Source organism: Bombus fervidus, chromosome 10, assembly GCF_041682495.2.
Source record: "Bombus fervidus isolate BK054 chromosome 10, iyBomFerv1, whole genome shotgun sequence".
Classification (NCBI taxonomy): domain Eukaryota; kingdom Metazoa; phylum Arthropoda; class Insecta; order Hymenoptera; family Apidae; genus Bombus; species Bombus fervidus.
Window position 1 is genome coordinate 12,193,364 of NC_091526.1, and position 576,716 is coordinate 12,770,079.

General features: G+C 40.4%; 6 protein-coding genes across 18 annotated transcripts; 3 read left to right on the forward strand and 3 right to left on the reverse strand.

The window, feature by feature from the left end:
• Window positions 1-9,004: 9,004 nt before the first annotated feature.
• Window positions 9,005-14,826, reverse strand: LOC139991345 (arrestin domain-containing protein 17). 2 transcript variants are annotated; one of them, XM_072011325.1, is made up of 9 exons: window positions 14,585-14,826; window positions 14,180-14,483; window positions 13,976-14,091; window positions 12,539-12,658; window positions 12,250-12,464; window positions 11,896-12,069; window positions 11,161-11,334; window positions 10,287-10,533; window positions 9,005-9,692 (listed from the first exon to the last, which is right to left on the reverse strand). In XM_072011325.1, the coding sequence occupies exons 2-9, from the start codon at window positions 14,233-14,235 to the stop codon at window positions 9,541-9,543; spliced, it is 1,254 nt and encodes a 417-aa protein (XP_071867426.1). In that variant the 5' UTR covers window positions 14,236-14,483; window positions 14,585-14,826; the 3' UTR covers window positions 9,005-9,540. The 2 variants fall into 2 exon arrangements, with proteins under 2 accessions (XP_071867426.1, XP_071867427.1); XM_072011326.1 differs by lacking the exon at window positions 11,896-12,069 and having other exon boundaries at window positions 14,180-14,824.
• An 11,257-nt stretch (window positions 14,827-26,083) lies between these two features.
• Window positions 26,084-29,249, reverse strand: LOC139991495 (uncharacterized). The gene is made up of 3 exons (XM_072011619.1): window positions 29,103-29,249; window positions 28,419-28,591; window positions 26,084-27,229 (listed from the first exon to the last, which is right to left on the reverse strand). Exons 1-3 carry the CDS (start codon window positions 29,129-29,131, stop codon window positions 26,364-26,366), a joined length of 1,068 nt encoding a protein of 355 aa, XP_071867720.1. The 5' UTR covers window positions 29,132-29,249; the 3' UTR covers window positions 26,084-26,363.
• A 5,114-nt stretch (window positions 29,250-34,363) lies between these two features.
• Pgant9 (polypeptide N-acetylgalactosaminyltransferase 9) lies at window positions 34,364-328,801 on the forward strand. 5 transcript variants are annotated; one of them, XM_072011610.1, is made up of 16 exons: window positions 34,368-34,846; window positions 84,650-84,713; window positions 112,114-112,186; window positions 164,552-164,752; window positions 194,365-194,430; window positions 212,799-212,896; window positions 241,925-242,646; window positions 245,197-245,395; window positions 302,398-302,567; window positions 305,601-305,914; window positions 306,674-306,872; window positions 307,864-308,033; window positions 310,522-310,650; window positions 319,832-319,942; window positions 327,280-327,408; window positions 327,895-328,801. In XM_072011610.1, exons 7-16 carry the CDS (start codon window positions 242,400-242,402, stop codon window positions 328,033-328,035), a joined length of 1,809 nt encoding a protein of 602 aa, XP_071867711.1. In that variant the 5' UTR covers window positions 34,368-34,846; window positions 84,650-84,713; window positions 112,114-112,186; window positions 164,552-164,752; window positions 194,365-194,430; window positions 212,799-212,896; window positions 241,925-242,399; the 3' UTR covers window positions 328,036-328,801. The 5 variants fall into 5 exon arrangements, with proteins under 5 accessions (XP_071867713.1, XP_071867711.1, XP_071867708.1 ...); XM_072011612.1 differs by lacking the exons at window positions 194,365-194,430; window positions 319,832-319,942 and adding an exon at window positions 320,489-320,593 and having other exon boundaries at window positions 34,364-34,846; XM_072011607.1 differs by lacking the exon at window positions 194,365-194,430.
• Window positions 328,802-333,560: 4,759 nt separating this feature from the next.
• On the forward strand, window positions 333,561-349,198 carry LOC139991490 (uncharacterized). 4 transcript variants are annotated; one of them, XR_011800857.1, is made up of 11 exons: window positions 333,771-334,803; window positions 337,209-337,411; window positions 337,594-337,729; window positions 338,167-338,205; window positions 340,063-340,174; window positions 340,257-340,414; window positions 340,545-340,676; window positions 340,914-341,096; window positions 342,917-343,079; window positions 343,185-345,596; window positions 345,638-349,198. XR_011800857.1 is itself a non-coding variant. In XM_072011606.1 (10 exons), the coding sequence occupies exons 2-10, from the start codon at window positions 337,224-337,226 to the stop codon at window positions 344,507-344,509; spliced, it is 2,436 nt and encodes an 811-aa protein (XP_071867707.1). In that variant the 5' UTR covers window positions 333,771-334,803; window positions 337,209-337,223; the 3' UTR covers window positions 344,510-349,198. The 4 variants fall into 4 exon arrangements, 1 of the variants encoding a protein (XP_071867707.1); XR_011800858.1 differs by lacking the exon at window positions 338,167-338,205 and having other exon boundaries at window positions 333,769-334,803; XM_072011606.1 differs by having other exon boundaries at window positions 343,185-349,198.
• A 4,422-nt stretch (window positions 349,199-353,620) lies between these two features.
• LOC139991494 (alpha-amylase) lies at window positions 353,621-356,944 on the forward strand. The gene is made up of 5 exons (XM_072011618.1): window positions 353,621-353,828; window positions 354,443-354,873; window positions 355,256-355,622; window positions 356,168-356,656; window positions 356,746-356,944. Exons 1-5 carry the CDS (start codon window positions 353,649-353,651, stop codon window positions 356,755-356,757), a joined length of 1,479 nt encoding a protein of 492 aa, XP_071867719.1. The 5' UTR covers window positions 353,621-353,648; the 3' UTR covers window positions 356,758-356,944.
• Window positions 356,945-358,153: 1,209 nt separating this feature from the next.
• On the reverse strand, window positions 358,154-545,229 carry LOC139991493 (uncharacterized). 5 transcript variants are annotated; one of them, XM_072011614.1, is made up of 9 exons: window positions 545,096-545,229; window positions 538,341-538,596; window positions 535,968-536,021; window positions 443,779-444,014; window positions 439,783-440,009; window positions 436,717-437,018; window positions 435,237-435,514; window positions 391,941-391,988; window positions 358,154-362,432 (listed from the first exon to the last, which is right to left on the reverse strand). In XM_072011614.1, exons 2-9 carry the CDS (start codon window positions 538,387-538,389, stop codon window positions 362,145-362,147), a joined length of 1,482 nt encoding a protein of 493 aa, XP_071867715.1. In that variant the 5' UTR covers window positions 538,390-538,596; window positions 545,096-545,229; the 3' UTR covers window positions 358,154-362,144. The 5 variants fall into 5 exon arrangements, with proteins under 5 accessions (XP_071867715.1, XP_071867714.1, XP_071867716.1 ...); XM_072011613.1 differs by lacking the exon at window positions 545,096-545,229 and adding an exon at window positions 544,919-545,088; XM_072011615.1 differs by lacking the exons at window positions 391,941-391,988; window positions 545,096-545,229 and adding an exon at window positions 544,919-545,088.
• Window positions 545,230-576,716: the final 31,487 nt, after the last annotated feature.

Sequence of the window (576,716 nt, forward strand, 5' to 3'; positions counted from 1 at the left end):
TGAAAGGTCCGAATCGACACGGGTGACTGGTTTTATTACGTAGATTTCTTAACGAGCATAGTGACCGCGGGTATTTGTTATACTCGTGAGTAATAACATTTTCTTTTCTGTGTTTTATTTATTAGTTTAGGATAGGTCTTCTTGCACATCGCGTTTTTGAATATTAGCGACGATGCATTAATCATTGACACAAGTGTGGTATTAATATTAATAATTAGTTTATGTATGTACAAGTAAAAATGACAATTTGCATTCATTATACATATATATTTGCTTGTCAGAATGCATGTATTCAATGCAAAGATAAAATATCCATATAAGCATACGTATGTAATGGATAAATAAAGTATGAATATTGAAATAAATAACATCAGACTGATTTAAGTATTTTGTAGTGAAGAAGTCTGACACCATCAGACTTCGTTATTTTGAATAATTGCAATTGCGATTGAAATTATTATTACTATTAATATTTACGATACTTACTACATATTTAATTTAATTTTACCTCCTGTTTTACCACAATATGGAATAACTTTATTATTTAAGTTCCATGTACGGTATAATTTCAGTAAAATTAGAAATGTACAATATAAAGATATTAAAGCCCAGATTTATCCGTCCAAGGATGTATTAAATTTTGTGCAAGAAGACACTTCGCGACAGGCAGATTTCAGAATCAAAACATATTTTGATTCTTTTTTTGTTTTGATAAAGGAATCGCCTGAGGTTATTTTTATTAATATTCCATTAAGACTACGTTTATTATTATACATCGAATTTATTACTATTTTTATTTATTGAATCTTAATCAGGTTTGATTTTTATAAATATATTCTTTATTCTTTTTCCCTTCACTCAAATGTAGCTTTTTAATAATTTATTAAATTAGTAAATTAAAATATGCATAAATAGAGTCATTCAAATTTGAAACGAAATGAGATTACAAAATAAAAGAATATTAGCTCGCAAGATACAGAATTTAATAGATATGCTAATCATATTTTTAGCATAGGATTTTCAGATTTAACCCCTTCCATGCTCATTGCCAGGATCTTACTCACGTGCCCAGGTGCTACTTGGGTAGGAGAAAGGCAATGGGCATGACGACTAGTTTATAAGTTTAATCATTTTTCAGCGACTGACGTTGAGTTAGTGTATCGTGCGCGACGTATTTTCCACATTGCGTGTGTGTGGTTAGGCTGTGGAATTGCGTCGTTTTTCCTATTCATTATAACTTTAAACCAGATACATACTTATAAATTTCAATTTACAATAACAATGCTATTAAATATGTATAGAAGATCATAAATAGTATAATATTATTAATATTAACTATTATATTACCTATAATAATATCGAAATACGTATCGTATATTCTAGTAATATTATTTATTTAGATGATATACTTTATATAGCATGTTGATGAATTTTTAATTAAATCTACGATTCTGATGTACTTAATTAAAATCAAAATATACATACCTTTATCATACTTTACGCAATGGTCGCTAGCCATCGTCAGTCGATTTCAGGAAAATGGTACGTAAATTAGAGTGTGAACGTTGTATGTTAAACTCGGGTGTCGGAGGCGTCCCGGGACGTCTCTCTAGTGTAGGCTCTTGCGCCCGGGTTATGCGTGAGAACCGTGGAGTGAGTGTGTTGGTGTGTCTGCTTTGCCATTTTTTAAATTTTAAATATAGGTTTCCGGGTAGGATAGGTAGCATATTTTCTGGTATGAGTGTTAACTATAAGTAGGTAGGGCCGGGCAGGTTGGCACAGTCTTTCGTCGGGTAGGCGCGTTTTCGCGTGTCCAACCTGTTTCAGGAAATTTGATTTGAAAAATTGACGGCGAAGCTGGCATCACGAATGGAGCATACCATTTGTCTTGAGCCTTGCCTATCGATTTTTTGAATATCGCGGTCGTGGTCGCGAGTAGGGGGTAGGATCCGAAACGAACGTTTATCGCTCGAGCACGCACATGCGAACGGACAGCGATCGCTACGATCGTTGGTCGTCCATGCGCACTTGAATCAGTTTCCGCGATTTATATTTTTATTGCAGCTTTTTATTTTTTGTTTTCCGATTAGAAAGTCTCGAGCTAGATTTAAGTTTCAGCGGGTATTGCGCCCGAAGAAAGAAGAGGCTACGAGCCGAAGAGGCCCGGCAAATTGCCTTAGAAGAGGGCAACTACTAATGGCTTTCCATTTTCTGGATCATCCAGAGAATGGAAAGTCATTCTTGTTATTACTTTGTCATTATGCTCGCTTTTGTCATTTGTAGTTGTAGTATCATTTTTTTTTTTTGTTTCTGCCGATATATATGTCGGCCCTCCATCACATTGGGCAAATTGCGGTTTTTTTATTAGTGTTGCGAGAAATCAATACGGTTTGAATTAGAGTTGCGAGAAAATGATATTCGCGTTTATATTAGTGTTGCGAATTACAACATCGCGACCGTCCTTAGCAATTTTGATCATCGATTATCAGAATTTTTCAGAGAGTTAATACATATTAGAGTCTTTCTTGTTTTCTTTAAAGCTTTTCTCATCGGTTGATATTTACATACCGGTTTCATTAATTTCATAGTATTACGGTTTGTAGTAGTACGATATTTATTATTTTTGTTTTAAGAATCAGTGTTTCGGCCTACCATCGCGATTGTTTTAATTAGTTTTCTGGTTAGAGTTGCGTTGATGAATGATCGCGTCTTTTAAAGTAGTGTTGCGTTTATATTCAATGCCTAATCTTCTTCCACTGGATTGTGGAAGCACGTTCCTGCTCCTGGACCATCGAATGCAGTTTCACCAGTAGCCTCCAATACGGCTACACTGGACCGTTATTAGTGTTGCGAATACATAAATCTGAGTGCATAAATTAATAGTTGTTAGTGTTGCGCAAGTAATTCACACGTGAATTTTTTCTTGTTTTTGTTTTTTTATCAATAGCAAATTAATATCGCAAAAATGATAAAGCACTCATCGCGATTTCATTTGAGAATTTTCTATTTTATACCTATAGTAAATTAGAGTTGCGAAATAAAATGGATATTCCACTCACGGTTGCTCGGTTACATCGAGTGGATACTTTGATGGCCCTTCTGGCTTTTACAGTCGTTTCTTTTTCAGCGCCCTTTATTACTGGACTGTTTGTGATTGAAAATACCGCTAAGACATATTTTTTGTTAATAGCGAATATTATTTACTCGCATTATATCATTTATTCATATAATCGCTGTTTTATAATAGACAGACAAAAGCATGTATGTATGTATGTACTTAGCTGGTATTTACTGTCATCAGTTTCAAAAAATCAGATCGTCCAACAGTTGGACACGAAGGGACAAAGAAAGGAAAGTGTGCGATGCCACACCACCGAGGCATCCATCACAATTTTCGGCGGAACATGGAGAAGTTATAAATCCTCTTCATCCGTGATGCGTGAGCTTCGAGTATGCAAAAGTTGACTTCATCGCCGATGTCGCTCAAGTTGATGTACTCTGGATATGATAAAGCTGACTCCTAATTCAGCCGGTAGGTAGCAAGGTAGAGATCGACAGCGGGGAAGGGTTGCAAAGGGAGAGGGGAGAGAGAGAGAGAGAGTGAGAGAGAGGAGTAAATGGTCAGAACGGGGAGAGAGGGAAATAAGCCCCGTTAAGCCTATGAATGCTCGTCGAGCGCCGATAACAGAATTACTGCTGAGGGCTGTTTACACCGGGGCTAGTGCAGCCGCGTCGAGCGCAGCTAATTGTTTTAACCGCCCGTACTTAACTATGCGGCTCAATAAGTCCCGGATTTATGTAGCCACCTACGAGGGCCATGGCACAATGACTGTTTTAACGAAGCGACCAACGATAATACTCGACAATCCCGCGAATAAAGATTGCAAAATGTCCAAGATGTCCGAAGGTACGATAAATGAACATAGCGTGTGACAAATAATTCGACGATTCTCCGATTTAACGATTCAACGACTCGATGATTTAATAACTCGCATTTGCGAAGCGAGTGTGCTTCGCATCGTTAGAGATATAATACGAATTCACCGAATCGTGCAACGTCACTGAATCTTCGCGTTTTGAAGTCTGAGTAAGTGAATTCGTGACGTTGATAAGTATAACAGATGGAAAGAACGTTTACTAGGCGAGGAATAAATTTACAAAGATAGTTGGTAACTTGAAATATCAAAATATCTTTTAAGTTGTCCAGCAAGCGGAAGTCTTACCAGTATTTAGCGTTCATTAGAGGGGCTTTAAAAGTAAAGATACCTTGAAGAGTAGAGCAAAGAGGCATCGATCTCACGGTTTTCTCAAAGCGGTGCTACGTCTGTAAGGGGATCGTGTAATTGAATAAGCGCGAACCAACGATAGAAACGTCTTCCTTTTTCAGGGTGGAAAGTGCGAGGGTAATAAGGTCAAAAGTGATTTACCTTGGTAATTCGTGCCGGTAAGATCTGTACAGACGTTTTAATCACGCGCCCGTAAACTCCGACTGGTTCCTTTCGTTGTGTAACGTTTTCATGCGTCTTTAGAGAATTATGCACAAAAAGACGCTTTCAGGGGGCAAGGGAAGGATGGACAGGATTTAAATTCGCCGCTGAACAGACGGTTTTCCCGGGGGTAAATGAGAACGTGGGTCGCGGTATTTAGTCTTCGCGGAAACGTTTGTGATTCTCTGAGGGTCGACCATTGAAATTCAAAGGAAACCCATTGGGTGAGGATGTACAAGTTTTCGCATCGCTCTTGGCTAGTATCACGCGACGAACCATCTTTCTTCTTATCTTTTTTCGGTCTTTCGACTTTCAACTCTAGCCGTATCCAAGCCATATAATCGGAAAAAATCTGGCGATCGTGAATTAATTCTAATTAATACTGGATATCTCCGGATCGTACGTAAATACAGCAGTTGCGTTGGATTTAAATCGGGTGATCGTGATAAATAAATTCCATCGATGTTGCTTATCACGTAAAATACAGAATAGTGTAAGTTAAAGCGGCGCAGTTTAAAATTAAGTAATTTGACTTGAATTGTTGCGGATAAACTATGTACTATAGATACTGTTCGAGAATTCGTTCGTTCGAGAATGTTTATTCAGTTGAAAGTTTATTGGAAAATTATGCAGTAAGTTTAGTCAGGTGTAGGATCAATTGCAGACACTTGATACGCTTATGACGTTCGATTTCTGGAATCTTCGAAGGAATTAGGACATGTTTGTCGTTGAATACACGCGTGCAAAGTCATTAATTGTTGCTACGAGCATTTTATCAGTTTCATTTGTAAAGGTAGATACAGTAGAATCTCGATTAGCCGAGTTGATCCGTATCGGGCCTTCCTCGGATAATCGAAAACCCGGATAATATGGAAATCGCATAATCGCATAATAAAATCATAGAAAACATTTTGATAATGTAACGTTGTACACGTATTTAGGTTTAATTAATTATTTAACCCGGTGAAAGTTTGATGAAATACTTTCACAGTATCTCACCGTCTACACTTTGCTCTTCGCGTTAAAATTTCATAAGTTTCATAAACATGCAAAGAATCGAAGTGAATGCGAGATAATAATGTGAAATTCGACGTGGGATAGATCGTCGCCACGATTATCCACGTGCAGTTTATTATAAGTTAACTAATGAAACGAAGGAAAAGTAAAGCATCGATTCGCTAGTGCGATGTATAGATATAGCCGTATCAAGGAGAATGTCATCGTCGTGAGTGTTTTCATTGGTAACTATCCGCCGTGTGTGTCTACGTAACAAACTCTGATTGGAGCAAATCCACGTAAACTCGTCTCCTGCCAGGGGCGCTGCGGGAAATTCAGAGGAAACTTTATCGTTCGGTTGGCAAGTGCCAACATTGCACGCTACCTTGAAAGCCTTCATTGTATTGCAAACCCGATTTTCAGAGTCTACAGGCTCGAAGAAAAAAGTAAGCAGCCGGGTAGGAGCGAGTGCATTGCCTGCTTACCTCATGAAGGATTACCCTTCAATTTTTCCAAAGAGCACAGCCCTCGCGTTTTCGGTTCAATCGCCTCGTTACTTTTTGAAGGTTACTCATACATTATTTTATTCTCATTGTAAATCTTCCATAAAATCGAAACCGAAACTTCTAAATAATTCTTTTATATTTTCGCATGGAAATTGAATTACTCTTCTATATATTTATAGCGTTTTACGAGAATTTCATGCGAACAAAACTGGAAGCTTCGCTGTATATTCGATGAATAAACCTTTGATCGACGAAGAATTACTTGACCTGGCAATGCTTTTATCTTTCATTTAGCTCTCGTCGTATTTTTTTCGTTGATTTTCAGCAAACGCGGAACTACAGAGTCTGGTCTACCTATAATTTGGTTTCAGCGGTGAGACAAAGTCGAATTTTCTGAAAGAATTTTTCTAGTTAGACACGAGAAATTTCAAATGCTAGGTGAGCGGCAGTCCTTTGCGGAAGCTCGTTCTTGCGACAGCCGATGGTTGTAACACCGGGTTCTACAAAAGTAGTACGAACTTTTAATTAGGTGCACACTCTGACGCTCTGACTTGAACATAAGGGTATATCGAGGCGACCTGACCTCGCTAAAGATCGATTAGCCGCCGTACAACGAGCTTTCGTTTCTTCGTTTGCCTGAATAGGGTTGGAAGTGTAATGGCTGATTAGAAATTAATTTTCGAGACTGCCTTATAATACTCCTTCTCATTGCAAAATTAATTATAACCAACGGACGTGCCGTTAAATATAATAACTCCATCATAATACGAGTTTCACGTATATTAGTTATTTAATAATCGTTCGGAAATTATGATGAAAAATTTCCTGATGATATCTATAGATAGAGAAAAGATGTATTTTCAACTAGTTATCGTAAAATACACATATTATTACGCATATAATTGCACGAATAGAGCAAGCGTAGAGATTTTTAAGCTAAAACACGCGGTTTCGTGAATTATTTCACGAGGACAGGTAACGGTAACGTGATTGCGAGTTAACCTCGGAAAAATGAAAAGGAAAGACCGAGCTGGTTTACAAGGAACTTCAATTTTCGTGAATTTCACGTCGCTTGGTCGATGTTACAAGCCAGGAACGTTTAATCACTACGAAATTAGGATAACCTCGTGCTGCAGTGTCGTGATTAAGCCGAACCTCCAGACTTGGCCACCTATGATGTGGTCTTTCAAAGTAGATATACACACCGTGGTGGAGGAGGATGCAACACAAACGAAGGAGAACAGAGGAAGACGAGGAGCATTTGCTAGACAGCGCGTCCGTAATCAAAGACCCACCATTGCCATATCGAAAGCTCACAAAGTTGGAGCTTCCCTGCCAATTTCGTCATCATCTGTTGCCAACCGCAAAATCAAGAAGCTGATAGGGTTATACACCCTGTCGAATGCCTAAAGTACAACAATTTCACGACATCCAGTTGCATGTAATGTATCTCGATAATATATGGAGTTCAACGTAGTTCGATGCAATTAGCGACAGATTTCTTTAGAAACTGTTTTCCACGGAACGAACGTTTCGTCAATTTTATATTAATAATTAACCGTTGCTTAAAACGAACGTTTGTTGCCATCTTGAAACTCTAATCAAATCGTTTATCGTTTGAAATCTCGAAGTGTTTTCCATTTTTAGAAAGAACAAACGTTTTCATGCGAGTGAAATATTTGGTCATGTCCGATACAATTTCACGCGTCTCTCTTGTTGATTTTTTCACAAATTTCTTCAGTGGAGTAAAAATTTTCACTATTTTTTAATAACAATATAAATTCTAAAGCGTCACTCTTGTAAGTATTCCAAGTGTTTAAATAAAACTTAAATTGTTAATCGCTTTGCGATCATCGCCTTGTCTCCCATAGTATCTTCTCGTCCAAATATTTTCTATTCTGTCGCGTAAACGATAAAGTATCGATTAAATTACAAACTAATAAATTTTCCACGATTTTGCGAAAGAAGGAAGCTCGAATAGAAAATATAGAGCAAAGAGAGGCGTAACAAAGAGCATTCGTAACCTTCGGTATTTGTCAAATTCGGTGGCAAGTTATACTCGCAACATCGAACGCGGCATTTTTATTTATTCCGTTGAATACGAGCTACGATCAGAGTAAATCCCACGGCACAACGAATAGATACGATTTTTCATTTGCGTTTTTTTTTTTCTCTACTCGTCGGATCTTGTACACCGTTTATTCGCCACCTGTACCAACCGCTACTCTCTGTAATTGCATTTCCACGACGATCGATGCACGTTATTGTTGAATCACGCATTAACAACGTCATTAATTCAAGCGTGCGACGTGAACGAGACCGTTCGCTCGTACATACGTTGAGAAGATTACGAAACGGTAAGCTGGTACCGTTTAATGATTCGTATGAATGCCGCGCGATGCGTCAAATACATTTTTCGATTTTCAGCAATTTCTCACGCATTCGTCTCGGTTTATTTAAAGCACACGTATATCATTTTAATGAAAGGTAAAAGTATTTATTCGATGAGAGAAAAGAACGAGAAAACTCGCAGATTTTTCAATCGTGTTAAAGCTGATAGAAGTTTTTAAAGATGATTTTCAATGTATATAAGAATATCAGCAAATTTGCGTTTTATTACCGATTAGTCTTTCCGCATTTGCTAATATTGAAATTGATTCTACCGAGTATTTCGTTATTATGAATATTCATATTACCATTTATGGTTGATTTATATTTAAAGCACTCGATTAAATTTTCACTATTTAAAATACGTTTATTAATATCGTTGCACAATTAATGCGTAATTTTCATTTCATATATAGGATTCTTTTCGCTTATGCCACTTTTCAGAAACACCACCTCCTCAACGCTTCTATCGATCCATTTAATTTAGAACGATCGTGGAACAAACATGATACAATTTTGAATTATCAAAAAATACATTATATGAAATTAATTCATATTATGCACTTGATGTTTTTCTATCGGGAGAGGGAAAGAACACGGGACGGGCAATTAATTTTTCAACGAAACTCATCGAGAACGTTTTCATTGAACATTAAAGCAATACGTGTTTAGTTGTCTCGTAAACTTCGTTTCGACGATATCCGATGTTGCACGGTTTGACAATTATTATAGAATTACTTTGCCCGCAAGTTATCTCGTATGATTAAGGGATTTAATTAGCTGCACAGGTTGGTCCCAACGGATTTGCATATCTCACTCGATGTTTCTAATGATGCTTTTTTTTTTACTATTTTTCCTTTCTTTTCTTTCGTATATAGGAAATAAAAAATCAAAGGCAAGAATCGAAGGCAATCGGTCGATCGATAAAGCGCGAAATTGGACGTAAAATTCACGCGTACACTTTTGTGCACGCCTCGGTTAAAATGTATACAATTTCTGGAAAGAACAATTATTTTTTACTTTCAACGATGCATCACAATTTTCTTCTTCTTCTTCAGCGATCCGTTGCGGACATCGCTAACGAACGGCGAATCCTTGAACGAATAATTAAGCAAGCTTCTCCCTCTTCCTCTCTTTTTCTAGTTACGAAGTCAAGCACTTATCTAACGGTCCTTCTGCGATGATTCGAACGTGTACACGCGATACATAGGCGAGTATGGCTTGACCTCTCCGTCGCTGTCACCATCGTCTCCCGTGGGATCGTCCCTGTCCGGTTTCGAGGATCGATATATTTGACTTTTCTCGTACAGCGGCACTGTTGGAAGAAACATACAGTTTAGTTTTGCTAGTCCCGCTAGAACTACTTGGTAAATAAATGGATAGAGAAACTTGGCAATGAGTTGGTTTTAGTGGATAATGGATGAGGTTGCGATGCAAGTAAGTGTTTGTCGAATAGAATTCTCTATTGTAATTCTCGATTGCAAATATTCTTTTTAGATCGTAACGAAGATGGAAGAGATTTCTTCTCGGTTCGTTTTATTCTTTTCCAATTCTACTTTTAAGGAATTATCGAGAATTCTTTCTTCAAAAATTGACGAAATTGAGATTAGGACTGTTCATTTTCATTACGATCGAGATTTCAAAATGTCGCGTTTCATTTGCATCGATCCGAAACAGTCACCGATTATTTAAAATACAAAGATCAGTGGCTCGACGTGCGACAACAGGTTTGGCCGGAATTTCAGTGAAACTTTTAATTGCGAAAGACAAGGTGACTACCATGGCTTCCAACTGGTCAGAGATATTTACACTCTTGAGCAGGAGAATAATGTAAACCAACTGGTAGTTTCCGCAAATACCGGTAATTAACATGTAGCAGCTGTATATTGTGTAACGGGGCAGTACGTACAAGACAAACTTGGTTTCGCAGTTTCCTCTCTCTCGATGTTTTTCAACGGCGGCGTGTCGTTGGCGTATTCTTCCGTGGCCATAGTACACGGGGGATGAAATGAAAAAGCTTCCGTCACGTCGGCTGTTTTTTGTGGGATTTCGTAATTTTGAAGTGGCACAGTGCCGACTACTATATTTGTTCGCAGTTTCAAGTTCTTCTGAAACATTCTGTAGTACCACTCGCTCACGTCTACGCAGGCCTCGACCTTTCGGATAAAGAGCGTAAAGAAAAAGTAGTATGTACTTGGTTTGCACGTACCATTGGCAAACACGTATTGAAGCTACGTTTTTAACGATCTGATTAATTTTAATGAGACTTCTTTTATTGTGTCCAGTGACCGAAGAGAATCTTGTATTTGTGAAAGTTAACGACGAATTGAAAACCTTGCTGCGTCGGATTTTTATATTTTAAGAGAAACTTTGGTAAAAAATTGAAAAGAGAAATAAACCGCGTTATGAGGACGATTCTGTTATACTTTCCTCATATTCGAACGACTTTTTCACGGTAAAAAATTTGAACAACTTGAAAGAAGAATAGCAGGATTAACAATGAAACATAGAAGATAGTAAAATTTAGGGTATTATAAGACTTTTACTATTATCGAATCAAATCGTGATCGACTATTTATTTGGATACTAGAAACAACGATTACGTAATGACACGACGAATTGGTTTGCGAAATGTAGGAACGAACGCTACGTATAGTTTCTCTGGTGGTACAAAATACCAAGATAAATTTGTATGGAAATTAGGTTCTTTCAGTAGTTGTAATCTTAGCTCATTTTGATTTTACGGTCGAATGCAGACAGTACTAAATTTGAGACAGTCTCACTTTAAGCGTGTATAGAACGTCGATGATGTTGCAGTGGATCATCCCGGTGGGTGGTACTGCAGGAACGTCAAACGTGACATCGTACGTATCGGAGTCTTTATTAACGGGCTGTTCTACTTCTACTACGATTTCTTTGTGCTTACGCGACTTTTCCGTCGAACGATAAGACACCACCTAAGAAAATATGCATCATTTAAAACAATCGATGGGAGAATAAAAATGTAATAAAAGAAACACATCTCGAGCATGACCCACATACTTTTACCGCAATACGCTGCGTCAAAAAGTGCTGCCTTCAAATAAAATTCGACGAGAACACTTTTTCTCAGTGCAATTGGCACTAAGTCTAAAATAAAGCTATTAACTACGATATTTACTACAAAAATAAGGAAATAACTTGCAGCATGCCATAAAAAGAAGAGATACATTTAAGAGGATATTCTACTGTTCTTGTAAGACGTACTCTTACACAGTTTCTTTGGTATTCTTTTTCTCTGGCAGTTTCTCCTTATAAAAAACTCATAGGATCTTATTTTTACTCATGTCTTGGTAACATTTACAAATTTGTTTAGAAAAAAAAAAAAAAGAAAATTGAAATCGATGTTGACAATTTTGAAGACAGTGCTTTGCATACATACTTTTAAAGCTGTATTCTTCGAAGGAATATAAAGAAATGTTCGAGAACTACGGTAGAATATCCCCCAACTACGTTACAGTTATACAGAAAGAGTATACTTTTTTAAAAACGACTCTGATTTTCGTAACGACGACGGTGGTGGGATTCGCCACGACAATCTTAATCGGTATAGTCTGGCCAGGGACGTAACCACGAACTGGAACAGTCATGGACATGCTGATCGGTTCCGTTTGGCCAATATACATCTTGGATTGTTTGATACTTATTGGCAACTGAAACGATCGTTCATATCGTTGAAAGTTTTAAACGGCGTCGATCTTAGGCCGAACGTTCTCTGGCATCAACGAAGCGTAAGAGCGAGTCGTTAATTCGAAAGCGCACTGTCTGGTCGCGCCTGAGAAACGAAATCACATCGCAAAAGCAATATCGCTGGCTGTTAGATTTCTACTCACGGCAGCGAGAGGATCGCGATTAAGGTCAAGAATGGGTGCCACCGTGAATGGAATAATATTGGTGGAAAACCGATAAATGGTCGTTACGTCCAACAATGCCCTAATCGAGTACCGTACTCGTCCGTATCGGCCCTCGAAGCTGCACGGCAAGTTCTCTGGTAGCGTTAGGCTGAACGGGTAGACGCCTCCAGTTATCATAGTCTTTTCTTTGCCATCTACTCGTGACGAGAATCTGTTAATCCAACATCCTGGTACTCGTGTTCCAATCACTACCATCTCGTGTACTTACCGCCGGCAAGATACGTCTCCACGTGAAGATAATTCTCGAACGCCGAGAACTTACGTCGAATTCCAGCCGATCGATCGGTAAAATACACCTGAGCTTCTCCCTTGCATTTAAGTCTAATTCCTGTGTGCGGGAAGGATCAATTTACAACGATACTATGGCAAAAAGTTCATCATTAAATGTACTGTACTATTTTGGTTGGCGCATATGAAACGTTGTCTCTTTAATCTTCTAAATATTGCAGCCGATAAGAAACGAAATGAAAATGTTTTGAAGCGCTTAACGTTTAATATACGTGTCTTGTAATAAATTTCTTCTCCTTTCTCTACTTCTTCTTCTTCATTATGAAGTAATTGACGACAGGACAAAATGGATTAAATTCAAATTTCGGAGAAACGATATTTCATATGCAAATTACCTAAAATCCTTGTTGAAAGATAGTAATGGAAGCTACTAATTATAATACATGTATTCTAATATAATGAGAAGGCAAATACTTTCCAATACAAATATATACGCTTCTATGGTTACTAGATACGCTTCTTTATTTGCTACGTACTCCTAGATTCAAGTAAGAAATTATTTAAATACTCGTTAGACGTAATGAAGTACCAGGTAGAATTAGGAAAAATTGAAAAGGCAGAGAACGTGCAAGAAACATGTTCGTATTTTACTAGGAACAGTGTATTAGACACGGCTTAACGATCTCTTCAGCACAAGAAAAGTCAGTCGTGAACGTACGAGAAACTCTTCCTGCGTTCTATCTATCCACTCTACGAGCGTTCCTGCAATACCAGAATCACGTGGTAACATCGTCTGGGTGACGTATACAGAGCGGTAGTAAAGTCTTTTAGGTCACCCGTTATGCAACGCGATCGATGACACATTTGGCACACGTTCGACTCGAACAGAGAAGAAATTTTTGTGATTGCGAAGCGACAACAAAGGTAAATATCGCGAAAATAAATATGAAGTTAGTCGTGGCTCGTTACAACGAGCCAATCGAATATCTTGCTGCGAGGTGCGTTCCCTCTATCTATCGCACAGCAGGGTCGGCTTTCGATATATCGGAGGCAGTAGAAAAGATAACGTGGCAGACACGACCAACCAGCGAAACTCAAAACTATAGTTGTCCCGTTCTCTGGCGAAGTTATCTGACGGTCGGTTCCGTTCAGATTAATTTCGATGCCTCATTGCAAACGATATCAGCGACGATCTGCTCTCTCTCTCTCTCTTTCTGTTTGTTCGCGAATATCTGATAAATTTCAAAGTACACACTGCCATTTTCGACGAGAACAACTTTCTTTGGAGAAAGCGTGGTTCGAAATATTTGCTTCGGTCGAAATAGTTTGCGCTTCGCAACAGTTAAACTCATAGAGATTCAGTTTTCTTCGGAATTAGATTAGATGTCGTTTTTAGATCGGCTTGGCGGTAGCTTACCTAAAGCACTTGTTGGTTCATCCAGATCTAAGCGTACGTTCCCTGAAATCTGATTTCCGCTGTAACAGACCTTCTGAGGGTGGTCGAGAGTGACCTCGATACGTTGGAAGCCAATACTAACCGCAGTGAAACGTATATAAAAAAAACAAACAGTAATTTGTAAAACGATTCATTTCACCATACTTAATTATCTTCGTGTTCTACCTTTTGGAGAGTGTGGCAGCGATCGACCGATCGGTTTCAGCTTCTATCTCATCCATCTTGTATCACGTGTATACGCAGCTCTTTAGATTATTTTCAACTCATCGGCGATTCAAATTTTCTCTAAATCAATATAAACAGAGTTACAGATTTTCTCTTGCACTTTACACAAATGAATACGTCTCAGAAAATCACTTTTAATAAGATATTCACTGCACACGATCACGCTTTGAAAACAACGTTCATCCCCTTCGCGCAGACGTACGTATACTCCATCGATATTATCTTTCCACTAGATTCCTGTCGACTAAACGTTTCAACCAGATGAATATCGTAGACGGTAGACGATCACGCCACGACGTGGAAAAAAACAGAGTTGCGAGCGTGCGAAAGGCTAGTTCGGGTTACGAGTTAAGGGCGCACAGTGAGATGTTTGTTGACAAGATTCCAAAATTGCGGCGAATCGCCGGCGACGCATGCGTCAGTCGGTTCGCCAATATCGTGGCGACATTCTGTCACGTACCGGAGAACAACCTTTGCTCTTTCACTTCCTCCGATTCGGGTAATCGGAGGATTCTCATTGAGCTGTGAAAGCAATTCCTCGCAGGTAGAATGCACGCCGCAGTGGCGTAACTCTGAATTAAGGACAGACAGCGGTAATAAGGGCACCCGTATCGACCATTCGAGGATCACCTGGCCAGCAAGTGACTACTTGCAGCGTTTAAATTCTGCCGCATCGCTGCCACTTTTCTGTCGTCGCCCGTGATACACCACTCTCGTTCCTCTCGCAGCGAAGATATCACGCGAAAAAGATCGGACAAGACAGCTAATTCTTTTGCGCTCCGGGTCGGTCTTTTGACGAATTTCTGGAACGTGTGCTTAATGGACTGTGCCCTTTTTCGTTTGCGATACTCTCTTCGTGTTGTATCCGGTTGAAGCGGTCACACGAAAAGATTCCACGAAATGGGTCATATATTTTTCCTCTGTTTTCCCTTTGTCGCAAGTATCAACCGTGCGAGGAACGCTTTTTCTTTTTTCGTTAAGTCGAGGTCGAAAAGTGAATAAATGTTAGGAAATTTTACACGGAAGTTGAGATTTTACATATACATTTTGAGAATATTAAAATCGATATCAAGATAAATTCAAAGACCTTATTAAGAATTGTCTCGTTGAAAAAGTCAGGAGGTATACTACGTGATCTGAATTTATGATGCAACGATGCGTGATCTTTTCGCTATTTTCTAGGTGAAAAATTTACATATACTTCTTCTCCCTGGTCTCGAATTTCTTAGTTTCCTCTTCCGTTTTATTCTTGGTTCGGGTTTCAGTAAAATTCAGAAAATAATTTCGTGCGGTTCTCTCCACTTTCTTCCTTTCTACGATAGTAATTACTCTATTAGAAATTCACGAAAGTGGTTTCACGTAGGAACTACAGAATTGCGGAATAGTTTTCCATACTAAGGACATATGGAATTTCTCTGCATTGCACACCTGCATGCCGAATGCAGCGAATTTGGACCGTAACGTATTCAAAATTCAGGAAACCGGCCAAAAGATCTTCATTAGCGTTCTCCCGCCTCTACCTTCATTTACAATCTTCCAAGAACAGGTTCGATGACACATTAAACGAATTTTTAACATTCGGTTTGAGCGATCTAAATTTGAATTAACCGAATTTCTCAACCAACTTTGATACTAGTCGACATTAATACTGAACTATATTAACTCAATATCATAAATTTAATATTGGTACTGTATCTCTTCAGTGTCTGAAACTTCTATATTGTCTGTTGTTGGAACGTTTGCAAGCAAATTAACGCCCATCTTCCCAATTCAGTTCGCCTCCGATTCCAAATTGACACAGTGGTCGAAAAGATAAGTAAACTTCTTCCAGTAAAATTCTTTCGGTGAAAATAAAAAAATGAAATTTCTGTATATTTGACAAATTATTATAACGTTTCAAATTGATATGATAAGTCTACAATTCTTTGCTTCTTACAAAGTAAAAACAAAAAAGCGAGGCAACAGTTACCAATACGATCAGGTCTACTAGCTTTGACCGGTTATTAATATCGATTTCACACAATTGTACCATACTACGCCCATGATACCTATCTTCGCAATACAATTTCCGTAATAAGCGTCCATGGTCATTCGTTGCGCTAAATGAACGAGGTTCGACGAAACACACACGCGACGGATGCCACAGCATTCACTTTCGTCGGGAAAGTAACGGGAGCAACGTTTACATAATTGATCGTGTATTTTAAACAGGAAATTAAGCGGCGAGTTCGAGACGTTGTGACGCTGTGACACGCACGAGTTCACCGTATGCACTGCATAATTATCGGTTTGTACTTGCAGCAATTGGTAAACCACCGGTGTTCACGTGGTTCTTCGAAATTTTCTTTTTTGTAGAAACGAATCACGTCACCTGCTGCCTGTTAGGCGAAACGAATCGTGCTTCGCGCAACAACGATTCTATCTCTTCCGACTCGATTTTTATCTCTCTTTCTTATAGAAATTGATGCCAGTGATTCATTGATTGAGTATACGTAACATTTCGATTTACTGTCACGCGTGTGGCTAGTCGGTTAAGCCGACTACCCGGCTACATTTTGTCGGCAAAAACAGCCGATCGATCGACTTTAAATTTTTAGTATTACCGATAACTTTATAAGGTATAGAAATAAAAATACAATGTTTTTCCTTTACTGCTATTAGTATAATTTTACTATTTTTTAATACGCAGTATTCTTACTTATAGATAGATATTCACAAGTAACGTAATTATTACATAAAAAATCAAAAATATTAATTGTTATTTACTGAAATAAATGAAACAAGTACTTTGCTCGTTATTTCTTAATTTTATCATAAGAAACAACTCTCTGAAACGAAGAAACAAGACGCGATAAGATGAATATAACAGACAATGTTAAGAAATCTTCTCTTTCTTTTCTTTTGTAGCGATATCTGAAAATAATCGGCAGAAACGACTAATCGACCGACTGATCTGCTTCTTGGGAGTCGATTAATCGGTTAGTCGGATAGTGGGCTATCCGGCCAAACCTTAGTCGGTATATCTCTAGTTCAAACGAAACTTTTTACTATCACTGTCTTTAGAAACAACTTCCTGAAGCAAACTAGCCGTGGGGCAAATAGCGTTTAACTTAAAAAGAAGTAAACGTATAAAAACATGGTAAACCACTTCTTGAAGTATGTCGGAACAAACGATAGTACAGCGAACAAATGATACAACGAACAATTTAGAGCGAAGATATCGTAGATCAGCGAAGACAAGTTCTTTTGAAAGACGTTTCATCGTTTCCAACAACGAGTTACGTACTCCCGATACGTTTGTTTATCGCTGTACATATCGTACCAGTGTCGAGAGGGTTAATTTAGGTTGATCGCGACACGGAGCTGGGTGGGCAGAGGCGTACAAGGTGAAAAGGAAAGGCACGAAAAAAGAAACAGCTCCAGAGTAAATTCGCTTCGTTACGCACGAATAGTCGAGTAGCTCCATCGTGTTCTTTCTTGCACGCGGTATCTGCAGTTGTATCTATGGAGCACGGTAACCAGATATTGCGGAGAATTAATTACATACGGTCTCCCGACTGGTAAACTCTCGGTAATATAGACGACTTTAATTAGGGATCTTGTTCTCGATGGTTCTTTTCAAAGACGGTAAATCACGTGGCTTCTCGTCTTACACGTAATAAGAAAATTTCACAATAACGCTCGGTTATCGATTCTCGGCTATCGTTTCTCGGCTATCGTCTGAATAGATCGTACAGGGTTAGCCAGGCCCCTTAGGCGTATCTGTACACACAGCAATAATTCTTCCACTTTCTGCTCCGCTCGGTCTATCGCCGCGTTAAAGAAACTGCGGGCTAACGAATGCACTGCGCCGATCAGAACCTCGGATTCTATATCGAATTTCAACCAGTATACGTATATATTCTACGTTGATTTAATGCGAGCGCGAATTTCAGTTATTCGCTGTACCGGATGGCTAGTTGTACTATCACTCTGAAGGATACGGATGCAAAAGATATCTTCTCGAAGAAAATAGAATTTTGCGGAGATACGATACAGGATATTTCTGTAATTGGCGATACAATCGAAAAGGGTCGACTCCATATGAACAGACATAGAACGAAGTCTTTTCATACAAAGATCGAATGATTCGTTTTCGATGAAATCGTTCGATGATCTGTAGCTGTTAGTACGATTTATCAAGTACGTATTATCTTAGGACTATCTTTTATTTATTCTAATATTCGCTAAAAGGTATCGTAGCTTTTTTCTCTGACGGCAAAACTCTCTTTGATGTTAGAGTTCGTTATATATTCGCTTTGTATTCGACGAATCCTCTCAAATATCCTTTATCAGCTACTGTAGCGAAAGCTGATGTTAATCCTAGCTAATAATGCGTAGCTTCGTCGCAATAGATATTTTAGTCTAAAGGTAGAGCTCCTATCGCGTATTATTAATACTAACACGACGGTCAAAGCACCGACAGTAGAAATTTCTCGTATGATACTTCTTAATCGGATTAAAATGGAAAATTATTTATTCCCTTTGAATTGAATGTGAAACATTTCAATAAACAAGCAAGCCTGTCCACAAAAGGTCGAAATAATTGTGTGTAAAATTTAATTTTAGCTTTTAATTTTTAAAAATGCATGCTAGCTACTATTAACGTTGATCCAGAGGAATTGGATTTTGTCTGTACTAGCTTTTATTTTTGCTTATCTATACTACTGTAGTAATAACGTTGTAGAGTAATAAAATAATGAACGTTGAAAATATATTGCTCAAATGCGCAATTTAAGAATAAAAAATATTATATACAAGGAGCTCAGTGGAGAAATATATGTTTTCCAAGAACGAAACATACAAGGTACGATAATATCCCTATTTATCTGGAGGATATTCTTCTGAATTTCCCAGCTTTTATAGATACATACGTATAGCAAGAAATCTCAAGTATCAATTTTCCTCTTCTCGTACGATATAGGCCACTTATAATTAAGCCACATCTATACTATCTTCGGTTAGTTGATTGAACATCGATTCTATTAACAACCCTCTCCTCAAATATTTTATTTTATAAAGTTCTAACAACCGTTATATCACATTCCATTACTCACAGTCACCGGTCAATTTCGTCAGCAATGAGTAAGCAGTTTATTGGGTCGTAAGTATATACGCGTCCCGAGTTTCTTACCTTACGATCAAACTGTAGCCTGGATCGCTTTATGGCTATCCACGTCCGCCGATATATCATTTTTCCTTGGTGACAACAGGATGCGAATTCGTATCTAGAGCCATCGTCGAATATGTATTTCAATTTTCTTAGCGTGTGGTGAGCGCACTTGTATCGTTCGATTCCTGGTTTTTTATCGGGACAGAATGCTTCTCGGATATGAGTGGGTGGGTGTAGCCGGGGCGGTGGCTGAGATTTATGACTTTCACCTAGGACGAGGTCCTTCGGGATAGGGGTACGGCAAAACAAGAAACACGAGCGAGGGTAATAATAGTTTCTTGCAGTTCCATGGCGCTGAACACGGAGAAAGGGTAATCCCGATGTCACCATAAATTCCAATGATAATAATTACCACACCTCTTTACCCACCTCTTTCTCCGACGACCCTTCCGAGTGCGCTTCCGACGCTACCACATTGCATAATTTTTGCCCGCGTGCAACAATGTGCTTCGAAACAGAGCGCAGCCATTTCATTGGAATCGTTGAACGAAAGAAAGTTTCTGCTGAATTCACGGACTAATTGTAAGTGAGAGGGAAGGAACAAAGAGTTGGAATATCGGGACACGAAATAATACCAGTCAGAAATACCAGTCAGTAAAATGCGACGAGTTGATACAAAATCCGTTTTCTAAAGAATTTTTTTTATTCGTAACAGCGTGAAAGCACAAAGGTAGTGATATAAAATGACCCAGTTCGATCTAAAAATGGACAACTTAAATACGATGGGATTAAACGGGATCGAGAGGGATTATTACTATTTATGTTTTATTTTAAAAAACGTTCCGCGTATGACGAACAATCGAACGGAATTTTATTTAAAAATTGGCAAACGAAGAGGCGCCCAGTTATTTTTTTCGCATACGAGTAAATTCGAACGATTGTAACGAAAGTTCTGTACAAATAACGGCGATATTTACTCGCACATCTGTAGAAAACAAACGGAGAACTGCGCGTTTTACGTTCATCGACGAAAAGCCAATTTAAATCGATGCAAACTAATTCGAAAGAAAACTTTTGTCCTCCTCGTCGTCGTCGATCGATCGATGCTCTCGAAACGAAAACGAGGAAAAAGAAGAGAGCGTCGAGTACCGGTGAGGATTCGTCGAGTTGTCGCGATTATTTTCGACTCGGGTTCGCCGACCAACCGGTAGGAATCGCCGCAAATCAATCTGTCCTAGTGGAAACGTAAATTACGTTTCGAAGGGACGAAACGTTCTAATTCGGTCAGGCCTCTCTGATCTGCACCGAGGTTCGTGGTACCGCTGGTAAATGGAGTTAGTTTCCGGAATACCTGGATGCTTCACGCACTAACGAGTTCCTGATGTTCCACGTGCCGCAATCTCGGACCGCAGCTTCGTTAGACGGTAAGAGATAAAGCGTTACAGCAGCCGACTGCAACGATCGTCTGGAAATTGTAGCTAAGTGCCACTTCAGAGTCCGTCAGAAATTACGTCGTCTTGATAATTCGCGATCAGACGTATCGACCATGTGTGTCAAATTCTTTAGGCAAACGAGGGAATCTACGTTCGGAAAGTTATACTACTTTACGCCTCTATAGAATCGCTTGAAACTAAATAGAAACAGCAAATTACGAAAATATAAAATTTTGGTCTTTGTAAATACCCGGAAAATAATTCGGAAGATTTTTTGAATTAATTTGTTATGTATCAACTGACAATCAAAGTCGATTAAAGAGCCACGTAATTTGCAAGAGAAATGTGGGTAGTCGGTTCAAGAAAGATTAACTAGACACAGGCGAAGAACAAAGATTAGTGTGCGTAGTAGAACAATGTTGCGTGGTAATGTATTTCAATACAGCGCGGTCTGCGATGTAACATGTAATTTTTACCGAATGAATATACAGTGAACGTCGGTTGAAAGTTGCGTCGCATTTCACGCACCAGCACAAAACACACCAATCTACTGAATTTTTCTGTATTCGTAATAATACGTAATATATCGTAGACAACGAAACGTTCGTTCAGCCAGGTTAATTAATTAATTGATAAATTTGACCAATGATAAATTGTTATTTATTTAACACGTGGAAAAAGTATTGAAAAAATCGACAGAAGTAACAGAGAAACATTCCACAGATTCTTTAGCCAAGATTGTTCGATGAACTCGATGAATAGAGCACGGTACGTATCATTGTTCGGTGAAGAACGCCTCGTACGTTTCTGAATGTGCTATTACCTCAGTACATGGAGATTATGGGCTATTGTCTTGGTCTAATAGCTCCATGTTGGCATAATTAATAATACATCACCCACGCCAGAGCGTGCTGGGTGGTGGCTGTCAGTAATATTCCACGGTGCATCGGTTGCCTCGGTATCCGGTAAACTGCATTACCTGATTAAACTAAAGATCGGAGTACGAGTCCCGTAACAATTACGTTAGAGATGAATACGTCGTTCAACCGCGTTGCGCCGGTGGTGCACGAATTTTCCTACAATACAGCACTATGCGCGCTTATTCCCCTAAAATAGAATTAGAGCAGCGATATTTATCAATTGCATAGTATTAAGAAGAGAGAAATCAAATTTTCTTTATTTTTCTGCAATCTACTTGGAATCTTCTTGGAATCTACTTGGAAATGTTCGTTCAATAACAATTTTAATCGATTGACAATGTGTTTTAACCTTTTCAATTTGATGCTACGTATACCCGACGTTGTACCAATATCTTCTATAAATAACTATCAGTGGAAAGTTAATTTTTTCTGACACCGATTAATTTTGATCGATGCATCGTATTTTTATTACTTCTATCACGAGACTCGCAACCAAGCGTTCGCGTGCTGAGATAGAGAGCGATGAAACATTTACAAGCTATTCGTACAATCCAGCTGGTTGGAATCCTCGCGAGTGGAGCTCGCCAGTCGGCAAATAAATTTCGTGCCGAGTAGCAAAACGAAACACAAAGTTGCCGAATACACACTAGCTTCACCGGGGGATAGTTCTGTCAGTGAAAGCATGTCGTATTTGGGGGATCTACGAGTATACGTGTCTCTGTGTCCACAACGAACCATCAGAAACTCGGTCAAGAAGCATCGAGGAAAACACTCGGTTACGCTCGCGTTGTGAAACGAGCGTGAGTAGGAGAGAAGTGGGTACTTTAGACTCGTTTAGGTTCCTCGACGTTGCTCCCTTGCTCGTAATATCCCTTTGGATATCCACATCAAGTCGCAACGGCCGCGCTTTCGTACAAGTACTATCTCGTTTTTCGACCGTGATCGTCCGCTTCATTAAAATTAGAGTATTCTCTTCGATGAAACAATTTTTTGGAATTTCCGCGCCGGCCCAGACTCATCTTTTGCCGAACAAAAGACTCTCACCTGTGCTTTTATCGTGCAATGATAAAGCTTTCTCCGGATAAATGTACATGGATGAATAGAGACAGACAGACCTGTAGCGATCTTTGTACTCGAAGAATAGACCAAGTAATAAACGTAGCGCTGAAAGCCGCTTCAAAAACTGACACCGACGATATATTATTCCAACAACATGGATTTAAAAAGTGGATAGGATGCAAATTAATTATTACGTTATTAAATCACAGGCAGATTTTAATCATTTGCTAATATACTCTGTAACCAATAAGGAAGCGTTATTACATTCGGGTTATCGAGGACATTATTTTCCAAACAGAGTATAGATAGAGTATCGTTCAGGTTGCAATTGGACCGAGCAATTATCTCGTTCCATTCGTGTACCAGCAACAGCAGGGGTGTATGTGAGGTCGGGGTGTTAACGAACCGGACAATGAGTAGTCACGGTTCGTTAGATACTCAACAACCAAATAATTAGCAAGTTCATTCGGATTCCCATGTGTCTAGATTTCGTACATTGCGTCGTATCTTTGTCAAATTTCATTTTACATAGCAAACTCGTTCAGGGTCAGACTGGAACTTAAATTTTTACCGGGAGATCACCGCCATTAAATTACATTCTACGTAGAGCGGTCCCAAACTCTCCGATGGTCAATTCGCCCCTGATCTCATCTCGTTTCTTTGTCTTGTCGAGATTTTCATATAACAATTTTACGTAATATAGTAGCTACATCCATCTTTCTTCAACTATGGCGATGAAAAAAGTGAGAAAACAAATAAATAAGAGCATCAACGATCACGTGATCGGATAAATTGCACATTTGCGTGAAACTCTGAGATATAGGAAATTATTTACACTTGCTCCAGATAGATTCGAATTTTTCGATGTTAATCTTTTCGCCTCTCGTTATTTTAAATCATTAACGAGATTCGGGCTCCCTAGGGGATTTTCGGACGAACAATTGGATATGTGGTGGTAGCGAATTTTCGATCTATCGTATCTATCGCTACTATTAATTAAAATCTCTTGTATTGTCGTTGAAATTAAAGTTGGTTAATCCGATTTCCCATGAAATTCCTCTAGAAAGTCTAATGAAAATCTGACTGACATTCACGAAACGCTTGTCCTGCTCTGGGTACCAGCATCCGAGAACATTGGAAAATGTTGTTTATGAAACTATCTCCAGTCCTGTGGACATGTATTTCCAAAACTTCGGAAAATTCGAAAGCACGTCATGTCGCCAATGCTCCGACAACGGATTACTTCCTCGTTCATTTTGCCATTATAACGTTTTAATCAAGCGAAGGAATTTTAATTTTATCGAGAGTTCTATTTTAGAATTACATTTATTTAATTTCGTTTCAGAATTATTTGAAATTTTATTACTGTGCAGACAATATCTCAAATATAATCGTAACAGGTTTCTTCTAATCTTGTAAAAATGTATGTGAAATAAAATTCGTAAGAATGACAAGAGATAGACTGATGTTTATATTAGAGTAGCGGTCCTTAATGTTTTGTTTACCACGGACACCCTTTAATAATTTTTTTTCGTTTCAAAGAAACTAATTCAAACTTTAACACTAAACCACGCCCTACGTCTGTTCGGTTCACGTACCTAAATTTACATAAGATTATGTTTTTTCTAGTAATAATATTATCGATATTAATGATCAATAATAGGAGAGTAATGAACAAACATAGATAAACAATGTTTATTCTGAATTTGCACATCGCGTGCATAACGTTCGAGATTACGTATGCAATCTTAGAAACACGACGAAACCTTCGATTAAATGTCATGTGTATATCAATTAGAAATATATTTTGTATACAAGTTACATTCGCTTCGGTATCGTTCTAACGTAAACAAACAACGGGTAGGGTCGAGCTACGAAAGAGTGTAAATACGTAGCACGTGCCATGTTTTGAGTAGCGAGCCGAACGCAGTATTTAAATCTGGAAAACCTCAAATATTTATACAGGGTATTCATGCTCTTTACTAGTCAGTGGTTTTGTCGTAAACGATAAGTATGAGGAAAAATCGAGAGAGAAAAAAAAAAAAATAAATTCGCTCAAAGCGAATTACATAGTCGCGATAAAGATATTTTAACTTTAATTTCGTGGAATTTATGAGACGTAAAACGAAGAAAACATAAATACAAGAGTACAGCGTTGCATCTTTCCATATTTTTCACATCATAGAGTATTCTTTCCATTTTGCATTGCAGGATGCGCATGAATTTTTACACTTGCGAAAAAAATATTATCGTGAATATGTACTTCACTTTGAGGCATTCGTCTTTTTCCTTTCTCATTCTCACCCCATACTCGTCGTTTACGAGAAAGATGCTGCTTAGTAATAGCGTGTGAACACACTTTAAAACGCTCGCTAATTGCTCAGTAAGAACCTTCAAATTTAGAGAGAAGAGATTTAATATAAATAAATAAATAAATAAATAAATATATATATATATGTACTCCTATTAAATATTTCGTATTCGAATAGTTAAGCAATAACTTGTGTGCGAGGAACCTCGCGTCTCTCTGTGGTTTCGCGTGAGTTATGCAGGAGGAACGATTTGGAGAATGTAGATTTGACATGCATCGTACCATTCGAAGATATATGGAGAACATGACACGAACGTATGTTTTACGTGTGAGATTTTTGAGAGTGCAGAATGATTCAAGATAGAGAGGATAAGTGTAGGAGTTGTGAAAAGATGTGAGAGTTAAGAGAAACAGTTCCTGAGAGGATCGAAAATCGATTCGAGTGAGAGTTATAGTATCGTTGGAGTTTTGTTTGTTTCTAAAGAAAAAAGTTATATTTTCGATTTGAAAAATGAAAAACGATAATTAATTTTCGCATTTTCTGTAAAATAATCTTCTGTTTTACGTTTATTCGCGTGTTTCATATTTCTTATAAAATCTTTCTGAAATATTTTGATACTCGACATCGTCACCCTCCGTGTTTAATTTTTTCCATCGAATGCACGTCCTTAGGCAGGAAATTTTAGGTCACTGCGTGTACTGAATTCCTAAATTACACCGCAGAAATGAAACGCACCATGCAAATGAATCTGAATTACGAGCTCGACGATGAAACATTTTTCCGGGAGAGCGTTCAAAGGGCAGTTTCGAAGCTTCGTTTGCTCGCTAGGTATAAAGAGTTTAAAATGGGCGGTATTAAACAAAATGCTGACGCGTTGAGTAAGTGACGTACTCTCCTGGAGGCAAAATGTTCGAAGACGAGGGAGAACCAGGTGTGGGTTTATGCAAGACAAGCATTCCGCTGCATAATTTCAGTCTTAGAGTGCACTTTATTAAAATAACAACCACAAAATTGCGACAGTCGGAATAGGATCGATTCGAAAGACACGCGTTTATCGGAAAAACAAGCGTGTTATTCCTAATCGCAAATATAAAAACCTATAGAAATTTTTATTATTTCTTTCTTTTTTCGTTGTAAGTTATTATCGCTTATTAAATGTAACTATATCACACTTACTTGAGCACTAGCTCTATCGAATCATCTTTGGTATCAAAAAATAAATAATTCTTACTCCGAGGATTTTTGTATTCACAGATTTCCAAATATTTTAAATTTATCAAAATCGATGGCTTCCAAAAAGTTTCGATGCGTTTGAGTTGTCATAGGCACCGTTATTGCACTGTCCAATTTTATATTTAATTTTTGCTCCATACTGAACGCAAACTTTGATATATTCTCTTTATTCGTGTTGTCCGTGACGTGTTTACATTTCTTCGTCCGCCTTTGCCGCTTAATTTTACCTGAAACAATCTCCTTCGCTAAATTCGTTTGATTGCGGTCGGTATTATCTTTTTGATCCCACAAAGGAGTATCGAATTCGTGCACGCTCGATCTGAACCGGTGCAAAATAAGCTTCTTCGTCGGCAACTCGAGCGAAAACGAGGAAACAGACGAACCGGAAACTTTCGTTCGAACATTGTCCACACCGTTCGCGCACTCCGTTTTTTCGATATTTTGCTGCGACGAAATGGCGATCTTTACAGTTTGCTTCTTGTCCTGCTCCTTTGGTTTCTCGTTTGCTTCCTCGTTTACTTTGCCTGGCTGTTTCGAAGAGGAGGACAATTGCTTCAAAAGAGATTTCAATCGATGATCGGTGAGAAAACTTATCAGAGGTATGTTCTCTATGTCGAACTCGCTGCAGCTCACTGAATACTCCAAGCTGACTTTCGTTTGCATCCGATCCTTCACGCAAATTCTTCTCGATCTCAATTGCCTGTCGCACGATTTGTCAACATGCTTCTTATGCTTCGGTACAGAATCTTTTCGATAATAGATCGGTAGCAGTTCGTTGATAATTTTGTACTTGGTTCTCGAGATGATCGCGTAGGGCCTCTTCGAAGGATGAAATTCCTCGCAATGAACATAATAATCACCTTTGGTGAAGAAATTCTTACCTGCGAGAAGAAGAACGATTTTCTTTAGTTTTGGAAACGATCGTGTTTCGGACGGCTAGAGTTGATAAGTTGATACGATATACGAGCAGAGTTCGATCATCTCGGCTCTCTTACGCAATAATATACCGATTAATAATATCAATGATGATTAATGACTCGACGAATCGATTATTTATGAAGCTATGGCTGGTTTATTACCTAACTTGTTGCTGTTACAATTTCCAAGAGAATTTACTAATAGCGGTAGCTTTTAACTCGTGATTTGTCAAATTTCGCTAATGACTTTCATCCAGTTAACAATTCCGTGGATAGAAACGTATGTTAAAACGTTCCCTGACAATGAGTGCGAAGGATCGAAGCATAGAGGCGAAAGAGATACGAAAACAGATTTTACATGTCACAAAGTAAAGTTTTTAAATCTAAAAATGAATCTAAAGAGTTTCATTTTGGGAGATAACTTGTTGGAGCACGTTGTGTGAGGTCGCAGCGAATTGGTCTACCGCAGTGAAATCATATGTAGAAATTGATACCAGAACACATTGATATTCTTATTGGCGAGTGCCCTAGAAGCAGAAGTTAAAGGATAGCGGTTTTATCGGACGAACAACCAAGAATGCGTCATAACGCTAACTCCGACGCGGAGGATCGTTCGGTTTATTTAGGGCGTTGCGTATAATCGAGTCGATCTCCGACATATTAGACGGAGTTCATGTATTTATTAACCGATCTGTTCTGCCGATCTTCTGGCGCGCTTATCGTGTATCTTCTCCTTGATACTTTTGATAGTTTGTCTAATAACAATGTATGCAAACCAAAGTATTAAATAAATAAAACGCTCTTATAGAAGATTACAGTGACATCACCGATGTTGATATCCGACGATACATATAGTAGAACTTTTTTTTTAACGATTAGCAGATAATAAATAAACCGAAGAAACGCTTAATTATCTTTTAAGAAGTTAGCGGCTGTTTTCTATTCATACGTATTAAGCAGTTAACTGCGGAATTTAGTTTTAGAAATCTCTCATGAACTTAGGTCATGTAAATAAATACAAAAGACGATGAGTATAGACGCGAAACGCACTGAAACAGAGGTTTTGTTTAACACGTACACTCGGCGAACAAAGTTGTTGTTTGAGATTAGTTTTTGTTAGATTAGGAAAATTTTTTGGAGAGTGTATAGTTACCGCAACAAACGTTTAACTTTTCCCTTGAATGGATCCTTTCTTTGTGACGTTGCATGTTATAGTATCGACTACTCTCGTATTTGCAACAGTTGCAAGTATATATCGTCCGCTGTTTTTCCTTTTTTCGTGTTTTTCGTTCTCTTAGTGCAGGAGCTTTGTCCCCGTTCTGGTAACTACAATCGTATATTAGTTATCACGTGTAATATTTCCAGATAGAAAGTGCGAGAACTTCACGGCAATATAATTTCGTGATACGGAAATTATGTAAAGTGGGGAAGATCAATGATCGGAATAATAACCGAATTTGTGAATTCAGGTAAAATCAAGGACACGTAGAATTATCTTTACTTTCAAATAGACTGCCGTAAATTATGCGAACACGTGTGCCAATATCTCTTACAAATTGTGGAAACTTTCCTTTCCATTAAAATTCATCGACTCCGTTATCTTAGATCACATGACGGAAAATATATGTACAATCGAAATACGTAACCGATTGTTCACCGATCGTAACATTCGCAGTAACAAACACCAAATGTAGCAAAAGGTATTCTGCGAGCAGATTTCTATTAATCGACTCGATAACGCGAACTCTATTCGAATAAGCAGACGGTAGTTTCGATCAAATTGGCGAAATGATCATGAATTAACATAAAATAAAAAGAAGATGATAACAATTCTTACACGTTGTCGATCGTTTCGTATATTTTCATTGTAAAAACTTGAAAAAGACGCAGAGAAATCACGGATGTGTGTTATACTACTGCCACTTGAAATCCGAACGATGCTCTTCGCGAACGTGCCAATGACGAACTGAAGCGGTGCTAAGAAAGTTCAAAGGGAAGGATCGTTTGACAGTATCGATGCCGAACTCACGGTCAAAAGGCGGTATCTCTCTCCTCTCTTCCCCTCTGTTCCTCGTGGTTTGTTTCGTCTTGGACCAATCTAAAATTATCGACAGTTTTTTGTTACCAAGCTAACTGAAATAGTAGCAAAAACTGTCTGGATCGTTGTTGATCTTTTTACGATAATCCTTGTCAATCTTTGCGATGACTTTTTTAATCCACGAGAAATTCTTCAAATACATATCTTTTACGATTTACACGGAAAATATTAATAATTTATGTTAATCGGTGGAACTTTTGAAATCATTTTGGTCGCAAGACCACTTTAATTCGTTGGAACAGATAGAAACGCGAGATACGCGAACGATAGAAATTTGCTTACGGAAGAAACGCAGCAGGAAATTTCTATTTGCATTTCGATAACACTGAATTTTCGATGTATCGGTAATGTACATTGCCGAAACACTTTCAGTGTCGTTCGGTCAGGAGACGCTATGCATTTTAAGTGGTAGCTATCGGTTAAGAAGCTGCACAGAACGAATTTCGATAGGACAGCGCGACGCTCGAATAATAATCAACGTTAATTGTAGACGTGCGTAATGGTCTCCAGTTTCTATAACGTGCTTACGAATAGTTTGTCTGTTTTTTAGGAATCGCAAATGAATTCAATTTACTTTTACTATCCTTTAAGGCATAGTTTTCGTGAACAGTTTAAAATTTAGAAACTATTCCGTGTACACACGAGTTTAAGTTCAGATGTTTGAAGAATATTCTACTTCTCTGATATTATCTTAAGATAAAATTGCTAATCTCATTCGTAAAAAATTGTTCAAATAAAAGTTGCTACCGTAATTTAATTTTCTGCTCTGCTTTTAGCCAAAATTCAAAATATGGAAATTTTATGACTAGCTTTTTAATATTTTGCATACGAACATTTTTATGATACGACCGACCTGTAACTCCAGTAAACACGCTTTTAACGAAACATTCTAAAATTAAAAAGATTGTCGATGTTTGAAAAATTTAGTAATATTTCCATTTCCATTTTTTATCTGTAGGGATAATACAAAAAACAATTTTTATATCAACAACGTCGATATAGCAACTGCAGTGAAACGTAGAAAGTTGAAACATTCCAGTTTTGGAAAGACGGATAAAGAGAATTTAACGCATCGTTTAACGCAGGTTGAAAAATCGATATGTGCACAAGTAGATGAGTAAACGTTCTTGAAAGTGTGAACAAACTCGTGGTACGTGAAATCAGTTCGGACAACGATGCAAATTTTCGCGATTAGAGCGCAACGAGACAGCGACCCATAAAGTAACAAGTCGAACAAGGCAGAGATCCAGGGTTAGGAGTAAGCAGTACCTGGACAACTATATCACAGGTTGTACATCGCAGGTTGTAGCTAAGCCACTCGTAAAAAGTAAACCGCTCGATCTTGAGAGAAATAGTTCTGACCAAGAGAATCCTGCAACCGGCCACTGAACCCACGACCTCGGGAGTCAAATACTTCACGAAGATGCAATACAAGTCGCGAAGATGTATCCTCCTCGTAAAAACTAGACCCCGTAGCAGCCTTTCTAGGTACAACGTAGACTTGCGTAGCCGTACGGAATCGCAGATCTCTTGCCAAGTTTAAACGACGATCGTGAATGTTATACATTATGTTAAGACATAATTTTTACATTATTTTCAAATTATCGAAGATTCGTTTCAATATCGTTCGATCGATTAAAAACTGATTTAAATTGGCAGGATTTATTTCCTCAGTGTCGTTTTATTTCTGTTTATTTACGTTTGGAAATAGTCTACGCCACTTTTCTCGATTATATCGGGTTGAGTTTGAAATTGCGTTATTTTTTAAAGATAAATTTGCGAAGAAAGCATTTATCCATGTCAATCGTTTCTTTTTGTTAATTTTTATTCTTGCAATAATCGTGCGAGATAGATTGGAAAATGAGGACAGTAAGCCACCAGTGATTAAGATACAAGCAATTCGAAGAATCTTCTTCTGGTTTTGCAATAGCGGCAACTTTTTCCCCGAGCCGTCGATGTAACGTAATTATTCCGTAGACCTTTCCTAACGTTTATCAAGTGGCCAGCGAGAAACGTCTGATTTCCCAGGTGTGCTTAGAGTACCTGGCAGCATGCAGCTATGTATCTATAGCTTGCAGAATTTACCTGGTTCGGAAGACGGTCGATATCACTGTTGCGTAGTTATTTATTCCTCGTTTTACGCTTCTTTGCCAGTATAATTCCATTGGATTTTTACCGACCTGTTAAAATCCAGAACGTGATAGTTTATTCATACTTTTTATATAGCTTATGCACCTTCTCCGTTTTATTAGAATAAAAAAGGAAGTGATTCTATTTTTCTTTTCTATCATTATAGCGAGTGGAGTATAGCTTGGTAGTAGTTTAGTAGTTTCAGGACAAATTTCCTCTTCGTACAAATAATAAATAAAAGATCGTAGATGATAAATTATGTAAAAATTGGAAAAGTGCTCAGAAAGTACAAAGATGTTAGAAGAGATATGCAGTTTTTGATAGAAGAATATTAAACGATGAAGTTGTTGTCTGTAATAGAACGTAATGGTACCTTCTCGGCCATATTTTAGAATTAAAATCACCTCATATCTCCTAGGAATATACCTAACCATGCCTGCAGCACTTCGAGAGTTGTTTCGGACCCTTGGGGTTGCCCTACAAAATCTTTTACTGCTTTTCGAAAGATCCTGCATATGGAATCGTTACATAACTTATTAATTGCATCATGCGGCCTTCAAAGATTTAGTCCGTAGAATTATACAACTCACGAATCGGTTGAAAATTTTATCGTAGACCCTTCAGAGAGTCGCAGACATTCCTTCCCACCGACGAAGAGAAATCGGACGAATCTTATCTCAAATACTGAGTTCAATATTTCTCTTTTAAGAAATTGAACCTTTTTATGGCTCGTTCACTTCTTTTCACAAGTAGAAAATCACAAATGTGTGATTGCTTAACAAACAATGGAATTCATCGTTGCCGTTACGATAACCGAGTTAATATTCACACCATCGTCATTTTTCTTCAGGTAAACCCGAAAATTGCGGTAATGCGTCTCAGTCGCGATTGAGCAAAGAATTCTGAAAAAAAAAAAAAAGAAAAAGAGAAAAAGAATGGGAATACTTTCCAAGATTATTTCATCGAGGCCCGTGGAATTGGACGAAGGAATATTCATTCGCGTACGCAGGTCGTTCCTGTTCGTTTTCCTTAGGTTATAAGGGCCCCAGTGCAAGAGTTGACGGAAGTGGGAAAGGTACCTACCACGGGAAGGGTAGGAAAGAATTATTATGCGAAAAGTTCGTGCTCCTCGTTTCTTCCCTGATGGACGATTAAAACTTCCAGCGTCGAATTTACAAATTCCTTCGGGGGCTTCGCGCTGGCGGAGGCATTAGTTCACCTCGCCTGGCAAACTTAACCGAGCCCTACCATTACCGACCTCGAATTAGAATTTAAATCTGCGGAACGGCTCGCTCGTAATGGCTCGATTTCTTTCGTCACGGTTACGCGGCTGGCTAACCGCCCCGGGACACTCGACAGCCCATCTTCTTCTTATTCTTCGTTTCCCTTTTCACCTTTTTCCATCGTTGCGCGGTACCAACGTGCAACTATCGGGAAATCGCAAGATTAACCGTTTCGCACCCGTGTGCTAGGCGAGACTATATTTCGCGACGTAACATCGTCAGGTATGTGCAACGCATCTCGCGTGTTTTTACATTAACCCCTTTACTATCAAATCTTTTACTATATGCGGTATCTCAAATATGCAGCAATCACGTGAAATCAAATTTTATTCCAAATAACGTCGTACGATCGATCTAGCGAAATATTTCGTACGGATGTGAAGTGGTTGAATACGGTTTTCATTCGATGAGAATCGCGTTAATCTCGTTCTGTGGAGTAGGGAGCGTTAATAAAATTTCGAAAGCTCTTCCGGGGGCGAACGCCACGTATGAACGTGTACATATTTAAGCGGCTTACAGTTGAACCGGTTTTCGCGACGGTAATTGGTTTATCGGGAAGATTAATAGCAGCCATGGCAGCGCGGAAGAGCTTCTGGTCGAAGAAACAAGGTCAGGCATTACGTAATCCTGCTCATTTCGCATGCACGCTGGAGGGGAGCAAACTGTCAGCGAGATTTTGATGATTAAATCTGATCTACTAGACTCGGGATTGGAGACACACGCAGAGGGATTGAAATATTGGCAAATTTTCCGCTTTTAGATATCATGTGGCATTGGAGTGTGACATTGATTTTATAAGTTTATGAATTGCAGATTAAAATGTTTCTGCCTTTGCAAATACATACTTAATTGATACTAAAAAAATAGATTTCACGGAAAATTTTTTACAATACATACACGGTCGCTACGAAGAATATTTGCACAGACTCTCATTTTTTAATATAGCCTCGCTTTATCAGGTTCTATATGTTTCGTTTTCATGGTATCAAATTTTTGTAATTGTACGAAAGTGACAAATGTTTGTAAATAGAATTTTATATCGACAAATTCAGTCACGATAAATATTTACCGACTTTGAGATAAAGTGTCTTTTGTCATAAGCTAACCATTTGGGATACCTTTTTTTTTTTTAGTAAAAAGGTAGCTAATTACTGCTCTGTAGCCACCATATTTATCAAAACACATAACAAATCTACTTCAAGCTTTATTCCATCCCTTTCAAACCTCATCGATTCTCACTGAAAACTTTCGAAAGCTGTAACGCTGCGCAAACGAACAACCTCTCTAACCACACTGTTTCTTCAAACACATCTTGAATATCATCGTTTCTGCTTCTAGACCGTCCATACCTTTTCCAATTTTTATCATCTTCCAAACATAACAACCTGTATCGAAACCAGATGGTAAGCAATAAAGTGCAAAGTTTAACTCGCGTACGAATTCATTCGGCGCGCCAATAATCGGCGGGCGTTTGCGCGCTGCATTGCTCGGCGACGCTCGCGAGGGTTCGTAAGTGGTCGGTGGCGTCGCGACGCCGAGTGGGGATACGCCGGTCGAAGTAGAGAGATAGCGTAGTTGTGGCCCGATGGAAGAGCCGCGCGGAGGGACGAGAGAGGGTGCGGAGTCCGCGTGTCGTTGACAGCAGCGGCGGCTAGGAGGCCTCGGTGAGGCCAGTGAAGCGTCGCTCGACAGTCGAAGCCGGTCTCTCGGCGTGCGAGTATCGAGAGTATCGTGAGGTTCCGTCGTACGTTCGTTCTTGCCTCGCGACGCGAACTTGTCACCTGTCAAGCCACGCTCGCCGCACAAAGTAACATAACATATCGGAATTTCAAGTCAGTCGAGAGTCTCGACATCGCGTTTCTTCCCTCGAATTTTGCCGCGTGTGTCGCGCTGACGAACCATCGAGTTCTCGAGATCCCCCCCGTTGTGCGTTGATTCGTGTCGTGCCCGTTCGGCAACTGCGTTTCCGCTCGCGTGTGTCCAGTGTGCAGAAGTGTGTGGATGCGACGGCGGAAGCGTAGCCGTCGAGATTGCCGCGAGGACGTTCCCCCCTGGCCGGTTAACTCCTAGGTAAGTCGATTATTTTCGTTATTGTCGCGTGTTGCGACGTTTCTCGTTACCAGCTCGCGTGTTGAAAACGTGTTTCGCTTTAAATTCCCGCCTTGAAAAGTGTCATGAACTCTTCGCCTACGTGCATTGTACATGCGTGCGTATATGCGACGTACTATTTATACGCGTACGTGTGTAAATACATGACGATGTGTAATCGTAACGGAGCTTGTTTATTCATTCGCGAGTAGTAGACGTACAAAAGTTCGATCAAGTATTTGTTTGCGTAGCGGGAACGCTGTCGAAAAAAAGGACGCGGTTGAAAAAAGAAAATAGAAACACGCTGGTGGCGTATCGGAGAAACGCGCAACACGGTATCCTTCAACCAAGGTTATGGTTTAATCGACTGAATTGAAGTTTCCTCCGAAACCGGACGAGCAACGCGGTTCTCGGTTTCGTTCGATTAAAATCCGCCCGCTTCAGCAGTCCGCGAACGAACTACCCTGTTGTTCGTAGTACCGAATAACCCAGTTACCACTCGGATAAGAAGGCACACGCTACGCATGACCTACATTTACATAAGCGAACGTGCACTTAGGGTTTGACGCGCGCCTGTCCGCATTATGCATCGGCATTCTTTTGAATTCACCGTTGAAATACCGGTGGGAAGTAGTTTGGCGAAAAATCGATTTATAGTGGCTTTCGCTTTGATCCCTGACCCGGCAAGAGCGCGTGGCGTCATTGACGTTGTTCGTGATTATTAGGTGGATAACGGCTGTGGAAATTCCAATTGGTCGCGAAACGCGAACGAAAACATTGCCCTGGCTATCTGGAAATAAAGGATGGTGGGGTACCGTCCGAACAGCCGGTGATTACACGGCCTCTCGTTTCCGGTAACGAGCATTCGGAGTCGTGGCCACTCCTCGCTCTCCGCTATTGATATCCGCGTAGAGAGATTCGTTTAGCATTTTAAATACATTCGATCGATCCTTCCCGTTTCGCAAAATTTCCACGAGCTCTCGCGTTCCAAACGTTTCGAGATTTCTGACTTGCTAATACTCGATTCGGATAAGGGCGGGAGGGGGGGGGGGGTTAAAAACGACTACGTTTCTCCCGAGGTAATCGCGATTTCGTAGCCGCTTTATGACGCGTCCACCATCGGCTGTCTATCGACTCCTCCTCGTCTATCGATATAACGCTATTCCAGCGCGTCCGCCCGTGTTATTTGCACAACGATTTGAATTCATTTCGCGTCAAGTCGCAAACGTGATCGGAAAACGTACGAGACGCGTGTGCTCCCTTCGTGTCTGCGAATTGTCGAACCTGTGCTTGCGCGGCTGTTTCTTTCTCTTCCGAGATGTTTCCCGTTGCTCGGTTTTATAGCTCGTAACTATGATATCAAATGATTTTTGGTATTTACGACGGTATTCTGCGGTTACCTTTAACCTTCGAATTACCGACGATCATTCTACCGATTCTGTCTTTCGCCGATAATTGTTGTATTTCTTTATTTTTCTATGCACGGAAATAAACATATGCATCAAGCTACACGATCAACGATAACGTATAGCGATCAGCATAATAATTATCGTACAAAGGCTGTGAAGCGGTTGTTGGTAAATAAGCATTGTCGACGACCTTGGTGGCGGTGAAAACGTTTAAAGGTAATCCAGAACGACGTTTCATTTGCAATCGACAAAAAAATCCTGCTGTTGATTTGGAGCTAATGAGTGTGCTTTTAATCATTTTTTCATAAATGGTAATCGCAAAAATCACTCACCAAATATCATTTCAAGCTGGGATCAGCTATAAGAAATTTGGGAATTTTATTGCGATAGAAATCAAATTACAATACAAAAATCAGCGCAAAGTATTTGAATCTACGAGGTATCGATATTTTAAATACGTATTACGTTACATTAAAATATCTCGATTATTTCACGTTTAACATTTCTTTAATTAACGTGCAGCCTTTTCATAATACGGATATTACGTTAATTCTATATACCAAATTATGCACATAAGCTTCATTATAATTTACTATCATCGTATTACGATCAACCGTGCACGAAGCGTTTCTGGCTGAAAAAGCAAAAACAGAGAGAAAGAGTCGGGGCCATCGGGGGCATCGTGGATAAAGAAATGCTCGAATAATGGAATGTTCGGATAACAGAATGCTCCTACCGGCAAGTATAGCCCGAATAATATGAGTTGCCGTAATGAAGGTTCCCCCGTATAAAACTTTAGGTACGTTCGATTCAATGATTAAACGCTAATCCACTAAAAGATAGTAACTCGTGCCAGAAGGCACAAGCGTGGTATTACGTTTCCTAGTACTTGGCTGCTCCATTTCAACGGAAAATTATGAACGAACCGTTCATACTACGCAACGTACCGATCGTAGTTGCGATTACGTGCACGTGAAATTCGTATCGGTGCGTATACGTGTACACGACGTCCATGCACGAATACATATTGTTATCGATATTATAGTTTGTTTGATTCATGTATCCTACAATTAGAGAACATCGCCTGTTAATCGGTCATACTTCTCGTGTCACAGCAGGCAACTAGATTGTAATTATATGTGTGACATAGTAATTACATGTGTTCTACACTTTCTTTCTTTTTTACATTTATTCCGCGTGTTTTATAGCGCGAGTCTTCGTATAATGTACGTACTTCATACATAAAATTGCAGGTTCTAGTTGAAGAAAGAAATGATGGAAGGATATTAATTATATTTAAATTTTCTTTCATCAGTACGATGTTAAAAAACAATTTCGGGCTGTAAACTGACCGAAAAGAATTGCAAATTGGCCTTAATATGGCAGAGTAAACGTTTGATAAATCGCAGGATTTATAAATTCACACGCGACTTCCATTAAACGAAGATTTCGACTTTAAAGTATGGATACGCGCGTCCGATCTAAACTTGTACCGTATGACGAATAATTAATTTTGCATAGAGAAATGCAAAGCTACTTTGTAACCTTGTAGTTTGTTTATCGTCTGGTACCTATTAATCGTTATCATGGCGCATAGACTAGCGCAACTGTGGTGACTTATCCGCTAAAAAACACGTAATTGGACGATATGAGACATAACGTGGCGATAAGATTGATTCGTTAATGCGTTCTATATTTTATTAAAGTCGTAACGAGGCGAGAGCCGCAGATTGCTTCCACTCCATTTAGACGATTATTAATTCATAGTTTGTGATTGATGGTCCTCGTTGTTTACCATGAGATACACAAGAAATAACAGGCGTAACTTGGATAATTACTACGCACACCGTATAGTTGTGTTGCGCACACCGTGTAGTTGTGTAGTTGTGTGTAGATACAGTGTACATACGAAATTCGCGCAACGTTTCATTTTCAATTTCAAGCGTATCAGACAAAAATTATTGTCGGGAGTGTTAATTCTTCGTTGTGATTAAATTATTTTGTTCTCTTATCTCCGGTCGATGTAGTTATCGTCTCGTCTTTTTTGATACCGATAAAAGCAAAGTAATAATTATTTCCCGCTAGCATTCGTCATTTTTAATTGCAAAATCTGAAATCGACACATGCATTCGCAAACGCGGGTCGACGTTTTTCAGGCTTGTGATTTTAGCAACAAGTGTTTCGCGAATGTAAAATCTGTGGTCTTTGATCAGTAAATCATCCACAATCATGCATTGTGTGTTCAGTTTCGAAAGCTGATACGAAATGGATCGCCGTATATATTTTCGGGCTGAAACAGATCGGTTACAGAAAGTGTATTCGGATTAATATGTTGGAGTCGTAGATAAATGTTCGAAACGCAGCGGTTTGCACGCGGATAATATAAAACTATATTTTTTGCAGTAACAGCATTCGTGTCAGATACAAGCGATAGAGAGAAATAAAAATCGATAATATCATGGGTTATGCTGATCGTTTGCTTAAAAATTAGTTATCCTACATATACATACACATTGATTAGCGGTTATCGATCTTAAATTTTCTAAATTACTACGGAAGTGAAAATATCTAGGGTTTGGTGAATTCCTCTTTTACCAGTGACAGGTTAATTCGTATGTTCCGCATTCCTCGTTGTATTAAACCGTGAAAGACTTATAACGTTAGTCATGGAATATTAGTTTATTCTCAGGGTGTTATCGAACCAAAAAATGAAACGTCAAGATTTTCTAGAGCGATCACGAACTCTAAGCACGTGCACGGAGATCTCCTTTCCAACACTTTGCTCTTGCAACGTGTTCATGACCTACGAACGTCGAAGCACACACGGAATACCTGTATACCGCAATATCAGAGGGGCAAGAAAGAACAGATACTCGTTGACCGCAGTCGTTTGGAATGCTGCCGGCGTTCCCGGCGCATTAATGGCGAGCAGACGTAACGTGCGTTATTGCGGCACTTATTTCTTATCCGGCTGAGTGTATTTAGACGGCAATAAATCTGCCTACCGGGTTTATCGGTTGGTTCCAGCCAGTCACTGTGTCGTGCAATATCGAAAATCAAGCTTCCCGTCGGCATACAAAATCTTCCCTTTTTAACTGAAACTTTTCCAGAGTGGCCGATAGGACGGGCACTGTGCGAAATCATACGTCCGTTTCACCATGTTTTGCATGGTAGAGACGAGAATTTTAAATTCAAATCGCAAAGAGTCCTGCATGCGAATCTCTCGAACGTGATTTTTTGTTGTTTCAATATTGTAAAGGATGCTTTTTTTATTTACAAATCGAGAGATAAAGCAGCGAAAATTGCTCGATAGCGGTATGATCAAGTGCATTGTAAATAGGTTGAAATTTTATCCGAAAATCTCGAATATCTTGTAGAAGCATTTGAAAAAAATATAATTTTAAATAGATTTAAATCTATACGAGACAGGTTATGATTCTTTGTATAGGTATATACGTATTGTACTTTGTAATATAAAATATATGAAATATCCAATGTAGATTGTGTACATGCTTTTTATGAATTTGTATAAATATCTCTTTGGCGGATGAACGTGTTACGAGTAAGTTATGAGTAATACCAAATCCGATCCGGTGTATTAAAAGTTTTTATGTCGGGATATATTAAACGCATAGCGTAAACACATCGATCTCTTCCTTATTCGTTCGAACTAGTCCGTATTTTTACTTTAATTCGTCCTTTTGAGACAGCGGGTCGTGTTTTTATCAATACGCGGATTGTTTTAATTGACGGCGCGTACGTATATTTTCGATAAATATACAATTTAAATTCGGCGATGATTTTATCGAACAGCGCCGAGTGATATGATCCGCACCAACGATAGCGATTCCTCCTGGCTCGGCGAAATATTTTTTCACCGCGTTGCATGTTGCGTGCCGTACGCGGAGAACAAACATTCGTTATGCGTTTCGCAAAATAAAAAAATATATCGACGATGGACATATTTGGTTCGCGATAAAAAATAACACGATCGAATAATTTCCGCCCACCGCAGCATGCGCTTTCTTCCTTTGGTGCACTGAAATGGTTCGTGCGACCGTTTAATTAATTCAAGTGGACTTGGCTGGTGCTCGCGGGGTTAAAAGAATCGCGAATATTCGCGTTGAAAGCTGGCGCATTTAACGCGATGATAGATGCGCTCAACCACGGTTATCGAATTATGTATGTATTTTTAAACCGTATTGCTCGTTGATGGATTGCCTGATAGCTTAATTCGTGATGCGATTTCTATTTAACGCCGCTGAACTTTGATTATTTCGCGCGATCTTTATTCCATTTGAATATACGATTATTATCGGCTCGTTCGTTTATTCGTATTATCAGATCAGTGTAGTTAAATGCCGTTAAATTTAAAGATGGGAAGTTCAAAAGTACGGTGAAGGATTCACCCTTCGAATTTGTAGATTAATGTCTACTTAACGACGCGTAGGGATCCATTTGCTTCCGAACCGGAGATACGTTTTAACCAGACGAAAGTTAAACCTACTTTTCTCATCATCTCTGTGATATTTTCAAGGAGTTACGTCGCTCGGTAAATTTGTACGAAAGAGTCACACAAACATCGAGTAATTTTGCTCTCAACCCTTGGAAAGTACCTGCAGTAACTCCAGCAACTTGTCCTGTTTACACGCAGTACAGTTAATATTTGTAGATTTTGTATGAATTCCATATGTGTCAAGACTATATTAAACTGCAATATGAGATTTTGTACATGGCTCTATAAATCATCCACGGACAAATTTAGGTCAATAACGGACAGTAATATTCTCAACTTTTCGATCGAGCCATTCGTTTGTACAATATGCCTTCCGAAAAAATATTCCTCGACCTTGGCTACGAAAAATTCCCTGATCTCGTAATTACAGGTAATGATACACGATAAAATAATTTCGCGGAGAGGTTAGCGGTAAACGAGGTATCAGGAAAAGTTCAATTAACGTTTGAGCAGGGATGTGCGAATTTGGTCGGTTTGTTTGGACGGATAAAAAGTGAACGCGATGCGGATGTCGATGGGTGGATGTAATCAAGAAGAGGAGGGCAGGTTCGAGCTGACGACGGGCTCCATTCAACTTCAGAAATGAAGCGCAATGCATCTTTAATTAAATCTCTTTGCAACGTTCGCGTTCGGTGCCTGAAATTTATTCCGTGCATTTCAATCTCCCCGTTAGCCTTCTCTCCCCTCCATTCCCTCTTTTCTCCTTGTTCTTCTTTCTTCGTCGTTCTAGACGACCGATCTCTCCTTTTGTACGTCCACGGCGTACGTCGTTTCCGTCTTTGGATTTTTTCCAGCTCGTGCCGAAAATTCTAAGCGACGCGTCCGGGTACCACGAACACCGGCCGAGATTTCAAAGCGGATTCCCTCGTACGAGGTGTAACAACCTCGTTTCCCCCTATTCTCGCTCGCGATATAGCTTAACCGTGGTACGTGTCCACCTGCTCGTAGCAGTTTGTTCTGATAGCGCGGCTGAGGATTCTCGTCGTGGCAATCTTGCTTCTATCTTGGACCTCATTTTGTTCCGGTTTACCTTGACGACCGGTTCAATCCGTGTATATATGTTATTCGTTTGCATAATTCCGTATTATTGACCGAGGAAATCAAGATCAGGTGATCTTTAGACGCAGTTAGATGTATCGATCAATTTCGCTTCAACACGGTTTAATATTTTTCCTCATTTCTCTCTTTTCTTTTCTTTTTTTTTTTTCTTCTTTTTTTTCGAAGTTATTTATTATTGCAAATGGTTAGTCAGGAAATAGTTAATAACGAGTAGTTCCGATTCGGACCAATGAATTTATTTGTGTAATCCTAAATGCATTATTACTTTAGACGCAGTTAAATTATCCATAAATCTTTTTTCTGTTAGTAGTTTTTAGTATCTTCGACTTCCTCCCCTTTCAGAGTTTGTTTCTGTACAGGAGTCGAAGAGGTAGCAAATAGAAGCGAGTAATTTCGATTCGGTCGAGTGGATTAATTTATGTAATCTATAGAGAAGCTCCACCGCCCGATATTATTTCATAGTCTTGTTGGGAAATGTTCATGGCTTTAAGCACGCCGAGGTCTAACTTAACTGGGCTGCAACTTTATGGTTCCCCGATTATCCCAGCTCCTATTATTCGAGACCTCCATTATCTGATGTATCAAAAACAGATGACTCGGAGTAATAGTATACCATAAAATTTTACCACGTTCTTCTATAACGTATAATACAGTCCAATACATTGTAAAATATAACCGTTTTTAAAATCTATCAAATTCTATCTTATTCAAGTATTTTTTTTTCATAAAAGAAAGGTAGTTTTAACCTGTATGTGAATTTCACGTACCTGTATATTCTCATTGATTTTCATTTGCTTCGATGTATTTAAGCGTCATCGACTCTATGACAAGTCAGACTTTCTCGAACGACTTGATAATTCTTCATTTGCAATTATTATATAATAAATACCGTACTTCTACGATATAACATAACATTTACAGTCGACGTTTAAAATTCTACATCTTTACAAAAATATACAATCCATATTTGCCTGTTGTAAATTCAAGCTATCTACGATCTATCTATAGCCATTGTTTACGGAAAAAAGACGATAACAAGAGAGATTCGAAATTCCACAGCCGTAGAAAAATAGTAAAAAAGCAGACCTCGCTGTTGTATAACTCCCAATTCCAAAATTCTGGGGAAAATTCCAATTCGAACAGTAGCGGAACTAATCGTACCGCGATAAAGCAATTTGTTCGCGTTGTTGAATAACACGGCACCATTTCAAACGGAAAACGTACTCTCGAAAACTATCGGCTATTTTTACGCAACGATATTTACAGGAATATCATGATTTTCCTGCGAAATGATTCTCGTGTGCGGTATGTAAAATATGGGCATCGTCCAGCTTGGGAAAGAGCATCGGTGATACCGACATAAAGTGCGTCGGGATGCGGAACATTTAAATTTTAAATGACCGGCCGGTATACCGTTGTACGCGTGTACGCACGCGTGTTATGCACGTTGGGGCCGCTTCGGGTCGGATAGCTGTAATTCGCTGTTTCCCCACACCTCCTGATCGAACAGTCCTTTTTATCGCGCGATCGAATCCCAAAATGGCTGTATATTTTTTCGTATATCGGATATCTGGCGCTGTTTCATCCGGATATACGCTCTAGTCGAAAAACGTTCGGACATTTGGCTATTTTTCCACAAAGTGTGGTTTAATTATAGTGTTATTAAAGGGATAGAGAAAACAGAGTTCGAACACGTTTGGCCAAGAATTGGTAAGGTATCACGGTGTATCGTAGAATATTACGGCAGTAAAACGAATTTTACTACTTTTACTTCAGTGTACGTATACATTATACTAGAAAACTCTGAGTCGGTAGCTTCGACGATAAAAAGTCTAACGTCGTAATCAAACAAGCGAAACTTGTAACTTTCTTTCAAGAAGCAAGCAGCCTCGTTTACGTTCCACCACAGAGCGTCTTCCGTTAACAAGTAAAACAAAACGAACCTGTATTCTACCCTCTCATCTTTTCTCAAGAAAAGAACCACTCCAAACCAATAATTAAACTCCGAAGAAATAATCGAACTTAACGTGGAACGCACCCTCCACTCGATCTACCCACGGCAATCTGATTAGAAAGATATCTATAACAAGCAAAGCTGAGCGTCCCAGGCATTGTATTTAAATTGGTTTAATAGGGCGCGTCGATCAAACGACAGATCCTAATTACGGATATATCACGATCGCTATCCGGATGTTTGCGCGCGCGTCGAACGAAACGTAGACGGTAGCAGCGGATAGCGTTGGAAAAATTTCAATCTCGAGTATCTCGATTTATCGTGAATGCTGGTGTAACCACCACGCGTATCGCAGCGTAAAGCCAACAACTCCAGTTTCTAGCAGCCCTTTCCATTAATTAACCTAAATGCGAGACAACAGCTACACAGCTTACACAGCTACCGGCGCGACACGGCGTCTCTCTTTGTCCGCGGTTTCTGGCCGCGACGCTCGCGATCGATCTACAGGATAAACGTCGCTTTCCACGGAGAAATGTCGCGCCGATCGATTTGTTCTTCGGTGTAAATGCGGCTTAACGGAGGTTGCTTACGGTTCTGAGCGAACCCCATCCTGTTGCATAGCGACTTGCAGGCAAACATGTGGTTAGACCGGTTGACTCAGGCAGGTCGGTTCGCTTCTCTTCATCGGTCTCTTCTCTCGCACGCTTGGTCGTCTCTTTCTCCGTTTCCAACTGCTGTCTTCTTCTCCTCGTTGGTTTTTTCTGTCTTTCACTTGGGCATCTTTTCTTTTCTCTTTTCTTTTGATTTCTTCCTCCTCTTTTCTATTCGACCTTCTCTCTTTCTGCTTACAACTGGTCTTTTCTTCTCTTACTTTCATTCCTTTCCTTCTCTTATTTCTTCCTCACCTCTTTTCTTATTTTATTCTCTTTTCTTTTCTCTTTCCTCTTCTTCTACATTTTTCTCTTCTCTTCTTTTTCTTTTTTCTCCTTTTCATCCCCCAAACCAGATCCTCTCTTGCCGGTTCGAATCTATCGAGCCCGTGAGCATCTCGACATAACGCTTGCGGTATATAAGCGTTCGCTACGAGGATGCTCAAGATGCTCCGAGCGCATACATCGCTGCTCCGGCTATAACCCGTGTATCGAGAGACCACAGAACGTCTCTCGGGGATTCTGACTTCGATCGGGATTTCCGTTGCGGCTCCCGAGAAAACCGACGCGACAGGGTGCTCCAGGGAGAAACGTCGCGTCGCGGGTGATCCACACGTCCGCACAGCTTTCTCGGCTTATGGAAATGCGTGCTTGTCGAATACGATCGAGACGAAATCGAGAAGTCAGAGACCAGCAGGTTCGACCACCCACGTTCTTCGTCGTTGCGTCGCTTGGGATTATTTCTGTGATCGTCAGCCTCCGGCCATAGGTTTAATAATTGAGACGGGAATCGCTCGAAACGCGAGCGAAGGTTTCCGAGAGCTTTGCCAAGTTACCGCGTCTTCGTATACGTCTCCTCCTTTCTCGCATCGATTTTACTATTATTCGAATGTTGTAGGATTGTCTGGTGTTTGCTCAAGTGTCGTTCTTGCGGATAAAAGGTAGCTGAATTATTTTAAAGCGCATACTGAGTATATTTAGTTCCAAATATACTATGCATATTCGAATTAAAAAACCTACTGGTTTTTAGATATAGAAAGAACGTTAAATAAGATCAATGTTGGAAAATCAACAGAATCGTGCTTGTCATAGTTTTCTGCTGTAATATTCATATAATAAAAATAATGCGTAATCGCGAAATAAAACGTTCGAAACGTTTGAAATGACGCAACGAAAGGAAGCGTAGTACTCATTTGCATTAGGCTCGCAATGGATGTTATTGCGTACTTCCGCGTTATTGCATCCGACACAGTAATAATCTTGTATCCCGGGCATAGATATACCGCGATACGCAGCGGGTAAAAATTGCATTAGGGGAGAACTGGATCCATAGAAAAGGGAAAGGAATAATTATCGGTGAGAAATTTGCTGTAAAACGTCGCGTGAAGCCACGGATAATTTCACATCGCGTTGAAATTCATTCCGTGGCTTGGTGTGTAAAACGGGTGCGTGGAAAGAAGTAAATACCGACTGTGGTCACATATAAACGCAATCTCCGGCACGAAAGAAATAAAGCCACCGGGATAAAAGTAAAACCAGTCACGTAATCTCGCCGCAGCTTGCTTACAGAGTGTGTAGTATTCCTATTAACATATTCCGTGTTGACGGCGATGATTTTCATGAAATAAGCAAGATGCTTGTTTCTCTTATCGAAACTTTACTGTCACAGAAATTGTCAGGCTTACTAGATAATAATAATCATTAAGATTAGTCCAATGGTTAGAGACTCCCGTAATAGGCATAATTTTCTTATCGTGAAATGTTTTTCGAATTTACTTTTCGTGCAAATTGCGAGAGGTGTTGTTTCTCAACAGAACAAGAGAACATAAAATTTAATATAATTTAATCTACCCAATTTCTCTAATCGTACGATCGTTCGATCTAACTCTTTGGAAACTTTGAAATTGCCGTCTCTTTATCTTCCCTTCAAATTTAACGTCCATCTTGTTACCATTATCTCCAAAAATCTCTAATAAAATTAGCGATTCCCTCTCGAGTAGCAATAATATCGACTTTGACGGTAATCGCAGCGCAATCTACGCTTGTGGCGAAATTGACCCAGAAAACGACTTGAAAAATTCAGAAACGAACGTGTTCGCGGACTGACAGATTGTCGGGCGGATTGTGGAACGATAAAATGATCAGTAGCACGTCGGTCACTGCATTGTTACCGTTCGATGTACGATTTCGCGTTGGTTAATGTAAACGTTAGCTCAGATAGCGAGGAATAAATTGTCTGGCTCGCGTCGTTTCCCCTTTCAATGTGTGCATGTGCGACCGGCGTTGTAACGAGCGTGTTTGCAAGTGCGTATGTCATGATTACACGCGTTGGAACTCCGTTTGTAATTGTAACCGGCCGTTTCGTCGAGTTGTACCGAACGGCAGAGCCGCGGCGCATTCGGTGCGAGATGACTGTGTATGAATTTGGTTGCGAGACTCGCGAATAAAGACCGGCCCGCGGAATTTATCATCGAGATTTTCGGTGTCGATAATATAATAGTCTCGTCGCATGCACGCGTGCCTCGTTAAACAATATCGCGCTGCCTCGACGAAACTCACGCGCGATACATGACGAGGCTCACGTTTTTTAGATTTTTTTAACGACGCGCTTTTTTACTGCTGAGACGAAATCGATATCGTGTTTCAGGATAATTTTCGTTAAAGCGTCGTGCTCAAGCTCTTGACACGCCCAGGTTCTACTAAATCGAAGGAATGTCCGACTTTTTGCTGCTATTACCTAGACATCCGACGAAATATAATTTAATCGTAAAATGCAAAATAAGAAGATTTTCAATGATTTCATTCGATGTTTATGATCGTTCAGAGCTACGTATTCTAAAACAGAATGAAGAAATAACGTAGACGTTTAATAGTAAAATCAATTATTTCTTTCGTACTTAAAATTAGAATGAAATTTTCTCTAAGGAATAAGGTAAACCGTGATAAATAAAACTACATGTCAGATTGTTACAAGTAGTAGTAATAACGAAAGCACGCGGAGTACCACTATGACGAGCATATTGCTCAACTTTTTATGTGGCATGATTCAAACCTATTTCATGTGTCGGCGTCACGCTTCCCTAAGTGGGTTATCGACCGTATCGTCTATAAAGATACTGTTTTCAACGTGCTTTAACTTGGCTGCATGCGAATCTTTGTTTAAGCGTACCGAGTCGTTTCAACTGTTATCGAACCTATACAAGACTTCCATGGTATTCGTCGAAACTCGTAAATCAACGCAAAGAGTATCTCTGTTAAAGTATATATTTCTTAATCCTCTTAACGGGATGTTATTATAAACTCAATTTACAGAAAATGAAATAGTTCAACGTAGGTAACCAGTTCGTTCGTTATAAATTGCGTATTTACGGACAAACAAGAGGTAAACCACTTTGGTGTTACCAATGCTGTTAATATTTGCATAGACACACGAATTTCGAACAATCGTAATTCCGGCTATTAACAAGCGTCGAGCGACTCACTGAAAAGGTTTCATCGAGATTATGGGGCTGGTTTCCAACTTTTCTATACGTTAAATAGCGTTCGTTTTGCAAGCTACGGTGGAAATTTGTTACGGTGCAAATCACGCGTGAGTCGAAACCATATATCTAAGACTATCGCGCGTATCTAACCTGAAGCTAAAAGACATTGAAACCTTAAAGTTATCGTTTGAAAGGAGGATAACGTAATCGTTCTAAACGTAACGGGTCTATTAAAAAATGTAATTTGTCAAAAACAAGTAGATCTTTCCATTTTTATTTCCTTGCCTCAAGTCACATTCTATGGTCTAATCGTCGGTAGTTCTGGTAGAGGTTAAATCGATTTTTTGCCGACGTAAAAACCAAGTTGTAATCGCGGCGTTAGCAAAGATGGCAAATTTCACGCAAAGAGTCGTATTCCACGAACTCGAGTAAGTATGTCGTACGTCAGGTTCCGTGTAGTTCGACCTGGTGTGTTTGTACGATCTTCGCAACAGCATCTGTCCAACTACAAGTATCCATATAAGTTTACTTGAACCAAACGGAATAGAGGTACTCTGGTTCACGAGGATTTAACGGTTGCAATGGTAATGCTAGAGAGATCCAAACAAGGCAGAGAAACCTTTGACGAGGTACTTATTAGAGCCGTCTTGGGGATTTCGAGCCACTGCTCTTCCAGCCTTTGGTGTTTCCTTCTTGGTGTGTTTAATTGATTTCGAAGCAGGTTCTACGCGCATTACGCAGTGTACAGAGCGATCCGTTAGATCGGAAGGTTCACCGCGACAGATTAGACAGATATTGATAAAAATCTATTGGGTTTCTTAGCAGAAACATGGGAAATAATTTTATTACTTTTAATTAAACGAATCTTTGTTGTTTTTCATTTGAAAGTTCACATTTATGAAACATTCCTTCTACTTTATACCTTATCCCAATTAAGAAACAATTTATAGTAGCTTAATAAAACTTCCGCATCGTTAATTTTTTATCATTTCACGATACTGAATTAATCTCTTAATATATCCTTTTTTCTTTCTGTAATTCTCACTACTGTATCTTCTGGTCGAACGATCGACACATAGAAAATCCAGAGATCAATTCTTTCGATACAAATGTACACGCACAGAAGTTACTGATTAATTAACGGACAGTCAGAATCTCGAAATAGAATCAAAGGAACTCGTTAAGCGATCGTATCCGTTTGGTCACGTATAAATTCACGAAAATTCATGACGAATCGTATCAACGATTTGTTCATAACCAGACTTAACTCGTTCGCGATCGAAGAGCAATTAAATATTTTTCCGCGGTTTCCTCTGACTAGAAAAAGAATGATTTGGCCGAAAGGTCGGTGACCTGCGTTACGTAGAACTTCGCTATACCTCTTCACCCACCGCTCTCTCGCTCTCTAATGATCATTGTCCACTTCCCGTTACCAATATCCTTATTATCGGTCAACCGCTTCTCTGTTCGCGACGCGTGTTCTGTATGCGGTCATATCGAATCCCATTATAATTACCGATGTGTTTGCCCGCAACCGACTTTAATTGCGAGGCAGGGGACTCGAATAACGTCGTTTATCTCCTCGATTGCGATCGCATGAATCTTCTGCTTTTAACGTCGCAGCTATTAATACCGCGTTTATCTTCATAGAATCATCGTTCATGGACGTTTTGCGCTTTGATTGAAAGGAATTAAAATCGCGAACCATCGTAGGAGTCGAGAAGTTTCTTTCGGTTCTCAGGCTCACATTTCAAATCGGAATACTTCTTTTTTCAGAAGCTCGCCGAGAAATTTGAAATTTTAACCTAGATTTGTCAAAATTTTAGCATTCAAGTCTAGAATCGGCACTGTTGGAAACAACTTTCACGAATGTTAAATATCCAACCTCGTTTCATACGAAAATTACATTTGCGACGAAATCGTGTTTCTCCTTTTATTTCTTTCCTTTCTTTACCGCGAACGAGTTTATATCAATCCAGTCCACATGTAATTATTCAAATGGTGTCGACGAAATGTTTACGCCGAAAGATCGGAAAAACGTTAATAGACGTAAGAAGCGTATACCGCGGATGCTGTATCGAGAAAATGGACCTGGAAAAACAGATAGAGATAGTAAATAAATAACGTGCCTCCCTTTCCTTTTCCATGAGCGGAGCAAATATCTGTTAAGAAAGTGATACCGCGTTAAATGTTCTTCGTTTGACCTGTTTCTCTTATGTCTGTGATCTCTGAATAATTGCTCGACCTATTACGATTCAATGGAACAATCGACGAAAGGGATTACGTTAAGGAAGAGAGAAGCTACACGACCGATTAAGGCTCGATGCGGACGAAAGGCAGATCGTTGCAAAGCGGCACCAGATTGGGAAAACAAAGAAATACATATGCGCGTATTCTTCTTTACCGAGACAGAAGAACTTTGTTTCTCTGTTTTTCGAACGGCCAGCGCAACGGTGTCGTACGGTAAAATGTCGCTCGTCTGCATTCAGACTAAAGGTGGGATTTCTTATGCGCGTCGAATGCAATGCGCGTGTTCGCGTTAAAAGATCTCGCTGCGATTATACGTCTGTCTTCGTCTAACTGGAAAAACAAAGAAAGACGTACGATCGTAGCGATATCGCAACGTCAGAAGTCACCTTGTCCGCATTGGGCCTTAGGCCCGAATCACACGACGCCACCGCGAAAACAAACAAGCATATTTCTTCGTTGTAACATTTGTAACAGTACAAATGCTCACTGTGATGTCGCATCGTGTGATTCGCGTTTAAAACTGCTTTTAACGCGGACTCGCGCGTTAGACGCACATAGGAAATTCCACCTTAAATCAGCCGGTGATCGGATGAAACGTCGACTTTCTTAAGAAGCGATTGGCTCAAGATTAGGAGCTACCGTAGGTGTATTCAGGCGGACGAGCGGAGCGGAGCGAAGCGAAGCGAAGAGATGGCTGGCGCAGAAAGGGGGTGGTTTGGTGAAAATTAGCTCGTTGCTGTGCGTTGCAACATACTTTGTACGGTGAACTTAGTAGTTAGCTTTAATGACCGAGCCTCGATTTTCTGCAGCCGTATTCCTAATTGACGTGTAATTAATTTGAAGTTGGAGGCGCGTACGCTAAGCGAAACCGACGCTTATTCTCTTCTTAACGGGCGAACTTTTTCGATTCTCCTCGTAATTTAATGGAAGTAGACCGAGTTCTTCCTTAATTCAGAGAAGTAATATTTTCCCCTTATCTTTCCTTTTTTTCCTCCCTCTCGTTCTTTTCTTTTTCGTTCTGTCTTTTTTTTTTCTACGTCGGTACAACTCGTACTCTTCGTTTCCGGAACTTCTGGAGACTGGCACTGAAAATAATTGGATGTGTGCTTTGAATACTCGACTATGTATTTCCTTGTGAACATCGCTAGAAATTGCAGAAAGTAAGTAAGTACTTCTTGTTCTTTGTATTACGTGTCATTTTTATTAATGCTAAACGCGAGTTGGTATTGGTTTGGATTAAAAATTTTCTTTCTCCTTAAAAATCCAGATTTTTATATTTATATTTTGGAGCATACCTAACGTCGTGAAAATTGCTTTAATCAAAAATATTCGGCTTTTGCTTGATGATAATAAAATCGTTAAAAATACTTCCAATAGAGATATTTAGGAAAATTTATATAATTACGATAAAAAAATGCACGGTGTATATCGTAACGTGTCTGCAATATGTCTTTAAAGACTTATCGTCAAAAAATTCCTTTATCTCGCGCACCATTGAACACAAATTAACGTTCACGGTGGAATTGCGTGAAATCAACGAAACGTAGATCGTTCTCGCAAGGGGCATAATCGAACGGCAGAGGTTTGTTCCGTGCAGACGTGGTTGTTGTTGGTGCCGGTTGTTGTTAACACGCGAAATCCAATTTTCTCTCTCCGGACAGCCGGAGTCTCGGCGTTCTTTAACTTTTCGTTTTACCCTCGCTATCGTTCTTCTTGAAGGGTGCTTCCTCGGTCGAATTCAATTCCGGTCCGTTAAACTTTTGTCATTGCGAAAAGGCGTGCGTTAACTGTTTCGAAAGCGATCAGTTTCGCGATCGATTCCAACACCTTGAGTTGTCGCTATTTTTACGAGAGCTATCTCGTTTATAGTTCGTCTCTTTCGAAAAAATCCAACATCTAATCACCTTATTCTTTTGCTCTTTCGATTCGATGATACGTCAGTTGAATTATTAGTTTCCATTCGTCAATTGTGAGAAAGAATTTTATTCAGTCATTTTTGTTGCTCTCGGTAGCCAAATCGAAAGTTTTAACACGATAAGAAGTCAATTATCAAAGTTAAAAGGCTCGAGAATAATACTACGATAAAACTGATAACAATATCAGCGACATATCAACGCACGTTCGTAATTTAGATAACGCGAGTCGTTTTTCAGCACATCTATTTGTCGAAGCTGCCAAATTTACACATTTTCGAAAATTTCCATGATAAGTCAATTTGCATTGGTTTAATACGCGCGGCGATATGTTTATTCTAACTTGACGCACGATTGTTTTCCACTCGAACAACATTTGACGTTGAGTTACACCAGTTCGTAACAGATAGGAAGAGTTTAATAGGTGTGTTCGAAATTGTTCAAACAGACGTCCCGATAACCGAATCACCGTCGTAATATTTCACACTCGACAAGAGCAAATAGATCGCACTTCTCGTCTCCACTGGATACTTCGATCCTTTCTTGACACGATTGTCTTCCTTTTTCGACTTTTTCCCTACAATTAGATTTCTCCTTGCACACGCGAGAAAACATCGGAAATTCCTGTTCGCGATGTTTCGCGAAGCATCGGTCGATAGTATCGAGCGAGACGGAACGACATTCGAGATACGCACTGAAGGTTGCGGGTTGCAGGTCACGTTTATGATTGACGTTATAATCAACGTTTTCCCTTTCTTCCTTCGTCTCACGTCGCTCCATTATTGTCTGGCCTCCCACTTTGTTTACGAGTTCGTCGTGTTGTTTTATCTAGTGAGAAGAATCGTAGATTCTTTGAATGCGCGGCTCGTTCCACGGAGAAGCAGAGTTTCTATTTAACCGAGACTCGAGCCATGTATGGTACCAACATGTTTCAGCTTTCGCGTCGATACGATGCAATCCGGTGCCATACGATTATGGTAATTAATCAGGTTAATAGATGCTCTTAATTCGAACGTATGTCGCCAGTTGGTACAAGTGGCTGCTATTAAGGCGATAAGCGAAATACGAAATCCGGGACAGGAAGCTGCTAGACCGATTACCATAAGGTCGGCGGTTTGATCGTTCGAACATTGAAAGTAACGAATCCGATCTAGCTCTGAAGCGCGTTTATGGCAAAATAGACGGTCGATACGCGGAATGTTTAGTCAGTGGAAAGTACTGTAGCTTTTATCTCTAAGACATCGCGGATCATTCGAATTGTATACGTAATGATTATATCTGTGACAAATTTTTCGTTCCCCGAAGTTCTGAATCGCTTATCTCAGAAAGAACGTTCCTCTGATAAGATTAAGAACGTTTAATTAATCACGATATAAAAGATATGCGAAAAAGTGGCTACTTGTAACATGTCTATAAAGTTTGTTATTAGGGCGAAATAAATTCCATCATCATTTTCGATATGAATTTTTATGTCGATCAAATTTCTTAAAAATCGCACCGAACTTTCCGAGCGATCCGATAGTAATTAAATTAAGGTGAGAAATCGTGTGAACGCGCACGCACGATTTAAATATCACGGGAACTTGATCGCATCGATTGAATCTCGATGATTGCATTGTTCGAAGATGATGAGAGCTTATCGAGATCATCGTGCCATTGAGAGTCATCCAAGGCCACGAGCGGTCATCGAGGTTGTGTCATCTAAAGTTTATCGTAATAGACTTGGAGAAAAGATCGTTAGACTGCGAATGTTAGATTGCTGTTTTTTCAAATGACCAGATTAATCGCTGCATCCGTCAAAATGACTCGACATAACATAAGTAAAGCTTTAATTGCCACGTTTTTAATACGTCTTCCTCGTATTAAATCGTTTTTAATACGGCGTGTGATTTATTGCGTTGATAGTTTGAGCGAACAAAATCGTAATAATCATGGAGATCGAGTCGAAGATATCATGGCCTCTCGTATTCGGAGCAAATTTCAGGTAGATTTACATTCGATGTTGGTACTCGCGTAACGGGATATTTGTGACTGTACAAATGTTAATAGGGTAGGGATAATTAACGTTAGAAAGTTCTTGGCGGTGTTCCGCGGACATATGTGCAACGGGCGATGATTTATATCAGGGAAAGTTGCAACGAACATTTCCAGAAACATAATCTTCCTCGAGCACCACGCTGCGATTCCACTGGAACGTAGGTTTCTGCGGTAAAACGACGCTCCGTCTGTATAATGAGGCACGATTGTGATATAAAGGCGCTGACATTTATTGTCGTCGCGGTCGAGCAAGTATGCGTGCGTTTCGAACAGCACTTGTAAGAAACACGGCGGAGATCGATTAACCTGGTTCGCGCAACCCGGTTTTACATTAGAATTTCGATCGTGTTCCACTGCCTTTCGTTGGAAGTTGCGATAACGTTCGCGTCTCTTCGTCTCGATCGTCGAGTAACGAGCTCATTTTGTCAGAAATGGAAGAAGTTTCTTGTCACTTCTTGAAAGTACATAGTTCGTATCGTTGCGCTTCCATGTGTCAACGCTTTCCACGTACTTTGACCATAGTCACGATACAATAGTATTGTACTTCAAATTTCAATAGGAAGAGTACATCGTAATATTGAGAAACTATAATATTATTATTAATTAGAATCATATTTATATTAGAGAAAAAAAGAATTTTATTTTTATCGAAAAAGCCACAAGAGGACTTTGTTTAAGCAAATGCGTTTGGAGATTTACACTGGTGCCAACCATTGTCGTTTCTTACTAAAAAAAAAATTGTGGACGTTACTGAAACACCGTTAAATACCTATGTACAAAAAGGCAATGAAAGAACATATAAAATTCGTTATAAAAAGATATAAGAAAATGATACGCAATTTACTTATATACGCTTATCGCACGATGATCCTTTAAGCGGTGTCACGATCGGTAGCAGCTAAGTAGACGAACAATTTTTAATTATGAAACTGGCACGAAACGAAATAGCTGTCTGCAGAGTTCCAGACACGGAAGGGTCGAAGGTTGGTTGGTCCATTCGTGAAATTACAGACGTGTACCTTAAGGTACGATTTCTACGTGCGAAAGCTGCGGACCCAATTAAAACCGCTTCTCTGCCGAGTCGCAGCTGTTACAACGGGAAAACTTTCAGAGTTCGGATAGAGAGAGGAAACGAGGGACGTAGATGGAATGTGAATTCACTCCTCTCTCTGCTCTCCTGACACTTCTTCCGCTTCTCTTCCTCTTTCCTCTTACGCTGCCGGAAGTATAAATTTTGTATCGTTGTCGTTTTGTATGTACATCGCTTGGTCGCGCGCTCCATTCTGTGCTAGGAGATAATGTAACGTTATTATCGGCAGTTCCGTTTGCTTTTTTTTTCTCTTGGAGATAATGACCGCGATACGTGACTACCGGATTGCTGGGTTCTGGTCGAGAACGTGAGCGTTCGTCATCGAAGAATCGTTGACGAAAGACAATTCTAATGATTACGAAGATCGTCCGTGATACCTGGTGTAGCATTAACTTTGCGTTTTTGCATGATAACGCTCTAATACTCGGGCTGATTTTAATCTTTATTAGGTCTTTTTATTACTTTATTTTTACATTCGTATTGTAACCGAAGATTACAGGAAAAAGTCGTGACAAACACAATTTTCTTGATTCCACGATTTTAACTTGTATCGAGTTTCGTTTTGAATACCCACCCACGCAAATTTTATTCTCTTTTCAAGTTTAACGATATTTTCTATAGGTGGCTTCTCCCGATGCTAAACTTTTCTTGCTACAATTCCCAACAAGTTCTCAGGATCGGGTCCTGGTCGGGTCTCGATGCCGAGTATAACGCATGGTAACAATACCGTTCGAAAATGTTGAAACCATTTTTTCGTAGTGGCGGCTGTACGAATAGGAGCACTGTATTGTTGAAAAATTGTCTTTTCGTATTCCATTTCGATTATAAAATGCAATTATCAAGTGGAAAAGTATTCGTCACGTAACATGTCCTGATATCCCACAGTGTTCAATTTATCCTTTATAAAAACAATTTTATTAAACATATCCAGGCACGATCAATGGTTTCTTGGGGATATCAAAGAAATAATGGCGAAATAATGTGTTTACGTCTATAATTATTCGTAGCACCGTATCTACTAAAAAAAGGAGCAACAATTGCAAAGGAAGAAATTTTATGAATTTCAAAGTTCTAACGTGCGAAGATTTTACTCGATATTAGGAACGTTAATATTGATCAGTCACACGTAACTATCGAGTTTCACTCGATCGAAACGTAGAGATGAACGTGTTGGTCGATCGTCGCGCGTTCCCTTTGTAGCCAGTGCATTGTACGGAGCCATTGTTACGTGACGAACGTCATATTGCGCGTTAATATTACCCGTTCTCGTTCCCTCTTGCTCGCTATATTTCCTGTCTAATGTGACGATGATCGATGGTCATTTTGTTCTGACAAGTTCGATCGAGTTTTGACTCGTGAGCGTAATCACGAGCGAAGTTAATTGAGCCATGTCGAGGAGCCTCGTTTAACGTAGTGTGCAACTTTAAGCGGTCGTTATCGCTTTCTGCTGTTCCCATCCGGTGATCTCCATCCTCCTCCCCCTTTTCTCTAGAATATTTGATAATTCCATTTCGGGATATTAAGGGAGTATACAACCACGTCGGATTCAAAAGATCGAAATATTCTTGCACCTTCTCAAATATTCAATTTTCGATGTGCGTACAATACCGTGGTAAAATGGTGTGTTGGAAGTTATAACATCGAATACTATTATCGTAACACCGAATATGATTCTCTGTGGCTTAGAGTTTTACCAAGAATCTCGTTTTCCCTTCATTTTTCAGGTCACTAAGGTTTTTGATATTCCTTCTGCTTAAACGTTAGAAAGCTATTCGAAATATTCCGTAACATTTATTATTAGTAATGATCGCGCAGGAAACTAATTATTAACTTCGATCGCAACAGCATTCGACGTAGTTCCGCGTGTTTATTTTTCATTTATTTAAAAATCGTAACAACGGTGTTCATCGGTTCATTATCGAAAACGGAGGCACAGACGCTCACTAAAGTATAGCTACACACCAGCTACCTATATTCAACATGTTCATTTCCATGCGCCCCATGTAGTTAGCAGTTTGCTAATGACTTTGCGATTCTCGCGAACATTCTTCAAACGTACCGGTTGGAAATTAACGTTCTGAATTATTAGTTCATCACCCGGGATGAAGAAGTAGGTTTCGCGTTTGAACGTTTATTAATAACGGAAAGTATTTTCTGAGATGACAGCCAGCTTTCTGCGTTATTCATGCAATTTGTCCGTTTATTATCGAAGTTACGACGTTTGTTACACTTTGATCTTTTTATTTTAAATTCCGTCTTGGTATCAAGCGTAGAGAAAGGTGCTGTAGTTTTAGTTTAATACTATATCTCGTTACTTTAAGCGTCGACGAGAATAAAACTAAAAGTACGGAAAAAATGTCTTTTCTTTTCACACGACGATGAATTCGAACGACGATAAATTGAAACGACGATAACGTTTTATTCGGCGTACTTTTGATCCCAGCATCGCTCGTGATTCTTTGCTCGACTATACCTGGTACAAAGGTGTCAACCACTACCGCGATATGGCATTAGAATGAACTTCTGACATTTAATAATATAAGAAAGGATGAAAGGTTAATTCAAAAGTCACATCGAACAGCGAAACTGTTGTGTCGTCTTGATATATAGAATCTTGCAGAGAATTTTCTTACCGTTAGAGTTCATCCTTTTCCGTGCGTTGTTGACGCAAGGACACGCGAGGTATTGGGAAAGCTGGTTGCAATTATACGCGTGTTGTTCTCCTCGAGAAACTTTCACTCTTCGAAAATTTACAAAATTACGCGAATGATTATGGCGTAGATTATTATCCGAATTAATAGGAAGATTTAATCATTCGGGTAAGAGAAACTTTAATAACACGAGTAAACGAGAAACGTAAAAGTATACTTGTGGTAATTGGATCGTACAAACTTTTTTCATTGTAAACTTTTTCTCTACAATGTTTTACGAATCGTCGATAAAGAATATGTAGTATTTACTGGAAGATGTACTAAACAGTACGATTAATACAAAGGTTTAACGAACGTGGCTGTTGCAACTTCCAGTATCGGTGCCTCGGTGTCTAATTATCGATACATCAGTGAACTCGAGTTTCTTAATCGTCTTGTATCTCTACGGACAGCTCGAAATATCTACCTATCTTATACCCACAATCTTATATCGTGTTTCGATTTACCGTTATCACATTTATCTCCCAACATCTTGTTTGACCGAATTTTCTCGTTTGAATTTTTTTTTTAAAGCTTTCACCGAGATATACGAGCCTTATGGAGCGAAGTTTTTAATAGAATCGTTTCGCAGCCACCTCGACGATTGAAATCAATGTAACGAAATTTCAAATCAAGGAACGATCGCTGTGACACGTAGCAAAGATAGCTCCTTCGAAATGAGAGTCTTATTTTGATCGATAGCCGATGTACGATCTGCCAGCGCCTTTAATTATAGCCTAATCGTTTCCTGGTGCCAGTTAAAAATATCGTTCTACTAAACTCTGCCGGAATCTTCCTATCAATTATTTTTTCCGAGCCGTGCACACGAAGTTGCTTCATTCATATGCATCGGAGGAGAGATAAAGAGCGTGTAAGTTCACGCGACATCGAATGAACGGCCGAGAAAGGTCTGCTGGTCGATGGCCTACGAAGGCCGCCTACTTACCTTTTGATTCTTTACCAGGCAAACCGATTACGTGCTCGGCGAAACCGTGCATTTTCTCGTATAATTTGCTCCATGGACGTGCAGATTCTCGGCTGACAGGCCACTCGAAGCGATTCGACGGAGGGAAGAAGCGGGTTGCCAGTAAGCAGGAGGAGAGGTCGTGTCGATTAAAGGCTGCGGAACGAAGGGACGCCACCGACTCCGACCTATAATGAAGTCACGCACGCCTTTAGAACGCGGATTTTCTCTACCTTTACGCGATCCTTAAGCGCAACCGGCGCAACGTGCAAGTGTTATAGTCGATACTTTGTTTCATGGCAAATGTGATTTTCGAGTGGAAATCGTGGAAATCGAAGTATCGTTTCGGCAAACGACTCGAACGTGAATTACAACGCGTAGAAATTTCATTCGATGGTTATTGCCTATAGGTAATCAGGTATAACGGGTTCCTTCCAGAGAAAGACAAATTTCGGTCGTGAAGAATTTAACTTGCAAAGATTACTATCCATAGTAATTCGCGTCGAACTACGTCGTTCTACTTATGGCTTTTTTTTTACAGTCTCGATATCGTTCAGCAACGACAACGACGTTCATTTATCATTTTATTTATTTAGTCGATCAACACGCGCCTTCTAAAATATTCTTTCATCGGGTTTTACTTTACTTCTATTACTCGTACTTTGTAGTGTATTTACAGTGAATATATATTTGTCGTACATGTTGTCATTTTTCTATTCTTTTTCTTCGTATATCTACGGAGCGATCCTACTATCGACCAACGTACGATTGGCCATACAAAGATACATTGATAATAAAGAACGAAAGTTCGTTGCGAGTAAGGCTAACGGATTAGTATGAAACAAATTCTTCGAACACGATTTGCTTCGCTAGTGTACGCCAGTTAATCAAGGAACTGCTTGGTGGAAATTCTCGAAATTCTAAACGAGTAGACGTTGAACGTAAACTGGTCGAGAATTCAGGATGAACACGAAGCAACGAAAGGAACGTGTAGGTAGAATGACTAGAAACTCCTTTGGGTTGGATATATACGATCTGGTCGATCCCCGAGTTACGACCATCTTGATTCCTTTGGTGACGAGTTTTTCGGAATTGGCTGAAGATCTTTTATTCGCTTCGAGAAGAAGACGCTCCATGTCAAGTATAAAGTTTATTTTTAACGGATGGAGCTTCAACAATTGATTTATAGCCACTTCTTTCATCGAATACCACCACGAATCATGTCGTTGAATATAAATGAAAAATGGATTTCAAGAAGAGTTTGAAATTCCGCTCGAACGAGTCAGATATAATGGAAAGTTCAGATCAACCGAAGAGAATATCTAATAGGATCAGCTTAAGACACCGAAGTTTGATGGAATTTACTGTTTATTTATCGATATTGATACGGATCTTGGTCTGATATATTAAATTGATTAAATTGATTGAATTGGCGTGTTAGATTAAATTGATATTACGTTGTGCTTCATCCTTATTACTCATCACAATCGGCAGACAATTAAAGATGAATCGCTCCAATTTGAAAACGTTAACCCTATTCCGTCTTGTTTAAATCTTCAAAGAATCAGGATATTTCAAGTTTGTAATTTCGTTCAACATCGGGGATCGATAATCGAGAACGTGCACGTAGTTCTACGAATTATCGTTCTTCGTATCTAAAAAGAATTTTCTCTTCCAGATAAATTAACCATTTCGAACATCATTTCCCTTCTTTCTTATTCAATTCTCATCCATTACCTCGTGGCAGAAGCACGGAAAGTTTGGTTGTTAGAACGAGAGCGTAACCGATCCGCAAGGATCGCCGTGCGACCGGCAGAAACTTAATTTCAAGGTTATTAGTCTGATAGAGCGTGTAAGTGCGGCCCTGTCGAGGGTCAGCTCTTGCTCTTCTTATTCTCGTGAATGAACCACGCTTTGTGTTCGAAGGGAGATTTAAGGTCTTCCTCGGAATTCTATCGGTATACGTTGCGAGTGTGTAGGTAGGACGATGTTTGGCCGATCCTCTAGATCCGTTCGTGGACTCTCGAATGGCTGTCTGAGAACGGCGTCGTTCCCAGATACCTAACGTCTAACTAAGACCAATAAGATGCATTTAAACGAAGAGGGACGAAACATTAGACGGTTAATAACGGTTATTAGCTTCGATATTATTCTCGGATTGCATTTTATTCCCTGTGCTAATTGTACGGCGAAAGGTTAGTCGAAAGAGCGTTACCCCTTCGTGGTAATTTCTAGTTGGCTTCGTGGCCTTTGTCATGTCGTCACGCAGCAGGGTGCTTATTAAATGTTCGCGCTTTTTAGGACTCGTTTGTCGCGAATGGCTGATATTACGTAAAGGAAAGAAAAAGTGTGTTTTTGAAACGATACTGCGTTTCTTCTTTATTTTCTGTTCTTCAACGTGTCTATTACAATATTATTAAAATTACTGTTTCGCGCGTATACTCCTATTAAAACGAATTTTGCTGACTATGTTCTCTTCTCCGATACTTCTCTTCGGTATGATATCTGGTAAAGCAACAATCGCATCGCAAGGTATGGAACTTTTTTGCTAAGAGAAGGAAACAATTTTTGTTTGAAAACCAAAGCACGCGTTCTCTTTTCGCTTGTCTACAATCCGTTGCTTCCCGCTTGTCTACAATCCGTTACTTTCCGCTCGTCTACAATCCGTTGCTTTCCGCTTTTACAAATCCGGCTTTTTAAATACATCGATTCACCGTTCAATTCACGTTCTCCCCGCAAGGCGAAAAAAGCATAGTACGTCCCGCAGCGAAAGGTACCCTTTTAAAAGACGGCGCTCCCGTTCGGTTAGTCATAAAGGGATTAAAAAGGAATTTATCGAACGTTAGTTTAAACATTTAGGAATATCGCTTGAAGTTCATGTCACTTTTAAAACGGAAGTAATTACATGACATATCGTGTGTACTACACGTAGAAAAAGTGAAAATCGTCGTTGTTTCCGCTTCGAGGTTACATCGCGTAAAAAAAGGTAGAAAGAAGAGAGAAAAGATTGAAAACGGTGGCCGAGTTGCGAAGCGATAAAGTTGTGCGCTGTCGACGATCGTTAAATTCGAAGTGCATCCCCTAAATCCAAAGCCATCGCGGAACCGACCAGAATAATTACAAGTTTTCGAGGTAATTGCCAGGCAAATGAAGCTAGGCAGAGAATAAATGGAAAGCCTGAAGAATTTTTCTTCTGTAGCTAATTTCTGCGGAAATACAAGTGAAATATTTCTCTTCGTTTTTATCAGTCATTGTTTCAATTTTTAATTAATCGTAAAAACGTATCTCTGCGTCGAGTTGCTTTATAATTGGAAAACAAACGTGTAGTTTCTACTAGAATTGTTTTTTCCATCGAAATATCGAGATATACGTATATGGGTGGTACTGTCGATCAAAAAAATGTAAACGAAGCATCAATTACAAGCAATATTTCGCTAAGGGTAATTTAAATTTCGCGCCTGCACGTACATCTATACATACACCGAAACGAAACATAGTCGCTGAAAGCATTACTTGACGGTTTAATAAACTTTCGTGTGAGTAGAACAGGTACGAAATCAAAGTTCGCATTATAAATTTAATGTTGCTGAAAGCTTTTTAATAAGCAGGCTAAATTTTGTTAAAATGCAGTTTCTGAAAAAGTTGGCTGCAAAAGTTATGGAAATTGGCTTTTAGCGATATAAAAGCCATTCGTTTATTCGATATTCTGTCCGCTCGTTGTTTCGACGTAAAAGTGCAATTTATTTCTTATCATAATACATCCTTTGCTGTATCTTCTTATCGTATTTCGACGTTCGGAAATAGGCGCATGTGTGTATTTCTTCAACATAAAAACGAACTTTATGCACGCATTAAACTCAATCGTACGATAAAAATTCTACGGCGTATCATATCACGTCAGATATCCGATAATCGTCCTCTGGTCAAGAATTCAACAAGTTCTGGCACGTTCGGTCGGATAGAAGCTCGAAACGACGTGGTACGAGCCACGATCTCGAAAAATTAATCCTGATCGTTGCGGAGGAGAAATGGGATGGGAGTTTATGCTATCGACGATGAGAGCGGGGATAATAAATCGAGGGGGATTTCGATGGTTTAACGATCACGCGACTTCCATCGGGTGAAGCCCTAGACGACGAAGAATTTATGCCGCTGGCTGGTGCGGGTCACGTCGTTGAATTTCGAATCCGACTTTACGACTCCGCCGAAATGGGAACGATCGTTGGAAGAATCGCTGGCGTGGAAACACCATCGAGCCGAGCTATCAAAGATTTAGTTAGTCGGATCTGCCTTTTTCCCCCCTGTCCCTTTCCTCTCCTTTCTTTGCCACTCATCCGCTTTTTTTCACGGAACCCTCTCAAAGGGTTGATTCGATAGACTCGATGTCCATTACTTCGTACCAATTTATGCGATGCTTCTCGGAGAAATTTATAGGCGAGGATTCTTTGACAAAGGATCTCTATTTAGGAACAGAGACCAAAGGGTTTGCCGAATGAAAATCAGCCGCCGAATTTTGCGAATGCAACGACTCGTACGGACGATGGTTTCGATCTTCCTTTCGAGTTTAGAGACATCGAGAATACGGATCAAACATCATGGCGATTTGAACAAACTTGGCCAAAATTCGTGTAAAGTTTCGCGGTATAGAAATAGATCTTTTGGGAAAGTTATTTGTCAGCATTTGATACAAGCTAATGAAAAGTAGAATATCTTGGCTGTAGCCCTTTTGTTAAACGTGTTTTGTCATACGAAATATATATTTATAGAGTTTCGTGATTTATTCTTTGGAAAATCCTGCAATTCAGTATGAGATCATCGATTACTCGGAAGAAATCTCATTAGTATTATAATTTCCTCTCTCTCTCTCTCTCTCTCTTACCTCTCTTAAATGTGTTTTAATCGTATCTATAAAAACATTAATCACGCCGACGAGAGAAAGATAAACGAACATCTCTTAAATATCTTCCAGAGAATTTATCTTTTCAATATTTGTAAATTAATTTTTATTAAAAGAACGTACTTTAAGATGGATTTTCTATCATCATCAAACGTAGCCAGATTTAACAAGATGAAAGAAATTGCCTGGAAAGTCAAATGAAATTCTCAGTCCAACTATAAATCCATTAACTTAAATCGATCCTTTCTATTACCGATGTCACCGATCGACAAGGCAGAACGTGACGATGTGATTCAAATACCCGCCCGGCTTTTCAGATACTTTCTTGAAAACGCGTTGGCCGATCGCCAACACGAAGAAGGAATCCATGATCGAATCGTTTAAAGCTATCAAGACCCCGCCTCTCCTCATGCCCTCGATTAATGAGTTTGCGAACAATCGCTATAGAAATCGTTCCACTGTTCGTAAACACTTTCATGTGAAATATTCGGGTCGAATGTACCGATATCGAGGACAAATAATTCATAGTCTTGAAAAAATAATTCTGTTTCCCGGTCGCATTCGCATTGATGCGTGGAAGAGAAACATCGATGGGAATTTCTAGCGCTACTTCGTTCGATCGACGATCGTCTTTTAATTCTACACGACGCAATTGCTCAACAGTGAGGACTTATGTTGTAATTTTACCGATTCAGTTGCTTTAAATTAAATATTCGTAATTTGTCATGTAAGGAAGACAGTTTTGTATTCTCCATGGAGTGATTCCACGCGTTAAAAGTCATATTGTCCTGTCACACTGATAAAAACTAGCAGGTACATTACGAATAAATTGCTCAATTTCTATACAAAGCTTCCTAACCTTCTGAATTTTCTCTTGCAAGATTACCAATGGGATTACCGTTCTCATAGATACAAGAAATTTCCGATGGTCTGCTTCCTGTGTTCACCCTTATAAACCTGGCATATTCGTTTAGTCCGGTCTACTCGTTGCACCCTTCTAACGCGTACGCACGCACGATACACGTAGGCGCGTCTTCGCGATGATTCGCTCTCAAGGTCGGGGTACGTTCTTCGTTTGTTTTATTGAAAAATAAAAGGAGAGGAAGGGACAGAGAGAGAGAGAGAGAGAGAGAGAGAGAGAGGAGGGTAGAAAAGTACGAACGGTCTGAGTACAGAGGTAGATAGAAAGAGGTGTGCGGCTTAGAGGCAAAGCGCGGAGAATGCGAGATTGAGACACCGGAAACGGAAACCATTAATGGCGTTCACGGCAAGTACCGTGAAGTGGATGAAACTAGATAGACGAGGAAAGAGGGGAAGAAAGGGTGCAATATATATATATATACACGTATACAAAGAGAAAATGAGCGAGTCGCAGGACTCAAAACGAGAGAAAAAGAGAGTGTAGCGGCAAAGGAGGGTGACCGTAGGAGAAAATCGTGCAGCAGCCAGGGGTGAGGAGTGGAACAGTTACACAATGCCATTGTGAATTCGTAACCACGCTTTCTGCCCTTCCTTTCTGCAATCCTTCTGCCAGAGTCTTCTATGCGTCTTCTCTTTTGGCCAGCTTCTGACGGAGAAAACCCCTTGACGCGTGTCGCGTTCGCACGTACTTACCGTTTTTTAATCCTCAGTGCAAAGGGTACACCCTCTTCCCTTTCTACGCCGTACACTTCTATAGCATTCCTCTTGCTCCGGAGCATCGAAATTTTCGAACAGCCACTTGTCTCGCGAAAGAAGCTACGAGTAACTACAGGGTGGAGTTTGGAGTTGCTACAATATTTGGAATAGCACGGAGAATTGAATGTCGAAGGAGAGTTTTCATTTTTGTAAGATTTTACACGGACGCATTCTGGATCGTATCGGAGATTTTTTGACGATTCGTGAATATAATTTATTAAGCTCCAGTAAGTTTTATTTTGCACGTGTTGAACGTTTTATACGGTATCATTTATTCCAGAATCGTCAACTCTGTTCTATACTACCACTATTTACCATTTAAGATAATACCATACCATAAATAAAGAAATTGTCTGCAAGAATACGTAAAATTGAAATCTGAACGAGACATGAAAAACAAACGGTTAAAGAAAAGAGATCCGAAGGTTCCGAGCAAACATTGCATTAACAGCGGTAATAATAAAACCGAAATGTAGATTGCGTACGACTTGAACGCAGAAAGATTAATTTATGGCACAGCCGAGACGCCATAAAGGAAAAGGCGTATTAATCGAGATTTTAGTGTAGGTTCCTCGAACGTCTATTAAAAGGAAGGAAAAAATCTTTAGAAAGGAATTGTAATACACGCGAATCCTAACATATTCACTTGTTGCATGCCAATAGCGTTTAATGACACCTAAGTCATCGTTTCCAGAGCATTAAGTACAACGTAGCCGTAAATAGAGCGGCTCGTAAAATGCCATTCGCGCCATTAATTCGCATACACTTACAAATTACCCTGGTGAACCGGCGCTTCCAGTAAATCACGCGAGCTTGATAAAGAATGCGCATAACTCGTGGCAGGTTCTCTCGTAGCTCCGATAAAGTTACACTAATCTTTTACATTTGAACCGTATACGTATGAAAGTCCGATTATAATCGTTTATTTCTAAAATAAGCGGAGGAATTTTTTTAATATTCAGAGAGGCGCGTAGCGTTGTCCAGAAACTTTGTTTTTTCAAATTATTTAGATTACGCTTAGTATTAGGTCACGTTAGCGATAACGACGAACTATTTATAGTTATAATTATGGTTATAATTTACAATAGTAGCTCTAGTTTATCTTCATCAGCGACGCGACCTTTATTTATAATTATAAATAGTTCCAGCTTGAGATATCAAAACAGAGTTGCAGGGAGAAAGATGATCTCTGTATCCAGGTCGGTTAATCGTATCAAGTAAGTGAACTATCTGGTGTTATGCAAATTTCAAGTTCACATAACCAGCGCAGCATTCGCTTCTACAGTACATTGGTCGATTTAATCGGACTGTGTTAATGTTTCAGAGCAAATCCTACGTCGAACAAGCATTGCGTTGGTCAAATGCGTTCAGCATCGCGAAATCGCTTAATACCTCTTCCTCCATTCCCATGCTTTATCTATTTCGATCTCTTTGGCGCATTAAGGATTGCATTTCTCCGACGTTCCAAAGCATGAGAATTCTAATGACGTCTGGATGGAATCGCGTCATTAAATTTCCCTTTATCGTTGGCTTTAATGGATTTGCAAGTATTAAAATTTGAAAAGTGGCGATTGCTATCCGTTTGCAACGTTTCAATTTTCGTAATCGTTACATTTTCCATATTTTACCTTCGTAAGCATGGAATACGTTTCGAACAGTTTCGTTCTGTAAGGATAGAAATACCGCGAGATGGAGCATATTGAAATTGTTGTAAAAATTAAATAACGCAATAAAGTTAGGGAAACACATTACAGAAATTACGTACGCGCATCTCCCTGTTTTTTGACGTTTCTCTCATATCGAATACTCGTTTCGTTTTCCCAAATTCTTCATCGACAAACGCAGACCTTTAATTCTTCTAACTGATATCTAGTCGTCAGTACGTTTCGTTTCTTCGTACTTTGCAAAATTACTTTTTCATTATCATAGCTGAATTTATTTCTTAAACGTCATATTTCGTATCTTCTCTCGTATGTATGGCGATTAAGTATAAAGATCTGAAATCAAAATCTCAACGGAGACAAAGGATATAGAGGACAGGATTGACTCGTTTCACGGCAGTTGGTTTCTGTAAATTGGCAGCGACAACGTGGAAGCTACGAGTCGCGTTTTAATTAACTGCGCCAGCTTCTCGCGCTGGAAAAATGCTCGAGAACGTGCCCAGATTAATTATCAAGCTTGATGAAATCCAATTTTTTATACCCTGTAAAACGCGAAACCACCGTATAGACCAAAGTTTTAATACACTGAAGGCAAATATAATTTAATCGGCGAGTTCTTAGTCGATTCATTAGAGAAACTCGACTATCCGAACGTATATCCTGCGGTTATCAACTATCCTCTGGCGAGTACCTGCCACGGACGGCGTGTCCACCCTGTGGTTAGTCGGTGGTTGCAACTGGGGTCACTTTCTCCAAAATTATTCCTAGTAACTCTGACTATCGTGAACATTTCTGAGTTTCTTCTTGTTATCGACAACTAGGTGTTTATCACGAACCCTGAACCAGTGATGGAAAGTAATTTATTACTCTTGCATCTATTACGGAGGCGTTTGCTGTTTATTAACGCAGTTCGATATGATAAAAGAAGATAAAACAGGAAAAAGATTTACAAAGAATAAAAAAGAAACGGAGATACGCCGAGAAATGTGTAAGGTGTATTCTAGCAATGGCAGTAAGCAGTAACGCAGGAAACCAACGATAGGTGCGCGGCAATAGCAAAATAGCGCAACCGCATAAAAAAGAAGCAAGGAAAAAGAGAAGACGCAGTGTATAGATATGAAAAGGAAGGATTCTTGGAAATAAAAAGATAGTACGAGTATATAAAAACGAATTCTAGTAAGGAGTAGCAGCTGAAGAGAACAATAAGGAAGCCGATAGAAAGAAGGAAGAAATAGTAATCAGCCCACGAGAAAAGCATAAAGGTAAATGTACAAGTACACGCATTCCAAGATATCTTTGAATAAAAACGAGCTTAGAATCTGCAGGATATTTTGCAATTCCAAGGTGACATATGTTAGAAGTTTAAATCGTAGTACAGAATATTTCGTTATCGGAATTGCCGATATGAAAATCCGGCGTGAGATATGCGGACCACGCACTGTACCATATATAACGGACGCAATAAGAAGGCCGCGAATAAGCGTTGAAATTAACTTTGCTCGTTCTGCGATATCTGTATTCGAGGCGACTGTCGAGGCGTAATAGAGAAAGTCAAGGGACGAAATAAAATGGAACGATTCCGAGACGGAAATAAAGTCTCCCATACCGCACATATCTACCGTACTTTTCTCCCTTTTCTTCCGGCAGTTTCACCCTCGTTCCACGTCCCTTCCGGTAGTCACTCGCTCACCAGTCGATCAGGCTCGTTATATTTTCTCGAAGACGATACGCGTTATCCGCTCGAGTTTACCCGCTCGCTACGCTTATTCCGATGATAAAGCGTTCCTGGACGCGGGATCTGATATCCTGCTGGATATTGAGCCGGTCTCGTCGAAACGAGGAGGACGCGTGTGCAGAAAAATCTCATGGCAATATCGCTACCGAAGACGAATCGCGTTGTCACGATTCCCGGCTCCGCGTAGCTGTTCCAGAGACGATGAGATTATTTTCGGCGGTTCCTCTTGCGGCGAACGACCTATTTCCGGAAGACTTCGCTGGTAAGTTACGCGTACGTACGCTTGCGTGTTCGGCGTATAGCGTTAATCGCGTTAGACGCGATTTAGACGATGTCGCGAATCGTTTGACGGATTTCTATCGCTTTAGATCGTAACGAAGAATGTTCGAGAGAAGAATGTTTGATGTATAAGATGTACTATAGCTTTACGTCGATAACGATACTTCATATTATATTTTGCAAAACATACTTTCACTTAATTCTTTCTAAACCGAATGTTTCACTGATCGTATATCTTTTTTATAGAAGACGGTTTTAATTCCCGGGCTATTAAAACTCGTATTCTCCTTCATTTTGAGGGCCGATGAATATGCCAGTGACACGAGAGATATAAAATATTTGAAATTTTATACTCTTGCAAACTTGAATCTTCTCAAGAACAGCAGGGGACAATAAATTATGCAGCGAAGTTTAAAATTTCATTTCATAAGTTTGACCTCCAAATTTTATTTGTTTTATCAGCGTAGAAGATGAGCGCTTAGGGGCAATAAAAAATTCACGTTTTATCTTATCTCGAAGGTATTCGTATCAAATTAAAAATGGCCATACGGCGTGTACCACTAATATCTGCCAATGTAAACTGCCAGCGCCTCTTTAAATTGTTCATCTCAAATCCTCGTTAAAACTCTCAAACCAAGTTTCCAAAGTTCGCTCTATGAATGAAATCTAATTACAGCCCAGTGAAATAGATCACTTATTACATCGTTGATGAAGTATCTCCGCAGCGTTTCAAATCCGAAGTCACCTCGAATTTTCGTTCGTTCATTTCACGTCGCATCTCGGCTTCTGAAAGAGCGTAACCGGTTCGGTTGGCCTTCCTTTTCATCGAACTTCGTATTTCCCTGCGGGCAAGTAAACGCGTGCTCTCGAGACTCTTATGAATATTTATTACAACGATTCCCATGATTCTTGAACGATGAATTTAAGAGGTCACGGCAGGGTTGCTTTCAATCGACGGATATTAATTCCGGTTCGCGATTATTTCATCGGTATTTCTCTACGGCGAAGAAAAAGTGACGAGTTTCGAGTAGCACTCGAACGAATTCGCATCGTTCTATAGACACAGCCACCGTAAGCTTTAATACTTACCGTATTTCAAGTCGAATCGTGGAAAAGTAACGGGCAAACGTTTAATGAGACCGTCGCATTCTGGCCAAGGTTATCTTCGTGAAAAATTGCGTCTTTTCGTATTCGATCGGCGTAATTTGCGCAATTTGCGTAATTCAAGCAACACGAGCTACGAGAACCTGCAAAGTTGTATTTCCAGCTTCTTCGATTTTTAATTTCATGCTTTTTGGTAGATAGTGATTTGTTCATCGACCGACGATGATTTTTAACGGATAGGTATCATTGTTGGCCTTCGTTTACAAATATTTATTGCAAATTTTAGTAATGCTTTTTTCTTCGAAGAAGTCTATTAGCTATTTCGTGCTCGTTCTTAGAACACGTAATAACTTTAAAGAACTTAGTATGTATTCACGTATTCCACAATTTCCTGACAAACGTTCATTCAAATACCAACACAATATGGATCAATGATAGGTACTCGTATAGAATATTGATTTATTTTCTTGAATTAATTAATCTAAATAATACACGATTCCTACTGAACACCAACAATAGCCGTCCCGCATATCCGTGCATTAATTTTACCGCATCCAACCTTTTCTTCGTCTTCGTTCCTTGTTTATCGGTATTAATCCAGTCGGTATTCATAAATGCATAAAATCCAACAAATATTTACCCAATAATGCTTGGATTCAATTTTTGTACTTCGATCCTTCGTAACATTCGGCAACATCCGATGCACCACGTAAACAATTCACCCGATTAAAAAGAGCGAAAGGGATGGAAAGAGAATGTTTGCGCGTGTTTTCAACAAACAACAACGCGAAAAATCACGAAATAACAATCGTTCGGTTCCATGATTTGTTCTCCATCCTCTTAAACCGAGACACCATCCTCGTACATTCATAATGCTAGCGTAAATTAAACGAAACGTAAAACATATTCGAGTTGGATACGTTATCAGTACTCGTAGGGAATAACCACGATAGGGTAGATCGGATGGAACGAAATGGAAGTTGGACATTTCTTCTGAAGTTTGCGGAGTTGTTCCGATCTTATAGAAAATTTAGCTACTTGACATAGTTTGCCAGGGAAGCGGGAAATCGGTCAAATTTTGGAATTTGCAAGAGTTCTCTTTTAAATGTTACATCATGTGTTTTACTTTCGCTACCTTATATATTATTGCGCTTGTATCTTCGCATATTTACACTCGTCAGAAATGCATAAGCATACGCATAATCCAATATCAATGTCGAAAATATCAGTTCTTTAGAACTTTCCAATGTACTTGATCCAATTCTCGAAGGTTCCAATGGCGACAGTGATTCTTCAAGCTCTCGCTAGTTTATCAAATACTTTCCAGACGCATCTTTTCATTTCGTTGCAACGTTCCCGTATTTATGAACGGAGGTGTACTCATACAGTCGGCTGGTTCTCTGGTTACCGCGTTCGCAGTCCGCTCTTTACGCGTTGCACCGTATGAATGTGCGCGCGGTCGTTTGCTCGCGAGTCTCACGGTGCGAATGACAGAAGAGGGATGAACGGCCATATACGTTCGATGCATTTCGGTCGTTGGATCCGTAGGTCGGCGAAGGAACGCCGAGGAATCGGTATACCGTGTGGCCTCCATTCAAGTTGCCGCTGCTTCTTCGCGGTGTGCAACTTTCCACCGTCCTTCCTCTCGTTCGCCGAGCAACCGGGGCTCATCCTGCGTCCTCTTTTCTTCCTTTCAACCCCTTTTCATTCCTTTTCTTCCGGCACATCGCTGCAATTTATGGACTGCTTCAGGAAGGCGGCGAGATAGAGAGGACAGGGAGGGCCGACCCGATAAATCGCTGGTCGTAAAACGCGGAGATCGCGCCAAGGCTAAGGGGGATAAGGGTGGAGGTTCAATCCTTTGCCTGACGAGGGTTGCAGGCTGGGAATCGTACACTATTTTCGATGCCGGCATTCCTTCGGATCCGACGATGGAAGGGTTCCCTTTCTTGTCACCTCGGGAATCTTTCTCTTCGGATAAAATAGGGCTGAAGTTTTTTCGATGGTTGGCCGTGATTTTTCGCGTTGGAAATTTTCATAAGACGGAGATGGAATTTAAGATTCGAGGAAATCTGAATTTGGAAGTTGGCGAGTTCGATTGCTTTAAGGATCGAGCGGCAAAGAAGTTCGGCTGGGATCGAAGAGCGAGGAGCTGTTCGAGGAGAACCGAGTTCTGAGTTCCGATTAAGCGAAAGATGGAGATTTCAAAATCCCTTTTCTCCTTTCTTACTTGTTTATATTCTTCCTTTTACATTCAGTTGCTGTTTGTTCCTAGAGAGTTTTATCGCTGTTCTTCGATCGTTTGTGCGTTTATAGCCTTACAGCGTCCAAAGTGCTCGAATCTCTTTTTAAGGGACGAATTTTACTGCAATTCCCTTGTAATTCGAGAAATAATTGTCTAATAAACGCGAAATGTGGCAGTTCAGGCGCCGCTTAATCTTAAAAACGCAAATCGTACTTCTTCAAAGATAGAAAAAGATGTTCAGTGTGACAGGATACTCTGAATCATCCTGTACATCGTAGTTGTCAGAATGGAAGAAGTTTGATTCTTAACGATCTTCCAGGAAGAATGATCCTCCATCTTCGTTCGAGCCTATTTTAAGAAATAATAATTCAATAGCCACATATTTCGTATCGTATACATTGTCGACGCACAATACGCGCGAATGTATTATGACACGGAAATCTGTTTCCTTCTTGATCATTGCGAGATTTATTTATTCCACGGAGGGAACCTGTCTCTTGTTCGTGTTAGAAGGAGATAAGAAAGCAGAAAGCTCGATAATAGGATGCCAGTGAATCACGATTTTTTGAAATATATCTATCGAAGAATCGCGTTTGCCTTCGGTGTCTAATAAAGTCACGTACGTACATTCCAAAGATCCTATCTATTCTTTGCATTTTTACGTCGAAACGTGTGTTCTTTGAATTCCTCTATCTATCATTTCTCAATAAGAATTCATTTACGTAGTGTGATTGGAATATAAAGCGAGGGAAAAAAAGAACGAAACAAGAGATAGTATCAAGGAAGCAGAAATATTGGTAAGATCATTCAGTTTCTTCATTCGATATTTAATAATACTATCTTATAGGAATTAAAAGCTGGAGAATTCCAGAAAGAAAGTATTGGAATAAAAATACGCGACGAGTGGCGATTATATGGCAAGTAAGTTTAATAGCAGACGTATCAAGACATTGTGACATCTTAACATAATCTTTTCCATGTAAATGTAACGCGATATAAAATGTCGGGAAAACAAACGATGAAAATAAATCTGATACCAACCCCTTTGCTCGAACCTCAAAATTAAAATTCATTCGTCAGGCAGCCAAGAAATAGGAATCAATTTTCTCAGAAATCAGAGCGAAGGAAATCGGTGTCTGCTCGTTTCTGTAAACGATAAAAGCTGGAGCGACCCTTCTGAATTTTCTTCTACCCTTCTGACTTTGCATTTCTTTCGATGATAAGGGTAGCTGGACGCTAGAAACGAAAATGCTCATCGAAGAAAATCGGATGAAAAGGGTAGAGAGATCAGGGTGCCTCGGATGGGGACGATTCTATTTCTTTTCTCGGCCAGTGAACGTCTGACCTGGCTCGCGTTGAAAACGATGCGCATCCAAGGTCATCCCCCAAGGCGATCGGGAAACATGCAGCTTCTCAACGTCCACGATCCTTTCACGCGCTGGAGGTGGAAGGTTACGTTTGACTCAGCGGATATTTCGAGTCATTTACTTAGCCGATAGCGTCGGTCGACATAATTTATCTACCTTCGCTTGAACATCTTCTTTTTATCGCGGTTAATTGCGATCCCGTATAAAGATAAACGTTGCACGCTTGGCTGCGATTAGTCGCTGCCACTTTGCTCTTTCCCATGTTACAACGTTCGTCAGGGACCACTAATAGACGAAAACTATGTGGCACGATTCGCTTGGTAGCCTACCGAGAGCATCTTTTAGCGATAAGATGAGCAGAACGATACTCTTTTTGGCGTTCTCTTATGCAACCGTGTCATGGTAATCGTCTGCCTCGTCTCAGGAGCGTTGAATACGCTGAAGGAATCCTCTTTGAAAGGGAAACGACTCTTCGAGTGATTTATGCGAACACCTTCAGCTTTTTTTTTTAAAGATTGATGTAACAGATCAACGTTACCGATGTCGAACCTTATAGAATTGTATTGCAAAGCTTCGATGTAACAAGTGGGGCTGTTGGTCTAGAAAAGTTGTAAAATGTTCCTCTTTAACTCTCGCTATCGATCTATGATCGAAAAATTCTTTGTTTTTGCTCTACTTTGTCTATGGTTACCTTTTGCAGGAAAACATACTTAAAACGTGTCAGGATTGTAGAGACACTGCTCTCTGAAAACTGTTAAACGAATCGTAGGTGATAGACCTTTGTCGCGCAAACGTTTATAGAATTTCATTTATTTGTTACGCAAGTGTTACTTGCACCATGTGACTTGTAAAAGCGCGCAGAGGCACCAGACGTTCTTCTCGAACCTGATCCTGTCTCGCATTAGACTCGAATCGACTGGATGTCTCGCAGGAAAATTGATCCTTCGTCGTTCAAAATATATTTGGCGTTAACCCGTCAGCAGGAATATTGCTGGAACGGTGAGAAATTTGTCATGGTGCAGAGAGTATGCAAGGACAGGGAACTTTATGCGCTGCAACGCGTGCATAAATTCAAGTTTGCAGCGGGCCCTATTCGTATTAGATGCTTGCTAGACGGCAATCTACGTGATGTTATAGTCTATCTATATGTTACTTATCCTTCGCTGCTTTCTTTTCGATAATATCGATTCTACCGGCTGCTCACTTTTCTCGATAAGCTTCTCGTTATCCTTTCCCTTCTGCTTAGACAAGATTCGAATTTTGGATAAATCTACTCCATTTCATGTAACTGAATATCATTTAAGCTTGTAAACATGCAACCACGAATTACATGCTTTCCGTGGTAACTAATGGCTTCGTTGTTAATAGTATCGTCCGTCGATAATTTCTTTGCCGAACATAGGTCGTATAATTGTTAAAAAAGTTACACCTAATTAGACTATTTTCTTATAGCCGTATTTCGTTTGAACGTAAGTTTGTTTTACATGGTTTTTCCTTTACTTTGGAATTTTGTTCGTAAAAGATACATAGCATGTAAATTTTCGTATTTTCATAACTTGCAAATTAAAAATTTCAAACTCTATTCGATTCCCAACGTTTCTTTGGCACTATTATGACGTTATAACTCGGACAATTTAGTTTCGTCGTAGCATTAATAAAGTTGTTCCATGGTTAAATTGTTTCGAGGATACGCAGCTTCTATACGTTTATTTGCTTTTTCAGACTTATATATATGTATTCAAATTTATGTATATAATATTCTTTATTCGCGAAACGTACAAATACCTTTTGCAGTTTAGTTTCCTTTATACGCGATTCATCAAGTGGAACAGTTTCGTTGCAAACAGTAGTTGCGTGTTTTTCCATCTTTTGATGTTTTCCACCTTTGTTTGCCAGGAAATTGAAGCAGTCTGAAAATATTCAACCGTTATGCAGCCAGAAAAATTTCCCAGATTGGGTTGTTTCGCAAATTGCGTGTCTTTGGAGTGTGCAGTCGTATGTTTCCGGACACTTTCGCACAGATTGTATCGTTCTCCTGTTTTTATCGTGCAACATTTTAACAGCAACATTTAGTTTGTCTTTCTGCTAATTTCATAGGGATTCGTTTGCGATTCTACGGAGATACATTTTAGATCCTTTAATTTCTCAGTGTTCTTTCTGCGATTTTACGACTGAGACTTACGACTCAAGTACTTATACGCTTCTTTTCATTAGAAAATTATGTATAAAAGGACGTAAGTTGTTAATGAATTTTTTATACGTAAGCTAAGGTATTAAAGACGTTATAAAACAGTTTGAACAGGTACGCGTCCACGTGTTTGTCTAAAAAGTTTCTAAATCTACGTGAAATTCGGAATTTTACTTTCGAAGTAAGTTACTTTGAGAAATATCTTAAGGATCTAATTTGCATATTTGGCCGAGTCGCGTTTGAAAGTTACCAGCGTTTTCGATACGAATTCTTCGATTGAAAGCGATCGCTGCTAACAGAGGTGTTCGCCTCGAAACGAATGGATTGTTTTCTAGAGTGAACATCGCTGGATAGCCTCATCGAAAAATCGTTTCGATGTAATCGGTTCGTCCTCTCCTCCCTCATCGATATCTTCCTTGTATGTTGACGGTTTATCGAGTAATTTTATCGTTTATCCGCAGTTGCTCGACTAAAGGATCGGTATTTGCGAGCGTATTTATTCATAGCCAACGGTGATGCTGCTAGTTGTACGAAATGCACATATCGGATTTGCAGCTGCGTTAATTGATCGTGTCGTTCACAAAAAAAAATTCGTTTACCAATGCTTTGTAATCGGAAGCGATTCGTTTCGGTTGATCTCCGAGAGCAGTTTCATTTTTGTTGAAAGTTTAATTAAATTTTTAGTGTTTTTCTGTCGTTAATTCCTCTGCGTTTCATCGCCGCTTCTGTTTGAAATTTCGAGTTTTGACGTAAAAAATAAATTACCTGATTTGTTCATTACAGAAATGTATAGTTTATTAAATTCCCGTAACGCTACTATTGATTTTTCGTTGATTTATCGTTACATCGATACGAAGAAAAGAGTCGAAGTATACGATCGATTATAATAAATAAAATTTACTGATTCTACGGAAGAGATACGCGCGGCAGCAGTGGAATAGATTCACGTAGAAGAGATTTGTGACACACAATTTCACCTGAAACAAGTTTAACGTGCTCTGTCCTGGGCGTTTCGATTATTTGGTCGTTCGATTGGCATGTGTTCATTAATTAGGATCTGTCGTTGGTAATGATGGTTTGCGGTGTACCTTGTGATCGTAGGGCGAAACCTATATCAAATTTAGGGCGGATGTATCTAATGCAGTTTGCAACTGAGAATCAGGATTGATTGTACTCACCAATTTACATCGGTTAAGTCGCTTCCGTCTAAATTAATTAGTCAGGAGCACTATACAGATTCCAGCCTTTCATGTTTTTCTTTTAATATTTATATGTTGAAAGTTTCACAATGGCTTTTCTATGTTAAGTAATGTACATTCTAAACTAACGATCGATCGAATCGCACGGTTTAATCCAACGGGAATTATTCAATGTATTTATCGTTTCTCGCACCATTTAATCACGCTTGAATAATCCATACTAGCGACATTCTATTAACAATATCGTAGAAAATTGATTAACTTTTCAAAATCAATAATTCCTCTATCAATACTGGAATTGATATAAATATCTCACTTATCTTGCTGATAATTTTCACCTATTAATTTTGCGTACGCGATAATTTTATCGACGCTGTTGAAGCCGAACGCACACTTTTCTCACTTATTATATTTTCTCGTCGGAGAAATTTATGGCGAAACGCAGCTTGGTCGACGATACAACGATCGATGTTTCGATACGCAAATTGATTCGACGGAAATTATTCAACATGGTCAACGTTTGGATACTCTTAGTATGTACGTTGTCCGACAAACATAGACCAGGCTCGTTCGTATCGTTGTTGATACGCTAATGTCGTTGCTAAATTTTTGGAGACTAATGGAATTTGGATTACCATTTTTCTATTTTATTTGTCATATAGTTTTTCGATAAGATCGGAGTTTGGTTTTAACCAAAGCATATTTAACGAACAAATATTTCTCTAGGATTTCATCATTTCAAGTACACCGAAATATAAAAATCATCCGCTACTGGATTTCTACCGTATTCCACGCTATATTCGTATTATAGCTTTCTTTATTCTCAAAATTTCGCAATTAGCGTAAAACACTGCGTAAAAAGTATTATTTCAATGAAACTACTGAAGCGCTTAGATCGAATTCTTGACCATCGTTCAGACCGTGCGATAATGAATATTGATGGGCCAATTTGCTGGCTAACCGACGTTTAATCTAGATCCAGGTGTGCAGGTGCGAGCTCACGATCCTATTGTTCGGTTATTCAGGCTGGCAGATTCTCTAGAGCTTGCGACAGGTGTCAGCGGCCCCAGAGTGCGTGACCCCTGTTAGGCTCTAGCTTAGATAGTCAGGTTAGACCTCAGTTAAGACTGGGTCGAATCTGGTGTAGATCCAACGCGTTAGAGAGGATACTATCGCGTTCATCCCCGTTGCATCCCATCGCTTGTCGGTTCATTGATCCTTGTCCGTCTGCGTATCAATTCGCTTATAAACTATAAAATAATTGCAAACAATTATACGTTTTTACAAAGTGCTGTAAGACGATTGAATCGCATTCCGAAAGTCAAATGCGTGCGATCGTCGTTGGTAGAGTTCGTTAAAAAATCGTTTGACTGCATTTAATTAGTTTAAAATGAAATTAAAACGAATTAAGTACTCGTGCAAAAACAAAGACGAAATTGGGACAATATCGATATTCTTGGAACCATGATATTTCCAGTCGGTGCACGTTGCTGAGACCTTTGCTTTGCAGAGGATCGTATATCTTCTTAAAACAGTTCACCTTGCTCATCCATCGGTATTCGGCGGTGAATCGGACGAACCTTGCGCCTGACAGTGTATTTAACAAGAATTCTCGTTCGAGCGTCCTATTTCACGGCGTCCGAGTCTTGCAGCGAGCTTAGTCAGTTCTTGATGTATGAGAGTCCGCAGGTAGGGGGTTGGGTTACCCTATTGTTCGAACGGTTAGTCCAACTGACAGAGACTCGAGGAGCCACGACAGGTGTCAGTAGCCTATGCACACGCGACTGCAGATACAAGGACCACGCGGTGGTTGTTTTGACGCGGCTATCTGTCAAACAATCGTGGTTCGCCGTACTTCTGTCACATGGTTCACGGAGGGAATCCTCTGGTCCCGCGGTGGATGATTAACCACGCTTAACCACGTCCTATGCCACCCTTTACAATTAATCATTGTTACGACTAGTACCATTTGTTTTCGACTCGGACGATCCGCCATTCTAATACCCGTGAATAGCTGTGATAGTTGTCGAATACTAGGTATACGCTCTGTTTCGTAACGATCGCTTTGACCGAGTGTTGAATGTTGTTTAAGGCAGTTATGTAACAACCAAATTGAAATCGATATTTAGATTAGCTTCGAGCAAGTAAGTACGTTTCTGGATAATTTAATTTTCCGAATTTTAGAAAAATAATTGGAGCACGCAGACGGTCTAGGGATGCTCGATCATTTGCAACCCCTTTCGAGGCTGTGATCTTTGGATTATAGAAATCCTACTTTTCAGGAAATGGAGTTCCAATCATACGACGATCTATAGAGCTGAGTGATGACGCAAATGAAAAATCAGAATTATTGAGATACGAAGTTTAAGTACAATATTGCGTTTAACCTTCGGTTTTATCGATAAAGTAATTTAATCTATCTTCATAGCAGTGATTTCTATCATTCTCTAATAACAATTCTATGCAACAAACAGAAGTGAAAATTAGTCAAGTGATGATTATAATTACTGATAATTCGATCGTTGATAAAATTTATACAGATTTATGCTCGGAGAACTTTGTTAATAATCTGAAATTTTTCTGCCAAAAATTTCGCGCATATCGATATTTCCATATATTATCTAGTTTCATATTTCTCCGTTTTTAATTAGGTTTTTCTATAACGACTGCCCTTACGTGTACATTTTAAATTGAATCGTACGACTTTCAACGCTAACGAGAGTTCAATTTTAACTGGCATTCAACTAACAGCATTACGCGACGCACACTTGTACGTATATATTTTCAACCAGAGATTCTGCATCGGCATTTGGTCGATTTTTCTTTTTCCATCCACCGATTCCCCGATGAGTTTCGAAAAGTTATTGCCCTCGATAAATCGATTTTCCTAGCGGCTCAAATTTTTTCGATTTTACGACGAGTCTTTGGCGTATATCAACGCTTCGTCGATCTTTGTCTCGATTGGCGGTAAAAGTTTTACGAGAAACATGACTCTCGCGTATTTGCTTGGTTGCATCTTACTTTCAACGTTACATCAAACTTTCCTCGCCTGTGGAAAAACCTATTTCAGCGTCTTTTTTAACGACGAAGCGAAAGCATGAACGAAAATGTGTTTCGGCAACTTTTCTGAAACGAAGCACAAAGCAGAAAATCATCTGTTACGCGAACTTTCCTCCCACTTTTCTCGTTTCTTCGAACAATTTCAAGTTGCTCGCGATTTATAACTTCGTTTCTCACCTACGCCTCTTTCTTTTCACTTTCCAAGTTGTTGCTATGACATAATTACGAAATAGATTTTGCTTAAGCGTCCGATACAAGCATAGAGACTTCCATTCGCGCTGAACAATTTGCCGAGGGCAGACATTCGAGAGAAAATATCGCACAATGCGTTTTCAGCAAAAGGATCCATATTCTGTATCATTCAGGCAATCCATCATATTTGTTGCAAATACACTGTGTTCCATTCCGCTGTATTGCCGATTTTCCAGAGACCGCTGTTCAGTTGTGGACTCCGCGTGAATCGGGCGCAAATCGACGTTTGAAAAAGCTTTAGGGGAAGTCATTTCACAGTCACGATCCCACGATTTTCGAAACGTTCTAGTTGAACCTAGTTTATTGCTTGTCGAAAGCACAATGGAGTTTCGGTTTTAATAAAATGCAGTTTCGATGCAAAATTAACTTTTGTCTTACTGCCATTTTTACTTTTTTAACTTATACAGTGTCATAATTATTAACACCATATACCGAATATCCGATAATCTACAACTTTTCACAACTACGATAGATCGATTTGATAAAATTACGTTAGATTTGATTTCCCTATGACCGAGTGATAAAATAAAAGGTGAAAGTAGGAGGTTTCAGATGCCTTACTCCGGATCAAAAACTCCCCTATTCCTCTAAATTCTAGTTTCTTTCTCAAACAACTGAAATTCTAGATATCTCGATGGTTCTCGAAGGACGTCCTTAACTCTAAAAGCCATCCTCTGGTCGTCGAAGTTACGGTGCTATCCTCGTTAAAGGGACACCGTGTCGTCCTTTAGCATCGTCGGCACGAAAGAACCGGCTGAAACTGTTCTTATCGAGACAACCTATCTAATTATCGCGTCAGGAAGCGAGTTAGAGTAGAGCATGGTCGAGCGTCGGTGACTGGAGTTCCCGCGGGGATCAATACCGTCCTGTACGCGTTATTAAATCGTGGACATTACGAGCTAACGTTACAAGCGTGACAAGTCGAGGCATCGCTCGGATTTCCGTGGTGCACACGTGCACGCGGAGAAATACGACCGCTCGAAATTGCACTCGATACGTATCGCTTTTCGTAAGTACGCGCGTTCTCGAAGCGGCGGAGTTGGGTAGCAGAGTTGGCGAGCAATCCCGTTTTCTTTACGTTGGACGAGCCTTCCGCTCTTCGTTCGCCGACCCTTGAACCGAATTTACGTCACGTGCGCTGGCCGGCCGGTTGTAGAACGTAGATGGAACTTGGCGACGGTGGAATGTGGTGACCCGTAGAGAACACGGTCTCGTGTTCCCCGAACTGAAGTTCCTGGCGTGTGAAACGTAATGGGTTTGGTTTCGGTCAGTTTTGCGTAGAACTGCAGTTCTAACGACGCTGAGGAGCTACGGGTCTGTTTGCGTGGTCTTGGAAGATCTTGGATCTTGAAATTTGTCGAAAGTCCGGGCAGAAAGTTCCATACCATTGTACCGTGGCGGTGTTTCGTCGATCTAGCAGAACAAAATTATTTAGTCAAAGAAATGCTAATTATAAAAGTTATCATTAACGTCTGATTAAACCATGAGACGAGAATTCAGAAATTTCAACTGTCGAGACTTTCTCCTATATCAATTTACTTTTTCACGAAGGGAAACTTAAACGAAGTTAATAAAGTTTCTTTAGATGCGTTCCATCTCGTGACTAAATTAAACTGAGAATGTCTCAAAAGGGCGTCCATAGCAGAGTGTTTTATTCAAGGTTTCCTTCAACTTGAACATTTTTAATTCGACTCGATTATGAAAATCGTAACAGTTATGAAAACTCTACATGCATAAAGACGATGAAAGATACGATCCAACGTCAGCGATTCAAAATTCGCACATTTCCTAGAACAAGGGAAAAGATCTTACTGTACAAAAAGATTTTCATGACTAAGAAAACAATGACGATCAACTCGTATAACTTTCATATCCTTTCGAAACATTAATATTTCTTTTTCGCGTATTCGTCGTATCTTAAGATCATCTGTCACGAATTCCAGAAATTACCAAGCGCACTACACATGAAATCGTCTTATTTTCATCCTCCCTTTCTCCTTCGACACTCGTCTTATCGATTCTAGTTCAAGCGTTCTCCCACGCCAGTCGTATTTCTTCGAATAACAGATAGCATTTTGTACACGCTTTCCCCTGTGACTCTGGCCGTATTCTTTACTATCGAGCAACCGTAAAAGAACTATGTTTCGTTTTGCCTTCCATTGGATAACATTCCCCGGCGGAACGGAGGGTTGCATTGCAGCTGCAACGAGAGACAAGCTAGGGCCGAGAAAGGGAAAAAGGAGAAGAAAGAGGAAAAAGGTATCCGCGAGGACGCGGATCGATTCCACGGAAGTGGGCGGAAGTCGCTTGTGAAAGTGGAATCCGCGACACTCAAGGCCGTTCCTCGTGGTTACGAAGCTCGAAAGCCAAGGCAGACAGGTTCTGATCGGTCGCTCCTCTTCGAACACTGGATCCTCTAGCCTTAAGATTGCTCGTTTCGTTTGTGAAAATCCTATACACGGATTCCACGATCCTTCGTCCCTGTATTTCTTTTCCTCTTCGGATCAAAACCACTACCATCGCACGAGGATCTTGAGAGTGTAGCGCGATGTCGATGTAAAGTATTCCCGGGGAAAAAGTGTTATTGCTGTCGGTGGCCTACATACGGAGATGGTCCCTTTCGCGTCCAACTTCAATTTCCACAGAGGTAGCAGCCGACTTCGAGTGACGAGATCGAGTTGGCTGCCTGTCTTTTAGGGTCAGGCTTTCATTTCCTATAGAATTTGGACTTTGCTTCTGATCTCTTTCATTTTTCTTTCCTTTTTTTTCTTCTTTTTTTAGATTTTATCTTAAAACGGCGAGAGGGACGACATCGAATAGACAGGGTAAACAGGCGGAGATTTTGTAAATTCAGATTTGCGCGATTTTAGGATCGAGGGTGTATGATCTTGTACCGAGAGGATGGAGACTTTACTTTTTATCTTTATTCCTTCGGCGTTCCACCTTGGGTACTGATAAAAGGATAATTGGAGGATTTTTTCTTAAATTAAACTTCGACGGTTGTTAAATAGACTCGGCTCTTAATTTTGGTTTTATTTTTGTTCGATTACAAATAAAATGGCACTCGAACGTCGATTTACCGAACATTGGAGGAAGTAAGGATTCTGTGGTTGAAGTATACCGTTCGTCATAGACTTTCAAAATTCGAATATGGGTAGAATACAGTTTGCAATGACTTGTTATTCCCAACGATGAACCGAGTTCGTGATTTTTAAACACAGAAAAAAGGATAATAAATATCGAATAAACTAATATCGTTTAAAAAGTAATGCGGAGGACGCGAAATATTTTATTAAATTCATCGCCTAGCTGTCGCGACTAATTTTCGTTGTACACATAAATATTAAATTCTCGAGTGTCGCGTGGATATTGGTACACTACGTTATCACGATAGTAAAATTTCCGGCGCAATACCAGCGGATTAGTCCTCGTAAAACTTTAGTCGGGCGACGTTGCACGCGAGCGAAACTTCATTTTTCTAGGAGTTAAGCCTCGGGTACATGTTTGTTCGTACGGCTCGAGTGTGGGATACGTGTTCGCGCATCGTGCAAAAGTGAAAAGTTCTACGCGGAAACTTTGGCGGAATGTTTATTTTATTGGGAACTTCATGACGACTTTAAAACGTTTCAACAGTTATGAGGTGGAATCACGAAGTTCGAAAGTTGAAATTGAAATAAAGTATAATACGAGGACGGTTTTGTAGCTGCGAGCCTAAGTTCTCTTTCGGTAATAGGTACTTAAGCGAATGGAACGGCTGGTTTGTTATTCACATAGGAAATTATTAGTTCGGAGCTAGATGGCTGGGCATGTCTATTAAACGCGATACGATCTCGGCACGTCTGCGAAAGGATTCGTAAAATTGAATTGGCCAAATCGGATTGAAGCTTATCGCGATATAACGCGATTAAACTGCGGGAATACGCTCGTGGGGTTGGGACGAAGCCGTCCTATTCGAATTCGTCATTCGTTGATCGCAGACGGCGAGACGGTGATTGGACAAAATTGCCTGTAAATGTTGACAATGATTACTTATCGTGGTTTATACCGAATAGATTTGTAGTAGCGAGTGAATGCTTTGATTTTAACTAACAAGTGTTTTCTTTTCAGGTATGCAGATTCACGCTGTTACCCGTGGAAGACGCAAAGACTGGCATTTAACTTCCTAATTTCCGTAAGTGAAACAAACTTCGATATAAAAGTAACTACGCTGCTCGAACGTAAATTTCAAGTTTTATTTCCTCTCGAGCATCTTCGCTTAATTAAAACGCACTTAACTAAATATTCAGCCAAAGTACTTAAGGAGATTTAAAAAAATCCCGGAAGAGACGTATCGATAGCAGCGGGCAAAGCCAGGGAACTTTAGGAAAGAGGTCAAACCGAAGGGACGATAGAGGAACGTTGCAAACGATGGCGAATTAAGTACGTTGGATTAAGCGATGCCGCAATCGTGCGTGTTAACGACATCTTACTATGTATCGGAGGCAGCTTGATCGGACCGAGTGAAAAATGGCGCCATTTACGAACACGATCCGGCTCAGCCCGCTAGGGATAAGTCTCGAACCGATACGTAAACTCGCTGAAACTCCGCTCCGAGGGTCGTTCGTTCGGCTGCCGGACCACAAATTGAGCGGTTTGTTTCGTCCGGGCGAACAGCCGCTCCGTGAAAAACCGGAAGAGCTCGTGAGTCTGGGGAACGAGTTCCTGATGCTCGCGATTTGTCAAGCCGGAGGAGAAATTTCCTTAGACAGTCCGTAAGCCCTCCACGAGAATTTCCTGATTACAGTTGCAACTTTTGAGCCAGGAAGTGGCGCGAGATCCTATCACGAAGTTTCTTGTATCGGATACATGTCGTGGAAAACAAGTTGCGCGAGTCTTAATTCGGTTCTGCTCGATTTACAAATTTATCGCTGCACCTTTTCGCAGATTATGATCGATAGGCTCCGTGTAAGTTGGCGGATCGAGGATCTTTTTTCTCGATTGACAGGGTTATTATATCGGTTAAGGCGTTTGATCGCTCAATACGACAAAGTTTCGTATTTGAGAACTGGAGAGGAAACGTCGCTTCTTGGGTCGCTGCTCGGTTCTATTCGATTCGCAATATGCTTATAACATCGGTACTCGAACGGATTGCTGTAAGGTGAAAGATTGCGTGTTATCCTTCCAAGATATGATTCCAATCCCGAATACGACGTTAAAATTTATTTCCCTTCGTTCATACTTCTATGCTAGTAAAGAATAGTTTACGACAAACGAAAATCTAAAAATTTGTTTAATGAGTCCAGCGGGAAAATATACCCAAGATACAAGTTACCGAGAAATCGGCGAACATACATAAAAAATATATATATTCATCAAATTTAGACGCTTTTTTCCTTTTTCAAAGGCGGTATAAAAATTATTGGATTCTTTTTCTTTCTTTCTCTTTTTACCCAAAATAAAATTTCCAATATAAGGATACATCGGTTCAATCGGGCGTACTCGGTATCTTAGTACTTGTCAGTCGCTTTTCACGACCGATTAGAGTCCGATCCTAAAAGGCATCGATCGCTACGGTTCGAAACAGGCGTCCACCGTGTTAATGTCTTTGGACGACGTCTGAAAAGACGAGGACCAATTGCAGCACCGATCACAGGAGGATCGTCGCTGTGGAACGAGTGGGTAGATGCGAGGATTAAGTCGAGAGGGCAGCTCGTAAATCAGAAGCTCAGCCAGCTATGTCTGCGGCGCCGGAGATAATAACCATTTTGCGCTTCCATAGGCTCCGTTCCGCCCCCATCGTTATAAGCGATCTTACGACAAGGGAGAGAGGACCCATTCAATTAACTTCGTAAAACGTAAATCGAGACGCTGCTTCTACCTGACCTCGCTCCTTTATCCTCGATCGTTTTCCTATCATTGCTCTTTCTCCCTGGAGCCTTACCTTAAACTTTCTCGTTCCAGTTTTTTTCGTTCAACTCGGGGACACGCTTATTGTCCCATTTGCATATTCCAGAGAGCAGCACAGTTGTCGCGTATATTTTGAAAGTAACATAGTGTGCGTACATTTCTTCGGGTTATTTTTTTTTTACAGGAGAATAGCCCGTTCGATATTGTATGTAACGGAAACGCTGGAAATTGTGTCGTTTCGTTTACACAGGGTGGTTCATGGCGTCAGGCTGCTACGGAGTAATTGAGAAGTGGCGAGAGATAAGTGGTTTTTTCCTTGAGGGTCTTTTCGAGGCCGCGTTTTCGTCGGATAAACGATACACGTTGTAAGTTGGGTTTAGCCGGAATAAGAATAAAGGAACGATTCCACGGAGTATAGTAAATTTCGAATAATCCGGCAGAGGGGGGGGGGGAGAAAGCGGGAGTTGTTTAAAGAAACACGAAAATGTTTCGAAAAGAAAATCGCACGAATATCGGTAAAATGACAAACTTTTTAAATTTTAAATACATTTTTATTTTTACGTAGAGCGATAAAAGACAATTTCTTCCGTCAGGAACGATGTTCTTAAGGCAATTGGATTTGTAGCAGACGTCATCGGACATGAATATTTCGTGCGAATGGACATGGAAACAAGTTAGACGTATTATGGTTGAATTTGTCAGAAATCAGAGTTTAGAAATTATCCGGCGAACGCTGGTCTGCATTTCTGCCTTCCGGGCCTTTCGTACGAACTGCTAGGTTCTGCTGATTGCAGTCTCAATAGCGATATACGTGTCGTAAATTCGTGACACGATGCATGAGTAATTCGCGGACACTGGATTCGTTCTCCCTTGGGCCTAATTCCTTCGTTGATCTGTACCACCGCCTACGTTGCACCTACAAGCTAGCCGTATGATATATTCAGAGCCCTAAGAGACTACATCGCGCAACATCTAGTGTATCGTTAATCATTTCGTTGCCTGTTTTTCGCTCTAGTCCATAAGTCGATAAAGAAAGCTCGCCACGAAAGAATTTTATTTAATCTTCAAATAATCTTTTATTTCACACGATATCGATCGACCGTACCTAAACTAGGTCATTCGTGTCTAAATCTAATTTTTGTATAGTTGTAGACATTAAAAAAGTCGTGAAAAATTCTTAGATACAAGTCGTCTTTTTTTATTGAATAGAGTAAGCAAAATTTGTATTCTTTTCTTGGCAAGATCTACATAAGTATTTTTGGCAAATTTAATTTTACCATCTTAATTAAATCATCTATGTATTTTATATTTATAGATACGTATCGTAGATGGATAGTTTTGTATATTAAAAATTATATTCGCGTTTTCTCAACGTAGATATCGAACAAGAAGGGTGGTTTTTAGGACGATATCGATTCTAATAGAGGCGAGGTAGAGATTTATCGATCGCGATGTAGCGACTGCTCCGTCCCATATCCCATCTTCGACGAGGTATTCGCAGGTAGAACCAAAAAGGAATCCCATAGCCGAGCAACGGATCATGGTTTGAATAGCAAACGGGGGCCGGGTTCCGCGAACTCTGGCTAAGGTCACGTGTTTGGCACGAGTTTGTCGAACTCTCGCGTTTCAGCGTGCTGGACACGATGAATTTCATTCGTCGATTATGCCGCTGTTGCCATCCATTTGCTTCACCCTCTTTTTTTTTTATATTTCTTCACCCTCTTTTCGCTCGTGCGTCGTACACCTGCTAGCTAATAGTATCGTGACCAAGGACGATAATGAATGCGTAATTACACAAGCGTAATAGCCTTTTAATGTTTCAATTACGACTGTTCGGGACGAAAGAATGTTCTAAGCAACGGTTCGAAAGAACGTTTAAAGCCAAGCTGTCGTTTAACTTGTAATAAATGCACGTTTCCTTTGGCTTTCGTGGCTGAAACTACAGGGGTCTTCGTCTTTTTTTTTTATGGGGATTTTTAATACACGCGTCGCGTCTCCATGAGAATTTACATCGAACGTGGAATTCGAGGGCGAGGTCCGTTCTCGGTGAATATTCTTTCCGGGGGCACGCGAGAAATCGCGTATACCTACATAATGTCATCACGTACGGCGAAAATAGCGTGAAAGACCGACTGTTCGTGTTTCATGGCTTGTGAAACACGTGACCGTATTTTCGCGTATATTCGTACGGTGGTCCGCGTGCTCTGGCATGTTCGAAAGTAGATTAAATTGTTTAGGGAAATTTGGCGATAAGCGCGGAAGCCGTGAAATTAGAGAATGTTTCTACAGAAGTTTCGAATAATATTTAGTTTTATGGAAGCTGGTTGGTAACGATATTGGATACTGATATGTATTTTCAATAAATTCGTTGTGATATCGCATTTTCTTCTGGGTTCTAGACACCGTGTTGGTTTAAATATTTCAATCTGATACGATTACTCCACTTATCGAAAGTAACAAATGTAAATGTACGAATATTTTCACGACGTACCATTGCATATCAAATTTCTCTGCATCGTAAGCTCTAGAATACAATGGCAAATATAAAAATGGCGAGATACACAGCTAATTTCAGCGACACGTTAGAGCTGGTTTCTCGTGAGTACACGATGTACCCGGACTGGTACGATGGTGATTCCTCCGGTTTGGGGTGGCAGACACGAGATCACCAGAGGATCCACAGCGGCATATCAAGCAGCCCCAGACACGGTCGAAGATTAATGCTCGCCCGCTCCGATGGTCGTTACGGATCTAAGACGATTACATCGTGCTTAAGTTCAGGTCGACTGTACCATCTTAATCGTTGGGTCACGTCGGATCGTACGCCATTCTAATTAGTTAATCCACCTTTGGCTGTGCGCTGGCGGCAGAAGCACGCGTAACCCTGTAACAGATGTTAACACGAAACATGTACCAATTAAAGGCGGGTTAGCTTTCTGGCCTTGTTTTCGCTTGACGAATCCCACGTCCACGCGCAGATGTACGCGTTTTGATATCAGCTATTCTCTTGTTTCCTGTGGTAGGTTACGTGCATCGCCGCTAATTAGGGGATGCGATCGGTTCACCTTATTACGGGGCGCATTATCGTGTAAGGGACGCTGCGATCTGTAATACTATTAGCATTAATTGGAATGGAGTAATTAACCTTTGGTGGGACGGGATGGCGTTCGGATAAGCAGATAGCGCGGCTAATATGCGGTTTATGGATGTGCGCATGAATCGTCAATGGTGGAAACGTTATGCTTCTTTTGTCTCTTTTGTGTCTTTCGCTGTTGCGAGTGCCGCGATTCTCGGGAATTGACTTTGATTTCGTTCAATTTCGATTAGACGTAGAAAGTTCTAAAAGCGTTTGAGAAGTTTTCTATCGTATCTCGATTATCGACATTGCGTTATTAAGTCCGAAGTTCAGTGATTTTCCAACCGTGAAGCACGCAGCTGCCTCATCTTCGTCTGGTGTCTTCTCTCGCGTGTTACAAGCGGAAGCCAGAGTTTCGTGTCCGATGACAGGGATGCGCGCCGTGACTATCAAGCAGGTTACATATTACTTCGTCGAGCAAAGGCATGGCTGGAATACGTGCTGAACCGAACTTGTTCGCGATACACATCTCTGGCTAATCGAAAGTATCCAATCTCGTGATAGAACTGCTTCAGACAACTGCTACGTTCTCAAGAAGTTTACCATTTGGCGTAACACATATTCGCTTTTCATCAGAATCGTAGATAGTTTAAGATAAAAGTGCCTGCGCTGTGTCGATTTTTATTTAATTATACGTCGATGGTAGATTATTCTACTATGAATCTCGTTGGAAAATTTTATAGTCAGTGAACAATTGCGTGAGTGATTCATACTCGAGTTACAACCTCCTAGAGTTTTACTCTCCAAGTTTGCCGGAGATTATTAAAAATTTGTATCTAACTTGTACTTTTAACTTTATTCTTGAAACTCCCTTGTCATTTTTCTTCTACGTACATACTACATTTTCCTCGTATTTTTAAATTAACCAGATATCAAATTATCCAAGAATAGTTGCATTTCAAAAGAGTTTCGCATCTCGCTGCTCTCAGCGAAAAGAAGTAAATTCTTCTCCCGTTGGCTTGAAATGGAAACACGAAGCGAGTTGTCCACACTTATTCATCATCATCCTCCTTCATTCTCAAAACGTATTCTTTCGACGTCGTCGCAAAATTTATTCTCTCGTTTCGTTTTATATTTCGTCCGGCCTCTGCCTTTTGTTCTAATTTCAATTTATTACTTGACTGCGTCGCCGTTATCTTTTTTCTCGTTCAATTTTTTTTTATTTATCACGGTTATTTTTCGAGTTTCGCCGCAGCAAAAGCCGTAACAGATGTAGGTACAAATTGAACTTGGGCAAGATTCATTTACTCTTCGTTACGAAGTGGTGGAGACGCAATGCGCTTCAACTTTGCCAAGCTAATTTACTGTCTCGCCGCGTCTTGCTTCTGTTCCGGTTATGTTGCTTAATACCATTGTTAATTTCGCCCGTTGACGTCCCCGTGGCCTGTTTTTGCCACTGAACGCCGCGTCGTTCCAGTCGTTTTGCGCTACGTAAACTCCTCTTTAATGGTATTTTTTGCGATACCTGTCGACGATGAACATCGTTGTCCGGGAATTTTGAAAGCTCAAGCAGCTCGCTGCATTTTGTTCGCCTCTCTTGAATAGAAAAACGCTGAATTGTGCTTTTGTTGAACCACGGAATTATGGCTCGATGAATGGGAGTAGGAAGATTCGCAGGAAGAATTTGTTGGCCTTTTTACGTCCAATTATCGCCCGAGAGGTTCATTTATCGTTCCGAAACAAAATCGCAATCGAATATATAGAGTCCGTTGATCTTCGGTCTAAGTTTATTTATTATTCGAGCAAAGAACTCGGAAGATTAGACGCAGGTGCTTTGGTTCGTTTTAGTTGGAACTGTATCAGAAATTATTTTTAGACAACCTCTATACAGGTGATTTTAGATCAACCGCCTGAAAGATTTGTCGTCAAAGACTAAAAATATGAAGGATAAATCAAGAACAATTTTATTTACGCGCGAACTATGTGAAAAGTAGTCGTCGATGATATTATATTAGCTCGAAGAAATTCTTATAATTTATGAGTTTAGTTAGAATTTCTATAAGACTTTCGATGGTACAGGAAATACCGTAAACATAAATTATATAACGCTTTATACAGCACAGTGATCATCTTCCCAGTAGTTTCTCATCGAAAACGTTCATTTCCATCTTTCCTCCAACTACGTTATAAAATATTGATCGTCATTTCCAATCGCTTAAACACAGACAAAACGCCTAACGTATCGTGTAGAGAAACCGAAGGATGATGGAATAAAACCGTGTTTCAGCTTTTTAAGAGACTATGAACGAGTTTCGTCCTCATCCAACCGGTCTTTGCTTCTTCCGTTACTTTCTTCTGCACCATGGCGTTGTTTTATCCTTCCTCTTTTATTTTTTCATCGTCATAGGCTGCGCTGTGCATCGTACACATACCTGGTTCAACTATGCGAACGTCTCGTAAAAGTTTGAAATTTTTCCTCAGGATCGTTGTTCCAGTAGCTTGTTTTTCGCGATCGCGACGAACTCCTAATTAATTTTCTGTCGTCGTTTCTTTCTCCAACGATAAATCAGCCAACGAAGTTTCAATTTGACGGTCAACCGCGCCAGCCGGCGTGAAACTTCTCGTAACAGGAATATAATTCCGCTAATCAGTGACATTGTTTTTTACATCGTTCGATTTTACGTCAACAGGCAATTGGCCACTGTCGACTTCCGACCAATTTTTCTATGAAATCGCTTCCTTAGTTTATGATATTATCAGTTGCTATTAAATTTATATTAATCGACGCCGATTGTAAAGTGTATCGTAAACTGTAACGATATCCGAAAGTATAGAAATTATTGACGTTTGCAATTTATCAAAGTGTAGCGAATATTAATGGAAACTTATATTTAAATTATATTTCTGGGCAGAGATGATTAAAAGTTTGAAATGGTTTTTTCAAAAATATCGCGTAAAACGAAATTAACGACGTTTGCAGAAATTCCAAGCGTGTAATGTTAAATTTTGCAAGTTACGAGGTCGAACAACAAAACGCGAGAACCACGGGTTTCCCGTTACCTTTCGTCGTTCTATTTCGTGCGAGAGGTGCGAATTTCGGGAAAGTAAACTATATAGTTGGTGGATTTTCAGCGGGCCGCAACAAAGGACGTCGAGTTACGCGTTCAAGAGGTAATGAATCGATAATGCCGGAACGAATAATGGCGCGGGAGCGGTTCTCGTTAGGTAGATAGAGCCGTTATACGGCCAATCAAATTGATAAGGTTGCAATTGAAGCGTCGATTAGGCTATCTTCATCCCGCCGTTCATTCTTCTCTTTAATCGACATCGAGATACATCGTTTTACTCGTAGGTAACTATTTATGACGTTCGTTACGAAAATTACTTAATCTTGCATTGGTTATTACGCATAATCCAACTATAATTTGGCTCAGATGCTCAGAAAATTAAGGATTAATGAATTTTACGAAGTTTAGTCTATGAATTTATAGTGGGTAATATGTATAGTGAAATAGTTGTTACAATTAACGCAAATGAGACTGTGTCTATACAAGAAAATTGCTCTACCCAATTGCTTTTACAATTTTCAGGGAAGAACGTACGAGGTTTCTTGCGTGTTTCATCGAATTTAATCACGGTGAATGAAATTTACAACACGGTGACTAGCAAAAGCGAACAGTCATTGTTATCGATGGCTTTGTAATGTCGACGCATTAATAGCATGGATGCACGATGCTTGAGTGCTAGCGACCGGAAGGGCAATCAAATTGCTAGAGCGTAGAGAGTGAAGTAGAGGGTTAAATGAAATTAATCCTGCATCAGGGCAACTATATGTATGCGCCGGTTGCACAAAGGCAATGTTGAATAACGATGCTTGTCAAATTTATCACTGGATGATTCTTTGAATCAAGAGGAAGCTCTATATTTTTTACTTTGGAAGCGATTATACGATGATATTAAAAATACTCAAATGATATTTCTATTTTTCTTCGAATCATCTTGCTTCTTTGAAAAAGATGTTATTTCGATACTGAGATGTCGGAGAAGATGAGATATGTTTCTGAAATTTTTTCACAGATTATTTGAAAAGAATTTACGGTATTCCAGCAGCGTTGGATACGTCTAAGCGTATTCACACGTATATCGATCAACCTTTTCTTCTTGAGTAACAGATTGCAGAGAATAAATGGTAACAAAATTGTCAGCCAAGTTACATTCGTTGTTGCTCGTCGAAAGCCTTTCAACGATGCATTAGTTCGAACGTTGTAATTCAAAATTTGATCGTTCGCGATAATATTTTATAATTGACGTATTAACGTGGCGCGGCATGTTGAAGGATCTCCATTGAATCACGAGAGTGTGATTAAAATTCAGTTGTCGAATGAAATTGTAATCCTTTGACAAGGATGAAATAACGTAATCGTATATCAAAGTTGGTTTTCACGAATGGAACGTAATAATAATTCTGCGTTTAAGCGACTCTGTCCTACAGTTCCACATCACAATCACACGAAGCAAGGTACACGCGTGTATAGTACATAATTGTACATTAAAATACCTTACCTACCTCGTCAAATTTCGCTCATTGTGTCAAGAATATTTAGCTTTGTTAGCCCAAAATTTCCTCAAGTAAAACATGTTCCTTTGTCTTACTACTTTCTCGTATTACGTAACAAATATCTGACTTAATCATCTTTCGATATTTTCTACGTATAAACGATTTGAAAAGTTAAGACAGATATCTCATGTAGAATCATTCTTTGCTCGGTTGCATTACGACCAATCCTGTGTATTACCACTTGTTACTGAATCATAATCGCTCTTGATCGATCGTCCAATTATACATTCATAATGGCGTTAATACCACCATCGCTCTTATTTTATTGAACAAGTAATAACCGTGTCGCGATACAACCGATACATATTCCACGAAAATATCATAATCCTATAAACGGTAATAAGACACGCGACGAAGAGATACGTCCAGTGAAATTACGCAAGGGATTGTGTTTTCCATGATGAAGTGGTTCGTGTTATTACGTCGATTGTTCGTCCTGTTACGGTTAACAGCCATGTTGACCATGTAACGCCATGACCACGTTAGCCCCGATGCTCTCACCCCTTTTTGCCAGGTCGAAATGGACAGCCATTTCAACGATGATTTCTATGATACCGCACCGGCACATTATTTGCGTTACAATGCACCTTGTCGCGCGACACCGTGAAAGTCTGGAGCTGTAATGTTTAATGGCGCGTTCCGACAACAACGATATGTCATTTTAGTCCGTGGCAAATATTGGCACAGCCACGATCTCCCCTTGTGCACTCTCGGCCAGCTTAAAATAGAGTCGGAGACGATGTCTTCTGAAGTTTGTTTAGACACCTCGATTGCCTCAGCTTGGCCAGCAGGAGGCACGGCGGCTCTTTTCTGTCCTCTCTCTCTCTCTCTCTCTCTCTCTCTCTCTCTCTGAACTGTTTCACGAAAATTTTTCAAGCGTCGTTGCTGTCTATAAAAATTCGACTCGCATGGATCACAGTATCGATGATAAAATTTGTCAAAGATGGGTGACAGATCGCTCTCGTTTCGAATTGTGTTGGCCAGGTAAAGCTTTTTCGCGATCCACACCTTGGCACGGGTATTTTTTACCTCTGGAAATTTTGATATTCGGTTTGTCAGAGTACATTTCGACTTTTTCGCTTTTCAATTTTTATTGTTGAATTTGCCACTTTCTCTTTATGTCTCGTTTTTTCTTCCGTCTATTTCAAAGTGATGTAACCTGCGCTGGTGATTGCGTTTCAGATTGATAGGTAGTATTTTACGCGGGACGCGAGATATTGCGGGCGAAATGATAGATTTTTAAACTCTCATACCGAGCTATCTGGATCTGGAGCAACGAGAGAAAATAGCTAATTTTCCTATTCAACGGTATAAACAGGAAGTCGTGGATCCCGGCACAAATAGCCAACTCAACGCGAGCTTGTACGAACAAAGTACATTTGGACCAAAGTCTTGCCGTTCCACGTATCGGAAGATCGTTTTAATTACAAGAACGTTCCCCGTGCAAAACGGCGAATGGTGTGTTTAAATAGGTAACAGAGCCGCTTCAAAAGCGAGGAAGTTTGTTTAGAGAAAGCATTAAAGCGTTCGGAAGGTCTCGGGACGTAAAATAAATGAGTTCCATCGACCCCTTTTCTTTCGTTCGCTCTAATTCCCGCTATTCCCTTCTTCGATGGTTCGCTCGTTTTCCAGGCCGAGCGAAAAGCTCGACGAAACGATGAAGTTTCCGTTCCAGGGATTCCTTTCCTCCTTTTCTTTTTTTTTTTATTCTTCCTCGCCACCTCATGATTCGCGACAGCGCGAATATGCTTGGAAATATGATGATTTTTACGGGGCAAATGGTAGGTGAAATATCCGGACATTGCGAGAAACTCGGCTCTCTTATGATTATTTCGACATCGTACTGCATTCGCTTAAAGGGTTTTGACGGTGTGGGCGGTTTCGTCCTTTATGTTTCCCTCTTTCCACGTTATTTCAAGCTACGTTTGCTACTCTTTATCGTTGCAAATTTCGTTCACCGAATTTATAAATTTTATGATAATTTCTTGATTGCTATCTTTGAAATTCTCTCAGTTTAAGCAGGGAAAGATTACGATAGCGATCATTCGCACTATGTTACTTCCGTCCTTTTATCGAGGAAATTTGTACGAATAAAAAAACAGGAAGCATTTAATAATGTTTAAGGAAGCACGAAGATTATCAGTAAATGACTAGATTTTTCACTTTTCGAGTCACGCTTTGAAACTGATTGCAGTTGCTAAAGCAACAATTAGAAATCATAATGGATGCGCATGTTCTTTAATACGGTAGGAAGTGTTTTAAATAGGAAAGATAAAATTTCGAATAAAAGAAAAAGGTGGATTTTATTAACTTGCTTAATTGATTCACCTTTCTCTAAATAAAATCTGTATATCATAATTTTACACAATTTTTCTGAATATTTCACGAGTAGGACAGTTACTATCGAATTGTACCCCTAATCGTAGCCCTGTAGATAATACAGGCAATTCGTTGGTCGCAATAACGATAAACTTTTTAAAAAACGACCACGAGTGAGAACGATCGTTGCCTGGAGAAAAAGAGATTCCGCTGGTTATTAATGTCTGAGTAGGAACTTCCTATACCGCCAGTCGTTATCGTCATTCGGAGGTCGATTTCCAGCCTTTCTTTTTCCAGCGTTTCGTGCGTCATTATGCTGGCTGCATCGAATGACGCCAGACTTTCGGATAATACCATCTATCCTTGAACAAATTTTCCGCAGATATTCATCGAACTTGGTCGAATTTCTACGAATCATGCAACGAACAAATTCTAAATAATTTGTCAATAAATTTACAAGCTGCGTGAAGAAATAATTCGTCCAGAAAATCACTAAAAAATGATTTCTCGAATCTCGAAGCTACAAAGCAAATCGCACGAGTCTTAATCAAGAATATATAAAATCCAAGGCATTTCAAACGCGTTTAAATGGCGACGTTTAATTTACATAAAGCGTATTTGCACGAGTGAAATCGAAAGAGCCGTGTACGGAGAAACTTCGCGTTATTTACACGTTTCGAACTCGAGTACGAGAGCCGTGGTCAACATGACGAATTCTCCGCGTCTGAGATTACTTTAATAACCGCGTTCCTGCGGAATTCATGTCGCCCGATTCGCATTGTTTTCGTCCACGCTGATTATTCGCGCGTAACAACACTGTCTTCGACGCGATGGTCGAATCTATTCCTCCCTTTATTTTTGTTGAAGCCGAAGGTACGCGAAACTCGCGGCGAAAACACGGAAACTTGGTTCGTCCGCGAAAACATCGGCAGGGGGGGAGGGGGGAGGGAAAGTGTATCGCGTATAACGCGGCAGCTAAACTAACAAGCTAATCTACTCATCTTGCTGAAAGACTCGACGTGCCTTTCAGCTTAATTGTTGCCGGGACCAGGGAAACCTGGCGTGCTAATACTATTAGCTACTTACAGTCCTAGCAATTACGAGGCAGCCGCTTTCGGACGATAAGGATACGGTATAGTTGAACGGACAGGGGTCCATTGTGCATGCTTGTTAGGAAAAATTGGGCAGTTTTTTCTTGATGGGAATTTTTCGTTGTTTGTGGGACGAGGGAAATTTCGTCCGAAATTGGTTAATTTTAATAGGCTCGGAGCATCTCTTCCGCATACGGAAACCAATTTTAATATTGGTAACGTTTTAACATTGGTGCAGAAATTAATTAAAATTGATCTATATTTGTTTTATATTTTTAACAATTTATAAAGACTTCAATAAAAATTCACATTGAATTTTGTGTTAATTGCATATGTTTCTCGCCGTACAGCAGTTTTGAAATAGCAATATTACGATAATTGTAGCTTCGATCATGAGAAAGCTATAGTATCGGGTCATTCCGCGGTGAATCGATCATCTCTTGACGTCAATACCAGGAATTTTTTTTTTAGAATGAAATATCTAATGCACGTGAAATTAGGGGCTTGCTACGTCACGATTTTATTGGCTTCGAATTGATTTAGGAAGTACGGGGCTTTGAATTTTATTGTTTCTGCTCACTTCCTTGGAAACAGGCTGCAAGCTTATGAATTTTTATCTTCGGAACTACTTCTGTCGTAGTATAAAGCTCGCTATTGCACTGATTGATAATAGCCTTCGTTAAAGCGTATACATTTTGCCTGATATACTCCAGGCACATGATCGTAAGCGTATAAGCAGCGTATAAGCGGAAAAATGAAAAATAGATTGGATTTTTTTTAAAGATATCCGATAACGATAAGGAACAAATTGTTACTACGGATAAAAGCAAAAGGAAACTCCATTCATTAATTAAAATGGACAGAACCGTTCTGCTTATCCAGGGGATACATATTCATAATCGATGATATCAGTGCGTGTTACGAATGCAAATTAAAAAAGTGCGTGTTTATACGGTAACAAATTTAAGGTAACACGTAGAGGAAAGTGTAAGAAATAGGATAAAAAAGTTGTAAGACCGGCCAGCGATATGCAGTCGACTCGAATATTAATTAACCACTTTCAAAGGAATATTTATTATGCAACTTAAATTTTCTAATATGCATTTTTCGTCGTATATTATGGAAAAGAGTTTCTTTAAAAACATTTAGAAGCAATTTCGAGGTATAGTGGAACAACAGGCTACGTATAAATTGAAAAATTAATTAAAGTTTACGATGGGAAGTGTTTTATAAGTTTAAAGTTATAATTGAAAGGAATTTTCGAAAAAATAAATTATTTTCTGATAATAGAGAATGTCAAGCATGTAAACTAGTAATTAAGTGCAGCTTACTGCTTGTTAATATTTTTAAGCCAAAAGTATTTACAGGAACGGTAAGTTTCCAAGCTGTAAGAAATATTAATAAGTTGTTTTCAACGTGAACACTGTTACGGAATTAATCTTTGTGCTCTTTCGCAGGAAGTAACAATAAGTCAGATAACCTGGTATTTTCAAATAGCGATATAGATGTAATCTTTGTTTCCCTTGATGAAGTTTAAAAAGCACATTATAGGTGATATCGCAACACAAACTACATAGTACTCGTGCTTTCAAACTCGTGCTTTTAAACTCGTGCTCTCCCTCCGCTATGTTATTATCTTCTTTGAAAAGATCTACAAACTTGTTGTTGCTTCGTACATCGTAAACTCTCGTTACAATCGACATGCAACGCTTGAAAATTAATTTTCCAACAATTTTCATTGTCCGTCGTGATAGAAACGGAAACAGTTACTTAGCTGTTTCCTTAAATTATATAATTTTGGCTCGACAATTTCGCGATCATTCGTGACGTTCTTGTCAAAATTTTTAGTTTATTCGCAAAATTGTATCAAAATTATTATACTCGAGATTTCTTCCAGCAACGACATATCTCCCAATCGGTTGCTATATTCACAGCGAGAATGAAAATAGTCACTACCTATCCTACTACTCTAAGATCTCTTCTCGATCACCTAACGCATAATTACGGTTATAACACTATGTACCGACGTTTCATGCCACAATCGCTAGAATAAGAATCCTCTAACCATCTCGCTGCTCTATTTACGTCTTCGAATCCAGGGATCTTAGCTGGGTCGTTTAATGCATCGTTGACGACTTCGTCGTTGACTATAATGGGGTCACGTTTCGCCGAAGACGATTCACGAGTTTACTTCCGCAGCTACAGTCCGTGGACTGGAACGTGTCCAGTTTTAAGTTACTCTTCGGAGGTGGTTTAATCGTTCCAAGTTTCATTATGGGACCGGAACCGGATACCGCACGGTCGAAATATTCTCGTTGGAACTCTCGTCGTGTCGCTTGGTAGACGGCTGCTTAATCCGCGAAGGGCGTCTGATCGCCGCGCGTAATATTAGCGGTATTCTTGAAGCAGAAACAAACGTCCGGCATACGAATTAATTATCTCGAATCCTTCTTAATTAGTTTACCTCCCTGGGGGGAACTTCAAACTTCGCCAACTATACGGCTTATACTTGAAGTTTGCGTTTGCCTCGCGGTTGCCCTTACTGTTGGAACAATTGATGCAAATGTACGGTATTCGTGCTACGTTCCGCGGATCGTTCAGCTTTACTCGATTATCGTAGGATTCGGCGACCCATAACGATTCAAAGGTATCACCGCATTTGTTAAAAGCAACATTCCTTACCAAGAGTAATTTTCGTGGATTATTTTGTGGATTATTTTTTAGGGCAGCGCTTTCAGTTTACTTGGTCGAGCGGTCGTTTCGTTATTCGAGTTATTCGTAGCATTCCTCTGCGCGGGGGATAAAACGCTTGGATTGTAATTTGCATTTTCGTACAGTCGGTTATTCCATTGTAATTATATACCATATAGTCGTCGTTGAACCGCGAACATTTATACAAACTTATATCTTTACGAATGTAATTAATAAAATAAAACTTAGGCAGAGAATCGTTTTGTCTATTAAATATTACATAGCGCCGTATTTTGGATATTTTATATATCTCTGCATATTATGTGCACTTTCGTCTCGTGAAATTTTCCATGGATGCAACAAAATTCGTATCGTAGCAACCGCATATTCGTCATTTAGATTTATTACCTGTCATCCACGATATTTCCATAAAATTTGACTTAAATGACCAATGAGGATTTTTAATCAAATCACCACCAGCAAACAAAGATTTCAAGTAAATTCAACGGTATGGGATCCTTTGTTACCCTTTTGATGGGTTAATCGTTCGATACAGTTTAAGTTGAACAGGCATCGACACCGATCGTTATTAATTTATGCGGGCAGGGTGAGTTTCTAATCTGTCTCCGAGCCGGTGGCGTGTTTACTGCCTAGATTTAATCTGCATTGGGTTTAATTAAAATCAAGCAGCTCGACGGTAGTGCGGCCTCGTTGACAATTGCATGCAGATTGGATTAAGCTTTGGAATTAGAAGGGGAGTTGGATTCACGCTCAGCGCGAATCTGCTGCCCGTTTGTCCACATTAATATTCGAATTTCTAGTAACAGAACGATCCCCGCGATGAGTGGGAGGAAGAGAGCGAAACGCACAATGCTTGATACACCGATAACGAGGGAATTATCCGTGACGAGATCAAATGTTGTTAACGTTACAGCATAGCCTGTTAACTGTAAAATCGTTGATCCTACCGCGTTTAGAATGGAACAACAGCATCGAAGTTTCCTTATCCGATGATATATCGTTCTTCGACTTTCGGAAACAATATCTAAAAAATCGTCACGATATTACAGCTTTTATAAACAATTGTAACTTCCTATTAAGATTTAGAAATTATATTTTTATTAATATAATCTGTAAAACTGGTCGTAAGAAACTTGAAAGATCCTACGCGTGTCTCAGAAATAATTAAAGTATATATACGTATCTTATTTTACGTAAATTTATTAGAACCGAAATCTTCTCGCTTCTATTAAAATTTCAAACCTGTCTTTTCTAGGAACGTTAAGTAAACGACGAATAGGGAACGTAAAAATTCATTAGAATTTGTTCTTCCTCTTCCCTTTTGCGATTTTCTTCTGCTCGACTGGTTGGCAGCTGATATCCGGCGAATAGCAGATGGCCCGGCATTACCACTTTGTTGGCGAACATCGATTCTTCTTCGTGCTTACAAGAGCCGACCAGCTTTCTCCTCTCCTCCTTCCTATCGTACCACAACTTTTCGCATCCCCCGCATATTTCCCGCGTTTCTTTGCTGAGCACACGGAAAAGCAGCGTCGTCTTCTTGTCGGATAATCCATCCTGATTTTCTATATTGCCTCAGACCCGCAAACTTTGCCCTTTCATTACTGTCATCCGCAGTGTCGTATCCCTTCGCATATCAGAAACTAGAAAAATTATATTCGAATAATTTCCTCTATTGACGTTCATCCGTGTTTTTTCATTCGTTGTTTAAGATATTTCTTGGTCGTTTCTTATTTATTTTACATTCCAGTCGTATTCTAGGTTATCTGCCATTTATTTCTTTCATTTCCTATCATATCGTACGTAACCTTTCTCGGTGGACTGGCGAACCTTCTGGTCTGGCGAAACTTCCGAAACACTTTTCTTTCATTTTACTCTCTTATATAATATTATCATTTTATCCGCAGCTAACATGACGTTATTCAACGAACTTTCTACGGTAGTTACGAGTAACAAGATATTTTATTTATACCGCTTTACATTCATTTTCCAACGCAAAATCGCTGAGCTCCTCATAATCTCGATAAACACTAACAAAGGATCTCACGGCCGCGTTGTCGGATTAACGTTACGATCTTCACCTTCTTCCGGCGAAACCCTCGTCACGAACGTATGAATATTTCTTCCCCGTACGTAGGGATGCATAAAGTTTTCCCCGATAATCCGACTTACCATCTGCCGCTTAACACAGTTCGTACAATTATCGGAGACGCGAGGATCGTTTGGGGCTGGGTTCGTGTTGAGGGAGCTGCTAGAAAATCGCCTTACTAAAACTAGAAGTTATGTACGTTCGTCGAACGGATTCTGGATGATTCCCTCGGAAATTTCGGCTCGTTTATTATTCCGGAGAACAGTTCCGCTGGATTCGATGGTTCAACAGTTATTATCCGTCTCCGTTTACCTGATTTTCGCAGATTTTCCCGGCAACCGTATCCATTCTACTGACTCGACCAAAGCACACACCGATTCTACTAACTTTCTCTCGTTGACCTCCTCGCCGTGGTCGACGTTTGGCTTCCGCTTCGACCCAATTTCCGTATGCATCGGGATGGATAGAGTTCCACAATCGCAAGAACATCGCCAGCTCATGGTTAAGCTACTTGTTAATTCTGTTGCGGTCGAATTTTCATTTTCCGATCTTACTATTGTTCGAACGCGCAAAAGGACAATATGGTAAAAGGAAAGTACGTTAGATTTGCGTGGATTAGTTGCACGGTTTTATTGCACTTTATATAACGTTTCTGAATTGCAACATCCTGTATACCGTAGTTCGGCAAATTTATATTCAGCTCTTTGAATGTTTAATCCGCATTGGAACATCGTATAGATTATCCGCGATGCTTGAAACAATTAGTTTATTCATTGGAGGTCCAAAATAGGATAACGTGTTACGATATATTTAATAAATAGATCGAAAGATCCATAGTTTAAAAATAAATGCATTCTTAATTTTTTGTATGTTCCGCGCTTGGTATTAAATTTTTAAACTTCTGGTAACTTTAGTGAGCTCTATATATGGACTATGCGCGCATGTTGATTAGACAAATTTCATCAATTAGCGCTTTATCTTTAATTGAGCCGTAGTTGTGAAATATTCCCTATCAATGTTGTTAATATTTCGGTTGAATCAGAACGCATTCGGTCGAATTTTAACGCCGGTGAAATTTCCAGGGATATAGTAATCGTTGGGTAATGATGGCTAGGTATCTTCGTTTGAATGTATGAATATTAAACGCACTGTGGATTACAGATACTGAGGGGAGATTTGTCGAATCACGGTATAAGTAGCTCGGTTTTGTGCTTTACGTATGAGTGGATACAGACAAAGCGCTGGTTTCTGGTGGAATATCGGAACGCGCTACGTGTCTTCTGATTGAAATATATCTTTCGGTAGATACGTGTAAGAAAATCGCGAATTTAGTCGAACCGGAATGATGTTCGACGGAACCATCGGCGAATAAAGTACCCGATTCGTATCAATATATTATCTGTACATACGTACTTCATCAAATATACCGTAAATATATAATAGTTACGGCGTCGATCACAGAGAATTTGGTAGAAAGATCAAACGTCATTAGCCACGTAAACCAAGTACTATTGTTAAATGTTTTTGTTTAACGAATGTGGTAACAAAGTGGAGATGTTTCGTTCCACAGAAGAATATTAAATATCCGTAGCTAGAAGCATAATTAAGATATAAAAATAAAAGGAGTGCTTTAATAGTGATTACCGAATCATACAGTGTTAAAGCATCTCGAAGCATGCTTGCGCGCTCATGCATTCCAGTAATTTATACATTCATCAAGATTCATCATCGAGGCTCGAGGAATGTAATTAAAAATGCACGCGGTACGCTCAATTTACTTTTATACCGATTCATTATCATCTGTTCTAGTCTTTAGGAAAGTAGGATTGAAAAATCCTGGTCAAGTTTATTACCTTTCTGCAAGCAAACGTTCAGGTTAAGTTAACCTTCGGCTATTACATCGATGTTCAATTTTTTCAACGACATTAGAGAAAATTTTCCAGAACTTTAGATAATAACGTAAAGATCGTTATAGCCCAAAAAGTATTTTTCCTCGTTATATTTATACTGGTTAATTGAAACCGTCACTCGCTGTCATATCACCGAGACGCATCAGAATTCACAAAATTCTAAGAAACGTTAACCCAGAGATATCGATTAAAACAATTTCAGCGAAATTTCCCATTTCACCATTAAGTTCTACCCTCCGCATACATAGAATATCGTTATTATTAGAAGCTACCCTTGGAGCTAACTTAGCGAAACCCCCTTTCTGACACCGTGACAGCGGTGAAGTGACACACGATGAAAGTGGAAATCGAGCAGCCGCCCGATGGAAATCTGATGGACAGGTTTAATTACGATCGATGGTGTTGCACGCGTGTGTGTAGACGTGGCTAGCAAGTTTGTACACGAAACTGCCGCGGCGTCGAACGAATTAGCATAACGATCCTTCCGGCGTCATGCATTTTTCATATGTTCGTCCAGCGGTAACGAGTGCACGAGTCCCTTTTTTTCCTCGGTCCTCTTCTTCCTCCGTGCTTCTTTTGTTCTCGTTCACTTTTTGCTGTTTGTAAAACGTAGGCTCGCGCATGCTGCACACACACGGTTAAAATAATTTACGAAAATAAAAGCACCGGTTGCGTTCGCGCTTTCTCGCGCATCGAACCCAGTCCCCTACGTTCCTCCCGCACTTGTTATCCTCGCGAACATTTGCATGCCTTTGTCTCGTGATATTTAGCGCCACGCGGCTTTTAATATCGATCCAAGGAATTGTACCGCGTGGTAAGTACCAGAGAAACCCGACTGCAGGTTAGTCTTCGATGTCTCTGAAATCTTTGTCTTCTTTTATTTCATAAGTTCGATTATTTCGAAATATTACGAGTAATGGGAATATGACGAAATAACGGACAGTATAGCTAGACAGAAAAATTTAAGAAAGAGAGGTAACAATTCACAATGGCGCGAGATGTAGTATAAATTTAGAAACTTTATAAAATTATTAACTCCCAAAGGTATACCGTAGCTATTGCCTAATTTGGAAGAATATGCACGTTACATGATATAAGTATAATGCAACCAAATATCATTACTACGCGGTATATCTCACTTAACCAATATTAGCAAATGTTATTACTGTTATTTGTCTCACTTAGCTACCTCTCTTTCCACGAACATTTGTCGCAGTGAAAAAACAAGTCCCAGAACTTGAAACAAACCACGCTGCAAACCCCCGTCCCCCCTTCTCTCGAAAAAGTGTAACGTTTTTGCTATATTTCTTTGTCAGGGCTTGTTGTCAGGGGAGGCAAGACAAACTCACGGTAATTACGGTGCTTCAACGACATTGCGAATGCATTGTAACGCGACACTCGCCTCTCACATGACATTAATTATATGGCGAGCCGTGTCACGTTTAACGTACGATTATTGCATTCCGCGTAGAAACGCTGGCAAGAATTAAGACGTAGCTCCCGAAACGATCGATAGTTTCTACAATTTCGAGCCAAGCCTCGACCAGTCTTCCAAGATTTCTGGACTTGCTTTCCTCTTCTACCTCTCCCCGGCTCGATGTATTTTAGCGTAGCCGCCCGTAAAGGGATTAACGACCCTTTAATTATTCGACGCTAATTGCCAAGACCACTTCTTATTACCGATACGTGTGCATTATGCGAATTGCGCGTATTATGTTCGCCTGGCTGATCCTCCAATTTGCCTCTTCACGCGATTTTCTTATCTCTAACTTGCCACTACCGATCGGACACCTATGTAATTTAACCAGTAACGAATCGTTTCGCCTGTACCTGGTCGTCCTAATTGAGACATTAATCCATGGAAATTCTTTCCCTCTAACCTAATAACCGGCTCATCTTTGAATTAGAAATTTTTATAGCGCGATGAAAAATTAATAAAAGAAAAAGAAAAGAGAAAGAAAAATGGTATACAGCCTGGTATTTGCAACAGATTGATGTAGGTTCCGAGCTCACTCGACGACTGTAAAAGGCAAAAAATCGCGCTAATTAATTGTGCTCGTTATCGATGCTCGTTTATGACGCTATTTCGTTGTAACCGTGGCAAAGTTGACTTTGCGACACTGACGAATGGAATTCCGGGATTCTGTCGACGCCCGACAGTGATTAAATTTATTTGATGTGCCGGTAGATTACCACTTAATTGATTTCGTAGCGGCGCAGGCGGCTTGTCAGGCTTCGAGAAAATTAAGGATTCCGATGTGCACATTTATTAGGATCGCGTGCACATTTACGGTTTGAAATTAATTACAATCGATAAAGGAAGCAGTAACTCCCACTTTTTAATTAATTACTTTTAATTGACTACTTTCGTAAGATTATTATGGGAGGAAAATCACTTGGAAGTGATTAATACGTGATCTTTTTGTTCACCTTTTAGAAAACTGCGGTTTTATATTGCCTTTGCACACAATATCATCCATCCAGGTATCATCTTAATTGCGAGAAATTACAATTTTGTTGACTACCTCAACTATTTGTTATTTTGCAATCACGCAATATGTAACCAGTAGGATACTGGCTACAATCTATCGCGATATTAATTTCACCAATTAACTATAGACGAAGAGAATAGGATAACATTACGATCTAATTGAACTGAAACTGAGTCGGATCGGAGTTCAATCATTCGGAAAATTAAGGCCAAAAATCAACGAAGACAAGGCAAACCTTCATTTTATTTTACACTGCACGATATAGCGTCGATTTGTCCAAAACTTCAATAGTTCAACTTTTAAGTATTATTTTTCCAAAAATATCAATTAAAGTGATAGAAAACGCAGGTATATCTTCCCTCCGCCAAAATACCATTTTATTTTATATCGCGCTATCGTTTTACTATCGTCCAAAATCTTTCAAAAGTTTCACGTGCTCATCCAGCTTTCGCGTTCCATTTTCGTAAAAAGAAAACAAGGGAACGTATCACGCCTGACACGCGTTCTCTCCTAAAACGATTCAACCGCGCTATAGCTTCCTATATCGTATAATTTTAAACCGATTGTCCCGCAGTTTCATGCACCGATTTGCATTTTCCCGCGTCTGCACTTGCCACACAAACAATGTACGAGTGCGTGAGCATGCGAGCTCACGTGCGTGCATACTTGCTCGCGCGAGAACGTCGCGACTCGAAGCGAACAAGGAGTGACGGAATTGTTCGCACTTTATTTCCCGTTCCATTATCCATAGATCGAGGAAATCTCATGCATCATAAAAGAACGGCCTGCTCGATAAATTCGCCCAACCAAGTCCATCTAGTTGAAAGGCCGAGACTCGCGAATAAAATCTTTTCATAGTCGCTTGGTTAGCCTCGGCTTATCGATTCATCGAATTGTTCGCGAACGGGAATTCCTACCAACGTTGTATATTTTTGGTTCGTTTTTTAATTCAACGAAGCGTTATGAGATGGTTACATGATGGAATGGTATTGAGAGGTTGATGTTATATCGGACGGTAGTCGGAATTTAACGCGAAACATTTTCTTTTCGATTGTAAAATTCAATCTATCAGAAGCCAGGACTGTGCTCTCAGCCTTATTTAATATATTAAATTGTTTCGTTTCCACTTTGAATTTATTTCCTATAAATTCATTCGATACAAATTTATAATATATATATGTAAGTACATAAATTTAAATTTATCGTTTGTACCTTTACGTAGCACCTCTTCTGCATAAATCAGATTCTATTCTACTATGAACTGTATAAAATATGTTTGCTCTAAAAGCTTCGTCTCCTAAGTGTACGTTCTCGTAATCGATAAATATTTGTTTTGTTAGTCGGCGCTTTTTTTATATTTAATTGGAATGATATTTTCAGCTTGATTTTCAATCTCCTTGAAATTATTACAGATATTTTTAATAAAATTGCTACCATATAGCGATATCATCGTAAATATTAAACATGTGGATGACTGCAACGATTTGCTAGCAGCATTTATTCTATTTAAAAGCATTCTCCAAATATATTACTGCAGCAAATTTGAATTCATCCAGCTTATGAAATAACGTAGCCATTTCTACTCGAACAATTGGCTTTTCAATTTCGCTTATGGATACTCTGTTTACTGCTGTTTCAACGTCAACGTAATTCTTTTTTAAGACACTTACCGTAAAAGATCGAGCAGATCGTTTTGTATTTTGCGATAAGTAACATTATTGGTATTTATTCCTTCAATTAAAGTTCGAAATCAAAGACAGTGGATTTGTTTATTTCATGCAGCGTTTTCCAATACCTTTCTCCGGGTCTCTTTCTTCAGCGGGCCTTAGGCACGTGCTTACTTTGTGCCTAGTGGCAAACGCGGCTCTGATTATGAACGCGGTGTAGTACAAAGCGTAGGATGATAACTTTGCGCAAAACTTATTTTCTTATTTTCGCTTGTAGCGTATTAAAGTCGGAACGCTATGTATATTAAACGTAAGAGCGTCGTTCGAGTTTGCTATGGTCTTCCATCTGCGTTCTCGTTTCCACGCGGGCTACAATGTCACGCACGCGTATAATGGCTGTTTTAATAATCGTCTATACACGGAGTGTTCCGCGCGCACACGCCCTAGTCAGCTTATTTACATATAGCCTGTAGAAACGCAAGAAAGTTTCGCGGGCGAATTACGAAGGGTGTGCGTGCGGGTAGGTGAATTTCAGGCAAAACGCGGAGGAAAAGTGGCACGGTTACACGCGACCTGGCGAACGAAGTACGATGTTGTAAGGGAAATTTCCCGGTGAAACGTAATAGAGGGTGTCTGTAGACGGGTCCGTGAGATTCGCGGCCGCGCACAAAAGCTCACGTAACCGAACTATCCGCCAAGTAACCTAATGGAAGACGTGAGCGAGCTGTGAAAAATTTCCCAAAGAACCGTCTCCGCTCGAGATGGAAATGTTGACTTCATTTTGAAGACGACGGTTTAGAGACGATTTGGGTAATCGTAAGTCGAGGGGTCTTCTCTCCTGTTTCTTCTCTAGACGCGTTTTTCGGATAATGCCTTAGAAAGATGGTTCCGGTTATTCCTCGGAATAAGGGCGAAGAATACGTTCACGTAGTTTTATGTGTCGCGATGAAAATTACGTATGTCGTACACGGTATTTGTCATTTGGATGCTTTTTCTGAAAACGTTGATCTACGATCGCAAATGAACGGGCGAGTTCTCACGAGAATGATCGAGAATCTTGGAATCGACGAGAGACCGTCTATATTTCACCAGTTCGGTTCGATTAAACGCGATTTCGTGGAAAACGCGCGGATGCTTCGTTGACTCGATATTAATCGTAACGTAACGTTAATTGCAATTGCGACAGATCCATTTACCCGTAGTCATTACCACGCGATTGTGCACGTTTTGAAATTCGTTATTGGACGCCGGTGTGGCTCGTTCCAATTATCGTCGACTAGAAGAAGTTGCTTGATTGGCAACAATGGAACGTGGAAGGAACGTCGTTTTAACGGCGACGTCAGGGTTACGGTTTCTCGTTTCCTATCGTGTGCATAAGAACGATAAAAAGGTGCAACACGCGCGATTATCCTCGCCGAGTAAGGTCATGGTAGCTAATTAATTTTTATCGGATCGTTCTACGTTAGCGAACCACTTCCTACTCGCTGGATTTTGATAAGTTTCAAATGTTGTCGTAATTGAATCGCACCGAGATTTCATTTGTCAGAATTGTTCAGCTTGCGTGGAACGTTAGTTCGGGATATTCGATCGAGTTTCAGAAATCCATTTAGTGAAATACACGACAAAAATATTCCTAGAAGATGGCTAATATAGATAAATTAAATTTCGAAACTCTGATTTAAAAATTCTGAAGTTTGGACGTTTGACGAGCGAGCTGCGTAAAGAATATATCAAGTTAACTGTCGCAAAATGTTGTTTATTTTTTAATTTCGAGCAAAGGACGACGTATCGAAATTTTCTAGGAAATTATTTTTTTTATTTATCGTTACAGTGAAATCGTGCAACCGTTTGTACGGACAGGCAATGAAAACTCCATATTGTCACGGAAATGTTTTGCGTTAATGCGAAAGAATAGTCGATTATTTGCGTTTGTTAAAATTTGTCTACCATGGGAAGCAAGATTTATCGCGTAGAATTACAAACTGTACAGTTCAGAGGCGATCAACGGTGACACACTCTTGGAAACATATTTCATCCGATGAAATTTGTCAGTTCGGTTTGCAACATAGATATTTGTCATCTTCGAATCAAATAGGTATTATTTATATTTGTTTGGTATAAAAGAATCTACGAATAAATCGCTAAATATCGTTCAGTGTATTGTAAACGATTTATTGGAGCAGATATTTATGATTTTCATTGTATAATAATTTGTAGAAATTTGAACTTATACGATAGGATCTATTTATTGAGTTAACGAAATCGGAATATGATACAAAAAAAGATACGCAAATCTGAATTGAAAGTAACATTAAGGATTTCAGCGAGCAATTGTATAAAGTTCCTTTTATTGTTATGTATGACGCGTAAAATGTAAATGAATTTAATTTTCTTCTTACTTTAAGTTAAAACTTACGCGTCGTGAAAAACAAAGAGACACTCTTATCGCTCTGGAATTCGAAGGAATGATTCTGCGTGACTTCCAATATAATATTCTTCAAATGTGACTTTGCCGCGTTGTAAAATTTTATTCTGTACCAAGAAAAAAGAAACACAATTGCTCAAAACTGGGTCACTTTATGAACCTCTGGTATCTTCTACCGTAATATATGATCGATGATTTCTACTCGAGTCTTTTAGAATCTAGATATCGTCGACAGCTGTCGATAATCGTCGACTCTCCTTATTTCGAAGCCCGTCTTTATGATTCTTGATCTTTTTTTTTATCCGTTTTATCCAGAACTATATTTTCTCTCGTTTCTCCATCTCGAAAAATATTCTCTGGCATGGAATTCCAATTAAAATCGAATTCTCCATCTGACATAACCAGTCACGTTCGGTAGTGTACGTAATTGATGCGATGGGATTTACGCGAAGATTTCCGAGACAGATATTTTCATTTCACGTTTGGAATTTGGCAATCTTCTAAATTTCAGAATTAAGAAATTTGAACTTTAATTTTAATTTTGAAATTTCTCCTCTTTTTTATGAAGTAAGAAGTGAAACGTATTCGAAGGTTTGAAAATTTGAAACGAATATCGAATGTTTGAATATTTGAAAAGATGGAGGTTTAGAAATCTATGGGCCACTAGATCAAATCGAAGCACGAGGAACAAGTTTCGCAACTCTCTTTACGTGATTGACGGCGTTCGTTTGAACTTTGAAAGATTAAATAAGAAACCATAGCTTCTCGTTGCTTTCCTAACATCTCTCACAAGCGTATACGCGTGTATACCAACGCGAAACAGACCTAACCGAAGAGGAGCTCTTCCGAAAGGGTTCGTACTTCTCACGCTATTTCCGGAGGGAGGTGGTCGATATAATACATTTCTTTGCCAGTTACGAAGGGAAGGCGGCTGAAAGCGCTGCAGACGAATGAAACTTCTTGTCGAGAGGGAAAGGCAAAGAATCCTTCGGGATGAAAGAGGAAAGGAACGATCGTCTCTAGAGATGCTCGAAGGTCAGGGGTGGTTTTTCGTCGACGCCGCAACCGAGTTAGAAGTTCGATTTCTCTTTCAATTCTCTCTTTCCTTCTGTCGGTCGTCCTAACCGCCCCGACGGTATCTTTGAATTTTTAATACAGCCACCGGTACGAACAGGGAGAAACTTAGTTCGTGGTAGACGGAAAGACGCAATAATTTCGATAAAATCACGAACGAAACCGGGTATTCACCGTGGCTAATCGGTTCTCTCGTTTTTTTTATGTTTCAGAATTCGAGCGGTCAGGAAACCTCGTTGGAAAGAAAATTACGCTAGAGGGAAGTTCCGCTTCGGTTGTGAAAGGGTAAGTGTTTGTGGTACACCGAGGGAAGTTGATTGTACCGGCTTCCGAGTAGAAGATTCTTTTCTCATTCTTTTATTCCTCCTGAAATTCTCAAATTTCAGCGAAGAATTCCTATTCACAGAGTTCGATACGGTTGTCTATCCAACCACTCGAGATCGGTCGACGACTTTTCCATCTTTTAAATTTACCACGTCAGTTTCATTTATTCGATCGTCGAGGCGTAGATTTCCAATTGCAATTAACAATGCAAATTTTTCTCAGAATCACGATAAGTAGCTCTACATATTTCTTCACAATCTCCCGAACTTGTAGTTCTTCGAAACCCTTTCCCGAACATCACAGTCTACAAACATAGTCCCGAAGAAGTTCGTCCTTCTTTGAAGATGGGGTTGCCTCACAAATGGACCATTTCATCAAAGCTCTCGAGGATGATTTACAGTTCGTTAAGCGCTCTTGTATGGCAGGGTCAAGAGACTAGCGCGGAGCATTATATTTCTGCTTAGTCGCCGCGTTCCCACTTCGATAACACTGTACTACTGTTCTTCGAGAATCGCCTCTCCCACCTCCAGTGCTTTATCATTCGTTCGTTGCTGTGGATTTATTTCACGATACCTCCGTGTATCTTCGTGGCTTCATTATCAAGCCTCCTCCCTGTTCCCTGGCTCCTCCTCTTGGCTGCTTTCTAGCCTCTGCTCGCTACGTTCGCCGTTCCTTTTGTACAAAGATCCCGTGGCTCGATTTATGAAAACGAGCGATACGAGGGTAAGCTCCGTGGTTATTTACCTCCGGAGAATTATAATGGCTGACTCGTTGCAACCGCGAATATAAGTGGCCGCCTCTAAATAATGCTTCCCTGGGAAAAAAAGGGAAGGTATCGCCGGGTATCTCTGCGACGCGTTGTAAATAAACGAGCCGCTTGTAAGCCCAAAATCAAGCAGTTTGCGGGGCGAAAAAAGTGGAAAATGGTTCCTACTGGGTAGACTTTGGTGGTAATCGAGGGTAGTTTCTCGGTCTGTATACAGGGGATGCTCCCAGGGAAAGGATACTGCTTAGAGAATGCTGTTTGGGGAATGATCGCGTGGGATTAACGGGGATGGATAGGGATACTTCTTTCAGAGATTCTGATTAAGTTCCTCCTTTCTTTTGTATTCTTCTTCCAGTTAGGGTTGAAGGGTCGAGATAAAACTCTGCGGCGAGTAGAAACGATCGCTTGATATTGCGTCGAGTTATATCCACATTTTGCTTCGTGCCTGTCAAGATGTTTGAAATTGTTTGAAGGCGCCACGAATATCTTTTGTTAAATAATCTCGCGGAATAGCGTTGAAAACGTACGTTACACGATCAAACGTAAATCGTTTTCTTCGATGAATCAACGAGAATATTAAATTTTCTTACGGTTTCTTTTGTTCTTCTTGGAACAAAATTCGCGAGCATCGCATGGTAGACAAGTGGCTGACATCTATGGCCGTATTCGATTCTCGGAACTTGGCGAACTTGGAAAATTGAAGCTCCTATAAAGACGTACTTTGGCGTAGTTTCGACCAATCTACTCGTCTCATAGTTTCCTTCCAATCAAGATACACGTCACGAATCGGACCGTTAAAACAATTACACGTCCAAGTTTGTGATCTCCGGAAGTTTCTGGCAGGGGTGAGTCAAACGGCGGTTGTTACGGCGAACAAAGGAGCAACGATATGAAATTCCCCGGCCTCAGTTTGCGGATTTCCCTTTGTCCATAGCCGACAACCAACAAGCCCGCGATCTTCGCAGAATCTTGACCAAGTTGCGCCATATTTCGGGTATGTACAGCACGAATAAGCCTGAGTGTTGCGCGACAGCGTTGTTCCGCGTGGCAAATGCGGTTTCTAATTGCTCGAATCAGACCAAATTAACGTAGAGGTATCGCGTCGATGGATCGCGAACAACGATTTGAGAGTAACTGGAGCACAACGATTCGAGCGTCCCGGACCATAATTTTTTTGTTCGTTTGAGAAGATTGGCAAAATATTTTTGGTTGGAATATTTGGTAGGATACTAAAGATGAGTTTGAAAATTAAATTAGAAATATTTCAAGTGGATGTTTCTTTAAATTTACGGAAAATACGACGTACTGTGATTAAACACTGGAGAAGGAATTTTTAAATTTGAGGTCGAATAATCGGATGTTTTGCAGCAGTCGGTAAGCTTAGAGTATAAAAATAAGTAGAGAAACATGTTATTAAACAAATTGTCAAAGCACGATCCGCGAGATTAACTTTCTAATAAACGTTAATTAGAAGTCGTTAGAGACGATAAAATCGGAAGAAACATCATCGAAAGGGGAACGATGCAAACAACAAGCTGGTTATTATAAGCATTGTTAATACATTATGTAAATGGGAATTATAATACCGCATTATCATAGTAATTCGGTCCAATCTGCATAAAAATCGCTGTTAAATCCAAAATTCAGAATGTCTCGTTTATCAAACGCGAGAGTTGGAAATCACGTTGCTCTCCTTCTCTTTTCTGCCGTGTGGCGGCAATCGAGAAACCTGTAAATAGTATTCGTTCGCGTAATCCCTTTATGGAAAAATAACGCGTCGAGTGCAAGGGGAAAAAAGCACGACACAGATACCTCATCCAGCCGGCATGAATATTAATGATCTCTCGAAAGCCTGTTCCCTTCACGCAAGATGGATTTCGTCTATCATAAACCAACTTATAATTCTTTACACCTCGCATAACTCTTACAAAAGTAAAACAAATCGTTTCCATCGTACTTTATTAAAGCGAAAGAGGAAATCAGAGTCGCAAGTTTGTCCATTGTAAAATAATCGCAAGAGGGTCTATATCTCTCTATGTATCTCGTATAATTTTCACAGAATAACCATCTCTTATTACATTGTTTAAAACCAAAAAAAAAAAAAAAAGAGAAAAAGGAGAGAGAAGAGAAAATTAGAAGGTGACGAGATTGTTCATATTTGAATATTTTCCATAAATTAATAATAACTGTAAATAAGATAAAGCAAGTCGTTTCGCGTGTCTCCGACTAAAAAGCAAAATAAAAAGGGAACATAATCCATCGTGTAACATTCATACAGTGTCTTATCCGTCATAAATCATTCTACGGTGTTTTACATCTTATAAAAATAAAATGGGTCATTTCCACTCTCCCTTATCGCAGAAGGATAAAAACGAAAGCTGTCATCATAAGTTTATTCCGGCGTAGGAAATTCCTATGCCTTCTCACTTCGATAAATCATCCATAGAACGATGATACTTTCGGATTTACTTCGTTTTCTATATTTCATCGAAAAAAAAAAAAAAAAAAATAAAAAATAAAAAAAAGAAAAATAAAAAAAGAACGATTGCAGTGTGTAGCAATAAGAACGATTTTATTGTAATAAAAAAGAGAACGCGAGGGTGGAAGTAGTTGTAAGCTGGAGTTAAAAAGCGTCGGAAAAATCGACCGGTCATTTAATAACGTTTTTACCATCGGTTAAGAAGTTTGGCTCTGGTTCTACGTGCGAAAAAGTTTCGTTTCACGGGCATAAATCTGCATGATGACGAGGATTTTTGTAGCGGGCTCGCGTGGCAAGAAAAAAGGACCAGGAATGGGTTGGGAAAGAGTGATAGAGCGCTCGCGTCGTCGAGTTCATTAGACTTCTCCTCGTATCGTCTGCCAGCGGTACGTGCGCGCTTAAAAGGTCTGTAAAACCCAGACCAGACATGATCGATCGCGAACCATTATTTGTCGTTATAGAAGACACGCCGGCCTGCTCGCTAAGAAATTGACGATTTGTATTCCCCGGTCGTGGCCGATTAAACATCGTTAATTTTTCCTGATTACCCGCTCTTCTCGTTGAACGTGCCTTTGTTAACCTATCATATGGTTTACGTTTTTTAAATATAGTGTTGAGTATATTAGGTAAGTTGTACAGTCTGGTTCAAAACTTCCGCAATATCCATCGCCTTTCATGGAACTGTACGTTTAAGCCGCGGACAAATTTTCAATTGCGATGAATTTTACTAATCTGCGTTTCCTATACAAATAGATATATTTAACTAATTTTTTAGTAATGTCACTCTGTTTGTAGTATACACTATCTGTTCAATTCATGGAAGGAATGCAACTTTAAAATCTTGTTACACACTAAATTGTTTAGAATATTTTTGTCGGTATAATACAAGAGAACTCTACGCTTCGTTGCGTGTTTCTATAGTTTATTGTATCTTAAGATTCATAGTTTGTTATGGAATTAAGTAAATAATACGAGACGGAAAATTTACGATCTTTGGTTAATTCCTGGAGCAATTCGTCGTCAGATATTCGGACAATCATGTTCGACGATTCTTGCAATATCTTCCGGTCTCGTCTCTGAAATATTATCAGCATTAAGAAAGAGAACAGAAGCGCCCCTGATAGCCGTAAGTGTGATGCGACATGACTGACGAGTTCCATGTCCTTTATCACTCGCTGGTTCTTAGCTTTCCTTCGCTGTGTAGTCGTTAGATTGCACGTGACATCTTATTCATTGGGCTCACGTGGGAATAGGTGCTTCTTTTAACGAAGATAGTTCCCTTCTCGGCTCTTACGAATCGCTTCCGGTTTGCGATAATCTGCAAATAGAATAAAGGATATCTATCACAGTTGTACATTTCGTGGACTCAAAACTCTAAGAGTCTAGAGATTTTAAGATTTATAAATTTGTTATTTCGATTATAATGATTTAAATATGAGATTGATGTGACGGCATATAATTTTTGCCATGAACGTTAGCTACCTTTTAACATATAGATATACTCTAATACTAGATTGAAAAATATAGCTCGTAATATAATTATAATCGCAAAAAATTTCACAGAGGTAGCAAGAAATGACTTAAAGAGGAAGCAGAAGCAACGTGCTTTCGCTTTTATGGGAAAAGGTAGTTCCATTCTCTGCCTCTCTCGATCTTTATCTCACCATAGCATTATCGTATGGAATTACCCGTTAATGAACTTGTACCGTATGCACAGAACTCGGCTATCTTTTCCTATTCATAATTTTCAAAAACCTTTTACAGGCCAAACTAAGGATCGTTAATTTCTCTTAATTAATCATGTTAGTTATTTACATTTTATGCGTCTTTATGCGTTCTGAGGATTAACGAAGCATACAACTACACAACGGACCTTATATACCCATATTACTTTGGATACTCCTTTTTTATAATAAGTTTATAAAATAAATTTTCCACGAACTCCTTCGCCGTTTGCTTGTCACAGCTAACCGAAACCTCCATTTTTACTTATTTCGCTGAAACATTCTTCCCTTTTTAACTTAATGAGATAAATTTCCGCTACTTACTCTCAAATTTCCTAAAATTCCAGATTAAATGAGACGCGATGTTTCTATTCTTTTGCCATTTCCCCACGAAGCCCAGAAACCTCGAACACGATAATATATCCGTTGACCGATTGAAAAGGCGTATCAATTAGTTTCCAATAAGCAGCCAGTTGGCGCAGCGTATTCGTCGACTGGCTGGTTAATTAATAGGAACCGATAAATTAATTGGCGCTAATTATTAACCTTGGATATTTTCGCGCAATTGCGCGACATTAAATCACCCGCGTCACGTCTCGTTGCGAAATGAAAGCTGTTGGCTCGGCCAGCGTTACACGTCACCGCCGCTACATTGTACTTTATTCATAACGACGATCGGTGTTTCCCTGCTACGATAGACGCGTCGAATGGAAAGTAAAGTTCTTGGTAAGTGGATTTATCGAACTGAATGGTCGAAGGGCAATTTATCGTGGCAGTTAATTAAACCACCGACACTAATGGGCTCGGGGGTGGAGCGTCTAATTCGGAGGGCCGTGTACGCATAAGGCACGAAGAAAGCCCAAGTAATGTCGAGGGACGCAATTAAGGTATTGGGGACGCTGTGTCGAGCTAGTCTCTGATATTCGTGTCAGTTGAAAACGGAGTAGCTGTGCACGGTGTAGTTCGTCAATTTAAAATTACACGATAGAGATAGAGTGGTTTTTGGCAAGTAGACCATCCAAATGATTAAGATTTTAGAGGTTTGAAAGACGAAGATATTTAAATTCAAGGGTTAACAATCGAAGCTTTAAAATCTTGACGACATAAGGGAAGATATATGTAAAATTAGATATTCACAAGAGTAATTCGTCTGTTGAGCGGTTTTGGGAAACGCTTGCGGTGATTCTCTTTAACCTACGAGCAAGTAGGGTATTTAAAGAATTGATACGTCGTTTAAATTGAAGAGTCGAAGAGGATTTATTGGATGGCGTTTTAAAGAATTATGGATCCTTAAAAATTCGGAAGTTGGAAGATCGAAAAACTGAATAATTAAAAGATCCAAAATTAAGATTTATTCTCTAGACACTTCGTTCGACGAATCGATCCCGACGATTTAATAATACAAAGCTGAATAATACGTAGAAATTTTTGACTGATAGAAATAGCGATAAAGTTAAGTTCCTCTTCCATATATTGAAATTAAATAGTTGCAGACGCGAACCTAACTGACAATCGAAGTTCTTCTTTGCGAATAGAATTTCTCACGTTCTTTTCACACCTGTCACGCAGAGAAAACCCCATAGCTCTATGCAGCAGCGCGTGAACCGTAGATAACCGTAGGTGCCCAGGAACAGTTTTGCAATGAACTCGTCGCGGTTTGTCCGCGTCGCTCACATTATTTGCTACGTAAAACGCGGGGACGTGAAAGGAAACGCGGATTGCAGATTGAAAGTTCGTGCTTGGCTGTCAGATCGAAGCATTAATCTTCTCACTTCGGTTTGCCCGGTGCCCATTCATTCGCGTGTCGGTGATTCCGAAAAAAATTGCATCTAAATAATGCACCTCCCACTCCGCGCGATATTCATACGTTTTCCACATTTTCTTCTTCCGTTTCTATCTCTCTTCTCCTCTACCGTAGCAATACGAAGCTTGTGGCTGACACGTAGATTAAAAAGCTAGAACCGAATTGTTAGTTATTCGAGGCGAGACGAAATGAAAGAAAAAAGAATGGATATTCGTGATAATTGGAAATATTCGTGGGCGAAGCCCCTGATATTTTGTCGGATTAGCGTTCAATTTGGTTTTTTTCTCTGGCCAGGAATATAGTCGGCAGGAAAAATTGAAGGCTAGGAAATGTAACGATTTATAATTAATTTGTAAAAATAATTTCCACTTACAATTGGTCGAACGTATTTTGTTCTACAGTTTTATTGACACAATTCGCTAAAATTTAAGACAAATTTCTTAGCAGAATGCATGTAAAGTCGAGCGTTAAAGAATTTTAAAAACCTACGTTTAATGTTTTATCACGATTCGTTCATCGAAAAAACGAATTGTTCGTCGTGAAATTTTAGAGAGGCACTCGGAGATCTACCTCGTAGAGAGTTTTGAAGTTTGAGTCGTCTCTCGAGCGAGAGGACTCGTAGCGAAATTAAGCTTGTAGGTCGATCGATCGCCCGGAAGAGGAACGACATTCTGCCGGATGCTCTTGGCCCATTTCGCGCGCATTTGTTCCACGAGGTCCCGGCTTGGCTCTCCCCGAATTGCGTTCTAAATAATGCATCATTCGTCGGAACGTTTGGCCAGCATGAAATATGACGGACATAAAAGTGATGTAAGAGCCAGGGCTCGTTCGATCGCTGCTTCCAGGACAGCATCGGACTAAAGAGCCTCGCCAAGAAGGAAAGAAGAAAAATGAAATTCGGATGCCCTGTTCCCCATCTGGCAAATTTACTCGGCGGGAGCGACTGATGCGAATAGATGACTATGATCGTTGCATTTGTCGCAAGCTGCCTAACAACACTGTATTTCTTCTTTCGATCGAAAGAAAGTGGATTCTTCCGTCTTATCGGAACGCGCTGAATAAATATAATTGCAGAGTAATTTCTTTATCTTTTCCATATACGTTCAAGCTAGTGATTGCACGATGTTGTGAATTTTTAATTTCCTATGACGTTTCAAAGATTTCGTTGAAAGAGTCGTGTTCTATTTTATGCAAATTTTATCGAAATATTTTCTTATCTAAAAATGTAGGATGTTTAGAAATGCCTTCATGCAGAGAAATTTTGTAGAGGTAGTGACGTTTCATGAAAAATGCAGGAACAAACGCATCGGTAAGAAAAATACATTTTACAATGCTGCATTTTTCGCCCGGTCTAAAGGGAAAAACGATCGTTATCGTAAACACGTGTGCAGTTGGAACTTAAGAACGGTGAACTCAATTTTCGAAGACGATTCTCCTTTCGAAGGGCTTGTCAGGGCCTTTGATAATAGTCAGGCTGATAGTCGTGTCTAAACGCGGAAATTGCGAGATGCTTCTCTTTTTAAACACGCTATGCTATTTTCATTTGATTTTAAAACACGGCAGAATAGGTTACTTTCGCGATAGAGTAAAGAATTGACACCATTGTACCTTTATATTATAACTCGAACGTCGATGAAGGTAAGCATCATCAATCTTTCGCTTTTATACTCAGTTCCTTCGAGTCTTTCAAATGAATAAAAATCACAAGCAATCAATTTATCCTACCTTTGGCGACGTTTGCACTGCTCTTCTTCCATAAAGAGAGAAAGCAATCAATCAATCTGATCGCTATCAAATGATCAATTAAACTACCTGGCTCGTCCATGAATTCTTTCTCTATCAGTCGTAAGGATAATCATTCATCTTCACTGACTGGATTTAACATTCGAACACCGTGCTATTAAACTGATTATTACACTCTATATTTATAGGAATAGCTGTGACAATAAATTTCACGAATTGATTTTCTTCTATGTATCTACGTATGTTTTTCTTTTCCCGGGGAACAAACAAGTAATCGCGAAAATTCGCTTTGTCAAATCGAGTAAAATTAAGTAGCATCTTGTACGCGTGTGATTTATCAAGCTGCGATTATCGATCAAATATTGTCACGAAGAAATCAGAAGAGAGAAAAGATCGAATCGAAGTCTGATCTTAGCCCCCTTAATACCTCCATAAGATTCCTTGGGGCTTCATCTCCGGTGCAGTCTCGTCTTTTGTTCCCTAAACGAACGCTTATTCTCAGCCATCTGTCTTCTATTGTTCTTGCAGCCTCCTCAATTATGACAGTGATTTAAGAGGCTCTGTTACTTGGTCGTAAAGTTAGTGCAGGTAAAACCATCTATTCCGATGTGTACAGGGGTTGAAGGGGAGAATGGGGGATGGAGGAGTCATAAATCTTGGAAGATGACGCCTGGCTTCCTTTACTTTGCTCGTTGACATCCACCGTGGCCCCTCGTCGATACTTTCGATATTTTCATGATACACGTATCGACACGCGATATCGATAGACCAACGTCCCGTGACGAATCCGATATCCGTGTCCACGGTGTTCCCGACGACTAGTCGCGATCATTTATTTAAACAATTTTGACGGTTCGCGATACTGATTTTCAGAAACGTTCCAGAATTTGGTTTCCAGGATTTTCGACACTCCGATTACTTTCCGCTATTTCCGCTTATTTTCTGCTGAAAAATGTTACCGTTGTTCGTCTATTAAATTGCGTCACGAAATTCTTCGCGATTTAGGTATTTCAGAGGAAAAGTAAAGGAGTCAACGCTTCTCTCGACGATTCTGCTTGGCGCCACCATCGTTTTTACGTTTTTATCATCCACGGAATTCACACCCTCTGTAATTTTTCCGCTAAATACGTTAACTATCGTCGTCGTATTGTTTTAAGAATCTCGAGAATCCAAGCGAAGAGGAAGACCCGTCCTGGTAATTGTGTAAAGTTCAGCGGGGCGTAGGAAAGAAAGTCGGAATCTCAAACGATGATTAAATAAACACCGCGTTGTAAAGTGCTGTGAAACAAAAGGCGGCAAGACGAGGCTTCTCTCTCTCTCTCGTTCTTTTCTTTTTTCTTTGTTATTTGGAAAAAAGAGCAGATTTTTTCGGGTCGAATCTACAAAGGGTTCTTGACTGCTCTTTAATGATTTATTAATTACCCAAAGGGAAGACTCGAGGAGATTGGTGGTCCGGACATGAGAGGCGAAATTAATTATGAAATTCGTCTGCTCGAACGGGAATTTCTCATTTGCCGCGGAGAAAATGTACAACGATCCACGTAGTTTTCGAGTGGTGATAGTGTTTTCTGCGTTTTTTTAAATAAAGCACGTTGAAAATAACGCCAGATTGACGCGTCGAGAAAAGAAAGAAAAATTCTGTCAAAATTTTTCTCTATTTTGGAAACATAAGATCTAGTTGTAATCTTTTCGTTGGCTGTTCTTTGCGCAATTAAAGGCAATGAAGTTTTATGAGAAACGTCTTTTATAAGAATTTGTAATTACGCCGTAGCTAATTTTACATTGTTGAAAATATTCGCAGTAACGTAGCTCATAAAGGAAGGTTTTCATCCCTGAATAATCAAACACATACCATACATCACCTTTCTGCGCACCTTTCGGCTTTGATATTTGATAAACCAAATTCAAGGTAGATTTACAATTGCCAAATTTTATTACCTATTGCGACGGATAATTAAAAGTGTTGCCCAACCGTCTGTGACTCGTCCTACAGAACAAAGGAATCATTGAAATTTATTTATTAGCAGAGATCGATAAATGATGTCACTGCTTGATGTTATGAAATAATCGCTTTGCCTGTGGTTAATCAATTATTAATGCGAAGGTAATGCCGGTTGCGGAATGTGACGTTGTTTCTTTGAAATCCTGTTAGACGTCTCGTTAGCGCCGATAATGGCAATTCTCCTGTATATTTATTGTTCGGGATGCGGTATTGTGAAACAAAGTTCATATCGTCGAACGAACAGCCTGTTAATAGATAGTCGTTAGTCATTGACGCGTTGTTTGGTTAATAGTTCCTCTCTGGTAATTGTTTTTCGAAATATTATTAATTTATTCGCACGTTTTTCTGCGAGCTAAACGTTTCTGTAATTTAGCTCCATTGACGATCCATTACGAGATTCGATACGTTTTTCACGTAGTCCGTGATTCGCGTAGTATTCGTGCAATGTCACAGTTCTTCGCTAAAAACTTTACGATCGAGATTACGTTCGACAAACTAATACAACGACAGAGATCATGCTCCGGAAGCCTCTTTTGTCGCTTCAGTTTCTCTTTTATCGATTTTTATTTCTCGGTATTTCACGTTACCAGCAGAGGTTTCGATCTACGTAAGTCTATCAATCTTAACTCCTATTCGTTCGACGTAGAAATATTCCGACTTGTCAGTTATCGATTTCGCTCTTAATTCTCGGTACATCGCTATAACTTTCAGCCCTTTCAACAATTAATAACAGTTCACACTGTGATAATAGGAATTTCGTAAAGTTTCTCCACCTTCCATTTTCGCTCGTGAATCAGACGTACGAAACTTTTCTACAATCGCACGCGAACTCCCTTGAAAATTGGCAAACAGAGAGAGAGAGTTCCAGCCCGGATGTCCAGTCGATTCGTGTCTCGAATCGTTCGACGCGAGTTCCAACGGAACGACTCTGGGAAACTTTTCCACCAACACCGGTTACTTGCAGACCGAACGATAGGAAGCGCGCTACTTTTCCATCGAAGATTACGTTTAATCAGAATTAAGGATGTACTTGTGGAGCATCGATGATCTTCGTCTCGTTCGGCCGATTCGAGAGAGTTTAATCTGCAGGAAGACTTCTTCAACGACTTGCTTCTGCAGAGAAGCTTAAATCGTAAACGACCGATTGCAACTTGCGCGATTTTTCTTCGGTTAATATCCATCGATATTTCACCTAATTCTTCCTCCCTAAGATATCTCACAGATAAATGTTACGCCTTTTAAGCAAATAATACGAAACATCGAATGGAGCCACAGAAATGCGAATCTTCGATCTTAATAGCAATTTTTATGGGAATTAAAGTGATTCTGCGAAGAGAGATAGGAATTTAAGAAGCGTAGTGCTTTCGTATAGATTCAGATAGTCGGTAAAAAATATTTAAATTACAGTAACAATTCCTGTTTCATTTTTTCCCCTTTTATCAGTTGAAACATATCATATATATACTTAAAATTTGTATCGCTTTGCAACATCTTACAGCAAAGTATCACGTCGATTAGTTCGCTTCTCACGCGTCGTACGCATCCCGTTGTTGCTACGATACGAAAAGCGAATAGATAAATTTCCGTATTTATTAATTTGAAGGGAACGGATAAATCCTATTTCGATACTTGTGGCGCGTATCCCGATGACTTACGATTCCTAGCGGATGTTGTAACCAATGAATTCTAGCCGACGAATTCCCTATAGGTGGACCTGGTGTATTTATGACATCCGCAGCCCGAAAACTGCATGGAAGGAAGCAATTTGTTCGGACGCCAATACAATACCACAGTCCACGGTAATGAAACAGGGAATCGTTTTGTACGTGCAGCATGCAAACGCGCATAGCTATCCACCATTCGACTCGTTGCAATTTTTCTGTATCGCTGGTTCGCTGGTTTTCGCGTTTTCCAACTTACGCTCCGGGCTTTGATGTATCTTATTTCTATTTTTCGTCTGTTCCATGGTCAATTCATTTTTCAATTAAACGAAACTTGCGGTTCGATACTTGTTTCTCTTTGTCTTGGGCCGCGCTTTACGATTTATTATCGTTAGTATCAAGCAGTAGTCTTTAATCCCGCTTTTTAATAGATTAATTAAGATATCTTGACTGTCTGTTTTATAGAGCCGAATGATCCTTTAAATGGTCTTGGAACTTCCGAAGACGCTGCTATAACAAATAGCTGTGTCAGTTTTATAAGCGCAATTAGAAGATAGTAGCAACGATGAAAATACGACTCAATGAACTTTCAAGCAAAAGTCAACCAAAAAAGTTGATGTCGAAAGTTAAATTCCATCATCGGATGAGATCACAAGCGCGTGTTGTGAAATTTATAGATGTGCGCCGGTGTACACCTGTTCATCAACGTCACCTAATTATGTACATCATAAAGAAGTCAAAGTACTTACTTATATCCTCTATGATTAATTCTAATGTAAGAAGAATTACGTCCTCGAACAAATAAAACCCTGCAAGAATATTAAAATTAATTACATTCAATTACTATAGAACAGTTCCCAAACGATCAAAGAACAAAGTTTCAGTTCTCGAGGCAAGTCGCTTGTAAAAACTTGAACAATTGCAGTTCCATTTGTTTACTCGGAGATCTACATCACCAGGCGAGTCTCTATTATATCTTTCTTGCTCTTTCGAAAGAAACGTCTCTTCGCTTCTTTCTTCTTCATCAAAGTTTGTCGTAGGAAGGAAGTTACTTGGAGACCGGTTCGTTCTAAGATAAATTACCTGCAGGCTCTTCCTTCAACAGGTGGAGCCCGCTAAGGTTTACGGTTTAATTCCAAGAAAGTGTAGGGAATGCACAGGAAGATTCCTTCCTTTCTATTATTGGAAAGATTGACGGCCGAACCGATCGTCGACAAGGTCTTCGGCTTTCGACCAAAGGTCATTCGAGAGTGTTGCATTTCTCCCGCGAGAACAGGTTTGCATATTTTGTTCAAGCTACGCCGATACTTTTCGTATTATTTTCATAACGAGTTTCGTCCGTCTCTCTCTAGCTTAGCCGTTTTTCGGGAACTGCGTGAAAAAAGGGAATTATTCCTTTCACATTTATTCTCTTTTTTTGAAATTTCTTTTTTCAATTCAGTAAAGATATATTTTAGTAAACAGATAAGTGGATAAGTTTGATGGTAGAATAGTGGATAAAATGACAATGAGTCTTATTCGAGTAAAAATTTACAAGAAAATAGTGTATAGTACGGAGAAGAAGTATTGAATTTAAGTATTTTGTTAGAATGAGAAAAGGAAGGTCAGGGTTATTTCTTAATTTACAAACTTGCATAAAAACAGAGTACAATTGATCGTATTCTTCAACGTGAAATGGCATTCACAGGAAGCATTCGTCTTGCATTAATAATTCATAAAACACATTACACATTCAAATGATTCTGTGTCCCAGAAAAAACTTCGCAGCGAAACTTACGTTTTTGCCGAAAACATTTCTTTCTTCTACTTCGAACTTTTCAATTCGCTGGCAACTTACCGAATTAGTAATTTTTTACGTTTCTCCTTCTGTCACGTTACTTGTCCAAGAAATACCATAAAAAATCCCGGCTTCTCAATTTCTCCTAAATTTTAATGATTTTATTAGAAATATTCCGTTAATTAATTCATAAATTACTCAAATTCTTCGATTCTTCAAAATTACCCGTCCGTAAAATCCGCGTATTCCTCGGTCCTCGGCCCCTCGGCCTCGTTTCTCCCTCAGTCGCCAAAACAAATTCGTTTTTCCAGCTAAATTCGATTCCCCTCTCCGAACCTTAATCCCTTCTCTGGAAACGACAAATCGTCGAACAAGTCGAAATTCTTCCTCGCGATTGCTCGTAATGGATTCCGAGCAGCTGTTCGCGTCCCGTTTATCACGATAAACATATCCGCCGCGTAAAGGCCATTGCGGGCGTCTCCTTCTTCGACGAAACTTCTTCTCCTTCTCTTCGCCCTCTCCTACTACGATTCCCCGTGGAACACAGGTGTAGTGGTCGGCGTTCTTCGGCCTCCATACGCTTTCAGTTAACGCCTGGTCGTCGCCAGGTATGCCGGTTGCTTCGTGGATCGTGTTGGTCTGTGAAAGCGTATACCTGGTTCCGTGACTTGTCCCGGCGAACGAAAATCGAATATCGTGCACCGGTTTTCGGTGAAACCGCGTATTCTGTGAGTGATTCGGACCCCCGCACTAGGAAATATCGCGTAGAAGGAAACAGTTATTCTGAAGCTGCGCGTGGGTGCCTCGCTCCAAAGGATTTGAATCATCGTCGTCGTGTCCATCGTTCACTGACTTTGTAAGTAATTTTTCTGTTCCTTCGACTGGGTTAAGGTGGGGATTAAATTTTAGAGTTTACGTGGCTTTGTAAAATACGCAAGTTTCGCCGATTAATCATCTCGATGTACGAAAATTCCGCACGTAGACCGGAATTTTGATCGCTTTAGGATAAGACCTGTTGATTTCGTGACATTTCTGACGAGTTTTATAGATTTATTAAACTTGTTGTGGTATATTCTCGGTGATAGTATATCTATGAAGCAAAGATTTATTGCAACTCGGCCGAATATCGAAGTAGATAGGCGTGTTCATTCGTGTCTCGATTAAATCGACGTTTAACACGAATCGCGACACTCTTCTTGTATCGATCCGGTTTCGATCCTTTCTCCTTGGTTTTTCATTTGTGTCGATTATTTTAACTGATAATAGACAGAAAACGAATAATAATAATCGTTCCTTGGGAAAGTTTGCGTTTAGCGTTTCAAATAATGACGATCTATCTTCTACGCGAAACTTTCGTTGACTTTAACGGGCCAGCCAACTCAACGACACGATTTGAATCAATTTTTCCGCTGGTTTATGACGCTTCCTGTATATACACTACAACCTCGAGCGATTCTCGAATCGCGAACGTATAAAGATATGGCGAGTTTAATCGACGGCAATGATAAATGGTTTTTCATTGACGTTCGATTTTTACCGTGTCGAATGGAAAACCAACAAACGATATTGTCGTGCTCGATATCTCAATAAAATAAAATAACGACAGACAATTAAAGGAACCAAATACAATAGCATAGCAATTGTCTAGCACCCTTCCTATTTCTTTATTTCTAACTTTCACACCTAACGATCTATTCTCGCGTTTATCATGTTTTCTCATGCGTGATTAAATGTATGTTCTCGTAGCGAACATCGTTTTATCTTTTGCCTAATTAAATTCACCTGCTAATTAATGCAAACTTATTCTTCGTACGTATATAAAGCAAGCTGATTATTTGCCAATGATATTTCTCGCTGTGTAAGATACGGTTAAACATTTTTCGACATAGAAACATTTGGCTTAACGGACGAGAATCCGGTTTGTCCCAATAAAGTCGTTCGACTGCGACTTTCTGCGAGCTTTGTCGATTATTAAAAGAAAAAGGAAAAGAATATGAGTGAATTGGTGAGTTTGCTATACATATTTCTTAGTGTTATCGCGACAGCCGTCACTTTCCTCGCGGTTTAAACAGGTTTTAACAGAAAACGACGCATTAAAATTCATATTAGCTTGGATGCCTTAGCACGGTTCCACGTACAAGTTAGAGATTTCGAGAAGAGCTCGAAGTGAATGTTTTGGTTCGAGTGGTAAACGCTTGTCAAGGCAAAAAGTTGTTTTGCCAAGAGAATGAACTCGGTCGTAGAACGATTCGTTATTCGCGGACTAGAACGTAGTTTGGAGTTCGAAATCATACAGAATTGTGTTGCCGAGCGATAAACAGACTCCCGATAAAATATTCAGACGATATGTTTAAGCTGCAAATTCATTAATAACACGTAACAAATATATCTTTGTGACTTATAGAACTTAAAGATAAATCAAACATTTTTCCATTAATTAGTTTCAAGTATCACCACATGAAATGTTCTTTATCTCCTGAAAAATTACCTGCCGTTGTTATCATTTTTCTTTCCAATCGACACGTAATTATCAGCAAGCGCAACGAGTTCTATATTTAGATGATTTATCGAGCTCTGGTATTATATTTCAAGTTAGTTAATTACTTGTCTAATGACTCAACTTCGAAACAGGTAATTTCTAAGTTAAGCGAACGTTATTCTTTTCTAGCCTATATTTCCTTATATCCATAAATCACATCGAATTTACCTTAAATTCGTTTAAGTCAGTTTAGAAGTTTCTTAAGAATCATTTCTGTTTATTATTATGTCGATATATCGGACAAGTGCCGAGAGGCGATCTCTCTCGTATCACGATGAACCGAGTCAAACAAAATTCTTCCCATATCGAACGCCGATACAAAATTCTCCTCGTTCCATTCATTCAGATCATGTACAGATATTAAAGAATCAGCTGGCGATCGTAAGCGGTCGGAGAATTGTAATTCGAAGGTTCCTCCGCTGGCATTCGACTTCCTCCGTTGGCATCCGACTTCCTCTGTGCGCACATGGTGTTTGGTGATGTAAAAGTACGCGATAAATTCGCTGAAAGCGCGTGGAGAAGTATCGAATGGGTATTTCAGTTGGAACGCCACGCTCTCTGTACCTGAAACGGGAGCTTGCTCGTCGTTCTATGTTTCTCCGTTTTCAATCGTCGTTCTGTTGACGTAACGACGCCCGCGCGAGCCCATAAACGGCCTATCCGGTTCGATTATTCGATAGACGAGCCGATGAGGCGCGTTTAATCCGTGGGACACTCGTATTGCTTCGTTTGATCAGTCACTTTCCGCGACTCGATACGACGTACGTTGCGCCACACCTTTCATTTATATAGTTACGTTTCTTTCTAATGGGACAGGGATTTTAAAAGGAATTAATTAACCGTATCACATTTGCTTCGACGTACGGCGATGTTTCCTTCTGTCTGAAAAGCGTTCGAGAAGCTTCTGGTTATTAGATCCTGTGATTCTTACAATTAGTCAATTGGTTGCGTTAGCAATAAGTTCCCTTATGGATTAGAATGTACGATTTAGAAGATGCCAGTGAATGTCGTTGGTCTCGATCGAGCGATTAATTGCTTCGCAAATACGTCGATGAACCAATCATCTTACGAATTAAGCTTGTGGTTGTTTTGATTTGCCGATGCAGAGGAGAGAAGCAGACGAGACGAGTGGCTGTTTGTCTTGTTGGATTTATTAATCGCTTTAAGTACATCGATGATTATTATGACTGAGAGAGGTCATATGAATTATAACGTTTGCAGTTGCCTCGATTTCGTAATGAGAAGAGATAGCAGGTGAATATTTCTTAACATCTTTTCAAGTATTCATAGCTTCGTAATCTGATAAGCGTAATAATATGGCGAATACATCTTAGTCGATGTCAATTAAAATAGATTTCTAGATTAAATTTAATCTAGTGCCACGTTTCATTCCATTGTAAAATGTTTACACAAATAAGGATGCAAATCGATGAAAAGGCTAAAATAAGTATGAATGTAAGATATAAGATATGCCGATGTATGCTTAAATAAACTCGAGATAACATTGAACTTGTTAATTCTAGACACGTGAGATAATTTCTCACAAAAGAAGGCTAGAACACTCTATATTCAAACGAGTTACAAATTTCAGTACTGTTGCTTTCTCGGATCGGTATAAAATAACATAAAGTTTGGAGCTGTAGAAATATTGTTAATGATCAGTACATACATTGTTCTTTTCTATCGTTGAAAGGAATGAACTCTCACGTAATGGAATGATAAAAGAGGAGTATGTTTCTTTATGTTCTTCGCGGGTTCTGTGTTCCTTTCTATAGAAAACATGCGCCCTGTTTGCAGAGAATAGAACAAGAGAATATGCAATTGTCATTGTACAGTTACTATCGTAAGCGCTTGAAACATTGCAAAATAATTTTCTCATTTTCTTTATTTTTTATAATACTTTTAAGGCTAAAACGTTTGAATGTTTTGATTTCAATTTATTGCGCAATAACGATACGATATTTTATAATGACGTGTAAAATATATTGTACTTTCTCTATCGATCTGTGAGTCATGCTATTAATGCATTCCATCACGTGAGTCGATCTTTAGAACCGCTTTAAATTCACCGTCGTACTGATTTAAGATCATTTATATCGACCCACATAATTCGCAATTATATTCGATTGAAACTTAATTATGTGATACAACGTGAAACTTCCACTTCGCATTTACTTTCAACGAAGAAGATAACGTAAAGAAATATTCTTCTAATTATTATTACTATTTATTCTCCATATACAAACCGTATGGGACATAAATCTTGTTTGTAACATATAAACCATTACGACCAGTATCTAACGTAAATTGATTTAACCTGACTTAATCGTATACAAGCAGCATAGAAAAATATCTCTTATTTATTTATAGTGAAATTTAAAACTACGTTCCTTTAGCAGTACCATTCCTGAGGTACACAGAAATTTTCTCATTTCTTCTGCGTTCTTTTCTCTCTGATGCATTATGTATATTTCAATTTCATTCCCAAATATTCTCACAGTTTAATTATTTCAAACAATCGTTTCAACTAGAAAGAAAGAAAATTCATATTCTTCATTGCATAATGAACTCTCGCATCTCCACTATTCATCCCAAGCTTCATTTGCAATCAACCCCATAACAACCTCGCATTCTTCGATCCCGAGTCTCTATAATTAATTTCTGCCACAATAGCACGACTTGCCAAGTACAAGCAAAAAGCAAACAATTCAAGCCCATTCCGCGTCTGACTCGTCACCCTCGAGAACCGAAAGATCATTTCCCTTGCTTAGCTGGGAAAAGACCATTAATCCGGGACGACTGCGTCCCAAAACACAGCTCACGAAATGCCGAGAATTATTCATCGTCGTTTCCTCCGCTTCGAATTCGCGCGTGCCTGGAATGTCGCGGAAAAACCGGACTGGAATGTCTGGTCGTCGATTCGTCGAGATTCGCACGGCGACGAAACTCGCGTTTCGACGCGAGGAATGCTTCTAGCGGCGTGTTGATTGCGCTGCATTCGCGAATGCGCGTCGTCGCAGCGATAAATAAGCCGCTTATGCCGTAATCTAATCCCAGCCGGAGCCGAGGGCTTTCCAGGCGTATCCGTCGAGCGTGTACGCGTGTTCGCGCAGAGAAGATTGCCGGCGATAAGGCTACGGGAACCCAGTTGAAACGTGGAAACGCTCCAGTCGGATCCTAACGATCGTGCTATTTTCTGGCTAGATAAGGGTTTGGTTTTGGGAAATGGAGTTTTGGCAGAGAACGTTATATACATTTTCGTCGTGTGTGTACACGTTGCGGGATTTTGGCATCTTCTAATATACGGTGACTCTTATTAATATTTGGATACCAAGGTACTCTAAGTATTATTCCTTTATACGTGTATCGTTTTATATATTTATTTTGATTAAGTGCATCGAATAGATAACATTTATCTTTCTACTATCAAGAATACTATCGTTTGATCAAAACAATATCTTTTTTTTTATAAAACATTAGTACCTTTAGCGTTTTATCAAAACACGTATTCTAGGTAGTAGAAAGATAAATTTTATCTATTCGATGCACTTAGCGTTTCCAATACAGATAGATAAGGAGCGAATAATGGAGAAATATAAAATGTCAAATAATCGGATAACGCGCAATGTTACGTTGAATTTGTATATTAATTTCATATATTCTAATGCATAAGTAATTTGCGAAAAGGAGAAACACGATGTTGGCGTGTTGACACGTCATTTAGAAAGAGGATATCCTGTAGACTCGATTGGAAATAACAGATTTCTTTTCCTCGCTTTGGTGCTCTGACTTTGATTTCTTTTTCCCTCCTGTCGGTTGCTTCAGAACGCCGCAATACTTACGTTTTTTGTTGCGTTGCGGTGAGTCTGTTACTTCGTAATCCGATTATAGTCTGACAAATTATTAAAAACGATACCGTTACAACCATCGTATAAATAGAAATGTTTTATCTTTCACGAAAATTGTTAACGTTTTTGTAGCACGTGCGAATACCGATTACATTAACTTTTTTACGCTCGATGTTTAGAAAAACGAAACATGCGTTACTAACTAATGGAAAAGCAATTTTTCTCGCAGTTTAGAAAACGCATTCGACCCTGCAAAAGTTAAAGGGATATTAATTTAATGGATTGATCTATCTGCATATATATGCACAAGGAATAAGTTATCCAAGGAAGTACACGCGTCGAATATGTTTCTCGAATTATTTGTCAGGGTAAATTAAGCAAACCTGGTCGTTGACCGGAAAATCTTCGATTTCTCCGGCTAAAATCGAGGTACTCTTGCTGGTTTTATAGATAGATTGCTTTCCGCGACTATCTGTTCTCTGCATTGCCGCGCACTGATTGGAATCCGTCCAATTAAAGCAATACTCGCGGATATACGGTTCCAATACGCGTAGGAAATATTATTTGAAATATTCCTGCTCTGCGTCGTCGATTCCAACAACTTATATCTCTTCGATTTCGTTCGAAACTAATATTCCGATAGAGCGTATCATCTCGCGAGGAGCTCGATAAAAATACGTCTAAAAGCGAGTTCCAAGTTCTTTCTCGCTTAAGCGAGGCTTATATCTCCGTTTTACGTATATTATCCCATTGTTTTCTCGTCGAGGAATATTTATGAACGTAGTATCCTTTTTTACAACACAGTGAAATCGTACTGCAAAAAATATAAAATTTTATATTTTCGTCTTTTTATATAACGACTTTTTATTAACGAGCGATGGAGATAATGGCCTGTCTACAATTTTTCGACGAAGAATTCTGCTCGAAAAGCTTTCGCCGGTCGCTGTACTTTTAAAATTTTCAATCCTGATCGTTTAATCCTCCGTTGCCTTCCGCCCAAAGAATTTAAAAAATACCAACGTACGTCGTAAAAACGTATCCACGAAGCGGTTAAAGGCTCGACCGATCTAGCCTCCATTGGAAAAGAGTTTCCGGAAGAAAATATTCGCACGTGCTCGAGGTATTTCGAGTGTATCGTGATCGTTCGCGACGATATCGCCGTTCGTTTCGCTGTACCCTTTGCGGTCGTCCAAATTTGCATTTTTCATTGATGAAACGTGGCTACAAGAAAGAAACGACAGTTACATGTACAGCTGGTAAGGAGAGAACGTTTCATCTCGAGTTTATTACGCGATATGGAACCAGGTTTGCGTTTAACGAAGAAACTTTTACATCGCGACGGTGGCTTTACGATATTCGGATATCGATAGGTATCGAACATCAAGACGTTGTCGCTACGAAATCGAACTTGCTTAAGAGAGTTTGCTATTTGGCAAATTCTTCGTATTGTTCGCGACTTTGTGGAAAAACAGAAGTCGTCGACATTGGAGATAATTTTGATATATTCTAAATGTAATATATACATAGCGATGGTTAAATGGCACGTAACGAATGATAGAAAATTTATTTGCCTATGGTGTTGCGAGTCTTCAAGCTGTTGCTAACGTAGAAGTCATTAGAATGCTAGGGCGGTGTGCGATACGATGGGTTGATTAAGTATTGTAGCATGAAGTATGATATACGATGTCGTAATTTTGTGTACTTGTAAAGCGATAAGACATTCGAGAGGTGAGATCTGTGCGTTTGAAAGGTTCTGAAGCGATAGAATCGTGCCTTGGTAAAGAGGACTTGTCGTCATTTTACGATGAAGCTGCTATTTGCGATAGAAATAAAAATAGACAAATTGTTGGAGCCGATCGAAAAAATTACAAACTCTTTTCGTACACAGGTATATAGGTATTTCGATATATTTTGCATGGTTCGAGCGGAAACTAAAATTTGAGAAAAACGGAAATAAAGATTTTGTTTGCAGTGACAAACAAAATGTTCAAGTTCGATTTGCAGTCGTGTAAATTGGCCAAACTAATCGTATAAACGTGCATCGGACGATTGCCTGGTTCAGCCTCGCCAAACGGTATCTCGTGTCCAAGCAGAAATAGATAATTGATGTTGACGCAGTGCGGCTTGTCTTATCACTCGGTGTTCCGTTTATCGTATCGATTTGCGAGTAAAACTACAGCAGAAATGATTCACAAACACCGAAAGGTACACGTTCACGCGTGAGAAGAGTGTTTTCTCGTGTACAATTACTTTTTCGATTGAGAATTGGTATAAACACAGAACTATTGATTTACTTTTATAAGTATTTAATGTCACTGACAACGCAATAGGATTTTATTACGTAAAAAATATAGATACAATCAAGGTTATCGTTAATTGTGGCCTGAAACAAAAAGCTCTATTGTCGTTTTATTATATCACGCTGTTCTTGTAAATAGAAAGAATGTTACTTGAATTATAAATATATATATATATTGGGAAAATCGTTTTATGTTAAAAAAAAAAGAAAAAATAGTAAAAACTATTGAACTATTAAACTAATGTCACCATGTAGTCATTTGACAATGACTATTTTCCAATTATATGTATATCAACGATAGTCTATTTTAAACGGTGGTATATAATCTCCGGAATTCCTACTATTGGTAGCAATCAAGATACTACTATCCTAACGTAATATTACAGTAGTTCTATCACGTGCTATTTGCTTGTGTTACGAACAGATCTTATCGTTGTTTCTTAACACTTTCTATCGCGATTAATTCTAACCAAAATCGTTATCTTGTCTTCTTTGTTAAATTTTTGTTCCTTCACACGTTTATCTTGAGAGATGTCGATCTCTCAATACCAAGTCGAATTACGATGTTAACCGCGATAACGATAGGTAAAATCATTATCAGAGAATCGTGACAATGTCCTCTTGGAGCCACGTATCAGTAGATTCGCTGTGTTTCAAATTTATGCTAATACCACTTATAATTATCGATTTAATATTCATATAATAGCGTCGTTACATCGATTGTTATTTGCATTTTGCTCGCTACGTGCATAACGTGTTTAACTATTTAACTTAACGCGTCAGTTTCACGGTAGATTCGATTTTATAGAGTATAAATATATTTTCTAACGCGTAACGTTATCAGTTCGAAGACTTTTGCGTTAATTCGCGGACAAGAGTATAGGAGAATTTTCGTTGTATCGTCCAGTTCGTACATTTACCAAGTTCACAGCAAATCTTGTTAATCTCTTCTGTATCAGCTAAAATTTCCAAATACAGGCTTATTCGCCGTAGATATATTCAATTGTTCAGCACCGAAAATAACATTCTTATCATCCCTAGAGAAAAAGAAATCATGACCCTGTTTCTTCAACACTTGACACTATTCCTCGTACATTCCAACGAAATACTATCGCAAATACTCTACCGCAAGCATCGCCATTCTTCTTCGTCTTTTATTTCGCGGTTACGAACGAAACACCGAGCAATTCTCTCGATAATGCAAGATAACGGTGTACGTCTGTCGAACAGGTGGTTCAATAGATGGTAACGGCAAACTATAATACGATCAAACCACACGATTCGATGTAGGAAATACACATGCATCGCGAAGAATCGAGCGAGGCCGTACACCGTACCGTGCCTTGATTTTATTTATTCCTCGTTTCTGATCGGTCTATCAAACGGCACTAATTGCATTTCCAGGCTGCGCGTTCGAAATGGGTAGCCGAACGCGTCTCGCGGAGACGACACGGCCGTGCGGATCAATTTGCTCGCGTAGAAACAGGGATTATGGTCTTAATTCCCCTTCGAATTGCCTCTGACTCGGAGACTGACTCTCGAACGTCGTGCACCTTCGAGCTCGAGCGTGACGCGATCGATAGAAACGCGATGCACATTTTAATGGACCCCGTACCCTGTCGCGATTAAGACCGGTCGAGTGTTGACGAGCTCGGTTAGAGAACGTTTGTGTCTTTAAATGGTGATTCGCTTGTGCGTACGTTGACTCATTTTTGTGAGAAAATTAGAAATATTCGGAAAACTAGAAGTAGGCGAATGTCGAATGAGACATGATCTTGGACTGGGCAATTTTATTAGAAATCCGTTTGATCGGATTAGAAGTTTACGTAGTAAAATTACACGCCATTGGAAAAGTTTATTATCGTCGATTATTCGAGGATTGTTAATGTTAATAAGTCACATTAGTAATGTTACTAAATCGGTGTCAGAGTGCTTTTGTATAGCAATGTCGTTGCAAGCGCAAACAACGTGTTTCGCGTGGGGAAACTCCCCGAATTTCTCCGCAAACTCAATAAAACCAAGTGGTTCGTAACAAGTACTCTCATCGAATACAATAGTATCTACCATAACAAGTGAAATTTTAGAGAGTTCAAGTATCCCCTGCATATATTTGTAAAACAGAAGTACTCTAAAAAGCACGAGTCTCACTCGAAACGTGAAATGTTCCACGCAACGAGAGCTTTCGCTCAAGTTTCTGCTCGTATAATGACAAAAATTACCACTGTTACCAAGAGTCTCGCAACTGATATTTCATCGATCGTCGTTCGATATTTCGTTAACCTACCGAAATTTCCATTCTTTGTTTCTAAAAGTTCTGTGGAAAAATACATTAATTGGGAATGTAATTTATCGAATGTTACAGTGCCCACTGAGAATATTCTAAAAAATAAATCTCTTAATTTCTAACACAAACACACTTTACAAATACTAATTCCGTATGAAAACTGATATCGTCCAAAGTTGTTCATTCGAAAAATTTCAACCGTGATACCGTGACTTAAACTATAGCCGGCTTCTCGAATAAATAAATGGATACGACAGATCCAAATGGAATAATCGGCTATATTCTTAATAAATTTAGCGAGAAAACCCCTGGAAAAATATTCGAATCTCGATGCATTCGTCCGCGTCTTTGATGATGAAGCATCGAGCGCCGCATCGTTGACTCGATCCGCTCAGATATTCCTCTTTGTACGAACGTCGGGCTGGCCGGGGCCGTAGTTTTCTGCTCCGTTTCGTTCCGTGGAAGGACGATCGCCGCAGTTTTTCGCATTGCACGGTGTCCTTTGAAACGATCCATCCGTCTACCGCTGCCGTTGCGGAGTCTCGTCTCTCTCCTGCGGGCCGGTTCCAGTTTCTGGCTGATATCCAAAAAGCCCTAGCCCTTTTGCTAACTTTCGCCCATCGCGAGGCTCTGTCCTTCTGTTTTTCCCCGGCTGTGGCTCGTTCGTGACATCGAGTGACCGGATTTATATCCACGGAGAAAATGCCTGGTCTCTCTCGTCGTTTTAACTCGAGCTAGTTGCGCGTTTTAGTTGTTTGTTCCAACAGTGGTTCCCCAGACAGAGGTTCGACTCTCGCTTCGGACTTCTCTCCCTCGTGGTAGTTGGCGGTTTACTGCGGCGATTCTTTCCTTCCACACGAGTGGCGGATTTATGCGCCGCCAAAGCGGAGGCAGCCAGGGAAACGTCCGCGTTAGGAGAATCGCCTTCTCGATAATTCCCGCTGATTTGTCGTTCGCCTTCCGCACGTGTGTTTATCGTGGCTTGTATCGTCTGACGTGTTCAGGGCATAATTCATCGGAATTTTTCACAGCGGATGTGGGATGCTGGATATCGAAACGAATAACGAGGAAATAGGGGTTTCTTGGCTACTTTAAACAAGGCTGTCGTCGGTAGACGTCGAAACGACAATTTTATAAAACATCGCTGTCATATCGACGAACGATATTAAAATTTTAATCGAGCTTGAGACGCGGCGAATCGTTTATCGGCTACTCAACTTGATATTGTATTTAGCTTTGTCATTTCCTTGCATTCGCAGGGATTTATGGAAATCTGCTCTTCTTAAACGGTTAATGAGAATATTCTATCGAGAATTTCATTATTGGAGTTGATTAGTTGGATTCCGGAGAAATATTTATCTTATCCTTGGTCCTGTTCCTCTTCTGAAAATGAAGCGCGTAATTTCTATAGATACTATTTAAATATAATATCCAATAATGATGATAATAATCGCCATGCTCCAGACACTGAAATGGAGTTTTCGTAGCAAACGTAATTCATGTTTACCGTGGTTGAATTACCGGCGTCGTGAACGTGATTGGATATTATAAAGTTTAAACACGTTATAATTAATTGTAGCGTTCGTACGTGTAATGCAAACGAAGTTCCCGTTTATTAGTATGCAAGAGATTTTCACTTGTGCTTCCATGTAACGCGTCAGGGCAATAACTAGCGAAATAATGAAATAAATGTCTACTTTAGTCGGTGGAATAAATTTACAATTATCTACCGAAAGATAAAAGTTCGAATTTTTAATCAGAATTATAATAAACATTGTCACGATTCCGAATAAATCGATATTTTTTAAACTAGATACTTTTAGGAATATTTGTTAAGAAAATGAAGCGAATAGAAAATCAACGTTTCCGAAGGTCCACGAGAAATTATCTCTATAGCAATTGTTAGTTGCCCGGATTAATTTGTTTTTCGCATAAATATTAAAATATTTTAGATCGAGCGAAGGTCGACTTGTTATCGTAACTAGCTTTTTTTAAAACTCTTCTTTTAACCTTAGAATAGCAAAGAATTACGTCCTGTTTTGCGCATCGTAAACCCGACTTGGTCTTAATTATTCCTAATTATTCGCCAAACTATCTCTTTTACATTTGCGAATTAAACACCAAGCACTGGCGCACTTTTAATTACTCTGCTCGAATGCATCTTCCATCTAAATCTCCATCTCCGCGATTCGAAACGAACTCCTCCCGAATCGACGGATTTATTGATCGTTTCAGACGATAGATACAGTCGGGATTATTTAAATCGAGCAACGTTACTAAACGATTACCACTGCGGTTTCGCTAATTGCACATCTCGATGAAACGCTTTCGCAGCAGCGGAAAGATCGCGGTTCCAAAGTCCCTTGGTGAAATTTTGCAGCTAATAAACACCGCGATCCGTCGACGCAACCTCGATAATTGGCAGATATTCTCGATTCCGCGAAAGAGGCGAGCGTTCTCTAACGTTTTCGATGCAGCGTGCGTACGTTGGTTTGCGAAACCGTGAAACGAGATGGCCATTATTTAGACAGTGAATTAGTAGATCGTCGTTCGCACGCTCGAAAAGAGAGCACATTGCGAAATCGCGTGAAAGATGTCTCTTAAATCGAGTAGTCGATCGACGATCGCTGAATCGTAAATTAACATTGATTTATGGTCTTGAAAATTAATACAATTGTTAATCTTCCTTATCAGTGGATCACGTCATAGCGATGTAACAGGACGCGGAGTATCACCTGAAATTCGTAACGTGAACGAAATTCTTTAAGTTGCCTCGTAGCGTGAACTTTCGTTTCGTATGTTCTGACAAGCATTTCCATTATAATTCCATTTTTAATCGACCGAGAATTGCATATAATGGAGTATTCAATTAAGATTTTCAGTTTGTACGTTCTAGTTGCCTGATTCTTAGTCTTGATCGGTGCGTTTGATAACGAAGGAATATCGAAACACGTAGTTCTGCTATTAATTCTATGCGCTTGCACAGTAGCGTTTACGTAACGGGCAACAACAATTTTCTTAACGTTCTAGAAAGCTTAAGAATATAGTAAACTGTCAGTTAGAATGCTCATTGGGGTTAGAATATTCTGTATCTTATCGTATTCAAATAGTCGAGCGAACGTGTACGCGAGAATGACTGGCAATTGTCGGGAAAACGAATACGCGTATCTCCTTGAAAGCATCTACCGAAAATGTTAACGCGGGTAAGTAGCGGTATTTGTCGATCTCGGTCTTTTCTCTTTCCCTTTACGCGATATACGAATTGCATGAACTGGAAACTTGGCCGATAGTTGACGAAGACTGATGAATTCGATTCATGGCGTTCGAAATTGACTTCAGGGAACTCGAAGTCGACTAAGTCTCTTGATTCACCGTGTGTTGCCAAATTGCACTTAACTTTACCGCCATTGAGTGTTCTGAATCGCGAAAATAGGGAAATGGAGGTGCATTCGTGTCGTTGAAAAGATAAATGCCTTTTATTTTTTAATGCTGACTTTATCGAGCTTATCAGCGGTCTTTTTCGTTGCATTCGTATATTCGCTATTGTAAATTTTCGCGTATTTTATAGATATATCGATTACGTGGTTTTTTATTCGGTAATATTTCATTTTTTCTCGGATACGAGAACGAAGTAACGATATTTCAACGAACAACGATTTTTCTCTTATTTTTAACACATCCTTTATATAAAATATTCGAAATAATACGTTTCTCCTAATAGGACTTTTATCGTATTTAGAAAAAATTCAATTATTAGGGGAAAAGTAAAAATGTTAAATCCTCGTGCTCGTTTACTTAAAACACTCGAAAGAAAATGTACATTTTTCCTTAATGGAATGTTCGTCTTGTCATCGGAAGAGATCGATTCTTCTGAAAGGAAATCAATTATAAAGAGAGCGAAAATTCCATTAACTAGTGGAGCATCGTGAAGAAACATACAAAGAAATCTTTTCCTCCGAAGAAATCACGCTCCCACGATCGCGGGGATAATAACTCCGACCATAGTATTTCCATCAAAAAGAAATTCGCCCGAAAAGAATCGAACAGAGACGGAGAAATAACATTGTAATTTAAGAAATCTCGTTTGAAGATCGACGATAGGATCTCGGATCGATCTGGGGCACAGGGGCAAGAGGAAGGACGAAAACTCGTCGAGTAAATAGAAACTGATGAATCTCGGCTCGGTTAGAGTAACATTCGTTGGGATACGGGGGCAGGGGGCTCGAATTAGTTTCCGGCCTCTTCAGCTGTTTTTAACGAAAGCAATTTCCTCGAAAACAGCGACAAGCTTCGACGAAGTTGTTGGGCGAGGTCTGGCTACGCGGGCTGTTGGTTGGATCGTGGAAAACGTCCTTTTTATAAAACCTGTCGCTTTCATAATATGCTAATGCCGCTCGCAGAAAAATTCGATACCATGAAAGTACGCGAGAAATTTTATGTGACGGGCCACCAGTGCGGTTTCGCTTTTCGAAGATCAAAAGACCGCGTTGCATAGTTGCCGCAGCGGCTACTTTTTGTTTTTTCTACGTAAAAATCATCTGGCAGATGTGCTTGAAAAAATGGAGAATACGTTAAATCTCTCACGATATTCGTTTTGTTCTTAGTTAATTTCGTTCCCTCATTGACTCTGTACTTGTTATTAACAATCAGTGTTATTTGCTCGATTCACGTTTTCGTGATGGAAACTCTAGATCGATGGTACGAACGATATTTGCTATCTCCTAAAGGTTACTCAGCTAGAAGAATAACCGTTGTAATAAATACCTGAAGTAGTCGCTATTGTTGTACCCGCTAGCTCTCAGAATCTACTTGGTTGATCTAAACGATTATGTCTCGCCAGTTCGTGGATGTGATTTTCCGTGGCAACTTTACGTCGCCTGAATTCTCTTGGCTGGATAAGCGCGTACGATAATCGCATGCGAATTCAACGAATTATTCTTGGATTATGAATCGTCGTATCACGGTGTACTTTAGATAAATATAACTTTGGACCGATGCTAACAATTTTTCAAGTTTTCGATGTTATAATAATACGTTGATAGCATCTTACACGTAGCGTTTTACGTTCTACTGCATTTACATAAGAAAAATACGAAATGAATTTTGTCAGAGATTAAGGTACGGCCATTAAAGACGATGCAGAAATTTAGAAAATTTAAGAGACTCTTAAATCGTAGAAATTCCTCGTAGATACAGCATTTCAAAGAATTCATCTATACTTATATTTTCTACGACTGTATATTTCGATGAAATCGAAAGCGTAGTCCCTTTGTCGAATTCTTTAGGTTTCACCTTTTACTTTGATCTCTAATTATACGTAGACGCCCTTCGTTCTAGCAGTTTGTTTCAAAGTGTTTACCAGAGGTTTCGTTTCAATTTTTGTCTCCGCTTTTTCGTTTGAGAGGCGTTTGCGTTGCAACGTGAATTTCCCGCGACGAGAAAGATCTTTACCGGTCCATTAACGAGTCATTCTTTTCTGTTTCAATGAATGAAAAAAAGGAAGAAGAAAAGAAAGAAACAGGGGAGAGAGGAAAAACGAAACGACCGAGACCGAAGAGGAACAAACCTCGGCGATCATTGTTTCGTTCGTTTATTCATGAAGTCCATCGAGCGAACCGGCGTCACCGTAAGAAAGCGAAGTTTGTAATTAAATCGAGAGTCGTTCCGTGATATCGTTTTCATCTCTCCAATTAATTTTACGTTCCACTTGACGAACACTCGTCCTTTCGAGGCCTTTAATTACCGTGCGAGCTCGATAATTACAATTTTTCGTGTTAAGGTCGTTGAAACGAGTCGCTCGACGATATCCGGTTTGGCCAAAATTTTTCTAATTAACAAGATTCGAATCCTTCGACGATCTTGTCAAGATTCTTCCGATCCAATGTTGCAATTACAACTGGAGAAGAAGATGCTTCAACTACCCCGAACTTTAAAATGACGAGGGAGGAAGCCTTCGTTCGACCGTAGGTATTCTTCTTAAGTTTATCGAGTCGACTAATGAAAGAAGTTTATGTAATCGAAATATTTGTAATTAAGAGAGTCGCTACGCTGTATCGATATTCTTCCAAGACTCTGTGATCAATAAACTACGGATATTGGGGGAAATTCGTATTTTAATATAATCGAACGAAGCCTAACCAAGGATTTGTTTCAGTTACCAAGAGAAAAATATAACGAATACTTTGAATATTTTCTATATTTTTGTATGTTACGCGTGCTATGTATATTTTTACATTCTCAAATCTTCAATAAACGCACGAACGTACGCGGTCTAGCGATCAAATTCTGCAATGTTCGATCTTGATCCTTTTCCATCTGTCGCTCGATTATTTTAAAACTATATTACTCAAATTGCAACTATAGATGTTAATTAACGGCAACTGCATAAATTTTAATAACTCATAGTTTAGTACGCCGCTGTGATTCTCTATTTGATTATTCGAATACTTTTTCAAGCATCCACTGACAAAACCTAACTGTACAAAGTGACTGTCACATTTCAAAGGGGAAGCTCCTGGCCGAATGCTTATTCGAAGTTCTACAATGTTACTCTTGACACAGACATAAAAGTAATTGCGCAACCAGAAGCGGTCTTGGTGCCCTCGGCATTCCGGCAGACTTTCTTCGTAGATGTTTCGTCGTAAAATATCGCGAGACACGATAGGTCGAATCTTGAACTATGTGTGCCACGTGGTGAAGAGGATACCAGAGGTCTGCACGAGAGACCTCCGTCACCATTGGGAAAGTGTGCCATCGAAAGGTCAACGTTTACACGTTTCTATACAGAAGAAAACGTTTTCTTCTCGTTCTTTCGTCGCGACCGAAAGATCCTAGTACACCTCGTTTCTTCGTCTTTTTCCGTATACGGTTCTTCCTACCCGTTTCTACCGTGCTATCGTGGACATTTGCTTCTACTCTGCTCGCGAATAAAGAAAGAGAATTCTTTCCCTTGCTACCTCCAAGTCAAATATTTTTCTCATCCTGAACTCGTAGTTTCCTTCAACGAATTCTTATTTGTTTGCCGTGCTCCTTGGAGCGAATTAATTACGATAGAAAATCGATGTCCTTATATGATGTCGCTCGTTCTTTTTTTATCGTATTTCTTCGAAACTGTAGAACAGAGAAATTGCAGAAACTGGAAAAATTGAATCTCCGTTGAAGCATGCATTTTATGTTTCTTTCAAACGTTTAAGCGTTAAAATCTATATGAAAGAAATATATATATATATATTGATAATCAAAGTCTAACGGAAAGAAATAAAAAGAAACGCACGGAAGAAAGTATAGTCTATCGAGATTCTCTTCTTCATTTCCAAAATATCAAAGAAGCAAAAAAAGAAGGAATTACTCGTATATGTGGGAGGTTTCACAAGAGGTTCAGGCGTATTATAAAGGGAATACGAACGAGGAAGAGAGAAAAGCGAAGCAGGAGCAGAACGGAGGCAAAGGTCCCTCGCAATTACCACGATCCACGACGCTGGAACTGATCCGCTCTCGAAAACTGGTCACGTATCTTTACCTGGACACTCAATCGGCCGGTTCTTCTCCTGTTCGCCCTCTTCTTGCCCTTCTTTCTTGTTCCTTCCTTTTTCGTGGATCACGGTCGGGATTAGAGGAAGAGTCCATTAAAGGGAGACTGTGCAGTTGCAAAGCCACCCGAGCGTGATCGTACCTCTGGCGATCGGCCAGAATCCGCGAACAGGTTCGCGATATTCCTGCATCGATTTGTCCCGCGTGATTCTCTGCGAGGCATTAATAAAAGATTTGTCGATATCGAGTCGCGTTACCATCGCCTCGCGAACTCGTTTCACGCCGTTTCAACCTGGACGAGTTCGTTTCGATTCTAGATACCCGAAAGCTACCACTTCGTGCTGTCGAGATTCGTTCGAAGATTCGGAAGCTGGTGGAAAGTCCGATCCGGCCGATGAGATTGTGGCTTGATGGGATTTAGTTGTTGGGAAAATTGGGTATTGTATGGTGAGAAATTAGGGCTTTGGATGAAAATTCGGCAGGCTTAGCAGGCTTGGCAATTTAATCGACGAGATTGTTGGCCGATGGAATTATTTTTTTGGTGAAAAAATTACGTATCGCGTCGTGAGGAGTTGACAGTTTGATCGGATAGCTGAGAGATCCAGTCATCGAGTCGGCGAATTAGTGGATGTCGGACGAATCTTTAGAAGTTAGGGGCTTGAATGTGGAGATTTAATGAACTAGTTCAGGGGATGTGGCATTGGAAAATGAGTTCCGAGTACTTTATAGGGATTTTGCGAGGAAATTTGAACAATTATAGAACACGCAGTAAGTAGAGCGTTAAATCAAGGATTATTGCTTGAAATATAGATTTCGAGAAGGGAATATATTTTAGCAGTAGGAAAACGCGTTAAATCCTCTGTTTGATTCAATAATTTATCATTAATAACGTAAAATACAGAGTTTGAATTAGCCGGAAAACAAAGAAAATGCTATTAATCAAACAACATTGAGCAACATTGATATTCTTCAAAGGTTAATCCGTTTCATTTATCACCGGACGAACAAATCCGTTTACAAAGTTACGCAACAATAATTACCAAGACAATGAAAAAGTATCGGATTTCATTCTCTCCCACTCCGTGTGTAATTATAAATACGCTCGAAAATAAATCTGACCGCGTTTAAACATCATCTGGAAATGAATATCGCAATGTGATACCACGGACCATCGAAATAATCGGAAACGTTCAATTTGCGTGCACAGATGCGGCTTCGTTTTTTTCCTCCCACGATTATATCTTCAATTTTCGATCGAAATCGCTTGGAAATTAATAAACGCGGCAAATAGAAGCGTATAGCTCGAAGTAACGCTATGAATATTTGCAAACCACGTGCATGGTGACTACAAGGTATCGCACCCACCGTAATTAGCCATAACGATGTATGCACGCGCCAGCGTAACACGCAGATTGCGTAAATTGCGGACTTATCCGAATTACACAGGAAAATTATTTCCATGCAGTTGATTACTACCGCCTAGATCGGAACAGCCGAAATCAACGACGTTAATTTATGAGTGAATCGTGGTTAAACTCCACTCGAATGCGATTTAACGACGCTCGGTAACATAGTCGACGATTTTTGAGCGACAGAAACATTTTGGGATTTGTCCGAAACTTTGGATTCGTCTTTTAAGATTCTATTTGCCCGTGATTTCTAATTTTTTTTTCTTTTCTTTTTTTTCTTGCAAATTCAATAATAACTGTCTGTTTACTACAATTATATTTTACAACAAAAGTGTCGTCAATGTCTGCAATCACGAGTTATTATTTAATAGAAGATGAAAGAGCAAAATGATATTGTAAATGACAGAGAAAGTTCGAAAGTCATGTGATTACGAAGGTACCTCGGTGCAAATGGTTGCTTAACCTGTGTCACGAAAGCTAAAAATGGCATCGAGTTTCGACAATCCACAGACGGCTCGTCTAATTTAGTAGATTGCTTGTCCCCAGACGAGAAAGCTCGTGGCTGCGTTAAATTAGACAGGTACCGTCGAGAATAGACACTACATAGGTATCGTATTTGTCCGTTTTGACACAGAGGTAGGTGCTAATTATTTGAATCTTTTTTTTTATCTCATTTCGATCAGTTCTTTTCGAATTCGTTTAGAATTAAATATCGTTACAAATTGATTTACGTTCCTTAATCACTTACACATGTATAAAAATGATAGAAGATTATTAATCACGAAATTTATTATACACATCCAACACGGATATATTCCTCTTTGTACAATGTATGCTCTATTGGAAATTCTTTTTCTCATAACGAATAAGCAAATGAATAAATAGGAAAAGATAAATTTTAGCAACGTATCATAAAATATATTAAGCGCTGATCATTTTTCCGAAACAACTCCGAATCGAGAAAGACCAAGTTAAAACATTTCGTAATTCATTACAATTCTGATTTGTTTCTTCTGACAATTTCCATGTAAGCGAAATTTACGAACCAACCTAATTCGAAACAGAGAAACAGGAAACAATATTTATTAATGCTTGAACGTAAGTAAATATACGTGGTTCACGGGTTCGTTTTTGTTTCTCCTATCGTGAATCAGAAGGTTTAAACACGGGTAATACCGTTTCGGTTTTACATAGAGAACGCAGGAAGGGATTCGCCACGAAGCACGGGCTTATTGTCGCGGAGCAGCGAGCAGCAGGGAACATTCATAAAGATCCGATGTCTCCAGAAGCTAATTAACTTTAACCAACAATCAACTCACCCGTAACAAATTCGCGATGAGGCAATCCAGTAATACGAGATCTCCCTTTCCACCGCCGTCATATTGCTTCATTTTCTCCGGGAACGAAGCGTTTACGACGACACAGAGCAGCGCCGCGATATACCGTGCTGCTTCACCTTTTGTTCCTTGAGACCGTGCTTTTCGCGAAACTTTGCCCTGTATTCCCATCCTCTTTCCGCAGCTGCTGTCGTCTTTCGTTATCGAGTCGCGCAACTAACGCATCTCTATAACCAACAGTTGGTTCAAGTCGAAAACGCGAAACAAATTTCGATCCGATTTAACATGTTGGATCATCGATTTCGTTCTATTAGGAGATCGTTTAAACGGCGTTATTGAAGCGTTTACTCGATTTCGTACGGTGTTGTCTTAGAAAGTTTTACACTCGAATCCACCCTTAATCTGTTATAGCACACCACAGTGTGACGAATGAAAATCGTATTAGTAGTAACTCGATGACGTTCTTCTACCAAGATTAAAAAGCTTGTTGAAAAAGTCGGAAACATAATTAAGTGAAAGAGGTGCAGGGGTTGTGCAGACTCGAGGGACGAGAAAATATGTTCCAAGGAGTTAGAAGACTCGGAAGAAATGCTCGCTTAGATTACTAAGAACCAAATCGTGCAAGGAATAAAACGGTCAACGAAATAGCGCGAGTGTTTTAAGAAACTTTATATCGTTGCTGTTTTCTCAATGCTTCATAAGTTGCACAGCGGCTTTGATATATCCACTGGAGGGGAAAAAATAGTTACGACGTAGTTTCATATTATTACCAAAAAATCTTAATGCTCTCTCGACGCTCGTTGTGTTCCCGCGGTAATTTTTAATTTATCCACTCGCGAGAAAAATAGCTACGACGCCACGATGCTATCGTTACACGCGAATTTTCCCAGTTACTCGTGTCCCTTACAGCGCGATATTTCCTGCGACGAGGAAAAACGAAGTGGAGCAGCAAGGAGAAGAAGAAGAAGAAGTAGATACCTAATACGGACAGAATCTCCGATCCTGCGAGGTTGTTTCGTGGAAATAAGATGATCTCCGCGTTTTACGTTCGTTGGTCCGTGCCTGGCTTCTTTCGACAAAATTTATCGTTCCTCTCACCGTGCTCCCCTCTGTACCTTCTCGACGTCTCTCATGCCGTGTTAGAAAGTTCACGGTGAAGATAAAAGCAAAGTTTCGCGTGTGCCGTGGGTGGCTACAGTCTCTGTACCGTGTCTCCCCTTACGCACACGCGTAAATCCAAGGATTATCGCGATCTCATACGAATCTGCTCTTAGGTTCGACTCGACCCAAAAGAAATAGCTTCTATCCGCAGGTTCTGGTTCCGGCTATTCTCGTGATCGATAACTACGACATCGCCGGTGTAATTTCAAGAGAGTACAGTGTTCGCTTATTGGCTCTTTCGTGCTTATTGAGATAGATGTCACGTGTATGTATGTAATGTAACGTATAATAATAATTATTATAATAACGGTAGAGATTTCTCATTGCACCTGTGGCGATGCTGTTTCGATAGATCCGAATGTGTTGTACCATAGACTTTTAAAAAAAATATTACTTCGATTCAGCCTCGTTGGTTTCATTCAGGATCGTTTTTGATTTTCTGCCTTTCCTTTTTTTTTTTGTGGGAAGAAGGTTCGAACGTTTGACCAAACGAATGTTTGTATAATGTAGCAGAGACATCGACAAATGCGTGTAATTAGAAATTCCTCGGATGAACGTGAACGACCTAGTTCGCTGCGGGTGATGAAATAAAAGTAAAAGATTTGTACGGTTGTAACTTTGATAGCAATAGAAAGTTTGTTCGGGAAGATTTAGGCCAGGAGAGCTGCTCGTTCGATGCATAAGTCTCGACAAACGAGACACCATCTTGACTTTACATCTCGAGGAAGCCGGAGGGCTGCGTAACTCGCGTTTTCGCTGCTTTATCCTCTGCCAGCCGTTTGCTATCATAATACAGCCATGAATCATAGGAGAATAAAAGAAGCTGGAAGATCAGAGTCGTCCCTTTGCTTCTACCTTCCACGAGAAATTCTTTCCGCAGGCTCGGTCGACGGTTTTCGTAGCTTTCGCAGTCAATTTCTTTCGAATAAACCCAGCCATAAAATTAGCATTTTAATGTCGTCGGCGAGGATTCGCCGCGTTCCCCGAGCATCGACTTATTGCGTCAACGTCGCGGTCGCTTCCGGTTTCTGGGTCGATGCAATGATCCGTGTGATTACGTTGTCGCGCAACAAGTTACCCGCCACTCGATCTCCGGCTTCTTTTTGCCGCTGCCTGCTCGTCGGTTTGAATATTTGTCGCGTGTTGGAAAATTGGGTTCGTTGCTTCCGGACTCGCTGCTTCCGCTTTACGAAACGCCATTGTTACGCGAGTGTCCTTTTTCGTCCGGTAGATATGCTCTTTTCCTTTGACGAATTTCATTTCCGTCTAAGCTTTATTGCTCTTCCTTGTGATCGTTTCTCTTTGATGATTTATGAACTTTGGTATGAAATTTTTAAATTTTTTACACGACTGGATGGCCTGTTCGAACAAACACAATTAAAAAGAAATTTCTCGCTACCTTCGCTGCTTCGCGATACATTCCAAAGGATACAGTTCCGACCTCTAAATTTATCAAAATCCTCGTAGTTCGCGATGTTCCTTTATACTTCAATGTTTAATATTCAATCGATTGCCTTTCCACGAACGCTATCGTTCAAATTTTCTCCGTTGTATAAAATCGAGACATTCGCAGAGCTCGTGATATCGAGTTATCAGTAACACGTACGAATTCCTTTCCTTTTGAAATGAAAGAAAAATACACACCCTCCCATCGAATGACAAAGGAAGTTTCGTGCATCAAGGTGAGGCACATTAGCAGGAGAAACGTAGATCATAGAATGAGATGCACCCTCGATTGAACGTTCCTGATTTTCATTTCGCGTGTTCACCGACCGTGGGGTTGCGGCTTCACGAAGGTCCTTCAACCCCTCTAACCGTCCCTTAAATGTGACGTGGCTAATTACCGACGCGATTGTGATCCCAGCCAGACCGAAAGGGTGGAATTAAAAAGGAGCCTCGTGAAAGACGCGGATCGTTCAATTTTCTTCCCTTTTTTTTTTTTTTTTTGTTCGTGCCAATGTCCCTCGCGTGGTCGGTCGCACTAACGCTCGTTCAGTCGCCTCTTCGTTTGACGATTGTCGGTGGTATTCTTTTCACAAGCCCTTGCGTGGAAAGAAAACCTTTTTCGATAATTGTGTATCAACTTGTTTACGAGTATTGTAATTTATTGCCATTTTTCAACGTACTTCTTCGGCTTTTAATAAAAATATCGATCTGCTTTGATTACTTTCCTTCAAATTAAATAGTAAATTTCGATGTCGTGGAACGTGGCCATATGGCCGATACGATCGGGCGGGTGGCGATTCTACGTGTAAAGATACACCGAGAAAAAGAAGTAATATCGTACTTCTGTAATGTTTCAATTTTGTCTTCAGCCACGCGGTTTATTTCTCCTACGTTTAGGTTACGCCAGGTTAGGTTTATTTCTCTACGTTTTCGAAAACGAGGCGTCAAACGAAAAAATATTATTCCTTCTTCCCGACTTACTTTTATACGTAGAATCACCCTCCAGCTGTACCATCTGCCCGGAGAACACGTACTATGTATTATTTTCTAATTTTCCAAAATTTTTCCATCGATTTCTTTTACGAATAACATCCAATAAATATCGATCACGGTTGTACAGACTGTTTAACAGTTTAATTACACAGTCATCTTTCATTCGGAAGTTTTGTCTTGGAAACAGCAAAGCAAATTATCGTGCTATTAAATAAACACAATTGAGCTATTTCTTCGCAGGGCACAGCCTTACCTATCTCGTTTCAAGCCCTCGATGAACCATTTACGCGTGTAACTAAATAATAATTCGAATTAGAGTAGAGGAAGCGGGATTAAATTGACAATAGCGAACGGTGGAACATTTGGACGACAAAAGACGGGATCCCTTTAAAGGGTAGACGCGGAACGCGCGGTATTCTCTTAAACCAGGTGAATCACAATGGAGAATTGCTGGCTGAAGTTCTCGAGTATTATTACCTTAACAGATATTATATTAACTTAGAATCCTTTGAATTTTGTCAGTATTATATCATCATCGTTACGTATCGAAGAAAATGAAAGGTCAAAGGAAATAATGGGAAACCATCGTATACACGCGCTTTCTCTTTCCATTTACCCTTTTTCGCCATGCACATCATTTCCAGTTACTTTGACTGCCACGTGGGATATTGGAATTTCTCCGAGGCTCGGTTCATCGTTGGAATGCCATGGATATCGTAATTCGCTCGTTTAAGGGAAACAGACATTGGCTGACGAATTGGCCGAAGTTCCTCTCGGATCAAATTTTTTATTCGATAATAATTAATGGCTCTTACGGTTAGTTATTAAATTACATTATTCTAAGGATTATCTATCCTTAGAGTTACATTTAGATTACAAAGCAAAATATTTGTTTTATGAATGCACGAGTTATTAGCTATTCCTCTTACGATTTGCTATTCAAAGTAGCCATTACCAATGCAAGAGTCCGATGACAAGTGATCTTTCGTGGCACTGTTTGACTTAGTGTTCCGTCCATCAGAGTACATATTTGCATATCTTATTTCCTACGAGTGAACTATCGATTTCAAATGAATTGTCTAACAATCATTTCTTATCTATTCGTTTCTGAGACGTTGTTCCATTTTTTTTAAAGTTGACACGCGTCGCGAGGTCCCCGAAAGTGAAATCTCCAAATCTTCGAAAAGTTACTCGTCGGACCTTCTATCTTCCAAGCAAACCACGTGGTTTGTCCGGAAAATCCGCTATTTAATCACGAGTCTGTGCACCGACCACAGCGGGCAATCCGGAAAACCCGAAATTAATCCTATCGACTCGAAGGACAAAAAGAGGCGCGTGTGTTCATCCTGTTTGTTCTTACACCAGTGTAAAAGCCTCGGTCTACGGTATTCAGGTTGTATTTTCTAGAAAACCTTGCCGGACGATCGGAGATAATTCTTCGTGGCAGTACACCGGCTAAACCGCGACAAACGCTCGAGCCGCCCTTTAAAAAACAGCTTCGAGGGGTGAAACGTAGTTAGCAAGTTCCGTGGCCAAGCAAGAGGGGGTGGGCGAGTCTTAATTAACTCGCTTCAACGGCGTACGAGCCTTTGCCTTTCATTCCCCCGTCCATTTGGCCCCATAAATCCTTCTTACGGGGTGGTCCCGTCGACCGGGATAGTGAACGACTCTTCGTAAAAAAAAATTACTCGTAGTTGCGGAATAAAGGGTTGCGTGCTAGGAGATTTCGAGAGGAGAGTCGTTCTAAAAATATATCGCGCTTTTTTTTTTTATCCGATGAATCTTCGTGTAAGCTTCTGTTCCTCAGTTTTGTAAATATCCTTCATATTTCACGAAGTTATCTTTGATAATAGAATAACTTGGTCGTTTGTTTACTATAAATCGTACTTCCAAGCATCGTTAAATCATAAATTTCGTTAAGAATTCAAGGCGCGTAGTAGACTATAAAATCAAGCGCTCTGTATTAATTTTTACATTAATAAAATGCGAACGACGACAATGTCGATCCGGAGAATCCGGAATAACGCCGATACAAACTCTGATATACATAAATGAAATACGTGATTCGATATAATTCAATCTTCTTTGTAGTTAACTGAAATCGATCGTACTCGGTCATTTTCCTCTACTAAAAAGCCTCACGTACGGAATACATCTGACAACAGCGACCTAATTCCTCACCCCTTTGCTCGTTACACTTCTTGTTCGCTGAATCACCTTGTGTATCAGGGACATGCTTCGCTTTCTCTGGTTCCTGAGAGTCTCGAAGCGAACAGAGATTCGTCCAGCTTCCGACTGAACCGTTAAATCCATTAACCAACGGCTGCGCAGCCTTAAAGATCCGGAGAAAAGAGAGAGAGAGAGAGACGAAGAGAAGAAAGGAATGGGGAAAGGGAAAGAGAAAGAGATGCTCGGGGGATCGCACGTGCATCGCGTGGCAAGCTAGGGAAGAAACTTCGTTATGAGAAAGCTCATCCTCCTACGACAATCCCAGTTGTACCGAGTACGAGGGTAGTTTTCCATTCGGACCTCGCCCGAACCTTCTTATGGCGAAGCCGGTCCCTTGTCATCCTGCTTGTCCCCGTTTCTCTTCCATCGCTCGATTCTCATTTCCAGGGAATTTGCATTGATCGCGGGTATCACGTTTCTTGAATTCGTTCCTCCTTCGTACTTTCCTCCTTCGAATTCGATCGATAATACGCAAGGGTTGCTCGGACAGGGGCTGATTTTCTTCGCGTCCATACACTCGATAGAACGATCGATTATTCGCCGAAGAGATTCACGTGCTTTGTAAACATTTCTGTGTAGAATGTAGGATTTAAATATGCAAGCAATTATGAAAATGCGGGTTCCCGTTCGATAGCATTATCGTGGTTATTAAAACTTTAGCGAAAATATCGAGATAACATTATCAAGACGATATATTATCAAAATTTTTGAGAATTATTGTTTCACGAAAAGTTAAATTATAATCGTGATAATACTTGATCAACTTGATACGACAAAATGAGTTATATTCTTATCTATGTGTCTGTCACGGCTTTCGATCGCTATTTTATTTGATTTCATAATACGTATATTTGTTTTCGAAGGCACAATTTGCCGCGTAAAATATTTCTGATATCTCGTCAGAACAGTGTACACAATGTATTGCATGATTTTTCGAAGATACGATCTGCGGCATAAAATATAATATTCCATATATCGCATACTCAGTAGTAATTGAAGTTACACATTCGAGTGGCATATCTGCCGGAACAGTTTCATTTTTATCGGCCGTTACCGTAATGTATGGTATAAGTAAAGTGTAACGTGCTTCATGCACGTTGGTAGCTTTTCACGGGTCGATGAAACGATCGGCCGAAGGGGCAAGCGGAATTTATTGAAATTTCGAGAGTTTTGTTTTAAACCACCGCCATAGACGAGTGGAGGGAATAGGAGAGACTACGATATATTTCGTTGGAAAGAACCAGCTGCTCGAGACACGTCGAAAGTTATGGGTTTAATCTGCAGTAAGCTCGCCTTGAATTTGTTGTTTCGAAACACAGCCTATTTTCTTACAGTCGACCGATAAATGTTTCAATCAATAATCGTGAGATCGTTTTATCAATTATTTTATTTGCCAACTAGCTTTCAAACGACGTATAAGTGCTCCTACTTGATCATAAAGTTACGCTCTCAGCGAGGAGTATTGTGTTTTCAAATGCGTTTCAAGTTAATGCCAGTAGAACGTGTCAGTAGTAGTCAGACACGCGAAGTAATGTCTGCGGTGAACGATGAAATTATCCTCACGGTATTTCGAAGTTATCACGTAAAATGTACGTTATAAAAATGAAAATCTCGACAGAGAATCGTTTATTAAAGTCGTGACTGTCTAAAAATGATTTTAGAAACGCGTCGTCTAATATCGAAACACCTGTAACAAACCGCAGGCCATTTCAACCGAAATAAATCAAGAAACGTGCGATTCGGCAGCGTTCATGATCCCACGTTGTATCCAGTTTTATCGCTACCCTCCAACGAGCAGAAAACTCGAGATTTACGGTCGCCTTCTTTCCCTCCTGCTGTTTTGTTGTACAAATATTCGAGGCACGCGTCCATTTCGACTCACTATCCCGTAATTACAAGGTCGTAAAGCAAGTGCGCGGCCGATATCTGAGAAAAGAACGGAGAAAAAGGGAGCTTTGGGAGGGTGGCGAAGAAAGGATTCACAAACGGTAGTGAGAATTTTCCGGCATAAAGGCGCAACAATGGCGGTGGTGCTCGTGAAACGAGCCGTCGGTTTCCTGCCACTTCTTCTCTCTCTTCTTAACTTTCCTCCTCCTCTTCCTTCCTGCACCTTCTTCCTCCTTTTTCTATCGCCCTTTTTTCATTTTTTCTCCTCTCCTTTCCCTTTTTCCTTCTTCTTTTTTTTTTTTTTTTCAAACACGAGTACTTCTGTAATCTCACGCCCCAGTAATTCGAACGATGTAATCTGGCTTCTTCCGTGGCAACTCGCCGCACGAAATTAACCTTCCACCGACTGCTCTCGAGATACGACCCTACCAAGGGAGAAAGAGAGACGAGGAGGGCCTTGAGAATTCGCGGAGAAACTCGGCGATTCGAGTTACGAGCGGCTCGTGCAACTGGCACGCCGCGAGCGCCGCGACGCCCGTGCCCTTCGAAACAGACAGGGTAATTACGCTTTCCCGGCGACCTCCGTGGCCGAAAAGGAACGTTTTAACTGCGATGTTGACCGTTTGCGATTCTGCCGAATGTACGGGATGTTATTTGTAGCGATGTTGGGAGGTTTAGTGGCGAGCCCTTCCCTGGATTTTTATTGCTCGTTTTATGGTCCTTCCGCTCTATTAGATGGGGTTGCTGTCCTCCCCAGTTTGTGGGGCAATTTTGTGGGACATTTTGGTAATGACCCTAAACAACGTGGAAAGTCTGTTACGAGTGGGTTGGTTCTCCTTTCTACCCTTTATTAAAGTCCATCGTTATTTGGTTTATTTTTTTAAGCAAGATTCTCGAGCAAGCTGAAACGTGTAGATAAGAATTTTGAGATTCAGAAAGTGTGATTTTCGTGATACGTGGAGAATATTTTTCCAATGCCAAAGCTGTTAATGTTTCGAGCTTAAAGCGTTTATTCGTAAAATGGTATTACTCGTTCACATTCTTTTTTTATATAAAACCGTATCGATACGTATTACGCACGGGAGGAGTAGTCGTAGTTGAGTTCTTTCTCACGTGTTCATCTCATTATAGTTCTATTGTGCGCTACATGTACATGCATTATAATACTAAAATGCATAAATGCGCAAAGTACTTACTTCAAAACGTTGTGCAAACTATTACAGAGTAATCAAACTCTGTATGAGTACGATTACTGTATAATAGCTGTTCTGTAATAAGCGACGTCGCCATAGCGAAAGTATTAAATACTCTTCCTTAATAAATCTCGCGAACTTTATGATATTCATAGCTGTTACGTATTTGCAGTACTAGCTGCAAGATACGCTATTAAAAATTGCATACTGTCACAATCATATACATATGTATAATCGCAAAGTAAATTAAAAAATTGTTTTTCTTATATGATCATTGATATTTAATCGGCGAGCGTGATATTAAAAGAAGCGCGAAGAGATTTTAACTCTGTTAACGAAACAACGAGATTGTATGATAGAATGGCAGACGTAGGAGTGCTCCTCGAAGCGGAAAGTCGCTATTGTTGCAGCCGGAAGCTGGGAAAATTCTCAGTGTGTTTTGCGCCGCTCTTCTGAACATTTTCCGCCGGGCTTTTTCCCTTCATGGCTGTCGTTTCGAGTTACTTTACTACATTGTAATTGTAGGTTCGTGGTCCGGAACACGTGCCTCGAATGCTCTCGCGAGATAGAAGTTTCACTACGTTTGTTCCGCGTTAGACGAAAATGGTTCTCGAAGCGTTTTAAAAAAACCATTCCCGCTCGTAAAAGAGTGGCGGGTATTTTGAGGCTCGGATTTAAAGCGAAAACAATAACCGAGAATGCTTACGGTTGCGAAGTTAATCCTTCTCTTTGTCGCAGATTTTTCGAAAAATCGTAACGCCGCGTATCTTATTTATTCGTTCGAATTAGAATCACGACTTATTACTACACTTACTAACCTTTTCTACGTGTTTCGTGATTTTTCAAGTATTCGTTTTTCTAGCAAACTAATAAAGTCCGACGTTATTCGTAAAAGTTGTTCGTGTTAATAAAAAATCGCGATGCTACTTATCAATTTCGCAATGCTTTGCAGTCTGATAACTACCAACTAAATTTCCAAGCTTCACCAAATTTCCAAAATTTTATTTCTTCTTCCGACTTCTCGCGCCATGACCGTTTCAATCGTCGTCTACACGGCGAGCCAGTGTCCTGGAAAAAAATTGCGGAAAAGTCCATCGGTAACATATTCGAAGGCAGCGTGTGTCATTCGTCTTGGGAATCCCGATGGAATCGCGCTCGCAGAGACTCGGGGGCGAGAGAGGATCGAGCGTGTGTCGCGTGACGATCGAACCGGTCTAAGCCAGTGCCGTTTTCAGCACAGCAAACAGATCTCTCTTCCCCTTGCTTGTCTGTCCGTGGTAGGAAGGGGTGCACCGTGAAAAACGACGCTACCTGTCCGAGGACCAGCCAGTCGCCCTAATCGATCGAGACGGCTCGATGGTAACCGGTAACTCGCGGACAAAAGCGGAGTTTCCGGCTGTCGTGAAACGATCAAGCGTTCCCCGTTCTTGAATGCTGAAAGGAAACGACGACGGAAAGGGGATGGAGGTGGAAGTGGAGGGAAAATAGAGCGGAAAGCTCCGTGAAAAGAGACGCGGGCATTTTTCAAGGGGACACAATGCCGAATTTACATCGTCACGGCTGTGATAGCGATCCTAGAAATCGGTTTTACTCGTCGCTTTTCATCCGTTCGAGCTTATTCCATGTCCACTCGCAGTCTTCTTTATTGCTCGACGATTTTGGGTCTTGGGACGGTCTTGGATCGCGATAATTGGACTTTGTTTCGATTTGGTTTGGGTCTCGCTAGTTTTGGGTTAGCACGTTCCGAGGACTTCCGGTTGACGGGACAGAAATTATTTTGGTAAACGAGTAAAGGTCTGGAATTTATCGGTGCTTTATTAAATTAACACGGGAGCAATCTCTGGTCAAATTGGAATTTGATTAGGATATAATCGGAAATAATTTATTAATGGTTATGGAAGGGATGTCGGGGGTACTGCTATTTACTCTGCCGCTGAAAGGTCACACGATCGAAAGATCGATTTTTCGATATAGGTCAAAAAGTTTCATTTTAAAATATAATTCAGTTATTTCTTACATCGAGAATCGAGGAAGTTAAGACCTGGAAATGATATTAATGAATGCTCTGGTAAATATAGAGATACAGAGGACCCGCAATAAAGCTTTGAAATATTTCTGGAATGTCAAAAACCACCAATGAACGAGTCGTAATATTAAATCCTTTGCCAATATTGGGTTGGACGGAAAGTTCGTTCCATTTTTACCGCTAAATCGAAGGATGTGTTCTCTGTTTTACCCGTATTATTCTTAATTAATGTATGGACTATTCGTCATCGATTTGACAATTTCGTCATTTCGTCGGTGTAGAATTATTTGGTCTGCTGAGAAAAAGAAACGATCCTATCCAAGTTTAGACTAATTTAGACCAGCGTAGATCAATTAAAATACACATTGTTTAAATTTAGACTTATCTGGCTAGGAAAAATGGATCGAACTTTCTGTTCAATTCAATATGTCACAAATTTAATTAGAAGAATTTACTTTGTTACCATCGTTCGGCTATCGTTTACATGCATATTGAGAATCTCGATTGATGACGTAAATAGAATTATCTCCGTCTTTACTGATTGTTATTTAACGTTTCGATTAATACTAAAAAATAATAATACTAAAAAAAGTATCAAGGCAGTAACACGTTACGCTCTAATGTCATGATGTTTTATGTAGCAAACATTTTCGTATTATTTACGCGAAACTGGCGTTGGGATTTTAGGGATTTTCTTCTTCTGGGATGAGTAGAAGTCGGATATTTCCTCTTGGACTTTTCTTGGAATAAGAGGACGATAATGTCAGGCTTGCTAGAAAATATCGATGGTGAAAAATACGTGAAACAATTTCTCCCTTGACATCGCAAACGATAATCCCTTTCTGGAATTTTAGAAAAATTTGAGATTGGAATATAATGTTTCTCTGCGATTTTCTCAACTTTTATTTTTGAACAGTCCTTCCAATGGGCTTTTCCAAAAATTTCTTCTTCTATGAAACGTCGGTGAATTATCGTAACTTGAAGCAAAGTTTGAAGTTCTTCGATCATCATCCTAGACCGAAGGTGTCGATTCAAAGCGTTTGATTCAACGCCAAGTTAGCGACGTCCAATTTACTGACTGTAACTACTAAGTGCCAGTAACTGCTCGACACCAGCAACTACTAAGTACCTGCAATTTCACTGTTAATGAGAGTTCTCCAGATGACGTTCTATCTAGGCAACTCGTATCTCTATCTCATTACTTCCCCCTCTCTTGATGTAATACGTTACCACATTCATCGACAATTGAGTCAAGAATTTGACGATCATGCATTTTTCACGAGATTTCTTCTCCAGACAGGAAGCAGCGAAAATCATTTGTAATTTCTTGAAAAAATTATTTGGATTTACAAGCATTCGTTTTATAAGAATTTTCACGGTTTTTTTCAAAAGCGTACCTTTGCCCATGGCAAAATCTCCCAAAATTTGCGCATTTTTTGCAAAATATACGAGAAAAAGTCTTCGTTCCTGCGCTCCATTCTTCGAGACTTTCCTCAAAACGTATACGAAACATTTCTTTTATAACAATATCAGTTTTCCATGAAAATTATAAAGAGATATTTTTCCGTAGCGCTCTGTATTTTTTGAGATACGTAGAGTGTACATGTGAAAATAGATCTTTATTTAACCGATGCATTTTCTCATATGCTCTTTCGCTATATTTCCATTTACGTGAAAGGACAGCCAATATATAGCTATTATTGCATTTTGCAGAAAGTATCGACCATAAACAATAGTAAATTGTGCGAGACGAGGTGGATCCTGAGGATTTCCAGCGAGATTCTCTTTGGTCGAATCCTATTTTTGAAGGCAGCTTCGCTACTAGTCGAGTTTTCGTCGTTGCTGTTGTGGGTGACCGCAAACGGTCTTGCAGAGGCTTACGAGCAAACACGAATCTCTTGAGCCGAACTACTTTCACTGCAGCTGTCGAAGTTCCCTCTGTTGCTTGCGCCACTGTGCCGCCCCTTGGACGCGGAAATTTCCAGCAGCTGTTCCGGATTAGAATTTAAATCGTTTGTGGCCGTTGTATCTCTCGGGGGCAGTTGTTGCGAATAATTGGAACTGTTTATATTTATAGTTGAGCATCGTGTGTTGCTTCGTTAGTGTGAATTAAACGAGGACGGGGTGCTTCACGCGTTGTAACGAAGACTTTCGCAGCGAATGTGACAAATATTTAATCTTCCGACGATGTTTTTGATCCGTGTTGGCCTAATTCTCGTTGCATGTACCAACTTAAAAAGCATCGGGTAACATATTGAAAAATTTGGATAACAACGCAACGATGTATCTATTTTCTGGAAATAAGAAGATAGCGTACAAGCTACGTTAGGTTAACTAACACGAATCATTTGCATTTTCACGTTATACGCTTCAAACTGGCAATTGACGAATGGACACGCGAGTATGACAGTGTCGAAAGCTATCGGCCAGGTAACTGTTAAACCGAATTTACACTCGAACTATGATTCTTTCCTGTCTTGTCCTTCGTTCTTCCGGCTCACGAGCAGGAAAGCACCGAGCTTGTTACCGCCGAACCATGTTTGCCATTGTGTTAATATTTGAGGAAGCAAGCTTGACGTAGCTTGCTCTTGTTGATGGATGGTTCTTTATCTCTCACTTGCTCGTTCGATCAAATTAATCACATTCAGGACGAATAGCTAGATCCGCCGAAGAAGTATCAGCTTCCTCCACCTCCTTCCTTCGTTTGCTTCTAGTTTTCGTTTTCGGTCACGCTAAAGCTGCGATAAACGCATCGCATTTTCCAACATGTTATTATTATTAATAGTATTAGGTTGGTGCTTGAAATTTACGGGCCAAGATCAATTATTCAATTCCGCCTTATCGTCAATTATCGATCACGTCGAAGAAGATCGCGAAAGGAAAGAAATAACTCGTTAAAGAGTATGAACAAGCGCGGTATAAAAGAAGAATATTTTATTTCAGGCAACGCTTAAAAAATGTCTCATAAAATCAAATTTTATCACGATTTTATATTTTTCCCCATCGATACGTTATAGCTTTTGGATACGATCGATTGCTTTAAATCTGAAACGTAAAACCCAGGATCTGCGACCTTAAAAAATGTCAGAGAAAAAAATACGAGATCCATCGCACGATCAACCAACTCCGCGATCTATAAATAATTCTCTTTGCTCATACACGATTTAAATTCATACATGATCAACCCTTATCCACTTTTAAAATCTAAAACATCCCCCTACACAGAGATAGATCGCCAAAGCTTGGAATCCTCTCTCGCAAACCGTCGCGTACATATTGACGATAATTAACCAAATCCTTGCAAAATATAAACAATTTTTTTCAAGCTAAAATAATACGCGACAGTGTGAAACCCAAAATTTTTTCTCTTTGTACGTAAAAAGAGATGGTAAAAGCTCGCGGTTGTTTCTTTTAGAAAGCACCACCAACTCCACGAGCGGTGCGAATTATTTCTTCCGGATAAAATTCTTCAGAAGAGAAGAGTACGCGTTTTTCGCGTCGCGTAAAAACATTTTCCCGCCTTACTCGCTGGGATAGGCGCGCGTCGAGTAGAATTGAAACCGGCTGGTTTAGCATGGCGAAACGCGTGGGTCGTTATGCCGGCAGCGACGGGGTTTTATCGTGCATGTTCCACGGTCAGCCGCGTTTAGCGGTGTTCCCGGTGTCGTTGACGCGCACTGACAATGTCCGGGACCGTCTGCCTTCCTGTTTCCGCTTGTCTCGGATCTTTGAACGTTTCACCGTATCGCTCGAAGCCGCGCCGTATTTAAACCTTTCGAGTCCTGGCTTCTTGTCGTCTCGAATAAGAACCGTAATCCCTTGGTTACAGCTCGGCAAATCCTGCGAAATCGTGCAGTCTCGCGTTACCAGCTACCGCAATTAATTTTGCCGCATATTTTCCCTTCTTTTCTTCTACGAATATTATTTTAAATAAACGATCGCATGGCGAGCGGCTTTCTATCTATTTTCTGTTGTTATTTACGGATATTTAGGTATCCCGAACAATTTATTAAAAAAAACAAGAATATAGTACTTTCGAAGTATCTTGTATTTGATCTTGGAGTGTTTACTAATGCTTTGCATAAAGTCATTTCATCATTTTATCATTTTACGCTTCAGCAGTAAAATAATAAAAAGATCTTTTCGGAATATTTCCTGTTTAATCCCTTCTCGGATTATGCGAAGAAAAGTATCGCATACGTTTATTTAACGGTTAATACCATGTTGATTTTATGTTTGAAAAATGAAACAAATTATATATCTTTAGTATCACCGAAATAATACAGGAAATCTGAAGCACTGCGATAACTAAAAGAGATTAATCGATACGGTGGTATATATTCGATGATTCGTGTGTTTTTTAGTCGTCGTAATATCTATGACAGACGAAGATTTACGTTGTTGTAGAGGGATTAATTGATACGATTTTGTAAATACAGGCTTCATGAATGTTACAATTATTCGCGATCATAAAGGGAAATTGAATTGTTCTGTTTCATGGTCTGTTTGCTGAATCTTTGTTTAATTTACGTTGTTACGTTGTATTTACGTTGCTTTATTACGTTTCGGGATTTGCATTTTAAAGTACACCGGGTGTGAATAAATCTCTATATTCCTTTTCAGTCGATATCGAAAATTTCGAGATCTGTATGGAATATCTATGTCGTACTTGGTTAAAATGAGAATAATCATATTTCCTTTATATCTACTTTCTATTCCTTTGTTTCTTCCGTTAAAGATATCCGTAAGGGACGTTCAGCCACGTTTAGTTTGAATCTCGTATTCCTTCGTCGTACACAGTTCTTGGATATTCGCATCAAACGCTTTTCGTTTATTTCTCCATCTCGCGCATCTCTATATAGGCCACATTCTTTTCGTTCTTTTCCATATTACGTTAGCCCAGCCATCTTTATTTCGCCAGAAAAATTCTATTACTCTGGCAGTAATATGCAGTTGATTCCGTGAAGAAATTGCTATTGAAAGAAGCAAATTGGAGACGGCATTGCAGCACGTCAGAGCTATTATGCTGTGGCTAATAGAATTGTTGCCTTATCTGTGCAGTCAGCAGCGACACTGTCGTTCCTATCCTTATCATAAATCGGCCAGGACGAACGCGGTCGTAATTGTTATCGTCTCCTCGTTTTTTCCTTTCGTCTTCGTTCAAGGTTTTTTTCACCTTTTCGCTTTTATCCTCTTTGTTGAGCATTATACGAACAGCACGATGAGACAAATCTGATTTCCTCTCTCTTTCCTCTTTCTCTCGCCTTCTAGCTTTTTACGATTCGTTCCTCGTTCTCTTTTCTCTCTCCCTCCCTCCTCCTCCTCTTCCTCCTCTTTTCGTTTTCTCTATGAAAAGAATCGCGTGAGCAAAAGTTTCGTTTCCTCCGTGTTACGTGCACGTGCCTGCATCTCCTATAATTACCGAGCCGCGTTCTACGTTTGGAACGCGAAATAAAGTCCTACCGTGCTTGTTTAGTTATGTTATTTAAGGGGCAACGATGTATTAATAGCAGGATAAATAGACGAATGCCTGAATATGCCGGAACGTGTAAGAAAAGTAAGAAAATAAAATTGCTTTGAAAAGTTTGCATTTGAAACTTGAAATCTTGGAAAATTCAAAGCCTTTCGGTCTTCAAATATTTGAGCTTTCGGAATTTCTTATTTCTATTTTTATTTCTGTACTTCAATGTAAAATATTCCACAAGAACGAGTTGGACAAAAATTTATAAGCGTATTTTAATTTTCTCTGTGAAGGAGATGGTGACACGGCATGTCTGACCACGCAACGGCCGATACTACTTACCCGAGCATTTGAGCGAAAAAAACTTAAAACACGATTACTTTCGTCAATAAATTAAATTAATTAAACGACCGTGTAACTCTCTGCGCAATATACAATTTCTCTGTTGGCTAATTGCCGCAATAGTTATCGATAATTTGTTATTACCACCTATCGTCACATTCGTTGCCACATCGTGTCGATCGTCGATCGTTCGAATTACACGTCTGTGAAGATATAATTTAAAGAAGAAAGAAAGAGCTTCTTCAGGAAAGAATTACAAATTTCTAGTTATAGCGGTCCAATTATTTCTTACGATAGATGGTACGATAGATGGTACGATGGAAGAAAATTTCACGAGTCTAATCGCGTTAGCACGATGCTTAATAGAGTCGTTCTTTTACTTTCAGAGTTACCGAGGTGTGAGTGTCTACGCGAGTATAAGAGTTTTCCGGCTCGATTCCCAAAACTTTCACGGTTATTCGCTCGAGCCCGACTTCGTGAGAGACTGTCTACTGGTAAAGAAAACGAGAGCTGATGAATAGCGAACGGAAGTCGATCATCTAACCAGATCGGAAGCTGTGAACCGAGGACGTTCTCACGGCTATAAGGTAAGTTTCACTGATATAGTACACTTACTTTTTTCTCCTTCTTTTTTTTTTTGCCATCGTTAACCACGTTATTGTATTACAATTCGCGTTCGGCTCATTTAATATTTAATTTCAGAACAACTCTTCGAAATTCATTATTCTAGTTTTTACCTTCGTTAATTCACGAATCAGAGTCGAAAGTTCCTGAAATTGAATAGCACTGTAGGAGAAAAATGATGAAATAACTAAGGCAATACTCTGTATATTGGCCATTTTGGTGATCGAAAGAAGCGAATTAAATGGAGGGAAAATTGGTCGTATTCGATAGTTGATTTGATTTTTATTTGATTGCAATTTAACGACAGATGGATGGTTCGTTTGCGCCTGATCGCGTATAGGAAACGGCGCATCTCCAGGCACCCATCTAGGAGACGTTCAATTAACATGTTGAATTGCTTGTTAATAGGACCACTCGGTGCTTTGATAATCATCCTCACCGATAATTTCTGTAGCGTCACCGTACCTTAAAGTAATAGGTCGTTGCTTACGTAAGTGCATCTCGATGCACTTTCGAGTAAGCAGAAATACAGTCCTCTCGTAAATGCATTCCCTCTGATTTAACGACTATCGTTTGTTATTTCGCTTGAGAAACGCGATATCGTTCAAGAATATCGTCACGAGAAGAATTTATTTCGAGATTTTAATTCTTCCGTAAGATCGGATACAAGAGATTTGGAGGAAAATATTTTTCATTGAGAAAAATTACTTAATCGCAGCGTATCTGAACTTATCTTTTAAAATAAATATTTGTGTATTTATTTGTGCGTAAAACCAAAAATGATTACAAAGAAATAAAAATGCAATTTAGGATAAATTGAGGAAATCGTAACTGTTCTATATAACTTGGTTGAGGTTTTGACCTGCTATGGTCTAAGAATTTGGATTTGGAAAGTTCGATCTATCGAAGCGTAGTATTTTAGCCGGATAAAATACAATTAACACAGGTGCGCTAATGCAACGAAGTGCTATTGTATATGCGACCGAATGAGCCAGAGCTCGGCCAAGCTATTATTGTTCCGGAACACGTACACAAATGATAGAACTGAAATTAGCGTCATCAAAGCACCCACACACGATGCGCAACGAACTTGTGAAACACCATTATGCGAATTGATTTGCTAAATAAAATGTTTCATCAGAATTACTGAAAATCTTCTACGGATTGATTTTACCAATCATCGGTATACATTGTTCGATTTTATTATCAGTTTTCCGTTATATTCACGGTGAAACGAAATGTATGTGTTTCTTAACAAATTGCTCGTTATAATCTCGAATGCGATTCCGTGATAAAATTCTTCTCCTCTTTCCCATATTTTACTACGATAATTACTCTATTCTCTTACTGGAGAAACAACGATGTCGCAGATTTTACAAACGAAGAACTAATTCCAAATTGCTGTACGTTCTTAAATGAGATCACCAGCTCTTTATCCACCTTTTTCTGTCTCGAATTATCGTTTCTTCTTTCGAAACGCACAAACGTTGACGCTTGACAGATTTTACGATCTCGTCGTGTCTCTTCCACCCGCGGTAATTTAGAAGCAAGGGAAAAAGAAAAACAGATTTTCTCCTTATACCTCGGCTTATTAATCCTAACTTCGTAAAATTCTTTCGTCGTCTACTCGCTACCTCCATTGGTTCACGCTAATCTCTGTTCCGGGCGTACGTGTTCCTAATAGACAATAGGCACGCCAAACCCCGTATCTCATGGGACGCACACGTGTTCAAGATGCGCGATATCGTGCACACTGGTATCCACGTCTGGGCCAGTCCTTTGTCCACCATGGACAAAGGATTCACGGACGAGGTATGATTCTTCCCCGAGAATAAAATTCTCACCACGCGTGTCCATGCCGAAAATCCAAGGAAACCGAGAGAGGATATTCTTTCGCGGTTTTGCACGTTGACACTGATCACTTCCCCGGTTCCCTTTGCTCGTGGCTCATCCCCGCTAATTAGCTTAATGCGCCGTCTCTCTGAGCATGGATCCTCGCAATGGTTTACGACGACGACCGTTCCTGCTTAGCTCCCTTTGTGAGACCGTGGCCAAATGCAACCTAGCGCGTTTTGCTTCAATACCTCGAATCTCTAACTTCATACGCTCGTAATTAGCGATTCAATATAGCCGTGCCTTGATTTGCATGGTTAATTGCTAACATAAATATCGCGTGAATGGGCACTGCGGCTTTAAGAGGCGCGAACACTTGCAGCTAGTTCTTTCAAACAGCGGAGCGTGGTAAAAGAAACGCGTGCATTTTTAACGCCGGAACTACCGAGTTGCGATGCGTACCTAAATATACCTTTTACCGTACTTACGTGGATGATTTTAACCGGATAACAGTAATACGAAGAATATAGCTTTGCGCGTCACGATGTACAGGGTGTTCCGCGACTCGTTATTTCCCTGTCATTTGAGGGCATATAGAAAAAAGAACGTTTTGAACTGTACTTTAATTTTAATCCAGCGTATTACAAATATCGAGAGGAAGAATTCCGAAAATACTTTGTTTTCTTTGGAAAAGCAAGATCATCTTGGGTAACATAAATAGGACTATATATGGTCTTCTCCACGAGACCGTGGGGAGCTTCGCGACAAATTCAAAAAGCATATTACTCGATATTTTTATTAACTCAATTCAAGTGGCAATTTTATGTTTCAAATGCTCGATGTTATTTACGAATGCTGCGTCATATTGTTTGAACATCCTCATAAAGAAAGTCTGCTGGAGATACGTCGACGTGATCTTTTCCCAAGCAAAGATATTTGTTCTCCTTTATCTGTCCTGATACCTGGTGATGCGACGGAGTTTCGGAAATCTTCAATTAACGTTGAACGCCGAGAATCGCGACTTTCAGAGTCGCTGGATGTTCTGTTTCTTTTTTCGCCGGTAAATTACTTTTTAAGTGTCTCCGTCGGTATTAGGGGTGACGACATCGCTTAATGACTGTCCAGCTGTGCTCTAACTCTTCTGCGATCTAGACGATCGATCTTCGTCTATAATAACATTTGCAAATGACACGTGCCGTAAAAATTAGACATTATTTTTTGTCGTACAATGTCCTACATGCCAATGGCGATACTTTACTACAGAATTTAAGAGAAATTTCCATTTGTCATATATTTAGTAATTGATAATAAAAGGTAGTATCACCGATACGTCCAACGTCGTCTCTGTGTAGAATTTTCTTATACGAGCTACCTGGAAACAAACAGGATTGGTACTTGCAGTAGTTGTAAAGTTAAATGAACAGCGTATTCGGGTTTCTCTACAAGTAAGCAAAAAGTAAGCAAAAGATCAAAAATTTTGTAACGCGTTTGGGTTATTGTACGCTTAGAATCTTATAGTAATAGGAACAAATCAAGTTTCGAAGACAATTTTGTTTGATAAGGGCAAGAGCCTTAGATGAAAAAAAATTTTTCTTTGATGCATTTCGTATTTTCAATTCGATCTTTTTGAAGAAATATCAAAATCAGGAATGGCCGAGAAACTGGTTGAAGCTTCGAAAGCCCGGCTGTGGACAGTGTTGTAAATTTAAATTGAAGGTAAATACACTTTTAACCTAATGGCAAGGGGCAGGGGATTAAATCAAGAGTTGCCGCGTTTACTAGCTCAACACAAACACGAAATGGGCAAGTTTGATGCATTTCAAACATCTATGCTGTACGTTGAATAAGGTAATACAAACTTCGTTTTAACACGTACAAAGAAACTGACGATGTCTCGTTTTGTCACTTGGATTTTAGAAATGTCGATATATAGTATAGGAATACACGTCGTTAAAACATCTCTCTCTTCCGTATTATCTCGATTTTTAATTTCCTCGCTCGTGTTTTTACTTATTGCAAAGTTCTTTTTACTGCTATTTGTTTAATTAAAAGCAAAACCCATCTGTTTTGTACGTTATTACACTTGCACGAGGAAGAAGCTTTGCGTACGAATATTAAAGTCAGCATTTTGAGATTTTCTGACTGTGCATCGTATAATAAGAGTTTTTCAGACCCATATCGATTACATTCCAATGTGAAATATAATATTTCCAGCCACGGATAATTATAATATGGCTCTCTCGTACAACAAATTTCAATTTTTTACAAGAGGCAAACGTATTCGTCTACCCTTCTATTTATCTATCGTATTTACTGCGAAAAAAATGCAACGTAATTGATATCGAATCGAAAATTTCCCGAATCCTGATCGATACAGTCAACGTTATAAACTCCTTCGGCCGGTAATTCCCAAGGATTCTAAATTCTCGAAGCAATTAAAGCGTCTGGTTGGTCGTTCGCTTTAGCTGGAAAAATTGTTCGTAGCCAGGCCTCGTAGACAGCGTAGAAAGAGGTAGATCTTGGCAATCATAAGCAGCCTGATCCTCTTAAATGTGAAGAATGGTATCATCCTTCCTCTCGAGGCGTCATCTTCAAACACGCTGAGTCGTCGACGATGAAAAAGCGCCCTTAGCATAGGTTAACCGTGCCTGGTAAGGTCACGATGGCGATTATCATATCTGCGGCTAGCAAGATATCTTGATGCAGTTTCTGCGCAAAATCCTCTTAACGAGAGGATGATTGCGATGTCAAATGAATTCTTAAGTCGATGTCGGGCTTGATCGTCTTTTCTTTCGCTCGCGTCTCTTCGCTGTGAATAAATGAACGCGCGATGAGGCGAAAAAAGTGAAAAAATATACGAAAGAATTCTAGAGTTTTCAACGTTACGTGCTTGATCGAGGTTTTCGTATTATCATATTTATTAATTGTTTAGAAAGTCCGTCAGAGATGGCGTCTCCAAATAATTTGGAATATTTTTCTCGTATTATTACGCCCAAAGACGATAAAAGATATACGTAGAAATAACTCGGATTATTTAAAATAATTAATTCTTCTCCATTATCTGTAGCTTTCCCATTCGATTATCCATCGCATCTTCGTTTCATATTCTTCCGTTCGGCTTGAAAGCGAGAGCGGTTTATCAGCTTTCACCGGGAGCCTATGATAATTTCGATGACGCGTTTCCAGCGATAGAAACGTCCGATTGCAACGTCGAGGCCACGGCGTTCGCTTCTGGATGCTTGAGGACGCGTCGCGTGGGCGTCGAGCACGTGCAAGGGTGTCGTACTCGTTGGAATGTGCATGTGTGTCACGAAAGTCCACGTTGCAGCTCGGTGGGCGGATCATTGTCGGCCCGACCAAGGTCGAAGTTAATACTATGCCGACGAATCAAGACCGTCGAACGAATGACTCAATCGTAGACGTGGATCGATGAATTTCTTCGCGCCTTCCAAGAAATTGCTACTCAGTTATGTACATCTGTCGTATTATACAATCGAATGCAATTATACCGTTTGTCAAGTATCAAGTGTCAAGTTGCCATTCGTCATTTCCATTTCACAAGCTAAAATGAAGAATTCTAATTTTAACTACGATTCAATTTTGCGCAAGAAAGTTCAATGTCCAATTGGAAGAATCAACCAAGTGGAAGAGAATTGATGGCAACTAAAAAATGGCAAACACAGTAAATGGAAATTTAATGGCAGTGTCTCAATCGCTATGGACATTTCAAAGGTGATTTCATGATGTACGATTTTGAAAGATTTTATCGAGAAAAGTATTCGCGCGTATCATTTATAATATTTTCTGACACTACCTCGAGAATAAAAGGGAACGTAATAGTGTGATAAAAGATCCTGATAAGGTCTGCTTAGCTCGTTCACATCTCTGCAATGTGTCTAAGTAGAATGTAAATTCATCGTACAAATGGTTCTTTTGAGAATTACCTAGAACCAGGACGATATCGTTTCTCATTTTCCACACGAATGGAGTTACACGCCACTTTCAAAATTAGCGAATTGTACAATCTAAATATTAAATCTAAATCATTTGAAATCTATGTTTCACGCTTCGATCGATAGTTTACGACCCAGTTTAAAAATAGGAGCAGGAGAAACAACCTAATTTCAGTATCATTTGTTTTCTATTATTAATGCTTCGACTGTTTGAACAGAATAGGTACAGATTACAGGAAATGGACTTAGAGCGCTTTCGAAATAAACGGTTTATACGTCGCTTTTAACGCAACATCTGCGTAACTATTGGCAGCAGAATTCAAAGTTGGCCGATGAAACTACGAATTTGATGAAGCAAGAGCGTCACCAGGGATATTTACAAAAGTATATCAGCGTTCGGTGTTCAATTATAGAAATGGCAGTGTATCCTCTTTCTTCCGCGCGAGAAATCAGAAATACGTTCGTCGATAATCGTCTAAAATATAAACGCAGCCATTGGAACGTCGTGAATTCTCGCACTCGTCGTCCTCTTTCTCCGAAGGAATTTACTCGAGAAAAGAAAAAGAACTGTGCGCCTTGGCAAGTTCCTTGGCGGAATGAAATTCCCATGAATTTATATCGCGAATTATCACGGCGAGTCTACGCTTCGAAAATTAATCGAATTATACGTGATTGAACTTTGATTCCCCGATGAAAACCAAACGAAATTCCCTTTAGATAGGGGCGAACTTTTTCGTTGGGAAATTATCGGACGGCGGACGCGATAGAATGCTAATTATCGAGCGAACGTATAACAATTATCGGGATTCAGCGGTTTCCGCTCCGCTCCAATTATTCATTATTCCCCAATGTGTCCAGGATGTGCGGTCACATTTAGGACAATCGACATTCTACTTTTCGCGAGACTACACCCAGCGATAGTTTGTTCGCCGTTTTTATTTTCGAACCTCTCTCAGCCGACTCACTATGAATATCGATTTCTACACAGCAAACCGGCTCAAACGTTGCTACGCTCCTGGTCGCGATAGACCATCTCGATCGCGAACAAAATTTTGAAAATTAATTGTTCCGCGGAAAATTGCCGTCAGCTAGACCTAAAAAAAATGGTCACTCGTTCGGAAAGATTTTGAGCGATGCGAATAGTAATAGATTTGTACAAAATCGCAGAGTATAATGGAATTATTTTTCAATTATGCGTTTGACAGGATAATGGACGTACCTGAATTAATCGAAATTCGTTCTGAAAGCAGTAAATTATTTTTGTCTCCCTTTATCGAGAAAATCAATTAGATCGTTTTATCAAAGTATAATTTTACTCGCAGTTTTCTCAAGTTAAATATCACCGAAATGTGAAATGCGTTACAAGCGTGAAATATTGTGCGCTTGAATACAAACCTGTGGTTCTCCTATCTTTACGCAATCTTTAACGAAGTAACGTTCTCTCGCGAGAAACTGTTGACTTTCGGCTGTAAGTTTGCCCACGATCTTCGCGGCGAGTGCTTTTAATAACAAAATTCTGCTCGTGCCACCGAGCGATGGAGCAATTTTTATATAATATATCTCTGTCAGCTTAAATTCTATTTTTTATCGAAAAGTAGAACAATTCTTCGTAATTAACCTAACTTTTCAACTACCGTAATTTCTAAATTGTTCTTCTTTATCCGACGTTAGAAACCGGCCTCATGTTTAATTAATAGACATGAAAGTTTTCACGTTTCAATTATTTACGATAAAATATATTGCTTCCTTATAGCACGAACGAAAGTATTTATCCTCGTATTATTAGAAATCAATGGCGATATCTTTCCGATCGATCTTCCACGAAGAAACTCGATCGAACACACGGTTAAAAATCTCTTTCTGCATTGTGATAATTATTCGTATTGTATCCCATCGTTTCTCCATTGATTCGCATTACAATCACGTTTCATTTATCATCGAGGTTCGTCTTAATGAGAAAAAACATTGCGAACCTGACTTTCACGTACATATATCGCTAATCCGACAAAACCATCCTGGTGTTTCATGCGATCGCCGATGTTCACGCAGCTGACGTGCGCGTCGAAACGCGTCTCGTATCCGGGAGAAAAAAACATGACACTTTTATTTCTGTAAAATCGCGCGAGTCGAGTTTCTAATGTCATGGACATCTTGTAACACGGTTTTCTTCTACGCGAGGAAAAAAAGATCCGTGGCCAATCGTGCAAGCGTTAGCTAGAAGAAAAGACGTGTAAAACGTTTCGAATCAATCAGCGATGGATGCTTAAGGCGAACTTACGAAACCGGCTTAATTAACCCTTTGAGCTGTATACACGTACATTCATCACATCGCAGTCAGCCGGCTGCGATACGAACATGGATGTATAGGTTTGATGTTTTCTATCATTTTTATTCATCAGAATTTCAAGACTCAATTTCTTCACATTTTTTCAAGCAGAAGTTTTGGGTATTGTTAACAATCCGCTGACAATACGGACCAAGGTCCAGACGAAATTTTCGTCGTTTAATTTCTCCGAAACGAAGGTGTTGTTAAAGCTCGTTTGAAGGTTTCCGTACTCGAAAAATACTTAGAGCTACGAAACTCTGACTGGCCAAATACTATTTATTTCGTACGATTCAGATCTGAATACCGTCCACGTCAGTCTTTGTCAATCTTCTCGAAAGATTGTAGTTTTATAGGTAAAACCGTGCGATAACTTTTTTAAATATTCCCTTAACACAAAATTGTGCATCTTCGAACAAATTCTCATTTTTTCACAACTTCCCGTCAAATGTTCACTTATATCGCAAAAAGGGTTTAAGCATCTCTGTAAAACAAATTCAACGAATTTCTTTTGAGTCGTGGTAAGTTTCCTTTACGCATAATTAAACGTAGGAGAGTGATGGAAACGCAATGCGTTAAAGTCTGAAAGGCCAGTTTTACCAAGAAAATAAATTTGTCGAATTTAAAAGAAAAGAAAACAGAAAAGTGTTAGGACAATGATAAATCAAGCATATATTAGTAACTTAACCTCTCAACGAATTAATGACCCTTCTCACCCTCGAGTTGATCGAAAGAATATCGAGCGAAGAAACACGCGGTCTAATCTCTTGAAAAAATTCTTTTTACACTTGCACGCTACATAAGCGTAATCAAAGAGCATCTGAAAAGGCAACACGAAATCTCATCGATGAGTCAATGGCTAGAGAACAAAAAGGAAGATGGAAGAATTAAGCGAGAGAACTCGAAGGAGGAGAAATGGCGGATGCAGGATGGTTTAAGAAGTTTCTTCTTAACCGAAGAAGGTTCCTCTGTGATTCCACGGGCGAAAAGAAAGCAGCCGGGTTACTGCTGCTTCCGGTAATCCTACTTAGGAAGTTCGATAATGCCGTGGCTATGAATAACGGTGGGATTACGTGGCAAAAGTCGATGCTGGATCTCTACTTTGTTCGGGCAGCGGGAACTTTCGAATCTCCGTATCGTTGTCCGCTGTTTGACTTTTCCATCGAACTCTGTGGCGACCGGATAAGCGCAATCAGAAATTGCCGGTGGTATCCGGTGTACGTGGAATTTCCACCGGAAATTGACCGTTTGCGGTTCGCGGTGTTTAACTGACTACTTTCATGCTTTTTGGAGAAATCTCAGCTTTCTATCCAATTTTCTAACTTTTCTCTTTTCGTAATGGAACATCCTTCCACATATTCGTTTTATTTGTTATTTTCGATGCGTCGGCTGGCGTGTAACGTTTTTTTTTTTTTTTTTTTTTTATACAAAAATTGAGAGAATGATTGGTATTATGAAATCTGATAGAACTTAAAACGAGAAGCTTTTTGGATTCTGCGATTCGGAGAATTACCAATAATTGGTGGTAAGCTAGAGGATGTATGGGAGTATGGAAATAGAAAAATGCAAAAACTATATGGTATAATAATTTTGAATCTTTCGGAATTTTCTCAATACGAATATGAAAAATTCAACTCTTTGCACCCGAGGGCTCCGCTAAAAAACGATTATTTCAACGCAAAGAATTTTTCAGATTTCTGTTTTTTAATTTATTCCAGTATCGATTGTCAAGATAATTTTCTAATTTTTCGATTTGCAACGTCGCGAATAAAACTAGATCGCATTTATCTCGCGTATTCTTGCGACGAACAGATAAAATACAATCATAGAGATAAACTGGCGTATTGGCCAAAAGTATCACACACCAAATAAAATGATATTGCACCGCATGACGATTCAGTGATATCGCGTATGTATGTGAAACGATTTACGCACGTTTCTAACCGTATGTTCTTTGCTTTGAAATTGCTTCGAGCAGCTGGTAATATTAGCAAACAAGACCTTTGAGCGCAAAGGATTACAAAATTATCAGAGTTCTCTTGAGCAATAATTTACTTTTTAATTGGATGACATCGGCTGATTCGTAAACGACAAGTCTAGGCTTCTATTGTACAATGACATTTTACGTTGAACAGGACAATCACTTGATTCGTAAAGAAACATAATACTTCGTTTTAAAATTTTAGAGTTATTATGGAGACGAATCGAGGCGGTAGAGAAGCTCGGTGAGAAAATGGTGGCTCGTCAACGCCACGAGATCTCCGGTGTTTTATAACAAAACTTGTCGAGCGTAACGATTAAGTGCAACTTTTACCAGAGGCAATTATCATCTCCGTGACTGGGTGTCCAGGGCATTTTTATTGCGCGAAAACACGAGACCTGGTGCAAAAACCTCGAGTGCTCGGCCAATCGTTTTAATCAACGGGGGCCATTAATAGTACGTTGTCATCGTATGAATCGTTGCGAACCGCTAACCGCTCGGGGATCGATCTTGAATCGTCGAGACGTAAAAAGCGCATGCTTCTTGATACACGTGAACGTAATTGCGCGAATCGATTTTGTCCCACGGTTACGCGATCACTTTTGCACGGGCTGTTGCCATTATATCTGTCTGGATTTATGTAATTATTTCTTGTAACACGAGACGAACTTTTTTAGTAATTGATTTTAATTCTCGGCCGTTGACATTGGAATATTTTATCCTAATGGGAGATCGATTGGAAATATGCCATTTTTTGTCGATATTGTACTTGTAATGTTTTACAAAAGTCAATATCTCGAGTATCTTAAAAGGAAGATATAAAAAAATGGCCATTTTCGGATCTCCTTGCGAGCAAAAAATTGTTGCGGGGCACTTCAATTGAAAGTTGAAAAAAGAAATGAGCTCGAAGATGAAAAACGATCGAACTGATCCATGCGCTACGCTTGATCGTCATCTCCTTCAGATACCGATCCATCTACGCTGATATAATGGCTTTCGCTCTGGTTTTGTCGATTAATATTTAAACAAAATATTTTTAATTATTCGAGTGCAACTCTTTCGTGACGCTCGACAAATAAAGTATTGTTGGCTATTGTTCTCACGTAACAACAATCTGGTGATACTTGAGATCTGTTGAATTTCAGACTAGAACTGATTTATCAGCAGAATTTCTGGAGAGTTATTATGTCCATATAGATGAATAATTATTCCGTAGCTGGATCAGAATTCGAAGAAAATGAAGATTAAGTGTAACGCATGGGTGAGTTTGACCGCTGCCACTTTTTCATCTCTGCACTCATTTTTTTTTTCAACTTCCCCGTCATATTTCGTATAGATGCTAACATTTTTCCTTCCTTCAGGGATGCTTCAATTTTCTGCAAGAATTTTTCGTTCGCAAGAAAATGGTCATTTCTTAACGTTTTTCTTTTTGCTTGAAATTTAAAATACTTCGTAAATTTAAACCTTTGAGAGCTGCTTTCTCGTCTAAATACTTCAGATTATATCGCACGACGATAAAGAGAAGCAGATTTTAGCGGCTGATCGGAGAAATATTACGAAACGGATTTATCGTTAATTACTTTCCCTTCTGTGTTGCTATAGAATGACCGATATCGCCAGATCGTTCGATGCGTATCCACGTGGCTTCCGGTAGCTTTGAATAATGGCAAGTGCATGGTCGACGGTGAAAACTGAGAATTAATAACGGTAATTCGTCGAAACTGGCCAAATTTCCAACGTTGCTCTCGATGACGCGTCACCTGCGATTTTTTCCACGGTCCCTTTACTCTCGGTTTGTTTCACGCATTCTACCAATATCTACCGAAAATCAGTCCCTCGCGAATATCTTTCCTGCCCTTTATTTTTTCTTTTTTTTTTCTTTTTTTTTTTTTTTTTTAGTTTCTGGCACTTCTACATTACGTACGTAATACGGCAATCGCTTCTATTAAAAATTAGTTCGAAACTTCAAACGGTTTTATCCATTTTTTCGTAATGAACGAATGAGAAGTGTCACGGCGTTAGATCAGCGTAAAAGAATATTTTTGTCGTCGACGGCGTCGTTGAAAGAATTCTTTCTCTTTCCCTCGAATCATTTTCTCTCTCTTTATGCATCGGACAACGTCGAGGTTGCACGGTAGAAAACGAAAAATTAATATCTGATAATTTGTCCAACTGGCTGGAAATTTTTCACATCGGACAAACGACTAGTCACGATGATACGCTACGCGCGATCCACGAATTTCTCTTTTTTCGCGAGCCGCGCGTTTTTCTACGAGAAAATGTACGCTCACCATCGATTTCGAAAACTCACTGTGGCGGTCCACGCAAATTTGCATAATTCATTATCTACCAGCAGCGGACTGCTGGAATCGATTTTGTTCCAAGTGCTTTCTTTTTTATCTGCCTGTTTGCGTGGTCACTCTGTTTCCTTAACTTGGGATTTAATCGATAAATGTGCCACCTGCGTCTGTTCCACAGTACCCATTTGAGAATAATTCGAGAAAATATTAATAACATCCTAAATATCGCAGACTAGCTCGAATTAGGTTTAATGTTTGAAAACACCGATACGGGAAGGAAAATACATTTTCCCAGCACATTATGAGACTTTTAGATAAGTGAAACTTTTATATCAATAACGATAATAATTCTTAGACTCTACCATCAACTCTACTGAAAAATCACACTGAAACTCAAGCCTCGAAGGATCGAATAGAATACAAATTTGCTTTTCTACGTGAAGTTCCCGTAGCTATTTAGATAAAACGCTCCTCTGCCATTACCTCTCTGTTATCGAAAAAAAAAAAGAAGAAAGAAATCCCGGTAGCTTGGAAAGGGCGGAGAAGCAAATTCACCGGCCACTTTCTCGCGTAATCTGGTAAAAAAAAACCTTGAAAATATTCGACGCGCAGTAGCTCGTGTGATCTTTAAGCGAAGTCTCTTATCGAGCAACCACCGGGGATACGAAACGATCCGGGAACCTGCCGAGTGGAAAATTATTAATAAACATATTCAGTGGAAGAATTTGTCGTCGCTAACCGATGTCCCCGACGTCATCAGAATTTTTCATCCAGTCGCGATCCCGTAGCTCGCTAGAAATTCAGATAAAAGTGCCTTTCATCTTCGTTGGTAATATATTCTCGAAAGGCAGAATATGGAGGCGGTACGGCCATTTCGATTCGCAAAGAAAAAGAAGAGATCCTTGGGATGGCTGGCTGGCAGGAGCCAGGCCTGTTGGATCCGAGAAACAGGAATGCAGGAAGGTCAGAGGTGAAGGCGAATCGCTTTCGATGATCCAACGGAATTCCCGCCGGATTAAGACGCGAGGCAAACTCTTCTCCGATCTTCTATCCACCAAGAGCTTCATTCTAGATTGCAAATCGGCCCGCTCCACGCGTTCCAAGCCTTTAAATCGATCAGTACGACGATTTGCAAAACGTTGCTCTGCCAGTCGGGTACTTGCCTAATTTCACGCTCGAAATTATAGAATCGATGCTGAAGATTGTAAAGTTGAAGCACGTGACGCGATGATTCCTTTCGTCCTTTCTCTTCTGCGTTAATTTCTGATTTTTCGAGGAAGGATCGTTGCGTAACGACAACGAAAGCGAATGATTTTTACGAATTTTTCTTAGACTAATCATTAGTTATATAAAAGATTAGACCTTTTTGAGATGTTGATATAGCCTTGAAATGCAAACGTAATCCTTTTTTATTTCAGTTTTTTTGATCGTTTATTAGCTCTTTAAACTGCCACGTTTAATAACTTTTTAAACTAGCGTGCACGATAAGTGACAAATTAATTGATATATTAATATCTTGATGTATAAATACATCGATTAAAATAATCAATTTAGGACAAAGCTCGTTCGTTTTCTCATAAATTCCTCCGGTGATCGAATCTCAAATTTTTATTAGATTATTTATTATGTTTTTATAGAAAACACTGAATTAGGGAATTTGCATTTATACCTCAAAGCTATTTACTTACATTTCAAAAAGATCTGATCCCATATAACCAGTCGTTGGTCGAAAAAAATTCTATCGCTGTTACACGATAATCCGTCGCATAATTGATTTTATATCTAATGGTAATATTTTGTATTTTATCAACTTCCGTAATTTTTCATATTGCTTCTACCAATTTAATAATTCTAGTTAAGTTCTAAAATTGAATGTGAAATTGTGTCAGTTCCTTTGGTTCTGCGGCTTGAATTTTTCCACTTCAAATTCTATAATAATTTGAATCTACGCTATTTCCCTTCCTCTCTTTTTTTCTCTCTCTCTCTCTCTCTTCCGCAGACATCTCTGTCAATATAGCAGAATAGAAACTGGAATGTAAAAATAAATCAAAGTATCGCCTGAAGAATCGAGGCGAATTTTTCGTGGATCTCTTCTGTCGGAGTAAAATTCCGATCGAAATCGTGGCACAGGAGAGAGACGGGAAGTGGACTCATTTACGTCGAAACGAATTTAAATCTCCTATCGGCCGCAGGATTTGATTGAAAACGGCTCTCGGTTAACTACCTGGCCCGTTCGTGCACCAGACGTGAATTTCGAAACTTCCACTCATTTTTCACGTTCTTCTCTATCCCGTTCTTTCTTCCTTTTATTTTTGACCGAGTAAATTTGGAACGAAACTTTGTTGTTCACAATCCATTACCCGAAGCAGCCACTTGTACATTGAGAGCCGCTTTGCGATATCCGTATTACTTGTTGCAGGGAATAATATACGGTAAAGTATAGGAAGTACCATAGTTTCGCTTTCGTTTTATTACCTTACTAATGTATTTTAATACTATATCATTACGTCGATATCGATCAAATCAAATAAATCAATCAAATCGGTATAAGAAACTGTAATCGAATATAATTTTTCCTATCACAAATAAATAGATTTCCGATTATAGAAGGTTAACTGTGTATACCGTTTCAACGATCAGCACTTTTTTATATTCCGCTTAAGATCGATAATTCTTTTCTTGTATCTACATCGAATTTACATATATTAATATTAAAATTTTCGAATAAACTAAATTTTTGTAGATTACCTTAAAAATAAATCCGAGTATAATTCTCGGTGATTACAGTTTAATCGGCTGCGGATATTAAACATAACGCTTGATCGTGGGATCGCCAATCTCGATATAAAACCTATAAAATTATATCTCTACTGTGAAAAGTGCCGCCGACCGAAAACACGATTTACATTCCACGTATTACGATCAAAATGTTTCAAATTCGGAAATGACCGCGCGTAAAGATACCCAGTCAGTGAGAGATATAAAATATAAATTTCATTCGCTGCTTTTCGGTAATGTTTCGTTCAATCGAGAAATACGAGTACGTACACCGAGGCAAAGAGAAAAGCGAAATAGGAAAAACGTTCGATAACAATCGTCATTGCGCGAATGGTTTTACTGGTATTTAGACCACCATTATGGAGCGAAATGAACTCCGGCATATCACGGACCACGATTCGCCAATTTTCGAGCACAATCTCACACTGCGTAATTTCCCGGAAAGTTCATTGCGCATTTATGCACCGTGAACATTTCGCTTTTGCGATTTTGTCAGCCACTCTCGTTCATAATTGAGGAACGGCGAGACAAAGGGACTTTGATTCGCGGACGTTTGACCGTGTGTGATGGAATAAGAATGATCTTCGCTGAAAGCGAGTTACAAGTCCGAGTTTGGAACAGCCGCGATTCTTCGTGTTATCCGTGTTTCGTTCTTCACAAATTGTACGGACGATTGAAATCGGCTCTTTAAATCGTAACACGTTTGTTGCTTTTCGTGAATGATCAGCGCGAAAACGGCATTAATAGACAACTAAAAAGTAAAGCGCGTTTAAACGACACGAAATTTCGAGCTTAAAAACTTGAATTCATTAAATTTTGTAATACGAATTATTCAACGAAATGTTGGATATTTGGTACTAAAAATATTATTTTTTATTACCGACGATTTATATTTATTTCCAGGAATATTATCGGACCAAGGGAAGAATCATTTCAGTTGTAAAAATGTGACATCGAGTGATTTACAGGCAACATTTGGTAGCGCGCGATCATTGCGATTTTACGGGAATGAAACTCGTATTTCTATGCACTCGTATGCAGATTCGTGCGATTGAAAATACAAATATGACGAGCCCCGACGGAGTAAAACCGAATTTATCATGCTCGCGTACCGCGATTATGATTCTCCCTATGTAATATACTAAATAGTTAATCCGCTGAATCTTGTTAAATTATAAACTAACGAGATGGTAACGTGATCACCTGAATCGCAATTAACGCAAAGAAATAACGATCTCGTTTACCATCGTTTAAAACGCGGCATGGTTTCATTACTGTAACCGAATAGTCGATGATCGCTTATTCTAATATAATCTGCTTATAAACCATTACGTTACCCCGTTTACGAGTAATATCAAGCAACGTTTGATATTGCGCCACGGGTAACTGTGAATGAAAAATAATGGAAGCCTGAGTATTATACGGGCAAATAAAATTTGCATCCTTATTACGAGTAACGCGAGGATTCTGCGTGTATTCTCTCTATTTTTATTCGATCGAATACTTGGACGATGGTCGCGATTATTTCTCATCGAATATCTGAAATTAGTATCGATCAATCGGCTTTCGCTCGGTTATTATTTTATTTTCGTGTTTCGACCGCCAGTTTCATCGGCGAATGGAGTCCCGAGGTCGCAGTTCTTGCAGAAGGTCGCGATCTAGATCTTGACTCGCGCGAAACCAGTTTGCGAGGCCAGCAAGCTGCGGCTCGTTGCAACACGTTCAGGCTACTGACCCTTTGTGTTTGCTCTCGCTTTGCCACGCAATTTCACGGATTATCCGTGTTACTGCTAATCCACCGGCGATTAAAGCCTTTCTCCTAAACTTTCTGCGTGATTTTCATACCTTGATCGAGGTCTAGGTTGATTTATTACAGCTATGAAGTAAGCTGGTTAATTGATGGCGTTAAGTGAATGTACGATCGAAGGCTGCACTTTCTTTTTATCGCTTCTCTTGCTGTAACTTTTTATCAATTCTTTCGTAAATACTTGGCTATAATTCAAACGGCAGTAAGTCTTCAAACGCTCTTTTCAAACGGGTCATTGTACTTGACATATCGTCTACGATTATTTGAAACTTGGTTTTTTAGGAAAATATATTTCGTGTTATTCACAGAAGAGATTAATTGGAAAAATAATCTGGCATCGTAAGAGGCTGGCAGAAGTATCTCGGGATGCGTTATGAGTTTTAGAATTGTTAGGTTTACCGTTTATCGCGCTTTCGCAAGTCAAAATTGACCAAGCGAGGCGAAGCCCATCGTGTCGAACGTTATTCCCAGTTAGCGTAACTTTGTCACGGTAAAATTACTATTTAAAATCGCGTCGCGATAAAAGCGCAGACCATAATTGCCCACGGGCACTCTCATTTTACGATTCTTAATCTATTCATCTGTTCGCAAATAAAAGCGACATATTTTATATCGGTGGTGTCCCGCATGTCTCCGTTATCCACGCGAGCTCGTCCACGTGTGTATTTTCCCATGGAACAGGACAGCGGACAGGAACGTTTTACCGTCACGGCTAATAATCTTTATCGAAATAATTCCTATCGAGGCAACGTTCACATTTGGCAATTTTCCTAACGATGGTTGATCATCCCTGGAGGGACAGCCAGCTTGTACGATAGGCATTTTAAACAGCTCTGGTCGAGTCAAGAGGCGATTTTCACATTAGCATAAATTATATAGAAATCATGAAAATTGCTAATTTATAAATTACTATAGTTTCTTATTATTTATTTATTTATCTGTTTATGGGATAAATCCTTAGATATAATAGATTAATGGGACATAAAAGACGAGAAAAGAAAGAAAAAGAAAGAGAATAGACACGTAAGAAGCGATGAGACAGAAACGTAATATAAAAGTACTGACAAAGAAAAGTTACATGACATTGTCATACAGAACGCCCAAGGGAATGTTTCAGCGACGCTGTAGTTTGGCTGAAGATATCTATGAAATTCTGGCATTCGTACAACGTGCCATGTTGTTTATATCTGAGTTATAGATTTTTTCCATTCATAAGAAATTAAGTAAGCTAAAGATCCATAGAATGCGCGTAATATCCAAAAATATATAAGATATTCCTCTGCCTAGGTTTTAATCTTTTAATGAAAAACTTTACGCTTTTAAATAAAACACAAACTCAATGATTCCTGTAGCTGACGACCATTATTATTCCTTCCGCCTCTCCAATTTTGCTGGCCACTAAGCCTTCTAAGCCTTGGTTTGCTAACTGGCATGACATTTGTCACCGCTCCAAAAGGTGTTCGAACGTTGACAATATTATAGTTAACGTAGAATAAGTCGATAATAAATGTTGGCGACAGTTACATTAAAATAAAATGTTACGTAATTTTATTGCAACGCTAATGCGTCCTGTGGCAAGAAGAATAAGAATGACATTCTGGCATGTTTCTAGCCACGTAGCCTTATAATAGTCTGATAGCATGCAACCGGAAGGCTGTCAATTTAGCAGAGACTGTCATTCAGTCAATGCAGCTCGATGTGCATTACTCAATCTACTCTGTCCGAGGGATTGAGTTGAAAACACGTGGCCCATGCGCTACGTAATTGATCTAGATTCGTGTAGCCGGTTAGATAGGACGTTCCTCTCCTCTCTATAATCTTCGTTTCACTATCGCAAACTCATTTTGCGTGTAACGCGCATTCTGTGTACCTTTGCATCTCTTAATTTTTTAGAGAACAGACAGAGGATAGAGAATTTGAAATTTGTGTCTATACGAGAATTAATAATTTCCGTATTGGAAATATCTTACCAGATTAAAATCATTTCCTCGTGCTATCATTATAATCCTGACTTTACAATTTCGTTTTTTTGTTGTTGTTCTATGTACACGGGTTCGTACTTCTTGTTAAACGTAGGTTGGTTCACGTAGTCGAAGCGTGTTACGCGTTTGGATGAATCGTTTAGAGCGATACTTGTTCCTTTTTGTCGATTACCCTGGCGGTAGTAATTTATGGTTAGGCAGGAACGTTTTGGAATTGATTACACAAGACGCAGCGTTATGTTTCATAAGAAAAAATAAGAATTATACTCATATAACGTATGATTAGAGAGTAATATATAAGTTTCTTTTTTATTCGAATGGAAATTGTAGAGGCATTTCATTTTTATCGCTAAGTCGATCGATTTATACTGGATAATCTACTTGATCGGTTATACCGACTATTTTTGTCTTATTCGATCATCAGTTCGTCGTTCTCGAGGAATTTTTTAAAAATCGACACCCGTAAGATTGTAAGATTGGAGAAACTAAGATAGTCGCTACGAATCAGTTCGTTCATTGCGTACGACGTGTGAGAATTATTAATAATTTTCATAACTTTGACATTTTGGAGTTGTTTTGAAGAATCTTTTAACGGATCCAATCGGAGAACGTGCTCTACAAGATGCAAAAAGAATCATCACTGTTACATACGTAAAAAAGAAACAGAAATTTATATGCATATAAATAAATATAATACGAAGCAACGCAAGTGAGTCAGTAGGAGTCAAAGCACTGACAGTTTAAAGCGAAACTCGTCCTACCCGTCGACTATCCAACATAAAAGTCCCGTACAATCTCTACGAACGTCTGTCGAACGTGTCACGCACTCATTTCGATCATCACCCACGAAGTAGCCAAGAATCCCTGACGACTCGTGGGGCCATCAGAAACGATCGACGGAGGAAACCCGATTAGAAGGCACTTAGACACCGCGTGGAGCCTTCTCCCTGGCGGGATCCTATTATCGTCAAGTCCGGGTCTCTTCTCGGAGGCTGGGTCGTGCTCGAAGCTCCTCTACCAAGGTGGAAGAGGTACATTGTACGTATATGCGAAGTCGTTAAAAAGTCCTGCTCTCAATCTCACGGCCCGTTCGTCGGCCTTGCTCTTGCAAGATAGAAAACCAAAGAGCGAGGGGAAAGAGAAGAGGAGGAAGGAAAACGTCTGAAGATTAAACGAAGAACGAGACGAGAATAACGAGGCAAAAGGGCTAGAAGATAGACAGAGAGAGGAGAAAGGCAATTTAAGAGAGCAAGAGAAGCAGAAGATCGGTTCGAGTGTCGGTGAAGAAGAGACGATGAAAAGGTTGCAAGAGTGAAAGAGAGAGAGAGAGAGAGAGAGAAGGGGTTAGGGAAGGGGTTAAAGGCAGGATTAAGTGAGAGAGGAAGGAACGGACGATGCTATGGGTGTCGGGCATCGAACTCTCGGGCGCAAACACGAGATGGTATTACGTGGAACGACTGATCACGACGGCATGTGAAGGTGTCTTTAGAGACCTCGTGAGGGCACGCGAAATAGACTCTCGCGGGACTTAACGGTGTTCGAATTGCCGGCGACTCCACCGAGAACTGGACGATCCTCCTTTGCTCCTCTGACCTTCGTTCACGTAGCTTATGACTGATCGAGATCGCTTCGGCACGATCCTGCATTTTATTTGATTGCCTCCTTCCCTCGACCTTCCTTGCGACCGTTTTGCTAAAGAGATCGACCTCGTGAATCTTTGACGACGCTCGCTTGGTTTATTGCTCCCTGCGCCATTGCTCGAGGGTTGCATTTGTTTGGTCGACGATTGGGGACACTGTTAGGTTTTGAGAGGTGACCTGGCGACGTTCGGAGTAACCGTGAAACTCGGATAAATCTTACGATCCTCCTGAACTAGTAAATATACAGCGTGTCCGTTTTATCTGGAAACACGTAAATATCTGGGAAACTGTGAACGATGCAAGAGAATGTTTGAAACAAACGTTATGCGATTCCGTAGGGGACGTATTACGATGATATTTATTTTATCGTGCATTCGCCTTGCAAACGTTATACTTTTTTTATTAAGATTATGTTTGTAAGTCTGAATATATTCTTTTATTTCATATTCTTATAGTCGACATCAAAACACTGCTTACGTGTACTTTTGCATACACCGTTATCGAGATATTAAGATTTTAGAAGAATGGGAAGTTGTATATTTTTCGATGGCAAACATGTAGGACAAGCAACTAGTCGTTCGAGGAATAATATTTAGTACAAACACACAGTGCATACACAATCGGCTCCTTTTAGAGCTACAATGATGTTTGATCGAGCAAGCTGACCAACCTAGTGTACACTAGATAACGCCAATGCCGGCGGCGTCGCGGCAGATCAAAAGATTTGATACCTCTATAGTAATTCATGCAAACTGCAAGTAGTGTTCTGGAAATGTTTTGATCTAGACCACAAGAATATGGAATAGTTCCTGTTTAAGAATACAATCCTGATCTTCACAGAGTTTTTCACGATCGTTGCAAGGTAAAATAAATATCGACACGACATGTTTTCTCCCTGAAAATCGTGCAACATTTGTTTCAAACCTTTTTTCGTATCACCGATAGTTTTTCGAGATATTTATAACAATTAAATGTAAGTATCATTAAATTAATCATTCTGACAAAAATTCAAAAACACTCGGGGAAAATAAATGTTAAAAAGCCTGAAAAATCTAATCCCTGTCTTTATTAGACGAAACTTCGATTCTTCGACCTACCAAAATTCATCCTACCGCTATTATCCAATTCACCCCCATTTCACGGATAGGATGGTCGAAATTATTCCACCGAAAACGCCTCCATTTAATCAGAAATGGTTCTCATTTCCACCCCGTGTAAATCTCGCAAATTCCATGCCACCTTACCCATCCTTTCGGTCTAATATTTTTAAACTAATCACCCTATTCAAGGTGCAACCTAACGTAGAGTACCTTCCGTTTGTCGCCGCCTAATTAGTGCCGTTGAGATTGCCTCGACAAGAATTTGTTAATTGAAGCCGCTAGGCCGCATCCGCTTTGGCGCGGGCTTGGAAGCAGGTCGAATTAGATTGGCAAAGGGGTGGCTCGGTGACGAAGGGTGGAAAGGTGCGCCGCTTATTAGGAGGCACCATCTGGCTCCACTTATTGTACCGTGATTCGTCCCCGGCGGTTATTGCGACTGGATGTGGAATTTAAATGCGACCTGGCCCGTCGACGTTTTACGTTCACGGCGGATGTTTTCCTTTTTCCAGCGAAGGGACGTCGTTGAATTTTCATTAAGCAATTATTCGCAGCGCGACGCTGAAATACGGCGCTCGCGCGACAGGTGTAACGTAATAAGTTTCGCGATTCCGCGTGTCGTTTCGCGAGTATTTGAACGCCGCGCAAAAATCCACTTGGGACCTTCTCGTCGCTTTCAGCTGCTTGCAGTAATGTGACGTAACACGAAGATTATGGCGTTTTAAATGCGCAATTTGGTTTTGCGGGAAATTAGAGAATTAACGAAGATGTACTTATCGCGAGTTGCCTCCGCGAGCTTCGTCCGTACAGCGGATATCGAAGCTGGCTGCCTGTTGGGATAGGTTGATTAATTGTTAATAAGTTTGCATTGACGTGTGCTCCACCGCGGAAGAATTTATTAAACGATAGGAACGAGTCGCTTGACGTTCATTTGTTTTCGACGACGTAGCTTCGCGATTGAGAGTTATCGACGTTCGTCGCAAAATTGGCTACGTAAGTAAATATTTGTTCATAGAGATTTTATGTTTTCGCGTTCTATATACAGAATAAACATCGGAATAAATATTAGAGATATATTTTAAAGTTTGTGTACTAGACGACCTATCGTAACAGTATTTTTTAAAATACATCAGCAATTTAGTTACGTGAAATATCGAAATCAAACTGATCTTTCGGTGCTGGTTGACTAATATCATCCGTTTCTATTTGCTCAATGTATTTCGTGTAAGATGTCGATTCACTCAAGATATGTAAAAGGAAATTTACTTTTTACAAGTACAAGAATTATATATCAGACTGTGAATATCACGATTGAAGTATCATTTTAATGATACTTTCTAATACTCTAAGTTTTTCCTACGAGGATTTCAATCATTATTTTGTTATTAGGAAAACGATTTTTATGATCTGTTTAAATTTACTTAACTTATAAATACATTTTAATTTACGTGTAATTTATTGAACATAAATCTTTAGTTTATTATACAGTATGGGAGAACGTATCATCATTAAGATAAGTTACTAATGACGTTTTCTTATTTGATCGTATAGTCATATAGTCAGCCTACCTCATACTGTAAGTCTACCAACCCCAACGATGGGGCTGGTTGGCTGACGTGGAAGGTGTTAGAAAAGCATTAAAATATTTTAATTGCTATCACGTCGAGTCAACTTTATTCATTTAACGAGATAGTCGAGTATATATACTTTATCAAATATAATTGACCATTATAACGATATTCCGCCCATATAATTTGTTAAAAATTAAAAACTGAAAAAACTGGTTTACCAGCGCCTACTATATAAACACATTAGAGTTCTACAATGTTACTACAATGATTAAAGAAGATATTGACAATAATACTTGAATCTCGAGGTATCTATTTCGATAGCATTAACTTGGATGCTAATTTTGAAGAAAATTGCACGTTAGTAATTATGAATAGACGTACTATTTGATTGATTATTATACAGAGTATACACTTGAGATACATGCTCCGAAAAGTATATATTTTCTATACCAATTAAAATATTTCGCTTCACTCTACGCTGATAACCTTTCACACCATACATTTCAGCCCGCAACTACCATCTCCCATAAATCATAAATAATTCATGTGCCGTTTCACCATATGTTCAACGTTTAACGACGTATCACGAAGAAACAAGCCTTACGTCGTACCATCCTTATTCCCTGGCAATTTCAATTTACAGTTACGCATTTAGTATGTCACTCAAGACGAAAGTATCGAAAATTACGTTAACACGGCGAGGCTGAAATATTCGTTGGAACAATCCTGCCGGACGTTATTGAAGTTCTCGTAGAAACTAGAAATCATCTTCCCGGGACCCCAGGATAATCATCTCGATCCGGATTCTCAGCCTCAGGCGCCGCCGACTAATAAACTTATCGAATCTGTCGATGGCAACTTTACTCTTGCGCTCAGAGGCTTATACAACTTCCCCCGACGCTCGCGGAAACGCGATCCGACGTGGATGTAACAATTGCGTTAGCAGAACGAGAATGCAGCCTGAACGTTCCCTGGCCAGGGAACGTTCGTCCCTGGCCAGGGATGAACGTGTAACGTCAGGGAGTTCTCCGAAGCTCGTTGAGTTCAGCGAATTTGTGACGACTGTTGGAGATTCGAACGATGAGTTCGCGACTTGGCGTTGTTGGTGTTGGAGTTTAAGAACAGTTTAATATCGTGATTCGACGCAGTGTCAGCAAATTTCACCTTGCAATCGGAGTGAAAATTTCCCGTTGCAATGTTCTACATTTTGCAGAGATCAAAGTTGAGCATAATTTCTGAGAAATGTTTACTCGAAGAGAATCTTCGCGCGATAAATTGTTATTACTCGATACGAACGAACGAACGCGCGAATGTAGAAATTGAAATAGAAAAAATCGGATGCGGCTGTTGCACACGGATCGATATTCCATGAGACGACACGTTTTATCAAAGTTTCTCGCACGTTCTCTCCGTAAGATTGAAAGTATATGACAAATTTTGTAAATCCTAGCGGAGGAAGTCAATCGGACGAATGATACCTCGGTTCGTATTAAATAAGAAATAAATGTACTCGAAAGATTTACGGTGAATCCTATAGTTCTCTGCAAACTTCCAAACCACCGATGTATGCGCGCCTAATGCTCCCGAAACCGCTCTTCGTTTCACGAAACATTGGAAACCGTGTCGATTTTAAGCGAAACTAAATAACGCAACGACCGTAAAATGTCGAAGAAAAAATGTCATCGGGCTATCGACCGTAACAACGGCGGCGTTAATCCGAGTCTTCATGATGCCGGTATTCCCGGAAGCATCAATCACGGATCTCGTTCCATAGATCCTGTCCTTGGCTGGAGGCGACCCTCGCGTCTCCCATTTGCGAAATCGACATCGACAACGCCGCGATAATCAATCAAACGTCAATACTTCTGAGAGAGCGGAAGCTTTGGAAAAAAGAGGCGGCGTTTTTTTCATCTGGAGAACGAATCGGTCAATTAACGAACGAAAGAAAGGAAAAGAGGAAAGAAGGGGGATCGATCGATCGATCGATCGATCGATGGATCAGAAACGACAGGATTTATTCGGCGTTAACGAGCCGGCCGACGAATTTCTGACCCCGTTATTAAAGCCTGGAATATGTGGCGTATCGATTCGATGAGACGAGATAGGCACACGTACGCGTGGATCAACCTCCGTTCGATCCGCGAATTCTCGTGGCGTGCCTTCGACATGCGGAGCGTGAAGATGCCAGCGGCGTCACGCAAACATCCCGTCTGTCGACTGAAATTAGACGGTCAAACCGCATCGTCTAGGCTCGAGATGCCTGCCTCGTGGGTATTTAACGAGTTTCGCGTGGTAATAGTTTAATAAAGTTCGTCAACGGTAACTCGCTTCTCACCTCTCTCTCTCTCTCTCTCTCTCTCTCTCTCGTTCCCCCTCTTCCTCTCCCTTTCTCTCTCTTTCTGTTGGTTTAGCGCACAGCGTTCTCTCCAAGGAAGCTACTTTTGACGCGAGAGCACGCTCGCGACAACCTCCTTTTGTGAAGTGGCCACGGAAGGCTGACAGCGTGGGACAGTATGGTAATTCGACGGCGTGAAACCTTCTGGATATTCTATTATGGACTGGAACGTAAAGATTCACGAGGTTGCGCGGTTTCGAGGAAAGCCTCTGCATGACTATGTGTTTGCACGGTGATGTCGGTAGTGGTGAAACGTGTGTGGAAGGATTTAGTGGGTTAGTGGTACGATATCTGTGCTCTATCTACGGTCGCTTTTACAATGATTTCATTGATATTGTAATTTTTCAAAGTCGATCGATATATCGATTTGAAAATGTAATGTTCTTATTTGTTTAGCGAATGAGGAGATTTATTCAGAAATGCCCTGAAGGGACAAAATGTTTTACTTATATCGGAAGAAGAAATCGAAAGGGAGCTTCTTCTTCGTGGAAGCTGCTTGGAATATCAATTTTAATGTTTCAGAAGGGAAACATTTATGAAGTTATCGTGTTTCTATATTCCGTCGTTCTCGTGAATGATATTCTTCCGGATAAGAGACTGCAAAATAATATTTTGAATAATTTCAAAGTTAAAGCGATGGAAACGAGTGTCTATATCGAGACACGCTTCGGAATATCAATAAATCATGTTGCGAGAAGGTGCAACGAGCAAAAATCTAGGTGCAACTCTATTAAAGTTCACGCAGATAAAACATACGATAATATCTAACGACGAAAGTGTCTCTAGTTGCTCGTAAATGCTCCGCGGAGGTAAAAAGTTTTACTTATGTATATCAGAGGAAGAAATCAAAACGGAGGTTCTTCTCCGAAGAAGCTGTTTAGAATATCGACTTTAACGTTTAAAAGGGGAAGCATTTATGAAGTCCTGTTATCGTGTTTACGCGTTCCATCGTTCTCATAAAAGATATATTCTTTCCGTTAAGCAACTTATTTTAGATGCTCGATTTAAACACGCAACATCGACAGGAAATTCGCGAATACCTCTTTACACGATCGAGAAACGGCCCAGGTATGCGTGTGTACTGTTGCGTGATTAATTTATGGAAATTTAGCTCATTTACCGATAATCAATGGAGATTTATGCCGGTTGTATTTATATCTGATGGGATGAGAAATAAAGTAATAGAATGTATTAATAGGGATTCTAGTTTTATTAGTTGCAATCGCTAATTACTTATGCAACTTACAATTTCCGATGTTCGCCTAGATATTGCATAAATTTATTACAGTGCCGTACATGATCTATCTTATCTTTAAATATGCATTTAACGTGCATTTCTAAGTACGAGGAACGTGAGCGTTTAATGGGTCAAAATTCGCGATCTATTAAAAAAATTGCCGCGTTTATATACAATTTGTGCGGAAAATTGTTTGAAATTACATAAAAATGTCAGATGACATACAGATAGGGAAATGCAGGTAGCCATAAAACGCAGTAATTCTCGTGCAGCGACTAGTTTGCTCGTATTCGTAAGAATTCGATAATGTTTGTGAGACAAGTACGCGCATTACGTAAGTGCAAAACATCGAGATCCTCTGGCGTGATTAAATTTCAACGGTGTTTGATAATCGGCGTGGCTTATGCGCTTCGTGTCGTTAAACTTGTCCCGGAAACCGGAAATTCTGATCCTCTCCGTTTACGTTTCGTCATCGTATCGGGGAAATAACAGGCAGCAATTTTATAGAGTTGCTCACCCGCGACGTTTGGAACCTATATTCAACGGGAAATATTACACAATAATATTCCACAGCCACTTCCAAGTACCAGACTCTAAGATGGACGATAAAATGAAAATTTCTTCGAATAAGTTCGAGTGCTTTCTATTTTTTTCTTTTTTTTCTTTTCGATGTTTTCTAATCTTGCGATCGCGCGACTAAGCGAGAATTTCGTCGAACAAAGATTTCGTTCTCTAGTTTAAAATCGTCATTAGTATTTAAAATATACGCTTAAAATAATATACTTAAATTTATAAAGTGGGTGGTTCGTGTATTAATTAATTAATTATTAAAGTCCCTTTTTATTTGCAATTCCTCTTCGTGGGTTCGATAATATTTTGAGAATGTTTGTGAGCTGTGTTCTCTTGGTTCTTTTAAGTTGGTATTCATTTTTGTTGAAACGAAGTTTTATCGGAGTTTCCGTTAGAGTAAAACACGAAAACTATAAAATATCTTTAAAGAGGAAAGAACGTCGTTCAATTGCTGCTATCTCGGAAGACGTTCTTTTACGAAAAGTACATAGAAAGATGAAAATAAAAAGAGAATACTTTCCTCTCTAAAAGATATACATACTGTTTGATTACATTCTATGAAACTTTCGTTCAAAAATATTAATAACTAAAACATCCAGATCGATCCGTAAATTGCTCCAAGCACTCGAACAACCTTATTACATCGTATCGATAAGAAACTACCGAGGGGTTTTGAAAAGTGGCGTTGACCTCTTGACCCTTCCCTTAGACTCTCAAATCGACTGCGCCTTTCGCCATAAAACGTTTAATTCGCCCAGGAAGCAGCCTCGTCTACTCACGATCTCCTATTTTTCCCTGCTCGATCGAGGTATACGCGCGGTTCGGTGAAAGCGTGAATCCTTTCCGCTATTGTTCGACGCCATAAATCCGCTCGATATCGATGACGAGCAAACTCAATCTAAAACTCCGTGTTGTGGCGTTTGCACGCGATAAAATTCCTAGAAATTGTCTTGTTCCTCCCTTTCTATTTCATTTTCTTGGTATCTTTATCTTCTCAGAATCCTGTAATTGATGCAGAAAATAGAGAAATAGGATTGTAGTTAATAAAATAGGACAAAGCGAGAGAGAGAGAGAGAAACGAGTATCTGCTAGATCATTCCATCGAAACAGTACTACGATTTTCATTACGTAGAAAAACCATCACAGAAGGAAAAGAAATAAAACTGATACGAATCCCTAGTCACGTTGGAATTCCTGGCAATGAAAAAGCTGGTCAAGCAACCCGCCGACTCTCTAAACACCGTCAACTGCGACAACTTATATATGAACGACTCGATAAAAGAAGCAAAAGATAGTTTAATATTACGAGTGGGAATCTGAATGGAATCTAACAGCCCCGCCTTATGGTAAAAATATCACCGAGACCGTTTCAAGAACGGAAAAACGAATGCTATACTTGCTAGGAGAGATCATATTTCACGGATTAAGATCGAACATAGCAAGATTACACATACCCACAGTCTATCATTGAAAAGACCAACTCCTCGATGCAACGAGTGCTCTTCTGCAATTACAGTAGATTATCTAATCTTACACTCTCCTAAGTATAATCTTTCATGTGATAAGCATAGATTGATAGACTCGCTCAAGGACAACCTGAAAAACGAGAAAAACTTAATCGAGTAAAGTTCGTAAAGGGATCGAAATTAATTGTAAGATTAATGTAACGCTTACGTACTAGTTAATCTTGAGCTATCGCTAATAACCGTTTAGTTGATAGGACTTAAAACCCTTGAAAAGAACTTAGTTTCTAACAGACGAATAATTGAACATTCTTGGTTGTTCATTTCGTATTCTAATGGCTTCTTTCAGCATATAAAAATCGTTACCATGCCGGTGTTAGGACATTAAGGGCATCAGGTGGCGCGTTTAAATCGTAGAGCGGAAGGAGAAAATATTACGAACCGTGGTGGGCGGTAAATTAAAAGTACGCGAGATTTAATACGAACGTATTGCGTGTACGCTTGAACGGGGAACAGAGGTCCCAATAACTTTGTTTCAAGCTACACGAGATCACGAAAGCGTCGGTCTTAGCCATGTACTGTATCGTTTTAGGCGTCCTGAACACGTTAATGGAAGAAGTAATTTTCGTTTTTTTAACTTTGCAGGTACATACACTTTGCTGAAACGAGTAGAAATGCTTGGGCGTTGGGCGTGGTGCTGTTGAAACGTTCGTAAGTAGCGATAAGATTATAACTTTGGATTGATTTTTGTATTACCTTCGCGAGAAATCCATTATTATTTTTCGAATTCTTTCTTGAAAAAGACTCCAAGGGAAACTTGCGATGTGTAGTATCTGCTCTGACTATACGCTCTTACATCTTGCATATTCGTAACTAGTTCAGGGTGAGCATATTTTAACTCGCATTATAAAAAGTACCTTAGCAACATTAGATCCAGGACATCGTTACGTTAAGATCGCTCAATGCTGCGATTGCGCATCAAATCCACGCGTAACAATTTCCTTCCACGAGTCGAACCTTCTCTGCCAAAACGATAAACAATTATTCCAAATTTTCGAATGTAATCTTTTCCGATACTTTAAATCTACTATCGGCGGTAGAACGGATAATACCGGTCCTCTCTACAGCAGTCTTCGGTCCAAAAAAAAAAAAAAAAAAACTAAAGAAAAGAAAAATCATTTCCAGCTACTCGACCACAACAATTATATCGGCCATCGCGATAGTTTATCTGATCGAAGAAACGTCCGAAGTTCGTAATTAATACGAGAAAAGGGAATTACCAGGGGAATCGTGATTGGTTTCCTGGCACTAAACAATCTTCTTCCTCTGTCTCTGCTGCTCGCCCCATGTCCCCGGTTCGATTCAGTCTCACCCCCTTTTTTGTCATTGCGAAGTGGATTCAGAGGGGGGGGGGGGTACGTAAATTGCATCCCGATCGACCTGGTTTTTATTTCAATTTGTTGTGAATTTATGTGCGAATTATCGGCACGCTGAACAGAGAACGAAGGTAATAAGAAGGGAAAAGAAAACGAACGAAGAAGCCAACTGGCACGATTTACTCGTGTCGTTTCTCGACGCTCTCGTTGACTGCGTATTCGATTTACATTTCATTCCATAAATTCGGTCGGCTCTTGGCCATTCGCGCACGACCATCTGTTTTCCCCGTTAAAATCTCTCGATCATTAGATTCGCCAAGAATTCGGAGTAAAGGCCTAACGTATAGCTTTAACGACTAGCCAAAGGTTCTTCAAAGATTCCGTCGATTCGTTCTCCGAACGCTTCGAATTTCGACGTGTGACAGATTCTACGTTCTATCATGCATATGTCTTACTCTACGACGTATTTCGACAGATTACGGACAGATTTCGATATATTATGCAAACTACGATGCGCTAGTCGTTACAAGATCTATAATTTAGCAACTCGGCGTATTTTTAGAAAACTTGTGTCATGTTTCCTATGCGGAGTGGTTCCGTGAATTTTCGAATATTCCGAGGAGAAAGACGAAGAATTTGATTTGGGAAAATGTAGCGGAGGGAAAAGGAGGAGGATACTGAAAATGAATAGAGGCTGGTTGGCTGATTCGTGAGAAGCAAGTTGAAAAATTGTTCGAAATTTTAAATCTAAGCTGAATTATTTCAAAATACGATAATTATCTTGGAAAGTGGATCGAATAATCGAAGATTCGAGTAATACAGAAGGGTCCACGGTCGTTAATAATTGCGAAAAACAGTTTGATAACACAATATCGCACATGTATTTAAGTTTAATCAATTATTCGATTGATCGAGAGTTTGATCAACTGTCTTAAAAATACCTGACTATTTTCACTTTTGTACTCTTTATATTAAACTTACGAAAAAAATGAAGTTATGGTAAAGTTCGAAGCACCTCGGATAATACGAAACTTCGGTTAAGGGAAACTCGGATAACCAGAACTCCACCGTATTGTGGTATTTTAATTATCGCTAAAAATAAGTTGACGATGTTTTATCGATTCATCGGGACAACTTAATCTGCCTTATCGTTTCCTGATACATTTATTTATTCTGTTGAGCAGCGTAGCCAGACAATTTCTCTCAGCGACTGTGCGATATCACATTTTATTACTCGATCCTTTCAAAAAATTATTCTAGAGATTCGTATCTTGCGACCAAGGCAAGTCTGACATTTCGGAAGATGATTGCTTCTGCCAGCTCAGCCGAAAGGGACCAACGCGGCAAAATAGCTGGCAGGTTCTTCCGCTCGAACGAAGCATCGAAACGCGATCCAGAAACGCCAAGGATGCGTGGCTCTCTTTCCAGCACGATTTTCAAGGGATTTCGCTTTGATTTTATCTCAACCCTTGGAAAGTCGGGGCCGACGTGGCGTGTTGTCGATGTCGATGAAGCGAATTTCCAACCACACAGGTTATATAGTCATAGTCATCCGTTCTTCCCTTCTATCGTTTCTCCGCTTGAAAATGCTATCGGATACGGTTTCGTTTCTTTGACGCACGCCTCGCCGAATATCCGATTTATTAATCACCTTTCTGCGCTTATCCGGTTCGCAAAAAAGTTATTAAATCCGTGACTTTCTATTATTCGAAGTTTCTTGAATTTTTGCAGACTTACTTTTCACTAGCTGCTAATCGGACTATTTGCGAAGAACCGTTTGTGTTCTCTCTTTCGTTTAATTATTGTCATATCTCTCAATTTTATTGTATTCTATATGGAATAAGTAACACAGAGCTAAGCCAATATTCGGTATTTGAACTTTACACTCTTTATATTTATGTAATCTAAATTGCGATTAATCGTTGCGCGATCAACATCGAACGTGTAAATAGATTAATAATTAATAAGCCGACGTAATTCGTAAAACCATCTAATACACTAATGCGTATTTTCATAACTCGCATCTTCGTAATTCGGTTTAACCTTCTTTCCTGAATTTTAGTACAATTTCAATCACGCTACGTACAATCGTAAACGACAGCTGATCGGAGAAAGAGAATTCGATAAATCTAACACGAGGCATTCGACGGTTTCTATCAGTGTCAACGTTAATCCAATAATCGCATGGATAAGATAACGTTGGAAAATTTCAGCGATAGAATTTTTTAACCGTTACCGAACAACGCTACTGCAAATCCATAGTCATAGTTACATAGAATTAATTCCAAAACGAGGATCTATTACTCCAACAGGATACAATACGAACTTCGGTATCGTTACGAGGATTATTAAGTCACATGGGCCACAGTTAGATGGGCATGCGAACTTTGCTCAATAATTCCTCCAGTTATTCGAATTGTCCTGTTTCGAAAGTTGTCCTGTCTCGACGAACAGAGCTGCACGTATAATAATTTGCACGTAAGCAACGTATATTATATATACGTCGATAAGCATCGAATATTCCATGTAATACGATCAGTGTTTCATGCTCTGATCTTTCCATAGAATTCGATTCTAGTATTTTGATGTTAATCCAACGTTACATACTCGTAATTATGCTTTACGAACGATAGAAAAGCTTCAAAGTTCGTAGGTTTGAGAATTTATCTCGAATCTAAAATAAATCAATAGGATTTACCGATGTTATCCAGCGGGATTAAACATTTCCAGTATCGACTGGTCAAAACGTGATTTGTCTATATTTCACGCTTCGCCCATATCGCGTACATTTAATGAGAAGCCGTACACGCGATTATCCACAAACTCTCGAAACGCTGCGCATCGATCATGCCCCGTTCCTTTCAAACTTTGTCCAGCTAAACGAGCTGCTCTCGTGTCATTTCGGTTATATTTCGCTTCTAATCCAGCGTTCGTAATGAAACACGGAGGCAACTCGCGATAAAAAGACGAAACGCGTTCGTCCGCGCGATCGTGCATTTACATCTCGTTACGACAAATGTTACCGCCGGGACGTAACGATTGTTACGTTTCATAGACAATTTCGTTGCGCAAGTGACGAGCCATTTCTTGGCTCGGTTTTTCGTCGGTTGTTTCCGATCGTGCGAAACGAGCTGGCCAACCGAAAAAATCCGATCGAAGCCAGCTAGCTGTTTTATTTTCCCGCGAAATGCATCACTGGTCGGTGAACAGAGAGACATAGAGAAACTCGGTGATATTGTTCCTCTTTTTTTTTTTTTTTTTCTTACTTTCTTTTCATTTCTCTTAGTGAACACGGCGGAGCGCGATTTCGTTAAGTTACACAGGCGATATCATGCAATATTCATGATCGAAGGAAAATTGTTGGAAGTGTCTGAAACGGTTGAAGGCTTACGGCTATTCAAATAAATTCATTGCTAGGTAAGACGTTTAATATTGATGAGTTTCGAGCCGAAGTGTACCGAGGGTGTATCTGAATGGGTTGATCAGAGGTTAGAGTGTGCGTGTGCATTGTGGTGCGAACAGAAATCAATGTGAAAATCCTTCTCTCTATTTTATTCGGAGATATAGTAACGAAACATTATAAATAAGGAGAGATCAGTATCGTTCAGTTTGCTGAGATATTACGAAGAATTTGAGTTAATGTAATTGGAATGAAACAAATATTATCTTATATAGATTTTGTCTTGAATGAAAGATTATCCTTAAATCTATCGGCCGTATCGTACGTATTCAATTTAAACTCAATTTTCGTCCGTCAAAAAGTTATCGCTCTATCGTTATTGCCGATTTTGATAAGTTATTATATTAATGAATTAGATAAGCGTCAAGACCGAGCGAACTCTTTTAATATTCGTAATTGACGACGAACGCGATAAATGAAATTCTTCGTTATAGAAAAGAAACGATTTTTAATTATTCAATTACGTAATTCCACGATGAAATACTTGTTAAAGCGAAGCAATGATCGTGGGACTGTATGATTTTGATTCTTGCCTCGTTATATGTACATACATATATTATTCGTTACCGTACGCAGTCGATATAAATTCATATTTGATTGGAACGTAGTACGAACATACGATACTCAATTTCCTTTTATGTACCACTTCCATGTCTGAAATATTACATTAATATTTTCCTGGATCATCGAAAAGCTTACTAATTGGCTGTGAATTATAAATAGTTTCTATTTTGAAACTAATTTTCTTCTTAATTACGTCTTGGGCACGACTGTAGTTATCTCCATTTCCTACGCTTGTTTATTCTATCGCTATTAATCTCTTGACCTCCTTCTAAATTAGCGAAATCATTAGTTATGTATGCCATTTCATAAGTAATGCAAGTAACGACCTATTTTCTATCTTAAAATTCATTTCCAATTTTACTTCGTAATACAAACGTAATAAACGTTCAAATCGTGACATATATCCGCTTGAAACGATCAAATCTTCACGAACCGAGGCAGAACGCGTCAAACATTTACAAACACGTCGATTCCAGTTGTACTTGGTCGCTCGTTTTCTCTCTTCCAAGGCCCAGTATTATGAATTTTCTGCTTCGAGCTACGATGACGTTCATTCCATCCCTGTGACCAACGTCACAACTGCAAAGTCGGTCGAAATAAAACGAGAAACATTCCTCGTGAGAAACATTGATTCGCTCGCTTTCCATCCAACGGAGAAGAAAGCGCGAAGCTCACGAGGAACGTGACTCGGTCAACGTTTTGTAGATTTACAATTTTTATGCGTCGTTTCCTTCATTGGATCAGCTTGCTCGTTTACCTCCGGAAAGTTGAGAATTGTGCGATCGAACATCGACGATCGGGCGTTTCTTCGCGATTAGTGATTTGTTACGAGTCTACGAGGAAGTTGGTGTAATTAGAGAAACGGTAGGCAAACTTTTAAGGATCGCGTATTTTATTATTATTTGTTATGGTTATTAGAGAAAAGTAGCCAAAAATGGAATACCATTTTGTTTTTCGAATCTCATTCTAACAAGATCGATAACAAGGAGAAAAAGATTCTTACGGCTGTTCGATCAATTTAACCCTCTAATTTTTATCTCTTTGGCGCAGTGAACTACGATTTCTTCTCAATGACACCGACGTATTTAATTTCGAACGAAACATAGTAATCTCATGGAACATTATAGCGCCATTTAGTATTTTATGTGTCATTAGTATGTCAAACATAATCCACGTGGAATCAAGAGATCGTAAATTTAATTGATTTTGCATGTCGGAGAAATCGTGGTCGTATGCCGACGCTGGATGACCCATTGGATGCACGGTTAAACGAAAAAATCGATGCTTCGCGCTTTTAAGTACCTCCTACATGTAAAACGGATAGGTAAAATATAATATCGATTTACATATTAAAATTTTTATTTGAGAAAATTTGATTATCTGGAATTTTATGAATTTATCAGTTAATGTACATTTACCTCGAATTTTCTCTTTTCAAAACTATTTTCGCAAATTCGCCAGTTTACATCCGACACGCCAGAAACCTTCAAGTGCATGCAATTACATCGCTCGCGTCGAAATTTCGCGTTTGATCTCGAAACGTAGTACGTCAAGAGAGCGAGCAGATCCGAGTCCTTTAAAACACGAATCCGTTCTCTACTACTTGCATCGACGAGCGGTTACTATTTCTCGTCTCCTTTGAATCACGCGCTCCTTCTCGTTTATGGCACTCATAAACGCGAGGAACAGCCTGTAAATTTATCGCTCGAATGTTTTGACGAGCTCATAAACGTTCAATAACTCATGCTCGATTTATTGATTCAGCTTTAAAATGCTCGATTAAAAGACCGTTATGATGTACCGTGTGTAATTCAAATTTTCCATGGCATAATAATAGACTGTAGACTATTATTAGATATAGTATTAGGTATAGTCTATTACAGACTAAGTAGAACGTAATCTGTCTTTCCAGTCTTGGAACAAGCTAGAGATTTTGGAAGATCTCGAAGAAGAGTATCGAGCGTTGAAGGATGAAAGGAGTTTCAAATTTTATGGATCTCTAGATAGAACACTAGTTAATAGCTTCGGTTAATCTTCCTATACAACTTCTTGAGAATTGCGTAATTTCAAGTGCGTCAAAAATCGTGATTATCCGTTGCTCTTTATCTCTGATTATCTCGTGATAGTCAACGATTAGAAAAGAATCTCGCTGCGGAAAGACCGGTATATTCTCAACGCGAGAAACAAAACGAATTAAGGCTCGCTGCTACGAAGGAAAGCAACCGCGGGAAAGGGGGAGGGTACAAATCGCCGATGCAAATTTTACCCTTGGGCCGGCTGAGGCTACCTTCTCTGCTTTATTCAGCAGGGTCATCTGTCTTTCCTTCCCTTGATAATTCTATCTTTCTCTAATTTGGACAGACGATTGGAGCGCCGTGGTGAATTCTCTAGGTTCCTTGGTGTTCACAAACGTAGACGGATGATCCTAGCTACATAGATGCGAAAAGAGTACCCTAACTTTGAATACCAATCGATATCATTTAGGTTTTCTTTCTCCCGTTGTTTTGTCAGTTGTATTTAGTTATAGTTAATTGCGTTCTGGTCATCTATGATTTTCGACGTTTACACGCGGTTTGGTTTAACGACAGCTGCGCCTGTTTACAGAGTCTATTTGTTCACAGATTGCTTGCATTGGTCGCGATGAGCTAACAGCGGAAATTTCGAATATGCCAAATACTTTAGCATTTGAGATTTGTGAAAAGATCGTTTTCGATTAAAATATCACGAAGCGTATTATGGAAAGTTCGAAGGAAAAGTTACGTTCTATCGTTTACTCTGATTTTATTTTAAATTTTCCTAGACAATTTAAAGTCTCGCCGATTCGTCTACTACGTATGTCGTATCATCCTGCAACAATTAGTTGGATAATACTTAGTCGGTCAGTGGCTTTGTCCTTTCGTTTGATTATCGATCCTGAAGAGCTAAAGCTTCGTTTCAAACAGAAAAGGGACGATGGTGATTAACGACGTCCAGAAACGTCGCTAGTCGCCTATGCGTGTTCCCGTTATGATACTGGACCTCGTTAATCACCGTGTCTCTCGAAAACTTGTTTAAAATAGAAATTTTCATTAGCAGCGTTTTCTCGAAACTGTATCCTTCCTTTTGCCATAGTTTTTCGCTTTCCTTTTACACGAAATTCTTAGAACCTTTGCTACATCCACGAGCTCTTATCTTTTGTTCCAGTTCAGTCGTTCTAAATCGATGGATTGGTATTCGGTCCCCTTCTTACGTCGCTATGATCGAGCATTAATCAAGCAGCATTTTGGAAGTTTTATCTTTTCCCCTGTGATGTAGGTCATCATTCATTTACGCTTCAGCTCCATTATAATTTTTCAGCTTTACCATCAATTTATGGTCCCGAGTCAAAATAAAATTGTTTGATCGTCGATGCATAGCGTAGTTTGTCTCGCGACCTTCCATATGAAATCGATCTTTGTCATTCTGAAGAGACTTTTCTAAAGCAATTTCTAGTTCTAATACATCTTTTTTAAATTCTTGCATTTTATGCAGCACGTAACGGTTTGAAAATTTTTCTGTCAGTGTACACGATACTACGTATGGCGATTTTGTATTGCTTATGGATAATCCCATACTTAACTACCGCGCATTAATTAAACACACAATTGGTCGTATAATTAGGATCTTATTCTTGAATTTAATCGGAGACGAATAAAGCTTGTTGAATCTTAGTAAATGGTAAAGTATTCTCGTATACTGTACCGTTTTGTCAAATCTTTCGTTGAGATTTTACCGAAATATCGGTCACAGCGATAAAGACCCGATACATTCAATTAGCACTGTGAAATTTCGTCGGGTGTCAGAACTGAGATTTCACCAAAATGTTAGAACAGTCGGAACGTAAATTCAAAATTCGTCGCGATATCAGATTGTCTGCGTATCGTGGAGACTGGCAGCGCGGTCGAAAGAGGGTTGGTAACGCGACAGTATAGTCGTACGAACGCCAGAAACGTCGCGGAAACAATGAAGAGACGAGGCTATGTAAAGAGACGATGTTGCAACGGCCGCTTAGCACAGAGACAATGAAGTTTATGCGGTGCCGAGTGCCGTTATCTTATGACGACGCGGGGGATTAAGTTTCAAGCACCGACGGAGCTTGCACTTCTCGCCTGCTTATGGCGAATGCTCAGAAGCGTATTCGTATCCCAGAGTAATTCTCAGTTCACCCTCCGTTTCCTCTTCGTGGATTGTCGCGACGATAAGAGCCGATGTACAGCAACTCGCCGCTACCTGCGTTTCGATTTCAATTTCCCGTTATAGTTAGAAAGTTGATTTCTATTCCGAATGTGCTGGATTTTTTGGTAGCTTAACTCTTTATCCGATACAGACCGAAAAGAGAACGCTCCGTCGCTTATGGTAGAATGCAGATATTGAATGTATCGATGTCACTGTATTTTTAGAAATTGTGTCAAAATACGAGACATTATTGTATATTTCACTGATTTATTTATTACTGCGAACTTTTATGAAGTTATGAGAAATTATTTTATAGGAAAATTTCTATTCCTGTATCTACAATGAACGAAGAAGATCGTATTATTATTTTATTATCAGATACAGTTGCTATTGCCCTATTTGAGATTTTTGGTAATCAAATCTGCCTCTAACGCGATTACGTGCAACAGATTTGAACGATATTTAGTATGATAACTCTGTTATCGCATGTATATGCATGTTCTTCGTTCATAATCGATACGATTTACGTCTGAATGATGCGAACTTGATGAACACCGTACCACCTCGGAACGCAACAGAGTGCAGGTTGAATCGAGTTCCCGGGACGGGCGTATAAAAAGTTGTTGGACGTTAATGGCTCGGTAAAGATTACGGGGCGGGTAGACAGCTCGTGGCGGGAGGCAAAGGACAGAGTGCCGTTATTCTACGCGTCGTGATGCACCGATACCACGGGCTGTTCGTCTACTATCCCGTCAGGGGAGCCAAGTTTTCGCTGAATTATGCATGATCCCTCTTCCTCGTCCTCCATGATAACCGGCGACTAGCCCAGCCGCCTCTTGCGCCACACTTTATTTAATAATAACGACACTTTCGTTCCACCTCGTCCCTTATCGGCGTTCCGTCGTTTCGACCGAAGTATGTCTGTGTAACACCGCGTTTACCGCATCTCTCGTAAGAAGGTTAAGTTTAAGGGCTATAGCCCGCGAAATTCTTCGAGTGGTCCTCGAGTAGAGAATGGATTTTTATGCAAATTCCTACTTCTGCGGATACAATTAAAACTGTAGAACCGCGGTAGAATGTCCGCGAAACATTGGCGCAAAGTGCAAGTGTGCAAACGTAAGTGTAAAGTGCGAGTGTAATGTGCAAATGCAAAGTACAAGCGCAATAGCTGCGCGATTGTTTCTGGAAAACCAATCTCATAACGCTCGGTAGAAAATTATTTTACCTACACATCGAGTATTATGGCAAGCGTTATACGTTGGACACTTTATATACCGTTTCATATTATGCGCATTTTGTGCGCAATTTCGCACTTTGAATTTATTCGGACGAAGGATTAGAAAATGTTTGCCAATGCTGTTTCTTACTGTATCTCTATTACGAGGTAATTCGTTCGTTGGAAAATTGTTTAGGCGTTTGAAGGAATAATCGTTCGTAAATGGAGGGTTGGAGCAACGAGATAAAATTTCATATTCTAATTCGGCCTGCTTATTCGTCTGAAATAACGAAGAGACCGTGTACATCCATTTCGGCTGCTGCGTGTCGCTTAACTCGTGCGAAGCCCATTTGTTCATTTTCTTTACTTTTCCTATTTGCATCAAGTGAATAATGGTAGGTGGCCTACCTTCATTTTAAACGCTACTTCTCGCGCTCTTTGTCACGAATTACTCTCGGTAATACGCTCTCGCCACTATTTTCAAAGGTTTCATTTTTACTGCCAACTTTTTTTCAATTAAGATATTTTTAAAAGAAAAATAAAAGGCTATCGGAAAAAATATCACGTCAGTTTGAAAAGGCACAGACAAGTCAGATTATTAGCAAGGAAATTGGAATATCGAGCGTTCTGCGAACTGGTTGCAAAGAAATCCTATCACGTTCTGTTCGACTTCGACATTGTATAAACTAAAAATTTAAAACCTAATTGCGTGGCAGAGAAGGCAGGCCTTGAACGGAAGTTAAATCCTCATCTCTATCTCCGGCGAAGGGAAACTCTTTACAATACCGGTTAAAAAGCTTCCTTTGACTGTGATGCACATCGTATCGTAAGAATTAAGGCCGAGAGCACGCAAAAGATGGCGTGAAAAGCGAATGGCGTGTTCCTCGCTGACCGATCGTTTATTTAAAAATAGATGAAATTGAGGGCAAATCGATGCGCCTGTTTTTAAGTTCCAGCTATAATTAATATCCGCGCAAACTAAAAAAATCACTTATCAAAGAAAAGAGATTATTAAATTTCAGTATGTAAAAATTTAACTATTTTAGATGTTTCGCAATTTTCAAATTTATTAATTATCTTTCTTTTACCGAATCTCTTGTCGTAGTTTTACACTATCAATCGTTCGCCTCGTGAATTTTCATTTTTGTCACTCGTTCACTTAGGGAAACGTCTTTCCTACTTTTCATACTCTAACTTTTTAATTGCCCGTATTTCGAACGGTCGATCGAGATGAATCGGAATGCGAAACGATGGTTGTCGAAAAAATGCAGTTGCTACGGTTCTCTGGTTGAATTTACAAGCGGGATTAGCCTAATGGGTTAACCATGTAAACGCAGATTCTAGAAACGGGGGAGGAAGATCGACGATGGATCGAACGTGTCGTGTTCTAGTAGACTCGAGCGTATATCTTTCGTCGTTAGGCATAAAAGATGGTTCTCAGCTTTGGGATAGGGTCAATAGCGCGTGTATAGTCGATACGCGATTTTTTATGAAATCGTATGGATAAATTTAGTGGTTATTCGTCCATTCGAAAGAGCCAAGAGTATCGTTTTACGCATTTCAATCGACCAGTGGGATATTAAAGAGCATAATAACTGCTTTTGCAGAATAAAATCATTTTCTGTTGCATATAGTAATTTTTCAGAAGAGAAAGAAAATATCATATGGTACTCTTGCGAGTACAGAGAAGTTTGGAATATTTATAAATGTTGGAATACAACGATATTTCACGCATAGGCACAAATATCCTTACACAGTCATCCGCACAGGCATTTGAACGGGACACTTACACAGTAATAATCATACTCATTACTGTATAGAGAGTGGGGTTCAAAGTATTTAAGGGATCGTGTGTCGCTACGTACGTCTAGTCTGAGAGTAACTGGCCAACAATCAACAATCTTCATACGTTGTTAATTATATCACTCGCTTATATACATTTGGTTCTGTAGTTCTGTTTAATAAATATCACTGAATATTATTCTAACATAAACATTGTGTCTTCCACAGATTATTAATCTTAACTTCAAGATTAAATTCCAACGATGAATGAAACGATCGCCGCTGAAATCACTCGTTTAGACGATCAACGAGATTAGACGTCGGAAATTCTAAATAAATCATTTCATCAAACATCGATAATTCGATTTCGAAAAAAAGATTTCGGTAAAAAGATATCGATAATTAAAACGTAGTGGAAGCTTCTATTTTACTAAACCGGATCTAATTTGCCGATTTTCAATTTCGAATGACGACAAATAACGCTGTGGTATTGCGGTTAAAGTGCCTACTTGTACGGAAATTACATTGGATAGGTATCAAACGAATCGGCTTTTTGCATGCAAATATCCAAACAGCTAGTGCAATGTTAATAATGCAGCCGAAATAAACGTCAAGAGCTCTGGTAATTTACGCTCGAGTTTGATTAAGAGATCCGTTCGTTTGCTCTTTCACGGCGTTGTTCGCCGCTTGTAAATGCGTTCGATCAGCGAACGTGTAATTCCATGTCGCAAGAGAGCAAAGGAAAAAAAGAAGTGAAAGATTCAAAGAGAACCGTGTTTGTTTTAAGTTTCTCCTTTTCCTTCTTCGATTTATGATCGTTTCTTAAGCGACGATTGGAAAAATCGCTTTGTCCGTCGAGTCAGTATAAATGTCAATGAACCAAAGGTCTCTGTTGTGTAATTTGCAAGCAGAATTTAACGATTTGAATCGTGTGGACGAGTAAACGTAAGAGGCAGTGCAACGGTTACGTAAAGGTAGACAAAGTAATTGCAAGTACGAACGTGTTCCCCGGTAGTTATTGCCTGCGAATAATCGATGGATATTTCTCACAGCAGAAGCGATAGGCACGCTTTGTAAATCTATTATGTTGTTAAGATATGCATTGAGTGGTGTGATTAACGTTACTTTTTGTATCCTCATATTCTTTGAAATTGATTGGAATTCGAGCAGAATTCGAATATGAAATAACATACCCAGGCGTAAAATCCGAAAGGATCCCATTTGCTTAAAAAAAATGCTGCGATCTGCTCGGCAAAACCAATCTTTCAAACCTCCATAAACACATTTCATCGGGAATATTCGTCAGAACCTCGGCAATATTTTTCCTCGCCAGAAAATCCGTCAAATACCCCATCGAAATCAAAACCTGCTCTCGCAATCGTGAAAAAATAGTTCCGTTCCGTTCGTATGGACTCTCGCCTCCCCCCTGCCCCTTATTCCCCTCCCATCTTTAAAAAGTCACAGTCAAGATTTCTCCATCGGGCAAAGTACCGATGAACTCGCAAATAGTATTAGCGAAATCACTTGGAAAGAGCGCGGAAGGGGATTTTCCACGGTCGATCTCTTTCGTTCGAGGTTTCTTTCGGAACGAATTCGAACGTTTGCAGCAGACTCGTTGGCTCTCGACTTTTAGAGCCTAGCTATGGATCGAGGCCAATAAAATGCAGATAGTTAATCCTTTGCTTTCACCTTTGCCCTTTCATGCCTGAGTTTCTCGGTCGAAATTTATCTGAAAACGTCTCCGAATGGACACGGAAAGCTGGAGAAGGGAAAAAGCTAGGCTGTACACCGTTAGCGCGGGAACGGTTTGGCGGGTCGAGGGTCGGCCACCGAATACAACGACTGCCGGTTCCGCCGTTAATCGGTTTGATTCGCAGCGATGAATGCGCCACAGCGACAAATTGCTAGGATCACGTTCGAACGCCGTCACGCTCCGCAAAATCCGCTTTGAAACGCGCGCCCGCGATCCACGAGGCAAAAGAGAATTGCGGTGTATCAAGTTGAAAGGAAGAGTGAGAAGCGTTCGGGTTTAAAAAAAAACCACGGAGAGCGGCGAGACGTGGGAGAAAAATCGACAAACAACCGCGTGACATCGATGGCGCGGAATTCGACTCATTTTTGACAAACTATTTTGCCTCGCTATTTCTCTCGCCGTCCTTTTTTTCATGGTCCCTTTTCGTCTTTCTTGCTTCTGTCTCCTTCCCTATTTTTTCTTTTTTTTTTTTGTATTTTTTCTGATTTGAGATTGGTTGGCCGAAGTATTGCAGTGGGACTTTTTCTCCGTGTTCGTAATTACAACTGTAACTATCGTGGGTTTGAATGCCGCAGTTTGAGGGAATTGGATTTTTTCCGTGTATTTAAATAAATAAATAAAAAAAAAAGGTTCTGGATGAATAAAAATTTTGCGTCCGATGGAAGAAAACTGATCAAATTTATTGATAATAGGATTTAGCTCTCAAATAAATACTTGCGCATTTCTAATTCGAAGGATTTCAAGAAAATTATGCGAAGTTCGATAATTGTATATTCCCGTGTAATATTCGACGCTATGTAATTTCTTTTATCTCTGGAATCGCATTCTCTAGAATCGTCCGTATCGTACTCGCGTTTCCACTGAAAACCCAAAATTTCCAATAGGCCCTGAAAATTCCCTTTTGGATACGTTTCACCGCTTTGCCGCGCGTTTACTAGACGGTTCTCAAGTAAAAAGAATCGTAATGGAAAATGAAGAATTTTTTGTTTTACGCGGCTTGTCTAGCGCGCGCACAAAGCCTTACAGTTCCCCTTTGAAATTTCACGTGCGACTTCCCTCCATGCGCAAAAGAAACGTCGGTAAAAAAAGTATGGCCCGCGTATGTGTAATTCAGTCGCAACGAATGCTTGTAACGATTCCAAGGGCCGGATAGAATAACCGGCCTCGTTTCTGTGTTACCTCATGCGCGAACACCGTGTAACACGACACGACGCTGTTTTAAGAAGTTGTGCTTTCCAAGGACCATTTTCTTGCTTGGTACACCGGTTGTTCGTTGTTCGCATTAACGGCTAGAACGCTATCGCTTACAGACGCATTAACGTGGCGGCATTGTTCAGTGAATCCGTAGGTTTCTTCGTTTCTTCGTGTGTTTTCAAGCTTCTCCGTGCTGTCTTGGGATTTTTATCGGTCTGCAGCGATCTTCGAAAGCGTTGGTCTTTCTTGAAAGCTTTTGGGAAAGGAAACTTTGGGAATCGCGGGGAGAAAGTTAAGACGCGAGACGTCTCGGATTTCCAAGTTTTCGGATTTTTCAACGAATCACTTCTAAGGAATTGTTTTTTCTTTTTTTCCAACGCGTGATTTTTTTACACTCTCTTTGACACTTTCTTCTTCCTTTTACAGAGAACCTCTATCGTTTGTGTTGGAATTTCGTATATGTATCTATTCTGGTTTCCGTAATATTCGCAGATTTGTTTAAAGAGAAGTAATGAAAACTGACGGTAGTTTAAAATTTCGAACGTATTTTCATTTGAATCAACTGGTTAAATTGAGAGATCGTAGCCTTTTCATTTTTTTAATTATCAAAGATTTTACTGTTTTCATTAATTTTGCCAACGTCGCTGAAGTATCAATTTCATTTGCTCGGAGACAATTACTAATGTGTAGAATTTCGTGGTATCATATTCTATGCAACGTAGTAGATTGATCGGTCCTATAGATACATTTTTTATATCCAGTAAATTCGGTTGCAACAGTTATACTCCGGTTTCCTTGCATAATATATTTCACACACAGAACAAAGAAACAAATATTGCATTGGTATCTAACAAAACTATTCTCTCTTTCGGTCAAATTTCGATACATTCGATACTCCATGCAGAATTTTCACACGTTCAACAGTTTTTTATTTCGTAGTATGCGAACAAAGAAATTTGTTATCGATATTCAGGTTCGTATCAATTTTTTCATTTAGCAAAAGTTCTATTTAAAAATGCTGTATAAATACGCGTAATGAAATTTACGAAAGAGAGTGGGATTTAGGAACTGATAATTTATATTTGGTCGAATATAGATCAATCTTCGTAAAGAGCAAAATTTACATCGTCATTAGAAGCCATGACACGTTATAATTAGCATTTCTCTTCGTCTCGGCGCGAACAACAAAAACCAAACACGTGATCTCGCGTTCACAACTTACCTTCACTTTCCAACTTATTGCTCGCCTTCTATCTGCTAATTTACATACTTCTCGCGTTACACCAACACGGTACATCGTCGATGCATCCCAGCAAGCTTTAGTGCATTAGCAACGCAATGGAGAAAGGAGAACCGTTCTCGTTTCCGCCTTGTTATGACGTCGAACACGGGCTCGCCTCTCCAATACGACGCCGCGATCGTTTCCTTCCAGTCGAGTATTTCTGATGCCACTTTTATCGCCCAACATTCGACTACTTGAACTACTTGAACTAACGTAAGGTGTTCGGTTCGCCAGGAAGGTTACCATATTCCTCCAGGTCAGAAACCTCGGCAACCTTATCTTTTTTACAATAATTTATTATAATATGATTCAAAATTACCTTTTGGAAATACCAAGTTCATAACATGTCAAAAGTAGCCTTCCAGGCGATCGTGCTGTAAGCTTGTCCGACGAAAGCCTCGCGTAATTGTTGTATTTCGAAGGTAAGAAGAATATATTCCAATACTAAACAAAATACGTAAGATTAAGTATATGTATATGTAATAATCTAGTTGCAACGAAAGTATGAACGCGAAAGATACCAGAAGTGGTTTCTTTATCGAGAATGTAGCCTCTAGTCGTATCTCTGCCCTCTACCAATGCTGTGATCACCCTGAATCTCGGTCAATTAGTCAAAACTCGCGCCTCGCATCGACATTCACCTCGTCACTGCTACTTCCTCGCCTTTCCTGCGATCGAACAGCTTGCACCGGCGTGAAATTATAAGCGGGCTCATGCACGTGCATTGTACACGATGCCACGCGAAACTGCCGTTACGTTGGTCGTACTCGAAGGATGAAACTCGGTTCTTCCATTCTTCGTTGTGAAGAAACTGTAGAAACGTGGAGCACTGGGCGAAATCAAGAAGGTCACGCCGCTAGGCGGAATTACTTCCGTACGATCGTAATTCCCGTAGACGTACGTACATCCTCTTTCTCTCGTCACCCTTTCTCCTCGTCCTATGGCTTTCACGTTGTTACACCGCGCAGCTCGGTCAGAGTTTCGGGTTTTCATTGGCTTCGTCGTCCAACGACGTTTAATATCCGTACGCTGGATTCAAAAGCCTCTTTTCCGGCAGCTGAGCAGCAGACGCCATTGTTCAGCCACGCTCGACCTAAAGTCCCTTTTCCCCCGTGAGAGAGTTATTTATACGCTTAAAAATTAATCCGCCGCGTTAAAAGTCGTGCTTTCGTTTACAGGGCTGCTTTCTCGCGATCTAGGCTAGTCGGCTACGTGGATGCTGTGTGTTATTTTCGGGGATGAATTGGGTTCCGTCGTTGAGCTTTCCTTAAGGAATCGAGGGCGAATAGAGTGCCTGGAATAGTGTACCTAGCTTGTTTGCTAGCTTGTCGCTGTTTTCGTACACAAAATTTGTTTTACGTACACGCGCGCCAAGCGGAGGTAGTTTCGTGCAGCGTCGACAACTCCAAGGTCCTTTTATCGTAACATTGGCTGGAGTCAACTTTTAAGAAAATGATTCGTAGTATAAACGGAACTTGATAAAACGATGAGAATTGGTTCTCCGAAATGTGGCGATGAGCGTCGATAAGTCACAGAAAGAAAAATATCATAGAACAACAAAACATTTTATCTTTCCTTTGTATACACGTTTAACGTTGCTCAGGCGATTAGCACAGTTAACAGTTCTACAGTTTCAGATGCAGCGTTGTAGATCCGAGGAATTGAAAAAGCTTCGGTAGACTTTGGCTAGAACCCAACAATTTGGTTATATCGTTAGGCAGTTTAGGGATTTTAAACTGAAAAATTGTCCACGTGTCTGAAACGACTTTTCTGTATTTATGCAGTTCTTCTGTGGGGAATCGTTATTGGAATGGGGAAGTAGTAAAGTGTTCGTGCGTAGCATAAACGATCGCCATTCAAGATTAAACGTACATGCTCGCGAACGCAAGATTACAGGATATTGCTGCGTATTCCGTAGGCGAGTTACGCCGGCAGATATTTTATCTATGATAATTTATGACCGTTTAAATCTTAGAAATGAAATAGCGTTGGACGTTTTATGATTTTATCGCGCTACGAGTGTGGATAAGGATGCTTTATTTTCGGATCTAAGCGGTTCGTTTCTGACAACATCCATCTGTCGGCTGTTATAGCTATACGAATGCGTTATAATATATCCCGTGATTTATCACTGATATTATTATACATGTTTTCTTATACCATACTGTTAATTTATAGATATCATAGATTTTCTACTTAGTTAAGCATAAACAAATGTATTATATTAGTAAAACGAATTGTATTTTTTGCTGTTCCAGGATAAGGTGTTGTTCAGTGCGAGTTTACGAGACAATACTTTTCACTTCAGTAAGGATTTACCAACCAACCGCTGTGTGAATTTCTATAAGCAGTATCGGTGAGTGAATTTAAGTAGCAAAAAATTATAATTCTCTTCTATTTTCCAGGCTCTTATTTTACACGCTCTTATATTTTTCTTCTTTCGTTGAACCTAAAAAAAAAAAAAAAAAAAAAAATAGAACCGCAAAATAAGGGAAACCAATGATCCGTTAATTATTCCATGATTAATTGCTAACAATTTCTTCTACTTAGGTTACATCAAACAATACCAAAGTCTCGATGCATCGTTTTAATGCAAAGTATCGATACCCGCTTACTTCCAAACCATTTACCATTTCTCTCGTTTCAATGGATCAAATAATCAGTCCATTAATTCGCACGTGACCGGGTCGAGTAATGTCCATCGTGCTCGTTGGCTCCACGGCTGATAGAATCGTCCTGGCTCCCAGCAAGGAGCACGGACGGTTGAACGAAGGGGTGGCCTGATAACAAAACTCGTCTGGATGAGGGATATTAATGCTCGCGCGAAGACGGCTTTAATAAGTCCGCGACGTAATGAAAACCATTCATATAAAAGTTTCCTGCGCGAGGTGACGCTTTAATTGAACGCAGCCACGAAGAGGTCTCGGCACCCCTCCATCCCCGAGGCTTCCTCTTTCTTGTGCCGAGCTGTAACAAGATGTCAGAGATTACCCTGGCTCGCTTTCCCTCTGCCACCGCCACTCTGCCTTTTTTCCTCTTTTCGACTTTTCTTTTCTCCAACGAATCCACCGGTTTTATCTTTCTCGTAGAAGTTTCCACGCGTTCTCTCCCTTTTCTCTTCGTTCTTACCTTCGGGTAGGCGACTTTCATTAAAAATTTTCTGTTGGTCGAGCCGATGAAGCCGTTTCCTCTGGAACGTTTCAATTGATATCGAGCCTACCATTCAGTCGGGAACAAAGGGTAAGAGAATCGCGGCCGGGGATGGGCCGACTTCATCGGCAAAATTGGGTTTTTCTTCTTCGAACAGCCAGAGCCCAGGCTATTAAAAAGGATCCTGCCTTTCAGATTGGAGGTGTAAATGCGGGTTTGATGGGAAATTGTTGATGGCCGAACGGCGACAATGAGAATGTTCGAGCGAAGCGTGCTTGCTGGTTTCAGGCTGGAAATAGGTTGGCTATTATTATAGATGGCTATATATATATATATATATAGCCACGATGGTTCTTTCAATTGATCGAGAGTGTGTACAAAGTTATCGAAGATAGCTTTCTTTTTTCACCGAAGTGTGATTGCGACAGGCGTGAATTTTTCAGTGTATGTTCGAAAAAGTGACGAGATCGTCGAGGACTTTTAAAAACAAGTGGAACATTTACGAGACTTTCCTTTTTTTAATTACACAATTTTTTATGAGTTATTTGATAATATTCTTACAAGTATTCTGTAACGAAAAGAACGCGAAATATCTATCCATTTTGATTTTTGGAATGGAACAAGTATTCGATCACTTTTCAAGAAATTAAGGAATATGGAACGCTTTTTCATGAAATATTTCCACATATATTTCAACATATTTTTGCAAGATTAAATAATCTCTCTAACTTGACAGCTTTTTTATATTCTTGACTCGATTTGCTTGACAATTTCGACCGGTTTATGTTTCGATGTTTCTGTCAAAAGTAATCTTGGTACGTAGAGCGGAATTTAAACGTGATATTCCACGGTAAGCGTCAGTTTTCGTTTCTCGTCGACAACATTTTCGCTGTTTAATTCCAGCATGGACAAAAGTAACGGGCTTTAAGGAACAAGACAAATCCGCGAGACTTTTTCGCGAATATGTCCGTCTTTCGCACCTCGTGATGCTTTTACTTTCTGCTTGCATCCCCTGTTTTCTTCTTGCCACGTTTCTCGTATCTTTATCAACTTTTTACGAGTTTCCTCTGCCCGCTTGTTTCCATAAACGGGGTTTGCCGATTTGTTACCGTTCCGGTCCTTTTCAGCGTCTTTTGTTTCCTGCTTTTTATCCTTCATTTTGGTCTTTCTTTCCTGGGAAATTTATCTAGGAGATAAATAGAAAACTTTGTGAGATTCGCGCGATACATTCAATTTAAATTTAATTTATTAAAACGATAATAAATATTTAAAGAGTTGTTTCGTTTGCGAAAGAAATATAATTTCTGGTTCGTGTCAATTTTAACTCGTATAAACTTATTTTATTATTACCCCGAGTAATAAAATTCATATTTAAATACTTGATAAATGATCGTATAATTGTTTAAAAAAAAAATGTGATGTAATAAATAATTGCAAAGTTAAAATATATTTTAAAAGGTCTTTGGAAGGAACGAAACATTGAACGATACAACGAGTATCGTTTCTTCGAGTGATTTTCATGCTCAATGTTAGAAATAGTGGCTGTCGTGATAGTTCTCGTAGTTTGCTGGCTCGATTTGGATAAGTTTTCACGATCGTTTCGCTGTCGATAGTTAAATGTTTGAATTTGTATAAACTTGACTGGTGCATCGGTAATCATTTGCACTTTAACACTTGCGGTGCATTCGTGTGCACATTCCGATAGTCCCTGTAATCAATCGTATGTTTCGTCGTTGTTTCCCGTGATACGTACATGAAACGCCCACCATGCGGAATATTAGTATTTGTCGACGACACGTGCTATCACCAACGGGACATTCGGTAACTTGCGTGTCCGTGTGTGATACGTTCGAAATTAACGAAGCATCGACTCGTGTTGATTTCTTTACTAGCGCCTCGTTTCGGAAACGCACAACGTTCTTCACAATGCTACGTTATATTATTAATATTAATAATATAATATGTAGTAATAAAAGAAAATTTTGTTCGATCTGGATCTCCATTTCGATAAAATTGGATTCGAATCAGAACACTCTATCAACGGTCATAGGTTCGATTTTTTTCGGAAACGAATCCTCAAAAGCAAAACTTTTATTCTGCGATTATTTGTAGACCACTTGCTCATAGAATGCTCTCACATCCTGTTGTAGTATAGTTATACATTTCCAAACTCGATTCTTTCGAAACGAGAAACTTTTACTCTACACTTTCTACTTATGTTTGCTTCAAAATACCATCGTATCCAATAGTAATACCATTATAGTTATCGAAGTCTATAGTTATCGAAGTGCACGCGTGTTCGATGAATTTTCAAACTCCATTTTCTGCGCTACCCCCTGAAAATAGAGTTTGAATCGAAAAAAAACTTTAGCCTCCTCCTTGTTATTATTATATAGAATAATTTGCTTTATATCAGTCGTATAGAAACAGCCTGTATATAAAATTCACATGAAATTATTCCCGTGTTATAAAAAAAAAATCTGAGCGTATTTCAACCCTGAAAAAGCTGGTTCGTGGACAGGTGGCGAAGCGTTACGCGGTTGCGTTCTCGCGGATACGTTACAAACAAAGGAGTTACCGCGAGAAATATGAAAAAGAAAAAGAAAAAAGAAACAGGAACGAGTTGAGTCCGCCGTTGCAACAAGATTAAACGCATAGTAGTCGGTATGTGCGCCTTCTTTTATCATTACCGACCAAGGGTTAATTAAATTCTTGCCATGTATTTCATTAAAATGTCGAATAACAAATGCCGACGGTTTCGTGCGTGCCCAAGCAACTTTTTAACGGTAAACGAAATTTTCTGTAACGAGAGGAAAATTTCCGCGAAGGTTTGCGCACGGACAGAAGGGATGCCGTGTTACGAGGGTGACGTGACTTTCCGCCTGTTTTTTCGGACTCGGATGTTCCGTGTATCCTCAACCGTGTTTATTCGTTTAGTTTTGTCGGTTGAAACGGGTGCGAGATTTTAATCGGGCTTTCTGTAACCTCGCACGTAATTCTACTTCGTCCTTTTTAATTAGGAGAATGAAAATGGTTAATTGGGAGGTTTTCTGAGTTACCGTTACGAAAGCTCGTGTTTCGCGGAGTTAAGCTACTTCATATTTATTTTGTGAACGTTTGTGTGAAGTAATAGGGGCATAATTTAACGCATTAGTTTACCGTAATGAATTTATCGGTCTGCTTTAGCGTACGGTGTTACATAAAGTGTATTCTAAACTACGTAAAAGTTACCTTTTCAATTATTCGTTTATTTCAGATTATCAAATAAAGTTCTGAACTATGAGTTTTGAGAAAGACGGCATCGTTTCCAACAAACTTCTCCAAATTTATTTCGTAAAGAAACGTTCGAATTCATATTAACCAGTTGCTGAAATGTAAAGTTTCTTAATTACCAGAGTTTAAGAAAACGTAAGAAGAGGTAATATTTCTTGTATTTGTACTCTAATTGTGGCACTGTGAATTCATCGCGTAACATTAACTCTTCTTAAGTTCGTTTAACTGTTGAGCCGTTTGTTGGATTTGGAATTCCATAAAGCTAAAACAGTCTCCTCTTCAAGTTTCCAAGGTTCGGTAACTTGGAGCATTAATAGCTTCATTTACGAAGAATCCACGGCTGATGAAATTGCTGTTGTCTTAAGGGTATAGTTAAATATTTGTTAATGATTAAATAGCCTCCTACGTTATTACGTTGAAAGCTCATTTGCTCGCAAGTTGAATAACGGCCAGAGATATCAGTCTATTAAAGCTTTCTGCGTTTTTACTAAAAGTAATTCAATTTTCTTAATAGCCGTTTACGTCGTGCAATACCTCCTTACGTAGAAAATTAATCTATTATCATAGAGAGAATGAAAATAATTATAAATATGGTATTGCGAGCCTCGTACGAATAAGAGTAGAAATCTAAAATATGAATTGAATGAGAAGATCACAAGAAAAGAACGAGATAACGTTAATTGCCCCATGAATGTTCACGGTGTTGGTTCGCGTTATTTCCCTGTCACCATAGCTGATTGCAGTCTGGCTTATCTAAATAGTGCATCGTTCCCCCATGGACGTAGCATGGCTCCCGGAAGGGCCGTGTTTCTCCTCGCATGAAACATCATTATCGTGGCCAGGAAAATTCTCCGGCTCATATAGAATCAGTTAACATTGGCAGCCGTATTATTCTTTCGCTGGCCATATATCTCGGATCCATGTGCAGCTATGCAGAAGAGAAGGTATTCAACCGTGGCTCTCACGGCTGAAGATGTACCTTTTACCAATGGTTTTTGATATGATTTATGTACATTTCGTTTGGTACGAAGCGATCTATGAATTAGAGAAATAAGATGGATAATTTATTACCAGTCGAAAACCGAATACTTAAAATCAGTAGTATCGATCCTTGTTTATTATCAATTATCGAGTACGATGTTACTCTTGTCAGAAACTAATCACAAACGGTTGAATTATGATATTATGAACGAAAGGATATGTACAGGATATCAGTATAAATCAGTGTGAAATATAGTTGAAAATAATAATTATTATTATCGTTAAAAATTAAGTGGCTTGAACGCATCTGACTGTTTGTGATTTATACAACTTTCCCTTTCGTATCTCGTAAACGGAGATAAATCTATGTATAGGGAACATAATATTCTTTGCTCGAAACATCCTCTCGAACAAGTTGCTAAAGTTTGTCGGTTGAGGTTTGAAACACCCTGTAGAAGACTATCCGGAGAAATTAGCTTAATTTTGAAATCTTCTCCACTGCTCCTCATGCAGAGAAGTTTGCCATGGCACACAATGATCCTCCTCTTTCTCGTATCACGTACGTATCACGTATCTCGTTTGCTTCAGGTTCGCACGAAGCATTCCATTCTTTGCACTTGAAAGAAACGCTCTATATATAACTACACTATGGAAAACAATCTGCGAAAACTATATTGCTGCTGTACTTCCTCCATCGAATAGTCGGTAGTATCCCAAAAGTGTCTCTTTGGTAACGAGGATCCAAGAAAACTTGGCCAAAGCAACCGGAAACTTCTTACGAACCTCAAACGAACCATAATCTTGTCCACCATCTCGCTGTCCAACTCGTCGCGATCAGGAAATTTCCGCGAGGTTACATATTTTTCCGAAACGTTGACCGAATTTCCGAAAAAGTTTCCCAGTAGAAATCGTCGAAGCGGCGACGTCGATGAGACGCGCTGCAACCAGGCGGAAATAGAGAAAAGTTGCGCCAACTGCAGATCCCGGTTCGTGTGCCGTTTCTGGTATCTCGTGTTTATTCGAAAAGTTTCCCAACTTTATGCAAATGCAACGCCCGACAACGCGGAGGAACGGCCACGAGGACTGGCGCGCTTCGTTACCGGGAATCGAGTCGAGTATTCCCTAACCCTTTTCTCTATCCTTCTCTTGCTTTTTCTCACTTACTCGAGGGTACACTTGCAATCTCCATTGTTTCGCGAAGGAAACAGGGGCCTGGGACGTGCTGAAACTTCTTCGGCATACTTTCCGCCGGATTAATTAATTGCCTCTTCCGCTTTACTTGCCCTGCAGTCGTTTTCAAGGGCTCTCTCAAGCTATTCGTCGACGGGGGTGAGTCGCGAATCAGCTTGGAAAAGGAACGGATCAGCCTAGACCAAGTTCGTTTTCGTTTTTTTTTTCTTTTACGCAAATTTTGTTCGCCTTCTCTCTCTCTCTCTCTCTCTCTCTTCTTGTGTCTCTCTTGCGCGCTCGCATGCTTGCTCGCTGGCTCGCTCGCTCTCGTTGCTTGTTTCTTTTTCAATTGCTTCATGGAAGCAGGATGGATAACGTTTTAACTTCGACATTCGCGTAATAACGTCTTACGAGAGGGAAACGCGATAAATCGCTACTCACCCCATGCTCGGGGAAAGTTTAATCGAACCGAACGATCGAAAGTATCGCGGAACTTGGATTTTCGGGTATTAACGCTTGCGTTAATTAAGCGGAAAATTGAATCGTGTCGCGTCCCAGGATAATTACGTTGGTATGAATTGCTACGAATGCCGAGGGGAATTTGTTTCCGATTGTTTGCGGAGATTTCGATTCCCAAGCCAATTTCGGAACAATTCTTTTCGAGTAGGAAGCCGGTACTTATGGGAACGCTGTTCTTTGTTTGCTCGAACCGTATTTAAAACCGTGAATTTTGTAGCACGACGATCGTTGGCTTATTAAACATTTATTGAATTTATTTGGCGAATATATTTCTCCGCTTTGTTGACAACGTGACTCGTTTGCAAAAATTTTATTGTGCCATGAAGTTGTTAACGAGCTGATTTCCCGTTTACATATTTTTCGATGTGAAATTTATTTTCCAATTGTATGGATTTGAAATTCAGTTGGACCGATCGTTTTTGACGAACAAACTCTTCTTTATTAACCTTTTGTCATTTTTACCGTTTTAAGCCATCCGAAATGTTTTAATCACGAAATTGGACGATCAAAAGAATCGTATATGAATTTTGATATAGAATTTTTGAATCGTGGAAAATCGGAGGAAATCTTTTGACGTTCGCGTTATCCATATTTTAACCAGAGGTCTAAAGCATTTTGTAATTGTTATTTCTGTCCACGTGTTAATTTATGGAAGTGCTTGTTATTTATATAGGTATTCATATTAATAGAATATGTGACGTGACAGTGAAAATAGTAATTTGAAATGGAAAGCAAAAATTAGTACGCATCGTCAGCGTGATCCTTGATTAGCAGAAAAGCATTCTTTCATGGGAATGAATTTCTATAGGTCGCATCCTCCGACATCCTTTTTGTTTCATTCCATAAATAGCTATGAGAGTCTGTCTGGCATATGGAACGGCCAGACTACTGCGCAAAGTGCAGTCTGTAGAATAGTACAATGTAACCAGCGAGGTGTAACTCCTAGTGAGACGAATATTGCTCGTTTGGGCTGGTTTCGTTTCCACTATTTTTGCCTTCTCCACCTCCTGCGCCATTATCCTTCGGGGATTCAACAAAAAATCAAAATAAAAGGAACTGCTTTGCATCGAACCAACCTAAGTCATTGTAATCGAACAATGGGCGAATAAAAAAGAAACTTCGTAAGCAACAACTGTAATAAAAGCTAGAATATCGATCCGAAATTTTAATTAATATTCTCCTCTTGTTATTTTTTTGTTATCGTCGATAACCAACGAGCTTTAATAGCAAGCAAAGTCCGCATTAATTATTTGCATTCGTTAATCTGTTATCCGTATCATTTTCAATAAAAAATATTTATCACGTGTACAATTAAAATCGATCGATAACGCACTTAAATTGCTTTTTCTTTATTGCACCTGTTTATTTTTTAATACGAGTGCGAATAATTCGTAAGAAATATATTCGTCTTTCTCCTTATACTTGTTCCACGAATTCCTATCGTTCAGCGAAAAAATTTAGGTTCCACGTCGATTTAATTCGTCTTTCGCGGTTTTCAAATTAAGAATAACTCGAATTATAAAATTACTTTCAATAATATTTATTATTTATTAGTCGGCATTTATTTTGATCGATATTCGCGATGAGAATATCCGAAGACCATTTTTCGCAAGAAATTTCGAAATCTCGAAAGATCCAGAAGATAAAAGAATAAATTATTTTTATTTCTATGACAAGCGTTTGAAGGGAAGAGAACATTTCCTTTTTTAAATCGTCGGCTGTTCTCGTTGTAGATTCGATCGTAGTATCTTAGATATTTTACAGTATATCGCTGGTACGGTAACGTTGCTACGGAAATATTCTGTTTACTCTGGCGGATGCATGCGCATGGAACAGGGAATCGGATATTCTCAGAGTTTTTCCTCGCCGACATAAGCTGCATAAACCCGATGAGACTTTTGTTTACACGACATCGTCCCTGTATCGATGTCGAGAACGTCGTTTTAACATATGCTACGACTTTTACCTATGGAAATGGAAGCGGCTTGATACCAGCTTAAAATGTCACTTGTTTCTTTCCTTTCACCGATAAAAATCCGCAATTTCCGATACAAATTTCCTCCAATATTCCCTTACGCGATTTTCATGCAAATAATTTTTTCTTTTTTCCTGGACGATACGTTTGGAACATAGATCAACTCCGAACATAGTGAACTACGACGAAGCGTTCTAATTGGCCATTCCAAAACTCTCGTGGCTAAAACACAGCCGTTCCACGATTAGCCACATGGTTCCCGGTTACGTGCGATGCGTATTCAAATATCGATGTAACCCTAGTCCTCGGCGCGTGTTCTCATCGTTCTGAAACATACCGAGCTCTGACAACCGTCACGTGAAATTATGCCGTGTGCCGTGTGCGGTGCACGTTCGTCTCTGTAAACGGCTGCTTTATCCGCTCTTCTCCGTTTTTCTTGCTCGCGGCACGTCAGCGCAACAATGCGCACGCGTGCATCCAACCGGAAGCTGCAACAGAGGAGAGCGTATCCAGAAACAGCGGGATACGGTCCATGCCACGTCTGTCATGTCTATGCTCGTCGTATCTCGTGGACGTCTCCTTTTCCTCCAACTTGGACACAGATTTATACTCGTGTCGTTTCGTTGGACGCGACGGGAATACACTCGCGATCGATCCGCGCTTATACTTCGTCACGATGTCGCTCAAAGATTCGCGCACGGATTAATTGTGCTGTGGTATCAGAAGCGTAATTCTTTTACATCACGAAGCAAATCGCAAGGATTAAAGAGAAAAATATACAAATTGTCGCTCGGTCGTGGATATTCATGCAAATTCATATTTTTTTATTACGAAGACTACTAAAAAAAACAGAAAGAAATGGAATCTAAGTCGAGGTTTCTTTCGCTTACTAAATATTCCAATAGGTAATACATTTTCGCGTGTTATGCGCAATTCCATGCTTTCCCGCGTTTCTAAATTTCCGCAAGATGCATAAAGATGCAATTTAGTTTGCTTTTTGTATTCCCATTGCGTTTAGATGCGTGGCGATGCTTGCAGCGTTTTTAGCGTGAAGGTAAATCCGCCCCACGATGACTACGTTTTATTCTCGATAATCTTACGATAATACAATTCTTGATAATCTATAAACCGTTTCAACCAATGGAAATCATAAGACACCCAAAAGGGTAGTTAATTACTCGGCTATCGGAGCTTATCACGAACCAAGTATAAGCTTCCCTATTCTCAGCCCTTGTTTCTCGTTCCTCTCTCTTTGTTCACCATCGTCGCTAACGTGACAATCCAAACAACCGTAACTCGTTCAAGATAACACAACGAACACTCGTGGTTCTCGCGCAGTACGCGCATTACCAAATGCCCACTCGTCTCGAGTCCGCTTCTCGAAAAAACACGCGAGCGAATTAAAGCGACGAACACGAAGAGGGTGGGACAAAGACTCGCGTCGCTTAAAACGAGAGCTCGTCGCCGCAACGAAGACACGTGACGTAATACTAGTTTAACGCGCGGCGCGAGCACGTAGAAAAGAGAAACTCGACATAGTTTCAACGAGTTGAATTCGGTTTTACCCTGTGCAGCGACGAGAGGAAGCGAGAGTTTACGCGGAGATGGCGGAATTCGCGCGCAGTTTCCGGCCCGCAAAGTGACCGAAGTCGAGTGCAGGGCAAAGCCGGCTGAGTGCAAGAACGTCGCGGAATATTTGGCGACTTGGAGTGCAGTTTAGGAACTCGAGTCAGCTCAGTTCTCGCGAACTGCTTCCGCCAACTAGAGCATCGCGCATGTACGTTTGACGAATTCGAGTGGATGCTTCGTTGAACTTATCTTGTCTCTTCGATTTATCTCTTTTCTGTCTCTTTTTTTTTTTTTGTTACGAGATACTTACTTTTGGGTTATTAAGTGGAACGAAGCTTGGAACGTTTCTATTGGCATTCTGACGTAGATCGGTATTAATTTTCGGAGGTAGAGGAATGATTTGTGGACGGACGCGTTGTTTTTCAGGCGGGTTTTATTTGCTAGATTTTATCATCAAACATACGCCGAATAATAAATATTTCAAAGAATTATTCCCGACTTGCAGTTAATTTTGCTTGCGTTTTTTCGTCTAATTCGACCTATCGCAGAGCTTTGGTAACTAGGAGAATCGTAGCAGCATTCAGAGTCAATTTTGTAGATAGCCTGAGTAAAGCCATTTCAAAAAGTTTTTCCCTCTTTTTCGAATTTTGCTTTGATGTTTTATCAGGGACGGGCTGATTCGTATTCCTATTGATCTGTTTATACCTACGATCCGGTGGCACAAAAGCCAACAGTTTTTACAACGACAGGATTCTTGAATTAATATTCATATCGGTGGATTTAAAAAATGAAACGCCCGCCGTCAGAGTATGGCCTGATTCGGAATATTAAAAAAATTCATCAGCTGGAAATTTCTCGCTTGGTAATTTCACGTATAGGAAAATCTTAGACCGTGTTAATTGATAGAAAGATACGGCAAATGGAAAGAATAATGTAAATACGAAATAATTCTTTTGCGAAATTCTCGATTGTAAAATACGTGTAAAACTAGTATGAAATAATATGGAAGACTCTTCTTTGACGACGACGTTTTGATAATATTTTGTTGCGACAATTATTGCGATAATTATTGCGATAATTCCTCGAGAAAGTTCATTACTGGAACGGATGTAAAGTAGATAAGAGGCTTACTGACTTTCGCTTGTTCTACTTCGCTGTCTTGCCCCTGTTATCAGAATTACTTTGTTTTCTTGACGCCGTTATCGTTCTCGTTTACCGTTGTATATCGGAGATTTCTGAAAATTTTCTGCAGAAAGAGATTCGCGATAAGGTGAATCGTAGTGGTTCTCAACCTCTCCTTAAGTACGCGTATAATCAAATGTAAAATTCAAAGATCTTAAAGTATTAGTAAGAAAAATATATATAGTATGCAAGTATATAAATTACATTTTACGACAATTTTAGTAAGTATCCATCTGTTTCCTTTTAGATTAACACTTTTCTTGTTACTTTTAAACGTGTTCGAACAGAATGAAACATTAAAAGGTACACGAGATAGAATCAAGTTAATGGAACGAACAGAATGTTTAATTTCGCGATGGTATCGAATGCAATGCGTTTTTTTCGATCGCCGAGGCAAATTCGAGCGACGATCGACAGCGAAACAGCCGTCGTAAATTCGACGAATTCGATTTCGCGTTCGAATCACGTTTGGGACCGTGGTTGTCTCGCGAGTAATCAAAACGGTTGACGTCGAGCCAACGACGAGCAGTCCCACCGCGATTCTTACCCGATTCCTCGTGTTTTTCGTCCGATCGTCAGGTGTCGTGGCTATCAAATTCTTCCCATGGAACACAATTTTGTTTCGCATCGAGTATCTCGTTCGTTCCCTCCTCGACGCGGCGTCACGTTCGCGAAATTACCGCGACGATCTCTCCGATGGAAAAGAAACGCCGTGAGAAGCCTGTGGGGAGGCGAGGCTTTTCAATTCCATTGCGAATCATTGGTTGAAAGTGGGTGCTTGGAGTTTGAGGCTTTAAGAAATGGACGAAGGTTTTACCGGCTAAGAACTTTCATGGGGTGAGTTTGGTGGCTGATGTGCTTTAAGTTCGATGCTTTTGGTAGATCCATTTATATTATTTGCCATAAATGTACAGTGTCTAGAAAAAGTATTTGCACGTATCTTATCTTCCAATGAGGTTTTCTTACGAGGTTCTACGTTTCATTTTCATAGGATCAACATTTTGTTAGTCTCATGAAAGTATTACTAAACGGTACGAAACTTAATAGACTTGTATCTAATTAATATTCATACAGACTAAATAAAATGCTCGAAAACTCCTTATCGAAGAGTTATAAGCGTTCAGAAGTTTTTAATAATCGTTTCGACAGTTACAACAAATGTTCGAAATTTCTTTTTCGAATATTATATTTTATATTATATTATATTTCGAATATATCTTTCGAATATTCCTGCTGCTGTAGAAATAGTAATAAGTTGATCTTTTGTTCATTTTCACAAACCAAGAACAACTTTCCCTGGAATCTTTCAATGCTTGTAACTAGGCTATGGATGTTCGTGAAATTATATATATTTATGAATAATTAAAGAAATGGAATCTAAACAGAGATTTGTTGCGTTTACTAAATATCGCAGCTATGCTAACTATAATTACACGCAGTCTGTAGATTTTTGGATTCTTAAATTCCTCAAAACTGCATAAATATCCGCAGTCTACTTCTCACTCTACGATAAAGCATTTTCGAGCATAAATTTACTTGATCTCGTTAACACGCAGTATAAATTTTGTCCCGATCTTTTCGGACACTCGATATTTCAAACACTACACGTATAGATATATTTTTGCGATTGTATTTATCTGCGCTAATGTATTTTATGTACATTTTAATGGTTTCGCAACTAAGGAATGCGGATTGGTCGGTATTGACAATAACCGCACTCGCTTATTTGCCACCATGAGCGACGCACCGACTTAGTTGACAGCCTGAACGGCGCAGGACTTAGTTGCCAACCTGAGCAGCGCAGGACTTGCAATTAGTTAAGTAACGGTGACTGTTTCGGTGATCCATGCGGTGAAACTTATTTTTCTTCCGATAGTTTGCATCTGGTACATCGGATGAGACGCGAGAGGAATTAAGCTACGAAAATTTGAAGGCGAGTGGCTTAGAAAAATAATCACGAAGGTTAAAAATGTTCATCGGCGCCTTGAATTTATTTTCATGACACATTCTCGCTTTATTCTTTAGTAATATGATCGAAACAAACGTCGGTAAACAACCACCACTCGGTTCAATGTGAAAGCGCATTCTGAAGTAAAACGCAAATGTTCTCGCTTGATTTCCCAATTTCCACCGATATCGCGAGGTTGGAAATGGCGTTAATTACACTGATCCAATAAATGTAGCAGGTGCATCCTTTGATAGGCGAAATTTCGTCCATGAAGGCACGTTTCATCGCGTGTGTACGTTCTCTCCTTTGCCAGTCGGCGTTCACGCCACGGTGCGCGGCGTTAATTCGACGAAAATTCATTAGCGTCGTCTCTCGGAGGAGGTTCGCGTCGACGGCCTGTGAAATCGAGCTCGAATCGTCCCGCGGGTGAAGATTCGATTAACCGCGTCGTGTCGTCATCGTCGCGACCGCAGACAGCCCGGCGATGCTCTCCATCGCCTCTCGCGAAGCAGTCGTCGCACCTTGGCGAAACTTTCCAAGTCGAAGTCGCCGTTTCTCCCTTTCCGGCGTCTACTCGCCGCTAATTTCGCTCGTTACGGCACAATGTTTGCCCACCTCGTTCCATGGGATTTCCCTCTGACCGTTACCGTGTAAATGAGATTTCAGAGGCGCGCGCGTTGATTGCGGAATTTGTAGAGGCTTTTCGACGTACGGCTTTTTGATGATCGATGTTTGATTCGCTAATTTTTTATTACGAGACTAGGATTGGTTTGGAGGAGGATTTGCGTTTAAAAGGATGGTAAACTCGTTAGGAGGTAATTGATTCCTGAATTTCGGAGGTATTCTTGACGATCGACGTTTGATTCGTTAATTTTTTCATCACAGCGTTGCAGATATTTTAGAGGAGAGCGACTTCTGCAAAAATTTTCTGGCAGAGTAAAAGCTTGTTACTAAACGTGGAAGAATTCTGTACACTTGTGCCGGTAATCACGAAAGTGGCCCAAGTCGTACATCTTTCATTTGGAGATATTTAAAGCTTCGCGTTCAACGCATAAACTGTATTCTGTTGCAACGATGCAACGACCAACACAAGTCCACTGTTCGGTTTCTACCACTTTGGATGGCTACATTCGGTCTCTTGTTGTGTGAATGGACGCAACGTAAAATAAGTGATAAACTCATTTTCCTTTTTTTTTTTTTTTTTTATTTTTTAGATACTTCACTTAGGCGATTTTCATAATCAACGACAACGTTTATGGAATGTTTTGTAATTGATTTCGAATCAGCTGACTGGTGTTAAGGGAGAGGCTTTGATGAAACCTTTGATGAGAAAATTAAAAAAAACTTCTTGAATATTGGAAATAGCTTTTCAGAAATATGATATCGACAATGGACTCGCTTGGAAGGCTAAATAAAACCATATAATTATCCGTGACTTCCAACAAAATACCACCGGGGATGAATAAGTGGTTCAGCTATTCTGCTCATTCTGCCTTCAAATAAACATTAGCACAGCATTCAAAAGCACATTCCAACTTGAAGCGTACGCGTATAATTCTCCATTGAAACCCAATTTCTGCGAGCCTGCTAACTCTACATAAAACCACGATCGGTAGCTCGTTTGAGTCGATCAAAAGCTTCGTTCCGAAACCAACCTATTCGTAATCGCCAATCAAAATAATTAAGCTAGGCCATGTTTCACCGCAGTCGTATCAGCCTAATCGAAAACCGGGTGCATCGTTCCTCAAAAGAGTCGTAATCATCAAAGTCGAAATTTTCGGGACCGAAGCGAAGGCGGTACGTGTCGGCAAAGGAGCTTAAAATTCAAGTAAAGTCTTCTCGTCGATGGCCTCGTGACCCATGACCCTAAAGCACGTGATTTCTCACGCACGCCCATTTTCACTGGAATTTCCGCGTTGCTCCGCACACAAGCCTCTTGATCCCCCGCTTAAAATCAGGACCCTCGCGATAGGCAAACGTTTGCCGTGGAATCAGCCACGCTCGGCTGTCCGACTTGATGAAACGTTATTTTAATTCTCCGGCATTATATCGTCTCAGATGGCAGTCAGCGATAAATCGCGGAAAAAAGAAAACGCGAATTTTGGTTTAGATTTCGAACGGAAATGGATATTTCGGGAATGAAATTTTTGTTACCGTTACTTGCGTGGTATCGAGCTTGAAAGAAACGCGGTTCATTTACACGCGGAAGATTGAAATAACTTACATCCGTGAAAGTTGAAAAGCGATGTAAATGTCAGAAGCGAAGATTTCTAGTAGGAATAAAAATCGCGACTCTGTCAATTTTGCCACTGTTTATCGTTTGCTGTGGGCTTTCGGTGTTTATATAATTCGAAGAAAGTATGCGAGTTCGAGTGAAACACGTATACAAGACGAGTCAAATTTGCTTAACTTTCATCTTTTTCAACCAGGATCCGCGGTTGGCAACATCTGGCGAACAAATAATTCATTTGAAGATTTTGAAAACTATACGAACGAATAGCTTCGTGTATCGATCGTTATTAATTCTACGATTGAACTCAAGCAACGTCATCGATACGAATAATCATAGTAAACCCTCTGGATTTCACAAACTACGTAACATTAAATTAAGTAACCAACATAAACACATCACATCCTAGTTTCCACCATCGCATACACGAAAATTTGCAGTGTAACTAAGAGTGCAAGTGGAATTAGAAATTATACGAAAAGGGGATGGAAGGAAAAAGGTTAGTCGGGCGTTTATAGTAGAAGGAAAGTACGTATTTGGCGATGGTCCAGGGTTGTGTGCACGCTTGGAGTGTCCATTATTCCATTAGCGGTTACCGTGTTAACTCTTTATTGCCCGTCGGTATATGAGCCACCGTTCTTCATTCTCGCCGAGAGGGCGTTTAATGTCCACATTTCCCCGAGATTACCGTAAAACCGTTCTCATCCCGATTATATAGACACCAGTTGTCCCTTTTAGGCCACGCGGAAGCATTTCCGCGTGCATCAAACGCGAAATCTCGAGCTTCAGCTAGTAAACGAAGAAAGAATCGCTGCTCCTGCTGATAGTAGCCCGAATGGATAGAGAAGTATCGCGAAATTTCGCGACGAAGAACTGAAATGTTGTTTTAAACAGGGAGACAAATTAAAGAATTTAATGCTTTGGCTTTTTCTTCTTTTTCTCTTTCACATTCAATGTGGCAGGAATTTTCTTTTAACATTTCGTGTAATTGATTGTTTGAGTTCTTACTGAAATATTCGATATATAGGAAATATCATTTTCTGATTCTAGCTTCTATATTTATATTCTCTGCAAAATGAAAAATTTGTGTGACGAGTTCTTTACGCAGAAAGAGAATTTGGAAAAAGAGAACGAGTATATCGTACTTCATATTTATCGAAAAGTACAATACAAACACCGGACAGGAATTTCAATCCTTATTGCATCGATATAACAACTATTTCAGAATTAATTTATCAGATACACCGATGCAAAGATCAAACTACGCAAAAGCAACCACAAAAAAAAAAAAAAAAAAAAGAACGAATTGCTGTTGGAATGAGTATTCTTTGATCTTCTTACATTACAATATCTCTAATAAAACGAAGGAACCGGTAGAAAAGCGAAATAGCGATTTTATTAGTCGAGAAAGCGATTGAATATTGGCAAAATGAACGGGGACGAGATCGTGTCCCTTTGTACATGCGAAAGGGCAGAAATTCTCCGCAGCAATTTGCTTTTTTTATTACGAATTACGTTCTATACGTGTGCAGACAGGTCCAGGTAAAAGGAGGCGCGATTTCGAAAGGCAAAGCAAAATCGTACGAGCGTCGCGAAAGTTGATTAAATGGCTGCTCGTTTTTAGCCGAGGAGGATACGAAGTTAGCCTGGTCGCAGTATATTGCAAAGAAGAATAAAAAAGGAAAGAGAAAGAAAAAAAATACGTAGCTCTAAATTAAAAATTCATTACCGTACGAAGGATAGAGGAAACGTGTTCCGACCATATGAAGGATCGTACAAAGCTTTCGAATTTCTAAATAATACTTTAATCGAACGACACTTTGAACACTCCCTGCGCTTCTATAAGTACACACTGAATTTTCAAAAATTTCTCAGATGTTCGAAGACAGTCGTTTTCGATATAAATGGAAAATCTAAGCTGAACTAAAAAATGTAATTACAGTTTGACGAAATCTTTTCGAAACTACCGGTTCAGCTTCTACGAGGAAGAAACTTGGGTATTTTCAAATAATTTTTAATATTAGCGGCAATATGACTCGTAAGACTTGTAAAATTTATTTGTGAATCGAACGAGAATGAACACCCTTTGAAAATATGTTCTGCGTTTTCATGAGGATGCAGTCTTTGAAAATTTGCGTATAAATAGTATGTACGTATGTGTTTTTGATACGAATCGAAATATAAACGGGTTGACAGAAGAATATCGTTGTAGTCAGACACGGGCAGAATTGCTTGGAATTAAATCACGTCAGGTTTTTATTATCGTTTGACGCGTTATTTCATGAACATAATGCATCGATTTGTGTATTATTTTATTTGGTTAAAATCGACCGAACGTAAGAGAGAACGGCTACGATTATTAATTCGTGTTTGTTAACGATGCCGAAGCAATGAAATTACTTCAGTTATACGGTTACCTAACGTGAATTAAATTCATTTAATAGGAAATAAACGAGACCAGAACGAAATCTATCTGCGGAGTCCAGAGAAACGAAACATATTGCCATTTACATATCGTTCGAATAAAGTTTACCGCGCCGTGTATAAATTTCAATATGCAAAAATGGTCAAACCAACTCGTATTATCTTTCTTTTGCAATTTATTCAGGGTGTTCGGGATTACGGTCTGTACAGTGATTCCGGAACCACGTAAATTTACCAGAAGGTTTGTATTCTTTTTGACAAATGGCAAGAAGTTTAATTTTTCCAGGATAATATTTTAATAATAAAACGTACACGACATCGACATACGTGGCATTAGTAAAGCGAATAATTATACGTCAAATGGATATAATAATAACTTTTGTAAAATTGATATTACATTTAGGAGATGTATTTGAATATTTTAGATCAATTATCGCACTGAATTAATTTCCCTTGATTCGATATCAAGCTTTTGAAAGCGGAATGAAAATTTTAATATTATTATTGGTCATTAATTTCGTGATAATGTTATATGCGATATAATGTGTAATTAATATTAATATAAGGTAATAATTATCAGTAATGTTTATGAAATATACATTTTAAAGATTGCTATGACGATCATGTAAATTTATTGAAAAATAATTACGAACGAAATGATGAATTAACGCAACTTTGATATTAATCGGTCAGTGTCATCCGAGATTAGTCATCGTTAAAACTCTCACTGATTCGATGACGCAATTTCATGCAGTCGACGAACATAGAAAGTCTTTTGCATCGTTAAACGAACATCGGAATATGAAAATGACAGTCGCGATGATTCATGAATTTTTTATACACTCGTCAAAACGAGACACTGAAATGTTATTTCTTACGTATGTAAAAATTCCTTTATTTCATAAAGTACCGTAAATATTCCTGAAATTGAAACGCACATAATTTCGAAATAGTATCCATGTTGAATATTTCTCATCCTTTCGAAAGCGTTTAATTAGAAAATATGTCCGAGCAGTGGTCATACGGCCAGTTTCCTAAATTTACGTTAAAAAAAGCTTCGAATTCAACGAGATCTAAATGAATGTTTTCAAAGCGTAGCTGTTACAATTTCGTTTCATCTGATTTTTTTTTATTTTTCCGAAAGCTCAAGAGACCATAGTTTTCACGCTAGAACATTCCGATAGGAACAAATAGCGTTCGATAACTCTTCGTTAATCAAGTTTCCATTTTCGAAGCGAAACTTTACGCAGCTGCCTATTTTATTTCGTCTCTTTTTCTCTCTTTCTCTGTAGGACCATGGATCATGTTTGCATAAAGTACGCGGTAAGAAACAGCAAAACGATCGTTCTCGTTCTTTGCAATCTGCAAAGTTATGAACGTGCGTTTAATAAAATCGTTAATCGGTAGTATACGGGTAATTTAATGAAAGTTGAATGAAAAATTCCGTATTTATGGAAATGTGTTTCATATATCGAGGATTTATAACAATTAGATCGTAATAGAAACGGATTGACTGATAAAATAATGCCACCGAATGCAAATACGTACTAAAACATTCGTATTTTTAACAGAATAAATATAACACACCAAGCAATTAAGTTTAGTGTCGATAGTAGAGTGGCAAATATTTAACACGAAAATCATTCGATCGTGAACTACTCAGAATTTAAATAAATATTCCAACGAATTCCCGATTGTTTGCACAAGTCTGACGCTTTTCACCCTGCGTAGCTGTAAAGTAAATAAAACACATTTTATTTTCGTGTTTTATTTGAAAAAGTTTTGTCCCGCGATATTTTTAAACACGATCAATTTTATCTTCAAAACACGTATTACTTCTGCAATGTAGAATTTTGGAAATATCAGAAGTTCAAATATATTCCATGTTTCGCTATTAGAAAGTACTCGTAATAATTTTTTTGGCGAATGAAACTTTTAAAACTAAAAATAATCTGCTCTTTTTTTATTCCTACTTTATTTAACACAAATTTAGAAATGACGTGAAACAAGCGTAAAAAATCATTTGAGAAGGAAACTAAAACAAAACAAAAAAGAAAGGATTACGTACGTGACCTCTGAAACAAAAAAAACGAAAAACCTGAATGCGACACGTATAGCCATATATACCGATATTCCTCAAAGTTGGAATTGTATCGTTCGTTTTCATTTCTGTGTCTACCTGTGCCATCGAATCTTTAAAAAAGTGTTTTTTCGAAATAGTCATGTTCGGTGTGAAGAACTAGCCTACAAAACAAAAAAAAAAAAAAAAAAGAGGACAAAGAATCACCCCGTTACCAGAAATTACTCGTATATAAAATACTCGTCGAAAGAAGGAAATTGACGATAAAAAGCGTCGCGAAGTCTCGGCGAAAACATTCACGCTCGTTAACTCCATTATTCGAAAGAAGGGACACAAGTGGCCATCTCTTGTTCGCCCTGGAACCAGGAAGCGAAAGGGAGGAAGGAAACTTTTAGCACGCGTGTAAAAAGAACAATATTGACCCTCGTTTCGTTTCGCGAACTTTCCTCAAATTAGGGAGCAGAAACGGAAACAGAAGAGAAACACAGGGTACAAAGAGGAGGCTTAAGGCACGAGCTACGAATAAAGAGACGAGTCACTCGTCTCTCTCTTTTCCTATCCAAAGTAAAAGAAAAGTCTCGATATACTTTCATTCTCTCTCTCTCTCTCTCTCGACTACTGTCGGAGCTGTTGCACGCGCGTTTTAGCGCTTCCCTCTCGAACGTTCCCGATTGTTTTTCCAATCTGCCTTACACCGAGTCTCATGCAGATTCGAAATCTTTCGTTTCGCTTTGTTTTTTCTTTCCTACGCTTGTCTCTTCCCACGACTTTCTTTGCCCTTTCTTTCTCTTCTCGTGCTCAGCCTGCCGAAGCCAGCATCGACTTATTTTCTTAGCGACTCGGACCGCTTCGTTCGATTGCCCCGTGTTCCGTTCTCGCGAGAATGTCTCGCGTTTCCAACCGACAGGATTTCAAGTTTGGGAAACTCGCAATTGCACCGCGAACGTTTCATTTCGGGAGCTGGATACGCTTCTGCGGCAACGTTGCTCGAGATTCTTTTTTTTTTTTTTTTCTTTTTCTTCTTTTTAAGAAATAGCTGTCTGGCACAGAGAAAGTACGTTTAAAGAGGGGAAATGGTCGAAGGAAAACGGAGAAGAATATTTTGTGGTTATTGTTATCTTGTCATGTTTGACTTACGGTCGTTTTATATTTCTGACGGTAGTTTTTCAATTTCTCTTCTGACCACTTAACCTTTTACGCTGGTGTCGTAACACGAACCATAACTTCATTCACGCCAGTACGACGACACAGTTAATTTGCATCACAACCGAAAGCGTGCAACTCCATTGCGAGTGCAATTTGCATCTCTACATGTCGTAATAACCGTTGGTGTGAAAATTATTATTCAGTTTTGTCTCTGTCGATAAAAGATGGGCAGGAATAGGACGTTACCTTTGAAGAAGTAAAACTTTCAAAGCGAAAGTTTCTCTGTAAGAATATATAACAGCTTTGCCATACGTATCAAAAACTTCTTAGAGCGCGGAGGCTTGGAAAGAGTAGCACACGGCATACCATCGAACAAATTTCCAGATCGAACTTCCCTCTCCGACTTACTCGGCAACGAAACTACCTGTAAATTCGAAAATATCTCGATTCCTGGCATTCGCTGCGATATCGATACCAGCTAGAATCGAGAACATTGTGGCGTTTCGAAATGGAAGCTCTCGAAGACGGCAAGTGTGTCTGTCCATTACAGCGTGGCTTTAACAAGGGTTGAAAATCCCTTGTTGAAAGTGGAAGGCGAATAAACAGGGACACGCGACCGAGATGTTATCCTGGGTGTGGCGGTGCAAAGTAACCTAGCGAAACATGGAAGGGACTGCGGCAATAAAAGGGATAGGAAAGAGCGAAATAGAATAAAAAGCTGGAAATACAAACTTTCGAAAATGTAATCTCACGCTTGCCGTTCTGGAAATTCACCGGTGAAAATCCTTTTCTTCGCGTGACTGGTTCACCAGCCAGGAACCGGTTGTCGGTGTTTACAAGGAAAGGCGGTTAACAGGATCGATTCGATGCAGTTCCTAAAGTTGCGGCTCGCCAGGAGGTGTGTACACGGATCTATGCGAAACGGTGGAGAGAAATGCTGACAATTGTCGTGAAATACAGGCTTATGGAAATAGAGATTGTAGAACTGATTATTTTGTTGCGAGGGTGAGAAACGACCTAATTTCACACATTCGGTTCACCGAAGATTTTAGGTGACTATACTCTTGGTCGAATTCCCAATCTCGGACATTTATTCAATGACAATGCGATAGAATTTTATCGAACGTAGAATTTGAACTTTGAATTTTCGAAGCATCGAGTTTTCAAGCGTTGAAAATAATTTGATATTATTTCGATCGGTAATACGATTTTGAAATCGAGCAGTTTTGCAACTCTCGATATAAGACTTTGCCAGTAGGATAACAGGCTGATTAGAGTCTAATGCTCTGAAAATGAAATATGATATTTAATATGGTGCGATAATACGCGTAGTACGGTCGTTCGAAATAGGTAATTTCGATTCTGTTGCTATAGGATATTAAATAAATGAATAGTTATGTGATTGAAAATTAACCTACGAGTAACTTTATCACATAATCGCGTACATTTCAATTTACACGCGATTAACTTCAAGCACAAAAACAGAGCAGTCAACGTTACCTCCATTACAAATAATTAATTGCTATCACTCCCATGTATTCCCCGTTACATACGCGTAAATTATTATAATCGTGCCGTTTACAATTAACTTAATAACAAAATGCGATAATAATATTCACATGCCGTTAATTTTAGGCTTAACCGATTAAATATCGCGCTATAAATTTATTGAAATTGTCGAGTATACAAATGTAAAGTGTTAGAAATGCACAGGAATCCGATAGTTCAAAAATTGTCGTCCAAAAATTCAAATTCCATAGATCAAGATTCTTACAAACTCTCCTAGACTCGAAATCGCATAAACTCACGAAGATGTTTCAGTTTCTTGTGGAAAAAACCTAAGGTTCTAAAAAAAGACAAGAATTCCCATCCAAGATTTTTCAAACTGTATACCTCAAAAAGATCTGTATTTCTTGAAACTAAGCCAATATCGACCACAAACTGTATCCAACGACGATAAACGTTTCGTCCTCGGCATCGCTAGCGCGTTTATTCGGTTCGTTTGGTCAAAATTCCATCGATAAAGCTCAATTTGTGAAGAATCGGCCAAGTATCCAACGTATATATCGGCGAACACAATGGCAACGGATCGAAGTGCAAACGATTGGTCTCCAACCGTGGGATTATTATATTGTCAACAATCGGACGGAACGATTTCTCGTCGCAAGCCACCTCGTTCCTTCGTTCACGGCTGCGACACCCCCATTTTCCGGTAAAACGGAGGGAACCGTTGTGTCTGGAGTAGCCACACGTGTCTGCCAAGGAGGGAAAAGTGTCTGTTAGAACGAACGAACGACTGCCAGAAACGTACGTGGCGAAGTGGTTCGTTCGGTTTTTAGTGGCCGTTACCATCGACGACACTTCACGCGTCTGAGAAAGAAAGAGAGGAAGGGTTTTTCCACGTGGACGGCTCGAGGAAAATCCTCGATCGATGTAACTGGATAGAAATTGTTTTCTTTTGACTGGCTGGAAATACGCCGTGGATAATGGTCCCTCGGTACGTGGCGTTTCTTGAGTTTTCTGAAGTTCGTGAAGTCTCTGGGTTTGCGATAGAAGAGGATATTGATGTGTGTTTGTGAAAGAAAGGGAGTAAGTGAATTTCCACTGTGTGTATGCATCTCGTGTGTTTTGGGCGCCGTTAAAGAAATATAGTTGGAAAAGACTTTGTTCTGAGATAGAGTAAGAGTAATATACGTGTAATGAAGATTACAACTTAATATCGTGAGATGTTCTAAATTGCCTACTATAAATCTAATGGTAATACCATAGTCTGATGTAAACCAACATCGTTGATACGTCAGGAATTACCTGCCTTGCATCACGCACAAGTTCCATTATGATACATTTGCTCGAAAATAGTTAACGTTGCTACTTAATCATCTTTTACTGAACCTTCGAAATCTAAATGTAACGATCTGCTACTGAGACACGTGGTAGCGATATCTTTAATTCTACTCGAACGTACTGGGTATGGGGAGAACGTACGAGGAAAAATGATATATTAATATACCCAAAGTTGGCTAATTTCGGGCCGAACAAGAGTAAATATAGAATAAACGCTTTTCGCAAGATGCTTTATTTAGCAAAATAAATTTTATTATTATTAGGCCAGTTCTTAACTAAATGTTTTCAAACTTTATTTCCTAGAAAATGACGCCTTAAACGAACAAATTTTATTTTACATTCGCGATTTATTCTTACACGTATAACTTACTTAGCCAAGTTTAAACATACTCGATAAATTTTCAAACTCGATTTCCTCAGAAATTTTCCATTTATTTTTTCACCTACGATCACTCTGTACGCAACTGTACTATCAGTTACGTATTACCTTCTACAAACGAATATAGCGTACAAATACTTTTTCTAGCCACTGTATACAATTGCACGCTGTATAGCGGCAGATTTTTTTCTATAAAAAAGCTCCTGCCAATTTCCTGCTCTTCGTCATATTTCCATCTCCAAAGGAATTCTCTGTACATATTCTAGCAGTAAAGCAGCAACAATCACGCCTAGACTTCCACAAACATATTCAACCTGTCTTCGTTCACCCGGTCATCCAGATACATCGAGAAGGCGCCCATTGCCTTTTCGCAAATCCTTGCAACCGCATCGAACGTGCACACGCATATAGCGGCGGCTCGAAGCGAGCTTTCTTGCGAAGCTTTTCGCTTCCAGGATCTTTCCTTTTCACCGCTCCTCTCAGACCTCACTTTCATCGTCCCGTCGTGTGTAACTATCTCGAATTCTGCGCTCGATCCCCCGATACGATATAGTCGGTCGACGACTACAACGACTTCAGACAATTTCCGAGATTGCGTGCACCGCGAAAGTTTTCCCGGCGAGCCGCAAACACGGCCGCTTATCGCGAACAATTCTGATTCGTGTCGCGATACGCGTCTCCCTGTCTCTCAGCAGGGCTGCGTAACCGCGGCAGTGAGTTTGAGAACAGAGAAAGGAAATGATTACTCTCCGCCGAAATTGCTCTTCAGGCCAGTATCTCGCCGACGATTCTTTGGAAAGTAATCGATTTACAACACGGAAGAATATCGTCGCGATTGGAAAATTTATACAAGGAAAGGAAATTTCATTAATATTGCCGACATCTATTTTTTATTTGCAACAAGTTGGTCGTGATTCTTGTTCGCTTCACGGATACTTACTTTCTGTGATCTATTAATTAATATGTTAATGTTATTTCAATAAGCAGATAAATCTTTCCATTAGAAGAATCTATCCATTCTTGTCTTTCTGTTTTTTCGGTAGAAGAAGTTACGATCTACTAGATGTTTAATTATAATTTCTGATTTTAATAACGAGCGATTACAAAATGGAGCAAGGTTCAATGTCAGAACTACCAAACCAAATTTTTTCAAAATTTTTGGTATTAATTTTTGATGTTAAGACTATTTGCGTGTAAAAATTCATAAACACGGTATCGACGTCAAATATGCAGGAACCATCAGTCGGATATAATGCTCGTTTAAAGAGGATTTATTACTCCTTGTCGTATAACGCGGAATCGTGTAAGCTCATTGTAACCATGTTCTCCTATGTCTCATAGACGGTTAAAGTAGGTCAGGCTGCTATTCTAATATTTCACATGCGAACGCTAAATCACGTATCGATTAGAGGGATCCGCTGAAGGCAGAACACGCTTTTCTATCGTCCCGTTCTAATTAAACGTCGCATGCTATTATGTTCAACACGCGAAATACAATGTGTTCCATTTGCACGAAATACGATGAAATTCGTCGATACTACGTAATTTTTCTATTACGTACATTTGCTTGTGTAAAAAGCGACGAGAAGAAGGAATGCAAGATAAAAGGACTACTACGAGTATTAAAGTTTACACGAAAGATCGAAACATTCGCGTGCAATGTCAAAATGAAAACCAAATTGTCGTCATTCGTACGTGATCATTCAAACTAATTAAATTCCTCGGGGAAATGTCATGGATTTCGATAAAACGACCACATTTCACAGCACAAAGGAATATACTATTATGATTAATTATGATATCCGTCCATTTTCACGATCGATCATTTTCGCGGTATTTCGGTGATCGAAGAAATATTATATATTTAAACAAATATTCCAGATATCCTAAAATTATGAAATCAATATATCGTAACGAACAAATCTCGTTATACTTTATCGATAAATAATACTTTGATAAACAAAACGTTGTTTTCCACGAAACTTTTAATCTTCGCTTCTTTGAAATCCTCTCGGAACTCGTCCGATGGTTTTGCAAGATACTTCAAGAACGATCTGGATCCTGATCGGAAAATTATCGCGCGATTTCGCCCGCGACACGCATCTGATACGCGTTAAACTTGCAAAACCTTGTTAACACGACACTGTATTCGTAGGTGCATCAGGATTCGCGCGCATCCGCTCGTGGGACGCGAGTTGCGTCGTCGCCGAGAAATTCGTAATTCAGTCGTGTGATCACCCGGGCTTGTTTAATTGAAATACGCCAACAAAATTGCCCGTCTCTCGGGCACCCTATGAAGCGGAATTTAATCTCATTGCCGACGCGACTAGTCGCGTATTATCCGCGTAACGAGCCGCGGAATGAAACAATTTCGTTCCACCAAGGTGGAATCGCCTGGGGCTTACACGCCCTTCCGCTGGATTTCGTTTAGGTTTAGACGAGCCTGCGAGCGTATTATCGTCTTCTATCGCCTCCAATATTCGATATTAATGGATCGATGGAATAAGTCAGAAGTCTATTTATGATTCAAATCGAATCGTATGACTTGGAACACCGATCGATCAACGATCGTATTAGGATGCAATTGGGTGATTCCAAATAGAACTCGGGAACGAATTTCTATTTTTATTTAGGAACGAAGATTTATTTAGAAACCCCGTTGCTAGCTTATGTAGCAGATAGAAAATAATTACATAATAGAAACTTGAATCGGCGTGGTTAGCTATTGAAAACTTAAACGATGGTAATTATTTAATAATACTAAAATAGAGTAAAAAGTAAATATATAGATTAAAATAAATTAAATAATTAAATCAATTAAAGGTTAGAAGTAGCACTGAATAATTAATCGAATCGAAAAACAATTTCTGAGCTATCCAATCGGAAAATTAACCTACTCCGTCAACCACAAGTATTAAGATATCAATTTATTCCACTGATTGGAAAATTCTATCGAACTTCACCTTGTTTAATATTTTAATTATGTTAACGAAATAATATATTTATGATAAAGTACATAGAAATTAAAAGGGTGTATACTAAACGTTAGTAAATATTCTGATACCTTTCTGCCAATTATATATAGAAGAATGTCGTAACACTGTTGTACCTTTCTCGTGCGAGAGAATCGTTTGAAGAGCGTTTTCAAGCTTTGTTGTTGATTAATTAAATTCGTTAAGCTGAATTGGTATACCCTCAAACGCCTGTTGCCATAGTATAATCAAAAGTTTCACCGCAAACGAAATTTCCTTGGATGATTTACTTTGGTTAATGAAATCCCGGCCGGGTGATGTATTACTCAATTACTTCGAGTAAGTTAATTTATGGGTGTATCTCCTCCCACACGTTGCTTTACTACACCGCAAATATGTCTTTAGTAAATATTTCGTGGCGTTCACGATTTTGTCGTCGTAAATCTTCTTCGATGCGAGACGTTCTATTAAGCCTTTCTAATCTGTCGTCAACCCTATCTCGTCCCTTCGCGAGCCTCGAAAATACAAATTGCTGATTTTTGCGTTAATTAAGGTCGAAAGTTCGTAAGGAAGCAAGTTTCTCCATCAGCCAGATTTTAACTGAATTAATAAAAGTTTCAACGTGAGACGACTGATTAATCGAGTTTGTACTTCTTATCGTGTTCCACTGCGTAACCCTGTTTCGAGGATACTTTATCAATCCCTTGAAACTTGCTATTTTAACGACGCGTCACTGTTAAATCGCTTATCGAATTTGCAGAAAGTACGAAGTGAGAAATCATTGAAATTTACACTAAAATTGGATTTCACCTTGTCGGTAAATTATCTTCCAATTAAATATAAAAACTTAAATAGTTGTTCAGGTCGATGAGATTTGCTCATTGGCGGTATTTAATTAAAACAGCGGAAATAATTTTTTAATTGTCGGTACAATCTCCTTTCCGAACGATGTTTTATTCGTATTGCATCGTGAGCAAAGAAAAATTTGTTAAACGATCTAATTTTCAAAGAGATACGTATCTTTCACTTTCTCCGATTTAATCAAGATTATTCATAGCATTATTCTATTTTACACGTAGCGAGAAAACGCGAACAATTGCGTGATAGAACGTCTCTTTAAGGTTTCCCACGTTAAATGAAGGCAGGGTAACGAAAGGCCGATAATTGTAGAGGGAATCGATTACTAAATAACACAGGAAAACAGGAAGTTGAGCCGAGCAAAATACCCAGTTCTTTCTCGGAATCGTGTTTTATTCTTTGCTAGACTATTTTATTTGCCAAACATGTTTCCTATTCCATTACCGCCGCCTCGGCTTCCTCCTTAAGATGTCTGACCTAATACGTTCCTGTTTCACTGCACGCAGAGAAATCGATATTTCAGTTTTCACACTAGTTTCACCGAATAACAACTATGGAATTAATGTTTCCTCTGAATAATCCGGAACCATTTATAACAAATATTCACGTCTAAACTATATTTCAAATCGAACCTAAATCTTTCGAATATCCCACTAATCGCCTAATTGTTATTTTATGTTTCAGGTGAAACTATGCGGTGATATCCGAAGGAATTCAACCAGAGAACATACATATCAACTCATATCGTCTCTATCGAACGACCACAAACATCGACCAAACTAACAAAGCATATCAAAGCAAGATGGAGGCTCAGCGATGATTCTGCCTCGTTCAAGGCATATCAAATGTCGATGGAGCGTGATCGACGAAACCCTTCATCGTATTCTGTCTTAATTAAACCTTCCTATAAACCTTACACCGAATTAACAAACAATTAAACCGACCTGTCCGAAGAAACTATCCCTGCTCTTCGTAAGCAAGAAAACTTGAAAAAAGACAAGATAGAACAGAGTGAGAGGATGTTGCTGAGGTAACGCGACCTCTCGAGCCGGCTGAACAGCGATCTTTAATCGAACCGTGCTCGAACAACGAAGGTATAGCAGGTGAAGAAGAGCTGTGGATACTAAACAGGCCCAGGTCCATAGGCTGAGAGTCAAGCATGGGTTTCCCCAGGAGGAGATCCCTGTGGTTGAAAGTGGCCATTCTAGCTACGGCTGTCTGGGTCACCGTGTGCTTCCTCCTGTACACGGAGGACCGTGCCAACGCGGCTGTACAAGGCTTGGCACCGTCCGGCGTCGCGGCGCCTCAAATGGCCAATGGTTTCGTACCGGCAGCAGCGGCTCTCAGGAAAGAGACGCCGTTCAACGCGCAGCCCAAGGCAAAGGTTCAAGCCGGCCCGGAACAGGGTAATTAATCGCTTGTTTATGCAAAAATGGGATGAAACAGAGATTTATTTATTTATTATTTTGAGATGAGAGGAGAAATTCGGTGCGCGCGGTCAGCGAAAAATAAAGGGTTTAATGGAGTGGAAACGGAGGTCAGGGTTTGGTTTAGGAGAGGAATGTTGGGCGAGGAATTTGAAACCTTCAGATTCCTGTTGAGTGTTATAACGCCATATACGGAAGGTTCCGTCGGGTCAGGTTTACGCCACGATCGACTCACTCGCTATTTTTCAGAAATGGAATTTTAACGTTACGAATGTTAGTGCTGCCCACTCAGAGTAATTTAACGCGAACATTTAATGGAGTTGGAATAACGCGTGTTCTTAACTTCTCTTCTACGTGTCTCAAACTACGTGTTTCCGCGACACCACTCGCGCCCTCTCGAACATTCCACAGGGGTGTGCGTTCCACCACCTCGACGCACATCCCCGGGTAGCACTGCACCTCGGTCGCCTTCCAAGACTACAACGCGCGATGAAAAGGAAGATACAAGGTATTAAGAATACTGAAATAGCGCATTTTCGGCTGAATCTCAATCGTACCTCGGAGAATCTCAGTCATACCTCGGAGAATTCCGATCGTACCTCAGTAGAAATTCAATCATACCTCGGAAGAGTCCAGTTAAATCGCTGTCTCTCTGTAAATCTCTTCACGCGTCGCCATACTCGTATCGTCTTCAATTCAATTCTTCTACTTCAAGTATCGTCATACTCGTCATAAGATAGCGTCATACACATACCACTAGTGCGTAAATATCTATCGGTTCTATCTCCTTCAATTGCGCATCACGATGATGAACAAAATTGGCTACAATTCCTGACCGAACGCGCACTCTTTCGCTCGATTCTACAGTTCCTCCGTCAATTCTTCGTTTTCAATGTCTAATATCGTGTATTCCTCTGCTATTACGAATCTTCTCTTTATCTTCGTATAGGCTTGGCAATGCATAGCGTCCAAATTCGTACACGCATAATTCCTGTTCCTGTCGTGTCTCAAACCTTCTCTTCGCAATTTCACTCCTTCTTCCTCGCCTTTCTACCTTCAATCCTATTTAAACATACTTATTTTCTTCCTAGACACCTTCTGTCTTCTATCGAATCCTCCATCCACCGTTATCCGTACCAAACTCCGTCTGGCTAGTATTACCTCCTTGCGTCGTGAAATTATCGTCGCAAATATAACTCGAGGATAAAAAGAGCTGTATCTTTTCTGGGTCCCTTGGCGGCATTCAGTCGGAACAAAGAACGGCCGACGTACAAAAGGTTGCAACCGGAATTTCGAAAGAGAGCCGAAGGAAAAGATGGGAGGGAGGTTGATGCACGAGGGTAGTTTCACTGCGGCGAAGTTCGTAGCGGCCTGCACGCCGCTCTAAAGCAATTTGTCGTGCTCTTTATTGCCGCATCGCGCACACCGGGGCCTGGCTCGCTCGGCCAGGATGAAATTATTTCCAGGACGAGGGCAAGGCGGCGCGAGGAGAAACTGGGTGAACTCTCGAGCCCCGCACTGCCGCCATTTTACCGATGCCCTGGCTGCCAATATGACGCAGAAAAATAAAAGTCGAGTTTGTGCCGGAAAGCTCTTAGGGAAAGAGACAGCCACGGACTCGAGATACGTTCTGAAAATTCAATTCACACCGTCTTCCGTTTCTTACCCTCGTTTCTGCATCGACCACCCCCTTTGCTCTCGTTTTTGTATTTCCTTCGTTTGCCGTGTGTCGCTGCTCGCGCGAACTGGAAATTGCGCCTGGGGGATGATTTCGTTTCGGAATCGATGGGTGAACGCGACGCGAACGAGCCGAGCTAGTACTGGGATAAGTATCAACCACATATTTTTTCTTTTCTTTTGAGGAATAAATATGTTTATATATTTAAGGGCGTTAAGGGTTGTTTCGTTGTATCGTAGTTTTATTGGTTGCGTTCTTGATATATCCATTGTCTTTGATTATTTTCATTGGCATCGACCGTCTCCTTGAAGATATTAACGAATCACGTGATTGTGTATCATCGTATTGTATCAAATAACAGATACGTTGCGATACGTGTGATTTTCCAGCGTAAAATTTGGATTTCAATGTGCAAGGAAAGTTTAAGTAATTTCTCTCATTAATTGACTAGCGACACTTTCCCCATATCGAGGTAGAAATTTCATGCCGAGAACGCTGTCTGAAATGGACGAATTAATTTATCTTGTTAATGAGCTGCAGACAAGTTTCGGAATTATTACTACTCGCAGAGTTATTAGTCTCATTTAGAACATGAATCTGCAAGAGCTGGTATTACAATTTCACACGAAAGCCACGCAGAACAAATCAGTATTAATTTCAAAATTTGTAAGATAAAACTTCCTCCTCTAGGCTTATGGGAGTTCAAGGTTTTCCAAAAGAAGTACGTCGTCGGAATTTTTAGAAAATTCTTAAAAGTACAAACATTTTACTCTGCAGTTCGTTCTCATCTCGCTAACGGGAAAAAATTATTTGCTGAATTAATATTTTACCGTGTTTTCTTTGTTTTTCAGGCGGCGGTGTGCTTGTTGCTCCCCGGGAACAAGATCCGAGCGCTCCTGGAGAGATGGGAAGACCCGTAATTTTGCCAACGAATTTGACTGCCGAAACTAAAAAACTCGTCGACGACGGGTGGCTAAACAACGCGTTCAATCAGTACGTTAGCGACCTGATTTCCGTTCATAGAACACTGCCTGACCCTCGGGATCCATGGTGAGTCGAATCATTCTGCGTGTTAATTTTCTTCCAACCTTTGCAATATTTTTTATAACGTGTATTTCATACGTTTGTTAAAACATAAAAAATATTGGAAATTACAGAAAGACGCGATGCCGTGTTTTAGTATATTTCCGAGGATCGTAGTACAATATATCTTACTATACTCGAGTGAAATTTATTAAGATTGAATTTTTTATAGTGATTTTTAATACTGCATTTCTTCGTGATATAGAGCAGAGTACAGGGTAAGGGGAAAGTTATTCTGTAAATTTCGTAGATTTATAGGAATAATATTTTGTGATGGCTCATAAAGTCTGCGACGGTGTACATCCAATAAATACACGTAACTCGACGATAACATTTTATTGAAATTAGTCGCATCACATGTTAATAGACTGATAAGGAGATATGTATTAACCAAAGAGGATCTTTTTTATGTTTGTTCGTAATGGTATGAAAAAGATTTAGGATGTTAATTTGCATTTGAGAAACGAAGGCTCTTTGAAGATTTAGTTAGATTTCGATTAGGTAAGGTTTAGCATTTTTAATTCTGGAACGAAACGTCCTTGTGACATCTTAGTGAAGATCTTTCGGAGTCTTCGCTTCTTACGCCCTCGCTTCTTAAAAGAATTTTCTTTATAAAAAGAATCTCTTCTCATTTAAGAACTCCGTCTCCTGGCAATAACAAACAATAGCAGAATTGATCCGCTTAGAAGATAATATCGGAGATGCTATAAATATCGAGCTGTCTAAGACTCCACGTGATCACGGAAATACGTTCATAATTGCCGCAAACAACACAATTTTCTCATAATATTAATTTCACCGCGTGGAATTATTTTTCTATTTCTTAATTCACCAACGACAAGCGTATAATCAGTTGACAGTGACGACAGTAGAAAAACGCAGTAAGATATGAATTCCGAAATTAAATAAAAAATTACATTCGATAGAACTTGGAGGAAAATAATCCGATAATAGAATTAACTTCGACGACGTATTATTGTTGAATTCTTGGCGGACAAGTCGGGCCAACAGAGTTTTCGTTTCCTTAATATTTCAACGGATCTTAAAATTACAGTCGTATCCCAAAGGGAGCGCGGTGCCAGTCGAGGGAATCTCGGAAAACACGAGATAATTTAGCGCGGACGAACGCAACGGGATTAAAGTTGTTCCTTCGTTATTATTTAATTAAATTAGCCAGCGATACGTTTTAGTTCGAGCTATGTCAGACATCGTATTTTACCGTTGAGCAAAGTTTTCTCCTACGCGACGGTCCGAATGAAATACGAAAAGGATTCTCCAAGGTTTTTCGGGGGTTGAATAACGTAATAAAAGGAAAGTACATGTACGTCGCGCCTTATTCGCGTTCCGAGCAAAAGAGGGTAGCCTCCTCCTGCCCATTTGTATGTTTCGAGACGTCCTCGTAACAAGACGTTATTGCAACTTCTTGTTAACAAATTGCGAGAATTACTTATTCGTTGGCGCGTGGAAAGCATTTTCAGAGACGCAGCTGAACGAACAACATAGATTGCAAGTTTAAGTGAATCGTAATTGTAATTTGCTGACTAATTTGTCGCATAGAAGCACGTAATGAGACGATAACCGAAACGAACGATCATTTGGAGATTCAATTGAACGCGATCCTAAGCAAAATTTATTTTATTAGATGCTGAATTAATTTGTGAGACGAACCGCACAGTTTAAAAAGAGCCGAGTTTTTATTTCCAAAAATAGTATAAGACGCGTAAAAATTAGTTATCTCCGTCTCTTCGATATGAAAAAGCCACTATAAAATACAATCTGACGTATAATAAACTAACGCAAGAGCTATTAAATTATTCGAAAGACACCTTGGAAATTAAAAGAGAAAGAAATCCGAGAAAAGGAAATAAAGGATAGAGAAGGAAGGTTTAGACGTGTATCTATAGCGAAAGAGTTCCCTTTCCATAATATCGAGGCGTCAATCGGCGAACAGGAAACGTCCTCGTGGCACGTGAGATCCGTACATCACAGTCGGAAAGGTATAGAATCCTCTATATCGAGATTTGACGAAACATCAAAAACCACCGGGCGATTTATCGCTTTCGAAGTGGATTCCAGGAAGCGTCGTGTGGGATCGTTCTTCATAATTCCGCCATAAATCTCGTAGCTCGACCGGACGATTTATTTTGCAAAGCAGGGAGCCTACTGGGTACGTAGGTTTATCTGCGCGACGATCAGAACCGGTGGGGTCCCCTACCGAAATATGTTCCACGGCGATCGTAAATTCTCGGTAAAAGTTGGGTGGCTCGTGGCGGTGCTCGCAGGCGGCGGCGAATTAACTCCATGAATATTAATTACAATTTACATGATATTAACCGACATTATCAGGACACGTGGGCGAAGTTCGCGAACGGCCATTGGCGCAGGACACCGCTGCCTCGAACTAAGCCAAAACGGTTTCAAACAGAAGTAACGAAGAGAGTACGCTGCTGTCGGCGAACAGGTGGCCCTGATTTGCAGCCCGTTGCATACCGTTAAGCCAATCGACGGTCGCGCTAATGTTCCACCTCGATTAGCGAGTCGATGAAATTTTGACGAAGCCAAGTTTTTTTAGATGGAGACCGTGAAGTGCTAGAACGTGGTTTTTGGAGTGTAATATGCGATGGGAAGTTGGAAGCGTGCGGTGAAACGAGGGTAGATACGGTGTTCTGTGTTTTATGAGACTGAGCGTTCGCGTGGGTTAGGGTACATAATGTAACAAGGGATTTTCACAGCAACATTTTGCTTATTCTCTTTTTGGGTTAGGTCATGAAGGAAACGCGTTTTATTTTTAAACGAAGGATTTCGCGGTTTAAATGCTTCAAAGTTGTTAAATGAAAAAATTGAAAATTTGAGGATTCAGGGATTTTAAGGTTCGAGCGACTGAAAATTAATAAATTTAGAGATTTGTGAGTGGAAAGATTAAAAAATTTGCAAGCGTGATAATTTAAAAATTTGCATCATCTCCCTTATCACTCGTCGATACTTTCTACCTAGCGAAATGTATTCAACCTCGACCTCGATTAATGAACAAATTCACCTGAAAAGGTCCCGTTTCCGCGACCGCACGATTCGTGAATATTCAATCAGCTAGCTACCGACATATTCATTAAGTCACAGGAAGAGAAAGTTTATCTGTAACAGATCGTTTAATTGATTTCACGGCTCGGCTAAGGCTCAAAGACGAATCCCCGCTTCGTCACCGGGACACGGGTTTATCGCTGCTCCTCCAGCAACTCCCTCAATTATGCAAAACGAACTCGAAAGGGTCTTTTCGTAAATAAAACGTACGAGTGTTCGGAAAAGGAGCTGCGACGAAGTCTTAAAAATCGATACGAGTGACTTTCCATCGTGGAATAGTCAGTTCCCCGAGGAATCTTCGAATATTTGGAGAAAAACGAAAAGGTGGAGAAATCTTCTTATTGGTGAGCTCGCGTCTACGATTTCCAGTTACTCGCATAACCGATCGAGCATCATTAAGAGCAGAATAGTTTTTTAGAAATTAGACCAAATTTTTTACTTATCATCTTGCAACTTGTAACTTGTCAAAAATACTCAAGCCGTTTGTTTCAATTCTTAAAAAGATACTCTGCTTTAAAGAGTATTCGATCAGTTATATAGACAACTGTATATGTCCGTGGCGACATTAAATTAAATTAAAAATTAATAAAGCGGAATCGGTATGGTGATCGGAATAATACTTCATTTCCATACTGTAACAAACAAATGTAATAAATTTAGTAACATAATTACGTTATTAATTATCGCAATAGTCAACAATGAAAGAAACGCCACATCGGAAATTTAAAATTTAAATCCAATAAACATTTCCACCGTGTAGGGACTTGGTTTATATAAATACAGAATGCAAGCATTCTTCGAACCAGTTACCGCAAAAACAAGTGGAGGAATTCACGCAGAAACGAACAACGGACAAAAACTCGAAACCGACATACCATAGTTAATTACGTGATATCTATACAAACTCGTTTCATGGTCGCGACTGTTTTGAATTTCAATATACGTTTCGACGTAGCGTGGAATAAACGCGAGTTCGTCTAGAAAATTGCGAATTTCCGTACCACTCGTTCCATCTTCTCGCGTCGTTCTTTCGTTCTGTATCTCTCTCTCTCTTTTCTTCTTCTTCTTTTTTTTTTTAATTTCAATTACATCGTGCCAAGCGAACAGCGGTTGCCGCAGTACAGTAGAAATATGCGAGGTGGCCAGAAAGAAACATGGAATTTTCTGCTGAAAAAGACCAAGCCGCGAATCGTCACGAGAGGATGAGTTCAAATGAAATTACGATTTATTTCTTCTTATTTTCTTAACTCTTCTTTCTTTCCTTGGCCAATTAATATCGTTCGATCGACGCATAGAAAATGTAAATGTTCGTTGGTATTATTCGATTACAATAGAGTACAAGGCGCGAAACTTTCATTGAAATTGCACCGTGAAATAATTGACTCGAAGTCGCGATTAATTTAATCAGACACTTTCTCGAGATCTTCTACTAATTAATGCAATCATAATTGATAGGAGATAAGCGAAGTCTTTGCGGGGTGGGGGCTTTTACAAGATTAACTTTTTCTTTCAATGCCTAATAACGAAGAATTGAAATCTGTTTCGTGCTTCGCGTAGATACGGGCATCGTGTCCTTTCGCTTGTTTCAATTATACACCATTGTACGGTTTTACGTCTTTGTCGTGTTAGATTTCTCAAATTTTCCGAGGAGTAAAGAGAGAAGGAAGGTTTAGATATTGCGACTGTAAAGATAAAATTTTCATTTTATCTGTCTATCGTAAAACTCGAAGCTTTCAGACTTTTTCTGAATTTTTCTCTCGAAAGCTTAAACCTTCTTCAATCTTCAAATAGCCTTGCATCAGCATAAAAGTGTAATATTCAGTACCTTTACGTTATAATCAAAGTTACGATTATATTCATCGTTTACGCGATGCGACAACCGAAAGCAATCTTCTTTACTCGAGTTTCATAACGTTTACCACTCTCGGAATTGTTTATTACTGCAGCCATGTGATAGGATCGCGTAGAACTTACCATCCAGACTTTCTCTCTTGCATGACAAGTTGCTCGTCCCATTAGCAACATCTCTCTCTTTCTCTCTGCCTTCTTCCTTCTTTCTAAGGTCGAGTCGCGCCTCTTTACCTTGCGACGTTGCAACGAGAAAAGAAAATTGGCAATGATACACGCGGATTTAGCCAGAGAGGGACAGAAAGGGAAAAAAGAGATGGCTGGCTCGGTTAACGAGAAGTTATGAACACGACTCGTCCAGCAGTAATTTCGCCATTGCTAAGAACAGTTTTTATTGTTCGTACCGCAATTCTTGAGTCTGTTACGCGAGGACCTATGCACTTCGTGTTCCACTGTTGCAAGTTATCGTTGCGAAACGGTTGTTAGCGTTGTTTAATGCAGGCAGATGATCCTTCTTCTACTCTCCATTTTGCGACATTAGGCCAATAATTCCGTCAAGACTCCAACTTTATGCGCAATTTTCTGCTGCCCTGTTCGAGAGTCGCTTTCATTGCGGTTGTAAAAGTTTAAATGGATAAAAAGGGAACCGAGTTCGAGAGAAAAATGTAATATCCTTTACGTTTCGCAAATATAAAAAAAAATATTAAGAATATCAATTATGCGGATTAATGTATTCACGTAACAACTCAACTAATATTGTTCCTTTCTCGCAAAACATCTCAATTTAAATTGTTCTCAACTAGGGGAGAGTCTGTTCATTCGACGCATGCCCAGTGTTTAGAACATTGAAAGCCTTTGCGGCTTCTTTCTCGATCATTTTATTTTCAAGGAGTAACTTCAAAGTAGCATTCATGTGGCTTCTGGCCATTTCCCTTCTTTCTGCTTTGAAATTTCAGACATTTTCCTGCGGAGAAGCTAAGAGAAAAATTAAACGAACCTCCCCTAATTTAATTGCAGTTGTCAATAGATTGAACTCGAAGATAAAAACAATTTGATCTGTAATGAAGGACGACTTTTATTAGTCGGTACTGGGCGACAAACACGTTGAAACGTTTTGAATTACAATATATACAATAATATACGAAGTTGCAAAACTAGATTGGTAATTACGTTTAGTAGACTAGAATACGCAATAGAGAAAAATCATTTCCTTATCCGAAAAACAGAATCTAGAAAAGAACTGTTTTCGTTCGGAATATCAACGTGTAACGTTTTGAACAGAACAGCGTACGTGTCGGAAGAGCGAAAACAATGGAATAAATAGCATGGTTTCGAAATATGTTGCACAGAATTGTTATATTTGTTTGTTTATTCAAATAAAATGCTAATATCTGGTTTAAAAAAGCAACAACAAATTTTGCTTGGCATTGTATTCCATTTGCCACTGTACAATTGTCCTCTGTATATATTTCTCCTTTTTCTTTTCAATGTATTATTCTACTCTTGCAAACTGCATATTCATTAGAAAAGAAAGTATACGAAAAGAAAAAAAAAAACAAACGAGCTGCATTGCATAGTAGAGAACACAGCGAACGATAATATGTTTCAAAGTTACACGTGTTTTTCAACGGTTGGATCAGCTCTGACGACGCTGTTTTCATTCGAGAGCATGTACGATCGTACGCAAACTAAATAAACTGTGCGTCGGCCTCTTGGTAATTGAAAAATATCGGCGTCTCGACGTTTCGCGGACCGGAAATCGGCCGGTTGCAGGCCGCCAGCTCTGCCGCATACTTTTTCATTACGCTTTTTCCACCTATCCCCTTGTATACGTCTCGCCGGGACTAAATTACGTGCACGGCCGGTTGCTCGTTGCCCAGAACAAAAGGAGGATCTCACAAATGGTAGGAGATGGCCGCTGCCGGACTGGAGAAACCCAGAAATAAATAATTGAGTAGGTTATTTAAGAGCGACCCGTGAGCAGGTGAGTTTTTCTTGACTCTGCAAGGTGGAAGGCCGAGTGTCCTCGAGGCTCCTCGTTTTCTCCAAATTATTTCTCTTCTTTCCCCTTTCGATGAAAAAATTTGAATGTAAACGCGTGTAGTAAGGATATATACTAACACAGTAATGTCGTAATATTGTGCAAAAGTCTTATGAAAATTTCGAAAATGTTAGAAAACATACGTCTAACTTTAGAACATATAACAAACTTATGTACATGTGTTATAAATCTAATTTATAGGAAGACCTTTTATATCGTAAAGCTAATTGAACCGGGGTACTTTCGTTCCTTGCGCAGGTAATGAGATGGTAATCGATCTCGTTGAGGGCAGTTGGGAATCAATTTTCATGACGTTTTAAATTTCACTTTCGATATTTTTCGGACACACGTTGCCTTCATTTGTGTATTTTTGTAGAAATCTTTTGAAACATAGTAATAGATAAAGAAGAATGTTATAACATGTAGAAGGCACTATACGTCTCTCTTCTCTTCCATTCTCCAGCATCTTCGCTAATTTATTTCCGCTTTATTATCCTTTGATCGCGAATAATAAGCGATGTAAATGAGGCCGAAGATTAGCAACGTTGAATTCGTTACTTTGAGGTCATCGTTTGCGTTGGTTCTGCACATGCGAGTTATTGCACTTTAAAAAGGCACGCTTTTGGTAAAGATAGCTGAAGCAAAATGCTGAAATGTACATATATTGCCGAGGTAATGAGTTACTCGGAAAATAGAAAAGCAATTTTAGTCGGCAGCCGGTCGAAGAGAAACCGGTCACGACCGGAAGAAATAAGTCGGCGAGGAGACCAAATCGCTCTCGTATGCAAAACGATAGATCGAAGCCCGTTTCCCTGACCGGCTGTCATTTAATATATCGCTGACTCTGACCGTGTTGGGTCTCCTTTCTGAATCGAGTTCCTTTGCCAGAACTCCATCAAAGGAAATGTTTTCCGATTAGATTTTCTTTCGCAAACTTTTTTACTTCTTAAGCATTTGTTAAGCGTTATAATAAAACGAAGCGTGCAGATTAACGTACTGACGTGATTAACGCTCAATATACGTATAACGAGCAGGAATGATTAATTTCTGAAGATTTTCAGTGTTCAGATATTTTGGCTTAATTCGAAGGTAGAAAACAGAAATTGGGGAAGAATAATTTCTAATAATTTGTTTATTGCGGCTCCTTAGAATCGAAGTTTTAGTAATATCGAACGATTAAGTAATTTTTATTTAGCAGAACGATACGTAAAAGAGAGTGAAAAGTCAGTGATGTTTTAAACCAGATTTTGGGAATCGAAGCTACTCGAAATCAACAATTGTGCTTGTAAAAATTGCAAGTACGTAACTTCAAGTTCGAAATTTATCGATTTCTTTTAATTTATTTGAGTTTTACGATTAATTAAATAGCTTTACGATTAACTCCAGAAAAGTTTCATTTATCAAAGCTTTCGACTTAACGAACGATTGTACGTTATAGTAGAGATATTGACAGCTATCCCAGAATCTTCTCAGATCTTTTTAAACGCAGAACAACCTCTTAGAGTCTAGAACGAGGCATTCGACACAACGGCAACTGGGCAAAACGATATCAAAGTTTACGATGTAGCGTAGGATTCCTCGAACGAGAAACGGCTACGTGGAATATCGGTCCGAAAAATATTATCTTTGGAATGCGGGGTACAATATTCGAACGAGCGAGCAAGTACGGCAAAGATGAAATCCATCCGTTTGAACGTCGAACGAAAATTCAAACAAGGTGGCTCTAAATAAAGCGAAAGCCGAAACGCACAAACGGCGCGGAATTATTTGCGAGGAGTAATCGCGACTCTCGGTTCTCAATCGAGACACAGCGTGGCAAACTCAAACACACAGTTATATAGAATGTAGCGTACTTTTGTTGAGCATCGATTCGCGAAGCTCGAATTTTCACTGCGCGAAATGACAGCCGTAATTTAATTCTTGATAGAAACGCGTTCCTTTGAACGAATCGAAAACTGTGCAAATAAACAATAAATTTTAATCTGCGTTCTGCGAGTTCATTCGGTTTTGGTATTGACATTATGAGAGTTTATGGGGATTTCGGAGCGAGCTTCTATGAAATTTCGAAAATGACGAAGAAGTAAAGCGTGGAAAGTAAATATTTGACAGGAAGAAAGTACGAGGAAATTTTGAAAAATTCTTGATGAAAGTTTGAGAGCATGTTGGTGGCGATAGGAGCGAAGTTTGAAAAGAGTTTGGAAATATGTGGACAAGTTTGGCAAAGGTGTAAGCAAAATTTGTGAGACCTTTGTAACAGTTTCGAAGTATTATAGGTAGGTGATAGAAAAAAGATCTAGAAGCTGTAGAAAAGTTTGTTGGAATATTAGGATTTGGAAAAAGTCTACGAGAAAGAGGAGTTTAAAGACAAAGGAATTTTAGGAAACTTCCTAAAGTTCCCATAACTTTAAAAATAGTTGCAGGAAGCTTGGAAAGAGATTCGAAATTGACTTGAATTGAAAAAATTAGTTTCATGTTCCGAATAAATTATATTCGTTAAACAGTTCTACGTATATGTAATTTAATTAACAGTATATGTCGATTGATAAACACGATCGGAAGTAAATTTATTCATTATCGTACGTATTATTTAATAATTCATTATAGCCTTAGTTTTATCTCTGTTTTGTAGTTTATTTTATAAAATTAATTTAATAAGCTATCTTCGTAAATTCCGCATGGCTCGCCGTAATTGGACGGAGGACGATCTTGCATCAGTTTAAAATTGCTGGAATTGGTGTGTTTCGATCCTTCGGTTTATGCAGAAATATAACGTAATCGATCTTGTCAAGAACGCGTTTATCAATACCTCTCATTTTCATTTGCTGCTTAATAAAATTAAATTTGCGACGATGTTTTAAATTACTTATCTTACTTCTAATACCATATTGATTATACAATACACGTTTATGGATATGGAAATAAGAAGAAGGATAACAAGAATATAATTTTCTAACACAACGATAAAATCAACAACAGACGTTCGAATAGAATTTGAGAAACTTCTAAGATAAAAATTAAATAACTTGAAAATATTTGACACGACAAATAGCTAAACATCGGGCATCGTTAACGATAAAACTGTCTTAACTACCATGTTCGTAATATCACGAACTAAGTATCAGACGTAAAAATTTTCTCAAAGCACTCTGTCAAACTACAAAGGGCGAGAGACAGCGAACCTCCATCCTGAGGAGAAGCTTTCGAACAGTTGGTGGCCGGAAGAAATAAGTTGGCATGGCGGCCAAATCGCGCCGCGAATGCATAACGATCGCTGCGTGCGTCCCATTGTATGCAGCATGGAAATCCATTCGGCTGGGTCCTATTGTAGCTCATTCTACTTCCTCCGGGTCCCTGGTCCCTTCCGTCTAAAATAGTCTAGATGTTTGCCAACACTCGTGAAAATGGCCACTGCGTTCCCTATCTGTGAAGATATATTCATCCTCGAATAGACCACGTGAGAGTCTACTCTGAAAACCAGAAATCCGGCAGTCACCGTCGTTTCTGACCCTCCTTTCTTTGAATAAGTTTTGGCGATCCTAATGACTCGTTTTTGACACTGGAATCGATCCGTCGCTGTTGAACTCGAAAGAAAAATCTGATTCGTTAAGGGAAAATTTTCTAATTTTTTCTTTAAGAAAGGATAAGGGTTGGTTTTATAATTGTAATTGGTCTACGAAGCGTCCGATGATTGGTTCATTTAGTTCTTTGAATTTTACAACGGATCATCAAATTACGATATCATATGAAAGATTTATAAAATTGCTGGAAAATTTCATATTCTCTGAAACGACGTCACTTACAAAGGTATTTTATACTTATTGCATTTTCTTATTTTGTTTCATTCCTGATTCCCTTTATTCTTGAATTGTCTTCTCGTGAAACTTCCTGTCAAGAGGATTATCCTTTTCGAAATTGTAAATCCTCTTAAGCACTCGAGTTATTCATAAAACCTACAGATGTCCGAGCATTAAGGAACGAAGGAATCGATAAAGCATTGTTCTTTCAACTTCTAAGTTGTTTCATTAAAATCAGAATTTTTTCCCGAACAACGATCTCCAGTCACTTGATATTTTACGATATTCTCGGTGTGGTAATCGTTGATCTAAAAATTCCAACTTCAAAAACGTCTTACGCTTCTCGAAATCGTCTGCAATTACAAATATGAGTAATTTCGTAATTTCTGTTTCTTCTTACAATTATTTTGCTCATTTTCGTCTGAAATTTCGTCGATCTGAACTCACAACGTGACTTTATCTTGCTTAATTTATCGGTTTGCCGATGCAACAAAAGTTTCTAGCAAGTACAATTCGTAAGCATCTGCATGTTTACGAATCTGCAAAGATTTATCTAGCAGTCTTCGACGTAACGTAGCGTAAATAATAATTACGCTAGTTTCGTACGCACCGCGGCTTACACTATGCGGAACTATGTATTACCTATGGTAGGCGGGTCGATGTTGGAAGCACGGCTTGCAAGTGAAGTGGAAGTATGCAGCGAGCTCTAGCTTGCATCTGTATTTACGTAGCTTTTATCGGGTCGCTGGACGAACCTCGCTTAAAAACCAGAGTAAAGTCTGTTATGAACATCGATCTCGACCTCTTCCCTCCTTCGATTCGTTCCCAATCTGGAAATGTAAAGCGGTTAACGAGTGAAACTTCTCTGGATAGATGTTCGACGATCTGGAAAACATACAATTTACATGGCGTACAAAATGACTTAAAGTTACGTTCAATTTTTATAATCTTATCATTCAAATCGCTAAGAAATTTACAAAAAGTTCTAAGAAAGATTGTGAATTATAGTATTAAATAATTCGATAGTAAAAATATTCGATACTTTTATGTATAATTTCATATTTGTATAAAACAACAGCATATTTGTGAAACAAAAACTATGCGTTTGAATGTGTAACGAAACTAACTAGCTAAGTAGCAAATCCTGAAATGTTACGACAATAGAGGTACCGAAGCACTTAATTCTAAAATGTCAGTACTGTCAGACGGATGTTGGCAATTTTCTCTGGAACAAGGGTGAAAGAATAATTGGAAATAATTCATTCCATTGGTGTTTCTATTTAAATGAATCGTAGGCAGAATTCTATCGGCGGAAATTAGATTTCCGGAGGCAATGAGGGATAGAAAGTTTGTCAGAGAAATGGAAACTACTCGACATCGATTTCATTACGATTCTTTCTGCTGACCCGGGAAGATTTCACGGACCGAACCTTGATACTGTTATTTGGAAACTTGTTACGGTTCGATCTTGTATTGGCCATCTCTTATTACATGTACTTTCCCTCCAAAGTGGACTACCGTATCGGAATCGAACAAAATTGGTTTTTCGTTAATTCGGATACGATTTTTTTTTCTCTCGAAACTAATAACTCGTTTGCCTCGTGTTACGTGATTTTTACATTTTACAGTTATTTACACTTCAAATTTTCATTAATTTGTCACTTTAGTAATACAATAAATATTTTTACCCGAATACTTTTTATAGTTATCGATGTCGAAATATATCGCATGAGATTTTCTTTTTTGAAAAAGTTCAAACTTTTTATTTCACGAAGGATTTAATATAAATTCCGAAAAGAAAAATTATGTTTTAATCGTTTTGACATTTAAATCCCAGAATTTTACTGTGCAATGCTCTTCCAAAACTTGTTTGTTCAAATCCATCATACATTTCCCACCCCATACAATATACAAGGATTTAGTATAGCAAAGCTAGTGGGCAGGTTGGCAATCGTAAAATTCGTACAAATACTAGATGGACTGAAATTTCCGGGAACCGCGCCATTTCGCACTTGAAGAATTGGCGCGCGAGTACACCACGCGAGACAAATACGCGAAAAAATTAGCGTTCTCGTTAACGTGTTGTTTAGTACACATGCCGTTACACGTGCAACGTGTAATCTATTCTCTATGGTTCATTTACTTCTCTGACATAATTGTTGCATCGCAACTGGTAGATTTATAAGGCTGATTTCCACGGGGCTAGTTTTTGGGGATTGGAATTTTCATCATGTTCATCATTTCGTCCGTTGTATTTCACATTGTGACTTCAGGCGATATTTCGTCGAGTTTTTTTCTAGTAATTTCGTCGATTGGAGACAAATGGGACTACGTTTGTTAATCGAATCATTCTTTATTGCTTTTTCGTCATAGAATAGGACTGTGTTTTTTTTTTATTTATACAATATAGCACTAGTTATTTTATGTTTTGGAAATATTGATAGTGCTTTTGTGATTTATTAATAATACGGTTCGTTTTTGACTAAATACCTAAGAACGAACCTAACTGAACCTGAACTCTAGTGGATAACCTGCAACGCGATATTCCAAATTGAGGATCGAAAAAATTATAATTAGACGAACTCTTTTTTTCATGCGAAATTAGGTGCTTTATGTATAATTTTAAGTCGCAGAGAAATCTAATCAAGTAATCGTACTCCAATAAGTCGATGCGTGTCTCTGCATTTAATTAAAAAAAACATATCCATGAAAGCTGGCGTTGTCTGACCAACGCCGAGCTTATCTACTGCACGGAAATCCTACCCCGTTTATTTCTCGTATGTTGCAGTTCAATCACTTTAAGCTCGTGTAAGCTGCTTTTGTATTTCCTGTTACTCGTTCGCTGTGGGTTTACCATGCACAAAATTGAGCTGACTTACAGTCGATTTCATGTAAACGCATAAATATAAACCGCAAACTGGTTCCGTGCAATCCTGTTTGAAAAATGGCTCGCGTTTGATTTCGTGCGGCAAATGGAATCTCGTTGAACCGTGTTTCAGGCTGAACGCTTTGAAACTTGATTCTCGATTAGATTCTGTTTTGTCGTTGGCGCGGACATTGCTAAAAAATTTACGAATCTCGTAAGCTCGTAACATGCGAAATCCCTTTAAAATTATATCTGCAGTTTTACGAACGAAACGTAAAGCGAAGAATGGACATTTCAATTAAAAACCTAAATTTAATAGTTAATTATGGAAATTATCGTTGTCTTTTAATTTACTAGCTGTATGCAACAAAATTTTAGCGTTTCTGTTTTTTGCAAATTTCTTTTATTTATGCATATTCCATATATGCATTACTGTCTGTCGAGTTTCTGATTCCGTCGCCAAGAAATCGTATCGATACATTTTCGTATTTCTGCAACATTCCAAAGGTGCTGTCCGACTAAAGAATTCTTACCAATAATCGGAATAAGTGATAATTTCTCGGTGTCAATTCTGCAGAGTACTCCGCGTGCGAAAGAACTTCCCAGCGATAGCGTTGCCGTCATCATTCGTCGTGCTGATTCTTTTTTTCGCGCGATTATTGTGACCAATCGAATCGCGAAAATTGACGTTTCAGATAGATCAGTACCACTTAAAGAGTCGCACAAAACGGTGAAAGATTATATCGATGAAAAGTAATTATACAGGAACGCATGTGAGAAACACTAAAACTTTCGCATAAGCCTAATATATTATCTAAAAAATATTCAGAAACATTTGATTAAACTCGTGCAACTATGTTTTCCTTAATTGGCTACTTAAAGTTACACGAATCATTACGTGTAATATGTTAGAGCAATTCAATTGAAATTATCGAACGTATTTCATAATTTTTGGAGAAGGTTTGTCGAGTAAAAGTTAAAACTTAGATAGAAGTTTTTCTCGAAGATGTATCTTACGTACGCGCTGATTAGTACGTCCACCTTAAATCTGTGGCAGAGTATTAATTCATCGTTTGCCGTGGAAAAGGCAAAGTATGCAGTAATTATTCAGAAAAAGTCTGAGAACTCATTTACGAGTTGCGAGTCTCATTTGCTGACCTCTCTCACAGCCCATTTCCACTTTGCTTAGTTTCTGGCGGAGCCGATCTGGTCAGAGTCACTTTTTACATCTGCTTGAATTACTTCGCCACGTTAACTTGCGCTGGGACGCGCCTCCCTCGTTACGCTTGCATAACTTCGCCCTTTTCGCGCGAAATTTGTTTGCTTGTTACTTTTGATTTATCCCTGGACAAGGGGATTGTCGGAGCGTCCAAACGAAACGCGACCTTTTGCACGTTAGATCACTTTTCAGAGCGTTATTACGACGAGCGTTATTATTCGAGAATTTCGAACGCCCGACTATTTCTAGAATAAAAATTTCTTTTTTTAACGTTTCAAAAGTCGAGACGTAATTCTCTAGAATGAACGATTTTTAGATGTCGAGAATAGAGTTACTCTATTACTGCGAGAATTACTGCGAGTTACAGTTTCAATTTTATAATGAGCAAGCATTCGTTCATGTACTAATTAAGTTGCGAACAACTTTCGTGGATTCCAACCGGTATACAAAATTAATCAGAACTTAGTTACCATAAAGTAGTTGAAATACGTGCTGATGTTTTACAACTATCCTGTAATTACGCTTTAAGATCGTTAGAAAATTGATATACTTCGTTAATAACTTCCACGAAAATCGTGTGAGAAAGTCTACTCTTTTTCATTAATTTAAAGTCGAAACGGGAATGTGATATTTTCATTAAAATTCTAACAAGAGCATAAAGTGGATAATTCGCGAATAAGAAAGAAGCTAAACAGATGGAGATATAATATTCAAGCGAAGAGGAAATTTATTTGCGGCTTTAATACCTTCGATCCAAGTCACAAGGCTGATGCACTCTTTCGAGCAGGTCCTGGATGCATAATGCATCCGATCCATCCTAAATCTTCTTCAATAGCGCAGTATTATTCGGCTCTAACGAACCAGTTCACCTTAATCCTCGTTACCAGCGTGGATTAAGTTAAGTGAAAGCGTCTTATCACGTTAACGATGATCGACGTTCAGAATCTTATGTCTGGATCGCTAAGTAGAGTTCTACGTATGACGTGGATCGTTCTTTTACGAAGAAACTCAGAGTGACAGCAAATTAACTATCGAGAATGTCTACGGAACTTTATAGTTTGTAGTATACTTTGGCAGAAAGTTGCCCTATAAAAGATTCGTAAGTGATACGTTGATGATGCCGTGTTTGAAGTCTCCTTTGTACCTTAAAAATAATTATTAACTATATGGGTAAGTATATAAAGTAAATTTGAGATTGAAACGTTTTTTTATTTTCTTTAAAAAATTAAAAAATTAAAGAATGTTGCAATAAGATTCGTATTTTTTCGAGTGAATCGTGGAAATGAATTCTTCGACGATGGTAACTCGATATAAATTTCCATTGCAATTTAGTTGACAAGCTTGGAAACTTGTCAGTCTGTTTTCGAGAAATTACTCGACGCGGCTGAATGTCGACTTCCTTATAAGTTAAACCTAAAACACGCCGAGTGTCTGATTTGCAGCGTTCCCAACTTGCAGTTCTGAAGTTTCGTAGTTGCGTGTCTTTAGTTGTACTTAAGATAACGTGGAATTTTCATGCGGCGAGCAGACCTGTGAAACGTTCATTTCAGAAAATCTAATCAAGGCGCAAGTTTCTTCGCCGATCTCTTCGTTGGAAATTTTTCTACCTATAACCAGAAACGTTTCTTATGAAAAGTATTTCTATCATTCTCTGATTTTAAATATTCCTCGTACTCTGAAAAACTTTTATTTCCCTTTCTTTCCAACTTTTGTACCAAATGAAACAATAACGATCTGTAGAGTCGCTTTTAGAAAAATCTAGCGTTCGAGTACCTTCGCTTCTTCTAAATTTTCTCACACGCATCAATTGGAAAAACTCGATACGTGCAATTGAATTTAGAAAATGTCCGAGGACTTCTTCGTACTTCCTTCGTTCCTATCGATAAGGCTACTCGATTTTACTGATCGCAGACTGCTTGGAGTCGATCCACATCGAGATGAGAATCCTCGCGAGACAGGGAAGATCGAGGATGTCAGCAAGGAGCAGAGTCTGTTAGTGGAGAGGTAAGAAGAACTACTGACGAGGGTAGTTGCTATCGTCGTGATCGAACACTTGGACGTTTCGAAGCAGGATTTGTGGTCGATGAAATTATACCATGAAACTATACCACTCGATGGTAAAATATTACCCTAACTTTTGCCACTTCTGAAACAAATTGTATAAGGTGTTTCTTCTTCTTTATTTTTTTTTTTTTTTTTTTTTTTTCGTGAGAGGGTTGTTTTCTCTACGCTTGACTTCTGAAGACCATCATTTAATAACTCTCGAAAATGGAGATCTTCTATAGATTTTCAAAATATCTGGATTTGTGCAAATCGGAGTTTCTTGCAAAAGATAGAGCAAAGTTTAAGTTTAGACTAAAGGTAGAGTAAAATTTATGTTAAAATGAAAAGTTAACTTAAGATTGGGGCTTGGCGTAAAAAATATAATTAGGAATGACACATTTCTCCTCGTTCTACTTTCAATCCAATCATTTAAGTTCGCGATATTTAATTCGCTACCACGTGCATTAATAAGATCATTAAAACAAGTCCTGGTAGCAATACTTAATTAAATGTCGATCACTATATATCCACAGCTACTAGCAAAATGACTGGTTATTATTATTATTATAGTTTATTATTTTAACAATTTGATTTACCTCGAGGCTGTTGATTTTCGATCACTTTCCGTTCGTCGAGCGTGCGTTAACTTATTTATTTATCTAATCCGTGGATCGAAAGCGTTGCACAAAGACTTTGCTAATGGAATCAGCCGGCGTAATTAAGTTTGCAAGACCCCTGTAATTCTATTCCCGTACGTCGGTTATCTAGAAAGCAAGCGTAGTCCTATCAGACAGGCGAAAAACTGATGATGGCGCGTGAATAAAATGCAAACAGGTTTCATTTACCTGATAAAAGATGAGACTATTTCCGGGCTGTCGTGGAAGTTCGTTTCCAACGTTGAGAAAAAAAAGTTTCGGAATACCTGGGGTATTCCTTTTCCAGCCACGGAAGGATATCACGTGAAAATTGCGATGGTTCCGTGACGCCGCCATTTCAGATTGAACTTTACGCGTTTAATACATAGCCCGGGCCCCGTCAAAACGTTGTAAATCGAAATAATACATTGTGAAAGTTTTGGTACTCTAGGAAGAAAGTTACCGTTTCCATGGCACGGATCCCGAACAAATTTCGAAGTTGCGCCACGCAGAAAGTGGAAACGACACGGAGAAACGTTAAATCTCAATGCGAGACGTGTGATTTTTCGATCAATATGTTATTGCCTTTCGCGAGTGTTTTTTTAATTAGAGTAAATGTTTAAAAATACGAAGATTTAAAAAACGAAGATAGAAGATAAATACAAAATAGAGTAGAACAAGCTTAAATTAGACATTCGAGATAACAGTTATTTTTATAGGAAATCTAATTACGTTACAATGAAAAGTTAACTTAAGATTGGAGCTTGGCGTAAAAATATAATTAGGAGCGATACATTTATCCTCGTTCTACTTTCAATCCAATAATTTAAGTTCACGATATTCAATTCGTTACCACGTGCATTAATAAGATCATTAAAACGAGTCCTAGTAGCAATACTTAATTACCAGTTACCAGTGCTTGTTACCAGTAATAATAAATTTAACCATAGCAAATGTTTGCCATCGATAATGATTAGCGAAAATTGAAAGAACTTTTATCGTTTACTAACGGTTATTCGTAACCAAAATTTTTAAGCTAGATATATTAACTTTTATACCATAACATTTAAAATTTCTCTTATAACAGTTACGATGTCTGGCTTAAATACAGAGCTCGATCCACCAACTATTTATAACGTTGACTCTAACCAATCTAACTCGAACAAGAAACAAAAAAGTGTAGAGCAATTAATCACGAAATTAATTCACGACGGTGATGGTCTCCTCGTGGCTGGCCTTTCAACCGAATAATCCTGTACAACGAGTCTTTCGTGCTTGCATTATCACAAATTCCACGCCATTCTTCTTCTTTCCGGCGGACAACGACCGGCCCTACATCGACCCTCTTGCGCTATCCTTCAACCAAGACGCTCTCACCCTGTTCTTTTTCCAATTTCCGCGAGCGTAGCGCTGGTTTCGTCTCGTGTGCGCTCGCGAGTACGTACATCGTTGGGAATACATAAGGCTATTTGCATGGGACCGTCCTTGGCAACGTAATTTCGCGACTGTGCAATCCCATTGTCTATCGTGCCGCCTTAATTGGACGTTTCGCAGTGTAAATTCACGGGATGGCCATAGATAATCCTAATTAGACGACGTTGGGTTAATTTCGCGAGAGCCAACACGCCGAAAACCCGCTTGCATAGATAATACCGCGAGTTTTTGATGAGAAATCCACCTCGACCGCGTTGATTGCGTACTTCTTGCGACTTTCCACGCAGCTGGACATTCTTCCGTTCGAATTCCGCGAATCGCAACAGCTATTTTCTACTTTACTACTTTTTAGTAATTCGAAGAAACGAACAAAAAACAATTGAAAATCTTGTATCAAATTGGTAGTCAACCGGAGTGTTTTTCATACTATACTAATGTTAATATACGAGTATCGGGAAACGAAATTTTAGTTGGTGGGACTTTTTCACGTTGTAGTACATCATTTTCACTCTTTTTAGTAAAATATCTTCATTCGATGAATCGTGTTATCAATGATTTGAAAGAATAGCCACGCAAGGTTTCGCTTTCAGCGAATACACGCGGCACAATAACCTGTTATATCCTCGGATTAGAGTGGCACGCAGACACAGCTGTGAAGGTATCGTTTGCTGGGAGAAAAGGAACTTACTCTTAGTTATTTTCTGTGAAAGGGACAGATGGCGAGGAAAGTGGCATAGTAACAACGCAGAACGAAGAAGAAGGAGTCATAATACTACAATATCCACCGGAATTGCGAGAATAACAAGGAAAAGAACAGGAAGAAAAATATATCTTACACGCTCGAATAAATATTTGTCGCCACGTTATTCCAATTAACGACTCATCAGCCTTCTTCGCCATCTTGCTTTGCTCTACCTTGGTTACTTTCGTTTTTCTCATTTTCTTGGCGGGTTAAGAGACGACAAACGCGGAGAAAAACAGGAATAAAATGGAGGACTGGAGTATTACTGGGTTGATTAACCGTTTCTCGCTGGAATGTAAGAAATGAAGATGTCCAAAGGGAAAAATGGTCAAAACAAAAAGAGAGGATGAAATAAGAAATATCTTAACGAGACAGGGGACTTATTGCATGGGAGATAAAGGTAAGGGGACGAGAAGAATGACGGGAACGACGTTACAGATTGCCAGACACGCGGAATTTCGCATGAAAATGGTCCCCCGACGACGGCCTCTGTCCCGTTTTCGCCAAACAAATACCCCATTTCGCTAAATAGACACCAACGCATCCGTTTCTTTCTTTCCTTATTCGCCGTGCAATTTTCAGTTATGCAAACTCGTTATACTTCTTCTTCTTCTTCTTCTCCCTTCTCCTTTCTGACATAGTCGAGCAACGTAAAAATGGATATAAAACTTGGCGAGAAGAAGGTAGAAATCTCATTTGAAAAGGAGAACGAAGAGTGGGGAGAGAAACAAGGTGGAAAAAAGGCGGTGGGGGCGTGGAAGACTGATCATTATCCAAGTGGAAAACGAAAGAACGACGCGCAGAAGTCGAGACCGTGGAAAGGAACGAATGGAACGCGAATAAGAAGGATCCTTTTGGGAGGAAACGCGTGCACGGAGAAGAAAGAAACTCGGGAAGTAGTTTTTCACCGGCGCCGACGCGTCCCTCTAGGTTTATTCATACGAATCGTTGCTTGATCTGGTAAGCCTGCACTCTGAAAAATGTTTCCACGGCTCGTTACGCGATTGAAATTACTTCGCGATACTTCGTGATCTTTCTCTCCTTTTTTCCTTTATATTTTTAATTATAAAGAAATTTAACGAAGCGTGTGGATGTACAGTTAATCGCGAAAGTAGAAACCTTCGTATAAACCGATTATGAACATATCACGTGAACACATCATTGCAAATTGTTGTTGCAAAATGTATTGCAAACCTTTTTGAAGCTCTATCGATACCATAGCGACGGTATTGATCTGCTCGCATTTACGGAGAACTTGAAGATGTAAAAATTCAGATAATATATAAAAATATGATATATTATTATGTCCAATGCGTTAGAATAGTCCATTTTATTAATCATATCGAACAAAGATACTTAACAAAGATTGATAACGCTTTGTTAATTAATCGTTAAAATGGTTAAAAGAATGAATCGGAAAAATAGAATTGTTAGATTCTTCATCGCTAATCTTCGACACGAAGGTATTAAATTCGAAACAGTTAATGGAACGGATCGAGAGATGTATCGAGTTTGTTGCATTAAATTATTCTTAGAAGGATAGTGTCGGGCCAGTCGATGTATCTTTATCAACGTTTCTTTATCTACCGTCGCGTAGTATTAACTCCGACGTGTGTGCTCCGGCAATTTCGTAATTCGATTTCGTTCTCACTGTGCTTCGTTTCATCGACATTTTTCACTTAATTTAGAGTCTCTTGTACGGGGGCAACTGAGTAACGAGCTTACACGAGAAACGGCAGATGAAATTCTCGTTCGATGAAGATTTTCAGCTTTCAACGAAATTCAGATACGAGTTTCGTTAGTTCCTTTCTAAGGGATTCTCCTCTGCTTCTTCATTTTTTATTCTCATTTATCTGTAGGAAGTTTCTGCAGAAACGTAATCACCTTAAAGATGTTTAAATGTGATCTTTTTCTTTAAATTCGTTAATTCAGAAGTCAGTCTTGTAACTTTCCCCAGTTCGATAATATACAATTATCTTATTACTCTATTACTCTGTAACATAAATTACATTGCCCCAAGAGTTTACTATTAAAAAGAACAAAAACGAATCCTTCCGCGTAGCATTAAGCAAAGAAGATCGCCGTTTCAGCGAAATGGCAGAGCGATTCTACAAAGTCCCTCGTTTTTCCCTGGGAGTGTAAACAGAGAGCCGTGATTTAACGTTCCGGTTACTCGCAATCTCTCTCAATCTAGCCATTATTTTCTATCATATCAATCAGCTAATGGTTAATGGTGGGAGGCTGGTAATTTTCGTTTGTGTGCAGTGCCGTCACGGGGGCAGCAATTTTCCTCCGCTGCTCCCTGGTAATCGATCACCGTAAATCTAGCTTTCGAACCGAGCTAGAAGCAATTCAAAAAGCTGTTGGTACATCTGTATCGAAATAGAAACGGCGGTACGTGGTTGTGTTCGAGTAAACTACGCTCTTCTACCTTGTTACGGAAAAATACCTTTTGTGTTGGTACAAATAGACGCATACGTACGTGTACGTATTTAACGAGACAATGGAGAGTGCATCAATCGCCGAGAAAGTTTGCTTTTTGCTCTTGAAATTTAAATAACGTTCGACGTGCAGTGTTTCGTACGTTCTTGGATATTTCCCTAATAAAATTGTAGATTTTGTGGAATTCGTTCGATGGGTATTTTTTATATCGTGACTTTTTACAAAATCCGATGGATCGTTTTTAACGGAAAGTTGCATTTGTTGCATTTAAAACTCTCGCTACTTAGTCTGTAAGATTTGTCATTTAGCTTACACAGTCGTTGGACAATACTTGACGAACGAAAATGGATTTCTTACGACGTATGAGAGGATATAAGTGACTTTCAGTTACCGCTGAAAACTGAAGATATTTCGAGAAGTTATATCTCACGGATAAATTGAGATAGAATACTTCATTCCCTCTCGTAAGAGCAAATGAAGTTTCTCGAGTTCGAGTCCTCGTTATAAAGTAATTGAGTGAAGTTAAAGAATTGCAGAGTGAAATTTACTGTAGATTAAACAGAAATATGTAGGACGACGGACCTGTGCAGAATATTACAGTTAATCTTGTTAATTAATCTTATATTTATATCTACGGGATCACGATTGTTCAGAAGATGGTATATAAGATAGAATTCGTTTTGATGCTACGAAGGAAATATGAAATTTCTATTTCATAGTTAATAATTAATTTTACGGTTAACTAATGACGACATCGAAACGTTTTCGAAGGACTACGTACTTGTGTCTTTTGCGTAAATTATTATTCGGATGTCTTATAACATTAGCAGTGATTAGTTGTCTCTATAACTGTGTTTAAATACATTTTTGCTTCTTACTAAAATTTGATATCAGTTCTTTCGGTTTTATATACACACACGAGGAGAGGCGTTTTGTAACTCTTCGAAGAAAAATTTCTCCAAACGATTCGCTTTTAAAAGAGTGCACCGCTTTCCTTTTACATAATTTCTTCGTTACTTATAGTGAATTCACGTTTTTCTCTCCAGTTTCTTTCTGTTCCCACAAAGTTTTCTTTGGCGAGACGTCGGAAAAACGGAGATGCGCGTCCTCGTTTCATTTCTTAATGGCTGGTCGGCCGAATCTCTGGCAAAGTTGATCAAACCAGACAAGAAACTCGCGACCGATCAAAGTTTTTCCTCGATATTTAATAATAGTTCGGAACATGAACTCGCGAATGTTACCTGAGCTAGTCGATACCACGACAGGAGCAAGCAGTACGAAATAGAATATCCTAGAAGTTAACTTAGAATTCTCGACAATGCTCGGTTCTGTTTTTGTATCGGAAGAATCAGTTTTCGCCGTCTTTCCAGTTTCGCTCAAAAATCGAAAGATTCTCTTCTTCGCATTCTTTTGGAGACGTTCCACGTCTAGTTGTAGCTTCAGAGATCTTATCTTTCATCGATCCTCGTTTTCTTTTCGCTGCAATTTCCCTTGCTTCGTCCTTCTATCGCTTCCTTATTGGCTGTCATTCGTAACAAGCAATTAAAAGACGCTACTTCCTCGACCGAACAGCTTCCTGTTCTCTGCAAATTACTTAATTGCTAGACCTATTGTCCTCCGTTTACAAATCCCGTTAATTGGTATTTTATCCGGACGATTTCTTGTCGTTTCTTCGTATTAATTGAAGGAAACCGCTGTCGTTTGGTTTTCTTCGTGAAAGTGGCACTTTGTCTTATCGTGTGAGCGTAATGGCGCAAGCAGTGCGCGAAAAGTATCTTATCTAATTTATCAGTATCTTTTTAACGTTGATAATTACTTCAAAAATATCAAAACGTTTTTTAAAGAATTTAAAGGTCGACGAACTTTTTTAATTCCAATTGAAAAGAAGTATAATCATATAAGGTAGGTTTACGATGGTGGTCGACAGTAGAAAAGAATGTGTAAAATCTGCCGGAGGAATATTGTGACGTTAAAACATCCGGTGGAAGGCTGCACACGAATAGAAAGAATAAACACAAGCGTAGAAAAGATCCTAAGGAATACAAGATCGGAATAGTTGGAGAAATTGTTAAGGAAGATAGAAAGAATAAGGAAAAGAAAAAGATAGGGAAAGGAATGGTGAAAATATCAAAGACTACAAGGTACAATATGCAGAAAGGTTAGCAATAGGGGCTGCTAGCGGAAACAATAATTTTAGAATAGAAAGTAACTAGGTTAACGATTGAAGATAATACAAGAATAAACTTGGCTGCGAGGTCGAAATAAAATGAATTATTATTATAAGAAAGAAAAATTCGTAGATGAGAGAGACATACATGTACTAAAGTTAATTTAATTATATCCGAGTATAATGGTAATTATTCGAGTTTCAAAAAATGATAAAAACAAGTTGAAAGTGGTCTGACAAAGCAAAGTGGAATATTCCACCAGATCTTTTAAAAATTCCTTAAAAACTATGCTGAAACTTAGAGGATAAAGTTTAATTAAATCCTCCTCCGAAGATCCTTGTGGTTGAGTCGCAACGCAAGGAGCTTGCGATTGAATTTCTACTTTATGACTTACCAAGAAGCCATCAAGCGTTCACAAACAGTGATAATGTGGAAGCATAACGAGTAAACTTCATGGGAATATTTTCACGAAATTTTTATCAAAATTTCTACTTTGTCGAAAAGTTTCTCCCAGTTTAACGTAATCTATATCTATATATATAGAATAAAACAATAGAAGAGTTGTGTCTGTACATCGAATTAAGAAAAGAAAAAAATAAAACAAGACCAAGCTCGAAAGCTATGAAGTCCAAAAAATTAATTTTTAGAATTTTTGTCTGCTTGTACGTTCGTCTGTTCGTATTCGTATTGCATAAACATTACCGAACGGGTTTTGCCAGGATTTTCTCTGTTGCATAGTTTGGTGTTTGGAAAAGAAAATAGGTTACGTTTTATCCTCATCCGCTGTGTAGAAGCTGAAAAATATGTTTGATGGAGATATAAGTTCAAGCAACGATAGTTATTATCTACGTCTTGTTTGTTTCGAAATAGAATCTTTTTATAGCGTAATTTTTTCCTAGGAGAATAATCTAACTGTTAATATAAAAAATGTAGAGATATTTCATTGATAAAAATTCATCTGCTTAAAAATTATTCCGTATATTGGTGGTAGTTGTCGCGAACAAAGTTGGTAGACGAACAAATCTAATTTCTATTAACAATGGTAATATCTGTTAACAAAACGAAAAATCAATATCGATAAAAATGTAGAAAAGTTCATGAAACGCCAGATTCCATTCGTTGAACACTCATTTCAGCCATTAAAAATTATCAGATTGGTTTTCCATCAAAATATTCATCTATCAGTGGTCGAAACACTGGATCACTTCGTAAAAAGTATCCAACTAAAGCGATCGATCCTGCGAAAAGAAATCCCATAACGGAGAAAACTTTTTCATACACAGGCGAGCCGAATTTCGCGTTTCCATCCTCCTCTATTCCCAAAATCTTCCTCTCGTGCTGGCTTTTACGAGGCATTTTCAGTTTCTCAGAGCGTAACCATAGGTACTATCGTTTTACTTGCACGTGACGTGAACGCCTCGTAAAACTCAATCGGGAAGAACGTCTTTCCAGCCCCCCGATCCTTTATCTCGACCTCCACAACAGGGTAGAAATTCAACAGGGGCAATTTAGCGAGACGTACGCGACCTACTGCGTCGCTAAAATCCCTTCGGTCCGTTTCCGGTGCATCCACGCAATTTCCGCGATCGCTGCAAAATATGTTTTGTGCATGAAACTGTATATACGATTGTGCAGCAGCCATGCTGTTCTCGTTCAACGTACATTCGACTGTACATCGAAATGAAAGTCATGAATCCCCTGGTTAAATCCGATTTATGGAGGATATATGGTTTCTGCAGTTGAGAATTCACGAATTGTTTGTTTCTTTCGTTATATTTTTTTTTTTTTCTTTTTGGTGAATTAAACCGAGGTATTTTTGATTGGTAAAGAAGTTTGTTAACAGAGACTTTTTTACACTTGCATTTCTTCGTCATTTATTTTTAAGGTCGTATTATAAAAATATACCAAACATATTTAGTTCGATGATTTCTACGATAAACAAAGCAATCTATACGGTGTGTCTTATTTAATTTTACCGTTTGTCTTTGATAATTTTAAAGAAGTTTCAGAAACAAGTTGAATGGTTTCAAGGGGAATCAGAAGATGTTCCAAATGATAAAGTTAGGCGAGACCATCCGTATATGAAAAGAAAAACATCAAAAATTTCCAAAACGAAACGAATCAATTTATCTACTTGTATAAGAATCGAGTTTCCCAATTGTCGCTAGCTCGATCCCACTCGACTAAACTTTTGATGACGACATCGCCGTTTCTGGGCTGCTCGTTCGAGTTTAATTTTCCAATTTCCGACCGCTGTCTCCGGGCGCCCTCTCCGGAAGGACGGAGGGACCGATGCCCTCGTCGCGGTTGAACTCGTCGTGGCTGTTGTTCGCACTCTTAATTAGCTAATTAGCCGGTTCACGTGAAGCGGTCTTCCCCCGTTCCATTTGCTTCTCCCACTGTGTCTCGCTTCCCTCCAACCGCAGATCGGAGAATGATTCTTGAAAACGGCGAATTAATTCCGAACTCGTGACCCTTTTTCCGCGTGATAAGTTGCGTGGAAGTTCTCTCGCGTCGTGACGACTGGTTGCCTTGCTCGGAGGCATGTAAACGTTTCTGTAGGCCGTGAACGAACGTCGTGTCGCCGGAATTATTCGAAAGTTTATTTCCACCTCGCTCTATGCTCCATGTCGTTCTCTTTCTCTTTCTCTTCTTAGATGACGGAATCGCTGGCAAATTTGCATTTCGCGTGCTCCGCGTAGCGATCTTTATCTCGGGCTTTTCGTATTCGTCATCTGGAAGGCGTGTACGCCCTGGATCTTGGAAATGTTAGTCAACTGGAATTGCTTAATATCGTTGAGAACGTGTAATGTATTGAGCTAACGAGATTCACGTTGGATTAATTAACTTTTTGTGATAATTGCTCCAATTTATTATATGATAGCGTAATGTATATATTGATTATACGAAAAGTTGAAATTCTTTGAGAAGGTGAATGTGTATTCTCCTTCCTTGCAGTGCCTTCATCGTTTCCCAGTTGCCGCGTTGTGTGTATCACATAATTTTTAATAATTTTAAACGTAACGTCATGTGTCTCACAGACCTAAGCTTTCCGATAATTGGAAGCTTTTGTTTAAAGTTTTGTTCAAAGTTGAAAGTACAAATACGAATTTAATTTAGAATTGTTAACGTTATCTCGCAAACCAACATCAAGTTGTTGATGAATTTCTAGGAGTAATTTTAACACGCAAGAATTACAATTCAGTGGCCACTGACGATGGTATTCAGTGACCTTTCTTAAGAAGCAGTACGTATTTATTTTATTACACTGTCACAAACACGTATATCGATGTAAAGGATAATAATATACACGGTATCTCGATTGCCTTTCACTTGTTACTTAGCTAAAGCCAAAACTCATAAAGAAAACATGGAATAATGATCAGTTAGCTTATTATTCCATGTTTTGCATCTTCATAGTTCGTTAGAGGTTACACAAACGAGTGGCATTTGTTTCTGTTCATGAAACTATGCAACTGGAATCTTCATCTCGATGGAAACTTGTGGGAACTTTGCAATTACTTTCTCGAACAAAGAACTCCGCTTAATGGAGAACGAATTGTGTCAAAGTGGATTCCATCGTTCGCAAATTTGCTCGAATGAAAATGATTGAAAATTAATGTAACAGTGATGATAAATATACTATTGATGCGCAAGCAGCAGAGCTGGCCGTGTTTGGTTTCGTTCAAAGGTTCGAGTTAGATGTTCTTATATTCGGTTCTGTTTGAGCTATTTAAAAACTGTTTTATTATTCAACATACTTCCACGAAAAGATACGCTCGAAAGGGCAGTTGCATTTGGCATCGGCCACGTAAGATTTGCGCGAAACACTTTGAACTCGGGAAAAGGCATGGAACATATTTCTTCTAAGCGATGGAAGATTTTATTTTATGCTTTTCGGGGCTTTAAAAAGAATTCGTTTCAAAGGAAGCTTTGTTTCGAGAAATTCAGTCATAAAAAGAAGAATGTAAATATGTAATTATAGTAAATTTACATTTAAAAGGATATAACGATAAGCTTGTTTGAGTTTAGTAGTACGTTAAGTTCGAAACTTTAATTTTTGATAACGTTTAAAACACTCGCGGCCGTTTACTTCTTCCACGATAAAAAAAATTCCTCGAAGCAGCTGACCGAGTAGTTTCGCATCCAACTTTTTAACTACGTAATAAAACAGCAAACTGCTAACGGTTATGGGCATTCACAACACCTGCACTAAATTACAACTTTACATTAGTACAAGGTGTTCTAAAAATTGCGAACGTCCTTCTTCCTCAAAGATGAAACTTTCCTTCGCGATTACACGTGATACTTTAGTCTTGCACGTGCACGTGTCGACGTAACACGGCCCTAGAAACCGCTTTCTCGGAATAAATACGTAAAACCGTAATAATAATATCGCGACATGGAAGCACGGTTGCAAAGTAACGTGTGTCGTAAAAAGCATTAGCGGAAAGAGAGAGTATTTTTGCATTACGCCACCGACACCGTCCTCGTATCTTCCTAATCCCATACAATTTTTCGCGGATGAGTAGCAGGAAGCACATTTCGTGGCGAGACCGCAATTGGAGGCCAGAAGGTATTCCGGATATCGTTCTCGCGATGGAACGTAAAAGCGATATTGAGGCAGGATGTGTCGCGACACAACAACGCTAAATGGACACTCACCGTGAAAAATTGCTCGTGTTCTTCTGCGAAATAGCTGGTATAATATCCATATTTCAATCGTGACTTGTTTAAAATATTAGTACAGGCTGTTATACTATTTTTACTTCAACATTTGTCCTGAAAGGGCTTGCGTCTTCGAGTTTAACAAAGTCTTTCTATCTTCACCTATATCGTATTAAAATACTCAGATTTTTCCTCGTGTTTTTTTCTGTCGTGTTTGTTTGATCTTGGTCGTTAAAAAAATCTATGGAACATCCTACAGCGATTGCCGAGTTGTTCGAGACAGAAACGAAGGAAGACAAAAAGATTCGCTTGTTACGTTTCATTTTATAATATCCCATTTTGTTTCCAGTCCGTAAGGAACATCGGCGTAATGTCTTTTGTAATTCGAATACTCTTGACAAAAGAACGCGCTAGTCATAAAAATAACAAGAATCAGAGTTCCTTTCCCTGAGATCGTGTTTCTGCTACTATTTCCTGATCAAGAGATAAAAGAATACAAAAAGTCGTTTCGCAACCTGATCAAGCATCGTTCCATTTTTCATTCGCCGCTTTGTCATTAGCAAATGTTACAGTAGGCACCTTTACATTTGTAGATCTCTTTGTAAGGACCTCTGTAGATTCCTGTAGATTCGAACATGTTGTACGAGAGATTCGGGCGATTTCAAGAAAGTTATCTCATGTTGCAAATAGATTCTTTGATTTTTTAAACTCGGTTTAGCATTTATTACCAAACATGAAATGAAAGTGACAAACATTTGTGTAAAATTATATTTTTGTAGGAATTTCTGGAATGTTTGCTCGTAAAATACACACGGTGGCCAGCATAAAATATTACAGCTACAAGACTACATTTTTTCGTGTGATTTAGAATTTCCAGTGGTTCTTTATACAAAGAGGGTACTATTACTTACGGTCTAGGGTATTGTTACTTAGGCTACTGTTACTTGGTCCTTAGGGAACACCTTTCATCTCTTTTATCCACGACAGTTCATGAATCTCTGTTCCTTTGTAAAAACCGCCCCCATACATGACACTGTCCACCGGAAATATTTTTACTTTCCACAATTAATTTTTATCAACTCTTTATGAATTTTTATTCCTTGCAATTATACTTATTGCTTCTAATTACTCGTTAAACCACTCTGCACGCTATATTTATGCAAACAATTTGACATTTTTAATATCGCAATTTATTTTCATGAGCTTGTATCCTACATATATTACTCGTACTTCTCTTCCATCTAAAATTACTGCGGAGATATTAACGCGTGCTTTAAAACTTTTCAACGAATCTTTCTCAGCTGGATTTAATAAACGTTTTAATTACTTTACGTTTGCTAGAATATTAGCCTTAGTTGGATACCAAAAGCGGTTGCGGAGAAACATCGCCGAACAACCCGTTAATAAGGCAGTTCTTTTTTCAGTGAGCGCCATAAAGTATAAATCAAAACGCCAGTTTCTGCCACTTTACGACTGCCACTTTAAAAATTGCAATAAACCAAACTCGCATATCGAAGATCTATCGACAACCCCATAACTATAAAAAATACGACGAGGGGGAATGAAGCTTACTCGAACGATATAGTAACAGAAACGAGCAGCAAGTTGCGCCACGACGTACAAGTTTCGAGTCTGAGAGTTTTTGAGTTTGAGCGTAAGAGGCGACGCAAGCAGAAACTTGTCGAATTCCTCGATAAAGGGACGAACGATCGCGTCGCGACGAATTTTACTGCGCGACGAGAAGGGAAGAGGAGACGAGTGCAGGGTTCTTTGAGCACGTCTCGCTCTAATTACGCGACGCAGCTACATCCATATGTATAGTTGGCGCAGACACGCAGACAGCGACGAAAGAGAAAGAGCTTGGTGAGACCCGGAAGAGGTTAGATGGGGTGTTCACGACGCTGCAGGGTCGAATGCTAGTGGGAGAGGGTGCTCCCCACTTTTGCGCTATCTCTGACGCTATCCTGTGTGTGTATGCGAGCGTGTGTGGTGAACCTGCTCGAGTGGATACACCGGGTACAATCGACTGCAGAAGTTCATTCTCGTAAAAGTAACGCGACTGTTCAACATGCGGCGGAGGTATTACGGGATCGAGAGGATACGAATCGAGCGAGTTTGGATCAACGAAGGATTATTAGCGGGGGAGGTTCGCGAATATCAGGGAAGAGGTTTATGGATGATGTAATAATCTCGGAGAGGTCTGGCTGAAGATTGAAAAGGTTCAAGGATGGAGTGGATAGGTTTTGTATGTATGGATATACTACTTATTATTTATGAATGATAGCAATTATCGCGACGGAGTTAAGGTTTAAGGGTGGTTCTGTGTGAAAGCTAGAATTTTTTATTTAATTTCAATGCAAAGGTTGATACATATAATACGACGGACTAATGACAGGTTTTACTCCTTACTACTGTAGTATCGTGGACGAAAGGCCTAAGAGATATCGGGCGAACCATAAACAATGTCGCGAGAAAGCCTAAGTGCCCATCGATGTATCGTCGGTCCTTCGATCGAACAGTTACGCGGAAAAGGCCTGCGTGACATTGGTTGCGGCACACGTGCGTGGTGGGGCTAAGAGAAAAGTCAAAAGGATGCTAAGGGACAAAGACGAATTAACAGTCAGTGTTAGTTGAGAAGTCAAAGCGTGTGAATCGAGAAGTCAGAGAGTGCGAGTCGCGTTGTCGAGATAGTGTCGCTAGCGTTGTCGAGAGAGTGTGGTCCGCGTGAGAGAGAGCGTTGGAACCATGGTAACGAGAGTTGCAAATTAATTATTTAGTTGTCTTAATTATAGTACGCCATTGTAATTAATTCACGTTAAACAACAATCGTCTCCTGTTTAACCAACATCGCTTTAATCCATTTTAAATAAACTAATTGTAGTAAGACCCTACACTATTTATGGATGGTAGTAATCGTAGCGGAGGAGTGTAAGTGAAGGTTGAGAAAGTTTAGAGATGGTTTTGTATAGCAGACCAAGCAGCGTCCGTAAATTTTAGGTGAAATTTAGGGACAATGGATCGATGACAGGTCGTGCTACTCACTATTTAAGAATAATAGTAATATTTGATATGATTTATTTCACAATAATGGCTCGCAATCGCGATTATACTAAATTGTGATTGATCATATAATAGAATACGTGTAGGCTATTATAGCGAAAACTTTAGTTTATCTTTTATAGGAAAATTTATTCGAATAATTGGTAAAGGCATTCTATTTGGCGTATTGACGTAAAACGCTTAACCATTTCTCTGAAACACTATTTTTTCGCGAATCTCGTGCTTCACCGGCTAAATATTCATTTCCAAAACATATCTCTACATTCTCCATACGAGCTGGAACGTTACTCATTCGCAGGCGAGAATAAACGAAACGTCATATTTTTTAAATAATTTTGTTTGTTTCGTTTACTGAAATATTTATATATAAATATATATTATATCATTAATACAACTCATTCGAATATTCTTCGATGCTTTTTGCGTAAAAAAAATTTTGTTTGTTAATACTATGTAAAAAGATAGTTATTTGCATTAGCTTCTTGTCTTTATTTAATCAACATTTGCGTAAACGTTCAGGATAAGAAATAAAATTTCTATTACAAGGCAGTTAAATCTATATACCCATCCAATTTGCAATTACGAAATTCGTATATATAAAAATATACGGTGCAATTGCACTACAGAGATTAGCATAGTACAATTGTACAAAATGTGCAATTAAAATGACAATTTCATGCTTCGATTAGATTTCGAAAATTTTTCAACAACGCGTAATAATTTCGAAAAATTCTCATTTACGTCGTCGCTCGATACAATTTTCCTCATATTTTCCAAACGTAATCGCCATAGTCCGTAATTTTGCAATTTTGTCGAATCACTTAACGAGCAACGCGGAAAATTAAATAACGTAAAAACGACGAGGTCCAAGGTTAAATTTCAACTTTAATTACTCGAGATTGCAGGTTCCGCGCTGCGTTAGAATTTTTGCTGCATTTGAGCTTGGTGAACCTTTTATTTCCCTCGCGCACTACTCACTATGTGCACTTTTTTCCCACGTAATTGTAATGAATTTCAAGTTCATTTGCACGTGAAATTGATAACGATTCGCTGAATCGCTGAGAGTTAGTGCGACATATTTTTGTGGAAACTACGTTCACTAAAAGTCACTTTATACTATATTAATATTAAATTTAAACAAATTTTCAGTGGCTGTTTTTTTATCTTTACGAAAATACGTAAAGATTCGTAATACGTCGAGTATACTCGTCGAGCATTTGCTAGACGAGAGGAATATCTGTTTAGGAACCAATTTATTCATCCATTTGGCAAAGTTCATGAAAATACGAATTTTTTGGGGTGGCAACTAAGGAAATGGGGGTCGTATGGGCTGGCAACTAAGGCGACTAATTACATAATTCTCCTCTTTCGTAGATTTCCGCTACCAAGTGATAGTTAACAGTTATTTGCTTAAAAATTCCATATGTATATATTTCCTGTTCAATTTTATTTTTTAATTAAATTTGAGGACTACCGTAACTAAACGGTTAATTAGACAAAACGATTCATCTTGGAAACGTTTCAAGAAATTCTTGAATTCTCCGCAAGAGACGAGATAGTTTCTACGTATCAAAAATCGCAAACGTTCACCGTTTCTATTGTTTCTACTTCGTGTCTCCAGCGTAACCCCTCGTCATATTCGCATCGTCGTGACGTCGCGATGCACGCGTTGGTCGCCAGACACCGAGGCGGATGCAAGTGCAGATCCACTTGTCTAAAAGCGCTCAGGTGTGTGCTCATTAGACATCGGGTCAATGAGGCGGTGAATCTTCACCCTCTGCCGAACGAAAGGGTCCCTGGAAGAAAAAGTAGTGGAAGAAAGGTGGAGGCAAGGCGTTCGAGAGGGATCTCGCCACTCAGAGCCGTTGGATCTTGTCTCCCTTGTTAAGGAATTTCGTGCAGAAAAAAGTACCATGTCGATATCATGTGTAACACAGACATCTCAGAAATTGCTTGGAACATCCAATGGTATTATTTAAAATTTTGCTTTGCGGTGATAGATTCGTTGATTGTTTAATTGTGTTACTTGTTCAGATAATTTATAAGATAACTACGTTTTTTTAAAGCTGTTTTATGAGATTCTCTGATGAAAGTATTTTATAATTCTTTGTCCTTTTTCATGCATTCCACTTTCCAACGTATAATTTCATGTTCAGCTTATTGAAACTTCACAACGTAAATTCCTACGTTCTGTATCACGTTCCCTAGACTTGCCTATTCACGGTTATGATCACAACTACACCGCTGTGCTCCATAAACTCAACATTCCAACACTCGAGCACCGGAGAAGGTTAGGTGGCATTTTATTTCTTTTGAAAATTATAAATAACTTAGTAAACTGTCCTTCGCTACTTCGACTAATTAGTTTTAATGCAGGTAGACGTCCTTTACGCAACAGCTCTGCTTTTCACGTTGAATCTTTTAGTATCAATCTTTGATTTATTAACGCTGCCACCAGAATATGCAGCTATGCGAACAATATTGCTGACCAAGTTGATCTTTCCTCTGGATACCTGCAGACGAATGACTATGAAATTGATCTACTTTTAAAATACACTTACTCTTGCCTGCATCTTTGTATCTTACAGTATAATCTCTTTAGTATAGTATCTTTGTATTTTACAGTATAGGGTTTCAACCAATTAATTGAATACATAAATAGTTACAGGTGATATTATAATTATAATTACCAATTGCAAAAGTATATTAACGAATACAATTGAGCAAACATTTATAACTGTATTTGTAATTTAGCAAGTACTATCCGACACGATCTTGTACTTTAATAATCGTATAAATTGACATATCGCCGTTTCAGTTCTAACGACTGTAAAAGAGTGGTTTCTCAAAGGACGAAAGAAACTAATTTCATTTAACAAAACTTGTAACGAAATAACGAACGAAATGTTTTATAACGTTGGGACAAACGACGTTGTTTGCGCTCTCTAATTACCATCAAGTATGTCTGCGACGCAACTAACACTTACGTCGTTATTGCTGCGACAGCCATCAACGAATATCGCAATAACGACGTTACGCGTTTATCTGAAAATTTGTAAATTTGTAGTTACGTCGTGTGGCACTGAAACGGCGATATGTTCAAAAGGCTAGTTAATTTACGACTCCATCAGCAACGTGTTAAACGCGCGAAGCAAAGATAAGCGTGAAGTTCATAACTTGCAATTTAAACTTCGGAAACGTCACCATCGACCAATCTAACGCAAAGCACATACGTACCGAAAGTACCAGCCTCGACATGTGGATGGAAATTTCTGCGGAATTGAAACTCGTTCCCGCGACAGTTTGATTAAACTTCGACACGTCCGCGTCGTTCCACGGGCAAAAATTTGGAAGTACATTTAATTATAGGGGCGGAACCAGGCTGCTGAAACTTGCACCAACATTAATATCGCACAATCGTGCCTTTAGGCTCCGCTCTCTCGTGACCGCGTGTTTCGATTTTGAAAGTTCCTCTTTCTCTGTGCACCGAGTGGACATATATTCGCCGAAAGGAAACTTGCTTCCCCATCCTTTATCGATTCTAATTTGCAAATTGCAAAACTTACGAGAATCGCCTAGTTGACATAGGAAACGTAGCGTATCGAATGTGTGCTTTGCGTTGTTTGATCGTATAAAACATCAATATAGAATATTAGATAGTAACGATGGTAACAGATTTATTTTATACGACGTGCGAATATCTTTTTGTCAATATATTTTAATTTCGATAGATATACAAAGTTGACAATACGTAGAATTCCAGTTGAAATTTTTATTAAAACAAAAGCGAATATTGTTTTACGCTTGATGTTAAAATGTTGAACTTTTAAATTCGGTTCGTACAATATCGACCATTTGAAAACTGATCAGAACATTTCATATTTCAACGTAAATGCCAATCAAATTAATTTTCACAAATATATCTCTACTACACATTTAAAATTCACTTAGCTACGGTTCAACTTCCGATTTCTTTTTTAAATCAAGCTGCACCCAGTAAAAAACTGATTGGTCAGAGGTGGAGAGCTTGGAAAGGGTAGAATAGTATCGAATTAACGCCTGCGGCCGGCAAACTCTGCACTGCAATGTTGAAGAGAGCTTGGGTAACTGATACCGAGTGCCATTGACCGTATTCTGATAATCCAGCGCGCCGATTCAAAGGACCCCGTTGTTTTTATTTCAACGTCTCTCAGTTTCATGTTCGCGACCACCTGTGCACGCCTCTGCGCTCTACACTCTGCGATTCCACTTTGACCGATCACTTCGCCGCTGATTTTACGGATAGAATAGTCTGGAAAACTTGGTGCTCCGTTTGTAGCTACAGATCCGTAGAACGACGTTTAATTCGTTGATCGTTCGACTTGCCGACTGATCGTTTTAATTTAAAGACTGACAAGAAATCTATTAAATAGAAATTAACGAAGCGATATTTCGTGGAAGTTAATTTGTAAGAATTTTTTATGCGGAAGAAAGTATAAAAACACTATAATACGTTAAACGAGAGGTAGAGTTCGTTTTTTAGATTTAAAAACATATTCTGCATGGGAACCATTGTAATTTTTGTTTTACAAACCATCTTTTATTCTGAATTCTTTTACAAAAATCTCACGTCGCGACGTATAATTTCACTGTTAGATGCAAAAATTCCCAGCGCAAAAATATATATTTTATTCTGACCAAATTAACGCTGAAATATTCTCCGCGCTGAATATTTCGAAATAAACCGTACCTCGTGAAATATTCAAGAGAAAACATGTATATTTCTCTGTAGCGAAAGCACCGCAGTCCTTCCAAAAAATTTGTTCGAGTTCAACAAACTTGAATTACTTCGTTCGACAGGCTAACTACATTTCAAAGTGTGGAAATATTTTATTCAGATATTTCGTTTAGAAAATTGTATGTCAGAGGAATATATAGAACTTGAAATACGTAAAAAGTATAGAGATTATGTAGAAAATTTCTATGTTAAAAAACATTAGTCGGAGAGAAATTGTTTTTTTCTTTCTCATGTTTCATTCGCGCATCATTTTCTTAACATTTCGCAATTATTTGCTTAATTTGCAAAAAAATTTTATCGTGAAAAATAACGATAAGTGATGTAGTTTGTACGACAATAGTACAACTTGTACCAGTTATACAAGCAATAAGATCTCATTAGATGTCGAACTAAGAAAATTTCTCTACCGAAAGTTCCCTTTGTTCTTGTGTTCTGACGCCTTGTGCGTTTCTATCTTTGAAGTTTCGCCACGAGGTATAGTTCCCACCGAACCCTTGGCCAGAAAGCTCTGTAACCGACACCCTCCCCAGCGGGATGAAGTTCATTATCATAACTCGATGTTCTAATGGTTTCTCAACTGAACCGTGAAATGCGCTTTTGAAGTTACATTAACCCTCGAGTAAAATTCTCGCTGGCGTTGACCGATGACACCGAAGAGGTTAAAAATGAGAAGAAACGAAGAATGGCGACGAGGAACGTATATGTATGGCGACGCGATATATTTCATATATTATACTTTCATACATTATAATTTCATACATTAGAACTTCATACTTTTATCTTATATTTCTTATTAGAATGGATTTTCGGAACTTGAAAATATTTATACGAAAAGATAATGTTCATATTTTCGATTCTGTATCGTAAAGCAGCGCACGATGTTTGAAACGAGACAAGGAACTGGTCGCAAAAAAGAAATGAAGACAATTTTACAATAGCGGAGAAAGTTGAATGGAAACGAATTTGATAAAGAATATCGTCCATATATTCAGTTCTGTCAAATAATATCGAACGAGTCGAATGATTTAGTACGCTCTTCAAGGATCGCGCTTCTATCGATCGACTATTTTCATAACTTCCAATCGTTATCCGAATAAAGCTATATTTCCCATCTATCATATCGTTTCCTTCATAAATAACTCAGTCTTCTTTCTCGCGTGTATCATACACGTACATACAAGCACAAAAAAGTTCAATTAGCTACATCTTTGTACCTTCAGTTTAGATCATTACCGATTTTCCTTGATTTTTGTTTTCAGATTAGGTTCATCCAGTTCTAGTCCCTCTTTTTTTTCCACAAAAGTCGATATCTTCGGTCTAGCCACATTGATACCGTGGCGTTTCCAACTCTTTCTTTTTTTTTTTTTTTCTTTTTCAAAAAATCGTTACTATCACCCATCGACTATAGACGCGCCCCTCGACTGATGTTTGCGGTCATCGGGCAGTCCACTTTTTCCCAGGAAATCGATAGCTTCAATTTCGCTACGCACTCACCACGACGAGCCGCTTCATTTTCCCTTTGGAAACTGGTATTTTTGCACCCTGGCTGAACACACAGAGTACCTCGATGGATATATCGCGGTCATCTTTCATCTTCTCATCTTTTTTCTTTTTTCCAGTTGCTGTGGAAGGTCGTTGAAAAATATTCTTGTCGAGATCGCAAAGTATCACCTTGAATTTCACGTCACTTCGAACATTCAACTATATACCCACGATCAGTGAGATGTTTGTAGTCGTTCTTTTGGAATATTCGGAAGATTAATTATCGTTCATTGAAGCTTATTAGCTTCCTATGGAGCATAGGTAGCTAGCTTCGTTCCTGCAAAGGATTTTTATTATTTTTTATCGACTTTTGGTGTCAGATACAGGATTTATATACGTATAATGTCTTATAATTGAATTATTTTATCTTAATAAGAGTTGTTCTTTAAAAATTCATATACGTCGTCAGTCACGTACGTTTAATGATTTTTGCTTGGAAAAATAAACAGTTCAAAGATTAATATTCTCTTGAGAGCAATAGTCCCTTTTTAAAATTTTAAAAGATCCTGTTTTGCTACTTAGAAGAATTGGTCTCACTCGGCATCCAACCCACGGAATATATCAAATTGTTCGTATCTCCGAGCACGATCCAATCTTCAACCCGCAACTTTTGGCATCCACATTAATTAAAGCACTTCTTTCGAAGCAATCGAGGTTCTTGGAGTCTGCAAATAGAGCACTTCGTCTGTCTGTGTCCTCGCAGTCTCCCATTTCTGTTTGTCTTTTGTATCGTGAGGACTCGTGTCGCGTCGAGTAAAGAATCGAATCGCTGCAGATCGAATTCCTTTGCAAAAAGCCATCTTACAGCTATTATTGAAGTTCGGTAACGATTCGAAAGTCAGAAGTTGGCTAGGTAGAAGCGAGATTAAAATTAAATCGAAGAAAGTACGCGGTGGGGCCTGCGCAAGTTTGCGTGAAAAGGTTCATAAAGCCAAGTTTTAAAGTGGGATAATTCAGATAATTGAATGAATTATGCAAGTAGCAATCAGCTGAAAGCTAATACCATCGAGTAATATACGAAATAATTCATAAATAAGACAGGATTCTGCTGTTTCTTTTGCAACTTTTCTCATTGCCTTTGATCTCTGTTTCGCCTGGTTCTCTATTGCTTTGTGTTTCGAGTTGTATCGACGGAACCTCTTAGACTTCCTTCTCCGCTATTTTCTAGGAAATTACAACTTTTATTCGCCTTTGAAAAAATACGCGGATGATTTACCTTAAATACATCATCGATGTGCGGTATAATCAAATAAATTTTTATAAATCAAGTGGTTTGATAAATATTTCGATATGACTTTATTTGAATAACATGCTTTACGTATGATATCATTTTAACGATGTTTGGGTGATATGTTGGGATGATTTTTGCGAATAAGTGATGCTTCGTTTAATAGCTTGCGTGTGGCATTGAATTTATTCATTTGGATTTCGTCAGGTTTTATGAAATTTCAATAAACAACGGATGATTGAATAGAATATCGAATATTATTTCTCGGCGTAATATACTGTTAAACATTTTTAATATAATGAAAAAGTAAAATATGAAACATATAAATTTACAAAGTCAAAGAAATTATTTTTATTTAAAAATTTATTAAAAAGTACAATTACGATACCAATACAAATACGCGAACAGCAGACAATCGACGCGATATTGACAGAGGAAACGTAATCCTCTCGTCGATCACGTATCCAAATAAGCCTTCTCATGCTCGGTGCATCTCCACGAGTTCTGCGAGATCTTAATTATCCACGAACAATAGGTAACTGAGCCAAATCGGGCAATCCAACTCGCTTTTCACTCGGAATCGCAACAAACGTAGAATCTCTGATTAATCGTTAGACGAAAATTTGCCAAAATTAGTTAATCTTAAGTACACGAATGTCTAATGTTCGAGCTATAGAAAGTGCTCAGAGGTGGAAAAAATTATGGGAACGACGAATTCAAAGGCCTATCGTCCCTATGGACGAGATGCTTGTGCGAAAGAGGAGGAGAATTTTCGCATGCCTCCAAATCCGCATTCTTCGCAGGGACGAAGAATAAAGGAGCACAAAAGTTAGGCATTCTCTTTGGTGGAATTTCCTCCGGGAGCAGGAGATCAAAAGTTGACGATAGATCGATATGATAATGGACGAGGGGGATCAGGATCGTTCAAAGGTGAATGCGCCAGTCGTATAATAAGTGCGAAACGCAAAGGTAGAGGCGAAACGATATTTTTCGTTCCTTTTGACTCGTGATATTCGCGCTAAAACGGAATGTGGTTGAAAAAGAGAATATCGATCGAATCTATCTTGATTCTTTTTACCTATTTCCGTCTTTCTTTCTTCTTGTACCTGTCTTTTCGTCTTTTCACCTTTACTTTTCTCTCTTATTTTTTTTTTTTTTTTGTTTTGCTCTATGTCTTTTACCGGTCTTTTTACCTTTATCTGGTGGCAGATAAAATTCTGCGGTATTTTTTCGTACGTGCTTTAAATCGCACCGAACTGTACCGCGGGACAAAGTGCTTCAGCGCGAACCACGCACGTATGCGAGTTATTTTTGTACTTTTATTGGTTTTCCTTTTGTCGGCGCACGCTCTCCTACGAAGCTTTCGTTTCATATATGTTTTATGGGCTTCGGCAAGCGGGGAATGCGTGCGTCGGTGGTGAACCGTTGAAAGGGATTCGGACTTTCATATGGAATTCGGCTTATCTGTCTGACCTCGTTTCTGCTTTTTCGACGCAACATCTACCCTTCTTGTCTTGATCGATCAACCTTGTATCAATCAATCTAGCCTGCTACGTTCTCTTATCGAAGTTTCTTTTTCCAGAACTCATTTTTTAATTCAGACGGTCGGAACACGAAGGAGGACAAACGCATTTGTCTTCCGACCGGTGAACTTTACAATCACAACTTCAATCTCAGCAGTTCGAAATAATTTAATAGGAGTCGTATCGTTAATGTAACCATGAGTTTTTAACAAGAATGTTGCGGTCATAATCAGCTGTGATTGTAATTAGTATCTATTCGGTATAAAATAAATATTTGTGTAGCTACAAACTTCACCTGGTCATTGCAAAAATTTATTGATTCTGACAATATTTCAGAAATACCAAAGAGAGAGTCAATCGATAGGTAATTCAAGAATTCGATCACCGTTTTCGCTAATTCAAACAATCTAAGAATGGCTACAGACTGGCCGTGTATGTCGGTTCACTAGAGTTGGTCGAGTCGACTTCGTGAATTTTGGAATATTGAAATTTTAAACTCCCTTTAGCCATTTGCATACGAAAATCTTTCCGCTGTAGGCAAGTAGCAGCTCGAAACTTTCTTGATCAAAGAAATCTTGTCGGTTTTTGCAATTAATATCAATAATATTAGCATGTAGTACTTTTAATCAATTATTTATTGTTTTAATTATATATTTTAATAAACATATCTGACTCAGGTACGAAAAATATAAAAATACTTTTGTTAATTTGCGAATCGCGTAACACGGCATTTTTCAAGAAACTAACTGTCGTGTTTTGCGAGGAATATCTGTACCGAAGAAACGATCGAATTTTTGGACAAATAGAAGAAATGTTTGCTCCTGTCTCAGATTGGAGCATCCGTTTCGACGTCTGATAAAGGGAAACCGTCTTTCATTACCCGCATTACCGATCGAACCGTTCGTGCATTCGGTCCACGCGACCGATTTCGCTGAGTCTGGTCGACATCGTTGGTGAATTCCCTGAAATAGGAAGTGACGCAACCTAAAATCCTTTCCGCTGCTTCTTATCTTGGCCACACAGCTTATTTTTCGACGATTCGACGGGAATTTTATGAGTTCTACCCCAGGGAATCTCACGAAGGGAAATCCGAGTGTCAGTCAGTCGACTCAAACCTTCGGTTGATTCTTCAGGTACGATCGTCGAATCACGCGCTTAAATCAATGAGAATTATTTCGTGAATCCTTCTAGATATCCTTCTAGACTTTTCAATCAGATGATATGCGATTTTTTGAATTTTTAGAGTCTTCGAGACAGATTAATATTAGATTTTGATTTATTTATTTAGTCTTACTTTTGTTATGCTGACATCTTCCAAGAAACATTCGTGCGAAATCTGCTATTCCATATAATCGATATTCACAAATAAATAGGAAAAAGTTTCTACCTTTACACTTTATTCAAAACTCTGAGAAATCCGAGAAACAAGGTTAGTTTAGTCACAGCATCGTCGGTTAATCCGTATCGCGAACATAATATGTCGTTAAAAGTTATCGAAGTTGCATGAACGAGCTGCCGCGTATCTAGCAGCTAAACAACGAAGCGAAACACGAAACTAGGAGAAAATTGAAGGCGCGGGGCCAAGGAATAATCGTAGCCATTCAGACGTGGCGAGTGAAGTACTAATAAAAAGCCTGGCGTCGTCTTTACGATCGTTCTATCTTCATCTGGCTGGAAGAGGCATCGCGACGCCGCTGGACACGTTTCCTAGCCCCGGGCAACCAATACTTCGTATCGACGTTTTCGATAACAAAGGAGCAATGCTCTTATAACGGCGACGTCGATTTTACTTCGCTATCGATTTCACGTGATCCGTTGCGCTTATTAAACGTCGTAAATGACGAGTGCGACTTCTTTTTAGAAACTGTACGTGACCGAGCAACTGACATCATTTTTCATTCTTTTCTTCCAACGAAACTTCTAATTAACTTCCGAGATTCAATTCGGTTGGACGTTATCCGAGGGAAATGGAATAAAAATTGGATTGGTTTTTAAATCAAAGCTATTCGCTATCGATTCCACCTGATCAATGAAAATTTTATCACAATTTTATCTTCGTTACATTTTATTTGTGTCGCGATGACGTCGGTGCAATTAGAAGATTTAAGATCCTTTCAAAATGATCAATACATTCAACAGTTTTTTATATCTGATCATCCCTTAATATCGATGCACGACTGTGTTGCGTCAGACAGTTGATATAAAGAGCTGGAAACACAGGTATCGATTTTTACCACCGGATGTTACCGACGTTATTTATTTTTCAGTCTACGGAAGAATTAATTATTTCGCAGACTTTGATTTACCGCCATTCTGTTATTGATTTGGAGATACTGAAGTATGTATAATAAAGGCGAATGAAACACCCACTGAACGAATCTTCAATTTTTCTCTCCCAAAAGATATTTGTAATCGTAACGTTCTATTTCTTTTCTGTGCTTGTGAAACTTGAAAACGAAGCTTCGAATTATAAAGATCAGTACTTGGCAGAACAAACGATGATACAGAATGTAACGATTTACAACTTGTTGCATTTTGCAAGTTGTATAAATTTTCAACAAATGAGAACATTACGTCGACGAAATTCATCGCAGCTGAATCGACGACCTTTCCAACGTTAGGAATTTTCGGCTAATTTCCTATCCACAAACGAGATTATGGTCGTTACTTGACTGGAAACTTTTAATTCGTAACACCTCGACCAAAGCCGTGTTGCAGAAGTCCGGTGAAATTTAAATACAACCGCGTTCCCTGTTTGACTTTCGATTCATGCCTGCTCAAGTTGGGGCATGGTGTTTGAGCGTGATCGCGCTAAGTAGAAGCTACCAGCATTAACCAGACAGGCGTAAGTAATTTTACGCCTGCGGTTTACGCTGGTCGGAACGCGTATTAACTTGCTTTTCATCTATTTGCCAGCCACGGATCGACTAATTTTCTGCTTTAATTAAACGGAACGCGGAAAATTCAGCGCATTACTGGTTCATCTCAAAACGTGAAATTGTTTTATGGCCCCGGTTCTTCGCACGTTGTGCGGTTGATAATTTCATTTGATATTTCATGGCCTGTGAAACGCAATAATTTTCGCTATAACGTTCATAATCAGAGATAACACGCAAAATCACTAATAGTGATTTATCACGGTGATCGCAGAATCAGAATCACGGTCGCGATATCTAACTTCATTCATGACAACAAATTTCACTATATTGTAAACTTCGGTCAGTTTGTGGCGCAATTATCATAACGTTTCCAATACGTCTACAGCTTTCCATGGAACATAGGTGGCACGTATTGTGCAGTATTCTCCATCAGAAGAAATTGCTTAATAAATTATCGAGCGAAGCAACCTTCTCACCCCAACAATTCACTTCTCTACAAAATTATCGACGTATTGCTTGTCTTCCATGAAACCACCATTTCTCTATCTATTTACGAAATTTCTAAATATTTCGCAAAAGTTCCTAAAACTATTCCGATAACACTAGGAAAATATACAATATGTATACCACGTAACTTCGGACTGCAATTCGATCTCACTCGGAAGACTGTCAATATTTCACAAGCAAATTCTCTGTACGCTTCCATACGGTACACCCCTTATAATGCATTTTGTTCTAATTGGATATCTCAATCAGTTGCCGAGATACGGTAGATTGTTGCGCAACGCGTGCGGCAACTCTGAATGAGCAGCCGAATTTCCTGGAAACGTTGCGACCCACTTTTTTTTCTGCGTATTACGTACGTCCCGCCTAGTACTATAGTAGCGAAAAAACTGTTGACTCAGCGTCTGCCCTGACCACGGAACACGTGCCGCCGCTTGCGGCAGGTCAGTGAATACGCGCGAGTGAAAGGTCCGAGCGTGCGACGAGACAGCGACAGCGAAATATTAAAAATTATCCACCTCCTTCTCCAGCCACGATATCTCGAGAACGGAACGTTGTATCGAGGTGAATCAAAAAGCTTGTTAAGGAGGGAGGTTCAGACTATGTGACTGGCACACGGGTTTTTAAAAATGTCGTGTAATTTTGGAGTATTGGGTGCGTTAATTCTGGACAATTTTAGTAGATGTTATTGGGAGCTTTTAAGATTTGGGGTGGTAAAATTGATTATGTGGGCAGCTTGACCACTCTGTCGCCAGATTTCGAGTATCTTCTACAAATACAACTTCCAAACGACATTTCCCAATCGGGTGTCTCAACCAGCCTATCAAGCCTCGTCTCTACCGACAATAGAGATGACGATACATTTGAATTTGAAATTAATATATGTTTGAAAAGTATTGATAGACAGAGTATCACAGGAATAAAACTCGATAATGAAAATTAATCGTTTATTTAAATTTAATGTTACAAAATATAAGCTAATATAATTATGGAGTATTAAATTTAATTGTAATTTATAATAAGTAAAATATAGGAAATTTTACTAAAAATACCAATCTCCGATAGACAGTGAGTTTAAAAATAACAATCGTTGCAAATATTCTCCATCCATCTCGCGCAGATGTGTACTTTACGGGGCTTTCTTCTCGACGACGCATATTTGTCGACAATTATTGCTTGTCAATGTAGACGTGATTTTTATCCGCCAACTGTCTCCCACTGTCTGCGGATTTTCTACACTCTTCTCTCCTCGCTCTCCTTTCTACACCCTTCTCTCTCTCAGCCTTCCTTGAATCCCCCAATTATTTTGGAATTTTTATTAATCGTATTCTGTGGTACATAGTTTTATTTAATAATAATGGAAGTTTACTTCGTAGGATGGAACGAGCGATCTTTATCTTAAAAAGTGTTGCATGTAACAACGTTACTCAGGACCTTACTCTTTACGGCATGTCCTAAATCCAACAAAATTGTAGTTAAACCCACCGTTTCTGCATACTTGCCATTTCAAACTCGAAGAAATGCGCAATCGCTCTGTCTTCTTCGATCGCGTCCTTTCATATCCGCTCAAACAACTACAAGACGCGTTGCACTCGCGACGATGGCCGCGTTATATAATTTACACGGCAGTGAGATCGAGTGATCAGCCGGCGGCGCAACGCGCGAATAAATAATTTCACGTTCCGCGGGTTCGTCGTCCTCGGCCGATGACGTCTCTTTGGCCGCAGCGTCGTTTAATTAACGTATGGATTACAGCGTGCGTCGCGGCCGGCGACGCGTGTTCCCAGTCAGAAACACGGCATTAATCATAAGCAGTGACCGGTTCGTAATTTGGGGGATGAATTGGCCGTGTGCCGCACCGTGCGAAATTCATTGACGCACTTAAACGCGAACAGTTGAACCCTCTGGCCCTCCGCGCCGGTATAGCACGTATGCGCGATCGAGTTTAATGCACAGCGAAACGGAAGTACATAAATGGCATACCGATGCCCGCGGGAAACGGTTTAGCGTTTCGGATGAAGCGCGTGCATCGCGCGAACTGGCAATCGGATTATCGAAGTTTCAACGGCGAGAGGATTAAGGATTAAAGAGGCTGTGATTTTAGCTTCGTTTTATTTGGAAATTGTTACAATGCAGTTTTCTAAGAAGTACGTGGTTCCCTAAGTGAGCAATATTATCGTGTTTCGATAATAATCAGACTTTGATCAAGTTTCTCGAGGAGGTCGACACTGTAGAAATGTTTGATAAAATGTAGATTTTCTCGTTGCTTCGACGAGCGAAAGATATGACTATGATCGATCAAGTTTCATAGAATTCCAAGATACAGAAATATTTTGAAAGAAACGTGTTTTCTTAGTAAGAAGCAGATGAAGTTGTTATCTTTTAATATTCGGTGGAATTTGATCGAGATGCGTGTAATTGAAGAAATCAGAAGAATATATTTTCTCTTTGCGTGCGTCAGCTTCGACTATGACGCTGATAGTTTTTATTCGTATAAATAATTCAAATGGTATGCGTTGAATTCTTGGCAGCTTTGTTTGCCAATCGTATCGCGGTCCTTCCATTAAACCCCATATTCTCACTAGAGACTGCTCCTTTTCTCCGACACCATAAAACGGCATTAATTACTCCTTAAGGCGCCGCCTTCGGCCGTCTACCGCAAGAGGTTCTCGTTTTCTTTGGAATTCAGGATATATTAAATGCCAGCTACCGTGTAATTGCGAATGCATTAACCAAACGACTTTCTCAACTATCGTCTACAATTTTCGAATTGCTCTTGCAAGAAATTCGAAAATTCGGGTTTAATTTGTGTTTCGTTCACTCGCGGAAAGACGCGATCGCGAGGAAGCACGTCAACGGGAGTCGTAAATTCCCGTTACGATTAGACAATCGACACCGCGAAATGATCGATCTCCTATTTCGGTTAGGATAATACAGGTAGTTAAATTGAATATGACACTGATATAACAAATTATAAGTTACAGTTTATTCAACAACTTTGCAATGAATATAGTTACACTGGTGCGTATGTATAAGTAAAGTAGGTGACTGATCTAAACGTGGAAACCCGGTCAAAGGTGTTGACCGTTCGAAAGATGCAAAATCAGTGCCGTTCGGCGAGGATGCTGTGGCGGAAGAAAGCTAGGGATGGGTGTGTCTCGCGTCCGGAGCCATCGGATTCGTTGATGACAATTTTGGCTAGGAAAGTGAGGGCAATAGACATTGCCTCTGATTGAATGATAGACGGCTGGTGGACTAGGAAGGGTCTTAGTCGCCCTCGAGAGAAAGTCGCTAACGGAAGATACTGAACGTGAGAGAAACAAACTTTCCCGTATCTTCCCAAGATACAAGACAATAAACTATATCAGTGAAAGAATATTTGGTCGGTCTGAAGACCTTAAATAGAAAATGCCCGGGATTTATAGAGGGTGCTTGAAACTATTGAGGGTACGCGGTAAGGATGTGAAGACATTTGGTTGCCATCCTACCCGCGACGTGTGGCCCGGTCTAGGCAAAGAGTCGGCCGACGTAACAATTTGTTAATGCGACATGTAATTAATTTCTTGAAGTTACAAGGTCACATATTACACGATTCGAATGACCAGTTTAGGTTTCAGATTGTCTGGAAATGCAGTTATGACTTGAAATCCAATTACGATGATATTTATGACCGTCAAACGATTTCGAGATCCTACGATATTAAAATTTGTAGTATGATTTCTAAAATGCCATATTCACAAAAAAAAAAGACGTAAGAGTAAACGGATAACAAGAAAGAAAATTCAGACGAAGGTTTATGGTTTCGGAATCCGCAGAAATTTCTGCGGCTGACATTCAAGATAGCTAAATATGCGAGTCCAGGAAAATATAGAAATTGGTGGAAGAGGACAGAGACGAGGGGACGTTTCGTTGGTGTTTTAAAACTCCTATTCTAGCGGTTCCGGTTTTGTCCCTTTCTCTGCCTCTCTCCGTTCATTATTAATCTTGCCGCGCGAAAGTTGGCAACGCCGAAACATTAATCATGCCGGTGCATCGCGGTAATTCCGTGGGACCTACTAATCACGGGGCAAGACCAATTAATTCGCGGCGACGTGCGAGAGGGGGTGGCACCGAGTGGACAACGCGAAGCGACCGTTGTCTGCGTGCAAATTTTCGTTGTACTTGCGTCCCTCTTCGAAACATATTGTTAGAGAAGGGTTTCGCATACTTCTACGAAGATCTCCCCGTGATTTAACGCGCGTTTCCTGGTTTTAATTTTGCTAAAGCGGGCGGAATTCGTGTTTGATAAAATTTATTAAAGCGAGTTAAATTTAGCTTGTTGGGATTTGTTAAAATAAGTAAAAAGAGGGTAGCGGAGCTCGTTGAAATTAACGAAACGTAAGGCAGATCTTTAATTCTTAGGAAAAATATAATTTATTATTGGTATCGATTTATCTTCGTTTTAAAATTATTCGAGGACCTAACAATCATCGAACGTTTCTCGATAAAGCTTCGTAAAAAGAATTTTGGAGTTCGTTCGTTCTATTCCATGAAACAGCTAATTATTCCAAACTTTTAACCACCAGTGTGCGTAACTCGCAGAATTCTCCATTTCTTCTAAAATTACTCATGCGAAACAAATTCCTCGATCTCCTTCGTATTCTTCCAAGTATCGCCACAAATCCCCCTTCGACATCTTCTCCTCACCAATAAACACACTTGGAGACCTAATAATCCTCGAGCGTTTCTCAATAAAGCTTCGCCAATAAGAATTCTGAAGTGAAGCTCGTTCAACAGTAGTAGCAGCAGTAGTGGTAGTAGTTCGATTCCTTATCGAAGAGAAATTCCGGTGGTAAGAGCAGAGAGAGAGACACTGCTTGGTTGCGAGCTATGGTGGAATTTCCGCCGATCCCATAACTGTCTTACCGTGGCATGAACCGTTCTCGAGTATCCGAGTCTAAAGATTCTGGTTGACGGGCGAAGAAGAGGCACGTCGACGTCGACCGCGTGTCTCTTCCTCAAGGTCCATTAGTCGCGAATCTGCTGCGGTTCCAGAAAATCGTTCAACCTCGATGGCTGTTCGATGTCGTCGAAACGACACTGCTAAGAAAAGGGGGAAAGAAGAAAAGAAAAAAAAAAAAAGGAAGAGGAAAGACGTGGAAGGAGAGAAGGAGAGAATGAAGGAGCGAAGAGATGGTCTACCAATAAGCAACTGGAAACTTGGACTGGTTCCAAACAGGAAGTAATACTCGGATTTCCAATGGACCTGCCAGCGTCTTCGACAAACTGTGCACTGTCTACAGCAATAGTTTCAGGGCGGTTAACGAGGACTATTGTCTAGAGATGCCGATAATTATGTTAGTTTGCTGTAAGCCCTGACAGCCTCCGAACGCCGGGATAACGAGAATGTTTCTTCGGTGTTGGGGGTGTCGCTGGATTTGAAATTGATCGCTGGATAGATTGAAAATCTGACGATGGGTCTGATGGATGGTTTAGAGACTGTTTAGTTTGCGGTTTAGTTGTTTGGACGCAAAATGGAGACTCCTGCTTAGGGTACGGCTTTTAGACGCGATGATAGTAATTTAGATACACCGACAAGTATCAATTTAAAATATATTCTCACAGGTTGAAGGATTGAAAAGATAATCGAAGATTTAATTTCATTTTACCTGACTTTACCTTGATTTAATTGTTAGTTTAGTTCAAGTTGATTTTTAATTATTCAATTTATACGGAGAATTTTTTAAATCCGAACGGTAGAATTGCGCACGTTTGTATTGCAGAATTATTTTTAGAATTTGTACGATGTTAATTTACCATGGCCAAATTGAAACATTACAAACTTGGAATTTTTTGACAGGAAGTTGATTGAAATATGAAAGCACAGAGGAAGCGACGCATATTTATATGTTATAACATCGTTTGAAATTTATGTCGCGTCAAGTAAATTCTGTTAAATGCAAGCTGAGTTAAATGAACGGATATAATTTTCCTATAATTATGACACCCATTACCGCTTGGTTTTATAATTTAGAGACTCTGTATTTTCACTGAAGATATATTAACTAATAATAATTCATAATTAAACTGCGTGCCAGCTAATCAAACTCACATATATCTAATTATACTGTTTAAAAACCTAACCTGTGATCAAGAAGACGAGCTACTTCGTTAACTAAAAATCCATGCAGCAGCACGCCAACATTAAAGCAGCCTTAAGTAAAGTATATTTTAATGTAGACACATTCTATCTACATTAATTAACCATGAAATAAGCTGCGCGTAATGCACATTGCCTGTGAGCATCCAACAATATTTTTTAAAGTATTAAATGTCCGCTTTCAGAGGTAACTGAGATTTTCAAAATGAAATATGGTCCAGTAAAAAGTTATATTTACAAGTATCCCCAGTCTCCTGTAATTATCTACGCTGCTATCTATTAAAATGCGCAGTATAGTCAAAACACGCAAACGATGTTCGTACAAAAGGCTTTTAGAAAATCTACAAGTTTGCAAATTAAAATTCACGACTTTTTTATATTTATTAGTTATAACGAACGATTTCTCACGCTTCATTTAATTCATTTATCAAGAGGAAACGTTTCTTCCAATTATTTTAAAATATCGTTTTCTTTTTACAATTTGCGTCTTTAAGTCATTGATGCAAAGTATTAGAATTATCTATTTAAAATTATTTGGAATTAGTTCTCACCACTCTGCATGCCCGATCAATAAGTTTCCTCCATGAATGACAACAGCGAAATATGTCAGGAAACATTCTCATATTATTTCCAATAACCAAGCAATCTGAATTTTCTCGTCGAAGAATACAGAATCATTCTGTCATTATAAGAAGTCTGGCGCAATTTCGTTTCACCTAATTGGCAATTAATTTTCAAGGTATTTCGAAATACCATTTTTCATCGGGGAATTACAACGTGTTAGAGTGTTATGACGTCAACTGTCAAGGCGAGATTCGCGAATCTCGAGGTCGAAAGGTCTCTCTTGACGCGAGTGCCGCGCAAATTCGCTGTCAATGCTTAACGCGGGTGAAGAGATTTCGCGTGTAGAAATTGGATGCAAACGAGAGAGCTTGTTAGCGGCCGGAACCATTCTAACTGGCATTTAGCAGTGACGATGAGCGACACGAGGATGTTTACTCGTTACCGGCAAACACAATCCATCGTAGCCTCTTTTAGACTTAAACTGTGAATGTATATCGTCCACGAGCTTGGTCACTCGGAGATTTTATTCGCGGTATATCTGGAAAAAAATTCGAGAAAACGTTTTCGAAGAGAATTTTAAGAGTCGCGTAGAACGATACGGGAAGTTTTCAATCAATTTTCTTATTAGAAACGAGCAATTTACTTTTTGGGAATCTGGAATTTGTTTTGACGAAATTCTAATTGGATTTATTTATATCGAGCATTTGTTCCGATAGGTTTCCAAAACATAGGAAAAAAACAATTTTTTCTAGCATTTTTCTTCGTATCCCAATTTCTGCACGCAGACGGATAAACAACGTTAGCTGTTTACCCAAGTATAATGGTTAAAGTTTGCCACTGTGACGATTCGTTTTTTCGTCGTGCTACAGACAGGAGTGCGAACGAATTCGTAACGAAACAATTGAACGACGCATGCAAACAGCAGCAGCAGCGATTCATTTACTAAATTTTAACGAAAGTTTTCCCTGGTGGCGACTGTTTCCACTTTGAATTGTACAGGCGTATGCAAAAGGTATGCAAAAAATCCTTCGTTCGTTTCTGTTTTCAGAAAGTATTCACTTGCATTAGAATGCTCTACTCTTTCTTTTTCTCATTTTCTTTCTTTGTACTATAATGCAATTTTTTTAATTTCACACAATAGAAAGAAAGAAGTAAACAAAGAGAAAAAAAAAAGAAAGAAATATACTCATCGATATGAGATATACCTTCCTTCTTTTCTGAAGTCGGCATAAAAATCCAAATAACTTTAATTCTCTTTTTGTTTTATTAGAAAAGAAATTGAAAAGATCGGAAACCTGTTTCCGAAATTATTTGAACATAAAATGTTTATCATATCGTTAATTGCTAATATCTCAACTTCGTCAATACTGACATTGGTACTTCCTGCATCAAGTCACAGAAATGTAATACTTCATGTCGTTATTCATTTCGCCACGCTACCGTTTTCAGTTTTTAATGACGATCGTGACAATTTATTTAAATACATTTGACAGCGTGACAGAAAAAAGATAAGAGAATATTTGGAGGCGTGTGATACGTACAAAACATTTGTATTTAAATTACCTTGATGCGGTTCAGTGGGTTGCGCTGATTAAAATCCATAAACTGCCGTTGCTTTCGACGAATCGTCATTGAAAACGCGATCTGATAGAAGAATTTATTGGCCATTTATTGCATCGTTACGTGTCACGAATATTTTGCGATATGGAAGTGAGCAATTTTTAGCGACACGTTTGCCTCTTTATTTATAGAGCTTCGATACCGATAAATAGATAAACACAGAAATTCGCACCACATTGTTTATTATTATATGCATTACACGATATTCGAAAATGATTTCACGTATGAAATGTTAACTCTTGTAGTAACGGGAAATCCATCGTATTTTACATTTTGAATATAGAAGTATGCATATATCTACTTTGCTTGAATAAGAGAAAAAAGGTTGGATGATAATAAAAGTATTTAGAATTTACTGCTATCTTTGAAAGAGAATGTATAATTTTGATAAAAAAAATTCCTCTATGTACATTAATCTAGCAAACGGGACAAGCCTAGCTTTTATTAAAATTTCTCATCGTGTTATTAAATCCATTAAAATGTATTATGAATTTTCTAACACGAGCACAAATGTGTAAATGGTACGATGAACTTTAACAAAGGTACATTCACAACAGCGCTAAAACTAAAAGATTCATAGAAAAAATTCTAAGCGAACATTATAAGAAACTTCTTCGAGTAGACATTCATTTTTGTGATACATTTCTTAATTACTTAAAAATTCCTATGTATTTATCTTTTACTTTAATCAAGATTGCATTCTATGGTATCCCTCGCTAGAGCCGATGGAATTTTAATCAACTGCAAGCCGACCGCAAAATAGATCGAAGTACATTAATCATTCGGTTCTTTGTGCACGCTAAAAGACGCCTTTACGCCCTTTCAATCGCTTGTCGAGTTGATTTCTCTTGGCATAATCAGCCTGCCTTCCACCAGAACTAATGGTTCCCTAGATTTCCTGATTTTTCGACTTCTCTTTGAGCTTTCTCGATTCGACTTCAGAGAGAGACGGCGAGAACGAGGTAACGGCGAGGAAACCACACAGCCGATAGACGTGATATACACGTATCAGCGTGTGTGCAGTTAACGTTTCTGACGTTTAGGCTAATGTAGATACACGTTTGGTACGAGCAGGTACCTTAGCTTCCTATCCTCGCGCGCTACTGTTACTTGAACGTCAATGGAAACAGCAGATAACGTTCTCGAGATCTCTCGATTAACAGAATGCCCTTTGATAGAACGAAAAACTTCAATCGAAAATGTTTACTTATTAAGATAAAATAGCAATTCTGATATTTCTGAAGCGAACATGTTTGCGCTTACATTTTTTACTTGCGTCGATTCAAAGATATTCTGATATTGAAATTTGCAAACTGTTCGAAGTTTATCTTATCCTTTCTGACTATGTAATTAACACGAAACAATAATAGAAATTTTTGCTTTATCGACCACGTGAGGCCACGCGAGGCGTCGAATATATTTGTAACGCGTTCGCGTGCGAAAACTACCATAACTCAAGTCGGTTCGTGTTTGCACGCATTCCTTTCTGCGCGACACGAAAAATACTTCATCACCGGCGCATTCTTTTTACGTTCACGGCCGAAAGTACGCGCCCCATGACCATTAGAAGTTTTTATAGCGCCCCATGAGGCATCAGATATTACGATATTGCACCAATGCACTAATTGGTACGGCTATTCAGTCTCTTTTGACACGCACGGAACTGGTGTCGTTGCGCGGAGAGATATCTAGGGGATTAAGTACAAAGGAAGGCCGGCATTTTAGTTTAGTTTACTGGAATTCATTGGTATCTTTTTTTTTTATGGAAATTTAACTGTTTTTTACGTGACTTTTAATTCCAATTAAATAAGAACGAATTCATAAATAACAAGTTACAAATTATAGATTTTCTCATTCGTAATTTTATTACTTTACTGTAAATTTACTTGTAAAATGTTATGGAACGTAATTCATTAGTTGCGGTAACTTATAATTTGCACAACTTTACTAACAGTATTAAATTCAGAGTCTAGAATCGATATTTCAAAGCGGGAAGCAACGTAAACTTACTTGAATTCAGTATTTTCAGTTTCTTGTTCGTCGCTAAATCAAAGATCGACCAAATTCAATCTTCGTGACAACTTTTTAAACAAAATTTGTCTCCGACAATTAGGCTGGTTTTGTCCGCCTTACGTCGGACGAAATTCTTCGCCGTTCCGACGCTTTCGGGGAATTAATTTCGTTAAGTTCACGTTGCACGACCAGCAACGGCAAATGAAGTTGCCTCTTTGAGACTGACATTTTTTTGTCGACGCTCGACGAGATTCCTCTTTCGAAATTCGATTACCCGATCGTCTCTCGTGTCTTACGTGAAATTTAACGGGGTCTCTTGTTGCTCGCGTTTAACTGGAGATTTCTGCTTCTTATCGAATTAACGTGATCTCGAAGGCTTATTACGAGAACGCGTGAAAAAAATGTTTGAATGAATTTGAATGGACTATAAATTCATATTTGAATAATCGATCACATTGTAGAGATAAACTTGCATGAGAAAGTTTCTATCTAATTGGAATTCGGTGGTTCAGTAGTACATGGGCATTATGGTCAAACGAGAAGTCAATCGCCTGATTTACCACCGGTTGAACTACTGAGAATTGTTTTATTCGAAAATTCATAACACACTGCTATTTCAAGAAAGTGAAACACTTTTGTTTCTTGTATGACTATTGGTAGACTTATTCTACTGCGTAAGAATTTCTTTATAAATCTCAATAAAACATTGGTGTTATAATTTTCTAACTGAAAAAAATTGACAACTCTTGTAATTATAATCAACCATAAAATTTATGTAAGTTAACGATTAAATTGTACCGATTTATAATTTATTTGATATACACGTGATGCGTTTTCCACGATGATGACGCCGTTTAAGAAATAATTCATCCCTGACGCGCGCAACAGTTGAAAAGGTGATACGTTAAAGCATTTTTTAGACCGAATGTTTCAAAATTTGGTTTTCAATTTGATCCTAGCTTAATGCGCGAGCAAATCTCATTAAAAATTCATGAACTTTCCAACTGCGTCATTGCCTGCACCGCCCTTTTTCGTCGGCCACACGAGAAGCTCTATTTAGCGAGAAACTTCTACCGACATTTGCCACGAATTTCGTTATGCTTATGCAACAACTGAGACTATTTTGTTACAATTTCTCAAATCTTCTATGCAAATTTTTCTTTATTAATATATTAAAAGTTTTTTAATAATATTTACATATTTATTTTTATAGATATATATTCAAAGTTTCCTAATATTAATAAGAGTTTCGTCGATGCTTTGCAGTGAAAATCAATTGGTTGGAGTTAATAAGGCATAGCTCGCCATAGACCTTTTACGTTAATATTTCTCTTTGTTATTTTTCTTGCTCTTTGCTGTTACTTTCTTCATAACGACGGAGAAGTACCGGGAGACTATTACCGGACTTGTTCTTTCAACATTCTATTATTTTCTTTTACGAATTATCAGAATATTATAGATATTAGAAGATTATGAGAAGACTTGTTGGTTTCAACATTTCTAAAATATAATTTAGAAATCTCTTTACAAGACAATTCTTTTTATCATAACGTATACGATTAAGCTTTAAGCACTGGAGAAATTAGACGGAGGAAATTTTATGGTCTATAAATCTAACGGGATTACGTACAGAAGGAAACGATAAATGGTAGCTTGACAAACGAACGGACGCACAAATGCACGTAACGACGCCGGAAATGGAGGAACTTGATTGTTTACGGATCTTGTTATCCACATTAGCTTTATTAGCCAATACGATACGGAATCGAACGCTTGTAGAATCTTGGCCTATAGGGACCTTCGAAACGTGTATACACCACCTCCTGGTCGTTTATTTTGCCAACATAGTGGTTCCTAATCGCATTATCGTATTTCGCCTTCCATCGTTTCGATATCTCTTCGCCATGATATCCGTGTCTTCCAACCGATGCGATGATGGGATTAAGATATTAATGCGCCTCGAATTTATTCCAAATTCATGCGAGAGGCGATTTTTCTTTCAATGTAAAATTTTTAGACTATCGAGAATTTACAAATTTTTCACTTTCGTCGATATAAAGAGGCAATTGCTCTTATGGTTAAGAGAAATTGAATTGCAATAGTTTTGGAATTTTCCTATAGAAATATTCTTTTCTGTTTCAGGTGTAAAGAACCTGGAAGATACTTGAAAGAACTTCCTCCCACAGCGGTGATAATCTGCTTCCACAACGAAGCCTGGTCAGTACTGCTGAGGACGGTGCATTCCGTGTTAGATAGATCACCTGAGCACCTCATACAAGAAATAATTTTGGTAGATGACTTCTCAGATATGCGTAAGTGAACAAAATTGTTATCGATATTTAAAAGACTTATATTATAGAATGTACGCCTAAGATGTTTTCTTTGCCAACTATATCATACGAAACTACCCTCTTACATTGAAGAAACATCACGATCAAACTACGGATAAAGGAATTTTTATCGTGTTTTTCCCTTGTACTCTTTGATTAAGCTTCGTAATACCGAACGAGGTACAGGCGTAGTCTAAGCATCGCGTTTTTGTCGTATTATGAAAAATACATTTTTATACACTTGTCCCGCTCTATTATTCATCGCATATACATTCTTGCTTCAGAATATAAGGAGATTTAGCTTCTAGTTTTTTCTTTTCCTTCTATAATAAAGCTATTTTTATTCATAGGAATACAGTTTGTACCTCGGCTAGTCATTAAGGAAATGTATATTTTCTAACAACGTTGGTATCCGACCGAGGTACAAAGTTAGCAACAACTGGGACAAAAAGAGCGTTCGCATTACACGCGTATCCTACCCAGTATTTAATGTCAGATTTCAACCTAATTTCTGGTATTATGAGGGTTAGTATAAATGTATCAAGCAAGCAACCGAAACCAAAGCACAAAACTCTACCCATTCTTTAAATAAGAGAGAATCGTTGCTGTAAATGGAGCTAGTCGAGGAATGGGAAAATCGGTGGGCTTATACAGATGCTACGTTGGTTCGTTACGTATCGCTACTTGTTCGTCCGAGCAAACGTATCTCTATTCAGGCTCGCGGGGTGATTCGTTATCGCGGACAGCGTTCCGTAGCTTCACGATGGATCGATTAATCGCGATCCATCTCCCCCGTGGTGTGCACAGAGCCCGTAACGATCGGGTCAGCGTGAATAGAAGGGAAAGCTGGCGTCGACGTGTTGCGCGCGTGTACTCGGAAAATTCCTGACAGCTTGATGCATGCCAACGATGCCGAGACGTTGATATCTTTCCCGGTCTCTCTTCCCCTGCTTCTCTCTACACGTCCCGTGGAAAAATTCGCCTGCATCTGACGCGCGCTTTCCGGCGACCAAGGAAACTTTGACGGAAGATCGATTGTCTCTTTCTGTCGCACGAAGCCTATTATTTCCGTGGGAAGTGCGTTTTGACAGGCTGCCATTCCTGTTTCCTTTACACAATTTTTTGACAATACCGAGTACACGAATTAGAAAGACGAATCGTGCGATCGAAGAGAATTTTTCCACGCTGCGAACTTCGCGAGTGTTTTATCGGCCCTGTGAGGCGGCCTGACGAGGTAGATGCGTTTAATTGGTAATTTTTGTTGGGAAATATCGTGGAAGTTTCGCTGATGAAGGATATAAGTTTGTTAATGAGTTCAGGGGAAAAGAATTGCGTAATGTAGTTCCTGTAGGGGGATGAGATTCGTGATGAATTATAAAGAATTTTACTCTAACGAAGATAAATTATGATATTTAGTAGACTTCCAATTTCAGACGAATCAAGTATTCGCAAACATTCCAAAATACGAGTCTCCGTGGACCTCTTTTGCTGGCAATGATTTAATAGAAAATTCGTTAAAACGAAATTTAATGCGATTAACCGAAGCTATTACCAGTCGTCTATAACTCGACGAATAAACTGGAATAAATTTTTCTCCGAAGAAAAAAGATCTTTAGAGACCTGATCTCCAAAGGACAAGGCAAAGATTTCCTTTTTTTATATTTACATTTCTCAGCTCGTTGAAAGAGATAGCCAGAAGCGGAGCGGTCGGTTTATCGTCGAAGGTGTTCAGATCGAATTAACGTGTCGCCGGATGGAACGGACAGATAACTAACCGTAGTCACGTGTAACAAAAGGGAGAAAAGAGGGAAGAAAATAAAAATCGCTGGGGAAAGCCGGCCAGATTAAGCTCGCTTGACAGCAGGCTAGGGAAAGCGCAACGTGTTGGAAACGATATAGGAACAGAACAGCCTGTACAATCCCCCCTAAATGCCGAGGATAAGCTTCTCTGCTAACCGGAAGTCAGGCTTACAAACATAGTTAGCGAGCAGCGTGGGTCGACGTTGTGACCTATTACAAAACCAGTTAAATTAATTTTATCATAGAAACAGGAAACAATGAACTCCTCCTTCGCTTCTTCGTCTTCGTATCCGTGTTTTCCCTTCTTTTTATCTGTTTTCTTATCTGTCGCAGAGAAGTGTGAAATAACATGGTTGTAACAAAGACGATTTAATTAATAATAACAAGGAACGTGTCTCTTTTCTTTGCTATCTCGAGGTTAAGTTGCAACGTAATATCGCCACAGGAGAAGAATGAAAATAATCTGGCATTTTATAAGCTTTGATGATGGGCTAAGTAAGCTCGTAACGTGATGAAGGTTTTGCCGTTATTGGCAGAAGAAAAAGTAGAAAGATATGACTAGAATCGCGGGACAAAAAGTTTCGAAAGTAGAGCTCTTTCGGCAAAATAATTATCCAGCTGTTCGAATGTCGTTGTACATTCGTTTAATGATGTCTGTCTTTAATATGATTCGTTAGTTTGCAAATAAACTCGATGAGGATCGTTACATTCGCACGGGTATGATACATAAAACCTCTGTATAGTATCCGCAGTTAAACTAATTAAGCTCAGTAAGTGAAGGCTTAGAGGGAAGGTTCTCATATAGCTATTCTAACGTAAACTAAATCATGAATGTCTACTAATTGCTATCCCCAATGGGTCCCCATAATTCATCAGATCCCGTAAATCTGAATTTTACGTGTAACTATGTTGGACGGTATAGAGTTGCTGCATCACGTAGCATCTCGGATTAAATCCCACAAAGGATAATAAATTAATAGACAGAGCAATAAAATTTTGGAATAACCTTACTAATCCTACAAACGTGCTTTTTTTATTTTTTACTTTATCGTGGTTTCGTAGTTCTGTAATGGAGTCGTTTATAAATCCTAACGAAGATTTTATTACGTCCTTACAAATATCTTAATTTCCTTTTCAGAAGCATAAATATGCAAACATTTTTTTTTTTTTTTTTATCTATTTAGTCGCTGAATAATCGAATTAAAAATTTCACAGCGCATCTGCAGCGTCAACTAGAGGACTACATGATGAACTACCCAAAGGTACAGATAATCCGGGCGCAAAAGCGCGAAGGTCTTATCAGGGCGCGTTTGCTGGGTGCAGCAGCGGCGAAGGCACCTGTCCTGACATATTTGGACAGCCATTGCGAATGCACCGAGGGCTGGTTGGAGCCGCTTCTCGATCGTATCGCTCGTGATCCGACGACAGTCGTTTGTCCTGTGATCGATGTTATCGACGACACCACGCTCGAATATCATTGGCGGGATTCCGGCGGTGTGAACGTGGGTGGATTCGATTGGAATCTGCAGGTAAGCAGAAATTCCTTTCGCCGTTATTTCGCGGAAACTATTCGCAATGTCGAGTGGCGATCTCTGCCGATCAGGGATGGGTTGATCGCTGGTAAAATTTGCAAAATTATTACCGGAATTTCGATGATTGCGCTTTCGACGGGGCCGATGTCAACTGTGCTTTAGAATCTGACAGAATTCTCCACTTTGATTATTTCGCGGAGTTTGTACGTTTAATATAAAACTATAAAGAAATATTGGTATACTTAATCTGTAAAATCTTGAGATACATTTATATATACTAAGAAACGTATTCGTGTCTTTCTAGGGTCTGTGATACGCGTATAATAATATAAAAATCTTAATTAAGAACCTATCTATCGTATCGTAGCATTGGAGTAAAGATTAGACAGTACAGAAAATATAGAAGTGATTAGATCGTGATGTATACGTATCTGTGAGTGGGAGTGGCAAATTGTAAGTAGTTGCGGTCCGCCTGTAGTCAGACATGCCGTATACTGCAGCTCTTTCCTAATTGTTCTTAATACACATATTTAATCTATTAATTAAACGGGAAAGGATCTTTTAAAAGAAGGTGAAACACAGTAAGAGGAAGACCAGTATCGCTATGAGACAAACATGTGGATAAATACAAATATGCTGGTACTAAAACTACGTTATCGAAAATATTTCGAGATTTCGTCGTCTCGTCACGGATTTCCTATAATTTTTCAATGTCGACCAGCTCGGTTCCCAAGACTTTTTGATTTTCTGTATCAGTTCAACTGGCACGCAGTCCCTGAGAGAGAGAAAAAAAGACACAAGAATCCTGCGGAGCCTGTATGGTCACCGACGATGGCCGGAGGCCTTTTTTCGATAGATCGAGCTTTCTTTGACCGTCTCGGCACGTACGACAGTGGCTTCGATATTTGGGGTGGTGAGAATCTTGAGCTCTCCTTCAAGACCTGGATGTGCGGAGGTATGTGCAATACCAATACAAAAATTTGTCCTGGTATTTATTGAAACGAGAAAACAACTCCCGGTATTCGAGTTATCTGCTAATTCTAAAGAATGAACATTATTCTTCGCGAAAGAATGACACCTTAAGTTTTTATATAAATTTATTGTTGCGTAACTAAATTTTAAAGCCTGGGAGCCTTGAAAATAACATAATATCGCTATACGGCGATAAGAATTAAAAGCCGATCGATTAACAAAATCTATTTTCTCAATAATTCTGTTACGAAATGCTATTCCGATAATCATTGATAATACAAGAAACTTCTAGAAGGATAAATTGTTTGGTTCTGTGAATTGAAATTGTTTCTTTCCTCGTAGTCATAATTTTCAAGATTCCAAATAGTGAAATTTATTTCTCTACTATTTTATTATTAATAATCACCGAAATATCGCTTTGTAGAAAAGTTTTTGAGAAATCTCGTATAGAAAAGGCTATCGCGTATATCAGTTTCAGTCCTTTTTTTAGATGTTCGAGAAGCTAACTACAATGCTGGGCAACATTCTGGCCGAAAAACAGTATCGTGTACAAATAACATGTTGAGTGTTAAAAATAACACAACAACTATAACTCTCGTTAATTTCGACGACCAAAGTCTAGCAAAACAGAGATCCAGAAGATTTCCAGTATCATTTTTCTCATACGTTCCTTGCATAACAATTAACAGAAACCCATTCCATGTTAAATCTAATCTAAGTCAGACTCAGGTATCTGTGGGCGCACAATCACGCCAATCTTCTCTATCCTCATTTTTCCACGGATGGCTACACGGTGCCGCATGGAAAATCTCCCTGAAGACTTAAATCCTGAAAACCATAGCGATGTAGCTTCTGTTTGTGGCGAAATAAACTTGTTTCCCATCCTCTTTTCGCCCGCAATCAGCCGTTTCCGTGGTATAGGTTGCAACGAACGAACGAACGAACGAAATTCGAAAGGCAATTGTTGTTTCCAGGTACCTTGGAAATCGTGCCGTGCTCGCACGTGGGCCACATCTTCCGCAAACGTTCGCCGTACAAGTGGCGCAGCGGCGTGAACGTGCTCAAGAGGAACAGCATAAGGCTGAGCGAAGTGTGGCTGGACGAGTATGCCAAGTACTACTACCAGAGGATAGGTCACGACAAGGTGAACACTTGCTACTCAGTCTCGCTTTTCCCACTTCCCTCGCGCCGATCTCGATTCTGCTTCGTCTTTCAGACGGAATACCCTGTCTCGAGCACGTTGTATAGCGTACTAAAATAATAATGGGAAACGGGCGTGTGAGAGAATCAAACAGATCGGGCATAACTTGTCGTTTTTTTAGCTCTTCATAGAGCAGTACCGTGAGGCACGATCGAAAGAAAATTTTACTTTGGAAATTATAAAGGGTTGAAGATCAATATATTTTTTTAAAGAATTTTTTATACAGATTTCATGTAGTTTATTAATATTAGATATACAGATGAATAATTCGAGTCTTTTCAGTGAAACTGAAAATTTATCTAAAGGAAAGTAGAGCAAGTTGTTCGATCGAAATAATCGCCGTTGCTTTCTACGATTATAAGCCACCTATCAGCCAAGCGATAAATTCATTTCTGTATCTCCACTAATTGCAAGTGAGCATCGGATAAAGATGTACTGTATCGAGCCAAGCAGATAATAATCCAAAGGAGTAATATGTAGCGAATAAGCTGACTAATAAGACTCGTAACGTCTTTGGCCGTAGAAGCAGCATGTAGTTTAGTGTTAATACCCTAATAATTGGATCTTATCTAAAGATACGACGTCTTTCCATGATGGAATTCATCGTTTGCCTGATAAACAGCTTAAATTTATAGAAGACAACTGCAAGTACTTTGATCAAACAACTTGCGACATATTTTTTTAAGTTTTAAATTTCACTTTTCAGATTCGTACGCCAAATATATTGTAATAGCTTTTTAAAAGCAGCGATGGTCTTGTAGACAGTTTGAAGGAAACGTGATACGATGGTTTTATGGAAAGTTTCTAGAAAAATCTTATTATTCGTAGAACGATGACTTTTGATGGGAAATTTTCTTCTATTAAGTCGTAGATCTTTAGAATGGAATGTTTTAAGAATAAGGCTTGGAATAAGCTGCTGTCTTAGTTTATTCAAAGAAACTGTTGCTTCGAAATTTTTAATAAAAATTCGATTTTTCTTTTAATAGAATCAAAACTGTAGAAACTTCTTTTAAAAATAATTTACAATATGCTCACGAATTCTGCGAACTTTTAATTTTTAGTAATATATTTTCCAAGAAAATTGAAATGAAAAGAAACCAAACTTCCCGCTCTTCTTGTTCAAAATGATACCATTATCTCACAAATTACGTCGACCTGTAATCTTCAGCGACAATCCTCTCATTTGCACGAACCATCTAATTGCAACGATCCACCGAAGAGGATCCGAACAGTTGCAAGTGAAATTCTTCTAATCTTTCATAATCTTGCCGTTATGAAACGGGCTCTAAACCTTTTAATCTTCAACAATAATTCACCCTCTTATTACCAAACCGTCCAACTATCGCTTCAGCCCTATCAGGCATCAAACAGTATCACAGACTAAATTTTCACGGTTTCAAAACGAGGCTAATTTCAAAGAACTGATTCTCACTTTTAATTCCTCTCATTCCAACACTTAACATCGGTAATAACAGTATTTCTTTCCAAGTTCGACGATAACCTTAGCAGATTAGCGTTCTGCGACGCAACTTTTGTTTTATTACAGACAAAGAATAGTCCCGGACGCGATTCAACAGTTCACTCGAGTACTGCTGGAAATTATTTTACAGCTATCGAAAACGTTTTATCAGTGGAGCACCGGTTTGTCACAATACGTGCTTCAATTTTCCATTTTCTATAGCAGATATACTTTTTTTCGCCGCACTTTATAGCAAATAGAAGTTTGCGTGTGGCATAAGAGTAAAAGGAAATAATACTTTCGGCAAGTATCCCGATTGAAATATTAGCTCGGTGTTTCGGCAATGTTCAGCAAAAATTGTGTCGAAATCTTCAGAAATCGTTTCACGAATGTCTAATGAGATAATTTTACACGTCGTATATCAATTTACACGTGAATTAAACAGCGATTTAATAATTTAACAGTTAATCGGGTCCCTTTATTACCGCTCTTGTATCCGATACCAATTTCCAAGTAGAACAAGTCAGTCATTTTCGAACCCACATTCCGTATCTCCAAAATTCCATGGATAAAACCTAATTACAAAGAACAGGGATGGAAAAAAATCTCCTACGACTAGACGAAAGTGACCATCCACGGCCTAGTAGAAGGATACTCATTGCACGAGTGCCGTGAATCGTCCCCCGCCAAAGTATTGCCATTATTCTGCTCTAGAGGGCTTTAAAACTCGGGTCCATAAAAGATTCCGTGTATTCCTCTCCGGTCTTTATTTCCTCCTCGCTTGTCTCGCTTCCCTTCCCTTTCCTTCTTTACGTTTATAACTCTCGTCCCCTTCTCTTACATCCCTTAAACCCCTGCCTTCCGGAAACGGCCCTTTCCTCCGACACGCAGTCCAGCTTGCTCTCTTCCTTCCTTCCTTCCTTCTATCGTAGCAGGCAAAATTTCCGGGCTTATGATTCGCAATTTTCGCAGGGCAAGTACGGAGACGTATCGGAACGGAAGGCCTTGAGGAAGAAACTCGGCTGCAAGTCGTTCAAGTGGTACCTCGACAACGTTTATCCAGAGCTGTTCATACCTGGCGAGGCGGTAGCTTCCGGCGAGGTAAGAATTTACCGTGTTTCACCGCAATCCTCGTATCTTCTCTTTTGCAGCTACGTAAACGACGATCGGAATCAACGTACGGAGCCACTGGTTTCTCTTTAACGGCGTTACCAGCCGACATTTTGATACACCAAGGTGCGCCAAATACTCGGAGGTTCCGTTCTTTTAGCCGAATAATGGCCATTTTTACGAATGGGATAAATGGACCAGAGAGGGCTTCCTTTTTATCTTCTTCCCTACCTCTTTTTTCCCCCGTTTTCTTTTCAGAGAAATGTCGCGTTACGGTTTTTAGACGCGTGGGTGCTATCCTCCCTGGGAGATTCGCGCAGACGTCGAGTGCCGCGAGATTGTTCTTCCGTGGTTTTTCTTGGGTCTGCGAAATCCTTAGTTTTTCAGGATTTTGAACTCTCTTGCTTGAGATTAGCGTATGAAAGAAGAGAGTACAGCAAAGTTTTCAGTGAATTTGTTTGAATGTGTTTAGAGAACAGCTAAAAGGAACGAAAGAAATGGTAAAATGGCTCTTTTAAAGATTTTACGTTAGAATAAAAACTCTTAAAAACTGTAATACAAAATTTCCAACTTTCCACTCGAACGTACATCACGATTCGAACAATGTTCGATACTCGAAATCTACGTTGTTAACGCTACGAGTGGGAGGAACATCCACTCGATATTTTTCTCAGCGATATATACGAATTAACGCGTATCCTGTATTTTATACGAGGTAGGAGACAGACGAAACGCTGGCAGAGCCTGTATCTATACAGATAGGCAAAGTTCAATTGTCGGTGGCGAAGACAATGATTGATGTCGACGAGCTTGCGACATAGAAAACAATGCGTTCGATCGAGAAACAATGCAGCCCGCGGTCGAGGCAATCTCAATCGGATCGCGGCCGGAGGCTCGTGCGACATCCGATCGGAAATCGATTCGTCTCGATCGGCTTGTTGAATTCTTGGCTTACAGCACGACGAAATCGGTAGTCGCGCCGGATAATAGAGGCGAATCGAACGTCGCTTCGGGCGAAGACGTTTCAACACTGGTTGAAAGAGGCGCTGCCATTACTTCGCTGTTCCATTTCGATTTTGCAATTAAAGTCTTCCTTTGATGGCTTATAACTCGCGGCTGTTTCTCTTCTGTGTCGTGTCCGATCCTCTGTTTATGTAAGAATTAAATTGCTAAACGAGAGACGGTGTCATGAAAATTGCGTCTGTCAGGTTCATATATTTTCCTTTAGGACTTAGGCGTGGTTATGAATGTGGTATTTCGCTGTTTATTTTGTATCATCCTTTTTTATTGCCAATTATTCCGTTCTGTCTTGGCTTTTTTTTTCATCAGAATTTAATAATTTGTCGATATATTCGTAGACCACGAAACATACTTTAGAGATATTGCTGTAATAGATCATTTTATCTAGAACGTTTAAAAGCGTCGAGATACTTTCGTGAGTCACAGTACAGTAGTATGTCCTGTTTAGCTGGAAACGCTCGAACATTTCTAAAAATACGAATGATACGAGGAATGTTTTAGACGAAAGTTGTATAAGATGAAATTAAAATCTTGAGATGAATACTTCTATTTCTTATTACATATTCTTATAACTAGCATTCGGACGTCTTTTGCACTATCCGCTATCGAGATATGAACTTTAAAATTCTATAGTGGACGGTGCAAAAAAAAAAAAAAAGAAAAAGAAAAAGACAGGAGTATCCAGTGTGAAAAGATTTTGACATCGTCAGTTACAAGAGTAGATAATAAAAAATGCAGGTATCCATCTAGAAATTTTAATGTCACACATCCACGTAACGTTTCAAGGTAATCGCACAGTCATATAGATAAAAGCACGCTATGTCTCCCTCGATACCGTGCAACTTTTATCCGCAACATTTTCTCCTATCATTCGTACTCTTCCAGATATTCGAGCGTTTCCAGTTAAACAGCACATACTGTATATTCTATTCTAAAATTAGCGATGCAACGCGTTGTTACGTGGTAAAGCAGGAAATTTCGAGTTCCACGAGATCGAAGAGAAACACGGCAGGTCCAGTCGCAGTTTGATAACAGAGGGTGAACACACGCGCGGGTCGCATCGATCAAATACGTGGTGCACGAGAGTCGAGAGGACGTAATGACCCGTAGGAGAAGCGAGCTACGAGATTATCGGCGACAAGCCCGACAATCATTTCGCAATTACGAATGCAGGGAAACAGAGGGCCAGGAGACGGCGTCGCAACACGACGGAAATAAATCGAGACGTGATTGATCGCTCCAACCCTTCCATTCCGCCTCATCCCCTTCTTCCTCTGGATCGAAACGAAATTAATGCACTGTCAATCGCGAGACGAGCAAAACGGATCGTGCACATCGTGTGATTTCCGTGATTTCCGTCTCTGACGCCTGGACGTTCAACTTCCACCCTCGATACTCGTGTACACTTCCGAATTCTTCGTTCTCTGCTGGAGTTTTTCCCTGTTTAGCTCGCAATATTGTTTGATGGAAGAATAGAATGACGAAAGTGATGGATGACATTGTTGCAATGAATTTACGTTGTCTGTAAACTACAGCGGGATACGTAATTTCACGGCTGACAAACATTTCGTTTATCATAAATACACGTGTTTGGTTATTGATTATTATCAACGAAGTAACTCGTACTGTTTAATATCAATTCCCCTCGTATAAAAGACAAACACGCAGAATTTAAATCAAATATCACAGCAGTGAATGTTTCTGATATAAATTAATTTTATGTAGCTTTGATATTTGATTGCATTTTCCAATATTTTATAGTATCAAGAGAAAGAGGCGGTGAATTGAGAAAGTTTACACAGAGATGTAACATAGGAAATTCAGTTAATAACGATTACAACTTACCTAATCTCTATAAATTTCGAAGAGACCCGCGTCACACTTTATATTTGAATGTACCATGGTAAAGTACTTAAAGTTACTTACAACGTGACTATCCATTTGTAACAATGGTAATATCCATCTTGTTTAACCTTTATTAGAATGGCTACGTTTGCTCCCGAGTAAGAATACAGACGATTCGAATAAATTGAACCTAATATTCCTCGTTTTCTGATTAAGTTTGAACAAACAGTTTCGTCTAATTTTACGAGTATTACATTCTACGATTTTCTGTACCCACGTGAATATTTTACTAAAGGATCAAATATAATTCGAACAGAGAACAATCATTATCCTTAAGGAACTTCCTCCGATATTTTTCATCCATTTCTTTTTTTTTTTTTTTTCTTTTTACTCTTCGACTAATTCTTAAAAATCTGGGATTGATATCGCGAGCTTTCCAACTTTTTTCCCCCGCGTGACCTTCATATATTATTATATAAATATTCAAAGGTTGGCCATATCTGACGATTAATCTCAACCGATTCAAACGGAGGCATCGCGTGAGCAATATATTTTTCACACTTTTGCACCTTTCTCTCTTTCTCTTATTCCCACCGATTCTCTTTCGAAGCAGTTTATAGCACTTTTAACGTTTAATTAATGCCGCCATTTTTATGTGTTACGTTCACGAAACGAATGACTAAAACAGACGGGTAAAATAATGGTTCAGATCCACGATGATTATTAAACACAATAATTATGCCAGCTTACAAGCACCTGTAACGACTTGGCGTTCGTTTTAATGTTAAATCGTCGGAATAATCTTTACGAGACGATATCGTATAGAAATATCGATCGAAGAAAAGTCAGTCCTTGTTCCTCGTAATCTCGTGGACCCTTCTCGAGAACCTTAGATCCTTTCCTCATGTACGTTCGTACATTCACGACAAAGTCACGGCATCTAACGTTGGATTAAAGGCTTTATACTTTCATGTAAATTGCAGTGTCACGCAATCTGGATATTTCATGCTTTCCCCTATCCTTGTTTTCCTTTAGTTCGTCGATTTTATCCCGAATTAAGGGAAGGAAGACCGAAAATTTTTCGTACGATTGGATAATTGAATATAGATCGTGAGACAGAATCAAGTGGGAAAAGGAAAGTGACGAAAGGAAGATTATGAAAGGAAAAAGTGATCATAGTCGATGATATATCAGGTACACTGTAATTTTGTTGAACTCGAATTCGAAGAAAATTTCGGAAGCGAAGATTTCCAGTAGAAACGGACAAACATATTTTTATTAATTTTGCCAGTCACATGATGAACATTCAGAGTTTACCTGTGAAAATATAGAATAAATAGTAAAAAATGTATGAGATTAGTTGTGTCTTAATTAACTTTTTTAATCACAATCTGATTGTTTATCTCGAAATGTTATTAAATGCTGAAATACTTGTCGCTTTCTCTATTTGCAGTTTTTCCTCGCCCAAAATATAATCGTTTCCTCTTCTCTTGACGCTTGCTTCTCTTACTATTTCAACAAACGAGTCCGTTGAAATAGAATTTACAATGATGCGTGATAATTACTTTTCCCTAGAAATATGAATTCTAGATCATGGCGTGTCGTTCAAATATTTAGTTGCCGCCAGGCCGCGTTAGCAACCGAATTACATGGTTGGTTTCGTAAAACTTAAAAACTCATTTTGAAAGTGAAGGCGGAAAATAAAACGGCTGTGGGTAATGATTTCTCGGAAGTTCGACTTGCTCTGTTGAAAAGTTTTCCAAGTCGAGGACTTGGCCTCGTTCTCTGATATCGGAGTTCTCTATCGTAGGATTCGCAAATAAATCTATATTTTCATTAACGTTCAATGAAATTTTTTCACGATATTATATTTACACGAATATTTAAGACAAGTCTCGTAATTAGAATAAATATTTTAGCCATGTATACAGAAATTATTCGAAAATTTTAATTGAAACAATCGAACAGAGAATTACTTTCTTCTCCGACTAGTGTTTGTTACTTAGAAGACCTGCAACCTGTTATTTCGGAAGCAAATAATGTTCAGGATGATTGATGTAAGAAATCTGCAATTACTTCATTATTTCTACCTTACAACGCTAGTGTTTCCTAATTATGATCGATTATGACGTAGCAAAAGATGACTTGATCTTTCATAATTTACACAGGCCTCCTTACAAACGCCGACTAGACAAAGGTACAACGTTTCCCTCGTTGAATTCTCTTTGAACGAGATCGAATGGAAATGAATTTCTTAACCGAATCTTCGGTCGTCTTATGTTTGCCAAAAATTACAATTTCTTCCGCTTTTCCTTTTTAGAATTAACTTCTAATTTATTTCTCAATATTCTACCAATCATTTATCGAAAATGTTCTGCTACACTCGAATTTTTCTTAAAACAAAAATGAAAGAACGTTAATAAACAGACACGTAAATGAATTTTTCAGCGTGAAAAACCAAAACGTAGAAATTAAACAAAACAGAATTCGTTGCTTGATCCGCTTTATCGAGTCGGACGGAGTTGAAATCGGGAAAGAATCGAGCGTTAGCCACGAGACCGTGGCGTAGAAATCGTATCGATCAACCGGTTTCCACCCTCGCTAGTACCCTGCCGTTACCCTCAGTTCCCCCATTCGAACCGGAATGGAATGCGTTTTGCCATATTTTTTCCCGGCGCTGGCACCGTTCGCCTGCAGAAACTCTTACGGCCGGGCAAATAGTGGAAAAAGAGAGGCGCGTTGGAAAAAGGAGGAAACGCGTAAAGGATGGCCGGACATTTTCGCGAAGAAACATTTCACGCGCTCTGCGCTTCGGAATGCGGTCCGTGCCGCATGCGAAATAACAATTTCACTGGCTGTCACGAAACTTATGCTTTTACAGTCTAGCCAGCCTTTCCTCTTCTCTTCTCTTCTTCCTGACATCCGACATCCTAAGTTTTTTTATTTTTTTTTTATTTTTTTTATTTTTTTACTCTCATCATATTTTTTGTTTCGTTCTTCCTTTTCCTTTGTTTCTATGGAGGGTTGGTTAAATCACGTTGGCTACTCGCGGTCGGGAAAACGAGGAGATGAGTGGATTTATAGTTCCAATGCGACTCTCGCATGCAAATAATTTTCCGATCCACGTGGACCGATACGAGTGAAAAATTTGTGCTCGTTAAAAAGTGTGCCTTTGATGAATGCTCAGGGAGAAGGATTTGGCTGCTCGATGAAATGACGCGTGGAAAGGGGTGAATGTTTCGTAACGTATGTTTTATGAACTGGTTTGCATAGACTTTTGATTATCGAACGAATATTTAAATATCCGAGTACTCGCTTTAGTTGGAATATTTCCATTTGATTACCAGAGGTGTCTTGCACAATCAAATTAACGATAGATAGAATTTTACATGTTACAAGTTATAAATTACTGATGTTACCAAGTATCCTTACATAACGGTAACGAGCGACAAGCTTGACGGTAGAAGAAACGACATTTTATAAGTAAATTTTAAAAAATTCAATTGACGTGGCGTTATAGAAGATTAAATTTTATTCAAAGAATCCTCCTATCGTTTATCCAATTATTTAGCCTCCAGTCGCCTCAATTTCTTTCAATTCCCATCGAATTCCATCGAGTCTGCGAATAACTTCCAAAAATCACGACTCTATAAATCAACGAAAGGAACCCTCTCGAAAAAATTAGTTGGTCGAACAGGAGCCTCCGAGTCTCTAATAAAGCTCGGCACGAAGATGGGACTCCTGCAACTTCCGGAATTTCATCGAAGTCGGCCAAACGTCGACGATAAATCAGTAGTTTTTATTCCAGCCAGATCGGCCAACGTCGACGACTACGAACGACGAGGATGAAAGACACGAAGATGCTCGTGTTGAAACTGCAACGACCACAGAATTCTTGCATGCAGCGAAATCAGGACTTTGCTGACCGGGCTTTCGTGACTGAATGCATTCTATTGCATGAAAACGCATACACCCGCGAGCACACGTGGTCTTCTATACGAGAAGATCACGTGTACGTCTGTGTTTGTCTGTGCGTCTGTGTTTTTCGTAGGTGTATGCGCGTAGTGCACGTGCAAGGATCGCTGTATATTCGCAGACAAAACACAGTAGCTCCGGCTCATTTTCGATTTGTCGCCGTCTATCTGAAAAATGGAAAACCGCATCGCTCTGTTGCAGGCCTCATCTTTTTGTTCGCGTTCTGTGCAACTGTTCTACGGGCCGTGTACCACGAGCTCGAGGAAAAATCGATCGTTCGTTGATACTCGATACGTTTCACAGACGGTGATCTCGATTGAACGGTTTGATCAGGAGAAATGCGGGTTGTTTTAAGAAGGAAGTTGCTGGAAATTTGTGGAAACTTTAAGGAAGATTGGTAGAGACAGTACTGTAGAGAAACTGTGAAAATCATAAAATATCTAAATCAATTGGGCGGTTCATGGTCGTACACCCTGTATATAACGACAATCAAATTTTTCGAAACGTTAAAATAGTCGTGTTAACTTAACTAATTAATCACATCACTATGACTTTCAAGTAGAAGTGAGCGTATTAACTACTTTAGCACATTGACTATCACGATTGTCATCGGTAATCCACTTATCTACATTTTATAGAACGATTAAAAGATGATAAATTTCATGGGCTAAAAATGTCCAACAGTGTGAACGACTTAGATAACACCCAAAAAGGAGCGTGTAAACGCAACATAATATTTTGCAAAAATTAAATCTCGCGATGTAATATATTTCAAACTGCCGCGTCTCTCGGAGCAAAATATATAAAATACGTATGGCATTCAATGTGTTAACAAACACTGGACTTTCAAACCTTCGCATTACAAAACTAAAACAACTTGCACAAATTCCGCAAACACAACGACAAAGAACCAACTTGTACAATCGAGATTCCACCGCATGATTCATTATAAAAGAAACGTTTAACAGGAATCTGCGCCGATAAAATGTCAGCGTGGCGTAAAAAAGAACGATCAGGTACCACGTATCGAGCATGGAGATGTAAAGATAGCGGCATATAAAGAAACAGCGATATAGGAATAGAGAGTGCGCTGCACAGAGATCCTTTGTGCCCTCGTTTAATAACATATGCACATGCACAGTATATATGAGTTGTTTAAGGTAAGTGAAACTTCCGGGTAATGAAGGACAAAATAAAAATGTTGCAAAGGTTCCAGTTTGACATTTTCGCGTATCCTGCTATTCAACCTGGAACTATAGATAACGAAGATATACTTGCGGTACTTCTGCACAAAACAGAACGATGGTTACGATGTCTAGATATGGTGGTTATAAGCCAGACAAGCAAAAGACTGACTTACGTTATTTTTGCATTAAACGGCTCATATATAAGTGTAACGCCGATCAAAGAACGGTGTGATACGTGAGTGTGTGTGACTGGTTAGACAAGGATGGAAAGGCCCTTTACGCAGCGTTATTTCTCTATTTTCATATCGCGTTCACTTACGCGATAACACATGACTCGCGTACTTTTGTCTTTACATCTCGATGGTATCGCGAGGGTGAAATTTTACCAGAGCTTTCGTGAAGCTTTATATACGAGCGCAGCCGTTCAATTATTACGTTTCCCTCCATTGATTTATGCGTTTTTCGTTTTCCCAGACGTGGCACTGCGAAATACTTGGCGATTGTAAATATCCGTGGCGACGTGCGAACACCAGAGAGAAAAATAACACGGTCCATCGGGAGAAAAATATTTTCGATAGGAAATCGTCTGCAACGCGTAAAATATTTTTCGCCCTGGATATAATTCCTATTGTTTTCTATAGCGCGCAGATATCGAAGATTGATTCTCCTCGCTGTCTCTCTAACGAGAGGAATTCGTCGATTGTCAGATCCGTTCTTTTTAAAGAGGTTCAATTTTCCAACTTTCCCAATAATAGCATATCGCTATAGTTTCCTTTTCCAAAGAAGATCTTTTACCATTTACGGGTTGTCGACGATTGGAATCGGGCATTGAGAATTTAAGGAATAATTGGCAACTTTTTTTTTAACGTAAATTTTTCAAATTAAGTACGCTACTTTTTAAATACTTTTAGAGCGAATGCAACGCTCCTTTCGGTATAGATATTGAAATCGTGAAACTTAACTTGATTTTCAAGGTTCACCTGCTTCAAATACCTTATTTTAGTAATTCGTTGATACGATAATCGAGACGACAAAATTATTTCCTTTTCTCGGGTGTTCGTCGCGTTACGCGAAAGAACGTACGAACTAACCTGCCGCTTCTAATGATACTAATCCGTGAAATGATTGTACTAACTAATGAACAGGTTCGTAATCTTGGAGAAGGAGGTAACACCTGTCTGGATTCGCCGGCACGCAAGGCAGACTTGCACAAACCGGCTGGACTCTATCCATGCCATCGACAAGGTGGAAATCAGGTACAAATAGACGCTCGGACGATGAATCCAAACCTCGATCAAACATATGACGAGCCCCGTTTTCAGCCGTTTGTTTCGTTATCTATCTCGTGTCTCTTCGTGTCGCAGTTTCACGCTTGAAGCGAAAATTCGACTTTTTCGAATCTGTGCAGTCTAGCAATGAACTTCAAACACACTTCTCTGAATTAAGAAGCAAATAATCTTGAAATGTAATTAAGAACAACTTTTACTTCGTATTTCTACGACTGAATACTCGTCGAAAGTCGATTCTTCGTTTCTCTAACCTAAAGCCTCTTAACACCCGTTTGCACCTGCATGATTAGTTGTACGTATTTCAGGCTTACGTGTACTATCTGTGTGGCTTCGTGTTTTCCATTTCTTCAGGGTCGTGAGATAAGAAATAGGAAGGTATTGTGGTAAATCCTTGCGCGAGATCACTCTGACCGTTGAGATCGAACGATAAAAGAAGCGAGATAAGTTTCTTTGAATCTTTTTCGCGGCGAAAGTTCAGTAGTAACAGTTTGCAAATCTGTTAATTCGCTGCAGATCAGACACCTGGTTAGCAGCATGTGTATAGACTCGGCAGGGAAACCTGAAGACCTACACCAGCCAGTGGGTTTATATCCCTGTCACCGCCAGGGCGGCAATCAGGTACACGAATTCAGAATTCGAGGGAATGAACGCGTTTGGAATAATCATTGGGGCACGCGGTGCTGTAATTGCTTGTTTCATTTCATTCTAATAATAATTAGAGTGTCAGGAGTTCTTTTCTTTCTTTTTTTTTTCTTTTTTCTCTGTTTTTTGGATCCTTGATGGTGATGGGATATTTGTAAATCTACTTGCTCGTAGCATGTTTGTGGAGTACGTTAGAAGTGAAATCTCGGAAATTGCCTTTCTGAAAAATTAAACAAAATTTCATAGTATTTTCACTGGTATAATATTATGTAGTAAATTAATTGTTTGTGGGTAAAAATTGTTACGTTTAAGAACAATATTACCATAATTCATTGAATATAGCTCTGGTGTTATGTTCGACAATATTTTCTAAAATGCAATATACGTCAATTTGGGTTAACGTGAAATTATAATGCGCAATTTCCCAGAGAAACGCGGTCTATTTATTTGTTAATTATGTACAGGCAAAATTTCATTTAATACAACAATGTTTTTGCAAAAAATAGAACTTGTCCGAGTCCTGTATAACGTGTTTTAATAACACACGCGGTTTATTTAATAAAACACAAGCCAGATTATTATTACTTACAGAGCAGGATGGAATATAATACATTTTCCAGGCATATATCTACGAATACAGTATGAAATTACACACTACAGTCATATTACAGGTAATAGCGTTTCGTGACCTAGAGACAAGTGATATTACACAGATTATCTGTCATATATAATGATACAAGATTATAGTTGTGTGTACGTACAGGTAATCAATGATAATATATTTATAACGTTGTTGTGTTTTGTTGATTTGACGATAACGAGAAGCCATCGAATGACTCTTCTGAAAATATAGATTCGAAAAGTGGTACAACAGTTTGGTATGTAATCAACAACGATCTCTGTCGTTCTTAAAACAGGCTCACAATTCCATATTTAAAGAAACAATGGAAATTGCTTTTATTTTTTAATTTTTACAAATCTGTTTACAATCCAGTGAAGCGTACGATTCGCTAAACATTGGGCATTTTTAACCCTCGGTTTGTCACATTTGTTTCACGAATCTCTGACTCATCCTGATCCTCTTCAGTTCTCAAGTAGCAACGCGTAATCATCGAATATTATAGAAAACATTTCTAATTTATAGTAGATCGTATACATAGCGTCATTATAAGCGCCGTCTTGAAGATATCTCTTTTCAAAGTAATATCGTACTCGTAATAACTCTGGGACTCGTAATAACAATCGGGTTTGACGACAATTTAGGAAAAATGAGAATTTTCCAATTTCCATCTCTTTAAAATATTACCGAATTAGTTGGCATCACCAACACGAGAATTTTCTAAAACGATTTCAAACTTTCTAATGTATTCCACATCGTGTTCGTGTAAATTACAAAGCAGCGTCGTTAGAATCGCCACAACTATTTACGAATTTTCTTGGTGGTGTCGCCCGGGCGAACAATTGTTCACGATAATCGTCCTGCCAGGAACGAGTATCGCCGACGAAGGAAGAAAAAGGGACCATTAACCGACACGACACGTTTACCATTTAACTTGCACGCTAACTCGGTGCTAAGCTCGACCCATTTCGCTGCAATTAGTAACGTGGCTAATCTGGTGCAGGTGCTCATCAATCGTCCACCTTCTTTCTCTGTCTGTCTAGCTCTATTCCTGTCTCTGTTTCACACACGTGCACGAGTGGCACGTTGGGCCAAGCTACATAGCTTTCTCTTGGCCCGGCTATCTGCTGCTTGTCGTCATTTTTAGCTTCACGTGCCAGCGTGTCGAATTAATCTTCTGACCCGTGGGAACCAGCACGCGTGCTGGAAATTACCTATCGTGGGTGTAACCGTACTATGTCGAGGCTACAGTAATGTCCGCTCGTCTGGCTATGACGTGTCTTTCAGCACCCATTGATAAGGGCGCTAAGCTCTTGATGAATCGATCTGTTGTTTCGGTATCATTTGTCACGGGGAAAGAATCACTCGCGATGTTCCAGCTTGTTACGATATAATGAAGTCGTGTATGGCGTGGAAATTATGTTCTTTACTACCTAGCTACGGGGTACTCGTCGTGAGAGAAATTTGGAATTTTTATTTTAGTATTTTGTCCGCTACTTGCGATTCCTCTCAGCTACGTACATCGTCAGAGCTTTGAAAGTATGGATATAACAGCTCAATAATTTAACGCGTTTGAAAGAATTTCAAGCTGGTCCATTAACTTTCGAGTATCTCTATATAAAAGAAAGTTTTATATTTCCGTAGAATATTCGACAACGGTGTCAGGTTAAACAGTTAAACTGGGTGTACTAAAATATTCATCGATAATATACGAATACAAACATTCGTCAATTAAATATCAATATTCCAAGAAACATTCATCAATTAAACCTCCTATAACACGATTCCAAATCCATTTTCCTATGAAAGCAGTTCAGTGTACGTTCAATTTCGCATATTTCGATTTACCAAAACACGCAACTCTCGCAGCTTTTCCTAGCGAATTTCACGCGGTTTTAAGTACTTCTAAGCTTCCCTTGCATACCTAAGACAAGAAAATTGCTAACTAAACCGAATGGCGACTAAAAATTCACCTGGTTAGAAGAAAGAAGGGAGCGTGAGAGGAAGAAAAAGGGGGTCGACGAAGCTCGTTACCAGATAAAACGAGTGCTGTCACGTCGAAACCATGAAAAGGTAGCCTCGTAACCGGGCATTCGTCTCGTCGTTAAAATCACGCAAACGATGCTGACAACGACGAAGACGATGACGTGGAGCAGGAAGAGAAGGACAAGGCTGGCCGGCGCGAGTCCCGGGTGTACGTTTGATACAAAAGCTGAATCGTTCCCCGGAGTTCCGGTGCGGTTTAACAACCGTGACAACCGGTTACAACCAAAAACACAATCAGTCGCCGCTCGCTTGGCCTCGTAAAGCGTCGCTTTAATTTAGCTATTTGCCGTAGCAATTAAGCCGCGGTTTCACGGTAATTACGCCGCTACCCCTGAACTCCGACCGACTCTCTGATGCAGTCGCGGCCAGTCTGCATTTCCGCCGTGTGGCGTCCATTGATGATTTCGACGCGTCCGAATGACGGCACTCGAATCACACCATGCACCGGCCGATGGATATTTCGTGACGTATTTCGAAACTTTTTCGCTGGATCTGTTCATTATAGTAACGTCGCTGAAAAACATCGGCCTTGTCTATAACTAGACTGTGTTTATCGTGCGAATTTAGAAAGAGACTCTTCTTATACATTTTTTGGAGAAATAATTTCAGTTGTAACGCATCAATCAACTGTAATGTGTTTAATCAATTTGGCAATTAGATAACAGCGCGCGAACTTTCGAAATTACTAAGTACGAGATTGCTTTTGATTGATGGACAAAGAACGATAGCTGAATTGAGGGAATCCTAATTAATTAAACTGACACATGAAACCAGCAAATTACGGAATTCTCTAAATAACAGTAGTGAATTGCAGACAGGCGTCGAGCAGAGAATGTTCGAAATCGCACAATAATGCACGATTGAATTAAATAGCTGATGGTACGAAATAAAGGAATTCTCGTTTTAATTAACAAATACGCGATAATGAAGAATAACAGCATTTCTAGTTAATTCAATGAACATACGCTTTACAAACGGCAAATTCTTGTAATTATCGCGTAATTCTTGTATAATCTTGTCAATGCTACAAAGTAAAAATAGATAAAAATTAAAATTTCTACTGTATAAATTAATCAAAATCCATACAGCCGTAATTATCTATAATTTGAAAATCATTAGCGACAAGAATAATCTTCATTAATTTCTCAAGCAGTCATTTTCATCCTATATTAATCTTGCTGGTGATGACTCAAAGATATTTTCTACTAGAAAAAGTAAAATAAACCCATCCTTCCATTCACGATTGTCTCACTATACGTTTCAACATGTAATAACACAAAATCCTGAACAATGAAACACAGCATCCTATAACAATGTAGCTATTCGCAACATCAACCGTCAGACAAGCGTCGACAGTAGTTACACCCAGTGTTACATGCGCATCTCGTGTATCAACTAGTACACAGTCGGTTGTTACATGACAATCCAATAAAAGATAGTCAGCGATGATCGCGCAGTTAACGGACGTCTCGATAATACGCAGTTGGCAACTGATGAAGAGATTGAAATCGGATAAGCCGATTGCATTGTGATTAGGTGACACTAACAGCAAGTAATCATTGATAATTAGGTAACAGATAGTATGACAGTCGCTTGATAGCCACGTGTTTAGATAAAGCTATATTCAAGATTAGATTGTGATCGTGGATACACGATCGCTGAACGTTATCGTTAAATCGTATTTCATCGTCGATTATCATTAAAATACTCGTGGTTACTTTTAACATTCGATATAAAATCCTACGGAAATAAAAAGGGCGGTAAAGGGAAGATTTCTCGTAGAGAATTTGCAAATTCGATTACAGTGATACTTTTTTTTTGGAACAGGAATCGTTTAGAGAGAGATTAACATCATTTCTACCTCGATCCTGGTTTATGGTTGTCCGATCTATTTTACGTACTGTTGGAACGGATATAGATAGTAATTCTTGGTTGTTAACATGCGGTAACTGGTGCATGGCGTTAATCCTCGCTTTTCGTTATCCCGAATCCCGCCGCTTTCGAGTCTATCGTTGCACGACAGAGGCTGAAAACCTTTGAATTTTCAACACAGATGGTTCTGACAGCGCGGTTACAACCGTGTAACGATTTGAATAAGTAGAAGCCACTGTTCGTTCCTGACCACTCGTGACACTTAATGAACTCTTCGCTACATATGCTCCCTCGGCCTGTACCAATTGAAATTTTGTACGTACGCTTCAGCTAATTACGCTAATTTTAGATATCAATTAGACGCGAAATAAAATAATATCAGGTAGATATCGGAAAGGAATATTATTAATTATTCGATTCTCGAGGAATATAATTATTGTGTCGAATTAATACGATGACGAAATGTAATAAATTAAATTTGAGATTACGACATTTGTCCAATTTAAAATCAATTATCAGTAATTTAATATTACGCTGTATTCGTTATCTTTTAATTGCAAAAAGATCATTGAATCTTTTACAAGTAGTTCGGTTGAAATAATTCTTTTTACAACAGGGTGGCTTGTTATGCTTTCAAAAGTGCGAACGTACACGCACTTAGACACTTAACAAGATACGTTCTAGTTCTCGGTTTCGCTACCAGCAGCTACAACTTGATGGAACGATGTCAAATTCAATTGACCAGTATGATTCAATCGCGTAGGAGCAGATCGACGCAATATCTGGGACCACTGAACTCGATTATCAACGATCGACATTCATTATCATGGAATTCCCTTCTCATATAATTTCCCACTCGGATTTAATTTCGCCTCAAGTGTGTCAAATGTAACCACGTACGCACATACTTAATTAATAATTATTCCGATAAAATTGCGTTTCAAAAGTAGTGAAAATGTTCGCGTAGAAACAGATTTCACTTTAACATTTTTTATTTTTAACAAAATATAATTCTATCACCAGAGAAAAATTTATTTACAGTGTAATAGAATACTTCTATCGTTGGTAAAAAAAAAACATTTTTTCTTCAAGTTTCTATCACTTCTATTTTAATTATTTTATTGATGAACATTTATCAAATGAAAAAGGACGATTAGTTTAAAAAGTTTCAATTACCGTGGGATATTCGAAGACTCATAAGGCTTCAAAGCATTAAGTAGCCATTACATGTGCAAATTTGAACCCACTATATTGTTAGAGTAATTACGGAGATGAAATACTCCTCTTCATACGTATTAAAAACTTGAACGTTTTCCTGGACGCGCTTAAAAACTTCAAAGCTACAAAAGAAAATTTTGATCCCTTCAACAAAGAAGCTTCTTTTCAATTAAGAAAATTGGCCATTTCGCCGTGTTAATTAGAAAGTTTTCAGTGGCTCCGCATATTACATGGTCTCTCGTGTAAGCAGAAATTTGAATTTTATTACGATTACCTTATTACTCCATTTTCTACAAATATATATTTTTTGATACCTAATCTTTCATATATTCATTTGTGAAAATAGTAAATCTATTACATAATTTTACAGTTTTTACGCTGTTACGTATAGCTCACAAATCTTTAGAATCTCTGTTAATCAAAAAATTTTGAAATTACCTGTAGCCATCAAGAAACTAGAATTTGATACATTACATTGATACTGGAATATTTAACAAAATCTAGTAAAATGTTCCTGTCGATGATAATTTCCAAATAAATCAGGAGATAGAACTTTAGTCGAGTAATAAGAAAATACAGCCAAGTGATCGTGGTCGACGATATGTCAGACAAGTAACATAAAATTCTAGAATACAATATTAAACGCTCTTAGATTTTTTTTATACGAACTTGACCTCCAGTAAAAATATACTTTGTTCAAAAATGTTCACCTAGTTTCATGACGTTTTTTCAACAAGTAGCAAAGAAATTTGCCTATTCCATTCGTCTCTTGAATGTTTATGATTTCGGCAGTCTGTCGTTGGACAAATGCATCCATATGTATGTGCAGTAGCTGTCAGAACCATCGGTCATAGGCAAACGATGGAGGTCAAAATCCACGAACATTAATCTTGATCGTTTGTCACAGTACTGGATGTTGAGCAAGACTGGCGAGATCCGTCGAGACGAGTCGTGCCTGGATTACAGCGGCACCGATGTCATCCTCTATCCTTGTCATGGTAGCAAGGGGAATCAACAATGGATTTATAATCATCAGGTGCGTAATCCTTGCGTTCGTGGCAAGTATTGAGTGTACGCTTAAGTAATTAATATCAAATCCTGTTCTGATTTTCCTGGGGATTATTTTCGTACTTGTTGCGTTAAGTTTGAAATTTATTCGTGTCGAACGCGGATCGTCTGTTCAAATGTACACAGATTTTTATTTAATTCTCTTAACATATTCTTAGTTATTTATTAGATTATTTATCGATTAGGTTATTAGTTATTTATTAAATCATTCATTTCTAAGATTTGTGTAGAACGGATTCTCGTTTGCCTATTCTACATTGTTGCGCGAGATCGAGCGATAATTTTATTCAAAAATGAAACACCGTGATTCATCGTTTTCCATTGTAGCTGGGATAATAGTTGGCCCTTCGAAAAATTCCATCGTATCGACTACACATATTCTAGAAAGTTTCGATTCTCGTTATTTCTTCCTTATCGTCGGCACAAGTACTGACCATTAGTTTTTTATTTTCAGACGAAGCAAATCAGACACGGCAGCAGCGACAAGTGTCTGGCAATAACGGAGAGCAAGCAGCGGCTGATCATGGAGGAATGTTCTGCAACAGCAGCCAGACAGAGGTGGTCGTTCGAGAACTACGATCCATCAAAGCTGTGATATCGCGCTTTATCGCGTCATCAGTCGAAAAGTCTCGGCCGAAGGTTCGATCGTGCCGGTTCTTGGGTGCCAGTTCAACGTTATTCCGTCGCTAAGACACGTTTCGGTAGATAGACGCCGTGGTATCGAGGCAACGAATGCCTCGAAACACCGCCAGATGCTCAAGATCGAATGCTAGACGAAGAGAAGGAACCACGGGGAATTTATTCGAGGAAGCTATTCGAACGAAGAACCATTGAGAAGTCCGAGTTGAAGAAGAGACACGTTCCAAATGGCCGATCTTCGGCTCTAACCTTTAACTGTAAGACGGACGAAGTGCAATAGAAACGTCGTTTTAAGGAGTGATCGAAGAGGGATATAGTCTCATGGATAAGCTGTAACCTGGTGTACAACGAGAGAGTTGGGACACTCGAAGAGTGATCGAGTGTCGATACACACGCTCGAGGATCGCTTTCGCTGGCATTGAAGAATTGAAAGCTTACCGATGGACGAAAAGTACACGAAGGAACCTACGACTTTTTAATCTTCCTCCTCTGCTACTGGGTAGTGTTTAAATGGATGGTTGTTCTCTTCTCTTTTTACTTTCGTTGATGGACTCACGCGTTTATGTGGTTGTCGTTTCTTGAAAGATTGGATACTCGTGGCATCGCTTGTAATTATTTGGATGGTTGGTGATTTCATTGTATTTTGATTCTAGGATCTAGACAATTTCTACGTTAAATTAGAAACGATAAAATTCATAGAGACAATGAAATAAAAATAAGGAGCAATTGAAAATAATAAAATTGAATTTAGAAGCTTGAAAGAGTTAGTATTATTCCTAAAACATCTTTGCTATCGTAACATATTTTGAAGTTAATATAATATAATATTGGGACTGGGAAGAAGAATAACTTCCCCATACATTTTATATTTTCACATTGTAAATGCACCAAACGAGAGAGAGAGAGAGAGAGAGACTCGTGAACATTCCAAAACACAGAAGTCTCAATCTGTGGAATAATTACAAGCGATACTCCGTTCCTTGATAGTAAAGCTAGTTTGTAGAATCGTTGTGTTAAAGATTCGATTAATTAGATATAATGATTACGTATAACATTGCGCAAGTACTTACGAATCGACATGATCTACTGTTCGATAAACACTGTATTATTTAAGCCTAACGATTAAGTGGCGGCGAATACGCGTCAATGCATCAATGACAGCGAAAAGCGTGTCAAAAGGGGATAGGTTGTTGAATTTTATTCGGAGTTAAATGGACGAACGCGGCCGTATCGATCTCTACGAAAGCCTCGATCGTCGCTTTCATCCGTAGCTCCGTTGTTTTAAGGAGGATGGAGCGATTTGTGTAAGCTGCTTACGGCGAGTGCCATCTCAGAGACGACGCGGCGTTTCAGTTTCATTGAAAAACGGCGGATCGTTGATTGTGAATAACGGCTACGGCTTACCACTCGTACGAATCCCTTCTTCGTGGATGGTAGAAACAAACAAGATTATTCATCTGAAGCAAAACATAAATCTTTCTTTCAAAGATACATATGACGATGTCAAGAGAGAAAAAAGATAATATACGTAGGAAACAATTTATTGCGTGTAAAATAAATGTCTTTTCTTGTATTATTTTCATTCCAAAGAAATTCGAGATTACATCTTCGATGCTTTTAGAGTAGAACGTTCTAGCTTTCTATTTTTGTATCTTGAAAATGAAAAAGAGGATAATACGATAAAGTACGTATGAAAGTGGAGACTTTGAATAGTTTAAAATCAGAAGGAAGTAGAAGAAACGTAGCAAGTATATACATTATTCGAAAACGTATCCAAAATCTGTATTTCTTCCTTTATAAGGATAAACTAAAAATAATTCTCGTAATACGACTGCTGTTAATGATACTACAATTTTAAGATAATGTTAACGAGAACGTACGTCCATCGTACTTGAGACAGATTAAGTTTACCCTTGGATTTATTAAACATATCGATTTAGTAATTACTTCACTTGAATACCTTAGACTTGAAGACTTATTTCGTTGTTGATATAAGAAATTTCTTTGATCTCAAAGAAACACGTTTTCAACGAAGTGAAACGAAAGACTTAACTCGTCGTATCTCCAGGAAACTATCATAGTAAAAATTACCTAATCTTCCTTAGATAAAGTCATTTATGAAATGTTTATATTCATCGATCAACGATTCGCCGATCGCCCTTCGTTTCTCTGTCGTATTACACCGCTTACAGTAGCAACTTACATTCCAGTTTCGACGCAAGAAACCAACGATTCCAAATTCTAGACAAACCTTCTTTTTCTAATTAATTTAGCACGTAGGTAGCGCGTAGGGACAGGCAAAAAAAGGAACGAACGATTAATGGTTCATACATTCCGATTACGGTGTAGGGAGACTTTTGTACATTCGTGTAAAGTATCTTGATGCCAGTTTAGATACCGCCTAAAATAAGTTTTCCGAGTGTATGTGTGAGAGTAAGTATCAGTTTCAGAGTGTAAGTCCTTTAGAATCACGAACTCTCTAGCAGAATTCGTGTAACCCTTCGTTGTCTGACGATTCGCTGATGGAAATTTCGAAAGGAGAACTTGGTGGTAATCTGAAAGCTAGACAGTTACGAAATTCCATACATCAATTCGTTGTTTTATTTGGGAATAAATTAAATATAATGAAACTCCAATTTATTTGCAAGATAAAATTTGGAAATCTGGACAAAGATGTCACATTTTTGGATAATAAAAATTGTTTTGTTTTTAGATACGTAGAAAGTGTATTATACGTACAGAACATATCATTACGAAACCGATATCAACCTAAACGATTAAGATTAGCGAACAGTTCTCCTGTAACAAAAGACAATAAAGGGTTAATAATCAAGATTCCAGTGAAGAGCGCAATCTGCAGGTGTCTGCGCGTGCCAACGAAATCGTAAATACCGCGAGGAACATTGTACAATATCACGATATCTCGATCGTCATCGATTTCCTCATCAATCACAGCCAGCATCGTTAGAAGATTTGTCGTTGAAAAAACGAGCCATGTTTCCTGTAAAATTCATCAAGACAATATAGAATAACCGTTAGCTCAGTCTAATCCTCATAATGGGTCATTGATTCATCAATAATAAGCATTCATCGAGATCGAAACCAGAGTGTGAGTGCATTTAATAATCTATTAAGCGAATGTTATAAATCGCGAATAATCAATCAGAAAAATATTGCAATAAGCGTTCAATCGAACACGATCGACGATAGCGATTTTCGTTCCGAACGTTTCAAATTTCGCGCCTATTTGCGGCTTGAAATATCGGCTATAGAACGACACCGTAGAAATGTTCCCAGAGAATGAATATATGAGAAGAGAAAGGGAAAATCGACCAATATGGTCGTGATTTCTTCGTGGATAATTAAGCAAAAGGGAAATACGTATATATATAATTATAAATATAGATTTAAGACGATGTAAAAGTTTATCTTTGACAATGCCGATGAACGGACGAATGAAAATTCAACGAGAACGTTTATACAAATATATATCTATATATATATATACATATATTATAAATATAAATGTATATATATATATATGTATATATATGACATTTTCTACATTTGGTAAGGATGTTGCATATCGAACGAACGAGACAAAGACACGATGATGATAAAACGATAAGAGATGTAATATTGGATAGCCGAGCGACGTATGGTCGCACGTTAATTAATGTAATATCGAACGTGCCTTATTTCCTGTATATATACATATATGAATATTATTATCATTATTATTATTATCATTATTACCGAACCTCTATCGTAACGTGCAAGTATTTGTGTTGAATAAATCGATGTTGTTTTACGTTAATACCGTGAGGATCGATCATTATTCTTGTCTGTTCACTCGGTCATCCGTTTCTCCCGTTAGGTTGATAGAAAAGTGGTGGGACACGAGAATATTTTGATTTATTGGAAGGATGTTTGAAAATAAAATTAACGTGGACGAAGAGACATGATGAATGTGTATTGTCTATTCTTAGCATCCTTAGACGGAAGCATTTGCCACTGAAACGAAGAAAGACTCGACCAAGCATATTGAAACATTTTAAAGCTACGTAGATGTTACTATTGCGGCGCGTTAGAAGTTGGAAATTTATTGTTTAATAAAATTGTCATCGTTTTCTTATCTAAAAAAAAAAAAAAAAAAACACACAGATGGAATGTCAGACATTAACGGAATAAGCAAGAAAATTTGTAAAAAGAAAGAGAAAGACGATCATAGAAAGAGCTATATAGCTTGAATGTAACATTGATGACACTTTTATTATTCAAAACGATTTCTATAATCATATTGTTTCACATATGGGATAACTATATGCTGCTAGCTAATGTACTCGATTGTTTCCAATATCGAACGATACTCTTTTCATTTCTGAAACTCGATGTCTTTAAAGTTTAAAGCCTTTGTTTTCCTTTGTGCTTAGTTCGATTCATTGTTATGGCGCTATGAATTCCTTTGACGAGCCGCGTAATTGCTCGTGATATTGAATCGAGAGTTCACCATGAAACTCGGTCGTGACATAGTTTCTGATCAACCTTGAACTATTCTGGTCCGACCATAAATTTCCATTTCCACTTGATCGGCCCTACGTGCTGGTTATTAATTATTAACAAATCGCTAAACATTTCGAGTCAATACTCGATTAATCACGATTAATCTGTTGGCCCGTTCAAATTTATTATCACAGCATAAAATTTATTGTCTAAACTGATAGTAAACTGATAGAATCGAATAATAAGGGTTGACATTGATTAATGGTTTAGTGGATTTGAATATTTAAAAATCTTCCTGCATGCAATTTCACGATTACCAAGGATTGCGTGTATCTATCGAGCCATTCACCAATTATCGAGGGCTGCCACGGAAACCAAAACGAAATCGTTCGTTATTTTCGCGCAGGCGTCGTCCGCGTTGCGACGTCTCTCGCCAAGAGAATGTGACCGTCCAATGCTCTTCCATTTGTTGAGCAATTTTCTTACCATTTGCACCTGCCAAACACACCAATAAATTATTTATATTTAGAATATTCATTGATACCTAAAATATAGTGATGTTCGCCTTCCATGAAGGTCACTCGCATCCCCTTTTAACATCAACGAATTTTTAGCCATATAGAAAAATCAGATACCCGAAAAATATTCTAAAAACGAAAGATGTCGAGATTATAAGATTCCAACAATCGTAAAATTCACGACGAATAAATTTTATACACTTCGAAATATTTGTTATATTACGAGAATGATTTAGATGATTTTTTTAAGGGTATTTGATCGAATAAATGAAATAATCGAATTATCGGAGGCGCTGGAAAGAATGTTATAGTAGCTTTCAAAAAAGGAAAGCTTTAATACGTTAGCAGGTGTCGGTACTTGTCCTTTTTCCCCATCTTTCAGCCGGGATGCCTACTTGTTGCGGGGTCGGCTGTTATTGATTAGTGGAGAAAGAGAGAAGGAACCAGAGGGAGACGAACGTTCCTCCACAGACATGAATGGCTCTGGTCCACAGAGCCAGATTTTGAGCTTGACCCGGATTCGTCACGCTGGAGTTCACGCTACCTTCACTTTCGTTACTCGCGTTTTAAGCATAGCGTGAAAAATCGAGAGTGAACAGTGGCGACCAGCCGAACTCAGCTTCATCGCTATCAAACGACATCAAGGGACGGTATACTTAAGCAACTTCGAGCAAGGAAAAAATATCTCTTTTCAACCGCAACCATCGATCACAAAAATAAAAGCAATTCTCCAAAATAGTCGCATCAAACCATCAAACTAAAGATCAAGCCGTTCAACGCAGTAACATCATTATACAATTTATCTTCTCTTAAAATAGATTTAAATAAAAGCAGAGAATTTTCCAAGGAAAAGGTAGAGGCGCCACGCTCAAGGAAACAATTTCCTTGCGAACAAGGCCGTCATCAAATAGGCTAATATCCACGTCTGCCTGTAGGAAATGCAATTAACCCCCCATCGGTCGCGTAATCAACGATCTCAGGATACTGGTAACTAGGTGACATTTAAAAATCCGTGGGAAGAAAGGAGAAGAAGACAGAAGGGAGAGGTCCTTCGGAGGACCTACGGGTCGCACAGGCGCAGCTGTATTCCAGTCTCACCCCTAAAGAGGGTGTGCGAGTGCGCAATGAGGGTTGGCCTGGCCCGAGGGAACGTAGGCTCGGCGCAGTCGAGTGGCTTTGGCCGAGTATGAGCGGCGTTTTCGCGTTTGTCGCTCGAGTTCCATTCACGAAAACGACCTGTTCGAACAACCACCCCCTCGTGTGCCTGTCGGAGGAAGGGTTAAGGCGTGCTTGAGCCACTTGTGTCGGGTTGAAGTCGGGTTAAACGCGAGAAATCGAGAGACAAGAAGGTCGAACCGCGGATACAGGCGTGTCTCTTCCGTACGGTTGCTCGATTTCACGTACCTCGACTGTCAGTAAGGGCACCTGCAAGAGGATAAGGGGTAGCAGAGCCTGGAATAGTTCATTTTGGGTTAACGTACCACCGATTGATATTTTTCTTTTCTTCCGTAAGATCGCTGATTGTTTTCTTCGAGTGGAAAGGAGAAAGAGATGCTGTAGCGTGAACACCGTGGTAGACGGGTCGTTATTACGCGTGTATGGTGGATTATGCGTGATCGTAGAAACGAGGAAGTGAGGTAAAAGTGTTTTTTCGGGGCAAAAGCGGGCCGGCGAGCGAGGGGGCTCCGGGACTCGAGCAACAGGTAATTTAAAAGCTGACTCCGCGGGGCACCACTTTCCATTGCGTCGGTGTTGCTTCTGGGTGAAATGTAGTTGATTGCTGTCGCGACGAGATGATGCAATTTACGCGCGCCTTCACCGTTAATGAGACGCGGCTGTTTCTTTGTCGTGGTTGAAAGAACGAGAAAATTTCATTCTTCCTTTACCGTTGCGTTTCTTTCTCGTAGCTGAAGAAGAGGGAACATTTTATTCGTTGTTATATCTGGGTTTGTTTGGTTGTGGCGTTTTTAACGTTTCGAGTTATTTTGATTTTGTTATAATGTATAGTATTTCTCCAGAGTATTCTTCGATGCAGAATTTTGAAAAATCAGAGCATTTTATTTGTCGTGACTTGTACGAATTCTATTTAATTATTATAAATTAGTATTGGTAATTAGTATTAGTATTAGAAAAGTCTTAAGTATGAATTTGTACATAGTACTACATATACATTAATAACGGTAATAAACAAAATTATTTTATCTGAATATATAGATCAAATTACATGTACTATAAAAAAGGGACTATATTCTTGAATGTTTCAAATTTCAGTTCGCTTTTTGGCTATCAACGTGCCAATCAAATTCTCCGAGTCTGAACACCTACATTGCGTAAATAATTCGCGTTGCTTAAAGGTCGAACGTAAATGAAAGTATATCGCTGACGTGGGACGAGGATTAAACGGGTCTCCTGCTGCAAGTAGGTTAACTACATCGTAGATAACAGGGCTCATTACACGGAAGGGTAGTTAAGTCTTTCGTCAGGGGGTGATTTATCGACGATATAGCAGATTTCCCTACCGGATAAAAGAGAGTGCATTTCGTCCATTAAAGCGTGTTCCCGTGTCGCATTTTCTTCAGAAACTCCTCGCGCGCTCGCCTCGCTGACTGCATTAAGGCCAATCGTGCGGGAATTTGTGCTTCTTCCAGTAATCTTCCTTTTTACAACTGTCCATCACATTTTACATTTCCGTTCAAGAAGTATACAAAGAAAATTAATTATCAAAACGATTATTTACTTAAACAAATTAAATGAAATAAATGAATTTCACTGGAAGGTTTCTACTTTCTCTCTAAAAGGATATTTACTTATTTTTCCTGAACATTTAGAAAAATTAAATAAATACGTTTAAATAAGTGAAATAATTTCTTAGTAACGTTTAATGAAAACATTGCTTACGAAGATCGCATAGGTGAAAAAGAATTTAACGCTGCTAATTACCTGCATATAATAATTACTCCGATAATTGAATTTCAGTAATATCGAAATACCTAACTGGATGAGTATCTGACATTTTTCAGAGCGTTATTATTAAGTCGAGAATTAATTGCAACGAAACAGGACAGCATTGAATTAAGGCTAAATATTTCGATTCTTAATGAAGAATTCCTACGATGTAGATTGCAAATACTCGATTATTATTTATGCAATCAAGTATTTATGTTTGAAACATTCCATCTATTCCTCTATCTATTTTTAAAGAAACACATGGAGTGTTTCCATTCTTCGTGAGTACGTAAGAATCTTATAAATCCGATTTTTATTTATATCACGCTTTGCTAATAATAGCTGTGCGATAGTTGTTTGATCGAACTGGACGTGACTCGAATGATAGTGTTGGATGTTCTCGAAAATAAATGCACCCTTGCTACGGTGTTGTATTGGCAGAGTGGCTGTGTGATTACAGGGGCAAGTAACCTGATGGAAACTCGATATAGGAAGTTAAATCGTGTGAATGTGATATCGACAAGTTGCAAATATTTACTTTCTCGCAGTGGAAATAGTTTCAAATACTCCGTCTCGTTTAATATAAAGCGAAAATGCGAGTCAGTTTGCTGGAAGTCGTCCGTATGGCTTCAATTATGGTTTATCATTTCACTGCAAACGTTGATAATTCACGGCTGACTTCTGTTAATGAGCAATTATGCTTGTCGAAGCTTTTAGTTTCAGGATAATGTTTTTATTCGAAACCAGACTTTAACATAGTAGGTAGATATAAGCTGTGTATAAAAATGCAAAATTCACGCGGAAGTAAAGCGTACCACACGTTAGCTCAAGCTTGTTTATCATTCGCAAAGTTGTTCAGAATATATCAGCAAACTTTCTCATAGTCATCCAAATATATCTCTGCTAACACTCGGAAAGCTTTCGTTTTATCACGTAGAATATATTACAACGCGTGCGCGAACTTAAGTTTCAATCATTTTATTCTAAAATATTAAAGATGCCGTATTTCAATAATAAAATTCTTGTACGTCTTTATATCGTTTTGTCTTTTTTCGTTCTGTGAAACAAGGCAAGAAAAAGGAATTTCTAGACGAAAGGAAGAATGAAATTATACTTTATGAAATTTTTTAATGGAACATGCGTTACACGAAATGTTTTCCAGGAAAATATCAGCTCGATGCCGGAGGCGTCAGGGTCAGAAGTGGCCGATGAGTCGGATTATTCGATTTTCGAGAATAAGACCGGCTTGGCCGAGGACATGAAGTTTCTGGCTAGCATGCCGGAACTATGCGACGTGACCTTCCTCGTCGGTGAAACAAAAGAGCCCATTTGCGCTGTGAAGGCTGTTTTAGCAGCCAGAAGTAGGTTCGTATCGCGATTAATGCTACGATCAATTTCTTTCTTTCGTGCAAAGGTAATCTTGATGTTTAAGTAGTACGTATTATTACAATAACAACACTCTTCTAATATTATTTATTACAACAATTAAAAAGATTGCTATTACGATATTTAGATAAATATAAATACAGTATTCTTTGTTTCTATAGGGTGTTTCAAAAAATGTTTTACCAAGCACCCAGTCCACAGCGTAAAAAGGAACCACCGCCGAAGGAAAACAAGATTCGACTGTTCCTGAAAAGAAGCTCGGAGCCGCTGCTGAATCTGCAAAACGCGGCGCAACAGGTAATCGCAATCATTACAGAAAGATCGTTTTCTGAATACCTCCTCTATTCTTTCACTATATTATCAGAAAAGATAGAAATAGCAAACTAAAAATAAAATCGAACCGATCAAACGTGGGCATCTTTGAACTTATTTGTTACAAACAAGATGGATGAAACACCTACGCGAATGTTGGAATATTACAAATTTAGTACTTGCTTTCCCTCGCTTCCATATTAAATTTCTAATCGATAAACTCTCATTTTCGAAACTCTCAATCTGAAATCTATACTCTGCACGATTGATCTTTGAAATGGTTGCTACAACCGATCGATTTACTGCAATTGAAATAAAAAAAAAAAAAGAAGCATTTTAAAAAACATTTAAACGAATTGTGTTCGAACCTCGTCGTTAAAATGATAGAAATAGTAAGTGTGCGTTTGTTGTGTGCCGTGTAGCGGTCAGGGTTCGCGCAGCAGTTGGCTCCCATACAAGAGGTACTATTATAACGTCACTTCTCTATACGATTTTGCATCCTGAAAGTCCTCTTTTTATTTTACCCTTTCCCTTTCTTTCACTCTATGCTCGTCTCAAGTTTCTGTCTGTTTCTTTCTATTATTTTGTGTTCTTTTTCTGTTCTGAAGCATTACAATAACGAGAAGGATCCCGAATAACGATGAATCCTCGATTCGAAAAGTTTCACCGAGAGAAATTCTATCTCTTAAGAATTGTTAGTTAGATGGATTTGGTCTGTTTCTCGGTGTGTGTTAGACATCGTCAAGCGAATAATCTTCGCGAAGTTAGAATTAATCTGTACGATTGCATGAGACATTAACGCGTTGGTAATGTGAAGTCAAACTGATATGTTTTATAAAACATGTTGTCATTTTATATCATAGTAGATGATTAATGTTTGATTCTTTAGAAAGTAAACGATTAATCTTCATAGAATCAATTAATTTGATTTCTGTATTGCTCGATCAGTAATGCTGGAAACTTTTTACTTTTTAAGTATGTGTCATATATCTTCACGATACTAATGCGGTGTGGTACTATTATTTTTTTTTTCTTTTTTTTACTGAAAGATATAGAGATATGAACTTCATTATTCTTCGAAAGGGCCTCAATTTTATCGTCTCAGGATACCAGACTTTACTTTGGAAAATCACTTTACGGACATTTTTTGAAAATAGTCTTTAGAACTTTTAACTTTATATTTTCTATGAGTACAAAAATAGTTATTGTCTCAGCTTTGAAGAATAATTCTAAGATATTTCTATACTAATCATAAGTATACTATTCTCAAAGAATTGGTTTAAATCAATACCATAAATAGAATATGCGAAGTAGGCAATAAAATTCACAATCACGTAGACTTTTGTTCTTCTACTACGCGAAAGTTTAGGACTTTGATGCATACTCGCTGATCTCCTAATTGCAATCTCAACTGTTATATTTTTTCTGTATTATCTCGCATTACGTTGTATTAAGTTTCCGTGAAACTATGTATTCGCATATGTTTCTATATATTTTTAACGTTAAAGCGACTTCCTGTTTATTTGAATAAATGAAATGAAATGAAATTAAAATGCATAAGAAAAATCACAAATTTATCGAGATAAAATTGACGTCCTTTTATCAACCCTTGCTCGTCAATCTGGTATCCTAATTTCATTTGTAAGCAATTACCCACACGATGCATCCAGCCCAATTCAGTTAGTTGTTAACGAGGCATTCATCGTTCCAGTCTATCTCTTTCAGTCGGCATGCAAGTTTTAAATTGACTACACGGTCTAAGTCTGGAGAATCGTGAATATAGACTGCTGTCCTTCTTACATCGGCACATTTGCAATAACCGTAGACTCGCACGACTGCAATCAAAATCCTCTGTTATTCGAGGACGGCACAATTTGATTCTGTAATTCTGCATCCTACAATTCGTTATGTAGTCGTGAAATTGACGATGATGTATTATAGACGCACAGTAGTTTGCTTATAAGGATATGCAGCAATGCGAACATTCTCGTGGCATCGATACATCGTTTTCAATTTTCATCGATGCTTAACAACGATGGACGATCCTTGGAAATATTTAGAACGTAGCGATTTATTAAAAATTTGTAGTCGACGATAGTAGGTAATTGTTTAGAAATTCGTCATTGATAATACATCTCTTTTTTACAAGTAAGAAGTATCTATAAATGTAGTTAGTGAGTTAGCCTGAGACTGAAAATATTTTCTAGCCATCGCTAAATGCACCGAATCGCTTAGCATGAACTTTCGATTTTCAGTCTTTGAATCGCTGTCAATCTTTTCGTTTTTCTAAATTCACCATTCTTTGCGATGAATCATAGCCGAATCAACATCACACCGTAATCATCGAGGAATTCGAGCCCGACGTGTTTCGTCAGCTGATCGAATACATTCATACTGGATGTGTGACGTTACAGCCTAGAACTTTATTAGGTAAGTATTTCGTTCGTCGTATATATATATGGATTTTGAAGGAAACAATTTCGCGTTAGTAAACTGATTTTAAATTTTAAAGGATTGATGAATGCCGCCGATTATTATGGATTAGAACAGCTGAGAAAAGCTTGCACTGGATTCGTACAATGTTGTATAACAGTGGACACTGTGTGCGCTTTATTGGCGTCGGCAGAACGATACATTCAGTACAAGTGTACGAAATCCTTGGTCCATAAGGTGAGATTGTATAGAAATTTAAAGATATTTGGGATCGTTTTTTGTAAATTAACATTTCTCCGTCTGAGGAAACGAACGAATTCTTTTTACCGTATAAAAGTACTGATATCTTCTTGTTTTGTATTTAAAGGTATTCGAATTCGTCGACGAACATGGCAACGAAGTGTTGAATTTAGGATCCTTCACGCTGCTACCCCAACATGTAGTTCGCTTAATCCTGGCAAGAGAAGAATTACGAGCCGATGAATTCACCAAGTTTCAAGTACGCGAATTTTCTACATTATTTTCATCCTATTGAACCAAGAAATTCTCTATTCGTTATTAATTTTCGTCTATCTGCTATTTCCTAGAAAATATAATTCCTTTCCCTTGTTAATTTCATAAAATTTGTTCGTCATTTAGTTTCCCATTAAAAAAAAAAACTCGAATTTCTATTATTAGTCTTTTTAATTCTGTACGTTTCAACGATTAAAATTCATTGAATATTCGATTATCTTAGGCGGCCTTGATGTGGAGCAAGAAGTATTGCGACAGCAATCAAAGTCAAGATCTGAAAGACGTGATTGGCAATTTCCTCGAGTACATTCAGTTCCATAAGATCCCTACGAACGTGCTGATGAGAGAAGTACATCCTCTGAACTTGGTGCCTTCGAGGATCATAGTGAACGCGCTGGCCTATCAGGTGCGTGTTATTTCAGAATTGTCAATGAAATTAATTTCTAATTCTTCTTTACGCTTTCTTTCTTCTCATTCTATACAAACATCGAGTTTACTCACAGACTTTAAACATTGTTTCGTAATTTAATTAAAAATCAAAGTATTATATATATTCGAATTTTTATCTCTTAGTATCTACTTTATCGTAATTAGAACATTTTCAAGTTATTGTGCCTTTTAGCCTTCTTAGCTTACTGATTCGTATGTCGCAGACAGAACTCGTGCAAAATGTTTTTGTTTTAATGTATCATGAAACAGCTTGATCGAGATTACACTGTTGCAAGCAGCACTTGTAGTGTAGCTCCAGGATTGTAGTTTGCGAATTTCTAGCCAAATCGGCTAAAATGTACATTCTCCACTAAGGTAACTGTGGTGTGCTCAGTTATATCATGTTCGTATAACGCCTCGTCCTAAAAAAGACAAGAAATTATGGTCGCAAAGAATTCAAGTATGATTATGCATTTATGATTCTTCTTGTTCCCTTTGATACAACGTACACCCGTTTCTGTCTGTTACTTTATTATCGAAGCATGCAGATAGTGGAATTATCTCGTTTGAAATGAAAAGATCATCTGGTTCGAAAATTTGGTTAAAAATTGTATTATGTACACCTGCGACACAGTGTAACCGTTTGAAAATCCAAGGGTTTCTTTTAAATTTGATTGAAAAGTGATTTTCAGTTTTGTATGAGACCATTACACGCATTTCTATCTATTATATAAAAACATATATATTTTGCTCAATGTATGTTACACTGTTCAGAATAATTGAATGATTATATATCTAAAGGATACAAGATAATATAGTCTTTAATGTTACATAAGTTTAATAGAAATTTGTGGTTACTGATCGTTGCAATATTTTTGATTATTCTAGAAAGTTTCCTGTTAATTATTCTGGAAAGTGTAAGTCTGCAATATTTAATTGTTTGAACCTTGACATATTCAAATGTTTAATCGAATCAACCTTTAATTATTATATGTAACCGTTTCATATTTGTTACGCGTATTAAAAGAAATTATTTTCCCAAGTACATTTGTCTGCTGTCGCACATGTAGCATTTATTCCATTTGCAATCGTTATTTCCATTCAAATAATTGTTTCCCAAAGTTATCGTTTGAAATTAATACGTCTTCTATCGTTCAATCAGTTACGTGTCATATTTTATATAGTTGTTCTTCGCTGAACATTCGATAAAGTGTAGTAGACATTCGTTTATCGAAAACTGTACAGAAATAAATGATCCTTTGCCAATGGATTTATGGAATTCAAATTGTTTTACACGCTTATCGCAAATCTTCTGACTGTAAAACATACCGACACTAATTAAATATGAATAGAAATTCAGAGAAATGAAGTCTACTCACGCCCCTCACTGTCATCCCTCACACGTTTTATTACAATCTATATATCAATATGAAACAACCTCAATTCGCACCCCAATCTTAACCCTTTCGATATGAAGAGCGAACCAAACAATCCATTTAATAATTTTACATATCACTAAGTTTGAAGAATGACAAAACATTTTAAACATCGGTGGAAATGCAAATTAATCCTTTGACTTCATTTAATTGCTCTATCGATTGAATTTTATTAAATTTTACTTTGATCCTCTTCAAATAAGAAAAATTGTACTGCAAATTTCTTCGCGGAAGGGTTAACACCTCTAATTTTTGATCGAACTTCACCATGTAGAACCGAGTTCTCTATATTTATCCTTTATTATCCGTCTTGATCGGCGGCTCGATTCTGTAAATCTCTTAACCAGAGAGTTTGTTGCAGGCAGACCCAGCAAGCGTCGATCCCGGACACCTGTCCCCCCACAGAGTAAAGCACCAAGACCGTAGCTTGTCGGTGCAGTCATCTCTACAGGACCAATTCGGCAGCAACACGTCGCTAAGCTCGACTGGGTCTGACGAGGGGTCCGACGAGAAGCAGCATTCAGGTAGCAACTAACCTCCGGCCACGGCCGCATTGATCGCGGCCGTATCGGACGAGCCTCGACGCGAGGAAATTCCTATTAACGTTGCGGTCTCGCACCCGCTTGAAGGTAAATACGGCATAGCAGAGCAGGAGATAAGGGAGCACGAACGATGGCCGAAGCATCGCTCTTCCGAAGAGGAGGATATACAGCGGTTGATCGAGCAACGGAGTCAGTATCAATCGATGAGGCAAGAGGATACGCTGCAACGACAGCACGATGAACAGCTGATCAGGAAGCAGGAGGAGGAGCTAAGGAGACAGGAGATGCAGGAAGAGTTCGAGAGGAGGCAGAAAGAACTGCAGAAGAAGAAGAAGCAGGAGGAGGAGTTGAGAAAGCAAAAAGAACAGGAGAAGTTAAAGAAACAGCAGGAACAGGAGGAGTCGAAGAAGCAGCAGGAACAGGAGGAGCCGAAGAAGCAGCAGGAACAGGAGGAGCCGAAGAAGCAGCAGGAACAGGAGGAGTCGAAGAAGCAGAAGGAACAGGAGGAGCCGAAGAAGCAGCAGGAACAGGAGGAGCCGAAGAAGCAGCAGGAACAGAAGGAACTGAAGGGAGAACAGGAAGAAGAGTCGAAGAAGGCGGTAAAAAAAGTCGATGTGACGAAGAAGCAAAAGGAGGAAGAGATTAATCGACAGAGCCTAGAAGAAAAGAAGCAGGAGGAAGAATTGAAGAAGCAGGAGGAAGTTAAAAAGGAGGAGGCTTCGAAGGAAGGAAAACAGGAAGCAGATTTAGAGAAGAAGCAAGAGGAGGATAAGGAGAAGAAGGAACAGCAGCTGGAAGTTCAGAAAGAAGACGAAGAGAAACAGAAACATCGAGAGGATAAACAAGAATTACAACAACCAGAAGAATCGCAGAGCAAAGAAAAGATTGAAAAAGAAAACGAATCAGAGGAACCAAGCCTATCGAATCAGGAAAAATCACAGCAACAACTGGAAGAAGAGGAACGAATAAGAAGGGAGCAGGAGTTACTAAAGCAGCAGAAGGAAAAGGAACAACGAAGAATTCGCGATGAGAGAAAACTGCAACTACAGTTGCAGGAACTGAGAACCCAGTGGGCATCGGAGGAATTAACAATGTACAAGCAGGAAGAAGCCTTGCAACGACAGATAGAGAACCTGAGATACGAGGAGCAATGGGAGAGTCGACAATTCCAGCAGATGCAGTTGTATTTGGAAGGTCGGAAGCCTGAGGCGGAAAAGAAACCAGAAAAGCGGCAAACAACGGAACGAAAGAAGGCGGAAAAGAGGAAGGACGAAAGAGTAGAGATTAGGGTACACGGGGCGGAATCCCCTAAACAGGAAGACCCTGCCGTGACTGGTTTCTACATAAAGTTAGTGGTGAGGCAGGAAGGCAGGGCGAATTTGGTTTGGTTGTTCAAAACGCACAAATTTTAAATGGTTCTCGTTTCTCGTTATCCTCTACTCTGGTTTTATACACTGTTGACATTTTATATAATAATTAACAAATTAATTTTCTCGCTGGAAGAGAATTGTTTCAGAGTATGACTATTCCTATTGTTTGAGTTGTCTCGCCAGAGATTTCTATATAACGAATCGTTGTGTTTTGCGAGGAACATTCTTAGTACATTAATGTTTTTTATCGTTGGAACCGTATACAGGTATTTATGATAAACGCGGAGACGTTCACTCATGGTGGTTGTTAATAAAACCGAATCTCCATCTACAGTCAGTCAGTAAAAAATTCACTTCTGTAAATGATTGTAGACGAGGTACGTGCTCATTAAAGTGATTTAATAGGTCATACTATACTACTACGATAATCGTACGATTATTTTAAGGATACTCTTAATTTGCGTAGTCTGTGGGTTGTAATTGAACGCGAAGAGTTATTTCAGTAACACACTGCTCAACATGATTAGAAAATTGCGTACAAGAATCTATTTATTCCTAACGAAATTTGATTATTTTCTATGCTAAGTACACGGTATCCTTTTACGTTTTCAGCGATTGATTTATACGAAAAAATTATTCAAGGAACCGGCGAAGTAATTCTCCGATTGCTTCGAGCAGTATATCAGCATCAAAACGCAAAATGTTATCGATACTGATTTTGAGAGTGTTATTTTACAACTGACATCTTAACGACTACTTATATACGATAATTTACACGCGTTGCCTGCCTGTGAATTCCCAACCATTTCTTCGATCTAATCATTATCAATTATATGGTGTCACGCGACGGCGGAGAACACGACTTTCGTCGACATCAATCAATTCTCGCTTTCCCATTAAACCACTACTTCATGATACTATACTTATTGCTCCGTCGACTTTTCTACTATTCTCGTATTATTATTATGGCGATCTACTATCGCGGATCGAAAAGGTCTACCCGATTTTTTACCAAGCATCTCGAACATTCATTCGATCACTGCACGAAGAAGAGGAAGTAGAAGATCTGTATCGTTTATTATGAAAGAGATTTTAACGTTCGTACGAAATGAGAGATAAAGTATGCACAGTACGCGTATAACTATCGTAGACATATTTGCAAGAATGAAGACCAGCAAATGAGCAGCTAATGAGAAAATTAAGAAGTATCTATGTAGACGTTATTGTTGAACTCTTTTACAAGGAAAAGACTACAAATTATATACATATACATATATATATATATAAACACAAGAGAATATATATACACGATATCTATATTTGACACTATATTAAAAAAAAAAAAAAAAAAAGACAATTGATATCGCTTATGGGCGAGGTGTTCGAGAGCTGTGGTCGACGATTTGACAATGATAAATAATTTCATAAATTGTTACTAGAATCTTACAATTAGTTCTATGCTTCGGACTTTTAAAATGAATGTTTGAAATGTGAAAATGAACGTTTCTAAAAATGAATCTTGACAATGATGTACCTTCGAACGAAAATCGACGTTGTTTCGATGAAAATTGTCGATTTTTATTTGCCACGATCTCTTATTTTTCTACTTCAACGTTTTCATACGACTTGCTTACTTACTGTACCCTGAATAATATAATTTCGCTCGCATGGAAATGTAATTCTGCTGTAGCATTACAGCCGCTTTTTATCACGATTACGATTGACAATGATAAAAGTGCAGTACGGTTGATATACAACAATTTTACACGGGTGCGAAGCTGTATAATCGTGCTGCTGACTCGCATCCACTTGCGTGCTTGCAACGAAAAATTGTTTATGAAACTGTGAATACACAAAGTAGTAGTAAGTAATGTTTAACGTGCAACAGGAGGAAAAGTGTTTTCGACGGTAATTTCGAATCGTTCGATTCGGCTAAATATTTATAACGCGCTTTTAATCTCGAAAGCATCGCTGATTCGATACTTTCTGTTCCGTTACCACGCTGTCATAACTTTTCATATTTCATACAACAACCAGTGATTGTGTTTTTCTTCAGTTCTCGAAATTCTTTATAATTTCGATTATAGAAAGTAGTAATAAGTAATACGATAGAATAAAACAAATTTCCAATTGAATTTGCCAAAAATTTGTCAGAGCGACAAACAGCGCTACGATAAAGCGGATAATTCGAGTTTTTGCTGTCAACATTCTTCTTCCTAACTGCCGCACCTAAGCTAATTGTTTAAGCAGCGGAGACGAAGCGGACTATCATCTATTAAACGTTGTTGATCGATGTAATACTCAGCATTGGTACAAAGCAGAACGACGGATCGCTTGATTCGCCAAACGCTAAACCCTTCGTTCATGCAGACGGAAAATGAAACTATTTAAATCTCGACGTAAGTTGATTTATATGATATAAAAATTTACGCCGAGTTAGTTGCTACCAACTCGTGAAACGATGCGCAATTTCTTCGTATATCGAATCAAACAAACAAATGTACCTATGTAAATTGTATAATATTGTGATTATCATTCGTATTCTCTATACTATCGCGAAATTTCTTCGAATAAGTAATTTATTAATTATTGTATCATTTTCCAAGAGTTTCTCAGAAATGAAACTTTCTGTCGCAGGTTAATTTATCGCGAATTAATATCATCCAAGATTCCTTCGTCTTACTATTTGTATATTTGAACAGTGGCAAAAGAATCGTTCGATACTTCAACAATTCTTTGTTATTTAGATTTATAACAACAGTATTAGAATACCTCGTATCGATGATACAAGATCATTCGAAGAGGATTTTGACGATAGCCTCGCACTGTATGTATCGTGTACAGTTTGCTGCAACGATTTGACACGAGCGCGATAATCATGCTTAAAATCATCATTGAAAAGATTATGTTAACGATAATAAAAGATCTAATTGTTGATCTGTGTGTGAAAACTTCACGCAATTTCCTGCAACCACTAGAACGCAACGATCGAACGAAGAGGAATTTTAAGTTTAGTCATCGAAGAGGAAGTCTACTACTGAAAATATAATGATTTCAAGAAACTTGAAACCTCGCAAGCACTACCTTTTCGTTTAATACTTCAAACTATTTGGAATGGAAGAAAAACATGGCTGAAGCATCGTTGTGATCATGAGCTTTCCACGAATCTTCTTCATAATCGTGTCAGACAGTCGTGTATCATAATATCGCATAATTATTAAACAAATCTACAGAAATAAGGAGAAAGAAAATACTGCATCGTTTTCATCGTTCTCCTTTCGTACAGCGTTGACAATACTTTAATCGTACGACACATATGTTCCCTATCTCAGGCTAAACGTAAAATGATAAAAGTACATATATAGAATTATAATAAAATAATAGAAAATCGTAATCTGTAAGTGTACTACTGCTTTGCCCAAAAAGGTTGTGATTCACTGGGTTTTGTTTCACTAAGGAAACATTTTCACGAGTAAGTAACATTTTCTCCATTCACAGACTTGTAATTAACTAAATATTAGTTATTTTCTTTGTATCGATACGATTACTACATCGTTCTAAATTATTTAATCCTCCATTCAAATTATTCTGTACGTCCTAAAATAATTTATATACACTTCGTTCGAGACTGATCCCACGATTAACTTCTCTTCAATTTACATCGTTTATTCATTTTCCTACGAAAAACTCGTCTTTATCTCTACGGTCTTTCGATAACAACAGAATTCGAAAAGCAAGGCAAGAAAATCGACGTCACACCTTTCTCGACAACAAACATTAATTCAGCGAACGGTGAAATTGATTTTTCAACAGAAAGTATTCGACAAATTATCAAACGCACTCTGTATAAATCAGAAAAATGAGAAACACGCTGAAACAAGAGAAAAGATCGACAAAAGTATAAAATATTGTTGTTTATTCGACACGATGAAATCTTATTTCTGCCAATAGCTGTAAGAAGGAAAACTGTTCGATAGAACTGTACAAAGCTCAGTGGTATTTCAATGATGAACAGGTGTGGAGGAAATTGCACGTTGTCGATGATAATCGCATAAAAAAGGAGAACAACGGAACCGGGCATCAAACCGTGAAGCTAAATCGCAGCCGTCACTGTCGGAGAATTGTATTTTATTATCGTTACGTTGTACGCGGCTCAGTTGCATAAGTGTCAAGAGTATATTTATGAATGTGGTGTAGTCTACTTAATCTGTGTATCGTTGTCTGTCCGTGCGCATCGTTACTTCTGCTGTTTTGTACGTAAGGTGTGCGTAAAAAAAAAAAACAAAAAATTAATTAATAAACAATGATATGTCGTTGAGTAGCCTAAGGGCGTTAACTACCCGTTACAGTGTTACCATCGATCCTACCGAGATTCAGTCGATCCGATCCGGACAACTATCTTCTCAATTTTTCTTTCGATTGTTTCGTCAAAATTTTTATCCAAATAATCGATTATTTTTTGACGTGCGAGGAGGATCTGAATTTTTCTACAGGATAGATCATAATTACATTTATAACAATTTTCAAGCAACTTTTCTCAAATTTTCTTTCCATTCTTACAAATTTCTGCTATATTCTTGTTATAAGCGAAGAAACGTTGCGATTCGATCGACGAGTTTAACGGTGATCGATGCAATTCTATCTAAAGTTCGATCTCTATCATGTTGTGATATTCTGTAGCCAAATGAGTTGAAATAAAAGGAGAAGAGCGTGATGTCAAGGAACAACGAAGCAAGATATTTTTATCCCTTCCTGATGTACTAAATCCATTGAAATTTCTCTTTTTTTCTCTCTCTCTCTCTCTCTTTTTACCGATAAAAGCCTTTCTACTTTTGACGATCGTGTAGTAAGTGTAACAAAATTATATTGGATCAAAAAAGCTCGCGATACATGAACCGTCACGAGCGGATATTTACAACGTTGATTTTAATAAACGATAGAAGGTTAAAGATCAACGAGAATCATCGCGGCACATCAACTTGAAAACCTTCTTGAAAACCTTCTTGAAAATTAACGTTGCTCGTTACGGGCGACAGATGGTAAGCGTACCAGGAATAATTATAATTTTCGACATCCTGATGATTGTGACGCAAGGCTCGAGCGAAATTTGAACGATCCATCGTGCCATACGTTATTGAGCGTTGTATCGACGTTAATGATCGATTTAAAGAGCCTGGCTGTGATAATCATCCACTGAGCGAATCTATACGATTAAAAATAAACCTAAGCAAAGAGGCATGACTAGGAAGATAAGTGAAGCAGTAAAATGTGTTATTAGTATCGTAAAGACGTGTCTTTCTGTTAGAGGTAGCTTCACTGGTTGCAAGTTGAGAACAGCAATTTTACAAGTAAATCGAATGCGAGCTATTTCCTAGCTAAATTTATGCGACAGTGAGACTGATTGCAAATACTATAGCGTTGTAATGGTGGTAGAATAAACGTGAAATATTGTCGAAGTAATGGTTAACTGTGTAGTGATAGACTTTCGAGTATATGTGTCACTAATTGTAAATTGTAAATATAAGAGATAAAGCACATATCTATGAACACCACGGACAAGGAAATGGGATTATTCAAGTGCAACAAAATTACTCAATGCAAAAATTCGAGTAACCGCTTAATTCTAATTACTTGATAACATAATCTCGTATATTTGACTTATAGTATTGCAGCTTATGCAATAACGCGCTTGATACATTGTTGATTACGTTCTACTGTTACTATACGATGCAAATAACAAAACGATTGAAATTCAATTTATTATTAGAAATACTCATTTATCAGCTACTTGTCGAAGTATTTTTTACTCATAACAATGCTACCTGTTATTTGTTATATTTTATTATCTGTTTTACTTGAAAATGTATCGTGTTCCGGTACAATATATGCACACATTTAATAATCTCTATGTAACGATCAATAAACCAACCTGTTGGACTACTAGTATGTTATCGCAATGATAAGTACTTCGTTCTCAAAGTACATTAATCAGATATCGTTAAAACATCACGTTCCAGCTTTTTTCCCAAAATATTATAGTTTTCACCTGGATTAAATAAAATATACAGAGTGTAGCAAATAAACTCAACTCAACTGGCCGTAATAGTTACAATCCGCTCGTACAAAACATTTACAATGTAGTCAAATTTTAATTATCTAAAATGTCTTATCCTAGCGAAAGTGAAAGTGAAAGTCACTATAAACATTTCCATAATTTATAGATAACAGTGAAGAGAATTGTTATTGTTTAAACGTTAAGATAAATGTAACGATTCACTGACTAATTATCTTAATGCATTAATGTCAGTTACGATAAACAGCAACATACTTTTGCTTTTACTTTCCGATGTAACTTAATTACTTGATTTTATAATATTGATAATATCGAACCGACAAACAGATTTGCCTGGAACGAAATAAATAGATTGCCGAATAACTGCATCTATTCAACTTATTTAACATACTTCAGCATCCAAAATGGACTCTAGCCTCTTACTTTAATCATCTGGAAGGCTATAAAATTGATTGAGTCATCAGGCCGAGCAATGATCATTAAGCCTACTGATAAGCGCGATAATGTGTTTGCATTTCAAAGTAGAAATATGCAAATGAGACACAAATGCTGGAGGGAGTTGCACAGATGACAAACTGGCGCTCGATAGAACGTAAAAATTATCTTTAAAATGCTTCGCAACGTTTCTTGAATTCGACAAGAATATATTTGCAAGTCTCACACTTCGTATTCCTCTCTTCGTTTCTCCATTCTTACATTCCCTACTTCATATCAAATCGACATCAACAATCCATCCCACATCTAACATTCTTTGATCCACATCATCGTTCCATTCTTCATATTGGTCATTCATTATCGTGTGACTGACATTCCCTTCTTCACATACTAGTTCAATAATCCCACCTAAACAAAGAAATAATGAGATGTGGAAAAGGTACGTATAAGAGGTGAGTATCTACACGATTGTAAAGCGATAGATAGTAAAAGAAATTCTAGAAATCGCTTAAGTTTACATGATGACTCAACCAAAGTGAGATGAACTTAAGTATGAGATAAGTACAAGACGAGTATAAGATAAAAATAAGGTCAGTATAAGGTAAGGTAAAAATACGGTCAGTAGAAGGTAAGTATAAGGTGAGGTAAAAATAAGGACAGTACAAGTATAAGGATAGTACAAGATAAATAAAATTTCCAATTCCATATTCGGAGAATATGATGTACGAAGAGGTGGCACGCGGAAGCATCACTTTCCCCCAAAATCGTAGCTCGATTTTTAATGTTTAAACTACTCAGTTTATACATCTACAATGTACGATGCTAATTTTTCACAATGAATTTTTTATACAATGTGAGATACGTGGGTCTAATATGCAAATTATCCGGGCATTAGGTATGAAAAATGAAGTAGGAGTTGTGATATACGTGGGTAATGGTATGTGGGAAGCGAGATATAGTACGCATATGATGGAATAGAGTAGAACTAGATTGAGACGAGATAGACTGATAAATAACAGCATTCAGACGTAATTCTAAATACAATTATACATACGAAGGTTTAAATTTCCTACCTTCGCGTTTCATTTTTCTACAGCATTATCGCCGCATTATATAGCGAGGAGAAAGATTGGCGGATCGGAAGAAGTGGGGACAAAGAAGACCATGGTCGAAGACTGATGATGTTTGGCATTAAAACGAGCGTGCCGCGCAGCCGTGCATCGACAGCGCGGCTGAACTCGTCTGGTAGCATTAATAAATGAGGGACATCAGCTTTTAATTACGCGCCTCGCTCGTAATTGTAACCCGCAGCGAAATCGTACGCTTCCAGCCCGCTACTTTATAAGCTTCACGACGATATACGCGGCACGACCATTGATAACAACCAGCATCGCTGCCTGTTGCTGCTCGATGCGTTGCCTGATACTTTGCTGAATTAACGGTTGCTCTTAATTATGCTCGACCAAACGTGGAGTCAGCCTACTCGCGTTCTTCCTCCGATCGTTCGAAAATCTTTCAGGATACCAGGTCGACGATTAAGAATTTTATGGCAGATTCGATCCTTGACAACGGGAATCTTCTCGCAGATTGAAAATAACTTAATGAGGATGTTTTGGCACACGAGTGATGTATATGTTACAGGAACGATGTTAAAAATATTTGAAAATTAAATATCTCGTTTGTTTCTCGTTACAACTGAGCAAACGATGCTTTGTGGATGGTGTTTTATTACGATAATCGAGCTCTAGGTGTTCCAAGCATATATTTTTAGTAGCCTTTGAACTTGTGATTAATTATGCATTAATTATTCGCGCAAGTCACGTACTTCTATAAATTATTATTCATTTATTATGACTTTCGTTCACGTTTTTCATGAGTCAAGATACCTATTCGTGATAAATATTGCAAATTTATTAAACAGTATCGTACAGAGCAATATTTCTGTAAGAAATGTTTTGAAAATGGAGATACTTAGAGTGTATACACAATCGAATTATCATTTTTATAAGACAGTATGACGATTCAGAAATAAATATCACGTTTTATAATACTTGGGGAAATATATCATTGAAAAGAAACAACAGTTTAATAAAAAATGATACATCGCTTCTTCCAAGGTATTTTTCACATTTATAGACGTATCTTATCTTTCGTAACCATAATGCATTCAGATACTTATATTTAGCCTTTCTTCCATTAATATTACGATACTTGAATACCGATTTTTCAACGAAATCGAGAACTAGGCAACGACAGTTGTATTTAAAACCTTTTGCTTGTGACAGTGACAATATTTTAATCGATTCTATGATTAAATAACACTAATTGTAAATGAATTCTTATTTAATCTAAACAAATTTCCAACGTCGCACTTTTTCTTCATTTCGTGTTAAATTAAAATCGAAGAAAATTTATCCTAAACCGAATAAAATCACAACATTAAAGGTTCCACTGTTCTGCTTGTTTTAACAGCTCTGTTTGTTTCATTGTCACGGCGATAAGAAGATAAGTACCATATATGATTTCGTGGGATAGACAATAGACCTGAGTCGTATCGATAAAACGTAGTTCGTGGCAGAGGGGTGTAGACCTTTGGATACAGAAAGCGATTATGTAAGCGGCGATAGGTTATATATTAAGAAGCAGAGCATTTTGCAACACAAACTGACCACGATGTTGGCGACCGCGACGTTTTTAGCTGTACTCGTATTGGCAGCGAGTGAAGCCACGAACAAAGATCCCCACTTTGTTCCTGGCCACGATACCATCGTGCATCTTTTCGAATGGAAATGGAACGACATTGCAAAGGAATGCGAAAGATTTCTTGGGCCAATGGGATTCGGTGGAGTGCAGGTATGAAATAAAATAATTTCCCGATACAAATGCTATCCGTGATAAAGCCAGGTGTTTTGAAAATTCAGATATATTTGCTTCGTTTGACGTATAAAAATTTCTTGAATATTTGTTATCAAATTCAATTACACGAATAAAGAATACATGAATTATTTTCAGTGAAGTCTCTGATAGAAAATTCGGGTGATTTTGGAATCTCTTCTCACAGATGTAAATAACAATAAAGCCCTCTATCAGCGATTATCTTCAGCCGCATTATTGTTCGATTAATTTATCACTTATGATCGTTATCGATCAAGTGCTTAATTAGTTTCACACATAACAAAATATTGGAGAAATGATATCTTTAAGAGGGAGACAAACATAATTCTTTTATCTGAAACCTGATTTTCACGTGTCATAATCACAACACAACACTAGAATACTAGATAATTATCCCTTCCTACTAATCAGATTTCTCGAGTTAGTAATTTATTCGAAATAAACGTTTCTTCTAAATTCATTAAACATGTACATCACTGGCTAAACTCTTTTTTTATTCGCGAATCTTCCTATTTTTCTTACAATGTATCGAATGTATAGAATTCATTATCAACGCGACTCCGTCACTGCAGGTATCACCGTTACAAGAGAATCTGGTGATCACTAACAGACCATGGTGGGAACGTTACCAACCAATTTCCTACTTGTGGACTACGCGATCCGGCACGAAAGAAGAATTTATCAATATGGTTGCAAGATGCAACACAGCTGGTGTCCGAATTTACGTAGACGCTATCCTGAATCACATGTCCGGCAATTGGAACAATGCTCATGGCACTGGAATCTCCAGAGCAGACACGTACCACTACGAATATTATCAAGTGCCTTACCACTCTCAACATTTCCATAAACCTTGCTCGGTTAACAACTACAACGATCCACAGAACGTGCGAAATTGCGAACTGACTGGTCTTCATGATTTGGATCAGAGTCAAGAATACGTCAGATCAAAGCTGGTGAATTTCTTGAACGAAGCTGTCGACGCTGGTGTTGCTGGCTTCCGGTTTGTATAGTATTTCAGGATAAATTGTCATTTTCAGCGAAAATGTTCGTCATTTCGACAAATCTTAAGAGCCAAAATATATTACAATATAAACGCTATTTATTAATTAACTATTTGTTAATTAGATCTTTGGTAAGGAACGCTTGAAATTGTAGAGCTTCTGTCAACAATGATCGAACAATTATTTATTTCACAAATTGTGAATTATTTGTGTTTTAAAGTTGCTGCGCTTGACTCGATAAATATTTTTTAAATTTCTAATTTAAATCTCAAGTGTTCTTTTCTACCAGAAGTCTATGTTATTCTATTTCAATTAAATAAATTATTTCAATGTAACAATGTAAAATTACGCGGCAAATTGCTAACAGTATATATAATTCAGAATCGATGCTGCCAAGCACATGTGGCCAAGCGATTTGAACATCATTTACTCGAGAGTAAAGAACCTGAACACTCAACATGGTTTCCCTCCAAATTCCAAGCCATACATATACCAAGAAGTGATCGATTATGGTGGCGAGGCAATTTCTAAACGCGAGTACAACCAACAGGCTGTGGTGATCGAGTTCAAATACGCCTCCGAACTCTCCAACTCGTTCCGGGGTAACAATCTTTTGAAATGGTTCGTCAATTTTGGAGAGCAATGGGGTCTTTTACCCTCTCAAGATGCCCTCGTTTTCGTCGACAATCACGACACGCAACGTGACAATAATCAAATACTCACTTACAAATCATCAAAACTGTACAAGGTAAGTGCTGCGTGAGAATTTGCCTTTATATTCCAGGAAGTACTTGATTTTTTAGCGTTTACATAAAAGTGTTTTCCTTTAAGTAATTTCATGGTAAGCTAGACAATATTTGGAGCTTTGGAAATGATAATTATCGTCCATTTGGTTTGTAAAGCGTAGCGCGAGTCGTGTAATCAGGAGGGCGTGAGTCTGCAAGTAGAATAGGTCGTTTAGTTGTCAGGCATTAGGATGCAAATATGAAGCTTCTCCCTCGGTGTTTCATGGGATACTCTGATTTTAATTTTGAGATACCTTTGAACGAAAACATTGAATTACGTATTCTGAGAGTAATATAAAGTTCTAGTATTTTATTAGATTATTTCTATGGAAACGTTAAATTACGTATTCTAAGTGTAATGGGAATAAAATACCAGTATTTCTCTGAAACCTGCAAAATAGGATGAAAAACAAAAATTCCACAAAACTAACGAACCATTGCTAACAATTATCAAACGTTTTACTCTACGATCCTTCGCCTGTTGTATTTTGAACTAAACTACTTGCAGATGGCGGTCGCCTTCATGTTAGCCCACCCCTTCGGTACACCGCGAGTGATGAGTTCCTTCGACTTCCAAAGCAAGGATCAAGGACCACCTCACGATGGCAATGGCAATATCATATCTGCAACTATCAATCCAGACAACAGTTGCGGCAATGGTTGGATCTGTGAACACCGTTGGAGGCAAATTTACAACATGGTTCGCTTCCGCAATGCAGTTAATGGAACGAGCATTAAGAACTGGTGGGACAATGGCAGCAATCAGATTGCATTCTGTCGTGGAAATTCTGGATTCGTTGCGTTTAACAATGACTGGCATGATTTAAGAGCCACCCTCAAGACATGCTTGCCTCCTGGTCAATACTGTGACGTGATTTCTGGTAACTTGGAGAATAGAAGATGCACCGGAAAGGTCGTTAACGTGCAACAGAATGGCGATGCTTATATCGAAATCACTAAAGGAGAGGAGGATGGTGTTCTTGCTATTCACGTTGGGGTGGGTTTGTTTTAGAGATGATCGAAAGAGTATAAATTGTCATAAAGTTAAGGATAATGATTAGATAATTGGAAATATTTTATTTTCAGGCTAAACTGTAAACGAGTATGAAGTCGATCGTCACGAATGTTGAAAGGCACGAACAAGGATGCTGAAATTCGCATTATATCAAGCGATGTCTCCTGCTAGTATTACATAGATTGATCTAACGTACAATTACACGCGGACGCATCTTGTAATCAAAGAAACATTGTACCTACTTTATGAGAATAAATAATTTGTAAATAATTTTTATTTAAATGTCAAGCACACTTTTATTTACTACGTGTGACATATAAAAAAACTAATTTACTCGTCAATTTTATAATACGTCTGTTTCAAAGATAATGACGGACCTCTTTCTCGTTATAATTATTGTTATTTCAATAATTCGAATTTATTAATACGAAAATTTACATAACTCGTAATAATTGAGTTCAAAAACTAAAACTCACGAAAAATGTACAAGCTAAGCTCTATATGAGAATTTGCTTTCACATTCCCCCAAAAGTAATTTATTCCAAGAAGTATTTAATTTTCGAGTATTTACTTAAATGTGTGTTTTGTTAAGTAATTTTGTAGTAAGGTAGACAGTATTTGAAGCTTTTAGTTAGTTTTATTTGCAAAGTACAATACGAGGCTCAGCGTGAATCTGCAAGTAGAATAGGTTGTTTAGTTGTCAGACATTAGGATACAAATAGGGACACTTTTCCTTCGATGTTTTATGGGATACTCTAATTTTAATTTTGAAATACTTTTGAACGAAAACATTGAATTACGTAATCTGAGAGTAATATAGAGTTCTAATATTTTATTAAATTATCTCTATGGAAACATCGAATTACGTATTCGAAGTGTAGTAGAAATAAAATACCAAAATTTCTCTGAAACCTGCAAAATAGGATGAAAAACAAAGATTCCACAAAACTAACGAACCATTGCTAACAATTATCAAACGTCTTACTCTACGATCCTTTGCCTCTTGTATTTTGAACTAAACCATTTGTAGATGGCTGTCGCCTTCGTGTTAGCCCACCCGATCTATACACCGCGAGTGACGAGTTCCTTCGACTTCCAAGGCAAAGATCAAGGACCTTCTCTGAGTGGCAATGACAATATCATATCCGCGACTATCAACCCAGACAATGGTTGGATCTGTGAACACCGCTGGAGACAAATTTACAACATGATTCGCTTCCGCGACGTAGTTAAAGGAACGAGCATTAACAATTGAGTGAGATAATGGCAGAAACCATACTTTCGTTCACCAGATGAACCACATAAAAAATAAATTTGTTTCAAAGGTAATGAAAGGTTTCTTCCCAAATTCTCTGCCCCTTACATTTTTCTATTTTTTCTCCATAAATTAAACTCCTATTTTTGTGAAATTTTTCGTACAATATCGCATGATCTTCGCGCAATTTCGGGTCTGACGAAAACAACTTGACCAGGCATAGATATTTTTCAACAAGGTTTATTTTAACAGAAACAATGTACTGTTCTTGTTCTCTTTTCACCATTAATTTCTACTATACATAATATGACAGTTAATCAGTAAAATAATACACGACAGGCTCGCGATGGAGAAATAAAAAAGAGGATGTTGGAAGGAAGTTTTTCATGGGGGAATGGTAATGATTGGATGCGGAAATAAATTGCAGAAGGAAACGAAGGGTGAAAGAGGAAGAAAAAAAAAAAAAAAGAAAAGATAGGTGGAAAATAAAATCATCGAAGTATCACAAGATTGCCTTATCGCCCGCTTCTTTATCCCTCTTTTTCTCCAGCATGCTCGTCTCATTCTGTACATATATTCTCTCATTTATATTTTTTAAATAAGTCGATATGCATACGAATTTCCTCTCATACTTTTCCTTTCTGTATATCCTCTCCTTTCTATATCCACTTTCTTCTATCTCCGGCAAACACAAACACACGTATCTCGTAGCTCGCTACTTGTATGTCCGTTCGCACCCCAAAACGATCCTGTTGCCCGACAATTTAACGATCTCGTGCTAACGCGGTAATGATGTGCGTGAACCTCTGCTACGAAACTAAATAAAATACTACGGGTCCTTTTTCTGTAAAAGCACGATATAAATAAATGCTTAAGCATTATGTACAATGATCTCGTTTTAAGTAAAAGCCGCTAGCTCGGTTAATGTCCGCTCGTGTCGTCCAACCTTCCGTTTATTCATTTATCAAAATGTTTAGCAGATAGTCTGTTCGATATAATGAAATTTTCGGGAAACTTGGTACATGTCTGATAAGAACGAATGAAAGGAAACGACTAAGAATTGAAAATTAACTCTGAAAAGTGGAATATCTTTGGGTCGCAGGTAACCATAACAGTTTGAGTTACATTTAGGACAGGTTGTTTAATTTTAATCCGACATATGCCATTAATTGTTTCACTAAATTGTTAACGTACTACTAACATGTAACGATCAAAGTACGTAAAGGATCGCGGATTTACCGAAAGCTGGAAGTACGAGCAGATGTACTGTGCGCGAGAACGCGCGTATAAGTGTATGTATACATAATATTTATAAACGTATAATAGTCTGCAGTAAATTCAGGCTAATGTAAATCTAAAAATACTGCTCGTCTCACGACTTATCAACTCTTCCATTCTAACAACCGTCCTGGGCGACTCGCTCGTCTAAGAATATCTCTCTTTCTATTTACGACTAAATTGTTATTACATGAATACAATAAGGCAACGGGTTTACTGCTAAATAAATAAACGTTAAACGTTGTAAATAAGAGAGGGAGAAGATTAATTTACAATGTTTTCCCTAAATTATATTTACGGGTCCGTCCATCTCGTAAATCTATATCGATTTCCAACGTATCGGCTTCTAATTTGTATTCTCGTGTTTCTGTATATCGTGTCTATGCGCGTATGTATGCGTTTGTGTGCGTTACGTATACATATTCTTTATAGGTATATGAATGTTACCCGCTCGTGGATTTTCTCCGTGTGGTTTGCACGTAGAACGTTAGCAAAAATATAATTTAGTATATTTTATCATTTATAATTCATTCATATAAAAACTTTGTTAAAATATATAAAAGAAACAACGATTTGAGCAAATACGTATCATCCTATCGTACAGCTAGATATAAGTACCGTGTCGAAGAAACGTTCCCTTTCGTCGTTATTGCACATAAATTCTTCTTCTTTCCTTTTTCTTTATTTCTTCGCTAATAAAGTGTTGTCTCTTTTTCATTTTTTCTTCTTAGCATACTTTCTCTCTCGCTCTGACTCTTTCACTCATTCGTTTTTCACACGCTCTCACTAAACAACAAATTGTTCACTCAGTTCGTTCGATATATTATACCTACCGCGGTATGTACTTATTTAATATTTCCTTTTTATTTCTTATCGTCGTTTACGATTTTAATTCTTCACGCGACGATGAAGATTAGAATCGTCGCTCGACGCTTTACGATCTGTGTTTGTCGGACTCGGTGTTTGCGCGAAATTATTCGAGTTCATCTTGGATGACTATTATCGCTTCCAATGCTTCTAACTTCATTATTTATAATACATTTACAATCTCTGTTATCCAAAAGACATTTTCTAATGCTTGTATCAATGAAATTGCACGTAGTATCGCGGAATTAATTTTGTATCTTATCTTTAATATAACATTTCATCCCTTGTATAGTATTCGAATTCAATTGAAAGATGATTACAAACATTACAAAGGACATTTTATATTTCAGAGACAAGCAAATTAATGTACTCGCTTGATTTCTAATCTACAAATATATCGTACAACAGAACTCGAATAATTTTTCTCAGTACAATGAATCTTTCTCGCTCGAAAGCTTCAATTTCAGGTAACAAAGAGCAGCATCGATGAGCATTACGAATTTCTAACTCGCGTTAAAAATTGCCAATCGTCTCCATTATTATTATTTCGTTCATCTAAGAAAGGCTAGCCTTGTGGAAGACTTTTTAAAGATAGAGGCACTCGTTTCGTTGATCTCGCAGAATGTACATTAATTCGCGCTTTAATCATTCTAAAACGTTAATTTCCATCGCTAAGTCGATATTCCGGAGATTTCGAGGCTATTAGTTCCGCGTGAAACCGATCTTGAAATCCTGACACGTTAATTGCTCGCGAAGAATCGAACATGTTGGCTTCCGGTTGGCCATTCTTTTTTTTTTTTTTTTCTTTTTTTCTCCAACCGAAGGATGTAATTTGAATAAGCACGCAAACCAAGTGCTCTAATCGCTAATTACTATCCCAATTAATTTGATTATCACGCAGCGTCATCTCTTTTATGCTCATCGCGTGTCTATTTCTAATTTATAAGCGGCAGAACGCGAGAATGCTAACACTTGTTAGTCACCCTCCACTTCCTGCTCGTCGAAGAGAATCTGTTAGCATGGCCAGCGGTACAAGTCTCTTAAGAACCGGACAAAGGAATTACAAATTAAAGAGAATCGCACCGTTGGAAGATTTCACGAATGAAACTCTGAATCGGGCTGCCCAGATTCTTTGGACAAGTATTCTTGTTTCAGGCACTGGTAATCATCCTAAAGGTTTATGATTTAATTAAAGGATATGATAATCGTCGATTGAAAATTTCATTTTAAATTCGATGGTTTGCCGAGCTTTCGGATCAACGTGCGAATAAGAAGTTCACTAGAAGATTTCTACTTAATTACATCTCCTTTATGTTTCTTCTTTTTAACAATCGTTGTAGTTCGAAACTATAAAAATTTGAATTATATATGAATAGGAACGAAAAAAGAAAGCCCGTACGAAATTGCATTTATACGTACGTAGCAATGAGGATTCTGTCAAAAATTAAGTCAAAAATGAAATACCATTTTCATCGGAAAAAGTAAGAGAACAACAAATCCTCTACAAACTTCTTATCCACAGTTCAAACTCTACATCGAATCAACGTAAAAAACTAAGTTCTCTGGCTACTCAACCTTCGCATTCCCATTCTTCGCTCTCTTTCTCGAAGAGTCACCTACTCCCACGCACGATTTCACCCGATTCCACGAGCCAGTCATCTACAAGTAAGTACAACGCAGCAAAGTGAAATTTCGCCTCCGAGACGGAGCAATTTTTCTCCAGGTACTCTCTCTTTCTCTCTCTCTCTCTCTCTCTCTCTCTCTCTCTCTCTCTCTCATAATATACATATACATATGTATATGTACGAAACTCTTTCTCGTTGTCGAACGTCCAAGGAAAAAGGAATATAACATGAAGGACAAGGCGGAGCCTCCGGAACTCCACAGCGTCCGCGGTCACGAGTACGCGCTGCCGCGTAGTCCGCGTCACTGTTTGATGGGCTTCTTGAAGACGACTTCCGGCTTGCGTATGGGACGTGATACGCGCCGTTCTATCCTAAGGGCCCTGTTCGGGTCCGTGGAGGGCGTGACCGTGCCCTCCGGGCCCAGAGGAGTCTCCGCCATTGTTTGTCAGTTTCCTGTGCTGCTCGGCCGCCTTCCAGGCAACTGTTGTTGCTGCGGTTGCTGCTGGTGTTGCTGTTGCGACGCGGCTGCCGCAGCCGCGGCCGCGTTCAATGCCGGTAAAGGTGTCTGATGGCAGTGTGCACAGTGCAAACAGACCGTGCAAGCGCCCAGCTTCCGGGCTAACAGCGCGCGAAGCTTCAAGGCTGGACCTAACTTCATTCCCATAGGCCCGGTTAAGTGATCCTCCGAGAGAAGGGGCAATGCCGCTCCATCGATCCGGTGCTCGCGGAAATTCTGCAAAAGAAACAGGCACGATGGTTATTTCTATTTGACAGCTTTGATTCTTATTCGGAAATGATTCGATGGTGTCTGGATGCAAAGGTAAGAATTCTTTGTTGCACAATTCCTAACAGGGTATATAGCGTTTTTAAAAGATATTTAACAGATTTATTAAAGTGATCCATCCTTTAAGTCCGTGTCAAATGTGAAAGTGTAAAATTCTTAATTGTCTTCGCACTTGGGCAAGCGATTAACGTTCAATGATTCAGAATGGTGTAATGATAAATATAACAGCGACACGAGGTTTAAGAAAGTCGCGACCATTATCCATAGAAAGCGGAGCAGAAAGACGTGGGAATTATTTCTACCATAGTTCAAACCAACAAAAATACAAAAAGGTTTCTAAACACTCCAAACCACCTTAAAATAAAATGCCAAAAACAAACAATCCGCTCCGCCAATTAAAACCACCTTCTCTTCATGCTCATTCACAATGATCATGAACAATGACACCCACGCGTGCACCCACCGGTCGTCTGAATCAGCGGAACCCACGCGTGTTCCTGAACGCGTGGCGTGACCCTCGACCCAGCGGAAGGTCGCGCGTTCCGCGCGGTGTCTCCTCTCGTTGCGCAACAAGCGGCATCCTCAACGGCGTGGAACGCCGCGCAGCGCTCGCTCATTAAACCTCCGTTCCGCAAAAAGTCGGCTCGAGCTGCCCGCTACGGATAGAATCACGGTGCAGGACGTAGCAAGAGGAAAGAGGCGGAACGACGAAGGAAGGAGGCGGAAGAAGAAGAGGAGAGAGAAAAAAAAAAGACGGGCGTTTCATTCACGGGGGCCACACGATCGTAATTGCGGCTGCAACTCGCCGCGATTTACCCCCGCTTAACGTTGCACGGTTCGCGGCCACTCACACCGTACTACGATCGTTTGCCCGTGTGCGCTCCGTTCGCGAGCACAGAATACGCCGATCGCTAGCTTATGAATGAAATATTCAGCGTTCTAACGCGAACGCCGCACGCAAACCCCAGACCGGTCTTCGTTCTCGTCTTCGTGCATTCCGCGAACGCCAGCCCAACATCCAGATCCGAGTAAATCGAGTCGTCGGCTTTTACGAAGCCGAGGAACGATTTTGATTTGTTCCCAGCTTTTGATCAGCTTTCGTGGCAAAAGAGTTTGAAGATAAATGTTCGCGGTGGTGAATCTCTAGGTTGAATAGCTCGCATCGACTTGGAGAACGAAGCTCCAATGGGAGTTTTCACTGTACGAAACCCTACGAAGTTACAGCGAAAACCGTTCATTCTTATTCTGCAATATGTGTTAAGAAACATGTAATAATATACGCTTTGTTTAGATAAAGATGAAGTTTTTATAAGTTACGGAAGACTTGAAGCGAACTAAATAAAATAAACGGCCGTGACATTCATCTTCGATTAGAAAGTTCCCTTTCGTTAACTCGAACTCAAACTTTCAGAGCGCGTTAACCAAGGTATAATCTCTCAGAATCGCCACTTTGAAAAAGCCAGTTTCTCCGACCGTTCTCAACACACGGTTACAACAAGCGCAGGCAACCGAGTAGCGTAGCTGGAAAGTTATTCCTCGTCGGCCGGCTCGCTGACTAATTACAAGAAAAGGACAAGAAGGAGGATCAACGAACTTGCACAAATTATCCCGTGCCGCGGTTCTCGCTTTACACGCCGTTTACTCGCGTGAACCTCGCGGCTCGGTGCACGGCTAATTATCCCGTTTCTCCCTTGCAGCTGACACTGTGATCGCGCCAGAATACGGCCACGGGGAATACACAGGGCCATCTATCACGGGCGACACGGCCAACATTGTTTCGAATTTCCGATAGCCACGCTAACGGTATGCGAAAGCGGGCGAGCGTAAGAATGGAAGCTCGTCGCGCTTACCGTTTTCTTACGCGTGAACGTTAATTAGCCGAGTTGTTAGCTCGTACAAGACAAAACAGGGTCATGGGATCGTTATTAGATGCAGACGCGAGGCCTGTTTCGCGCGATCGAATCGTGCACGCTGGTTTGGGCTTGTTTGGACCAAAGCGCGACAAACTACATCAGAAATATTCGTACGAGCCACGAAGATCATAACGCACGGACCTCTAAATATTTCAGAAAAATGATAAATTGAAGAGAAGCGTTTGATATTTATCCATGTTGCTGGATATTGCGATTGGATTTAGTGATTTGCTTGAGGCGTTCGTTTGACAAATTTTTCTAGTCGAAGAACAGATCGCGAATGTTCGTGCATCTATGGAAAATTTAAATACATTAGACGTGGAAAATGATTCTGTGATTCCAACAAGTTAAAGAGGGTGCAAATATCGGTCAGTTCCGTATGAACATTTTCCTCGCAGAATCTAATAGAATTCAATTTCACCGAATCCCTGAAACTTTCTTTAATCTCCTCTCTCCTTTCACGTTATAAATTACAAATTTCATATACGCGACTTAAAAACATTGCGGAGTATCCTAAAAAACCTTTTAAATTTCTGTCTACTCTATCATACCTTACAAGACACGGTTGCATCCCTCCTTCCGTGAAAGATCATGGCAAAAATACCACATTACCAGTAGAAATTAACTAATGAAAACTTGCACCTGTATTACCTATCATAACTTCAGGTGAAACAAACTCTCGAACTATTTCGTTATTAAAGCAAGTATATCAGAGAGGCTAGCGCAAAAGACGTGGAAATTATAACGCGTGTCTCTGTATGCTACGGCGTGCGTTTTTCTTTTTTTTTTTTTTTTTTTTTCAAAATAGAGACCTGCCGTGATGTTTTTGCCGCGCGTTAAACATCGTAGAGAAATCGTCGGGCTGTATCGAGTGCCGTGCTACGAGAAAAAGGCGTACTTTTATTATATTAAATTGCGGTACGGAATAGAACGTTGCTACGAAAGGCAGGCTTCTGCTCGCGATCTCTTAGCTGATTATTATGAATTACCACTCTGAAATCAGGGTATCAATTATGCCTGCGAGCCGTGGCGCCCCCAAGTAGCAGGAAATTATAGTGCACGATGTCTCCTCGTTGATCGAACCGCGGCTTTTTGCACCGTGCAACGTTCGCGTGGAAATTGTCGAGCTGTGCAACGCCGTGTAGAACGTTCTATTTCATTAAAATGTATTTAGGGTAAAACGTTGCTCCCGGAACACCGAGATTTTTCCCTGATCCGTTGATGAGCATGAATTAAAACCGCCGTCTCCCGATCGTTTTTACCACCCTTGCTCCGTAAAGGCTTGCTAGATTACATACGAAGTCTGTCTGTTCGTTTTGGCCGACTGCGTGCAGAAATCTTGTCAAGCGACAGCGGTCTCTCAAAGAGAAAAAAAGATGTTTAATGCGAGTCGTGGCTCTTTTCTTTCGAGTGGAATTCTTTCTGCCTGGGTTGAGACGAATATTTTGACATTTAGCCGAGTGCTTGTAAGATTGGAAACGGAAAAGGAGAAGATGAGCCGCGTTGAGAGATTTTCATGAAGTAATTGGAGCGTTTCCGGAATTGGAAATGCAACAGAGGATCGTTAGGTTTGCGTTGAAAGAACGATAGAGTAATTTCTGATACGATTATTAACATGGAGATAATATGGAGATTCAGTGGAGCCTAGAATCTTTTAATCCATTACTCGGTAATTGGATACCGTAGAGGAAAATACTGTAATTCATAATTTTACACTTTTTACGGGGGCGTAATATCATACGTCAGACGGTCTAGTCTCGACGATTAGAACGTAATTTATTAACGCTATATCATCGTAAATTCTAAATCTACGAATACAGAAAATTTCTTTGAAGAACGCATTCCTTCGTGATCGGACTAATATCTAGAAAAAGCTAGCATTGACAAAGAAAGAAGAAGAAAGTGAAAGGAACCATAAAAAAGTTCGAGGATAAGTTGACAGGAGGTCCTTCTTGGGGGCAGACGTTCAAGATGGCAGAATCCACAGGAATCTCATCTCGGCGCATACATCTCATTGTCTTCGAGCAGGGATACAAGCAGAAGTTTCGTAATCTCACAAAACCTCGAGCCAGCCGTGGTGTCTGTGTGGTGCAGCTGCAGTTGCAGCGAATATATCATCCTCGTGTTGCACCGCGGGCGACCGCGGCCCTCCAAAGGCCCAGCCACGAAGACAACCTATATTTTCTCCACCCAGTTCCAAACTCTTAAGGGCAAACGCGATCCCAGACCGGGTCCAGCATCAATTATACCTTCCACAAACACGCTCTTATCTCGCGCGCTTGCCAGACAGCGCGAAATTCGAGCGCAACAGCTTCGAGGGTGTGTTTAATGATTTTTCTACGTTATTGTTCCACAACTGGATATTTAGATTCCATATTTACACGTTACGGTAGACAATGCGATTCTCGAACGGATAAGGAAGATCTTCTACGGAGAATAATCGATAGAAACAGGCAAACTTTACCTTTTCTTCATATCTCGCCGATAGAAAGTTTTCTAAAAGAACCGTTTCTTCCCTACAAAATTTTATACGACGAATATTTCTTCGATGGAAAACTTTGTTAAAGGAATGTTTCTTGCGTAATAAATTTCGTACGTATGGGAGGCTATGGGAGTGATAATTCTTCGATAGAGAATTTTATGGAAAGAAAATTTCTCTGATATAAATTTTCACAGGCAAAGAATTTCCTACATACACGATTTTATGGAAAGAATATTCCTCTGACAAAATATTGTGCAAAGATAATATTTCTTATTATACGCGTATTCGCAGGGTAGCAAACATATTAAGGAAATCACATTGTGCTATTTGCAACGCGATTCAAACGACGATGAAGCGAGAACTATGAAAACGGACAGGGGAATTCTTTCCAGTCGAGGATCCACAGAAAGTGTTGGTCGAGCGTGAAAAGGATCGAGGTTCCTCGAAAAATAACGGCTTGCTTCTTACCAAGTTCGAATTCTTGACCCCGAAGGATCTCGAAGCCGCGGTTATAACCTCGGAAGAGCACCGACTCGGAACAGCGTCACGTTAACTGGTCGCGATGGAGCCGTGGAATCTTTTCTCTCGGTCCATCGGTTTCTCTATGGGGAAAAACAGTCGCTGTAGCTTGCCCGTTGCAAAATCGAGTCGAGGCCTCCGGGAACGAATTTATGGAATGTAGCACTGCCGATACTCGTCGACGTTTTATACCTCGTTCTTCGGTTGGTTTAAGTTTCAAGATCTTTCTTAGATTCCCTTCCTTTTTCGTATAAATGATAAGACGACTCTGCATGAAATTGCTGTTTTCTTTTTTATTATATATTATAATTTTAGTTTTCTGGAATTTTAATGTCTTCATGCGTTTGTTATGGAACTATGACTACTCTATTCGTAGTGCTGCAAATATTTTTCGTGGGTAGTATTCTCTTTACTTAAAGCGATAACGATGGTGACCATATATCTCCCATTGCTTTATTTAATTTTGCTTACTTCACCAATGTGAAAGTATTGGAATTTTTAAGCGTTCGAAAATGTCTAATTTTGTATCATGCACGTGTCACCATGTCGCGTACAATTTTCTACGAGAATTACGATGAATTCTGTAAAAAGCGAAATATTTAACGCCTCTCGACACCGATTTACGACGCGTAAAATACATCCTTTAATTATTCTATGGGTTTAAATCATCTTCCATCAACTATACCACGTTCTTCGAGGTAGGTTCGTAATAAAAGTCGCGTCTGTGACATCTAGAAGCCTCGTCACTACAGCTGTTGCGCAATGACAATGACGAGTTAATGAGATGAACGTTTTACGATATGTGAAAAATTCCAAGATGGTTAGTCGCTGACAAATGACAAGCTGGCCCTGGTGAGTAATTTGCCGAGAACATAATGGAATATATCATTGGAAGTTTATTGGTCCATTATGGGCTTTTTGCTATTAAAATTCTTGATCTAAGAAGATTTAGATACTTGTCAAGAAATTTAATTTATCTTTCAAAACCATACGGAAGATTTGTTTTATACTGAATGTAAAAAGTCCCAATGATTTTGTCTCTTGCAACGATAGAATAATCTGCTCGTAATAAACTTTGCCTAATTGCTATAATATCGAAGAATATCGTTCAACGATATATCTTCATCGACGTAGAAATAAATAATTTGTTTCTCAAGACTAACATTAAAAAGTATCATTAAAGAGTATATAATCAGATTTTACAAGATTAAGCTCTATATCGCAGGAATAATTATCGCTGTAGTTTTCTTTTTCGTAGACACTTCGCTATCTTTTCCAATCATACGGATATTATCTTTCACTTTTCTCTGATCCAACACTCCCTCAAATTGACATACATTACTTTAATAATCTAAAATTTAGACAAATATTTCACAGGAACCTGATACGTATCAGATACATCTCGCACGTCCGTATAATAACTATAATTGCGATGTAACCTAATATAGTTGGCAATCTTGCTGCAGCTGACAATTCTATACGCTAATCTGCACACGTCGAAGAGAATCTTCGTGACATTTGTAGCCGGACATGGAACGGTTGTTCGACGCAAAGAACAAAGTATAAACCAGCACGAATCTGGGACATACGAGGCGAAAAACGTCGTAACCGCTGTTATAACTTTTGTTAACGCTATTGCATCCAGCTGCTGCATTCGCTTCGGGCTGTTACGCGCTCACGGTACCGCCTTATATGGCGTTGCAGTATGCAAAACACGACGTGGAATGAACTAGGATGAACCGATGCTCGGAATTTACGTTTATGACTCCCTGTCGGGTTGTACACTACTGGGCATACAACGGATACAGTTTGTAAAAACGAATGCTATCGCTCGTACCTTCGTTCTTTCCCGAGTTTAGATTCTATGACCGTTGCTGCTTCTGTAAGTTTGGAAGTGATTCACAAAAGTATTTGAACACTTAGCATAGAAAACTTTCGCGAGTGTATCGTACGTGTTATATGAAACATTTTCGAATGTTATTACATTATAAAATTTGAAACCGATTCCTAGAAGTATGTTAAATATGGTCCCATTGAACACCGATACCTGTTAATACAATAGATAATTGATTGTTTAAATACTTTCTGATCTCTGTGAGATATACACTTGCATCAAATATCATGCAGTTCCCCTTGTCTAATTTCATATTTGTTCCAAACTTTACCAACGTGATCCTGATAGTCTCATCACGTCCTATGCTATAAAAATTCTTCGTGCATATAATATGTAGAGGGAAATATATGAATTAACGAGGAACGAAGCGTGGAAGGTTTTCCATGGGGACGTTGAATATTATCAGAGGTTAGGAAATGTAAAGGTTCCCCTACCGCGAGTTACCAGCGAGATAAAGGTCGCGATTAACGAAAGGTGGAAGGTGACCGGAATTTCAGATACCTGTTCGACACAAATTCCGGGCGTCGGTTGAACCTAGCATGGCGCATCGTTACATAAAGGAATACCACACGAATTTACGATTTCTCCGCACGCATGGTATTTTCGACACAAGACCTAAACGTACATCGAATTATCTGCAGAGATAACGCTGACAAATTATCGGCTAAACGTTCTACTGGAAACTATTTTATCACATAAAGCGATCAACTTCGTAGTACGAAATATCTTTGCTCTTTTAAACGCTTTAAACGAATTCGATGTAGTTTAGATACCTGCCCCGTTTCGTTACCGATCACCTTTGTCGACATCGGGAATTACGATCAGCGCTCGAAATATTTTAATACCCAATGGTAGCTCAAAGTGCTAAAGAAATTCAATATTAACCCTCATCGTCGATCGTCTACATACCAGATCGTTTAAGTCCATGTAACTCTATTTAGGTTCTTCCGTTTTAGAAAATCGACAATTCGATAGTTTTTATCGCTACATGTTACCTTAATTTGTTCGAGGAAAGCAAAATTCGAACAAAGATATTAGAAAAATCGATCATAACAGTGGTATGATTGAAAGTGTAATCGTATCAAAGAATTTCTTAAAAAATTTCAAAAGACGTAAATAGTTTCCTGTAATGTCAATCGAAAATAGAAATTGAAATCTGACTATCGGGTTTTCCGTCAAAATTAAAATTGAATAGAAATGATAAAACAAGAAAATCAATGATCTACTTGCGTCGCAAATTTCAAGTTCAACTATGACCGCTTTAAGATTCTCTCAATGGTAGAACGGTTAGAACAGATTCTCGCAATGGAATCACGCAAGAAATTCCTCGCAGCTGGCCTACCTTAAACCCGATCGGTGGCTACGCCACTGTGCACCAGCGAACAAGAACCGGTGACCTGCCACGCCCTGTCGAGGTCGTCGCGCGCCTCTCTCGCCGACGACCGGCGTACCGACGTCGACCGCGGCGTACCGACGACCGCTGCCCACCAGCCTAACCAGATCAACATCGCCCCACTGCTTCCCGCTACGCTCTATCTCCCGCTGTGCTTCCGTCTCTCCTCCTTTCTCCTCTCTTTCTTTATCCCTCTTTCACCGCTTCTTCCCTTCTGCTCTTTACTCTTGCCATCCAACCTCCTTTCATCTCGCTTCATACCTCTCTCTTTCTTTCTATATGTATCTTTTAACTGCCTTCTTTTTTTTTCATTTTTATTTTTGACGATGAATTTGTATTTTAATTCATTTACCGAATTCTTGTATTTTAAGATTTTTAGACGATTCGATTCGATTTAGTTACCTCGTCGAGTTTTGTAATTTACATATCTGTTCTCAGGTGTGTTTTGTCTTTATTTGTTCGGCTGCTAATGAGACGATCTACTTTTTTATTTTATTCCTTTATTTTTAAGTTGGACTATTTCCATTTCCTCGTGGGTTACATTAAATGTCGGCCTTCTTCAAGCACGCGATTTTTATTTCTATCTTTGGTTCATTTGCTGTTCTCAGCTTCCTTTTAAGCGACTTGTTCCTTTTCTACTTTCTCCTCTCGCGATAGAAGTCATTTTCTTTCTCTTATATTTCTCTTTCCACCATCGGGCCAGTTAAACGAAGTGTCACACACCGTTCTTGCGACCGATTCGTTTTATCCTCCGAGTTTCGTCTTCCTTCCCCTCTTTCTAGCTTACAATCCCAAGTTAAAATGTACTCTGCCTAGCCGCACCCAACGTGACGTTTACGACGAGATTCCCTCGCTTTTTTCTCTCGTTTCTTCTCTCGCGCAGGAAGTCGAATGAAATCATACCTCGAGTTTCTTGAGTGTTTCGCTTCCTCGTGGAATTGCGGTTACCGAGAAAAGATACCAAGGATCAGGAGGTCAATCGGCTGACTCGCGACATCGCGCGATCCCATCTTTTCCTCTTTCGGTCCTTTTCTACCTCCACGGATGAACTTCGATTTTACAAACAAATGTGCGTTCGATCGAGCGAAACATGTTCTCCAATGTATAACTTCTAAGCGACTAGAAGGTACCAGTGTGGCTGATTGAAAAATCTTAACATTCCCGTTAACGAACGTCAGAATTTTCAACGTTACATGTTTCCATATTTGTAAATTCTTCGTTCAATCAAAATGTAAAAATACACTTGTTCAAAAATATAGAAATACACAAACTATATGAACGCGATTCATCGAGATCTGGAATAATTTTTATTTTACAAAATTTCGGACGTCTGCGTAGTATACCCCCTTAATCAACGTTTACGCGTTTAATTAAGCATCCTGTTCGTTCCCTTCGTTCAGCCACGAAACGCAATCAGGCACACAACCACGCCCAGCCTATTGCACAATCGTGAGCTTCTATTTTCCACGCGCGATTCCTACCCTGGATCGCGTCGGGGTTCGTTAAATCGTTGTTATCTCTGATTTCCACGCAGGCAGCCAGCTGTTTTGCGCTATTTTTCATCCAACCGTGTTTTAATTATTATTCTAGCCCGTGTTACCAAACGATATCGAATCTGGAGTAATTAGAGTCAGGACGGCAACCAGGTAAATTAAGCTCGACGGAGATACGAAGTTATTTAGATAGACTACAGCGTGTAATCATGTCGCCTGGAAAAGAGTCGTGGCTGCTACGGAGAGAAAACCGTGTTCCATGGATGAAGGAACTCGCTTTGGATAAGTTAGCGTGGGATTATCCATGATAAAGTTACGGTTATTTTTGTGGAGAATAACTTGAACGATAGGAATTAGAAGGTTTACTTTATAGGTATCTAAGGATCGTAAAGGGTGGTTTAGTTTCTTTGGTAAAGAGATATACCGCGTTATAAAAATATCCAGGCGCTTGTCTATTTTTCTCAAGATTTAATTTACTCGTGAAATTGCCGATAAGATATTAGCACAATATATAGACTGTTTATCTCGAAACATTCGACGTATTTCCATTTCCCTTCGTTTTAAAATATTCAGGTGATTGCGTTTCTATCGATTAAAACATGCTGATGAAGTCTATTTACTTTGTTTTTTGAGAATTAACAGGACCAATATCTTTTTTCAGGATCATGAATGGACCTACACTAATTTCAAAATTGGTCAATTGCAAAATAAACGATTATGGGGTTTCATTTATCAACGAAACTTCAATTGATTAAAACGAACGAATATTTTAGGACTGAAATTATAAATTGTTTATAACTAGAAACTAATTTGCATTCAACTATATGTGAATTTTTCGTTTTGCCAATCTTTCTCAAAAAAAAAAAAAAAATGAACGTCGCTTTCGAAATAAACCGACCCTATGTATCTTTATTTCCGCTTCCCTTTCGACTTTACACGGTGATCTCCAGTTTGCATTGTACAAACACGATATTATTATACTTTCCATAAGAGACGTAGCAGCCCAGAAACGTAATAGTGCTTCGTCGCCTCGCAATTTCCAAATTGCAACACGATGCATCGAAGTTTCAACCGCAAATTATCTATACCAAAGGTATTCTCCGTGTACTTAATGAAAGATCCATCGAGCATAGTCTTCTACATATACGCGAGGATATCCGAAGGGTCCAGGAGGACATAAAGAGACCGGTGGCATCGTGACCGTGAGCGTGGCTTCATTACCGGGAAACCTGTTAGTTATGCTAATATCGGCTTACAAACCCTTCATTACTGCTGATGAGCAATTAATACGCCTGCCTGCCCCCTGGTCAGCAGCGCTAATGCACTCTGAATGTCTCTCAATTACACGACGACACGAGCGTTGTCCGCAAGGACGGCCGTAGTCGCGAGCTTTTTCGTCGTTGCGCCTTTTTCACGCTGGCCTTGTTTAATGGGAATTTAGAGGCTCGTTACGGGACAATTTCCTCGTTGTACGTTCCGACAACGGATGGAAATGAAGCGATATACGAAGTCGTGTTTGCTCGATGGAACTCGATGCAACGAATAGGAAGTTGTACATCTTTTAAATGGTTTTCAAGCGCAGAAAGATTATCCTGTTCGTTGGATCGGACAAAGATATCGCGGTTATTGCCGGTGTAGTTAAATGGTAGTTTGTAAGGGTAGTTCTTCTCGTCTGATTTATCTTTGATGGCGTCGTTTCGAGTTTATTGAAGGATAATCAGTTTACGTTTAAGGCCTGTTAATACGTTTAGGACGATTCGTCGTTAAATTTAATAGTATAATGTTCCGGTCTACTTAAAACCAATTTCCTATTTTTAACGAAGACTTGTATTTTGCTAACTTTGAATAAAAATTATTTTCGTAGCATCCTTCGATCTTCTCTTTCACTGGCGAATCTTCAACAATTTATCTCCCTAATCATTCGCCGAACAACAAACTTTCGTAATATCTTCGTATTGAAAATTCTCGATATAAAATTTCGCGAAATTTCACAAGTCAAAGTTCGAAAATTCCGTCGAAACTTGTCTTCGTTTTATTCGAACGGAAATATAGAAACGAAGAAAAGATCAATGATATCGAGAAGTGGATACTCTAACGGAAAATTAGATGGTAAATTCGTCTGGAGAGAAGGAATGCAACAGGAGCCCTATATTTCGATTTTACGTTTTCACTGAAAGATAGAGTTGGACGATAGCTAACTCTTAATTAGCGAGACGTGTTCTTCAGACGGTAGCAAGTTCGAGGCAATCTGCGGTTGATTTCCACCTGGAATGCAACTGCCGCTTTTACAGACCAACATTTGTTGAGATTGCTTAAACACGGATTATGATGCTTTCGAGCATTCGGGTTAATTGATGTTTGCCTAATGGGATTGTACAGTGAAATATAGTATAATTACGAGATTTGGTAAATAGCAGTTGTTCGACGGAAACGTAATAAATTGCCATGAATATAATATGCATGAACGTAATAACCAGGAGGAAATAGTTGCTGACGTGTAAAAAGCTGGAATTATATTGTAACGTTAATTACACAATTACGATAACCTATGCTTAATGCAGTATTAAGTCAGAATTAATCTCAATCTTTTAACAGGACAATCAATTTGCGAATAAATTACGTTAAATTCCGATTTCTCAAAATTACATTTTCATCGTAATCGATACACTCAATATGGAATCCAATTACGTCCAACCAGACTTCCAATTTTCATAAATATAAGAGATACAATCGGTCAACACAGATTTCACTTGATTTAATCTCTAAAAAAAAAAACTTCAAAGAATCGCACATTTGTATCCTACGTCTATTCAACGCGCAGCAAAGTTTCTTAAAAACGAGATAATTTTCTCGTCGATTTTAATGGAAGAAAGATTGCGTATTACCGCGTAATTTATGGCGTGCAATATGCCTAAGGGTGGCTCTTCGCTCTAAAATTCTTTCTTCATCAACTCTACTAAGCATCGAGTCTTTAGAATTTGTCTCTATCGCGTAATGCTTTAAATCGTTTCATTCTGCATTTATCATTAAGCCTTGCAAACCAGTCTTTTCATAATAAATCATACTAACGCTCGAACCAAGAGTATAAAAAGCGACAAAGATAAAATATCAATAGTTATCGAATGGTAGATCTACCTGACCAATCGTCGATGTGATAACTGAATAAATCCAACCGAATACATTATCAATAGATATCGATATCAGCGTTCAAGACGTTCACCGATATTTATCGATCCGTTTAAAACCGTCAGCGAGCCAGCCCCAAAGAAGATCGTAACGACGCGCTTATCTGCTCGACAGAGCAAAAAGGGATCGCATTTAGAATTTAAATTGCGACCGATCCTGCGAACTATCAGCGTCATGGCCGCGGACGATCGACTTCGAATGGCGCCACGACACCATTACGTTCCGTCGCGAAGGAAATCGCACCGGATCCACCGTCTCGAGATTTCGAGCATCAAATTCGCAGCTTATGTGCCCCCTCTTATTTCGAGAAATCGATAAGACCAGGCCACGTGAGAGGAATAAATTGCCGGTAGCCCTCTACACGGCCCTCTCTCCATCCATAGAAGAACAATCGGAGAAAGTATCGAACGAGAGGTCGAGGGAAAAATGCACGAAAGGTCGAGGCGATAACGAGATCGCGATAGCCGCGACAAAGATCTGTGTCGAACGGCGATAGTATGCATAAAGGCAAGTCTAGGGATTGGTTACTTTCTCCAACGGAATTGATAATTGACCCTTTCCACTCAGGCAAATTTTTATACGATCAATTGTTATAGCTTTTGGAATGGTCTTTCTGGAAATCAAAGACTTAGATTCGGAAAGGAAAAGAATAGAAGCGTTTGTAGATCCATTTATACGGCAAATCTCTTACAGTTATAACAAGTTACTTTCTCGAACGGAATTGATAATTGACCCTTTCCACTCAGGCAAATTTTTTTACGATCAATTGTTATAGGTTTTGAAATGTTCTTTCTGGAAATCAAAGACTTAGATTCGGAAAGGAAAAGGTTAGAAGCGTTTGTAGATCCATTTATACGACAAATCTCTTACAGTTATAACAAGTTACTTTCTCGAACGGAATTGATAATTGACCCTTTCCACTCAGGAAAATTTTTATACGATCAATTGTTATAGCTTTTGGAATGATCTTTCTGGAAATCAAAGACTTAGATTCGGAAAGGAAAAGGTTAGAAGCGTTTATAGGTCCATTTATACGGCAAATCTCTTACTTTTGTATCTTTTTATCAGCGAAAATAATACGAGAGATAAATTTCAGATTATCAATGCCGTTGTTGTGGTCAGAGTAGACAAAGGATGAATATTCTTGAAGCAAGATCATATTAGACTTTCAAGAAACGTTTTCGAGAAGAAACTTCGCTTCTTGGCTTCCTGTTAGCATGTATAACGGTACGGATATTCTTTCGCGTGCATCGGTTATGAGGCAGATAACAGTCTTTGATAGGAAGATCCAGATTAGCGTGATCTGCATGCAAATTTCAATGCACGATACTTGAATTGAATGTATCTTTGATACCTGCTGATGATTGTCTTGTTAGATTAGAGAATGCAGGTGATTTAACCGATTTCCGTTTAAAAGATTACATATGTGTGTTTTACAAAAGAAACAAGTTTGTTTCATGAGTTCTAAATGAGTTAGCAAATAAGTTGTGTACAAATATAAATAGAGAAATGCGAAGTCTTCGATATACCTCCTCAATGTAACAAACTTTAATTTAAATTTTGGTTCTAAGAGATGGTACGTAAAACTACGCTTATAAAGCGTCATACAACGTGTCGTTTTTATTCATTTTGATGCACAGTTCTTTATATATATCCAAATATACAGAAATGGCGAATGTTTTTTGCGATATATAAATAAAGAAAACACCTTTGCTTCGTATGTATCGTATATATCGTAAATATAATTCTATGTTACTAATAAAATGTACATGTTATTAATAAAAATAATAGTTAAAAACAATAAATCTTTCGTCGTAAAAATAACTTTTGCCCATTGCTTTCTCCACCAATCAATACGAGTTGTCGTCAACTCGTCGAAAAGGGAATTTCGCTATTTATATGCTCGTCACTGTATACTTGGACAAAACTGGTAACTGCTGTTGGTATTCGTGATAATTTGGTCTTGGCGTTTATTTCTTTCAAATACCATAAATCACACAGTGTTTTACTTTAATAATATTCACCCCTTTATATACAACTTGTAAATCAACGAGAGACTTATAAGTCGACGAAACGATATAGAAATTAACATTCAATTTATGAACGTCTAACTGTCTCTTCCAGTAAATAACTAAAGAATTAAATTTACATGGTTGGATATTTCTTACCTCTCCGTATCACAGAAAGAATAAATAGCTTGCTGGAATGTTGTCGAAAAATCATAAAAGAAGCGCTGAAATCTGACAGACATCGAGGTTAGATTCTAAATCTGTGATTCCACCCCATAGACGCGTTGAACGAGGGAGGAACAAGGAACGAGACCCGTGGGTGGTTACACTTTATTATCCGGCATTGTTACAAATTGCCGCCCCCGCGTACTGCTCACGAACCGGCGCATTCTATTATCGGCTAAACCCCTGATAAATGCCTGCCTCTTTCGCGGCGTGGTCCTCGGCAATAACTCGTTATTAAAGTGCGGCTCGCGATAAACTGGCGCCGATAAATCGGCTCGATTCGTGCCGCTCGCAAATTCTAGTTTCCTACATCTGCGCACCCATTTCGCAAATCGACAAAACTTAATGCCTCGGGCAGCATTGATATTTTCTACTGTTATTTTCATAATTTGCCATTTTTATGCTGCCGGCACGTTCAACCGTATTATTTATGCTATAGAAATTGTAGCGTGAAGTAACATAATATACGCGTATAGCGTAATATAATGCAATATGAACTAAATTGAATGGTACCGAAGTAGATTGAATAATTTTTTTTATTCCCAGCCTAATCTCAAGGTAATGGGAATTATTGGTATCTAACTGGCCGCCCGCAGCTTCACCCGCACGGTGTTTACTCGTTTTTATGGTAATTTATGTGTATTACGTTCTGTTTTGATACCATTCCGTTTCTTTTTAAACGAGCAGTTTGTTCGCCGAGTCCCAAATCTTCAGCTTTAATGGATATAAAAATATGGCTATTTTTTTGAGAAAAAATATACCCCTATAAGGAGTTGAATAATTCGTATGGCGAATTTCACGTCTCCAACTTTGGCAACTAGCGAGACATGGTCGTCCTATCGATAGAAAATTTTTACCTCTTTTTACACTTTTGAGGTACGTACTTTCAAAAATCCTTCCTTATTCCCCGTGTCTACGTCATAAAAGAAGTATACTTTTCAAATTTGACGTTTCTAGTTACAGCGGTTTGCACTGAGCGTTGATGAATGAACCGGTCACTCTTGCCTTTTACATATATGTCTAGATAACATTTGTTGATGGATTTCTATTGGATACGGAAGACTTAATTAAATTATGACTACTAAGAGGATTAAAAGTCAGTAAGCTTTGAAAGAATTAAAAGATCGAAGCCTCTAGTTCTATTAAAACTATTCGGTTTCTTAATGTATATTTTCTTCTTTATCTTCGTCGAATATTATTTATCTCTTTATGTATATAAAGTCACTGTATGGTACTAATATTAGTAGGAGGAAACTTCAAAGCTACAACGATTAACAGAAAGAATTCATTAATCTTGGTCAACGAATAAATAAGCAAACATTAAAGAAAGAACCTTTCGGTTCATCGATCGATCCATGGCGTTTATCAAATTTCTCCAGGACGTTGTACGTATTAGTGCTTGTCAAATCAGTGAATCATTAATTCGTGATTGATGAGGTAAACCTCGGTCCGATGGGTATATTCAGCAGAGGCCAAGATCTAAATTCGTTCAAGTTCGACACATCACGAAACGCATTATCCGCCGGTGAAAATCAACCAATCGATGATTTATCGTTACGATGTTCCTTCGATAATAGTAGAATTCTTTTTCATCTCGCGTAACATCTGTTTAATGAGCTTCTTTTAGCTTTCCGTTGCAAGAACTTATCAGATACTCTCTGCCGTGTGTCGAACACAATTTCTTTTAATATTCAAACGTGTACTCATTTTTCAGAAGAAAATTGAATCTCTGTAGATCCGGTGATAAGTATTTGTACGTTCTCCATTCTGATCGCTACACGAATACTTTAATATTTCGAGTTTCGGAACGGCGTGCTAGATTATTTCACATTAGGCGAGTCAATCGTTCGTAGTTACATCGCGCTTTTATTTATCAAATATTTGTCGATAGAATTATATAGACTCCCACAAAGAATACAATCAAAAAATTTATATCAGCTCCTTCACTGTCGATTTATTTAGAGGGCCAAATTTTTCTCTGAAGGTTTCCTGTCTGTGTTTCCATCGTTTGACAATAGTTAGAAACAGAATTGTTTAAAAATAGAAGCAAACTTCTATCCGTAATTCTATGTTCGTCTTCCAATGAAACATTCTAAATATTTTAAACGTTCAATCGTTGAGCTACTTACGCGAACAAGAGTGCTACGTAAATTTAACTCTGTGTTAAGTCAAGTTAGTGACTCGGACGAAAACTTGCAAAAGGTAATGTTCGAGCGCCTTCTGGCAAAACAAACATGTTAAGCAACAAATTACAAGCTGCTTTTCCTTTCACAGCAGCGGCAACGGCATTCTACGCGGCGAAAATTCCGATCGAACCGATTTCCCCGCTTTAGCCGGCAGCTATCGTTTCCATCGATCTACAAGGAGCTGTTTCCTGCGCTGCTTTTCGTCGACGAGCGTACGCACGGACCCGTAGCAAGTCGACCCTGAACTTTCTAAGCTAATTTAAATTCTCCAATGGTGCTCGTAGGTGCGTCCTGACCTTTGGTCCCGACCTCGACCGCTTTACTTCCGGTGAAAACTCGCGCCATCAACGTGCACCTCCGGTTAACGCACCACCGAAGCAGTGACGGTTCGCTGTCACGTGTATCAGGATACTGTTTGTCATTGGAACGATCGACGAGATGCAAACGTGTTAAACCGATTAATAATCAAAGTTTGATAATCAAAGCTACAATTCTTTGAAAAAAAAAAAAAAAAATAGTGTCTCTTGAGAGGAAAATATTTATTTGAATACCCACTGAATTTTGTAAACACATTTAGCACTGTGTTTATGAATATTTTTATTAGATATACAATTTTATTTGGTACTTTGAATCTTGTCAAAAGCTACCTCATGTGATATGATACCGCGGTAGTTTCTTGCTATAATTTCTATTAACCATATCGAGGACTTAATTTATTTCATCGTATAAATTACACGAAGTAAGGGAGAAATTCTGAGGGGTAAGATAAACTTGTTGCAAACAGTTAAAAAGTCAGCCCGAGCGAGTACAAGCGTAAGATCCATAGCTGGCAAGCTTGATACCACGTGTTCGCGCTTTTCCTTGCTCGAGGAAAGATCGAGCAAGCTGATTTATGCCCAGTTTGGAGACAAATTAACGGCATGACGTCTTATTCCCGAGCTCCGATGGTTTCCCTACGAACATATTTTATCTAGGCTCGCGAAATTTCTCGAAGAACCGACGTTCCAATGTTTTTCAAAGTCGGTGTCGTGCAGAGACCCGCGATCCTATCGACGAACTGTACAGTTAAAACGGTATAATGGATGAAATGCAAATTATCGGTGTGATTTATTGGCCGGGAATTCGTGGCCGGTCAAAGATGAAAACGGAAACACAAAAGAGACTGGACGATTAGCGTTCCTGCGAACACGTGTTCGAGATTTATCGCGGTGGAATCTTCGAGTCGAAGTTCTCGATTTGAATTTCGTATGGTGAATAAACTTGGCACGTGATTTTAGCGGAACGAAATGTACAGAGTGTGGTAGAATTTTATTGGGCAAAAATCCGAAGAATTCTTAGAAAGTTGATAGTTTGTTTTTGTTTAAAGAATTTACGAGCGGATTCTTAAAAACTTGTTGGTAATATTAAAAATAGGAAACATACAGGAAATATCGAGTAAAACCTCTATAAACACAGCAGTCACAAACTCAATTTCGTACTTCGGTTTAAACTAATAGGGAAGGCGTTACAAAGCAACATATCATTATTGCTTGTTAGCTAGAGCGCCATAAACGTTCTAGTAGAAGTACTAGAAACTGTACTAGGTAGTTACAGTCACTCTGTCAATACAATTTCAAGCCTGAAAAAAGTACAACTGTACCATGCAATAAATTACAATACTCCATTACTATATACAGGTACTTGGAAGAAAAACAAATACGAGCTACAGAATTAAACCGTTCTAATTGTAGTTTCCAACGACTAACCGAATTACATCGCCATGCCACAATACTTAAACAAACCTAATCCAAACCACCTCTCAAAGAACCACTCGGTACGTACTGATATATACGAAAGATCTTTCTCGTTTACCAGGCAGCCTCTCCAAAAATTTCGGTGGATCCCTCAGAACGCCTTCGTCATCCCTCGGATCGTCCACCCACACGTCTCGGGGCAGGCACAGAGCGGCCCGTAAAAACGTCGGCGCAGAAAGCGCATCGACCTCATCGCGGGCTTCACCTTCAACCTCCGGGGCTGGCTCGTTGCAGCGGCAACACTCGAAAGAGCATAGCAGGGTGATCAAACGGGGAAAGTGGTCGCCCGGAGGAGAGGCTCGGCTGTTCGAGGCGGTCTCTTCGAAAGGCAACCTTGCAATGACCTCCGCTGAACCCAGGCTGCACTCGACGGCCACGGAGGGAACGAGCGACAGAGAAAGGCCAAAGAAGAGAGGGCAACAGAGGGACTATATTATACAGCCATAACCGTGGCTCTCTCACACGCGTGTACACCTACGTACGTAGATCTCGTATATGAGCGCGCGCACACACATACACACACGCTTGTGTAGTCAAGGGGAGAGCGCACCTATGGCCACCGGCGGACCTCCGTGCGGTCGCCGGTTTATCTGCAGGAAATCTACTCTTGTAGGCATGCCAGCGGATCTGGGCGGGGGCGTGCGGGGTTGCAGGGACGCGGTGGAGACCCCACGACGGCCTGGTGTCCCCCGTGGAACCGCAGCCGCCGCCACACTACTGGCATCCGCGGCGGGGAGAAGCGAATGGCAGCGCCGCGGATAGAGTAGAACAACGTGCTACCAGCAGGGGATCGCGGCCCCGATACAAGATACTGCCACGTGTTACACGCTGTTCGCCACCAGAAGAAACGCTCGCCTCTGTCCCTTCTTCCTTCCCACCCCCTCCCCCTTTCTCCCCAGTACAGAGTCGTTCCTCGTGGTCTTTCGGTAGTAGCCCGGATATCCAGGCCCTGGTGCCGGTTGGCCACCTCGAACAATGCGCCTCGATCGTCTTCCGGGTGTTTGAATAATGGCCAAGCATCGACCGGGACACACCATGCTCTCGCGCGTCCGCTATTCCGGGAATGGCTTCAGTTTACAACTATTGCTTTGAAATATATAGTACCATATATTTTTCGAGAAATATCGATCTAAATCGGTCTTTGAAACTTCACGAAGCTTCGTACGTAGACATCACCTAGTCTAAAAGTTACAAATTCCCATAGCTTTGTCAATCTCTACCGTCCAATTCTTAAAATCAACTACCTGTTCCTCTCAACGCTTCACGCTGCTTAAATCAGCCGACCGCTCCACCCGCCATTCCATTAACCCGATCCCAAATCAAATTAAAGTACCATATCGTTACCCTCGGCCGAGCGCCACGCTCTTCCCAAACCCTCCTTTACTTGAGAACCACCTGTTCGCCTCTCTCTTTTTCTCTCTTCATCCCAATTGCACACCCTCCTCGCGAGACTCGTGAAATCGTTTACGCAACAGGGAATTTCGCGGAAGAACCGCGAGGCTCTTCCATGGCAGAATACACCGTGGTAGAAAAAAGCGGCTGGGGCGTGCTAATATCGGCGTAGCGAGTGATTACACGGGCACGCACGCGGCCATTCGACACGCGAAGGGTCAGACAAGAAGGCTACCGTCCGAGCAACCAGCGTTCAACTTTCTCCGGCGAGTTGTCATTAGCTCGTCGCCCGGCTCGTTTATCTCGCGCTTCATCCCTACGCGCGCGGAATAACCTCGTTTCCTTTCTCGCGATTCCACCGGTCGGTTATCGCCGTACGATCGGCATACATCGTGCATACACACGAGTACATACTTTCCAGATGCCATTTGAGATTACGCAAATGAACGACGACGATACACCACCGAGCGGGCAAGAGGAGGAAAAAAAGGAAGAAAAATGGCAGATTAAAGGAATTGAGATGTTCGCGGAAGGGGACACCTCGCGGCGACAGCCAGCCCTTTCTTTATCGAACCAGCCGTAAAGCCACGGGTTTACCGATAAATGAGGGGTTTCGCTGTAATCTGTATCTACCAATTAGGTAGCTTGCACGGCCTGCACGCAAATTAACCTGGCACCATCGCTGTCATCCGACCACGATTATTAGTCTGCTTCCCTCGCGGACGTGTTCTTAATGCGCGCAACGGTTCAGAGGGAATTTGATTTATACAGAGCGTCGAGTTTTATGGATTTTATGAGTGGCGTGGAAGTATGCGTTCGAGAGGAAGAGGATCATCGAAGAATCTTGCAGTTGACGACAGTCCTCTTCTGTTAAAGGAATGAAATTGTTCGATCGAATTTCCTTTTTACCAATTGAATTCATAAAATTCATACGATTTATAAAGGTAATGATTCCCCTAAGAAAAGATAAAAAGAAAAAGGAAAAAAATACAATGAAACGTCATAAGAGATCTCGCGTTGTAAAGTGAATTTAAATGACAGAAATAAGCCTAAGAGAATTATCCGAGGAACTGCAATCGCTTCTACGTAAGAAGAGAAACTTCCATTTAATTTATCATTGCTTTTCTAAACTCAGTTAACGTATCAAAGCGTTTCCCAATACGTCGTTGTTCCCATTACATTCTCAATATTCCACGCAATTGTTGTCATCGAATGGCTGCAGGGTATTTTCGTAGTGTTCGTTTCCATTCTACTCGAAAATGATGCAGTTAATATCGTGTGCACGCGTCGTTTCCCATAAAGCCAGAAGAAGTTCACGAGAAGGCCCTCCAGCGAAACGCAAAACCGGGGTTACATCGATCACGTCCTTTTCAGAGAGTGACATTTAATACCGTGGGTGGTGGGCGCCACGCCAAGAGAAATGTCATGGGGCAAACGGGAACGCCGGCAGCGGTGCACCGGAGAAAAATACCCCCGACAGTGACATAAATTTGTCAGTCGAGCGATTCCAACCGGACAGAATGATACATTCACCTCATTTATCATTTAGCATGGTTTTGCGTCTAATTTCATTTTCCTTGTTAAGTAGTAGTCGCGTTTGATTAAGCCTTCGCAACTCTCTGTGATACATTGCGAGTAATAAATTAAGATACCTTATTAGACAAATCGTTGAAACGTTAGTCGAAAATTATATAGTTACTTGTTCGTCTTTATTTCTGGTTTAATTTCCTGTTCGCTCGATTCTTCGTTAATTTTCCTTCCATATCTTTATATAGCTTTTACTCCCTGTTTTTTCTTTTTTCCTTTTTTTTTTTTTTTTTTTATTTATAAGTAGATCTTTCCAGGGACAAATTAAGATTAAAACAACATCGAGCTAAAGAAATTTGAATTGAAACTGTAAGGCGCCACTTGCAGCGTAATTCACTTTGAAATAAACAGATCAATAATACTTCGCGTAAATAAGGCTGATGATCATTTTACACTTTCGAATTAACAAGTTACTATGCAGTAAGTAGAATGGCCCTTCTTCATCAGCCGCTTTACAGCCACTTCATTATATCACGTCGTCTCTAGCCAGCTCCCAATTAAGTTTAATAATTTAATAGCAGATTTCGATGTCGGAAATCACTTTACGCTTTTACAGCGTCGTAATTCACAGTGGCGTGCAATCGAGTGAAAAGTTCATTTGATCGACACTGGGTCGCGCCTAATTGAACCGAGTTTTTGATCGCGATCAACGGGTGAATACGTAAGTCGTGTTTACCTAACAAGATCTAGCGGCGCAAGTAGAACACAGCGGTTTTGTACGTGACGTTCTGGTTTAACGATTTTTGCGCTTGGGAATCGCAATCGATTTCGTTATTCGTCGCGAGGTGCACGCGTGTTGGCGTATGCGCGATAGCATAAACGACTTTTACGATCGCGAAATTTATATTGCGGTCCGACTGAAATTTTACGAGTTCTCGCCGTGTATCTCTTACAAATTGCATTCCCCTCTAACTAACAGCGCCCGTCACTCGTCGCGATTCTGATTTCTATGCTACCACGGTTTATTATTAATCGTGCAGGGGATCTGGTTACTCCTGTTCCTACCAAAGGGTAATTCCGGCTATAAAAAGCGTCTGAACGATCGTACTACCAAGAAAATGCTTCCTTTAACGATCAGAAATGTTTCATGACCCTTAAAGAAGATAAATGCACTCGTGCTAGAACATCTGAAATAAGAAGTTGCCAAAGAGGAAATTTTCAAATGTTTTCTCCGCACAAGCTAACGTTTCCGCGCAAATACTTCACTGCGAATCGTACCGTTTCTTCGTTTTACGATTTTCGACTCGCCCAAAGAACCTTAATCTTTCGATATCGATTTTACGCGAATTCACGTGCTGAGGATGCTGTGGAACGGCAGAATTGCTCGGTTGCACACGAAGATGACGTAACGGCCGCTCCCACATACGTTCATACATCACGCGAGTCTCGCGAGGAATGGATGTATGTATAAAGGCACCTTTCCAATACGCCGTGTGCACGGGACATGCAAACCGCCAAGCTACTGGAGTGAGATATTAACTGTCCAATCGGTTCGCGTTAGATCGAGTCTTGCCGCGTTGCGATAAACGCGATTTGGTAGTCGACGAATGGCGTTCTACGGTTTGCTCAAGGCGCTGTTTGGAAATTTGGAATTTCACGAAGCCAAGAAATATGGCGTTAACATTGGAAAGATCGCAAAATGTATATCAGCTCGTTGATTGGAATAAAGTTTGAATGCGATGGCGAAGTGGAAATTTTCAAAGGTGTGAGCTATGATTTTTGGAAAATTTGAAAAATCACAGCTGCACGATGTTTACGTAGAAAGAAATACGTAAGTCGGTAGATAAATGATCTACCCAGGTCTCTGTACCTGGAGCCGTTCTGTGCGAAAAGAAAACTACTAGCGAATCACGGCGATTTCTCCTTCGCCGTGCTGACACGATAGACTTCGCCGGATTAAGAGAGGAGTATATGGCAAAAGGTGTCTGTGGAGCAAGGTGACAGCGACGCGTCAGCGTACTCGAGAAGCTACAAGCAATATCAACCAGCTCGTACAACACCGCTAATGAGACAGCTGCCCTTTTTGCGAGCGATTCGCCCATTTCGCCAGTAATAAAGTCTATGCTGCGCCTCGGCGTTTGCTGCAGCCGCATCATAAGACGCGTATGACACTTGAGCAGAGACCGCTGAGATAATGACATTGTGAATTATCTTTGCGACGAGTATAGTAAGAGCTGCAATTATCGAGATTCGTGTAATAATCAAAGACAAAACCGGCTGATATTTCGCGTAAAATAACGCAAGCGTTCCTTTTCTCTTTAACGAATTATTACGTCAGATTATAGCAGATTCAGCTATGTACGAGGAATTTAAATAAATGAGCGGAGAATTCTTTAAAAATACGTTTCACATCGTCATTGGTCAAAAGTAAAAGGAAATCTTACATTGTCCGTTGCAAGCCGTGAAAAAGATTTTCTTTCGAGACAGTTCCCCTGTACTTTTACATTCAGTACAGAGACCCGCAACCACATAACTTGCCCAGGTCAGAACCCATGCTTTAAACTAAAGTGGCCACTTTCGAGGGGTCTGGCTCGTTTTATGGTGCATTCCTAAACCGTGGAACGTAGAAGAAGACGGTTCTTTCTCGTTGTTTAACTGCGGAATCGATGTTTCTGCCTCCGTACCGTGGCTTTCTCATAGATCTAATCCGCGTTGAAGAAGGTTACGATGGAACCGTACGAGAAAAGCTTTCCTTCGTGGAACAGAAAAGGAGAGAGGCGCTGCGTAATTCAGCAAGCAACGCTCGGAAAAACTGCTGTTAGAGTAATTGGCCGTTTTAACGGCGTTATTATTGCCGTGCGCGTTGCGTGCACTTTGCGTGCGTCTAGGATTTCAACCAGAATTATAGTTGCAACCGAGCGATCTAGCCAATTTATCTCTGGCCTCAGCCGTGGATTGCCTGTTGCGAGGCATCGAGAGTTCGAGTATAAAGATGCTGGGCTTCGATTTAGATGATCGTAATTAGGCGCCTGAGTATTTTATTAACGTTATTGAAGATGTCGTGTCGAGATGCTTGACATCGAGGTCACGAGGAAGATGGAGAAAATCGAGTTTATATTGGTCGTTGTATACCATTCAATGAGAATGATGCGAAACTAATATGGGCCGCTGTTAGTATTAGTAATGGTAGCGTTATGCTAATGCTACTCGTTTTGGTACCTTTCAATTACTCTTCCAATTCGATTTGTATGCATTAGAAGAAAGTTTATTTGCACTCGTATTTATCCGCTGGATATTTATTAATACCATCGGCATCTGGTGTTTATATAGTTTTCTGACACGTTTATGGCTGCTGATAGATTTAATATTGGACTGTAAATGACATTCCGTTATTAATGATAGCCACGTGTCGTGAAAGTTAAAAGCATTGATTAGTTATAAAATAGGTATGTCTCAAGGCAAAGAATTAATACATTGCGGTTACTAAACAATCACGAGCTAACATTCTTATTGTATTTCCAGAAGAAAGCGGTATAAATATAACAACGACAGCTTATAAACGGTTCAACTTCATAATACTCGCGTCCAAGAAACGCTAGTACAAATAGTTGCCTGTCTGACACGCGACGTCACATTCTACTTACGATCCGACCGCTAAAGAAACCTCGCCATTAAATTCTAAACGAACAAAAAGACGTTACGACGTTGTGATTCTACGCGTATGACGTCGTACGATTCACTGCGTTTATATTTCTAACGGTGCGCTATCTTACGCCTTGTATCGCCAACACTTTATCAAAATTGCGTAGCTTTATCGACACGAAACTGTAACGATGTCACGTTAAATCATTTTACGTTTTATACCAACGCGTGCTCTTCAAGCCTGCAGCAACGTCGCATCCCTCATCTGCATCCAGCCTAATCCGTATATCCTGCGAACAAATTTTATTCAGCCGACTCGGTGAAGCTAGCGTACCCATATACATTCGCCGAACAAGCAGCGTGCATCCATTAAAAGGATGCACGGTGAAAGAATCGCGTACAAATGTTCGTCGAACGAAGCGGGGCCCGAGGGGCGGCGAGGCTGGTAGAAAACGCGCGTCGATGAACGGCGAAGGGAGAGGAATAGGAAAAACCACGCCGACAGTGGGAGAAAGACAAAGAAAGCCCTGGAGACAGAGCGAGAGGACGAAGCAAGGAACGAAATAGGAGGATCGAGCAAGGGTCGAAGGTTCACCGATCGTTCGTGTTATGATAGGCCGCGGGCCCAATAAAAGCACTGGCTAGCGAACAGAGAGGGAACTATCGGAAAGAGAAGGATCGTGTAAGACGGAGAAAGCAACACGGAGAGAACTAGACGGAGTTACAGGCGGTATTAGAAGAGGAAAGTGGAAGTAAGAGGAGGATGAAGAGTGAAATGAATGATAGGCGTACAGAGACGAAAAGGAGGAAGTGTAGGAACGAGGAGAAGGAGAGTGTAACAAGTGAGCGAGATGAATAGAGAAAGTGTGAGGTATTGGCGAAGACGGAGAATGATGGTTAGTTGGAGAAAAGAGAGAGACAGCTGAGGGTAAAAAAGTCAATCGAAGCCCTCCCATTACCATACGTTATTGGCCGGCTTCAGGCCGGTCAGTGTTTGCCATAACTCCAGATAAATAAACCCCAGGGGCAGATAAATCTGCGTGCGCGCCGCGGCGTGTATAATGCAAATGCAATCATGTCCGCGATCCACCGGTCCTACGGACCTTAAAACTCGGACGTGGCCCCTTAAGAGCCCTTGCCTATAAAGGGCACGCAACCGAACCGCGGGGCGAATTTACAACTTCGGCTCCGAGCGACACGCTGTAACCCCGTGCAACCGAAAGAACAAAGAAGGGGCCAGCGAGGAAGAAGAAAGAGGGAGAGACGAGCAAGAAGGAAGGAATGAAACGAGCGAGATGTTTCGATGCAGGTAATTAAGACAAAGAAGCGGATTGTATTACTGTGGGTTGGTTTTGCCAGTGGCTTCGACAGGTTGCTGTTAAAAATGGAGTTGATAGAGAGAAAATGTTCATTGTACGATAGCATCGAACGTCGACGAATATTTGGATTACTACAAGTAAAATTTAGAGAATCAACGTTCGAAATTTGATAAAATATTCGTTAATTGTAATTCGTTAATCGATCAAGCTACGTAAACGTTTCACCTTAATGACCGGAATTTGTATGGAAAGAGCTGAAATGAGTATTTTATGGAAGCCACGCTTATCGAGGAATTATATTAACCGAGAATACCAAGTTACACGAAACACGGAATTGAGAGAAGAGCGGTGTACATGGGGGCCGATGTATCTGCCGATTGTATCGATCGATGAAACGATTTATGGTTAATTATATCGGCCCGACAGATTTTATTGGGACCACTGGCTTTCGATGAGGCAACGTAATGTCTCGATTTCTTGAGTCTCGACGTGTATCGCGCAAAAACGTTTTTGTTCATCAATTATATACGGCTCCCTTTCTCCTTTATTGGACACGAAACTTGGTATTAAAATCGAAACGATGCGTATGGACCCGTGAGAATCAAGGAAAGTAAGAGCTGTCAGCGTGAACGTGACATTTATCTCGATTATATGAGAGAATGCCTTGTGTTCATTTCGTTTCCAACGTTATAATGTCGATTTGCTGGATGATTATCTTGATTTCATTGCTTCGCTTCTTGATAATCTTGCTTTCAACAGAATGAAGACGTTAAAACGCTAAAGATTCGCGATTGAATGTTAATAATCGGGCATCGAAAGAGTTATGGAACATCTTAATAAGTTCTATTTAAAACGCAGACCGTGGAACTTTTTTAGATAACGTTCCCACATAATAAGTTCTTGTGCGAACAAATAAAGAAAAGTTCTTTGCAAATAAGTGTATCGGTTTGAATAAAACTTGTAATACATAAAGTGAAAAATTTTTATATTACAGAAACAGGTCGTTTGTTCATCGATACTAGAAGTTTTCAGTTATTATAACAATTATTTAATATTATTCAATGAATAGTACTATAATAGTATTAAGCAACTATTACAATTGAATTGATATTTTCAATATGTCGTTTATATTATTTATGTAATATTTACGTAGATAATTCACAGTTCAAAACTCATTTGTGTTTCTCTTTGAAACGAATAGTAAGGAAGGTAAAAACAATTTACTGAATACTATCACACTGAATAGAAATGGCATAATAATACACAGATAGTACGTATTCGTATATTCTATTGTAAAAATATACAAATTACACTTAACAAGTGTAAATGTGTTTGTAATTAACAAATGCAATTACTGTCGAACTTAGCGAATGTAAATATGTTTGTAAACTTTCATTGAGCTTTCAAAAGTTCATTAAAATTGCTCCAAAAGAACTATACAGTTTTTCTCAATGAAATTTCACATCTCCTCGAAGGAACATTCTTTGTACCTGTTGCAACTAACGCGATAATAAATTCCTCAATTAAAACAAATATCACCGGTCGATTGATTTATCGCAGTCATTGTTGAAAATGCACGGTGCTACAAGGCTGTCTGGTTAGTAGTATATTAATGACGATCTTCCTTGAAGCCGTGTGCTACAACATGCCGCAGCGTTCTGTACGCCATAATAACGAGAATGATGATCGCGCTAATGCACATAATTAAGGCCGGCGTCGATTCCGTGCACGTTGGTGATAACGTGTCGTTCGTGCATTAGATTCACCGTGTGCAAAATATCTGGCTATGTACCAGGAATCGATATAAACGATCCGGCAAGATCATCTTTTAGGCCTATACGTCGTTGAACATCGCGCGATAACGGGAATGTGCACAGTCGTTTATCAATCATCGTGACACTTTTCCTTATACTGTCATCTTTCCAGCGAAGGTGAGACACTCGTGAAGATTTTTATTATTTAGAAAGATTATTATTTCTTTTATCTCATAGTGAATTATTATCTGACTTTTCATAATCTTTTGGGCGCTATAAAGGCATGCTGTGACGTAACACAGTGTTAACTAAGAAAACTATGAACAAGATATACACAGCGTTCGAATCGACGAAATAACGAATGAAAATTGTCAGTAAATTACGAGAGTGTAAAACGAAGGTGCTTCGTCATTAAACGGAGGTCCTCGAGCAACATGATAATTACGTTATTCTTGATAAGATCGCTATTCAACATTAGTCGACATCAACCGTCATTAACGCTACAAGAAGAGTTAATTTCACGATTTGCTAACACCCTCTATCATCGCGACCATTAGAGATCTAGCTTTCACTGAATTTATTTTTGTCAGTGTCAAACATGCATACGCTATCCTCCCACGTTTGTATACTAAATATACGCGCTGCTTTCATCGTAATTTATCAGAACGGATTCATCTTTTGAACGTTACGAGTCTTTGTAGGTGGCCAGAAATTAACTTTTAATTCATACCTTGGGACCAGAGAAGGCATTGCGGTATGGCGTGGATAATTTTCTTACCTGCAACAGAGAAAGAGAAATTTTGGTTAATTAAAATCGTAGAAATCTCGTATTACAGAAAATTGTGAAAGATTGATACGTTGTTATAGCTTTCTTCGGTTAAAGAAAATTTATTTTTCTACACTTTTCAGACAAATAATACTTATTGGAATTCTTATGAAGTTCAATTCTATAACTTTCAATTATTATTTTTCACGAGTCAGTTTAACATCTGCCGCTGGATACAGGTATGCTAGAAATTCGCAATAATCACAAAAGATCGCAGATGGTGCAAATCGAGCTGACAAATTACGAATTCTAGGACGAATTCTTTTCACGTAATTCAAACAGGAGGAAAAAACATTCAGATTCTCCGACTATCGATGCGATATAAACGCAGGGAATTTTCCAACATGGTTTCTTCGATTCAAATTTAACAGTTTCATGAAGAATGCCAGTGGCAGGAAGAATGTCCATCATGTTGGGAAATTCCGTGGAACGACGTTCTTCCCTTGGCACGCAGAATGTATCCTGTTGTTACGAATCTAAGAAATTTCCGAGTGTTTGCAATTTGACCTAATTATCGAACGATTTCCCGAAGGAATTCCCGCGAAGAACTAAATTCCTGCGTCTGAACGAAATTCGTTTCAACGGAACAAGAACTTCTTCTTTTCAATTTATATCACTTTGATCTTTGTATTCCATGTTTTTCGCTTTGCGACCATTTTTTACCGTATTAATCAATCTGCTTTTTATTCGTGTGAAATATATTCATGCAAAATGTAGATCAGAGTATAATGAATCCTACGTAACAAGGACTGGTAGGTGTAAAAGAATGCACGACCTACGTTGCAATTTTTAATTAGAATTACACAAAAGAGTAGATCGATCAATTCGTTCCCTGACACGATTCTGAGAAATTCTTTGAAAGAGTCGATAGCTCGCTGACAAGATAAAAGATCTGCCGCAAGAAGAGGTCATGCTACGAGTTCTTTTTTTTTTTTTTGTCCCGATTTACTTCTTTTCGCAAGACAGTTAAAGAAGAAGAGAAGCACTCGTTATTCACTTCGACGTAAAGTCTTGAAATACTTCACATTACGAATTAAATCATACTTCGCCGTGTGTTCCGAAAGAAATCAACTTATGAAAATTCTTAACTGTACAAATAATTTACGAGAAGGAAGAACTTTCTTTATATGAACTAATCATTATCATTTAACGATTATTATCCATGCTATCCATTATAAATTTCTCAAATAAATATAACAACTGACCTAAGACTTTTGAAAGAGGACATGTACCTGTACCTGTATTAATCCAGCGATAAAATCTCAATCAAACCACCATATGTCGCACGTTCAAACACAAAATTCAAAGTCTCATCGAGTTCCCAATTAATTTCCTCGCTGAACAACACCCTCCACTCCGCTCTTCTCTGCAGCCGAGGAACATTCTAAACCGATGTAACGATATTTCGAGAACCATTAGGAGAAGAGCTCTCTTCACGAGCTGGCTCGAGAGATAAACGAGGTACACGGAGGCGCAGCGATCGCTTGGTAGAAAGAGAAAAACGTGACACGATGAGATGGCGAGGAAAAGGGAGGGTGAAGCGCGACATTAAATTGGGATTAGCCGTTGGTTTAGATGGCTGTAAGTACGAGAGACACGGTCGAAGATCGGCAATGGTGACAAAGCTCAGCCTTTGGTTTAACCCCTGATGGCCACTGCGGCACCGTCCACGTGAAAGAGAAGACAACGAGTACCGAGATCGCGACGTGTGTGGCCACCTTTAAGGACGCCTCGAAATGCGCCACGTCCTCCTGATCATCGAGACGCGATGAGAACCGCCCGACCGAACCGCTGCAAGAACGATCTGAAACCATTCGAAAAAATCCTGTCTCCGATCATGTAGATCCATCGTCTCGTGTACTTGGCGCAGTATTGTTCGCGAGATCGATGATTTTTCTGCCTTAATCCATTTTTCTTTATAAGTATCTGTCGATTTGTTAAAAATAAATGGACTGAAAGTAAATAAATTGAAATTATTGTAGTATTATTGCGTTAGACTGCGGTAAACGTATCTGTGTCACTGTCAGATTCTAATATTGATGCGAGGATATACATTGAGAAAAGAAAGCAAGATAACGACCATATGTAATACTTTTCCTCAATCTCAGGCTTGCACTTACGACCCAATATAAAGTCAAAGCTATTATTAATTTAATAATACCTTAAATGTAGTAATAATTGCATTTAATTATAGCATTTTAATTTAATCGTAATAATAATAATTTAATAAATGTAATAATAATTTACGAGTATATTACTGATTCGCATTTAAACGACTCGTTCACATCCGTACATGCGATATTACGTAAGATACAGTAAGGTTGGGATTACATTTGCTATCTATTTGATTCTGATTGTTGGTACCTTGTCTAGTTGGACAGCGTACAGATTACAGGAAATGAACTAACAACACCACTTGCAAAATAAATGATTATGCAATTTCATCGATTAGAGAAATTTCAATTGCATTGTAACGAACGAATATTTTAAGATCTCAATTATAAATTGTTTATAAATCGAAAGATAACGTTAAAGTATATGCAAATTTCTCGTTTTCTCAATTTCTTCGAGAAATGGCTGCCATTCTCAAAACAAACGGTTCGATAACCAATATTTGTAACAATAGCTGCAATATATTTTGAAATATCTAACTTGTTGCGTGTGATCTTGACTTGCTCTATGTAAGATATAGTCTTTTGTGTTGGAAAGTTGATTTGACAGAAATATATTAACATGCTCGCTACCATGTGGCGTGTGGAGAACCAACCGCTTCAGGTTTATTGTGTAGATACAGTTTATTATAGTAGTAAATCACAATGTGCTGCACGATTTCACTCTACGTACGTACAAAATGTGTTAAACTGACAATATGTTCAAAGCAGATTTCAATTATTTAAGTGATCAGAAAATTGAAAACCATGGCTGTCACATGTGTATGATGCCCGGCTGTCACGATGAATTAGGGCCATCGCGCAGATGTCACGACGGTAGCGAACACGTTACTTCTTACGAAAGTATGAAAATACAGACAAATCGTTGAAAGCGGCTGGTAAAATAAAGTTTCCAAGTGGCTCGAACAATAGAAAGAATTTTGATTGTTACGATCTTCGCGTCGTAATCCTGGGACAATGATCTTTACATGAAACATCGAAGTAACGTTTAAAACACAGAACGTGGAATAAATAAATCCTCTAAATTTCAAATCTAAATTAATCGATGCTATTCTCGAATAATAAAATTAAAAGATCTATCCTGTTCCTTAATTACCCTCTTCCTCCGAATCACAGAAATCCACATTCCTTTCGCACAAAAAGAAGAAGAGGAGGAAGAAAGAAAAAGTATATTACCCAGTCCATAACTCAACTCCAATTCGCAAATCGAAGCATTTTGTAGATGCAGAGCGGGTTTTCACTTCCTGCACCTGCAGCTACCGTCCGGTTCATCGGCTGCGGCGCGCGCGCGCATTCCAATAAGCAATCCTCATAACTTTGGTACGGAGGCCGGGGTTGGCTCGATATTTCATCCCGGTGAAAGAATCCAGCCGCGGACACGGACGGAAAGGTGGGCATCCGCATTAATGCAGATCGCTCTCGTCGGGTCGTTGCGGCATGGAACATAACGACGATACAGCATTGCCTTCGGGATAGAGCCCCTGGCGCGATTAATGCCGATTAAAAAGGCAAAAGTCCCGCCTCTGATCATTACGCCGATGGAAGCGGCACTGGCAATTCCGTGCTCGAAGTAAGGTAGCCGTCGCGACCCCTCTTATTCCCTTTTCTTTCTCTTCTTTCCTTTCTTCTTTTTCTTCTTTCCTTCTTCTTTTTTATTTCCCTTAGTCCCTTTCACCTTTCTCTCTTCCTCCTTCGCTATACGATACGATCCTTCCTTTTTCTTACTTATCCACTCTTCTTCAACCTCTCCTTGTAACGTGTTCTTTTTCCTCTCTTTCTTCTCGCGTCCCTTCTTCTTTTTCTACGACGATCTCGGCTAAGGTCGCTGCCGTTCCGGGGCCCCTCCAGGGCCGAGTAATTACTTCTAGTCCGGCGCTGAGCTTCGCCGGCGGTTCGATAGCCAAACTTATAATTTAATGGTTAATTATATAAGGAGTCCCCCGCGATTCGGCGGAGCCACTGGGCGGACACGGTGACGTGCAGGAATGCCTCTACCGAAAAGAGAGAGAGAGAGAGAGAGAGAATGTACACGGTGTCCGTTTTCCTGGGCCACTCATGTTAAATCCTGGTGTTGCAACTTCGTAAGATTGAAGTTGATGCGTTGGGCGCAAATTTGGTCGCGGTTGAACTTCGTCAAGTTCGTGAGACGTTTTCGGGCTGCTCGAAAGATAGTTATATTTCTTTATTTAGTGCGCTTGTATTTTAATAGGATTCTGAATTGTAAAGTCAAAGAAGAAGAAATTTATATGGCACAAAGGTAATGATAAGGAAAATTCAACTAGCGTTTTCCTAATCGCGCGGACAAGCTGCATCGTTTAAAATCGTGTTTCAAGTTTCACTTCCCAGCAGCAGGTAACAGAAATTCTTCGACCTATTTTATTTCTTCGATAGATGATCAGGACAGCACTACGTTTAATTTCATCGTTTTCTCACTTAATTTCTTGCTACTGTCTTTACACATCCCGGCAAGTATGCTCATAAACGTTACATTTAAATTGAACCAGAAAGCAGCTATTTTGATATTAGTTTATTGAACTCTTCCCAGAAACTATCTACATCTTCTCTCTCTCTCTCTAGAAATTATCTACCTATTCAAGCCCGTCTTTACATATAACAGCTCTTTGAATACGTAATATACCCGATTAATTAAATCTTATCTCGATACACCTGCGGTGCCTTTAAAAAAACCATGTAAACATGTAATATCAAGCGAAAAAGAAAATAAAAATATATCTAAAGAAGAGCTTAAAAACCTATCATCTTCGAAAAAAGTACGACTCATTCGTAAGAAGAAAAAAGTCGATAGTCTGGCATTTCGTTGAAAAAGAAACGATCGTACGTTGTCGAGGAATAAGGAGAGCTGGCCGATCGAAAAAGATTGCTACAAGCTGATGGAGTCATCTCTCCCTCCGCGAGGGAATGCCTCGCATGGGAATTATCTAAAATCGTCGGCGAGCAATTTCCAGGAGCGAATTTGGTCAACGTTAAATCACAACGTTAAGCGCGAGTACACGGCTTGGCGATCTGGCCGGGCTCATTTTCGAATCGGCCACGGCTGATTGATATGTATAACGCGAGCTGAGCATACGTTATGAATATTGATAAGCTGCCACGAATATCTGACCCACGTCCACCTGGAACGCGTTCCACGGCCTCCAGCGACGATTTTCCAGTCTTTTTGCGGACGTGGATGTAACACGAAAACAAGAATATTAATATCGTCTGATTCGACGGGGCCAGACATGATCGAATAAAATAAGAAACGAAAGACCAAGATTCTATAGTTGCGCTTTTATGTTTATAAAAATAGTAACCGCGGCTGCCGATGAATCAGCGAAACGCTATATTAAATTTCGATCACTGTGTTCCTCTCACTCGCATTTACCAATCAAAATCAGCAAACAGGTTAAAGAGACTAACGATAATAACCCAATTTGTAACAAATTACCCGCAAACTACCGTTAATTTTCCAATTCCTTTAATTCGCGTAATTTCAATCAGCAAAAAAACAGGCCACCGAGGGAAAAACGGACACGACCGAACACGAGGTTCGTTAAAAACGCGTCTGAATGATCATCTACTTAATTGATACGATACTGTCGCAATTACCTCGAGTTTTCTAAACCCGCGGAAGCATCCACTCTACCCAAAGAATAAAGAGGCAAAGTAACTGTACTTGAAGCAACTGTATCCAAGTAAAGGGATCTATGGTAATTATCGATGATGACGAAACGAGGGACAAAGTGGAGCAAAGCGATTACCAAGGATCGATGACTAGCTGATACGCATCTGTCCACTAGGTTAACGTAATAAGTATATACTAGGACAAAGGAGCGATCTAGTAGGTGGGTTATACCCAAGGGGAAAGATGCCAAGTGACAGAATCCAAAGATTCCATGGTGAACCTGTAACGTCGTTCCGCGTCCTCGCACACCAGGCGTGTCTCTTCTGTTTCTCGACCAACGAACGCCTAGAGCAGCGTCTCGAGTAAGCTTCTTACTCGATTTCTGTCCATCTCGGCTGTCCATCAAACCGTGTCCGCGCGATAGATTCCTGGTCACGCTTTAAATCGACCGTCTCTCGATTGCGACCGTCCTCTTGCCCTCGATTTTGTCGTTCCGTACCAGGATATTTCTCGCGTTTGCATAAGAACGAGAGTATACACAGGGAAGATTGACTTTTTTCTCGAAGAAGTAAAAATCTGACGGACTTTTCGATCAGACGGTGAACGCGTCTCGATTACTTTTTCTATTTACCGAAGTTGTTTCTCTACGACGAGGATGCCCGAATATTGCTCGCGTTTGATAATATTTTTATTTAATCGTAGGATTATTCGAGTAAAACTAAGGTTCTTAAATATCTTTGAAATATCAGTGACGTTGATTAACAACAATTTTAATATTTGTTCGGCAAGTTACGAGTTTCGAAGAAGATGTACAGGATATATCGGATAAAAATCTACAATGCGTTCAATCTTGTCTTTTTAGTAGAATCGACAAGCTACTTCCTAGCAACGTACCGTTTCCCTGAAAACGTTCGCGAGTCGAATTACCACGATCTAGCATACGGGTCTCGCCGATTCTATCGTCGTTCCTGTCGACAACAAGTTCCATTCTCATCGAGAACTTCAGAAGCTACTCTCGGAACACTCGATCCCGCGACGATATCATCGTTTCATGTAACTTCTGCCGCATGAGAAATCGAAACAGAGGAGAACGCGATTCGTTCCACGCAACGGACGCCACCATGGGAACGTCTAATCACCATACACTCCTCGTCACTTTTCAAACAATCACGCTAACGTCGAACGATGCACCGTGTCGTGACAAGATCTTTCTAAGAAATCGAGAAGCTTATTATACTTTCATTGGTTTAATTTCGAGCGTTAAGTGCAAAAGAAATAACAACGTGCTGCGTTAGTTTCGAAATTATACCGGGACGAGTTGAAAGATCCAACATAGTTTGAAATATGTTTTGGAGGATGAGAAATTCCAGTAAAGATCGTAAATTCGGATTAATTCGATTTTCCCCGAAGTTCACGATCGATGCTCGTGATCGTCGCGATTTATGCAGCTTCTGGCGCTTTCTCCGCGCTATTACGTAAACCAATGCGGCAAAAACCGTGTAACGTAGTCTGGGAATTCTCCGTTAGAACGGAATCCTGCGTTTTCTACCGCGGTTTCTGCTCGATCGACCAAAAGTCAGGCGAATTTAGGAATCGAGAAGAATATATTTTAATATTGTTGCTAATTTAAAATAATTATTAGTCTAAGTATATTACTTTATTATATCGTCGTATAATTTGATATATCGATTATTATTAATTTCTACGAGCTTTTAAAAGATAGATATATCTTTCCTTTTAATACGCCATTATGTGTACATTATCATAAATTGTAATTTTATAATCTTGTTATCGAAATTGGTCTATATTTATCTTCTGCCGATAAAATTTTTAATATCGGTAGTCAATAACCATTACCTAGCAGTAATTACGGTCGTAAGTTTCTAGATAGATGCAACTGAACGAGCATTAGAACGCTGTTGACGTTCACAAATAAAGACGAAGGAGTCAACTAATCGTGGCAAAGAGAAAAATTCGAATCCTGTTAGAGGGAAGCTCTCCCCCCGTGGAAAAGAGTCGACTCACTCTGTTATTTCAACGTTATGAATAATGCATTCGCGATTGGTACCCATTGATATCGAACGAGTACATATAATTACAATGGATCGTGATAATTGCCAGGAACGCCGAAAGAGATTCTACAATGTCGGATAGAGCAACATTCCAGCGCGTTTAAAGCGTCTTCTTTAATTTAATAATTTGTTTATTTCCTTCCTAAACTGACTGCAGCTCTTCTTCTTGTCAAATTTAATTGAAATTAATAAGTTCTAATTAGCTTTAACAGAAGAAAATTCCAATTTTTTAACACGACAACTATTGAATTTTCATGAATTTCTAATATTTATAAAAAGTTTAAAGCAAGAATTTCTATAACTATGTTCATAAAAATATCCATAAATTTACATTACAGTACTCCCAAATCTCGAAATAAATTTTAGGAAAATACCAATGTTATTTAAAATTGTCCTAAAAAAAAAAAAAAAAAATATTTCTATCAATCTTTATATCATAAATTCCACAATGGCCACAAATCTTGGAACATTCCAGACATTTCAAACGTTCACGATTGTCTCGCCAAAGTCGTTCGAAATCCTAACAGCCCTTCGCCAATGGTGTAAAATTAATACCGGACAGTGAGCCCCCAGCGAAACGATCCATAACACGCATACGCAATTATTGTCGTTAGAACGAAACTAAATCGGTCGTTGGGGCCGACTACAAATTGCACGTTCCTCGTCCAGGCAAATTAGCCGAGGTGTAGCTCGTCGTCCTGCGAATATATCTCGCAAGGAATGCGCTTTCGTGACGGTTTTATCTGATTCTACCATCTAGACAATGATTATGAATTATACAATTGTCTGTCCGTTTCGGGGACGAGCGCCGTTCTCTGCTTCTCGTTTATAGAAACTCCGATTGGTTAATTATACCGTGATCGTGCATGGCACGTTCTATTGTTGTCAGCATTGGAAACGTTCGTTCGTGCTAGGATTAAATTTTGGTAACGAGCAATTACTGGCCTCTATGAATTACGCATACGTGATTTGATAACGTCGATGTCTGCGAACAGTTCTTGTGTATGTAATTATTGGCAAAATGGATAGATAAAATGATCGGAGCGTATAAAATATTCTGACGATCTCCTTCGTTGAAGTTCTGATTAAGGTTCAGGTTGAGGTCTATTACGTGTCGTAGCTTGCGAAATTAATAAGTTGTTTAACAAACTTCGATTTTAAATACGCAATTAGTGCCTTAGTTTCACGCTGGTTGATACGATTGAAGAAACCTGTAAGGCAACTTCTGTAATATCTGTCATAATTCTCGTGTGCATATCAAACGTGGACTTCACTTGGATATGTTAGACCTTTGCTGTATAATAAAAAATTTCCAGTTAAATGAAAGATAAATTGCAAACTTATGTCTACGAAGATTAGACTCGCAAATACGTGTAATAGACTTCAACTATCTTGTCGGAAATATTTTCCAGATTTCGACCAACGCTCGTTCTGAATATGTATAAACCTGTCGCTAATAAAACCTCAAGTAATCGTTAGAAAAATGTAGATTTTTAAATGGCCACGATTTAAACGTATATTTTTAAAATCAATATCGAAGAAACCTTTGACGGTATCTAGAATCAAGCTTAAAACTTTCTAAATTCTAAAATACTCTAAGTGGAACAAAATTCTCATCGAGATCTCGCCAAACAAAAACTCTGTACAAGAACCTATCGTACAAATTGGAAACGCCTTCCGCCTACGGAAATCCAGTTAAAACCTATTAAAATCACAGACTTAAAATACGTTTGTTCTCCGTGACAAACATTTCCAAGAAAATGTACCGTGACTGTGATAAATAATCGACGAAGTCTCGAGTGGTACACGGTCTAATGAAACCTGGACGCCTCCCGGGCGCCACGAGTTCCACGCAAGAAGAGAACCGAGCGGAGCGACAGACGATCGTAAAAAGATAATGAAGAACGACCGCGGGTGTAGCCGAATAAATCGAGGGGCCGTTAAATGGGAAGCCGAAATGCCCTAATTGTCGATACAGAGACCCCCTATTGGCCTCGCGGTACGTATAATTACACGAGAATGACTCGGCGCGACCAAGAGCGCTGCCTTCCCTTCTTATCGCCGCGGCTCGAGCCTCTGGCTCGGCTCGATCCCACCAGACAGTCATTTAATCCCATGACGATCAGTGGAGGTACTGACCTTCGGCTCCGGTAACGTGTGTCCCAGACATTTTGCGGATCATACTACGTCCGCGTCGCCGCTTTCAAGCTCCATCCTATGCTCCAGCTCGATCGGATATCGAAGCACGATTTCCATGCGATCGAACCGATTCTTATCTCCATAGTGCCGGGTTATTAATTTTCTACGAAGATTATGCAGTATGTCATAGCCTGTATCATGGACGTATGGCTAAGCGTGTGAAGGACGAGGTTTATGGAATCGATCGGGAATTGATGGTGAAGCCGAAGAATTTTAAATGCCTCTCTGGAAGTTAACGGTCTGGAAGATGTTCTATAGGTTGAAATTTGAAAAGAAAGTTTATTTATGTAGGGTAGTTGATCGCGATGATAAGAAACGAAGATGCGAGGATTGTTTCTAATAGATTCTAAGAACGAAAGTCTTAAATAGATAATAATGGACGTTCTTTTATTGGAATCTTTGATAAATGCAAGCTTTCTATCGAGTGAAATTGGTGAAACTTTAAAACGTGGAGGAACAGAGTCACGTTGGAGGGTAAGCAATAATTAAAAAAGAGTTATTTCAGTGAGAGATAGGTGGTCGAAGGGCTGTGTGCAAACTCGTACAGGTCTACATTTCCATCGATCCCGAAGAAACGGCCGAGCATAAGCCGGAGGAGAGGTCGGCCGGGGCGTGTACCAAAGCCACGTGGCGTGCGCGCTTCTGTGATTGCAGAGTTCGGCCTGTCATTACCTGACCCTAGCGTGACCTTTTCGCGAGAGGCCTTCGAGGTTCAGGACGAGCGTGTACGTGCGCACACGACTCTGCCAGCCTGTGCAATATAGTAAGAAGATACATGAACGCGTGTTCCAAATCGTGCCAAATGGAAACTTCCTCTCCTGACCCGTTTATTGAAAGTGGGTACTAACACGGAGATCGGTTTTTGAAATCGACCGAGGAATTCTTTCGTGAGAATTAATCGATGGGTTGGACCGAATGTTGGTTTTCAGCAAATGGTAGAGAGCTTCTTTTTTTCTAGAAAGAAATTAGATCGTTAAAACGTATTAGCTTCCAACAGTAGTTTAAAGGTTGCACGCTAAATATATAATTTTACGTTAGGAAAACTTCTAAAGTATTCTACATCGAACGAAACAATATAATTATGTAGAAGTGAAACTGGTCTTGCAATTATCTTGAACAAGACAAAACTGGAATGAATATGAAAATAATTCACGAGCAAAAAAGTTAATATACTAGGTAAAAGAATTAACATTCTTTTGTCATAAAGAAACTCTCGATTATTCCGTACAATCGCTCTTCTGTTTCTATATAAAAGGCACGTAACTAAAACGAAAAAGAATACTTAATTTCCGACACAACATAACCTACAACAACGTCGAGTCTCATATTACCATAAGTAGTTTGGTATACTTTGCCACGTCGTCGTGTATCCTAATTAAAGAAAATTATGCAACCTGTGATCAAACGGGGCGGCTGATTATAATTTCAAATTAGCGCCCGTAAATTTCGGCGACCGCGAAGACCGCCTCGTAAATCACAATCGAATACAAATTGACCGTATTCGCGGCCCCGTTATCTGCTCTTTTTAATCGGTCAATCTTCAGCCAATCGATATCTCTCTTTCCTCGCCAGAAAGTTCTTATACGTGTAATCCGTCATTAAAGAATTAAAATGAAGCACATAACGGCTATCGGCAACTACCGACTACCGGCGAAAGAGGAAAGAAACAGCAGAAAAGGAGAAAGAGCAAGAGAAGAAAAAAAGGAGGACCGAGGGTCGAGCGAGCACAACTACCGCGGCTGAGTGCATTTGTTTGCCGTTTCCATGGGTTTCGACCTTAAAAGCGTGCCGACGAAACCGACATCGCGGATATCCTATCTCGCGAAGGGATCTCTCCGGCAAGATTTTTGCGGCTCGGACCGCCTGCGCCAGAAGGAATGCGTTTACGCGCTCCTGCCTTCGAGTAAATCTCGTTAAAGGCTTCCCGTGGATTAAGGGGAAAAGAGAAAGAGAAAGGGGTTAGACGCGCGAGTGGAAAAGAAACGAGAGAGCGGAACCTATAGGCTACCTATCCCAGTACTTCGGTATATGCATAACAATTTCGCAGGAGGTTTCATGGGCCAGCTGAAAGAGAAATTCACCGGAGGAGATGGTAATCTGATGTTGCGTTATCGGGGAACGCTGTGAACAGGTCGGATTATCGTTCCACCGACGTTCCGCGCTCCTCCTTGCTGTAATTTAGTGTATAACTGTTCGCGACTGGCGCACCGCGCCAGGGATAACTGATACACGTGTATACGCGATGATTAATGCGTTTACGATGCCACGTCGAGTGAAACGTTTTTATGAATAGTCAGTCAGTCGTGATGGGTCATTGCGAGCCGAGCGGAGACGGTTCTTTATCACATCGTTGTGCGATCGACCTTTTTTTCTTTCTTTAATAATGTACGGTTATCCGAGATAAACGTTATTCGATTAATTTGTAGGTAAAGATCTTTGTCACAACTTTGGAAGGTCTTTACAGTTGTCTGTCGCATCTTTGTGAAATTGAATTGATATTTTCCTGCTTTTTCGCAGATGTAGAATTAAATCAAGAATCCTTGCTCGCTAGTAGAATGCAACTAGCTTGCCATTTACCAGAGTAAAGAATCCTTCCTTGAACCTTCACGCTCTCTGCACCCGTACACATCGAAAGACAAGCCCGTAGATTTTCTTCAAAAGGACCACAACGAGCCAGAAACTTCCTCCTACTACCATTAACCTTGGCATCACACACGGCACACATCCGCGTGTTCGTAACTGCAAGTGCAACATAATTGCAGACCAGGCCGATACGTAGTAGCCAAAGGCCAGGGTAAAGCGTAGAAGCGAGTCGGTGAAGCACCGTAGACGCGGTCGTTTCGCTCTAGAGAGGAAAAATTAATTTCGTGACCTCGTTCAGGAAGAACCTGCCATGGCGGAGGCGGAGGTGGGTCTGGACAGTGGATGAAGAGGAGTAAAGAGAGTCATGAGCTCCCACAGGGGCTGACCTTCTGACCCTATCAGCCGGGCCTCTCTCCGGTATTGTTTATAGCGCTGAACCGTGCACCGGCTACGAGACGGCCATTGTTTCTTCAGGACCCTATTGTCTCCGGACCTGGCTCGTTCTTCACAGGCCGCCACCGTCGCGCCAACTTGCGAAGATACAAAGACCGGCTCTAATTATCATTCGATAATTACTCAATTCCAATTGGACTACGGTCATCGATGACGCGACGACTGACAATCTCTCGCGGAACTTGACGATTACAAGCGCGAATGGACTGTGAATGTTTATGCATTTACATAAAAACGCTCGCCTAACTCGATATAATGTCTCGATCGATTACTGAGAAAAATGACGACACGAACCTATAAGGATGAAAACAATACTCGTTTCCCGAACAGATTTTTGATATGGGTAATTTAAAGAAAAGAAAAAAATGAGTGACATTTTACTTTGTACGTTTGTACGTGGTAGATGTACACAGAATTTATATGATAACGTATAAAGTAACATATTATAATATCTAGCGAGTAAAATAAATCTCTACTAACGTTCTTTAGTTGTATACATAAAGATCTGAATTTGCATAAATATATCCACGATCAACTTTATATTCTACGAGATAGAAACAAGTTGTTCGATATTCAATAAAATTGCAGCAACTTTCTTTAAGATACACACTTGGTAGCATCGACGTACAATAAAATGAGCTTCGATATTTGTATCGAATAAACCCGAGAGAATTACGAGGAGAGAGGATTCGCTGTACGCTGATTTTTCCAGATGTTCGTTTCTCTCGATGATCGGCGCTCAAAGTGCGACAGTGCGTGAAATTAAGAACGCCGCAAACGTGACACGCGTATCTGTGTGGATCGGTCATCGAAGTCGTAATCACAGTGATCGAAGTAAGAGCTAGAGGTCGAAGACTCGTGCTCGTATTCCTCGGGGGTAGAGGCACATCCTGCTTCCCCCTCCTTTTTCCGCCCTCATTTATGTCTTATTTCTCCCTGCCTCGTGTACACCTTTCATCTGGATGCAAATGCTGATGTCCGAGCCGTGTACGACTATCGATACGCTGGTTCGATGTCCTGATAGCGTTAAATATAGTCATGCAGATTGTGTCAGATAATTGTGATGGTGGATGAAGTTCGTAAAGAAACATGATTAAATATGTAGCATTGAAGATATCTATCTATCTATAAAATAATTATCATCCTTTTCAGAGTAAAATTATTTTATAGATAGAAAGCGAAGATAGATTTTAAAATTCTTCTAAAATATCCCAAAAAATACTTCGTAAATTATTCTGAGAAATTCGTATTCTAAAAATTCAACAGGTTTCTTAAACTTATCAAATTGATAAAGAATAAATCGTTTAGGGTTCTCAGCTGAGAGATCTTTAAGTATATCGTAATAAGGGTCTTGAAACAGGCTTCCAAGTTGAATTATCCGACAATTTACCCTACACGAAAGCAGCATAGACAGAGAAAGAACGAAAAGAAAAGGATCTCGCAGCAATCTGTATCGACAGAGAGGAAACCCTGTCCGTCGTCCCCTAATAAAAGGCTTCCCTGTGCCATGGAAAAATAGAGTAGCGTGCAAAGCGAGCAAGAGAGCGCAAAAATTTGCGTACGCGGCGCACCGTATCGACGACATAATCACTGTGATCGACGTAACGTCGGCAAAAGTAGAGACTCCGGTATTCCTCGAGGACAGATTCACGTCCTTCTTCAGCTTTCATCCCTCTTCCGTTGAACCTTTCTTTTCTCTCTCTCTCTCTCCCTTTCTCTCTCTCTCTCTCTCTCTTTACCTTTCTTTGTCTTCTCTTTCCTTGTACGAGTTTTTCATGGCCTTGCTCGAACGGCAGAACGTTGCATTGCAGGTGGACGAGCGAGGAAGGATCGTGTGTTTCGAGTTTGAAAAGTGGCGTCGCGCGGCCTACCTCTAATGACAATGTAGATGTGGATCAAGGTAATGGTAATGCGTGGCTAGGCCGACATGCTGTACACGATTCACGGCTGCGAGCGCATCCGTGCGTAAATCGCGACCAGAATGACGGGCAAGCTGTTGACGTGTCACGAGATGCGTTCCAGAGTTTCAATTTCCTATAATCATGTACTTGAATTCGTAGTTTTTCATTTTTCGTATCGATGAAAATGTTATCCGCGTTCGCTTTTAACGACGGGCAATTATTTCGTAGATTAGAGATAATCGTAGCGTATCTAATTTTTCTATAATGTGTCCGCAGGATCTTTAAAACACACTGTTATGTAGAATAGAATACGATCGAAACGCGATAAGAAGAATCAGGATCAACGTGCATAGAACACTGTTGCGTCACGGATGTAACGAAACGCCACAATGCAAAGGGTTGAAATCAGCGTTGAGAGAATTCTCAGAAAACCTCTCACTGCCTCTTCAAATTACCGATACCGACGTTCCACGGCGGAATGTCTCGATTGCTTTCATCGGAACGTCGGATTCTGCGAACTTGCGGGACGAACGGTGAAAACGCGTCTTGGAATTGGAACGATCGCAATTAAAAAGAAGAACTACACGTGCATTGGCGCAGAAGCAGAGGCACGTAGTCTTCTCTGTGGCGAGTAAACGCGATTATCCTGCGTTTCTATGTGCGTCCACGTACACACGTACGAACGATCGTGTACCAACTGAACTTTCACCGCAATTAAACTAAAAGCGCAATTTCAACCGCGTCCGCGTTCACTCCTACTAGGGTTAATGGCGCGGGGTAGCGAAACATTGACGTAACGCGGAATTCCGCCAGCTACGGGATGAAAATTGGATTATCGTCGCGGCGAGTACATCGTTCGAACGGACGATGCCTCGAATTGATCGATTTCGAACAACTCGCTCCGACTGATTGCTGTTACGCAACGTTACCGTCGATGGACGATTTTTCACCTCGAAATCTATTTACCAAGATATTGCAAATAGTACGATAGATTTTTTGCATTGTTTCGTCAATAAAAATTATATTTTTATAAGTACTTGAAAAATTTGAATGTTCGACAAATAAATCCAATAAACTCGCCTAAATTCGTCTGGTCTGTTCTAATATTCTTTCCTCCAAATATCCTGAAAACGTTTTACATTTGAAAAACACTAGGGGATCTCGAAATCCTTATCAATCTGCATCAATCAACAGCAACAAAGTACCAACCATAAACGTCTGGATGAAGCCATCAGTATTGCTGACGAAACGCGAAAAAATGATTGCCAATAAGAAGAAACTTACGCAAGGAATTGTCCAACAACATCGATCTCACTTTTTTCTCTCTACAAACGCATCGACTAAGACACCAGGATCTTCCAACGGACCGTAATCCACGGAACGAATGAACGAGAGTCGCGCAGATCTCGAAGCGTAACAGATCCTGACGTTAATCGCGGATCATTTTCTCGCAGCTGATGCACAGCAACGGGCTCCTCATTACCCATTAAGATCAATCATTGTTTTTATTAGACCTGGATGAGGATATAGGTTGGCTACGAAACGAGCGACAAGAGGGTGGTCGATCTACCGACTTTCCATCCACGAGCATCGTTCAATATCTTTCTTGCGCATTCAACATTCCATCCGCTTCACGCGCGCATCGTCGATTACGCGGTGATCAGCTCGGCTACACGCTTTTTACCGCTTCGATCTGGCTTGATTAAGTTTTTCGCGTTATGTAAACAGTCGAAGGTGGATACGTTGCACGGTAGCTACCGTGCGTCTTCTTCTCTGTAGACGAGAAGACAAGTAATGCAATACCAGTTAATGGCTGGCGTGTTAGGGATGGATCGTAACGTTTGCTGAATGAGCTTCTACAGGCTTTAACGTAAAATGAATTTGTTAAAAGGAGTAAACAGGATTTAGGTGGTCTTCTTTGAATTTTACGACTCGAGTAAACGGAATTTTTGACTACAATAAGCATAATTTTAACGATGGAATTCCTTTTAAAATTGTCTCTCTAAATTAAACGAGGCGTAGCGCTCCCTTTAAAATCTTGGAATCGTAGCGCTTCTATAGAATCTTACAAGTAAGTCGAAGAACTCCCTTTTTGGAATGTTTAAAACGATTACCTATGCAACCATCTCGGAATCTTACAAATAAACTCAATGAAATTCCATTTTGCCATCTCGCAGACGAGCTAAATAAAATTCGTGTTCCTCCGATTACCGAATTCCCGCGTCAATTTATTCAACCCATATCCCGAGATTCGCTCACGTTCAAATACGCGAACACCATTCATATGTAAAACACGACATATCTCCTGAAAAATACTTTGAAAACGATTGAAACTCCGACCATAGCGACGAACCTAACCGCGAGAGACCGCGACCATCCGAATCCGATCAACGATTACGCACAATCGAGCCAAAGGAACGGGCATACCCATCAAATCGGTTCTTGAAATCCACCTTTCCCCGGGTAATAAGCACCTTTTTCAAGGATCGTGAATCCTTGAAGCCACCTGGTACACCGATTTACCGTCCTTCTATTGCCGTTGGTCGCGGGTTCTCGTCCTAACGCTCCAAGACTCCGAGAGATCTCTCCAAACGGCCCGGGGCGGTGTTCCAAGAAAGGTGAAACTGGGAGGATTTTACAGGAGGATGGTCGAGAGGTGGACGCACGCGCCGGGGGCAACCAGGGGCTCGCACTCTGTAATCACTTTTCCCTCTTTCTCTTCTTCTTCTTCTTCTTCTTCTTCTTTATTCCCTTCCACGTCGTTCGCCACACCGCCTCCTCTTCTTTCTTACAGAAACGCACACGTGTGCTGCACACGTAGAAGGGAGAGGGGGAGGGGCGATGGGGCACCGTGTTTCCGTTCACCAAGCATACAGATTTGTGTATGAGTACAGAGTATGCTAATTCCGGACAGACGACCTCTATGCATATGGTTTAGTACGTGTACGTATGCGTGTAGGTGCGTTGGAGGTGTGCACGCGCACGAGACTAACCGAGGATCCTGAAGCTGCACGACACGCTCACGCGTCCCGCTCTGCCAGCCACACATCTGCGTAATTGTCCCCGCCGGCAGCATCCGACCGAACGTTCTGTCCGACATGCGCTTATCGTACAGGTTCGTTCAAAATCGTGCAAGATTTCTCCAAGGGGAAGTCGATGTTCTCGAGCAACGGAAATCTTACGACTCGAAAAACACAGAAATCATATCGCTCTGATTTAATCATAGACTCGGATACCCAAGGGATAATTTGAGAAAGACTGAAAAACTTTTCAATGTAGATAAGGAGGATAGCGAGATTATGAATAGAGAAGATAGAAGCCGAGAGAACCAACGTAAAAGTTAATCCCCATCTTTTCCACTTCTCGCGCACGCGATAGGATCTTTGATCTATTAAACGCAACATTATCATAAATTCAATGAAACTCGCGTAGGAGTGGTTGTATCGCGTTCTACGGTGGAATCTGTTGCGGAAGATTTATCAGGCTGTTGCGCCCGCATTTATCTAGCCGGATAGTGGATAATTTAGTCCTACGTACGGAGGTGTAATATTCTGATTACATATTGTGATCCGGAGCGTGGGCCGATGGTGGGATGTATCTAATTGATAGTTTCCAACAAATTTACAAGCTACTGAATGGATTGGAGATCGCAGCAGGCAAACGAACGCGATCACCGAGATACCAAACGCTGGGGAATAATCGGCGTTTATTCCAGAAAGCGAGCTACATAAATTTACCCTTTTAAAACGCCAATTTTCCTTCAGTGTGCCAGCTAACGAAATTCTTCCGTTGGTTAGTACGTAAGATGCGAGTTGTTGGTTCGTGAAAGCACACGGTCAATTTCGAAAGCGAAAGTCACCATCATACAGTAAGAAAGAGAAAGATTTAAAGTTTAAAAATAGACGACAGAAGGCAAATGCGCTTTTAATAACTATGCATTTGCTTAGCAAAATGACGATAGAAACCACTCTAGGATAACAGAATTAATAAATCTTCACAAAATAAAAAGAGAACAATTTTTACGGAGAAATCAACCCCTTCGAACTCTCCGTGCGACTAGTGGTAAAATTATCTAAAACCAAAGTATCCGAACGCGTGGTCGTTTTTCGTAAAAATCAGCCATCTTTGGTAGAACAGAGAGAAGCAGAACCCAAACAATAACTGCCATTCTGCGGACTACCTCCTCGACTGGTCTGTCCATCGCAAAACCGCCCCCGCTTGATTTAAAAGCTTCCGCGGGACCGGAGCACCTTACCGAGCCGCAGGTACTCTAAACGAGTTTTCGATTCTCGCGAGTATTCCTAAGTATTCGATGTGGGTTGGGTAACTACCAGCCATCCGACGTAGCACACGCTGCCTGCATAAATCCCTTGAAGCTACGTTGGTCCGTTCTTGCGGGTCCCGACGTTTCGATCGCCTCTAGTATTCGTCGGGGAACGGAAGACAGAGAGGAAGACCAGGGTCTAACGATCGATGGTTGCGTGATTTATTTTTGGAAATGGCCGCGTCGACGCGGCGAAGATAACGCCGATGATGATCCAAGAAACGGGGGAGAACGGTGAATCGATGCTTTGGCTCGGTGTTTCGTGCCCGGAAGCAACGTCTAGGATCGTTTTGCACATTTTAACCGCGCCTGAGAACCAGACGAATTCTTCCTTCCTGCCTCTTATACCAGGAAGAAAACTGATATTATCTTTAGCATAGGTTCGAGCCTAGAAGGGATCCTCTATCTGTGGCTAACCCGTGGGGATAGAACAACGGAGGAAGACGAAAGAGTCAAGGGTGAATTATGGGTGAAAGTTAATATATTGCGCTATGTGGATTACGATCGGATCGTTGGGAGGGGTTGATCGTTATTTTGACGATTGGAAGGCTCTTGCAGCATATGGATAAGGAAAGTGACGTAATTAGAGAAGAAAAGAATTTAAGGAGCCAGGGATTTTTTAATCGTATTGGTGTTCATCTCAAAGAGTCGATCTGTGTTCCATAACTGTGAGAATTTAATTAAAATCGATATACAGTTGTAGCTCGCAACAATGTGTAGAGCAAAGTATGCACTATGAAATATGCTAAAGAATAACTTGAGAGTTGCTTCTCTCGTATGATCTCACGACACGACATTTGAGAAGATTCAGTGGCATTAGGCTGTCAGTGAACCGAGCCTCGAAACGTCAGACATTATTCATTTCTCACCTCTGAAGTGTAATAAAGCATAATAAAAATCAACCGTATAATAAAAAGAAAACTCTCAGCTATGCTTCGCAAAAATATTTTTCATTTATTCCCCGACAGCAAATCTTCTCGCCATTCCCATTTTCATGACGAACAACAACCCAAAGAAATTCAAACTTCTAAATTTATATTCGAGTATTTATATCCGAGAGATATTACTTGACTTTGCAAATGGCCCCAATTTACGAATTAACGATTTAAAATATTTCTAAACGATATCTTCTGCCACGTCCTTATTGAAAATCCTCATCGACATTCCCCGAATTCTATCTCAGCAATTAACGCACATATTTCAAACGTTATTTGCTCCATCTTAACACTAACGGCACGGTCCTCCATCACGATCCGTAATCCTGGCAATTTCGAAAGACAAACGCATCGCGCCACGCCGTTAATCAGGGAAACCTATAAAATCCGCGTCGAAGCCGACTAGGGAGACACGTTTATGCGGTATTAATACCGTTCTCGGCGACGAGGAACAGCGGGGACGGTATAAATTTCCCATAAAATCGCTGCGGCTAATTGAAAAATCTCCGATAGCAATGCATCATCCTCGCTTTCTAAATTATCCTAGCGCGCTCCCTCGCTCCACTCGGCTCGGCTCGCGTGTGCACGAGAAATGACGCATTAACAGGTAACGAGAGACAGCATGATCACGAGCCCACGATCGCGAGCTACGAGACGAGATACAAGGCTGGCCTATGTATGCATCCAGGCAAAGCGCACACGTTCCTGGGCGGCCTGGATCATTCTTCTTTTACCCCTCTTATATCCATGAGTTTTCGTTCGCGGCGCAACATGTGTTACGATTTCGACATGGTCGGGGGCCTGGCGCTTACCACGCGTTTCTAAATCACGCCGTCGTCGATGCGATTCGTTCTGGTTCTTGCGATACGTCCACAGAAATCGAACCCGCTGCCTCGTCACGATCGTATCCTCGTCGTGTTCGTACTAATGGGATCGAAACGACATCTTCGACAGTATCTGCAGTAAGACAGTGCACCGAGAAAACTGGAGGATACTGCGATCCGTTTGAACGTATGCGGTTGAAGATTAGTCCAGTCTACGTGTACCTGGCAAATTTTCAAATTCGATTTCGCAGGGATTCGCATGAAAAAATCTTGCTGTATATTTTCCACTTGATTTGTTGACCATTTGCTCCTATTCAATCGTGAAACATCAAAAATCGCCAATATTTTATTGAAAATTTCTCAAATTGGCATTCGAAAAAGATTTTGTTCTATACATTCGAATAGTCCTCTCTCATAGAATTGCTCTCTTGTAAGTTGTATCACAATTACCGAAACACCCTATATTATTGTACATACGAATACAAAATAAATTAAAGTTTCAACATTCATTCTTTCATCTTTCATCACAAAATTCAAGTTTGCTTCTCGTCAAATAGACGCTGCTTAAACTTTTTAGCAGCAGCGTGTCACTTTGGTTCTCGGACGTTTCATGAAAAGCGTACAAATTTAAAATCCCATCCTGTCAAAGTTTCTCCAATTTACGATATTCCGGACAGCTATACAACACACACGCAGGTTCGTCTCGCCTACGGTGGTCGTACAATAGATACGAGTAGATACAAAAGAGATACAGACAGCGAGGAGCGGGCAAGATGAAACGGAGAGCATCTCTCGCAGGTCGGTCCGGTTACGTCTGCCAGGGAAAGTGTGCAGCTCTTGCGGCCAATAAATCTTCGGCACACTCGGAGGTGGAGGACTCCTCGCGTCTATTCGCTTCTCCGCTCGCTTATGACACTTCTGTACTACCAGACTGGCGATCATCGCGTTGTTCATGCGACCGTCGCTCGCTTGTCGCGCGCGAAGCTCGCTCGCGTGATCGCGCGATTGCGACAGAATACGGTGGGGTGGCGCGATTGCGCGACGAACCGGCCATTTGTTAACCCCTTGCTCTCGCGTTATTTCTTTCTCAGCTTCTGCATGTGTGTCTGACAATGTATATGCATGTATACAGGGTGTCTCGCGTAATATAAAATTGAACAACTATTTTCTAAGGTATAGGGAACATTTTCGTTAGAAATTGAGTATTATGAATTGCCTTGAAACATTGATTTTCTTCGTTTCAATTTATGGGAATACTGATGTTGTACTTTATAGTTTAAACGCAGCTACGATGTCTGTTACAGAATTTTTATTGTTACGAGTCATGCAAAGGAAACAGAAATGGCGAATTAAAATGGAATGGGAAACGTGTAACGCGATTTATCAAGCAGTCTTCTTTCGAGACAAAGCAAATTTTACGCTCGCTATCGTAGCAGAACAACAGAAGGTTAAGTTGCCAAGTGGTCACAAACAATCACCTATGCATAGTCTCACTTTGTCATTAAGTGAATCAGAATGCATTCGTACAATGAGAAATCTGATACGAAATAACAATGCAAATTTGTTTCATCGTACGTAGCTATGTTTACAAGATAGAATGTAATTCGAACGCTTAGTATAACTCGGCACTGAACGCTACCATGACGTGATAAGCTGTGAAACGTTTTAAACGTTTGTCGTAATTCGTTCAAACGCAAATACGAAGAATCGATATCTTAGAAAATAAGTAAAAACGAAGAAAGTATAAATTATATAAATTACGAAATCCTATTCTGAAATTCCTTAGTGGAACTTGTACGAGCCACCCTGTATGTGTACATATATAAATACGTCTGCGAAGATCTCTGAAGTACAGAGGAGGTAATGAATGAGATTTATTGTGCGCGTCGATTAGCTGCTCCTCTTGTTTTACGTTTCACTCGCGCGCCCGGCTGTTGGGAAAGCTCGGGTTGGTTTCTTAATCGCGACGCTTTGTGATTTATGTTCTGAGTTTTCGTTTTTTTTCTTTTTCTTTCTGTTCGTTTCAGACGATGATGTTAACGTAATAATTCGCGAGGTCTTAGGGAACAGGGGCTGTTTCGTCGGGGCTAATTGGAAATTAATGGGAACTACGCCAGGAATGCGTGTTATTTCTTACGACTTTGCGTTGCTGTAGATGTTCTTTTTAGAATGAGATTGTTACATATTATATGTTGAAAGTCGAAGAAGTTGAACACTATAAAATGAAAATGATACTGTACGCCTGTTCAAGTAACGTCGGTGAATTTTCTTTTGGTCAGAGCTGCTAGCACGATTGTGTAATACACAGGAAAGATACAGCAATTTCTGAAACGCTAAAAAACTTCTACCAATCCTAACGATAAATATCAACACGTACTATCGAAGAGTATCAAATTAAACTCGCACGAAAAAGAAGCAATCACGATATTGTACAACCTAACACGAACATCCAATCAAATTTCACCCAATAATAATCCGATTGAAATACCCATTCCCCTATCTGGCTCGGAACTCGCCGTCTAACGACTTCATCTACCACGTTCATCAGAATCAGCCGTTAAATTGATCGTGCAGGCGTCGTTTGTCGCCCGAGCTGTAGCGTTGCATTTATGCAACCGTGCATTTAGATGACGAAAGATAAAGCCACTAAAGGAGCACGAAACGAATGTAATAATCTTGTTAAAATTCCCCCTATAAAAGCAATCGACCACGAGTCAACTAATAAATTGGCGCAAAACCACCTCTCTCGGGCGAAAAATTAACAAGACGGAGATTTATTAAAAATTTCATCGAATAAGAGAAAAAGAAAGGGGGAAAAATGGGTTAAAGTACGAAATCTCGTGGAATTTCGATTAATTGCAACATTGTGGCTTGCTCACGTTCACGACGTTAGCGGTTCAAAAGGTGAGACCAAGCGAATAAAAGTGGTTGCGTCAGTGTTGGCCGACTGAAAAGATCCATTGTTTCCGCTCTGCGTTCCCGAAAGGAAAAAAGAAAAGTTCGCTTGTGGCCTTATAATTGCCCGGACCTGGCCTCGCTATCTGTGTACGTTTTATCGTTGCAAGTTTATCGGGCCGCGTTATTTCTTCATGGTTCAAGTGGTACGGCCGCACTTATGCAAGCATTACGAATCGAAGTCTCCGCGTTACGAGCGGAAAACAGTCGGCGAAAAAGGTGAAAGAGTCACGATCTCCCTCTCTGCTTTTTTCCCTTTCTTCCTTGCGATTTAAACATCGAGAATATTCCGATCTAATCGCAAGATTTAGGCTCGTTGTTCTCGAGATTTTTATCTAATCAAATTTTTTACTGTTTCCTATGCAACGTGTACTGCAATGAATATCGATAATTCATAATTTTAATAACTAAACTAGTCGTAGCAAAAGGAAATATATCTTCACGATAGCTAAAAAAAGGTTATCTCGATTGTATTCAACCGCTCAACTAATCAGCAAGATCTTCGCTATACACTCGTGTTGGCTACTCTTTGAATCATTCGATCTAATAAAGCTACTACAAAACCGAGAAAGGATAACCAACGAGACCAAATGAAAACTAAAGAAAGTAACAGGTCAAGAGCCAAGCGACTCGAGAAACTTCGTCAAAATCTTTCGGCTTAAGAGAAAATGCAAAACCAAGAGAAGTACCGCTGAAGTCCTAACCACAAGCGAACGGAACGAAGTGGAACGGCAGTACAGTAATTTAAAAAAAAAAAAAAAAAAAATACCAATCTTCCTCGTTGAAGAACCACCAAAGATCAGATCTTGGACCTTCGCGAAATTGCATTCCCGGGTGACTCTGTCCCCGCAGGATTATAATCGTCTATCTCGAGCGAGCGACGTTCTCTGGGTTCTTCGAACCCAGAGCCTCAACAACCGAGCGCAGGTACCGTTCGCCAGGGTCAACACAGGGAGGAGAACCGGAACGGTAACGCCATAGTAGGTGACGTTATTAATTGGTTAATGGGAAGAAAAAGAAGAAACCGAAGAAGGAGGGCCGGTGTGTACGAGGAACAGGAAGAAAGAGGAGCGCGCTTGCTCTCCAGGCTGACCTCAGGCGCCTCCGACGTTGACCAGCCGAGGTCCGGTTGAAAGGAGCGGTCCCTGCTGGATTAATTATCATTACCCTCGTAGAAGGAATGGGATCGTGTGTACCCCACCTAGCTTCACCTTCGCCGTGACTGGCTACCGCGCCCGTGCCACGACCCACTTCTGTTCCTCCGGGTATAATGAGAAGTCCGCTGGCAAGAGGAAGGAAAAGAGAGCACACTGGCCACATCCAGCCATAGAACTGGTCCGATGAAGACGACAACAGTGACTCTTTCTTCTTTTCACGACAGGTTGATGCTGGACGTCGCGGAATCTTTTCACGGATTAGTCCACATATGGGCGACGTGTAAGGGTTTCTTGAGTATTAGGATGTTGTTGATGGCGAACGCGATGAGATGAAGAGAAATCGGAGGTTCTTGTGCTTGATCGTGGATGGTTCGATGGTTTATAGAATTTTGGTTCACTGGGTCGCGGAACGTAAATGGAAATGTTATAGATAGGGGGATTTGAAGAGTATTAGAGAAACGTTTAATGTTTCTTGTGAAGTCGAATGATGCGAAATGAATGGGGTAAGAGGAATTTCGAAATCCTACGTCGGATAAATCATTCGTGATTCGTTTGAACAGTCTACCAGAATTTATAATTACTTCTAATTGCTCGATATTACGTGTATACTAAATCTACCTTGTCGCGTGCAAAGCTATATCTCGAATAATCCCAATCAACTGCACCTCCCGTTGAAACTCCAATCCTTTACCAAGAAGCACAACCTTCGTCCAGCGTCATTCCGCAGCAACTAAATCACTTATCCACCTCGTGATCGTCTGCCCGCCGGTTCTGTATATACGAAAACCGTCGGACGATTCTCTTTCTACGTTGTGCGAAGCAATCGAACCGAGCGGTTCCGAGTTCCCTCGGTTCCCTGGCTGACACGCAAAAAAGCAGACGCATTAAGGAAGAAAAGAGCAGCAGAAAGAGTTGACCCTCCTCTTCCTCTCGGGTCTCGTTTCCATCATCGTCTCGTTAAAAGCCATCGATCCCATGCGGTACGGTCCGAACACGTTGGAAATGCGGCAAACGAACAGGCCGCTGCCTTTAAAGGGACTCCAGGAGCCGTCTCCCCCTGTTGGACACGTAGCTGCACGTCGCTCGTCTCCGTCGTATCGAGAGGTATCTGTTCGACCTCGTGGTTGTATCCCCTTCGCGTGTACGCCAGGATTCAACAGCGAAGAACCGAAGCTCTCTTCTCTCGGTCGAACGTCATAGACAGCTGGTATCTTTATCGAATCGATTCGGCTGACAAACTGGAGGATACCGCAAGACGAATAGCCGATCTGCATGAGCTATGGAGTCGTGTGCATTGCGATTAGTCAGCAAGACTCCGAGTCCCCGTGCTCTAATGGGCATCGTTAGCCGTTCACATAAAGGAGAAGGAGAGCGTGTCGGTACGCGCCGGCTTGAGAGAGCAGGCTATCTAACCTAACCTGGACAACGCGTATACCGACTCGGCCTCGTTGATGAACGGGTCCAGAGAGGAGACGTCAACGCGTGTACGTTCCTGCCGATCTACTTGTTCGGGGTGTCCTCGCTAATCGGGTCGTGATCGTCATCTTCGACTACCGCTGCCTAGTCTCAGAACCTTCGGATATGGGAACAGGATCCGCAATATATAGATTGTTGCCGTTTGCTATGTCAAATTCAATTGGTGCAATTCTTTTCGTACTATCTTTAGAGGAATTGTTAATGGAGCTTTGGTGAAGGTGTTTTTTAGAGTAGTAATAGGTCATGGATTCTATTTTTTTCTTTTTTTTTTTTATCTTTTGATTTTGTAACGAAAGATTAAAGTTAAGATCGGACTAAAATCCTATCGCAATCTTCAGGCCATAATTTACACCGTGAGTGTAATTTAGTCCAAGGCAAAGGATTAAATTTTACCTTTGAGTCTACCATCATGCATACATTAGTCCTCCCTGTAAATTAACCAATAATACATCTTCCTTGTAGGTATGTAGCTGGACATGAAACACATTTGAACTAAATAACAGGAAGATCAGAAAATATGGATGAGCACAATATATCTTAGAAATAGTCCAGAATGTGTCTTGCGAAACTTCGATGAGGAAAGTGAAAACATAATTTAAAATACCCGCGATATGATTGATGAAGATCAACTTCGGAACAATTTCTCTTAATTTCCCTCTCTTTCTCTCTCTCTCTCTCTCTCTCTTTCTCGCTCTATCTCGGCTTATTAAAACCACTATAAAGCGTAATAAAATTTGTAAAAACAACTTAGAGAAATATTAGAAGTATAACGATATTAAAAGACCACTAATTCGAAAATATCATAAAACAAGGAAGAAAATTTTCAATTTTTCCTTTTAAACGACGAAATGCCGGTTCAAACTCAATTAAACTCGAACCAACGAAGAAACTCGTGCCATTTAAGAGCGATGGTTAATGATCGTGTTGCAAGTACAACCCGGAGAAAGGCGAAAATAGTTTACCAGAGGGGATCGACGCACGATTTTACTTCCGTGACGATGATCGACGTAGATCAACTGGGACGATGAGATGAAAATGCCACGTGGAAGTGACGCCCCCGCGGGCAACGATTTCTATGCGCTACGATGTTACAAAGTAGATTCTTAAGCAAACTGAAGGTTTACGTGGTATTAATACGGGTCACAAATTATTATGAAATGTAGCTTATTGAATTGCATAAAGCGGCAGATTTCATCTACCGCGATAGTTCGTGTCATAAATTCTTATCTCCGTAATAAAACTACACTGTAATACAAATGTAATTGAAATGTTTGACGCAGAAAGAAAACTGGGAAATAATAGAGAAGAAGGAAATTTACGACATAAAATTAGAAAATTTTTTACATGAAAGTCAACGAATCTATATTTCGAATCGAAATAAATTCCCATTAAGATTTCCACTGTTTAATTAAAAAGCAAAGGGAAGAAAAAAAGAACGATTATTTATTCCAAATCACCCCCTCTCCGACAAAGCCCGACATCTTTAGATCTTTCAATCAAAATCCAATTCATCAGCCATCTATTGTACAATCGTTTCTTCAAAAAGAAGAAAAACGACGAAGAAGCTGCGAGAGGAGCACGAGGAAGAGGCTAAGAAGAAAAACGAGCATGACGTAACCGTCGGCAACCCAGATCTGTCACCCGAGAAAGAGACGAGGGAGGATCAGCCTCTCGTAAGAGGACGAAGGGAGAAGACGAGAGAACCACGAGTGCTGGCCATTCATCAGGCCTGCAACTGGATGAGAGTGTATATCGAGAGAGAGTAGAACAGGTCACCGAAGAAGCATCGTCGAAGAGATCGAGGATTGGAGAGGAAGACGGTGGAAAAAACAGAGTCTAAAACGACCGGCGTCGTCTCGTGATCTCGGGTCTCATCATCGTCGCGCAATCATTTCAACCGAAGGAAGTATACGGTCTATACGCGTCAGGCTTCGCCGCATTTTCTAATCATCTCTAAATGATAACGAGATACCTTTAGAACGAGGCGAGGAATCTATCTGAGGAAAATAGATATAGGTGTGTCTATTACTGCCGCGTGCCACTGGAGGAAACTGGAGACGTCTCTCCTGAGGTAGAGAACACGCGAACTTTGGGCCACGCTTGCAGCATACGCTACTGGAAATATTTATCACTTCGCTCGAATATTAAACATTTTACCGAAAACTCTAAACCGCGGGTTCTTTTCGAGTTTTTCAAAAAGTATAAATTTTCGGATTGAGAATGAATTAAGTATCAATTACGAACCACCACCGTCCTAACGATCACTTTGCTTTAAGTATTTTGTACATTTTTGTATGTTATGAACGTTTCGCTGTATGTAGCATTTTGTTTCCTTTACTGTTATAATATTAAGATGTATGAAAAAGTAATTGTCGAAGTTTTAGTACATACCGTGCAGTAAACTATGATTTCCGGTAAGTAGTAAAACTGGAAGTAACTTCAACGTAGGTGTGCATATTTGTGGCGGAATTCTTTTTATTATAGGACATAAGATGTTGCGAATAAGGAAGAAGGGTTCATTCAGGAATATACTAAAGATAAAACTAAAAGGATTTTCATATTTCTGACATTAGGCGAAAGAATACAGCGTATTACCGGTAACATCAGATTATCAAACTTCATTACAAACAGTAAATGTGATAGAGGTATTTTTGAAGATGAAAGTGTTGCTATTGACATACCGTAGCTCGAAAATTTGTCATCCGTAAACCAAGATATATGAAAGAGGAAAGAACTAAGAATAACTTGCAGTTTATTATTCTTTACATTGAAGACTCGAAGCTAATCTCGTCGTTCTCCTTCTAACAAATTTTCTTAAGCAAACTGCTCGCTCCATAGACGAAGGTAACTCGACCACTACTCTACTGGCCACTCTTTGATCTCAAATATTCGCCAGAGGAAAAAGGTCAAGATCCAAACAGCAGCTCAGAAACTGCATCTAAAAGGATACAGATATCTGTGCTACTATTTCAAGTAAGCATCCGCAGTAACTTAATCTGAAGCATGCACCAACAAACCGGCGAGTATACTCGCCGTGGAGAGATGGGACTGGTAGATGTTTAGGGTAAGAGAACCGCGACGAAGAATTTCATGAAAGCAAGAGCGTGCATCTGTGCGCTACTGTGCAATGCAAGGACGTTCCTTTTAAGGATGGAGCCCACTGTTTTATGCACATGTTTCTACAATGGTGCACCAGTTTAATGCTGATACCAGCCGATGCACTCACTTCCTACTGCAAACTGCACGCTGGATTGTTCTCTAAACACGTGTCGTGCAATATTATCGAGTCGTGGGTCTGCACATGTTTATTTGCCTGCGAGGGATAAACGCGATTTTTTAAGCCAACTGCGAAAACGTAGAAAATCGAAAATCCTATCATCTAATATATTCTGTATATTTTATCGTATACGTCGCATTCCATCGTCCGATGTAAGAAGATTAATATTTACATTGAATTTAATTAGCAAATATAATTTGAGAAAAATTATTTCAACATTGCTACTAATTTTTTTAATATTACATAGCGTAGTTACTCTTCATCTTCTAACCGCACGACGAGATATCTCAATTTTTCTAAACACACCAAACTTTCACCAAATCTTTCACCTACTTTCGATCATATTTTTCTCTGTAAGGAAATAAACTTTAAACAAGACACGATCAACCAGTGAAACGGTGGATCAATCGACGATCCTCTTGCTTTCATTGACCGAAACAGAAGTCGCTTTCCCCGTTTTATCAGTTGTCTGAGGCGCGATACATCGATCGCAGAAAGTAATTACCGCGATCAGGCTCACGGAACGACAGATCTACCAACACCTAAATAGGAGAGCCGGCGAATTCCGCGGCACGACTTGTGACACCGACGTGGAAAAGGTTAACAAGCTGCACGGATATTCGGATCAGAAATTATGGTAAAATCGAACCAGTCCGGAGGAGAACCTGTTGCCGTGTCTAAGATCAAGAAGTCGATAAGACTTGGAAAGCGGAGGTGGAATCTCGCCCGCGGTGTAATTAAGCATTGACCTATAACGAGCTATAATTAGTTATGTCCCAACGAGCCGGATAGGAATCGGTCGATAAACTGGTCGATATCGTCCAGACATTAACGCTTCCGTCACAGTAAATTTGTGAAAATCGGGTGTAGTTAATTATGCCGATCGTGAGATAGAGCGAACGATGAAGCTATTACAGATTTTATTGTTTCGACAAAGCAGTTTAATATTACGCAACTTAAAAAACGTTTACCTTTGAAGAATTTTTAATTTAAACATTCTAAATGCTACTACCTTTTATTGGAAGCTCCACTACTGAAATCAGAAGAGAGAGAAATGTTCTGAAACAACATTTCGCATCTTTGAATTAATGGAAATATCGATATAAATATTAATAAGCTATAGCTGCTATTTCATTAGCAAATCATCAGCAACGCTTAATTTCACCAAAGCTATCCACTAATTTCAGTCGCTACCATTGTAAACTATAATTACCAATAGGATTATCAATAAACTTTAACTACCCAACGATACCGGTGAATGCTATTAGGTTTACAGTTTCATCAAAAGAACGCGGAAAGGCGTAATAAGAGCACAGAAACCTAGAACGCGCAATTAGGCTAGCATAACTGTCTGAACTCGATCGACAGTTGCAACGAGCATTGGCTCTGACCATTCTAGAACCAGTTTAGGTAGCCGAGCACGTTGATCAATCACTTTTAAGAACGTATACAATGAATCTGATAAGAGGGGGCGCTGGTTTTTAGTTAGTCCTGGTAAGAGGATAAAACTCGAAGCACGAAGACAGGACTTCGTGTAATTCATTTTGTCGGATCTTAATGATGTATTAGCGCGATGAATCTGATAGCAGGTGATGAATCGTTTCCAACTAGTTTATTGAAGTTTTGGACCGGTCCTCGATCATTAGTGGAAACAGGACTAACTCAATTTAAGCTTCAACATGCTATACAAATGATTGCACGTTTCAAGTTGTTAGTTCCGTGGGGAAAAAATTCAAGATACTTACTACTTGCTTCATTCTAATTGGATGTTTAGTTATGAAGTATATTTATGTGGTTAAATAGACAGAGACATTAATTTCTTCTCTAAAATCTAATATCTTAAAATTATTCTCATCTGTTCGCTTTTAACTTTCCATCTATCAAATTGAAATCCTATCATCCATGGAAAATATTGCTCCAAAAATCGTGTACGTAACTGCAAATTATTTCTACCTCACCGAGTTACCTCTCGAATCGATTTACCCTAAATTTCTCCACGAAACACATTTTCCTTCCATCTTAACCACAAAGAGGTCGATACGCGCGCATGTTCAACGTGCGTTCGATCAACGATGTTCCTCGTCGAATCTCATTCGACTTTGTCAATGTTCGAACGCTAACAAGGGACCGATGGATCGACGGTAGCCGGAAGAAGTGCTCACCGGTGTTGGTCGAAGAAGGGCAACGAGAATTATAGCGAAAGACAGCCAGTGGAACCAATAAGACGTTGATTGCAGCTCCGGGCACGGTAACCGGCTGTCGATATAGGAAACTCGCGCGTGTGCCTCGTATACACGTACGTGTGTCACGACCCTTCTCTCTCTTTCTTTTCTCCTGTTCCCCTTTTCACTCGCCACCACGTATATGTAATATGTAGCTCTTTCTTCTTAGTCTCGTTGTGTTGCAGGGGCCCGGCCACGAGATGCGGGTTAAGCCTTAACTAGTCGAGAATATGTGGTAACCCGACGTTTAAGCCGGGGGCTTATTGAACCGCCACGTAGGAAACGTGAGTGATGGCCCCAGGCTGGATCATATCGATCCTCGCGAGGAGAAAACCCGAGCAAAAATTGGCGGGCATACGTGGTCTTCAGAGCCGGTGCTCGTAATTGGAAACGTCGACGACACCCTTTTCACCGGTTTTACATCGTAGCCAAAGCGTTTCGAACTACCAGGACTTTTCATTCAGCGATAGTTTAGCGAAACGTCGACGAGAGGTTTGAAGAGGCTGGAAGTCGGCTAAAAAAAGAAATCAAAGTATCAGAGACTCGGTGACCTATAACTGATATCTTTCCCGATTATAAAGTAGTATACGAAAGATTCCATTAGCACGTCTACGATTTAAAAGGATTTCCTTCGAGAACTCGTTTCAAATTAACGACACTTTTATCGAAGAATTTTATTATACGTAAAAGTTAACACCTTTATCGAGTGCTTCAACTTTTCAGGATCCTCAAAGAATTAAGAAACTTTGTTTTATCTCGGAACTCGTTACTTCGCTCGCGATATATCTCAGTTTCTAAAAATAAAAGAAAAAAAAAAAAATGAGAAAAATATCGAGATAGCAGAATGGAGAACAACAAATGCAAATACCTAATTAAACGTCAGCGTCGTTCCCGATTTCGACATTCATTACGTCACAACGTTCCACGGTAGACGGTATTATCGCCGAATTCCCACAGCCGGCTGAAAAAGTCCGATAAACCGAGTAACATTGAACGCGTTCGCTTTCTACCAAACGCCATTAATCACAGAGCCAGGGGACAGGTATCGAATCGACCCATGAAAAACGCGCTGTTCTCAACTCGTTTTATCACCTATGTCCTATTGGACACGCGAAGTCTGGCGAGAAAGAGCGATGAGAAAGAAAGAAATTCGATCCAACTGGCTATCTTTCATTATCATAATGAACCCGTGTAAATAGCCACCGGTTAACGTCCCTCTAATTACACCTACGTTCAATTAACATATCAAGAGACATTTTCATCTGGAAATGACAGAACACGAATGCTACTGAAAGCAGTATCCAGCGTTTTATCGCCGCTACACGTTTCTAAACGTACGGTAGCGATCTGTCAGTCGAAGAAAAACGGTCTGGCCGGGGCTTGACTACATATCGGCTTGCATACATCTACCTACGTGCCTCTGTATGAATTTCTCTTTCTCCGCGCTTGCACGAGGACGGACAGAGATACCGTCTGTTTATGTATATATTCCAGTGTAAATCAGAGTGTACACGATGTTGGTCTCGATTCGTTCCTCTGCAAAATGCTTACAGAACTTCTAATTCAAGCCGCTGGACAATCCGAGCAACTGGTTTCGCTGGCGTGTGTCAAAATTAGGGGTTCGGAGTAAGCGAGCAAGAAGTATTGGGAATTGCACGCTTTTCGAGTAAAGGGAGTGACACGCGAATGTTTTGGACTTACGGAAATTTAGTGGAATTTAACAGAAGCAACTGAATTATGGATTTTCAAACGAGGGACGTGCAACGTTTCTGGATTAATGAAATTTAGCAAAACTAAGACTAGACAATAGGGAATTTCGAACTAGCGTGCTTACGATTAAGAGTAATGACACGTGTACATTTTTTTCAAGTTATATAAGTGTATTATAATATAACAATTCCTTCCAATTACCCTGCAAAATAGAAGAATAAGAAAGATCGAACAATGGCGATAATCTGTAACATTTTATAATACAAAACACTTTGCCAAGCAATTCTTCCTTATCCGCACTATCACTAGCAAGAATCCAGTTATATAAGGACCAGTTCCGTTAATAAATAGGCCAACAGAAGCCCGATTATGACTCACTCTATACAAATGCCTACATATGTATGTACATACACGTGCAAACATTCTCTTTCGCGATAATTCGAAAAAAAAGTGCCAGGTTCTACCCATTGACGTATTAGCTGCAGCATTACCATATAAACTCACACGATCGGCTTCGTACCGTCGTTTCACCGTTCGCGTTTTGCCACCGATGTGTTCGTGTAATTACACGCACGCAGCGTCAAGGAGAAAGCGCGCACGTGGCCCTCCGGTTAATTAGCTTTCCGAACGATTAGCCAGACAGCGACCACGTGTCCAGTCATTAAATCGATCCTTGAATCGCGAGGATTCCATGAAAATCTCTTGGCTACGGGATAAATCGCTACTTTCTAAGTCGCGATTTGCATCAGGCCACATCGCGATCCACAGCGATCCTGTCGTGCTTATCGACCTCGGATAGAGTCGTAAGTTTCTGAGTCGATCGAGTAACTGTTTCTATCGACAACACGGCTGACTTGAATTTTGATAAGAAACTTCGTTGTGTTCGGATAACAGAGAGATTTTTACGAAACACTGCCAGACCCGTGTTACCGTTTATCGCGAGATGTTAAGTTGTGCGACGGCGAAGAAAACGAAGGAACACGGACTAGCTTAATCGAAATCGATTGGAAAAATAAGGATTTGGTTTTTGCAGTAGTTGCTTTAGGCGTAAAAGTTACGGAGTTAATGGTTCTGTCGAAGATTTCAATTTTAAGCTATTCAAATTTTCGAATCGCCGTCTTTTCGAATAATCAGGTTCCCGAATTTTTCTAAGCTTCAAAGCTTCTAAATTAAAAATTCACCATTGACCAACTTATCTCGAACCAAAGGTTATGCTATCGTTCGAACGCAATTCACCGACTTTGTATTTCAATACATTTGTCTGTTCGTCATCGAACGAATTAAAAGATAGTATAGCGAACGTCCCGTTGAAATTTCCAAAATCATAAATTCTGAAAGTATCCTAAATATCCGCGATACTCGAGACTTCAATAACTATTACTAAAGAGCGGTGTGCGTGGAGGTAACGAGCTCGGTTTCATCGTTCATCATCCGAATCCTCTCGCGGCGAGATGCCACGGGGAATCGCGCCAATAAATCGTCTGCAACGAATCGCGGCAGAAGATCCGCGCGTAGGTTCGCGACAAGTCAAACAAAGAGGCTCCTCGTCGCTGGCTAGTCGACGTGGGGCCTAAAGGCGGCTGATTTATACGTTAGCCGACGCGTGTCCGTGTATACGTATAAAGGTAACGTACTACAAGATCTTCAATTACACAAGACTTTTCCAGCGTAACGACCGCGAACGCGAAACCCTTTTCATCTCTCGGGGAGCGCTAACAACGAGCGAGATCCTCCGCGTTCGAACAATCCCGCTCGATGGATGGCTCTCTTCCTAACCGAGACGTTGGCTACCCGACTGCTATCGATACTGGCTCAAGTAAAGATGGATAGAAGGGTCGAAGAGGTAAATACACTTGCTGACAAAAGTTAAGGAACATAGTGATTGCTTGAAAATTATATACATTTACAAGTATACATATTTTTTATCTTCCAAGGTACATTGGTTGCAATTAAAAATACCATAAAGAGATTACAGTGCACACGTAAGCGTACAATATCTTTTAACGTTAACTGTCTAAAGTGATAGGTGAAATTTAATGATGATAACGCGATGGCTTGGGATTTTTTACGCGGAACAGTCCTGGTTCGCTAAGAGAAATAAAAGAAACTACGTGTAGGTTCGTGTATCGGGATATTTCACAAACTCGCGCGTTTCCGTTCACAAACGAGGAAATGCCAACAGAGTGATCGTTCCAACGCGATAAAGATCCGAAAAATTCCTCTAAAGTAATTTAGACATTTCTTCTGGAACAGAATGTTAATGTAATTGAGTGACTAAATCAATTTCACGACTTGAACTCGATCGAACGTTTGTGGGATTACGTTAGACGTTCAAAATGTCAAATCCAAGGATCATTCAATATACTACTACGTTATTTTTTATTTAGTTTTTCTTAAAAGTAGATATATAATCCAAACAAAGCGTGTTTCTTAACAACAACTCTGTTATCAATGTAGAGAAAAATGTCAAAGGAAAGAAACGAATGATAGAATTAGAACATAGAGCAGCGCTACATTCTTTTTATATAAGCGCAATGGTACATGTGCGTTCAATAATTACGCTATATTAAAAGGCTGAAGAAAATCTCGAAGAATGCAACAAATTCGCGCTTAAATATTCCTTCAGACACTACGTATAACAGCGATTCGTAAAAAGATTACTTCCCGTAGGCAACGTAAACCAAAGCCAATCAGCCAAATCAACCTTTCACATACCAAAAAGACCGACCAACCGTCTAAAAGGAGCAACTCAAAAGAAATCCAGCTGAACACGAAGGAAAAAGGAAAGAAGAGGTTAATACGTAGATTCAGAGCGGACTTTCTAACGATTCGGCGCGGAGCGTGATGTGACCCGGGTCGACCTCTCGTTTCTCGAAGCAGAGGCAACGCGTAAGCGGTGCGCCTCTCGCGGCTAAGCCTGTCGGACGTCGTTCAATTAATCATTAATAGGCGATAATATTCATCCGGGGATCGCGCGTCGATCACGAACCGAGCGTGTCGAATGATCTTCTAGAAAGAGAGACGCGTCAAAATCGTTCCAGATCGAGGAGGCAACCGTTAGATCGTTCGCTTGGCTTCTCTTCTTCGTGAATCTGGGCTTCCTCGTTACATCGAATCTACGATTTACGACGAAGTACGCGTATAACCACTGCACGACGTAACACGACTACGTCGGGGTAATTGCACGGCACGCAGATGTGTCTGACGGTTCGACATTTTTGGAGCGGCGCACGCGGAATCGGTGATGAACGATTTGCATGTTGGGCGAGATGCGGAGGATGAGGTGCGCGGCTTTCTACCTCGTTTTGCTCGCGCTTTAAATAGATCTGCGTAAGCGGTCGCTGGGGCGAAGCTTTTTCAAGAGGATCGAGCGAAAGCGGAGCAACCAGAGCCGAGGAAACCAACGGATTTCTAAAACCGGGAAGAATCATGCGTTCGATGCATGCTATCTCGTCGTGTCAGCTTCTCCGTTTCTATACGGGTTGATGCAAGATCGCGAGCTATCGTTTGAAATTTTGCAGACGCTTCGTCCTCTTGTAGATTTTCGCGATTGTTAGTAGGTGAGGATTCAGTTTGTTTTAAAATTGCATGTATCTTTGAATCTTATATATTTTGACAAATCACACGGTATATGTATTGAAATGTTGGAAATTCCTAAATATATCTACGGTTAACTAAAATATCTAAAACAAACCCGTGATCTTATTCACACAATCGACACATTTAAGAGATAAACGACGTTCATACTTCTCTCTCGCGGAAGAATCTTGGCGGTTTGCCCATTCGATCAGAACAAAGGTGTGGAACGGTCTACAAGCGAGGCACACACGAGGCCGATAAAACGCGAGCGAAAACGTACGGAGGAGTTTGCACGAAGAGGATGCGTGGGACGTGAAGACACGATATCCTCTCGTGTGCCACATCACGAAAGACGTACGAACCGATTCGATTCGCATTCATGACTTTCTAACGACCTGGGACCAAGTGTCTTTCGCCTCTTTTGCGCGTCAGTGCACACACGAGGGACACGTTCCTCGAGGATGCTTCAATGTGGCCACTTTAAAAACACTTCTTCCCTCTCGCTCTTTACAGGTCCCGAAACACGTTCAGTTCCTTATGAGTTTCTTATATCGAGCCTCGAACGCCTCTTGTTAGCGTAAATTACGTCTCGCCTGCTTATCGTCTCTCTATACTCTTTCCTTTTTCGCTCGTGATTCCACTGCTAAATGGTTGTATCAAAGACGAGGCGAAATTCAGATGTTTTACTTTGCGGTTTATGGCGAATTACGGACGGTTTTCGGCGGTTATGGGGAACAGGAAGAGAGAGAGGTAATCATCCTTTATTCGCGGTTACTGCTTCTAATTTGGCGAAGTATAGCGCGTAGTGTGAAGATTCGCTGCGAGAAACCGTTTAAGCGATTTGACTCGGAGCAAGATTTTTGTAAGTTACCCCTTTTTCCTGAAAAAGTTCTCCTGTTAATCACCCCTTAAACTATATTATTTCAAAATTCTGTCACCGTTCCTGGTTGTTCTGGTACAAAAAGAGGCTGTCAAAGTCGAAAAATATCTATTAGACGAAACAACGATCAATTTGAAGATGAAAGAACGTGCAAAATCTGGAAGCAGGTATCATTAACGGGCAATTAAAAAGCGCTCCTCTTAACGTATACCTATTCGAGCGATCATAAATCGCGAGTGCCAAACGCGCCGCGATAATTAGGTACGCAGTCCTCGTGGCAATTATTTACATTTCCCGACGATTCAGTTTCTCGCCGCGTTCGCTTTGGCGTTTCTCGTTCTCGTTCGAACGAAAGTGAGCGTATATACGTGGTCGCGCCACTATTCCAGATCTAGATAAGGATCGACGCTATAATTCCAACCGGGGATCTCTACCGAACGATCTACTCTCACCGTTGATCAGACCCGCTCGCGGTATCCTTTATAAGATAATCTCGAGATGCCGCGACGCGGCTCGCTATTTACGAACTGGGGGAATCTTGTAAATCGTACGTTCGTGCTTCCACTATCTACTATTCGTCACGAGAACCCGGTCCCGCCTCCGTCGTCGATCACAAGTGAACTTTTGCCAACGTTTTTCGAGGCAGTTTCAACGAAACCGTACGCGAACACAAGCTGTACGCGATCTATCATGCTTTTTTCGAGCGGATTTATGATGTGATAAATTGCTCGGTTCGATATCCGCGCCGATTATTGCACAGGTTTTGTGTTCCCTCGTTGCTCGCCTTGTAGATCCCAGCAGAATTCTGCGTGTACTTTCTTGATGTGTACGATGATTTATGGACCTTACAGGGTATATCGTTCTAAATTTTGTGGGAAACTTGTATTTATTTAGATATTGCTAACGTTCCTGGTTAAAAATTGTTTCCTCGTCGAGCCTGATGTGTACATATTAGGTTCTACTGCTGAGTAATATCTGGCAAGTTTATACAGCGACATGACTCGGTTACTCCTTTCGAGATTCGTGTGGAAATGATTTTGTGGCAACGGTATCGCCAATTTGATATTGAATAATAGCACTAGTTTACAAACCCTCTGGATATTTATATTAAAAACTCTACAAATCTTTTAGAAGATTTAATATTAGAGAAGAGAAAATACAATTACATAAAATAATTTATTGCGCTAATTATTCAAGGAAACGAAGCATCTGTAACGATATCTATCAACATCTACGCACAGAAGAACGAACTGCAATCGCCACCGAAAACCCTCAGAAATTCGCGACTCATTCGCTGCGAACGAAATCAAAAGACGTAGAAAGAGAATGTCTTGATCGAAGCGTATACTTTACATACATTCGTATTTGATCCCTCGTCATTCTCGAATCGGTTGGGATGGTTGATCGAAATACTCGATGTCTTCCCCTTTTGGATCCAGCGTTCATGAATATGCATGTCTAGATGGGTACCCGCGCAAAAATTTACGGCCCTGACAGGCTGACGTTTCGAGGACCGGCAAACGAGGCCCGATACTCGTGGATATAATCGGGACTGGCAGCCCTCGAGGAACCACGTTACGCCTCGAAATCGGGCCGAATCGTTCGACCGTGTTTTCAGAACGTCATACGAAGATGCTGTGAGAGGTTTCTTGTTCTCGATGGAATCGACCGTGTTATCGGAAGGGGCGCCACATCGCCTTGGATAAACAGACGCTGAGGATTCGAAGAATCGACGCTTTCGAATTTTTCGGATGCCCCGGACGAAGAAACACTTTCGTGTTTTTATTGAAAATAGACGCGAGTTGAGACGTCGTGGAGACGGTAATCGATGAACGATGGTTATAGAGTCGAGAACACGTTTTTTTTTTTTTACTTCAGTCAATGTTTTCTTTTTCCTTTGACGAAAAGAGATGAAGCGTGGTTGTTCCTTTGATAGACAGTGGAATGGATTGTTGTAATAGGTAAAAGTAAAAAAAAAAAAAAAAAATAAAGAGATTCGTTCGTTTGAATTCTACAAGAATTCGTTGGTACAAAAATATGTATAAAGCTAATGTTACACGTGTAACCAATTTGTTCCTCCTCGATAAAGATCAGAATGCAAACAGAGAAAAAAAGAAAGAAAAAGAGAGGGACGAATGTCTTTTATACTAATTGCAACGAAAGAATTCACGGCGATCGAATCACGAAGAATCCTTTTGACGTTTGACAATTTTGAGTGGTCAACGTGACAGGTTAATAACTTCGTTCGGAGAAAGCAGAGCCCGGGAGAAGTGGAAGAAACAAGCTCGTGACACGGTGAGCCTTAGTAAGAATACCAGCTCATGCTAACGAGCTCGGTAACGCTTAATTGTCCGGGATTAATCAATTTGCCCGTACCGCTATCAGATCCATAATTATAGCGTCGGGTTTAAGCTCTAATTATAAAACAATCCATCGTGTCTTTGACGATGATCGAGCAGGATACTCGGTTGAATGAATATCGCACTTACGCGATTAAAATCAGACACGGTTCACAAAAACGTGGTTTGAACCGGTTGCGTGACACCATGAAGGATTACTAGAGTCGAATGAAAAGGAATGAAAGGACGCGGCAGATTCTCATTCACGGTTTAAAAACGCCAATGAAAAAAGAATTACAAAGACAAAAATAATTACAGAAAGAAGTGTTCGAAGAGACGAAGAGCATTATGATAGATACGATGTTAATTCCTTATTGTCGGACATGGTCGTTTGTTCAAGAGAATATCGGATTATTCTAGGAGTGATTGCGTAATTTAGAAATCTATTGACGTTGTAAACGGATGTATAAATTATCGCAGCTAGTGCTATATTAATTCAAATGTTAATTTATTCTATTTCCAAGTTATTAAAGTTATTAAGTTATTACATTATTATCTTATTAAAGAAAAATTATTAGAAAAGATTGATGTTAGAACGATAAAGGAAACTACGTATCTCTCTGTGAGTAAAATATGAACTTCGAAGTAACGGTATATTTCTGCTTTTTCCAACCTACCGGCGAGGTAAAACTCTGCATGTATAAACGTTGCTTGCAAAATTCCCAGCAATAGTATCGTTCAAAGATCGAATAATACCGAAACGATAAAAATCTCGAACTTAATTTCAAAATTCTAAATTTACAATAGTGAAACATTCTATTCACAAAGAAAAATCCATATATACATATATCTTCATTCGTTATCTAACAGTCTAACCCTCGAGCGCTCCTAAATTCAAATACATGTCTCGTCATCTCAAACTTCAACTTCACCCTTTCACTCGGTTCTGTTCCCCTCGACATTCTACAACCACTCGTATTTTCACTAAGCGTCGGCTAACAATCAAACAAACGAGCTCACCAATACTCGAACAGGGTGTCGAAGCAGCTTTCCAGAAGACAACATTTCCCCGTTCCATCGAATCCGCCACGTGAAAAGACAATAAAAACGAGCGAACACCGCCAACGATTACGAATAACTTCACGTTCGTAGCGGAATGCTCGCCCGGGGATAGAAGAGAGTGAAAGAGAGAGAGAAAGAGAGACGGTTACAGCTCTCGTGGCGAAAAAGGGGGAGAAAGTGCGGACGCGAGAGATCAGAGAGGGGTGCAGGGTCGATTCTAGCTTCGAGGGGTCATTATAGAGCTCTCCTAACCGGAGAACAGCCATCTCTTTGGTCGATGCCAGCCAGACTGTCCGGATTGACTGATGTTAGGTCATTCAGAGCTTCCTAGACCTCCTCCGGTTGCCTCATCGACGTGACGACGTGGAAGTCGAGAGAGGAGGCTGCTCTCGAGGCTCAAACGATATTGCACGGCGGATCTCGATACGCCTCATTACGCCAACCACTTTCAAAAGCAATTAAAACCGCCACGTTCTCCAAACTACCACGTTCATTTGTTCCAGCTATTCTCGCTGTCGTCGGTCATTTGCTCGAGTTTCGCGATTTCAACAACCCACGCGTTTTTCTGCCAATCGTTTGGTATTTCCTCGGTGTTTCGCGAGACACCGCCAGCATAGAGAGAAATTTCTCGGTGAAATCGGAGCGACGCCGAAGTAATTAAAAGCGTAGCCTTTGGTGACCCGTTCTTTTCATTACGATCACGGAGTACGATAGTATCGAGCAAGTCGTAATGGGCGGTTAAGGTTTAAAATATAGAGTAATTGACGGATGTTTGAGTAGCAACACCAAGAATCGTCGCGTCAATCTCGTTTTTAAGTGCATAGCTAATGAAATAATAAATCGTTGTTATTAATCCTTCGTCTTACGATCACTTTTATGACTACATTAAATTTCAAGCTAACTGTTTTCCGAAATAAAACCACAAGTAATATATATTTCTATGTTCGGCAGCTCGTTAAACGTCAATGCTAATGAATCAAATTTTCTCTATTAATATCTTTCGTTCTAACGGCTCCAATTATTATTATTTCGTATCAGATATCTACCGCCTAATCGTAAATTAGATCGAATGATAACTTCTAAAAAATACGAAACATATATGCCGTAAACTTTTCTTTAAATCGCGGACGATTATCATAATCGATTATCTAGATAAATCGTAATCGTAGTCTTCCTTTCCTGACGCGAATAAAACAGACTGACCCAACCTCCACTGACAATTTCGCGCTAAAAAAGCCTAACCTCGATTGGTTCACCTCTGTCATCACGGTGCAAAGTTTTCCCAGCGCCCGTGGCGCTTCTTATGAAACTTGGCAAACACTAGGCACCGCGTTTATTTGCCGTAGTAAATGTCGCAATCGCCATTTGCCATATTTACGGTTCTACTGTCCAGTTTCGAGAATAGAAAAATTCCCAAAACGAGCTAAGAAAGTGTAAATATGTTTAAAAGACTTACCTGTGCGTACTCTGCGCAAATATCGATCGACGATACGTAATTGACGACGTCCTCGATGGTCCATCGATTGACAGCTTGTCCATCGCCGCAGGGCATGTGACCACACAGAGATGGACACCTGACTGGGGGTGGTGTGGTAGGCCGAGGGGTTGGTTTCGGCTTCGGAGAAACGCTTCCCGATCTCCTGGTTTCCGTCCTCTGCCTCTTTCGCGGAGCGAAGCCACCTGGACTCGAGAGATCCAGAGGACTCGTTACACCCGCGTCTCTTTTGTTCGCACCTGATTAAAGATAATTCACTTATCATTACGCGGTACTCGCTATCTAAGAGTATACTTTGTTGTTTATTCACACGCGAAAGACTTTCGTAAACGAATAGTTTGGAACGTTTAAAATAAAAAAATTTGAATTCTCTAAGACAGGATAATCGGTTTTAATCTATAAACGCATATTACTTTTACTGTGTGTGTTGTATAAAGAAATAGATGTAGCTCTCCCGAAATCATTCGCTTCCTATCTAAACTACATTTTTATAGAACACACAGTGTGCGAGTAATTTGCATTTATAGATTAAAATCGGTCGTATGATATCTCGTTCGATAGAATTTCATTATTGAAGATTTTTGGAATTTGATTCGAACAGTTTCTTGCAGTTTTCATTTAAAACGATTATATAGTTATATATTTGCGCGTAAAAGAATTATTTAAAAATTGATTGAAAATGTTAGTACCTTAAAATATAAAGGGCTGTGAACTCCTGATTTCTAACATTGCAAGGTTGGCATTAGAGAAAATGTTTTATTCTGTATTTTCTTCTCTTTCGTTTCTGTTATCCTACAACTTGCTTTACGTAGTAAATAATCGATACTTTAGTACAGTGTTTCGGTAAACGATGTGCAAAGTTAGAATTTACATCTGTTTTTAACTTTTGAGTCGAGCAACGGTAAGATAGTGCCAATGCTAGCTAAAAATCTACTCACGAATTAAAAGAAGACTTCGCTTGTAGAACGAAATTGTTTAAACAGCTGTGTTGCCTGTTAATTTTCGCAATAAAATGGATATTCCAGTGATTTCATAACGAAACGACGTGTTACGCTCATGCCGGTCGATGACAAACTAAACGCTTGAAGGTTACTGAACGACGCTCGAGTCTCAAATACGTGCGGCGTGTAATCAAAATATAAAAACGATAACATTTTCCGAGAATTTTAGTAGCAGGTAATCAACGCTAGTCTATAAACAGTTTCGAGCCAGCTGCCTATTACGTTACATTAAAAATATTATTTTCTAACTGTGTCCCCGATTTCTTATCACATGTATACAATTACATACCTGTACGAATTATTATTTAATAATATTAATTTTACAAATATTCGTTTCTTGACATTCATAATTGCATAATTGACACTCTAATAGTCATAATAACAGATAATACAAAAATATAACGTAGCTGTATATTTTAATAAAATCGCACGTAAGTTACCTTTGAGGTACGTTTCTAATTCTGCTGCATTCTGTGCTGCATTCGCAGTCCTCACCATGTGCAAAAGCGCTTGCGTCGACGACATATCTAACATGGGTGGGAACACGGGGTTGCCGAACAAACTGTCTTGTTTCTGCTCTTTCGGATCCTTATTGGAAAGGGGTGAGGTGGTGGACACGGTTGACGGTTGCGGTGCACCCAACGGGGCCATCAAACCGACGAAGGGTGTGGCGCCAGTTTTGAATCCTGGGAACCTTGGATCTAAGCCTGGAGGATAGCCGTTCCTTGGTGAACTGAAGTAGCTGCGAATTTGATTAATACTCTTCGTTTATACTAATTTACCAATGGATATTAATACATATAGAAAAATTGATACAGCAATTATAATAACGAATATTAATATATATATTAATTAGAATGGTGAAAGTTTCAGCTTGGAGTTAATGAAATAATTATACGACTATCTCTAGGCTATCTCTGCACTGCATCATTGAAGCTATTAAAGGCAACGAGTTATATCAGCGAGATATCGTTAGTATTCTATTATCGACCATGTCTGCAATGTTAATAAAATAAGAGAATCGTTCTCTGAATGAAATATAATTTATAGCTGACAATTTGTGACAGTTTTAACCGCTAAACTAAGTATCTACGATTTACGATTTTACTGCGCAATAAAAACGAGTATTATGCGCGCATAGATACGTATAGATATATTGTCCAGGATAATTGTACAAGAACAAATAAATAAAATTCTATTTAATCGAACTCGAATTTCTTGCTTATTAAATAGCTATCATCGTGTCTATTCTTGCGTATATCATCGACCAAAATTTCCTAAGATAAGACATTAATACAACACCTAGCTATACGTCTCATAAATTAATCCTAAACGATTCTACATTCCAACGATAGTTAACGTGAATCTGGAAAATAAAGTTCATCGAACAACATTATGCAATAAAATTTCTCGGCATAAAGTACCATTTACTGGAAATTACATTATAGAGAACGAATGCCCGTGTCCAGGCAACCAACAAACAAGTTCTCCCACGGAATCTCAGCTTTTCTCCACATTTCTGTTTATCTGAACGTTCATCCTAACGAAATATAAGATTATTGATCGATCTGTTATCGATCGATTCTAGAACAGTTTTGCGATCGATGTCACCCCCAAGATTCTACAATGCTTTCAGAATTGCTATAGAAACCGGAACCAATTACAATAAAAAGATTCGATTCTTTACGATTCTCTGAAATAAAGATTCTACATAATTGTTGTAAGAAACGAGATGAAATGGCAATTTCACGGACATTGGGTAAACAGTCGCGTTTCCCACAAATCTGCAGGGGATTTCAAAAGAAAAACTGACGTGTACTAATAATTTTGCTCATCGCTGTATATTTATTCAGCGACTCGGAACGATCAAGGAGGCACTTTCTCCTGGAAATGCCACAGATCGCAAGCATCGCGAGGATCTCATCGTCACGCGGATCTTTACTCGGCCGATCAACCGAAGTACCTTCTGCCAGAGCTGGGAGTCTAGTGCCGGAAGCTGCACGGTTGAAAGTCGATGTACACGTCCGCGAACCTGCAACCGGTTAGACGCGACAATATTCTATACCGGCAAGATACTCTGTCCACTCTGGACGAGCATCGATATTTCAATGCGCGTAACAACACGATCAATATTTTCCCTTTCCTATGTCGGCTTTGCGCAGTGTCCTCGTCGAAGATCGCTCCTTACGTCTTTCCCATCGTTCCCACGTATGCACACGGAACACAATATGAAGAATGTCAAGGCAAGCGTTATGATTCCAAGGTCTAATACTCTCTAAATAGTATCGGGTGGCGTTAGCTGCGGCTGTTGCGCTCACACCGGATGATTGCGTTTGAGAGAATAGCTCGTTTTATGTGTGTTCGTTGCAAGAAACTGAGGAATCTTCGTCGATCTCGATCGATCGTTCTTCTAATCACTGAAGTAGTATTTTTCGGTCTTTTTCCAGTCATGATTTTCGATTGGAATAACCGAATAACCTTGCAACAAGCCTTGACGCTAGAATTATCGACGTCTAAACTACTCTCCTCGATTCAAATATTTAGCGTTCTTCTAATATTTCCAAATTTTAGCAAATTTTCACCTTCCAAAATGCATTTGAAGCTTCTTCGTTCTTTACCATCAAATACGAGGGTCATCCAGAAAATAATACATTTTAAAAAGATTCTTTGATTCGTAACTTTAGTATATATACTAAGTTATTTTTCCATACAACCGTCAGCTCTACTTGAACACATAGCGTAACATTATGTAAGTTTTTCTATATCTCCGTCATACGCTTCCGCCGCCAGTTCACATAACCTCGTCTTACGCAATACCTTAAATCATCGTTTTTTGCGTAGCATTATCGATCAAGCTGTAAATTAAGACCAAGCAAAATTTTAAGTTTTACAAAAAAAAAACTGCAATGAATATCATTTGCAATGAAATCGCATACACTTTTTTGAGTTCCTCCGTCACGAGTCATGGACAGCCTGAATATTTACGATCACGTACAGTTCTTCTCTTCCCACTGAATTCCCGCAACCATAATCTTACCAATAATTCATTCATCGTCCTATTGCCGTCAACTGCTGTAATTCGGTGGTGAATTCCTTTCGAATGTATCTTTTTAGCGTTCGAAAAGCGTAAAAACGTCACCGGCGTGATTTTCAATTCGCATCGTCGTTCCAAACGCGCGGTACAACGACAATGTGAAATAATTAAGCACAAAATGTTGTACGATTTACATAAACACGTTCCGTCGTTTTATATGGCTTCTATACGTAAACGTGTAGTACTTTCTGGACGACTCTTGTAAATTTATATCAACTTTACACAAGTCATGATGACAATTCAGATATATTTTTCTTTCTTTTTTTTTTTTCTTTTGCATTATAAAAAATAGGAAATTGTCTCAACTAATATACGAGAAAAGGAAAAAGATATAAAGCTAAGCTGATTTGAATTACTGCTAATAGCAGGGAATGGAGGCTAGATGCTTTCAGAGAAGCAGCAAGCTACTCACTCATTAGGGTTGGCGTTATTGTACTTGGCAGCGAGGCTTCTCATAAAATCGCTATAATTTCGTCCCATCATCTGCTCCATGTGTTTGAGGTGATGGGGTGGTGGTGGGCCCTCGGGTCCACCCAGGGGGGTAGCATTTGGCGGCGTTCCTGGGTGGCTGGAGGATGAGGGCGTCACGCTCCTCGACGACGTAGAATTATTGTCTGGTGTAAGGCGTTCTGTTTTAACCTAAAACACAAATATCAAATATTGTTCTTGAATATGTACATTCTGTGGTAAGACACAATTTGAAAGTCCGCCAATTCGATTACCCACTGGAATACAATTGGAAATCAAAGTTTATTGAACGTTTCGTTCGATATGCATACAATAGCAAATTCCTTTTCTCTGGCAATTTGTCGAAGAGTTCTTTAATCCATTTATATCTTCCCCTAAATTGGATATCATTTGGCGAGCAATTTTACGTACAAATCGATGAGCTTGTAAAACACGTGTAAGATTCGCATTGATACTTCCGTTTTAACAGCACACATTTTATACACAATTCACGATACAAATTAATGACCTCGTAAAATTACACGTATCGTATCACAGGTCAATGTATCATTAAACACAACACATGTTTAAAAATAATTAACTAGAAGTAATAAATCATCCTTACGCTATAATACAACACATTGTTAAAATACCCAATTAAAATGCAATTAATCACGACACTTGATCACTCGAACAGCTACCTCGCCACATCAATTTAGAAAAAGCAGTATCCTTATAAAGAAAAAGAAAAAAATAAAAAGAATCCCTGGTACCTCCGCTCTCCGATATCAAACGCATCAATCATCCATGATCTTCGCACTTCAACCTTCCACCGAGAAAACAATAAAAATCCTTGTAACCAAAAGACAGCTCTCGGATTGAGCCAAGTGAAAAATCTTTTGAAATCCCATATCCTGTTGAAACCAACACGAGCCACCGCTCCGTCTCTGTCCTTCGACATGGGAAACGTCATTCTGAACCGCTCTAAGAGGCAGTTCAGGGGAGGATCCGAGCTAGCAGGAAATATCAAAGTGCGCATTAATTCCCGGGAACAGATTGCATCTGAGATATGGTAATGAAGGCAACGCGTGGCGTAACAGTTGACTCCTCTTCGGCGGCGAGAACGGCTACGTGACACCAAGAAGAACGAGACTCGATTGGCGTAGAATAGGGTCCCCGAGGAGTCCGAGGAGCCGTTCCAACAGACCACGGTAAATCTCTTTCTCGCCTCGAGACCTCTTCCTGACAAGGGGCCGGGGTTCTCGCAACGTAGACACGATCCCAACGTGTACAAGTTTCGAACGAGTCTGCTTGAATCGCTCGTCCACCCGTTTCTGCCAGTTTCTTGCGAAAGAAAAGCGACCAGAGGGACAGAGTTCTGGGCAAACGCGAGCCAGAGAACTATTCCACGATAAATGGAGAAATATTTGCCACCGTGGTCGATTTGTTGGTACTGATACAGGTCGAGGAAGATGGGCACGCTTTGGAGAAAGTAGGATCTCGGTGCTTGCTGCTACGTGCAAGGTCGAAGGTTTCTAATATTCTTTTCTGTTTTCTTCTTTTTTTTTTTTTTTTCTTTTTTGGAGTAATTAGGCGAGCGACTGAGAAGATGAGATTGGAGTGAGATTGCGAGTAATGAGGTAGGAGTTTAGTAGCTATAATTGCAGAGTTTAATACGTGCAATTGAAGAGAAATTACTATCTTATGATAAATTGTTTCGGTCCTCTTACATCTCTTCTTCTCGTGTTTCTTTATGGTCAGGCGGGATATCGTCGTAGTGTTTCTTATTGATTTTGTGAGCCATTGAAAGACGTAATAAAGGCACGCAAGAGTTAAATGTTTTATGGATTTTAAAGGAACTAACTATAAGAGAAAGGAAGAAGGTGGGGGTTTAAAAAAATTGTAGGATTGTTTGTCACAATCTGAAATTCAAAATAAAGTAGTTAGATGAAACGAATAGAAGAATTACATCATCCACGTTAATTACACAGTTCACCAATTAAAATATACCGATCAGATTAAAGTCGTCCATCCTTTCAAAATCCATCGATCAATCTGATCCCAGTCCAATTAACCCCGATCTCTTATTCATATTCATCGGAACGAACTCATCTTCGACATCCAAGATACTTCCTCCATCAGCAAAATAGAACAACATTGACGCGCATACCGTACTAATTAATGGATACATCGATTAAAAAGGATCAACAGCCTGGGTCCATTAAATTCCAGCTTTATCAAGATTCCCTGTCAATTCTATCCGTTGACTGTTGTTTCTACGCGAGGATCTTCATTGAAACGATGCAGGATAGTATTGCGTCGATGAGAAAGTTACGTCGAGCTCTATAAGAGTAGCGTTTTATATTCACAAAACGCTTGACTCCCAGCAGTTGTAGTTATAGACGTAAAATATTTTTACTTCAGAAACGATACTTTTGATATACAGATACAAAAGAATTATTAATGCAAATCTTTGATAGCTTACTACATATCAGTTTTAGACAATTTATACAATAACATATATATATCATTTGAGTTAGGGGCGACTATAACGAATCTTCACGGGAACTGGCCATCGTTGTTATGTACTATCGATGATAGGTATTGATACAAATGTGATTATTACAGAGTTTAACAAGTAATTGCGGCGATTAGATAATCGAGATGTTGATGGCAATGGATTTAGGTTCGATAACGAATCCACGGTCAACGATGACGATGACGAATGCGATTTCTTCCACAGTCTAAGTCGAACTCGACTTACTGATCTACGATTCGGGTGTGACTCAACGTATTTGTCCACGATGCAAGTAGAACTTATCTGACTGAATCTCAGTCCAAGTGGAACTGCTCTTATATACTCCTCTCTGTGCCTCTTTGTAACCCTCGGATCAATCTGTGTTTTTAAGGAGAACTATTTAATTACTCCGTGCCTTTGTTAGGTACACGTCCCTCCCGTGATTATGGCTACGTTCGGCGACCCGTTATGTCAGTTCGAGTCCAAGCCCACTGTTTATAAATCTCGGGCAAACATAATTGGATTAAATCATAAACAGCTGTTTCTCAGTTTTATTATTTAAGAACGGCTATAATAAAAAGTCTGGACTAAAGTATTGGGAACCTTCCCAAACATTTCAAAAGAAAGGCCCCGATGTCCTTTCATCTCCGACATATATATGTATATATTACTATATTAAATTGATTTACTTTTCTATTCACAAACCGACATTACTTTCTCATGGACCGGCTAGTAGCTGTGAAAAAATGTTCACGTGTCATTACATGACCATTCTTCTCGAGCGATGAGCGTCGATACTTCTTGGCCACCGAAGCGCACACTTTTTCCTTTTTCTCTCTTTCTTTTCTTGGACTCTGTGCCGCGTTTACAGAAGCGTCGAACGGCCGCGAGGATGTCAGCGACGGAATGACACTGCGGCTTTGCTTGACATCGCTGCCATAGAGCACCGACTAGGTCTGCCTCGAACGGGACCGCTCGTGTACACGTGTATACGCTACCGCTTCGATTGGTAAACTCTATCTCGAGAAGTCTCCTTCAGCCTGTTCCCGATGGCAATCAAACACTCGAGATCGCGCTTGCCACAAGTCTTTTGGATATTTCGAAGGCAAACAGCGCGACCACCACCGTGTGTAAAATTCCTCCGAGACTTTTCTTTCGTTTCCCTCCTTTTATAAGTAATTTTTGTAGGTTGAATTGGAATTAATTTTAAACGGACTGTGCGTGATTGCAGAGAATGCTGGCAGGGACGTAGAAATTTCTGAGAAGAGTATCGGGTGAGAAATTCGATGCATAAATGACACGAATAAACGACACGATATCAACGATTGGTAAGGTGATGCAGAAATCGATGGAAAAATTATAAAACGAAGAGTGCGAGGGGATAATTAATATTTTCGATAACATTAACGATTACAAATTAGGTTACTCTTGGTACAAACTTACTTGAGTAGTGTCGAGACCATTCTGGTTCTGTCGCCTCCTTCCTCTTGGCGGTCTGGGGGTGGCCGCACCGGAAAGGTGGGCACCCTGGGGGCTTCCGCCCCTGGCGTCGACCGCTGTGTTCGCGGCCAGGGTGGCCCCGTCGGTATTTTCCGTGTGTGTGCCTAAATCGGTCGCCTCTCCACGATCGCCGCCACGTGGTCCAGAGCTTGCAGACACGTTCTCACCTGATACCTCACCTGCAGAAGAACGAATCGATTTGCTAATCAATCTTGCAGCCTTTAATATCAAAGATGGATATATCATTCGTTAAGACCGACCGTGATAAATATATGAAAACAGATACGAAGTTGGAATATTACTTCGATCTAAGCAGTATGACGCACGTGGAACTGATAAAGCAACGAATTTTGATTATCAATCGATTTTCGACCGAGGAATCTATCGGTTTAATATCATTTTCCCTATCACGTTGCTTCCAATATTTTCCTATATTTTTAACAAATTGTACATCCTATTTCATCCTGTTCTTGGATTATTTTACACAAACACCAATTGCAAGTGTCCGTATCCTACCTATCGATCTCCTTCCAATTTTTCGTTTTCCCAGAACAACATTGGTAAATATCAAATCCAATAAACAATCCCGCCCCCATAAAACACACTGTCCTAAACTCATTATCCAGTTTCCTCATCCTGACCATTACAAATCCATCAAACTAGCCATCTAACCACCCAACACAGTTCTCCAAGCCAGCAATGGCAATCCATCGAGCGTAGCCAACAGCGAGTTAAAGTCGAGCCCTCGTTCCGATCAGATAATCCATCAAATATCGGTTTCTCACGTGACGAGTAACTTCGTTTACGAATACCAGAGCTGCGGAGAATCGAAAGACGACGTTACCCGCGGCTTCGCGTCAGCCGCGGCTCGTATTTCGGCGGTCGGCCGGTCGGTCGCCGTCGATAAATCCAACCTCGTGCCGTACGGTTTCCACGCGATCGACTCTCCTTCTCTTGCTGCTCCTAACACCGGTTTCGTAACGAGGCGGTAGCCGCGGCCTGCGTCGTAAAGCTTCCTTAACGTCGCGGCGTGTAAACGGTGTCTTTCGACACCAGGAATTTCGATGAAATACGTTAGGAGGGATAACCGTATAGGACACGATTACACGGCGACCCAGGCGAGGCGCCGCTAAGCAGAGAGACGAGATTTACGCCCAATAAATGAACCCGTCCGTGGCGCCATTATCTTCATGCTCGATCAGTGAAGACGCGTATCTGCCGCGTTTCTGAGACGTGCGCGAGTATTTTAGGACAGTCAAGCTTTCGGCCAGGGTGTACGAAGAATCAAAAGAATGATCAAATTTAAGGGAAGTGGTGATGAGAGAGCAAAAGAGAGAGAGAAGGAGTGGGGCCAGGTCACTGGCCACATTAGCTACCAAAAATATCCAATAAATTCTTACCACCGTTAAATTGCCGGAATTTTATGGTCAGCTGTAACTCGTGCACACGGCCGAATTTGTTGTACGATAGGATCGCGATCGTTTCAAGCGATGAGAGATCCTCGTGATTTCGCTTGCTGCCATTGATGCACAAGTACACGTGCGAGCGCTATCGTTCGAGACGAATTTGATGCGTGCTTTAATTTATAAGGCGGACTTTCGAGGATTGGAAACTTTTTATCGCAGATCTGTTACTGATGAAGAAGTAGTTCCTCGAGAATTATATCGCGGGATTAATTATGTATCGTTAAGAGCTTTTATCGCGTTCAAAATTATTTAGAGTTATTTGATTTCTAGATTGGCATTGGAAAATATGTGGGTGATCAACAGTCTAGGTCAGATTCGGACAATGTTGCTTAAAATTTTGAATGATTAATTTTATGTATAACGTATATAATGCTAATGCTAACATAAAACTAATACATATGATATCGATAATTAAATTCTCGATGAAGTTTCTCTCTTTGTCTAGATCGATCGTTTCGAAGAACGAGGCTTTAAATTTTCATCGCTATACCGTGAACGATCGTAAAAAAAAAAAAAAACTAACGTGAACTCGTTTCCTATTAAAAGCCAGCATCTAATAGAATTTTGATGGGAAGCTGTAAATATACTACTTGAAAACGATGAAGTCATTGGATAATGACTGTCATAGAACTGACTTTTACGATCGATGTTCCCTCATCCAGATTCTTCATTCTCTCCATTTTCTCCGGGTTTCCTCGTTAAACCGTGCTAGAACTTTACCAATTTCAGAATAACCATTCCATAGAAGCTGTAAAATCGGTTTAATGTGTATCTTCACACTTGCGTGTATTCGCGGCGCATCGTAAAAGACGCTTTGCCGTAATTTAATGCTCTCCGATCTTATTTTACAGCATAAAGGATCGAGCGGGTTGAAATTGAAAAGTTCTATAATCGAGTGATAGAGAAGCGAGTTGCTCGAGGTTAAGAGTCTCGAACTCTCGTGGAATTTACGCTTCTTCCTTGACGATCAATATTTCCGTTAAAAGGGTGATTCTTCACTGAGGCTGCTCCTCTAATTAGTCTCGTTGGGTACAAAGTTAAAATTTCATTACAGCCTTGTTTCATAAAATGGCAGAAGAAATTGAGATTCTAAAATGTAATTGTATCGCTGTTTAGATAAAGATACAACCGGGAAACCTAATATTCTTTTCTTCTTCTTCTTCTTCTTCTTCTTTTTCATGAATTGTTTCATGAAAAATTATAATAAAACGTGGAATCGCCGCGAGATATTTAAAAAAAAAACGGCGAAAATATTTTCGTAATTAAAATTTTCCTATGTTCGAATTGGCACGTTGTTTAAACTTATCTGAAAGAAAGCTCATAAAATTTCGTGCGTTCCCATCACGCATGCCGTCACGTTCTCTTCGAAACATACACTGGAACCGCAACTTTTATGAGCGCGGTAGCAAGGCTAAGTCACGTACCGCAAATATCATAACTCGTATTACGGAACTGTCGAAACGCCAAACTATTGTTTGCCAATGGTTCCCTCGATTCTATACAGTTGTTTGCGGATGAGTGAAAAATTGTTTGTAGTTACGATGGTTGTACGCGGAAAACTGCAAGTCAGCACGTGAATCGTTTCTAAATCGTCGACGAGCTGTCTTCAAACATTTGTCGTTTCCACGTACCGGAAATGATCGTGAAGAAAATAATGCAACGCTATAAATAGCTTCGTTATCGTCTGTTTCTAAGTATTTAATAATTTGATATCTTTAATCATTTGAGTAATCAAACTAAAAATTGACGTTTCAAGGAAATTTTTTAACGAAATCTTTTTATCAAAAGTTCTTCGTCGAAAAAAATGTTTTTTTCGTTCAATTTGAAACAATTTCGAATCATTTACATATGTAATTTCCCAATAATTTCGCTTAAAAGTAATACTATTAAAAATTATGTAAGATAAAAATGTTCACTTACGGATTTTCCATAGAATTCTTCTTCTCAGGAGCAATTACTTTGTATCCACACGAAACTTGCTGATTACAGTCGTACGGTATTCGGTATCAACATTGAGAGAGTTTTACGTATAGAATTTGTGACAAAACTGAACACACCGAGTTCAAAGAAGTAAGTTTTCATAGCAGGTGAGTAGAGGTTCGAGGTGCGACGACACGCTATTGTTAGCTCGTATTAACACGTCGTTACGATATTTCACACTGAAGCCTCATATTGTTTCCGAGTTCGAATGGAAGAACTTTGTGCCTCCTACATGTTTCTACCCTTTCGTAAACAAAATCTCAAATATTGTTGCAATATATGGTAGCTGGTTTATTAACGCTTGGCACAAAAACACAGGTGAAAGATACACAGACAGAATTGTCAAAGAAATTATAGCAAGCAGAAATACGATAATTTTTCCTGTCCGATGCTGTGAAAGTTGTCGAACTTATCCGAAATCCAGTTACGTTTGAACAAAACAAAACAATCTGAATATGACGAAATGATAAAATGAATTAATAATTTAAATCAAATTAACGGCCAACGTGTTAAGATTCGTAAATTATCTGATCCCAGTAACAAGCATAGTCCACGATTTAAACATACTTTAAACGAACATTATCACAATCTCGGTGTATTAAAAATTATTTCTCAATCGTGCGAGAGAAACGTGTTTCTTTATCAGAAATCACAGGATTGCAGACAACGTAATCATCGCAGTAATCCAGCGAAAAATGTCGTTTAGACACAAAGACCCAGTGTGCAGGAAGCGTCGTTTCACAGACGCGTATTAGATGCGTCGATGTTAACAGCAAATACGTTTCCACGCAGCGGTCATAGTAAAATAACGTGCATCTTTCCACGAAACAGCAGCGAACCGTTCTCGTCACGGCGACAGGCGTTAACATTTTCAGTAGCGAGGCGTAAGTTACAGCTGTAAACGAATGTAGCGATATAAGATGAAAGCGTGTTCGACGTTGCTTGACATTTTAATAATGACGCGAAATGTATCTTGCTGTGTGCTTCGTAGACCGGACACCTGCGTAGACGTATCGTCGTGTCTCATAGACGATGCTTACGCTTCGTGGACAGTGGGTCTAAAGGTGGAAAATCGAAGAATCGAGGAATCTATCCATATTATATGCGGCGGACATAAATTATTTCACGAGATTACCGTTAAAACGACTTGACCCTCGAGGTCAAGAATAGAGAGTCTCGCGACAGGAATAAAGATGACACCGTGCCTTTCAGCCGACGTTAATTATTCCCACTTCGAATTCGACGCTCTTTTTCGACGAAATCCACGCGAACCCGATTCGCCAACGTTTGCTCTTCGTTGAGGACACCTGAGACCAAAACGAGAGAAAAAAGAGAAGGGGAAACGATAATCGAAAGCCTGTCACAGAGATGACTGATCGTAGCTTGGCTCTTAAGAATCGTCTGGCTAGTCGAGATTGTTGCGAGTTCATGCTCGTTTCTAAATATAGCGAGAAATTGTGGAGAATAAATAATGAAAAGATATTCGGAGGATGAAGATCGTTTCATGCGATTCAATACTTACTTTAGACGAAGCTTAACCGCGATTGTGCTTTAAGGTGATACAATTTTTGAATGAAAAGAATTTGAATGGGAAGAAACCTTAAACAGTTACGCAAAGAGTAATTATTCAGCAAAGAACTTTGAAAGAACGAAGAAACAGTTGGAATTTTTTAAATGCAGACAAAGTTCGATGATTCTTCGATCGTAGAAACAGCGACGTTTTTCTTTTTAACTGGTCGTGTTTGAAGAGAAGTAGAAGAAAAAAAAAAAAAAAGAAAAGAAAAATAAACGTGTTGAGAAAACAAATTTCTTTGTCTTAGTTCCCTTACAAAGAACGATTGAAACGAGGTTTAGATACATTCGCATAATACAAATACATTTCCTCTTGGACGATCTAGTTCCAAGCACTTCGCCATCTGTGAAACAAAATTTACAAACAAATCAGTGGAACAACGAGAGAATTACTGAATACATAACAATTGTATATTTCATATTATAACGAACGGGAAAGAAACCAGAACGTGGGTCGCCTAAATTTCACGGAATCTCTAAGAATTTCAAGCTACTATCCGAATCAATAAATTTCTAAATTTATGAACAGAAATTGCTTTCTCCCGAGAAAAGTATCTAACGTTGTATCGTTCTCCAGAATCTGCTTAATATATTCAACACGAATTCAAAACGAAAGTTGACTTCGATTTTCCCTTTAACCCAATCTCGATATTTCATACTTATCAAATTGTGTTTAATATCTTCTGAGCTATAAACTTTTCTAATAATTAATGCAACGATGTAATAACGTTTCTCAGAGATTAGGTTTCTTAATATTTTATTACGGTGAATGTATCTTGTTCGATAAGGAAATACTGGAATTAAGCAACTCAGATGTACTTACACATTTTCAACTCTAAGCTTTTACGTTGGAAATAATTGAATTATGCAAATTCTACGTCGTCATTCTTAGCATATTTCGATGCATGAACATCGAGATAGTCAAAGTAGTATAGATAAAAATTACTCAACACGATTCTCGTGCATACGTTATTCGCCTGGACCGCACCCAATCCGCATTTGCATTCACAATCTTCACTCCTGCATCTCCGTTACGCAATGCACTGATTTTTTTTCCATGCCGTTGCAATACATTTCTCTGATATTCATTCGAAGGCGGAGTAATCGTCGCTTGTAACGTCGAACAGAGACGCACTTTACATTTTCTTTCAAATCGAATAAAATCTAAACGATATCGTTTAATTCGCTTGATCGTCCCTGCGTTTCGTCATTCAAACTTATCACACCTGACGTATGTATGTATATCGCAGCGATTGTAAAGTTCAACAACTTCCTCCGGGTTCCAACGTTCGAGTGGTAAAAAAATTTCCGAAAACGTGATTCGTATCTCATTAGCTGGGATGATGTTCTAACATGTTCTAACGAAGATCACGTAATTCGGAATACATCGCCGAGAGAATTCCGTGTTCTTAGCGAATTTTCTAAGCTTCTACAGAAAAGAAAATTTTCGCGATGTAGTACTAACGTACGACGATCTCGTCGTGTACATTAAATATAATTTTCAACGCGAAACATCGTAGTATTTTCGCGATATTAATAAAAGAACGAACGAACTATTTTCCTTCCACTCGACCACGAAATAAGAACGTTCCACGATTTGCCTCCGAAACCATTACTCCGTCCAAAATGAGAAGCATCATCGTTGCAAAAATAAAGACCGTTTTCTTCATTAAACAGCCCTGAAAACCGAAACATTCATCATCCAAAGCCAATTATCTCGGAGGCTACGATTACAAGAAGCACCGACGAATATTTTTCGCGTGCTACTGACGCCACGGAGGTCTTAACCGAGACCAGTCATCATGATTAAAGGTTGAAACGCGAAAGAGCGGAAGCTGCTGTTTCCTCTGCGGCCTCCGCAAGGCTGGCCACGCCAGAAAAACAGCCGATGGATCGCTTGCTCCGCGAGGTTTGAACGCGTGCAGCACGCGTGCACGCACCTTTCCTCGCATATCCGCATCCGGGGTTAGCGTGGTGGTTAATGAACGATAAAGGCGGCCCTCTGCGCTGCACGTAACCGGTCATTATAAATCCTCGACGCGACGAGCCATTATCTTTAAAACGCACGATTTTCTTCCTCGCCCTGTGTTAAACGTTTCTACTATACGTTCTAAACCATTCGAGTTGGAAATGGTGGAGGAACATTTGAATATAGTATTAATTGCAAAGTGTACACCATACGTATATCGCTGGGAATTTAGTATTTTTATCGGATAGAATATATAGAATGGTGACAATTGAATTTGTAATTATAAAACGGTTTGTCATTAAAGTTAACAAGTACCTGGTAACTTATGGACGGCAATGGATCTCTTCACGACTTTTGTCGTTGTTTTCTTCATCTTTTTAGCCTTTCCCCTTTTTATTACGAGGTATTAAGAAAGCTATATAATGTTATTGCTTTGAGAATACATTATTTAGACTGTCGTTAGCGCATAAATCGCAAAAATTATGGGAGATTTGGTGTATGTAGATTTCCAGTGTTTCCTATCTCCACAGGAGCTTCGTTAGCGCGACGATGAACGTGTTTAGAATTTCTTTCTCCAATCTCATGTTTCTACGGTTAAATTTAGTTGATGGCTTGAGTACCCGTAGCATCGATAATTATATGGGTTTCTGTTAGTTTGTAAATTAATTCCGCAATTCTAATTAAACGGAATAGAAGCTTCGGAAGCTCGCTAAACGTACATTCGATTTACAAGTAAAATTCATCCAGCCTCTCGATCGTCCTCGTACGAAGGATCAAAGTTCTACAAAATTCTTCCACGACGAAGATTTCTTGAATCCGCTTTCTAACATTATTGTAGCCATTTTAGTCCTCACGAATGATATCCGGCACGTTGTATCCGTTGCTCTCAAATGTCGGTCCAAGAAAGATTCTAATCAAAGACCAACGATCAACAGTACCAGTGAAAAAGCTGCGACTACTCTCCAACTCGACTCATAAAGCTACTTTCCATAACAAACGACATTCTCCTGCAGAGGATTGGAACAAAATAACGTCGTACGAACTCGCCCAAGATAAAACCTAGTGGACACCACCAGTGTCCGGCATTAATCGTCCTCGTAGCTTGTGGTGTGTCGCGGGCGACGATAATTACCGAGCGTAACGACCTTTAAAGGCCGGTCGAGGCCGTACCGTCGGTGTAAAAGAAACGCGAACGTAGGAAGAAGGAGAGAGAGATTAGTGTCATGGCGTTAACACGATCAACGTACGGCGTCAGCAGCGGCTAGGGATCCGCTTGCGTTGTAAATCTGCCGTAAGTTATGCGCGACCAGGAGGGCTGGCCTGCGCCATTAAAGCGGGTTATGCCCGTTTCAAGTAGAAAATCATAAGTACCGCAAATACGCCGTTATTACTATAGACGCGCCACGAGCACGCCACTTACTTTGTAATCATGACTAATGCATAATGCAGTAGCCGGTGCGCCGGTTTCCCTCTGCGTATGTCATTCGCCGATGGTTCATGTGGGTGCGTGCATTCGTCCTGCGTTTGTACTGTTTCGTGAGTTCGACTATGAATGCTTTCGATCGTACGAAACGCGTCCACGGCGGATCGATTATTTCGAGCTGAGGATTTTTAAACGAGCTTCGATAGACATTTATAGGCGTCGTCTGTAGCTGGCGAATCACGGTCGAAGCTTCGCGAACGAGACGATATCCAAGTATAGCAGAACGTCTGTAATTTCAGCTTTTTGATCGCCGCGTAACGCCGACCTCATCGCGACCATATTTCACGCCACGGGATCTCGTTCTGCATTGGTAGCATCGCTGGGTGCTATCCCTCGGGATGCTCGCGTGTTTCTAGTGCCTTCACCTACTTAATCGTAATACCAACTTCCCCTCGACGCTTCGCTCTCTACGTTCACTCTCGTTACCGCCTCTATATCCTCGCGCGTTTATTGATTTTCGTGGTTAACGAGTAGCGTACGATGGTTAAAAGAAGTTCGTAGAAAAGATTACACTTTATGGTAGTAATATTGCGAACAACTGTTGAAGAAAACGTAGCCCCAAGCGCTTTTCATCTTTTTAATTCGCTGCTCTTTTCAAAGTAGGTAGAACCTACTTGTGTTATCGTTAGCGAAGATATTTCTGATAAAAATGAAATCTTCATATTGGTATTCGTTATCGTCTATCATAAACGTTGTCATTCGCGAACTTAATACCAAATTTACAGATTCATTATCGTACAATGAAAAGTCAATTCAAAGAGAAACAAAAGCATAAACTTTGCGAAATCATTCTGGGACCTATGTCGTCATCTTATCGACTATCAATGCACAATCGAAATGAAAGAGCTAGGTTAACTTGGTATAATAAGAACGCGTGTTCTTCTTAGCAAGGCGTAACCTTGGTCGTATGGAGAACGGTCGAATCAGCTGTTTCATTTGTGGAAGGCCTACCGCGGTACACAATGGACTATCACGTGACTGGCGAGCGTTTATTAGCCGAGGCGAGCAGAGAAAATACTCGGTGAAAGAAGGGGAAACGATAGAATTTATTACGGTTCTGGTTAATTAACATCCCTCCAGGAACACGCGACCGCGATACAGCGAGGTGTGTCTCTCAAATGTGGGACTCGGAACACGTGCTGGTGATTGAAAGTGTTCTCCCGAGGTGATTCTGTGTGTACGTGTGGCACACGATGATTCTACATATTTGATTTTAACCTCGTTCGCTTACTATAGGAGGCTCTTACGTAAATATAATTCGATGAGCTAATTTATCGCAAACTTGCAAATTATATTAGAGCGGAAAAATGCCTAGTTCCACATATAACAATCTAATACGTGAGAAGGAAAATCTGTTTTGCGAGAACGTGAGAAGGAAACATGAACGTTACGAATGTATAAATCTAGCTTTTCTACATTTTTACTACGAACGATAGTAGAGCTACTTTACCTCTTATGTATATTTTAAAGAAGACAAATATTTCAGATATGTAAAGATATTTGATTCAAAGTAACTAACGTTAAGAAAAAAAAAAAAAAGGAAAAAGGAAATATCATGGTTGACTGCGAGTAACGATGATTCACCAATCTTTCCATAATATCGAAGAAGATAGTTTGTTTCTAATAATTAATTCCGAATATGCAAATCGATATTGTAACAAAAAAAAAAAAAACTTGCATCGATAGAATCTGTTGTAGGTGTACGTACATCAAGCAATTGCCTATGACCTAGAACTGTATTTTTACGCAGTATCCTATTCGTTTTTACTTCGAATGTTAATAAGACTTCTTGCCGCCAGTTCTTTCCCATTACGTGTATCTCATTTTTATCATAGCCTTTGATTCAGAGAAACATGGGAGAAACAAAAATAGTGAACGTTGAAAATTATTAGAAGACATTACCAATTAACTGTAATTGTTTTTCTTTAACATCTTGCAATTAAGATTTGTATTCTTCTTTTCATAAAAAGTAAGATTTACTTGTTTATCATACGCATGTGTGTTCTTCTTGCGTCTATTATTTAACGTTCTGCAAGTAACATTTCATAATTAACAGCGCAATATTAATATATTTTTTGTACGAGAAACTTTTTTCTTGCTTTAGATGCAACGTCGGCATTAATTATCAGTTTCCGGTAGTTGCTCTTGCACAAACAGAAATAAACAAATTATCGATAAATTCCCTATAATAATCGCCAGATATATTTGAAAGTATAATACCGCATCACAATTCTTTCAAAATTAATTACAATGAATTAATAGCGTAATCAAGTGCATCCAAGTTCTGCTCAATATCCTTATCCTGTTACCGTTTTGCTCAAATTTCCTGTATTTTAAAATTTAATTTTTAATTTCTTCGTTCACAACTAACGTTACCCATAAGAAAATGAAATTATACTTGCCGATACTTTAACGCCTTAACCAACGATAAGTATATTTACCTTATGGTTTTATTTAATGATCGGATGCACTGAAATTGGCCGTTTAATAACGTGGCCAATGGAATAATTCCGCTAGCCGATCGTTAAACATAAACTTATAGTTAAGATTGAACTTCATCGTGAATACATGGTTTCATCACACTTAGTCTATAATCCGTGGCACGAGCGTGACTCGATATTACAAAGCGAGAACTCAAAACGTGGGCCATCGGTGAGCCACGACACTTACTCGGGCTAAAACTATCATTATGCAAACAAAGATATCTTCTCGAGTTGCTATACCAATCATGTAGGGCTAAAAGAAGATCAAAGTGCCAATAATATCATAATCTCTGTAATCAAATATTTTAACGCGGTCGTTTTTATCATCCGGATGATAGTTTACAGCTCGAAATAAATTATATAATTCCGTTCTATCTGACTGTAGCGCTCTATCGACTTAACCGACTATCGTGCCAACGCTATATTGACCCCCGATGGATTCCGAGCATCGTCGCATGGAATCCAACGCTTCCACCTGCCCTCGATCGTCGCGGTTACAAAGCGAGCAACGAAAGGCTCCAGGAAGAAGAGAAGCAGCCTGTTCACCGTTTGTTCCGCTGGTGGCAGATAGCAGCGTACGGTGACCTCCGTAGCCCCCGTCGTACGAGCAGGCTACGCGAAAAGGCAAACGGAGAAACGAAAAGAGCAGAAGAAGAAGACGAAGACGAAGAGGAAACGACAGCCGGGGAAAAAGAGAAGGAAAGGTGCGTGCCTGCGTGACGTAGCTTTCGCAGGCCATCACGCATATGTTACCCTCCGTGAGGGGCCCTGTACGCGTTCACAATACGATCCGCGGGGTCATTCCACCTCTTCAGCTTCTTCGTATTCGTCGACGTCTCTTCCGTGGATGCTCGTGAACTTTGTTCCGCCGGTTAGCGCACGTAGGTGTCCACTTTCTATGGGTGGCACTCGCCGCGAGGGAGAACACTCTTCTAATCCTCTCGTCAGGGTCGCGAGCGTACGACGGAAGGACGTAGGTGTCGTGAATGCTGGGCGTGACTCGCGTGTCACTCCGGCACGGATGAAGATCGACCGATACCGCGAAATACTATTCCAACGGAGGAAGTGACATGTTTTGGAGAATACTTTTTCAATTTAAGAGCGACAGAGATAGGACGAGGAAGCATACCGTGGAAATTAGATATCGTTGTAATTAGGAAGTGGTTAGCCGAGTGAAGTTTTTTGTGAATTACGTGCTGCAATAACGACTTATATTACAGTTGAAAAATACTTTGTTTCTTCCTTTAACAGATTTCCCATAATAGTTTTAATAGAATTGTACAGAAATAGAATCTTCGAGTCGATAGATTCGTAGTAGCGATTGTACTGTAGACAGTGGTTTTCTGAGTTCCAGTGAATTCCTTTACAAAACTATCTTACAACCCGCGAAACGAATATCTTTAGCTTGCAGTGACCAGGATCTACGACAACGAGAGCAAATCTCGACAAAACTTGGAGAAACCTCGTGAAATCGAGGAAATCGCGCGACAAGCGTGTAAAACGACCGACTCCCACGAGTTCGGTCGTTTCGTGTTTCACCGTCTGCTCGTTCGGTATTCCAGGGCAAAACGTGTTACGTAATCGCTTTATCACGGCCAAAAGTAAACGGTACAGACGGTGGAACCGATGGAGCAAGCTTGTAAATTAAGGCGTTCAGTGGCGACACCCATTGACGTAACCTAAGCCTATACTCTATGGAGACCCTTTCGATCTTCTTGTCGCCTAGAATTTACCTTTCCAATTTTTGTTTTATTTCCTTAAATCTCCGAGTCTCTGAGCCTCTAATTTTCTAAGCATGGAATCGTTATACATCCTAAAATGCCTCGAATTATCCTTGAAAACTCTCGAAACATATCAATTTAGCATTACACTATCTCGCTGTATCTCTTCCGTCAGCTGTACAGCAAAGAGCAAAAAGAAATATCCACGTTTAAAACCAATAGGTTCTCTGTTGGTATTTCGTTACTGGCTGCTGCTGAAAACGAACGTGACACTGTGGAAAATTGCAGGAGCGACGAGCGCAGAAGCATTTAACGTCGCGCCAAGATAGAACCGATTAGATATGCATCTAAACAGGTTAATAAACCACCTACACACACCGGTCCAATGGTTGGAACGTTTCCACATGCAGCCGCAACTGGAAACGGAGTCTTTACACGTCCTGGCACCGTTTTCTCTCTCTTTTCCTCCGTCATTTTTTTTCCTTCCTCGTCTCCCATCGGTTCTTTTTCTCTTTTCTGTCTCTGTCACCTTGTTTCGACGACGCGTGTTCCTTCTTCAACTCCGACGACCAGACGAGTTACGAGTACGAACGGATGACAAACAAAGAACGACGTAGATGACCTCGTGAACGTTTCGTGCACGAGCACCGATTAATACCGGCGATTCTCTCACCTGTCGCGTTCTTCGGCCATAGGCAAAGACGTGAGAAACCAGTTGCAAGAAAAAGTCAGGGATAAAGTGATAAAATACGGAAAATGCTTGCTACGGAAAGGAAATAGATAAGCAGTAACGAAGGGATATTTTACGATGTCAAATGGATTCTGTGACTCTTGGCTTGGGTTAATTGATATGGTAATTTTCGAGGCCTTTAAATATCCATATAAATGTAAAGGAAAATAACGAGTGATTTCGCAAGGCTCGATATCACGAAATCTGTTACGTAACTATATTATACAATCAATTAAAATAAAATAAAGAATCCTTCGTGAACTTAATTACAAGAAGGTATATCTAAAAATTATCGCAGAGAAAATTTTGGTCAAACAGATATTAAAGTGAATAAAATACAGAAGGATAAATGATATGGCAAATTTTGGAAATATTTTACTCCAGGCGATAAAACGATACGCAAGAAAGATTCAAGGATAAGAAATAAATTACAACGACAATACTCGTATCTAGATTTCTGATATGTATCGCAGCTATACTAACGCTAACATAAGTTTACTGTTTCATAGTTCCCAAGTAATATAAAATCTCATTGGAATGAAAATGTAATGGATAGTAACCCGACGGTTAGCATCGTGCCATAGACATGTTTGTCTTGGCAAGTTTATGCGAAACAAAGATGGAAAATTCATCTGAAACCATCTCGATACAGCAACTCGTCACGCTGGGTAATTATTTCTCGAATCATCAGAAGTCACATAAAGTTTCTCAAAATACACATACAAGCCACTGCAATTCAGAATGTAATTTATCATTCAAATCAAAGACCATCCTTTCGCCTTTGTTTTCGTTTATCGCTTAAGTAATTTGCAATCTCTCGGTAATTCTCGATTATCTACATCCGTTTGTCTCTTGATGGAATCAATCTTTTTCAATCAATCGAGAGATCCAAGATATTTCCAATTTCAAACTCATTTCCTCCTCGTACGAAATATTATAACAGAATAATCCAAATCAGATAATCAACGTATCACGTACAAGAAGAAACATTTAATCGCACGTATACATTACCAAAATTCGCTGTAACAAGATACCCAGTCAAAGTATTACCCACAGCTATCAGAAAAATAGAAAAGGTCCGTCCCATCTCTACATCGTTCAATTGCAGCTAGCTCGTCGAGGTTCTAGCTCGAGAATGAGCGCCCTTCGAACAATTCTCGGACGATTAAAGCGCTATCTGTGCCAGCAGAGGCAGTCGACAAAGAGCAAGGTGGCTTCGTGCGCGAGAAACGATTAGCACCGACAATCCTCTCTCGTCCTGCTGGTCGGTAGAACAGGAGGAGAGGTGCTGAAGGGGGAGAGAGGGGAAAGAGTGGAAGTCAGGTACGTGGGTCGAGCAGGGGTCACAGTCGGACCACGACGAGTCACCTGTGGTGTGACCGATGCGAGCACCAAGCGAACGCGCTCGCTATCATCTCACCGAGTCTCTGGCCTTCTTCGTCATCGTGGCTAATGCTAACTGCTCGCCTGCTGGCGTACAGTCTACCGCAAAACTCGTTGCCAACTTTTATTAAGATTCACCGATAATACAGGTAGATTGTAGGTTTCTCAGGTAGCCGTGAGTAATTGAATGTACAGAGTGTGTTGAATCCTTAACCAGATAGATAGAGTAGAGCTACTAGAGTTGAAATTACCAGTTCGTAATTCTTCGTAGTAATTTCATAGATTTACGTGTACTCTTGGATTCTTGTGTTCTCGAATTTGAATGATCTTTGGTAAAGTATCTTTTACAAAAGATTATTTTCTCTTTTGAGAGGCTGCTAGACTCTTCTCTGCCTCTCGTTCTTATCAGTCACGATCTCATCAATTATCCGCTAACAACGTCGATCCGTAATAATCATTTAAATAAAAATGATCTCTGGCTTCGAGCCTCTTACGCAACGTTATCCATTCCACGCGTTGATTTCTCGCTATCCCATTAATGTCCCTTCAATCACTACTATTTCCCAATAATTAAATTAGAAAATAATTCCAACGTCATTAATTACCAATGCCATTTATCCCTTCCTGCGAGAGAGAAGTCGAGAAACGTTACGAGCATCTTTTCTGGCGTGTCAGAATCAATAGTTCCCGCAATTAGTTGTGCCACCAATCAAACCACATTGTTCAACATTCATCGGCGCGCACAGGCGGCCACGGTTACGCCACGTATCGCGTGTCAAGGAGTTCGTCAATAATTATTCCAATGACAAGAGCCACGCTAACGAACGCAATCAGTGTACGGAATGCCATTGATCGACTCATCGAGCACCGTTGTTTTTGAAGGACGCACGAGCATCGCGAATGAATTTCTCAATTTCTTCGCTGTTTATGGCCATCCTCTCGTATATCGCATCTTGTCTTCCTATTCGCGATCGTTCAAGTTTCGTTGATGAACAGATGCAAAAAGAGTCGAGCGCTATTCTAGTTCCATCCTATCTGTCCTAAAACTCTTCCACAGTCTCTAGACCCAAATTCAACGGCTCGTGCATAATTTCTCTTCCGATTGTTTTGCTTCTGATACGTAAACGTATACCAATAAAGTTAGAGAAAGCAGCTCAATTAAAGCGGATGACAGTCTTTCCACGTGCATCGATCAGGTTATCCTCGCAGGTGATGCATTACTCGCACAGTGTGATCGAAAGAAAACGGTTAGGTGACCCTCGCCGACTCCCGATGGTCACGAACTTGGTCATCCTTTCTACGCTTGTATTTCGCCGGACTATCGGTTATCCGTTCCGCGCGCATCTGACGCTTGATAGTAATTGATGCCGGTTTAACAGTAATTACCGGCGTAATATATTGCCGTTCTAAGAGCAAGCATTCCGCTCCTTGCGAACGAATGAAACGCGCCGTGGCCAAGCATCGGGTTGCTTGACTAATGGGTGTCTTTCGTTGGAGGTGCGTTCGATTCGAATCGACCATTCGTACAGGGCCTTTGATCCGAGCTTCTGCCACTCACGATCACAGAATGACTGCTACGCTCGGCATTACGAAAACCATTCGGACAACTGTTTGGGAATTCGATGACTAGCATCGTGGTATTGTGTGCGCAGTATAATCTCATGCGATTGGAGGTAAATGGATCGTAAACGACTATGAACTGGATAGAAATTTGTTATCCGTAAGTTATTCATCCCCTTAATACGATACAATGTACAAAGCGTTAGGAAGTAAGGATACGATGGAAATGTATTGGCTGTATCGCGAGGATCAGCGAGAGAAAGAATCGTCTAGTCATGGCTATACCGAAAAACGTGACCGATCCCACCGATTACAGTTTCCTTCGGCGATATCGTTGGCCTGCTAATTAATCGGCAGCATGACGCGGTATTCGTTCGAGAGAGTGGCCAAGCAGAGATGCAGGACATATGGTACCATCGTATGGAACGACGCCATGGGCCACCCACGACAGGCTCTCGCCGTATCGACGACAAACGTAAATTAGCGACTTATCGTATCGCTGTGGTCGTTAGGGCGGTCGATTCGCGCGAAATTCGAAGACGTTTTCGTGACTCTGCGGTATCTCGAGAAACGTCGTGTGCGGATCATGGTTAGTTTTCACAATGTGATAAAAAAATGAATTCTTTGCTTTTTTTTTTAATTCGCCTCCTCGTAGTTTTATGCCGCCTCTAAGCTTTTCTTCAACTGCCCTCTGCAACACGATATATCTTGAGCTCAACGAAAGATCAATTTCTATTTAATTTCCACTGCTCCTCCTCCCACCGTAGCCCCAATTTAAACGTCGAAAACCCACGTCACGCCCAAAACTGTAACGCAAAATTGCGAAGCATAAATCAACGCGTGAAACCGAACGTCCCGTTGAAAGAGGGTCATTTTTCGATTCAGCTGGTAGAAAAATTGCTCGAATCCTTCCGTCGCCGCGGCTGACCCGAACAAGGGTCCAAAGGTCGACAGGCGAGGAATGCCGGGTCCTGATATACCTCGCTAATGAACCTTCCACTCCCGTCCATCCAGTCTATTTACCGATGGACAGGGAAACACACCGTGCCGTTCGAAAGCCCGCTCTCTATCCTTCTCTGCCTTTCGTCCAAGTTTGGTTGGCTTCGTTTCCGACCGACAAAACGTCCTAAAAGGCAATCGAATGGCCAAAGGCCAGCCAGTGACTTCGAACGTTCAAACGATGCCTCTTCTCTATCTCTTTCTTTCTCTCTCTCTCTCTCTCTCTCTCTCTCTCTCTCTCTCTCTCTCTCTCTCTCTCTCTCTCTCTCTCTCTCTCTCTCTCTCTCTCTCTCTCTCTCTCTCTCTCTCTCTCTCTCTCTCTCTCTCTCTCTCTCTCTCTCTCTCCTCGAGTCGATATCTTCGCGAGGATGTCGATCCTTTCTTCTAGCCGTTTCGACGCTGTACGATGGATAGATTAGACGGTCTTTTACACAGATTTTTCGCAATTGCCTAGGACGAGTCAATAAAAGCTCTTACAGCTGCTAATGAGTTGTTCGATGAGGCAAACTTTAACCCTTAAACCCGTGGATCTCTAGAAAGCACCGGCCATTAACGGAATACCATAAAACGCGGGAGAACGTTGCCTTTACGATAACATATATTTCGATCGCTGTTACCGGCTGGAGAACGCGATTATTACCGGATTCGTGCAGCTTGATGTCGCGAAAGAATGCAATCGAGTACGAGTTCGCGTAATCTACGTTACACTCGAGCTGTACTGTTAATTATGCGACCGCGTTACATTCTGCACGATTCATGATACAGCGATTGCTATGTGGCTGCTTGATATTGATTAATTGCCCTGATGTACTGTGGTGGGGAGTATGGATGGTTTTCTTTCTGTATATCATTAATCGCTATAAGTATGATTTTTGCAACTCTAATGATGCATTTTAGAAACAAGTTATGTATCATACAGATCTGCTGGCTACTAAATATGTAAATAATTCTTTGATTATCGTTCTTGCTATTTCGTTATTCATCCTTTACAATCCGACTAGCTTATTTGACACCTTCGAACAGATGCTCGAGAAACGTTCACGCTTTGATCGGGGAAACTTCAAAGAGGAATTTTAATAACGAAAACCACTTCGATCGCCATTCTCTTATCGTATTCGAACAAACTATAAACCGACGGATATTTTACGCATAAACGCAGAATCACAAACTTCCACTACACGTCACATCATTTTCCCCCATTCTAACCGTTTACTTAATTCTTTCTCGCTGCCATAACCATATACATCCACCTTAAATCAATCCAACCCCTATCTAAATTAATCTTTCAGCAAAGAAGAGAACGCGACGGCATTCAGCGTCGAGGTTTTCGTTTCATTTCGTGATACGGTGATGAATTTCTGACACCCGAAGCTATCTTTATTGGATCCCCTTTATATCGCAATCAATTTCCAGCTGCACAAAGTGCCTTTTATTGCTCACCTCTAACACCGTCATAAACCGCACGAGGAACCGCGGAATACTTTTATTACGTGCATTCAACTTTTAATAACCGCACGCGATACACTCGTGTGTACGTACCGTATACGTTTGCGAGTACACGCCTGTGTCACGTTCGACCTGCAACCCGATCGACAGCGGATAAATTGCCGGTAGATGTTCGTATCGCGAACAGGCCGGACGCTATACTCGAGATTCAACGATACAAATCCCATTTAACAATTATTTTTAATTGCAAGGACGACCAAGGCGATAGACAATTAGTCGCATGCGAACTGTCGGTCCCAGAACAATTCCTAGTCAAATATCGATCGTCAGATACGCGTAGAATGTACGTCTGTGAACCAACGCAATCTCTTGCAAGAAACTCGCATTAGATGTTCTTTTTAAAATGTAGATTCGCGTACGCCTATTAATAGGAAGATCACTTTGACGATCTATCATCGATCTCTATTTGTAATCGTCAACGCATCTGATTTCCTACTCATGCATAAACATCTCTGCAACAATGAGAATTGTCAGGACTACGTGAATTGATAGAAAATCGATGGATGGTTATTTTCTTCTTTTTTCCTTTTTTTTTTTTTTTTTATTCTTCGGCTGATGACAAATACAAAGTATTTACGTATACAGAGATTCTCGACGTTTCACTTTAAATACTATGTAATACGTCATTTCCGCGGCCGGTATTTAACGCGACGATGGTTTCTGAGAATAGATCTTCCTTTCGTGATTGATTTCACATGTTATCTTTCGCGATCGATGTTGTAGCGTAATTATAGGAAAAGGATTTAATAGAAATCTTGACATTTCTGCGACCATCGAGGCAATCAATCTAGCGTTCAAATACGTTTCAAAAGTGAAAACGTTCGTTTCTATCTTTAATTATTTGTTACTAACTGATTCGATATTTTTGGAATAAAAACTAAATTACATTTACAAGCATCGAAAATACAACGTCAAATAATAATATATACTGTACGACATTCGGAGGATTGTTAATTCTTCCACTTATCGGAAGATGAACCAGTTTGCACAAATGTACATACATAATAGCATGATATACAGTTCTAAAGGAATTACGGAGAGATAGAAAACTAAGACGTTATGATAATCAGGTCGTGTTATCTCGATATTATCATCGATATTTTCGCACGTTTCAAGTCTTCGTTTCACTACTTCGTATGGATGTTTTCTGATAAGCAGTCGGTTAGATCAGAGGTTATTAATATAAAACATGATAATAGCGTACGGTAATTGATAATAAGCAAAAAGGAAAAATGAAGTTAAATGTTTTATAATAAGTATTACACTAAGTAAACTACTAGTCGCATTAGAATAAAACTATGCATTGCAAATTTATTAATTTATAAAAAAATAGTATCGAACACAATCACAAAGAACTAAATCGATGAAAATAATAATTATTACGCTGCTTCTCCAACTGAGAACTTCTTTCGATTCTCTCCAAAGATAAAAACAATCGAAATTAGTGAATTATTATTCTTCTATCTAAAGAACTATCATTCTTCATCGTAGAAACAGCATCCCTTTGAAACTATAACCTCTTAGCAACCACAACGTTCACCTGAACAATTAAAATCGCCAATCACACACGTGTCTCGCGCGATAACCTTTCTCAAGCTTTCTCTCGTCGAATACGATAGAGTTTGAGAAACAGCATGGAAGAAGAAGATAGGAAGGAACAGAGAGTAATAGAGAAGCGGCCCGATATGGTCATGCTCTCTCGATGCAAATGAGAGAACCGAGAAGAGCGTTGCTTCAGCGGTAGGCGAATGAAAGCTCGAGCAATTAAATTCTCATTGGAAACCAGACACGTGTTACCGCGTGTCTGACGCGGTGGTCATGGCGATCGCGACCTCGAGATCCTCGATATCGTGCATTACGCGACAAATCGACAGTCCTGCTTCCTGCTACGGCAACGAAAGATTCATTGGTTTGATCGTTCGTTCTATTCTCCTCGAACGGAGCTTCGTGATTATCTTACAAACTACAATGTCTCAATAACTCTCTCGTTAATTCCACGTGCGTAAACTTCTCCAAATATTAACGAATCTAGTACATTGCTGTACCTACTTTAACCTCGACGATCTGCCTAAGTTTTCTCAATTATCAACGACTTGTATCCTCTTAAAAATCCTACAAAACTCGATGTCTCTTTTCTAAATTCTCACGAACATCGCTAGTTTGTCTTCCTCAAAGTCCCATAAGATTTTGTAATTTCCCTTCGTTACGCTCGCACAATCCCGTGCAACTGCCAATTTCCTTTATACAAGAGCAACGTCTAATCTCCTTAAAACCTGCATCGATTCGCCATTATCCGTAATTATTATTCTCTCAACAAACGTATCGAAACGCGCGTTACCTTCGCACCGACAATTCCAGCCGATCATCGCGGTGGAACAGTCTGCTCGACCGATTCACAGAAGCACGTCGCGGTCGACTCTTAACGGCAGCCGTCCATCGAGGCGACGCTAAACGAAATAATTACCAGCGTCGCGGGATCGACGGGGCCGCGTTTCGCGTATCACGACTGGCTCGCGTAGCAGCGTGTCGTTTAAAGGAATTATCACGACGTCCGTCCGACGTGGACGATTAATCTTCGCCTCGGTGCGAAGCCGGGTCTTTTCGTCGTGCGAGCTGCTTCCAAGGCGCTGCGCTGCGCTGCTTCGTTTCGCTCGCTCGGTTGCTCGGCGCGGGAGGAGGCTGCCGATCGAGAGAAGGAAGGTTTTCGCCTCGCTTATCTCGTCACGACGATCTGCCGACAGATACACCGCGCGCCTTGACACGTAACAATGCATGCATGAATTAATAGCGACCGCTGCCGTGCTCGTACTTCTCCTCGCTTACAGCCAGATTTACATCTTTATCGCGGCCTGGGAGGTGTCGTTCAAGCACAGCTCAAGTCGAACGCGCCCGGTTCTCCGCTTCTTCGAGATTTCTTGCTCCTTTTTCTCCCTCGTGCTTTCGATCTTTTTTTCTTTTTCTCTCTCTTTTTTTTTTTTTTTCTTATTTCGATCCTCCAACCTTCGCGTCGTAGGATAAACGCGGTTTTTCACGCGTCGCTGGGTGTCTCGCTGGGATTTATTGCTTCTGATCGAGCCCTGGGAACTGGTGTAACAACGGCTGGTGCAAGAAGGATTTGCGAGATAGACTCTGAGACTAACAATATGTATCGCTGCGCTGTGACAATTAAGCTATTAAAACTTCTATTGGCATGTGATTTTAATTTCATGTTAATCTTATGTTAATTTAAAATATACAAAAACTTCTATTTTCCTCGCTCTTAAATGATCTATGCAACATTATATAACCTTGATTATATAAGCGACTGCAAATATAGTACGTGTTGCTTCAGTTTCATAAAATTTTCGTTGAAACGAAAAATAGTCAAGATACAATGGTCTATTTTCAGAAATCTGTCTGTACTTCTTCTCACTCCTGTAACTAACAATAGGCAAGCGTTTTGCCGACATTTCCTGTTTTCCATTTTCTCATACCACCGAAGTATAATACAACTTTCTTAGAATCATTCAGCTGTACCCACTGTGAATCTTCGTAGGCTAAGACGCTATTCCACGAGTTATTAGACATAATTGCAATCTCGAGAATGCTTCCACGCGGAACAGAGAAAAGAAACAGAAACGAAACGAAAAATGTTAGTAAGAAGGACAACGAAGCACAGTAATGAGGGTAGTATCCGAGAAAATGCAATCCACGATGAAGAAACGATCGTAAAACTTTTATTTCGTTATTCTTTGACCAAGAATAGTTTTCGATTAACTAGAGAAATATGTTTAATATTTTCAATCTTAGAAATACCGATACAACTCTTACATTACACAGACAATAAATAAAAATAGCGTAAATCCTTCTATTAAGATTTATTATAATAATTTTAGTTCGACGTGAAAAACGCGAAAGGTGAAACACCTAATTTGGCCGATTTACCGATTCGTAAGAGCAATTTCCAAGAAGAACTCGAAGCAACACCGGAATACACGGTAATACGATATTAATTATACGTTCGCGTGGTACGAATTAGCCACGGTAATTGGTTCGTATCATAGACGTGGTAATTAGTGGCGGATCGAACACGTCAAATTTTATGAAACAACTGTATAAAGGTAGCTGCATGAATTTTAATCGAATTATTAAAGGCATACGTTGTTTTATAACGTTATCGAACGAGTCATTGGCCACGAATTGATTTATCGAGCTCGGAGAGATTAAATTTCGTAAAACATCCAAAGCTTTGATTTAGCTTTAATACAAAATCACGACGAGCTAACGCGATCGAAAAGGTTAAAGCGATCGTAAGCTCTTCGAGCAACGTTCCTTCGGGTGGCCTGACTCGTTCGCCATTTCGATCGATCGAAACCAAAGTGTGAGAATTCCTCGAGGTCCGATAAATGATATTTAACATTCGTAGATAATATCTACCTCTGAAAATGTGTCTCAAGGGACGATCAAAAGCAGCCACATCGTTTTCAGAGCTGTAGTTTCATGAAACGGTAGTGTGGTACCCGAAATAAGGAATTCTGCTTACCTGAAACAAAAAAAGAAAAAAAAACGACAGTGGTTAGAAAAATAAATCCAACGATTGAGTTCAGACGAAGCATAAGATCGAGTAACTAAAATTTAGAGCTAACAGAAAAACCTAATCATTGTACGGAACTGTCTCGTAAATACAATTTGCTGGAAGAAATCCAGGAAATAGGTGCGTTTTACCAGTGGAACAGAAATCATTTACGGAGTAACAATCAGTCCGAGTTAATAACAATGAATTGGCCAGCGATGATCAACGGTTCGAACGACGATGCCTCGTAAATCTTGACTCACGATAAACCTGTCGATCCGCTGCTAATAAAAGGAGAGGATAGGAAAAAGACACAGAGGGAGGAGATTACTTGGGCGTAACTGCCTACGATTTGACCTCGCTATTGCACTAATGCTTCCACGGATTCATTCACGAGCAATCTATGGGGAAATTCATGAGATCGTTGACTAATGCTAAACGTAATCCCTTGGGAGCGTTGAAAATCAAAATGGTATGTTAGTATTCATTGAAACTTTTTACGCTGTTCTCTAATTCGTGGATTGCAAACGTATAATCTTCTTCGATATAGTGAACAGCATAATTTTATTTCAGAAAGTATTCTTTAAATTATGTACAAGATCAACATCAAAATGATAAATATTCCAACGTAAAAATATTCAGCATGTAACGCGCACGCTTCACAACGAGACGGAAATAACACGAAACGTAATTTATATTCTGCTTATCATTTGTACAAATTAAATTTATTCTTCGAACTGCATCCGGATATCAGGAAAAATTCTGCGCGGTAAATTGAATTATTTAGTAATTGTAAGCAGCAAATGGAACTAGTACCTTGTAATACCTAGAGGACGCACTTTGCATGCTAATTACCCCAAAGCTCCTCAAGATTTTGTGGTACGAATGCACATGGTAACAGAGAGATTCATTCAGGAAATGCTGCTGCTACTAATACAGAATGCTAATTAAATTCCGGCAGTTGATAGCCTCTGGCATGCCTAACGATATTTTTCTTTCCCTATCTTCTTCTTTCTTTTTCTTTTTTCTTTTTTTTTTTTTTTTTTTAATTAACAAACGCTAAGTCCGATGAAATAAACGTCGGAATAACACGAAAAGCCCGCCAGCTGCAATTTGACTTTCGAACGGTTTACACGCGTCGAGTGTTTCGATGGTCAGCAGAGATTTATGGAGTAACGGGGCGTTTTAGTATCGAACTTGGTATATTCCACGGGTTTCCGTGCCGATAGAAAGTCGTCGATTCAAAGGTTACAACCTTCGTACCGACTTTACTCGGTCAAACGTGCACCATATTATTCATGAGCCCTGTAATTGACGACTGCGTGACCGTTTGCATAAATTACGCGCCCGATAAATTGAATCGAGCGCAATCCTACGATGCTCTATCATTTGATCGTAATATGTACGTGTGTTTGCCGGCGACTCGACGTGTCGAGGTGGAGTTATGTTATTCGTAAGGATAATTGATCTTGAACCGACACGACTGAGGAATTAGGTGGGGTTCTGTTCATTTAGTCATTGAATTTCCTTTTGTATCGAGGCACGAGTGACAGATTACGTAACGCTTCGTCGATTTATCGATACAGTTTCAACGTATGATTGCTTTCACCGTGAAATTGAAACGACAAAAATTTGGAAACTTACACTCGATGTGTACACGTTCGCGTCGCTCTACAAGTTCGAATTACCTGAAAAAGGTTTAACTTGATCCTAGTTCAAACCTAATCGATCGGTAGACACAGCGTGACACTGACAAAACGTCAACTTCACCACCATCGTCCTTCGAAAGAGACAACCGTTGAAAGTTTCTAAGAAAAAGCCGAGAATCGAACAAAACCACCATCCACAAAGGCTGCTTTATCACACAACTCGTTACCAACACAAACACGGCGTGGTGGAAGGATTCATGGGGCAAACGTTGACACGAATGACGACTAGTACGATGGTCACGTGGGCAGGACACAATGCAGGGTGCGGCCTCACCTCTGACACGCCGGGGTCCCGACCTATTCCTGTGTACACGGGCCAAGCTGTAGCATTGTGTGAGGGGGCTCAACGTGGTACTGCCCAGCCCACGTGCAACGCCAACACGCGACGAAGAGCTGCGAGGTGAGCCTCTTTGGAATTTCACCGCTCCGGGAATACGACGACCAGGTAAAGACTCTTACGGCCTGTGCCACGGTTGGGACTGTACGTGTACGTGTAACAGGATTCGACGAAACGGAAGAATCGGGAATCGCCGCTGGAGAACGGTCGACTTTCTATGGGTGTAAACGGAGATCGTGCTTGGCGAGGGATGAAAGGCAAGGCTTGGACAGTGGACGCTGGATTTTTAATCCGACGTTGATTTATGTATTCATTTAAGTGTCTTTTATCGGACAAGGTGATGGCTCCTCTGTTTCGATTGGTTTTCCATGGTACTTGGCAAGTATGTAATCGATTGGCTGGATCGATGATGACTTCGAGAGAATATTTGTCGTTATTGGTTTATGTGTGAATATCATAATTTATTGAAGGAATATTACAATCGATGGAAGGAACGAAATGTGAGAATGTTAATTCCTTACGTATCTTAAACAATTTATCGCGTGATTCGTTCATTCATCAACCGCGTCTCGTTTAGCAGACATACAAATTACGAATTGCGCAAGAAACTTTGGAAAAGGTTACAATGTTACGAAAGCCTGTTCATAAATTCAATTGGGATTTCTTTATGGCACGACGCTGTATCGGATTGAAACGCAAACGTGCACGTATCGCAAACCTGCATCTTTATCTACACCTTCCATTCATAAAGTAACTCTTGTTCTTCGGCCATTCTACCATAGTTCAAACCGGAAAACCAAGATCCACCCACAACACATCTTGGTTGAAACAAAAAGTACCACGTTGGGGGACAAAATCTATCGCTTCTTCGATGATATTTTATCACGTTGAAAGAGAATTCTTCGCATTTCCCACTTGTGTGTCGCTTTCGAAGCACGAGCGTAACAGATGTGCCAGCATCCCTTAAGAAGTTAATCTACACAGAACCGTCTTAAAAGGAACGTAATTTATTTCGAAGCGAATTGCCAACTATCAAAGCGAGAAAATTTGCCGCGATTAACATCGACGAAACATCCTAACGGATCGCTATAAAACGTATTACCAGGATACCCCGAGAATTGCCGAAGGAAAGGGACCGTTCGCGGTGCCATTATCTCCGCGACACTTCGCGAACCGGGAGAGCTGTTTGACATCTTTCTTCTCCGCTTCCTCTTCACCTTCACCTCCGCTATGTCTTTTCGCGGAGGTTAATGCGACCGAATGCAGTGTCCACGCGAGCCCCCGCGTGCCCGTCGACGCCCACGGCATCTCATATCTTACGGATGAAGACATTTACGACAATCCTCGCACGGGCCACCTCACCCACCTCTCTTCCGTACCGTGCACAAAGACCTCTGATGTCACTCTTCCTCCGTGTTTCTGTCCCCTTTCTTCTTCCTTTCTTTACTCCCACCTTCGCCATTCTTGCCTCCGTTGCAGGGAATTTTCTTCGCCTTTATTTATTCCTGGTCGAGTAATGTTAAGAGACCTTTCACGGTTGGAGAAAAAAGGTGCCTCGATATATCGACCGAGGAGCAGATTTTCTATATTCTCTCCACAGTCGAAACGCTGTCGATCGTTTCACTAAAGGTATTTTTAAGATATTTCGGTAAATTATGAAGTACAGAGTAGCACTGAGTGGAGGCAGGTCGAGGAGAGATTGTGAATGGAGTAAAAGTGCTTTCAACTGCAGAGAAGAGATATTTTCCTGCAGCGATCGCTGTATACATACCAGGGCTAGTAATTTCAACTGAACACTCGAGATACCCGGATACTCGTGAGACAACTGTGTACACAAAAATTACCCGGCTGCCCGCGTATCTCACGAGACAGCCGAATGAGATAGTCGGCAGTTTCGATATCCTCCCAGTTAGGTCACTATGCTACGTGATACGAAGTATACGTTGGCGATAGTCGCTTTGAAATACTCCAAAAGAGAAGCCGTCGTTGGCACCATCATTCTATACGTGCATTCATATGTGTGAGAATAGAAAATAAAAAAATTTCGTTTCAAACTATCCACCGGCATGATATCACCTTGATGTCGTAATAATGTCTGATCAGCGGCTTCTTCTTTGGGACCAGCGACTACGCCTCTCGCATCGAGGTTCTTACACATCTCACGAGATACTCGGCTCAATTTACTTAACTTTTGTTTACCCGGTGTCTTATAATTTACAGATCCGAAGTTTCAAGAAATCTAGTCTTAAAAATTGAATCTTTTAAGCTTTAACTTAACTTTTATTTCAATGTAGCTTTACGATACAGCGTTCTACGTTCAAACCGCCATTAGATATTAGGTTGTCCGAAAAGTATCTTTCTTTCTCAGACGTGTTTTTTACAACAGTGAACCTTCGTGCAAACGTGAAACCAAGTCTGTGAAACATCGCGGTGTTTATCTCGACAGAACAAAATGGATCGTACGTAATTCGAGAAAATAATATAAAAGAAAACACTTCGTGCGTCTATTGTTTCCTCATAAAACGAAGGAAACTTTTAGGACAACCTAATATATTATTCTGATCAAAGGAACGCAACATATGCAAATTAAAGGAATAAAGCAAAGTTTCTTTCCAACGAGATTCTCGGGTGTCAAGAGCCGATAGAACAAACAACACGCCTAGACAAGCACAAATGTCTCGTTCTGGAAAGTTGCTCAATTCACCAGGAAGCAGATAGAATTAAAATTAAGATAACAATAAGAGGGAACTCGTGTTCGTCGCGCGATTTTTATCACGGCATCGTCAGCAGTGTCGAGACGTTCTCTCGATAATAAAAGAAAGCAACGTTGAAATTTGCGAAACTGAACGTGCTTCGCGGGCAGACGGCACTTTCACTGGGCATATGCAGCACAATAAGTAATAAATGCCATGCACATAATGAAACAGATAATGTATCAAACACCGATCAACGATTCTGACGTAAGACGCCTTTTTTGGGACGCGTAAAAAATATGAAATCCCCCCGCCGCGCTTTCTAATATGTTAATAACGAGGCGAGCGTCACGACGCTGGTAATACACGTTCCACGATCCAATGATCTAAAGTTGGTTCTCATCGAATTAGAGAACGCGACTTCTACGAGTCGTAACAACCAACTTACGTCCGACGATCATCATGATCCTTTTACGATTTCATAGTTTCTTTTTAAATTTCATTCATTATACGAGGAAATGAGGCAATTTCTTTATTTAATGAGAATTTCTTGGTTTCTTGGTTTTAATGAAGTTTCAACTTTTTTCTATGTAATACATTCAAACATTTTTTTTTCTTTTTTTTTTTTTTTTTGAATGTTAAGGATGATGAGATATTCGTGGTTTCAGAAAATGGCGAAAGGACACGAGAAAAATATAAACATCGTGGCTGCAACAAGCTAACAATCTGTAGCCACGAAATTCCATGCTGATCGAAACAAGGGAAACAAGCTAGCTGTAAGAGCACTCCAAGCGAAACAATGTCGCCAGAATGTACGGCTCGACCCCGAAGCTCTTCGAGATCTCGTTCACACGGCGCAACCTTGCTGCCCGTCGAAGGATTTGCATTTTACAAAAATGCCACGCCGGGTATTCTATCGGAGCCTCGTGGTCTATGAACCTGAGACCTGGTCCAGAGCGCGTGTTAGCCGGTGTTCGTGTGTCTCTCCTCCTCAGGGTCGAGAGACGTTACTTATTTACGCAGGCTGAATCGTGGGGAACAATTGCGTAGGCCAGGCTATTAAATCTCCGACCTTTGTGTAATTACGCCTAGAGGTCACCTGGCCCAACCTTTCGGCTGACAAGTCGGAAGAAAATGAATTGCCTCGCGACACGTCGCGTTGTCGGCCTTAGCTCACCCCTTTTTTGTATCTCCAACAAACGGAGGCGGGCGCTGCTAGTTTCCCAGCGAATGCTTTCATCGAGATTCGTTAAAGGACATTTAGAATGGAACAGCTCGCAGGAAAATTCCTATATAGGAAAACGGTTTTACTTTGAATATATTGGCAAACATATTATTTTTTACCGTCAGCCAGAAGTGTCATGGTAATTGCTGTGTCTCTACTCGAAGCATTCAATGTCACATTTTCTTAATGGAAAAACGACCACGATCGAACTATTACGTTCGTGCAAATCGCGTATAACGAGAGATAATTTTTTAGATTCTCTAATTCTTTCGATATCTGCAAAATGACTGACAAATTTTACCGTGGAGCTCGGTTGCGCCAACTAACGCCCACGGACGACGCACAGTCATCGTCGATTTTAATAACGATATCGGACATTACGGAAAAAATTCCATAGGAAAGGAAGACTGGAGGACTTTGAAAGGGCAAAGGCGACGGAATCTCGGTTCTTTCCTCGCATCGAACCGCGCGGTAGAAGTTTCCAGACGGCAGAAAGACAGACAAAGACGCACAGGCTGGATATGCAACGGTGCAGATTAGGCCGTTTCGAGGAACGTGCTCGCACGTTGCTTTTCTCGCACGGCGCGACACGTCGCAAAAGTCAGAGGTGACGTGTCACCGAAGGTGATGACTATTCCACGCGGCTGTTGTGCAACAACGGCAAAATAACGGCTGCCGTTGCACGCGAACCGACCAAACGATCTCGTCGTTCACGTCTTTCCTGTTTGCCCGCGACCATCCTAACTGAACACGTACGAGTCGCGAGCGTAAACCGTTTCTTTCGAAACCTCGTCTAATCTGTTTCTTGTTACGAATCAATTTGGCAGGAAAAGGAATGGCAGATTGATCAACATGTTGTTCGGAGAACACCGAGTTCCAGCGAATTGTTGCGATGCAGGAAAACTTATCGTAAAACACTTCGCGCAGCTTATAGAACATTATATGAACATTTGTACGCGAATAAAGCGATATAATTCTCTTAGCCTCCAGATCACAAAAAGCAAACGTTTTAATTCCATAAGTTTATTTATAGCAAGACGATGGCATGATTCCAGAGTAAATATTATCTGAACCATCGTTATTTCCTCTCTCCTCGTTGGTTTCTGCAACGTATTTACTATAACAAATGGAAAATATGCAGGAATAGTGTATTGCGCACACGATAGTTCTTTAGCGACTTTTTATCAGTATTGGACTGGACTCCTTCTTAGACTTTGACGAAGTGTTTTTGTAGAATTAAAACTATAGATTGTCATCAATATTTAATATGTTTTTTGTAAACATCTTTATCAGATTTCTCGGAAAATTCAGATATTAGATCGTGAGAATTAATATTATTCACGGGTATATACTATGCAGCTATATAACCTTTTAGTATACTAATTCGGTTGCAGGTCGTTTGTGGGTGACAATGCCGTATTAATACCTTGGAGAGGATTATGAACAGAAAAAGTGCATAACCATGCAGCTAACGCAGTTGAATTGGCCAAAGGTCATACGGCGAGCTTCTTGATGCAGTAAATTACAATTTCTTCCCAATAACATCGACGTATTTATGTTAAAAAGAGATAATATTTCAACGCGTATGAAATAATAGCGAATGAACGCAGTATCGTTTGCTAAACTAAATATAATCGAGCTACGATCAGGTGGCCACGAAATTAACTGATTTTGAACATCTTGGAAATCGTGATCGCATACATATAGCAATTGATCAGACTCATTCGATGGCTAGACGGAAAAATCGACGCTGTTTAACTTCGAGCATATTACAAACGTAATGCTGATATGGAGATCAGACAGCCGAACGATACTCCAAGCGAGCGCGGACACACGAAAAATACAAAATTCTCAATGACTTAAATAATGTTTGAAAAGCTAGAAGTCGTATCAAGGAAAACCAAAGTTTTAAATGCACTGCTGGTTATATCGACGTGTCGAGCAAAAGAGAGGTTCGACGAAAAGGTGACGCCAAGGTCACGAATATCATTCACAGTAGACAAGAGAAAATTATTATTTATGGTGCAATCAAAAGATATACGGTGTTCTCTATCTTGAGAAACGAATAATAGAGCGCTTTTTCTTTCAATTCTTCGTGGTTTGAAATAATTCAAAGCGTATTAGCTTGACTCCAGGCGATTATTTATCCTTAATAACGTATTTTGATTAGACGAGTAGCTACTGAAAGTAGATTTGAAAGTTCGCGTCTACGTGAATCTCGTAGCGTGTCACTCGAAGCAATAGACTGTTACGAAATTAGCACGTCTCTCTTAATTATTGCCATTACTGTTATTAGTTAATAACGTCGACTACTTCGGCCATTAAGTTCCTCTTAATTCATTTCAGTTGCACAACGTTACTGTGAAATTCTGCGCGGGAAAGATAAACTCGAGACTTTCGTTTGTTTCGAGGAACAAAAATGGTGTATAATTATCAAATGAAAGATTACTTTCTTTTTCTTTATTCCAAGTGGAAGCATTATTGGCTTCGTGCTGCATCGTTGTAAAATAAAATTAACCGAATGAACGGAAAGGAGCAGACGATTGCATTCCATTTTCTAACTTTGTGAACCTTTGAAGATCAGTTTCATCGTTAGAGATAGTAAACCATATCACGCTATACAATGGGAAGCATAAATTTTTGCCGCGATGAAAGAACCTTTATTTTCATCGTGGAAACGCGTCACGCATCCTTTGTGTTGATCTTTACGATGATCGAAAGGGGAAGGCATCTTTCTTTCTGTACTTCGTCTTATCGAAGAATAATTACAAACACGTAGCTATATTTTCTCAAAATTCATGAATCTTATCGATGGAAAACGTCGAATAATCCTCGTTTTTCTTCCACGAACATTCGCAAACGGCAATTTGAATATTATCAACGTCAACTATTAAATCTACCTTGTAAATCATCAACACCAGCTCATTAGACCAACTAACTCGGCATCGAAACCTTCCAAACCAAACCGAATCACACACACACGAAACATACTACGACTATCAAGATTCCTCCATACCATGTCCTAGGTTGAGAACCTCTGACCCCATAGAACGAGCACGAGGCGGACCGGTTCGGGTCACGGAGGAGTGTTCAATCCCTGCTCGTGTTCTCCCGAAGCTACGAACGAACGAAACGGACGCGACCCTGCCTCTTCGGCCTCCCCTTCGCGTGACACGCGCGTTTCGTGCGTGCGCCTTCTTCAGCTTCTTCGGCGAAGATTGAAAAACGACGCGAGAGCCGCCTAGAGGGAAAAGGGGCAGAGCTCGATGGCGAGAGAACGAATGGAAAAAGGGATGCGGGGGGCCGAGCGCGATACAACGATATCGTCGATCGATGTCCACTTGGATGTCAAGTGGGAGATTTCAATGGGGTGATAGGCAGCTGGACTCGTGTCCTGCCTCTCATAACCTGACACGCGGCGGGATCGCGGGAAGACGCCTTGTAAAACGATATTAAAGGATTAGTGTCTCCCTTGGTGCGACGAGTTGCAGACCTTGAAGAGACTTCGATCCGGTTCACACGGAGCGTTGCACGCGATATTGGTCGACGAGAAAGATCCGAGGTAGGTTCGAATTTGGGATCGGAAAAGAAGCTTCAATTTCATCAGGGATGATTTTAATCCAACGAAGAATCGAATCGATTCATCGGGATACACCGTCGGTTGATTCCTTCGATTTCTGTAATCGCTGGTTCCATTAATTCTACCCTGCTGCACCCTCTGCGATGCCTGGTTCACGGAAACCCAGCACCTGTACCATCACAAAATATCTCCTTGTCTCCCTGGCTGAGACCTTCAGGGTCGATCGTTAAACCGATTTCGAGAGCGTGGAGATCGTCGGCCGTTGGACAGGTTCGCGTCCAGTTCACATAGAAGAACCCTCGAGCACCCCGGCGGCCAGTCTTTCTTTCTTTTCGAGCGAGGTCGCTTGACCCCGAAGCATAGACGCGACCGCCAGGCTTCCAGGTTCAAACAGTGCCAGCTACACACGTACACGCACGCACACGTTGCACACGCACACGGATGTACGTGATGGAACATGCGTGTGGACGCCTCGTAAGGCGATGGAATGCGCCAGTCCCCCGTTCTTCTCGGATGGATAGCTTTGTCTTCGTGATCTGACGTCTCGCTCTGAAAGCCACTCGTCCGCGAACGCACCTCTTTATCCGAGTGACGCGACGCCAGGATGCGCATCGATGGGACAACACCGATGTGTTCCCACTGCCCTAATCTCTCCAAATCGAATTCCAGCCAGCTCCCTAATGTCTACAGTATCGAGATACAGCGAAGTGATCGATTGAACTCGCGTTGCGTTTCGGACGGAATGGAGACTATAGTGTTTCGTTTAATTTCAGACACAGATGGTTTGACACAGACGTTTCAAGGCGCTTGGGTAGTGATCTTTGGTCTGAATTGGTTCTAACAGATTGGCTTGTTAGAGCAGGGTTGGTAACATCGTGCAGGACGTTTATGACAGTCGCTGGGACGGTGAACGACCTTTGGAAGTCTTACTTCGGTGATCCTGTGTAACGTATCTTTGGTCTTTCCTTTTCTCTCTTTGGCTTTCTTTTGGATTGGTTTTGTGGAGTGGACGCAACATGCGTCGATCGGGATCATACAAATTAAAAGATTCACGGGATCGATAAAGTTCAACAGCGCAGTAATAAACAGGTAGAATAAGATTTAAAAGACACAAATACAGAGACACGTAATCCTCGATTCATACGACGTTACGGAGTATTAACCAGTCATCTGGGTTGTCAATATTTCGAGCCAAGGAAATTCATCGAAATTATAAATCCCCGATACATCTATCGGTAATAAATGATCGTATTGATATTTCCTAGGAGCGAACCAAACTAATCTTCGTTTATTAATCTCTGATTCTTTAGGAAAAATAAACATCTACGTGGTTAAGATACAACATCTGGTGAACAGCGAGAACGATAATTGTACGGAACGAATGTTATTCATACGGAATGACTCTATCTGAACGGTAGTGTTTACCAGTGATTCTAACTGAATATTCATCGACTTGACCCAGCCGGAATAATCTCGATGCAAAAATACCTTAAATCTCGTGTCGCGCTGTTCACGTAACGCATAGAACTCATTAACCTACAGGGTCAATTGTTTCGTCTTTGATGCCTGTTAGAAAGTCGACAACAAAATACGACGACATGAATATGCAACAAGAGGGGCACATAGAATTTCAATGGAACGAAACCTCTCTGATCGACCAACCGCGGATGAGGGAACGCAAGATGTTACAGCAAAGTTGCGGCTAGTTGCGTCTCTCGAGATGAAAACCACCATGAATACGCGTTTATCGCGACACTTTTAACGCGAATGACACGTGTGGTTCCTTCTGTAGAAAGAATGCTGGTTGTACGAAGCTTTATGGAATTAGAAAATGGACGAAACGTCTTCAATTTCTCCCTGGTATCGAGATCATTTATTCGCCGTTTCTAATTAGTTACTTGTTCGCAAGAAATTTTAAACTTCCTTCGATAGCTTACAATCGTATTGCTCTTTAAATTATTTCGCTATTTTGGTATTAAAGTCGCTTGATACTGATTAGAGAGTAACTGTGGAAGACGTTATAAGTTCGTTTCGCGGATTAGTAATATACAGAGTGAGTCACTTAAGAGTTTAATCTGAAATATTTTCGATACTATCAATTATACCGGGAAATGTCCTAGATAAAAGTTGAATGGCTCGAACAGAAGCAAGGAAAGACGTAATACAAGTTTTATTTTACAAACTAAAAGCCAAAATATTTACTAAACTAATAGCGTTTCCGCGTAAGAAAGTTAACAATTTTTTATGGAAAACCTCGAGCTACATCGACTATTGTATTAAAAAATATACGATTCCATTTAAAAGAGCAAAGTTAATCTCCGCATGACCTTTACGCATCCACCTACGAAAAGCTGATAATATCGAAGCATTTCACCCCCCCCCCCTCTTCGAAGCTATTTAACTTTTACGTAAAACCTTTTCCAGTATAATTAATAGTAGCGAAAATACAACAGTTCAAGAAGTTTCTACGGGCAATTTAATACGAGATGAAATGTCATTAAAATTAAATCTAAAATACTAAACATTCCAGTATAATCAAAATTATCTGCCTAAAATCTAAATTACAGTAACTTTATCTTTCGTCGACAACACAGTTAATTAATTTTAAAGTCAATTAGAATTTGCTCGCTTAGCCCCCGTACGAAATAGCGAATATATTGTTGAAACGTGTACAACACACTGATATATTGTGTAATGAACATCATTGAAATTGGTTTTAGACCGCTTAATTATAAAAACGCCGGTATTGAATCGTACTGTCATCAATATTCAGCAATTTGTAATGTCAACTGGAACCTTGGGCTGTCCGGTAACATAATTATGATAATGATCGATCGGACGCGATATTTCATCGCGATAGCTTCGTGTGACGCGAAACCGCTGTTCCTCGGTTGGGCTAGATGCCAAAATTTTCGTTCAATTATAGAAATCACTGCTATAATGATACATTTATTCGTAATAAAGAAACCGAGTATCGCTCGAGTGTAATAATGGAAATTCCTTCGAGGAAAAAATTGGTATACATATGGATATCAATATGGAAATCGTCACTCGCGCATCGGTCATCCTTCTCTGTCGTGGTAACACAGGTGTAAATACGTTTTACAACTGTTAATTGAGCGTAACTGCAAGACGTTCGAAAAATGGAGATTCGAGGAACGTGAGTATTTCAAATTAACTGAATGACGACAGTGAACTCTGTGTATAGAGAGTATTAATAACTCTGTGTACACACAGAGATACAATCCGCGAAACTGTTAATAAATCTGCACTTTACTTTCTCCGTTCTGATGTGTTTACACGAAACACGACATAATCGTTTAATATGTTTGCTACACAGTGTCTCTTTGGTAATTCAAACTGTATTCTTCCAAATCAATTACTCGATATTCTTCGCTTAATTTTCAAGTATAAATAGTACGTATTCCTCGAATATCACTCGATTGGTCCGCGTATAAACTTTTCACGCGTTCAATATAATTTTGATACTTTTTAATCCGTTGCGCTCGGTGTGTTTAATTCGAGTATATCTTGTTATAATACCCCAGTTCGATTTTCACGCACCGTTTCAATATTCTCGATATAATTTGTATATTCGGTTGATCTGCACACACGCATAATGCACGTACACCTGTTATTAACATCTGTAATTTAATGCCCATATACCTTATTAACGCTTTCAACTCAATCTTTGTGGCTTGCCAAAACAAGCTATTCCCGTACGCCATTAAATATCCCCAATTTAATCTTAATTTAACATCGTGGAGGATTTATGCTGAACCTTTCACCGAAAGCACCAAATCATCCACGAGGCCATCAAACAACCGCCATCATCGCGTTTCAGTTTTACCAACATCCTCATTCCACCAGCACACCATCAATCCACCTGCCGGCTGTCATCGATTCGACCTCCCTCAAAACGACCATTTCGCAAAGCGGAAAAAGCCGCGACGAAATTGATTGATTCTCCTTGGTACCCAGTGGCGGACCCACTGGCTGGGTAATTAATGGACCGTTCACACCTCACCCACGCTATTTGTCTCCGTTCCTCTTTCTTTCTTGTCGTCCATAGCCTAGTCTTTCGCCGTTCTGGTGCACAGTTCGTACGAGAGCACACGGTATCGTTCGATAATTAATCACCCAGTGGCGACCACCGGCTGCCGGGATCCATTAACGAACCGATCGTCTCCGGTTTCCTTTTTACCAGGGAGAAACCTTGCCGCGCTTCCGACTTCGACAAGCCGCGGAAAGGCCTCCGAGGCCTACTCGCGGTCCGATCATTTGTTCTCGCGGCCGAGATTGATACCTGTACGGCCTTCAAACTGGCGCCGTTGAATTAACGACCAGCTGGCGGATATCTATGTAAATTGATATTTTTCTGGAAACAATCGAAAGAGTGGGAAAGACCTAAATGGAGATTTTAACAAGTACAAGAAGCAATTACAAGTAAGCGTATGTTGGATATTTCATGGGTTTTCCATCGTTATACGCGTATTCCACGTGTTTCCGTATCTTTATATTAAACGCAGAAAAATTCCCAGTCTATCTCGACTACAATTAAACGTATCAACGAAATACAACGCGACGAATCTCGTTACTTTCGGAGTAAATCGCGTGGACCTAGCCACCTACAACCTCTTCGAGCGAGTAATTTATCCTTGTGCCGTTAATCGCTGTCCGCAGAAACGACAAGGGACGTCGCCGGTGTGACAATAACGAAAGAGCGTCATCGACGAGCCGCTGAAAGACAAGACCTCGCCGATGTTGTATAATGAATGGATCGTTCACACCTCGCCCACGCCAGTCTCTCTTCCCTCCCACTGTTCTCCTCTCTCTCACTCTCTCTCTCTGTCTGTCTATCCGTTTCTCTCTGTCTCTCTCTTTGTCTCTTTCCCTTTCGTTGCCCGCGAACAGCGCGCGATCGGCACGATCTCCTAGGAGGCAGGGCCCACAGCTCGATAATTAATTACTTTGAGCGATCGAGGGCCGTAGATCCCGCGGAGCGGGACTCTCCATTGGGAGTAGTAGGCCAATTTGTCAGGGCAGTCACGCGCTTTTCTACGAAGCCACCGCTGACAATGAGTAAAAGGGCTGTCGTGGCTGATTACTATTCCGCGGACGAGCGTAAACGCGACTCGAATCGAGCCGCGGCCAACTACGACCTCCCGCCTCCTTTCTGCCTTCTCCTCCACCCGTTCTCGGCTTTAATACGCACCGCGTATTAGATAATTAATCACACACACTGCGGCATATTCCCTTATCTAAGGGAAACAGGTGGTCTCGAGTTTGATTCAGCAAATGAAGCGAACAGCAACTGAAAGTTGACAAAGGTCGCTTTTATCGGCCGAAGAATTTATAACTCGACTAGAGGGTGTGCCGTTCCCTGTTAATAACAACTTCCGTTTCCTGGGCAGATTTTTCTCGTACGATAAACTTTAAACGAACCAGAAAATGTCGAAGCTGGAGAAAGGCTAAACGAAATGAAACAAAAATACACCACTTTCGTGATAGTTTAGTTTATACGTTTAGGACGAAATTAAAGGTTAAAGATTAAAAGCTTTCCCACGGAACATGGATAAATTTGAGAAAGAATGGCTTTAAGCGTACATCCGTGAGATTCGCGACAACACCGATTATTCGCATTACATAAAAAGATCGTATAATAACATGACATAGCAACGTTGCGGATTTTATTGTTAATCTTTTTATATGTAAATGTCGCTTGCGTGTATCCTTTCAGTATATTCCATCAGATCGCTTCATAAATTCAAGCGAAAATAGGACTTTGAACCGAAAGATTGTACGCATCCTACGATTCGAACCTGGTTTTTACTCGTAGAATATTCTACTATTCGATTATATCACACTTATTAATTCTGAAGTTAATTGAATGTATATCTTTAACCTTCTGGGAGTTGAACAGTCCTAACAAGTAAAACCTATCCTTCATTCTGGAATGTTAATGAGCAGAGCAGCATTTGTATATATATTTAATAATCGATGTCTGGAGGCGTGTTATTAATAATTAATCTCAATATCAGCTCAGTACTTACGTACACGCGTGTGTTTATCGAATCTGACACGTCGATTTTCTTATTCATTGACATTCGCATATCCTTCATACGTATCGATAGCTATCGATGCTCGATAACGTTAACGCGAACAATTTATATCATCGCGAAGAATACTCGTCGCAGAAGTTGACATCAGTTACGTCCACGATGGCTATAAAACCACGAACGAATCATTATTCTACGTTATTGCGACATTCGATATTCGCGTTACACCGTCGAGTTTCCATTAGTTTTATTGATTTCTCGTTCGACTTTATGAAATCAATTTAAGATAATTGATTAATTTCGCCGATCGGTTTAACTATTACTCGTATTCCTTCTTTAACGGTAGATAATGGCCAAACTACATTTAAATGCTTTCCCAGCCATAAATATTAATTAAACGACGCGATATGACATTTTACAAATTTTTGAATAATTCATTTTTTCAGTCTTCGACGCCACTGAAATTTTATAAATTATAAGCGCCACGAGTTTAATATTTCGAAACCGTAAAAATATAAATTCCGCGCTATTATGAATATTCAAAGGTAGGAATTTATTATTCTTAAAATTCGAAAATTCCACAAAAGAGCCGGGATGCAAATCGGAAAGGTTCGATCGGAAAGCAATAAATTAATAGCTTCGAGTCCTGAAAGCTGGAATCGAGTGGACAAATTCGTTGGAACGATCGTTCACAGTGCTACCAAGGAATTAACAAGCCAGCAAAAGGGCAAACATGTCTGATTGTGCATTCAACTTCTGAATAGAGTCACGTTGTCGCTTCTCCAACGGCATACGCCACGATTTTCGCAATATTAATCGTTGTACCAGGTTTCACGTCGAACGAATATGCGCATACATGATCGTGTCCCTCGAGCATCTTCTTCCTGATCGATCATGCCGCTTCGAAAAAATTCCAACTGGCGGGAAAAAATCAACGTAGATAAATCGCGAACGAATTAATTCACGGCGGTACTTGAAACTGAGCCAAGCTTAAAATGGTCGTGGCTGCTTCTTGCGAGAATCGATTAGTGGCACTGTTGGATGGTTTCAACGTAACCACGTGGATACTTTTTGCGAAGGAAGTTTGCCGAGATGCTGCTAAGCCATCTTTCTCTGTAATTTCTTCTTCTAAAAAATCTACGATGAAAAGGTGACGACTGAGAAATATCGATACCAGCCCATTCCATATGCATATTTAAAACCTTACGACCTTCAATTCGGCTAGCCACAGTTTCTAAAACGCCCGGAACTCATTAAAGACTCTGGAGAGTTTTAAATCATCGGTAGAACCAGAACAACTAAACACCTGCCGATGGTTCCCGCGTGATCCGTTTTTCTTTCGCTTGTTTTCGAAGAATGCGTTCTTCCACGATCGATGGACGCGATTCGAAGCAAGCACGAACGTCCCACGGACGTTTTCGGAGGCGTCACGTAGCCGGGTGGCCCTGCACCAAGAGGGCACGCCGCCGCTGCACCTGCCAGGTCATTAGGGTACAAACGCCAGGTAGAGATCGACGTGGACGCGCCGCACTGAGACGAGGATGAAGAGACACGCCGACCTTTCGGCTTCGAAGAGAATTGGAATTGAGTGGCAGCAAAGCAGGAAGAAAAGGATCGATGCTTGGAAATGAAAGGAGAAAATCAGGTACAGGTAAAGGGTGTAGGATACGGAAATATGGATTGATCGAACGAGAGTGAAATTCTCGAAAGAAATTAAAATTAGATTATGGAAGACAGACAGGTTTGTACTTTATTATATTTTCTTATTAAGTTTCAAATAGAAACAGTAAGACGAGTTACCAGCGAACGTTCAATGCACCGGGGAATGAATTTCAGTTTCTATAAACTCAATTTACTTTTTCAGAAGTTTCAAAATTTTGGAATCGTTTTCGGTATATTGTGACAGCGAGAATAGAACTTTCTACCATTTTTTTTTTTTTTTTTTTTTTTTTTACTAATGAATTCCACCGAACAATGTAAAAGGTAGAACACAATCGCGAATAGAAATATGAAAAGAAGAGAAATAAACTGAAAACGGAACCAGGATACGCGGTGGTGGAGCGTGGAAGAAAGGAACAACATAGAGGGAAGGGAATCGTGGTTGGATGAAGAAGAGAGTCGAGAGAAGAAGAAGGAAGGAAGAAGAAGGGGAAAGCCGCGTCGAGAAAGGACCAAGGAGGAGGTACCCGTCACGAACTGCGGGCTAATTGTCCGGGAGATTGCTCCTGCAGCCTGCTGTGCGCTGCTGTTGCTGCTGTCTGTCCTGCACGTTGTTTCCTCGACCTCGAGGCAACCTCCGAGCGTCCTTAAGATCTTGATCCTCTCGGGAGATCGACTGGATCTCCGCTCGATCCGCGACGCACAATATTGTTTCGCCGTGCAACATTTTCGCGACTGCGTTCCTTTTCAATGATTCAAAGAGGTACAATGTAGAGACTCGGAGAAGAAGAAAGGAAACGTGAAAAATTAAAAGGGAACTGTAGTCCCAAAGATTATTGAAAGAAGATAACTTTGACGTTTCTAACTGCGAAGAATCAAAGCGTTGTTAAATTCGAAGGAAATCTGAAAAGTGAAGATTCATAGAAACAAATGCCAATTTATTCTAACGAATAAAGGACCTTGGAATCTTGAAATTAAAAATTCCGCGCGCAATACCTTCCAGAACTGCTTCATCGCAATTTTTCGCCATATTCGTCATTTTGCGCGCATTGACATAGTCGATCTACGAGTTGCACGAATGATAATTTCGAGTGGCGAAGGAATCTATCGATAACGGAGATTAGAAAGCCCAACGAGAACCCAACAAGTAGAATAAACAGCTGATAATTCCACCCGATATTTTTCCAGTAGTTAGCGAGTCGCTTCGAGACGATTCTGAAATAATTAATGACTGTCGCTGCGGAGGAACGTTGATCGGTTGCACATGTTGGTTCGTGCTACGCGATCGTGTCACTTCGTGCAATTAAACACGCGCGAAAACGAAGGCAAAAGACAAAGAGTGACGTAACAATGACTAGGAAACAGGATTGTTAGAAGATGGTGGTGTATAATCGTTGATTGTGCGAGCGCGTGCATCGACGAATTATTTCAAACTGCTAACAACCTTCCTCGAGAAATTCATTGCGGTTTCAATCGACTGCAATTTCATAAGGAATCTTGTAATCCAACCATATAATGAACTCCTTGGATCGACGTAATAAATTTGTGATAAAAATCGCCACGCGGTAAAGAATGCCAAAGAGAGATATAATAATACTTGCGAAGATGAAGGCAAATCATTTGTGATTCTTTTTTATTTTTTTTTTTTTTTTTTTTTTTTTAGAATACTAATAGACAGATAAAAGCCACGGGACCATCGAAACGAGTGCCACACGATTGCACGAGGAACATTGGCTATCTATAAATCGTGGAAAACAATGGAGAAGTCGATCGAGAAGAAGAATGCAAAGCTCGTAACGCTAATTATTCGACGCGTAATCCTTTTGGCCTGGCGCAAGTCGGCCTGAAGCGAGCGGATCTTAGAAGCTCCGTTAATATTCTCAAAGAAATTTATGCGACCTGTGGCGAACGCTGCTCCGCCATAAGTTACGTAATCCCGCGCATGGTAGCACGTACCAGCCGAAGTAGCGGCGACGATAAATCTTCGAAACGCGGTAACTCACGATGTTTCTCGCCTGGTGAGCCGAGACACACGAGCTCTCGGTTTCCAGCTTGGAGAAACGAGGGAAGCACCGTTGAAGCACGGTGGGGAATCGAGAAAAAGAATGGGCCGCGAATGGTGTCGTGCGCCAGAAAGCGAAATCTCTCGGTTTAGATCGAAAGATGTCTGCTAGAAATGTTACAGTTTTCCTATGTATTTACGACGAAACGCTTGGATTTGCAACGAATTGTTTTTTCGTTACGCTAACTGTAACGCTAAATACGAAAATTGCCAAATCCGATCAAATATCGTCGTATTACACCACGAACGCGAACATAATTGAGCACTTCGATCGATAATTTGCTTGCTATCGATCTGAGAAGCAACCTCTCGTTTGTAAAAGGTACTATTTCTTGCATCTGTCCCCAGACACGAAGTTTCTCGCCTCGTAAAATCACGCCAACTCCAATCGAGAAAGAAACGACGGAAGAAGGAGAAGAAGGGAATAAAAGGCAATGGAAAAAAAGGAAGAAAAAGAAAAAGAAAACAGACTACGGATGGTGTCGTGCGGCAGGAAGCGGGAACTCTCGCGAGTCAGATCGAGAGACGTCGATCGATTGCACGACGCCTGCCAGGGATATAGAGAAATTTCTTGTAGCGGCACGTTTCTCCTTGTTTTACAGAATGACACGACGTTCGAAGTCGATCCAACATCGCTAGAGCGCCACGGTATTAGTCGTTGCGAACAGTTTCTTGCCTTTACCCGGAAATATCGCCTATTATTCCCTGCCAGAACCTAACGTCCGTGATTTATTAATCGAGAACAAGCTTTCTTTCCGACGTTTTGCAACAAAAGCAACCGATTCAGCGCGGTTAACGTTCGTCGCGACCTCCTCGTTTATGATGGAAAGAGGAACTCGACGCTTTTTAACCACTAAGTCAGCCGTATCTGGCTAAAGGATGATGGATTTGGTTCTTGCCGGAGCGAGCGTGAAAAGAAAATGTTTTCACCTGCGTGTTACCACTCTGGCTACCGTGATGAATGACTCTTGGAAAATTTGAGCGTGTTAGAAAGAAGAGAGATTTAAGTTGGAAAGGGTAATAGCGCGACTGACTCGTCTTCTTCTTTTTTTTTTTTTTTTCTTTTTTCTTTTAAACTTGAGAATGATCGATTCAAGTTCAATGTCGGAAACGATGAAAGAAAAGCGTTCACGGAGCCAAGTGTTTTTCGAAAACAAGCGAGATAGACACGTAGGTAGCGAAGCCAGTGATCTTATTTCGAACAGAGGAAGAGAACAACATTATACAAATTGGAATTTGCTTAGTTATCCATTGAATCGATAGAACGAAAAGTTCTGCTGACTACGTTGCTACCAATCTCGCTATCGGTGGTTGGCGAAACTAAAATCTACGCAACAAGCGAAAAAATCTAATCCGAAGAATCAACTGACCGAACTAGATTCGAACCACCGTTTTCTATCAACGAGAGAAGATAGAGTAGAAATTTCCGCTAGGAAATATGGAGTTTCATCCTGCAGGTAAAAACCAAAGAACGATACTCCGATAAGGGAGACAGTCGAGCACTCGAGACACGATAAACTCTTCGAAATAATCCGACTTCGGGTTCAATTATCAGCGACGTCAAGACATGGGAGAACCGTCACGTATACACCGGTTATTTCACGTGCTCGATAACGTTGAATCGTGATCGGCTACCGGTCAGCGGCCGGCAGAGAGCACAGCCACACGAGAAATATCGCGTGTAGAACACGAAGCACGCTCGTGTTCGTTTGCTGACGCGTAGGACGGTTGCACGTATCTAACGAAAGTATACGATGCGTGATACCAGCTGCTTTCGAAGCTTTCCGCGGTCGTAAAACCGGAATTTCTTCTAAGCAAATCGGATATTTTTTTCATCGGACATTTACATATGCCCCAACCATCGTCGCGCGCTGCTCTGTGGTTTAAAAAAGAGAAAAGGAAATCGTTTATCTGAACTTTAAGTTAATTGATTTGTTTCGTTATAATTCTATAGAATGGTTAATATTTTTCTGTGAATATCTATAAATCTCAAGGGATGTAGCGTTAATTTAAAGCGGAATAAGAATTATTTATGCACTGTGCATCGATTCGTTGCATCGTATATTTAAATTTGAAATATATGAAACAGAAATTCCAGTTAGGATTTTTCTCAATGAAAACGATCTCCGCGGCTACGTACAATTTAAATCCCTCGGCACTGTGTTTGAAAATTATACTATGCAAAAAGTAAGAATACTATTCGAAAAATTTCTCTTCTCTGCTTTCCTCCTCTTCTTTTCTGTTCGAACTGAGAAAGTAACTTCTATTACGGGATAAAAACGATAAGGATAAAGACACTGGGCAAATGGATTTTCGAGTAACGAGAGTAAGATTAGATTCGACCAGAGCTGCTTGAATTTAGGGCTTCCGTGTGGATTTCACGTGGAATTTTAACGAGAGTTTAATGCTCGTCCGTTAGGAAAGTTTTGCGACAAGAATGCTAATTGTACAAGTTGAAGGAAGACATTGGCGGGAATGTGTCAATCGTGTCGTGCAGTTTGAGTTTCTCGTTTGAAAGTGTTCAACGGGGGGAGATGAATTTCGTATTGTGAACACTTTGTACTCGTGTGTATAGAATCATCGATACCTCGACGTAACTCGCTTAAATACGTGCTCGGATATAACTTTCTGTCTTTGTAATCAAGTTCCTTGTTCGATACAGCGTGAAAGTGCGACAGAATTTTAACGAATCGCCCGTTTATTATACCTCGGAAACAGTCTCTAAGCAATCCATCGTTATTTAAATTAGCTAAAACAAAACGCAGAAGAATACTTTCCTTCCACTAAAAGCAAAAAAGAAAAAAAGAAAAGAAAATCACGAATAATGACACTAGATAGCGAATGTAATAATTTCTGCTGATTGTTTAATGGACCGAAATGTCCTCTCAGTGTTATTAGGTCATCCGAAAAGTGTCTTTCTTTCGCAAACATGTTTTTTACAATAGTGCACCTCCGTAAAAACGTGAAACCAAGTCTGTGAAACGTCGCGGTGTTTATCTCGATAAAAGAAAATCGATCGTACGTAATTCGAGAAAATAATATAAAAGAAAAAACGTCGTGCGTCTATTATTTCCTCATAAAACGAAAGAAACTTTTCGGACAACCTGATAAATTGTCCAAATTACACGCGAGCCTTGTCGTAGCTTTCTCGACCAAACAAAAACCACTATATTCGATCGCCTAATCCGAAATCCTCTATTCTGTCCAGTCATATTCGAAGAAAATTCCATCGTCGAATTCGCGGCGAATCAGAGATTGTCAGTGGTTCGAAACACGAACATCAATCACGGGATATCGAGGAACAGATGCGGCCGGTCTGTCCAGCGAAAAATAAACGCCGCGTCAGCCGGCCGTGTACAGCGTATATACGTGGTCGCGTGCAAGAGGACGCGTCTGTAACGAAAGTAGCACGTGTAGAAGTATAGGAGAGCCGTGTGCGCAGGAACACGGTGGCTGGCCAGTTCCAGACTCTCGAGAACTCGAAGCCTCGAGGTTGAGGCGAGGTGGTGGCCCCAGGGCGTCGGGTCACCCAGATTTCAATCTAGATACAGCATTCCTCGGTTAATTAGTACTGGCTGACTGGCCGTGAGCTCCATCATTGGTCCGAACTCCTGCTACGCGTCTGCTACTCGAGGAGCCCATCCTCTGCCCTTGCCTGTCTAACCGACGCTCACACTTAACCTTTCTTTCTCCGATTTCTGCCTACGCGTGTCTCTTTGCGCGCTGACTCGCTTCGAGTTTCCTCATATCGGCGTCGCGTTCTACGGTTTGTTGGAACAGGCCGAATAACGTCGCTTGGGACGATCGCGTGGATCGAAACTTCACGGTTCACGGAACCTCGTTTTTTCTCAATTTGAAATTAAGAAACTAATCTATAGCGAATAAAGATGTAATATCATCGATGTTATATCTGTCTTAGTTAACGATATCAACAATTTCCCAGAAAATGTAACTTAATGCTAGATTCATGCAATGGTAATCACCAGCGTAGAACAGTTTATGGTAAAGATCTGACTTTCAAGGAAATTCGCGTGTAACATTAGCATGAAATTGATATTAACTACTTTGTTGAGTCTCTCGAAGAAAAGTGATCCGAACCGAACTCCGATAAACCGACAAATCACGATCAGACAGTGGAAGGACGTTCAAAGTCTTCTACCAAGGATTCCTCGAATTCCTCACACGATGATCTAATCGCGGACAAGTCGCAGTCCCACTTTTTTTATCAAGGATCGTCGTTTAACCTACGACACCGGGATCCCTCGAAGGTAAAAGGTGAACCGTGTGATCGATTCCAAGTACGATCGTAAAACTGAATTTACATCCTTCGCGAACGTTCGCCGTATTCGTAACGATGCATTCTCCAACCATCGGACAAGCGTAACGAAAAAAAGCAAGCAAATTAGAAATAGCGTAGAAAAGTGTGAAATTCGGATCTGTAAAGTGGAAGAAAGAATTCTTAAAAATCGAGACGTCGAAATGTTTCTCTCTATGGCCGAGGAAAACGCAAAAGGGATAACGAGAACTTTCTTTGTTGTTCCAACGAAGAAAAACGATGAATTCGAAACGGCGAGACAAGATGATCGCGTAAGACAAAGCGGTGCGCGATCTGCGTAGACAGATAATTCAATTTGCACGGAAATACACGCGAAAAGTGTCTGATAATCGAGACAGCAGCACCCTGCGCGCAGTATTAGATATACATATCTGTATCATACGGTCGATCGTAAAAGGTCAGAACGTTATTTTACCCTTTGCCTATCTGTTGGCTAACCTTTACGATCGATATCAGTGATCTCATTAGGAGTTAACAATAAAATGTCGTGCTGGCCCGACCTATTGCATTGTTGGATTCGTACTAAATATCGTTCTCCCTCAAATTGGCTAATAACTTTGAGGTTTTGTCTCGCGTAACGTAAAGACGAGTTCTTTAATCAAACATCGTCATTGGATCAATTAAACGTCCGTCATTGGATCGATTAAATGTTTCACTCGAGGAAGATGGATGACGTGTTAAGCTTCGGACAAGAGAATGCAATCAGTTTGTCTGTTCTTTGTTGGCAGAGTCGTATACTTTCCTAAACTTGTATCGCCTAAAATCAAGCAATCGAACAAAGAAGTAAACTAAAAGACTCTAAGAATGAAAAAGTAAAAGCAGCGAACGTGGTTCGTTTGCGTATCCTTGGATTTCGACGGCGTCGCTCGATCACTTCCTTTTGACGTTTAGTAGACCGAGTCGACGCGACGGTTGGTATTAATCTGCGCTCTCGGTGATATAACGAAGCCTTTTTATCGCGAGACCGGTATTCGCAGCGATGGCAAAAGTGCAGAGGTTGCGCTCCGTTGCGAGGCCTTGTACCGACAACTTTTTCGTTCATGCGTCGTCGGCTATGGGATCAGAGGTCGATGGACAGATCGTGGAATTCAACGATCGTCGGAAACCGCACCGGTATCGCGCCTTGCTATCCCCCCCCACCCGACAGCTCGTACCTTGATTCCGATCGACCATGCAGCAAGATCTAATTCATCATCCGAGAATTCTACGTTGCGAGACGAAAGACTGGCAATCGCGTGTGCGATAACGACGCGATATGGATATGGTATGATGGCGTATCAATCTTTGATCGATAATAATCGGCTGTCAGAGCAGAGTGGAAATCCATTATCGGGAGTGTTGGCAATTTAGCTTAGGTTGCAGCTAACAATTGATTTTCTACATTTCAGTCGAATCTTTCCTTGAAATTCGATAGAGTATGAAACTTGGGATGGAAAATTATTGGAATATGACGTTTGCGGATGTTTGGAGGCTGGAAAGATCGACCGTTGAGAGAAAAATAAGCGAAGCAAGGTGAATTTGAAATTCTACCGAGAGAAGCAACATTTATATTATTTTATGTTTTATCAAGTAGAATAAATGCTTCTACCTTTTACAAGGAATTCGACGATTCATTTGTTATTCTCTCCGTTACTTGTATAAACTAGTAATTAGTAACCAAATCGAAATGACGTCAATTGGTACTCGTTTAAAAATTGGCTGAAGTTAATTGTGCCTTCGCTCTAATTTACGAGCGCGTGATGTAGAAATATTTCTACAGAATAAATTAGACATTCTTTTAAGCTTCGGATGCTTCGAGGAATTTATAATAGTTTCCTAGTAATCGAACAGCGCATATATAACCTGTAAGCTTCGCGCTACGCCGTAAATTTTTGACTTATCTTGAACTCAGCACACCAATTAATTAGTAGTAAACGTGGTCTTTAATGTGGCGCCACGCAACGCCGACGCGACGTAGATTCATTAATATGTATTAATCGCACAAAGTCGATTAAACGGTTATTGCTTTCTGCTTAAATAGTAAACGCTGAAAATTAAGACGTCCTTTTGTAAATAAAATCTGCTTTAAAATCCGCGTCTAGCAATCTTCCAACGTTTCCTTATAATTATACAGCATCCATACAAACCAAAACTATGGTATTTTAATTACACCGATATAACAAATCGTTTACTATATTGATATTTTTTTACACGTACGAATCTTACATATGTCGTACCAAAATTGACGTCAAGTCAAGTCTTAAGTCTCAACTAATTCGAAACAGTTTCAATGACCTTCGAACCTTCGTAAATAAAATCTCCATAAACTTCCCAGAAGAAATACGAAACTTTAAAAAATCAGCCAGAAAAATCCACGAAAACTCACCATCCACGCATGCTTCCAGAACAGATCAACCAACGAAAGCTTCCTGTGCGTTTTCTCCGAGCAAATAGAACGTTCCAAACGAATCGATTACGATTAACGGACTAAACATAGCGAACGCGACGACAAACGTTGCACGGTGTATCGAACGCCGGTTTCTCGAGCGTTAATTTATTCGATAAACGAACGAGAGACGTTTTGCTGAAGTCGAGCTGTCCACGGAGAGTTCACAGGCGACTTTCATAATCCGACGTTATTGCACAATCGATAATCCTCCCCGGAGTAAACGTTGGCGTTTTAACGCTCGGACATGGTCCGCTAATTCGGTCGCTTAATCGAAACCGGCGGTCGTTCGGTCTCGCGTGTATCCACTTGTCAATATTTCAGATCCATAAGCCCGAGCAATCCGTTCAGGGCTTTCGATACAATCGATATCGCGTGGAATCTGTCCTTCACGGTTCGCGAACTATCACTGTGTTCTGTCGACGTTAAAATTTTCAGAGATCGATCGTTTCCTCTGTTCGATCCCAAACGTTGCGATAAGAAGCTGTTTACCGTAGTAGATTTGTAAAAAGAGGAAAGTGGAAAGCTGTAATTAGAGGATTAGCAAGAATTATGGTAGTAAATCGTTTGGTTGGCGACGGTTTGTACGATGTTCAACATTTCGCAAAAGAGGTTTAACAAGAGGCGATGCTGTTAGCAAAGAAACTACTTCTTGCATAGAGACAAAATCATACGAATAATACAACTCAAATGTCCTTTCTGTGAACCGAAAATTCCGTGCCAATGGCTGCAATATTCTTTCAAATTGACGATATTTATGATAAATACCCATCGAATGAAGTTAAAAATGCCGCCCTGAGTGTCGTCCCGTGCCCTTTGCTTTCACCGTGTTTGAATGATATTTTTGAAAATAACGACGCTTCTCTAATTTCCAATGATTTCAAATGAAAGCAACGTACGAGGATAGAAGGAATAAAAAGCTTGGTAATAAAACTTCTGGCCTCTAATTTGTTCCTGAAACTTTAACCCTTTAGGTAGACGTGTTCGGTGTACGTGTGTATAGAAGAAAGTAATCGGAATTGGTTACGAACTCTTACGTGCGTCAAATGTCATCGGCTTGACCTATGAACTCTATGCATACGATAAGCAATTGCTGTAGAAACGTGAATGACCTATAGAGATATTCCCAGCAACATTTCAAACGAATCAACAGCCTCGATCGTTTCTTTCTATCGAGCCAAACTTGTTCGACTCTCGATTCCCAGTCAGCGTCATTTCAAGCGAATTATAACTACGACGACGAAGAAAGAAAAAAGTGAACACACAAATCTTTGCACATACTCGCAAACGACAGTTCTAACTACGAGCAGTATTTACTAGAGCGCTGAAATTGATTTGCAAATAGAAATCATGAATATTTTTTGCGATTTATTATATACTACTACCATTAAACGAAGTTAATGAAGTCATACGAATCCAGTGAGAGAGACGTTAATGACGGAGTGTCGAGCGTGAGTAAGTGTTTCGTCGTACATCAAAAATGCCACCTATCATTTGTAATCGATATTACGAGCTAGTAAATAAAAAACGACGACTAACAGAAGACATAAAATCCTTTTAAGTATTCGCGATATTTATAAAAATATGCTAGCTTTAGAAAGTCTGAACTGCGATAAATAATTCTCGATCAAAATTAATAATTTCAACGAACCAATTTCCACTTACGTCTTATATTTATATGCATTTTATTCAAATAATCGAGACGTCTAATTGAAAGGGAATACCCACTGATGTCCCTAAATGACGTCGAAACTCGCAACAAGATCTCTTCTATCGATCGTAACGCGTCTATTCGGTTTGACGTTTCGACACGCTCATAAAGCCAGACATCCTCGGGTTAAGTTGTCACCGTGGCCTCTCGACCAACAACTCGCTGGCTACGGCTTCGCGCAGCATCTTGGAGGGGGCATTAAACGTGGAATCATCGTGAAATACAGTCAGATAAAAACAGCAGGCTACGACCCTCGGGATGTGGTCAGGTCGGGTTACGCATCGCCTTTACGAAGGACTGACCTCTCTCTTCGGATCGTAGGAGGCCAACGAATGGAAGATGGAGCGGGCAAACGAGCCAACGAGAAATACCTCGGATCGAGGAAACGTCAGATAAAGTTCTCTCGGATCGGAAGTTATTGATTTTCAAGCGTTTGGATTTTGCATTATTATCGAGGATTCGTGCAACTATCGACGAGTAATGCAAGAAGCTTGTTCCAAAAAAGTTGTAGCGGAGAGAATTTCTTCTTCGAAAATGGATAATGTTATCCAGGATTTGGTAGTGAAAAAAATTCTTGCGATAAAACTGTAAATTCTTTTTAAAAATATTTAAGACAGCTCGAAGACTAACCGTCTAATAAAAAGTGTATAATAAGAGAATTTGCTGTTTCAAAGGGAAATAGGAAAAATACACAGAAAAATACAAAAGCTAAGTAAGGATAAATTCTGGGTAATTTCGCTTCAGACTTGCAAATGTGCAAATGGCTACGTTTTTTTTTATTTACATTAAATAAATAGCGGGTTTATCGACGAAGAATTTATCGTGTTGCTTTTTTCGAATTTTTTTTCAAATTTGTAGAAACATTTTTACATTATATTCTCGAAGCACCGTGTCTTAGATGCATCTTGAAGAATCTGCACGAAGAAAGTACGGCAAAAACGATCTTCGAAGAAGATCGGAACATCGGAGAGGAGAAATACGGAAATTTCCGATTCGCCTATTTTATTCACCACGCGCTTAACCAACAGCACAAACATCGCGTAATGCTAGACACAATATTTGCTCGGCTCTAAAATAAAAATACAGAATCTTCCAACTTTTTTAGATTCTGCATCTTTTTAAAGTATCACCGTCGAAACTCAGATTTTATTAGCACCCAATCGTAACTTACTAATCATATTATATCATCCTTCAACGAACCAACTAACACCTGGAAATATTCGTCATTCAAATTATCGTCGTTCTGCAGTCGACGTCGTCGTCGTCGTCGTGCTCCTCGATAACTCCAGCGATTGCTGTACGAGAATCAGAGAAGCAGTAAACCAGCGGCGAGGATTATCCGCGGGTGCAGGCCTCTCCATAAAATCGCTCCATTTCCGTGGCGCGGCCAAGGTCAAGCCCGTTTCCTTCGAGAAGGTGGAATAACGCTCAGCGGGTACGCGGCTATTCACGGCGGAGGATGCGAAACGAGCGTGTAAACGTCGCGTATTTCACGCCAATGAAAACCGCACGGATCATTACGAGCGATCGCGGTCGGACGAGGAAATTCTCTGCTGCGGTCGACGCCGCGTCTGCATGGCTTACGTTACGGCCGCTCTGCTTCAGAGGAAGGTCGAAAATGAGAACTCCGAAGCGGGAACGTCGTGTCCTTTATGGGAGTGGAGGAAAAATTGCGAACGCTCGCAGAGACCGAAGAAGCGAAATAGGCCACGTTGGGTGCAGAGGGTGACGATGAAACGTTGATGGAAATTGGAAAAGACGAAGTAGTTCGTTCGCGAAGGGAACAAGCATCGAGGAAAGTTACAGAAGGAATTTTATTCAATTTGGACAGAAGTCTTAACTTAGAATAGAGCTGTTTTATTTTTATATAGGAAATTAAAATGCTCTGCAATTAGGCGAAGCACCAGAATTTGGAGAAATCGTAATTCATAGATATAGGAAATTTACCTTTTCTCAGAGAGATCGATAATTGGACTATCCGGACCTTATTTACTAACTGTAACAATACCGGTGAATCGACAAGTTACAAAATGGAAATTAATTAGATGACTTGTAATTTGTAAAATTTATACTTCCACCGGTTTCATTTATCTTATTACCGAACGTATTACACACACAAAAAAAAAAAAAAACAGAAACCAAAAAAAAGGGGGGTAAGGGAACTAATTAAAACCCTTAAATGAAACCTCGTAAGAAATAGGAAAGGGCGAAGCAACGAGAGCAAAGGGAGAACGAAGGTTCAATAAAGTGGCCGATTAAGGGATTCCCGTGTGTATTTCGCAGGCTGACAAGCAAAAAGATCGACCGATAAAAAAGCTTACCACCGAGGAGGCGGAATTAAGCAACATCAAAGACAGAAAGAGAAGGATACATTGTAAGGGAACACAAGGGAAAAAAGGGTTCGAATTAACGAAGAGACCGCGGAATCGTCGCGAGCAGATAAAGAGTAAAAGGAAAGAAGAAGGGAAGCGGGAAAAAACGAGGAGAAGCAAGGTGAACGAAAAGGAACGAATCGCGGCCAGATTAAAGAAGAAGGGGCTTTCGAGAGAAAAACGAGCAACACGGTCGAAGAAAGAGGGAAACGAGCTTCTCTCAGCTGGCGAAAGAAGAGATCCAAGGAGAGAGCCCCGACGTTACGTTTACGCCCACCGAATCGTAGTACAGGCCTGGGGATCACGCCCGGGTGAAAAAGGTAGAAAGAGACATTAGAGAGCCGAACGGGTATACCTTTACGATACCGTCCTCCGCCATAAACGTCACGTATCTTTGGCTAAAGAGAGCTCGTAGTGGCGCCCCTCGCGTACTCACCGGCCCTTTATTAACGACGTGACTTCACCGACTTCCGGGACGATGAAAAGAGACGGTCACATCGAACGAGACAGTTCGAACAAAAGGAAAGGACTAGAAGCGATTGTATCTATGTGCTTGTACCTTCGGGACAACCGTGTCACCTAAAGTGGAAGTGGAAGTAAGGAGAATAGCGGAGAACGGAGAATGGTTTTTGATGAAATTCTTATGTACTTTCATAGGATACAGTTTAATAAGAGATTATTATTACACGAACTAATACTTTCCATGTTTTCGATTTAAATAATACAAGTGGGACTTAACGAGTGGAGGCGTTCGTTATTCGAAACGAAGATGCTGAATTTATACGGGTGGAAATTCGAGATTTAGAGCAGAGAGAGCGAGGATTTTATAGGGAAGTGAAACGTCGTAAAATGGTGGTTTACGTTTATAGGGAGCCACATAACGATATTAACAGCGTCTTTGGAGCACTGAAAGTGACCCGACGCCGGTAGTAACTTAATTAACTTAATCGGATTAGAGAATACTTGTTTCGATAATCTCGAATCTTGTCGTCTCATTTAAGTAAGCCGAATGCTTATACAACCTAATAATTTCAATTAAAATATTCGTCTATACAATCTTGCTTTCCACGAAAGATTCCCAATTTTTAACGAAGGTCTGCGATTAAAGTTTCATCAAGATTGGTAACTTGAAATATTTTAGAATACCGTTAAAAACACGCAGACTTTTACTCTATATCGTTCAAACATTGAAACAAATTCCTAAATTCCTGCACCACCGGCCACGATGATATCATCACGCTCCAAATAACCCACGAAACTCTCATCAAAGCTTCTCTAGCTCAAAGCTTCCTTCCCCACGTCCATCGCGCACAATCCTAAAACGTAACGCTGCATCTTTACAAACCACTGCGTGTATCCATTTCCTCAGAATCTACACTAATTCGATTAAATAGCATCGCTAAATTACACCTCTTTTTCTTGCTGCAACCACGAACCATCGCAGTAGGTACGATCTTAAATATCGACGTAAAAACGCGGTCCAACGATTTCTGGAAGAGAGACAGGCGCATGCTGCCGGACGACAAGGCCGAGGGTGAAGAGAGGAGAGGAAAAAGTGTGAGACAGAGACAGAGATAGAGAGAGAGAGAAAGAGAGAGAGAGAGAGAGCGGTCCAGTGTCTTCCGATTAAGAGCGAGCTTGCGTTCCAAGGCGGTCGTAACGCCGCTCTAAGAGCCCGTACCTGTCCACGGCCGGGTAATACCTGAAAACATGTCTCTATCACGAAGGGGAATCTCCCTCGTCCGGTAACGCCTTCGCATAAAACCGACGTTTTATCCCGTCTCCGGCGGCCGCGACGTGTTTACGGCGTTTCTATAGTCGACGGCGCAATAACCAACGTCCCTCGTCCTCTCGCGGACTCCACGAAGCCAGGGGGATGAGACGTGGAAAGAGAAGGCCAGAAAGGGTTGCAGAAGAGAATATTTTCGCGGGGCGGCGTCTAAATTAAGAGACGACGGTAGCGCCAACTCGACTATCGGCATTTTCCAACATCCTCTGGTCCTCATACGTAGCTACCAACGTGTCGTGATTCCGATAGGAACAAAGTTTAAGCCGTGAGCAAACTTTTGGAGGTTGTAGCCTCAGTGAAAAGGATCCGCAGAGACGACTAATCGGATCTCAACAATCCCGTTAATCGGTTAATTGGCTAGTCGGTCAAAATCCTATTCGATACGTTTAGAATGTTTTTTCACATAGCTGTCACTTTAATTTTCCTCGTACGAGGATAGTACGTTAATTACAGTTAGGTAATCCAGTGCGAAAAATTTCCCCTTCGTTCTCTTCCACCTTCTTTGGACATGTTCCCCTGTCAGTCCCTATCAAGTTTCTCTATTGGTTCCACTACCCTTGGTAGCCCGACAACGTCAAGAACAAGCTGCGCGAGTTCGAGTTGATCGATAGGCTTATTCGATTGGATATTAATTAATAGACAGGCCAATTATGGAGCGTATTTGCACAAGTTTCGTATATTGATCGTACGTAGGTCCGGCGTGAAAACTTTCATCCTCGTTCTCCTCCACGTTCTTTAAACTAACGTCTTTTTGATAGTCTCTACCAAGTTGTTGCGTTGGTTCTACTATCTTTGATAGCCCGACGACAGCGTCGAAAGCAAGCTCGCGAATTCGAGCCGATCGATATGGCTGTTTGATTGGATATCAATTAATAGACAGGCTAATTATGGAGCATATTTGCACGTGATAGACCGGATGCAGGCGTGATACCGACGTTGGCGTTCCACGCTCGTTGGAGATCGGTCAGTGGAAGGTGCAGCTGCGGTTACTGATTGAGAAACGTTTAATTGCTCCGCTGGCAGGCTTCGAGTTGGCGCTTAATGAGATCGTAAGTTTCATTGTAAGATAGCGATCCAAGTTACTTCGGTATGGTTTCTCGTCCTTTTTGACAGGCAACCGCGTGTTTTACGTTTCAAGCATTGACAGCGTCAGAAGCTAAATCTCGTATCGCGATACCGTACATGTCAAAGTTTAGGCCGGTGTTAATTATCGATAACGTTATTTTTTCGATTCAATGGTATGCGTGCCACTTTTCTTTATGACCGCTCACGCGAAATTATACGTACTGACATTCGTAAAACGGAAATAAATTTTGGCGAATGCTTATCAGCGTTGGTCTCCGAATGCCTCGATCTAACTTTATTTTAGGATAACAATGAAGCTTCACGATAACGAAAATGCGACTGAGACACGGAAGGAGATTAAGAGAATTAAAAATACGACAACTTTCAACTACGACTCCCGGACGATATTCGAACGATTTACGGTGGTGGTCGTTAAAAAAAAAAATTCGTTTTAACCCTTGACAAAGGACTAGATAGAAGTCGAAGCAGAAACTCGTTTAGGAAACCCGCAGCGTAACTCCTGCAATCGTCTACTTCGATAACCACGAGTAAGAAGAATACCACAAACCCTGCGGGAGGAGAATCTCGAAAGAGAAAGACGTACCTGTGGCTGTCGTTTTCATACAATACGACGAATTAAAAGCATACGCGTACGGCACGGCAGAGTGAGAAATCGAATGCAAACGCGGCGATTGAATTTCACGATGCCGGGCCGACAGAGGGGGCGTTCGAAAAATACGATTCACACGGTGAAAAGAAAACGGTGAACGACGACGGGTACGCGCGAGGTTTTGCCAGCTCGTTCCCGCAAGAAGGACAAACGTTTTGGTATTCCGTCGACGTGTCGTCTGGCTTGTCATACCGACACGCCAGCGACGACGCGCTTCGCGTCTTCGGTACGTAGTTGGTAGGCAGACGTGCCAACCCGACGCACGGCTAAATATGCTCGAAGTCACGGATCCAGCGATCGACTCGTACGACAACGAATGCGACGCACCTGTGCTTTTGTTTCCCTCGCGACAATCGCCTTTCAATTTTTTTCACCGCGACCAAAAAGAAAAACGAGCAGGCGGAGACGAGAGGCGAATAGGTTACGATTAGTCAGCTGATCCTTTGCATTTAACAGGTGGAACGGTCGGATAGTCAACGGAGTGTAAATGTTTCAGCCGCTACGCGAAAATATTTCCAAGCTTGCTATTCCGAGGAACGCGTTACGGCAGAAGATTCAGATGACGAAGTTTTACGTTGTTGAGACACGAGATTCACACAGACGGAACGTTCGTTATATCGTATTATAGTATATTTAAGATTTAAAAAAAATATTTTCCCGTTTGGTGTCAAAAAATTACACGAAAGGAGACGAAAATGTTAAGCTTAATCGTCGAAGCTATCAAAAAGCAGAAAGTTTCTATAGTTTTCGACCGGAAGAAACCACGGCTTCGAGCATTCGATCATCGTGCCGATAAAGATCTCGATTCGATTAGCTCGCCGCACACGAGAGTCTCGAAGTGAATCAATAAAAAAAAGAAAAAGATCATGGTACACTCGCGATAGATCGTTCGATCACGACGACACGACTCACTCCGCGATTAAAATTGACTTCCGGCGGCGGCGCGACCAGCTCACGCGACCGAGATTCGTTCGGCGGATTGTTCGAAGCGGCGACCGTTGCGTCGCCGTAAAAAATCGTTATCTGACCAAGGGACCGGGTCATTTGCATTTTCATAGGGCCGCGAGGTGTAGTTCACGGCTCGTTAGATCGGCACCATGCACCGACAGCTATCTTGCACACGCGCCACCACACATTTCACGCATCTTATTCCTCTCGTTAAAAGGTACATATATATATAGCAGCCGCTTCTTCTTGCTCGCGAGCATTCGATCGACCGCCGACCGGAAAAGTGAAATCATGCCCGAGACGAAATAATATCGGTATCGGGATAGCAGAGTCTTGTTAACCGTGACGAGCTGCGTTCTTTCAGTTTATTGCAGAGTTTCCTTCTTGCTTTTCGATTTGCTGGGATTTCGAATTTACGAAGCTGAGCGTTACGTCCAGTCTTGGCTTGCGAATCCTGGTGGTTAAAGTTTTGAGATGTATCGTGGTTGGTTCTGGATACTTGTTTCACCGGCTTCCTGAGTCGCGTTGGATTATACGTTGGTTTATAATTTTTTCGAATTTGTAGAGTACACGGGTTCTACGTTCGACGTATTATTCGAGCTACGCGTTTAAGACAGCGAAGTTTCTCTTGGTTTCTAATTTCTTTGTATCCGGCATAGAAGCTATTCCTCTTAAAACCTCTGGCGACCACCCTGCACACTGCATCGTCCACACGACAAACAAAACGTTCGAGCAGTCGTCGAATTCCAAAAGGGAATCGACGAAGAGAGAATCGCTGGAAGAAAACAGCAGGCGCGTGCGAACAGTTGCCGGCGCCCTGTCGTTCCGACAGGTGACAGGGGAGTCCTTAATCGCGCGATGACGTTTCCATGGCGCGAATCGGGCGAGTCACGTCGCTTAATTGCCCCCGCGAATCGTTCAATGGCTTCCATGGCGTTCGTTGTGCGCGCGTTTATCTTTAGGGAAACGCTCGTTCGCTCGGCCACGACAGAAAGAAACGAAGAAAGCGTTGCCCTACCTGGCGCCATTATCTAGTAGCCAGTGAGAAAAGTGTCGATAACGAGCAATCAGAACGGGAAGAGAGGATGGCCAGAGCTCGATAAAAGGGGAATCGAATCGGGATTGTTCGGCCAGGATGAAAAATCGGACAAGCGCCAGCTGGCGAGGCGTAATTGCCCGCGAATGTTCCAGCACTTCAGGCTCGTTCCTCCGCTTCAGGACGATTCGTCCGCGTGTCGAGACCATGTTCTCTCGAGTTAACGACGTTGGAAACGAGACGAGAGCTTGCGGTGTTCGTGCGCGGCCTTCGGAAACTGGACTTTTCGTTTGCCCAACACGAGGAAATCTTAGAATCGGTTGCACGATTCGTCTTGGCGACACTCTGATCTTCTGACGTTCTACGAAGATCGCAAAAACTTGATGATAACGCGGATATTATAAGATTCTGGATAATACAAGGACGATATGTGGGTGATACATGGGAACGAATATAGCAGAGTTTCTACATTATAGAATACCAAATAATAAATTTTAAAAGCACATACATCGTGTTTCCATGGAAAAGACTGCTCCCGCGAGTCGAAACCGCAAAACGAAATCTCTGACGCAAAGAAGCTACCGGCTTCTATGGAGGCGCGTCAAAATCGAAACACCTGTTCCACAGAAGCAGGAAACGCTCGATCCTCGAGCGATTTAAGGCGAAGGGTGGAAGGAGGAGGCCTAGAGGGAAATGGGAGCTATGTTCGTTAAAGCCCGTCTCCCGCTGTTCGAGAAACTAATAGGCGCGCCATCACGACGGAAGCACGGGAGCCGCCTCGAAATTGCTCCGCGAACATTCCTAATCACGTTTTCTCGGAGACAAAGCGTGCTGCAACCGCGAGAAAGCAGAGAGAAGGAAACATCGCGCCGGTCAGATGACGGTCAAAAGGAAACGAAAGCTATGGGCAGAAGATGAGGAAGCGAGACAGAGGAAACGAGAAAAAGTGGCGGACAACGCCAAGAGCTCGCTCGAGGTGGGAACAAAAGCCACTTCTTCTTCTTGTTTCTCGTCTTTTTTCTTTTTTCTCTTTTTTTTTTCTTCCTCTACGCCCAGAGAGAAGGCTTTTGGCTTGCCACGTACAGGGATCACTCGTTCACCATTGTGACTTCTTGCACGTATGAAAAACCACAAACCACCAACGTTATTTCGCGGCTGCGAACACGAAGGGTCTCCCTTTCCACGAAGCCCAAACCGCGTAATACCATGGGCCCTCCGCTCTCTCTTCCCTCTCCTCTTTCCCTTTTCCCTTCTAGTTTGTCCCTTCGGCGGATCCAGCTCTCCGCTCCATTACGCCGATACCGAAGCAGCTTCTCGTTTGATCGGCAGTCGTCGACTCGCGCGTCGATCATTACCGTGTCGCTTTGAGTAGGCGAAAAGAAGCGAGGAAGATCGAAGGCACAGAACGCAGAAGAAAATAGCGCGTATTCGGAGAATTTTTGACGATGAATATTAAAGACGCGGGGGATCGGTTGTGAGTTTTGGACAAATTTTTAACTGTCCTCGAAATGTTTGGAAGAAACTTCGGTTTCCGAGATAGCGATGACACTGATTCTCCGATAGAAAGAAGAAGAAAATAGAAGTACACTGTGCGTTGCATCAATTAGAAAATCGCAATATGCATTCCGTAGGTCGGTGATCGTTAAGACGTCAAATTGCGAAGAAAAATCTCTGTCAAACTAAGGCATAAAGCTGCGCGCTTTACTCGTAAAAAAAAACACACCATCTTCGATGCTTGGAAAATCTCAGATTTCATCGCTCCTAACGCGGAAATTCCTCGTAACGCGCTGCAGTTCGAGGAACGAAACCGATTCTCCAGGCCAGGGGCCCTCCGACCGCATAAAATCGCGGTCGATGTTGACGTTTATCGTAACCGACGATCGCGTGCTCCGCGACAAACTATCGAATCATACGTCGGCTGGTTGTCGGATCGCGGACAAATTAAACATGACAAGGTGACGGCGATACGTGGGCGACCGTTCTGCGCTAGGAACTCGGGTTTGTCCGGCTGCGCGCCAGCCAGCCACAATGGAAGCGAAACGATTCCGCGACCGCACGCTCCATCCATTCAACGAGTTCCTCCTCTCTTGTCGAAGCGACGAGAAAACTTGTCTCGCCGCTCGACACGCTGGTGGCTAGTTTGGAAACTTAACTCTCAAACCGAAGGGGTCTCGTTTTTCTTCGCGTTCAACCAAGCGCGCGGCTTAGACGGATGCGTTGCTGCGCTAGGAAGAGATTTTCCTTCGTTTGGTTATGCAACTCGTTGCAGATTTCCTACGGAGATAGTGGTTGGAACGGTTTTTGCTAGAAAAGGAAGAAATGAAAATGGCAAGGAAGGAGACTCATATCTTACGGCTTGAGTAACTTGCTTTTTCTTTTTTTTTTTTTCATTTTTTTTTTTTATTGGAAATTGTTTTTGTAGTCGTTGGTGAAAGCTTGCGTTTCGCCATTGTCGAAGAGAATCTTTCTTCGATTCGTTGGACAAACAAACAGATATCGTACGAGGATCTCTGATCGAGAAGTTAAAAGGAGAAGAGGTTTTTTGTGATTATCGAGGGTACGCGTATTTTTACCGTTAAAGATAAAATGCCTGAATTTGTATAAATTAATAAACACGACGACTGACGTTATGGAAAGAAGGAAGTGGAAATGTCGTAAAAACAGTAGTATCTACATCTTGTATAATATCTTCCTCTAGATGTTAAAAACATCGACCTTGATCTATCCCGTGTTACTTAAGAGAGTGTTTCTTGATTTCATTATATAAGACAAGAATAATGTACGCAAGATTGTGGTTAAGAGTCTGTTGGTTGAAAAATTGAGAAAAACGAAGAAACGAATCTTTGACAAACACCTTTCCCAAATTATTCTTCTTCTTCTTTTTCTTCAAGATGATTCAACAGAGAGAAAGATTATATTTCTGCTAATTACACAGTGTGTTAATCAACTTCGTTAGTCTTTCTTCGCTGATCATTCTTCCATCTCCCGGCTGAATACCAAATTACTTCTTCCTTTTCAAAGGAACTTTATCCTTGTTATTTTAATCACGTCACTAACATCGAGTTACTTTAACCTAGAGAAACTATTCTGTTCGAAACTACGACACATTACAACGACGCAACACGTGGGCGGTGCCGCGTGTAACTCATTGTCAGTCAGAAACAATGAAAATGAAACGAATGTACATGGCGCTTCATTCACGAGGGCAAGGATGTGCGATGCAGATGCTTTGTGGCCCATAAACATGTCAATCGGCGACGGCCGTCAACGAGGCTAGTGGTCAGCGATGCAGCGAGCAGTCGCGTTTGTATTTTGAGCGACAGCCAATATTTAACATGGCTGATGGCGAATCTTACGAGACAAGGGAATTGCCAGACGACCAGCCGTGTTATCCGAGGAAAGAGAAAGGTCGAGGATGAACGTTTAAGTACTTGGACCTCGGTTCGAAGCTTCAGGACCCTACACGGTGCTTTCGATAGCTAAGAAGATGCTTCCCTCGAGGATTCAAGTAGCGAGAGTCTCTCGTAATACTTATTACAATAAGTAGCATTGATCTGTAGCTACAGACCTCTCGTTTCTAGAACATCTTCTTCGGTATCTCAACAGAAGAAATCTAAGCTTGTAGAAAGTCGTGCCTGAGAAATCGCTTTATCAAGGAAACCTTTTCAATCGATGACAATTACATTATTAAATTCGATTGCCATAGTCGAAGAAGGTGACCACAGTGGCTGTAATAAGCCGCAAAAGGTAGTTAGAAAAAAAGCTTAAAACACGGGGGAAGAAAAATTGCCGCCGTTACACCGCCTTCCGATCGTAACTCAAATCTTCCCACTCGAATGCCTCGGGATTGCTTTTTACATAACCACGATAACAATGCACGACTCGTATTTTCATCTGTTGGCGATTATCTGCGACGCGGCGAGCGAACGTCGATCATTAAAATCGACGAGGTCAAGCGGTTGCAAAATTCGACGATCCGTCGAACGTTCGTTCGATGGAAACGTTCGCTGGAAATTTCACAGCGCGGTTGTCGTCGTATGATAACTGATTCGTGAATCACTGCAGATCGCACTTGTTCCGATGACTCGAAAATCGTTCCTTTAATACAACTGCTTCAACGTTTTGAGCTTGTCGAGACACGCAATCCTGCACATTGTTACAGATTAAAACACTTTGAGCTTCGTTACTTGAAGAACAAATATATAATCATAAAAAATATATAAACTAGCAAATCAAATTTACCGGTAAAACGGAGAACGATTTAGAAGGTTAGAGTTTTATAAAATAATTCTGTTAACGTCAATTGTTTATGAGAAAAATGTAGTACTACCACCATCGAATTCTGATTCGATACTTTTGCAATATGTTCTAACGGTTACATAAAGTTTCGAGCACGAAAAATAGAAATTTTCATAAATTTTGAATCGAAAGAAATTTCCTCCCCTTTTTGTTCTTGGTCCGACAGAATAGCACGTAAAAGGGGTTTGACCGGACCTGGTATTTCTCAGAGTACATTGCAGTACCAAGCTTTTTACCCGATTTACCGATCTTTTTATTCTTGAAATAAATAATTAAATAAATACAATGTTCTGGAAATGTTGCGCGTATTACCTCAGAGGGAAATCCGGTGCGCACGGTTTACATCGAGTCACTGCAAGTACGAACATTAATCTCATTAGTGGCCGCGTGAAAGAGCCGGCTGACTCGTCCGGAGAACGCTCCGTTCGCCATTACTTCGCCGTTATATCGCGACGAATTCGTTCCGCGAGATCGTAGCTGTCGCCAAATCACGAGTTGCATTGGGCACGAGTTAACGAAGACGCATCAACTGGTCGAAAGATAATATATGTCCCGTGAAAAAGCCGCTGATTGCTGTCGCCATTGTAACGCATTCTGTGGCAAACGGGACTGACGACACGTGGGACACATGCAAATGACAAAACGTTCCATCATCATCTTCGATACGTCAGCAGTTGGTCCGTGCCGTCAGTCATTTTTTCATCCCTGATGAATTGGATCTTCTCCGCGAGTGGAGTAGAACGAGAATAAATGTGTTTAACTTGGGAAGATCCACTCTGATGAAAATTAATGTCAAAACTTTCACGAGTCGAGTGGCGAAGTTGCCCAGTGAATAGATCATTATTTTCGAAGATGATTTAAGTATCTTTTAAACTACGTTTTCTTCATTTTGGAAAGTTCGTAGATTGAAATCCACATAGAATTCTCTATCATCCTACGTTATTCCAAGCCATTCCTCTACGTGTAATCATTATAATTCTACGTCATTTAGTGTAAGTAGAACGTCTCTGTATTCTTCGTCGTTTTTCTTTTCCGAAATTATTGATAAATAAGCAATTATCAGATTGCAAGGTTTTACCGAACGAAACAATCATTCTTTAATCGCCCAACTTTCAAACGTACTGCTATTTTCCTAATCAATCCTTCGATAAAACATTGATACGCCAATTTAAGTGAAACGAAACGATACCGCGAAGAAAAAGAACAGGATGCAACTATGGAAACAAAGCGCCACTGTCAACCAAACGAAAGCTGCAAAAAACGATGAAGCAATTTCGCGACAGAAGCCGTCGAACTGTCTGAGAATAGTTGTTCGGGGAGCAATTTCGCCGGAGTAGGAAAGAAAAAATCAGCGGAGCCCCTCTTAATTAGAAGAGCCCGACGAATAAACCGAGCCCGATTCGCCAAGATAAGGCTGTTGGGAATTTCGGCAGCTAAGTGGCAGCCTATTCGCTACCGACAGCTTCCACCGGCTCCTAATTGTCAAGATCGAGAACCGTAATTACACACTTCGACATTAGTTCCCCCGACTCTCTATCTTCCTTCCCTTCTTCCCTCTCTGTCTGTCTCTCTCTCTCTTTTTCACTCTACCGAGACATCCTTTTAAGATGCTGTTGGATCCATTTTATGGCGTAAGGGCACCGAAAATAACGTTTAACGCATCCACGTTCGAACCAGTGATAGGGAAAGATAAAACGTCTGTTCAGGAAGAGGTAATGGGTTGGAGAAGAATTACGTGTTTTGTTTGAGGAAGTCGAGAAATATCGAAAGGTTTTTAGAGAAAGAATTTTCGTGGAATTCCAGCCAGAATGGTGTAGTCTCTTTTCCTGAAGTTTGGTAATAAACTGGTTGCTGTTGTGAATGAAACATTCGAATTAAGAAATAACGAAGAGGATAGATACCAGGGATAAGATCTATATATTATTGTAAAAATTCGAAGCAAAGAATTTCATTTATTTTCATCGAAGTTTAGCGATAAAGTAGCTGTTGCAACGTTAAAAGTATTTTTAACAAAGTTAAGTCGAGTTTTACAAGAATGTCGTACGTGATAAATTCTGATCAATATTATTTTAAACAAAACCTACCAAATTCGAAGCGTATTTTGAAAAATATGAATTATAATCAAAGTAAAGGTCGATCAAATTTTCGATCAGCCTATCGACGAATCATTTCGCACAGCAATTATAAATAATCATCGAACGATACTATCGTTTTATTACGCAAGTCCGAGTGATTTTAAAATGTAATTCGAGATTCCTTATCGATGATCGTGTTTGTTTCCCGTGTACGTCAGTCGATAGAATATCGAGTACGAATTCCAACAATGAAGAGTAACGCCTACTTTAAACGCACATGTGTTTCACAACTTGGCGCAAGTCGTCACCGCGAATGGCATCCTGTTATAACGAACTCGATAGAATTTTGTTCCCTATCAACACGTATGACTGATTAGAGCAGACAGCGTCGACCATGAGGAAACGATTGCCGACCTCGAAACGATACTTCGTCATTCTCCCTATCGTCGTGATACTTACGAATGTCCACAGAATTACACGCTTACGGCTATTAATTTTAATAAAATAATCTCTTTTACGAAGATTCGAATGTAATAAAATATCAGAAAATATCTATTTCGTCCGCGTATAGATATAGAATTTCTACCTTTACTTTCACACAAATCTTAATATTCTTATGTACTTGGTATAAGCTTAACGACAAGTTAAGAAAGAAACGCGAAAAATAGTTATAGTTATAGTTGCCACGCTTACGAAAATCTAGACAATCGCGTAAGTACTGTTATTTATCATATAAAAATTATATATTAATTTCTCTCACCAATGAGATACAAGAGATGCAGCGATGAATTTTGCAATTTTCACTCAGAAAAGTGTGAATAGCGACATATAATTTACGACCTATGCTAACGTCGGACTAACCGTGCCGGGGTACAATTATTGTAATCAATGGAAAGCATTGTTCTCAATGGAACCTGGACGATGAATGGCAACGGTATGTAAGTCCGACTACCGTAGGATAAATATTTTGGACACGAGGCGCTTCGAGAAACTGTGTGTTTACAAAATATCTTTCGATCCATCGAGCCTTGCTACAGATAAAAAAAAAGAAGATTAACGATATTCGAGAAATAGATTCGACGAAATTAATTATTAAATGTAGTATTCAACTTTTTCTCCACGAATACTATATATTTCTCAAAAAATAGACGAGTGGACGAATAAGAATACGAATCAATTTTAAACTCCGGTTCGTTGTACTATCTGAAATTGATAAAGAAGGTAATAGCTTATTCGCTAGACAAATGGTACCACTGAAACTGGAAATAACGCAAAAAATTCCGTACTAACGAAAGATTTATTTAAGTAACTCGAAACTAATACGATAACTCTTTCCCTCTCTCGACTGTTCCTACGATAGGACATTAGAATAGGATTACGCGTCTCTTCAGAGATGATTCACGTTTCGTCAAACGACTTTAAACTGATGCAAACAATCTACGTTAAAAATACATGGAACGGTCACGATTTTTCCTTTCGAGTAGCTCTGTTTCTACAAGAAAGACCTAAAATATAATAAATACCACGTCGCTCTGTGTTAAATATTGCGCTCTCCTTAATTTTAACGGACCAAGCCTGTTTCGTTGCGAAACTATCTATTCGCCAACGACCTAACGATTCGACACTCTATGAAAGAAAATGTACGAAACGAATCGACTCACCAGTGTAACACCAGGCCGGCCAGACAACAGGGCTCTCGGTGTCCAGCTCCCTCATTCTCTCAGCGACCCGCGGACATCTCCACTCCGTACGCCCCGACGTAGCGGTGAGTATGTCCAGTTTGATTTCCGACACGAACAGCTTCTCTTGCAATCAACGATCAACCCCCTCTTTTCTGTTCAACGAGACTCAATCGTCCCGATCGGTTTAAGCGCGAGTTAGCACGAGTTCGTCAAGCTTTTCAACGTTTCCAGCTCGTTCACGTTGGCGATACCCAAACCACCTGTTGAACGTCAAATCTGCAGCACGCGCAAACGCACAAGTCCGACAAAGATCATGCCTCCGGCACCGAAACGATCACTTGGCTGTGCACGGGTCGCCAACGAACGCGAAAGATCGTCGAGCCCGCCTTTATCGAACGATTGCACGTCCAACGATCAATTTCATTAAACAGTTAAGCGTTGATAAGAAATTTGCGACGATAAAGCACGAACAACGATCCGTCATCGGCGCGACGTGGATTCGCTCTGGCCTTGCTACCAGAGGACAGTGGTCGTGTTCGTAAGAGCAGAGGGACAGTACGGCATAACGATGTTGCACGCGTGTCACACGAAAAGCACCGTCGCGTCGCGTCGCGTCGCTTCGAATCGTCGCGTCGCGTCGCTTCGAATCGTCGCGTCTGCCGCGCGGTCGCGCACTAAATGTCACGGAAATGTCAATGAGGAGTCGCGGACGTTTGACACCTTCACTGTCCCCTCCTTCCTCTTACTCGGCACACAGTCACACGAGTGGAGGGTTAGTCTCGTCTTCCTCCTTGTTTAAACGAGAGGCTCGTCGTTCACCGATCCTCTCGGTACACTGTATCGACACTCGCGCAAAACTCCGGCGATCCTCCGCGTCGGCGATCGTCGACGATCGTCGTCCGACCCTCGACTGACGCGGTCTCGTACTGGTCTACTGTCGCGTGGCGAACACCTCTCGAACGCTCCTCGCCGCTTCCCCGAGTACCGTCGAGTTTCCAGTTTCCACGATTGTTTACACACGACCGCGGACCTCGGCTAGAACCGAATCGTGTCTCCTCCTTCCTCTCTGTCCTCTATATTACAGATCTTCTCGTACGAACATCCGACGAACCAAGGACGTTAGACAGTGTTTTTCTCTCTCACGCACACACACTCTCTCTCTCTCTCCCTCTCTCACAAACGTTTTAGAAGCTTCGCGTCCCTAGGAGACTTTGTCGGAGGACGCGTCACCTTTACGACGACGGCGACGACCCGGTAGCGACGGACAGTCAGAGAGAGGATACGCGATCGATCGATCGTTGCCTCCACACGTTCGGGAGGATCGTTGACGTAGCGCAGGATGACACGACACTACAACACCGCACTGCTGCGTGAGGCGACGTCGAAGGGGACAGACGGAGACAGAGGGAGAAGGACGAAGCTTGGTAGGGGGTGAGAAGAGGAGACACACGCGGCGGGAGAGAAAGGGTGAAGGAATATATAAAGAAAAGAGAAGAGATAAAAAGAAGAGAGAAAAAGAAAGAGAGAGAGAGAGAAAGAAAGAGAGAGGGAAGAACCTGACCACCGGACACGCTGGCTTGGTAGGCACGACACACAGGTAAGCGGAGTGGCACTTAGGTTGGTGCACCTGCCGCGAGAGTCCGCGTCGTAATGGGAGCGGGGCAACGGGCGGCAGGTAGGCAGGCCCACCGCTCGTCAACCTGCGGAGAAGGGGAATCAGTCACATGGCGAGGTGCCCCGCGCTGCCTGCGAACAAGGAGGTGGTAGCCGAACCAAGTGGTGGTGGACAAAAGGTGCCAGTGGTGGTGGTACTCGACTGAATCCGCGGTGGTGGCGGCTGTGCTTGGTAGGATACGCGACCGCCGCGGCCGACGAGAAGGAGTAGGAATCGAACAGGACCTCGAGAACCGAGCGCACCGTCCGATCGGAGCAACCTGTCGCTTCGGGACTTCTTTGTGGATATGGTTCTTTCGGACGCGTCTACCGACCATCGTCGTTCGGTTCTTTTGGATCGGACGTGACGAAGAAACGCGATTTCGTTGGACTATGTCTGCTCTGGGACGAACGAATTTCTTTGGACAGAAAAATGACGCCGCGTTCTAGGTTACTGTCGCACGATTCGAAACCAACGGATTGCATCGAGGTTTCCGACGATGATTTTGTAATACATCGAAGATCGCGAATATTACAATATCTCGCGAAGTATTACGTAGCTTTTCTTCGATGCTGTTTCAACTATTTTGAAGCCGTATCTCGTATATTCTCTGCCAGTAAAGAGATCGGAATCTCCGCGTGGGAATTCCGCGAGAATCGAGAAAATTCAACTGAATTAGTTTTACGAATGTATTATATAATCGTTCGACGTCGCAGTTCCTTACTATATTAACTATATTAACGCAAAAACGGTCTCACAAAGGATAGAAAGTCTACCGGAACGATTTGTCCTGCAACGATTAGTCCGATCGTGAATTTCACATTCTACTTAAGCTACCGCTACCGGATACCATTGCAAGAGTGAAAGATTCGCAAACACTTGGCAAATTCAGGACTCCGTAGCTTGTTAATACGACTTGTACGACGTACGGCAAAATGCAAACTTAATTTGAATTTTAAAGGATGTAAATAAAATTAAAGAAAATATAAGGAGAACGTATTTAAAAAAAAGTAATATGTGGAGGACATTTTGAAAGAGAGAAAGAGAGAGAGAGAGAGAGTGATTCCTTCATTTAGGTTCGACTCGGTGTTCGGACAAAAGGCACACGCGGTACTTTCGTGTCTCCAGTACCGACTATGGCTTCCTACAAAGGTCGTTGGCGAGTTCCATATTTGGATTCACCGAAGGAACAGAAGGGTATTGAATTCCAGGCGTTTCCACCGATCCACGGCTACAACCTGATGGCAGATTGTCCCCTGACTCGTCGTCCAGGAACGTCGTACGCTGTCTAACTACGTCTTTCTTTACGTCTCTAACTGAACGGAGTTACGTTTCGTCTAGCTGGACAGTATATCGATAAAACGAGACAAGAATGCCTTGTTGCAGCCGCGAGCGGATATGGATGCGGTTTCAGAACAATCGCGTGTACCCGCGAACGCGACGATCAACGATTCAACTGTTTTTAGAAATTGTCATCCGTTCGAGCGATTAATTTCATCGTTCGGAAAGTAGACAAGATCTATATTTAATAGATCGTGTAAAAATTTAATCTTGAAGATTAATAATCTGTGGAAGACACAATGTTTATGTTGAAATAATATTCAGTGATGTTTATTAAACAGAACTACAGAACCTGATGTATATAAGCGAGTGATATAATTAACAACGTATACAAGAATTGATGATCGTTGGCCAGTTACTCTCAGACTAGACCCACGATCCCTTAAATACTTTGAACCCCACTCTCTATACATTAATGAGTATGATCTGTATAAGTGTCCCGTTCAAATGCCTGTGTGGGTGTCTGTGTAAGGGTTTTGCGCCTATGCGCGAAATATCGTTGTATTCCAACAGATCGTCGGAGTAAAATCGTCGGATGAAACTTTCAACGTACTTTGGGTCAGTTAGATTGGCGTTAAAAAAACAACTTATCGTCTCGATCACATATTCAAGGAAGAACGCTCGAAAGCATAACGTCCGCTAATATACTATAATCATTCTAGTTAGAAACAAAACATCCTGAACGATGAGTACCACCCGAGCTAAGCTGCATTCTCAATTCAGCTTCATCGTTATTCCACTTCCACGCGGACCATAACGCATCCCATCAACGAACTACCAATCTGCCTGGGAAAAGAAAAGAGGAAGTCGAACGAATCCGCGACGAACGTAACAAAAAGTCGAAGTACCTATCGAACGGCTACCTTAACGAAAGGAACGTCGCGTAGGATCGTCAGCGGCTGGTTAACAGGGCCATAACCCCGCGATCCCACGACTTGACTCGCGTATGTCGCGACATCGTTATCGCCGCGGAATATCGGTAGTATACGTCGCTGTCCTGGAAGTGTTGCCCTAGGCGTCTCTCTGCGTGGCGACCGGGCAGTGCAAACGGCGAACGAAACGAGGCTGCAACCGTGCAGAGCACGGTAGGGTAGCTCAGCACGCTCGAGAGCACGGATGAGAGCTTGTTAGGTTAACCATCACATTGTTTCACGAGGGCGTGGTGGCGTGTTGTTTGCAACGAGTGCGTGGCGAGGAGGCCTTCCTCTCTGTGCATGCCACTCTCGGCCTCTTTCTCTCTTTCTCTCTCTCTCTCTCTCTCTCTCTCTTTCTATCCCCGTTCCTCCGACCGCTATGGCCCGAAGATCGAGTCGTGGCATCGAGAGAGCGATATATCGCGGTCGATATATATCACTCGGCGAACCACTCGACTTCCATACGTCCGCTCCGGAGAGCGTACATATGTACGCGTGCATCGCCCGCGGGCTGGCTTCAAGGTCCTCGTTTAGATATCCGTTCCCTTCGAGATTATTCGAGGCAACGACGACGAGGACGATGACGACCACGACCACGACCACGAAGACGACGACGAAGACGACGACTAAGACGACGACTAAGACGACGACGACAACGAGAGTCGTTCGCCTTTCAGTTCGTCGATCCTTACTATCCGAAGCCGATCGGCCAGCTTCCGGAGCTAGCCATTACCACCTCGGCCATTTTCTCTTTCGCGGCTCCAGCCGCGATTAAACGGTCCGTCGAACCCATCCCTTCGCTGCCGTCCCACGACGATGTAGTAATCGCCTCGGCACCGTCGATACCAGAGATTAGCGTCAATCGAAACCCTGCCCAGTCGCTGCCGTTCTTCGAGCCGATGGCTAGCGCGAGACGCGATTAACTACGCTCGTCGTGATGCTGCTTGCTGGTTTCTTGGTACTACGAAGATGGGTGCAGCAACTCTTTTTGCAGAATGTTTGTTTGGTGCATTTCTAAAGAACGTGTTATTGGCGCATGATTAGCCAACTTTTGGCAGATTGCCTGTTGTTATATCTCATGACTCGAGCGATTTGAGCAAATATTTTCAAGATATTTTCCTTCTTCCTCAAATAGTTCGATACGATTCGTGCTACTATGTGTCGTTCAAACGATGAAATCTTGATTTTGTTATCTCGAAAACGCATCGACTTTACGATTAGACGCGCAACGCACACGGTATCTGTTCGAGTAATGCAAATGTTGGGTCAAAGGTTTCCAGTTCGATTTAAAATCCGTAGAAAGCTTCGGAAATAGCACAGCACTTTCTAAGTAATATTTGATCTATGATAAAGCGGCGTTTTACCACATTTTCCATCGCTCCGAGCGACTGAACAATCATCTTTCTATTTTTCCCTCCTTTCCAGTGAATGTTCTCCCTTCGATCTGATCAAAACTCTCAAACTTTCATCGAAGTTTTGCCTGTCTAACGCCAGACTGAAAACAAAATTAACACAAATTTGCCAACATAGAAGCTTATGCGCAATTCTAAATGGTTTTCTTCTCTTCTTTCTGTTCGATTAAAATATCCTCGTCGGGCAACAACTCGTTAAGTCGGTTTAATTCTTACGGAAATTAGAACTGTCAAGAAAGTTGACAAGTAATACTACCTTTCTGAATAATTTCCAGTTTACGTTAAAGAAGTACTTCGTACTTCCTCCTGCTTCAAGATGCTAGATCATCTCTTATTCATCAATTTTATCTCGATTAAAATATTTCTACCTGCTCGTAACCTGCTGTAAAATCCTATACGGGATACCCATTAAAACACATTTTATTAAGAGCTTTAGCAAGAAACACAACATTTGTAACACTTTTGCTCGTTTCGTCCTTGCTTCTTTTCCAATTGCAACTGTCCTGACTAATTATAACCTGCAGCAAAAGTTCGCAATGCAGCACCGATTAAAGCTAAAATTATCGGCATTCCTAACAAGCAGCGAAATACTCTTATTTTATCGAGCAGAGTAGATGGATTCGACCGAACAAATTACGTTTCGCATATTCTTTTGTCCGTGATAAAAACATCTTCCAACTAGAACAGTCGCACGGGCTATCGAATATCTACGACAATCGACAAAACTGGAAATGCTCGAGTAACCGCTCGTTGTCTTCATGCACGATAAAAGTCGCTGTTAATTTTATCGAAGGCAGCTGCAGCTCTTTGATGCTTGCAAGAACCTCGAATCTGACTCTGTCATTTTGACTGATTTGGCAATTCTAGCATCAACCAGTTCCTCGAACCTGGCTTCGAACGAGCACACAGTTAAATGTTTGCTCGTGCCCCGAGGAACCTGCGCCCGGTCTATATATTCCGGAGGAACGACTATCCGGAGAAACAGAGTGAAGCAAACGGAAGACGATCGGCTCGAAATCGACGCGTTAAAGTCGTCTCGCGGGACTGGAAGCCACGGCCTAGCCATAGCTCATCATCGGGGCCGAAGTAACCAGTGGCGTTCATGAATACGTGTTCATTATTTATGAGCAACGCCTCTCGGCATCAACTGGACCAGCCTCCCTATCTACCGGTAGGCACGAAGAGAGGCAGCCGGATAACGTATTACGTCTTCATATTTTTTTCCACCGATGCACGGCTGGTAATTAAAGGTGCCCCGCCAAGGACTCGGATGATTTATCGGCCGTGCTGCTTCAGCCTGATAAGATGGGACCAGCTGATAACGAGCTGCCTTTTGTACGTTCCAGGCACCGTGGATCGAACTGGGTCTCTTTTATTTCCCTCTTTCCCCTATCCTCTTCTTTTCATCTTTTCTTTCCTTCTTTCTTTCTTAGTCGCTGCTCAGTGCTACTTGGCTAAGGTTCGAGAGTATCGAGGTGACACTGTAACGAGTAGTGTCAACTCTCGTGTCCATTGGCCTACTCTCGTGTTGCGGTTCGTGCAAAACAAGCGATATCGCTGATGAACAGGAAGTTGTAAATTTCGCGATAAAGTCGAAGCTAACGGGCACTGGAAGGTGTTTATGAACGCTCTGATCGAGGTGTTGCGTGAAGGATGGTGCGAGGTACGTTGAGGTGAGAATCGAACCGAAGCCTCGTACGTTTTAAAACGTTGAGAGATATCGATAAAAAGCACGTATTTTATGCAAGAATCGCTCGAACAAACTAGCATTGGAACGTAACACAACGTGATATAAAATTTCAGGCGCGAAAGAAACTACGAATATTCCTCATCGAGTCCGCGATGTGACTGTTAAGTACTCTAGACGTAATTTTTCAGAAACTTCACTCACGCTCAAGAAAGAAATCGATAAAGTTAAGCCCAAACGTTACAGCGTAGATGAATCGATAAAAATTTAAGACCGGTATGTTTTAGCTGCATGGAAAAAAAAACTAAATTGAAAGAGCACCTGAACCTCTTAACAACGTCTCTTTTCCTCAAAGATCCTTCATGGAAGACCACTCTCTGTCCGGAAGAATCAGTCCTAATTCATGCTTTCGGCTCCAATCATCGTATTTCCCGGCGAAGATTACAGCGTTCCGAAACACTATAATTCACGCTGGATGGAGTCTCGCTTCTAAACAAACCGAAGCTGCCTCGAAAACCTAGCTCTCGGAGTTGCTCACCGGCAGTTGTTTCAAGCAACGTCAGAAACCATAGTGTTTCATTTCGTATAATATCGTTGTAGCGATGTAACTTTCAAGCGTCAGCAGACCTTGCTCTCGACAACGTTGATACTCGAGTTTCTTGCGGTTTCTCTTCTCGATAGATACGCTAAAGTCAGACGTGGTTCCACGACGATTCCAACTGGCTACCGAAGAATGAATAGCATTTTACGATATCGATCTTTACACTTTAGAATTCATATCTCGTTCTTGTTTCCCAATTTACCTTCGTGGAAACTGTTCTACAATTCCAAATTTTTCGTTCATCGATCCATCCATTAATCGGTGTTTCGATAATCGAGCTTTCAATGGATAAGGATCAGAAGAACGTTGGCGTCTGCCAATGACCAATCTGAAACAAAGTGAAACCGACGCATCCCGTACCACCGACTCCAGGCCCATGCAACATCAAGAAACCGTGCTTAAACCTTTACGGTCCCGTTCAGCGAAGAAATTTACGCTCGTCGACAAAACAGAGAGCTCGAGGCGGTCCTCGGCAACGGCCACGACGACGATACCCGATGATGATTTCGAAGATTTAATTAAGACGTCCTGCCGGTACTAAAAACACCCTGCTCCCCTCCCGCTGCTCTTCTTCCTTCTTCACGTCCCACGAGAATCCCCATCGCGAGTTTCTCTTCTCTCGTTCTCGTGTGTTCGCTCGTCTCTTCCGGGCCAAGTTAAGAGGGACGCCCTATCGAATGGCTCGGTCGAATTTTTCAGCCCGTTTCGAAGGACGTTTTATTGGCCGCCTGATTTACGAGGAGTCAGGCTCACCGCGTAATTTGTTGCGCCGTATTTAATTTGCCTTAAAAGCGTCCCGCGTTAAAATAAAAGAAAAAACAGAGAAGGAGAAAGAAATCATTGGCCCAAAGAGTACAGAACCGGAAGGGGAAGAGCGTAACAACTTGGCCTCTGTAAGGCCAATGGACTCGCGTCTACACTCTCGGACGCGTAAAAACGATAACGGGCAGCTGCTTTACGAAATTTTTATTATGATGTACGCGGAGAACACGCGACGAACCACGGCCTTAATGAGCCACGAACCAAACGAGCCAGGCTGCATGAATGCCCGTGATACCGTCCAAAGATTTCGATTTCAACTGACTTTCAGGTCGATAGTCCGTCTACGGGATTTTGAAACAGGCATTGATTCTCGGATAACGGTGAAGACTTGGATCGTTATTCTATGTACGTGAGAACTGAATTCTTCTAAAAGGTAGATAAACGCAGAAAATATTCGTATTTAGAATATTCGTATTTATATGAAAGAAAATGGTACAAGCTTTTCTACCTTTTTTTTCTCTCGTAATGCTTATACCATTATTCTAACGCTTATTCTATAGATGCGATAATTAACAGTTCTAGACGCGAATAATCTACAACACATGCACGTAACTCGATGCGCATAAATATAAAAATCTAACGAACACGAAAACCGTAACGCGAAGAGGATCAGCAAAAACTGGAAGCAGACATTTTCTCCGAGGTACTTAACACTTTCCGGTGACAAAAACGCTCGATTTTCTCGGCCACTTTATTATCTGACACAATCTCAATAAACGAGCCAATTAATAAACACGTTCCATACTAAAACTCGACACTCGACGCTTCGTTCATTAATTACGTTTCCCGCCATCGCATACCAACCGCGTCATCAAACTTAACCTCAAACAACGCCGATTTTTCAGCTTCCTTAATTACGATAAAAGAGAACTTTCTGCCCGAGGGGGGAGGTGGAGGGGGGGAGGGCGACGCAGCCTTTTATTAACTAGAAACCAGTCAACGGCGTATTGCATAAACGCGTTAATTACAATCTCATTTTGATCGAAGCGAGCTTCGTCCTGAACGCGTTTTACCTGTTCCATTTTTCATTCAAGCTTATCCTTTCAACCCGGTTTAATAGTGTCCCCTCGGTGGAAGGAACGAGCATGGGGCACGTCACAAAATTCATTACGTATAAAAAAATCCCAAGGGAGTAGAGAAGAGCCGAAGAATAAGAAGAAGAGGAGAGGTACTCTCCTCGCGTTTCTCCATTCAGGATCGCGTAAAGTTCCGGTGAAAAAGTTTCATGGCCTTTAAACCAAACCTCGCAGAACCACGCGAGTTTTTTGCCTGTACCCGGGAGAGAAACGAGGCTGCTTTAGTAACGTACGGCTAATTTCGATGTAATTTACAGGAATGTTCTGCTTCGCCGTTCAGCACGCAGGAAGAGGATCGGGTCGAATAATGTTCGCGGATTTTAGTTAATTAAATACCTTGTTCGATGCCCGGCCGCGTGTATAAAACATAAACGCCGTGCCCGTTTTATTATTCGCTCGTTTCGGTGGCCGTTTCGAATAATTTAAAAACAACGATTCTCGTTAATCCGTGGACTAAACGGAGAGGGATCCGCAGCTTCCACTTAGCCGGGCAACTGTAGAAAATAGACAGCCAAGACGGAAATAATTAATTGAGTATCGAAGGACATAAAGTTTCACGGATATATAGAGCTTCTTAATAATAACAATACTGTTGCCACTTTCGTCTCGAGCGAGAATCGGACACCGAAAGACTTTATCAGTAGCGTGATGAAAAGTATCTGTTGCATACAAATGCAATATAATCACGTTAGGCGAATAATCGCGTTTCCAAACACTCGGATCGTCGATACAGGAAATGAGAAATTATTATCTGCATTATTTTACATGGGAAAGCTTCTAAGAAAATTTCCTGTCGCTATCGAAAAATAAAAATTCGTATTCGATCGAACCTTCGCCTTTCCAGTAACTGACCGTTCCCAACGCGAAAGAAAATCGGAAGCAGTCGCAACCAGAACACCATCCGAAGACGGACGATCGTTCGAAGCTCGATTCCCGGCTGTCTCTCCTTTCGAAGTCCAAACTTAGTCATGTTCGTGGCGATTTATATCGCGAGACGATAAATGGAATGATGAACGCGAACACGCACGATTATAACTGTCGAGGTAACGCCGACAGATGCCGATGAATCAGCGGAGGTAAAGGTCAGAGGAATATACGCGCACTTGAAAGGTCAAGGAAACGTGGTCGAACGAGCCGTAAGTAAAAAAAAAAAAAAATCGGTACGTGATTTGAGAACTAATTAATCCACGGGCTTTCTCAACGTTGCTTCGTCTAAAAAGTGTTTGCTTTCCTTGCACGCTGCTTACGCAATCGTTCTTGTCCGAGCAACTCGTTAATTATATTGACCGACGTGTGCTGTTAAAACGATCGACGTGTAATCGAAATCGATCAGTCGTGTACTCGCGCGAGCTCGACATTCGGTTAGAACAACGTTTTCAAGGCAAGATACCGTGGATCAAGCAATCATGGAAACTTGTTCCACGCTCGCGTGTGGGTTTTCATGGATCGTGTTCTTCCACGATGAAAATGCTGGCCCACGCGTGTCATTCAACGCGCTCGATCAAATTATTTCTGTTTTATTAATGTCCTTGTGGTTGAACGCGTGGCGGTAAGTTTCAGCGGATGTTTCAATAGAACGCTTAATCTAAGCTCGGACAAACGTATTCGTATTATACGAAGAATCGTACGATACAATTAAAAATTGCCATGATTTTCATGCAAAAGGTGGAATAAAAATTTTACTCGGATTGTTTGACTTCCTAGAAGAGAAGCGTTAAAACGCTGTTTTATTGCTCCATAGATCAAGACACAAGAATCTTTCATCTTCGACGAACCGAACCCGTCGACAGAGACACAACCATAGGTTCGGCTTTAATTATCAAAAAATAAAATCCTTCATTAGCTAACACGTTGTTAAAGTGGTCCCTGGTGGATAACAAATTATTCTCAGTCCTCCTAAAACCTGACAACGACATAATGAAAAATTCAACTATCCACGATTATTCACGCGTCCAATTCGAGTCGAGTGATTACTTTTCTTTCGGCAATCGAACAACTGCGTGCCAGTTGTCATCGATCGAACGTGGTTATATAAAATCGACGCTTTACGAGCGATAATAATTCAGAAGGGAGGAAGCCACCGGACTCACGGAAGGCGTCTTCGGGAACGAAAAAGATCATCGACTAATTTATTATTCTCCCCGCTCGAACCTGTTAACGCTTTGGCCAATAAACGAGGGACCCTTAATTAACAGCGAATCGTTTATCGCGTTTCCAACGTGACATCCGACGTGTCTCTAGTTAATTTATATAGCTGCACGCCTAGGAGCGGAAAGATTTATGTCTAACAAATGAAAACCTTAACGGTTCCAATGAATTTTACACAGCGTGTTTGTTTCTTCCAGCCTTTACGTACTTTTCTGCTTTTTTCTTGTCCAACCTTTTCTTATTATTTTTACGAAGTCTCGCTCTTCTTTGATTTATTTTCCCTCTATCGTTCGTTTTATTTATCCTTCAACTTCTTCATTCTCGTTTCCGCTATGGAAGATTCGATGTGCACTAACGGCACAGAAGATTTGTAATTAGCGTAATTCCTAAAAAACGAGCTACTCGTTACAGAAGTTACGAATACGCTATTATTTCTGAATTAATAAAAACTTGCTTGAGAAACACCGAGAACCACGACGATGGTCTAATAATATACGTTTCACTGTAAAATAGTCGACCTGGTCACATTAGATTCGATATTCTACGCTACAGTTTGCTCGTCTTCGATCTTGACAAACCCTGCTGCGTCCAAATTTTTCCTCGGCAGTATAAATCTGTTTAATTCAGCTCCCCCGCCCCTATAATGTAATACAATTTCGTGGAAGCGACAGGTGAATGAAATTGTAAGACGAAGGCTTGTGTAAAGGAGAAAACATCGTAAATTCGTCATCGGGACGTTAAGTACGGACGTATCGCTGGAAGCCAGTAATAATTGAGGGAATTGACGCCTGGAATGTCAAATGTTATTACACGCGGAGTAGTGTGATCTCTCGAATTCGATGGACACGGTTCACTGAAAAAACGGGACGCTCGATCGATGTTTCTCTAGCGTTTTAATAGTCAACGATCGCTATCGTTGGCGAGATACAAGACAGTAAAATAGTAGAAACAGTCGTAAATTGGCTAAGCAGAGTAAAATCGAGTAGCGTCCCCAGGGACGATGTAATTGCGACGCTTTGCTGCTCGACAGTGGCGAGATGAAACTCCAAGACTCTGAGAACGATGTGCTGGAATGACGAATAACCGGACGACGAAGGAAATTCTCTATAATTAAGCGAGTTACGTCGAAAAGGCTTGTAATCGTATGTAAAAAGAATAGGACGAAGCGAGATGTCATGTATAGAATTTGCATTTTGAAAATATTCAGGAAGACTCGTATTTGCAGAATAGAGCAATAAAAATAAATAACGTTCTCCAAATGATCGTCCATCGTGGGTTTTGTCTAACAGTTGTCGTTTCTTTCCTCTGAAACTCGCGTTTTTTCAGCTACTATAGTAATGTAGGATTTAAAATTCACGAGATCGTAGGATCACGCCTCGAAACGACGATCAAAGACAGGAATCCATGGAAGAAAGAGTAGCAATGGTGAATCCCGGGATTTCCCATCAGAGTTACCTCGCCATCGCAACCGCTCTTCTTCTTCGGAGCGTAAGAATAAGGGAAAGAAAGGCTGAAAAGAGCGCACAGAGTGAAAGACGGAGCGGGGCACGCACGGCGCACAAAGTGCAATTTCACCATTTTTGCCTCGTAAAATCCGGCCAATGAACGACGTAAAAATGAATAACTGGAGGATCGTTCACCCGCGGAACGAACGCGGAGCGTCCCGCTTCGTGTACACGACGCCTCTTTCCCCTTGCAGCCTTCCATCTCGTCCTTCTTCATCTCGCTCCTCCTCTTCCTTCATCCCAAGTCTCGCCCCAACCTTGCTCCGCGAAACGATTTTTATCTTCCGGGTAGAATAGATTATCTTTATTTACGAGCGATCCGTGGCGTGGGCAAATTGTTTGGGAACGGGAGGGCCGCTTATTTAGAAGCCGTAAACTATTCAATACGCCAACCAACCAGGATCCACCAACGTGTACACGCGAGTCCAAAACGAGCCAAAAAGGGTGAAATCGGGTTTTCGCTTCGCCACCTTATCGTAGCTCTGCACCAGATTCTCTCGCGATGCTGCCCGTTGTTCGTGCGATACCGCGATATAGGTCAAGGTTCAGCGAAGCGTTCGTCGCGATTAAAAAATTAAATCGTCGAGACGCGCAACGTCAACGAGTTCCTCGAGGCTACACAGGGCTACGCGAATTCGACGTAGACGAGCGATTTCTTTTTTCGGACACGAGACGAATCGCCAGACGTGTCGCAATTCTACGGAATGTGCACACGCAATGCGTGTCAATAGCTTCGGATTACGCTAAGCTAAGGCTCGGCTCTGTAGTTCTGCACACGCGAATGGGTTAATACGGCCTCCGTTTCGAGGTCTAGGTCGCGAGAAACCGTAGTCTTTGCGAGATCCTTTCACCCCGCGTCATCCCTGGACAAGAAACACGGAAGCTCTTATCTGATACACCGGCCAGGCAATAAACTTTAATCGGAAAGGCTCGTTATCGGACCGAATCCCGCGGCGATCGACTGGACGGGGAATTACGGGTCGAGGCCGATAAACGTTAGCCTCGTTCCTTTCGTTGAATAAGATGAAAGGTTGCTCGGGTGAAAAGCGTTTTCTGATGGATTTCTAATTTAGTCGGACGGGATGAATTGTTCGGCGTTTCGAGATGTTCCAGGTAGATGGTGTAGTTTCGCTTTTAAGTGGGGAGCGATTCGATCAGGGTTGCTACACTCGAGAAGCGAGAAGAGGGACCGTCGACGCCTCGGAGAAATAAAAGTTGGAAGGTTGAAAAGAAAGGAGGAGGAAATGACAGGTAAGTTTGGGAGGAAGTTTAGAATAAACGCGGACCGATGAAAACGGATTTCTAATTTTCTTCTCTCGCCGAGACCTCGAATTTCGCATAAACATAATAACGTTTTACTATTACGCAACTTTTACGGATTATTTGATTGCTTCGCCCCTAACGGGTTAATCGAGGCGTTCGCTTTCAACGGAGGGTGTAATTTTAGCTTAATGGAAGTTACGTTTTCGTTTTCTTCATAGTGGGTGGTTACAAGCTATTAAAGATCCCCATCCAACATGTAGCAATAGGTAATCTTGAGCAGTTAATACAAATTCCTAAACGTTATAAAAACCTTGACGAATATTAGGAATTTAGATAGACACTGATGAAAACTCGATTTTTTTGAAACTTCGCTTGTTGTTCGCTTTTCCCAAAAATATAAAGGAAATTCCAAGCGTATTCGTATTACATATATCTTCGACCATTGACGACTTTTAGGCGAAAATTTTAATCGACTCACAGTTCGTAGAAAATTCGATTACGATCCTGTGTAACGTCAATTTCTCCCAAGACCACGATTCGTATGATTAAAGTTACGCAGGATATCCTCGATTCTGGTCGTTTAAAATCTCCAACGATCAAATCCCAAGAAATGCTAAAGTGCAGCAAAGAAGCGACGCGAGCAAAAAGAAGAGAATCGAATAATGCCCTGAAAAGATCTCTCACGATCGCTCAAGCTCCCATCAGGCAAAGGTCAACTCTGGACGAGTCAAGACGGAATGTTAATCAAGCTCGAATCAAGCGTTAGAAACGAAATACAATTAAGGAAACCAGATAGAGGCGGAACGCCATAAAATGCACGGGACGTGTGAAATGCTACATATCGACACGCTGGCGAAGCCTCATCGGTGATCGATAATGGCAGCGTTACGATGGAAGAGAAGGAAGAACAACAAGACGCGACCATAGAAGAAGACGAGGAAGACGACGAAGAAGAAGCAGAGGCAGAAAGTTCCACCAGAAGTGGAGAAGAGGCAGAAGAAAGAAGCAACGATGTAGGAAGAAGTAGGAGAAGAGAAACGATGAAGAGGAGCAACAAAAGGCTGCGCCTCGGGTGCCGGGCGGGGCTCAGATGTTTATCCCGGTCGACCTCTTCCCCTAGCTCTCTTCAGGCCCCTCTTCGTGGTCGCTGCCCCCTTCACCTCCGCTTCTTGCGGAGAGAAGCGCGCCCTCGGCGATCCGGAGCTCTCGAGCGTTGCATCTCTACGTTATGCGTGCTCTTCTGCGCGAGGATGCACGGTCACAGTGGCGTCGCAACCGTCACTTTGTCGCGATGTCGTATTTATGGCTACATCGACCGACTGTACGAAGTTCGACTCCTGTTGGTTATCGTCAGCGAAATTTCAACCCTTGTGGATTTCTTACGTTATCGTACCCTGAGAACCACACCATCGACTGCAACGTTTGTAAAGTGTTTGCATGATCTGTAACCAACGTTTCTCTAACAATTAAACAGTCGATCAAGAATTAATTGGTAGAGAGATGGACAGAGAACGATCGGTCTCGCGTCGTAACTGAAAAAGCGAAAGCTACGAACGAGAAGATATATTCGTCGATGGAAAGAGAATCGATCCAATGTCGAAATTATCGAGAAAGAGCTTCGATTCGCACTTCACGCGTTAGACAGAAAGCTTATTACGCAAACTTCGATTATTCATCGTGCGAGCGAAGCTGAAATCCGCTTGGAAGCACCGGGGGCAATCTGGATCGCGGCTAAACGCATTCGCGTGAATCGTCGCTGTACGTCGAAACAATCTTCCTCCTGCGAGACTCTGGTCTGAAAGAAATTTCGCTACCTCACGACAAGAAGATAATTGCCGGCGCTGCTAGCCGCCTACCGATCCGATCACCGATCGATTATGCAAAAGAATGCGCTCGAGATAGCGCCCAGCCCAGGATGTCGATGCTACTCGAGGCGAGGCTGTTCACTTTGATAGCCATATTCGCTCATAATCGAGTCGACCGGAAAGGAAGCGAAGAGGGCGAGGTCGTCGGCTCGTGACGGGCCGCTGGACGCTCTCTGATAAAAGAAACTGAAAAGAAATAAAAGGAAAAAGGAAGATGGAGAAGGGGAGAGAGAGGGAGAGAGAGGGAAAAAACGCAACCTTAATCAGACACTTCGCATCGCCTCTATTCAGCTCCTGGCGAGCGGAGTGATCTAGCTCGCAGCAGGTTCTTCGGGACAAAAAATCGATGAATGAACCTTCGCCAGAGCGAACGTTTCGCGCTTCCTATCGTCTTGCTCCGAGTTTCTGACGTGGATCCCGCGAAATTTTTTCCTCCGACTGACCACCTACGCGACTTGATATTTGGGTTCCGAGGTCTGGATAGCTTCCTCCGATTTGACACGGAATTTTTTGAGAAAATTGACTTTAGAGGTCGAGTTTCGAACGAGAAAGCGTGTGTTTGACAAGGTTTGTCGAGGCTTGACTTTACACAATTGCCACGATCGAGGTTGATCGACGCAATATCGTTGCAAGAAGCGTGTAATTGACAGTGGATGAGTGGCTGAGTTTTTCTTATTGATGATACGATGAACGACCTCTGCTCTAAATAGAAATCACATGCGAGATCGATCATAACGAACTCTGCTCTTCTAAACTCGACTCCTAATAAATCGTGACATCTACGGGATGACTTACTTTCCCGAACATCTTAAGAATCCAAAACCATAGCAGCGGATGTCTTTTTCTAAAACGATTCGAAAACTATCGCAAACTTCTTCCAATGTTTCTTCGTGGCGAATCAATTACGACGAGCCTCGCTCCACCATCCATCGAACCTTGGTTCTTCCTATTCTTTCCGATGGTTCGCTTTGACGATAATTAAAGCAGCAGAAAGCGAATGACAAAGGGCACGCCGTAGGAATCCATAAGAACAAAGGAGCGCTGGCTGCGCGAGGATCGTTAGCGGCGAGCACGTACACCGCTGATGACGCACTTCCGGCCGGTTGAACCCCCATGGTGGCCCCGTGATAATTCCGGGGGATCGAGAAACAGCTCCGAGGATCCATCCACCGTGACTCCGTGGCCCCGTGACGACCCCGTGGTGGATGTTTGCTCTTGTTGCGGTGCGCAACACCGGAGAGGCCGCCGCTCGGTAGGAGAAAGAGTGCGGAGGCGAACGAAACAAGATAAAGTGGAAGAGACGGAGGAGGAGGAGGTGGCGGTGGTGGTGGAACAGGCGAAAGGAGAGCGAGGGGCAGTAACAAGAAAAACAGGAAGACCCGCGAGGGGAAAGGAGGTGGACGAGAAGGAGTGCTCGGATCCAACGCCTAGCCTCCGAAGGAGCCGAGTGCCAGCCCGATGGTAGCGGTTCGCTCATCATTGTAATTACTTCGCGAGGATGTACCAGTATATTGGATCATTATCGACCGCTCCATATCTACCACCTAGCCCATAAGTATAGACTTATGCTCCCGATGCCTCGTAACAGCTGAACCCCCCTTCGTGTATTCGCTTCTGCCAAACGCGCGTATATCTTCCACCTCTACGAGGGGAAGGGGCAAGAAATCTTCGAGTATATTGGCACACTTGTATATAGCAGGAGAAAATAGCCGCTGCCACTTGCAATATAACTCGCTCCGTCGTTGTCGTACGAGATTATTGCCCCTGGAGACCGGATTGCGTAGGGTGTCTTCGGGTACAAGACAAGGGGCTATTAGAGGTGTGTCATTTCGAACGGGGTTTTTGGTTTCATTCTTTTTGGAATTAGCACGACGTTTCGAAGGAAGTTCGAAGATATTCGATATTCCGCGTATCAACGGATATCGCGTACTTCTTTCTCCATTTCTTTGCCAATTATTTCCTGTCTTCTCGAGTTGTTTAATTCGTTGTAGAGATTATGTACTCGGTTACCTGTTCGGTTTACGACGGTCAGAATGTTTCATTCTAAACGGCGAAACGCTCTATGTGTCGGTGTAATCTCCTTCGTATGAAATAAATAATTTAAACAAGTTTCAAGAGCTTCGTTCGATCTGAGTTTCAACGAAAGCTACGTTCGCGTCTACGATTATCGCAAGCGAGTAACTGCCACAAATCCTCGGAAAATAATAAAAGCTTCGAGCAGCATTGCACGCGAACGATCGCCAATTACTTTGTCGCGTCGTAAATCACGCGAAAAAAATTCCCATTCATGCAAATCGGTATCAGCGAGCACCGCGGGCCGAATATCATTCAGCTCGTCCCTCGAACGCCATTCGAGCGAGTTATTTCAAGTGGCAATGGTTATTACCCCACCCTATATATCGAAGGGAATATATACCTTGGCCGCAGCGATGGAGTCACGTATGTCGATGATACGGGAGCACGTGCACCGGTGTTGGTGTCCACACCGGCGAATCTCGATCTTGGCACGTACGAGCTAACGACTCGTTCGTACGAGTCTCTGATCAAATAACCGCGACCCGAACAACTTTCTCGGCGGATCTGCATCTCCCTGTCGAAAGGGCACGTTCGAGGAACGTATCGAGAGAAGAAGAAGAAGAAGAAAAAGAAGAAGAAGAAGGAGGAGGAGGAGGAGGAGGAGGAGGAAAAAGGATCACGGAAGCGCGTATCCAACGACGATGGATATTAGACGAGTAATTGGAATATGAGTTTTAGATCGTTACTGGAATTCGATTTAGATTGAAGATTAAACGTAGATTAATCTAAGGGCTCAATGGAAGATTGGTACACGCCTGTTTCTTTTCCTTTTTTATTTTTCTTTTTTTTTCCAGAAACTAAATGACTAGAGAAAACGATATATACCATTCGGATTTGCCTGGAAGACTCGATTATAAATTTCTCAGTTTTTATGGATACACACGGTGATGTGCTTTAACGAGAATACGAATGAAATTAATTTTTCGTTATAAACGTATCGGATAAAACATTTAAAGCATTTAGAAAGTTGCAGAATAGAAAGTACTGATATTCTAGTTGTTAACGCAGACTCAATCGCAAAGTTCACTCTACATATTACGCGTCTAATATCGAGCTGGAAATTGTTCTACGTTATAGAAACTGTCCCTTGGAATGCCGTAGAAATTCGATAGCGAGCTTGTCAACCCGGTCGACGTGACCGCGCGAAAAGAAAGATCGCTTCCGCTCGAACGATAATCATCGATACATCTCGATACATCTCGAAGGATACGGACGCCTTCTTTGTCCGCGAGATCTATCGTATCTTGCTTCTTTCTGTCGCACGAATCTTCGATTTTTGACCACCGACACGCTCGAGATACGATGTCTCTTCTAAGCTTCTCAACCGTATCGAATATCAACCGCTTTCCGATACGTGGCGAAATAATTAAAAAAGAAAGAGAACGTTCGACACACGTTCTCTCACTTCGCGTTACTCGCAACGTTCAAATCCGTCTCATCTTCCAAACTCGGATCGAATCCGATTCGAAACTTGTAAAAAGCAAGCATCGCCTAAGGTGCCAAGTTCGAACGTATAGCGTCAAACGTTCGATCGAAATCGATCATCGGATCTGTTGAGCAACAGCAGATAAGGGAACCGAGCCGTTAACTCGGAGCAGCGAGGTTCAGGACACCGGAGCCAGGATCGATCCAGGACGTGCAACGGGAGCAGTCGAGGCAACGGGAGCGTATCGAGAGATGCTTTGTCGATAATCCTTCAGGGTAGGTCGGCGTGCATCGTGCTCGGCCCTATCGAGCCGATGCACAAGTCCAGGCGAGGCAAGTTGCTCGTTCGCTCGGGATCAGAAGCAACAACGGCAGCATCGGCATCGGCATCAGAAGAAGAAGAAGAAGAAGAAGAAGAAGAAGAAGTAACAGAAGAAGAAGAAGAAGAGAAGGAGAGACAGGAGCAGAAGGAGCAGCAGGAAGAGGAAAAGAAGGAAAAGAGGAGAAGAAGAAGGTGGAGAGAAGAGAAGTTATCGGGTCTCTTTCTCCATCCTTTCTTTAACCTCTGGCTCGCTTCTTCGGCCGCCTCCGACCTACGTGTAGATGCTCAGGTGTAAAACCGTTGATTGCCACGCCAGTATTTTCTCTTTGCACGGCACGATGGTAGTAGCGGTGGGCGTGCCGGCCACGACCGAAGGGAGACGGCCAAGGCCTCCTCTCATCGTGCTACCGCGATTATGTTTATTATACTTTGGCACACGCGTGTGCGTACGTGCGAGTACTTACATCTGGCCTCGCCTTTCCGCCGTATAGCGAGCATCATCGCTCCGGACGTGACGCCGGGACGCGGCGTTATTCGCGCCAACTGCCTCTTACGCGAGAGAGCTTCCCATTCGAGTTCGCTCGAGCCAAGAAGCTCGTTTCCAGAAGCCTCCCGATACTCGACGGTTAATTTGGGAGACCGTGGTTAAGGTACGACCGGCGGTAAATTAAAATTTTGATGGAGTTCGCGCGACGATCGGCCGCTTTAAAATTGAGAACGGGAAGTTGGTGGGTAACCACTTTGCCTTGGAATTTGGTCGGCGACTCAGTGATGAGCCATCCGCGCTTATTTAATTTTGCGATACTTAGCCGAGAATAATCTTCGATGAAGTAATACGTGTACCTTGCTCTTAGTAGGAACATAGTGGAAGTGGAGGTAGAAATTAAAATAAAGTGCCGCGATTATTTGAAATAATTCCTCGAATTCTACCGATGACGTAAAAATGCTAAAATGTCAGTCTTTTAAACACGCGATCATCTGCTTTGAAGATTTTATTGGTATTCTTCGTCAAACTTTATCTTCGTAAAACTTTGCTGTAAAATGATAAAACGCTTCGTCTAATATCGATATGGAATCAATGACGAAATCCTTAAACTCTTGCACACAGCTGTGCTCCACCTTCTCGATTACGATACGATACTATCGCGTAGGCTCGTTACAAAAGAAGCTGATCGAATCGATATTCCCGTGGAGGAACGGCCACCGCATCATTATCAATGACGCTCGTGTCACGAGCACGCACGTATCAGGTTCGAGACTGAACGGCGAGGATGAGGCTGGCTTAGAATTCCATCGAGGTGGAGCCTTGACATTTCGTGGCCTGGAATCGACCGGCATAATTGATCGGCCTCTGGCGGCTCCCATTCGACGAACGACCATGCTATTCCATTGCGTCTGGTACGGTTACGACGAACTCTGCGTACGACCTCGCCGACCGGTAGAACGCGGCCACGTTGACTTTGTGAACTGGATTCCACCGACTCTGGTGGGGATCCGCTATTCCTCCACTTTTAAATATCTTCCCACTTTTATCGTGTTCGCTACTATATCGTAGAAAACCAAGAGTATACGTTCTTCGTCTTCTACGAGAAAGCAGATTTTAAATTCCATACACGATCGACCGATTCTAAAAATTATCAAATTTGTCTTCCTATGTTATTCATTTTTGGTGCATCGAAGATATCATAGTATTGCTTCCCAATAGCTTTCCAGAAAATTTCCTCGATTTATCAACTATTTTTAACAAACGCTATTCTTGTGGAATCCTGACGGATATTAATCGATAATTCTAGCAATTAATCTAGAGATGGAAATAAATTTAAAAGAAGATGTCAAAGGACAAGGGACTTGCTCGAATAGCTTCCTCCGGTCACTCTATTTTCCTAACCGCGAACGACCCCTTTCCCGCAACTATCCCCATTGACCGCAAACTACGCAAACACAAGGCAACGACCAATTTCATTCGCATCCTCTGTAGCGATTATCTGCGCGGAACCGCCTATTCGATCATTGAACCGCGAACGCCGCCACCGTTCTATGCAACGACTTCCAATAAATCGGCTGTGCGCACCCAACCGCCACTTTCATAAATTACACCGTCTCCGGCATCGATGTTCCGTGACGCCAAAAAGTTACAGCCATCGGCGGGACTATCGATAACTTGGCTCTGGTACCAGGCGACACCGGACGTTCTCTTCTATGGACTTTCCATAAATCGGACACCGAGGAACTCGCCGATAAATCTGGATGCAACTATGCCCTCGAGGAACCATTTACGACGAAGAAAATAAAAAAGGGAGAAAACGAAGGATCAAAAGGAGAAAAGAAAAAAATCTACCACGACCAAGATACTGTCTACGAGGACGTTCTCCCTAGCATACCTGTCATTATCGCGAACGGTCGTTGCAATTCGTTCTGGTTAAACGTGGACGTTCGACCGGTGGCGAATGGTGGCCGACTACGGCAAACAAACGCTACACTGGCGCAATTTCGCGTCGTTAACGACGTCGAGGCGTCGAGGCGAGGGACGCGCGTGTGTGAACGCGCCAATAACGCCGCTCAGGGCGTACTAAAAATTTTATAGCGTCGCGCGTACGTCAGCGTGAACAGGGTGGAGGATGAACAGGAGGAAAGAGCGCGGAAAGGAAGGCGAGTAAGAAGCGAACGGTGGCGATACCCTGTTTAACAAAGTAATGACTACAATTATTCTGCTTTACATCTGCCTCGCGGAGCCACGACCACGATCCGACGTACCTTCGAACGGAGACGGTGCAATTTACCGCGGATAATCGTCGATCAAGAAGAGTTACAACTGCCGGGGATTGTGTCAGCTACTCGGTTACATTGAAACGATGCTTCTTTTTTTCACTTTGCACGATCGCTGTCCGGAGAACGCATAAACCGATGGTTTATCGCTCAATCTCTGTCCTCTTCGGACTTTCTAGCAGATAAGCAGAGAAATTTGAACGGTTCGGAGCTTCGAGCATCCGACTCGATAGAAAATAACGTACAAGTTCGATCGTAGCATGGACCAAGTTTCAAGAGATTCGAAATATCCTACAGCTGTTAAATCTACACGCTGATCTATCGCGCTAATTTACCTCGTCAAACGACTCTCGCTAAATTAAAACATGCAAAACTGCGTCGAACGAGATTCGAAACTCTTTCCAGCACGAGATTCGTCATTCGCAAGGAGCAAGCAAGCGAGTAGTCCTCGCGTGCAGAGGGGACATATCGTCTTCCTCGTGAGATAACAAAGCATTCCAACCCTCGACCGGCGCAGGTCTCGGGCGTATAGGAAAAGTTGCTCGCGTGGTTCGTGTCGTGGCTCGTTCGATTTACATAAACACGTACTCATTGATTGCTGGACCAGATTGCCAGCCGTTATTACTTCTACGACCGGTTAACTGCGACATAGGACCACGAATAATCGCTAGACCCTAATCGTTTCGTTACGCATCGACCACGACCACGTCCTCGAAAGATCGATATACCGCGGTCCAACGAAATATCTGGTCCGTTTTATTTCGGATACGTGTCTCCGTTACGCGCGATCGACTCCAGAAACAGCGTGTTTCACTGTCTCAAAGTGATTCTTTGATCGTGACGATGCTGCCACCTTGGAAACGTGCCTTGTTCTGCGGTGATGTAGTTTTTTGCCACTTGTGGCCCGATGATTTTGGCGTAGGGAGAATCGGAATGACGATAGACAGAGAGGCAGGTGTGGAAGACAGCGTAGGTTGATTGTAGGTTCACCTAATTTCGGCTGATTGCAGATGGTTGTGCAAATTAATAGCTTCGAAGAAGACGATCATTTCGAAACTTTTTCCTTCGATATTGCCACTATTATTTTAATAACCGCGATGCTAATAAAATGAAAAGAAAATTGAAATTGTGGTTTCTAAAAGAATCCTTGTAACGCGATACTTTGTGTCAGATTTTATAACGAAAAAAGAAAGAAAAAAAAAAAGGATTAACAAGAAAATTAAGGAGAACTAATATTAGAGGAAAGAAAAAATATTTGAATCGGAGCGAACTCGAAACAAATTGATATAAAATTTGTTTTTAAGAAAAATAAAACAATTTCCAATTTGCATACGATGCAAAAAGGAAATGACAAGTGAAATAAAACGAATTAACTTTTGCCTTGCAAATGGAGGAACAAAAGTATTTAATATATGGCTTTACCATCGCGAACTTCTCGGATATATCTACGTATTTTATTTGCAAAATCATCGACGGTCTACTAACAAACAACGCTTAACCTTCCATTATAACATCCTGTCATTATAAACGGCATTTTATGTTCGCTTGATATTTCCAATTTTAGCAAAACCATCCTCACGCTCATTTACCTTCATCATTTTCGTTATTCGACGAGATTTCGCATAAATTCCACTTCTTATGACCAATTGTAAAAAGATCATTGCACAGTTGATTATCCGTAATCACGGAAAGCAGTCTTAGAAAAATATATAAGAAACTCTATGTTGCTAATAAGAAGCACGGAATTGCTTAAAAATTGATCATCGTATCGTTAAGACAATTTAACCAATAATATCGCCACAGTTAAGTATCTAAATTAACGGGTTAATAAGTTAATGCTAGTTGGTAAATTAAACGGCAAAGATGGTAAATTAAACGGTGAACGAATATCGTTTCGTGGTTCAACGAACGCGAGAAAAGTACCGACATTGCAAACAAGCATAGTAAAATTAACAAGTTAATTCTAAAGCCAGCGACGATTGAAACATAAAACTTGTTTCGTTGTCGATGTGAAAATTTTGAACGATCCTGATTCAATAGCCATGGACGGTAAATCGATAAATTGGAAAGCAAAAAAATGATAGACAGAAAGGAGAACAAAAGTTGTTTGATAGCTCACCAAATTGGCACGCGAATGAAGCACCGGCATCAGGAAATCCATTCTTCTCCGAACCTGGAACAAAAACGAAAGATAGATCGTCAGATGGAGGAATCGATAGCGGGTTAAACGCAGACGGATAAACGGCAGAATCGAACAAATGCAGATGCAAGGCACCACCCACGGCGTAACCCTTTCCCTCGACTGTCATTAAAGAGACCGCCCTAGATGTCGGTTCCAAGGACTCGCATGAGCTCAATGGAGAGATTTTAATCAAATCGATCGTGGAGATTCGATCGAGATTCGTGGGATCTACGTTTCATTGTTCAACAATGTCGAGCGTGTGTATGGTAACGTGAATGTATGTTAATGGTTGGTATTGTGCGGATGTTGTGCTGTTGCATCGAATGGCCGGGGATTATAATGCTTTTTAATTATACATATATCGAACGATGTTGTAACATCGTGAGGTTCGTTACGACAACCGATCCTATGGTAAAAGTTAGATTTTTATCGAGATAAGTAGTAACAATCCTGTTTGAAAAGAGAAAGCTTGGAAAACAGAGGTTAATTATCATAATGGTGATAGGTTAAAGGGATAACAACAGGAATCATCGTATTGCTAAATGGCAGCTGTAATAGATTTTGTACAGAGATTAATAGACGGAGAATATTAATTTTTATGCCAATCCCATAACGCAAATGTTGCGTGATCTTTTACAATACGCACGATTTTAGATACAAATTTGTATCTTTACGATTCGATATTACACGTTTTATCTATTTTCCGATTTAGATCTTGACAATTTCTAAAAGAGGAAAAAAGAAAACGACACTTGTAAGAAAGCAGAACAGAAACCTTTACCAGGCGTGCACTTGCTAAACGGAAGATCGAAATCAAAGAAGCCTTGGGCCGCACTGCTGGACTTGGAGCTGAAGCACGCTAGAGGGGGTAGCAATTCCAATCACTCGGGGATGGAACGCGTATCGATCGATCGATCGACGAATACCACGTGCTCCGCGACTGCAACTGTAGGTGGTAGTCGGGAGCACCACCCACGAAGTAGCTACTTAGCATGCACGACCAGCTAGAAGGTAGCTACCTACCTATCTGACAAGGTTAACTAATACAACTTCCCTGGTCGAGCAGATACTCTTTTGATTGCAAGCGCGTTGATGAATCGATAGAATAAATGCGATTTCTAACGATCAGTAGCGGCAGAAAGATATTTTTCGTTACGGAATATGTTACGCAAGAGAAGGAGAAGAAAACAGGGGTCCAGAAAAATGCGAATATTCGAAAATTCAAAGACTCAAAAATCCAAAGAATCCAAGCGCTCGTTTTTAATAAGATACGCGAGGTATTAAAACGATTAATCACCCGCGAGGAAATAATGCAAAGCAACCTGCAACACGAATGCAAATGAGAGGAAACCAAATAGAAACAATGATGATCGGACAATTTACAACGTTTACACGCGCGGCTATCGACGAATCGCTAATTAAATCAGTGCGATAACCTAACAGAAACGAGCTGTCGTTACGGATCGATTTAATTGGTCTTTGGTCAGCGGTATGTATTATTCCACGTTGGTAGACCGGTACGTCGAGCCACGTCAAAACGTTGAAAATGAGAAAACTTCGCAGCGGGGCACCTGCTACCGAGCTTTCCATACTTCCGACCGTGACTTTTTTCTCGGTCCACGCGCACCAGCGGATTGGAAGCCGGTCGCTTCAGCGGACGCTCAGCATGGGGTGGCTTCGTGCGAGCACCACGACAGTGAAATTGCGCGATTACTCGTTTTCTTGGTGTTTCAACGTCGGGGCTCGTCGGAATACCGATATATTAAGTCATAAATTCGCGACTAAGGCCTCGCCGGGATTAAGGACTGTACTTCGTGCTTGCGAAGTATACCCCTTTTTGCGAAGACAAATTTGGTACCGGCCTGCGTGCAAAAAATTTATTAATAACACTGATCCGTAGGAGAGAAATTTCGTTCCTTTTTTAGTTTACGTTTCATTTAGGTTCGCGAAGTTTCTCCGGGGTTTTCGAAGACAAATTTTACGTCGCTTCGCGTACAACAATTTATTAATAACGTAGGGGAACGTCGTTCCTTTTTAGGCTGCGTTTCGTGGAAGTTGGCGAAACTCCTTTATTTTTGGATTGTTATATGAATGCGAAGATTTATTAATGATATTAAGCGTTAGGATCGTTGATGGCTCGGGCGGAATTGGATCCTTGAATTTCTTCGTTAAGGATTTTTATTTTCATTGAGAAATTCTTGCGACGCTTGATTTATCGACGATTGTACGGCGCAGGGGGCGTTAATAAGGGTCCAGAATTTTGTCAACTGGCAAATTGATAACTCTTCTTATTAAAGCACTTTTTCTTACCTCCATATTCTTCTGGAATGAAGTGGAAGCCCCAGTCGAGGCTAAACATTTTAGCAGTATTTTAGTAACATTAATTTATCGAAGGTGTTTTTTAAAGTTATGACCACAAGAACATTGATATATCTTCGCAACAAGTATTAAACCGTGTTTTTCATTAATACAGAAAATTTAACTCGATTTGGTTAGTCTTAATTAACACTTTTCATAAATCCATGTCAGTTTGCTGAAAGTTTCAGAGCACAGCTACACGATTTTCCTGAAATCGATTATCTTCGCTGAAACTCACGACATCATCGAACTTTGCTACCAAAATCAAATATCTCCCGCAAAATACAAACTACGCGCGTATCGTATGCCAATCAACGACACTGCACAAAGTACAGTCTCAAACCATACGCGCTATCGGGTCTTTCAATAATCATCTAGAAACGTCCAATCACCTAATCATCTCGAAACAAAAGATCTTGCCATAAATACCAGCCGCTCTTCGCAACATGTAAACCCAATATACGCTGGTTACAGCACGGATTACCGTTTTGCAGTGCAACGAAACAACCTTGAAAGACGAAGGCGCGGTCAGACAGGCTCGACAAAAAGACTCAAAGAGGCTTAGAAAAAAAACGCGGACGCGGATTTCCCTTTTGCACGTAGAACCCGATGCTTTCAGAATCGGCGGCGTTTCCTATGGCTGCGTTCCTTTATCACGATGGTTTTGCCACTTTGCCGCTAGAAAGGAACGCGCACTTACCCGCGGATCATAAAACACGTCGTAACCGTACTATTTCGCGCGATCCTGGTCGATAGTCCGCTTTTGCAGACTGGCGGCCTGCGCTCGCCTCGCAGACGAGGCGTGCCGATCCTTCCCTGCATGCAGAACGGGGCTACTGTTTTTCGCGTTAGCGCAACACGCCGTAATGCCACCTTCTATCCGCTGGATTAGATGTTTTCTGGAATCGTGCGGTTTGCTAGAATGATCCGCGACCAGCTCGAATCGATCGCTAGCGATGGGAACAAGTGCGCGTCAAGTAGCTTGGAATTCGATCGGAAAATTTTTGGCCAACGAAGTGACACGTTCGAGGAAATTCGAATTTTTCGTGAAAAGAACGTGAGTCGAGTAGTTGCAGGCGCGTACAATAGAATCTTAAGATAATAAATTGACGAACCGCAGAATGCTGTGACAGACTGAGCGAAGCGCTTCGCCAACGAAATAACGTTATAGTAGATTAAACTAAATTAAATTAATTATAAATTAAATAATATAGTAAATTATAGATAGATCGGCAAGCTAGGAAAACGAACAAAACCTGTGTAGATTGCAGCTATGCTTCGTGAATTCACATCGAACTTGCTCCCATCGCTATCCGCAGGCAATTCGATTGGGAATTGCTCGGTATTTTAAGTCGGGGCGACTCTTTCGCGGTAAACGGTGGCAGCCGTTTTCCTGCGCTAAACGCGCGGAACGTGTTTGCGAAACGGAACCAGTCGATGGAACGAAATTGGAGATATTCGAGGGCGATTTTGTGGAAGTGCTGCTAGGTATCGATAATGTTCCGTAGCGATGGGTGATTTGTTTTATGAGCGCGGATCCAAGATATATGGAAGATCGTTTGACGTGGTTTCAGATGATTTGATGTTTCTTGCGGTTTCAACGAATAAAGAAATAAATTGGAATGTTGCCGTGGTTAATTGACTTAATTCTACTACAGTCGAATGATACAATAATAGACGATAAAACGTTTCGATCGATTTCATTGAAGTAATAAAATGGCAGCGAAAAGATACGACGAAATGCTCGTAGCTGGCGACTACAATTGTTTATTTTATCTCGGATATATTTTTATTTTCATTCTAACTAACAGCAATGAAACCGGGTAACTCGTTTCATAAAATCGAAATACTAGGAAGCTTTAGAAAGTAGAAAGCGCGTTTCGAGCGTTCGTCGATGTATTCTGCTCATAAAAAATGTCCTGTTCGCCCAGCATTCCGACTTCACCGGGCGAACTGGCCGAAGCGTGAAGCAAACTGTTCGCGCATTTCTCTATACCGCTTGACCATGAAGAAATAAATCGCGCCACCGCTGCGCCGATCATTCTTTATCCTTTAAACTATGACTCACGAGCCTATACAGTTACTATAGGCGTAACGTAACAATCTACAGCGTGAAAAACTAAGGAATTCCGAAAGAAAGAAGTCATGCAAAATAACGTTGCTACCGAGACAACCTTCCTTTCTGTCGACAGGCGAGAGAGAGAGAGAGAGAGAGAGGGGGGAAAAAATACGTGAACTTTGCCGTTTTTGTAGGTTGTGCAACAACGAGTCGTAGAATTCTAGGGTAAATCAATTCGCGTCGAAGCGTGACTCAAGTGCTATAATTGCGGTAATTGGAATCGAAGAAAAAGAGGTTGATGTTCCAAGTCTACGGATACCAGTCCTGGTTCTGGTTATTTCAAGTTTTTATCCTCTTTCTTACGTCGATCAGACTGTTAGAAATTTTAGACGGTTTTTTCGATTCCCGATTAAAGTACAGTTGAATCAAGACATCGAATAGGTAGCACACTATAAACGCAAAGGGTGACGTGCTCGAGTTATTAAAACTTGTAAAACTAATCTCTAGATTTCGCCATTCCTCGACAACATCTAACAGCGGTTTTACAGTATTTAACCCGTTAACAGTATTTCGAAGATAAAGAGATAATTACTTCCTGAATTCTTCGTCACTTTATTACACTGCCGAAGGGTTAACACGAACCTCCAAACACCATTCAAGAATCCCATTAACAGTTTCCACGGAACGGTCTCATTATTTACAGGCATTGTTACTGGAAAACGAGGCTCGTTCGCTCGCTCGTTGGTCGAAGTAGCCCATAATCGTTCGCCAAATGAAACACGACCCTTGAACCCGTGGCGAGCCCGTTTTGCACCGGAGGTCGTGAATGAAGAGCGGACTCGTTAGTCGCGATAGTTGCGCGTGATGGATGGAGGATCCGGGGCTTCCTGGTGGACCAAAAGGAGCAGATCAGCGAGAAGAACGAGCACGTGGCGTGGGAGTTCGCGGGGATGGAGCGAAGGAGCACGCGTTGTGGGCGGACCTCGGAGAAGGTGGTGGAGGTTCAGGAGGCGGCGTTGGTAGGGGCCGGCGAAGATAAAACCAGAACCTACGAAGGTGAGGCGATTCCAACTTCCTCTCGATCGGAGCACACCGACTTTCTTCGTCACTCGCGTATTACGTGCAATTTTCGCCAAGCATCGAGTTCGGTTCTGACAGGCTGGCGTTGAAAACAGCTCGAGAAAGTTGGTTCTGCAATTTTCATTTCATCTTTGTACCTTGCTTTTCGAGAATTACGATTTAGGAGGAAAACGGATCGTTCGGGAGAATCGTTCAGCCTCTGGGAAGTACCGACGATTACTATAAAATTATTTCCCAGCGACTGACCCATATTTTTCTTAACGCAGACTATAAAAATAACGCCACGTGTGACGAATCAGCTATTCGCGCTAAAGTTCCGCAACCATGTAGCCTTGTACAAAATTGATTTTCTACCAAGCCATATTAGAATCGTCGAGTGGAGCTCGCCATACTTTTCCAAGCTATTGAAGTTTGAAAAAATAAGGCTAAAAAATCCGACAGATTAAATACGGGCTCTCCTTCCTTTACGCGCAATCCTTTCTTAAATGTCATCCTCGATGGCGTAAAATCAACTTCTCTATTGCTAGCTCGACGTTCCTATACGATCTCCTCGACGATCTCAACATTCTGGAAAAGAACAGGCTGCAGGCAACGCAACGAGCCAATCCTCTAATCACTTTCTCCGACTGCCCTTTGGACGCCGGATTTGCATCGAGTTCGCGGCTGATTGCTCGTCATTAGCGACGCGTGGCCCGCGCCCACGTCGGGTCAACGTCGCCGAGGTAGAAGAGGAGGGCGATCCTTGCTAACGAACCGTGCACCGAGGTCGTTCGTGCGCCACGCGTAATCTACGATATACCTACGCACCTACGCGCTCACGAACACGCGTATAAACATAGTCTGTGCTCGTGATCAACGCGGCGATTCACTCCACGACCATCTCTTGTCTATTTGTTCCTCGATATACGTTGACTTTCCGTAGTTAGACAGATTTGCGATATTGACGATGAAACGGACGACGGAGACTTTAGAAGAAGATGAAGAAAAAAAAAAATAGAATTTTGTTATAGCTATGGTTGGATTGCCTCTTATTTTTATTGGCTAAGGTTTCTGTGTTTATGGAGGTAATTACTCGAGACTATATCGAGGAACTGGATGGGGGTACCGAAGCACTGCGATCGTAATCTGAGAAGCCTATAAAATCTCGTTCTCCGTGTAAAAAGTTTACGAATTTAATAGAGTTGTCGAGACGAAAGAAATAAAATTAATTATCGAGATTTGGAATAGATAACGAAAGATGTATGGAAATGACAATCGAAGCAGCGTCAGAATTTGGTGTTCCACTTGTCTCCCTATGGTTATTCGAGAATCAAGGAAGCTTTCTACGCGTGGTCGTAACAAATACAGAGAATTGCGAAACATTCCAAATACCGCAATGAAAGAAACGAACAAAATTTCCATTCCTTTCGTGTAAGAAGCGTCCTCGGTAATGTCGATAACGTCTAAGCGCGACGCTGCTCGTAGAAATAGCAAAGGAGCGAGAGCAGAACAACGGTAACAGAATAAATCAAGGGCCAAGGACGCAATTAGTCTTTTTTAAGAATCTAACTTGCCCGGGAGCGAAGCATCCTTCGTGAAAGGAGACTTAATGGAAAGGGTTTGGGCCTCGGGTAAAAATCATCGGAATACCGATCGTAACACTCGGTTCGACCGATTTTTCCTCGTGTTCGTCCCACTCGCGCTTTAAACCGTGTCGTTAATCACAGAGGTTGATGCGTTAGCGAAACAGGAAGAAGCAGGTAATTGCACTAAGAATCGAAGCGAAATTCTTTCTAGTGGCGAAACGAGAAGCAACCAGCCAACAGATTATCCAGCCACGACACAATAATGAAGCTCTCTCGATGTGCAACTAGCGTTTATCTAAGATCGGTTTATAAAGCCGGCAAAACGACCGACACGCTACTCGACAGATAACAGTATTAATCATACCCCTGAATGGACTGCTTGATTATCCATCAGTCTCGTTTTATTTACGATTACGCGATATCGCCGCTTGCGTCTGTAATTAAACATGTAATCCGCTCTCTAAGCGTCGATTACATTTACAACATCCGATACAGATTCGCAGCGATGCGTTCCGTGGTTCCACGCGAAGATTATCGATAACGATAGAAAGCGAGAGTGCCGCTGAGATAATGTCTCCGCGATTTAAAATTCAAGCAGCGGAAACGTCCAAGTACGGTGGCGATTATCTTGCGAATAATTTTCGCGCGTACGCTGAAACTCCCATTTTTTTTTTTTTTTTTTTTTTTTTTTTTTTTGATACAAAGAACTTCCAAAAGGAAGATTCTATTTCTTTCTACCAAAGTGAGAAGATGACTTTTAGCAGGAATACAATTAACTGGAATTCGTATTTCGCTACTTAGAGATTTCATTTCCTAAGCATGCGAAATCGATTTTGTTATTGATTAGAATCTTTCAAGTTTAAACTTGGGAGAAAGAATTTTTGCACGAAGTTGAAAAGACACGTGACGCCGTTATCCGGAGATACGGCAATTTGTCTGGACAAAGGCTCGGAGAAGAAACGATTTTCTGGCCAGCAAAGTCGATTTCTTTCTTAATGGACGCGAGGGTTACGTACTGCCTCGCGATAAAGCGGCTTTACTGCCGATATCCGGAATAATTTATTGTCATTACATTCATCATGCTGACTGTAATGCGCGACACTCGCGTTCGAAGAGAAAGCACTGCATCTGGAGTAACGTTACTAGGTACTAACGCCGATTTACGAGCGACATTTGTCCATGCGTTTAACAGACGCCATCGACGAGCATCGTACGACAATTTCACCGGTAATTTATCCATCGAATTGAAAGCCAGACGCGTGAACATTTTCGTGACTTTTAACGGCGACGTTTTATAACGAAACGACAAGTTTCGAATAACAAACCGCGAGAAACTTTCAATACAAAAAAGGCTAGAAATCCGTGGAGTCTGGAATACGAGTCGCATCGCTTGTTTTTGTATCGTTAATCGTGAGAGATAAGGGGAAAAAGTAAGTTAGAAATTAGAAATATTTCGTCAGCTGATAGGAATTGCGTAACACGTGCGTATCAACGAAATAGGGCGATAAAGAAATCAACGCGATGAAAAAATTTTATTACGGATATTTAGCTATTTGATTTTTCGATTGTTCGTGATTTATCGACTGTTGGGACTTGGTATTTCATAGTCGTGTATGCAAAATGCAACGTATTAAAAATTTACCTTTTTTTTCCCAAAAGCTCTACCTCTTTCGAGTATTGAAAATTCAACGTATAAAACGCGTATACCTATCGACATATAATTTACTAGGAAAATGTCAAACTTGACATATTACAGGTTGCAAAACGGTAACACGCAGATATCCAAATTACGAACGACCTTTGAAAGTTGTTTATTGACTACGAACCAGTTGCGATAGAATGTCACCAAACCGCGAAGAAAAACGTCGAGACAATATTACGTATTCCATTGCGCCAATCTACCTATCAATCTACATAATCCCCACTCTTATCAAACACATTCCCATATTGCCTTTCCACGCGTTCGTCTATCCAGAAACAGCGGACGAGTAAAATCAATTCACCATCCGGCCGAGCTGAGGTCGCGTGACACAAAGAAGCGAGGCAGCCGGAGGCGCGTAGCCGAGCGGACGCGGTCACACGCCACGAACAACAGGCTCCATCAGCGTGGCCGGCCGTTGTAAAGATCGAATCAATGCGTCGTTACACCGTGTCACGAGGCTACGTTGCACGCCGCTGCATGCGTCTGCACCAGATGCACTTGCACACTCGCTGCTGATCTCTACTGCTACCAAAACATAAACGATGGCAAACTTGCGCGTCGTTAAACCGCTATCCTCGCTAAACTGTGTCAAGGTCTGTAATCACATTTCACAAGAACGAAACTTTTATCGCCACTTTGCTGCACTCCGTTCTTTTTCTCTTTTTCTTTCTATATTTAAATCGATATCATTGGACACACCGATTAGAAACACCGATAGGAATTTTTTGGAAGAAACGCAAGACGACACCGCGGGTACACCGCGAGACCCGAAGCGGAGTCGAACACGAAGTAGAAGCGAGTTCTAGGTACGACTGGTAGGGGTCTGTACGGGGTCTCGAGAAGAGCTGGAAGGGGATAAGGTCGAAGGTCAGGGCTATGCCGTACGACCCGTGACCCATGACCCTCTCGATCCCTCCGACCCGGCCGACCCTGCCTCCCCTCTCCCAGCCTGTTCTTTCTTCCTCCGCGTCCGCATCTCTCCGCGGCTTCTTCTGTGCCGTTTCGACGCCGCCAGACGCGTCACCATCTCTTCCTCCCTCTTCTTTTCTTTCTTTGCTGTATTACGGATGGCACGTTTCCGTGGGAATCATCTTTTGATCGAGCAATCTTTACTATATAGCGTATACACGCGATAAAGTATACAACAGCTGTGCATAGTAGTTAAGATAGAGTAGTAAAAATAAATCTTTGCTGTATCTTTAGTACTCGGTATGAAAAGAGTATATGTTTTTAAGATCGTTATATAGTAACTATCAGGTGCGATGGAACTTGTGTTAAAAATAGACAATACATTGAATTACGGCTAACGAGAATATCGTTGAATACATTGATAGCGTTGCAAATAACCCAAACGTAGAATGTAATTCTCAATGTGATAATACGTGCACGTGTGCGTATCAAGACTTCTTCCATTCGTACGTGCTCGTGTTTCTTCCTCTTCGTTCTACGATAGATGGAAGAAAATGTAGACGAGTTTCTATGCTTTCGAACTCTTTGATTTTATGAAACGTTCGTATATTACGATATACATTTTTGACGAATTCAGCGAGTGCCTTTGCGAAGTAGACGCATCGAGAAACGCGGTTTTTCTTACGATTCAATCTCGTTGTAAAACATCCGCCTTGCTTCGACGAGGAAGCAGATATCGTGTAATAATACGAATATGTGATGTTATAAAAATTAATAGCGTGTCTAAGTAACATATTTTTCTTCGGTAACTGTTACGTTAAAAGAGGAAATTACCATGTTTACGCTGGTCATGCCCGGTATCCTGTTTCCTGACACACTACCTTTCTAATTAAAAAGGTGATGTGATAATTTTTGTAATGAATTTTAATTCAATTTTAATTCACGCAAGGAATGAATTCTGTGGTATTGTGTATGAATGTTACGTAAACCGCGATAGAAATCTATAGATGTAAAGGGCGGATGTGTATCTCTGGCGAAAGAGTTAAATATGGCAAGCTAAGTGAGGATACAGTCGAGTTTCTTCTTCTCTTCGTGACTGCATTTCTTTTTTCCAAGTGACCGCTCACCGTGAGATTCTTCGCTTCTGGAAAAATGGCGAAACGTGATCTCTGTTTCCTCTGTGAGAAGCCCGAGCTTTCTGCTTATTCTGCATTTTTCCCGCACGAGGATACGGAACACTGGATCACGAATCATACTTGCAGACGTACATATGATCGTAACGCTCTCTCGTCCGCTTATTTCTCCACGAATAATTTCTACTAAAACTTTGCTCTTTGAAAGTTTTCGCGATACGAGCGATCGCCAAATCCCAGCATACTTTTTACGTAGAAACTTTCTTCCCAACTTTTTTTTTATTAGTATTTTCATCATTTCGCACTTAGCGTACAAAAAATTCTGTTCTAATTTCATTTTATCACGTCAATCATAGAGAAAAGCGTCGAGTACTACGTAACACGTGTCAAGTATTAGAATACAATGGATTTTTACAATATTTCCTTCTTAAAATATTAAACTTTTATCGATTCAGCTGAAGTCTAAATGTGAATTAAAGTTCACAAAAGCCACCGCCATAATGATATTCGTTCTTTATAGATTCAAAATTTATAATGCAAAATGTATACCAAACTGTTTATACTATAAATTTTGAATAAAATGGAATCACTGAAAAATTCAATTGAATCGCGTACGAAGTTTCATTTGCGAAAGCAACATTTCATATGCATCGACCTAATACGATATATACCTAATATACAGAGAGTCCAAGAGTGAAACATGCGAAGTAAAAGAATCATAGCGGAGAAACGCGATATTTTCGCAGCGATCGAGCCTCTGTATCCGCTGGTTTTAAGAGCGTTTCAGTGTCCAGCCGCGCGCATAAAAGCGAGCCACTTAATATGGATGTGTGCGGAAGACCCGCATCGGACCTCTGAACCATGACCCCTGCATCGGGACCATCAGCCAACCGGCTGCCTCGAACGCAACAAGAATTCCACGTTACGCGGACGAACGTGTCCAATTACCGTGCACGCACAACACACCACATCCTCGTTTCCCCGACTGATTTTATTTCGTTTACGAACCAGCCGAATTACCAATCGACGAGTCAATCAATTCCCGTTGCATCTCTCTAACGAACTCTGAAAGCGAAGCTGTATAGATCGCAGCTTATGTAGTGCGTGTTGTTGCTGCTCTTTCTTCGTTTCTAGAGAATTTTGTTTTATATCGAAGAATACAATGGTACGATCGTTGTCGACAGAATCGGCACTTGACGACAGTTTAGAAGAATGGGAGGTTGAACGAGCGTTTAACAAATGGACTGTTTGTGCGATAGTTCGGTCATGCGACGATGATAATAATAAAAGGAAAGTAGCAATAAGGCGGCCAAGTACATAGAATTTTTCATTACGCAAAAAAATAATATTCCAGAAATAGAAACGTAACCATCTTTCGAAGGAAATCACGGAACCTAATAGCACGCGGTGTTTCGCAACTACGATATTACGATCGCCATTCGATCGAACTTATTCCAGATTATACGACTATCGTCGACTTGAACGTACTCGCCCTTCGAACCTAGTCCATATAACTCTTCAAGCAACTTCGTTCCACGCACTGAACAAACAGACAGGCAATTTCACGGAACCGATTCCATCGGCATCAACGCAATCGAAATCGGTTTACGATCGCGTCTTTATTGCCTCTCGCAGATCGAAATCGCACTTTCGTGCCGCACGTGTCGCGCAAAAGGTCGCATCTCGCGAGATGTCTTTACGTAACGTGGCTAATAATACGTGTTCGACTGACTTTAGGAACCCGTCAACACCGCGAAATGGGAACATCGAGCATCGTCGACAGGTCCGTTGCGTTTAGTCGACGCCGTACGTGCAAAAAGACGGAAACACGTACAGCCTGCTTCATAAGTATAGGGACACCCGCTGGTCTTACAGGAAACATGGCAATTAATCTAGATTATCAGCGAAATGATTAATCGACCAGAAATTAACGCTCAGGCAAGATTAAAAAAAAACAAACATACGAATTTATGGCAACGTATCATAGAAAAGTTATGAGAATTAGCCGCGAGAGACAGGGGAGGATATCTCGTTTTCAGCGCACATTCATCAATCCTGTTTTCCGATCAGAGCTAATATATCGTTACGCCATTCATTGTCCATCGTTGTCATCGATTTCCTTCGTAATAGAATTCCGTATGATTCAATTTTGCAGAACGAAATTCGTAGAAACGTAGAGTGACGTCGCTTGGTCCGAAGCTTTGGTTACCTCGCATTTCAAGGCAAGCCGGTAGACGTCTTGTCACGGATCCGGTTACACTCTGAATAGATGCTTGTTTTTGCCGATTTTGTTGAAAAGCTTCTTCTATTCTGAATCTTAACGTTTCAACCTGTTGCGGTAGATGTTACGTACACAGTGGATTCGTTACATTTTATAAACGAAGACGGATGGAACATACGTTTACGTGAATTTTTCTCGTTGTTTTTAGATGCACGATCAACACGCAAAGTGGGCCACACGTGTTCTGTTACACCCTGTATATACAGAACAAAGGATGAACCAATTTCCAAGGCCGGACACCATCGAGCAGAAATAAATTCACGTATCGCCTCGGACTGTTGCGAACTTTACCAGTTCTGAACAGGGGTGTACACGTGCACGTGCAGCGGCGGTATAGCACGAAGGAGCGTGCAATCTGGCCGCGTTTCGCCAAAGCTTTGGGACAAAGGTCATCGTGGCTCACGCATCGCGCCGCTGGGAAGCAGCGACGTGACCGATTCGATCGTCTCTACGAGCCTGTTCGAGCGGACTCGCGCGACTCTCTCGTCGCCAACGCGCAGATACCTCGCGTAGATTAAATTCTGAATAAGCCTCGATCGCGATGTGCAGTCTACACCGCCGTGGACGTGGACGGAGGCCGTCGGACGATCGTCGGGGACGAATGGCTTAATCCTTGAGCATTTCTTTCGGCGAGATACGTTTATTTTGTTTATTTTGTTCGTCGGTAGAGAAGTTATTCCGCAGCGGAGATTCTGCGAATTTCGTTCGAGACCAGCCTTCCGCGTAGCTTCGACAAAAGATATAACTTGAATTTTTAGTTCTGAAATCGTTCGACGGTTCCCAGTTTGGTACTTCAAACTGAACCGCGTTTAGGACTAACGATTCGATCGTAATCGCGATTGTATTAGTGATTTTGAGCGAATTGCGACGAAATCACTCGTGTAAGATTTACCAAAGGTTTAACTTTGACGATGTTACCGTGAGCCTCGTTATACTTTCGTTTTCTTGTTCTAGTGCGAGAAAGTGGTTCGAGTCCGTTCCTAGTCAGACGTCTTGCAATCTATCGAAAAGTAAAATTTCGTACCTTAACGTTTGTCTCTATTCGGCTACTATTTTCGCTTCGTTACAATAGTTAAATGCCAATTATACTTTTCCTTCGAGTTGAGATGAAACGAAAGAGAAAAAACCTCCGTGTATATTCAACCCTTTACCTAACTTTTAAACGAGGCCTTTCTTTTGAAGCATGGAATGTACAGTCTCCTCCAACGATTCATTTACCAACCACCTGTAAGTACCATTATCGATTATTCGCGACGCAAATTTGCATCTCTGTGTGCTCCAACTTAATTAATTTCCATGTACCGATAATTAATACGGTTCCGTATGCGATATTAAAGCCTAGCCTCCGACAAAACCCAATCAACCAATCAACATGGCCAAAGAGACCAGGAAAAAAGACGGAACCAAATCAAAGAAGAGGAAACTACCACGCCTCCACAACCCTTTAATAATCGAAACGCGCAGGATCCGATCAAAACAAATGGATCGCCGTGCAAATTCCTATAAACATCGAAACAGAACGGTTCGAGCCAACCACCCTGTATTTCCATCGTTCGATTTAACACGCGAGATCTCACGCAGAGTTGTCGTTGTCGTAATTGTCGTTGATTTCTCAGCACGAGAGACGTGCCAGAAGAAACTGGCCAAATAAATCAAACATCCAAACCGAGAAAAGTAAACGACCGATAAAAACAAAAAGAAGAAGAAAAGAGGAACCAACGAAAAGAATTAAAGAGGGTAAAAGACCAAGAGAGAAATAAAATCGGATTTAGAGAAGTAGAATTTCGACGAACATATCGAGCATATCGATATTTATCGCGACCAAGTCGGTATGTAAACGACCGAAAGGCACAGTCTCTCTCGTTAATCATACACACGGTGGCTAGCACGTAACCGTGACCGGTCTACGAATTGATGATTCCTAATTAAGGGCCAACGGTGCAATTAATGAGACGCGCGCTTTTAATTGCGGCGATCAATAAGAGGAACGGCTCAGAGCCCACGGGATCTCGGTGTCGCCCGATAAATGCTCTCGTGATACCGTATACGTGTGTACGTGGCCACGCGGATCGATTTCATACGATCTTGGTCCCAAGTTCTCCTCTCGCTCCCTTTCGCCGCCGGAATTTCGCAAATCGACTTCCGTCCACGCCGCTCGTTAATTACGCGCCCTCCACTTTTAATCCGAACCACGGCGTGATCGCGGAATCAGATAAGGTCCCGATTTCGCCGGATTCAAAGAACACTTTCGGGGAATCATCGGCGATTCTCTTGGATCGATTCTTTAGGGTGTCGAGACTCGGGGTGATGAGTATAATTTTTTTTATTTTTTTATTTTTTTTTTTATGGGATATCACAGTTTCGGGGAGAAAATGATTATCGCCGTCGTGATTCCATTACCTTTTTCACGGTGGTGATAGACTGTTCGAAGATAGAAGACAGATCTTACTGTTAATGCAGAGGGAAGAACATAAGAGCAGATGGAAAGGAGAGGAGCATAATCCAGAATCGAGATATGGGAAATATACGCAATTGTTATTCATTAACTCGACAAATAATTATTCATCGTTCGAAGAATTTTTCAACCACCCGCATTTCCTATGTTTCGTCCTCTAATAAGGAGCCACCGAAATTGAATCGTATTAACTTGAATCCTTCGTTAAAAATTGACCATACACGTGGTCGGTTAATCGTTGCACGCTCGCGCCTTGCAAACGAATCGTCGACAGAAACAATTACAATTACTCACCGATGCGAGATTCTTAATTACGTAGCTTCTAAAATAACTAAAAACTCGATCTGGCTCTTAATTGAAATCCAGTTTCTTCGATTTATGTATTTTCGCAAAAATTCACGGTCGACATATGGCGTCGAAGCGAGGCGAATGATTATAACAAGGTGGCGAAAATAAACGACACGGTCGAGCGGACGCGTTCATTAAAACCAGCCTGAAACCACGCGGACGCGTAAATCAAACGAGCACAGAAGCGTTCGTACATTGCCGTTGGAACTTCTCAATTTGACTTCCGTTCCAAGTGCTCGATAATTGCGGTTCCTTAAGAGGTGAGACGAAGACAACGCATCCGGCGCACACGACTCGCGTTTTCTTAATTGGATCGCTATAGGCCGGATCCAACGAATATGCGCGATTAAACTCGGTGACTGGACGTGCCATGGATTGTCCCAGGAATACCAATTACTTCGATTTTTATCAGATTTTCAAACATTCTGAAATAACCACGCAGACCAAGTCGGACTGAAATAACCAAGTTTTATGGATGTTAAAAAAATACCGATGGAAAAATCGCGGTTATTTCATTTAAGGCTACAGGAATTTCAAACGTAATTATTCACAGAATCTGATAGACCGTCTTAAATATTTCGAATTGATAGAATTTCACAGCCTAAGTAAAGAAAACAGGAGTTTATTCCAGGCAGAAAGATCGTCATAGCCTGGATCTCTTCTCGCAAGAATATCTTTGGAAATGCGAACTAGCTGACCTGACGACAAAAATTGTATAAATTTCCCATGTACAACATCCATTTGGCATCGTGAAACACATTGAAGCAGAAACGCGAACAAAACTGAATCGTGCTATGACAAAATTTACGATATAAATTCGCTCCATAGATTAATCCTTAGCTTCTATGATTCGAAGACAAGGAAAAAGTTCAATCGTAAGGAACAGACCACAATTACCAGGATAAGACGAGGCACGTTCGATCGACACACACGTACATACTGGAAAGTGTTCCTCCTGTTAAATATGACATCTGTAGTGCGAGGCTATCGACAACTCGCATGATCACAGAGTGCCCTGTACGAGTATGCGATAAAGAAAGGAAAAGACAATGTGAAAAACATTCTTAAGGATAGATCCAAGTTGCCTCATTTTACACCAACTTCAAATTCCTCTCCGCTTTTTCTACCAATGCTCGGAAACTCGACCAACCGTTCAAGAATTTCAAAAAATTCTTCTCTATAAATATTTAACGCAGAAACCACGGCTGTTTCGCCGTTCTCAGCCGTATTAGCCATTATTTCGCGCCAAGGAGAGCATCCTGGACGCGTGACATCGGTCATCGAGAAGCGAAGGGGGTGGATGCGTGCGATGCATCGGGAATTTCAAATCGTCGGCGGATCTAGACGCTAGAAAGGCGGGCAGGGTACCGTCTGGAACTCGGGAGCTGGACAGGTCGGCTTCTTTTTTGACGAGAAGGGGACCTGCACCGAATCGAGACGAATAAATTCCAGTCGTGACAAAAGGAGAACGCTCTTGTACGAGACCTAATAGCCTGCGCTGGCCACCGCAAACGGACACACACGCCGAATCTGTATTCCTCTCTCCTGGAAGCCCGATGGAACGAAATAACGACCCGACGTTTCTGCCTCGAAAGCCAACCTCTTCAATCTGCGTTGAAACGCGCGTTCGCTCGCGTAGCTCCCGCCGAGTACGGATTCCGTTTCCTATAATTTAGTGGACCATGCAAATAGTGCCATACAAATTTCACCGAATGCCTTCGTTCGCTTTCTATTGTTTGCCTCTAGCCAACTTTCGAGCTCCGCGGCAGAAACCAGCCCCGTGGATTCTGTCGTTCTGGTTTTCAAGTCTTCCGAATACGCTCGTTGGGTATTCGAGCAAGGAAGAACGACGGATTCTTTGTAGGAAGAACGACGGATTCTTTGTTGGAAGAAACGCAGCAAACAAAGAGCGAATCATCTTCTGCATCAAATTCGTATCGATAAATTTTAAAGAGATACTACGACTACGACTATAACTTTTCAAGGGCAAAAGTAACTTGTGCAAAATACTTCACAAACAACGATACCAATAAACGTCGCGTCAAACGTATCTACAACCCCGTTGAACCGAGAGTATCTGCGATTTTTCACCAGCAAATGAAACGTAACCACCAAACAATCTCACAATCTACCCAGAATCTTTATCCAGCTCCGAACACATCGTGCATGGAAGGCATAAGAGACAAGCTACAGCCCGAAGAATCTTCGCTCGGTAGTTCCCAATAAATGGCCAGGACGCCAGGAAGCATTATTTCCAAGCCTGTCAGCATCTTCAATCAAGGCCAGATGGAAGTCCCGGCAGGGTGACTGGGATAGCTGGTCGGTCCCGGGCGCAGTCTCTCGTGCGGTGTCCTGCGGTCGATGTAAATGAAAAATGTAAATTGGTCCGATTGGCCTTACCGATCGCGGCCTTTCGGCCCGAGGGACCTCTGTCCGTGAGCGGAAAAAACATCTAAAACGCTTTACGCGGCTGGAGTGGCCAAGAGGAGGACACGGAGGAGCAGAAACCGGGCGGAGGCAAGAGAAAAAGAGGGAGATGCAGCCTTTCGCTAGACTGAAGAGACAATGCCATTGTTTTTAGACTTCAAAGGGACCTGGCCGCTCGCGAACTGGGCCTTTGCTCTCGCCGTCGCTCCTAAATTCTTCTACGTCAAGCCACACGGTCCCCGTGACCGCGAATCCCTCTGCCTCACCCCTTCGCCGGTCCTCGTGTAATTCCTTTTTCTACTCCTCGGCTGATACTCTTTCTCCCTTTCTCTCTTTCGTGCTGCATTATGTACGAATACTGCTACGAAGGGACGTTCGTTAACCCTCACGGACGGGACGCGTTCTTGCGACATATACCTCTCATCTCCTGCACTGTCGCGAATCCCTTCCTCCTTTCCGTCGGCCTTTTAATCGACTGACTCTCTCTCAACCGCACAGATGGGATATGGGTGTGGTTAATTACAACGAAAGATACCGGGGATTTTTACTGGAACCTTTAGTGAATGGGCAGCTTGCTTGATGACGGGGATAGCTTTTTTGCAGCATTTTGTGTAATTAATGGCAACGTTATAAAGAAGACGAATATATTTGCGAGCTACACGTGGGAAAGATTCCAAGATTCGATTAAAAACTGCACGTCGAGTCAACGTTACGTTCAACGTCCTGAGGAATCGATATAAATTCCAAATACCAGAAACATCGCGTAGTAACCGTCGCCCCTCTAATATGACGCCACACTTTAATCAAACGTCAGCCAATTCATCATTCCACCAAACCTGCTCAAACCTCGGACACCCTCTCGCCAACGACCCAAAACAAACTCCCTGGTACCCCCGCGACCAAATAAAGAAACAAAGAATCAAACAGGAGACAAGAATCTTCGCAAAAAGAGGACTCACCCCTATAAAAGCAATCTCCCCATCAGCCCTTGCGACGGTAGGGGAACCAAGCAAGGGGGAGAAAGAAAAAAAAAAGAGGGAGAGGCAGCCAGGGAGAGAAGAGAGACAGGCACTTTGATGCTTGGCCGAAGGAGCCGGCACGGCGGTCAGAAGCGCGGTAATTGCCGCGCTGGCGCGGCCTCCGCTCCAATAAGCCATACCATATGCTCGTGGTGTGGCGCGGCCGGGACCGTGGCGTGGCGCGGAAGGCCTACACGCCGCGCGGCAGCGCTCGCGCGTATGTAAATGCGTATTGTCTTACCCCGCCGATAAAAAGACCTCCGCCGCGCGGCGGCTGCATTACCGGGGCCCAGCCAGTATATTAGCCCTTTGATTTATGCCGGATCGCCATATAAGCCCTACAATGTCCGCGGCGGCCACCTCGTACACGTTCGCCGGATCGGTCCCGCGAAACCCGCCTCCTCGAGCCAATTCACCTGGCAAAAAGTTGCTCTTTTCGAAATTTCCGGTGCCAGAGTTCTGGATGCATTTTGATGAATGTGTTTGAGCGAGGGCTGCAAGGAAGGAGGTGGTTTAACAGGTGGAAAAGTTATAAATACCGTTGCCGAAACTGGATGTTGGAATAAAATTGCAAAACGACAGGAACGATCGATTGAACGCCAACGAAATACCGTAGAACCCTTGGAAAACAATTACATACATAGGTGGAAATGTTACGAACTTTTACAAAATCCGAGAACCGAGGACAATGCCTCGTACACTTAACGTCTCCACTAAATAATTCCACTCAACGTTTTGCCAATAATATCTGCGATAAACACTGAAACGCATTCCATGGTGAAAACCGCGGCGTGTTAAGCGGCGTGTTAGCGGAAAGCAGCTCGACCGAAAGTAGCTGGAAACAACGAAATAAATACGAGTTTTTAGCCGCGTTATCTCTGCAGGCATTCCGCCAGCACAATTGCCGCGGCGGGTTGGCTCGGCGCGCACAACGGATCAGTGTTAAAATTCTTATCTAACTAATTTAAGAGGCGTAGTTTTCTTTGGTTTCGCGAGGCGGATCTACGCTGCTCTTGGCGTCCAATATGGTCGTGAACGAGGTAGCGAACAATGCCGGACAATAATGCTCACCGCTCGATTTGCATGTTCACGGGAATATCAGCGGATTCGCATCGTGCAATTAATAAATTTGTCGGCCTGCTGCATTATTCATTTGCCACGGTGCTCGACCACTGTTCTCCGCTTCTTTCTTTCTCGAAATATATGTTTTTCTGCTCGCCGAGGTAAACGCTTGCGAGTCGATTTAGGCGCGCAACGCGTCAAGTTTGCAGAAGTGGCGAGATGCCGTGACAAGTAGGAAAATATGATTCTTCTGGACAATTCTATGAATAATATCCTATTGAGATTGTTTCCACTGGAACTTTCTTAGATACATTCGATGCAAGCTGCTCGACGTTCGTAACTTGTGACTCGCGTAACATCGGTGCAATTTCAAAGAGGATCGTTCCAGCTCTCTCGCGACTCACTCCAAGATGCCATCCAGAAACGTCGAATTTCCGAAGAATAATCGGGGAAAAAAGTTTTGGAAATTCGCGCGAGCCACCGTAAATTATCGTGGCGGAGACCGGAGGGCAAACGTTGGATCGCGTTCGCGCTTTTTCATTCGCCTTCGGAGGCCGCAGCAGGATCCCAGAAAGAAGCGAAGGCAGAGAAGAGAGTCGAGAGAGTCGGTTCGTGCGGCGACCAAAGTTAGTCGGCGTCTTCCACGACCGGTAGCCTCCTGGGGACCTCGTTATCGGTACGATGTTGATATATGGCGTGCATTGCTCCTCCATCCACGCCCTGTGTGCTCTCTTTGCTCTCTCCACCGCCAACCGTCTCCACCGTCGAAGTAAAGCGACGGAGAAAGAGGAACAAAAAAAAAAAAAGAGGGGGAAGAAGGAAGAAGACAACGGGGAGAACGAGAATGAGAAAGAGAAAGAGAGGCTGGCTCCTCTTGTTACACACGCAACGCACACCGTGTGTGCGAGTGGCCTCTCTCTCCGCGGATATTCAGCCCATTGTTCGGACCGCCCTCTGTGGGCCCCGATGCCGGTTCGTTCATGCGATACTGTCTTATTATAAGGCGGCAATATCGGGGCCCTCTTGTCTCACACTTGTAGACAAGGCGCAACGTTCTTTATTCTAAGCCTGGCCGCGGGTCGAAGGGAGGAAAGCCGCGAGCAACCGACCCAGGGAAGAAAGAAACGTCCAGGAGAAGAGGGCGCGGATTTACTCGCGACGCGATGTTATAAATTTCGCTTCGGACTGCCGTTGAATGCGCCGCTTCTTTCCAGGTCCTGGGCCCCGTGTATGATTCCTCTCGCGCGGCTAGCAATAATTTTTCCACTGGCCCACGGCGGCCCCTTTTTCTACCCTGACGCCACTTCCGCTCGAGATTTACGGCCGCTGACAGATTTACGCGGACGAACTTCTTGATGAAGTTTTCGGGAACTTTGCGATATATTTGGTAAAGATGGGATAGGTAGAGTGTGGGAAAGTGAGAGTACCGATGCGTCGTGACGTGGGAAGCGTCTGGCGAAATTGTTTCAATACTTGCAAACGTATCTTGCGCGAAAAGTATTAGACTAAGATAACATTTATCTACTATCAACTCAATTTAAGTTTAAGCGCGTCAAATTTCCTACCATTTGGCGATATTTTCGTAAGACTAAGAAACTCGATGCTGTGAAAGTGAAATGTTAGAATTTAATCTTGAAGTTAAGATTAATAATCTGTGGAAGACACAATGTTTCTGTTGAAATAAAATTCAGCGATGTTTATTAAACAGAACTACAAAACCTGATGTGTATAAGCTAGTGATATAATTAACAACGTATGGAAGAATTGTTGATTGTTGGCCAGTTACCCTCAGACTAGACGTAGGTAGTGACCCATGACCCCTTAAATATTTTGAACCCCACTCTCTATACAGTAATGAGTATGACCTGTGTAAGTGTCCTGTTCAAATGCCTGTGTGGGTGTTTGTGTAAGGGTATTTATGCCTATGCGTGAAATATCGTTGTATTCCAGCATGAAATGTAAAAGTTGATGAAAAAGGTTCGATAAATTAATATTTGACTTTTGTAAAAGTCATTGCGCAAGAATTTCCGAAGCAAATTCATCGTCGGCACACACGCAACTTTATGAAACGTTCTCGACTTTAAAACATCGGCCTGCTCGCATACTAAACGATCGATTATTAGTCACATAAAAGCGTAGAACTTAATCAACGTTGCTCGCATTTTTGCAAAGAATTCTACGCCAACTATTACGGTAGCCCGCTCGAAGCGATAAAGCAATCACGTTAGAAAGTACGAAACTACAACGGTATAAAAAAGATTTGCTTCCCACGCACTAGAAACGAACAGCCATTAAACGCTGCTATGACAGCCGCTATGGCTACCGTCATAAAACAAATATTAAACGGTCACTTTCAACGCGGTCACAGGTCGATACTCGTGCATTTAATCTTATTACAGCGAATACACGGTTTACGATCGATACCACGCGCGTAAACCGATGAAATCGCGAAATCTACTCTTGAAACAAAGAAAAGTGGTTCGACTTACCAGAAGAAAACGATTCGAACAACGAGGAAGATTAATAATATCGCGAGGAAAACTCGGAAGCGCTTATACAAGTCGAATTCGAGAGATCCAGAGCAATTTAGATGATTCGAATTAGAAAACTTGATAACACGAATCAAAAAATTATAACTCGATTAAATCTCTCGATCGTTTAAACGGACAAAATGTATCTGTAATCGAAAAAGATTTATTTAACCCGTTACCGTCCGATGAAGAAAATTCGCGAACAATTTACTCGATTTTTCTTATTTTCTCACTTTGGAGAATAAAATTAGTCGATAAATCGCTGCTGAGAGTCAATGTCGGTGTAACCAAGCGGTCGCAAGCAACGTAATTTAAATTATTCACGATTCTCCGGATATTTTTCCCTTTTACAAAGCGACGATCGTCGAGAAGACATCGTCAGGATGTCCTCCGCCCACGCATGGGAACCGAGGATAGAAGAGAAAGAGAGAGAGAGAGAGAAAGAAATCGAAGGAAAACGAAGAAGGCGTAGGAGGAAGAGAAGAGACCGAGGATGCGTTCAGAGAAAGTAAACGCGCGTACATCAGGGGAACGGAAGGGAGACAGAGAGGGATTCATGAATGAAATTGTAACCTGCTGCGCGGCTCTACGATAATGTCCTCTTACGCAACGCGTCATGATCTTCCTGTCGCTGGGTCAACGACATCCCGCCAGGCCTTCCACGGTAAGTAGTAACGCTAGGAAGAAAGCTGGACATTGTTTCTATCGTACGAACCACTCAGAATCTACCGATCAATTTTACAAATTGAAACGTCGAGAATAGCGATCACGTTGCAAATATCATTTATTTGTATAACCTAGTGGTGATAAATTTACGAATGTTGTAATTCGCGATTTTTGGAACTGTCTCAAAAATTAGTCAGAAAAATATCAATTTTCTAATAAGATGTACGAAACAAAGTGTAAGCACTGTTTCAAATTTACACGCACACCCAGAAACGGTTCAGTATTCCATAGTCTTCCCCTTTACTGTGCAAAGAAGTCCATAAACTGCCGCATACATGAATAAACAACTCCGCAGAGCTCCGGGTAGAAAAGTGAAAAAAGAAAACAAGTATACATTCGCAACACCGACGCATCGTGTAACCAACAGACCTCGAAGGCTACTCGCTGCTCTGCGCTCGCCACACGTTCTAACCGTAAAATTCTTCCATAAGAATCAAGCGAAGGAACAACGAAAAACGAGAAGAAACAGAAGCGGAATATAGGATTCGCGACGAAGGTAAGTCGACTTGGCGGATCTGCCACCTTCGAACGACGCTCTTGTTCATGTTCGTTGCGCTATATACTTTACTTCACGGAGCATCGTCGTTCGTTTACGGGGAACAATCGTTCAGGGTCGATCAATTTTATTATCGAAACTCACGGAGACTCGACAGAACCAGCAGAGACGAGCATCAGTCAGCGTTGGTCGGTAATGGGACTTAATGCAACGTGGAAAAGCTGGTGAATGAGTTGCGTGACACGTAGGAGGTTTGCAAGGCCTCCATGCGAAGATCCGCGTGACTCTACGTCTTGGTATAGGAACCTGGACTTCCTGTCCGCGCTCACATGTCCGACTCCCAGCCATTATAGCATCATCTACTACCGGTGCTCGTTGTGGGAGAGTAAGCATCGCTCACACGTCACGTTATGTGACCAGTCGAACGATGGTGGAGGAACTTCTTCGTCCTCCTCTTCTTCTAGTCGTATTCCGCTTCTTCCTTCGTTCGTTCGCCTGGTACCTCTTCGCCATTCAACTCTTGGCTTGGTTTCATTCACCAAGCCATTCGTGAATTCGTGGCCTCGTTTGCGATTTCGCCGGAGCCCCGCTGTCCAGTCTCAATTTTTTTTTTTTTTTTTTTTTTGTCAATCCAACCGTGTATCGTTGGTTCTACTTTAATGGGAAGAACGTAGAGAGAGGTCGTGGAATCTTCTTTTTGGCGGGCTCGCGCGAGAAAAGTTGCGACGATTCTTTTTGAAAAATTTTGAAAAATCGATTCCCTCGGTTGCAATTGGTATTCGAAAATCATTTGGTAGGGTTTGGTGATCGTTAGGGGAATTATAAACAGCGATACGTTTTTAGTTTCTATGTCGCAGACTACTCTTTCGTTTCTTATAAGAAGCGTTCCATACTTCCATGAAAAAGACGCGTTAAGTCGTGAAAAAGACCAGAATTAAGACATAAAACGGGCAAAGATATTCTTCAAAACTATTTCGATGTCTTGCGCTGTATCGTTCAATAAAATTTCTCGCGGCTTTTACGAACAACGTTTATATCCACGGAACAACAGCTCGAATCAATGTACGAGGACTCGAGTAAAGATGTCAAGTCCGCCGAAACGCGACAAAAGATCGCCCCTGTCGTATTTCAGGGCCTAATCAAATTCGAATTGTACCTGGAGCAGGGACCGACGTTTTACGCGAGCGGCGTTTGCATTTACGACACGTCACGATTGCGCTGCGAACCGGTGACACGACGTGCCACAAATTTTATTTTACGATATGTTGACTGGGCGCTCGAATAGCGGTTACAATAGCGGTCCCGCGAAAGCACAATTTACTGCGCCGCGTCCTTTACGCTTTTCCATGACGAATCGACGTGTCTTCTATGTCTTTATACTCCAACAGAACGTAATACAATATGATTTAACACGGAGAATGTAATAAAATTTTATTACAGCGTGCTCCTTTCGTCGTTGCCGCCTTATTTGAATACGTTCCGCCGTAACATCCGTGTAATTCTGTTTTCGTCTCGTGTTCGAAATCGATGAGTCGCTTTCTTGTTATGCGTTTCGTCGTGGACACAGGTGAATTTAACCGTGCGAACGACACTTTGACAGAGTTATTACGCCTTATTCGGAACTTTCCTTTCAAACATAGTCGCGTGTTGACGAACATAACATGTTCTTCGGCATAAATTGAAACACACCAGTGCCTACTAACCGATATATGTATTTTCTCGGTTACACGGTTGCGCTATCGGCGACGTATGCCTCGCGACCCATCAGCAACGTCGATCGTCCATCCTTTCGGCGTGGAAAGATCATAGACACACCTTGGAAAGACGACGAATCGGAAGAAGTCGTCACAGCGATGCGACCAACGTATTTGTGACAAGAAGCAACGACGAACAGGCCTGCAAATGAGCGCGCAACGTCGTGGTCGCCGATCGTTACTTTCAATCAAGCGTTCTACCGTATAGCGGTCCCCGAGAGATCGTCGATCGAGTCGAACGGTCACGTATCGACTCGAGGTGATTCGACCTGAATGCCAGATATCGATTTACTACGATCGATCCTAGCCCCGTGACGTCACAGATCGTTTTCCACCCGAGTTTAACAGCCATGACTCGGCCGCAAATAGACGAGCAACGTTGTTAATTGCCGCGACGGTCGCACAACCGGTAGCTCGTTAATTGCCACCGACACTGGCGACGTGGATATATACAGTCGGTCGTGTAATAACACGCCGGTTTCTTGGCGAACATCGCGCGAAAGCGAACCATCGCCTCCCGCGATCTGTCGCCAGAGACCGAGTTGGTAATTATTGACGCTGCCTATGTACTTTTCAGCGATGATTAATGCACTATATCGTCCCATCTAATTGCACAGCTGACCGATTATACCGTATCGTTGGAAACTAATGAGAAAGCGAAGGCAGCGAGGAGTGGCCACACGGCTCAACCTCTTATACTTTGTACCGATGAAATTTCGAAATTTGATTTATCCTATCGGTGAATGGCTAACAACTTGGATGAAAATTCTGTTGTAAGTGGGAACGGGGAAACCTTTCGGAAATCTTAGAATTATTCGTAACTGAAGATATTACCATGACTTGACTGTATTTCTGATCGAGGAAATCGAGAGTGTACTTACCATCGAATTCCACTGGTAGCTCTCTGAACGAACGTACCTTTCTCGAATTGAAACACCGCGTATCCGATTCAATTCGCTTCTAAAGAGGCGAAACAAGAGTGTCAAGAATGAAACAGAGCCATCGGTAGTGGCTCGGACAGGCAGATTTTTCCGTCGGGCGCGAATTAACGATGCGAGGAATACTAAATCGCCCAAGGACAAATGTCGCATCGACGACAGATTCTTTAACAAATAATATTACAGAAGGACGCGCACTGGAACGATAGGAGTAACGACGTACAAACGGTAGAAACCAGTTAGCAGATACCAAGGAGACCTTACAATCCCGACAAGATCGACCTAATGGGAATTTATTGAATCGATGAAACTTTGTTCTCCTCTCTCGCGGGTCCCACGAACAGAACTCGCCCGTGTAAGAAACGATCCTGGCCTCACAAACGAGCCGCACCGCCGTGTCGTACGAGAGAAGCAACGGTCGAATGCGTATGTCGGACTATGGGGGTTCCCCTCGTTGCATCCAAGTGTGCCAGTGCGTTATGCGTACCCGTAACATGCATCGCGATCCGTTTTTACCAAGCAGCCTGTCGGCTGCTTATCCTTCCACTGGTTTACATAATCCCGGGAAATTTATATCTCGCCGCTATCCCCGATTCCCTTTCTAGAGAATGTTGCCGCGCTCGATTCACTCTGATCGATATGCAAGATTCATGCAAAACTTCGATGGAGACGAACGATCTTCGACCGACGATTCTCAATATCGTTTCGATGTATTGCGGTTCGGTTCACGAAGGTACTGGGACTTTGCCAAGCTGACAGATTACGCGGATTGGGTGCACATGTCTGGTATAAGGTTTCACAGAGTTCAATATTACAGAGAGAGCGCTCTATATAGAGCTGAAGATCTAGAATCGTAATTTTAACACCGTGTCAAACTTCTTAAAAATGTCTTAATTAACGATGGAAGTATACGTCGTTCCGGAGCGTCACCTATGCTATTTTTGGAATCTATGCTACTTTTCGAAACATTAGAATGTCTATTCTATCCAACACTGTATGAAACCGATTCCGTAAAACGGTACATTCGCGCGGAATATCATTCGCGAATAACGTTTCAAATTAATCAGCGATGCGAGCAATCTATATAACGCTAGGTGTACATAAAGTACCACGCAATCGACATATTCTGAACGCTCTTCTACAAAGCGCCCCCTATCTATATAGGCGTGCAACTAGTGCAGTTCATAACCAGGATTTTATTCAACGTTGTGTCGAACTGAACGCAACGAAACACGCGAGATACGTTGGCCAGGGTTTCATTAGCCGTGCGTTATGCGTTCGCATGCCATAGAAGGCGGCCGGTCTCTGTCGATCGGCATGGCACGAAGTGCGTTAACGCCGCTCGCGGCTGCTCATTGTGGGAGCGGCTGAGTTACGGTCAGCCACGATGTCTTTTTACGCGGACACCCGGGCTTGTTAACGATAGAAATCCGATCGATACAATACCATTATTTAGCCGGTGTATACGGCCGGCCATTAGCGGCTACGAAGCCAGCTCTTTCCACGGCTAATGATTTCATTTCGACCTCTCTAGCCGACTCGAGATCGAAAGGGATCGAGACGTTTCATCCATTTCAATGGATCGTGGGGACCGTCGCCGCTGCGTGCCTGGCATCGACAAGCTCCGCGCTGACATCGGGGCTCGTCATCGGGGAAATGTCATTAGACGGTAAATACAGTGGTCGAGTTGCGAAACACGTGGACAAATTGGAGCGCGATTAGAAACGGTACGATCCGAGGATCTGGGTTGCCGTATGCGAGACAGGATCTCCTCTAATGACACGAGAAACGGTAGATGGGAAACGGTAGATTGGAATTGGGAATTCGTGGAAGACGTTATTGGAGCGAATTCAAGCGAGATTTCTGCAAATTGAGTTAATAGTCCCGGAGATACGTTCGAGCGAAATTTTAATTAGTCTCTGATTAGACGAACGTTAAACCGTACGTAAATAACGTTAATGTTCGAGAACATTATCCAAACGTGTTTGTACTCACAATGCGCGTCGAAGATCCTAAGACTTGGTGCACTGTTCGTCAGAAATGGGTTGAATAAATTACGAGCCTGTACATCTTCAACTTACCTGAAACAAACAGAAAAAGTCCAGTTAGTTACAAGAACGAATACACTTCCTCGGTTTCATTCAACGTAATATCCGTTCCATTCAAAGGAACGCTCATTCACTGCATCTTAAAATTCATATTTCATTCATTTCTTACCAACGCTATTCAAACCATAGCCGATCTTCGTAACTCGCGTTCCTCGTTAACGCCGTGTACGTACAGTGGCATGGAAATACGCGATTATTCGGAAAGTTAATGGACAAGAAAATATAGAGGAGAAGATTGAAACTTTGGCAGATTAACGTTGGAATTTGTAAAAAATTATCGCGCTAGAATTTTTCAAATCCATCGAAACTAGGCGCAACTTTGTGACGCTTTCGCGAGTCAGCGTACCATTTCCAACGGTCGGAAACAAAGATCACCTACGATAGAAAAATCCTTCTTTCGATCTGAACGAGAGATAAGAGAGGAAAGAGTGCGAGAAAAGATTGAAAGCTAGCCATGTGGTTTATCGGCGCGATACGAAAGTCCAGCCGGAGGGCCGGAAGCGACCGCTTACGATTCTTCGTTGCCCGGATAAGACCCGGCTACGTTCTGACCTTTAATTAGTTACCGCGGGGCTGCCGGTAGAATGAACGGCTTCCTGGCCTGCTAAATAAATAAACGAAGGCTACAAGAGGCTTAGGAATATACATACGGCCGCCAAGTATACGTGGGATCGTTCGCGTGCAGGGACGAGGGGGCGGCGGCCGTAAGGGAAACATAATCGAGCTTCAGGCTGCTGATTATATGCGAATGCCACGCTCGGTGGCTCAAGCACATCGCGACGAGACTCGCGTGGAAATTCAAACGCGGCCGTGATCCTGCTCCTTTCTTCCTTTCGCGGTAATTAATTGGCCGGTAGAAGCCGTACGCCGCGTCCAGAGATCGCACTCGACCGAATTTCAACTCGACCGTAAGCAAGCCTTCGATGCGATCTAACGAGTTCGAGATGTCGAGCACCGTATCTCTCTATCTTTCCTTTTCTATAGTACGGTACAAGCTGCGTGCATCGCGCGGTGCAAATATCCGATTTTTCCGCGCTCCTTCAATTAATTCGTCTCACCACGGAGCGAAACACGGTTCGTTAGTGGTAACTCCTGCGTGGAGCGGTTGGAATTTAGATTATTGCTTGGGTTAGGAAAGGGGGGAGGGCTTAGACCGCGGAACGGCAACGGGTATCGAGCAAAAAGGTGACTCCAACAGAGATACTCGAGAGAGGAACAGGTAGGTACGTATTAAGAAACTGATTTAGTTCCTATCGATGCCTCGTCTTCCCGCATTAATTTACCAATCACGTTGCCTTCCAACAGGAACCACCTCTTTCCCCGGCTACTTAAATAAATAAATCGCTTTATTTCATCGATCGAACAAACAGAAATAAAGCCGCAAAGATAAGAATAATCTCTGCGGTCTTGGTAAACGACATAATCCGAAAGAACAGCTAGGTCCGAAAACATTTACCGTATCCTGCATAAAGCACGATTCGTGTCGATTTACACAGAATCGATCCGTCGCGTTTCAAGCGGTACACGCGCGCTTTCCATGATTCCTAATGAGAATTCACGGTTCGATACTGAGTTCTCTTCCCGTGCAAACGCGATCCACGGGAAATATTAAGATTTTTGCCAGCCCGTTCAATTAATTCGTTTCGCCGAGAGAGATCACGGTTCGTTAAAGGTATCCTGTACCGCGCATTTGGAATTTAGATTATTGCCAGGCCGTTAGAACGGCGTGGCCGTTTTATAATAGTTCAGATAACGTTGTAAATGAGTACGATGCTGCATCGGTTCGCAACCAGTCTCTGTGTTCAAGCGGTCTTGTTTCACGGAACAAAGAATAATAAAAGGGGCGAGAGAAAGCTGAACCGCTGCTCACCGAGTAGAGGATACGCAGAATTTCTGTTTCGAATGGCTATTCATTCAGCGATTTAAAGGGAACGGGCTATTCATTCATGTTTCGCGGAGAGTTTCGCGCAGGGAAGCACTTGACAAATGTTTCCTTTCTCGAGGAACATTTAAACGAACGAAAGTTGACGCGACGAGAAAGGAAATAGTAAACGTAATTCTCGGTTCGAGTACAGGATACCTTGGAAAATTGGATCTTCTTCTCTTCTTCTTGGAGTTTCTCGCAACTGGATACACTCGACAAATTTCATATTACTCTCACGGCTGTAGGCACACCGAATCTTAAGCTAATTTTTACCGAAGAATTCCTTTAAAAAGTTAGGAAATAGTATATAATAATGATAAAAAAAAAAAATAGCTAATGAAAATTACGCAAAAAAGAATTTCCATTGATTCTAGGAACGGTGTCTGTTCAAACACTTCGACAGAGTAATTTAGCCTTTCTGATTGACTGTTCGGAACATGTAATTTTCAATTGCCAAGGGGAAATAGTTCTTGTATACGAAACTCATTGCCTGGAACTCATTAGGCGAGCGCATAACTGTACATACAACGTGAAACATGTAAAGCGTGACAAATAAGCATCTTCGCAAATATTGGACAGTTAAGAGAAGATTTTCTTTCCAGTTGGAAGCTATTAAGCTTGAAGCAAATTTGAGGAAAAGTTACATTCTTTTACTTCGACTAGATTTAGAGGCAAAGGACGCGAGCATACGATCAATTCTGAGCGACGCGTTAAATATTTTCGATTTTACATAAAAAAAGGAATAAACAACGTCGAGAAGGTGCAGCGGTTGTTAAAATCTTCCGAACGAAAAGTTAGAAATTAGAAGGTAACGAATAAGAGATAAAACTCGTAACGCTGCAGCTATAACACAGAAGAGAATGCAGCACGTTCAACTTCCGTGACGATGAGGAAGGCTGCCCGCCTTAATAACGCACGCCGACATTTTCTTACCTCCGACTTAGACCTGGCCCATTGCTAACCGTCACGCTGGCGAACCTAATTAAATTACCGCTAATTAAGATCGACCTTAATGCATGCTTTCGTGAGCTCTATCGCCTATTATAAATTCATTTTCGCGCGTGCACAAATTCGATAGGTGTTCTTGCATCCATTCCCAACACCACTTAAGATTATCAAATTCTTCACAATTATCCGCTCTCGAACAACAGCTGAAAGAATTTTCTCGTTTACTTCGATGTTTGATTTTGAATAATTTGTTCGCGGAGAATAATATTCTAAAAATTTGCTACGCGATTATCGAGACACAAACGTTATCGCGTCTCGCGATCTGCTCTAAACGGCGGTCTAAATTCTCACCTGGAAATCTTTCCGATCGTTATCGGGGCTTAAGCCAAAGAAACGATTGAACAAAGGCCAGACGGGTGGAAAGCAGGGCTAATGAAGTAATTTCAATCACGACGCAGCAGATCTATATCGCAGCTGCGCGACAAGCCCCGAAGCCTTTCGTTCGCTTTTTAATTATTTAAACGTGCAATTGCACGCGATCAACGCCACGCACTGGCAGAACGGCAAAATCGTGAAAACACATCGTTAGAGTAACAGCTACGCGTACTTAAACCCCCGCAATGTGCCCCGGATAATTAGATAAAATGATACATTACGGCGGCGCGCACGAATCGGACGAACGCGGTCACTCCGACGGCCATACAAAACCGTGTTAATTGGACTATGTCTAATTAGGCTAGAAGGGTCACTGGAAGGGTCCAGACACGACACGCAGCAAGGAATTTGACTTCTTTCTTTTGTTTGTAAAAACAACAGATCTTGGCAACATCTTTATCGCAATAACCATCGTTTCATATTTTCTTTGAACTTAAGAAAATTTGCTTGAGAACGAGGCCAAGCAACGTCGTTGAAAATGTTTTATGTCGACGATATCAAATTTATTTTTCGATTCCTTCTTTGCTACGTTATCTAAACGCAAAAAGGTATCGCAAAATTCCTCGATAAAATGAAAAGACTGGAACCCTCGGGATTTCAAACGAACCGAAACAACGCGTCAAACTGTAAAAGATCCTTTCTCAAAGCAGATCGTGCAATAAAAATTCCTTTTCGATTGCATAAAGCCACGGACAAGCACATCGGACGAAAAACCTTGTGAAACCGAAAAAGGAAAAAACGAGGCTCGTAACGCGTTACGCTACAAGGAGATAGAGATGAAGCGGTTCGAAGGCGCGCTTCTGGTTCGCTCGTTCGACCTTCCTTCCTTTCGAGGCCTCTCCTCTCCTACGCCTTCCTTTTCCTCGACCGTTCTTCAGGGTCTCCCCGCGGAATGAATAGCGTGCGTTCACGGTAAGGCGCTCCTCGTAATGGTGGCACACGCCGTTACCACTACGTAGGGAACGCAGGAAGAAAGACAGCCGGCCGGTATTCTGTGCGGCTGTGGCCGCGGCGGTGGCGCGCGGCTCTACTTACAATAATTAACATGATTGCCATTATACGTACGTGCGCCGGCGTGCGTCCTAATAGCCAGCCAACGACCACCGTCGACGATTCGCGGATGCTTTCAGAGTTACCCTCGCCAGTTCCGTAGTCAGGAAATTTATCGAGCTACAAGCTTTTTATTTTATAGTAGCGAGGGTTGATTTTTATCTCAATGGTTTTGCAGTGTATGGCTTGGAAATTATGGTGAACAGATATTCGATGATAATTTGGATATTTAGCGATATCATTTGTAGGAATGTCCTTAAAGGATAATTTTAAGGAAGAGAGAGAGAGAGAGAAAGATTTTGAAATTTTTCAATTTACGCGAACAAATTATATTTGAGTATAGTCACTGCGATCTCACTTCACTCAGCGACAGGATAGTAATCCGCTAATGATATTACGAGGAATTAAAAACGATTATTAATTAATTTAGTATTATTATTTGTTAGAGAATATATTAAATGTTACTATCAGGAATGGATGTTAAAAAATATTGTCCCTTTCGTAGCACCTCTCCGCTATTACGATAGAAAATCTATTACATTACCACGGTTGGCTAATTAAATCTAAGGAATTATATAAATTAAGGAAATTCGTTTAATTACGTACTGCGGCAAACGGTATCATAGAAAATTGCTTGAGATTAACAATGCAACGAATTATTTTTTCCTACATCTTTATAACATTGTAGCAGTTAGCAACTAAGTAATTAGTCTTTCAACTCGCTAATTGACTTTGATTTAATCGGATGAAAACTGATAAGAAGCTAAAATGCTACTCCACTTAAAACACACGCAACATCATCAATACCGAAAGTCCGTTTTTTAACTCATTACTCTACTTTGATATTTTTTCGCGAATAATATATCTACCTGTTCTTTCATTTTCGGAAAACTTTGCAGATCTATAAAATGTACGAACAATCGTAAATTTGTCGTAACCTTTAACCCCTTGTTCGACAAATTACACGAAAAGTCCAGATTTTCTTCTTTTCCGCTTTAATTTTTTCCTCTTTGATCGCACTGGGACATTTGCATCGATAAGTTGCAAACTTATCAAAATAGCGTGGAGTAGCTTTAGACGACGATAGCGAAAATTGATTTATCGAGCCCGCCAGCTCGTTGGAAAAGCTTCTCCTTCCTCCAACGCTCATTACCATCGCTGAATCTGTCGCTCTTCCTAAACCAACTAAACCACCCCGCGACATTCTCCCTCGTGCTCTTCCCATGCTCCCTCGTCCGCTTCCTCTATGAATTCCAGCGGTCCACCTGGAATCGAGCAGCGTGCCACCGCGTCCAGCATCCCCATCCGTTAGCCTATCTAGAAATTACCATTTTTCGCGAGTAAAATATGGCCACGCGATTCCATGAAATCCGACGCGAGTTTCAAGTTCCCCCGGTGTCGGCGTTGCGCGCGCGTTAATCTCTCTCTGGGCCCCCTTATCTGTCCCTCTGTGTTGCCTGGCGGAGAGACGAAGAGGCGAGGGACGGTAGATAGCGGTTATCCGTCCCTGAAGCAAAGGAGTATCGGCGAGCACACACAGCCGGGGAAGAGGCAACCAGACACGAGCCATTACCGTGGTGGCCAAAGGTAGCGAGTCGGACGGTAATGGTCATTACGAGCACGCTCCGCTGATTGTGCGCCGCCACGAGGCGGAGAGGGCATCATCGTCGACCCGGAGACCCGCTCTCTCTCTCTTCGTGCTGCTCCGCTCGTGCTCGAATATTCTTTTATTAAGCTAGGCGCTGGCTGCACGGACTCGTTCGTTAGCTAATTTAATGCCAGCCACTGAATACCGCCGCCGCGCCGCCGACGCCGGGGGCCTTATATCACTTTAATCGACCGAGGCCCCTGCGACGAACCTCGACCCTTAACCGTAGTTAAGTGCCGCGAGTGCGAATGTAAAATTGAGACGAAAGTGTGAGACGAGCTTGCGATTGCGGATCAAGCGGATGAAGATGAGGATGAATCGGAGCGGGTGAGATCGTCAGTTTCTTCTCTCGTTTCTACCGCGAAGATTCTTGGCTCGAATTCGTCCCGATCTCCTAAAGAATATATTCGCGTGTGCTTATATCTTCTTCGGTAGATCCACGAATCGATTAAATCGCAATACGAAAGAGTCATTAAGAGATTTACGATCAACGGTATTACTTCACGAAATTGTAAAATTCTGCAATTCTGCAGTCAAAGATATTCATTTATTCGGTAATATCTAAACGGGACTTTAGAAACCAGTATGTTTAAACGAAATACGCCAATTAACCATTCATAATTAGTTAATTAGCGGATAACCATCGCGCGTTTAATAACCTTATTATTGAATAAACGCTGAGCTGAATTTTTTCCAAAAACATTCCACGAGAAATTCAAAAGAGAAACCTATTATTTACCGACGCGTGTCGGCGTTTATAGTCATTTCTTCTCCTTAATCAACAGGTAGTTTAATAATCAAAAGAATACTACGAATCTACGAGTAGTCATTAAAAATCCATTTTATCGTAGTTAATTTAATCACCTATAAAACGATATTTAGCAGAAGGCGTGTTACTCCGGAATTCACAAGCCTATTAAAACTAGTCGGAAGAGACTCGTGTAGTCGTCATCGTTGACAACGTACGTTTATAATTCTTCTGGTAATCGTTACGGTTCGACCGGTTCGACGATTATAAACCGCGTATGGTTCGTTAGCGAATTTAATACCTAAGCTGGTACGTGCATTTGTCGCCGCGGTCCTATATCACTTTAACGCACGTGAAGTTCACGGCTGCACCAGGTACGATGAACTCTTCTGACCGAGAGATATACCTTCGCGTCAGGAGACAAAATTTGCACTCGTTCCAGCCGCGTAAATGCGGATAAATGAAAAATTCCAAGTCGTAGACTTGTATCGTGCGACAACATTTCAACATTTCGACAACGTCGATCCAATTAAACAAGAGAATACGTTTGCTCCGGTGAATATATTTATACTCTTCATCTACGTTCGCATCCTTAATCGCAGATCACAACATCTTCTTTGCGCCTGTTCCATGCAAAATGTGCGAGCCAGAAACGGAAAAGAACGGTCGAAGAAAAGCCAAAAGGAACGAAAACCGTGTTCCAAATGGAACAAAATCGATCTGAATGCCGATAAAAGCAGTTCCATTTCTACGCGAACGGAAAGTTGAATTTCGAAACGACCTCTCAAGGATCAAACGTTCCATTCGAGAGGCTGCTACCCTAGGATCCTTGGCAGGTGGCGTGGCACGTTCTAAGCAGAGCTAAACGGAGCTAAACGGGCAAATAAAGCAGAAGATAGCGGCAACCCGGTAATTACGGGCCAATATTGCGATCGAGAAACAGTATGCACGCGGCTTAAGGCCGCGGAAGCCGCGGCTGATCACGAGATAGGCGTATTATGGATACCCGTTTCGCGTACGAACCTCCTCCTCGTTGTTGCGTCTCCTCCTCCTGCTTCTGCCTGCCGAAAGATTAATACGCTCCCGAGCGGTCGTAACACCTGATCTGTCCTGGCCTGAAATTACGCTACACCCTCGATACCAGCCACGAGGAGAGGCTGTATGTCGAGAGATCTCTCCGGGAGAGGACTCCCGGAAGATCGTACCAGAGATCGACCCGCGATCGTTGAACCTTAAAAGGTCGATCGGCCGGGGAGAGCTTTTAAAGCGAGGACGCGAGCCATGTTAAGGCAGCGTGTTTGTAGCGCTGGTTAAGAGGAAGAGCTGTAGTTCGGGTCAGGTGAATTTTATGGGTGTGGATTAACGAGAGCGTGTAAGATTCGTTGGTTGTCAGCCAACTCGCTGTGGCTTGTGGAATTGGCGCAAGGTGGGTTTAGATGTTACACTTTTGCTTCAAACTCCACGTTGTCGTCGAAATAACAACGATAGAAAATTACGAAAGATAGGAAAAGCTTTGCAAGAGTGAACTTTCCAAATCGTATCGCGACTCGCGATCGAACGAAAGTTTTCAACTGGAGGAAACGCGAAGAAAGCAAGGAAAAAGTAACTCCCTAAGAACGGTTAATAAAACACACGCGGGACTCGCAAGAAAGCGAATTAACGAGTCCCTGATCCAGCCTGTAGGCAGCCAGTGGCGATACGCCCACGCACCGCTGGTCACAATGTAAAACGGGCCCAGATGTCGGAAGATATAGCGAGTTCGGTCGAGCGCCGCTCTACCTTCGTAATTAATTATCCCGCTGGATATTACGGTTGTCACGAATACGGAACGCTGCCAACATCTCTGTGCCCAAAGAGAAGCTGGCCCCCAACGTTAACCCTTTCCCTCTTACGATCATTTGCGATCGTGTAACGGAATATCCTGTATGGTATGAGGATAATTTACATAATGAGCAGGGTGAATTTTAATTGTTAAGAGAATTTATCGTTAGAGAAAAGTCGTGTATAAAATACGACGATAGGATCTCGTTATAAGTAAGAAAAGAATAATTTCTTGCATAAAAGTACGAACGAGTTTTATTTGATCGAAGATCCGTTTCTTAGAGAATTAAACTTTGAAAAAAAATGAAGAAATTGGTAATTACGTCAGGTAAATTAAGAATAATCTAGAATATTCGTGAGATTGGACGTTCTTTATGTAAATGATAATAATTTCTTTCTTTTTTTTTTTTTTTTTTTTTGAACAAACCAGAAATTTCGTATTCGTTCGATATATCCTCCACCCTTATCTTGCGATCACCTGTAAGAAACGAGGGGTGGCTCGGTTCTAAACTCGTTTCGACGAAGATCAAGTTCGAGGTTTCCGCCGTATGATTTATAATGAACGATGGCGAGAGATCGCGAACACGTTTTTAATAAACATAATTTAGCGTATATGCGATGCGTTATCGCGCAGTTAAGCGTATTATAAATGCCGCGATCGACAAGATAACGTTATAGTTCTTGTTAAGGTCCCGGCTGGGATGAATTCAAGAATCGTTGATTAGGGTTGAAGCGGTTCATGAATAATTTGATGTACGGTTGATTTTAATAATGCATCGCGCCGTGAAGTTAAAGCGACGAGTATAAAGCTAGTACCGAGGAAATGGCTCTTAAACGAAAAAACAGGAGCCTACAGGATGCAGTGAAAAAGTGGAAAATATTCAACAGAAAATAAAGGGACTGATTTTTAAACGACGATATTAATAATTAATATGATTTTGGTCGAGAGATATACCTGATGCTTATATCAGCATAATTTAAAAGAGGAAATAGGGATTAGTAGGAAACATGGTGCAGGTGTTAGGGGAATTTTGTTACCTAAAAGGCGTACTATCGGTAAATCGCACAATTTCTAAGGACTGTACAACAACGAAAGTTCATTTTTCAAACGATCTTATAGTAACGTGTTCGTGAATCGTTAGCATTGGATGGTAACAAGGCGATACATTTCCTTTAGTTACTTTCTAATGTACCGTTTTTCACGTTATGCTGATTTAATCTTTTCACAACGTTGATACTATCGAGTTAAATACGTATTCATTGTTTTAACACCTGGCTGACAGACAAGCTTTCATAGATAATGTCTCGCTTAGGGCTGTTTATTTAATCAGGGTTAAAGTAAACCAGTCGACGATAATTTTATACGTCATTTATGTCTGCAACTCCTACGCTAGCGCTTAGTTCAATCATCCTAATAACCACATAAATTCTGAATTCTATAATAGAGCCAATCTCAATTATCTTCATCCTTTCATCATTCGCGCATCAAAGTAATTATTACCTTCTTCTACTCGTATTGTACATCGTCCAATTAAATCATCTCAAGCCTATGAACGCTTCATTCGCAAACTCACCACTAATTAGACGTATGTAATTGATACGACTGTACATCGATCAATCTGATTTGAATTACTCGATACGAACGAACGAAAATGTTTATCAAACTCCATTTGAAGAAAACGAGAAGAGAACCATCCATGTTCGTTCAATGATCCGTACAGATTCTAAAATCCCGATCAACTGGTAAACATTATTCGTACGAAATTATCAGCTCGGTATCGATCGCAAATTAGCGAATAAATTTCTCTTTACGCGCCATGGAACACCCTGTACATTGCCATTTCTATCCAGACGTCATCAGGAATTGCTTACACGTGTGTAGGTATAGTTGACGGCGGTGCAATGGCAATATAGAGTGGCCGGGTGCATCGGTATGCACACGGCGGTTTCAGGTCCGCGAAGAAAATCGAAAGTAAGCCGACGGCAAAGAGGCGGCTCCGTTGTGAACGCGGCCACGTTACTGTATGCAAAACAGCAGTTTAAAGGCAAGCCATCCCGCTAGTGTGCGCTCGCACAAGCAGAAGTATCCTTCGTTCTCTTGCACACGCTGTATGCTTCGAAGTAAACAGAAGCGACTAAAAGGGGGTAGTTTTATTGTGTGCCACTGTTCGACCCACGATTTCACGGCTAGGAGAAATAAATAGGGGAAACGTGGCTACGAACGAAGCTGAGATTATCCAGGATTGGTTCTGGCGATTCTTTCAGGAATTTTGAAACGGATCGAGATATGATAATCACGGAAGAGAAGAAGTAGAAAGGGGAGATATATAGACCAATTTAGTTCGACGTTAATTTTGCTCAAAGCAGCTATACGCTCTCGCTAATTCACGCGTGCCTTAAACAAACGCGCGCACGCTTCGCCGTGGCAGATGCTCGCGAGCACGTGCGTGATCACGCAGGGCTAGCCAGTAGTCGAACGGTGTGTGCGTGCGATCGAAACAGAGGTAGCGCACACGAGCAGTTCAGATTGTGAGATTTCATTCTCTGAACCTGCAATTTACGAAATTGACGGGGGCAATTTGTTTACCGGTAATTGCGATACAATCAGGCCCGCGCAGCTCGTTCCAAACTGGCTAGAATCGGCTGTGTTCGACTGGGCGACGAGCCGTATCGGGGAGGCGTGCACACGCGGTTTTGCGCCAACTGGCACGCGTGTAAAAGTACGCGCCAACCTTCGATATTAACCGTTAACGTTACTGTTCCCTCGACTTAATTTCGGCAACCTCCGACGTATCTCGAACCGTTCGCCTCCGCTTCGTTATTTCACCAGGCCCTTTAAACGTCAGCGTGATTTAATAGAACCAAGGTACGAGATGATAGGTTACCAGCGAACCTTGCGCAACGCCGCCGTGTATTTTCGACCGCGGACGTGCTCCTATTTAACGGGCCCCTCTCGGATATTGCACGGCTTCGAGACAAAGTTTGAGAGATCCTGGTATATGAAGAGGGCACCGAGTGAAAGAAAAGTGAATATTTGGACAACGTTTAATGTTACCTTTACCCCACTGTGAGGATTCTTGTGCAAGAAACTCTAGCCACAATTTCACCTTATAAAAGGTATGGAGACCTTTCTTCGAACCATCAAACGTTTAACATTTGTC

Bases quoted from the DNA above. Each gene is read 5' to 3' on its own strand.
- LOC139991493 (XM_072011614.1), bottom strand. From the start codon at position 538,389: ATGTTTAGCCTCGACTGGGGCTTCCACTTCATTCCAGAAGAATATGGA. The intron at 536,022-538,340 runs GTAAGAAAAAGT...TTTTTGTTCCAG, and splicing joins CATTCCAGAAGAATATGGAG to GTTCGGAGAAGAATGGATTT. The intron at 437,019-439,782 runs GTGAGTAGCTTG...TCAAATTCGCAG, and splicing joins AATAACGCCAACCCTAATGA to CTACTTCAGTTCACCAAGGA.
- LOC139991495 (XM_072011619.1), bottom strand. From the start codon at position 29,131: ATGAAAATATACGAAACGATCGACAACGT. The intron at 28,592-29,102 runs GTAAGAATTGTT...ATACGATTGTAG, and splicing joins TACGAAACGATCGACAACGT to TTACCAGAACGGGGACAAAG. The intron at 27,230-28,418 runs GTAACTATACAC...TTCTTCTCGCAG, and splicing joins AAAGTTAAACGTTTGTTGCG to GTAAGAATTTCTTCACCAAA.
- Pgant9 (XM_072011610.1), top strand. From the start codon at position 242,400: ATGGGTTTCCCCAGGAGGAGATCCCTGTGGTTGAAAGTGGCCATTCTA. The intron at 305,915-306,673 runs GTAAGCAGAAAT...TTTCTGTATCAG, and splicing joins GATTCGATTGGAATCTGCAG to TTCAACTGGCACGCAGTCCC. The intron at 306,873-307,863 runs GTATGTGCAATA...TGTTGTTTCCAG, and splicing joins CAAGACCTGGATGTGCGGAG to GTACCTTGGAAATCGTGCCG.
- LOC139991490 (XM_072011606.1), top strand. From the start codon at position 337,224: ATGCCGGAGGCGTCAGGGTCAGAAGTGGCCGATGAGTCGGATTATTCG. The intron at 340,175-340,256 runs GTAAGTATTTCG...TAAATTTTAAAG, and splicing joins ACAGCCTAGAACTTTATTAG to GATTGATGAATGCCGCCGAT. The intron at 340,677-340,913 runs GTACGCGAATTT...CGATTATCTTAG, and splicing joins ATGAATTCACCAAGTTTCAA to GCGGCCTTGATGTGGAGCAA.
- LOC139991345 (XM_072011325.1), bottom strand. From the start codon at position 14,235: ATGGATGAGATAGAAGCTGAAACCGATCGGTCGATCGCTGCCACACTC. The intron at 10,534-11,160 runs GTGAGACTGTCT...TTTATCCGAAAG, and splicing joins ACGTTCTATACACGCTTAAA to GTCGAGGCCTGCGTAGACGT. The intron at 9,693-10,286 runs GTACGTACTGCC...TTCTTCCAACAG, and splicing joins TGCGAAACCAAGTTTGTCTT to TGCCGCTGTACGAGAAAAGT.
- LOC139991494 (XM_072011618.1), top strand. From the start codon at position 353,649: ATGTTGGCGACCGCGACGTTTTTAGCTGTACTCGTATTGGCAGCGAGT. The intron at 353,829-354,442 runs GTATGAAATAAA...CCGTCACTGCAG, and splicing joins TGGGATTCGGTGGAGTGCAG to GTATCACCGTTACAAGAGAA. The intron at 355,623-356,167 runs GTAAGTGCTGCG...AACTACTTGCAG, and splicing joins AATCATCAAAACTGTACAAG to ATGGCGGTCGCCTTCATGTT.